At 41.6% G+C, this 464,914-nt stretch overlaps 1 protein-coding gene and 1 pseudogene across 3 annotated transcripts; both read right to left on the reverse strand.

The window, feature by feature from the left end:
* Nucleotides 1–11,171: 11,171 nt before the first annotated feature.
* Nucleotides 11,172–266,327, reverse strand: LOC137156293 (rho GTPase-activating protein 6-like). Of its 3 annotated transcripts, XM_067553021.1 has the most exons (14): nt 124,790–124,905; nt 117,382–117,474; nt 115,995–116,279; nt 79,766–79,837; nt 63,653–63,909; nt 51,251–51,446; nt 49,059–49,114; nt 45,162–45,312; nt 43,483–43,631; nt 40,170–40,349; nt 31,484–31,581; nt 16,477–16,739; nt 14,611–14,691; nt 11,172–13,236 (listed from the first exon to the last, which is right to left on the reverse strand). In XM_067553021.1, the coding sequence occupies exons 5-14, from the start codon at nt 63,884–63,886 to the stop codon at nt 12,518–12,520; spliced, it is 2,127 nt and encodes a 708-aa protein (XP_067409122.1). In that variant the 5' UTR covers nt 63,887–63,909; nt 79,766–79,837; nt 115,995–116,279; nt 117,382–117,474; nt 124,790–124,905; the 3' UTR covers nt 11,172–12,517. The 3 variants fall into 3 exon arrangements, with proteins under 3 accessions (XP_067409122.1, XP_067409120.1, XP_067409121.1); XM_067553019.1 differs by lacking the exons at nt 115,995–116,279; nt 117,382–117,474 and adding an exon at nt 266,142–266,327 and having other exon boundaries at nt 124,790–124,949; XM_067553020.1 differs by lacking the exons at nt 115,995–116,279; nt 117,382–117,474 and adding an exon at nt 202,540–203,069 and having other exon boundaries at nt 124,790–124,949.
* A 130,489-nt stretch (nt 266,328–396,816) lies between these two features.
* On the reverse strand, nt 396,817–397,652 carry LOC137156299 (zinc finger BED domain-containing protein 5-like; annotated as a pseudogene).
* Nucleotides 397,653–464,914: the final 67,262 nt, after the last annotated feature.

A 464,914-nucleotide genomic window follows, 5' to 3' on the forward strand; every position in this document is an offset into this window, starting at 1 on the left:
GGGGTGGTCATCACCCTGGTCAGCGAGGATCCCACTGCAAGGCTGACCTATCTCGGGTGGGAGCTATCATTCACTCCATCTTCCAGGACTACTTCCTACCATGCCTCCTAACGTAGTCGTCCGGGTCTTGTCAAGGCCTTCGGGTTCCCTGGGGCCGATACCTGCCTAGGCATCTGACACTGGGAAATCAGCTGTGGGCAGCAAGTCTCCAAATGGGTCTCCAGGGCCTCTGGTTCCCTCAGCTGGGGGCTGAAGAGGCTCCCTGATTGGAGCATCTACCAAGTATCCTTCCTCCATCTTCCTCGGTGGTCAGCCTAGAATGAGCTGGGCTGCTCCCTTTTATACTGGGGCAGAAGTTGGAGAATACCCTCTGCCGCCCATAGTGTGGGTTTAACTCTTTCCTGCTCAGTGCGCGGTAAGCCCCTCCCATCACACCACCTTATATATTCATCCAACCCATACGTCTTTGGCAAGAATACTGTGGGAGACTGTATCAAAAGCTTTGCTAAAGTCAAGGTATATCACATCCACCGCTTTCCCCACATCCACAGAGCCAGTCATCTTATCATAAAAGGCAATCAGGTTCATCAGGCATGACTTGCCATTGGTGAATCCATGCTGCCTGTTCCCAATCACCATCCTCTCCTACAAGTGCTTCAAAATGGATTCCTTGAGAACCTGCTCCATGATTTTTCCGGAGGCAGAGGTGAGGCTGACTGGTCTGTAGTTCCCTGGATCCTCCTCCTTCCCTTTTTTAAAGATGGGCACGATATTTGCCTTTTCCCAATCTTTCAGGACCTCCCCTGATCACCATGAGTTTTCAAAGATAATGGCCAATGGCCCTGCAAACACATCAGCCAACTCCCTCAGCACCCTCTGATGCATTGCATCTGATCCCATGGACTTGTGCATCTCCAGCTTTTCTAGATAGTCCTGAACCTCTTCTTTCAGCACTGAGGGCTGCTCACCTCCTTCCCATACTGTGCTGCTCAGTGCTGTAGTCTGGGAGCTGAACTTATCTGTGAAGACAGTGGCAAAAAAAGCATTGAGTACTTCAGCTTTTTCCATATAATAGAATATTAGGTTTGGAAGGGACCTCAGGAGATCATCTAGTCCAAACCCCTGCTCAAAGCAGGACCAACCCCAACTAAATCATCTGAGCCAGGATTTTATCAAGCCAGACCTTATAGACCTCTAAGGATAGAGATTCCACCACTTCCTTTGGTAACCCATTCCAGTGCTTCACCAATCTCCTCGTGAAATTTTTTCCCTCTAATATCCAACCCACACTGCTCCTTGAGGCCATTGCTCCTTGTTCTGTCATCTGCCACCACTGAGAACAGCCTAGCTCCATCCTCCCTGCAGAGGAGGTGGGGAAGATCCCTACACCCAAGTAATTCTCTCTAGATGACAAATCTGAGGAATTGTCTCAGATTGAGGTTTCAGTAGAGGAGGTTTAATTGATAAATTAAACAATAACATGTTTAATGGTACTCACCCAAGCATTCTGAAGAAACTCACATATGATATTGCTTAACTACTAACTGTGGTACATAATGTAGCACTTAAATCAGTCTCTGTATCAAACAACTGGAGGGCAACTAATGTAACGCTGATTGTTCATTAAAAGACTCCAGAGGTGATCCTGGCAATTACAGGTTAGTAAGCCTAACTTCAGTACCAGTACAAACAGTGTGCTGCTCCTATCAGCTTTCCCCCAGCTCCTAGTTGAAAAACTTCTCTACAGCCATCTTAATGTTACATGCCAGCAATTAGATTCCATTTTTGGTTTAGGTAAAGCCCATCCTTCCTTTATAAGCTACTCCTTTCCCAAAAAGTTCTTCAGTTTCTAATAAACCTGAAACTCTTTTCCCTACACCATCATCTCATCCATACATTGAGATCCTGCAGGTCTGCCTGTCTGCACGTGGAACTGGAAGCATAAAAGAGAATGTGACCATAGAGGTTCTGGAATTTAATCTCTCACCTACCAGCCTAAATTTGGCCTCCAGGACTCCTCTCCTGTCTTTCCTTAGGTCATTGGAACCTGCACGTACCATGACCCGAGGCTCCTCCTCAGCTCTCAACATAACTTGGTCTAGATGTCTCGTGAGATCCACAACCTTCACGCCCGGCAGGCAATGTATCATGAGGTTCTCCAGGTCATCACAAACCCATCTATCTATATTCCTAATAATCGAATCCCCCATTACTATTATCTTACTCTTCTTTGTAACTGGTGTTCCCTCCCCAGGAGGGGGTACCCTCAGTGAGAGAGGACGGAGGGTCCCAACTATGGGATTGTTTCTCTTCATGTCAGCTTGATGTGCTCGTTCCCTGAGACTTTCATCCTCCTCAACAGCACAGAGACTTTCAGTTTGGGGGTGGAACTGTTCTATTTTGTCTCTGAAAGTTTTGCCTATGTACAACTCCGTCTCACCAATGTACAACTCCGTCTCCCCTAGCTCCTCCAGTTCAACCACTCTTGTCTCAAGAGCCTGTACTTTGTCTCTGAAGGCCATGAGCTGCTTACACCACACAAGTCAGATCAGAGCAATAAACTGGATAGCCCCCCTCTGTTGCTGGATTTCTGCCTGCATTATTTTCAACTTTGTAGGCTTTTGGGGAGGGGCGGGGTGGAGAAGGAGGTGCATATGGGCGTAAGTTTAGAGTATGTTTCTAGGTGTATCTGCCTCTCACACTCCCTCACTAAATTCCTGTTTGCTTCCTCCTCTTGTCACTTATGAGCTGGCTTTTTAAAACCTCTGTTCTCCCTGAATTAGCTTCTTTTAGCTTAGCTAAAAGAATCACTTAGGCCCAAAACTACTTCTTAACCATTTCTGTCCCAAGGAGGGGTTTATATACCCCACCTCACTCAGACATACAGTCAGTTTGGTGGTCATACTCCATCAGCAAAACAAAATAAAATGTAACTCAGTAACTGGGCTGGAAAAGCCTCCATCCGTGCAATCAACGGGGACCCAGGCAGGTCAGAGCTAGAAGGGGCATTGTGCACTAGGTCTACCCTTTCTACAGTACTTGTGATTTTTTTTTGTCCTTCACTTTCCCCAAGTCTTGAATTCATTCAGCACTAATAAGAATCAGACGTTAAGTCTCCTGGCTCCCAGCTGTAGCAGCCATATGTTGAACCTTTGTTGTACCAGCCCAGGCAGCAGGAGGCCTACAATCATTCTGAACCTGGAGCTACCACTTATGCTTATGCTACAATCAAGACATCAGGCTGACCTTTCCTTTTCCAGTGAAATTAGTTGAGGAGTGTAACAGAGGGTGCCGTGGCTTAACTAGGAGCCTCTGCCTCTGCTTCCCTTTCTCTTTTGTCTCCGCATGCAGTTTTTTGTTTAAATGGTAGAGCCACCAGCTTTTCCAGATGCTCTCCTTTCACCACCAATATACTGGTTATGTGAAGTCTCCCAATGGTCATCAACTACTGTTTTCCCATCTTCTATTTTACTAGTCAATTAGTAGCCATACACTGAAGATGCCAATCCTTTTGTAACTGATCCCTCTCTTCCAGGTGCCAGTGCAGAGTGGAAGGCATCCTTACTGAGAAACACATTCGCTGCCGGATGGCCTGGATAATAACATATTTCCCTTCAAAGACTTTTGGCACCCCCAGGAATTAAATACTTCTCCATAGTGCTGGTAGAAGGGCTCTTTGATGCCAAGATCATATTTAATGTGATAAGGAATCATTCGCTGAGCTTCTATGTTGCACAACAGGATGAGATTTAAGGCAATACACGAAAATAATGTTATTCTTTAGCTCAGATTACAATAAAGCCTCCTGGCAGCTTTATTGTGAGTTCTTACACAGACCTAATGTTCTCTACTGCCAGGAAAGTGGGCAAGAGCTACATCATGGAGATGAAGGAGCACAGCAGGAAAGACACTAGAATCACACAAACTGAAACGTTTTCCAGAGGAGTTAAACAACAACAACAAAAAACTACCAATCACAGAATAAGACAATCTGGAAAGAAAGAACTTAGAAATTCTGGTCTCAGTCTTCAAAATTAGATGCCCAACTCTAGCTTTAGGCTCCTAAATAAATCTCCTGCTGTTCAAAGGCACTGAGCACCTGCAGGCTCTCAACAGAAGTTATGTCTCTAACTTTAGGCACCCAGGTTTGACAAATTTGGCTTCCCTTCATTATTATTACAGTCAGGGAGCTGTGGCTCCATGACAGGCTCCCCCCAGCTCACAGGAATGTCTAAACTACAAATCTATGGGTTCAGTCTACAGATCAGATGAGGATAAGTCTGGTTCGGAAGAATAAGGAAGCAGCTGTATGCTGCAGCTTATGCCCCCTCCAGAACCAGCACATATATGGAAATCCACAAAAGAATTAATGCTTCTCCAAGCAGTATCAGCATGTGGAGAATCCCTTTCCTCTTTTATACTGCACAGCTATTAAGCAAGATCTAAACAGAACCATGTAGCAGTGTGAGAAAAAGCTGTAGGGCATTATAGAGAGCAGGTTGCCCTTCAGAGGCCCTGGGAGCAGAGTTCTCCTCACATGCCCTTGGGGGTCAAGTCCCATGCCCCTTCTGCAGCCTTCTGCTGCTTCCAAGAGGAACGTTCAGAGGAAATGCTTTGAGGTGACCCTTTGGTCTCCATCCTGCTGAGGGTATAGTATAGGCTTATGAAAGCTCATAGCCTAGAAAGACAACATGAAAGAAATCTGAAGCATTAACAAAAAGATTTGGCAGATATTGATGCTGTAGTTTTATCAAAGGATCTAAGGAAGAGCCAACAGAGTGACTCAGCTATGAGGCTGATGAGCTACTGGGAAAGATACAAGAAACTAAAAGACACAGAGAGAGCCAGACCAGGAAAAATGGGATTTTTTACTCATTTCAGGCTAAAATGGCTGCAACCGTATCTGCTTCCCCATTGCACTTTGATGGTGCTGAACCCACAAAACCTCTTTGCTTCAGACTCATCCACTTCTTGTTATTGATCTATCCCACCACCTTCAAGACACACTGCATATTTTACCTATTAATTTTGACACATAAGAATTGGTTAGATAGTTTAAATAATTCCAGATTTTGCTACCATCCACAGAAGCCCTGAAAAATAGACTTCCATGGGGTAGAAACTGCACTTTGATTGTGTTAAAGCAGGTTGATAAAAATTGAGTCTCTCTAGTAACACTGGAGCAAGGTAACATGTTACAGAAAACCAGTGTTTTAATGTTAGTTTTACTATCTGTCTACTGTAGACACACGTTTTATAGTCCCATGACCATAAAGTCTGACCACTTGCTCTGAAGTTGTTGCTGTGATTTAGTAGTACCTTATCTGTCCATCACATGAAGGTAGTTGTGCCTCAATTTTCTTTTTGGTTTGGTAGTCCTGCAGCTGAACTGAAACTCTCCCTCACATCTTCAGGGGTAATTAAAGTCCATACTCTTTACCCAGTCTCTTTCCCTGGTTCTCACCCCCCTCCCAGACGATCTCCAAATCTTCTCCCTTCAACCAGACGATCTCCAGATCTTCTCCCTTCAAAGAGCAACACCATCAGTTTCCATCAGAGAATAAAAGGAGCTTGAGTCTTCCCAAGTTCCAGCATTTGGCCCTCAACGTTGAAACAAGTGTCAAGTCTGACTACTAGCTCGCCTCACTAGTGCTCCCTCCTACAGTCAAATACTTCCTGCTATAAACACTGCCTTCTCAGGGCACCTCAGCCAGCTCTTGTCATTTTTTAGGTGTCTTTACAGGTCCTTTGTCTGGCTTTTTTCAGTCCCTCCTGCAGGTTCTTTTTCTAACCACTTTGGCTGGAGAAACGTAATCACTTTACCCCTTTTCTAGTCCCCTTCCAGAGATTCAAAACAGATCTTTCTTATTCCCTGATCACCTCTTGGACTGAGGGAAAAGGATTTCTTTCTAGCTCTGCCCTTTTCCTAGCAAGCATGTCTGCGAGGCCTACACAGCTCCCAACCAACCCTGGGAACCAAAACACCCAGAATCTATAATGCAGGAACAGGCTACTGTTGGATCTAGGTCTGTATTTAAAGGGGCCAGCAGAACTTGTTACAGCTCTAAACTGGTCTCTGTTTATTTTATTCTACCCCCTCTGGCTGCAGTTAATATACAGAAATGAGGTGATCTTGGACAAGAGTGTTACTTTAAATCAATGAAACTTGTTCTAGATTTGTTTTCTGCCATGCAACTGCGTATTGAATCGTATGACACCAAAGATGTCTTCCAGATTTTTTGCGTTGCCATCAATTTGCATCAATTCCACACACACAGACACATAAACAAGAGATGTGAAAGAAAAAATATTTTCATGTGCTTGAGTAACCATTGAACATCTTTCTCTGAAAAATTGTTCAAATGTATCTGCTTCTGTATTTGGAAAGGGATTCAAAATGGAGGCCTAGAATTTTATAATACAAGCCCCTCTCACAGGAGGGATTATAACATTACTGAGTCGAAGGTCTGTGCTACACTGGCGACGGAGGTCGATGTAATGTCACTTACATCGATCTCCAAAAGCCTGTGTCTACACTGGCATAGTAGTTCCATTGACTTAAAGCATGGCAAAAGTCAACGTAATAAAACCACCTCTGCAAGTGGCGTAGCACGTAATTTGAATTTCATGGGTCGATTTTGCATCAGTGTAGACAGAGTGTAACATAATTCGATATTAATGGCCTACAGGAGGGTTCCCATAATGCCCCATTGTGACCACTCTGGACATTTGCGCTCTGCTGTTATGTGGCCACGCAAACCAGAAATGGCCCCTCCCCTCATGCCCCGGCAAAATTTAAATGTTCATTTCCTGTGCAACCAGCATGGAGAGAGTTTTGTAACTGAACTCTTCATGGCTACTGCCAGGCCCAAACACACTCCAGCATGGAGTCAACCAGAGGTCTTAGATCTCATCGGGAGCGAGGAGTCCATTATGGCTCAGCTCAGAGCCAGCAAAAGAAATTTGGACATTTACGGAAACACACGAGCTTTTTAGAGAAAATTAATCCTTTCTATAGCAGAGTAAAGTGCCCCTGGTTTACCATCTCTGTGACGGCACAGCCAGCCGACCCTTCTGAGATGCTCGGAAAGGAATGCGGGTCTGGCTTAGCCTTGTGCACACTAAGGGGAGTATTTTATACATTGTTGCATTTGCTTCAGTTTTCTGTGTCTGCTAACAATGGCAACATTGTGCATTTCTTTTCATTCTGTAGACACCTTGGCCTTGGCCTTGCCTCCCCTCCCCCCCCGAACTGCTGTGGAAAGACTATCGCAGATCAGAAATAGGAAAAAATATTGTGGAATCACGTTTGGCAAGCTCATGAATGCCTCTGCAGCTGCTGAGACAGAGCCCCGAGCATGGAGGTTGTCCGTGTCCCAGAAAATGGACATGGAGAATTGATGAGCAATGCAGAAGCATGATTGCAATACCCAGCAGGAGATGCTGCGAATCATGCATGATCAGTCAAGCATGCTCAGGCGCTTTGTGGCGCTACAGGAGGGGCGGCGGCCAGACGGAGTCCTGCTGCAGCCCCTCCAGAACGCTCCTTCTCCTGTGGCTTTGCTGCCCTCCCTTTCCCCCCACCCCCAAGTGGTCTCGGAGGCGAATGGCCAGGCTGCAGTACGTGGTGCACTCAATCCCAGTGGAGGCAAGCAGAAAGCTGCAGCTGCCCCGCTGACAACTGTCCTGCAAGCAACTATGCTACCCCTTGAGACTGTGAATGAACACTTGCCCTCTGCCCCTACCAACTTGAATGTTCATAAATAAAAGTTTGCATCATTTCAATACATGTCTCTTTATTAATTCATAGTTTGTTTGGGGAGGGCTTTGGAGGGTACTGATATCGATGGTAGTGGGGATGTAAGCAAAGGCACAAAACATACAGCAACAGAAATCATTACAGCGTCTCATTGCAGAACCTGTTTTTCAATGTTTCCCAAAGGTGAAGCGCTCCGTGGTTGGCTCTGAGCATATTGCTGCCATCTGGCTGCTCAAAATTGGCGGCCAGTCTTTCTGCCTCCACAGCCCAACCCTGGGGGAATCTTTCCCCCTTCGCGTCACACACATTATGAAGAACACAGCACGCAGATATAACGGATGGGATGTTTTTTTCACTCACGTCCAGCCTAGAAAGGAGACATCACCATCCGGCCTTTAAACGCCCAAACGCACCTTACAAGGTGTCCGGTTTATGGCTTCATTAGCTAAGGGAACAAGGGGTAAGCAGGATCCCCCAGGATCACTATTGGCATTTCCACATCCCCGATGTTAATTTTTCAGTCTGGGAAGAATGTGACAGCCTGCATGTTTGAGAATAGCCCCGAGTTCCTAAATATATGTGCGTCATGCATCTTTCCAGACCACCCCACAGAGATGTCGGTGAAATGACCCCAGTAATCCACAAGGGCATGCAGCACTATGGAGAAGTACCCCTTGCAGTTTATGTACTTGGTTGCTAGGTGGGCAGGCGCTAAGATAGGGCTGTGCATGCCATCAATGCCTCCCCTTCCCCTGTAGTTTGGAAACCCCATCGCGGCAAACCCATCCACTATGTCCTGCATATTTCCCAAAGTCACTACCCTTCGTAGCAGAAGTCTATTGATGGCCCTGCACACTTGAATCACGGCAGCTCCCACTGTAGCTTTACTGACACCGAACTGATTCCCAACCGAGCAGTAACAGTCGGGGGTTGCCAGCTTCCACAGATCGATGGCCACTCGCTTCTCCACTGTCAGAGCTTGTCTCAATTGAGTATTCACATGCTTCAGGGGCGGGGCCAGCTCTGTACAAAGTCCAAGGAAAGTGGCATTTCGCATTTGAAAGTTCTGCAGCCACTGGTCATCATCCCACCGCTGCATAATGATGCAGTCCCACCAGTTTGTGCTTGTTTCCCGGGATGAGAACTGGCACTCCATGGACTGCAGATGATGCGTAACGGCCTGCAGCAATCGGGAATTGTTCTGCTTGATGTCTTGTAGCAGGGTAGCCTTGGTGACATCGCAGTTGCCTGTGCTTCAGGTTCTCCCTTGCCTTTGAAAATACTCCAGGATAAGCTGCGATGTATTTGTGATACTCACAATAATAGTGCAGAGTTCAGCTGGCGCCATGTCTCTGCAGCAATGGTGAGTACACAGCATAAACAAACGGTGTGAAAACCAGTTTCCTGTTTGTTTGGGGCAAGAAGGGAGGGGGAAGGAGTGTTGCATCGTGGGACGATGAAACTCATCCCAACAGCCCTCGCGGCTAATTGCACTGTGGGATAGCCACCCACAGTGCACTGCTTTGAATATCGACACAAGTGTGGCAAATGTGGACACATGAGCCTGGCGCAAGGAGCGTGGTGTGGACACGCTCCAGCGACTTTTAAAAATTGATGAGTGAAAGGCGATTTTAAGTAAGTCAACTTCACTCTGCAGTGTAGACATACCGAGCTGAGGTTTCATCTCTAGAACACTGCTGACAGCAGTGAGTCTGGGGTGGTTTTGGGGCTCTCTAGAATTCTTGAGTTAGCTGGCTGAAGCCATTTCCCTATTGTGTCCAAGTACCATATGCAATCTCTTTCTATATATCATTCTTGTTTTCTATGATTTTTGGTTCATTTCTGCGCAAAGGCTACATTTAACAATAAACACACAAACTATAAACTACACAAAGTCTATAAGCAAGAATCTGCCTCTATGACCACCCACTCACAGTTGCAATGCAGTTTAACAGATTTATGTTGTTTCAGAAGGCCTAGCTCCTGGAATCTCAAAATTCAGATTTTTTTTTAATGTAGTGTTTATGAAAGGGGCCACTCAGAGTGACAGCATCAGGGACCGCAGTTCTTTAGGTATCTCCAGTGGACTAAATTTTGCTCACCTTTGCTTTGGTAGGTATTCCTATTAACTTAATTGAGAATGTGCATTTGAGTAAAGATGGGCACTTTGAAATCTATGAATAAAAAGTGCTATACAAGAGCTAGGTATTATTCGAATCAACAGTACAGGGATAGACTCACACTACCTACATGTCTTAACCCTGACCAGGAGGGCTGCCCCTTTACAAGTGAGAAAAAAGTTCATTGCTAAAGGTGCGGGTGACTTTTCTGGGTGTGATCAAAGACTATCAACCCATTTCTCAAAAAGCACCAACCCGGCCATCAGATAACTTTGAATTGCTAATGATCTGGAATGGACTCAAACTACTGACTAAGAAATAAATACTACAGACACACTGGCTGCCTTGCTCCCTCAGACATACATGTTTTGTGCCATATGTACACTATCTGAGTGCCTGTACAAGATTCTAGAACAAAATGAAATGAATTAATGGTTATCTTTTGCAATTGCAACAGCACAGGGTGTGGTTTGGTTGGTCTCTTAGTTTTACATACGTGTGTAAGAAAAAGGCCAAAGTCAAGCCCCAATGAAGACAATGGGGGTTTGGCTATTGATTTGACTGGGACCAGGAGTGAACCCTCCCTTTATAATAATGAGCCAAAGCTTTCAAACCTGGGTACCTACAGTTAGTACTTTAAAACCATACTTAGACCTGATCAACGTTAGAAAAGTTGCACTGGTTTAATTAAATCATTTTAATTTTTATATTGTTATAATCATACAAACCTCAAATACAGACGTACTTGAACCATTTTCAACCTTGCATAAATCTGTTTAGTTACACTGATGTAAGCCAGAGTTTTGTGCCTGACTTAGAAGCCTAAAGGTATGTCTACACAGCCAAAAAACCACCTGTGGCTGGCCCATGCCAGCTGGCTCGAGCTTGCAGGGCTCAGGTGGTGGGACTGTTTCATTGCTGTGTATACTTCTGAGGTGAGGCTGAAGCCCAGGGTCTAGGACCCTGTGAGGTGGAAACATCCCAGAGCTCAGGCTCCAGGCATGCCTGGGTGTCTACACAGCAAGGAAACAACCCTGCCGTCTCAGCGCTGTGAGGTCAAGTCGGCACAGGCACAGGCCACCCAAGGGTGTCCAGTTGCTGTGTAGACATGCTCTTAGTCTCATTGAAAATCAATAGGACTTGGTTCCTACATCACTTTTGGAAATGCTCCTAAGTCACTTAGGTGCTTTTGAAATTTTTACCCAGTGGTGATAAAAGTCGCTGACATTTGTGAGGGTTTATTATAACCATTACTGCACCAAAAGAGAAAAGAATACCGCAATGCTTTTGCTTAGCTTTTTATTCCATCATTATGGCACAAGATAGAACTTCAAGACAACATCATTGAATAAGTATTCAACTTCATTAAAATTAAGACTAGCATGTTTTATAAAAATCTTTTTATATGATACATTTCCCCTTATGTGAAAAAAACCTCTTAAAATACTGAAATACATCGCCATCTGCTGGTCATAAAACGTTTTGCAGTTTAATAACGCCAGAACTTGTGTAACAGCAACATTTAACAATGTAACATATAGCTATTGAAGAAAAAAATACATTTCCCCAATATTTGTACAAAGAGCTGTGAACTTCTCCAAATGTAATATTCATGTCTAAAACACTGCATGTGACGCCTTTATGAAACTTCATGTAAATGCTTGTCATTTCAATTTATTTAATTGTTTTAAAAGGAAAAACCATATTTCTTTCTATTATATGCCTTATTTCGTTTTTTTAATTTGGATTCCAGTTCATTGTTTTAAAACAATACATAAATCAGACACCTATAAATATGTATTATATATTATATACTGTAAATATAAGATTGTAGTTGATCTAGAATGGGAGGGTGAACTTTTGTACTAAGTCTGTTAGTTTGGTTTAGGCGTAACGTTACTCTAGATTGATCAGCTGAATTGCTTCCTACCAGAATCTACAAACATATTATTTTATAACATTGTATCAAATTTAAATTTTGTTCACAAACTTATATTTACAAGAAAAAATATTTGGTAAATAATTTCCCCCCAGCTTACTACTACCCTTATAAAATATATGGCTTTTCATGTTTCATTCTCTTTTAGTGTTTTTTATAGGCAGTGAGAAGAAGGACATTTCCCCCCATTAACAAGTTGTTTAAAAGCACAGAAACCAGCTTGTGCACTTTCTATAGAATTCCAACGCGTATCATGGTAACATAAGTAAGTGCAGTGATTTAAAAAAAAAAAAAAAAAAAGCAGTCCTGACTGATTGATTGTCATCTGTATACGAATACATAATATATGATTATCATACATAACCCATTACAGAATAAACAATCATCAAAACTGCTGACATATAAATACACCTTAGCAACACCAAAGCAATAGTTTTATCTTACACACAGTTTATGCATACAGAGGAGACTGAAATTTTCATCTTGTTTTTCTCTCTTAAAAGCTTGCTATGAAACAGGAACACACTGTATTTGTAAATGGACTGCTTGACAGTGCTATTAAAGATTTAAAGTGAACAAAGTTTTTAAAAAATTTAATGAAATGTACTTGGTATAAAACAAAAACTTTTCCAATGTCACTATTCTTTTCCTATTCAAGAGACGTGTAGGCTTGTATGGCAGTTCTCTGTCAGAGTCTGATCATACAAGTGTTTCAGGGAGGGCATCTGGGTTATCAGCTGATAAAAGCTCCCAAATTTGCCATCGCTCTCTTTGCCAATCATGCCAGTCTGGCCCTGATACGTTTTTATTGTTCTGATTATTGGCTGGAGTGGAATAGGTGTTACCCATTTTGTTCTGTGGGGCCTGCCACTGCTGACTGGAGGTGGATTTGTCAGTTGATTCAGCTGTTGGCCCTCCTGCTGCTATGGTCCCCAAACTTTTTTCTGGTCTTTGTAGTCTCCACAATGCTGAAGAGACAGTTGGTCGTTGGGACAATGCAGAACTTTGTTTTTTTGGGCCCGGATAAGGGGGTGGCGGCCTCTCTTTTCTACTTATATCTTCTTGTCTCAGGTAGAAAGGTTTAGCTGTGCTTGGGAAACAACCCACATTTGAATCATGCTCCGTAAGGTCCTCTTCGCTACTTAAAGTCAAATGCTGCTCAGACCTTGAATTGGACTGGTCTGAACTCCTCCTGCCACCTTCGATTTGCGGAGTACTGCAAACACGAGACACTGGGGGATGAGCCCTACATTCAGGAATGGCAGCAGTAGTCTGACTCCTTCGGATTAGTTGCTTCCCATTGTCCAATTCTGTGGCACTCCCTTGCCATTGAGGCCAATTCAATGATAGGTTCCCTTGGGAAAGAGAACACTGTCCTGGCCGTAACGAGCTGCTTTCATAAATGTTTCCATATGAACCTGGGGACCAGAATAAAACAGAGAACATCGATATGACACATTACCATTTTACAATTAACCATTAACTTGTTGCATTATATTGGCAAAGGCGGTGTTGGACGTGTATTATCTGTACTGTGCCTGTTATATAAAGCTGGGGATTTTAATATTTAGCACTCACATAATGCCATACAACGTCGAAGTGCTTTAAAAACATTAATTATGCAACATTCCTGGGAAGAGAGGTAGATGCAGAGGGAAGAAAAACTGAGGACAGGCAGTTAAGGGATTTTCCCATGGTATGCAGGGAGCCAGTCTGTGATGGAGCCAGGATTAATGCAGGTCTCCTGCCTCCCAGGGCTGCGCTTAAGCCGCTAGCACACATTGCCTCTCAATTCTGTAGTTCTGCTTCCCAGGTGAGGTTAAGATTCTGTCTTGGCTACTTTTAGTAAAAGTTTGGGGCAGGTCACGGGCAATAAACAAAAATTCACAGAAGATGTGACCTGTCCCTGATTTTTACTAAAAATAGTAAAAGACAGTAAAATAGTAATGACTAGGGGACAGACAGCCCTGCAGGGCCTTGCAGCTGCTCCACCACCACCCCAAATCAGCTGTTCTGGGGGCTGGTCTGCTGTTCGGGCCCCTAGGCAGCAGCTGCCACCATCAGCTGTTTGGGGGGGGCATCCATCAGCTGTCGGGGGACCCGGGAGGCAGCCACCACCTCTGCCCACCAGCTGTTTGGGGGTCGCCTGGCGGCAGCTTCCACCACTGCTCAGTTTTTCGGGGGCCCCAGTGCCCATCAGCTGTTCGAGCCCGGTGATCAGCTGTTAGGTGCTGCAGCAGCCTCCACAGATCAGCTGTTAGGTGGGCCTCCCAGCTGCACCATCAGCTGTTAAGCAGCTGCAGCCCCAGATCAGCTGTTAGGCTGCTGGGCAGCTGAAACCCATTGTCAGGGCAGCCTCTGTTTTGGCAGCTGCGGGCTGATAGCTGCTGCTGCCCCAGAAGAAGGAATCCGTGACTTCCATGACAGAATCGTACCTTTATTCATGGGGCATGAATTTCTATTACATTACCTTGTGACACATTTTTAAATGCTGCCATATATGTATAATTGCTGTGCCTCTCTTTAGCTAATATTTTGTAAAATAGTAAAGTGAAAAAACAAAATGGGAAGCAGAGGAACTGTTAAAAAACAAACAAACCCTAATTCTGTGTTAGAATGAAGATTCACCATTTGAAAACAAACAAATGAAGGCCCTTGATCTTATAAACATGCATGCACATGATTAATTTTATGCACCATGAGTAGTCCTCTTGGCTTCAGTTCATAGAGCCTATGAACATGCTTTGCCTTTGTCAGATTGGGGCCTAAAAACTATCAAAGAAATGTTATACCTGTCATTCCTGGATCTTTGGAGCCACGTTTCAATGTTGAATGCCAAGTACCCCAGATATTGAAATGATCCTCTGGAACATCTACAGAAGAAGTAAAAGACCATGACATGATCCCTTATAAGCACTGAATGGAAACACATGAATTGAACAATAAATAAATTAAAGGTAAAACGTTATCCAACAGCACAAGATTAAAGAGCAAACATAATGATAGCTGGATTTCCTGTACACCAGAGACAAAGAGCCAAATCTTGTTCTTTAGGCTCAAATCTTGCAATGAGCTCCACATGGAGAAGACCCATGATTTTGCATGGAGTCCACTGTAGAATTGGGATCTTCCATAAGTGTGTTGTCACATTGAACTAAATGGAAAAATTGAATAAGAAAGCAAGATTGGGCCACAAAAAAGTAACCTCGTATGGAAAGAGTGACAAAGCCCACTCAGCAGTTGGGGAGGCCAACAAACAGGAAAGGAAATTCAGAAGAACACATTGTGGTGTTGGGAAGAAGGCGGGAGAGGAGATACTGCCTTGGAGAGGCAGAAATTCAAACAACAATTAGTGATGGGTATACAAGGTGTGCACTGCGATGATATATCACTATGTGATGAAGCTGAGTTGTTATGATGCAGTATTATCTCATATCAGTGCATTGATGCAATATAACATCAGTATGTTGCACCCGATCATGATCATTCTGTGCTTTTTTTCTGAATCCATTTGATAGGAAATTCTTCAGGGTGGAGTATCATTACTATGCATACAAAGCTCTAGAACATAATTTCGGCACATAATTTCCTGCTTAAGCCTTAATGGAAACGTGATCAGGGCAGATTTTAAAGCTATGGGAATGCCTAAAGATGCAGATAGATGCCTAATGGAATTTTTAAAAAGTGCCTAAATGAGTTAGGGGCATCAAATTCCCATTGATTTCAACGGGAGTGAGACACATAAGCTGGCCATCTAGCATTTTAGGCACCTAAAAGCAGGTGAAAAGCATGCCCCATATCTCTATATTTCCTCAGTTTACCCATCAAGTGCTCTGCAATTTTGTTGTGAAGAGTCTTCTGGAGTGCTGGTAGCATACCACTGTTACAGTATGAACTGTAGTGTTTCATAGAAAATCATCAACCAAATGGAATTTATAACTTGAAAGTGTTTAACCATCACAGCTGAGAGTACCATTTGGTTACAAGCAGTAAGGCAAGGTTTGCACTATAACTGCCAGAGTGGAACACTCTTTGGAGGATATGAAGGACAGTGGAAGTGCAAGGTTCCCCCCACACTATTCTGCTAGCACAGCAGGGTTGAAGAGCCGTGTGTGCTGTGTTTTACTTTCCTAAATGGTGGCTTCAGCTTTCAAGAGTTTGGGAAATACTGCACTATAAAGAGCACAAACACAGTATAATGGTATGGGGGCAGCTGGCAGAGCACACAAACATGGGTTGAGGAGCAGAGCTTTATGGCCCAGCATGGAAGAGATGTCAACTGTTTGTTATGAAAGTACTCTGTTGCTCCATTATATTAATCTTGACACATAGCACTCATTCACCATCCTAGTTGCACACGCACCATGTTGTCAGATATATAAAAATAGAGGGTTAGTTTAATGCTTCAAGGTCAACAAATAGTGACTCCTTTATTACGTGGTGGGGAGGGCTCCACAGGATCCTATATGGACCCATTTTTCATCACAGCTCAACTATGGTGAGGGAAATCACACTCTTGGATAAGTAGGTCTGAAGAAGAGGAAATGATTCTGCCACAAGGGGGAGAAATAACACACAACACAACACATCCTTATAAACAGCATGTGAAACAAACAGCATTCAGTGAGAAAAAAGAACATGTGCAGGTCCTACTTTACCTTTCCCAGCCCATGATCCAGACGAATTCTCTCTTGATTTAGATTGCAAATGGCCAACCAACATGTACTGTTCAGGTACCTTGTATAGCTTATCTGAACTGAGGGCAACATCTTCTTGCATTGCCATCAGTGACCGTTCAGACAGTACCGGGGAGTTGTTGTCATACGGGGAAACATCTCCACTTGAGGCTTTGTTGGAGTCCGTGGATGAATGTCTCCCTCCCATAGAGTATGAGCCTTCTGATCGCAGCATCACAGGGCTTCTGGCAGAATTTGATAAACAAACACTTGTTAATGTACGGTGCTCAGAGTCCAGAGCTGTATTTTGACAACACAAAGAAAAGACAGGATCACAGCTGCTGAAATGAAAACACTTGACAAGCAATATGGAGTAGACTTTTCCACAAAGTTAAGGGATTAAAACTGTTGCCGCAAAATGGCCAGGAGAGGCCAGTAAACGTCAATGGATGTTGCAATTTAAAAACAAACAAACAAAAAGAACTATACAGCTCACCACTGGAAAGAAACACAGTGACTAGATTCCTTATGTTACCTTGACCATTTTGCCTGTAGTGACAGTGAATTTTGAAGGTGGCAGATTAGTTTGATATTAAACAATATGTTACAATCTCCTTTTCCACTCTTTCTTAGAGAAACAAAGAGCTATGTCTTAGGTCATCTCTCTCACACTATGAGAAGGATTCCGTTCTAAACAAATTAAGAGAAAAATATCCTACACAGAAACACGACAACTAGCTCTTTTGATAAAATGATTAAAGAAGCTTTAAAAATGATCTTTACATCATAATGATGCATCTTGTAATTTAATTTTGAGAAAAATGTGAAAAGCACAGCCTGGACTGTCAGATAAATACCAATTTTACAAACATCTCGGGTACGCTAGAACCCCAATTTTATGAAATACTTTGCCTCCGTTTTTAATAAGGCTAATGATGAGCTTGGGGATAGTGGTAGGGTGGTTAATGGCAATGAGGATATGGAGGTAGAAATTACCACATCTGAGGTAGAAGCCAAACTCAAACAGTTTAATGGGACTAAATCGGGGGTGCCATATAATCTCCATCCAAGAATATTAAAGGAACTAATACGTGAAATTGCAAGCCCATTAGCAAGGATTTTTAATGAATCTGTAAACTCAGGGGCTGTACCGTACGCTTGAAGAATTGCTAACATAGTTCCTATTTTTAAGAAAGGGAAAAAAAGCAATCCGGGTAACTACAGGCCTGTTAGTTTGACCTCAGTAGTATATAAGGTCTTGGGAAAAAATTTGAAAGAGAAAGTAGTTAAGGACATTGAGGTTAACAGTAATTGGGATAAAATACAACGTGGCTTTACAAAAGGTAGATCATGCCAGACCAACCTGATCTCCTTTTTTTGAGAAGATAACAGACTTTTTAGACAAAGGGAATGCAGTGGATCTAATTTCCCTAGTTTTCAGTAAGGAATTTGATACAATTCCACATGGGGAATTATTAGTTAAATTGGAAAAGGTGAAGATTAAAATGAAAATTGAAAGGTGGATAAGGAACTGGTTAAAGAGGAGACTACAACAGATCATACTGAAAGGTGAACTGTTAGGCTGGAGGGAGGTTACTAGTGGAGTGCCACAGGGATCAATCTTGGGACCAATCTTATTTAACCTTTTTATTACTGACCTTGGCACAAAAAGTGGGACTGTGCTAATAAAGTTTACGGATGACACAAAGTTGGGAAGTATTGCTAATAGAGAGAAGTATCGGGATATCATACAGGAAGATCTGGATCACCTTGTAAACTGGAGTAATATAAATAGGATGAAGTGTAATAGTGGAAAGTGCAAGGCCATGCATTTAGGGACTAATAACAAGAATTTCTGCTATAAGCTGCGGACACATCAATTGGAAGTGACAGAAGAGAAGGACCTGGGCATATTGGTTGATCACGGGGTGGCTATGAGACGCCAATGTGATGTGGCTGTGATAAAAGCTAATGAGGTCCTGGGATGCATCAGATGAGGTATTTCCAGTAGAGATAGGGAGGTGTTAGTATCATTATACAAGGCGTTGGAATACTGTGTGCAGTTCTGGTCCCCTATGTTTAAGAAAGATGAACTCAAACTGGAACAGATGTAGAGAAGGGCTACTAGGATGATCCAAGGAATGGAAAACCTGCCTTATGAGAGGAGACTCAAAGAGCTTGGCTTGTTTAGCCTAACCAAAAGAAAGTTGGGGGGAGATATGATTGCTCTCTATAAATACATCAGAAACATAAATACCAGGGAGGGAGAGGAATTATTTAAGTTCAATGCCAACGTGGACACAAGAACTAATGGATATAATCTGGCCATCAGGAAGTTTAGCCTTGAAATTAGATGCAGGTTTCTAACCATCAGAGGAGTGAAGTTCTGGAATAGCCTTCCAAGGGGTGCAGTGGGGGCAAAAAACCTAGCTGGCTTAAAAACTGAGCTTGATAAATGTATGGAGGCGATGTTATGATGGGACGGTCTAATTTGGCAATTGACTGATCTTTGACTATTGGTGGTAGATATGCCAATGGCCTGTTAAGGGATGTTAGATGGGGTGGGTTCTGAGTTATTACAGAGAATTTTTTCTTGAGTGTCTGGCTGGTGAGTCTTGCCCACTTGGTCAGGGTTTAACTGATCACCATATTTGGGGTCGGGAAGGAATTTTCCCTGGGGTGGATTGGCAAAGGCTCTGGGGGTTTTTCACCTTCCTCTGTAGCATGTGGCACAGCTCACTTACTGGTGGATTCTCTGTACCTTAGTCTTTAAACTATGATTTGAGGACTTCAATAACTCAGTCATAGGTCAGGGGTCTATTACAGGAGTGAATGGGTGAGGTTCTGTGGCCTGCATTGTGCAGGAGGTCAGACTAGATGATCACATTGGTCCCTTCTGACCTTAGAGTCTATGAGTCTATAAGGTTTTCAATGTTATGATTTATTATTTGTGCTGTAGTAGTATCTCTGGGTCCCAATCAGTATCAAGTACCCAGTGGGCTAGGTGCCACACAAATATGTACTTAGTGGTACCCTTACCCCCAAAGTGAATTTTGAATAAGAGATTTTGAGAGTGATTTAGAAAATCAGGGTTTAGATGTACATAGTGGAGGCCCACTGAAGTCTCATAGAACATACTGAGATGACTCTATATACAATTTTGCCTACATATTCTATTTTTTGTATTTCTCTTTCCTAATTTTTATTACCAGTTATATTTACCTGAAAAATAGATCTTTGTTCTTTAAAAGCTCATCTCTTACTGTCTAGAGTTCTATGCTTTATGCTCCCCTTTGGATCCATTGTTTTGGCCATCTGACCATCACTCCTGTTCCTGTTTTCTTATTTTGTTGTCCTTCAAATTCAGTTATGACCTGGGATTTATGTTTCTTCACCCCCCCCCCCTTGGTTGAGGGGATAGGTGTTTAGTTTCAGGCAGCCTAGCCCAGTATCTACTATAGATAGCATCTGTTCCTGCTACTTATTCCCAACTGAAGTCAAAGTCTTCTCTTTGTGACATCATATTAATCTTCCCTATAATTAAATGTGATGTGACATCAGCTCAATCTTGTGAGATGCTCAATTTGTTGAGCACCTCACATGGTCAAATCCAAAGAGAGGACTGTGGCTTCAACTGAACAGTTAGCATCAGGAGCACATTGTTTCCAATGAAACAATGATCTTTTTTCCAGAGAATTGACAACAATCTCTTGAGTCACTGTGAGTCAACAGTGCGTCCTTATTGCCAAGAAGGCTAATGGCATAGTGGGCTGCGTCAGTAGGAGCATTGCCAGCAGGGAAGTGATTATTTCCCTCTATTCAGCACCGGTGAGGCCTCATTTGGAGTATTATGTCCAGTTTTGGGTCCCCCACTACAAGAAGGATGTGGACAAATTGGAAAGAGTCCAGCGGAGGGCAACAAAAATGATAAAGGGGCTGAAGCACATGACTTATAAGGAGAGGCTGAAGGAACTAGTCTTGTTTAGCCTGCAGAAGAGAAGAATGAGGGGGGATTTGATAGCAGCCTTTAACTACCTGAAAGGGGGTTCCAAAGAAGATGGAGCTAGGCTGTTTTCAGTGGTAGAAGATGGCAGAACTAGGAGCATTGGTCTCAAATGGCAGTGGGGGAGGTCTAGGTTGGATATGAGGGAAAACTTTTTCACTAAGAGGTGGTGCAGTACTGGAATGGGTTACCTAGGGAGGTGGTAAAATCTCCATCCTTAGAGGATTTTAAGGCCCGGCTTGACAAAGCCTGGCTGGGATGATTTAGTTGGGGTGATCCTGCTTTGAGCAGGGGGTTGGACTGGATGATCTCCTGAGGTTCCTTCCAACCCTAATCTTCTATGATTCTATGAGAAATGACAAACTGAAAGGAAAAAAAGAAAATATACAGCATACTTTTAGAATGGCAAGACTGCCAGACCAGTTGAGGCTCTGGATTAACACACAAATGAATCTCTCCCATGTTCTGGGTTTATTTCAGGGGATCTGGTCTACTAAAGTGATACAGACTTAGGGTTGGTTCACAATGACCGCGCGATTCGGCGGCAGTCGACGGGAGTTAAGCAAACTACGCAGAGTAGTTTGCGTAACTGACGTTGACTGCTCAGCTTCCCTTCTGCGCGTTGTTCACTCAGCGCTACGCTACTTGAGGGGGTGGACTTACTCAGTCGACTTCCTGATCGATTGAGCGGGGACCACTCATTCGATCCTGAAAGATCGATCTGGCAGTGGCGATTTTGCCACCGTCATTGTAAACGTAGCCTCTGTAACATTTCTTCCATGCAGCTTTACAAGCACTAAACTCCAAAACACAAAATAGATATACTAAAGAGAGTAGTTCTTACGTTTTACTGACACTCCCTGTCTTTCTCAATGTGGAAGCAACCATAGAGTGCTGAGCCTAAATAAGTTCAGCTTCATCTAGAAATACTTCCCTGAGCTGATTCTGAACTCTAACTGGGAATTAACTCACATCCAGCAGACAGGGCTGCTATTTGGCTTAGTACAGTTATCCTATCACTACTTAGGCAGGGTTCACCAGGACTGTAGGTTCACCAAAAGATCTGTAAAACTTGCCACAGCTAAATAAACCAGATAGTTTCTAGAAAGAAACTGGTTGCAGATGTTCCTAAGTTGTATTAAGGTTTTTAATAACAGTGTACTAAGGAATTATGGGATCTGAACTACATGGAGTCTACAACATCAATGGATACCAAATATTTTTCTATTCCCTCTTTTTAAGTTTCTCTTTTTTCTTCCTTATATCTACTTCTTCCTTTTTTAATTGTGAGAAACATTTGAGAGGATGGGAGTGGTAAACAGAATTAGAGAAGTAGCAGAGGATTAAGCAATGTCTCAATTTCAAAAGAGGAATCAAAAGAGCCTGAGGGAAATGGGAAGAGCTTGGCTATATTTCCTATCATTGACAGATGGAAGTATAAGTGTACTGTAGATGATCTAAGGCCCTGATCCTGAAACACTTCAGCTTCTGCTTAACATCAAGCATGTGAGTATTATCACTGAAGCCAATGAGACTATGCACAAGTGTAAATGCTTGCTGGATCAGGGTCTAATTAAGTAGGATATGGAAAAGAGGCTTTATACATTCAGTTAGCTTTGGCAAGGTAACACAAGAAACAGCAAGGGGAGGGGGAAAAAGCAAATGATGTGAGAATGTAACTTTAGTTATATGTAAGAATCATATAATATCTTACCTTGAATGATCTTTGTTATATTCTACCTCTTCTCAATAGAGTCCCTGATAAAGACTTATTTAAATGGAAACTGTCAGATTTGGAAAGGTCCAAATTTTCACTTCTTTTTTTAAATTCCTTCTATAGTATCTGTTAGCAAATCCATGTAATTATTTACATGTGCTATTACTTTCAAAATTGGCTCTTAAATAATTATTTTTCAAAATAAAAAAAAAATGCTTGCAGGCCAGAGCAACACTACAATAACTAAACCAAGGTATGGACAAATAGAGAATGCAGAATACTTTGGAGGTGCAAATTAAATTTTCAGCTTCCACTGACTTACTAAAAACTGTTTAAAATATGATTTGTAAAATACCTTGTGCATGTTCTATATGCTATGCTATAAACAAATAGTGAACTACTGCTTATTCTTAGAAACAAACTTCCAGATCTGTTTCACCTAAAATTATTCCATTAATAGGTAGATGTTTTACTGCACTGCAGTATTTACTTTCATCTTGGTAGTTGTGGCATTCCCTATACTTAGATTGGGAAATGAGGAGGTTACTTATCTGTAACTGGGGGTTCTTCAAGATGTTTGGTCACTTTCTGTATCCCACAGAGGGTTTACACATGAGATTTTTAAAGTAGTTGTGTCCATTGGTCCGCACGCTTGCCTGTGGCTTGCCTTATGGTTTTGTCTGACGTGATAAAGGGTAGGGGTGGACCGACCTCATCTCCAGTTTTTTCTCCACCATGAATCCAAGAGATTCCCAGCAGAGGGGAAGGAGAGTGAGAAGTGGAATACAAATAGGGCCCACACATCTCGAAGAACCTCCAGTTATAGGTAAGTAACCTCCTCTTCTTTTTCAAGTGATGGTCCCTATTTTATTCCACTGAGGCTGATTAACAAGCAGTATCTAAGTCAGAGGAGGGTGTGAGAAGGAGGGTGCAATGGTTGAGTGCAGGATAGCTGTGCTCAGTGAAACATCCATCACAGAGTTCTGCATCAAAGCATAATGCATAGCAAAGATATGTACTGAATTCCATACTCCGCTTTACATATGACCCGAAGCAGCACATTGTGGTGTGCGGCCATGGTCGAAGCCTGGGCTCTCATGGAATGGGCCCTCACCCAGGGGTGGAGGCAGTCCCAACAACTGATAGCAGAGTGTAATGCACTGCAAAATCCACTTGGAGATTCTCTTGTGGAAACTGCCTGCCCCTTAACTGTCTCGGCTATTGAGATAAACAATCTAGGATATTTCCTGATCAGTCTTGTCCTCTGCAGGTAGAAGGCCAAGACTCGAAGGACATCGAGTGAGTGAAGTCATCATTCCTCTTCCGAGGCATGAAGCTTCGGAAAGAAAGCAGTTAAGTAGATGAGAAGAAAATGGCCTTTGGCAGAAATGTGGAATGTAGGTGCAGGAAGACTTTATCCTTATGGAAAGTGGTGAAAGGAGGGTCTGCTATCAAGGCCCCAAGTTCACCTACCCTTCTTGCAGAAGTGATAGCCACAAGGAAAGCGACTTTCATGGAAAGGAGGGACATAGAACATGAAGCCAGTGGCTCACAGGACTGTTTCATTAGTGCTCATAGAACTAGGTTAAGGTCCCAATGGGGAGTGATAGGTTGTAAGGGTGGGAAGGTTTTGATGAGGCCATTCCAAAACCTAACAGTCAATGGATGTTTAAATATGGAGTGTCCTTCCATGGTGGGGTGGAAGACACTAATTGCCATTACGTGGACCTTAAAGTTGAGGGTGAGGCCTGATGTCTTAAAGGATAGGAGGTAATCAAAAAGAAGGGGACTCTCCATCTCTTCTGGGGAAAGCCCTTTCTGTTGGGCCCAGGAGATGAAGCAGTTCCATTTGGCCCAGTAGGAACACCTAGTGGACTCTTTCCTGCCACTTGAGAGGATGTCTTGCAATTCTGATGATTATGTGCATTCTAAAGACGATACCCACCCAAATACCATGCTCTGAGGTGAAGTGTCGACAGATTAGGATGTCTGATCTTGCCATTTTGTTGCGTTAGTAGCTCAGGAAAAGTGGGGCTGGGAAGTAGGGGATGAGATGATATGCAGAGAAGGTTGGGAAATCAGAACTGTCTGGGCCAAAATGGGGCGATCAGGATGACTGTTGCTCTCTCCCACCTGGTCTTGTGGAGTACTCATGACTGGAGTGGTAGAAGAGGGAAGGCATGGTTGATCAGGTCCGACCAGTGGAGAATGAGCGCATAGCCCTCAGAGTGGAGGCCAATAAACCCCTTAGAGCAGTATGTGCTGCATTTGTTGTTGGCACGGGAGACAAAGAGGTCCCTGGTGAGAGTCTCCCATTGCTTGAAGATGTCACTTACTACTGTGTCATGGAGTTCATACTAATGATTGGTCACAAATTATTTGTTGAGCAAGTCTGCAATCAAGTTCTGAGTTCCCGGAAGATAGGCTGCAGACAACAGGATCTTGTGGGCAATGCACCAATTCTATAGATTGACTGCCTCTACACACAGCACTGTTGACTTTGTGCCCTCTTGTTTATTGATATAGTAAACAGTGGTTTTGTTATCTGACATGATAAGAACATGATGTGAAAATAAGCGTCCTGAATATTGAGAGTCATAAACCACATGCCTTCTTCTAATGAGGGGATGATGGCTGCCATACGAAACTTGGGCTTACAAATGAAGTGATTGAGACAATGGAGATCCAGGATTGGCCTCCACCTGCCCTTCTTTTTGGGTATCAGGAAGTAAGTTGAATAGAACCTCATCTCTTGATAGTCCAGAAGAATCCACTCTATTGCCTCTCTTTGTAGTAAGGAGTCCACCAACAGGGCAAGGATGCTGTCATGAGAGTGGTCACTGAGGAGGGATTGGGGAGGGGTTGTTGATGAGGTAGTGTAATGAATTTGATCGTATAACTATAGTGGATGACATTCAGCACCTACTTGTCTTTGTTTTTGTACTCCAAGCTGTTATAAAGAGTGCTAGATCACCCATGGGGGAGTGGAGGGAGGGTTGTATGGCAGCAGGCAAGGTGGTTGATGGCTCACTAGGGTTCCTTAGAAATTCCTCTTCTATGGGGGTTGCATCGAGGAGGAGGAGGACTGCCACGGTGGTCCTGGAGGACAAGATCTCTGAGCCTTCTGATTCTTCCTTGGTGGTTCATAATGCCATTGATGGAAAAACTGGGAGGTTCTGTAACACTGTGCAGGCTGCGGGCAGTGGAACTTCGATTTCAGCACCAATGTGTAAATACCCACAGAATGGAGTGTATCCATGAATCCATGAGGGTGTGGAGGGAATCATCTGTTTTCTGGTTGAAGAGACAGGATTCATCATAAGGGATGTCCTTTGATTGCAATTAGTACCTCCCTCGGAAAACCAGAGGAATGGAGTCATGATTCCCTCCTCATGAAGATGCCTGTGGCTATTGAGCAGGGTGAGGTATCTGCTTCATCTACCTCTGATTGGAGCGAGATCCTCGCTACCCACTTCCCCTCCTCAGTTATTGCCTGGAAGCGGGCCTAGTCCTGTTGTGGCAGTTTCTCAGCGAAGTCCTCCAGTTTGCCTATTGCCTATTACTAATGCCTAATACTTTCAAAATCCTGAATTGAAGGATGGCTGAAGAGATTTGCGGCTAGTTGTTTGCCCTCCTTTGCGGATGGGGAGGAGCTATTGCCTAACCCATTCCATCACTGCCTGGATCCCAGTGAATTGGGAGCGGGGGTGAGAACAGAAACTCAGATCCCTTGGCTGGTACATCATTTTTTTTTTCTGCCCTCTTTGGGGTATGCATATATATGGTCGGTGTATGCCAAACCGTGAGAGCTGGCTTGAAGATGGCATAGTTGATTGGTAGAGTGACTCTGCTTGGCATGGATGACTGAAGTATATCCAGCAGCTTATGCTGAGTGTATCGCAGCTCCTGCAGGGGAATGTGAAGCTCTCCAACTACTCTATGCAACAGATCCTGAAATTGGCGATAGTCATCAGGAGATGGTGGAGACATTGAAGCCACTGCTGCATCAGATGAGAACAAAAGGAATCTCTCCTGTTCCAGGAGCTCATCTTCCAATACTGGTTCCAAGCATCTACTCGTAGGTGCCCGAGACGGTGAAATAGGTGAAGCCTCCCTGATAGAATGGATGCGTTATGAGGGAGGGTACTCCCAGAGGGCTTTTGGTATAGTCCAGTAACTGCACATGGGTATGGGGGGTGTTCACAGGGAACAAAACACCACAAAAAGGAACCCTGATCCTACTTCTAAAACTAGCAAACTACTAAAAACTACTATAAAAACAATAAAAATGGTAAAATCTTTAAAACTAGCTATGAACAATTGTATCTTTTTAAAGTTTGTCACAGGACACTAATAGTTCTGACCCAAACCATATGGCGGTGAGAAGGAACTGGTGGTGAGGTCAGTACACCCTGCCCTTTATCACTTCGGATGAAACCATGAGGTAAGCCAAGGATGCATATGCGGACCAACGGACACTACTACTTTAAAAATCTCCAGCTCCGGATGCATGGTGCGCATGTGTAAACCCTCAATGGAATACAAGAGGAACCACCACTTGAAGAAGAAACCATAAATACTTAGGTGAATTTAACTACTGCTTGTGGTAAATAGCAAAATGTTAATGGTGCCTGCTGTGTTAGCTTCTCTCCAACATTGCAATCCTGGACATGTTACAGTTCCTAAAGTTAAATTAACAAGAAAAACACATTGTCACATAAAATAAGTAAGTTAAAGATTATATGCTTTCATGCCTGATGTTTCAAACAGATTTTTCTTTTTTCTGAATTATTTTGGGGAGCCTTGCAAAGGAAAACATGCAAAGTAAGTATGACATAGGTATACTATATGAAGGAAAGGCAGAAAATGGGGTATTAAAGAGTTAGTAAGAAGACACAGTATTATTAAAGGAGGGCGGGTAATGGGAAGCCCTGTAAAAATATCCTCTACAGGTTACAAAAATAGGTGAAGGAAACTATAAGAAAAAATAATCACAACAAACCCTGCTATAAATCACAAAGTAGCAGCTGTGCTAAAACAATGACACTATAAGCTTCAGACCCCAAGCTTTGAAAATCCACTAAGCCTATCTACTACAGCCCAGTTTAAAAACACCATTTCAGATTCCAGAGCAAAAAATGAAAAATGTTAGTAAGAAGCCTTGTTCATTTCTTTGAGGGACCTGATCTCCTTTTAAATGTATGTAACATCACCCAGATACTACTATGATGGCTGCATTATAAATATTTATAATAAAATACTTAAATAATAATAATAATGAATAATTTTACTGAGGATCCATTCCTATCATTCCATTTGAAACAAGGGCCATAAAAACAAAAATCTAGACACCTTGGTGGTTTGGGAGAGCTCTCTCTCTCTGTCTTTCTCTGTATCTCAAGGTTTCTAAAAAGGGATAACAATCATTCTCTTTTGCAAGAGGCAACTCTTATATAGTGCATGGTGTGGTAGCATCTGAAACTGGAATGAACTCCCCCAAGAACTAAGAACCATTACAAACCTCACCACTTTCCGTTACAAGTGCAAGGCATGGTTCTTTGACTTTGTCTTTTCTAATAAATACATAGCAACAGCTATAAAGACATACACTAAGAAAACAAGACACTTCACTGCAAATGCATCTTCCTTTGGCGAGAGGATGAGAGAACAATCAGCACGTGACAGAAGTGTAGTCACATGGCTTAATGCACTACTGTAAGGCACTCAGATACTACAGTGATGAGTGCAGTATGAAAACCTATATAACACGGGTGGCCAAACTTCATGTCTTTCAGAGACCCTCTTCCCCTTTAACCCTGCCACAGGGCAGACGCTCCAAGCTCCCCACTCCAGTCTGGTAGGTGAAGAATGGAGATGGGGGGACATAAAAAACTCTGCGAGCCGCACTTTAACTATAAAAACTGCATGCGGCTCCTGAGCCAGTTTGGCCACCCCTGCTATATAGACTACTATAGAGAAATAATTTCTAAGTATTTTAAGGAAATCTATATATGCACAATTCCAGTTGGAGGAGGACTGTATTTGATCTAACATGGAACTTTCACCTCTACGTCACAGACTGGTATTGACTAAAAACTATTATCTAAAGAGGACTTCAAATAAAAAAATATATAATTTTCAAATATTTTTACTCTACGATGACTACTTAAACATGGTAAACAATAAATGGTCTTAAGGAACAATTTTTATTTAGAGACAATTTAGATTTTGTTCACTTTACAGCTGGAGACCCCCAGTTTAATCATCAGCAAACCAAAGTATAAAAATGATGGGAAAATTATCCACAACAGCTGATATGGTAGTCAGTGAAGTGTTAATAGTAATTAGCACTTCTCAATGCCCAACCCTGTTACCTTTCCCTGACATATCATACAAGATGCTCAACTCTTAAGAGAAGTGGAGAATGAGCAAACTGTTTTGTCTTCCTCTGGGGAGATTGTTATGTTATGGCCAAAAGAGAGTCAAGAAAATTTGCAATGGCATTAAAAGCACAGATGTGGAAGGCAGGTCCAGTGTATGCATCAGTAGTAGTAGCCTCTGGATAATTTGCATGAGAATAAAATTTTAAAGTTATTCTCACACACTCTGCTATGAAACCAACTGATTTATTTGCTGATGGAGCTTTGTCTATTTAATTACTGAGAGATATGTACAGCTTTCCATCCCATGGGTCCAAATTGAAATCCATACTCAAATACATGGTCAGCAAAATCCATTAAGGAATGTGGATATATTTTGGAGGCTCATTTTGATTAAATCTATGTAGACATCTCCCTTGTTCCTACTGCCTCCCACCTCTCACAGGGAAAATAACCAAGATATATTGACAAAAAAAATGCCCCAACTGTCTAAATTGAAATTATGTTCTGCAACATAGTCATCTCTTAAAAGCAGCACATCCCTCTCATTAACTCTGAGCAATATTCCTTCTAATCTCTTTACCAAATTATTACCCAAAATTTGCAATCACAGCTGAAAACATACTTGCATCAACATAAACTTAAAAAAAAAGCAAGTCTTTCATAAATCAGTTGGTAGCCAGATAAAAGAAAAATGACAGTACGTTTTTCTATTCTCAGGGACATTTTAGTCTGTCATTTTTTAAAGTACAACTAATAGGTAGTACCATAGCTATTGGCTCCTAATGGCATGCTAAACCTTTTCTTCGGAAAAAAAAAACCCTTATCACTGGCACAAGATAACCACCATCTCCTGCATGTGTGTACATTGGCTGAAAAATAAGGAAACTCAAGGAAAGATCAATAAGCTTTGAGAGTATTCAGAGCAGGATTAAAAATGAACCTTCACATGCACAATGTTTTGTGACTTAAGTCTATGATAAATGAGAACATGTATTCACATGTGAAACACAATCATATATCTCTATATATACTGTGGATGGTGAGGTCTAACAAAGGTTTTTATTGGCATATATTTGAAATGATGTGACCATACGACACCACATCCCCATATAGCTTTTATATCTTGCACTTTTTTTTTTTAAAAAACAATTTTGGAAACAGTTTTAGAGAGTTTTTTAAGAAGGGTTAAAGATGTTGTTTCCTTGCATACCTCTGCCTGTGAAGCCATGAACTTTACTGCCATAAGTCCAGATGTACAGGTCTTGGAGGGACAGAAAAATCATTGCTGGTGGATTTTAGAAATGTATTATTTATTCTGGAAGCAACCACAATATGCTAGGCACTTTCCACATACACAGAAAGACATAGTCCAGCCTGTCCCAAATAGTTTCCAATCTAGGAAATCCCTAAAAAATTACCTTAAATAGCTTTATCATATATAACAATGTCATGATTTTAAAGTCTGATATCCTGGAACCTACTAGTGCTAGAAGGATGTGCTATGTATCCTATTAAAGAGCTGGCAATCTCACTATTCCAAATGTGTAAAGTTATAGCATCAGGGTACATGGGTGTAGGCAGGCATAGATCATGTATTTAACAGAGAAGAACACGTATATTTTGTGTACCACATTTGCATTGGTGACTCGCATGGTTTTTGTTTTTCCTTCCTCTTCATGCCTTCCATTAAAACACACTGCTGGATGTGTCCATTTACTGTCCACCTATGGATGGATATGTCCATCTATACTTGCTATTATAGCAATCAGAGTGTTTGCAATGTCACATCTACTTTGGAAGCTCATGGACGTATATTTCAGGAAGAGGGCAACAGATTAGCCAAATTGGTAGCCATGATTCTGTTAAAACACTGCAGGGCATGTTTCAATGATACATTACACTATGTGTTGTGTTACCAAAAGCACAAACACAGGACATGTACCAGTGGATTACTAGGCTACAATTAAGGATAAAATTTTGTCACGCAGGTCACAGAAATCACAGATAGACTTTCAGAGACCTTTGTAACATTTTCCACTTCAGCCCCATGCCCTTGGGGTGGCAGGGCTGGATCTGTCAGCTGGTGGGGGCCCTGGAACTCCAAGCTGCCACAGGTGGCAGGGACCTGAGAGCTCTGAGCTGCTGTGGGGACCCAAGAGCTCCGAGCCGTCGTGAGTGGCGGAAGCCCGGGAGCTTCAAGTTGATGGCCCCAGAGCTCTCAGCCGTTGTGGGTGGAGATCCTGGAGTCCTGAGCTGCCACAAGCAGCAGGGTCCCCACAGATCCAAGCCACTGGCTCCAGAGCACTCAGCATCTGTGGGCAGCGGGGACCCCAGAGCTCTCAGCTGTCACAGGCAGTGTGGGTCCCATAGCTCTGAGCCGCCGGCTCTGGAGCTGCCAGCCGCTGCGGCAGGTTCCCCCCCCCACACACACACAGCAGGGCGTGGGCTCTCATCCTTCACCAGGGCTTGGGCTTCAGTCATCCCGCCGTCAGCGCCTACGCCCCATCATTTTTAGTATAAGTCAGAGATAGGTCACAGGTTTCCATGTTTATTCTTGTTTATTGCCCGCGGCAAGTCCATGACTTTTACTAAAAATAACCATAACAAACACTTTACCTTAGTTATAGTATACTGAATATATTTATGTACACCTAATGGTGTGTTCTCTGCAGCAGTTCACAATCCTTTCTTAGAAACAATGAACAAATTTTGTCTTTAGAAAACAGGCATAATTTGTTTGGCAGAGTCAACGTCATAGGGACCACGCTCTGACTCTTTTGAAGAATACACATAAGAACTGTGGAAAACTAGAACCTTTTGAACACTTCCAATGGAAAACGGAAATTCCCAGAAGGAACAGAGATGATAAAAAAACAGATTACTCACGATGACTGGGAAGCTTTCCTTCTCAGCAAATAGTCCACAACATCTGGGTCAGTCTCTAACAAACTAATTAGCACTTCATTCTGAAGGTCAGGGGGAACCTACAGTGAAAATAACATTAAGAAGTTAGTTGCAGAGAAATATCCTACAGCGTATTTCAATTTTTATGCCCATTTTAAAATACCAGACTTGTGCATGAAAATAAAATTATTTACATTTATATAAATAGTGTGTATAAATTGATATAATAAATATGCACACACTTGTACATAAGAGAAAATACGTACAACACAGGTATACATAGGACTAAAGACCACCTTGTATGTCAGTGTTAAGTGACCACTATCAAGTATCTTCTTGGTTTCCAATACAGGTCTTGACAACACCTAGGGATTTCAATGGGACTACCTGTGGTAGTAAAGCGCCAAAGCTCTGGTTTAAAGAACTCACATTTCCACTGACAAAGCAATTTCAAATAACTGGATTTCTTTTCTTTTAGCATCTGGAAAACTAAATGTGCACTACTAGATTATAAGGACATTTTTAGGGCATTTTTCTTACATATTTCCCAATCTCCTTTTTGTCTAGAAATTAGAATGTGGTTGTTGTATTATCTCCACACTTATCCAGTCTCTCTCGCACGCATGCATGCGACATTCTGAAGATGCAGTTCAAGGTCCATAAGCCATTTCAAGGCCTATTCTGTGACACTGTGAATATCATCCAATTTATCTTTGAATCCATATTTGAGGCACTGCATTATGATGTGTTGAATGGTTTGGATGTTCTCACCACAGTTGCACTAAAGGGAGTCTTTGATTTTCCACTTGTGCATCAAGCGACTACATCTTCTATGAGTTGTTCAGATGCGGTTCAGTGTGGTCCAAAGTCTGATGGCAGGTTGAAACCGTGAGGGTGGCTTGTTGGGTCAGTAGTAATATGCTTGTTTGGAATGGTAGATGAGGTTTGCCATTCTCTGGTTGGATCCAGAGACATGAGGTGATCACATATGCTTTTTTGCAGTTTCAGGTGTTGTTGTGGTATGTTATCCATAACCTGCTGGATGGGAAGCTCTGGGTAGTCTTCGGCATGTTTACATTCTCATGCTATGGCTATATCCTGACGGATAGCTGGAGATTCGATGTTTGCTAATAGAAAAAGCCATAGTAGAAGTATTGATTTTAAAGTTATCATGATGATTCGCATAGTCTGATTTAGCTGCCTATCTACAAGTTGTGTATGGCAGCTTCTTGTCCACACTGGGGCACTACACTCTGCAACTGAGTACACCAGGGCCAAGACCGATGTTCATTGCACCTGCATAGCTGATCCTGTTAACATTTGAATATTGTTGATGCGAGTCTTCACTTTAGAGGCTACTTTTTTTAGGTGGTCATGAAAGGTCAGTGTGTAATCAAGAATGACACTGAGATATGTTGGCTTTGGGTCATAACACAGTTTCACCACAAAATTCTACAGTAGTGTGTTTTGTGCAATTCTGATGTCAAGGTGGAAAGCAGAGACTACTGATTTGTCTGAATTTGGTCTAAGCCGCCACTTTTGGAAGTACGCCTCCATGATCTGAAGGTCAGATGTAAGGGTCACTTCAAGTTCTTTAAAGCTATGGGCCCAAGTTATGAGTGCAAATCATCAGCATATGCAAACTTCTGCCTTACTGTTTCAGGAATATTGATCATGTATACACTGAAGAGTGTCGGAGCAAGTACAGAGCCATATGGTAGACCATTTTTCAAAGTGCGTGGCTTGCGAGTTTGACCTCTGAGGTGTATGTGCATCATTCAGCTGCTAACCATGCAGTTCAACAGCCTGAGAATCCGCACACAGGGATCACTTCGGCCAATTTCAGTAGCAGACCTTCCTTCCAGGCTGTGTCATATGCTGCTGACAGATTGATGAAGACTGTACCAGTCTTGAGTTTTCACTGGAACCCTGTCTGGGTGTTTGTAGTGAGGGCCAGGAACCTGGTCGGAACATATTCTGTGTAGTCGAAAACCAGCTTGATTCCTGGATAGGTTGGTGCCCAATGGGCCCAATTCAGTTCAGTTATCCAATTATGTAATTTCAAAGGAAGCTGCTGGGTGCAAAGCACTTTGAAAATCAGGCCATTTAATTAGGAGCCTTAAATCAGGATTACCAAAGAGGCCTGAGGAAGTTAGGTGTCCAATTCCCACAGGGCAAAAGTGGGATTTAAGTGATGCGTAGGCCTTGGGAATTGGGCACCTAACCCCTTTGAAAATCTCAGAACCTAAGTAAGTGTCCATTTTGTTATACCGTACCTTTTGGGTCCCTTTGATACAACTGACCATGAAGTGCTGCTTGAACAGTCACAGTTGTTAGCAGAGAGAGGTGACAGTTATTTTGAAATGGCTCTTGTTGAAATGATACACCGGATAATATTGTAAGACTGCTTATCTACCCACAAGGTCCACCCACATGGAGTGTCATACAATTCCCTTCTCTCTCCTCCAATCCCATTCAGCATTTGCAGGGGCAGAGAATGTGGATATTTCTGTCTCATGTTTGTGAATACAGCCATCTTCTCTCCATTTCATCAGACCTGGCCAGGGCAGTTAAATAGCCTACACAGAATATAGCTAAAACTGTGACTTGGATGATGGTGAGCTGAGTCACAGTCTGTCTGGGCAAGATTGAGATTACGGTATCATAGAAACGTAAGGAAGGAACTTTGAGAGGCATCAAGTCCAGCCCCTTCCCCCCCACTGAGGCAAGACCAAGTAAATTTAGCCCATCTCTCACAGGTGTTTGTCCAAACTGTTCTTAAACTTCAGTGGCGGGGATTCCACACCTTCCCTTGGAAGCCTATTCCAGAGCTTAGCTGCCCTTATAGTTAGAAAGTTTTTCCTAATATCTAACAAATATCCCTTGCTCCAGATTAAACCCATTACTTCTTGTACTACCTTCAGTGGTCATGGAGACCTACTGATCACCATCCTCTTTATAGCAGCTCTTAACATATTTGAAGACTGTTATCAGGTCCCCCCTCAGTCTTCTTTTTCTCAAAACTAAACATGCCCAAATTTTTTAACCTTTCCTCATCCTCGTTTTCTAAATCTTTTATTATTTTTGTTGCTTTCTTCTGGACTCTCCAATTTGTCCACATCTTTCCTAAATGCTTTTTACTCTTTAAGACTAGTTAAGAAGTTGTGCCATCTTCTTCTGTATTTGCAGCTTGCCATAGAGATCTATGACCTGTCACCTCCAAACTGAATTACTGTAATGCACTTTACATGGAGCTAAACCTTAAAACCACTTGGCAACTTCAACTGCTGCAGAATCTGGCAGCTTGTCTTGAAGAGGTTGCAAGGAGCCGCTGATAGGGAGCATGTTGCACTAGTATTCAAGGATCTGCAATGGCTACCAGTGTGTTTTCCAGATACAATTTAATATACTGAAGTTTCAACTATCAAACCTTAAATGGGCTGGGTCCAAATTACATCGAAGAAATCATCGCTCCCCATGCAATGCTGTAATAGAGAAATCATCTAAGGAACCTGAACTAACAGTGCCTGATTTGTTCATGATGGATGGGTCTGGAAGCAGGACAGTCTCAGGGTATGTCTACAGTGCAATTAAAAACCCCCGGTTGGCCTGTGCCAGTGGACTTGGGCTCATGGGAGCTGTTTAAATGTGGAGTAGATGTTCAGGCTCAGGCTGTAGCCCGAGCTCTAGGACCCAGCAAAGAAGGGGGTCTCCTGAAGCTCAGGCTGCACCCCAAGCCTGAACATCTACACCACAATTAAACAGCCCCTTAGCCCGAGCCCCACAAGCCCAAGTCACCAGGCATGGGCCAGCTGTGGGTGTCTAATTGCAGCGTAGACATACCCTCAGTAAACTGTGCAATCTGCTTCAAGCCTCAGTTTGTCAGAGTTAAAAATCTAATGACATTAGGGTCAAGTTGCACAGTTCATTTGTTCTCCCAGGCATTTACTGGGAAACACGAATAGGATTCGTAACAGATTCCCTGGGGATGAGAGGGTGTTTGGGGAAGTATGTCATAATTATTATGAAACTTCAATATATATATACATGCACTCAAGCCACACAATGGGCATGAGTTTTAATAACAAAACCAAAAATGGAAAATAAATAAATAAATGTTCAATTAATTAAAATAGATCTAAAGTCTCTATGATAATTGTGACTGTCCATGCACAATTTTCTCTATTGCTTACATTTTGGATGTTTATTTATCAGTCCTTAAATAATTAATTTTCTTTTTACAGGAGTACCTTTTTGGAATCCTACTGCAATAACCTAGCCTTGTGACTTCTCAATTTATGTGGCCTTTGTGTAAAATGGAACTGGTTCTAAATACGCTTTGAGGGGAAAGCAGAGTTTGCTTCTTCCTGCATGCTTCATTGAGTAAGTAACATCAAGTTGCTAATCATAGAAGTATTCAGTAAACAGGACTTTGGCCAAAAAAAAAAAAAAAGTTTAAAGTGTCAACATTTTTCCTTACAAATATAAAACTAAAAACTGGCCCAAAACTCCAGTATATTTAGAAAAAAAAAGAATCTAAAAAATGAAAATGTATGTAGAATTTTAAGCAGGGTGAATGAAGCATCTTAAGCCTTGATCCTGCAACTGGATTTATGCTAGTGGATCTCTCATAACAGCCAAGTTTTATTTTGCTCTATTTATAATATTTTATGCAAATGTAATTAACTAATTTGCATATGAATGAATGATTTGCATACAACCATAACCCTACATTTATGGTCAACACACCCTTTCAGAACACTAAGATTTATAGAGTTTCAGGGCAGAAGGGACCTCCCAGATAATCTAGTCTAACCCCCATATATTACAAGCCAATAACCACCACCCAGCACACACAACCTAAACCCAGCAACTGAAATTAGACAAAAGTCTTACAGCTCCCAGGAGACTAAACTACTATGTGCCACAGGCAGAAAATAGGAGGGGCTGAGGTGCACCAATGCCCAAGGCCCTTGCAATGGCAGGAAACTGATTACATTTATTGAGTTATTTCCAGATATACTCAGGCAAGATCACAGGCAAACTAAAAAGAGGAAGAAAGAGAGTCAGTTACATCAGAAATATTGTCAGAGGGACTGGTGCACAGAGAAGAATGGAAGTTTTACACCTCTGTCATGACTGCAAAAGACGTAAGGAGGTGATCGACAACCTCTACATCAGAGATGTCCCTTGAAGAAGAAGATTCCAAGATGAACCCGGCAAGTGACCTGCACTCCACACCACAGAGAAAAATGAAAATCCTGCTGAGGGTGGGCCATAGAGGTGCACAAAACTTGGCAGTGGTGGTGGGGATGTACCGTGCAAAAGGGCAGTTGTGGCGTTGCTGGGGCTGTTGATAATGCTGGGGGCTGCTGAGAGGTGGGTGGGTACCAGGGCTCCAGGAGGGATGGGCCTGTTGGAATAGAAAATACATGGTGGTAGAGAGCCATCAGGTGGCTTGGGGTGGTGTGGCTGAGGATGCCTGAAGCTGTTATGAGGTCTCATCTTGCACTGTCTCCCAGTTGCTCATTCCTGACCTAGATCCAGCAGGGGGATCATGAAGAAGTGGCGCCTGGCTGCCTGCTCAGTGCGTGCCATAGTGGCCTCTAGCAATGAAAATGGGGAACTGCAGGCAAATGCCCGCTGCCTTGCTGCAGCTGAGCTAGACAGGTGAGAATTCACCTGAGATGCAGGAATGTGTAAAGAGGGGTGGTAAATGCATGACAGGTGGCAGCCTGAACTCCTGCACCCATGCAGAACTCCAATAAAGTCAATGGAATACGGTGTGGGTATATGGATCCACCTACTCGGATCCAATTGCAGAAATGGGGCCTTAGTTAGGGGCCTGGAAAACAGCTGTCCTTTATAGGTCCCTATACCATACATTTGCACATCTTAATTCCACTGTAATCAATGGGAGTTTGGGAAGCAAAATAAATGCACATTGAGCCCTAGATGGTGGTCAGAATATCTCTACTATACCAAATTCACTTTAGATTATTGGTATTAATCTGAATTACTAGAATCCATTTTAGAAATCCAAGCAGTCCATAATAATCTGGGTTCCTTCTGACAAACTATCTTTTTGACCTAGAAATAACTCAAAACCATTCTGAAGCCTGAGGCCACGGCCTAATATCACATTTTGTTTCTACTAGATTTTATTTCACAAATCTTGTTCCACTCTCAATGTTGAAACCAGTCATAGTGTTAAAAAAACCAAACCAAACCGAAACAAAACAAAAACACCCTGGCAGTAATGTACTGTACATTGTACGCTCTGGCTGCATGCTCTAGTCCAGCTGTTTCTTGATTTGAAAGTAGTACAAATGTCAAGCAATAACTATAAACAGCAGTCCTAGCCTTCCTCCACTCCCTGGGATTTGGATAACAATTTGCTGCTGCCTGATTGGGAATCATCAGAGCTTTGCTACAAATACATTTACAGGTCTGTTCCCACTAATCCATCAGCCTTGCCAAGGATGCAGTGTGCTAATTTCAGAGAGAACAAACAAAAAACATTTCACTGAACCCCAATAGGGACATTAACATTAAGATGAATATAGATCCATCGTGCTCCTATGAAACAATAAACACAAGCAGTTTGACACAATTGTACTTAAAAACAACTACTGACATGGGACATAGTTTCATTCCTGAGAACAGGCACACGAAAACAAACCACCCTGTTTGTTAAACCCTGGGAAGAGCAAAATCTCCAGAGATGCTTGTGTGTTGTACATTTCTGAAAGTTTCAGACCAACATATTTAAATGCTCTTCTTATGACTAGAGTAGGTTTAGCTTTTCCTTGCATCCAGCGATCCATTTACGACGGCATTCAGATGCACAGACTTTAATCTCACTCCAAAAGCTGAAAAGCTACTCCAGAAAACAAAAGAAAACTATTTCTGTTTTCCCTGCACCGAGTTTAACCTTCAGATAAAAATGCAAGCACTGAAGTGATAAAGGAATAAAACTGTCACAATTAAAAGAGTCCATATGCAGGCTAGTCGATCCCTAAACCCCACCCTTTCCACATTAAAAATCTGAATGCGTGCCGAGATGTGGTTGCTCCATAAAACGTTCGTACAGTGAAACAAAAATAATAATACATCAACATTTGTTTTATGTAAACTTGCCGCAACAAAATCAAGCAGCAGCTTTCACAGGAGCACGGCTCCATCACTTTTTTTTCCCTAGAAGGAAAAATATATCAGAAAAGTTCCTGAACTGTAAATGCAAAAGACAAATAAACCACTGTGTCAGTGGAACAAGAATAAAAAATAATGCACAGGATGTAATGGAAGGAAATACAGTATGAAAGAAAGGATGGAAAGAGACAGAACAGCTCATCTGATGCTATTATTGGACCTGGCAGGCAGTGCTCACTCTCACTTTCTCATGCCCTTCTCTCCCCACCTATGTCCAGCACTGCAGTATGTTCCACATAATGTTTGATATCACATTACAGGTTTTCCTATCTCCTGCCCTGGACTCTTCTCCCCAGATCCCATCTATGCTGCATCATTACAGGAGTTCCCTCTCTTTTGTCTTCCTGTTTTGAAAACTGATCACTAGTAGTACAATGCACGCTGCTTCTTTGTTACAATGGAAAACAAAACAGAACACACAACTATTCTTACATTTCTAAGACTAAGTTTTCTTTTTCTTCAAGACATTTGTGTGTATTTCATCTTCTGAAAATGAAGGAAAGATACCACTGACAATTCAGACCTCCATTATCCTGCCATTCCAGTTCAGAGGCTCTCTTAAGTCAAGATCATAAATCATGCTAAACTGAGTGATAATTTTGTAGACAACAGAAAAACAAGACAAGACACCAAGAATGTGATTTAACTAGGCAGCAACTTTATTAAATAACACATCTGGGAACTATGCAGCAATAACTTGTGCAGTGAAGATTACCCTTTCTTTGTAATCCAAGCTTTTCTTCACAGCCCAGAATGGTTCCCTTGGGCAGAGAGAAGGGCTTATAACTTCTCAATCTGGATGCCTAGGAACCAATAAGCTTATACGGCACCCCTTCTGTCCAACCATCCAGCCTCCCAAGAGTACCCCCGCCACACCTGTCTCTCCTCAAGCCAATGGGAGGGCGGGGGGTTGGCATCAATCCTTAAAGGGGCTAAAGGTTTCTCTTTCCTCTTTTGACTCAGAAAAAGCCTCCCAACCTCTGAGGTTGAGGGAGGAAGATTTTCATTCATTGCATTACTTTGCTGCACTGTTTAACTTGCAACTTAATAAGCAATTCCATCACAAAGAAGCAGAAAAAATCTTCTAGGAAATAACTTAGCATCTCTCTCTCTCTCTGTCTAGATATATACATTTTTTGTGCAGCTTAAACAAGGTTCCTTCTTAAACCCTTGAGAGAACCTGTTCAACGTTTCAGTATATACTTGCCAGAAGTTTTTTATCTACCCATTTTTAACATTTAAGCCTTATTACAAAGCTCTCTCCCTAATGTAAGAATATGTAGCCTGCTTACCAATTGCACTCAACCAATGCTAATCATTCCTTCGTATAACAATGTCTGCATAATTTATTTGAACATAGTTCAATTCAACTTCTTGGCAACACCATCTAGGATATCCTGAATTGAAGAGTTAAATGCAAAATCAGTTGGTGTCATGTTAAGAAACATCCACCTACCATGAAAAGGGTTTCATAGTTTTCAATCATCTTTTGTACAACAGCAATTATAGCAGTGCTCTCCTCAGCTCGGGCTGAACTCTGAACTGTGAATTCTTTGTCTGTAGACTTCTGCTTGTGCAACAAGTTAGGCCCAAATATGGTGGCCAGGTTAAGTGATGTCATTTTGTTCCCAGTAACCTAGAAGAAACAGAATACAAATTAGTAGGATGGTTTCTCTGGCTATGAATGATTAGTTGGGGCTCTCTCTCTGACCTTTTATGTCTCTCCTTAAACAGACAGAGGGGCCTCTGTAGAGTGACATATGGCACTTCTATGCTTCCTTGAAAGAAGTTCATTGCTTACGCAACATTCTCCTCCCACAAAGCCCCAGGAGTTGAAGATTAGGACCTGAAATCTAACTCTATAGCCCCAGCAAAGTACTGCCACCCTAGGCCAATGAGTTGGTCCCCAATGCTACTCTGAAGCACGTGTGCTTCCAGGTGGATGGAGTAAATAAAAGCCCATATGTCCCTCTGTACAAGATCCTCAAGATACTGAAATAACTGATGATCATGCTTATTACTTTTATTAATCTTTCCCTTGTTTGTTTCTTGAACAGGACCAATTCTTTTCACCTCTATTCTTGTAGTCATCTCATCTTGGGTAAAGTAGCAGACACAGAATAAGAACATGACTAGACTAAAATTCTCTGAAAAAATGTGTCATACAAATGACTAAGGACAATTTTCCAATGTCAAATTGCATGGAGTGGAGGTCATTCAGTTAGCTTTCTCTACGTGCCTCCATCCAGCTGCTATTCTGGGAACCCAGGAAAACCTGCCAGGACTTGACTAAACTACACTGCATATAAATTCCAGCCATTGACCAAATGGATTTTTAGGGAGAGATTTTGAGGTGGAAGCGGAGAAATACGCATATTCATTATTTTTTCACACATCTGAACTCTATTCGACTAATTCATTAAAACAAGGGAGAAAAGCACAAAAGAGTCCGCAAAACTAGCATTCCAAAATATAATTACTCTTTCAAATACTATTTCAAATTCATCCAGTTGGCCACTTACTTTATGTACATGCTATAATTGGTTAAAGTTCTATCTTGTTGAGTTGAATTCTACTGCATGAACACCTTGGTTAAAAATAAGCATTTTCTTTTATAAATAAGATGTTTACGCTCCAACCTTGCAAAGACTTGTGCACCTAATTAACTTTGTGCATTCAAGTAGTCCTATGGAACTAGGTATTTGCATAAAATGAATAACCTGTATAAGTCTTTGCAGGACTGGTGCTTTAATAATTAATAAATAACTTAAATATTTAACTGTTAGCAGAATAATATATTATCTACGACAGATGCTCCATTACACACACAGTCCCTGACTCTTACAATGCTGCCAGGATGGTTTACATGAATTTGCCTTGTCACAGTACAGCAATACCATGCCATCCTTACTTCTCCACAGCTGCTGGCCACGGCGCTGCCTTCAGAGCTGGGCGTCCAGCCAGCAGCCACTGCTCTCTGCTCTGCTAACTATGAAGGCAGTGCCGCCGCAGCATAGAAGTAAGGGTGGCAGTACCATGCCTCCCTTACTTCTCTGCAGCTGCTAGTGGCAGCACTGCCTTCAGAGCTGGGCGTCTGGAGACTGTAATTCCTGGGGGAGACCAGATTTCATGGTCCGTGATGTGATTTTCATGGTCGCAAATTTGGTAGACCCCTAATTATTGTGACTGTAGTTTTCCACCAACTACTAATTGAGCATGCAAATAGCAGCACTTAAGAAGGGATTTTCAAAAATACCTAAGTGCCATAGGTGTACAAGTACTATTGACTTTCAGTGGGATTTATGCTCCTAAGCCCTTTAAAGGCTTATGAAAAATCCACCTGTAGACATCCAAATATCTGATTGCATTATTTTAGGGTTCCTCAAGAGGCTACAGCTAGAAGCCATAAATAATTAACTATCAATAATAACCGTGCTTTTCACCCAAACACCTCAAAGTGCTTTACAAAAGTACGTGTGTCATGGAATAGGATCCACAAAGGTACTTGGCACCTAAACCCCAGACTTCAGTGCCTAAGTTCTGGTTTTGGCTCTACTTTGATGATCCACAAACCTTTCAGCAAACCCTGAAGATGCCTAAACTCACTTAGTACCAAAGTTTTCAAAGTAGAAGTTCCCTACGCACCTAAGTTTCTGCCTTTGAGCTTGTGCACTGCTGTCTATGTTTAGGTGTCTGGACACCTATATCTCACCTAAGGCCCAAAACAATTAAGTTGCATGCTGAGCCTGATTCATTAGGTGGCTCTGAGCACGCCTACCAGATTGGGTCCCGTCTATCAAAATCCAGTTGGAGGAGGTTTCCACTTTATAACTTTTATCCCACTGGTTAAAGCACTCATCTGGGACATTTGAGACTTGGATTTAAATTTCCTCCTCTGACAGAGGGAGAAAAAAGATTAGAAAAAGGGTCTCTCATCTGTAACCACTGGGGTAAAAATAAGGTCAGCAGAGGCCCTTTCTTTGGTCATTTTATATGGCAAGTTTAACCCCTTCCCATTCATCAATCACTAGCAGAGATAGGCATCTAAGTCCAGGCTGCAGGGAAATGTCCATCTCTGAAAGAGGGGAGGGGCTTAGCATACACCCCTCCCCTCAGCATCTTCCACTGCCTAGCTTAGGCAGCCCTGCATAGCATGCTGGCTTTTGTGGATTGCATTCTTAGGCACCTATTTCTCTCCATTCATTGTATAAGGAGCCTGGGTGTCTAGCTCAGGCTTTGGGGATTGCAATGTTCTGTGATTTTTTCTAACTGCCTAAAAGATCGGAGTTGTGCAATGTCTAAGCTCCTTCATGGATCCCATCCTGTTTTATATACGGGAACCATGAGGCAGAGAGAGGCGAACTGATTTGCCCAATGTCTCACTGCAAGTCAGTGGCAGAGTCAGAAATAAAAATCAGGTCCTTTGACTCCTAGCCTTTTTTTCCATATAAAATAATGGGATGAAACTAAACTAGGAAAAAATTAGGCTGGATTGAATTAGCTATTTCTTAACAGTAAAGTCTATTAGGCTGTGAATCTCCCACAGGAAGTGGTGAATGCCTCACTGACTGAGTCATTTAAAAACTAAAACACACAACAGTCTCAGGACTATACTGCAGTAAACAACTGAATTTCAAGAGGGAGGACAATACTGTGTCTATTGCATCCTTAATGCTTATGATTCTAGGGTCTCTGTTTCTTATCTTTATAAATATGTCCTTAGACCAGAGAGTAATGGAAGCCAAAGAATGTGAATGATATGAACCTACCTCCTGGCCATCTTTGTCTGTGCTGTCTTCTGCATGGCTAGCCACCGTAGAGAGGAACTGCAGGAGTCTGTGTAGAGTGTCGCAGTTACAGGGAGGTAGAAGATAAATAAGAAGCTGTAAGGTGCTTAGTTGTTCATCGGGCTCTAATACTAAGAGGGAAAAAGAAAAATCTAAGAAAAACATTGAAATTAACCTAAATGCAAGGCACATACACTCTGTAGAACGCCAGCTAAAAGAATAATATAAGAATAGACTTGTTTAAGAAGTTTACTGACCATATATTTTCCTAGGTAGGTCAATACAACTTTAAACACATATCAGATGCACAAAATATTTCTATTCTATTCTGTAATTCTGTCTCAGCCAATAGTGGAGTTATAGTATTACTAGCGTCAGCTATCTCAGATTTAAACTCCACTGAAGTTATTGGTGGGGAAAAAAGTAGGATTCGCCTTAATGTACCTTACAGTCACTTTTATTTTTTATACTGGATATTGGGGACTGCATGTGCCGGCATCCAGGAAAATTTTAATTTTAAAGTATTCCATTCATATTTATGCTTTAACCATTTTTAATTAGTTTTCGTACAACTTTCTTTCTTTGTTTCTAGGAAACCTGAAAAGCAGTAAGGAAGAGCATAGAAATTCTGCATTGTCTGTAACCTGTTTATACTTCTAAAATGTAATGCTAGTCAATAGCAGAGATAGGCCTGTAGCAGGACCTCAAATCTGAAACCCACAGATAGATCTGAGTACACACATGAGTTTGTAGCTTGAACATCTCTCTTATATGGGCTAAATTTAAACACTCAAAAATCTGGGAGAGCTTGAATTCACATTTGCAACTTGAGCCCGCAAATGCAGGAGTATTTTGAAGCACAATTGTGAGGCCCATTATTTGTCATGAAATTTGAATCTGGATCCAAGTTTTGGAACTGGGGTTTCAGCCTATGTGACAGGGTGGTGTCCACTGGCCAGCCTACCCCCTCACGTGACTTGGCTCTTTAAGATTTGAAAGGTCCAACATGTATATAAGGACCTAGGGGTTATTGATAGAGAGGAAGCATTCCTGGGAATAAGTGGTGCTTGGGAGAAAATCTCAAGGAGCTCTGCGGAGAGGGAAAGGCAAGGCTCCCCTTTCATCCAACCAACAGGGAATGAGTTAGGTTTAAGGAGAGAGTTGATAACTTCCTGAATTACACAGCTCCAGAAGGAGGGCTTAACTTCCTATATTATAGAGAAGCCGTGACTTTTTGAAGTACACCCTGCTCCAGGAGGAGGACTGGGGACTCCTGGCTTGAGAAGAGAAGCGATAACCACTTGAACTACCCGGGCTCCAAAGAAGCAGTCCTGAGGCCCAGTGCTACACAAGACGAACAAAGAAGTGTGAGCTGAGGAGGGATGAAAGACTTTTTGTTTGTGTTAATGCAGGACTATTGTTGAAGGAAGTATTTATTTTGATACTTAGAGTACCTCAGAAGGGAACTGAACTTCCAAGTGTCCAGGCCAGAGGCTAGATCATGGAAAACCCAGACAAAGGTGACCAGCAGGAGGAGGCAACAAAGGGGAAGACTAGCAATCAGCCTAGGGCTCTTAAATAAAATGTTGTTAGTGGCCTTGTGGAGCATGTAGAACTGAGCTGCTGGAAAAAACACTAAAAGAAGAGGCTGTAAATCTCACAGAGAGTGTTGATGAAGGCTGTGTAAAGTTCTCTGGTCAGAAGTGGATCTGGCATGTCTCGTAGAAATTCCTTTAATAAAGCAGCAACATCATGTATACTATGTTCTTCTTCTAGCATAACATCTACACCACGGTCAAACTCGTCACGTAACTGGAAAAAATCATGACAAAAGAACAGTCACACCCCAGCATCCTCATTAATATAGTACATTCATTACATCAGAGAACATATTTTTAATATATGGATTTACCCACATTAACATTTCATGTTCGCTGTTCCTGGGAAGGGCAGGCACACAACCCACATCTAGCTGCTGACTGTTTCCATTGTTATACAGAATCCATGGTATGTGCCAGATTCATAAAAAAAAAAAAAAAAAAAAAAAAGGGGGGGGGGGGGATATTTTGTTTTTCAATTAAAATATGGCATTCTTTTATCAAAAATGGTATACAAATGAATTTAATGCTCATGAAACTGAGAGAATAATAGACTGGCTGCCACCAGTTTTAGTAAGGGTACATGTGATACACGGTTTCCCCATAAAGCCTTGCTTCATTATCCCTGCTATTCAGTTCCTCAGTCCTTCAGGAGCAGAGAGAGACTGTAAGTCATGCAGCATAGTGTAGCGATTTTCATAATAGCAATAAATAACTAAGAAGAGGCCAACAGTGAAATTTCTCTTGTCATCTGAGATTGCATTGGAATCCAGGTTTCTAGAAGTGAAGTTTGTGAACACATTGTGGCACCTGGCCCTGATATTTCCTACTCCTCCCAGCCTTTTATTTATCTTCATAGAGTGATCACCATTAAAAAGTCAACATCCCCAAAGTGACTTCATCACAGCATTTGAGTTACGACTGCTGTCTCTAGTCACAATCACTCTCAGGAGCACAAGAAATGAGCAAGTCCAGCACTGTTGGAAGCAGCAGACTTGCCAAAGGGAATATGGTGAGTCTAAGTCACTAGCCCTGCCTCCTACATTGCCAGTTTTGCATAGGGAGTGCACACTGAACCCTGTACAAGGTTATCACAGTCCCCTTTCCAGTGTGCCTGCTTCCTCAGCACACACAGAAGTATTCTGCACGTGCCTTCTTCAAATGGAATGCTCTTCCTATTAGTCTTGTATTCAAAGTTGAAACAGAGATTCATGACATTGTGTTTTCTAGAAGTACAGTACTTCAAACTTTTGCTGGTATGCAGGGGAGTTCCAAATATTTAAATCATCCCAACGACTAATTATAGGTAAATGTGGCTCAAAACAAGAAACGAGGGTCCCCCCTCCAACCTACTTGTAGTGGGAGTGAGGAGTATATAGGCGAATCAGAGACAAGAGCAGGCAAATTACCAGCAGAGTATGTGCTTACATTGATCTTAGTCTTGAGCAATGGCAAATCATGTAAATGAGATGTGTGTGGCAAAATGCCACATTTTCTAATGCAAACTTGGGAATGTTTAAGGGCTTGGCATAAAAACTGGGGTCTGTTTTTCACTATGAGCCTTGCTATTAAATATGGGATTCCCACACTTGAGCATGAAGTCTAAATCAGTCAATTTGGTCTTAATCAATTATAATTACACTTTCCTGCCCATGTGACCCTGCCCTTGTGGGTATCATTTTTCCAGCTGCGGACTTCAAGGGACACTATTCACAATCCAATGCCAATCCTCAGACTGAGTGGCAGAGTTAACATGGAGCATTATACGTAGAGCTGAGGAAATTGATTTTTTTGGTTTAATGGCAAAACCAAAAAAGCCAAAACGACCTTATTCTGGTTTATTTTAATTGACATGTCCAAAACAAAATATTGACTTGAAATGATAAATTCTAAACAAAATGGACCTCACATGATGGTGCAAAGCATTACCACTACTTCTAATAATAACACCTAGCTCTTACATAATGCTTATGATCTACAGCTCACACAAGGTCACCAGGGTGACCTTCAAAGTGATGTTGTAATTAATAGAACATCAGATGTACATTGTCCATGGAATTTTTTCAGCTTGAGATATAATACAAGCAGTGTAAAAAGGCAATGTCTTTTCATTTCTCTTTAACAGATCTCTCAGACACATTGCCTTTTATTACAGTATATTCACCAGACTTCAGGAAGCATACCTGCTAAAGATTAAACAATAGCTTCCAGTTCAGGATTAAGAGATGACAGATAAAATGGTTTATATATTTGCAGTTGCTTTAAAGCTTCCTTCCCTGCTCAACAACCCAAGAAAATCCACTGCCACACAAAAGCTCTCACTTCAGAAAACCTCTGTTCACCTTGTATGCAGGAAGGCCTATGAACAGCTGCAGAAGCACAACTAAAAAAGAGTTTTTCAAAAGCCTCCTATGGTACAGAAAATGGACAAAATTTTAATTGAATCCAGACCTTACATTTCCCCCCTCTCTGTGTTCACGTTAACAGCATTTATTATTGTTACTGAAAAAGCTCAAGACATTTCCACGTTGTTTAATAAAATAGGAGTTAAGTTAATTAAATAAATTAGTTAACTTTAATACATAAATGCCAAACTGTTTTGCTTTGCTAAATTCTGAACGCTCAGTAAAAGAAAAAACAGGTAGCAAACGACTTTCAAAGTGGGGGTTAGCTTATTGCCTAGCTAATGACTGCACAGCCTCTGGGTTATTCCATGGGCACGATATGATTGTAGGTTTGCAATTGCCTTTGTTTAAACAACAGATATTTTGTAGTTAAAGCCTGTAGCTCAAATGGTAACTTATTTTTCCATGACTTCGCCAATTTAGTGGGTGATCTGTACACTGTCTTGTTAGAAGAAAAATGTTTAATTTCTCGGCACATAGCCCACTCAGTGGTCAGAACTGGCATACAGGAGTCTACAACTCTAAGGGATATTGAATCCTGCCTTCCAGAATGTAGAGAGCAGAGCTAGACTGACAACCCCTCTCAGGCCAGCGCTGTGTCGTGTAGGACCTCATGTTTTCAGGATCTGGAGCTCCTTCTTTTGGTCTTTTATACCATATTCTTTACTATGATGCCTCCTTGTAACTGTACTGCTCTACCTCCAAACTTAGCATAATTAGCAGATGTTACAAGGCTATTCTCTTTCACGCATCTTTTATGTGTGTGTGGCTGCTGGGAGGGAGTGTGAGAGTTAACTCCCAACTCTGTCTTTATCATTGGACCCCCATCATGCAGAATCTTTGCTTTCCAATGTTTGGCTGAGACTGGGACTTGGATGGGAATGAACTGATTGAAATGTAATAGGGGTAAAAGAAGTGATGCTTAGGAGAAGGGATTTGAGGGTCCAAGAGGTCGATTTCTCCCTATATAATTTAATACCCTGAAACTTTTGTGCAAGAGATTTGCCATTTGGCTTTACTTTGTGATCTTCAAGATTCTGGAATCTTAGACAGAATTGGCAGCCAAGATCACTCTCTCCAGTCACTCTAGGTTTTTGTAAACTTTTCTTTCAAATTGAAACATTATCACTGTAGTAGACTATTCAAAATCTCACGCTCTACACTACTTCTTCTGGTGTGAGATGATCCAGACTATACTGAGATTGCTAACCTGCTGAGACCCTCATATGAATTTCACCAAAGGTGAAGGTGGGCAGTTAAGGTTAGACAGAGTGAGGAAGCAATTCTTATTTGACCATTTCTGAACTTCGAAAAATCAGCTTTAGTTCAATATTTAGATTAAAGTTCTTGTTTTCTCTAAGCTGTTTTGCTCCTTCCTGACTGGAAGGGGACTGTAGACAGCCTACTCAGAGCTATCATAGATAATACCCAAATACCATAAAGTCACTTCTACATAAAACCCTAATTTCATCAGCTCTGGTAGGGGAAAAAATAATCACATTACCAGAAATTCTATAAGTGAATAGTCAAAAACAGTCAAGTTCATGTAACTCACCTGTCTTACTCTCTTTTTTGAGCTTCCAACTCTGAATATTCCCACTGTCTGGAGACCTGCAAGAATATCATATTAATAGACTGTTTCACTGTTTAAAACTCTGCACTGAAACAAGAGCTGTCTGGGCTATATGCATTAGTACCATCATTTCTCTAACCACATGCTTACCCAGCTCAGGAAACTTAAGATGCCTTGGGACATGCAGTTTCTCAATTTAATCAAGCATTTAGATTACCTGACCTGCAGAACTGCAGCTCAGTGCCACTTTTTGTGTCATCTTTTCAGGAAATGTCAGTGCTACATCAGCAGGCAGACAGACAGGTGGATGTTTTGGTTGTAACTCTGCCAAGGGGCAGTACATCCAGGAGTGACATCAGAGGAAGGAGAGAAGCAGGAGAAGTGTCCAAAGCTGCCAGAACTGGGACACGAGGTCGGTTGGGGCACAGGGGGTAGGTCGTAGGACACTTCTGGCAGTCTGGGGTTTTAGGATTCCCACCTGGCTTTGTGTGTGCCTCTGCAAACAAGGCTGAATGTTTTCCTGCAGTGGCAGGGGAAGGACGGCATTTAGGCTGAGCAAGAGCTGTGAAGAACTCGACCTGAGAGGTGGACGTAGGTGAGACTGGTGGGGGAGGAGGTTTTTTATCCAAGGGGAAAATGAGAATGTGATACGCTGTACCCCATGTTACACCATTCTGGTGTGATTTGTAGATTATTCATATTCACCCTTACAGTGTAACTGTGCATTGTCTGATGCAACGTATGCCACGTAAGGAATGCTCATGACACACTGAACATTACTGTTATGGTAGCATGTTTCCTGCAATGTCACACACATGTACAGATATGAAACTGCTGTGTCATATCCCCAAACGTGTGTCTCTCGTGGCTTGAATAGATGCAGATGAACACAAAACTGTGTTTTCACGCCCAGCAGAGGCATGCATACAGGAACAATGGACTGGCCTAAGCACCGGTGAGCACTTTGGCTCAGGTGGAAGAAATCATGCCCATTACTGGACAGGGCCAATCACCTGACCCCAGGGGGTGTTGGGGAAACTTGTTAAAAGCTGAGACGTCTTTGTCTCGGGGTCTCCCCTGGAATGAATCTTCTAAACACCACCAAAGACTGAGAATCCACCCTCGGGGGCAGGGGGCGGGGGTTGGAGCCTGGTTGTTAGAGGCATCACATACAGCCTGCGTGGTAAGCTGAACACAGACTGAAATATTAATTTAGGAGGCAAGTTATCTTTTAGTTGATTGTGACTAACATCCTGACGCATTATTCATCTTTTGATTTATATTAATGTGACTTAGATTCAGTTAAAATCTTGCTGTAGTCAGTAAACTTATTTGTTTGCTTTATCTAAAACAGTGCATGTGGATTGAGTATGTGCAGAGACCTCACCTAGAGTGACAGAACTGGTGTATATCAATTTCTTTGATAAACTGACGGACAAATGGAAATGAGCTTGCAGGGTGCAGTGTACAGCACTGAACCCTGCAAGATGGCACTTCCCAGGGTTGCATCTGGGATTGGGGGTGTGTGCTGGGAGCCCATGAGTGGATGTCCAGAAGTGCTCCTTCACTAGAACAGGAACCAACTACTTGCAGGAGGCTGGGCGTGGGCTGATCCAGGAGTGGGTAGTTCACACAGCAAAGCAGGGTAAATTGGGGCCCAGGAGTGAGGAATTGGGGTGACACAGCTACACACCAGTCCAGATTGCAGAGGGGAAATGTCAAGGGAAGAATTGTATTTGTATTTTTGGCAGGTTGCTTTTTTGCTGTCAGTCAGTCTGGTCACTTAAACTGTGAGCACAACGGGCAGAGGCCTTTAGGTGCTACCAGAATATAAATAATTAATAATTTTTGCTGCTGTATGATTATTCAGGAGATATTCACTCACAGGCTGGTGAACACTAGCAATCAAAGAACTTGTCTCACCTTATAAGCCAGTTGTTCTTGAGTGATAAGAATTTGAGATCAAAATAATAGTGGGTCAAATGCCTAGGTAAGTAATGTTATTACCATGAAGTGGGTTAAATTATGCTATAAATGGGTTAAAACTGTGTATCAACTAAACATTATAAGAACGTGTGTACATGTTTCTTTGAGTATATAATGTTTGTCTACATACATGAACCCTAATAAAAAAAAAGTATCTTTCTAGTTAAAGCAAAATGAAATACACTTACCATGTTTTTCTAAATGCTGGCAGCAGCTGTCTACAAGCCGGGGAACCTGTCTATAAATAGGGTTCAGACTTAGTTTCTTATCCCTTGCCTTTTCTTTCTTGCTTTGAGCTTCAGCTGGCAAAGAGAGCTGTAGAGCTTCTAGCAGTCGTGATTGATTGTCATCAAGATCTGTAATAGAGTCCACAGACATTGCGCCCTGTAAAGTACACACACATGTACAATCAGAAAGGATGGAAACAACTAAACAGCTCCCTTTCCCCAAGAATGTATCTAAAGAAGTCTTTTGACCATTGATGTCATATGTTAAATAACACATATACAAAGTGCTCCTGATTCTCCACTGCATGACACTTTTTTATACCAATGGAGTTATACCAGCATAAAATCAGTGTCCTGGAGTGGAGAATCAGGCCAAAAGCCCAATTCACTGTGATTCTGCACTTTGTGTAATAATCTATACCAGTGCAAAGTGGGTATAAAACAGTACCAAATGTTTTACACCCACTTTGCATTTATTTTTACTGGTGTAATTGCATAAAGTGCAGGACAATAGTCAATCAAGCCCAATGTGTATACGTGCATTATCCATATAAACATATACATGGGTGTGTATGTATATATACATGCTTTTTTATTGGGCCCGCATCACTATTTTTCCTGCAGCTTGTGTAATTATCCCAGTGAAAATAAATGAGAAGTCTGTTATACACACACACACTTCATATACATAGACACATCTCCAAGACTTCAGATAACTCTGCACGATCCAGCAATTATTTTTGAGTTGTGAAGGGATCTGGGACAGGCGATGGAGCCATAATACATGGAGCTCTTTCTTTTTGGCAATTCTGTCTTTTCTATTTGAAATATTTTTAAAAAACATTTAACGTCTTAATAAAATCATTAAATACATACATTTTTGAGCTAGAGGAAGACACAACCTCTCATCCATTGAAAAAGGCACAAGAGATAAAACACTTCTAAAATCTGACACCTAAATATGAAGGTCAGCTATTCCCAAACACAAAAATCCCTAGGCAGTGTTGCTCTTGCCATGTTGGCCTAGAGCATTAGGGACACAAGGTGGGTAAGGTAACATCTTTTATTGGATGTTTTATCCAATAAAAAGTACTACCTCACCCACCTTGCCTCTCTAATATCCCTATAACATTATTACATAGGCTCATCCTGTTTAAATAGACTCCATAGACTCATCCTGTTTAAATTCCTTTGTTGGGTTACAGTTAAGCTTGTAAATCATAATTAAATTTAAAAAACCAAGTTTTTTAACAAAGTGCAACATCATAATGTTTTGGTTTAATTCCATTGACGTTTATTTGCAATCTTAACTGTTTCTAAATTAAGGTTGGTATGGTAATTTCCTTTTTTATTTATAGATTATTTTAAAACCTTGATAAAAAAACATCTACAGTAAATTGTTATTTTTTGTCTATTACAGAGAAAATATTTTATTGTAACTACAAATGTAGTGTGAAGGAACTCAGTGCATGATGTTCTATGGAACACAAGGCAATGTAGAATTCAAATTGAATACTCTGCTGGAAACCCTTGTACTTTTTTAAATGCAAGATACTCTGCTGACAGGGTATACAAATTCCACAATCTGTGTTGGTGGAAGGTGTAAGCCCATAGAACCTGAGCAGTTCAGCTGACAGAAATTTAAAATGTTGCTGCTACAATTCCTTGCCAGCCCATGACTGAACTTTATAAATGTTTCTAGCCCATGGACAAACTTATAAAGTCCACTGGGACCTGACTGAATGTTAAAATCTTTCACTAATACATCTAAAATAAGCATCTGACCTTATCAGAAATAGTCCTGTTCCTACAGCTCAAGGAAGACTTTTTGAATAAAACAACCTTGAAGTTGCTAGACCAATTATTTTTTCGAGATTCGGTTTTACAAAAATAATTACAAGAACTTTCATAAAGTCAACTTCACCTCAATTTTCAGTTTCACTCCCTCAGAAATGATTTGTCTGACTCCCCTCAATTCCTCCCAAAGCAAAAAGATAAAGATTTACTGGCTAGAAACCACAAATACAAAACTGCAAACGGAAATTACTTTTTTTTTTGAGGATTTTGGACACAGGGGGATTCCAAATTGGGCTTACAATGGAGAGCTTGTTCTAAAACACCAACAGTGTAGGATGAGATTTTCAAAAATGTTCAGATTTGGCTGAACTCTGCTTCTATTGAAGGGCATAGTAAAATTCCCATGGACTGCAATGGGAGCAGATTTAGGTTAAAACTGAAAGCTATTGAAAACCCCCACCCACAATCACCATTACTACTGCAGATCCAGTAATCTATTTCATTCTGCCATCTCAGGAGAAAGTTTATTCCCATTATACAACTTGGGTAATAAAAGAGACAGGACTGTGCTCACACTATTTCAGTGCATTTTGGCATAGATAACATATTAATATGGGGCCAGAATCATAAGCATAAGCAGGTGAAAGCTCCACTGAAGGCAATGGAGTTGCACCATCTAATGACAATAGCCTTTTTGGCCCACAGACTCTAATCTGTAGGATCCCATCACAAAGTTCCTACAAATAAAAAGCAACAAAGGTGGTTTCAGTTAGACTCCTGATGGATTAATGTCCACAGCGCACGCCCCAACATCACCACACCTGGCACTAAGAGGTGCCCTTGTCAGGAGCTTGAGCAGAGAGGCCAAGAATTGACTAGAGTATGTAAAATTAATAACTTCCATTCCTGGCGATAGTCCCTCCAGGTCAGTGTTGAAGCACATTAGCAGGTAATGACAGGATTGCACTGCTGCTTGTATCCTCAATACATACTTGACCATTTACTTTGATATACAAAATGGGAAAAGAAAAACAAGGTTACTTACCAGTAACAGATGTTCTTCGAGATGTGTTGCTCATGTCCATTCAACTATAGGTGTGTGCATGCCTCCGTGCACGGTTACCCGGAACTCTTTTCCCCTTAGCAGATCCCATAGGTCCAGCTCCGGTGACCCTGGAGCCCCGCGCACATGCCGCGGTATATGAGGTACTGCCTGCCCTAAGCCCCCTCAGTCCCTTCTATCTGCCAACTCTGGCAGCGGGGACGGGGGTTGGGTTGTGGAATGGACATGAGCAACACATCTCGAAGAACATCAGTTACTGGTAAGTAACCTTGTTTTCTTCTTCGAGTGCTTGCTCATGTCCATTCCACCATAGGTGACTAACAAGCAATACCTTTGGAGGTGGGTCGGAGTTACCGGTGAGCTGCCCTCAGCACCGCTCTGCCAAATCCCGCATCCTCTCTCACCTCTCTCTCGATGTAGAAGACCAGGGCTGGTCTCAGGTCCAGCGAATCCCATCTCCTCTCCTCCTCCAAACTGTGCTGTTTGGGAAAAAACAAGGGGAGAAAAATATCTTGATTACAATGAAATTGGGAAACCACCTTGGGCAGGAAGGCTGGATGCGGCCTCAAACTGCACCTTATCCTTATAGAATATTGTATAAGGCAGCTCCAAGGTCAAGGACCTAATCTCAGAGACCCTCCTAACTGAAGTAATGGCCACCAAGAAGGCTACCTTCCATGAAAGCATGAGCAGAGGGCATGAAGCCATGGGTTCAAAGGGGGGCCCCTGTGAGTCTTGAGAGGACCAGGTTGAGATCCCAGGGAGGCACCGGGTCAGACCTGCAGATAAAACCTCTCCCCCTTGAGGAACATGACCGATATGGGATGGGAAAACAGGAATCTCCCCTCTAGCGGCTGATGGAAGGCTGAAATGGCTGCCAGGTGAACCTTCAGCGAGACCAGCACCAGACCCTGGAGCTTTAGCTGAAGCAGATACTCCAGAATCACCTGTATAGGTGAGAGGCTGGGAGGAATACCCTGGGACTCCGCCCAACAGGTAAACCATCTCCACCCGATACATGACCTGTGTAGAAGGCTTCCTGCTGCGAAGAAGAACTTGTTGGACCTGCACCGAGCAGGCTCTTGCTCCCTCCGTCAGCCACAGAGCCTCCAGGCCATGAGGTGCAAGGAATCCAGGTCTGGGTGCAACAGGCGACCATGGTCCTGGAATAGAAGGTCATGCTGCCTCCGGAGCTCCAGGGTTGGGGCGATCAACAGGTCCAGCAGCATGCTGAACCAGTGCTATCTCAGCCAGGCTGGAGTGATGAGTATGTCCGCTCTGTCCCTCTTTATTTTCAGCAGGACCTTGAACAGGAGCGGAATGGGCGGAAACACGTACATGAGGGTCCCCGTCCAGTCAATGAGGAAAGTGTCAGAAATCGACCCGGTCTCCCAACCCTGGAGCGAGCAGAACCTCGTGTTCCAGACCAACACGAACAGGTCCAGTTGGGGAATTCCCCACTTCCGGAAGATCATGGCTGCCACCTCTGGGTGTAGCGACCAGTTGTGGCAGGGTAGAAACGACCTGCTGAGGCGACCTGCCTTGTCATTCCTCATTCTCAGGAAGTGAGAGGCCGTCAGGAAATCGTGCCTCATTGCAAGGTCCCTCAGATGAATAGCTTCCTCGCAGAGGGTTGAGGAGCGCACCCCCCTGCCTGTTTATGTAAAACATGGCTGTGGTGTTGTTTGTCAGCACCTGCACCACTCTGCCTGTCAGGAATCGGAGGAACACCTTGCATGCTAGGTGAATGGCCCTCAGCTCCTTCACGTTGATATGCAGGAGCCTTTCCTCCCCCGACCAGAGCCCCTGAGTGCCTAGGTTGGCATTGATGTGGGCTCCCTATCCTACGTCTGACGCACTGGAAATTAGGGTGACCGACAGGACCAGTTCTCTGAATGGAACGCCTTTCATCACTGCCCTGGGAGTCCGCCACCAGTTTAGGGAGGCTAAGATGGGCGGGGGAACTGTGACCACCCGGTCCAATGGGTATCTGCTCATAACATATACCAAGGCCAACCATGCCTGAAGCGGTCTGAGCCTCAGGCAAGCCAGTCTCACTATGTACTTGCAGGCCACCATGTGGCCTAACAGCTGTAGGCAGTACCTGGCTGTTGTTGTGGGGCATCGGTGCAGCCGGGAAATGATAGAGACCATCGCCTTGAAACATGGGTGAGGCAGGAAGGCTCTGGCCTGGGAAGCGTCCAGGGTAGTCCCAATGAATTCTATGCATTGCACTGGGGTCAATGTGGACTTCTGTTTGTTTACGAGTAGCCGCAACCCGCGGCACAGAGAGCAAGTGAGGGTCACACTTTCCTGCACTTGGGACCTGGACCTGCCTCTGATCAGCCAATTGTCCAGGTAAGGAAAAATGTGCATACCTTTTCGTCTCAGGTGGGCAGCCATTACCACCATGCACTTCATAAACACCCTGGGAGCCAAAGATAGGCCAAAGGGCAGGGCTGTTAACTGATAGTGGGAGCCAGCCACCGTGAAGCGAAGGAAGCGCCTGTGGCTGGGGAGGATGGACACATGAAAGTATGCGTCCTTGAGATCGAAGGCGGCATACCAGTCTCCTGGATCCAGGGAAGGGATTGTCACACATTGTCATTGTGGCTGGATTGAGGGGCAGGAGGGGGCATTTAGTATATTGTTTGACATCGGTATGTCAAAATCATAATAATTCATGTAAGATATGCTATGTCTGGTACTGTTAGAAAGTTTATAATATACTAAGTAAGATGATAATACTTTTGTTCATGTGTTACATGTGTAATGGAAGTTATGGATATATTTGATATAGCTATATTTCAAATTGTGCTGTATGAGACACACCCTAGACAGGGTGGCGACAAAACAATAGCCTGCTTAATGGCCCATTGAGACATCCACAGATGCAAGGGGCCCAGGGGGAAAAGCCACAGATATACCTGATGGGTCACCAGGACTTGCTCATGTGACTCTGAACTCCATTTTTTATTCCTATAAAATTCCACAAACAGCATGGCAGGGGCCAGAAGACATAAGGCAGAGGCCTGGGAAGCCATTTTGTCTTTCAGTCGGGATTCAGCTTCAGCTACCAACCTACCTCTGGATCACCTCATCTATAACTGAACTGAAGCTGTGAAACAAAGGACTGAGACCCATCCAGGTACTGGATGTGCACCAGGGGGACTATGCAAGCCTGCAAACTCCACAATTCTTCTAGAAACCTGATGTATATGGACTTTCAAATCATTTGTATGTATCTGATTACTTTAATCCTTTAACATTTCTCTTATGGTTTGTTTGTTTCTTTTATAATAAACCTTTAATTTTAGTTACTAAAGGATTGGCTGGCAGTGTGGTATTTTGGGTAAGATCCAAACTTATATTGATCTGGTACTGTGGCTGACCCTTTGGGGTCAGAGGGAACCGTTTTAGTAAGGAGCATAGAGTTTAAATAACTGGTCTCTTTACTGGATCTAGTGGCTGATTGGGAGCCAGAGACTGAAATGCAGTAAAGGGGGCTGTGTGTAGTTGTATACTGGCTTCTTGATAACCAGTGTGGGAAATCAGAAGCACTGTTTGTGGCTGGTTGGGAAGCCTGACTTCAGTGTCACCCACCAGAGTTGGGAGAATCTGCTCTCCTTTTGCAGCCTGCCCTGACCTTGGCATTTTTAGGTGGCTACCCTGGGCACGGAAGGGTCACGGGGATTATGGAAGCTAGGGAGACCATGCGAAATCTGAGCCATTTGATATATTTGTTTAGATGACGCAGGTCTAATATGGGTCTCAGACCCCACTTCACCTTGGGGATGAGGAAGAACCTCAAATAGAACCCATTCACCCTTTTGCCTTGAGGGACCATTTCCAGTGCTCCCAGACTGAGGAGGGTGTCCACATCCTGCAAGAGGAGTTGCTCGTGAGAGGGGTCCCTGAAGAGAGACAGAGGGGGAGGATTGTTGGATGGGGTAGATGTAAACTGTGGGGCATAGCCCCCTGAAACTATCCCAAGGACCTAACGGTCCAAAGTGATTTTTGCCCATTTGGGATAGAAGGATCTTAACCTGTTTATGAAGGGGCAGGACGGATCCAGGAGAGCAGTCGGGGCACCACCCTCAGGCACACCATCAAAAGTGTCTCCTTTGATTGCCCGACCTCCTGGGGGGCCCTTGCTGGGGAGCTGAGGATGAGCTAGGGGGCTGAGTTCTTCTTCTAAACCCTCTATTTCTATCCCTATGCCTATAGGGTTGAAAAGGCCTGGGCGGAGGCCTTGGCTGCTGCTGCACCTGGGGCCGTGGCTAATGCCTGGAAAACTGGGGCATGTAAAGGCCCAGGGAGCAAAGTGTGGCCCTGGAGTCCTTCAGACTGTGCAACTTCGCATCAGTCTGGTCGGAGAATAGGGCCGACCCATCAAAAGGGAGGTCCTGGATAGACTGTTGCAACCCCTGGAACAGGCCCGAGGACTGCAGCCACAAGCACCTTCGCATACAGATGGCGGAGGCTATGGCCCTGCCCACCGAGTCAGCAGCGTCACAGGATGTCTGCAGCGCTGCTCTAACTACCGCCGTTTCCTTCTCCACAACAGTATTAAAGTCTGCAGCCTGGTCCTGGGGCAGGGCCTCGGCGAATCGCCTGAGGGAGTTCCACAGGTTGAAATTATGTCTGTCCAGGAGGGCCTGATGGTTGGCAATCCTAAACTGAAGGCTTGCCATGGAATAAATCTTTCTCCCAAACAAGTCCAGTTTCTTATTGTCCTTGTTCTTAGGCATCGACCCTGGCTGACCTTGCCTGTCTTGCTGGTTGGCCGCATCTACTACCAGGGTTCCCGGGGCATGGTGTGTGAACAAATACTCAAACCCGTTGGCCGGGACGTAATATTTCTTCTCGGCCATCTTTGACGTAGGGGAGACCGAGGAAGGGGTTTGCCACAAGGCCTTCACAATCTTAAGAACCCCTTCGTGGACTGGGAGGGCCACTTGCGCTGGGGCAGCCGCCGCCAGCACATTAAAGAGGCTATCTGCGGCCTCTTTCAGCTCCTCCACCTCCAGTCCCAGGATGGAGGCCACCCTCTTGAGCAGCTCCTGGCGTGCTCTGAAATCCTCCAGTGGCACAGAGTGATCCTGGGAGACTGCCTCGTCAGGTGAGGAGGAAGAGGACTGCAGAGGTACAGCCTGCGGGCATGCCCCCTCCTGGTGAAGGGTTGCACCTGCTGAGGTTTCCTCCAGGGGGTCCGACTCCTCATCTGAGGAGTGGTGTCTATGGGCCTTCTCCTGCGCTGGAGACACGAACTGTACCCCCGATGATTTAATGCCCTGGATACCCCATGGGGTCCAATAAGGCTATTGTTGCAGCCATTGTCCCTGGGCCCAACCCAGGGCTAACTGCACCACAGGCTCTGATGCTTTGTGGGGGCGTTGACTCACCCGATGACTGTCCCCCCCTGGGATACCCCGAAGCATCATCGGAGTCAGACCTGGACCAGCCGTGTTCGTCCGCTTGATCTGGTGCCAGCGAGCGGGGGTGCGCTCCGAAGAGCTAGAAGTCCCAGAGTGTCATCTCGGTACCGATGATTTCTGCTGCCTCTTGCCCTGCGGTTCTGCAGACACCTTCGGTGACCGAGGTCGGCGCCGTCCCAAACTCCTCAGTACCGAGCCAGACTCTGGCGACCGGGTTCCGTGCTGCGAATTGCGGTGCCGGGTTTTCCTCTTATGACCAGGTTCTGTGCCGCCTCGGTGTGGGCGAACTCATCGGTGCCGGGGATCTGGAATGGGAGCTGTACGAGCGCCGCCTGGCATGTGCTGCCTCCGGTGCCGGGGAGTGACGTCGGCGTCGAGAGGGAGACTCCACGTCCTGTGCTGGGGCAGATCAGCTCGACGACGCCGACCTGGAGCGACTACTAGGGGAGCTGCTCTGCTCTACCCTCGGAGACCGTTCGGCGGGAGATTCTTCTCTCTGTACCACGGATCTCCTCCACCATTCAGGGGGACCCAACACGGGTTCCCCCCATGACACCGGCCCCTTCTCCCTCGGCAGAGGGGAGGCAGAGGTGGCGTAGGCAAGGCCAACAAGGCTCTTGCCACCTGAAAAGCCTCCGGCATCGACAGCCTCGGCAGGGGCACTCTCCCACTCCCAGGAATCGGGGGAGGCTCCCTGACTGGAGATGCAGGCATCGGAGAAGCCTCGATGGGCCGGGGCCGGTGAATCTCCGTACTCGACCCTGCCCGTACTGATGGCGCAAGGGAGTGTCCATGCTCTGCGCGCTGCTTCTTCTCCTTGGTGCCGGTGATGTTGCACGGTGCTGAGTGGAGAGCAGCGCCAACAGTGAGCTCTGTACTGAAGTCATGCTCGGTACCAAGGCAGAGCGGGTCAGCTCAGACGCCGGGCGGAGAGCTGCCTCCATCAACAGGGCTTTCAATCAGATTTCTCGGTCCTTTTGAGTCCTCGGTTTGAAAGCCCTGCAGATCTTGCACTTGTCCTTTCTGTGGACTTCCCCCAGGCACTTAAGGCAGCAGGGGTGGGGGTCGCTGAGCGGGAAGTCTTTCCTGCAGGAGGCACACGGCTTGAAGCCTGGCAACTGGGGCAGGGCCTGGCCGTGCAAAGTCCCCGCAGGGAATGCTTTATCTCTAACTATATTTAACAACACTTAAGTACTTAACTAAATAAAACTAAACTTAGAATACCAAACAAGTCTCTTAAACAAGGGAAATAGTACTTGCTGTGAGCAAGGCTAGTTCCAGCAACCGTCATGGAACTGAGGAGGCATAGGGCCGGCAGCACCTCATATACCGCGGCATGTGCACAGGGCTCCAGGGGGCACCGGAGCTGGCCCTACAGGATCTGCTAAGGGGAAAAAAGTTCCAGGTAACCATGCATGGAGGCATGCACATACCTATGGTGGAATTGATTTGAGCAAGCACTCGAAGAAGAACTTTGGGATTCCCAGTGTGCACTGCCCAGCAGATAAAATGTAAGATGCATAGTACCTAGAGTCTGTATTATGGAATGCAACAGCCTCCAATACTTTCTCTTTATTTATCATCTGTGATGCTGCTAAAATATCTTCCAGGGGAAAAAGTGATAGGAGTAATAGGATAAGAACACCTCAACTGCAAGTTTCCTCCTGCATCTGAGCATTTATTTCCAAATCTGAAGCTGGTGGTGCAGTATGAAAACGATACCATACTTTTATGAAGGCACAAGGAGCATCCTGCCAGAAGTAATACATAATGTGTGTCTCTGGGGATGACCAGAGAAGGGGAGCGATAGGCTATTACCAAATCTCATGAAAGCAAAAACCCTGAACTAAATCTGAAATATGGCTGCAACATAAATAGATATTTGGGAATTTATACAGGACTTGGCTAAAATCTAATATATAAATCAATCTGTCCCATTTTAAAGGAGGTTGAATAAAGATGAAACAACATGATGTAATGTCTTTAAACACAATTTAAAATATGGTAAACAAGTGTACAATCTCGGCAATTTAACAAAAAAAACCTCCCCCAATACTTCATAGATTTCTTGATAATATCTTTTTCATTTTCACCAAGCAGAGAGGACACAGTAGCCAACTGCAGATATCTGTAGACTATTAACACGAAAGAAGGAATGGAATTATTTATGGCAGAGGTAATGAGACAAAACTGAGAGGGGATATTTAGACTGAAAATTAGGAAAAACTACCTGATAGTGAAAGACCTGAATGTGGAATAGTCTCCCAAAGGAGAAGGTTGGAAGCCCCATCAGTGGCAACATTTAAAAGTAGACTGGAAAAGGCACTGTAGAATATCCTGTAAGGAATACTCCAACAATGACTGGGGAATGGACTAGACTGACTTAATGAAGTGTAGAAGTTAAAAATAGAAGAGAAATGTAATGTTGTTATAGTTAATAATTCAAATACATTCTAAATAGAAAAATATGGGCTACTTCTATTTCAACTGCTTGCCTTAGGCTACTCTTTTATTTTTCTCTTAGGTGAACCATATGATGTTACATCACCATGCCTGCGTATTGAAACCTCAGCCACAAACACCCTGCAAGCTGAAGTACTGGCTGCCATCAAGCTAACAAGGTGTCAAAAACAGACTGCTAGGAACTTAACACTGGCTAAGGAGCGCATCTTTTAGATGAAAGATTAAAGCTAAATTTCTTCTGCTCATCCCGAATGGCTGACCAAGTGGAAATGAAAGATCTCACCGCACTTTTGGAAAAGGAGTAAGGGATGGCTATTTGAATCTAATTTATGGCTTGTTGTACTTTGGAATACACTGTATCAAACACTGTATAAAATCCAATTTTATTTTGTTAACCCTGTATTTTACAGAGTCCCACACAGTATTTCCCCTAAGAAGATTTGATGTGGGGCAAGTAGAGAAGAGCGAAGGCACCTGAGGATTCCTCAGGAATGTTTTATTTTCCTTAGCTCCTCTGGTATCCCCAACACTTAGATTAGTTAGCAGGGTTTACATTTTTCTCCTCATTTTTCCACATAAAAAAGCCAATCTAAGTAGCATTTGCAACAGTTTGTCACAGCAGCAATAGATTTTTTTAAAGACATTATCTACTGTATTGCAATATTGCATCAGTTCAGAACACAGCACCAAGTTATAAAACTCAAAGGATGAAATCCCACAAATCAGAGGCTTATCGGAAATCCATCTCTCATATGCAGGAGAAACACTCTGTTTCAATGTAGGCACTCAGGACTAGATCTAACTCCCATTGACATAGCTGTAGTTGGGTCAGATCCCAATGCTCAAAGTCTCTGACTAACACATGGCCTGAAAAGCTGGGCTGGGCTTTACACAGATGTGAGCAGTGGAGGGAGGAATCTTTCTCTGCAGTCATCTTCTGCGTAGCATGGAGACTGCAGCCCTGTGCTACCCCTAGAATCCTGCTCCCACCTCTGCCACAGAGCCGTACTTGTTCTGCTGCCAAGGAAACCCTCCACAAGCAGGAGCATGATTTGCCACCAAGGACCCAATCTGAACCTCACACCTGGTTTATCCTAGAATTATTTTCACTAACTTTAATGGAATTACTTCTGATTTACTCAGAGGTATATGACACCCTAATCAGGCCATAGTGATTTTTACTAGTGGATGTTAATAGTCAGATTAATTTCTAATTTTATAAGAATATGAATCCCTATGAACATCAGTCATGTATGTGTAGTCCACCTACCAGCACCAGTTGGAAAAAATACATGAGGTCAGGCCTTGCAGAACTGGACAGGCCAATTCCAACCAAAGTGGAGGAAAACTGAAAGCCTCATGTCCCTTATGGTGTTGTAAGAATCTCACATTGTGCATCTTGTTTCCAGTTGGGAAAGAAGGCTCATTATTAAGATTAAAATTTCCATCATTCCATCAAGGGCTGGCTTAAACCACAGACAGCTTTATTTAAAAGTGGTCAAACAGATACCGTTATCCACAAGTTGAATTTTTTGTGCTGACCAAAGCCTGAGGCCCCAGCAGGTTCCCCAGTGTGCATTACACTGTTGTGGGTAGACTTACCCTCCTCCTGGCACGTGGCGCTGGCTCTGGTGTGTTAGGGGAAGTGGATTCATTTGGTGTTTCCGAGGTCGAGCTAAGAGATGAGTTACTGCTTGAGAGTTCTTTGTTCTGTCTTTTAGTTCCAAACGGTAAAAGAGAGGCTACAAAGTCTGACACATCCTTCTGCTCTTCTCGCTGAGAATCCTGCTTGAGTTTGTAGGCCCGATCATTAGCAATCACTTGGGACAAGGGCATTCCAAAAGCCTGGGGTATGAATTCTGCAACAACAATAGGTTATTTATTATTATTTATTTGTTACATTTCTTTCACTTTATACTAAACTTCTAAAAAGAGCTATCATCCCAATGCTCTTAGTGTCTTGGACAATCTTCGACTATATAGCAATCTCATTAAGGTAACAGTCCCCTCACAGTAATAACTCACAGACAATAATATACTAGCAGCACAGTGCAGTGGTTAGGGCACTATACTAGGCTTCCAGGGAATGTGAATTCTGTTCCCAGCTCTGTCACGTATTCCCTGTGTGACCTTGGGAAAACCACTTCAGCCTCGTCTATACACAAAAGTTGTACTGCCTTAACCATGCCGGTATAGATGAAGCAGTCTGACCCTCCCGCTGTGGACACAGTTATAATAGCATAATGGTATAGCTATTTCTGTATGGAAAGAGGAATAAGCTATACTAGTATAAGGCACCTTTATACCAATATAACTGCCTCTGCACTAGGGGTTTTAACCTCGGAGGGGTGGGAGGATATCACCCACCTAACCAACATAGTCATACTGATGGAAAAATGGTGTAGACCAGGCCTTAGCATAACATTTTCAAAAGTCCCTAAGATGTTTTGGCTAAAATGATCAGCAGTGAATTGATTAACAACATTGTCATTTAAAGTGTCATCATTAAGCTTTGGAGCTACAAGCCATTTGAGATTAACTGAATCAGTTAATTTGTCTATTAGAGCTGTTGGTTCAGTCCAGTTGTTTTTACGAAACCTAAAACGCCACTGCTGTGCGTCTAAGTCTACTAAGTCTTTGAGACAAATTCATCCCTGGTGAAAGTGAGTGCAACTCCACTAAAGTTATTGGCTTTGAACCCATATATATCAGAACGGAATTTGGCACACACCACACAACAAAAACAGGGATGCAGAGGAAGCAATTCCAGCTTTAAAAGCAAAAGGACAAGCAGAAATTCCTATAAATGCATTTTCTGTCAGACTTTTTGGAAATGTCCTGTCTCTATTAGACTTCCTGTTAGAAGGAAATGCTCAGCTGTATTTTGTAGAACACTTTCTGTAGTCTTAGCATTTTCACTGACATTTTAACAAGGCATTGGGAAAAAAAGTGTACTCCCTGAATCTTTAATGAAAGCATTATTGTATTATCGTACCTAAGGAGACAGAGACTCTGTTTTGCTCCAGTTAGTCACCATCACCACACTTTAGAAGTAAAGAATGCTAAGACACAAACCAATTTAGTGGCCAGACTAAATTAATTGGGAAGATGATCCACTTACATTGAGTAAATTTGGAGAAGACCAATATATTGAATGACATCTCAAAACTAGTAGCTTTTAATTTAGAACAAGTAAAAATATCACACCAGAATGTTTAAGTACTAATCGAGTGTTGCCAACTCTAAGAATTCAAAGAACTGTAAGTCAGTTCACCCTTCACCCCCAATTCAGATCACCTTAAAAATCATAAGATTTTAAAAATACACTAATAGTATTGTTATGAGTTGTCTTCTGATAATTTCTGAGTTAGGGCCCCCAATTTGTAGGCAATCATTTCAAGTTGAAGCTCAGCTTCAAAAGACATACACATCAACATGGACCTCCCTTCTCCCTTAATGAAGGACATCATTTAGCCAATCATAATCCCTTACAGTTGTGGAGATGTCATTCATTCCTTTTCCAGTTTCCATCTCTATCCTTCTCTTGTGTCCTCCTCATTTTCCCAATCCCCCTTCTGCCCCATCGGACTCTTACCCCCACATTGTCCTTCCTCTCAGCATTCTGCCCTCCTGACTTTACCTCCATGCTGCTCAGGTTCCCTGTCTCCAAATTGTTCTCTTTGCTCCCAGAGTGGCCCTCTACACTCTGTCATTCTACTGTATCTTACAGTGTCCACCTCTACTTTCCTCCTGTCTCCTTCATTCACCTGCCCCTTCAAAATCTTCCTTTCTGAGGAAAATAACTGAGAAATTGGTTTGGTCTACCTTCAGCAGCAAATGATATGTTCCAATTTTGGCTCCCCATTATTCCTGCTTGGGACTGGAAACAGCATTGATCTCTTGCCCAATGATCTCATGGTTATGGAGGTCCTATTATAATATTAGCTCTACCTTGACACTGTTGATCATGGAATGCTACTAATCTGAATTTGGGACCTTGGCTGGGCTGGGAAGAATTGCCTTAAAATGGCTCCTGTCTTTCATGATCACAAAAGTTACTGTAGGGCAACATTCTTCCTCCTCCAAGGTCCTCAGTTTTGGAGTTTGATCTTGTCACCCCACCTGTTCAACATGTATGCACAGCTATTAGGGGAGATTTTCAAGAACTATGGTCTACTGTGCCATTAATAAACTGATGGTAGTCTGCTGTATGCCTCCCCCTCAGAGGATCTTAAACTTCTCTGATTTCTCAATGTCTGGCAGAGCTGGGGATTTGGATGAAAACCAGCTGGCTTGGGTTCAGGCTAGATAAGAGGAAAATGATGCTGGTTGGAAGTGGGAATTACTTTAAGGAACTGGCAAAACTAATAAGTTTGCTCTCATTTGAGGAAATTAACCTGCCTTTTATCAAACTGGTTCACAATCTCAAGGTCTCATTAGAGCAGCTGTAATCAGAATATATTTTTCTTTGCTGATCAAGAGATGGTGCCCATTACTCTCACATGCAGATCCTGCATGATCCATGCCAGTGTTACATCAAGACTAGACTAGTGCAAACATGATCTGCTCGAAAAAAACTACCTTGGAGATCAGTTGGAAACTTCAGCTAGTGCAAAATGTGGCTGTCAGGCTCTTAGGTAGGGCAAACTAATAAGATCTTTGAACATTTTTGCTCTAGACAGTACAACAGCTGCTAATTCCATTATAGGAAATACAGAAGAGTCCCGAGGAACTATGGGTTACATATTTTATTCCTGTGCTTTGGAGTCTGCACCACCTTTAAGTTAGTTTTGAGGTGCAATTCAAAAAATGCTGGTTTTGATCTAAGAAGCCCTGTGGTTAAGACCTATTGGGTGCTAGAGCTATCAGCTTTAAATAGAGGGCTGATAACATGTGCTTAGAGAGGAGCCTTCAGCTCAGGAACTCACCTCCCCAGCTGGTCAAGAATTGAAATTGGCTAATGTACTGAGATTTGTGTCCTGAGACATACTGCAATTTGCTTTGTAATTTGAGGTACTGAGATTTGATGTACTCCGGTTTGAATCAGCAGTAAGTCAATGCAAACTAGGGAACTTTCAGTGCACCTTGGCAGGGTCCATTCAGACACTTAATGCACAGCTAGCTGGAGGGTTGTTGATTCACACCCTGGCTTACTGCACAATAAGCGTATGTGTTAGACATACCCTGAAGTGCTTGAACTAAAACATGATTACCTACCTTTCTGTAACTATTGTTCTTTCAGATGTGTTGCACATGTCCATTCCACTGTCGGTTTGTGTGTGCCTTGTGCATAGTTGGAGATTTTTCCCTAAGCAATACCTGTCAGGGAAGCATTAGCATCCTCTGATGCCTCGTGCCACCACATGCAGGTATAAGTGGCTGCACTGACTCCAATCCCCTTAGTTCCTTCCTACTGGAAAGACTCCAGTACCAAGGGGAAGGAGGACAGATTGTGGAATGGACATGTGCAATATATCTCAAAGAACAATAGTTATGGAAAGGTAGGTACGCATTTTTTCTTCTTTGATGGCACATGTCCATTCCACTGTAGATGACTCACAAGCAGTTTGAACTGGGCTCCGATCTACTTGAACAGGGATTGTAGGACCACCTGTCCAAATCTGGCATCATCTCTAAATTGATGAGAGATGGCATACCGAGAGGCAAACAACCAGGCTGCTGTTTTACAAACGTTTACTATGAGTACACGAGCTAGAAAGGCTGCAGAAATTACCTGCAACCTGGTTGAACACTTTAGTTGGAGGTGCAATATCAACCAATTGGTAGCATAAATAAATACAGTCAGAAATCCAGGAAGAGACGTGCCAGGTTGATACTGGGTGGCTCTTTACTCTGACTGAAACCGCAACAAAGATCTGAGACAAAGATCTGAAGGCCTAGCCCAAGCCAGGTAAAATGCCAAAACTCTTCTAACATCTAGAGTGTGGAGATTTTCTTTCCCTTTACTTGAATGAGGCTTTGGAAAGAAAGTTGGTAAATAAACTGCTTGATTAATGTGAAGATCGGAAACCACTAAAGACAAGTATTTTGGATGAGGTTGAAGAAAAACCTTGTCCCTACAGAAAAGTAGGGAAGCTCTGATACTAAAGTTTGTAGCTCTCCTACTTTCCTGGCTAAGATTATAGCAACCAAGAAAGCCACCAACATAGACAGACATAACAGAGAACAAGTTGCTAGCAGCTCAAAGGGGAGGACCCATCAACTTTGCTAGAACTAAATTTAAACACCGTGGTACCAGGCTGTGAACCTGTGGGCATAATCTGAGCAAACCCTTTAGATATCTAATGGACATAGGGTTTGAAAAAAGTGACTTGTTCGATGGGAAGGTGGAAAGATGAAGAAGCTCCCAAATGGACTCTGAAAGAACAAAGAGCTAATCCTTGTTTCAGAAATGAAAGATAGTCCAAGATATGTCAAATCAGAGTCTGAGCTAGGGTGACGTCTCTTTGTATGGACCAAACAGAGAATTTTTTCCATTTAGCAAGGTAATTAGACCTAGGTGAAGCCTTCCTACTATTTAGCAGAACTTTCTGCATTCCCTTAGAGCAAACTCATTCTGAAGCATCCACACTGTCAGGTGGAAGGCCTTACAGTCAGGATGAAGGAGGTGATCATGGTCCTGGGAGATCATATCCACATCTCGCAGGAGCGACAGAGGAGGTTTGCCCGATAAGGCTAGTAGAGTCGAAAACCAACTTTGATGGGTCCATGCTGGGGCTATCAGAATAATATCTTGCTTGACTCTGGACAAGACTTTGGGCAGAGCAAAACCGACAGAAGGCATACAGCAGGCCTTTTGACCAGGGTAGCAGGAAGGCATCTGTCAGTGAACCTGTGAGGTGACATTTTTTGTTTCCTATTGTTGTAAACTGTTCCACTTGGAAAGTTCCCCACCACTGCAAGAGACCACTTATGTTGACCTGCAAATGACCTGCTTAGGCAAACTGCCAAGAGTTTTGAACTCCTGGAAGATAAGCAACTCTCGGGTTAATAGAATTGGCAATGCAGAAATTCCAAAGGAGGCTCACCTCTTGGCTTTGACTAATACCTCTCCCCCCGCCACCTCTTGTTTGTTTACATAGAACATAGATGTTGTATTGTCTATGAGTACCAACAAATTCCACCCCTTGATATGTGGAAGGAGCACCACACAATCTAAATGGATGTCCTCAAGTTCCTCGATATTTATATGGAGACTTAGATCCTGAGAGGACCAAAGGCCCTGAGTATGAAGCAGAATTAACTGAGCTTCCCCAACTTAGTTCCAATACATTTGTAACTAGAGTAAATGACTGTTGCGGTGGGGCAAAAGGAACTCCCTTGCAAATATTTGCAGGTTCTACCACCAGTACAGGGAAGACAAGATCTGAGCAGGCACTTGCATCACCATGTCCATATGATGACTGGCCTGTGAGCATACCAAGACGAGACAAGCCTGTAGTTCTCTGAGGTGTAGCCAGGCGTGCTGCACAAATTAAGTTCACGCCACCACGTCCTAGAAGTTTGAGGCAATTCTGAACCAGAGTAACAGTCTTTATATCTAGAGCAATGACCGACATTGTTTGGAACCTCTGCTCTGGCAGGAAAACCCTGGTCTCTGTAAAGTCCATGACTGTCCCCAATGGATACTATTCTCTGAACAGGCATCAGAATAGACTTCTCTGTATTGATTAGGTGCCCATTCATGTTGAAAATGGACTGAATAGTGTCTATTCTGGAGAGTACCTGAGACCTAGACCAGCCTCACACTAGCCGGTCATCCAGGTAGAGACACACATGGATTCCTGACCTTTTCAAGAATGCTGCTACTACAGCCATGCATTTCATGAATATGAGAGGTTGCTGACAGGTTGAAAGGCAATACTGTGGGATCCATCTGATAGTGGGATGCATTGACCATGAATCTGAGAAACTTTCAGTGGCTCTGGTGAATTGTCAGGTGAAAATAAGTATCTTTTAAGTTGAGAGCAGCATACCAGTCTCTGGGATCTCGGGAAGAGATAATAGATGCTAGAGTAACCATCTGAAATTTTGTGTTCTTTAGGAACTTGTTTAGCTGCTTTAGAACTAAAATAGGCTTGAGATCCCCCTTTGCCTATGGGATTAGGAAGAAATGGGAATAAAATCCTCTCTCTCTGAGTGTCGTAGTAACTTCCTGTATGGCCCCCACAAGGAGAAGAGAGTGGATCTCCTGAAATAGCACACTCTCTCAAGAGTGATCCCTAAAAAGGGACAAGGAAGAGGAATGGGAAAGAGGGATAGAAATAAACCGAAAGGTGTATCCCAGTTCCACCATGCTTAAGACCCACTGATCTGTGGTGAAACAGGTCCAAGTATTTGGAAAGTGGGATAGGCAGTTGGCAAAAATTGAGGTGGAGAGAAATGGTAATCTGGTAAGTGGTAGACTGCTCTCCACCAACAGGTCAAAATGATTGGATAGAAGTCCCAGTTTGCCTAGAAGAACTTGCAGCTGCAGAAGAGTGGAGAGGTGGAGGATGCCTCTTGTAACTCCTGCTCCTCTTTTTGGACAGATCCTGGGTACGCAGTGAGAAAGGTTAAAACCGTCTGCCCTTCTCCACCAAGCAGTGAACTCCTGATTTGCCTCACCTTGAAGCTCATTTCTGAACTTCAGGATATTATCCCAAAAGCTGAAATCATATTGACCCATAAGAGCCTGCTGGTTTGCAATCCTAAACTGTAAACCTCCTCTGGAATAAAGCTTCCTGCCAAACAGGTCTAGCCTTTTTGTTTCTTTCCCTTTCAGAATTGAAGCCTCATGTCCCTGTCTCTCTTTTTCCACTAGCAGCAGCATCTATCAAGGAGTCTGGAGGTGAGTGGTTACATAAGCGCTCAAATCCCTGTGAAGGGACATAATATCTTCTCTCCACCCTTTTAACAATGGGAGGTAGGAAAGATGGGGTTTGCTGTAAAACCTTGACAGGCTCCAGGATAGCCTCATTAGTAGGGAGAGCTACCCTAGAGGGTCCTGAAAAGGCTAAAATGTCCATGAGCCTGTGTGATATTTCCTTCACTTCTTCTCATTGGACATCTACACCTGCAGCCACCCTCCTCAACAAGTCTTGATGAGCTCTGAAATTATCAGGAGCGGGAGAAATAGACTCACTCACCATCTCCTCATCAGGTGATGAAGAAAAGGAGGCTAAAGGTTGTTGAGAAGATCCCTCCCCCAATTCCTCAACAGGAAAGTTATGAACACATTGCTCCCTCTGCACGGTACCGGTCCCGGTATGGGGGAAGGGAAGATAGTGACCTTGCTGCAGATGCTCACTGTATCTATGTAACGTAGAAGGGCGGGAAGGGAGTGGAGAGGCTCTAGAATGTGGAAGGAAGTCCCAAGAGGTCTGAGAGCACCACAGATATGGAAACAGGACCTGGCTATGTGCAGGCTATTGGTCCTTAAAGAGCTGAGCATGTGGGCCGGTTCCTCATTGGGGCTGCTGGGCATGCTTGGCTCAAGACATATATGATCCGATCTCTGAGTCTGATGAGGAGTCCACTTCCTCAGACCACAGTGGAACTCACCCCATCGGTACCAGGGAGACCCTATAGAGAGGAGCCACAACTGTAGAAGCCACTAGTACCCAGTGGTGCTCTAGGGCTGGACCCGGGATGGTGGGAGCGTTTATTTTGAAACTTGGTACCAGGCAAGATTCCTGAACAGCAGAGGAAGCCAGCATCATCAGGCTAAGCAACTTTCTCACTGCCTTGAAAGCGTTGGGTGTGGAGAGCACGGAAAACGATCCTGAGTCTGTGGTACCAAAAGATATGCTGGTTCTTCAGGGATTGGGTTCAACAGACCCTTCCTAGACTCCAGAGTCAGCAATCCCTCCTGATTTATGAACTGTGTCTGGGAATGTCTCTTCTTTGAACACACTTCCAAGTCCTTGCCTCCATTCGATGCCTTCAGTGTAGACTTCAAAGGCCTTGGTACCAAGTCTTGGGGAGACTTACATTGTCTCCTCTTAGGTACTGGCGATGAAGATCTGCCTCTAGGCAGAGTCTGAACATGAAGAGCACTCCTAATCAACTCAGACTAGCTTGGTTCCCGTTCTGACAGCGTGTGAAGTGCAGAGTCTATAAGCAAGTACTTGAGTCTGGCAGCCCTGTCCTTTTCCAATCTGACTTTGAACCCTCTACAAAGGTGACATTTGTCACTCACGTGCATCTCTGCCAGACACTTAAGGAAGCTGGGATGTGGGCTGCTCACTGGCATAGACTTATTACATAAGAGACAGGTTTTGAAGCCAGAAGAATGAGATATCAGTCCAGTATTGAACTGAGTACCCAACCAGGAAACCCACTCTAGAAAATTACTATCTTAAACTTATTCTTATATCTAAATATGTACCAAACACACTACACTAGATCAAAACTTAACTCTGCAGGTACTACATACACTATAAGAGGGAAGACTTGGAGGTACAAAGATCAAAGCTCCAGTAACCATCCCTGGTGGTAGGAAGGAACCAAGGGAAGTTGGGTGCAGCACAGCCTTTTATACCTGCGTGCCATGGTGCAAGGCACCAGCGGGCGCTCATGCTGCCCTGATGGATACTGCTGAGGGAAACATTTCTGACAACCATGCATGAGGCGTGAACACACCTACAATGGAATGCACATGTGCAATCACTCGAAGAACTAAATTAAAGTGTCTGAATACTGGAGGTGTAGTGAAACTCTGCCTCCACTGAAGTCAATGACAAACCTCTCACTGATTTCAATTAAGTGAAGCGAAGATTTCACCCAATGTGTTCTCAGTGAAGAATCAGCAACTGGAACTTTGCCAGCTGTTCTGAGTTCATTGACCTTCAAGGCATGATGTAAGGCCTTTTTATTTACTCACCTTTTTTCTGTGGGAAGGATTTTGATTTTTTTTAAACAAGGCGTCACTTAAATTCTTAGTTGACATTCGTACAAAAGGGACACAATGTGGTTTTTAAAATTGTTCAGATGTTTAGAGAGCACAAGGGGCAGGTTTTAGAAATTTAATAAAACAAAGCACAATAGGGCACTGACAAGGCCTGAAACAAAAATATTTCTGGGACACTATAATGAAAAACCACTTTTTATATTTATTATGGAAATCTTCTCCCATTAGGATAAACCAAGGCATCCTGACAACATTAGGGTGAATTATTACTGTAGCAGTCTAACTGTAAACAGTAAGAAATGCTTTTAAATTCACAGAGAATGGGTGGAAAATAAACATGGAAGAAGAAGGTTTCCAGAATTTCTGGCTGCAAAGACAAATCAAATCTTTATTCACAGAAGTGCATTTTCTTTAGAAATAACCAGCAATGCCCTTAGTCAAAAAAAATCTACCAGGTACACCCTTATTGGGGTTCATGAGGCTAAATATTTACATTCCACGCAGAAACACAGGCAAATCAAATAATTCTTGGATGCTGAACAGAGCAAAAGTTGAAAAGTTTCAAGGTCCATCTCTAGTGTTTCTGGAAGCCTAAAAAAATTAAAATAAAACAAAACAACCACACCATATTCCAGAGACTTAAACCCCTTCAGTGATGTCACTATGCATGTACCTTCTGAATTTTATTATGTGGTTCTAGTTAGTGTCCAAGGAAAATATCTCACTATATTTTTTTAAGAACAGGCTGCGGGAGAGGGAGCAAAGAATCAGCTCACTGATAAAATCTTGCAGGAGAAATCCTTTCCAGGAGGCATCTATCTCTGGAATGCAAGGGTGCACAGTGAAAGAAGGGATCCATATCACTGTCTAGAGACAGATGAAAGCCTCTATTTCTCAAGTCATCAAAATTAGAAGTGAATATGTAAGGGAACAGGATCGCAGCTCTCAGCATGCTAGGCATCCTGATAATCTTCCATTCAGATCTACAATGACATTTTACTATTCCCCCAGACTGAGCACTCTCATTGTCAGCAGCAAAACGGAATGTTTGGAAAATGCTTAGGGACACACACAGACAACAAGATGGATGGCTAGAGTGACTACAACTACAAAAAGGTGGAGAAGAGAAAGACAAGGACACTGGTAGAAGCTGAAAACACTGACTGCAATATCTGGGTGGGGTGCTTGCTCTAATGTTTAGTTTTTCACATCTCACAAGATTTGTTGTATCCTGCTGTGATGAGTCACACAAAGCAGTAAAAACAAACAAAAAAGGTACTTAAGTTTTTGAGCCTTTTCCTTTTTAATTAAATGATGACAGATGTAGCTGTCAAAAATGACAAAACACAGATATAAATCTGATTAAAGAGCACTTAGTTTTATTTTGCTGCCTGTGATGACCTTTGAAAACACTGGAATTTATTTGGCTACTGCTAGTTTCACTCATGCAGATGTAATAAAAACATATATATCATCTACTGTTAAATGAGTAGAACCTCCACAGAACTAGATCTGGTCTTGAAATATCCTGATTAAACCACACAACACCCCTGTAAGATAGGTATTATTGTGCCCCTTTCATAAATGAAGCTAGACTGTACCTCTAGGGCACAGCCGTTTGATAAGGACAGTACAGGGATGCACCATCTGGGAGAAATCCTCTTGGAAAAACAATGCCTTCCCAAGCCTGTTTTCCACAGTGTGCCTGACCTGCCCTAAGGCTAGCGCAAAGGGAGAAGTACCATAGGGCTTGGAAGCAAGGCCTCACCTTCTCCCTTCCATTCTTTGCTCCTTTTGAGGCACTGTTCACAGTCACCCACACAGGTAACTATCCTTGGGCTCCTCAAAGTCCATGGTCTGCAACTGAGGCAAGCCCTGCACAGAGGACGCTCCAGGGAAGGGAAGGCTCTTTGCACCCATATGAAGACCAGTCCTAATCTAGTCCATAATGGGTGTTCTGGAAACCTAGCCACATTGCTTTACCTGTGTTATTTCCTTCCTTGCCCTAACTGTGCCTCCTTTCCAGCCCTGGAAAACTACTGCTAACACTAAAAACAACTACAAAAACAATAGAATACTAACTATAGTAGCACCTCAGAGCTACAAACACCAGAATTACAAACTGACCGGTTGAACACACACCTCATTTGAAACCGGAAGTACGCAATCAGACAGCGCAGTAGCAGAGACCGGGGAGGGGGAGAGGCAAATACAGTACAGTACTGTGTTAAACATAAACTAAAAAAAATAAAGGGAAAGTTGGGGGAAAAAAAGATTTGACAAGGTAAAAAACTGTTTCTGGGCTTGTTTCATTTAAATTAAGATGGCTCATAAAAGCAGCATTTTTCTTCTGCATAGTAAAGTTTCAGAGCTGTACTAAGTCAATGTTCAGTTGTAAACTTTTAAAAAAAACCCATAATGTTTTGTTCAGAGTTACGAACATTTCAGAGTTCTGAACATCCTCCATTCCTGAGGTGTTCGTCACTCTGAGATTCTACTGTATGTACAAGAATAAAACAGCCTTTTTTGCAAAATTTGGGAAGTGCATCACAAGGGACAAGAGAAGAGCAAAAGCTCCGATTGGGACCATAGAGAGCTGAGAAAGAACTGAGGGCACGATCAGTTCGCCCTGCCCTTTATCACCTCGGTCAGTACCATGAGATGAAACAAGGGCGCATATGTGGCCAAACGGACACTACTACTTTTAAAAAGCTCTGGCTCTGGGTGCATGCACATAACCCTCAATGGAATACAATAGGGACCATCATGCAAAGAAGAATGGAGCTACTAGGCCAATCTTCTAGGCAAGCTAGCTGGATCACTACTTGCAGGAGAACTTGGGACAAGTAACCATGAACGAGTGAGTGCTCAGGACCCGTTTGTGTGAACATGCCCATGTCCGCAGAGCTGAGTGTTTGTTATGAATCAGTTGCCCGATAATGGGAGACATTCTCTTTATAAAATAAATGGTAGAAAGGCTTGTTAAAAACACATCATGCAAGAGATCAGGATAAAATCTGTTCACTGTGAAGCATAATAGAAGGGAGGTTAGCTGTGACTGAACTCAAGTAATACACAGACCATTGTTTGGGGGAGTAAGTGTGACTCATTAATAGTCATCACAGCATAATCACATCCTCACAGAGAGGAACAATACCAAGAGGTACATTTTAGTCTCTGTGGCCCATATGGTCCATGGACAGTGGAGGGGAGAACAAATCCACATAGGTAACTGTAGAATTGGAAAGTGGTTAAGCCCGATGAGGACCCAACTCTGCCTCTGAGGCCACATCACCCACTCTGCTAAATATATGCACAACCCAGCGGCCAAATAGGCAAAGTGGGCAGCATGCTCACTCCTCAAACTGGTAGCCAATCCACATGTAACAGCAGCAAAGCGACTTTGTAAAGGGGCAGCACTACTCTCAATGAGTGCTTTGTGATGAGTGCTTTGTGGTTCCACTCCAGAGAATCACAGCGGACAGCTCAGGGCAGTGGTTATTGCTCTTGTAGGCTGACAGGGAGCTGCAAAGTAGGGCAGGGAGGACCCTTCTGCTCCGCTAGACATGCTCCATAGCTGGGGACCAGGATCCTTACGGTCTCCTGACTCTTTCCTTCCTTTTTTAACGTTATTGCCTGCCTATCTGTCACCTTCATCAGTCCAGCAGCCTCTGAAGGAATAAGGGAAAAAATAGGGACTCTGTGGCTCATGTAGAACAGGAGATTTTCCCCATAAGTTTGCTCCCCTGTATATTACTTTTGCAGGAGTGGAACGTATAGGCTTCTGATACTAAACTTCAAGATAGAGTATTTGGTGGGAAGAAGAAGCGAGAGACAAGCTTGAAACAGCCCGAAGGAAAAAAAAGAAAAAAAGAAATTAAAATCTATAGAATCAGCAAAGAAACAGTTAAAATGTGTAGTTAAAGTTATTATATATATTACAGAACACCAGGAAGTAAGTAAAACAAGACGGAATAAGCACAAACAATATGTTGCCCTTTGCTTTTGGCAATGATTCATCCCTAAATAGCAAGATGCATTCAAAAAAATATCCAATAAAAACCAAAAATCCAGCCCAAGAGATGCTAACAGAATGGAAAATGTTGGCAGGTAACATGCTACGGCTAAGTAGAAAATCTGAAGAACAAATACCTTATATATCTATATAGATACAGCTATATACATAGAAAAAAATATTAAAAAGTATCTAAGAAGGATAGTAGGAGCCTGCCAAAGTCAGTGGTTGGATGAAATAAACTTATATACAATAAAGAAACATTTTAAAAGGCTAGAGTAATGCAAAGAAACAAAATGAATGTTTAAATTATCTTTTTCACAGTGAAATTTAGGAGAAAGAGTAATCCTAAGGCAGGCATTTAAACGTAACAAAAGTGAGAAGCTATCTTTTCATGATGTATTCTACCAAAGCAAAGAGGCATTGAAATAACTTTGGAAGTAGAATTGTGGCAAATAAAAGTTTTAGATGGCACTATAGAAGTAATTGAACAATTATCAAAATATATAATTCATCTTTATAATCAGCTACTACACTAGAGAACAGTACACTGACTAAAGGAAACAAGTAGATACAATTTATTCAGGGCTTGTTTACATGGTGTGTTAGGTGTGCATTAGCATGTCACACACTAACTGTCTGAGTCGACCCTGCTGGTCAATATTCAAAGTTCTCTAATGCACATTGACATAGTACTGTGACCTACATCAACACACACAAGGGAACTTTTAGTGTGCGCCTGGAGGGTTCACACAGATGGTTAGTGCGTAGTGGAATTTGCATCCCAGCTGGGGCACACTAATGCACTACACAGACATAGACAAGTCCTTTGACTCTCAAAAAAGCTTTTAAATAAAGACTTTCTCAAGAGACTATTAATGAAGCTCCAAACCCATGAGATGAAAGATAAAATCCTGCCACACTTTCAAAACTGGTTAACAGCCCAAAGACAGAGTGTAGGAACAAGAGGCAAGTTCCCTGTGCATAAGGAGTTTACAAGTTAAGCATGTCACAAATCAGTTCTAGAACCAGTGCTGTCTACTATCTATTTATTAACTATCTGAAAAATGGGATTAATAGCAAAGATAATTTTCTCACAAAACTAAATTACTTAGTTTACTGAAGACTAAAAAAGACTGGGGGAAAGAACTAGGAAGCTCAGCAACTTGATGGATGATTAAATTTAATGAAGTTATATACAAAGTAGCACACACTGAAATAAATAATTAAAAGTATGGTTATTCTTTGTTAAAAAGGAGTATGTTATAATGGTAGTTTCTTACACAACTGACCTATTCTCTGTATGTGTTCAATGCTACATCTGCTACCCTTAGTGACAAATGTAAGGTTTTACTAATTTTTCTTCTCACCACTCAGGAGCAACACAGCTGCAGGAGAGTAAGCTGGGTTCTATTCTGGCAAATAAATCATCGACAGAATGTTTTTAAATCAAGTTCCAATTACAGGTAATTAGCTCTCAAGAGTCTATGAGGATGTTTGCAGTAAGTAACCCAGTCTTAGGTTCATGCTGTTGAATGCAATAGATTTTAAAATGTCAACTATCCATGATTCAATAGAGTATAAGACCCCTCATTTTCCATGTATCACCTTGTTGGATGATAGTCTTTTGGTGCAATTGTCTCCACCTGGATGCTGTATTTGGTGTGCCTGTAGACTGCTTATATACGGTGCAAAATAGTTCAAGAATAGGAGAGCTACAAGTCTGTGAGGAAGTCGTAAGAAAATTAAAACTGAAAATAAATTACAATACTAAAGCAGAATGAAATAACAGTCTGCATTGCACTATAATCTGTTCAATTTTATTTTAAAGCAGATTTTGGTTTGAAGAAATTCCTGTAAAAGTATGAAAACTAAAAATATGGATAAATAAATAAGGCCAAAAGCTGGAAATTTGATGTGAGGTGCGGAAAATTAAGTATATTTGCATTAACATATTCAGCAAATAAATGCTCATAATTTAGCTAGGCTATTGAATAATCAAAATCAATGGGAAAAACTATTACAAAAATCTTTAAAAATCAACATGATTACAGGCATTTCATTTTTCCCTGAAATTTATCATCAATCTTAATGTAATAAAGCTTAAAGCCTTATTGATAAGGCATTAAACAAACAAATCAACAAACTGAAACAAACACATGCCCTTTCTAGAAATGTACAGTTAAAAAAATTACACTGGCTCAGTAGCTATATTAGTTACAAAATGCCATTTCAAAGCTCCATTCCTTCAGTTAATTAGCATATCTGCATCGGTGTAAGAACGCTAAATGCCAGTGCTACACTCTTATAACTGTAGTTTTTGATTCCAGGACAACTTTTCTGGAGTCTCTTCTAAAACAGTGACTGTAATGTTAGAAGCACAATTATCTAAAATACAAAACTGTGGGTGCAACTTAGAGGCTGGTTTGAGGCTTCCTCAAAAATTTGGCCATACATGTGTCATACTGAACTGATTTGAAACTGACTGTACAGTAGCAATGATAGTTTGCCATTCCTTTAACAATAATGATCATTTCTGTTTGCTAGGAGAAAGATTGCTTGTGTAATGAAAGTTTATGTTACACAGTGAAGCTAGATTATGGCAGTGACAAAAAATATACAGTATAAAATACAATGTTGTTTTTTTCCCATTGGGGAACAAATGATTAGGTAATTTATCAGTTTAGGTAACACAGTCCTATTGCAGAAAATACACATTTCAGTCTAGAAATCTAATAAAAATGTACAGCTATTAAGTAAATATGTACTTCTTTAATCATTACTGTACCTTTGTCTTTGTTTTTCTCCTTCCCTAATGAATCCAGTTTCTTTCTTAAGGATTTTTTCCTCTTTTGTCCATCTATAAGAGAAAGAATAAGACATATGGTAAAAAGAAAGAATAGTTAAAGTAGCATTATCCATAAACTAGAATACATAGGGTTAAATTGTCGATAGAACGTGAGTGGGTGTATTAACAGAGGAAAGGGTATAAGGAGCCTTTTCTCTTTGTGTGTGGGTATCTGACAAATGCCAGGGACAGTCATAGTCCTTGAGCTCAGGGGAGCCCTGAGACTCTTTCCTTTCTGTGCCCCTAAGAGGGTATATAGAAGAGTATGGAGGAGGTGGAACCATAGTTTGAACATATACCTATACACCAGTTTGCACAGTGGAAAGATCTCAGATGATACACAACTATTAGGTGCTACTCTTAGCCTGTAGTCAGAGGGCTGAATTTTAGCTTTACTGATACACAGCTAACAGCTTGGAGAGGGAGGGTGGAGGAGATAAGACCCAAGTAAGAATTCTGATAGTCATGTCAAATGATTGCTAATTGACCAACTTAAAAAACCTGATTCCTCATATGACGAGCCTTCAATCTGTGTTTGACATGTTCAGATCAGTTCAGATGGATAAGAATTTTAGAAGAACAATTGTTTCAACATGGTACATATTTTTAAAGTTTTCTATGAGGTATTAGTCACTGAAGATTTCATGTAGCAGGGTAGGCAGGTTTCTTCTTGATTAAGCTATTTTAAAAGGTTGTCCATTATTTGCTGAAGCATTTCCTTTCATAATGAAAAGTCAACCAAAATGACATTATAATAGGTGCAAACCCAATACTGTTGATTAAGCTGGGTGCTTGCTTTTAACATGTTACTTTTTGTTTTCCTATATCAAAGAAAGATAATAGACCTGTACTGAATGTATGGACTACTCTAGCTAGTGATTAATGGAGGTTTACTCTTAACACGATGTTTTTGTAATACTGCTATTTAATATAAAAGAAAACCTATGCTATCTTTGTTTCATTTGTATGGTAGCAAGGGCAACAAATAATTTGCCTCAGCATGTTTTCTTATACAAAGTGATTTCACAAACAGGCTTTAGGATAAGGGTTGTTCAGCAGCCATGTTGCCATATAACAGTTTTCTGCCATTAGTTAGACAGAGCTATTTTATATACTTTCAACTATAAGTCTGAATACTGTCCCTGTTAAGAACAAAAAAGTATAACATATTTTAGAATAAAATTTCAAATTCTGCTCTCAGTTACACCAACGTAAATCAGAAATAATTCTACTCAGGTTCAGAATTTAGCCCAGAATTGGGGAGACACCCCCACCCCCGGTGCAATTCTTTTTTAAATGTCTACATTAGCTTTCAGTATCTCTGAATTTTAGAGATTAAAACTTCCATTCTACAATAGCATTGAAAACAACTAAAAGATACACTCTCTGTCCAAACAACATTGCAAAAAGGACCATGTTGAGAGCAATGCTATTTTAACTCCCAACATACTCAACTGAAAACAATATCAAGCACTGGCATAGGAAATATGGACAAGATTCTCAAAAATGCCTGAGTAACACTTGCTGCACACGCAAATCAGGATTGAAGACATACACATGTATGTGTGCATGCAAAGCCCCAATTTACACATAAGCATTAGCTTCTGAATCTTTGTGCCAGTGCCTTTGCAAAACTGGGACATAGTGCACAACTTGTCAGGACCAGAGGAGGAGTTAGCAGCAGAAAGAAGGACCAGGATGAGGATGGAAGAGAGGAGAGTGGTGAAGCACTGGAATGGGTTACCTAGGGAGGTGGTGGAATCTCCATCCTTAGAGGTTTTTTAGCTGAGGCTTGACAAAGCCCTGGTTGGGATGATATAGCTGAGGTTAGTCCTGCTTTGAGCAGGGGTTGGACTAGATGACCTCCTGAGGTCCCTTCCAACTCTATGATTCTATGATTCTATGAATACAGAGCAGAGTCCTTAGCAGAGTGCATCCTTGGAGCATAGAAAGAAAACTTAAAATACCAAAGGAAAGATACTCATCTGGTATAAGTGGTAGCTCCATTCCTTTCCTTTGAACCTCAGCTTTGGTGGACATAAAGGAAAACTCGTGAAATGAAGAACAAATGGTGGGAGAACAAAGTGAAGGAGATCCAACAACTCGCCCACACCCATGACATGCACAGATTCTTCAATGCCACCAAAGCCCTCTCCATACGCAGAATCTGAGGGCTACTCCCACCCCCGTCAATCCAAGGATAAAGCCAACCTTCTCAAGGACAATGAAGTGATGAATGCATGATGGAAGGAAAACTTTGAAAACCTCCTGAATTGTGACTCCAACACTAATGAGAGCGTCTCTGGTTTAATCCCTCAACATCCCATCAAGGATGACCTCAAAATCCCATCGACACTCAACAAAGTAAAGAAAGACATCAAACAGATGATGAAGAACAATAAGGCATAATCACAGCCAAAATTTTCAAAGGAGAAGAACTTGCACGCCAGCTTCATGCTCTAATCCTCAAGATCTGAAATTCAGAAGAAACCCCATCCAATGTTAGGCATGCCACGATCGTGCTCCTCTTGAAGAAAGGAGACAAATCAGATTATGGAAACTATTGAGGAATTGCCCTGTTGTCCACCGCCCGAAAGATTCTTGCTAAAATTCTCCTCAACTGTCTGTTCCCACTGCCCAGGAAATCCTTCCAGAATCACAATGCAGATTCAGACCATCTTGGGATACCATTGACATGATCTTCACTGCCCACCAACTTCAGGAAAACTTCTGCAAACAAAAATGACCTCTGTATATGGCCTTCATCCACTTCATGAAAGCATTCAACTCCTGAGGGTCATCAGGACCTGAGCATCCTGAGCATCAATCCTGAGGGTCAGAGGAGAATTCTCTCAAATTTGGATGCCTAGCAAAATTTGTTGCCATCCTCCAACTCCTCCATCACAACATGCCTGTGATGGAAATGGCCCTTTCTTAGTCCAGACAGGAGTCAAGCAAAGCTGCATCATCGCTTCTCCACCTTCCTTGCTGTCACCCTCCTTTTCCGCATTGACAAGCTCTCCTCTGGACTTGACACAGAATATAGACTGGACAGCAAGCTCTTCAGTCGCTTCCGATCCAGGACAAAGATTTTCACTAAATCAGTCATTAAACTCCAATATGTGGATGACTGTGCCCTGTGCGAACACGTGGAAGAAGACCTACAAAAATCAGTCGACATTTTCTCTGAGGCCTATTACCAACTAGGTCTCAAACTCAACACCAAAAAAGCTAAAGTGCTCCATGCTCCACCAGGATTCTGCTTGGGCAATTAAGATCAACAAAGAGACCCTAGAAAACAGTCGAGCACTTCCTTTACTTCAGCAGCCATCTGCCACAGAAAGCCGACATTGGAGATTCAAGGAGATTCAACACTACCTCCAATACACCAGTGAAATTCTATGATGCCTGAGAAAACGTGTCTTCAAAGATTGTGACATCAAGAACCAAACCAAGCTTCTTGAGTACCTGGCAGTTGTCAGCCCTGCTCTCCTGTATGTTGTTGAAACCTGAGTCATGTACATTACACACCTCAAGGCTCTTGAATGATACCATCAACAGTGCCTTTGCAAGATCTTCCAAATTAAGTGAGATGGCAGATGCACCAACATCAGCGTTTTGTCCCAAGCCAAAACCTCCAGCATTAAAACTATGATCATCCGCCACCAACTCTGTTGGTCTGGTCACGTTCTTTAAATGTCAGACAATCAACTCACAAAGTAGGTCATGTTCTCACAGCTGAGTCAAGACCAATGGATATGGGGAGGGCAAAAAAAGTGATTCAAAGACACTCTCATATCCAACTTGAAGAAGTGCAAGATTGACAAACTCATGGGAAAACCAAACCCTACACCGACAAAAAGGGAAAAGGACCTTGAGACAAGGATCACAACATTTTGAGATCCAAGAAAGAAAACAAGAAACAGATAAATGAGAAAGGAAGAAAGAATGAATTGCAGCCCAACTCAACACTCTATCAGTGGTTCCCAAACTTTTTGTCATCACAACCCCATTTTAATAAAGTATTTCCTGCCAGGACCCCAGACAGTATGAAGGACGCCATTTTGCTCTTTGTATAGTGTGGCCACACATATACCATACATGCAAGGTCAAGCTGTGAAGAGAAAAATGGTGTCCTCCACATATTAGGGATTGCTGCAACCCCATCTGCTGATGGTGCGACCCCATTTGGGGTCACGACCCACAGTTTGGGGACCACTGCTCTAGATCCTCCCCTTCCACTAGGAAACCTCTGTCCTGACTGTGATAAGATCTATGGTTCCCGGAATGATCTCATTAGCCACCTGCAAATCCACCACTGATAACTGGCTATCATTTTATGGAAGACAATCATCCTCAAACTTTGAGAGCTCACTGATCATAAGTCTATTGAAGTCAATGAACCTATGAACACTTACATTAGCTGAGGATCTGCCCCCAAGACAGAAAAATAAAGTGTGAAGGTTCAAATGAGACAGATGGAAAAGTAAAACGCATACAAATCATACTGAAGAATCTAATTCTGGTTACTCTGTCCAGACAAGAGGACTGAGAATCAATTTCTTCCCAACAGAACATATGATTAAATCAAATCTATTTAATATATAAATAAATATTTTGTAGTGATTTCTGATGTATTCATTTCGTTATGTCAGGCATTCTGGAAATATTTGTAAACTACTTAAGGACACAGAATATTTAGGTAGCTTTGGAAATCTCAGGCTTAAAATTCTCCAGTCCAATGTAATAAATAGTAATACTTTACGTTCATGTAGCATTTTACTTAATATCTGTACAGTGTTCTGGGAATAGAATGAATCCTCAAAGCATTCCTGAGCGATAGGTAAGTATTATTATCCAGAAGCAAATTTACTCATTCACTCCACTGCAGTGCCTTGAAGATTAATTAGGTAATATTTGCACAGTGCTTTGAAAATGTAGTTCTATCTACTATAAAATGTGGTTTAGTGTTCGTTAGATGATGCTTAAACCACACCCCCACCCAACTATTATCTAGCCTTCTGTTTATATAATCAACACTTTATTTCTATGTTCTGTTTGTCTATAATGTATTAATTTAAATGACTATTCCATACAAAGAGCTAAATTACAAGAATATTAGAATTGCAAGATGAAGTACTCAAATTAGGAAATGACAAAATTAAGGAGGCCTGCTTAATTTTATTCCCATGTGCTTGTGCATTATAGGAGTCATTAATTATACCACCCCAGACTATTTTTTCTACAGAACTCCTGCATCAGTGAGTGTGCAGGTTGGAAGGTGCACACAAATGAATGATTTGTTCCATATTTGTTATTTTGTATCTTAAGTCTTCATTCACTACACAATTCTATGGCTTCACTGTCCAATCCACATGCTAAGGCTAACATTTTCAAAAATAAGAGACTAAGCCAGGCTGAAAAGTCCATATTTAGACTTCTAAATAAGTGTCTATTTTTTCAAAAGTGCTAAGTACTAAGCAGCTTCAGTTGAAGCCAGTGGGTGCTCTTGGGTTCTTGGCATTTTTTAAAATAAGGTCACCTAAGTATGAGTCCATGGCTCTTTACCAAAGCCATTGCAATCCATGGGAATCCTTCCACTGAATTCAGTGGAATTTGGACTAGGTGGCAAATAAGGATTTAGGAGCCTAACTTCAGGTTCCTATTTTTGGAAACATGGAAAATTTATGCCTAAAAAGGAAACAGAGACAATTACAAGAATCTGAAAAAAAATCTTTAGAATACAAAGTTGTTTAAGCAACTTTAATGATAGGTATCCATGACAAGGTGTATCGGCCCTACACTGGTGAGGTGAGGATTAAGCAGCTGCTCTGGATGTAGGAAGCCATGGCCCCTCACCTCCTTTTGACACGCTCCAAATGGAGGGAGCATTCAAAAGGGAGTGGCTCAGCTCAGCCTGGGCTGACCTAGGAAGAGAACAATTATGGATAATATTCTCCTGAACAGAAGCCGCCAGGCCTCCAAATATCTGGGAGCAGGCCTCATGGCCAAGCCACTGGAAGCCCTTTGACCACGGGAGATAAGGGTGATGACTCGCTACTGTCAGGAAAAGGGGTTCCAGAGACAGACCAGAGAAGAACCCAGGAGGGATCCCAAGATCCTGTGGTTACAACAGACTCTAGAGACCAAAACAAAGGTAGGAAATGACCCAGGGAGTACGCGTGAGGGTACCAGATCCTAGACCACATATATGGCTACTGTTTTGAAGAGCCCTGTGTGAGAACCCAGTGGAGTAGGATGAGCCTGGTTTCCTCCTATCTATCCCACCTTGTGCTGAAGCCACTAGGCAAGGTGGCCTTAGATTCTTGCTACTGGGTGACACTACCCTCACCCTCCCCGACAATATCATTCTGTGCTCTCTCTAGAATATCCAAGTGTTCTATCTGAAGTCAATTCAAGATCCACCTGTTAACACCAGGTCTGAATTTGAGATAGATGTGTCAGCTGACTCATGCTGAAGGCTATAAAATTGCACTGGAGATGTTTGGGCTGACACTGGTCAGCCCCTGGTATTTTATTCCAGTGTAGACATACCCTAAGGGTCAGATTCTGCTACTCTTACTCACCCTGGAGTAGTACTTTACTCCTGTTAGGGAAATCACTAGGCCTATTTTTGAAGTTATGTATTATCCAGTGTGAGCAAGGATATCACAACCTTGCCCAAAGGGACTTGCCCAAGGTCATACAGCAAGTCAGTAACATAGCTGGAGTTAAAATCCAGGCGTTCTTAGCTAATTGGAGTTTAAGTCATTATACTATGCAGCCTTAGCAAAGCCCTCCATTATACTAAATTAATTTTTTAATTAAAATAATATACAGTAAAATGATAACAGCACCAATGCCTCATGTCATGTCACTAAGAAAACAAACTCACTACTATTGTATATTTCATATAATGGAATTATTCCCATCATAATAAGTTTCAAGCAATTCTAAAACAAGAATGTGATCCTACCCCTCCTATTATTCTTATGCAAGAATGGCTGTATAGATAAGTCATATAACAAGACTTTCTCAATAGGTCACATGCAAAGAAACTTGTAGAAAAAGAAAAGGTGCATTTTTCTTTTATGCACAGAAAACATATATATGAATTCACTGAGTCTTACATAGGCTTTAAATTATTTTAAGCTTTAGCTGTTTTCAACAAAGGAAATATTCTCTGTCCCTTACAGGGTTACTGAGTGAAGAAATAAACTCATTTATTTGGCATCTTTCTTTTTCTATCAGACGTGTGTTTCTTGTCCATTTAGGGAAGAAAACTGGGTCTGTTCTACAACTAACGACTACTTTCATGCAGTGCAGAGGGGACTTATCTGGGAAATAAATATCATACCCATAGCTTATTCTAAAACAGAATAAGATGATAATTCTGACATTGAAGGATATGTGATTTTAAAAACATGGAAACCCAATTTAATATTTCTCTATAGGAGCTGTATGCATGGTAATTTTCATTTAATGGACTATTACTAACCAAGTACATTTATTTGTTAAAAAAAAATGGATTTACTTAAACTACAGCTCTACTCTGAAAAATGACTACAAATGGCTTTAAGAGGCAAGTTTGTTGTCTCGTGGATTTCCCTACCAAATTTGCTCATTAAAAATGATTCTGTCACCAAATGCCAGACCAGAATACCCAGCCTTGGATCTAAAAGTCAAACTATATTCTTGTCGTTTGTGCATCATCACCTAGAATAAAGACTCTGAAATATGAAGTTAATGAACAATTTTGTTGACAATACATGACACAGAAAAGACGGTTATTTACCTTGTAACTGTTGTTCTTCGAGATGTGTTGCTCATGTCCATTCCATTGTAGGTGCGTGTGCGCCCTGTGCCTGGTTACCGGAAAACTTTTCCCCTTAGCAGATCCCGTAGGGCCGGCTTCAGTACCCCCTGAAGTCCTGCGTGCATGGTGCGGTATATGAGGTGCTGCCGGCCCTACACCCCCTCAGTTCCTTTTTACCGACAGCGGGGATGGGGGAAAGGTCATGGAATGGACATAAGCAACACATCTCGAAGAACAACAGTTACAAGATAAGTAACTGTCTTTTCTTCTTCAAGTGCTTGCTCATGTCCATTCCATTGTAGGTGACTTACAAGCAGTACCTTGGAGGCGGGTTCAGAGTTCATAGGTTGGCTAACTGCAACACCGCCCTACCGAATCTGGTGTCATCCCTAGCCTGTTGCACAATAGCATAGTGGTACATAAAGGTAAGAACCAATGACCACATAGCAGCTTTGCATATGTCCTGCATAGGCACCCATGCCAAAAATGCTGCAGAAGACACCTGCGCTCTGGTGGAGTGAGTTGTGATGTTGCCCGGTAGCAGAACCTTCACCTGCTCATAGCAGAAGCGTATGCAGGTGGTTATCCAGGAGGAGATTCGTTGTGACGAGACAGGTAAGCATTTCATCCTTTCGGACGCTGCTATGAACAGCTACATGGACTTACAGAACGACTTCATCCTCTCCAAGTAGAAAGCCAAGCACATCCAGCGTATGCCATCTCTTTTCCTCTTCAAAAGCGTGCAGCTTTGAGAAAAACACTTGCAGGAAAATGTCCTCGTTGGTGTGGAATTGTGATACCACCTTGGGCAGGAAGGCCGGGTGAGGCCTCAGCTGGACCGTATCCTTATAAAAAATCGTATAGGGCAGCGCCTAGGTGAATGCCCTGATTTCAGACACCCTGCTAGCCGATGTGATAGCTACTAGGAAGGCCACCTTCCATAACAGTAGCAGAAGTGGGCAAGTTACCATAGGCTCAAATGGTGCCCCCTGAGTCTAAAGAGGACCAAATTCAGGTCCCAGGGGAGTACGGGATCCCTGATCTGTTGGTAGAGCTTTTCTATGCCCTTCAGAAACCTCGCTGCCACGGCGTGAGAAAAAACTGATCTTCCATGAATCGGTGGATGGAAGGCTGAGATGGCAGTAAGATGCACCTTTAGTGAGGCAGTAGCTAGACCCTGAAGATTGAGGTGCAACAGGTAGTTTAGGAACACCTGGATCGGTGCCTGGTGGCATGTAATCTGCTGCGCTGCAGCTCAGCAAGTGAACCTCTTCCACTTGGCCAAATATGATGACCTTGTGGAGGGTTTCCTGCTACTCCCAAACAAGTCCAGGTTCTTGCTGTTCTTGTTTTTGGGAACTGAGCCAGGCTGACCCTGCCTGTCCCTTTCATTTGCCGCCTCCACCACTAGGGAGCTCGGAGCAGGGTGGGTGAACAAGTGTTTGAACCCTTTCACAGGAACATAATACTTTTTCTCCACCCTCTTCGAGGTTGGGGGCTGGGAGGATGGAGTTTGCCAGACGCCTTTGGCCAACTTTGGGACTCCTTCATGCACCAGCAGCGTGACCCGGGATGGCGCCGCCGCTGCCACCATATTAAACAGGTCATCCATCTGCTCCTGCGGCTCTTCTGCCTCTAGTCCAAGGTTGGAGGCCACCCTTTTTAGGAGCTCCTGGTGTGCCTGGAAGTTGTCCAGGGGACCCAATGGGCCTGCCACCGTGCCTCTTCCGGGGAGGAAGAGGATGACTGAGCTGGTGCTGGAGAGGACGGCACTTCTGCTGAGTATGTGGGAGTCCCTGCAGATGTACCCTCCATAGGGGCTGACTCCTCCCCTAACTCAGAGTCATGGGCCTCCGCCAATGGTGCTGGGGCCCCCGATTGCTTCACCGAGGAGACAAGGGAGTAGGGTCCTGAGGTCACCTGTAACCCCCAGGGGTTCCAGTACTGCCACTGGGGTGGCCATTGGCCCTGAGACCACCCTGGAAGGGTCAGGCAGGGACCTTACCCTTGCCCCTCAGGTCGGGGAGGCTGGTTGGGGTAACCCACTGGGTCCTTTCCTCCCTGGAATCACTGGACCCTCCTGCCGGTGACCAGCATCGCCCCGAGCTCAACCGTCTCCCTGTCTCATGGTACCAAGGGGAGGGGGAATGGTATCTATGCCTCCTATCCCGGCGCTCCCTTGACCAACGTCTCAGGGACAGAGAGTACGATTCCAGTGACCGGCGGCATTGCTGCCTGGACCGACTCAGTGAGGAGGACTGCCCGCCGTTAGAAGAGGAGCGGAAGCGGCATCTGGGTGACCAGGAGCCTCTCAGTACTGAAGCCCACGTTCGGTGGGGTTCTTCCCTAGGTGAGCACCGTGATGCCAGTCACTGGGTTCTGCGCCGCCCTTGCATGGTGCTGGACTCGACAGGGAGCATCTGCTCGATACCGAGCGGGATCTCCGTCGACTCATTGATGCTGCTGCCCTCGGTGCCAGTAATCATGAGTGACGCTTCGGGCTGTCTGGGCTCCTCTGGTACCAGTGCTCTGTCCCCAGAGACCGCCTCGATGCCGGGGAATGCACTCCAGGGGATTGGCCTCTCGGTGGGATCGATTTCCTCCGCGGTGACCCATTTCACAAAGAGGTGCGTCAGGGGTCTGGTGAGGTGTGCAGCCACTTGGGGGGGGGGGGGGACACATTGGAGGTTTTCCCATAAATGCGGGCACCCTACCTTTGCCCTTTCTGTCTGGGCCGAAGGGGTGTATGGGACGGGTAGGGCCAACAGTTCGGCTGCCGCCTGAAGTGCCTTCAATGTCGACAGCAGCACAAGGTGAAGCAGTCCCCTTCCACTCTCTGGAGTTGGGAGGCGCTCTGCAGAGGTGCTCACTGCCCCAGACGAAACCTGCCCTTGTGGGGGTTGCTCGGCACATTGGCTCTGAGCTGCCCTGGAGCTTGACCCCATGTCCTTAGCCTTCTTCCGTGCAGGGCAGTGGTCATCTGCCGGGCACTGTTTTCTGGGCGTCTTCCTTTGTGGTGAAGAGGAAGCCTGGTGCCGTGATGGAGTCGGTCCCGGTGGAGCACTCTGCACTGTCCTGGTGCTCAGTGCCGAAAGGGAGCCGAATGGCTCCGACACCAGTCTCAGGGCCGCCTTCATTAACAAGACCTTCAGACGGATATATCTGTCCTTTTGAGTCCTCGGTCTGAATGCCTTGCAGATGTGGCACTTGTCCTTCCGATGAGACTCCCCAAAGCACTTTAAATGGTCTTCATGGGGGTTGCTAATCGGGGAGACCATCACATCTATGGTATTTTACACAGTATCCAGGATTTACAAGGCTTAAAGCCCTGACATTGGGGCATACCCTGACACCAGGTGGAGGTCCCTACCTTATCTACTACAACAACAGTAGCTAACAACTATCTAAACAACTACTTAACAAGTACTTATAAAAACAAAAGGCTACAGCTAAGAGGCACTCGCCGAAGCAAGCAAGAATGCAGTTCCAGTAACCGTCAGTGATGAAAAAAAGGAACCGAGGGGGTGTAGGGACGGCAGCGCCTCATATACCACACCATGTGCGCAGGACTCCAGGGGGCGCTGAAGTCGGCCCTACGGGATCTGCTAAGGGGAAAAGTTTTCTGGTAACCGTGCACGGGGCCCGCACGCACCTACAATGAAAAGGACACGAGCAAGCACTCGAAGAAGAATAGAAACTTTTCCATATCTGAATTGTGTTTGGAGTGAGAAACTTTCTGTTGGTCACTAAAGAAAGCAAATTTGCTTCTCAATACCCACATGGATCTAATCTGTTGAGTGCAATTTTTACTGAGTCATTTTTCTGACCTTAACTGCACTTTAATAAATCCTTCTTGCAATGTTTATTTAGTTTAACGATGTTGAAATGCAGAGTCCTCATGTAGTAGCTTTCGAAGCTCTGCAGCTGCAATGGAAGGTGAATATTTTCATCTAGAGGGCTATGGGCTAAAGTTCTTGGCATGTGGGACATAAAGTCATTAAAACAAATTGAAGCTCTGAGCCACAGATGTCCCTAGGCTGTTCCTCCCTCACTCTCTGTCACCATCACATCTATAGTATTTTACACAGTCTCAGACTCCTAACATGTTGCCTGTCCACCTGCTGTAATTCACATTCTGCATACCCTTTTGGCCTACATTGTTCTATATTTATTTTGTGTTGAGGCTAGTCCCCCCTCCTCTGTGCCTATTAACCTGGGGCCAAGGGAAACTGGGCCTTGCAAGCTCTCCTTTTACATTATAGAATAACTGTTATGCAGATAAATATATTTAATGCCTTTCGCTATGATCTTTCACATTTTCTGATGAAATATTTTTAAAACATCATATGAAATCAATTATAGTATTGCATATTGAAGAGCTGCATTAGGACCATTGGAGAGTGGATTTACAATGCTTTGCGCCTGTTACTAAAGTCTGAATTTGCTCTTTTCAAGCAAGCAAAACTCCCAAAGACTTCATATGGAGTTTGGCCCATTAAGTATTGTAGGACTGAATCCTAAATTATTAAAAAGTTCCACTAAATGCTAATACAGACTGGCATAGTGACTAAATGCCAGATTTTTATACCTTTACTCATGCTTATTAGCACCTTATTCCACAAGCCGCTCTATTGAAATCATTTGGGACTATTGGAGTGAGGTGCTATTCAAAATGAGTAAACTGACCGTGTAATAAACAAACAAATAGGGGACAGATGGTCTTCAATTCAGGAGAAACCTGTAGAAGCAACAGGAATTTCTAAGAGTTTTATCTAACATGCTTTCCATTGAATTGTCCCATTAGTGGCAAATTTTCCCCCTCCACAACAGAACAGGCAGGGAATTGGTCCTCTAAAACGCACAAATGACACATGATACGATATTGGTAAGCCATTATCCCCCTCCTTTTTTTCATTTCCTTCCCCTGCCTCCCTTTAAAAAGCAAGGCAATTATATGCAAAGAGCTGCCTTAATGCACTATTAAGGATGCAGAGCTGAAATGGCAAAGCCAAGAAACACAAAAGTTAAGGTTTCAGCAACAACATTAACTCACCTGTATTGCACATATGAAGCACTTACTATTTCCATTAGTTGTTAAGATGGGTAGAATAATATGGCTCCTACTCAGCAAGGCACTTAACTCATGCCTCACCATAAACACACATAGTCCCACTGGGCATATGCTTTTAGTGCCTGTCAGATTTGGGGCTTACTTTACTGTTTATTTAATTAAATATATACTTTAAAACATGGACTGTGCAATGTGGCCTAATTAATGGTGTTATTGGAACTTTCACTCCTACACACCTGGAGGTTTTTTATTGGTTGCTTTGTTTCTTACAATTTTAACTGTGCATCCTTAATGTTATATGAATGCTATTATTTACATTTTAAAACTTGTAAATTGCGTTGGAAACCATTGGGATGGAGAGTACTTGTAAGCTACTGGAACCCCCTATCTACTTCCAAAAAAATCTAGACACTCACTGTAGGGTTAAATAAGTTACCCATTCCTGGGTCTGGATTTCCAAATAACCTGACATGTCTCCCAGCCTAAATATAAAAATACTCAGTTCTATATTTGGTAGTCAGCCCATAATTTTTTATGTTATCTGCTGTTTGGCTGTATTAAAGTCAATGGAGCTATGCTAATGTATACCAGCTGAGAATCTGGCCCACAGATTTCCCTGGCTTTTGAGAAAACATCTCAAATATAAAGTTCTGTACTACTTGAAAAACTGGCATCTAATGTGACATAATGAAAAAGAATAATTTCTGTAGATTCAACTCTGAAGGTTTACATCAGGAATTATGCTTACACTTAGGAAGCACTGTGTTTTAAAACCACTTAATGAAAAAAGCAAACCATAGCATACCAGCAGGATGCTCATGCTTGGGTGTAATTTTAAAAAGGCAGATAGGAGTCATCTCTCCAGACAGCAGACAAAGAGAAGCTTTTAACCAAGGCCTCTATGTGTATTAAAAAGACAGACAGTAAACACAACTTGATTTCTGTAGATGGAGGAATATTAACCAAATATATATTCAATCCCACATATTTCATTCTTCCCTAGAGTATTAATATTTTAAGTTTCCAAAAATATTATAAACATATAAATATTTGACATTTCAAAATAAAACAAAATATGTTCATCAAATATTTTCAGTTACAAGGGACTTGTTACCTAGTGGGTACATTTACATGAAGTAAAATCACTTTGTTAGGGCTGTGCTATTGTTTAGAGCTGATCAAAAAATGGAGGGCAGCATTAAGCAATTTTGCTTAATCATTTTTCACTGAACTCTCCTCTCTTTTTAAATGACTGTCGGTATTAGAGGTGATAATAGGGAACTGGGGATCATGGTACAGTACCTGACCACAGAGGGCATTACTGTACTCAAGGTCTCCATCAACATTCCTTCCTTCCACACAATTTCGTAGTATCAAAGAGGATGAATAACTAGGACACCACCACTTTCAGCTGCTTCCCAATAGGCTGAGGCCCAGCTGCCCACAGAGAAACAATCAGTAGCTATAACAGATAAGCTTAAGCAAAAGTTGCAATAAAGAGCAACTATGATGAATATACAAAGTGTGTGCCTGCCTGCCCTTTGTTAATGGTGCTACTGCAGCGGCGCTACAGTCAGATTCAGGTCTCGACTACACTGGCCGCGGATTTTGGTGGCAGTTGACGGGAAATAAGCAAGCTACATACAGTAACTTGCGTATCCCCATCTTCCTAACGTCTACTTCCTGTGGTGTCTCCATTGTGCTGCACTGACGGGAAATGCCCTCCCATCAACACAGTGCTACGCTACTTGCCGGGGTGGATTTACGGAGTCGACTTCTGGGTTCGATTGAGCGAATCTTTACTGCTGCTCAATTGAACCTGCAAAATTGATCCTACAAACTGCTGGCTTTGTGGCCAGCAGTGTAGACATAGCTTCAGAGAATATCTGGGTCTCTTTGTTTCTCCCCTGACCCTCCTTTTGTGGCAAGGTTTTTTACATAATGTTGATCGTTTTCTAATACATGAGGGGCGGAGGGAATTAAAACTCTCAGAAGAGTCATATTTCAGGACTGAAAGCTTGAAGATTTCAGGGCTGCTTCCAATCAGCACCCAAAAAAGAGTGAGAAATGACTGCAAAATGTCTGAGTCACTTAACAGAGTTATCCAAGCCTATGATTAGCTGGAATGATCTACAACAGAAATTACAGAACTGTGAAAGAAATTACAGAAATGTGGTCCTTGGACCACCGGTGTATCATAAAGTACATTCTCATGGTCCATAGAGAGATGGCTGGTCACATGGTGCTGGCTCCTCTGTTAGAAATTCTTAATCAGAAATTCTAGAAACATTTTATTTCCAGCTGCTAAATCATATTTAAGACAAATAAACACATTAAGTACTTTCCCACTATTATATTCCCATGTAGGCAATTGCTGGAGTTAGCAGAGGGGAATTATACAGTCATTAGCTGGATTGTGAATAGGAGGCCACTTAGTCCATGAGACAATCTTTCAATGGGATTTACGCTACATAAGATGTTTAAAGAATCCCTACTCAAACCACACTTGGAAATGATCTCTCTCTAATCCACAACTGTATGTTGTCACATATACAACCAAACATCGGCGAGTCTATTTTTTTCCCCAGTGAATATTTGGGAATATTAGACTAAATGAATAGGGTTGATATTTGTTCTATTCAGCAAATGCATTGTTGATTTGATTATTACATCTAATCTATGATGTTATGCATTTATACTATCCCATAATTGTCACCATTACATCAGATTACATATTAGTATGCCTGGAATAGATTCAGAATTCTCAGTGTTCTCAGAATTCTTCAAATATCATTAAAGCTTTCGCCATACCAGAAGTTATGATTATTATAGAAAATTTTCACTTTTTCCTCCCCCATCCCATTTACACATAATTATTAATTTTCTTTAAGAAACAAAATTCTTGGTACTGAAACCTTCCATGCCTTATCTCTGCTCAAAGATGATTTTGATTTGGAAAGTTTAAAATAAATTAGAGTGAAAACAAAATATAGTTATACACTACAGCATTTAAATATCTTTTTTGTTTACCAGTGAATTTAAAATATCTGTGAGTATTACATACGTACTGAGAGGTAGGATCTTTGATAGGATTTTTGAGGGGAAAATTAAAAATCAAAATGTTAAAAAATTGATAAAAATAAATACCTCTACATGTAGTTAGTACTAATAACTAAGGATTTAACACAGCCTAATGAAGCCCCACCCACTTCTGACATCATAATGCACAGCATTTGCAGATATGTCAAATCTCACTCATTGGGTGTAAGACTCACTCATTAGCATGCTATCTCACTCTCACACACATTCCTAAGCTTATCTCACTCGTTTTCAGGAAATATATAAAGATTTAAAATATTTTTACTCAGGCATTGCAAGAGACAGCAATACATCTGGGACCTCAGGCATGGGGCTTAGACCTTTCCAAACTTGTGTTCTGTGGTAATCATGGAGACCACAGGCCTGTGTTCTATATGTGTGCAAGAGGAGAGAGGAGGCTATGTGGGGGTAGGGGTTGTATGTGTAAATACTTAACTGTTAAAAAAATATGGAGTTCACACAAAAAATAAGCAGGACTTGATCGAAAGTTTGCGGGTTCTGCAAAATACAGTTCAAAATTTAAACCACACTGGACCTCCAGGATCTCCAACCATCCAGGTTTTTGTTCAAACCAGAAAATAATTGTTTTTATTAAAATCCACTGGTTTGCACTGCATATAGACTTCTCATGTACCCTAGACTTAAGTATGAATTAGGACATTTAATTATTTCATATGCAATATTAAAAACAAACTATTAAGCACTGGTTGGATTAAAAACCTGGACTACTAGATGTTGCCAAGGACCAAAGATGAGAATCCCTGTCTTAAGCAATGACTTGTCATACCACCTGGAAAGTTTCACTCTGTGGCCTTGAATCTCACTCTTCGGGGCTGTAAATCTCACACTTATGGACAGCTATTCCTCGTCATCTCTGGGTTTAGGCCTTTCCTAGTAGGTCTGGAGCTGCTAATGGTGAAAGGATAATGTAAATATCTCAGTGAAACAAATGCAAACCTGCTCCACAATATTTAGAGAGTTGCAATTAAGTGCCAAATACTTCCCTCTGCTTCTATGAGTGGATAGCAGTAAACAGTAGCAGGATCCATGGTGGAGGAGGAAGGGCAAAGAAGTTCAACACCAGCTCCAATGCACCAAGACACCTCTGCACAGGAACAAGGCCAGATTCTCAATTGGGTAAGTCAGTGTGGCTCTCTTGACTCCTACAGAACTACTCCAGTTTATGCCAGCTGATGATCTAGCGTACAATGTTTAGACCTTGTATTGTATTACTGTTACAAAGATTATAAATAGTGCCCAATAATAACAATACTATATATTCTTCTGCCAGGAAGGCTTATTCATGGAGCACATTTATCTGAGAACCAATATTATAAATAAAAATTGAGAGGTTACTCACCTTGTGCAGTAACTGCAGTTCTTTGAGATGCGTATCCCTCTGGATGCTCTACTTCAAGTGCACATACACCCCCCATGCCTTTGATTGGAGGTTTTCATTAGCACTTTTTGTTCAGCCCGTGCATGTGCTGCTGATATCCTTGTGCCTCACACTGTGACTATATCAGGCTGCATAGGCAAAACATCCTCACTTCCTTCTCCTCTACCGAGTCTGGTGGAAAATCTGAAGAAGAGGGGAAGGTGGGTGGGTAGTGGAGCACCCAGAGAGGGACACATCTTGAAGAACCACAATCACTGAACTGTATACATAACCTCTTTCTTCTTCAAGTGCTCCATTTCAGATGACTGCCAACTAGCATTCCCATAAAGAGGAAGGAGCTTTTCAATCAAGCCCAGAATAGGGGAAAGAACTGCACTTGCAATTGCTGCATCAGATCTAGGGGCATTAACCAAGGCATAGTGCCTAGAAAGGGTTTATACCGAGGACCATGTAGCAGCTCTGCAGATCTCAGATATTGGGACATTTTACAGTAGAGCCATGGATGTAGATTGTGACCTCACAGAGTGAGCTGACACATTAGAACAGGGGTGGAATGCTGGCAACACTGCAAGCAATAATACACCCAGAAATCCATCTCAATAGCCTTTGGGTAGAAATAGCAGAACCTTTAGATCTGTCTGCAAAAGAAACAAATAGTGTAGGAGATTTTCAAAATGATTTAGTCCTATTGGATATAAGGCTTATGCCCTCCTGACATCTAAAGTATGGAAAGTAGTCTCCATATTGGAATTATGTGACTTTGGAAAGAAAACTGGTAGATAAATGATCTGATTCAGATAAAACTAAGACAACATTTTAGATAGGAATCTCGGATGTGGCCATAAGAAAACCTTGTCCTTGAAGAATACTGTGAAAGGTGGATTTGCCATTAAGTCCCCTGTTTCTCAGACTCAGTGGCTATTACATCAGACTACAAAGATGGCTGTTTTTATAGACAAATTCAGTAAGTAGCAGGTCACTATAGTACAAAAGAAGGTTTCCAGAGATTTTTAAGAACCAAATTAAGATCCTAAACTGGGGTGGTGGCTTTCATCTCTGGGAAAAGATATCCCAGACTTTTCATGAACCTTACAGTTGTAGGTTGAGTAAATAGCAAGACACCCCCTCCCCCCCCCAACACACACACACTTGCATTATGAAAAGCTGTTACGGTGACCAAATGAACCTTGATAGAACTATCTGTTTTCCATTTTCTTTAGTTGTAGCGGGTAATCTAGAACAACTGGAAATGAGGCAGATACAGAAGCAGCTCTCTGGAGTTTGCATCAGTGCCTAAATCTTCTCCACTTTTGAAGGTGTTTCTGGTAGAATCTTTCCTATTATTTCATAACATTTGTTGCACCTCTGCAGAACAGGCCACCTCTAACACAGTGAACCATTGAGGAGCCACGCCTTGAGGCGAAGAATACTCTGACTGGGATGCAGCAATCAACTGGAGTCCTAGTAAAGGAGCTGAGGAGTAATTGGAAGATATATTGCTGGACAAAGAACTATCTGAAGCAGGTAAGGAAACCACATCTGCCTCAACCACATCAGGGCTGTTAGGAAATCTCTGGCCTTTTCCTGTCTGATTTTGATCACCATTCTGACAATCAGTGGTGCTGAGGGAAACGTGAAAGCAGCTTCTTCATCCACATGTAAGGAGGAAGGCATCCCCCAAGGAATTGCAACCTAACCTCCATCCCCCACATACATAACAAATGGCATTTTTTGTTTGCATCTATGGTGAAGAGATCCATTTTTGGAAATTCCCATGTTTGAAATATGCCAACAAGAATCTGGGAGCCCAAATCCTATTCACAGTCTTGGGAAAAACACCTGCTGAGAGCAGGTGCTGTGACATTTTGCCAGCCCAGGAAATACACTGCTGAAATTCTTGTGATGTTTTATCCAACAGTTTCATAACCTTATTGCTTCAGCGCACAGGGAAGGGGATCTCATTCCTCCCTGCTGATTGATATAAAACATGAAGGACATGTTTTCTGTCATGACTGCAATATACCTGCATCTAATATGAGGCAGAAAATAAAGGCAGGCATTTCTGATCACTCTGATCCAACAGCTTGATGTGGAGGGTGGTTTCTTGGGGTGACCATCTGTCCTGTACCGTTAGACCAACAAGATGCTCTCCACATCCTAACAAAGATACAACTGTGGGTATGGCTACCGTTGGCATCAGTTGGAGGAAGGGAACTCCCGCCCCAACATTGCAATGAACCTTTCACCAGTCTAGGGAGTGTTTCACCTGTTGAGGAACTGACACCAGTTTGTCTAGACTGTGTCTGTTTGAAGCTTAAGCTGATTTGAGCCATCCCTGGAAACGGCAAAGATGTAATCTCACTTGTTCTGTTGCAAAAGTGCAAGCTGCCACGTGCCCTAGAAATTGAATATCATTTCTAACTGAAATCAGGGGGCTCCCTTAAATAGTTCTGACAAGGTTTGATAGTGTCATGAATCTATCCATGGGAAGGAAGGCCCTGGATGCCAAGAAATCCATGGATGCCCCTATAAATTGTATGTTCTGTATGGCAGTCAATGGGGGATTTTCCCACATTCAACTGAAGACCCAAGTCCAAGAACAGAAAATGTTCTTTCTGGGTATTGGTCAATACTTCTTGGTATGACCATGCTTGAAGAACCAATCGTCAAGGTATGGGAATACTATGATTGCCTGATGACACAGGTAGGCAGCCACTAACCACAGAACCTTTGAAAACACTCTCGGACCTGAGGAAAAACCATACAGGAGTACCCAGTACTGAAAATGACTCTAGCCTATGACAAAATGCAGGAGCCTTCTATGGAAGGGCCAAAAATCAGTCCTCTGAATTTAGAAAAGAAATTATAGCTATCAGAATCACCATCCCGAACTTTTGGGACGTTGCAAATGTGTTTAGGAGTCTTGAATCTAAGATAGGTCTCCATCCTTCATTTTCCTTTGGCAAAAGGAAGCACCTTGTGTTGAAGCCCCTTCCCTTATGCTGAGTGGGGACTGGCTCTATCACTCCCATACAAAGAAGGGAGTTTATTTCCTGTCTTAGTAAGAACCTGTGAGAGGGAAAGGGATGTGGGATGAGGAGGGAGGGAGGGAGGGAAGTAAAATGGATGGAATAGCCTGATGATATTATTTGTAGTACCCATTTGTCCAAGGTGATATGCTCCCATACTTGTTGGAAGTGGGGGGAGATGGGCAAATCGTTGCAGCTGACAGGATAAAGAGAGGGGAGGGGCCAAATCCTTAACTATCCCATCAAAACTGGGACTTTGAAGATGAAGCCTACTGTGAACTTGTGTCAGGTGGGTTAAAGGATCTCTTTCTCTAGAACCTTTGTGTCTCTTTCATGGAGGTTCCATCGGTCTCCAAAACCCAGGCAATTGCATCAGGTGGGATATTCAAGCCACTTGTGATCTATTGAATTTTCTATTGTTCTGAGGAGTGCAGATGCCTAACAAATATAATGTGACCCTGTAGTCTTTAACAGTATGCAACAACATGTTGGTAATCTCCGTGAACAACTTCAGTCTATCAAACAGGAGATCCGCTACTGTATTTTGGATTTCTCTAGGAAAACCAGACAACTGGAGCCTGGATGCCCTATGGACCACCACTGCTGTGGAGATGGAACAGGCTGTGGTATCTGCAGCATCCAGAGCTGCCTGAAGAGATGTCCTGGGCAGTAAAACTGTCCCCTCAGCAAAGGTAGCCTGAAATTGCTTCCTTTTGGTCTGGAGGAAGGTATTTAATAAAAAACCCAAATTTTGCATAATTCATAAAGTTATATTTGGCCATCAGTGCATGGTAATTCATGTGTGGAATTGCAGGGTTGCCGATGAGTAAGATTTTCTCCCCGGAAGATCCAGGCACTTCTGATCTGTGGCATATGGGATGGACTTATATCATTGTTGTTTGCCCTGTTTGTTCCTGCATCAACTACCAGAGAGTTGGGTGGACGGTGAGAAAATAGGAACTCAGAGACCTTAGTGACAACTTTTTATTGGCTCTCTTACATGAAGGTGTGTCAGTGGCTGGGGCTTGCCAAATGATTTTTGCAGGTTTCATCAGAGCCTCATTGATAGGAAGAGTAACTTCTGGATGGTGCCACAAAATAAAGATGATCGAACAGTTTGTTGAAATTCTTTGACCTCGTCAAGAGGTATCTGTAAGGAGTTTGCCACCTGTTTAATGTTTTGAAACTGCCAAAAATCAATTGGCCAGAGATGGAAGAGGAGGCATTACCACCTCCTGCAGTGATGAGGATGATATGTAGTCTGAGGGGTAGCTTTTGTCTGCCCTAGCCTCCTGATCCTTGAATGTTGCCTCCTGTTGCTGGGGAGGAAAAGCTTTAGTTTTCCTAACATCCTGATGGAAGAGGGTCAGGGCCCTGGAGAACTATTGGCGATGAACTTCCTAAGGATCCCAATGTGGCCACTAAGGACCATATGTGGGAGGGGTGGCATCAAGGGTTGCTCCCACCAAGAGTGATGAGGTCCCTCGAGATCCTCCCTGTCTCTTCAAGAAAGGGGTTCCTCTACGAGTACGTAAGAGAACCCTGGACAGTATTTGATGATACTGAAGGGAGGTCTCCATCGTCGTCCTTTTCTTCCTCTAATGGGGGCACTCTGACTGACAAGAGAAGTGAATTAGATAGTACTAGGGATGTATAAGGGTCCTGAGACCGAGTGGTTCTCTGTACCAAGATCCGCTTGGTATTTGCAGGTATGAGACTCTGATTCAGCAGTCACTGGTAAGTCCTTTGGTACCTAAAGCCTTGCAGTGTTGAGCAGAGTTGTGGGATCAAGTGGAGCTGCAGCACCAAGTGAGGTTGTGGTACCGACGGACTGGTAAGCTTGTGCCTGCACAATACTAAAGGTTTTGAGCACTTCACAGCCGGCATTGATGTAGACGAAGGCTTAGTCTTGCACAGTACCGATCAGCTAGACAGAGGTACCGGGAGACGGGTTAAGTCTGGTTTTCAGTGTTTGCTCTGCAAAATGGTACTGGGGCTTTTTCACCTCGTTGCTACCACAGGAATTCTTCACCAGTACAAGCCTTGCGATCAAAGTCTATGAGGCTGTTGACCTGCTTGGAGGCAGATTTTTTAGGTGGATTCCTTAAGAGGCAAGTTAAAGCCCCTCTTCTTGGAATCTTTAAAGAAGGTCCGTGAAGCTTTTCTCTTTCTAGGAGAGTGTTGCATTAAGATGCTAGACAGTCTCAGAGACTGGAGTACAGGGGAGTTCTCCTGAGCTGGCTTCAAAACAGCCTGAAGGGAGTGCTCCATCATTAACAGTCACAACTTGATTTTCCAGTTCTTCGGTGCCCTGGATTTGACGGCTAAACGCATCTGTGGGATATGAAACTTCCCTAAGTTGCGCATGTATTTAGTGTGTCCATCACTGACCAGGATCAACTCTCTCTATATGAAGCAGAGTTTAAACCCCAGTGGATCGTGCATGACCAAGGAAGATTTCCCTGGAGGAAATAAATCAATCTTCCAAATAACCAGTAACTACTATTAACTACTATTAACTAACTAACTAACTAACTAAATGAAAATAAACTAAGCTAGACTGAAGTCAGCAAGCAGCCCAGGCATGCACAAGGTGGACCTGCTAAGTTCTGTCTCAGGCCAAGACGGTTGAGAAGGACCTGAGGGCAGTTTGCCTGCACAGCCTGACACAGCCTCATTTTGGGGCATGAGGAAATGAACTGCACACGTGCAAGTTGAATGGAGACTGCTAATGAAAATCTCCAAATGCATGTGGAGTGCACGTGCATCTGAAATGAAGCACCCTAGGGACACTACTCAAAGAAGAACAGGCTTTTACAGATATTGAAATCAATGGGCGGTGAACTTTTGTAACTGAAGGCAATCGTGAACCCACTGGAAATTTTCCAAACTCAAAGGTGGACACAGTTCCTGTCCCAAAGAGTCCGTAACACACTAGGGAGTTCACTATTGCTATGTGGAAGATAGTCAAATACTACGATCAGTGGCAGTATAAAACCCAGGGATAGACAGAACACCATTTTGTGCTTGCGGTGTTCTCGTAACCAGTAATACGAAGGTTCAAAGCTGTGCACATTACTGCATCAAGACAAATTACAGTACAAGAAAATATTTCAGTTGTGTTCACAATAAGGAGGAGCTTTGCTTGATTTAAGAGGAATACAAATTACAACTGTAAAACAGCTCTCAGCCCATTGTAAACAAAACCTAAAACTTTTAATTGTCTGCTGGCCAGCACTAACTGAATAATAATAAACAAAAAATTACAAATCCTATCATGACTAGAAATTACATGATATTAAAAAATAGAAATGAAAGCAGCTTTTACAGCGATTCCCAGTTTGATCATGAGAAGGTACTTAAAATGTACTGAACTAATACAAACACTTATCATGCCTCCAAGTTTCTTTCAGTTGTGTGGCTTCCAGTATGAGGCTGATCAGAATACAATTTGCCTTCTTCTTTGGAAAATCCTACAACAGGGATCCATGTGGCGAGGAAAACTCCATTAGGTTTACCTGACAGTTGTTCCTCAGATTCTTCTGTTCATGAACAGGGTTTTTTGTCAGAAAGACTCCAAACACTCTGGATCTTGGGGGATCTGCCAGAGGTTAGGGCCATCTGTGTAGAGATCCTCTGCCTCCAAGAGCAGCTCCCTTTTCCCCCTGCCTCTGTCTGCAAAATCTCATTGGCAGAGACTCCTCATCTGCAGTTGCTTTTGGAATCTCCCCTTAAAAAAAGAGCTCTGCAGGAAAGATAATGCAGCCTCAGGCACATTCCCTGCCAATGCGGGCTCAGGTACATCCTACCAAACCCACACTATTCCTTCCCTGTGTACAGATTCCTTCAGAGCTCCCTTGGGATGGGGCCCAATAAGACAGTAGCGCTTGGTGCAGGCAAGGGAGAGTCATGTACAGAAGGCCCCTGGGAACACAATCCAACCCGTAGTAATGTAGATACTATCTCTATAGACTCTTGTGTTTTAACAGCATTTCATTTCAGTCATGTGTAGCATCCATCATAATAAATAATGCACCAGCAGTATCTTTTATGGGGCTTTTTTTGATAAATAGAAATCTCTTAAGGTTTTTTCCCCCAACAATCAGAGCTTCAAAACCCTGGTGCATTTGCTGTTGGGATTGCTATAGGCTATTTGTAACCTGAGGCTTTCAACTGTACTTTCATTTTGCAGTAGTAACATTATTGTAGAAAAAATTAAGGTATACAGGCACTGCTAATTTCTGATTAGTTTGATAATACTGAAAAGGTTAATTAATAGAAAATGTCACTAAAATATATAGTTAAAAATATAAAGGAAAAAATAAAAAATTATCTCTTCTACAACACCTTTTGGATAAATAAATCCATCTGCAGTCATCTTATCTTCATTAATCAGTATGTACAGACTGAATTCAGACTTCTGGCACCAACTAAAACTCTGCCACTAAAACTGTCCTACTGAAGAAATTTCAGAAATTACTCTATACAAGGGATGCAAGAGAAATCCACTCCAGGAATATTTCATTAATGCACTTAAGACAGATGTTTAGAAGTCACATATAAAGATAACAGAAATACAATTGTTATTTCAACTAAATTAATATCTATTACGCGGCATAACATGCACTTCAAACATGGAAACCATGGCCATTAGTGAAGTAGAACATAGAATCATAGGACTGGAAGGGACCTTGAGATGTCATCTAGTCTAGTCCCTGCACTTATGGCAGGACCAAGAATTATCTAGACCATCCCTGAAAGGTGTTTGTCTAATCTGCTCTTAAAAATCTCCAATGATGGAGATTCCACAACCTCCCTAGGCAATTTATTCCAGTGTTTAACTATCCTGACAGTTAGGAAGTTTTTCCTAACATCCAACCTTATCCACCTTTGCTGTAATTTAAGCCCATTGCTTCTTGTCCTATCCTCAGAGGTTAAGAACAACAATTTTTCTCCCTCTTCCTTGTAAAAACCTTTTATGTACTTGAAAACCTACGTCCCCTCTCAGTCTTCTCTTCTCCAGACTAAACAAACCCAGTTTTTTTTCCATTTTTTTCAATCTTTCCTCATAGGTCATGTTTTCTAGAGCTTTAATAATTTTTGTTGCTCTTCTCTGGACTTTCTCCATTTTGTTCACATCTTTCCTGAAATGTGGAGCCCAGAAATGAACAGAATACTCCAGCTGAAGCCTTATCAGCACAAAGTAGAGCAAAAGAATTACTTCTTGTGTCTTGCTTACAACACTCCTGCTAATATATCCAAGAATGATGTTTGCTTTTTTCGCAACAGTGTTACACTGTTGACTCATATTTAGCTTGTGATCCACCATGACATCCAGATCCCTTTCTGCAGTACTCTTTCCTAGGGAGTGATTCCCCATTTTTGTGTGATTGTTCCTTCGTAAGTGGAGTACTTTGTCTTTATTGAATTTCATCCTCTTTACTTCAGACCATTTCTCCAGTTTGTCCAGATCATTTTGAATTTTAATCCTGTTCTCCAAAGTACTTGTAACTCGTTCCAGCTTGGTATTGGCTGCAAACTTTATAAGTGTAGTCTTTATGCCACTATCTAAATTATTGATGAAGATGTTGAAGAAAACTGGACCTGGAACTAATCTCTGTGGAACCCCACTTGATATGCCCTTTCAACTTGACTTAACCACTGATATACTCTCTGGGAACAGTTTTCCAACCAGTTGTGTACCCACCTTAGAGTATCTCCATCTAGGTTGTATTTCTCTAATTTGTTTATGAGAAGGTCATGCGAGACAATATGAAAAGCCTTACAAAAGTCAAGATATACCACATCGACCACTTCCCTCTATTCAAAAGGTTTGTTACTCTGTCAAAGAAAGCTATCAGATTGGTCTGCCATTATTTGTTCTTGACAAATCCATGCTGTTACTTATCATGTTATTATCTTCCAGGTGTTTTCAAATTGATTGCTTAATTATTTGCTCCATTATCTTTCTGAATACTGAAGTTAAGTTGATTGGCTTGTAATTCTCCGGGTTGCTCTTATGTCTACATGTAGAACGGTAGTCAAAAATACCTCTACAGATGGAGATGTCAGTGTTGTTAATTCAACTTCAGAGGTCTCCCATATGTACTATTTTAATTTTTGTTTTGTTCTTTGGCTTTGAAGATAAAGTGAACTATAATAAACAACAGTAAATGAATAAGAAGGTCACTACAAAAATCACTACACACCTATGCGGATCACTTTGCAAGAACTAAGTCCATAGAGATGAACATGTCTATTATCTCTGTCCTTTCTCAGATGGTTAACTTTATGCAGGAGAAGTGCCATTGACTACTGGCAGACAGTAAATATAAGCATATGTGCAAATCTTTGTAGGATCAGGGCCTACATCAAAAACAAAAGACACTTCCTCGGACTGCCTAAGTCTTTGAAGACAGGGAACCAAGAAACAGATCTCACATTTGCAATACTGCCAACCCCAAGGCTTTAAAAAAATCATGAATCAGGCTTCCAAACATCATGCCTTTAAATAAAAATCCCAAAGCCATATTTTAGAATCTTTTAATTTGCATTCTGCCTTTTGCATGCACTCAGTTCATGTTTTCAAGCTTTTCTCACAACCAAACTTTTTCTTTTATATATGAAAGTTAAGATTCTCATGTGAAATTCTAATAATTTAGATGAAATACTAAATTTATTTCTGTTACCTTGATGTATAAAATCTATCTTAAGTGCATTATTAAGGAATGATGCTGGAGAGGATTTCCCCTGTATCTACTACAAGACACAATTTCTAAAGTCAGTGGGGCTTCATGCAGTTATAAAAGGTTGGTGTGCAGGGATCACTTTGAAGGACTAGGATGCATATGTGCCCTACCCCACAAACCCTAACAACTAAATGTACAATAGGAAGATCAGGAATTCCCCTTGCCTCACGAGGAAGCCCTCTGCTCATGATATCTCATACAATTAGATTTCACAAAATGGCCAATAAACCTTTTGTATGGAAACTTGGATCAACATCTATATTTGGAGCTTCAGTCAGATCTCTTCCTGCAATAGCATACCCATTGTGAGGTAGAAATATTTCATAAAGGTCATTCTTTGAAAGCTGGCAGTCCCACTCCCATGGCATATCCTGTATTTCAACATCTACATGAATGTTGTCATGACCCTGTCAATAAGGCCCTCTGACAACTCTATCCATTGTGTATTTGTACAGTGCCTAGTGCAATGCGGCCCTGGTCAATGACTGGGGATCTTAGGCAATACCACAACACAAATAATCGATAATAATTAGAAAGACAAATATTCCCCTTCAGGTAATGAGGGAGAATACATTTCTCATTAGGAATGGATAAACAGAAAGAGCTTTGCCTCTAAAATACCGAGTCTGTCTCTAAGGCCTGAGGGCTTGACCACTGTATAATGCTGGAAAAAATGTTGCTTAGGTAAGCACAAGGTTAAAATATGATTAGTGGAACAGGGAGAGCTGGGGAAGTCAGTCTGATGAGCATGGCAGGCAGTGCTGCTGTCCAGTCTTCAAATTAGACCTGCCTAATAGTGGGAGTAAGACTTAAGAAGGGAGCACGTAGCTAAACCCTTCGTTAGCATGATGAAGATAATGATGCCCATATCTCCTCAGACAAGCCCTTGCTCCCCCGCCTTTAAAAACCTGGCACATTAGCAAACAGACCTGGCTGGAAAACAGAAATCTAAGTTTTCATGGGAAGAATTTCCAGGAAAATTCCATTTTGGCAGGACCAAAACAGATTTTTTCAGCATGTCAACCTGTCTGAAGGGCTCTTGTTAATTTCACTGTTGCAGAAAAAAAAATTCACAGCTTTTCAGGCAGGCTGTCAGAGGCTGAAAACCCAGGATCTCTCTCTCCCCCTAGACCTATGGCCAGAGAGGCAAACCCAGGATCTCTGTCTCTCCCTAGACCTATTGCCAGAGAGTCAGCCAGACATGTGGAGTGTCGGGACACTCATCCTCCCCTCAAGCGAACCTGCATGCCTGGAAGTCCCTTGTCAATTTTGCTCGCTCCCTAAAGGCAAAAAGGGAAGCTGACAAGAGCCTTCCAGGTGAGAAGTGGTCATTTAGATTTTCCTGACAGGAAAAAAGAAAATCAAAATTTTTCATCAGAATTGAAATTTTCTCCTGGAGAATTTCACTTTTGTGAAAAGGGCATTTTCTATCGAAAATAATTCTCACAGAAAATTCCCAACCAGCTCTACTCACACAACTCTGACAGTAGAGAAGATGTGAGCTAAATATGGAGGATTATGTCTAGTTCTTAGCCTTGTCTACATGCATAGCTTCGATTAACACTTTGAACAAGGACTTACAAGATCCTCGTGGACATATTTTTATAGTATAAAAACAGGGGCAGACATTAGCTTTGATGAAAAGGTGGTTATAAGAATCTGCATTTACAGTGAATTCATTAGGCCAGCACAAACACATTCATGTCTTTAAAGCTGTTGTCAATCTCTAACTCTACAAATTTCAGAGTATAGTTTACTTAGATGCTTCCACTGTTTTAATATTTTAAAAATACATAACACCACAGTCAATGATTAAAACACAATGACCAAGTTGGAGCACTTACAAAAAAGCAAGCACAGATAAAAATCATGGTCACTCTCATGTTAAGGAAAATGTGTACACCGAACAGCCATGTAAACAAAAAAAGGAATAAAAAATCTACTCCCTGCCAAAAAGAAACACAAAGCAGAGAACACATAATTCTAAATTTGCATTTTTATTCATAGCTGAAGAGAAACATGCTGGATGCAAAATGGGAACTGATGGGCAGGATCCCCTGGGAAGCTAATATGAGGGGGAAAGTAGTACAGGAGAGCTGGTTGTGTTTTAAAGAAACTTTATTGAGGGTGCAGAAACAAACCATCCCGATGTGCAGAAAGAATAGCAAATATGGCAGGCAACCAGCTTGGCTTAACAGAGAAATTTACAGTGAGTTTAAACACAAAAAGGAAGCTCAAGAAGTGGAAGCTTGGACAGATGACTGGGGAAGAGTATAAAAATATTGCTCGAGCATGCAGGAGTGAAATCAGGAAGGCCAAAGCACAATTGGAGTTGCAGCTAGCAAGGGATGTGCAGGGTAACAAGAAGGGTTTCTACAGGTCCGTTAGCAACAAGAAGGTGGTGAGGGAAAATGTGAGCCCCTTTCTGAATGGGGCTCACATTTTCAGCCTTTTTCACTAGAAGGGTGGTGAAGCACTGGTATGGGTTACCTGGGGAGGTGGTGGAATCTCCATCCTTAGTGGTTTTTAAGGCCTGACTTGACAAAGCCCTGGCTGGGAAACTTTAGTTGGGGTTGGTCCTGCTTTGAGCAGGGGGTTGGACTAGCTGTCCTCCTGAGGTCCCTTCCAATCCTAATATTCAATGATTCTATGAAGCACAGTACAATAAAAGTTCTGAAAGCTAAAGTATCTATCTTTGCTCCATTCTAATGCCAAGGTCCTGTTTCAAATTTACGTTTTATTCTTATTGTGTCTTTGATTCTAAGCGACCTAAAATACTCAGTCACTTCAGAGCTGCCTCAAGTCCACTTTAATTCCACCCTTATTAAAATGAAGTTCTAAAGGATTCCATAGTACTGATCTTCTGTGAGTACAGATATAGCACTTCATAGCTTTTGAAATCAGTTACCAAACATGCATGTAAAATCAAGGTTCTTTAATTGACAAGCTACTCAGCCATGTGCAGCTACATACGCAAGAGCAAGATAAACTATAGTCTCCTTCCCAGAAATGCAGATTTTTTTTTACTTAGATTTCCAAGGCCAACTTTAAATGCTTTCATTAGGTCAAGATTAATTTTAATGACAATTAATTCGGTGATCTGTAGACTATATTTTTGTAGGCATTACTCAAAACATCAAACATAGTGAACTTCCATTAGCAATCAGGCTTGCTCTCCTTCTTCTGGTATCCTATCACAGTATAACAGAAATTTGCTCATAAACCTGATATTGTTTGCTGTAATTACTGAAGCTATTTATATACTGCACTAATTATTGATAAAGTACATAATTAATTATATTGATAACATGCTTATCATATGCAGTGGTGATAGTGCAAAAATATATTGGTTGAAACAGTTTATCTTTCTTGGAAGCTTGCTGATACTGACAGGTGAAAGTTTGCAGTCAGTTTTGGAATCATAAGAAAATTCTACAGATCACATTGGTACTAGTCTTGTATTTTTCCCAAGCACATTTAAGATACACTAAAATCAAACCATAAATACAAAGCAGACACAATGTACTGTAAGTATTATAGCATTATAAACTTTGAAAATAAGTACTATGTAAGTACTTAAGTACATAGTAAATATACTTTGGAATGCACGAGCATGTTAAAACACAAACACTACGTAAGTGTAATATGAAGGTTCGACACAAGCCAACAAAAGAAAGAACATTCATTGTTGAGACTGACATTCTGGTCTTAACCCAACCAGTTGCATCAAGGTATAGAAAGAAATCCAAATATTGAGCTAGCATATAGGGCTCAAAATTTAAAATTTAAAGAAAAATATCAGTCTTATATTTGAGTGACCAGATTGGTCATCAAGTGTACAAAAAGATGTAGTAAAACACCTAAATAACTTGATTCACGAACCTAAGTTTGAGGATGTGGCCCAAAACATTCGGTGTAATGCTTCCCTTGTAAAAAAAGAAATCTCCACATCATTATATAATAATAATAATTTTCATTGGCTTAAAGCCTTAGAATTATATTGGGTTGTTAATAGTAATAAATAATAATGCATTTGAAATAATAACCTCGTGGTCTTTTTCTATTTTTATAACCTCTAAACTGGGTGAATCTACTTTTTGAAATGTTACATTGTGTACAAAACCAAAATTGTTCTCAGGTAGATATCCTGTGTTCCAGGTGTTTTGGCCAGAATGCATTTTACAAATGCCTCTGCATTTAAAATAAGTTGTTTAATGAAAACACTGACAAGATTAACTGAGCATATGCCACCCACAAAATACATTTCTCTAGCTGACCCCAATTTTGGCCTGTTCAAGGTAAATAATTGTTTCCAAACATTAATAGGAAAAAATCAGGTGTCAGTAATTGAATTCACTTGGGGACTCTTTCCCTTATCTCAGACTCCAGGATTCTCCTCACCCACTAACCCTGGAAACCTACACTACTTTAGAAATCTTCTAGGGGTTCTGCTTAGTTACCTGCAAATTGGTTCCATGTGTTTTGGGGCCTTTTCTGACTTCCAAAGGTCACCAGGTGGTGACAGCTGGCTGTGGATGACTTTTGGGCAACAGGAGGCCTACACCCATCCAACAAGCTGATGCTACCTCAATGGCTCTGGGGATGCCAGGACCATGAGCCCTTATGCAAAGGTGCTATGGAAACCTGAAGGTTTACCTACTTACAAACTGAGCCACTTAGTGAACAAGTCTTTTCACTAACAACTGTGCACAACAGTTCAGGGGTCATTTCACCTCTAGAAACAGTGAGGCAGTAGTAGTGTTTCTTGGACTGCAGGACCTGTCTGGAAATGAGAGGGATAGCGGCCACATCAAGCAGTCCTCTGCCATCAAAGACAAAGATGCTTCAGGGGCTGATCACCCTTGAAGATCAGGGAGAAGAGGAGCGGGTCACTCAGCCCCAAACTATATTGAAACAATAGGGAGGGTGGGGGTTATGGGCTACCACTTGAGAACTGCACCCCCACCTCAAAAATAAAAAAAGAAAGACAAAGACAGACATCAGAGGTAGGAAATGGATTCTCTAGCCCATGGGTAGGAGTGGGTTGCTGGTAAACAAGGAAAAAGGGTCTAAGGAGGTAACAGTGTAATATTTGGAGTCCAAATATCACCTGAAATATCAGAATCTCTGAATAACATCCCCATTCCAAATCTTAACCTCACTGGAGTGAGAATTTCCTCTATAACAGATCTATTTCAAACAAGTTATTACAAAACTAATTCCATGTGCTTTTCAAGCAAACTTGATATGTTAAGAAAACCAAACAGTTTACTTAAGGAGCTGTATTTCCATTCTGAATGGGACTCCCATAAACATCCATAAAAGCACCATCCATCTTAAAACTCTCCCTTTCTGTGATGCTTACAAAAAAATTGACAAAAGTTAGGCCACCGGCTACTGTGCTAACTGGTATCATTTTCTTGTACTCATTCATCCACCTCTCTGTATCTATCTGTTGTCCCTTATACTTAAGATTGTAAACTGCTTGGGGTAATTTATTTGTACAGTGCCTAACATAATGGGGCCTTCATCCAGGAGTGGGTCTCCTAGGCGTTACTGCAATACAAATAATAATCTTCATCATATGAAAAATGCTTATACGATATGAAGCTTTAAACTCATTTATAGCATGGAAGAATAATGAGCCTATCTGCTTACATTTTACTATCAAACCACTGATTTGTACGACAAAGACATTGTCCTAGACCTTCCGCAAGTCATTTCAGCTGTGATGCTATGAAAGCACATGGTATTACCGCATGTTCAGCTACAGATTTAAAGCAACATCCACTCTCTAGGCATATATAAAGAGAGAAGTTTCTTTTTCAGCCTTCATGCAACAATCATAGGCTGCCTGAAATTGTCAAAACTAATCATAAATAAAACCAATATACAAATAGCCATTAGTCTCTGTGTGCCTGGTTCTTTTGTTCTAAAGTGAGTTTTGAGTGTGTGAAATGTGCCAAACAGAACTGTAAAATCATGGACAAAAGCAGTACAAATGTCTCCACTCTAGCTTGCTAATACAGCTCAGCCCCATCACAGAAGGGCCATCTTTACAAGTGACAAAACCATGTGCTCTCCATGCACATTCAATTCTCAGCCTCTCTGCTGTGACAGTCAAACAGCCAATGGTCCATCCTACCAGGGATGGGTTGAAATGCTAGCGTGATGCTTACTATTTCTAGTGCTGTTTGGTGTGGAGGAGTGTAAACTATTTCATGCTGCTGAAGAGATCTATGATGATATGAACTTAAGCTATCCTCTGGGAGAACAGGATGTGTCTTCCTTCACTTCAGCACTCTCTTGAGCATACTGTACATTTCTTCTCCTCTTCAAAAGGAAGCCTCCATCTACTATCACCCTAACTTCTTCTGCATACAATTGTGGACACAACATCTATTTCCTTCCTCTGGCACTTCACCCAACCCTTCATGGGAAAAAACCTCTACATCTCCTTAGTTTGTATAGTAATTTGAAGATCATGATTGGGAGAACTCAATCCAGGCTGCCATCAAGACTCCTACATTCTTAGAATTTAAATAAGACAAGACCACTAAATTGTCTAGTCTGACCTCCTGTATAACACAGAGCATTAAATTTCACCATGTTGCCCCTGTATTGAGACCAATATGTTGCATTTGACTAAAGAATATTTGCCAGAAAGGCATCCAGTTGACATCAAAACATGGAGCATATACCAGTTTCCTTGGTAGTTTGTTCCAGTGATTCATCACCATACTGTTAAGAATGTATGCCTTATTTCTATTTTGCATTTGTCTGGCTTCTGCTTACAGCCATTGGTTCTTGCTTTACTTGCTAGATTTAAAGAGTCCTTTTTAATAGCTGGTATTTTCTCCCCTCAAAGGTACTTATACACTGTAACCAAGTAATCTCTCAATCTTCCTTTTGATAAGCAAAACAGACTGAGCTCTTTACATATTTCACAGAAAGGCATTTTCTCCAGCTCTCAAATAACTTTTGTGGCTCCTTCACCTTCAATTTTTTAATGTAGTTTTTAAAGGACAACACAACTGTATGCAGTATTGGCATCACCAAATAAAAATCACCTCCTGACTCCTAATCACTACTTCCTGTTTATGCATCTACGGATCGTACTCGCATTTGCCACAGCATCGCATGGGGAGCTCATGATGAATTGCTTGTCTGCTCTGACTCCTAAATTTTTTCAGTCACGGCTCTCCAGGATACGGTCCCCCACTCTGTAGTCCCTTGTTCCTAGATGCATACAAATTTGCATTTGGCTGTATTAAAATATTTTATTTGAATAGACCCCACTTATCAAGAGATCCAGATCATTCTATGAATCCTCATCATTATTTACTACTCCTTCAATCTTTGAGTCATTCACAAATTTTATCAACGTTTTTATATTTACTTCCAGATAGATGCTGACCTATTTGATAAAAATACTGAATAGTGTCAGGCCTAATATTGATCCCTGTGGAACCCCGCTAGAAAGAGCCCCCATTCGATCATGATTCCCCACTGACAACAACTTTTTGAGATCTGTCATTTAGCCAGTTCTTAATCCATTTAACTTGTGCTCTCTAGATATTGTATTGTGTTAATATTTTAATCAGAATGTCATGCAGTGCTAAGTCAAACACTTTACAAAAGCAGTCTCAGGACTTTTGAGAGTGCTGTAGCAGTAGGTACTGTCGATGGCACGTCTTTTTGTGCAATTGCAAAAGTGGTGTTAAAAGACACTAGAGGAGCAATAGAGAGATGTGTCCTGTCCATATTCGTTTAAATAAAGGTAGACAGTCACATGTTAAATTTTGGGCATTGCAGCCAGTGGTCCCAATTTACTAGTCTTACAGAAATATCCAGATTTGCTTGAACTGACTCTCGTGAACACTGCTCTGCTTCTATTGTGAAGCCCCTTGCTCTGTGCTCTGCCTGGGGGCAGATTCCCTTTTTGGCAGAATTATTGAATTCAAGGCCCTGTTTGTATGCCACTGTTCATAACTTTTCAATTCACAAGCAATAGTTGTATTAGTTCAGCTCCAGAATATTGGAGGGAACACTATATGTGATGGAAAGTATGATACATGGTTTTTATTTTGCTGCACATACACGAAAGGGGGGAGGTTGCCTCCCAGGATGCCTTTTTCATTTTGTAATATGGAGTTTAAAAACTGACTACAGTCAGCTGGATTGTTATCATGGTAATAACGCAATTTGCCTAATTGCACTGAGATGTTTACTGTGCTGTTATGTTGCCTGTGTGATTATGGCACGCAGCCACATTACCAGTAAGAAATATAATTGAGCAATTTTGGGGCAGCCAAGGGACTTATTCATCCAAATCCGTGCACACAATTCTGTGAAAACATCAACTATTTTTCAAACCACAATATTATCTGTAGACTCCATAAACAAAACACTTCCTATTTGTGATGTCAGAGGCTTACTTTAGGGGATGAATCAATGACATGGAGGAGAAAGTATAAGAACAAAATATTTTTAATACTGGGCTGTTTGCACGTGGCCATTTCTTCACAAAAAGCCTGAAGTCAATTGAAAGACTCTTACTGACTGCACTGAATCAGATGGTCAAAGATGCCAAGTTTGTGCCTGGCTCTGAGTGGTGCATAAGTGCATGTGGAAAGGGCCAGTGGAGCCTCTTCTTCTTTATGCTCCTGGGAGGGGCAAAGCACAGTGCGGCCCTTGTGCCCCCCAGAACTCAAGGACCATACAAGGCTACCACAGGAAGCCAGCACTAGTCTCCCTAAGAGGGAGGCAGCTAGCATGAACCTCATCGAGAGGAAAGGGCAAAGTGAGAGTGAAAAAGCCATAGTTTTACCCAAGCAAGTAGGGTTGCCAAGTATCCAGTTTTGGGGAAAGCCTGAAAATGGAACCTGGTGGTGTCCGCTGACCAGACAGTTAAAAGCCCGATTACCATGGGTGGGGGGAGGTGCCGGGTCATCAACTGGCACCAGCCATAAGTGTAGTTTGGAGGGGCATTGCCCCCCTCCTTACCCCTAATTTTTGCAAGCACTGAGCAGGGCTTGCTCTGCTCAGTTTGTTGGGTGGGGGGAGACTCTGTCCTTCCCACACTGCTCCAGCCAGCTTGGCCACTCTCCCTGGCTGGCTGCTCTGGGATGCGGCCTCCTGGGTCCTAGCACCCATCGTCATCCTCTTCTCCATGTGCTGGGTCCTGTTTTTGTACAACAGAGAGTGCCGGGGGAGGGGCAGAGCAGGGCAAGGGGGGTGGGTGGGGCAGGGAGAACAGAAGGGGAGGGGGAAGGGAGATGGGGGAGTGGGCTGGGCAGGGAACCGTGTGGAGAGGAAATGGGACGGGATGGGGACAGGAAGGTGATTGGGGACATAAGAAGACACAGTCACCACCCCCAAGGAATTTACAATCAACCATAACATATTCCAGTGTTGTCATACCCACTGATATTTGTAAAAGTTCTTATTCTCTTTAATCCAGTTCGCTATCATTTAATTATTTTGCTGTCTTGATGTCTTTACTCTGCAAGCCTTCACTGTCTTTGTATATTCTCGGTAGCTCCTTCTCTCTTCTCTATATGCATGACAGGTTTGTTTGGCTTTTTTAACTTTACATCTTTGGCCAATCTCACATGAAGCCACATTGGCCGTTTCTTGGTTTTTGCATTTTCTTTATCAGAGGAATTGTAGATTATTGTGCACCAAGTATGGTTACTTTTAGGCTTTTTCAAGATATCGTTCACATTCATGCACTTCAAAGTGATTTTATGCTTAGCTTCCCCTCCACCATTATTTCCCTCCTCGCTCATCATACAAGACATGGTGGATCATTGCTCCCCCCCTGTGGCACTCAGACCATAGAGGTCCCTCATTTCCCCACCATGTCTCAGGATGTGTATCTGTATGGCCCCATCTTAGAAAACAGCTAAGCACATGTTCAAGCCCATCCCTATTCAGCAAAGCACTTATGGACATGTTTAACTTTTAGAATGTGCTTAAGTGCTTTGCTGAATAGGGATGGTCTTCTGAATCGGAGCTATAGGGAGGAGACAAGTGAGACCTTGTCTCTCTAAAAGTGACATCTTCTAAGCAGTGACAGCAGCCTCCCACTCAAACCAGGAAAGAGAGGCAGGGAAGGCAAATCTGGCCTAAAAAAATTTCTTTACATATTTTTTCTTTTGAAATATTATACTGAGTTGGAGAGGCAGGAACAAGTAACGCAATAAATTTCACTCTCAGGCTGCGTTTTCACTGCAAAACATAGGTGCCTTTTTACACCGAGGTAGTTAACTTGAGATCACTATCTCAATGTAAATTCCTAATGAAGATAAGGCACAGGTAGTTTTTAACCTCAGTGTAGCTAGTAGACATAAATGCCATATATGCATGGATACTGAGAAAAAAACCAAACCCATAAGTCTGCTGTTAGAGGCACAGATCCTTCTGTCATGGCAAATTTTCATCTTGATGGTGGAATGTTATTCTTACGAGGAGGTAGTGTAACCTAAAGATAAAGGAGACCTAGGTTCTAGTCCTGGCTGTGCCAATAGCATTCTGGGAAACCTTGAGCTATTCACTTTACCTCTCTGTGCCTCAGTTTCCCCTCTATGTAAAATGGGGATAGTGATACTTACCTCCCTTTGTAAAACACTGAGATCTACTACCAAAGAGCACTATACAATGTACAGTTTTCTATCTTTGGAATCATCATTTTTAAATCAATAAAGACATTTCATAAACTCTTACAAACAAACACACACACACACACACACACACACACACACACACACACACAAGTATGTACATAAGTATGTATTAATGTGTGTGTGTTTCTGTATAATCACCAGCATACAGACAGATAAAAGCTGTTCCCTCATGGATTCTGAACCTGCAGTGCCCAGTTGTAGTGCATTACCAAATTGGCTGGGTGTCCTCACCATCTGTAGATCTTACACAAATTGAGTGAGTTTACAGAAACTCTAGCTACTCCAGATGGTAACACTCAAGCTGTGGTCACGGCTGCCTGCACTTTCACAGCATCCTTTGCTAGTAGTAGTGAGCAGGAGTACTGTGCTAAAGAAGAAGTTACTCACCCTGTGTAGTAACGATGTTTCTTCAAGATGTATGTCCCTATGAATGCTCTATTGAAGGTGTGTCTGTGTACCTGTGCTGCTGATCAGAGAACTTTGGTAGCAGTGTCTGTTGTGCCTGCACATGTGCTATCTCTCCTTGTGCTGCACCACAAGGCTAACAGTGCTCGTGTGCTAACCGTCCCCAGTTCCTTCTCTACCGCAGAGTCAACTATTAAAACTCTGAAGCAGAGGGGAGGGACACACATCTCAAAGAAATATCGTTATGAACAGGATGAGTAACTTCTTCTTCTGTGAGTAGTGTCCCTATGGGTGCTCCATTGTAGGTGACTACTGAGCAATACGCCTTTCGTAAGGCTGGGCTTCCATCGGGTTAGTCACCGTTGATAATTCTGTGGAGCCAAAGATGGCATCAGAAGTAACTGCATAGTGATTCACAAAAGGTATGGACTGACTCCCGTGTCGCTGCTCTACAGATTTCTGAGATGCAGATATCTTCAAGGAAGGCAATAGATGAGGAGCTCAATCTCATGGAATGCATACGGATAAAGTCCAGAGGGGTCATGTTACGAATTTAGTAGCACTGTTTAATGCAATTCGAGACCCACTTGAAAAGCCTTTGGGCTGATATAGCTGAGCCTTTGGATCTTTCTGTGATGGACAGAAATAGCGTAGGGGACTTTCTGAAAGGTTCTGTCCTATCCAGCTAGAATGTCAGGGCTTTCCTGATATCTAGCATATGGATTATAGCCTCCATGTTGTCTTGGTGAGGCTTAAGCTAGAAGGTTGGAAGATGAACGGACTGATTCATGTGGAATAATGAAGCAAACTTAGGAATGAACCTTGGATGAGGTCTAAGTGTGACTTTTATCTGGGAAGAATGTCGTGTGCAGGGGATGCGCCATTAGGGCTGCTATTTCCCAGATTCTTCTCGCTGAAGTGATTGCGACTAAGAAGGTTCATCAATAGATGTAACAGTGAGCAAGTAGCCATAGGTTCAAAAGGAGATCTTGTCAGTCCTTTCAGCACCAAGTTTAAGTCCCACAAGGAAGTGGGGAGGCAAGGCTGTGGGAAGAGGTTTGTTATTCCTTTCAGGAACCTTTTAGTAGTAGGGATGGCGAGAAGATTGAGTATTCTTCTATAGGTTGGTGAAATGCTGTAATAGCGGCTTGATGAACTTTTAGGGAGCTCAGTGACAACCCTGATTTTTTAAGAGTCAGGGCATAATCTAGAATATGAGAAGAGATGCCAAGACTGAAGACATTTGTCTGGATGCTCATCAACCCTGAAATCTAAACCATTTTTGCTGGTAAGTGCGATGCATGGAGGGATTTCTACTGTGGAGTAGGACCTCCTGTACCTCTTCTGAACATGCTGATTTTAAATGTTGGAACATGTACAAAACAAACCTTGAAGTGCAAATTGGGATGCATGGTGCATTTCTCATACTGCGAAAGAAGAGGAGGTGTGGTCGCAAGTGAGATTGGTGGGTACATTGCAAGCTGCAACAGGAAAGGGTACCAGGTTTGTCTAGGCTATTTGGGAGTGATAAGGTTTACAAAGGCTTTATCTTTATCAGGACCTTCAGTAGAACGGGAAATGGGGGAAAGGCATAAAAGTCCTTGTCCCATGGCAGAAGAAGGGGCTCACCCAGGGAACACTGGCCGATCTCCGCTCTGGAACAGTATCGCTTGCACTTTCTGTTCTGGTGGGTGGCGAACAGGTCTATGGATGGTGTTCCTCAAGTGCGAACATGTAGTGGAGTACCGTCAGGAGCAGTTCCCACTCATGGTCATGTGGGAATTTGTGGTTCAAACTGTTTGCTACTACGTTCTGTGTACCTGGAAGATAAGCTGCAGATAGGGTGACATTGTGAGCGAGGCACCAGTTCCGCAGCTTCAGTGCTTCCGACCACAGGGAGGGGATGTGGCTCCCACTTGGCAACTGATATAGTACATGCAAGCTATATTGTCTGTAAGCATCTTTATGCAAGACCCTGTTATGTGCGGTAGGAAATGATTGAAGGTGTTCGTTACCCCTCTTAGCTCTAGGAGATTCATACGTAAGGATATCTCTGAAGGTGACCATTTTCTTTGTACTTTTAAGTTGCTGCGATGCACTCCCCCATCCCACAAAGGATGTGTTGGTAGTGAGGAGTGCCAATGGTGGTATCTGATGAAAGAGACCTTTTACAATATTGGCTGGGTTCTTCCACCAGCAGAGGGATTCCTTGACCTTGGAGCACAGTGACAATGATTTTGCAGACTGTCCCTTTTTAGCTTGTACATCAAGCCAAACCATATCTGTAGGCATTGCATATGGAGCTGGGTGTGCAGGACCACCATGGTGCTGGCTGCCATATGCCCCAGATTTGGAGGCAGATTCTGGCTGACACTTAAGGGCTATGTTGAGCCATGTCTATAAGTGATACCAAGGATAGGAACCTGTCTTGGGGAAGAAAGACCTTGGCCTGTAGGGAATCCAGGTTGGCCCCTATGAACTCCAGGAGCTGGACCAATACCAGGGTCAACTTCTGGGCATTGATTTGGAGACCTAGCTCTGTGAACACGCATACCATATCTTTGGCGACTTGGTGTGCCTCCTGTAGTGGTCAGGCCCTGAGGAGGCAATCGTCCAGGTACGAATAGATCATAATCCCTCAAGAGCATAGGTGGGTGGCTACCACCCAGGGGATTTTGGAGAATACTCTCAGGGTTGATGACAGCCCAAAGAGAAGCACTCTATACAGATAGTGATCATTTCCTAGAGTGAACCTCATGAAGCATCTGTGAACTGGTAATATCAAGACATGGAAATAGGCAGCCTGTAAGTCAAAGGCCGAAAACCAGTCTCCCTGTTCCAATGAGGGAATGACTGTCAACAAGGTAACCATCTTGAATTTTTGAGCTTGATAAACTTGTTGAGAACTCTGAGGTCCAAGATCAGTCTCCAACCCCCCTTCCCTTTGGGCATCAGGAAATAGCGAGAGTAGAACCATTTTCCTCAGAGATGTTGAGGTACTGGTTCTATGGCTCCTAGTTCTAGGAGGCAATGTATCTCCTGCCTTAGGAGACTCTCGTGAGAAGGGTCCCTGAAGAGGGACAGAGAAAGGGGATGTGAAGGGGACAGGGAGATGGAGTGGATGGAATAACCAGGCTTGATGATTTCCAGGATCCATTTGTCCATGATTATGTGCACCCTGGTGTTGTGGAACACTGCCAAATGATGGCCAACGGGGTAGATGACAGTGGTCTCTGGACAGTGGATTTGAAGTGGTATTGTGGCGTCTTGACCTGCCCATCAAAAGTATCTCTAGGAAGATGGTTGGACAGAGGGCTGAGGCCCAGAAGACTTATGTCTAGAGAATTTATTTCTCTTTTTGTGAGGCTCGTAACTGCACGGAGGTGTAAATTGGGCTGGGTATGGTCTCTGTTGGTACTGACCACTAAAACGCCTATTTGTCCAGGCGTATAGATGCCCATAGACCTGACAATTGCCCTGGAGTCCTTTAAGGGGTGTAGCAAGGTGTTGGTCTTCTCTGCAAAGTGATATATACCTTCAAAAAGAAGGTCCTGAGAGGTGGAGTTATGGTGCCCACATCATCACCATGCTGTGGAGATGGTCCTGGCCACTGTATTGGCTGCATCAAGGGCTGACTGTAGGGTCATATTTGCCACTAACTGTCCCTCTTGGATGATGGCTTTAAGTTTCCTGTGAGGCTTCTGCCAATTTCTCAATGAAATCATTGAGTGTGCTATAGTTTGTATAGTCATACTTTGATAGTAGCACCTGGTAGTTTGCAATTCAAAACTGCGTAGAAGCTGACGAATATGCCTTTCTACCAAAGAGGTCCAGGCACTTCCAATCCCTGCCTTAGAGCGTATTTCGCACGTGGTGCTGCCTGCCTCGGGAATTAACCACATCAACCATAGGGGAGTTGGGTGGTGGGTGGTTAAAAAAGGAATTCTGAGTCCTTAGCAGGACATAATATTTTTTGTCTGCTCGCTTGCAAGTCAGAGCTAATGAGGCGAGGGTTTGCCATATTACCTTGACCAGGTCTAAAATGGCTTGGTTAGCCAGCAGAGCAATTCCAGAGGTAGCTGAGGAATGTAAAATGTCTATCAGCTCATAGTGAGCATCCTTCACCACTTCCAGGGGTATATGAAGGACATCAGATACCCTTTTTGCCAGCTCCTGAAATTGTCTGAAGTCATCCGCCATAGGTGATGGTGATGGCATGACTGCATTGTCCGGGCACAATGAGGATATGACCTTGAGCTTCCTCTGTGATCTCTTCTTGATCCTCCACATCTCAGATTGGGGTACTCGATGCTGCAATCAAGGGACCATGTCTGGGGTATCTTGGGCCACATTCAGTGCTCTCGAGGCTGGTTGCTGATGCACTGCCCAGCGTCCCAACAGAGCCATTGCGGCGGTATAAGGCTTGGTGGAGGGGCCCATGGGTGCTTATACCAGGATGGTGGCGGTACCATCTGGCGGTACATTCCCGGACCTAGTTGGCAATGGGTCTTGTATGGAGCCTGGGAGGAGTACAAGGAGGCCTCATCAGGCTCACGATCCAAACCCTCACTCGACAGCGACGGGGCCGGGTACAGCCATGGGGAACTGTCCCTAGAGCAGCTATGGCATGGTTTCAGAGCCCCACTACTGGGTGCAGAGAGTGGGGATCCTCCAAAACCATCTGGTCTTTGGACCAATGGGAGTGCATCAGTACCAATTGCCTGGTGTCAGCAGCGGTGCTGGTAATTGGGATCTTGCCCATGCCTACCTCTCCGGTGCTGAATGTGTCAGTGTTGCTGGTGGTACCAATACCGGATTGCATACTGGGAGCATCTTAGGGCGTCTGCCCTTTTCCTTGTGTACCGCAACTTCAGTGCCTGTGCCCAAAGGGTCCGTGGCCATATCAGCAGTGCCGGATGGTCGGTGGGAGGCCTGGGCACCAGATTGTCTCGGTGCCGGCGGTGCAGAGGATACCAAGTGAGATGGAGATTGCTTTCAGTTACCTCTGGGCTCCCTAACAAGGCTCCCGGCTCTCTTCCTCAACTTCTGACAAGAGTCTCCTGACCGTCTTTTCGACCTAATATCCTTCAACGTAGAAGGTTGCAGTGAAGGCTCATGCCTGCTCAAGGACTGTGGTCGGAGAGTTGCCTCCATAAGAGGATCTTCTGGTGAAGCTCTCTGTATCTGCAAGATCTTGGTCGGAGTTGTTGGCAGAAGGAACACTTGCTTTGATTGTGGCCCTCCACGAAACAGCAAATGCACTGAGAGTGCTTGTCTGTGAACGGCAAGTTTGCAAAGTAAAAATTATCACTTGAAAGGAAAGTTCAGCAGTCTATTAGCAGATGGTTAATATTCCATCGCTAGCCAGGGGTGGTTGAGAAGGAACTGAGGATGGTTAGCTCGCACACGCTGCTAGCCTCATGGCACAGCAGAAGGGGAGACAGTGCATGTGCAGGCACAATGGACACTGCTACCAAAGTTCTCTAATCAGCAGCGCAGGAATGCACACACACCTACAATGGAGCACTCACAGGGACACCATCTGAAGAAGCTAACTTCCCAAACTGAAACATCTCAGAGTATTTGAACATTAATATATATTGCAATGTCCAGGATGACATCTCCTGTTTCAGTTTATATTCTTCTACCACTGGAACTGCAGTCAAATAATATTGCAGTGTTGGTGTTATCATTTCTGGCCTGAACGATCTGTAAATCTATTTTTGTATCAACTAAATCTTTTTCTGAGGGGGTAGGGCAGCTGCATTGGTGCTGTCTCTATCTGACTACAAATTCATGCAAAAACTGCTATGGTGTTGCTGGTAATTCTGGCTTTATCAACTTGGGCAGGGATTTGAGGCAAATTCTATAAGATTTTAAAAACAGCCAGGCTGGCGCCTTTCATTTTGTTCATATACATTTTATTATTTTTATTCACCAGTGGCATTCTGAGCTTTGTTTAACTTCAACCAGTTTTGATCTATCAAAAAAGTTGGCCCCGTGGCACCCCTATGCCATGTGTTGCTGCCGTACATATGAACAACATCCTAAGTTAAATAAAGCTAAAGGTGTGAATTTAGTTGCTTCTTTTTATCCCTTAAACAAGTGCAGACAAACACAAAGAAACAACAGATAAAAACAGGTGAAGATTACCAAAACATAGCTCATCCTTTATTCGTACAGGACTTGATTCAGAGCCCACTGAATGCAATGGCAGTCTTTCCACTGGCTTCAACTGATTTTAGATCTGGTCAACATTAACCAAGATAAGATTTACAAGAGTACACAGCACCTAGATTCTGAAAGTTTTTTCTCCCTAAAGGGAAAGTTGAGCTAACAGGTCAATTTTCCAAAAGTGATTAGTGATTTTGGATACATCATTGTTTGGGTGCCCAATTTTACACTCCTTAAATGGGCCTGATTTTCAGTTAGCACTAAGTACTCGCCTTCTGAAAACCAGGACCTTTTAAGGTCTCTGTGGTTGGATACCCATCAACTGAGGCACTTAAAATTGCTAGTTACTTTGAAAATCTTGATAACTTACAACAAGGTTGTTAGGATCAAGGAAAAATGTCATATGATCGTGCCAAGCAGTGACCACATACTATACTTTTCTTCCTGTGTTACTGTGATATGTAGTTTGTGGTTTACCAAACAGATGTTTAAACTTTCACCATCCTCAACAGAAATGGTTGATGGAGCCCTTACCTTTGGGAATAGTAATCTGACAGCCTAGGTCACAGTCCTGCTGCAACTGATAAAAAGCCACTTCCTGTAGTCGGGCACGCTCCAACTCCGAGAGGCTTTGAATGGGAACAGACTTCAGCCGAACACTGCGCCCTGACATGCTGTTCCAAGTGAAGTCACCCTACAGGAAATCAAGTGGAAAAACATGAAGCATCACATGCACAGTTTAATAAACATATCCTTCTCTTTAGAAAAACAACACAGGTTCCTTTCTTTAAAAATTCACTTCTTGGACAGCTCTGACCTTTGAAATATCATCTTTGTTCTCAGAGAATCAATCTTCCTTAAAGGAGCTCAGCTATGTAAAAAACCCAAAACAAAACAAAACCCTATCACATTACTTCTACCTGAAAACATTTACCTACTATTGTTGCAGAAACATTAGGATTCCTAAAGAACAGAGAGGGAAAAAGTAACTTATTTTCCCAGTTTGGTTTCTTTGTGCATTTGACACCACTTTGTGTATTTACTCAATTTCACACTGTTTTTCCTGTATAATCAGTTCGACATACAGAGAATTTACTAGACTCTTTACAGCATACAGTTTATTTTCCACAAGTGATGATCCCTTTTCGTGGGTCTGTGCAGAGGTTGTACCAACAAAACCCCACCTCTTCCCTACATATCCCCTCCTTATGGCTATGTCATACCTAGAGTTTTGCTGACTGAATGACAATTTGCTACACATGTCTACACAGTCCTAATCATCTCTGTATTAAAAAAAATATAACTGTATCCCATGAGATGATATACACTCAATAAATGCCAATTGAGTTAGGAAATCTAATCAACAGATTTAGCTGTTCTGTCTCCCACCTTTGGTGATGAATAAAAAATATTACTCCGCTGGCCAATATTTCATTCTGATGAGGTAAGCAGTTTTTTATCAATTAGTAATAGTGAAATATACAGATTTGCTTCAGGGCTAGCCATGAACTTAAAATTAAAATTTCACAATGGAAGCAAAAGGACGTTTTAGTGGCATTGGTGCAGAAAAGAAATCCTTTGGTTCTTGAACAAATTCTACTCAAATTAAACATAATGGTCCAGTTGCTTGAGCTGAGACTAGATTATCACAATGGTCATTTCTGGCTTTACAGTTTCTGAATCTTAGCAGTTGTAATTTGAAGTACATTAAATTGGAGACAATGGAACTACACTGATTTACACCAGCTGATGTGTAAAACAAGAGAACACCTTGTCCCAACATGCTGAGAATAGATTTGTCATTATATAACTTCATTCTCATCATAACATATTTTGCCCATTTTTAACAGGAGTATAAGAATCACCTTCCTTTCTCCTCCTCCATTTGTTAATGAGTCACCTAGTATTCAGCCACTGTGAACACCTAAAGGCAGAGATGCTCAGGGTTGGCTGTCCTTAAGAGATTTACAGCCCCAAAGAGTGAGATTCAAGACCAAAGAGTGAGACTTTCTAGGTGGTATGTTAGGCTGTTGTTTAAGACAGGGACTCTCATTTTTGGACTTTGGCGACATCCGATAATGCAGGTTTTCAATCCAATCAGCGCTTAATAATTTGTTTTAAAATGTATATTACTTAATTTTGCATATGAAACACTTAAATGTCCTAATTCATACTAAAGTCTAGGGCATGTGAGAATTCAATATTGCAATGCAAACTTATGGATTTAAATTTTTTTTAAAATTATTTGCTGGTTGGAACAAAAACCTGGATGGTTGGAGATCCCTGAGGACATGAATTTGTCCAGTGTGGTTTAAATTTTTAAACTGTATTTCGCAGAACCCGCAAACTTTCAATCAAGTTCTGCTCATTTTTTGGGTGAACTCATAATTTTTTGACCATCAAATATTTACACATACAAAAAGTCCCTGTGCATAGCCTCCTCTCTCCTTGCGCATGAGCACATATAGAACACGGGCCTGTAGTCTCCATTGTTACTATAGTACACAGCCTTGGAAAGCAGCTTTCAAAGCTCTAAGCCCCCGTGAGGTCCCAGATGTATTGTTGTTTCTGGCAGTGCCTGAATAAAAATATTTTAAATCTTTATATATTTCCTTAAAATGAGTGAGATAAGTTTAGGAATATGTGTAGGAGTGAGATAGCATGCTAATGAGTGAGTCTCACACCCAATGAGTGAGACTTGGCATGTCTATAAAGGACCAAAGGGATCCCCAGTGCATTTAATGGACATTGGATCAAGTTCCTTATGTAAAGCTAATCAACTATATAGTCTACATTCTGCACTTTGAATGTGAGTGAGATACATATATATTATATATATATATATATATATTACATACAAAAAGTACATTAAAAGAACATTAAGATTGCAGAGCCATGCACATAAAAGTTAAGAAATGCCAGAATTAAATAGCCGGTGCAACCTTATTTCATCTCCCTTGTATGTATATGCATTTTGAGACAGTTTTCCATCACAAATTCTCTTTTCCATAAGGCCCCTGACTCATTCAGTGCACAAGATAGACAGTGCTCACTGAATGAGCTGCTGTTCATTATTTGGCTCTCTCCTCTTTGTTCAATGTGAGGTCCCATGCCTTATTTACTGCAAACTATTCAAACCCTGTTCTGAAGACAGAACTATTAATTTCCTCACAGGCTTTTCTAAGGTGCTCGCTACTATAGTATTTGAGTGGTTCACCATGTCAATTAATGTAGCTCCACAACATCTCTGCGAGGTGACTGAGTACTATTATTACTATTTTATACATGGGGAACTGAGAATTTAAGGTTAAATGTATCCACTAATCTAGAGTGCCCAATTTGAAAAATCTAGGACCTGTTTTTTCAGAGCATTACATAGCACTTTAGATATTCAAGCACAGCTCCCATCAACTTCAGCTGCAGCTGTGAGTGCTTAGCACTTCTGCAGGTCAGACTCCTAATCCATCGTAGTCTTTACCTTCACCTCCTCCTTGGCTCCTTGTCCCAGTCTTTCTGATCAGCTGTACTCTGTCTCTCCTCTACCTATGCTCATTTCCCCAAACATACACTGGTTCCTTGTCCCCATCTCCTTATCCAGTCTGTCCCAATATCCCCTCTCATCCCAGTTCCTCATCCAATTTCAGTGTTCCCCCACTCAGATAACTAGCTTCCAAGTCCCCTCCACCCATTTCTCTCTCTAGCTTCCAGTCCAGTCTCCTTGCCTGGCCAAGTTTCCTCCCTCCCCCATTCATCGGTTCTTTTGTCCCTGCCTCTATTCCCAATCTTACCAGACTCCTGGTGACAATCTACTTTTTTCCCTCCCCTTTTGATCCAGCTTTTGTCTCCTTTTCGTTCAAGTCAGGCAGCTCCCTTCTCCACGCCGCCTGGCTGTTAGCAGCAGGGAATCAAAAAGCAGACAGGCTTCCTGCTTTCAGTTCCATTGCCTGGTCCCACCCTGATCTGGAGCAGCCGTTTCAGGGAAAGTCCAGTATCGCCACCACAGTTTTAGGCTAGAGCATACTCAGGGAGAGTGGATTCTTCAGAGATTTTCGCTGTTAAACTCAAGCAAATCTCTACTGAGGATGGGTGAACTCCCATTTTTCGAAGGCTTATAACTTGACCAAATTTGGATAGATTTTCATGTGGACTGCAAAAGACACAAGCCTCCTCGCTCCTATCAAATTCCGAATCCCTGCTCCAAAGGATGGGAGCATTAGAACATTTTAAAACAATGGGCGAAACAATGTATTTTTCCCTAGCCTCACTCTTGGAAACTGAAGCATTTGGCTGAAATTTTCCAAAACAATTCAGCCTGAGGCAGACACCCGACATGGAAAATTTCAGTCCAAAGAATTAAAGTTTGGCAAAGTTATAAGCAACTAAAAATAGGGTTTATAATGGGATGGGAAGTGTTGGGCAACCTCAACAATAGATGGTACTCTGAAACATCACCTATGATGTTTATGAGACATATACATACAGCATGCTGGTACTTATTAAGTTTATCTGCTTTTCATTAAACATGCACTCATGGTGCATACAATTATATAATATATCAAAGCTTATAAAAAAGCATTTCTTTATAAGAATCTTTTATAAGGGAAAGTATTAGGCAACTTATACAGAGGGGTAGCTACAAGCTCAACCATATGATAAATATATACCTATTAATATATTTACATAAATTACACTTCACATATATAGATTATATACCATTGAATCATATAAATGTAGGGCTGGAAGGGACCTTGAGAAGTCTTCAAGAACAGCCCCCTGTGCTGAGACAGGACCAAGTATATCTAGACCATACCTGACACACGTTTCTCTGTTCTGAAAAACCTCCAGTGATGGAGATTCCACAACCTTTCTTGGAAGCCTATTCCAGAGCTTAACTATCCTTATAGTTAGAAAGATTTTCCTAATATCTAATCTAAACTTCCCTTCTGCAGATAAAGCCCATTGCTTCTTGTCCTACCTTCCTCGAACATGGAGAACAATTGATCACTGTCCTCTTTATATTAGCCCTTAATATATCTGAAGACTCATCAGGTCGCCCTCAGTCTTTGTTTCTCAAGTCTAAACAATTTCCTCTTAGGTCAGCTCTTGTAAACATTTTAACATTTTTGTTTTTTTCCTCTGGACCTCTCCAATTATACACACCTTCCTAAAAGTGTGGCACCCAGACTTGGACATAGTACTCCAGCTGAGGCCTCACCAGTGCCAACCACAGCAGGACAATTACCTTCTGTATCTTATGTTCATCACTCCTGTTAATGCAACTCAGAATGATATTAGCCTTTTTCACACTATATTATATTGACTCACATTCAGTTTGTGATTCACTATAACCTCCATGTGATTTTCAGCAGTTCTAACACCTAACCAGTTATCACCCATTTTGTAGTTGTGAATTTGATTTTTCCTGTCAGAATGAAGTACTTTCCAATTGTCTTTACTGAATTTCATCTTGTTGAATGCAGACCAATTCTCGAGTTTGTCAAGGCTGTTTTGAATTCTAATCCTGTCCGCCAAAGTGCTTATAACCCGTTCCAGTTTGGTGTCATCCACAAATTTTATAAATATACTTTCCATTCCATTATCCACGTCATTAATGAAAATATTCACTATAGAGCCCTGCGCGGATACAAAAATGTCGATCCGCATCCCTCAGAATCAATTGACATCCGACCCACCATCCGCAGTGTCTGTCTTCCCATCCACAGCTCTTGGCCCCACAGTCAGCTGTTTCGGGGCCAATCCCACTGCAACCGCTGCCATTGTTTAGCTGTTCAAGGGCCAGCTCCTCCAGGCAGCTGCCTAACAGCTGATCCGCAGCTGGCAGGGGGAGCCCCGCTGAACAGCTGATCAGTGCCTGGCATGGGCCCCAGGGCACAGCTGATTGGTGGTCAGCAGGGGGAGACCCACCAAACAGCTGATTAGCAGCCAGCCCATACCCCTGGATCTCAAAGGTGGGGAAGCAGCATTAAAGGCTATGAATTGCAAACAGCTTCTTCCCAGCCTTTGAGATCTGCATCCAATACACCCTACGCAAAAAATGGTCCGCAGATATAAAGTGGGTATCTGCGGATTTGCAGGGCTCTAATTGACTAGTATACCAGGCCCAGGACAGACCCTTTCAGCATCCCACTAGATATACCCTCTCAGTTTGACAATGAACCACTGATAACTACTCTGAGTACAGTCTTTCAACCAGTTGTGCATCCACTTTCTAGTAATTTCATCTAGACCACATTTCCCTATTTTGTTTATGAGAATGTCATGTAGACTGCGTCAAAATCCTTATTAAAAATCAAGATATATCACATCTACTGCTTCTCCCCTAACGACGAGTCAAAGAAGGAAATCAGGTTGGTTTGGCATGAGTTGTTCTTGACAAGTCCATGCTGGCTATTCCTTTTAACTCTATTATCCTCTCGGTGCTTACAAATTGATTACTAATTTTTAATCATTTTAATAATTTAATAATTTTAATATTTTTTCCAGTACCTTTCCAGGTATCAACTGGTCCATAATTTCCCAGGTCCTCTTTGTTCCCCTTTTTAAAGATAGGTATTATGTTTGCTCTTTTCCAGTCTTCTGGGACCTCACCTGTTCTCCAGGAGTTCTCAAAGACAGTTGCTAATAGTTCTGAGATTGCTTCAGCTAATTCCTTATCTACCTTAGGATGAATTTCATCAGGCCCTGCTGACTTGAATACATCTAACTTGCCTAAATATTCTTTAACCTATTCCTTTCCCTATTTTGGCTTGCGTTCTTTCCCTCTTGTTGCTATTAACTGTGTTGAGTATCTGGTCACCATTAAATTTTTTAAGGAAGACTGAAGGAAATAGGCATTAAACACCCCAGCCTTCTTCATATAATTTATTATTAGATCTCCTTCCCCACTATGTAGAAGACCTACACATTCCTTTGTCTTTCTCTTGCTCCTAATGTATTTTAAGTACTTCTTACTGCCTGGGCTAAGTGTGACTCATTTTGTATCCTAGCCTTTCTGATTTTGTCTGATTTTGTGTTGCAGCCTATCACAGTATGATTGATAGTGCACCGGCCTCATTCCTTTTTCCTTTCCCTTCTCTTCTCTTTGTCCTCTGTTGCTGCTTTATGAACAATGTATTGTTACATGTTGGATTGTGAAATCTGAAACTAAAGGTGTGCAAACCTTGACACACCAAACCCACTAGGTTATTCCACGCAAACCAAAAGAGGCAGGTTTTGCACAGCCTAGTTCACAGCATTGTTGTGGAATGTCTACTTTTTTTGAAAAAGCTGTGGTCATTTATAGAGTTTAAAATGACCAAGGCTAGATTTTACAATCCGACAATGAATATGACTAATGTCCACACAACCCATCATCACAAAAAAAGAGAATGAAATACCAAAGTCTGCAGTCAAATCCTCAAAGATATATAAATAATGCACATATGTTCTACAATTATAGAAGTGTAGGATTAAAAATACAAATGCCCCCAAACACTACTATGAAGACCTAGCATGTACCATTGTATTTATGTTTACGTCTTTGTCTCTTTCAATGGTAATATTATTTAGCATCATAACTTCCAAAAACTTTGAGTAATACTATCTTCAAAAAGGCATACATATCTATGATATTTACAAGGTACCTGTAGCCTTGGTATTTAATTTTAGGAAAGAAAGTGAAGAAAATATGATAGCTAATAGAAAATACTGTGGTAATTTAAGTACTCAGATTGTAAACTCTTTAGGGCAGAAATCATCTTTTAGTTCTGTTTGTACAGCGCCTAGCACAATGGGGTCCTGATCCATGACTGATGGCCCTGTGTGCTACTGCAATACAAATAAATACTACTAATAAACTAAAATTTGGCCAGGATACCACTTCTTGTCTTCTGAAAAATGCTACAAAGATCTTTATTAGACATGAGTGGTCAGGGCCTCATTTTAATATGAAAGATTGCTCCTTAATATGGCAGCATAGCATCTGTTAGGTCATTTAATCTTTCAGTGCCTCCACTCTCCATCTGTTAACTGGGATAATACTACTTCTTTTTCCCCATCCTTTGTCTGCCTTGTCTATTTAGATTTCAAATTCTTCAGGGCAGGGACTCTTCTGATACGTTTTTGTGTGATCAGGCCCTGATGTCAGCTGAGACCACTAGGTGCTACTGTAATACAAATAATAAATCAAATCACAGAATCATAGAAGATTAGGGTTGAAAGGGACCTCAGGAGGTCATCTTGTCCAACTCCCTGCTCAAAGCAGGACCAACCCCAACTAAATCACACTACTAATACTATTAATAATAATGAGCAGTACTGACCACTCTCTTCTCAGACTTCCTACAAGATCATCAAATGTAAATGTATACTAGGACCAAATTCTGCCTCAGCAGAGTGTGGCAAATAGCCCTGCTATAGTGGGTCCCGCACTTTTCTCTCTTGTAGTGGGTCAAGGCATCGCTTTTTGTCCCTGTTTCTGGCATTGGATGCTCCAGTAGCACCCTGTGCTTGAGGCTGTGATTCTTTCCTGTGGGCTTCTTCCCACTTGGCCCCTTCATTTACTTGGGCTCCCTGCCCACCTTTCCCCTTGGGTCAGGGAGTTGGGATGCAGGCCTCCCTCCCAGCATTCCCCTTCACCTGATTTTCTGGTCCACCAGTCAGTCCCAGAGCTCCTCCGGCACTACTGCCAGCTCTCCTTACTCCCTCGTGTCTGGCTGAAGCAGGGGTTTTTATCACATCTCTGGCAGGGCCTTCATTGGCTTCAGGTGCTCTAATTGGCCTGTAGTAACCTCTCCTCAGTCCACACGGAACAAGGCTCTGATCATTCTGCGGCTTATATACTTCTTGGAACCCAATAGGATCACATCCTGATGTCTTCTGACCCTGCTGTATCACAAGAGGCAGACCTTGGCAGCAGAACAAGTGCAAGTCTGCTGTGCAATTAGGGAATAAGATTCTTGGGATTCACACTGTGCAGGGCCCAGCTCTGGGAGCGCCTCCTATGCTGCAGTGCAGGGGCATGTAGGGGAGAGGCATGGACAGGCCAGGAAAACTGCACATATTCAACCTATTTTAATCTTGTCCATATGGGGAGGCACACTTGAAGTGATCCAGGGTCTAGTCTAGCCACTGGGAGGGGCACCACAGCCAGCTACTGTGGCCTCAGGGGACAATTCCCCTTCCCCTGCCCTGAGCATCTTTCAAGGAACTTGGCTCAGTTACTCATTATTGACTATGAATACCTTACACATACATGCACATGCACACACTTAATTTATTTTTAAGGCTTTGTCTACATGGGGATGTCAGAGCACAGTAAAACAGGGTGTGAATTTAAAGCACATTAACTACTCTATGTTAACGCCCCACATGAACACTCTTCTGTGCACTGAAAGTGCCCTCAGGTGCTTTTGTAGATCTGCCATCCTTCCCAAGTTTCTTGTAAATGTTATCCCAACCTCAAGCATAGCCTTTTAATAGGAAAACAGTTTCCATTTTGAAAAGATGTTTTGAACAAATTTCTATTATGGGTAAAATTTCTGAAAGCACTTAAGTGAAAATCAATGGGACTTAGTTTCCTAAGTGCCTAGGTTACTTCTGAAAATATCACCCTACATCTTTTAACTTCTCTTCCATACACGCTGCCTCCCAAGTCAATGTCAGCAATCATTATCTTAAGACCTGCTCCTATATTCTTGTACACCCCACACTCTCACTGACAAATTGTTCAAGGAATCCAGGATTAGGATTTAGGTTACTAATTACCAACAGCAATAGATTGTGGGTTTAAAATATGTAACTGTTGCAAGCAACAGGAATTTGAAATGTGCAGAGAGTGCAGGATATGGCCCCTAGTCAGATTTGAAACTGCAAATAGTAATTTTGATATAATATTGGAATGATGATTTTATACTACAGCATTATTGTAATAGTCAATGACTTTATTCTCTGCTGTGTTTATGTTACAGGGTATACAACAAAGACAGTTACCATTAACTGTACGTTTAATTAGACATTTGTTCAAGTCCACTTGAGACACTTAAAGATCAAAAACAATTAGGCTGGTTTGTTTTTTCTCCTGACCTAGCCATGCTTAGGCAAATGTAGTAGTGTTTAGAAGTGTCTTCACTGTAAAAAAAAAAATTAAATATTTTTGCACATTATATAAATTACACCATGGAAAATATAGCACATAGCAGAGTTGTAACTTTCTTTGCTTAATTACTTCTACAAGCTTCAGGAAACGAAGTATACAATTGCCACTTTGTAAACCTTTCGCTGATACTGGTAATTTATTTCAACTCCTTCTAAAATTGTTTCCAGACCTCTCAACCATAGGAACTTTAGATTTTGATACTTTATATTCCCCAACTCGCTTGCATGTCTGTACATCTAATCCCTCTTTTCCTCACTTTCCAGTTGTTGCCATTTGTACGCACCAATAAAAATACCTAAAAGAAAGCTATTAATTCCAGTACAACTTTAGTCCTACCACATAAAATCAGTACACAGAATACTAGACATAAAATAGGAAAGGAATGAAGAATTAAGAAAAGGGAGGAGTAAATATAAATAAATGCCCATTATAGCACTAAATTCACATTAAGGACCAAATCCTTTGTCCCGCTAAGTACTTAAAGCTATCCTACGTTTTTCCTGTTGGGATTCTCCAAGTGTGCAGGAATGAGTGAGTGGGGTAAAGGTACTGTTCTTTTCTATATCACCAACTCTTAGCTTCCTCCTATATAGGGGGCATTGATGGAGTGCTCAGCACACTGGCTATCCCCTGAGAGCCCCTGGGAGTTGTTAGAAGCTGGTGCAATTTAGAGCATGGAGGCTGCTCTAAATTGTGCAGGGTGCTAAACTGGCCCCTGGCAGAGCGGAAGATCAAGGAATGATGGAAAACCCCTCAGAATACTAAGACTACACTTTAATAATAAAATGTGGGAAAATAAAGGCTACTACATAGCCCAGAAACGTAACTGGTAAAAAGTCTGAAAACCAATATCCTAAGCACTGGGACTCTTAAATTATTATTCAGTATGAAAGTCTGACTTTACTAATGACTACAATACACAGGGTGAAATCCTGACCCCTTGGAAGTCAATGGCAAAAGTTCCATAGACTTCAATGGAGCCAGTATTTCACCCACAAAATTTAACATCATACCATAAATGTCCCAGTATAGAATCTCCTGATATGATCCAAGTTTTTCAATCAATACCCTTAATGTGACATTACATATTGAACTTCTGTGCTGATATTCATTTATCTCACCCTACAGAGATACATAAATACTTCACCTAAATACAGTACATATACAGTAATACATTCAGCTAGGGAAATCTATTAGTTTTGGCAAAAGATCGCACTTTACAAACTATTGTTTTAGTTGTCAATAGTTTTCAAACATTAATTAGTTTTAATATGACAATTTTAAAATACACATACATACACACACACACCCACTCTCATTTATCTTCCTCTCTTCCTAACAATGCTCTGAACTGCCAGTTGGAATCAGATGAACACAGGATACACGTTGCTAAATTCTTCATAGCAGGACAACATGTGTAGGATACTGGAATGCTGACATCACCCACAGGGGAGAATGAATTCACACCCACACCAGAAATACACCACTATGCAAGATGATATGAATCAGTCCTAGGGAATATGAAATATCATAGTTGGTGGCTTTCAGCCATCAGGAAAAAAGTGCCCCACTAACATTAGTATAAGGATGAAAAGGGGATTTGGGAGCGTATTCCCAGAGGTCAGTATTAATAGCCCAGACAAAGGAAAAAATGATTTCCAGTGACTCTGTCATTGATTTCCCAAAGTCTTCAGACTGCCGCTCAGACTATTTCTTCAAGGCTATAAGTAAAAGCATTTTCATCACAAAAGGTAATTATGGGCGAAATGCATAATGGAGAAGTCTTCTTATATGGCCCTTACATTTCCAGACAGAACTGTTTATGATGTAAAATAGATACAGTCTGTATCTACTACTAAGTCTTTGCATAAAGATCACTTAAGGTTTCTGAAGACCCCATTTGAACTGTTGAAATATTTGTCACCCTCTTATCAGATCTAATAAAATAAATTTCAAAACACAGAGCCAAATTCAACAAAGCTAGCTCAGCCAGTAGAGCCCATTGCAGTAGACTGGAGAATTTTCACCTCTGTATGGCATCCCCCTGCTATGAATGGTTATTCATCATTATTATCTGAGTCCCTATCTTACCAATGGAATTGATGTTTTCCAACATGTCAAAGCTGATACATTATCTAATGTCAATTTTTGTAAGCTTGAATTTGGTCCTATACAACTAGAGCACATACTTTACTTTCAGAATAAGAGAGAGAGAATGGTCTCCATTTTGAAAGTCAGTATTTATCAATCATCTCAATCCAGGTATCTGAGATAGCATTATGTCTTTATAATTAAAACAGGAAAACAGCTGTAGTGTCTTAGATCCCCTGTGTTTAGAAGGTGTTGACAAATACTGAATTTTTAATGTCTTGTCTGTATATAATTGGGTAATAATTTTTTGTTAAATGTAAAAGTGGTGAAGTTTCCATTTTAAAATGTTAAGTAATGTGACCTCTTCAACCCCTGCGGGTCATGGCTCACCATATGAGAAACACTGAGATGATAATTCTGCTTGTTCAGAAATTTGCTTGAATATCTTCGTGGCCCTGTACCACGGATAACATGGGCTCAGCTCTGGAGACAGTATTTGCTAGTTATTGCTTCTTGCATAGCCAGCAGAAGATGTACACATTTTGTGGTTTAGTGGATACAGCAAGACTGGTGCCCTTTTTTTTGGTTTTTAAACTCTCTCAGTATTGGGATGAGAACAGAGCACAAGCATAATTTTTTCGGGCCCAGTACAAACGTGTAACACGGGCCCCCTCCCACACACATACCACAATCCCTCATCCCATACATATGATCTCATGAGACATGAACATTCTTTTCCTCATGGTAATGGGGGTTGCAGCCTGCCACCCCCCCTCCCCAATGCAGGGGCCCTGGGTGAGAATAAAAAACAAAACAAAAAACCCCACACAAAACAATTAAATTTAGAATATGGAAGGGTTTGTTTCTCCTCTGTTTGCCTAATCAGATTAATTTTAGCTATATAAAATGTGAGGCCTAAATGATCTGGGCAGTGCCATTTTAATAACTTCCTCTAAATAAATACAATCACATGTAGATCATGTCGTGTTTGTAGCTTCACTGATCCTGGAGAAATAGTAAAACTGATAAATAATGTGATGCCTCTGGATCAGTAAGGAAGAAGATACCTTTGTTGGTTATTGGCAGCTATTTTAAAATAAGCGTGGATAATGGATAAGGTGAGCTATTTTTACTGCAACCTGAACTACTGCAATACAGAAGTAGTTATAAAGTACTTATACAATAAGAAGTTCTAGGATGGTTGCATCAAAGGCTATAGTTAAGTATGATCTCAAATATTATTATAGTCAGTGGAAGAGAACTCGCAACACTATACAGACAGGACCTAGCTAACCTGTTTTATTATGTGTGCGCAAAATTTTGCCAAAAGCAAGTTTTAAAAACCATGAGTTTTTAAAAATAGTACAATTGGGGTTCTTTATTTACTTTGAGGTTTTTGAGCCTACGTGTTCATATTTTCAAGGTTTTATCTGCAATCACCTGGATTAGAAATTTTCTTTTTTAAAGAAATGAAAGCTGAGATTCTCATGTAATCCCACGACTTCAGGAGCTGGGCTTTTAAGAGAAAATCAAATATCACAAGACCCACAATAAGATTGGAAGAGTTAGCAATCCTGCTGTGTCTACTTATATACAGGGTTATCTGTGCACTGTTCATGCATCTATATTTAGTAGGATACATTTATAAATGAAAACAATCTGCATTTGCCAATTTAGTCCCTGCTATAACTCAATTGCAATAAAAATGATTATTTCTACACTATTCATGTCCATTTTTTCTCTTGCCTGATACATTGCAATAAAATGTGAGATTGATCACTCAACTTTTTATCAGCCTTTGAAGCTTGTAATTCAATGTAAAAAGTCTTTGCACTGTATCAGCGATAGCTCATCTGATTCAAAACAATACTTTGTATAAAATGAGCCATTGCCTGAAGAAAAAGACTTCTGGACTTAAAATAGAAATGTATTTGTTGGTCAAATGAAAAAGCTCTGGTGCAAATCTACATGCTAGGGCTGGCTGGAAAACAACAATTCTGTTTTGTGGGGGGAAAAAACCCTGGATTCCAAAATTTGTTTTTGTTCTAAGGCAGAACAAAAATTAAACCTTCTGAAATTTTTCATGAAAAAGCACAAGTGCAAGAGACCCACCCCAATAGCCTAGTAGTTCAGGCACCTGCCTGGGATGTGGGTAACCCAGGTTTCCTGCTGTGATTCAGGAAGAACAGGGACTTGAACCTCCCACCTTTCAGGGGAGTGCCCTAGCAACCAGACTATTCTGATGTCTCTTACTGGCTCATCTGGGATCTGAGAAACCTTCCTGACAAATTTTTTGTGAAAACTAATATGTTCCACAAAACACTTTTTTTTTTCAACAAAAGAGCATATTTTATGGAAGAGTTTCATCACATTTTTAACCGGATCTACTGTATACCAACATTACAGGTTATCCATTCCCTCCAGACTGGATTTCTACAATACCTTGTAAATGTGGCCAATTTTGAAGATAACTGGAAACCTCAGCTAGCACAATACATGGCTACCCACTTAAACTACTACTCATAGGGAACATATTATATCAGTTGCTCCACAGATTACTAGCTTCCAGTTTGTTTCCAGCTGCAACTGAATTCTGCAATTCCCCTCCAAAAGGTTTTGAGTTTTGCTGACCTTCAGACCTGTTGCAAGGTCTATGTATTGCATCAGGCTTTCCTCCGAGTTGCGGATGGTGGGGAGAAAAAGTCTTGTGTGAGGTTCTTATGGTAATGGGAGTTTTCTTTAAATATATCTGAGTTTGTGTTGTTATTCAGTCATGTTTCAATTATTTTACAACTGATGCACAGCATAGACACCTAGAATTGGAGATTGACATACTTCATACATTTGAAAAATAAATAAATACATCTTATGAATGAAGATAATTTAGCTTATGTGCTACATAATTGCTCCACCCATTCATCTTTGTTTCACAGTTCTCATACCGATGGTGCTCATGCGCTCTCTCTTACACACACACACCTGCCTGCCCTGTCCTGCTCATTGATTTATAAAGTAGGAGGCTCCTGGATAACAATGCAGAACTGTAACACTCTGAATAGCCAGTTGCAACATTTTGACAAGGACCCAATGTATTTCAATATTTGGCACTGCCATATCTCCTATATTCCAATTCCCAATCACAACAAGCAGCTGTTTTAATGACTACACTGCTCAAAAAGCCTGCAGAGTTCAATCAGAGCAGAAGTTAAATTGAAAATCATAACAGTGACCATTAGGGCAAATTTATGGAATATAGACTGATGTGCATTCCCAAGTGTCCCATTTTATCAGTTTGCCTTTGTTTACACATTGGATTAGTGCTGGCTCCTTTTGGACTAATTTCTCCTGCATTTTGGGATCATGCAGCATATATGAAAGGCCACCACTTCCATGCTACTTAGTGAAAACATGTTTACAAATTTATATTGTCTTATTTGTAATTATGTCAAGCATCAGGTGAGCGTTTTCCATTCTTAAGGTTTCTTTGCTAAGAAAAGATAAATTAGCATTCAGTAGTGCCCAGGTCTTTTGAAATGAGAACATGACTGCTCACTGTACAAGTATTTGCTCTGACACTAAGCCGATACAGTGCTCTTTGATTTTCTTTTCAGTAAATAGACTGTAGTTCCATTAAAAACAACATGGAAAATTTAAAATAAATAAAAATAAAAACATCTTACGGCAACAGGAAGTATCAAGAGAGGAAACTTTTGTAAATTACCCTCTAATTTCAGGTACCCTAAATTCAAACTGTGTCCCTGCTAATTCTGCTGCAGTTTCATTCTTTGCTTTAAGCAGCTCATTTATTTTGGACAGAGAGAAGGAAAATGAGCCTGTAAGTTCCCACTGTTATGAAAAACAGAAACAATTGCTAGAGTTACAAGCTACTCCAGACTGAGCCAGCAGATGAACAGCTCTTATTCTACACTACAGTTCATTGCAACTCACTGGAATTTTGAGAGACATGAAGGCAGTTTAGATAGACTATAAAACACAAGGTTTACAGGAGATAATGTTTTACAAAACTGTATTTATGCATTATCTACGGTATATTTTGGGATTACAGAGCCTTCGTGCACACTTAGAAAAAACAATGCATTTATCACAGATTTCAAATCACCTCAACATCTGATTAAGCCATTTAAACAAAATCAACGTAATCATACAATTTAGTTTAATTATGCAATGTCACCACTGTTCATTACATGGATTTTGCTCCTCTCAGGCTAGTTATGAAAACATGCAAGGGCATGAAATTAGTCTCAAATTAAAAGATCTTTGAGGGCTTTTAGTTTGTTGATGGAATAGATTTCAGAGCCTGTTAAGCGGTAGGCACAGACTAAGTGCCAATTTTTTCCTTACTAAGCAAGAAGTGTTTTGTTTTCTTAAAATGTAGCTACAGCAAGTAAAAGTTAAAATGCAGTTAAGTTAGAGTCATTGCAAACACTCCATTACAGTTATCTCTAGCACACTTCTTATATACACGTTTTGTTTGCTTACCCATTAACTAAATTCTGTTGCGTCTCCGGTGTCTTTTCTAATTTGATCAAACCACACTTGGAACAAGAACTTGAGTCAGATTTAGAATTTTTGTAAAAAAAATAATGCAGTTTTCCTGAAACTATGTATCCAGTGTCTGAGAAATAACCCAGCTGGAGCAGCTATGACTCCCACAATACCTTTTGTTGCCAGAGACTTCTACTATCATTAATCTTAGGAAACCAAAAACAAAATAAAACAAAACGATCTTTTCATTTGACTGCTTCAGAGTAAGCTCAGCAAGTTCAGCATTGTTGAAAGTTATGTCATAAAGTGAGCATGTGTGTGAAAGCGAGTGACAGGGAGAGAAGCAGACAAATTGCAACTGGATTCCCTGCTTCTTATTTCAATGGGCTTGTTTTGAAGAAGTACAAGGAGTGGTTAAGAAGGGGCATGTCTCCCTCCTCTCCCTCCCCCGTAAAAAAAATCCTTCTTCACATGGCTGTACAAACTAATAACTGGACTGTAGCTGTGCAAGCTTTCCTTATTAGGAATAGACCAAAGAATGCTGGAAGCATCTGGTAAAGTCACTTTGAGCATGGTAAGAAGCATTTGATGTTTTCTCTGCCATTCCAAGACAGATAGTTTAAAAAAAAAAAAAAAGTTTTCTAAGCCTCTTCTGCCCTAACAAGCAAAATGTATACCCCAAATATCTTTTAAACAAAAGCAACACAGAGGCTAAATATTTTATGGTTTGCTAGGGGAAAAAATCCTTGATAAAGATTTTGCTTCCTAAATAAAGTCTGTTGTTTTCACAGTCCATGAGTACTATCCTGCCATTTATAAAATGGAGGTGGGAGGAGGAAGAAGTCTAATTAAAAACAAACTCTGAATCACCAGTTATGTTGATTGCTGTTCTATTCCACATGGCGACTTACCAACTCGCCACTCTAAATGACATCTTTGTTTCTCAGCTGATATGACTTTGCTCTCCCAAGAAAAGGAAGACAAAGATTCCAGTTCACAGGGATTGATGGGAGTGTAGATCATCGTCCAGTTCATTGGTATTGAAATAAAAGGTTGTTGTATGTTCCTAATCAGATTCAGTGCTCATCCCAGACAAAGGCACACGCTTAAGACTGTTCATGCACATCAGCAATTTGAAGGCAAATAGATTAAAATAACATCACAGGATAAAATGAAATTTTAAAATTGGAAACCTAGGGAACTTTAAAGCTAAAATAAAATATTTTAAAAATCAACAACATTGGAAAAGATGGAAATACAGCCAAATGTTGTTAAGCCTATCCCCTAAAACTACCTTGAGAACACTAGAAAATTTGAGATCACCTTATCCATACAGAATATGTAGGTTTATATCATTAGTGACCCTGTAAAACATGTCCTTCCTTTTGTCATAAAAGAAACCTGCCTTCTCAGGAAGGCAATTTGACATTTGCACATTGAAAAGGGAGCACAACAGAGGCAATAATGCCTCACTGTTTGCAAATGGGTAAAATTCAGTACTCCGCAGCACCAGGCCTATGCACCACTCAAGTTTCACTTCAGCACTGTTTCGTGAGGCCTGGGCACCGACATCCCTCTTGAGCCCTTTGGGTATTATATAACCAATAGTAAGCTGTCATTAGACAAAGAGCCAGCATGCAGTCATAATTCACACAAAACTCAGCCTGATAGCATAAATCATTACATTAGAGCTGGCTCAAAATCTTCCAGTGGAACATTCATAAAGTTTGACTTAGGTTAGGAGAAAAAGAGGAGGCTGCTTGAAAAATAATTAAGGAACAGACTACCTTAGAAGGATAACTGACTTCCCTACTCTGTTATTAATGCCAGCCTCAACCACCTATTTATCCACTTTTGCCACAAGCATCCTTCCATGTTCCTCCATATGTGTAGATCATCCTTCCCAAATTTGTCAATAAAGCCTTCAGATCCCTCCTGAAGACCCAACTTAGGTCAACATTTTCAAATCTGGCTTGTGCTTTACACTATACACTGCTTTACAGTAAATTACCTTTCAATTTCACTAAGTATTCTACTGTAACAACCTATAGCCAGTTAGGACTGCATGGTTTTCACTGTGCTGCACACTATGGTCACTATTTCATAAACAGAAACATTAGAGATAGAAATAGATCCTTCCCTCCAAGAATATGATCCAAAGCCCATTGAAGTTCATTGACGTCAGTGGCCCAAAAGCCCCAAAAGCATATAGTCCTACAACTTGGTTAAAGGAGACTCTCCTACATCTGTAGGTGAATAAAGGCCTTTGAAATACAGCTGAGCAGTTCTAAGACCATTCAGTAAAGGAGAGTAGTATGTACATACACAAACTAGTCATGCAATAAATTAATTCAGCTGCAATTAAGGATGAACACCAACCTTTTTGAAAAATGCCCTAAAAGATTGTTTAAACCTCAAACTCAGCCACAATCATGGAAGTTTCAACTAAACTTTATCTCTCTTCTTCAGATTATTGTAGTGGGCGATCACATCCCCTGCTTGTCATAATTTGACTAAGCTATACGTATTTAGTTTTTAAAATCTTTCCTCAAAAATCTTCTCAAGCTCATAATCTTTTCTTGTTATTCTTTGAATTTTCTCCCATTTCTACAATTCTGTTATTCACGTATCCAGAACTGGGTACAGTATTCTAGCTAGGGTCATATTTAGTGTGTATATATATATATATGTCATCTCTATGGTCCATATAGTGGTGCCTCTGCATACAGAGCCCAAAAATCACACTAGACTTTTATTCCATCGACTTTTCTGTGTTGACTGTAGAAAGATAAAACAGACTTGCAGTGAATCATTTAATTTACCAATCCTTACTGAAATGATGAACTATGAAAGCTATCGTCTTCACCATGGACCCGTAATCCAATTACTGGTAGTTGGAAATACATCTTGAAAGCAAACAAAAGAACTCCTTTCTAATTACTCATGGGTTGCAATGTATTAATGCCTTTTGGCTGAAATAAAGATCCCATCACACTCAATAGCTAACGGTGTACATATCGAGGCATTTTTTTGAGAATGTCACTATTTATACCTAGATGAGTTTATCATTTCATGGTTTGCTTTAGACACCACTATATTTGAAAAGAGTTCTTTCACTCTAAACTGCTTTTTTTCAAGTGCTCCGAGCTTTCTGAAAAGTTTTCCATTTGGAGTGAAATATTACCAGCATAGTCAAGCCCTAAAGTTTGAGAAAATCCAACCAGCCACTCAGGAGTTCTGTGAACAAGAAAGAAAATACCCCATTATTTAGATTTGGTTCTTTCGCACTCGGATTTAAAATTATTTATCTTTAAAACTTCAAACTGAATATGTTGCTAGACCTCAGTAAGGAATACTACTTTAAAAGTACTAAACTAGTCTCTTCAAAGTTCTAAAAGTTTAAAACTTCATTTTTGTGAATGTTCACTAAGCAATTTTTCATTAATTTTGAACTGTGCAAAATTCCAAGAACCAGTCCTTCCTCCTACTCCAGAGAAGTGAAGGAGTCAAAAAGGTGCACTACAGAGGCAGCTGAGAATTCCTCTAGCGGCGCTCAGTTATGCTAAGGGTCAAACCACTCTCTACTGGCCCCAAGGGAATAAAAGAACAGCTGTAGAGTTGTGCTGGTCTAAACGTTTCCATCAAAGTTGCTTTATAATGGGAAACTGGATTTGCAACTAAAAAAGTGTGTGTGAAAAGTGCCCACTTTCCATGAAAAACTGTGATATTTTGTTGAAGAAACAGACAGTTTTGAGCTGAAACCAAATGTATTTTGATTCAAAATTGCTCTTCCATGCCTCAGGGGACTTGAAGTTTAAGTGTCTTATGTCAGCGTATTTCCTTAATGAGCCTGGCTCTCTGACTAGACTACTGTTCCCATGATGAAAGATATAGCCCGGCCAGACAACCTGGCCCACAGGAGAGAATGGGAGCATAGCGAACCCAAACTACAACTCCCATGAGGTTTGGCAGCACCATTTTGAATAGAAATATTTCAATTTTTGATCTTTCACCAAAAAAATCAACATTTTCATGAAAAAAAACCCACCATTTTCTGACCAGCTTTATTTTAGAGCCGCCTTAGAGAGCAGTGGTGCAGCTGAGGACCTGGCCTAAGGGTGCACAGGAAAATCATGATCACACTAAGTGATACATATTCAGTTCTGATGGAGCTCAGAATTATTACATTCAGCCACACAGTCAATTTAAAAAAATGTATTATTTATATGAGTCCTACATACATAATGTCAACCTTCTTTGGGCAAAAATACAAGAGTGGAAGCAACCTGTGCATAGCAGGAGGAGCAATTTCAAGTCCACTTAACATAGCTGATCAGTTGATATGTTTATCAATTACTTGCTTTCAGAATATAGATTGACAAATTTATGAAAACTGTTAAGTAATATATTTTATATATATACATTTATATGATATAAATATATATTTATATTATATATTTTATATATACTATATAAATATATTATTTATGTATTCTATATTTATATATTATTAAGTATAATCTCTTTGTAAAGAGAGAGAGCTTTCATATGTGTGTACCTCAATACATCTCAATCAACGGTTCCAAAAAAGATCAATAATGTGTATCACGTTTGATTTAAACAAGCATTGCAATGTCATCTTGGCACCAATGAGAACTATATAGATGAGGTAGGCTCGCTTTCTCTACAAGCTAAAACAATAATTTACTGAGTCAAATGTTCATATAACTGCATTCATTGCATAACAAAAGACTCGTTTGTTTGTTTCAAAATCAGGAATTATTAGAAAACACACACTGTACTATCCTAGATCAAATACTGACAATCGTTTTCAGATTCCAGGCCTACTTTCAAATTCAGTGGTTAGTTATTTACTTCCCAGGATGCTTTAGCATGGAATTTACCTTCACTGTCTGCAAGCAGCACTATTATTTTTCTCAAATGCCATTGTGCCTTTACTTATTTTACACCTATTTTCATAATGTGGATATGCATTGCTGTATTTTTCATCTGTCCCAGGATACCTCTGGGTAGGAAATACTATGATTCAGTTGATAATCTTTGGTAAAAAATTTTAAATTAATAAGTGAATTTGAGAGAGGTCTTTATCTCTTAAGTAAACCTCCACTACACTCAGAACTGAAAGTTGCTCTATGATACAGCTTAAGATCTACATTCATGTGCTTTAAATTGATAATACAATAAGGGATTACTTTTGGACTATAAAAGCCTGATTCTCATTTACTGTAAGGGCAATTTTCATTTATGCCCACTTTATACTTTACATTTACATTGACAGAAAAGTGTAAAAGTACCTTACTGTAAACAAGAATCAGGCCCAATATCTCTGCGTTTTTTTATTTGAAATCCACCGCTCAGTAAAAAAGTCATAAAAATGAGCAATTGCTCATGTAAGTCCCACAGAAAGGCAACGTTTTGTGCTTTCATACTCCTTCTGACACTTCAGCAGTAACTGACTAACATGTGCTAGTGCCAAAAAAACTACTCATACTGTATTACTACTCATACTTTAAGGAAGAAATCAGGTTTCATGTGATTACGCAAGAATCACAGTTTTGATTAAAGGGTCTAACCTTCATGGTTGCTGAGAAAATCTTGAAAAACCTGACCCTGAAAGGCTCAAAAACCTGAAAGCAAATTAACACCCCTCCTGCCCCCGCAAAGAAGAAGCTAATAATTTTTAAAACTTGAAGATTTTGGGGCACCTGCCTCATGATTTTTGAACTTTTGGAGTTGGGAATAGTGTAGACATCAATGATGGTGATATGGGTGCAACAAAGTAATTTAATTTCAAAGTCTAATTGAGACAAAGTGTGTGTGTGTGGTGGGTGGAAATGAGCCCTTGCTAATTAGGAAGATGTGACACACTGCACCCCCATATGCACCCTTATGGTGTCATTGTGAATCACTCATGTTCACCCTTGTAGTGTAACTGTGTATGGTTTAATGCAAAGTATGTCATGTAAGATGTTTTTGGAATGGTCATGCTGCGCTAAACATTATTGTTATAGTAGTATGTTTCTTTCAATGCCATGTGTATGGTTATGAGGCTTTGCTATGTAATCTTCCCAAATATGTGTCTCGTGGCTTGAGGCAGAGCTAGGCAAAACTCTACAGAGCTGAGAAGCCATTCACACCTCACTAAGACTTGTATAGAACAACCCAGCTCAGCATTCCAAGAACAAAGGACCAGCCCAGACGTTAACAAGAGAATCCACAAAGAACCCCAGTGTCTGAGGACATGGAGAAAACCATGCACGGATACTGTTGGTCACCTGACCCTGGAGAGGGGGACGAAGGAACATATTAAAAAGGAGAGATATTTTGCATCTCTCTCTCTCTTTCTTCCATTCCATCCATGAACAACATCAAGCAACTGAAGCATTGACCAAAGGGGGCGGGCCTGGCTGGAGGCGGCCCAGCCAGCCTGTGGTGAGAAAATCATCTAAGATTGTAAGGTTGCTGAAAGTGTTATGCTTAGTTTAGAATGTGATTTGCCTTTTGTTTACTTTTGATCAAATCTGACCTGCTTTCCTCTGACTTATCACTTAAAATCTTTCTGTACTTAATAAATTTGTTTTACTTAAAGCAGTGCGTGTGGTTTAAGGTGTGTGCAGACTCCATTTGAAGTAACAAGGCAGGTGCATATCAATTTCTTTGATAAACTGACGAAAGGATTATGAGCTTGCATTGTTCAATGGGCAGCACTGAACATTGTAAAATGGAAGTTCCTAGGGTTGAATGGTGGTGTTTGCTGAGGTCATTCTATTGCATAATCCCATAGTGGCTGGCTAGAGGCACTCACTCACTGAGTTAGGAGCAGCTTGCTTGCAGGAGGCTGCGCATGGACTGACCCAGGAGTGGTTCACACAGCAGAGCAAGTGCAAGACGGGCTCCAGGAGTGAGGGACTGGGGTGACACAGCAATACACCAGTCCAGATTGCAGAGGAGAATGTCACAGAAGATACATTAAATAACAGTGCTGCAGAAACTAGAGGAAAATAGAAGGGGTTACTCAGAGTTGAAAGGGAATATTCAGTTCTGTAGTCAGTAAACCTGGGGAGAAGAGGACAGCAGACTACTGTATTCAATAGGCCATCTAACTTAATATTGGAAAAGTCTTTTTTATTTCTCTGGCTGGGATTTTCAAAGGCAATGGGCTACAACCACCTTAATTATTTGGGTGCTTTTGAAAATCCCCACCCTACATCTTTCTTTTTAAAAAAGGTGCATAATGATGTGTCCCTTTCAGATCACCATATTATTTTAACTTGAGAACCCTGACATTGTAAGTAGTAGAGTTAGATGCAAGAGTCATCAAGAATCTACACAATATTATAAGATGCAACCCTGCTATTAAAACAGTAATAAACATGTTTCTGTCTAAATGTCTGGATTTTTTGCATTGTGCTAGAAAGTAGAGCATGCAAAATATCCCTTTAGAAAAGATTACAAACTATCAGCAGTTACTTTATTTAAAAATTTATTGGGGAAGAATTTGATGCAGTCAATACACGCTTCCCGTCATTGACCAGGGGGGTGAAGGGGGGAGAGGAAGAAGGATGTATACACAAAACTCTCAGGGACAACGTTTTACAAGGTAAGGCCCACTGGCACAGACAAACATGGGAGCATTTTTTCCATGCTGACCTCCAAACTCTGGGCCCTTAAAATCAACACTGCTGTATATAAGGGTAAGCAAATAGAATGGCCCTATTCACAAAGCATTTGAAGTAGAAAAAAGCTTCTATATGCTCAAAACAGTAACAAAACATAAACTCGGGCAGACTGGAAATCTATAAAACAAATGAAAGCTTCCTGATGTTCTCTTGTCTCCCTTCTCCAATTTGCTTTTGCTGGTGTGTATGCTAAGTGCCCTCTCTTCCTATTTCAATTCTCTAATAATGAACTAACAGCTTTCTTTAATTTAATTATTTTAATCTATCTGTGAGAGGCAGATGCAACAGCTGCTTAGTTCCTCTTACCAATCTTATTAATTAAAATATGTATTCATCAGCTGAAAGACCCATGCAAACCTCTTCAAGTCTTACTTTCCATTATGGATTTATTAAGGAAAGAGCTTAGTTAAAAAAAGAGAAAGAAAAAATCAACATAATAGATTTTAAGAGATTGAGTGTGTCTTGGGGCTCAGAATAGGCAGGCAAAAACAGGAGGCTGAAAAGGTTTGTTGCAATAGCCTTGTAAAAATCAATTATCTGGAAGGAGAATAAAATTTGTCTCCATGCCCTGCTGGGTGAACAGTAGAACTGACTCTCCCTGCACAACAAAAGAGCAAGGTGTGAAAACTTCTGTCAAAGCATAATTACATACAAAAATAAATAAATAAAACAATTCAGTACAGCCCAATAGTTCTATTAAAATAAAAGACTACAAAATGAAATTTTGGAGCTTATAGTAGCTATATATTTCTCATCAGTGTTATGTCCTTTACTAATCTGAAGGAGATTCATTTATATACTTGGGTGCTGTAATGTATTTTATATAAGATAAACCTAGGTAGTAAAGCAGGTGAAGCCTGCATTTTAAAGTAGTAAAATCATAATGACGTCTATAGCTATGTAGAGTCACCATTGCTACATGCCTTTAGCGAACCGGGAATGATGATGTTGGTTTAGGCCCCATCTTGCAACCACTCTGCACACACAGACCACCATGAATTTATGTGGAAGTTCCATGCACTGGAAGGCTTGCATCATTTGGCCCTTTGTGTATGTAAAGTATGCTCACGTTTCTTAGTATGATTAGCATAGTAACATATGCAATAAAACATCATTTAATTCCTGTCCAGAAATGCAGTTTCTGCAAAAACATATTGTCAGACCAAATTATCTGTTGGCGTAACTTGAAAAAGCTCCATTAGCTTCAATGGCACTATGTCAATTTACACCAGCTAAAGATCTGCCCATTTATCTAAAACTAGAAGATACAACTGATATAAATGAAGCTGTTAAAGCCTTTACTCAGATCTGAAGAATTGTACAGTTGCATCCCACTGAAGGAATGGAACAGAGCAACAAATATTCTCAGAGATGAAGACTTCTTTTTAAGGGCCAAATCCTTGCTGGCCTTATCAGCATCTGTGGCACTGAGCCATCCACAGCTAAGTGGCTTTGTCACCCTTTGAAAACCCTGATGCCCTCAAGACATTTCTGAAAGGCAGCTGCACTGTGGCCAACTCTCATTACTTTATTGTCTTGTGATATATATGGTGTTTTAGTTAAAGCCCCAGCTCCTGGAGACACATGATTACATGAGAATCTCAGCTTTCAAATAAAAACAAAAGTTTCTAGCCCTTGCTAGAGAAAAGTTTGAAAATGTGACCTTAAAGCACTTTAAAGCCCCAGAAACCAGAAGGTAAATATAAAGAACTTTTATTTTTTTTAATGTCCTGATTTTTAAGCCAATCTCAAGCTTTTGATTTTTGGGGGCCTGAATCATGATTTTTAAACAATTGGGGTTGGCAATACTGCAGCTTTGGAACCTGTACCCAGCTGCCCAATCTGGCCACTTCCACTTCTTGTATGTGACTCCCAGTCATTTGGGAGACAATGGGTCACTTGGGATGCTGATTCACAGGCAAAGAAGAGAGAGACCTTAAGAGAGAGTGTGACCGAAACACTGAGGCCTGGTCTACACTTACCACGGATTTCGGCAGCAGTTGATGGGTATCATACATATTATGGATACTATATGTAGCTTGCATATCACCCGTTGGCTTCCTAACATCTATCTACCGCTGCGTCGCCACTGTGCTGTGCCAATGGGAAATGCCCTCCTGTTGACACAGAACTACTCTTCTTGCCGGGGTGGATTACTGTCTTTACTGCCATTCAATCAAACCTGCAAAATCGATCCTGCACTACCAACAATGCTGCTGGCAGTGTAGACATAGCCTGAGTTTCCCCACAGGTCAGCTCCAAAGCAGGACCTCATCTGAGACAATGAAACCTTCCTCTACATTGACTGAGAAGGAGGTAGATGTAGAGACCCTCTGCTATCCACACATTTGAAAGATCGGTGGTGAATGTATGCATCATCCGGTTTAACAAAAAATGTATGCCAAAAAATAAAAAAGAACCCAGGAACACACAGTTAGGACTGCTCACAGGCTTTCATAACTGGCACTCTAGGTAGTCATATAGCCAATGTAGATCATAATTTGCTCTGATGTTCACTTCCCACAGCACAGCTATGAGCCATGTGGTAAGCGTTCAGTATCTCACAGGGATGATGCAATCTTATTAATAAACCACATTCATTATGTATGTCCTGTCATCTCAAAGCACTTTACAAGTTATATACAAGAGTGATTGGACTATTCTCCAGCAGCTTTATCTATGCACAACAAACAAACAGTTTAGGATAGAAAGCAGGGAACAATACAGAATGAGACAGTTGTTCTGTGTTTCTTTTTAACTTTATCATTCAATATGTGGCCTTACGCTTTATTTACTCACATTGTTCAAATCCTGCACTGAATAAATAATTTTTTAAAAAAATGTAGTTTTTGTGTCTCTTCTCACTATGAGTGCTTTAGAAAAGTTAATGAATTTTCCTCACAAAATTCCCAAGAGGCTGGAAAGTTTTATTTCCTCCATTTAAAAGAACCATGGAAGAGAGTAAGTAAGGTAAAGATCTGAAAAAGTGTCCAATAATTCTGAGCTTCTCAATTACTGGCCGACCAAATTGAGACACATAGGACCTGATTTTTTAGACAGCCATGGTACTACAGTTCCCTGCAGAGCTCTGAACTTCTGAGGTGTCTCAAGCTGGGTTCCAAGAACATGAGGAAAACACAATTAGTGGCTACCTCCAAACATTTTAGTTTAAATTAATTGCCTGACTTTACACAGGAACTCTGTGGCAGAGTCAGAAACAAAACTCATTTCTCCTGGATTCCAGACCAGTTCTTTAAATAATATCCTCATTTTTGTTGTTGTTTGTTTGTTTGTTTTAAAAACATACATACACCTTTGAGCTCATTCGTACTTTTCAATTTGCGAAGTAAATGAAGCAGAGATCTAACCACTGCATACAATGCACAACTCTGTCTCATTCAGAGTCTGTCCAGGAGATAGAGAAATAGCCTTGAATCCCCCCCAGGCATTTACTTCATTTTATTTCAGTTACTGAAAATCTGAGCTGGTGAAGAACCTATCCTTGCTGAGTGCACTGCCTGGTGTAATTCCCTTAAGTCTAACTGCCATCTATAGTAGTCAGGCTGGGTGGAGTCATAGACTCTATCCCAGGGAAGAAGGAAATTACAGACTGCATTCTTCAACTACTGCAGGATTATTTTCCTTTAACAACTGGATGCAGATTCTCTTCCTAACAGGCTCATAATTTCCAAAAGCAAGCAAATTTAAAGGCTCATTTGGCCTGGATTAGCCTCTTAAAATGATAATGAAATATGCTAGGTTGTACATGTTTATTTCAATTTTTAACTATGCTAATACTTCTCAGCCTTGGTCTTTATTTTGGTGCCAACCTCTGTGAAAAGAGTTTGCAACACCATTGCAATTTAATCTTAAATCTGCTTCCTGATGATCTCTGATACAGGAGGCATGCACTCACTCCCACTGAAGTGAGTGGTATATTTGTCATTTACATCAACGGGAGTAAAATCAGCAAGGAGAGCCTCTGAAGTAATAGATGCTCCAACACTTTAACAAACATTAATAAGCTTTAGATAGGGAACGTGTGTTTATCTAGGATTACGAAGCACTGTGTTGTTAAACAAATTATATTTATTATTGTCTTAAACTAGCCTCTTGTTCTTTGCTGCCTTCCATTGTGCTCCCACCCAAAAATCATTCCTGAAGCAGAGCTTCTATAACCCCAAACGGGAGAAGAGTCAGAGGCTGCTTTAAGTCCTCTAGGAAGCATGCTATTGCCAATCTATATTTTGTGGAAGGGGCTCTGATATTATGGTGCTGGGTAGCAGTACAAAACAGAAACAGTTACCCTATAGAATGCAAAATATATGATCAATATTGTCAGATCCCCAAACATTTTGCAAATTATAAAGACTACTTACAATATGAAGGTAAGCACAGAAAACAACAGTAAGAATAGCATCCACTTTCATACTTTCAAGAGCAAAATGTATGGATTTAAAACAAATTATGCTTCTGAGGTCTTACTTACCATAACAAGTTCCATTTTTCTACTAGAAAACAAATTCCGTAGAATTTTCTCAATTTATTAATGATGGGAAAAAGAAATTCAGTTATAGCATTATTTTCTAGTATAGGACTGAAATAACACTTTTTTCAGATTTCCACAGAGAAATAATGTTTAGTGGAAAAGTGCCCAGTATCCAGAAACACTATCTCTTTGGAAATCAGTTTTAGTCTTTCCTTCCCAAATAGGGTCTTTTCTAAATGTGCAGAAAGGAACTGTTTTACTTTTAACAGCAGTGTGCACTCTTTTAAAATATTTATTAAAACATTCATTCCGAGGTTTGAAATGTATATGTTTTAGAACAAAATGTCTAAATGAATCCATCATACAATATCCCAAGCTTGCACGAAAGTTTCAATCAAGTAAGGAGGTATTTGGTTTTTGATTCTCATGAGAATCAAGGTGCAGACCTGTTTGGTCAGAGACTGGAAAAACAGAATGGATGACTCCAGTATCATATTTTTATTATGTTTTATTTGTATTATCCCAAACACAGATTGACTGTAAAAAAGGTGAGGAGTGGGTGGAACCCTTTGCTCCATAGAACCAGAGCTATGAAGTGGATAAGAGACAAAGATGTCAGCTATGTGTAAACTTGCATGTTCTAACTATGAACATGTGCCCCAAATTCCTGATTCTATTAAACTCTTCCAGCAATTACACAAGTACGCCTAAGCACTGTACATCATGTTTCATGCATACCTTCCCTCCAGAATCTCTCTGAAAACGTGCATACTTTTGTCATTTTACCATAGGTATGAGGGCAAGAAACCATTCGGGCTGCAAAATAAACACTTTTAAAAAAACTCTTCAGATTGGCCTGTTCAAAACATTTTTGCACAACAAATAAATAAATTAAGTTTAAAAAAATATAAAACACAAAAGCCACACAAAAAGAACTGACACAGCTAATTTATCCTTACCAAGAAAAAATAAAATTAAGTTGGTTACGGATTAGTGGGTCTATATTTAATACACAAATAATATTGTTTTCTGATCCTTTGAGCCAACAATCTGAACTAATTTAAGAGAAATGTTTTTTTAATTTAGCAATGATTTCACCATCCTGTAAAACAAAATTCTAACATTTTGTCAATGCACCTTTTAAGAAAGTGGCATTCCATAGATACAGGAAACCCTGGCTGAAGTGAAGAGTTGAAAAAGGTTGTATTTCAGGCACAGCCAGATTTCCAGTTAGGCACAGTAGGCATGAGCCTAGGGGCACCAGCTTTCTACACCCCTAAACAGTGCTGGATTATTGCATGGGCCAACAGGGCCCATGCCCAGGGGCCGTGGCCAGTTTGAGGAACTGTGACCTCGCCCCATGCTGCTCCTCCTCCTCCCGGGGCCCCGCCACCTTGCTCCTCCTCTTCTCCCTGAGACTTCTGGCCAGACTGGAAGCCGGAGCCCATGGTGAGCATATTCCCCCTGCCTTGAGCTAGCCGAGCCAGTTGCCCAGACCTCCCCCTCCACTCCCTCCCCATGCACAGCTGATCCAGCCAGCCCCTCTCTCTCTCATCCCCACCCCACCCGTGCGGAAAACACAAAGGTCAACTTAGGCCGGGGGGGCTGAAGATGCCGTGCCTATGGGCACGTAAGGGGTAAATCCAGCCTTGATTTCAGGCCAGTATGCTTAGTTCAGTGGAACATCTTTTTCTTAAAGGAACAGCAGTTTCTCATATTCCATGTCCTCGCTCATGAAATTATCAGCCAAACTCTTTCTGCAACCCACGCAGATTCACAACCATATGTAGAGTAGAGTGTTCTCTACTTAAAAAACTCTCATATGAGAGATGAGCTGTAAAACCCTGCCTCATGCTCAACATACTGTGATTGTATGACCTCTCTTCAACTGCTTGAGTTTGTTAAGTTACACACCGTGTTCCTGGGAAGGTTATTTTTGATAATTTCCCCCTATCTTTACAACCAAAATAGTTAACTTAGTCATTCCGCATTTGCTAGTTACATTTATATTCACTAGAGGCCTGCAATAATTCTGCAGTAATAAACACATGCGGGTGTACATAGCTTCTGGGAAAAGAGGATTATTTTTGTTTGCTTTTGAATATACTCCATATGACCTCCATTTTCTCCCTTGATATTTTATCCTAAGAACTCAGAAATAAAATAAGGGTAACGTATTGAAAAGATATTGTCAACATGAGATTTAATCAATTTTCAGGTACCAATCTTCCCTGAGTCCTCTACCAATTTTTAAGACTCTAACATTTTCCTATTGTTTTAAAACATTTTTCTTTTTTCCTGTTGCTGTTTGCAAACCCCACACAAACAGAAAGGGAAACTGTCTGACCATCCAAAGCAAACAATAAAACTGGTTATTCTCAGAGACCTGCCAAATGCACAGAAAAAACAAACAGGAGAAAAAAGATATTTTTCTTTAAATGTCAGATGGTTATTTTAGACATTTCCTGTAACAATAGTTGATAAAGGATTTCAGAGAGCATTATGATTTTTAAGATGACAGCATACATAGAAACAATGCATGTTCCTTTTTGACCCTGCAGCCCTAAATCATGCTGTCATCTCTTTGTAAGGTGTTCAAGGATATTCTAGAGGATAAAACAGAAGTATTGACTTCCAACCCTCAAACTAGAAATAATTTATTCTTTTTCATTACAAACAAAAGATGCAGATAGCCTTGATAGCATGGTAAGCAATTACAGCATACCTACAGCAGCTTCAGTTTACATTACCTTGGCATAAAATATACTCAGTTATTCTAGAAGTAAATATTGACTGAACAGCAAATAGTTTTAAAAACAAAATGCTTGAAAGGTCAGCTACTACATTACAGTTAGAGAGATCACGTTAATGAAGATGGTATTGAGCGTTTCGTTTAAGCATTCATTCCATACTTTAAATATATGTTTCAAATTTACTATAAAAATACAGGACTTTCATTTTCCACAGTTCTTATCCCATATTTCATCTCAGTTATACCAGTCTAAATCATTTTTTTTAAATGGAGTTATTCTGGATTTGTAACTGTGTGACCGAGGTCAGAATTTAGTCCATCTTCTGTCTTACTGCAGAACATCTCAGAGCTACCGGAACTGGTATAAACTCTACCATTAGACAACTACTTGGCCAAGAGCATTTATTTTAGGTTAGGCTCAGTTCAAAGAATGTACATGCCCTGCTGACAAATACTACAGATTTTAAGCTCCAAAAGCCAGACAACTCCTGGCTATATATATATATATATATATATATATCCACACCTACGCCCATACACACCCCCACCATTGTGTCTGAGCTTTGGAATTTTATTTTGTAATTCTTGGGATTTGGTTTCCCCAATGCAATACTACACAACAAGCGTTAGCAGTATTCCCAACCTTAAGCATCCAAAAATCATGAGTCAGGCCCAAAACACACAAGCTATTTAAAAATAAAAATAAATGGCCTTTTTTTTTTAGCCTTATGGTTCCTGGGAATTTTGGATATTCCAAGTTTATGCTTTCAGCTTTTTTCCACAACCATGAGAGTCAGAGAATTTTTTTTTAATGGAAGTTGGGATTCTCACTTAATCACCTCCCTGCAAGAACTGGGGATTTAAGGGAAAAATCAAGCTGGCAACCCTGTGTTAGTATAATTTAAAGTTTAAAATATCAAATAGTCCAAACAATAAGGTTCCTCCTGCAAAATTAACTTGGCCACCCTGAAAGTCTGCATCATTTTCAATTTTTGTATTCCTTCTTAAATACAAACCTTACGTGTATTATTGTATTGATGACTCATTTACACTTTTTTGTTTTTACTGATTTCATTTGATATAATTATTATTTATCTAGACAGGACAAGCATGACCGCCTTTCTACCACCATCCAGGAAGATATCTGTTCATGTTGGTAGACATCTTTGTTAACAAAGGAAGACTAACAGAATTATTAAGATTTACAGAAAAGTATTAGAAACATCTCTCTCTCTGACTTGCCAACTGCCACTGAAGTCAATGAGACTTCTCATACGCTTAAAGACACACACAGCGTGCTTTGCTTGATGAGAGCCAGAAGACACCTTTCCATGTGATTGCCATACTTATGACAAAGGCTAGCCTGCCGCACTTTAAATGCTTTTATTAGCTCCACCGAAGCAGAAAAGCAACGTCTCTCTTATAAAGACATTTTAAACCATTTAATTGTGCTTTTTAATCTGCACCCTAACCTATCTCTATGATGTCATAAAAATCCTGAAACAGTCGCCCTCATGCAATCAATGGGGTCCTCAATGACTATTCCTTCTCGAGTTCTAAAGGTAGATCCGGCTTTCTCCAAGCCCCTCTGGAGACTGGGGGCAGGTTACACTACCGCTTAAGTTGATCTAACTTACATTGTTCAGGGATGTGAAAGAGACACCCCCTGAGCGATGTAAGTTACAGTGAGCTGCTATCCATATCGGTGCTATGTCCCTGGGAGATGCCCTCCTGCCAACAGAGCTTCCGCCTCTCACGGAGGTGGAGTAATTATGGCAACAGGAGCGCGCTCTCCTGTCGGCATACAGCATCTTCACCAGATGCATACAACAGCACAGCTGCATCAGTGCAGCTATGCCGCTGTAGCGCTTCTAGTGTAGACTGCCCTGGCTTTCAGGAAGGAGCACAGTAATCAGCTGGTAACTCCCCAAATTGTCATAATACCAAATTATTTACAAGAGATCTGGATAGATTAAACAAATTACATGCCGGCCAAGTCAACCCTTTACTTCCACCACCCAAGACCCTCTTGCTTGGGGCTGGGGAAGAAGGAGAGGGGTGGAGACAAAGAGCTGCCACTTGCCTTCTACTCTTTCCCTACTCCCAGAAATTAAGATCCTGCTGGGGGAAAAGAGCACTAACGTACCCAATCTATACTAGGACAGAAGGGGAGTTGATCTGAATTTCTCTTGAGGAATAGAAGCCGATGCTGGAGACCCTTTCTGCAGCCCAACAGGGGACAAAAAAGGATCACCATCTCCAAACACTAATATCTGAAAGTTCTGTATAAATGAAGCAGATTAAGCAGCTTGTGACATGTAAGGATTTTCTGTACTGTTTAGGAATGTTGGCAATTGTTGGTGATTCTGTTGTCAGTTAATGAAGATGAGCATTTATCCATGCTGTTACCATAGCTAATTACCATCTAACCAAACAACCATCCATCGACATATAGTCTCACTTGCTTAGTGACAAAAACTGTCCTCAACATCTAATTAGTGAATGCTTACAAAACTTTGAATTTACAAGCTACAAAAAACCTGTTTTCATTTACATTACTATTGCATTTTCCAATGGTAACATGCATCAACAGCTAGGTTTCAGGAATCTTTGTGTGGTCTCTGCGAATGAAACTACTCAAGTTGCATTCTCATATGGTGAACAATACTATATCAGACGGATAGATTTTTCTTCTCGTTTCCATATTTTTCCTCTCCAGAAGAATTTGGCTCTGGCTCTGGGGATGCCTAATAGTGTTGCCATGCATAGAACTCAACAGGGTCAGATGCTTGAAAATGGAAAGCTATTTGACCATGGACTGATGTGTTGGGTCATCTGCTCTAACTTGTCTAAACCGATTCCTTGGAACAATCTCGACTTGTGTTACATGCATACAGCTCAGCATCTCCTCGTGCCGTAGACAAGCCAAGGGCCTAGAATGGCTGACTGACAACTAGGACAATTCCATACAGCAATGGTGACTCTGATCATAGTTGGCAAAGTAATCATCTTAACCTGGAACACTTTTAGTCAGCAGATTTGTTTAACATGGATCCAATCCTTCTACTATTGAAGTCTATGGCAAAACTCATATGGACTTCAGTTGGAGTAAGATTGTCCAAAAAACCCCATCATACTGGAGTCACATCTGCTCTCTTTTTACTACTGTTAGCTCTGCAAAGACAACAGTGCTGTGGAAGAGTAAGACAGATTCTATCATTCCAAATGCGTCAACAAAATTGTCAATTAAGTTCTGACTGCAGAGTATTTCTGATGGCAGGATGCAAGCAGTGTTCTGAGGCATCCCATCATCAGATTACTACATTGATTACAATGGATATGGAGCCATTGAGAGAATTAATAAACATGGAAGCCACATTTTCACAGTCTTTGTTTCTGGCTGCCTCTCTATGAATACTAAGTGGTTTTTGTAATGCCAGTAACAGAAAAAATGTCCAGTCAAACAATGAAAAAAAATTGGGAATTACATTAAATCTGTTATAAATAATTAAAAGAGAGTTAAAAGAATTTGGCAGCAATGTAAGAATTTACCCAAGTATCTTCACTTAAACAAAGAAAACTGGAATTACTAAACTAAAGCATTATGGAGGGGAGCTAAAATCTGCAAATCCAGTCAAAGGAAGCACAAAAATGTGGCAACTCAACTCTGTGGCCATGGGCTCCACATTTAGCAGCCACCCACACAATTTCCTCTCCTCCAGGGAAAAGTGGGCAAGTTAATCCTGATATGGTCAACATTAATTTGAGCCTCATAGGTGTCCCATAGCCTATGATATTGAAGGACATACCTCACATCTCTAGCTCTGCCTCCTATGGCCACTGGACTCACCTTTCGTACCCAAATTGTCCAATACCCACAGAGCATGCATGTGGAGAATTCTGCAGGGTTCAGAGGCTGGAGGAGGATGGACAGACATGGCAACCCCATTGCCCAGCTTTTCAAGAGTTTTATCCTCTCCAACCACAATTTCACCCTAAATCCCTAAAAATGCAGCACTAAATTCTGCTCCCAATTGCCTCCCACTGGGGCCACTGAGAGAGCAGAATTTGGCCCTGTGTCTTCTCACATGATAAGAAAACTAGAAAAAACATTTTATTAGAAACAGAAACATCTTTGTTGCCCAGTAAGAATATGACAACTCCCATTTTCAAAGCTATTCTAGATGCACTAGTGTGCACATGCCATTAATTTGCTTGAATAGTTTATACTATGCACATTTATACATTCCTTGAAATCACATTACTTTGCACAATGAAAGACCGCATATCATAATCACAATATTCAGTTCAATGATGTATTCTGACAGCTGAAATTTCATACAGAAGAGATTTGTTTCTCTGATTGAGCTGTTCTAGATGTGAAAATGGTTTGAATTGTGCAGGAGCATGAAGAGCTTTAAAGCAGGGATTCTCAAACTCGGGGTCGTGACTCCTCAAGGGATTGTGAGGTTATTATAGGAGGGTCATGAGCTGTCAGCTCCGCGCTTGCTGGTAAGGGTGGCATGTCATGTGGGGTCATCACTTCTCTGGGGAGGTCATCACAGCCTGAAATATTTTCAAAAAGGGTGCCTGCAAAAAAAGTTTGAGAACCCCTGCTCTAAAGTATCAAGATCAGCAGAACCTGTATTGTATAAAGAATTTATTCAGAGGACTTCTAAAGGTAAGTTTGCTCCATCCACATAGCTATTTTATAGCAAATTTAAATTGTTCCTAGACCAATTTAAGTCCATTATCGCTTGTTTTGTATTTCTTCTGTGGTCATACTCTTAAAACAGGGTCAATAATAATAAAAGGAAAAATATTAGTGTGTTAGTTCAATGACGTTTTGGAAATAATGCCAACCCGGGATTCTGGTGTTTGACAAGTTTATCTTTTAGAAAGCATAGGTCAATATCTTTAATTAGTAAGAACGCCTGTGGTACACAGCTAAAATACTTTATAATTGAAGATCATTGTCCTTATATTTCAAAACAAAATTTTAACCGGTTTGTACAGTTCAATTTGGCAAAATGAATATTCATTATAATAATCATTCTCATATGAATTTTTATTTGCCCAACATTGTGATATTAGCCTTAAATAGGCTAAACTAGGTTATTTAATGATTTCAAATAAGAAGAGCAAAACACCGTGCTTTTCTGCAGCTGTTAACTGCAAATGCAAGACTCAAGAAAGACCTGACCATTTGGCTAAGTGTCCAAGATTAAATAGTGGAACTCATAGTCAAAGTAGAGTCTGGGAAAGTAGATGCATCTTGCCATTCTATATCATTGTGGCCAAATTCATGCTTTAATGTATTTCTTTCAGAACTTTTATTTGGTGTGAAATATCTTAACTGGAGAAGAAATATTTTAATTGAAATCCCAATTCTTAATGTAACTTGATTAAAATATGTTCTAACACTGAAAACTTCTATTCTGGACAGGAAAAAAAATAGGTTCTTAATTCTGTACAGGGCAATACTTTAAGCTCATGGCATTCTGAAGCCAGATGAATGGTTTGTGGCGGAAATGACACAGCATGTAGTACTAACAGTAGAAATTGTTTTTAGGATAAATGCACAGCAACAACAAATTCCAAAGCAACCATTCAGCCAATTCCTATTCTAGAAAAACAATAAATGAGAAGATAAAAGAAAACAACTAGCAACAACAGAAGAGATTCAGATATTCTAGTGAGGGAGTAGTCCTCTGGACAGCTATTCGAGAAAAAGAGTTATATCAGTTTCTCTCATAAATTTGGAACAACACAGGAGCAAAAATTCAGCACAGCAAGATGGAAGGATCCTACACAGACTTCAAACTTTATTGCACATTCTTCATTTGCTACAACCTGTTGTTGTTTTTTAAAGGCCTGACTGTACCAGCATTCTTGTCTGAGAATCTGTTAAAACTGTGTTGGCAAGTTCTGCTATGTTACTTTTGAATGACATTCAGTCCTTATCCTTGTAACTATCATGAATGAGTCTCCAAAGTTACAGGGAACTGCCTTCAGAGATCACAGAAGTATTGGAGGAGACCAAAAAAGTTCAAAGAATCATGTTCTGTCTCAAAATGATATCCAAGATCCAAAGGCATTACACCACTGAGATGCTGTTTCCATCCACTGCTTAAAAATGAATGATGTAGCTTTCCAAACCGACTGTACTTGACAGCTTGTACTTGACTGATAATTTAATGGAAAAGAGATGCAGATGCTAATATGTTTGCACTCGTCTTTTCTGGTAGAACTAACCAGGGCAAAAAACTTTCCCCTCACATTTCAGGTACGGTATCTTTAGAAAGATGGAGGGTTAGAGCTTGATCACTTGCCTCCTAGGTACAACATCTGCTGTACCAGTGGTTATTAGATTAGCCTGTAATTCAGTGCTCAATTCCATTAACCTGAACAGTAAGCACTATCTTGAATTTACAAACAATGAGTACAACAATAACACAAGTATAAGTACATATATATGTATAGGCTTTATACAGAGAAACTGCACAGAACTAAGGATTATTTAGTTAATTTTTGTAAAACACTGAAAAAAGTGGTAAGTACTAATATTACTACTATTTCTGGAAGAAAATCCAGCGTTTCAGGGGTTACTCTATTAGTCATGAACTGCTAGAAAGAAAGAGACTGTCACTGTAAATAAAAATCCAGAAGGCTTGCACACAGCACAGCTGGATGGGAGTGCTATGGGAGGTATGCTGAAGGAATTGGCAGCCACTCCAGGACAAAGATTTGGATTTCTTCCCCCCATCTCTCAAACCCTGCTTTCTGTCATCTTTACATGGGAATGAAGGAGAGGTGGCAGCGTTGAAATGAACCCTACTGGCAGGAAGGCTTGATGTAAAAATAAGCCAGATGAGAATGATTGAAGATAGAAGGCAACTTTACAGTTCAGCAACTCACTTACGCACATGCTTAATATGAGTAGTTCCATTAATTTCCATGGGACTACTCATGTATTTAAGTTCTTTGGTGGATTGCAGATGTAATAATTTAACATTAACTCAGTAAGCAATCATTGGCCATATAATTCAATACATTCAAAGCATTTTATTCCACACCTTTGCAGAGCTAAGTTAGGTCACACTAATTTTATTCCTAAATTACAAAGGGTAAACCAAATACACACTTATTGTATTTATCTTTTTAATAGCTGCTTCCCCATCCACAACATCCTGGTTATATCAACTTCAGCTATGAGGTAAAACTTCTTTTATTGCATGTGTTCACTTTCACATAGATGGTTACAAATTGAACTGATTCACTACTGCATTACTCCAGTTTACACCAGTGAAACTCCATTCATTTCAACAGAGCTGCAGTGGTGTAAAACTGGAGTAATGCACAGCGTCTTCAGACTGAATGAATTCATTACAATACAGGTTACAACTTCATTGAACTAGATTAAAGATAAGGTCTTTAAGACCGGTACTCGGCTGTCAGTCAGGAAAGATATTCAAAGAACAGAGGGTTTATGTAGCAGGGATTCTTCTTGTTTTCTAAATGCAATAAATATTTATTTTCTTATAGTAAGTGCCATTTGTGCATTTGCATTTAGTCAGCTTATAGCCACTAATATTAAAGAAAGAAAGAAAGAAAGAAAGAAAGAAAGAAAACCTAAATTCTGTCCGTGTAGTATAGAGTATTATTTTGCATGTTTATTTATAGGAACATGCAACAAATTACTGGATACTTGAAAAGGGAGATCTATTCAAGGGAAAATTTGACCATGGTATTAGGAAAAGAGAATCACAGCTTTGCAGTTTCCCAATCTCTGCTTTTTCTTAAAAATATACAAATATTTGCAATCCTTCTGAGATCTGCTGGCTTTAAGTTTTAACTGCAGATTGAAGCATAAAAATAGGAAGGCTGGGGATGCAGACTTAAATGGTCTTCAGTATACACAGTGTATTTAAATCGCTATCTGCAAGATGACCTCATCTGAAGTAATGGAACTAAACAATGATACAGCAGCATATTAAGCAGAATTCTCTATTTTACTTTCTCTTGTTAGGTGATTAAATAGATTAGTTGAAATGCTTATGTACTGTTCTTTTTTTCCAAAGGTGTTAACACCTCTGAAATGATATCTGAACCTGATGAGACATTTTAAGCACTGTGGTTTTTTCACAATGCACCATCTTCAAAATCTGTTCTACTGACAGATTCTGACATACATACTGGTGGTCTACCAATATATATATATATATATCCAATATGTATATATCCAATATATATATACACACACACACACACACACGTACACATTACAAATATGCACAGCTGAAACTGATTAACAAGACAAATTTGCAGATGCTACATCATAACACATTGGAACAGACTGTGCCCAGTACATCTATGTCTATGGAAGTTTGGAGGAGGGAACAAGCATCCTCCCTTGTTTATTTCTCCCATACATAGGCTGGACACAATGGAAGCCTTTTTGCACAGGGAATTTAAAATCTTTGCAGGGTTAGGACTGCTGTAGGCTCTTGCCACACCTTATGGAGCTAGGAGAGAGAACCCCACTGCCCACACACTGGTCAGCACAGCCGGTGGATGCAGATGGAAGCAGATGCTGCACCCTCTCTTGCCTACACCAGTGGCTCTCAACCTTTCCAGACTACTGTGCCCCTTTCAGGAGTCCGATTTATCTTACGTACTCCAAGTTTCACCTCACTTAAAAAACTACTTGCTTACAAAATCAGACAAACATACAAAAGTGTCACAGCGCGCTATTACTGAAAAATTGCTTACTTTCTCATTTTTTCCATACAATTATAGAATCAATTGGAATATAAATATTGTACTTACATTTCAGTGTATGGCATTCAGAGCAGTATAAACAGATCACCGTCTGTATGAAATTTTAGTTTGTACTGAGTTCACTGGTGCTTTTTATGTAGCTTGTGGTAAAACTAGGCAAATGTCTAGGTGAATTGACTCAGTCTGTTTTCATTTGGAGGAAAAGGACCAAGAAAAAAAAAAAAAGTAATATTTTTTAAGTTGTTCAGTGAGTCTGATACATTAAGAACCAATGGTTATAATGGAAATAGCAATGTAACCCTAAACTATAGCTGTCATTACTAGCTAAAATATTATATATTCTACTAAGGGTTTGTCATTACATGCTGACTGATCCTGTGAAGACATTTAGGATTTTCTTCTCCCCTTGATGCATGTGGAAGTTTTCCTTTAATTCCTGGTAAAGGAATTGTGAGGGGAAATCCTTTGGTAATGGACAGAAGAACTGCAGAATTAAAAAACTGTCCGAGTTGAATGTCTACAGTGAACCACAATAGACTCAGATGTGAGACACAGGCCTTGTGTCTAAAATGAAGTTGCACCAGTTTAAAGAACTTGATTTAGTTATTTAAACCAATAGAAATCTCTTTGTGGTCAAATATATCTAATTACAATTGGTTTGCATTCTTTTACCTTATATCAAGTTAGATCAATATGTCTGTTTTTTAAATGAGTTTAAAATTAAACTAATGCAGTTTGTGTGTGTCAGACCAGATCAGAGTGCCATAAAATATGCCATAACAGAAAACGGAATTAATCTATCCAGCCAATAGCTGGCGATGTTAATTGGTATTTCAGAGGAAGACAAAGAAAACCCACTGTACGTTTAGCAAATTGTGCAATGCTGTACAAGGGGAAAAATATATTTTCCAGGACCTTGTATCTTGGATGAAAATGTAAACAAACTGACAACACGGCCTTTGTAACAGATACAGTTAATAACGTGCTGTCCTAACATGTTTTAAAAGAAAAAAAAATAACCCAGTACATTATACTGCTTCAGAAGGGCAAAAGAAGAGAGCAGTCACAAGTGACTTGTTCACAAATCGATCTGTAGATGATTGACAAGCTTTGAATATTATAGCATGTTTTTGCAATTTATACTTACTTTAAAGTTGTATTAATTCTTTTATTCCAGAAATGAAAGAGTTCCACTCTTGCCATGCCTTAACCATTTCTAATCACTAGCATAAAAAACCCCCACCCAAAACAAAATCTACCTCTACTTCATCAGAGTTTATTTATGAGACTGGTTTTAATTTAGTTCTTTTCCCCCTTTTTTCAGGATTAAAGAGACCAGGAAATCAGAAAAAAAGCAAAAGTATTCTAGGCATTTTCACTTGCTTTCAAGAATCCATCAATCCACTGCCCTCAATGACGAGTGCTTTCACTAACTACATCTTAGTGAATGCTATTACTAGGGGGGGAAAACAAAGAAAGAAAAAAATACAACTAGCAAATAATAAGATGTTTAAAATTATTAAGGTGCTTCTATGTCTTTTTGTTGAAGCAGGAGCTGAAAAGATGAGGCCATTTGGATACACTTATAGCAAGAATAATGTAATTACTGGATGTAACTTTCTACAGTATATATAAAAAGAATGAAGGACAATATAAATACTAACACTTGGAAAAATATTTTACCTCTATTTTGAAAAGATAAGGTGTAGTACTCCAACTTATATAGAATGATCTTGTAACTTTTATATCGTCATATAAGTTAAACAGGGATGTATATCATATATACAGTAAATGGCCTTCATATGAATTTGAAATGCACTGAGTAACTTTATACAGAAAGAATTGGACACACATGGCTATGAGGGAAACTGCTTGGAGTGCATTTATGATAAATACAGCGTGAGGGCTGAATCTTTGGAGACTGTTTTCACTGTTTTGTTTTTGCCAATGATTTTAACAACTAAGGCCAGATCCCATGCATTCCCTTGAGAATAAGATGTATTTCTGAAAGTCTGTTTTCTGAAACAATCAAAACTGGAGGGAAGTAAAATCAACTGGTTAAAACTGTTGACTTCCCTCACTCTTTTTCACATGAAAGTGAGATTCCTACTGTGGAGATCTAAGGCTTAATGTATACATTGAAAATTAATGTAAAAGATGCAGTCACAAAATGGATTAATGATTCTTGAAAGAGCCAATTAGTATTGCCAACTCTTGTGATTTTATTGCGAGACTGATTATATTTGGTGAGTTTCTTTAAGCCACAACTCCAGGAGGAATGAGATTGTATGAGAATCTCAGTTTCCATTTTTTTTTTAAAAAGTAAGTTTTAGCTCTCATGGTTGTGGAGAAAAGCTTGAAAATGTGATCTCATCATACCCATAAAGCTCAGAAATTAGAAGGCAAATTAAAAGAATCCCAAACCAGTTATTTTTGTTTTTAAATGTTTGGATTTTTAAACCAATCTTGTAATTTTTGGGACCTGATTTAGGCTTTTTAAACGCTTGTGGTTGGCAATACTGTCACGCATAGTTGCCAACATTCTAAAAAAAGCTACAGGGACAATTTTGCAAATAAGCTTTGTTGAGAAGGAGGGGACAGGTCCTTGGCTGCTGGAGGTTGTGTCTTCGATTAACATTAAAGTAATGCTTTTTGTTTAGTTAATAAATAAGAATCCCTTAATAAGAGCCTGAAAAACACTGAGGGTACGGCTATACCGACGGTGGCAAAGTCGCCAACGCCAGATCGATCTTTCTGGATCAATTGAGCGGTCAGTGTAGACCCACTCAATCGATCAGGAAGTCGACTGAGTAAAACCACCCCCTCAAGCAGAGTAGCGCTGCATCGACAGGACACAGTTCCCGTCGGCACAGTGCAGTGAAGATGGTTCATCCAAACTCTTGTGACCCCCTCACAAGCTCAACAGTCCTGAAATACCACACATCTCACGACTTCTGGAGTACCCATTATTATGTTTGCTTTTATAGTGAGCCCCCTTACTCTGCTTTCCCCCTAGTGTGTTCAATGGAGAAATGCAACCGGGAGGGGTGGTTCCCCTCTGAGAAGGACCCAGAGGGAGAACCAAACCCACCCTGGCTGCTAGAGCCCAGAAGGAGATCACTTGGCCGGAAGCAGGGGGGCGGGGCCAGGCCTTTAGAAGCCAGACAGAGACCACCTGACCGGAAGCAGGGAGGTGAGGCCAGGCCTTTAAAACCCCGGCCTGCAAGCTCAGTCAGGCGGGAATGGCCGAGGGAGAAGGATGCCTCTCCCCAGAGGCTCCAAGCTAGAAGCAGGCACGAGGCCCATGCTGAGGAGGAGCAGCCAGTCTTAACCCCAGATTGGGGACTGATAGAGAGCCCACCTGAGTCACCCGCTGCCTGGGAGTTGGAGGGGAGCCCACCTGAGTCACCCGCTGCCTGGGAGACGGAGGAGGGCCCGTCCGAACTACCCGCTGCCAGGGAACAGGAGGAGGATAGGCCCAAGCAGTACAGAGCCTGGGACATGGAGAACCTACGAGTCCTATCTGCGGCATGGGGACCAGAGGACCTGGAGGAGCTGCTCTCCGAGGAGGAGCCCATGGAGTTGCCGGAGCTGCCGCCGGTGGATGAGGAGGGCCTGATGGGATTACCACACCCCAACGACCCAAAGGAATCAGGTACTTGGGGGTACGGGGAGGAAGAAACCCAGGGACAGCCCTAAACAGTGGCTGAGTCCAGGGCAACCCGGTTGGCGTGTTGCGGCAGGAGCCCTGCCAACGCAGTGGCAGGTACCTCTGCCACTGCTAGGGCCCTGGGCTGGGATGCAGTGGAAACGGGTGGGACTGCGTCCCCCTTCTCCCTTCCCGAGCCACCCTGGGAGAACCTTACCCTCCTTACCATCCCAGAAACAAGACTGCTTGTTGGCTCGCCCGCCCCGCCAAGGGTCGGGGCGAAAGACTGTTGGGGCTGGTTCCCTGGCAGGGGAGAGCCAGGAGGACCGGTCCCCCTCTAAGAAGGACTCAGAGGGGAACCCCAGATGCTGCCCCCAGAAGGGCACGTTCACAAGGCTCCACCCCCATGTCAGTTCTGCTTGTTACTCAACTCACATCTCTAACTCAGCTGGCCTATTTTGCCCTCTGATGGCTTTTAGAAGATGGCCTTTCTGTCAGATGCCTTTCCAGCTGTCTTTAGAAGGCACTTCCTCCCTCTCTTTTCTTAGTGAGAGTCTCAGGGATTCTCCCCTCTTTCTCTCTGGAGAAAGAGATGAATTTGTTTGATCCCACCCTGTCACTGCCCCATGTGCCTCTGTGTCTTTCACCATCTCTCTAATTCTAAAAGCAAGCGTTGGTGGTGGGAGGGGCAGAGGGGAGGAAGACGACAACCAAAAGGAGACAACCAAAAGGAAAATTTCAGGCTCTTCAACTTTCCATGCACTGTAATGGCTGATCATTTCTACCCTCTTCCCCACAGACTTTGCCACTGTCCACCCTGTGCCGTATTTAGACTTCAGCAGGAATATAGAACAGTAGAGGTAGTAAGCAGAGTTCTGGATTCTTACTTACCTGCCCTACTGACAGCAGGCCAGTTTAAAAAAAAAGTAAACTTCAGATGGTGGCCACAATTGACTGTCTTGTTTTCTGGTTCTCTCATTATATACAAACTAAGGACGTTCAGACCTGGCCAGATTAGGACACAGTTGGCAAATATGGTCATATATGCACCTTGCATACCCTAGATTGTATAACTGTGTATGAATTGCCTTTTGAGGTCTTAAGTATGTGTATTAATTTATGGAAGGACATATGCTCCTAGAAGGCAGGGAATAACATTTCCAAAAGTGCCAATGTGACTTAAGAGCCTAAGGACCAGATTTTTAAAGCTATTTAGGTGTTGTTTTGCTCAGTGTTGCAACACCAAAGTCTTATTTTCAAACATGACTTAGCACATTAGAGTTTATGTCCCACTGTCTTTCTGTGAGGATTAGGTTCTCAAGTACCTAAATTGCTTTTGAAAATGAGACTTGGGTGTTGCAATGCTGAGTGAAGGCAACACCTTTAGAAATCTGGGCCAAAAATCACTTTTTTCAAAAGGGACTTAGGTTCCTACATAATGTTGGCATTTTTGAAAGGTTGACTCTCAGTTTCATTCTTTGCAAGAACACGTGACTCTGTATGTTGTCTTCTGTTAGTAAACTTTGTGGTTGATGAATAGCAGTAATCGTGGGTGCAGGTGTTTTTAAAAAGTTGAGCATTGTTTTCTTGCTCCTTTTTTTGCAATGCAGGCATTCCTCCAGATAGACTTCTTCAACGTACAGAAAAAAAAAATCATTGTTTATGCCGGAAATAATGTGTGTGTGTGTGTGTGTGTGTGTGTGTGTGTGTGTGTGTGTGTGTGGGGGGGGGGGGGGGGGGGGGAGAAAGGTGTTTTCTTTTTTCTCAAAACATACAAAAAGATCATGTGTCCATTTGGTCAGATAAGAAAAAACAGGAGTTGTTTTGAGGCAACTGCAGATTACTACTTTTCTTTTTCAGGGTGGTTAATTATTTTGAAATTGTCATGCCATTTTTTTTTTTAGGTGAAAAAGCAAGTGCAAAGTGTTAGTTTGGCCATGAAAGAAATATTTCTAAACTTTAGCAAATATGGATAAAGAGTTGGGTGGACCTGATTCAGTTCCCACTGAAGTCAACAGGGGCCTTTCCATTGACTTTAATGGATGCTAGCTCCCCCTACCCCAAGATGGAGAAAAGATAGCACTTAAGTAATGTATTCATTGTGTTAAATAACATTGGGAGAGTACTTTTAGATATTTGTTACTAACTAATTAATCTTCATAAATTCCTCTGTATTGTAGGTAAGTGTTTTCATCCCTGTTTGACAAAAGGAGAATCTGAGGCATATCAAGGTTAAGATTGCCAAAAAGCAGGCCTGGAGGATTAGAAATACTGAGTTCTTGGCTCTCAGTTGGGGCATGTGCTATCCACGTGCCACTGTCTTTGGAGCTCAGTCATAACTTTGCCACAAGCCCAGAGTAAAGGGCCACGTTCTGTTGCACTGCTCAGTAATAGCCTGGGTGGGAGATTTTAACTTTGAGAGTTGCAATGTTCTTCCTGGCTTCTTGCTGCCCTGGGGAGGGAGTAAATTCTGAACAGTCTATGGCTTAGCATATGTTGTCCAGTGCATCAGAGCAGCTGAACAGCTATGCTGCTTGGCATGTTGGGGGTAGAGCCAATGTGCCTCCAATCCCCAGCCACCTCTTCATTCATCTCTGTGGCGGGAGGTAGCAGCGCTTCCCTTTCTGCACTCAGAACAGCCGTAATGATCTCTGGTTCAATGAAGAAAGGGGTGAGGGTTATGTCTCCTTCCATCTTTTTATTAGCAAACAGGGAAGGCGACAATCTGCCCTTGTGTGATTAGTGAAGGGCACTTACACCACAGGCATGTAACGCTCCCTGTGATTAAATATATATCTAAGGGTAATAACATTTTGTTTTGCTCAGGATGCCTCTGCTTCCTTTCATATCCTGCTGTCCTCTTCCCTGCTGCTCCACTCTGTTCTGAGTGGCCTAGCAGAATGGTAAAAACCATCTAGAATCCTGATCTCATAAGGTTTGGTGCCAGCCTTCCAAGATCACAATTTTAGTTGAGTTCATTCTGTTGCTGCTAGTCCACATGGGTCTGAGACAAAGCCCCTAGAAGATGGGGGTGGGGTGGGAGGGAGCTTTCCATTGACTCCAGTGACCGTCAGATAAAGCCCATGAAGCAAAGTAAATTGGGAAGAGCAATAAAGAAAAATGTTAAGAAAAAGCACATATAGGAGAGAGAAAGTAAAACAGAAAGGGAAAAGGGGTAACCAAGTGAGAGCGCAAAGTGTGAGGAAGTAAAAGGGAAGGCCTATAGCACCTTGTGCATAGAAGGTACTTTGAATTTTTATAAGCACAGCTGCCAACTCCCAAGCAAAAGAGTAGGGGCAGGTTTATATATTTCATGTGCAAAATATTAAAATTAATTTGTTTTCAAAGTTTGACAAAGACACGCTCCAGTTCAAGACATGCTCAAGTTCAAAGAGCTGAAAATGGCTCATACAGGGCTGATTTGCGGTTTGTTTAAAATTTTTTTTAAATAACTCACAATGTCAATAAACCCTGGAAGATCTTTGTATCAAAAACAAACATCAGAGAGGTACGAGAATCATTAAATCTATGGTCAGGAATTGATAACATAGATTGCAAACATGAAAGGAATTAGCTTTCTTGGAATTCAAGCTGGGTTAAATTTTGTAATGCAGAAAATTCAAGTTATTGAGGATTGGCTTAAAAGGAACAGCTGCAACTTAAAAATGGTCTTTCTCCACTTCCCTTCCTACTCCCTTGGTTTATTTGGAATCAACCTCCATCTAGCAAAATGCCTGTGGGAACCCCATTAGCACACAGCCTTCATTGCCCTGGGCTAGACAGCATGGAGTGTGGTGGAAGCAAGGCATGCTCCATGCTGACCAACCCTGCACTTTCTGAGCATACAAAACCCCACTGTGCTGTCCCGCACCATGCATCACAAGGGAAAGAGAGGTTACTTGCATACAGAGCTCTCCAACCCTTTCTTTTATTCACTACAGTAATCTACTAAACCACATATCTCTCAGGCCAGCCTTTTACTTTCGAGCAGAATGACAAGCTGAATTTCACCAAGCCCCAAATACGCGGAGTGAAGCTCTCCATTTGTTTCTGTCATTTAAAATCACAGCAGGGCAAGGTCTGAGGACTCTCCACCCTAAAGTCTTCTATTACCTTTGATCAACATCACCCAGATCAGTGAATTTTCCAAGATGTTACTATGGCTAGAAAGTAGCATGGATTACTCCTGTACCTGTTTCAAAACTTTTGTTCTACAAAACTATGTAAAACTGTATTCTTCTGGACTACTCGAGTAGTTCTGTTAGTTCCAGATAAATTCCCACTGCTTCACATCTGCTTATGGAATGCAACTACGGTGGGGTCTCTTCTTTGTTATCAAACAGGAATGCTATGACACAGATTCGCTACAGTTAAAGCAGCTTCATTCTTAAACTGCAACAAGGGATCAGATTAATAGGGATGTAATCTACTGAACAGAATACCAAAACATGGAAAACCATGGAACAATTTAGCTGAATCTATACTTTATTGTATATTCAAAAGCTTCATGAAAAGGGAATGAACATCTTCCATGGGGCTGTTAAAATAGTCTCCTGAGGCCAAAGAGCAGCTCCTATTTACAATTAATCCTGCATTCCTGTCACCTGAACTCTTAATGATTTAGGCCCCAATCCTATGGCGGCAGGCTTTGTGCCTGCCTAGAACACCATGGCAGTCAGTGGCACTCCAAATAGGCTCAAAGGTCTCCCTGGACAGAAATCACTTGCAGGATCTGTGCCATAAAGACTTTTAGATTCAGATGGATTGCAAGAGCAGCACTGTGTGTGTAAGATCATGCTTATATAATGTTTGTTATTAAGAGCCTTGTCCTGCTCCTCCAGAAGTCAATGGAAATTTACATATCCTAAAAAAAAAAATGTGCCTGTTATTATCAAATCACATTCTTTCTCACATCTGACTATACAACACACACAATTTTACTGGAGATGCTAGGTTAAATTTATTTTCACAACAGTTTTTTTTAATTGTATAATACAATAACAAGCCTCCACTAAGCAGAAACACTGGTGAGAGAGAAAGGCAGTTGTCCAAAAAACTGGAGACAATTCAACTTGCAAAAGCAGAAATATTGTTTTAAATGACAAATATTAGCCATTGTTATGGAAGATATTCAGAATGCTCAAAGCAAACCACTGAGCAACAGGAAGTCCACAACCCTCAGGGAAATCAGATTTACTCAGATCATGCTCCATAACTATATTTAATCATTGAAATCCAGCTTTTTATACACAAATGTTTGCTTTCTCTGTTTCTAAAAATAAACATTAAAAAGTTGAAATAATTAATGACTATAATAAATATACAGATGGCACTTTTCATCTGAAGATCTCAAAGTTCTTTAAAATAGACTACTGATAGGCACATTTTATAGAGAGAGAACCAAACACAAAAAAGGGCAAGTTACTTGCCCAGGGACACACAGCAATTCATGACACAGCCTGAAATAGAAACCAACCTTCTAGTTAGGTGTCCTATCCAATCAAACTATTGCCTCTCTCCACTGCCTTGGAATTGTAGCTTTATTCATAAATACCACTAGAGGATACAATTTCTTGAAATAATTTCTTTATAGATGTATAAATAAATACATTTAAAGAAACTGCATGATCTAAATGTGTGTGTATATACATATGTATATTAAACATAAATTTCCACATTCTAGGTGCACTGGTTTTCCATTGAGTTTGGATCCAGTTTCAAGAACTTAGTTTTCATCCTCAAAGCCCACAATGAGCCTGACTACCTAAAAGGCCACCTCTCCTCCTCCTCCTCCATTCCAAGAATATTCAAGTCAATAGGCATTATGGAACTGAGAGTATCCAGGGCAAGGTCCACCAGAACTGGAAACAGAGATTTTAGGGAAGTGGTGGTGGAGAACAAAGTCAACACTAGAACTCACTGCCAAAGGGAGCAGGGTAAGTTAATATCTTAATTCTTCCAGAACACAGTGCAAAACTCATCTGCTAACACTCACAAGTGACTGTCAAATCTTGACTTTTCCAAGCTGCAGTGGATGCATTCGGTTTCATTTTCTTGTGATAAATGTATATCTCTATTAGCAGAATATGTATAGACTGACTGTGAAATGTTTCCAGCAGTATTATAACAATCAATCAGTTGAATTTACACAGCACTGTCATCTTCAAAGCACTGTACAAACATTAGTTAATCAATGAACAAAGAATCAAGGAAATGCTAATGTAGGATTAATGTTTTCATAATTACACAGGTAGTTAATGTGCATGGTAAGAGTTTAATTTATATGTTTGATTTCACCACTCAATAAAATTTGATCCCTAAGTCACATCATCTGCCTGGTTGAGGCCGATGTTGGGGGAGAATCAGGAAGCAGCAGCTGAACCAGAGCCAGAACTGCCTGACAGTGGGAAAAGCTGCTTCAAAAGTGCTTAGGATGTGCAGGCTGTTCCCAGAACTTCATCTAGCTATAAACCCAGTCAACAGACCATCCATTTTCTGGAACCTATTCTGGGTAAAGCATGAGACTACTTAATTTCAAAGAGAGGTTGTTGCATACTAAACTGGCAGAGTAAAGCCAGTGACTGGGCATACAGCAGAGCTAAACATAAAGCTTAAAAACAATTGTGCGGCCTCTGACCAAGTCTGTGTTATTTTAAAGCAGCTCTGAAGTACAGTCTGCTGCGCCAGCCCCAAAGAATCCTAATGTCAGGCAAGAGCAACAAGAGTGCACTTCAACCACCCCTCTCCCAAGTACATTAGCTATCTTGTGGGGTGGGAGGAGCAGAGGCACCTCAATATCAACTGAGGAACCTCCTTACACTAGGAGTGCTTCTCCAAACCAGCCAGTTACAGCCCCTTTATGCTACCTCAGTGGTGTACATGAGCTATGATGGACTTGGGAATCAGGGACACTCATCTGGGTTCACAGATCCAGGCTAACTAGGATACATATCGGGCCCTTTTATTGCAGTATCTGAGCACATCACTGTTAACGTATTTCTCTTTACAACACTCCTGTGAGGTAGGCATTATCCACAAACCGAGTCCCAAAGGTCACACAGGAGCTCTGTTGTGGACCAGGGAATTTAATCAGGGTCTCCTGAGTCCCAAGCGAGTGCCCAAATCACTGGATCTTCCTTCCCTCCATTTATTATGAGGAAGCTCCAAGTCAAGCAGCTTCACTTTCGCAACATTGCATGAGAAGAGAAGTGCTCTCTCAGATAACCAGGTCCCACACCAGTAAGTGCTTTATATGCTAAGGCTATCCTCTTAAACGTCACTTAGAAGCTGACAGTGAACCTCATGAGATCACAGAACATGGCAATTAATAAGTGGGCACTTGCCTTCTGCACTACTTTCTGATTCCAGATGGTCTTAAGGGTAGCTCTATACAGAGCCCGTGGCACTAGTCTAGTCTCAGAAGTGACAATGGCAAAGACTCCTGTAGACATGCAAACAAAAGAGTAGGATATGATTTTCTTACCAAATGCATATGGCAAAAAGTGTCCTTGGCCACTGCAGCTACCTGATTATCCATAAGCACTTGTGTGTCTAAGAAGATCCCCTCCCTCAAACAGTCAACCTGTATAGCAAGTGATGGATACATTCCTTCAATCGAGTTTGTCAATGTAATCATCTTTTCTAGCTGCTTCCCTCAACCTATATCTTACTATGTCTTATCTGACTGAGCTGCAATACACTCACCCACCTCTGAGGCCCTATCTCAATACAAAGGCTCTGTCTTCACTGACATCAAGGTGGCTCTTTACAGGGAGATAACTGACACGGAATAGTTATCTCACTAAAATCCTAGTGGAGATTACCGTAAGGTAAAAAATACACTCCCCATCCATGTATGATCATGCTTAGTTTTATGGATAACACAAACTAATCATAAAAATGGTATGAAGTTAAATCAGTCAGCCAGCAAAACAAAGCAACAGAGAAGCTTTTTTCTACCACTTACTACCTCTAGGAAAATATCCATAACCTTCCATAAAAACCCTGTCAAATAAAGGGCACCTGCAACATTTCTTGCATTTTCTTGGATTGTAAGCTTCTCAGGGCAGAGGTCTGTAAGACACTATGTCAATTTACAGTGCTATGCTTTATAAATAATTAGCCTTATTATTAAATTATTTAAAATAATAATAGCCCAGATATTCCTCAACTCTCCAAATGATTGTGAAGGCGGAGAGAGTCTTCTCCAAAAGGTCTAACGAGGGGAAGGACTGGGACAGGAGGGCTACTACAAAGCAAATGCTACTCTCCATGGCATAGAAAGCCAAAAGGAGTGGCAGAGACTCTTATCATTAACTTAAACCATCATTTTTATTATTTTTCGGTTTATATGAGGGTAAGTCAAGGATGCGTTATTATTTATTGAACACAAACAGTGCTCTATTCTGTATACAACTGTAAATATCTGAGGTAGACCAAATTAAATACAAACACCACAGCCCCAGGGAGTTTTTAAAATGCGAAAACAAATTTTCCTCTGTTGGGTGTTTGTTTCAATTCACTGAACAAAGCAGTTCTTCATAGCTACAATCCCTTTTTTTTTTTTGTTTGTTTTAGAAATTGATTCAGAACCTCCTCGGAGGTGTTCACCTCAAACCAGTTTTAAAGAAACCCCAAACTGTGTGTCCATACATAGATTTCAGAAAATAGCAGCAAGAACCTCCAGGTCCCTTCTCCTCTGAGGAAAGGAGAACAAGGTTGATATCATCTCATGTCTCTGAGGCTGCTTTGGCCCAGCCTGGGACTATACCCTGGCTGCTGGGAAAACTACATGTCCCAGCAATCATGCTCCCCTGGATCCCAGAGAGAAAACAACCAGGAATGACTCTGAGCTAGTCTTGTCCCATGCCAATGAGAGAAGGGGAGTTGCAGTCAACATTGCTCATGGAACCCCAGACTTGGGGGGGCCTAAAAGCAAAGTCAGCAGTAATGGTGTTTCCTCCTGTCCCCAGATATGTTTTAAGAAACAAAACCTGAAACAGTGTAGTACTGGCTCCCGGATGTTCCCTCACAAGCTTCAAAGAGCTGATATACTCCATTGAAGTATGTTTGGTCCTTGCCTCAAAGAACTTTCAACCTAGTTCAGACATATTTAGTTCAATGGTGTCAGTATGAATTAATGGTGGTACAACAAAGTAGCAATGAACAGTTTTGAAAGGCTTCACAAAAGAGTGTTTTGAGGTGGAGACTGATTGAACATGGCTTTGTTAACACAGAAAAAGAGCAAGGAAACATAGGCTTCATTGTATATGAGAATGGCCGAGCTAATTATGGCTGCATACTATTTCTCCTTAAATGATTTGCATTTCCCCATGTGGATAGCAGGATTTGAATTTGATTATCAAGAGGTTTTCAAAGTGTAACTGTAGATTATCTTTTCCTCCCAATTTCTGGTCAGTCTGGTTTTGCAAATGGAATTTCCACTGAGTGTCAACTCAATTCCTCTGTAGCAGAGCTCTTTTTAAAAATAGGCACTGTGCTTTTTAAATAGTGAGAACTTAGAAAATTCTTTCACACTGACTTTGTGTGTGTTTAATCTAGAGAGCTGTCATGCTGTCTATGCTGTTCGGGTGAGAGAGAAAATCTGTTGCCTAGCCCTTACCTCCGTTGAGAATAGAAGAAAGACAAGATAGGATTGAAATGATTCTCAGACCATTAAATGTAAACTAGCAAAGCATTGTAAAGAAGTAATAGATCACATAAAGCTCCTGTTATTAGATTCCCGATTAAAAGTGAATGCTATTTGCAACATTGTCTGTAACCTTGCCAGTATTTCCACCTATGATGTGGATTGAATTAAAAGAAAGACTAAGCCCCATTTAAAATTATTGCAAATAGATATTGATTTAAAATTTTGAGCTGCAATATTGGGCCTCTATATCTTATTCCGGCACCCATATACTCAGAGGTCTGAACTTTGCAAGTGCTGAGCATATTAATTTTAGTCAGAATCGATGGAATTTTTGCACTCAGTAATTCTCAGGAGTCACATGGCATCTTGAAGGTATCAAGCTCTCAGGGCCTGATTACTCACTGCCTTGTATCATATTCATCTGTGCAAAACACATTTAAAATGCCACCATTCACCCACTCTGCCTGAGCGTATATGAGTACACACACTGCAAGATACGGGAGAAGAGGGCCCATTTTATCACAATTAGCTGTTGCATCTCAATCCAGCTTCTCTTTGTACAAGCACAATTTTATGCCAGCTAAAAACTGTGCTTGCAGAATTGTGCCTACTCACCCTGCCATTTTGACAACTAAACACATGGTTACATATATAAATAAAGTCTTAGTCATCTAATGGTAGGATTTTAACACAGGGAGGCAACCTTCTGAAAACATGGTCCATAACTTGCTTTCATAAATAACATTTTCTCTGCACTTAATAATGCTGAAAAACAGAAGGCTGCTTATTTATAATCAAACATTAGCATCATCTTAGTAAATAAAGATTTATTTATATTTTAAAATATTTAATTAAATCAGTATTAAAATAGTCAAACCCTTGGTTTGGTGCTATTCTGAAAACAGTTCTGCTAACTATATTAAGCCATTCAAGATGCACCAGTTTTTAAGCACAACTGTAAATTTCTGCAATAATTTTGGTCTGGAAAAAGGAGAAGAGTTTCTCTCTTTTATATTCCCTATGACAACATGTATATAGTATTGATTATTTTAAATACTGTCAAGAGCTAGCCCTGGGTCACAAAGTGACTCGAGCGTAGAGAACCGAAAGAAACGTGGTTAGAGACATGCACCATGCCTGTGTGATGATTTGACTGGTTGTCTTCCAGCCAGAGAGGGCAGAGCTGAGTGCTGATCCATTAGACACCTGAGCCTTATAAGCAAGCTAATTTGCTAAGGAAGGGGAGAGACAGCAGAGAAGGAAGGACTCTCTTACAAAAGAGAATCACAGGAAGCAAGACAGGCTCTTCTGAGTAAAGTCCTGAGGGAGGACTAATTGCAAGACAGACTTGTGAGGGAAGAATTGAGAGAGAAGTTGGTGATCCTGATGTAGCCCTGTGAAGGGGCAGAGAACCTCCTTGTGTAAAGACCTCCTTTATGGTCACTGGAACTTAAAACACATTAGACTTCTGATACTCTGGAAGGGGATGCAGCCAGAGAAATGACCTAGCTGAAGGGCTAGGCCATAGAGTGTAAATTCAGAGGGACAAGCTGGTGCACTTGTAGGAAGCATCCAAAGTGGGGCGCTAGCAGTGCAGCTCAATGCAATGCCATGTCCTGATGCAAGGAGGTGTTACACTTGAGTAGGAACAGTGACAATCATCCTTTATACATTTTTTAACTCTGATCTCCACAATTATCACCAAAGTAAGTATTCCATCTGCTTCATTTGACCAGCTGCAAGTAACTTCTCTTTATTTTTAAGCTGTTGCAAGACTTTTTGACATGGACCTTCAAACTAGAACCCTCAGTGTATCCTGGGAGCAAAAGAAAGTCGGATATGGATGGCTGAATTGGATACTACCATACTAATAACTCAAATAGTCTGCATTTTGTTGATCTCGACGTTTGGCTATCCAAAATGTTTACAAATAAATACCATAGGCCTGTAACTTCTTTAAATGTTACTGCCAGCACAGTATCACGTGTCCAGTTGGCTCAATATATGCTTCATTCAACAGATTCAATCAATCCTTTGTAATTCCTGGACTTTTCATGATGATGAAAATGGTGATAAGATTGAAGCCCAAGAGTCAAACTGGAAATTGATTTGGCTTATCAAAGCCAGGTTTGAAAGGGACCAAATAAATCCTAAATTATCTAAAAGTTCTTTCCCATACTACTGCACCCTACTCCAAAAACAGTATTAAAGACATAGAAAGCTTCCTCTAAAAGGGATGTCAAAGCAGTTGAGGAAAATTGGCATACCTTCAAGGAAGAAAATGATTAAAAATACATGTCATGCTTTCCAGGCAATGAAATATTTACGCTTCTTCTTTAACCCAAGGACTATTAGTCAAGGTGAAATTGTGATATTTAATGCATCTTACTATTAGGGCAGATTGAATAGCAGAAGATATATTCATTGAATATATTCAACAAATCCTATTGATAGTCATCTAACAACACACTTACCAAATAGTATTTGACTAACTATATGCCTGGTTGAATACTGCACAGTAGTATTTGTCAGATGACTTAGTTGATGAATACCTGTGAAATTAATCAAAACACTACATTCAATGACTGCTACTTGACAAGTTCTACTCCCACCTCTCCTGGTTTTGTTACATACTTTCCCATTCTGGCTTGACTCCAATTTTTCTTTTTCTTTCAGTTCCTGAAGACAGAATGGTCTTCAGTGTTGCTTTGATATCCTTTTTCCCTTCCCCCATTCTCTAACACCTCTCCTCTTTCATTCTTCCTACAATGTGTTCTTTTTCTCCCCTGTATTTTCTTTCTTTTCCTATTCTCCCCCACAAAATTTCTCTCTGTTCATATTTCCTTTTTCAAACATTACATCATCTCTTCCCTTTTCTGTTGCCTAAACACACCCATCCCTAGACCCACTCATGCATGGTGCTGTGAAATTTTAACAGACACGTAATAGTCAAATGAACAAACACACCAGCCACAGATGGATACTTAGGATTGGGGACCCTGCTCTCCCAGGGCCATGTGAAAGAGGCTACCCTCGTTCCTTTCTAAGCTGCTAGAAAGGGATGGTGAGGTTCTGAACAAGATGCTGTCCCTGAATCAGCTTTTAGCTTGCAGATGTCTGGAAAAACTTGGAGCCCCCCAACACAACCTCCTCTGGCTGCTGGAGAAGAGAAGGAGCATTTCTCTCTCTAGCTCTCTCACACTTTTAGACACTCAATGTTTCCCCTCATTATGCAGTATGGATCCAATCCTGCTCCCCACTGAATTCACAACTTGACTTTAATGGGAGTAGGAGAGGAAACATCATGGATAAAACTAAAAAGGGAATTCCATACTTTTCCCTTTATATTTAAGGGCTGGAATTTGATTTCTATTACAGCAGTGTAATGTAGAATAGCTGGAATTACTCCAGATTACACTAGGGTAGCTGAGATGAGAATATCTCCTTTAATAGTTGAGTTAATTAATGTATAAAAATCTATTAATCATTTCTAATTGCTTAATTTTTTTCCCACTCAGACATTATAAAGGACTATTTCCCACTGAGCTGTGTCCACATGGGAAGTTTGGAATTTTAAAGCACATTGGGCACCCTCATCATTTCTACCTTTTACATATTTCTTCCCTTCATCTCTTCCTTGATGCCGGAGGGCACATAAATCTGTAACAATGGAATTTTTCTTTTAAATTGTACAAAACATTTGTGTCTGAATCCAAGCATAAATACTTTGAGTCCACAAGGAAAATTTAAGAGAAGTCTCCCATATAAGTTATCTTGCAGCTTTAACATGATCCCTTTTGCAGAATTTTGGGCAATAAAAAGAACAAACACAGCCTGCTAAGTGAAATTTCTGCTGCCTTAATCAATCTTTGGCAGCAAAATAAGTTATTTTACCAATTTTTTTTTTAATTTTGCATTCAGATTGTAAGAACAAGTTACTATTATGGCCACAAAACACAAGGAATAAAATAGAGAATGAGAGTGTTCAACTGAAAAATAAACCCCTGGACCAGACATATCTGGGATCCAAGCAAGATTTTCAGTACATTCCTTCAGAAGTTATGTTTATTTATAAACTAGTTCCATCTTACTGAATGTCGATGAAGTGGGTAGCTACAACATCTAAGGGGGAGGGGTGTGTGAAAAATGTATGAAAGTGTAAATTAATGTTCCTTACTTTCTCATTCATGGAAAAAAAAAAGTGTATGCTTCGTGCACTGTCACAGAAACATGAGTTGGGGGAGACTAATTCTGGTCAAATACTACACTGTCCCTTACTTGAAAAGCTGATCATATTTCAGAGATAACTGAAAGTTGGTCACTTTGGAATTATTTCTATATAATACCCAAAAGTGTGCAAGGTGCTTCACAGACATGTAAGGAGGTAGGTCCTGTCATAAAGAGCTTAAGCTGGGATGTTCAAAAGCACTTAGTGTGGCCTCTCTGCCCCACAAGGGTAAAACTTCCACTGAAATCATTGGGAGCAGAGATAGCCCAACGCTGAACACTACTGAAACCCCATCATTAAATTCTAAATATTCAACTATATGTTGAATACCAGGCATGTCTAATATCTATGTATTTATACTTCTTTTAAAAATAGTGGACTTCCACATATGGCACCTGATTTTGCAGTTCCTATGCTAGCAAAACTTCCATTGCTGTTACTGGAGAGCTGTGCTTGAATCAGTGTAACAGTTTTCATTGAACAAGGTTAGATGTCAGTTCAAAACATAAGGCTTTTAGAACTTCTGTGAACTGCCCATCCATGCATGACATACAACTTTTGCAAGCACACTGAACTTGGAATGGGCTTGCAGCGCTCTAATTCTAACCCAACTCTCTCTCCAAGTGGGCTTTCATTACTCCTCATTTGCCATATAATGAATAAATGATATACAAAATGTCATTTCACAGTAATAGAAGAGTCTATTCTAAAACTTGCATGGAAAACACACAAAGGGAAAACAACAGGAAAAGGGAACCAGATTTAAAAAAAAAAAAAAAGACCAAAAAAACCAACCAACGCTGGCCCACTTTCATTCAATTCGAATATAATTTTACTCAGAAAGAGTGAGGAATGCATTTTTTCCTTGCAAAGTATGCTTTTTAGAGATGCTTGAATTCTAGTTTTCCAGTGTGTAAATCGATCCCTCTCTGCTATATCCATAAAGATAGCATAATCTCACTAATATGGCTCAGTTGGACAAAAGAAGAGCCATTTCTAGGTTGATCACATAAATTATTGTATTAAAACTATTGATAATTGGCAAAAAGGGAAAGGTGCACAAGTTACACAGGCTTCTTACAGTTGTTTATCCCAGGATTCCATAAACAGTGTAGTTGCCTTAGCAACTATCATATTATATTCTACATTCCCTATCTCTAAGACACAGAATTTTCTCCTAAAGATACACATGCAGATGTAGCAATCAACCATGTGAATCATGTGAACTTTGGTACTTTTACAATGTTTAAAAGGAAAGACGTGTTAGAATAATCTGACCAAACATCCTCAGTGCTGTTGCTCAGTTTATATCTTCAGAAATATGTTTATAAAACTGCACATTTCAAACAGAAACAGTTATCTGAAACTCTGGCAACAAGCTATGTCATAGTGACAGTACCTGGGAAACCGCACACTTGCATTTTTATCAAACTAATTATATTATATTTTACTGGTGTTTCTGAATATTTAAAAAGTAAAATAATTCTTTATTTCTTCTTGCTCTGGCTTTAAATTTCTTTCTCTATTACTCTTTTACTATATTATACTTTGTAGAGTTCTAGTTTATATAGGTTCTTATACCACATTCCTAACTGTAGAATCTGAGCACTTTCCAGTGTTCATTAAGTGCCATGCCTAATATCTGTCATGTGTTTTTCTCTCACCCTCTTCCCATGGGAGAAATGCATGCAGTGGAGTATTTTGTATCTACACACACACACACACACACACACACACACACACACACACACGGTTATGTTAGAAAAGGCCAGGACAAAGCAATGTGCATTGCCCTTAAGAGTAGAAGGCAGTGAAGTTTGCAGTTCCTAGTTCCTCTGCAAGTTCATTCAACAGTCCTAGGCTGGCCGCTGAGAAAGTTAAAAAGAAGCAATTGAGCAAATCACATTCTCGTGAAGAAAGTCTTATGAGAGGGTGAAAAGATATTCTTCCCCACCATGTGGCCCTCCAACACTACAGATAACCTGAGATCTACTGGAAACTGTTACATATGCCAGGATAGCATTAAAGGCTGCAGCATCCATATTAAAAGACTCAGTACTCTGACTTGCTAACCAGGATTTGACCCAAAATATTTTAGCTTCCGTTGGCTGAAAAATCATGTATTTAAAATTAAACAAAAATCTTCCCAGATATGAGGGTCCCATTCTATTGCTCACATATTACCCAGACAGAGACATGACAAAACAGAAAGAATTACTGCTTAGATTGCATTTCAAATTGTTTACAACGAGAGAGCTTTGGAGGTGCTAGGCAGTTCCCAACTGCCTACCTTTTTAATATACTATTGTATGTATATCACTTTAGTAATTTTGTAAAGTGCTTAGGCTCCTTTGGGATAAAAGGTGCTATATAAATGTAAGATCCTTATTTTTTGTTTTTTCCAGAAGACTCTAACCTACCAGTTCTATAACCACTGATCTCTAGTGACGTCTCTTTTTTACCCTCTAGTTCATTCCTAGAGTTCCTCAATTTCTAGCTACCCATCCCATAATCTCTTTGCTAGAGCAAAGAACAAAACATTTGCACAAATACAGCAACATGCATTTGCTTTGGCTACACTTGCCCACAACCACTCAAGCGATCAGATTTTGTTGGCACAAATGCTTGTGGAAACCACATGCACATGTATTCACTGGAATTGAATTTTAAATTTGCATGCAAGTATTTACACTAGAGGAACTTGCACACTGATCCAATCAAGTAACAGAAACAATATAATTGGACTTATCTGACGAGTGACACCTAAACAACACAGTTTAAACAGTAAGTGAGTGCAGAGAAATGTTTGATCTAGCCACAGAATTAAAACATTTCACAAAATAATTTAGTGAATACAATTTAAGGGAGTCATACAAAAAAAAGGTTAATGGTGACCAGATACTCAACGTAATTAACAAGGGGAAAAGAACACAAGCCAAAATCAGGAATGAACAGATTAAAGAATATTTAGATAAATTAGATATATTCAAGTTAGTAGGTAACATCCAACGGTACTTAAGAAATTAACTGAAACAGTCTCGGAACCTTTAGGAATTATCCTTAAGAACTCGTGGAGTTCAGTTGAAAAGAGCAAACATAGTACTTATCTTTAAAAAGGGGAAGAAAGAGGAGCAGGGAATTATGAACCAGTCAGCCTTGCCTTGATACCTGGAAAGATACTGGAACTAATTATCAAATAATCAATTAGTAAGCACCTAGAGGATAATGGGATTATAAGGAATAGTCAGCATGGATTTATTAAGAACAAATCATGCCAAACCAACTTAATTTCCTTCTTTGACATGGTTACTGAATTGGTGGATGGGAGAAGCAGTAGACAAGATGTATCTTTATTTTAATAAGGCTTTTGACAAAGTCCCAATGACATGCTTATAAACAAACAAGGGAAATGTGATCTACAACAATTACTATAAGATGAGGCAGAATTGGATGAAAGAGTACTCAAAAATTATTCATCAATTGTTCTCCGTGAAACTGGGAGAACGTATCTATGAAGGTCCTGCAGGGGTCAGTCCTGTATTGGTACTATTCGATATTTTCATTACTGACCTATATAAGGGAGTGGAAAGTATGCTTATAAAGTTTGAAGATGACACCAAGATGGGAGTGGTTGCAAGCATTTTGGAGGACAGCATTAGAATTGAAAATAACCTTGACAAATTGGAGAACTGGTCTGAATTCAACAATGTGAAATTCAATAAAGAAAGTGCAAAGTATTGCACTTAGGAAGGAAACAAAATCAAATGCACAACTACAAAACGGGTTATAACTAGCTCGGTAGTAGTATTACTAAAAAGCATCTAATGGTTATAGTGGAACACAAATTGAATATGAGTCAACAATGTGACGTAGTTCTGACAAAAGCTGATATTCTTGGGTGTATTCATAGGCGTTTCATATGTAAAACACTGTATGCATCACTGGTGAGGCCTTAGTTGGAGTACTGTGGCCAATTCTGGGTGCCACACTTTAGGAAAGATGTGGATAAATTGGAGAGTCCAGAGGAGAGCAACGAAAATGATAAAATATTTAGCAGATCTGACTGATGAAGAAAGGTTAAAAAAACTGGGCACGACTAGTCCTGAGAAAAGACAAAGGAGGGGAGACCTGATAACAGTCTTCAGATATGTTAAGGGCTGTTATAGAGAGGACAGTGACCAGTTTTTCTCCATGTTCATTGAAGGCAGACAAGAAGTCCTGCAGCAAGGGAGATTTTGGGTAGATTAAGAAAAACTTGATAATGATATAGATATTTAAGCCCTGGAACAGGCTTCCAAGGGAGGCTGTGGAATCCCCATTATTGGAGGTTTTTATGAATTGAACAAATACCTGTGTCAGGAAACTGACGGGGAGGGGGGCACAGACAGATTCCATCACTGGTAACCAGGGGTGCGACTGAAAAGGTTTGAGTTCCACTGACCTAGAATAAATAAAATGGCATATGTCCAATCCAATTGAAGTTTTATCCACAAAGTAATGAGAACATATTTTCAAAGTAGAAATTATGCCATCAATGGTTTTTGGAGGGAGCCATCTAATTAGATTTTGGAAATAGTTTAAAAATTGCTTCTCATACAACATTTTTTCAAAACACTGGAAGAACAAAAGATGTTTCTCTTTTGTTTTTTATAGCTGTCATTTCCGTACTACCCTTTCCAGGGCATGTTCATTTAGTTTGTCTGCTTAGAATTTAATTGTCAAATCATAAGATATCTGTTCTTTAAATATAAAAACACGTATTTTAATCTTAACTCTGCTTTAATTACAAAACTATGGTAGGGTGGGTGTCCAAGAATATTAGAAGTTAAAAAGCATGTCCTCCACCCCTCTATGGAGCCAGACTGGAGCTGATCAGTAGTACTCAAACTTCAGAAAGAGAAAAGCTGATACCCATTTCCTTAGACAGGAAGCATGAGACCATCTGGCCTGATGTAAGGAGAAAATATTAAACTGTCTGAGGCTGGCAGATTGGCTATTTCTGGATACATATCAGGGCATAGCAAGTTCCTCCTCAGAAAGACAAAAAAGAAAAGTGTTAATAGTCATATTCTGTAGCACAAGCCTATAGGTTATTCTCTCAAATTGTTCCTGTAATAAGTATGGTAGAATTAAAAGAAGTATTAATGACTTAGGTATGAAGCAAGGAAATATAAGAAAATCTCATGAGGCAAGACCACCTTTAATTTCATTTATAAAGCAATGAAGCCAACTGCTTTCTTTTTGTTCTGCTTCTTGGAATTTCAATTCCTCTTTTTCATTAGGAACCGCTGCTCCTCAAAGGTGATGCACTGTAATTATACAAGTTGCTGATTCTGTGTTGAGGTTCAGCTCTGAAGTAGACAAAATTATTAAAGGCTCAACAGCAAATTATCCTGTTGTGAAGGAAAGATAAGAAGAATAGTAAGAGACCAATATGTCTTCATTAGGAGCGTTCGACTGACACAAAAATCAAGAAGAAATCCAACAAACAGTGGAAACATGGATAAATTGATAACCATGCGTACAAAAGAATAGCACAAGGATGTAGGGACAAAAATCAGAAAGGCCAAGTTAAATGAGTTATACCTAGCAAAGGACATATAAGGCAATATGAAAAGGTTCTATAAATACAATAGAAAGATGAGAAAATACATACAATGAGAAAGATGAAAGAAAGTGTAGGTCCTCTACTTAGTGGTGAAGGAGAGACGGATGACATCAAGAAGGCTGAGGACCAATGCCTGTTTTGCTTCAGTCTCCACTAAAAAGCTTAATTATTACTAGATCCTGAACACAATTAATATTTACAAGTGGCAAGGAACACAAGCCAGAATAAGGAAAGAATGGGTTAAATAATACATAGATAAAATAGATGTATTCAAGTTGGCAAGGCCTGATGAAAGCAATCTTGGAGCCATTAGCAATTATCTTTGAGAATTCATTGAGGATAGGTGATGTCCCAGAAGAATGGAGAAGGGAAAACCTAGTACCTATATTTAAAAAGGAGAACAAAGAGGACCTGGGCATTATAGATCAGTCAGTCAAATATCAATACCTGAAAATTCACAAACAAATTATTAAACAATCAATTTGTAAGCACTTAGAAAATAATAGGGATAATAGCCAATATGGATTTGTTGAGAACAAATGATTCCAAACCAACACAGTTCCTTTTTTTGACGGGGTTACTGGCCAAGTGGATAGGGAAGAAGCCATAGAAGTGACATATCTTGAATTTAGTAAGGCTTTTGGAACAGTCCCAAATGACATTCTCATAAGCCAACTAGGGAAATGTGGTCTATGTCAATTGCTATAAGGTTCATGCACAACCGGTTGAAAGATTGTACTCAAAGATTAATCATCAATGATTCACTGTCAAACTGGGACAATGTTTCCAGTGTGATTCTGCAGGGGTCTATCCAGGGTCCAGTACTATTCAATATATTCATTAATTATTTGGATAGTGGAGTGGAGAGTATGTTTTATAAAATTAGCAGATAACGCCAAGCTGGGAGGGCTTGCAAACCCTTTGGAGGACAGGATTAGAATTCAAAATAACCTAGACAAATTGGAGAATTGGTCTGAAATCTACAATTCAAGGGAGCATCAGAAAATGGGGAATAACTAGCTAGGCAGTAGTACTACAGAAAGGGATCTGAGGATTATAGCGAATCACAAACTGAATGAGTCAACAATATGATGCAATTGCAAAAAAAAGAAAGGGGGGGACATCATTCTGGGATGTTTTAACAGAAAAGTTGTATGTAAGACATAAGCAGTAATCGTCCCACTCTACTTAGCACTGTTGAGGCCTCAACTAGAGTACTGCATTCAATTCTGGGTGCTACACTTTAGGAAAAATGTGTACAAATTGGAGAGTGTCCAGATCAGAGAAACAAAAATGATAAAATATATAGCAACCCTGACCTATGAGGAAAAGTTAAAAAACTGGCTGCGTTTTGTCTTCAGAAAAGACAACTGAGGGGGGATATGATAACAGTCTTCATATATATATCAAGGGCTGTTATATAGAGGAGGAGGATCAATTGTTCCACAGCCCCACTGAAAGTAGGACAAGAAATAAGGGCTTAATCTCCCTTGCTGAAGATTTAGGTTAGATATTAGGAAGAACTTTCTAACTGTAAGACAGTAATTTCAAATCAATGGTGTTTCCTCTTTGAGGCATGGACTGTCATTTTCTGTAGTGCCCCAATCCTGCAAGGATTCACAGAGTTATAAAAATGTAGGGCTGGAAGGGACCTTGAAAAATCATTTTTGTTGTTCTCCTCTGTATTCTCCCCAATTTGTGCATACCTTTCCTAAAATGTGGCACCCAGAACTGAACACAGTATTCCAACTGAGACCTCATCAGTGTCCAGTACAATGGGACAACTACCTTCCGTGGCTTACATACAACACTCCTGTGAATACAACCCAGAATTATATTAGCCTTTTTTGCAATTGCATCTTATTGTTGACTCATAAAATTTGTGTTCCAGTATAGCTACCCCAATCCTTACGCAGTACTACTACCTAGCCAGTGATTCCCATTTTGTAGTAGTGCATTTTATTTTTCTTTCCTAAGTGAACTACTCTTCAGTTATCTTTGCTGAAATTCATATTGTTTTATTCAGACCAATTCTCTAACTAGTCAAGGTTTTTTTGATTTCTAATCCTGTCCTCTAAAGTACTTGTGACACCTCCCTGCTTGGTCCATCTGCAAATTTTGAATAGTAACATACCAGACCCACAACTGATGCCTGCAGGACCCTCTCTAGATATGCCCTCCTAGTTTGACAGCAAATCATTGATAACTACTCTTTGAGTATGGTATTTCATCCTCCTTTCATCTAGACCACATTTCCCCAGTTTGCTTATGAGAATGTCATGTGGGACTGTGTCAAAAACCTTATTGAAATCAAAATATATGATATCTACTGCTTCCCCTCCATCCATCAAGCCAATAACCCTGTCCAAGAAGAAAATTAGATTGGTTTGGCATGATTTGTTCTTGACAAACACATGCTGGCTATTCCTTATAACCTTATTAGACAGAGAGGAACTGGAAAATGTAGAACACTTTGCCTATATTGGCAGCCATCTCTCATAGAGGGCAAACATAGATGTGGTAATCGGTGTGTTGGTCACCGATGTTTATCAGTGTAGGCTGCATGCGTGTGTCAATGCTGTCCCACAGAATCCGATCGAATGAGTTGACACGACCACAGATTGTGAGCAACGAAGGCGCCCAAGCCAGGTTTATTTGGCAGACTGTCTCATTGGGCATTCAACTATCATGACATCAGAAAACACACTAGACTTTTAGTTTACAAAGTGGTGGTAATTCCAACTCTCTTTTATGGCTGCGAGACTTGGGTGACCTACAGAAAACACCTGAAAAACCTGGAATGCCAGCATCAGCACTTTCTCCAGATGATCCTCAACATAAAATTGGGAGGATCGCTGCACTAACATCAGTGTCCTCATGGAGGCCAACATCTTCAGTGTTGAGGCCCTGATTATCCAGCACCAGATGAGATGGAGTGGGCACTGTGTGTGCATGCCTGATGCACGCCTACCAAAACAATTGCTGTACGCCCAACTCACAAAGGAGAAAGGAAACAGGGAAGCCAAAAGAAACACTTTAAAGACACCCTCATGACAAACATCAAGAGTTGCAGCATTGACATCACACACTGGGGCACAATAGCCCAAAACAAGGCTAACTGACAAAGACTTGTCAGAGAAGAAACAACCACTTTTGAGGAAAATTGCCTCACTCTGGTCACAGAAATACACCAGAAAAGAAAGGACAGATAACTGTCATGCAGCAATCATGGCCCAACCCTGCCTCCCAACACCACCTGCAATATCTGCCAACGAGTCTGCGACTCAAGGATCCGACTCCTCAGTGACCAAAGAACCCATATAAAATAAAACCCATGAAAGAGATCTTCCTTGATCACTGAGGGATCACCAGCAACATTGTCCTCTGGGTGCTTACAAATTAATTGCTTAGTAATTAGTTCCAGTATCTTTTCAGGTATTTAAGTTAGGCCAACTGGTCTATATTTCCTGGGTCCTCTTTGTTCTCCTTTTTAAAAAGATAGATACTATCTGAGAGTAGTCCCATTGAACTGAGAGTAGTCCCACTGAAGTTAATGAGACAACTCATAACGTTTAAATTTAGACACATGCATAAGTCTTTGCAGGATTGGGGCCTATGTTTGTATAGCGTTTGAATCGGTTCCCTATCTGGTTGGCCTCTAGGTGCTACCATAATACAAATGTTTAATGATAATTTACACAGTTTATCGAGAGCAGAATTTGGCCCATTGAGTTAATTACTGCTGAAGTTACTTGAGAAATTCAATATCAATAGGATTTGTTAAACAAGAAAGAGGGAAAGAAAGAAAAGGTAACACAGCTGTGCTATCATGTACTTAATATCAAGTTGTGATGTTGCCATAGCATCTCACTTATGAATGCATAGCAACATACCATTCTATGATCTGGCTTGATAAGGTTTCTCTCACAGTGCAGAGAGGAAATGATCTCATCATATGCCCTCCCTAAATATTGCTCTGAAACAGCCATCACTTAGTTATGAAACTGTCTGTGGCAAATAACAATTCTTATCTAAAAATAAACCTGGGGCTGCAGCTGTGAGCATGGCCGTGGTTGGGGGCAGAGGCTGGGAGTGGGGCCGTGGCAGCCGGGGCCAAGACAGCGAGCAGGGCTGCGGAAAGGGGCAGGGGCTGAGGCCAGAGTCACAGTAGGAGGGAGAGGGGGCCTGGAGCAGATTTTGGGACAGAGCAGGGTGGCACTCTTCCCCATCCCCCAAGGGGACTGGCCCGGGTCCTGCTGTGAACCTCTATCTTTCCTCCATGCCCTCCTTGAGGGGTGCACCCCACAGTTTCAGGACCTCTATTCTACAGGGAATATGCTGTAAATGAAATCCAAAGAAAACAATCTATTAGCAAGATGTAGATACGCTGCTGTGTATTTCCAACAACATATATGAGAATGCGCTTCTCAGTCCATTGGCACACACCAAAGGAATGAATGCTCATGAAAAATAAGTAAAGAACTCAGGTGTGGAATGCTATAACTTTTTAACAAAAAGATTAAATGAAAATTACACTTTAAGAGCTTGCCTGTATTGAAATGATTCTAGATTTACAGCAGTGTAGTTCATAGATGAATGTGGCCCTTCTAAAAATTAGTCCTTTTTAAAACCATAAGTTTTATACATGTTGCATGTTACAAAGAAATAAGACTTGCATATTTAAGAAATATTGTGTTTCCCTGTTCTCCCCTACAGCCTCAAATACTGCTGACACTGCTACTGCTTCATGAAGCACTGTGAGTTTTCTGGAGAGGAAGGGAAGTGTGTTTCAGTAGCCAGAAGATGCTTATCTTCCATGGCTTCCCTCTTCTGCTTTGATTACTTCAAATTGATACTTACTGTGCTTCCATTCTGGATGAGCCGTCATTTCAAAGATGTCACTGAATAGCCAGACCTCACCTTTAATCCCTGCAGGGCTCCCACATGGGGGGAGGAATGGGTACACTTTACCGGGGGCCAGGGGGGCCCGACTCAGGCTGCAATCCCCATTACCATGAGGAAAAAATTGAGGCTAAATTGTACATCATGCCTGAAAATTTACAGAAACTTATTTCCCTGTATCTACCTATTGTCCAGATCTTGTGAGATTTGCTGGAGCCACTCAGAAGCAGTGTTAGAGCAGTCTCAAGACACATTCTGAATAGTGAGTTGCTGGGCCTGCTGGCCCGGCCCAGGCCCTTCTGTAGAATAGAGAGTATGTGCTTGTGCAGTTAAACTAGGACTTGTAGTTTGAGACTGAGAGACAGAAAGATTTGTGCTCCTCTCTGTGACATGGTCTAGCATATCAAGATAAAGAACTACCAGTCCCAGAGTTCCTTGTGCATAGGCAGGAGGGAGGGACAGCTCGTGGGAGGGGCAAAGCAAAGCATCATAAGACAGTGGGAGCCAGTGCTGCTTCTTCTTCTGGTAGGATTTGCAGGCCCCAAATATATATGAGTAAGTATCTAATTCACTCACAGTCGCACGCACGCGCGCACACACACACACACACACACACACCATATTGCCATGTCTGGCGGTGGCTATAAATACAAATCAGACAGCCAGAAACATAAGGAGGTAAAAGAAAGAATCTATGCTCCAGTTTTTCAAATGAGACAAGGCCTTTCTGCAGTCAGGCAATAAATATACTAACTAGGGAAGTAGATGAACAAAATCAAGATGAAAATGATTTCAATATAGAGACTATGACTGTGGCACTCACAATTGATGACAAAGAAAAGCTGCCAGAACGTGCATCATGTGACTCCAATCTAATGCTTGAAGATACTGAGTATCACCATTAGCACTACCACATTCAGAAGATTTACAAGAAGCAGAAGAGAGCAGTGCTACATTATCCGATTCTTGTCTTTTCAAAGATCCAGGTCTGTGGCCTGAAAACATAACAGATTCTATCCATCAAAAAGTTTTCTATCTGGTGTCCTGACTTTTGAAGAAATGCAGAAGGTCAATGCCAAAGGATGTTGATGGACATAATTTTCCTGAATTTCTTCTCAAATGTAAGACTTCCAACAAGAGAGTGAAGATACCAAGAGACTGGCTTGTCTGGAGTGCTACCAACCAAGCACTGTATTGTTTTCCATGTCGGCTGTTTCCTGAAGGAAGGCTTAAACAACGCAGTATGCTGGCAAAAAATGAAGGGTATTCACCAATTGAGGAAAAATGGTGTAAACTATATACTAAACTTCCTGAACATGAAAAGAGCATGGAACATAAAACTTGCTACTACCAGTAGAAGCAATTACAGCAGTCACTGTCAGGTGGACATGGAGTGAATAGTGAGATTCAAAAACAAATATTAACAGAAGCTACAAGATGGAAAGAAATATTGGAAAGATTGTTGGATGTTACCTTATTTCTTGCTTCACGAGATTTAGCATTCCATGGAGATAATAATCTGATAGGTGACTCACACAATAGTAACTTTCTTGGAACTCTTGAGATTATAGCTCATTATGACAGCATCACTTGTGATCATTTGGCTAAAGTCAAACAGAAGCAAACAGAGGGCAGAACAATGAACAGGCAGGCTCATTATCTCTCATGGGAGAGTCAGAATGAGTTTATTGAATTATGTGGTAAGAGTGTGCAGAAGGCCATCCTTGCAGAGAGAGAAAAGGCCATTTATTATTCTATCATATGTGATGCTACTCCTGATGCCTCTCACCATGAACAACATGTGTTGATATTGAGGTTTGTAGTTCACAACAAAGACTGTGGTATATTTAACATTCAAGAAAGGTTTCTTGAGTTCATCAACTTTGATTTTAAAAAAGAAGAAAATAGCTGAAATGCTAACTGGCAGCTTGAAGCATCAAAACATTCTTCTGGATGACTGTAGAGGTCAAGGATTTGATAATGACTCTAATATGTCAGGGAAAATAAAAGGTGTTCAGGCCTGCATTATGTCCAAAAATGAACTTGCTGTGTATTCTCCTTGTGGTTCCCATTCACTAAATCTTGTAGGGGTTAATGCTGCTGCAGCCTGTACTGAAACATTAACATTTTTTGGTTGTGTTCAGCAACCTTTTGTGTTTTTCAGTGCTAGCCCAGTGAGGTGGAAGATTATAACAGATAGGACACACTGCTCACTCCAGTCTCAGTCAGACACACGCTGGAGTGCATGTGCTGATGCTGTCCATTCACCTCACAAAACATCTTCCAGGTGTTCTGGAAGCACTGGAATGTGCTCTTGAATTAACTTGACACATGAAGCTCAATCACAAGAAGAAGCACTGAAAAGGTACTTCCGCTCATTTTTATGCCTTTTGATGGCTAGCTTCTGGTACAAAGTTCTTTCAAGTACTGAGGACAGAAAGAAGATTTTACTAGCCAGAGGAATCTCTCTTGAATCAGAGGTAGCTCTCATTGCTGATATTATTAAAGAAATAAAACAACTTTGATATCAGTGGCCCAAAATTCTACAGGAAGCATGTCTTGTAGCAGAAGGCATGGGAATTTTGGCACAATTGCCAAAGAAGACAGGAATGAAATGGAAAAGACTTCATGATGAGACATCTGAGCCTGAGGAATCATGTTCTACTATCTCTGAAAATGAACCAGAGTCTTTATTCAGAGAATCTTTTCGATGCAACTTTGAACAATGTCATCTGCGAATTAGAGCACAGATTCAAAGCAACCAATAACATTTGTTTGACATTGCATTCACTCCTAAAATATGTGACACTAGAGCCTGGGGAACTGAAAGAAGCTTCTAAATGTCTACTTTACAAGTATCCTACAGATCTTTCTGGGAATTTTCCTTGTGGAATGTTGCACCTGAAAAAAATCTGCGCATCTACTTTTGGAAAAGAATATGAACTACCCCCACTTATCTTCTTAAATGAGATTTACAATGAGATTACAAAAAACAATTGCAACTAATTTTCAGTGAAGTGTGCGTAGCCCTATGGATTTTTTGCACACTGCCAGTGACTGTGGCAGAAGCTGAAAGAAGTTTCAGCAAGCTAGCACTCATCAAAAACTGCAGGCGTTGTACAATGGGGCAAGAAGGGTTAAGCCACCTAGCTATCTTGGCTACTGAGTGTAAACTTGCAAGAGAAATTGACTTTGGGGCTAATTCATGATTTTGCAGTGAAAAAGGCCAGAAAAATAAAGCTTTAAAGTTAATTGGCTGAATTATAAAATGTTTGCAGTCACATTGGTCCATTAGAATAAAAAAGTCAAAACATTAACAGGATATAATCCCTTTATAATGACCAAAAAGTTACAAAATAGTCAGCAAACTTGTAGGACTCACAGGCTGGTGTTATGTTAAACAAAAATAGCAAAGGAGGGAATTTTTCTGAAATGTAGAATATGTAACAGTAATTTTAGAATTCAAACATTTTTCATGGCTCATGAGATTGTATGTATGGGATGAGGGATTGTGGTATGTGTGTGGGAGGGAGCCCATGTTATGAGTTTGTACTGGGCCTGAAAAAATTATGCTTGGGCCCTGAATCCCTGAAAACCCAAAGTAAATTTGAACTGGCAAACCATTAGTGGAAAGGCTACATGTCCCATTAGCAGATCAGTGAGTCATTCATTCCCCATGCTGTCGTTGTGTTTTAGTAACGTTAGCTTGCATTGTTTCAATAAAATATCATGTGTGTGTGGCGGGAAGGAGGTGTGCGAGTGCCAATAGTGAATCTAAAAACATCTTAAATTATTTTCAGGAGTGAAGGGGAGGAAGAGGAGTAAAACCAACAGCAGAAGGAGAAGTGTGTTCGTGGAGGAAGCTTAACCAGTATAACAGGAGCAATGAGGGGAGGAGAGAGAAGCAGCAGTAAGAAAAGCTGTGATCACAGGAAAATCCCTAAATCACTAGCAGTTGCATCCATGCCAAAAGGGGAGGCTTGGGTAGCTGCAGGCTAGAGGTACTATAGTTCCATCCTTTTGGCAGAGCTCCAGTGGGCATGCTTTGAATCTTTAAAGTTTTTGATCTACCAGGCAGCTCCCAGTGTGCCACTAAAGTGGACAGGCTGACCTAAAAGGCTGGGAAAATAAAAGAGCAAATGGGCTGGAACATATTATTAATTAGAGCTTATTATAGTTATCAGAAACTAAACATTTCAAAGAGTTCAACTATATATTTTTTATTTCTCAGTGCCCTTTCACAACAGTTGGTAAAGTATTAGAAAAACTGCAGAAAAACTATGTTGTCATAGTACCTAGTCAAAACAAAAGCCTCCTTTTGCTATCTTCCCCACTCTGAAAAAGAACATTTCAGCATAAATACTCATTCCTAAACAGCCCAGATAGCCACAATTCACACCAACGTTGTAGGTCTCTAGTCGGAGATACACCTATTTCCTATCATCTAGTTCCTGTAACGTAAGAAATTGCCTGCTTGTTTTCATAAAGTCTGAAGTCCTGCAAATAAAGGGTATTCTCAATAAAAAGTGGTCAGATGTGTAGGAGTTAAGGAGAGGTTGTCAGGGCTTAAAGTCACTCTCCCCCCCACATACCAGATCAGCAAATAAATCTTTAAGGCGGGAGGAGAGGGGGAAGAGAACCCTAGAGTTTATTTTTCTGTTCAATGCTTGAGTTAAAAAAACCAAACTTAGGTCTCTTTGCAAGACATATAATGGAATATGTGCTTCAGTGCCTATTCCTCCACTTCTCAGAGAACGTGGTAAGGAAAGGATACTTATTTCAAGTGTGTGTGCGCGTTACGCACTCAGAACAACATTCCCATGGCGGAGACATGCACGATTTGACAACATTCAGTTATGTTAAATGTGTTTTTCTCATTCTATTTTAACATTACAGTGCTGTTTTTAGACTTGTTTGATAGTGCTTTTCCACAGTATGTTTTTGTTTTGTTTTTAGTTTTTTCAGTGTGGGATGTATTAGCTCATGTTTTAATGGCTCTGTGGTCATTTTTGCTTCCATAGCCAAGTTTACACAAAAGTTGTAAACTCTATTCCCTGACTCCGGGGTGGTCAGCTTCCCTCTAGCATCTGGGGCCAGCTGGGGGCTGGGAGGCAGTGATGACCGGTGTAATAGAAGATATTTATAACTTCCACGGGCCTTCATAACCCATAAAATGGGTGGCATTAGCTGGAGTGCAGGCATGGCCAGGCTAGATAAAAGAGGCGCTATGTACCCTTCAACGACCTCCACAGCCAGGGTTCCTATTACAGCTGATCAAAAAGAAAAGAAGGTCAAAATATTTTCTCTCTCTGTCACAAAAGAAGGTGGGCAAGTTTCAAAAATGAATTATTCCTCATTTGTTCAAATTTTTTTCATTTTTGATTTTTGCTGCCTTCACTCTTCTCTCTACCCCTGCCCCAATTCTTTCACTATTTTTCTTTCTCCACAGAAAAGGTTGAGAAGCCAAAATAAAGGAGGGGAGAAGGCAAAACCAAAATTATGAACATCAGAGTTATGAACTGACCAGTCAACCACACACCTCATTTGGAACTGGAAGGACTCAATTAGGCAATAGCAGAAACAAAAAAAAGAAAAAAGAAAAATACAGTACAGTATCATGTTAAATGTAATAATACAGTGAAAGAAAAAAAAAAAGATTTGACAAGGTAAGGAAACTGTTTGTGCTTGTTTCATTTAAATTAAGATGGTTAAAAGCAGCATTTTTCTTCTGCATAGTAAAGTTTCAAAGCTGTATTAAATCAATGTTCAGTTGTAAACTTTTGAAAGAACAACCATGTCTTCTTCACAGTTACGAACACTTCAGAGTTATGAACAACCTCCATTCCCAAGGTGTTTGTAACTGAGGTTCTACTGTACTATGCATTTTCAGCAGGTGAACTGCCACTTATTTTAGAACAATGTGCTGAGTTATGGAACTACAGAAGGGAACACATAAAAACATGGGTATATCAAGACTTCCTCACAGTATGTAAACTGGTGAAAATGGATCCATTTCAACCTTGCTCTTCATGGATCACTCACACAAGCTAACTAGCATTCCCATGATCTTCCCCCTCATGCAGCTTCCATTCTCTTTCTCTCCCACCCAACTCCCCACTCAAATTGTTGTGTATTTGGCAACAGTATATAATAAAAAAATATGGTATGGCACAATAGGGAGCAGTAAAAGCATGCTTGAAAGTGGTGCTGTAATTGATCCAAGAGAAACTGCAGAGGATTTAGCTGTGTTGACTTTCCTGTTATAGTTCCCCATTTCAATATTTTTTTTCTAATATAAGAGGAGAAATTTAAGCACAATAGATGTAACTATCCTTTCACTTACACAAGGGGGCCACTGATCCTTAGCGCTGCCAGGGACAAGTTTTGACTTTTGCTTTTTCCATAAATATCTGAGCATTTGACTTCTACCACTATATAAATACCCCCTCTGTGGCCTATCCACCCTCCTGAGGTTGTTGAAACACAAAGAGCTATGCCCACACCCTCTCTTGCCACCAACAGGCTCCGTATTTTGGCTGTACATCAACTGGGTATTCTGCCCCATGGAACAAGAACTAAGGGTCAGGCTCTGGCTAAGCCCAATCCATGCAAAATCAGGCCTGTTTGAGAGCACTGAAGGTGGGAGGCATAATGGCAGATGAAATGATGATAGTGTCATAAAACGGAACTTAAAAGCCCACCAAACTTCATCATCGTTTAATGGAAAAAAAAAAAAAAAAAAGATGGACAGTAACTTCCTATGCTGTTCAAGAGACTACAAGGACTAACATATAATGCTAAAATATCAACGAGCAGATCCTCAGCTGGTATAAACTGCCATAGTTCCACACAATTTACACCAGCTGAGGATCTGCCTGCAACTGCTTTACTTTATAGTATAATTCTCGGGCATCACATGAAGTAGAAAAGGTTAATTAAATACTTTCTCCAAAGTGATTTCTACATTTAATTAGTTGCTTAGTCATGAAGTCTTACATTTCTGCTGCTAAAATGTGATATATTTTGCAAAGAGCGGAGGAGGCTGTCCAAAGGGGAAGGAAACAGAATGATCGATTTCATCCATCTTCCTCTTTTCAGAATATCCCTCATAGTAGGGGGTGGAAACAGAACACTCCAGCTATAAATATACCTGTTTTATAAAATGAAAACACGCTTTTGCTGCTTATGATGAAATTCCAACAAGAAAAGAGTTAGAGAGAAACAAAAAAAGCAACAGAAAATTATTTTAGTAGCAAAATATGTTCTGGTTCTTTAAAACAATATAAGAAACTTAAAGGTACAGCCTGAGTTTTGATCTAATTAATGTAATATTTTTAATCCCTCAATGTAAATTTTATCAATTAAATTTGCAAAAAGTAAGCGATAAAATGAGTTTTCAGCTCAAACTGGTTTAACATCATATCCATCAGCTTGGCCAGGTAAGTGGAAATAACTAACCTGACAATTATTTTTCCAAGTTGGCAACAAGTTATACAGCTAACTTTATTTTTAAATTACAAATCCTAGTCTTGATATAAGGTTTGTTCTTGATATAAGGTGCTATGTCATGGAAACAGTTTGATCTGGTTAGCTCATATAATGAAACCTGAGGCAAAAGCATTTCCAGAAACAGAATATTAGAGAACTTTAAAATCATGCAGCAAATTCTTTCCATAGCTAAAGTGTGGTAATAAAGTAGTGTAATGTTGAAGAGACTGAAGGTTTTAACCTTCTAAAGAACCCTTTCCAAGTCAATAAAACCTTACACTAGACTAGTAATGTATTCCAGAAGCATAAACTTTCTTGAAAGGCTGACATTCATCATCTAAAGCTCACTTAGGCAAGAGAGAAACATACACTGTAAAATTTAATTGTACTGGTGCCATTCTGGGAGAGAAAACAGTTTGTTTCTCTCAGATGAGAGAAATATGTTAAAATAAATTTCCCCCATTGTCCAGTTTAGTTATTAATTTTGCAAGGCCTGGAATATAAGGACCCTAACTAATGCTACTGTATTTCCACTGGTAATTATGAGAGACAGTGAGGTTGGTTTTGGCACTCTGTTTAGATAACCACAGCTGACATTCCTTTTTGCTTCACAAAATCAAAATGCCATTATGCAGTCTCTCTCTGCTTAGAGACAATAGAGGCTCATGTGCAACCCTAATAACTAATTAAACTGTTTTCCCTTCAGATATTATGCTAAAACACTAAATTGTAAGAGTCACCAATGACATATGGCTTTATCTCACAATCCATACTCACACAAATAATCCTTATGTGAATAGTTCCATTGACATTAGTAGGGCCACTCAGGCAAGCCAGAATTTAGGACTGGGCCCTAAAAACCTAACAAGAAGATATGACAATTTGATAGGTCTTACGTCAGTATCATACACAGAATCAGAAGTGACTGGCAATTCAGCTGGCTTACTTTCAGTCAAAACATTAAAAAAAAGCACAAAAACTGATGTGTTTCTATTCACATAATAATTAGGAATAAATATGAAGATCAGTCACACGTATGTTTCCCTATATCATGAGGCACCTTAACACTTTACTTTCAGCTTTCCCCTTTGTAGTCAGATGCTTTGGGATCTCCCTAAAGCTCTACCCACTATTGAGTGCATAAATCAGTTTCTGTGGAAGCAGCTGAAAAAGAGCAAGAGTCAAGAACAAGAGAGGGGTGAGGCTACTAGGAAGAAAGAGAGATCTCCTTTTTTGGAGGGGGGATTTATGAAGCACTCAAATATCACAGTGATTAGTGTGGTGTCAAAACCTTGGTGGGTAGACATAAGAAAAGCCTATTCTGATGGGATGGAATTCCTCTGCCTCTTTATTACTTTGTTTCCACTTCTCCTTTCTTGTTTCTTTCTGTCCTCAGTGCTCTTGTCTTTCCTCTCCTCTTTACATAGTATTTTCTCATACATAAGCATTGTCTCTTGTTTCTACCACTTCTGCTAATATTATCAAGAAGAAATGAAGCAATTCAATTGGAAACAGTGCCCTGTTGAAGCGGAGGATGCACTGCATCCAAATGACTACATACAGTGAAAGTTATGAAAATGCTTCACTTTTCTAAGAATGTGCCATCATGCTTCACTTTTTCTAAGAATGATTTGCTCATTAGAAGCTCTAGCAAGGCAGTTGGAAAAGAGGTTCTTTCTGACTGTGATCGTGTGGATCTGTTCCATCTTCCAGAAAAGGAAAATTCAGCATGTTGCAAGCATTATGCAGGTGGGTTCTTTTCTCCTTTAAAATGCTCGATCAAGAAGTTCTTGAGATTTCAGGAAGTGCAAAACTTATGGCCCTTCCTGTGCATTGATGCAAGGAGCAAGAGGGAAGACATCTGCTTATTTCACTGAGGGAACATACCATACCACCACTTCCTTTGCAGAACTGCAATATCCCACAACACACAGGGAAAGGGGAGGAGGTTGGGAGTGGGCAGAACATTGACCGTGCCCCCCTCCCACGCAGCTGCTGGCAAAATTACACCAGTGCATTGGGGAGGGTATGTTGCAGCAGATCAATACCAGACACAGCTATCATCTCCTCAGAGCAGCAGGAAGAGTGGGAGGCTAGGACAGCATAAAAACAACATGCCACTTCTTACTCTAGGCTTCAACACAAACTCAAAACCTAGTCCTGAATTATTTACAGTGCATGGCCAATTTTAGGACCTCACCATATTCTTCTCATATTGTCATAGCTGCTTTGTCACCATATCCACTTATGACACTATATTGCATATATAAAGAAGCACTCACCTCTTGAGTATCTCTGAGCAGGGACATATGATATCACCATGCTGTTATTGCCCTGGTGCCCCCTGCAGGCTGCTGGCCAATCTTAGTCTTTAGGGGTTTGACCCTCCAGCCAAGCCACAAAATCCAAATTAACCCCTTCCGAGTATTAAAGATCTATAATTAACAATCTATTTGCCCTCGCTGGGCTCTGAGCCCTTTAAATTCAGCTCTTTGTCTGGGCTCCCAAATAAGTTCTTTCCCCTTCTGAGTGTACATGATTTTTCCTATTGCTGGTGGGAAAACCGAAGCCCACACACCACCCCAGGTTCCAACTCAGGGACCTTACACACAGCCACATATTGCTGATTCCACTCAGTCACTGCTGGTTCCCTGGACCTCATCCTACCAGGCCCTTTTATCTCCAGCCCTATCCCAGAGCCAAAGTCCTCAGCATCTCCTCTTTCTGCAATCCCAGTGTAAATTCAACAAGCCATAAACTCGGGCTGCTTGTCAGGCTCCTTTGGCCACGGTGGAGGAGCCTCCTTCTCCACTCCACTGTTCTCAGCCAAGAAATGCCCTGCTAGGGCCCTGTAGCTCCTTTTATCTGTGGCTGCTTAGCTCAGATTGGTTGTTATTAGGCCCTCTGCCCCTTGGAGGACCAGATCTCTGTGGTTTCCAAGATGGCTGCTCCAAAGAGTCCTCCCTAGGCAAACTTTGCAGATCAATCATTGGAGCTCTTTTCCTCTCAGCTTGCTGCTTCTTGGGGTGGGATGTACTAGCTGTGGGTCCCCAGCAGGGAGTTGCAAAGGCACCTCATCACAGCATTAAAATCACTCAGTGATACAAGAGACCCAGATATTAGGTAGCCAATTTTTGAGAGTTGTTAATTACAAGAATGTTTTTGAAGATTAGCCCAGTTAAGCTTCCTAATGCCCAACAGATCGTTTACAATGGGTGCCAGCCTAATGTCAGCTTACTTACATTATATAATAAAGTTATAATACAGACATGGAACTGTAACAATACATTACATGATGGATATGTGCGCTCTTGTTAATAGTTCACACGTTACTGAAAAGTACACATTTTGGCTGTAATATCTTTAATTATAGATTATGTGCTATCCAAATGTCACAATATAAGCCACATGTGTCTTATGAAAATATTACATTTACCCCAATCATTGATTTATTTTTTATAGAAACAGGTTTGTATATACAGGAATGTATCCTAGACCATAATCTTCCGTATGCTGGGGTTGCCAACTCTCAATTTTATAGTGAGTCTCAGGATATTTTGTGCTTTCCTTCAAGTCTCATCTCCTGGAATCCTGTGACTATATGTGAATCTCAGCTTCCATTTAAGAGGGGGGAGTTTCTAGCCTTCATAGTTGTGGAGAAAAACTTGAAAATGTGACCCAAGCACACCCTAAAGGCACAGCAACCAACGGGCAAACAAAAATAACTGCAGAATTTTTTTTTTTTAATTTCATGATTTTTGAGGCCTGACTTGGTTTTTGAACACTTGGGGTTGGCGTTCCTGTATACAGAGGAAGAAAGTTTATAGTAAATTACAACCAACAGACACTGCAGACCACCAGCATAGTTTAAATGTACCTGAATGCACACCTTCTGTTATTGCATTATGCATTATGTCCCCTTGGTTTGAAAGGCTGCTACCAGGGGTCTTCTCTCTAAGGAGTTTTTAGAGGTGAAATTCATTCCCTAGCTTAGTTTCCCATTTGTTCATCTTCTGGGGATGCTACAAAGTCCAACTTTGCTATTGAGCATTGAACGAGAAAGAAATTGAGGTTAAAGGGCTTTTGTTATTATGATCCTTAACGTGGAGCAGTTCTAACATATTATGTCTGTAAGTGGATATTTTTGTATAAGATTCATAAGATTATATTTTTCTATGGATGTTAAACAATGTAAAAGTACTCCAGATAACATGGGCTGGGTGCTTATATATTTTTTTTGTAAATAGAAATACATATAATCTATAGTAATAGTGTTATCTGAACAAAAAATCATATGCCTTTATCTACACATTTCTGAATGCTTTGAATTTGTTTACTCTAAGGGCAAGATTTACAGTATACTGTTTAAAGTAAGATATTAAGGCCCTAATCCTGAAAACACATACATACATACATATTTAACTTCATTTTAATTTAATTTAATTTAACTTTAAACATGTTGATTTCAATGGGACTACTCTTGTGAGGAAAGTTAAGTATGTCAGAATATTTGTATTACATTTTTATAAAACATTTTTATTTCAGAGCATGATATACCAAGGAAAAAAAGTAGTAAAAAATTAAGAACATATTAATAGCTTTTAAAATTCTGCTTCTTAAGTTCTATACCAGGTTTACCACTCATATTTTGTAAACATTATTAATTGTTGGGAGTTAGAAGTTCAGAATGCTTTAATACTCCCTCAAGTAGTTATTCATATGTTCTGCTATGAATTACAGTTATGTACCATGGCTGCATTGGAGGAAAATACTGTTAGGTTCATAATTTCTTCAACTCTTGCAGTCAGAAATACACAAACCTAGTATTACATACACATGTAGAAAATAGCTAAGTCTCTCAAATAACTGCACAAGAAGCTTCCCACTGCTTATACTGACATGAGTTTCAGGATATCTGGAGGACCCTGAACTTCCTACACTTTTTCACCAATGTGCACTCAAAAGTAAATGGATGCTCTCTTTGGATTTCCAGATGCTCAGATAATATGGTAGTTTAATACAGTTTCAACTAAATTAAATTTTTTCACTTCTCCCTATAAATGCCGTTGTTGAATGTTATGATCTGCTCCACCCAAGATAGGTAAAATAACCTTTGTATACCTATATTGGACTAAATTAATTTGTGATGTAAATACTTTAAAGCCCAAGATGAATTTAGCTCTTTACATAAAACATCTTAGAGTCATTCAAGAGAAGAGTTGCACTCCGAATAAACAGAACGTGTGATTATTATTGTGCTTTCCCTCTGCAAAGAATGGAATCTAAAAAAGCATATAGTTTAGTGAAAAGGTATTTCACAGTAGCTAAAGCAAAATTTCCACCTGTGTTCCACAAATTACATTAGTTAATCAGAATCAAACTTAACATTGTATTTCTCTGACAAAGGTCTCTGTGGCATATCACTGTTTAAGCATTTTAGTAAATACATACAATTTCCATTAGTAATCAGAACCATTCATTCATCTCATAAAGCATTAAATGATATTTTATGACAGCAGATGGCATCATTTAGTTGTTTTTAATTATGATGCTTGATCTGTTTACAGTACAGCATCATTTATTTTTGGAAGATTGGCAGATGTGATGTCAGCAAATAACATTCTGGCCCAATGAAAAGATATGATTTAAAAAAAAAAAATAGTGATTAAATCATCTCATTGCTTACCCTTCGTTTAACCTCACAAACCCCCGTACAAGAGATATTATTTATCTCAGTAACGCCTGACTTTCCTTGATACATCCTAATTTTCTGATCCCATAAGTGAGCCCCCTTGAAGCCACCAACTCATTACATTCATATCTTAACATGATCACTTTGAGTAAATCTGCTTTAAAGAAACATAGCAGATATGGCTGCATCTCAATGGTAATTTATGGTCTCCTTTTCCCATCTGTTCCCACTGGGATTATTAACCATTAGAACCATCAATCTAAGTTGCTTAAGAATTCTGTATTTAAACTGCCAGTTTGTAGCTAATTCTATTTAGAAATATTCATAAAATTTTTCCTGGTTATACAGGAGACAGAGGAAATCAGATGCTATTAAGACATGTTTTAAAATTTTGTAAACCCCAGTTTGAATAAAAACTTTAATCTTCACCCAAAAAAAAAAGGAAAAGCCTTGTGAAACTTTGGGAATTAAAAATGACACTGATGCAGATTTAAAGCAACAACTTCAATTCACATAATGTCACATAATTGCAAAAATTGACAAAAATGGTGAATGGTAGGAAACTGTCTCAATTCTTTGGATCCATTCATTGTTGAGATGGAATAACAGCTGTTATAAAAATAGGGATCTGGAAACTAAGCCTCACAAGTGGCTGAAAAACAAGATCTGTTATTCAATTTATCTTTTCGTACCTGACCAGGGAGATGTGAAAAAAGGCAAAGAGAAACACATTTTGTGTCTTTTTGATGTTATAAAACTTTGAAAAGGGGAGCTATTAAAAAACCAGAGATCTCTGCACAATCTCAAACTGTCTTGGAAGAAATGGGGATTTAGAGAAGGGAATGAAACTAGCTATTTTTCTTTGAAGAAGAATACCAAAAATATTATGATCTATCAAAGTGGCCCGCTGCTTCCCTCCCACTGGGTGCAGAAGGGAGCCGCAGGCTAGGGACCCAGGCGGAGCGCGTTGCCGCAGGCCTACAAGACCAGCGCAGGCTCCTTGCTGCAGCCAAAGAGACGAGAGCTCAGCACTCCCATCCCCCTGGCTGTAGCAGAGAGCACAGCAAAGTGCTCTACCTGGGTCATAGGTGCTGAGATCTCTGCTGGAGCCAGAGGGAGGGGAGCACTTATCTCCCATCCCCCTGGCTGCAAAAGGGAGCCACTGCCTAGGGACCATGGTGGAGTGCATGGGGCTACAGGACGCATGCGGTTTCCCTGCTGCAGCCAGGGGGACAGGAGATCAGCGAGGAGGGAAGCAGCCTCCTCACTCAACTCCTTCCATCTGGCTGCATGGGAAGGGGAGGGGAATAGCTGCTGATGGGTAGTGGTGGCCCTTCAGGGTTGCAAAAGTGATATCTGTGGCCCTTCAGCGAAAAGGTTGGGAACCACTGATCTATCACATGGTGATTCTAATGTGCCCATCACTGTAGTTTCCAGCATCTCTTTCTATTCGTAACAAATTATTATATTTTTCTAGAGGGTTGTGTTACATTTCCTGCATATTTACATAATGAAATGAATAAATAAAGTGGTGGGTGCTTTCAGCATACGATTGTTTTCAGGTAGCCCTATGGGAACCTGCAAGATTTTTAAGAGTTCTGAGACAATAACCTTTGGTAGCATTGGTGTTGCATTTCAAGACTCCTCCCGGAAATTTCTGAATGTCTGGCTATTTGGTTTGGCGTTGGTGACTCTTAGGTCAGGTCTATACTACAATCCTCTATCGATATAACCATGTCACTCAGTGGTGTGAAAAATCTACACTCCCGAATGATGTAGTTATACCAGCTCCAGCACCTGTGTAGACAACGTTATGTTGACAGGAGAGCTTTTCCCATCAACAGAGCCAATGCTTCTCAAGGAGAGGAAATAATTATACCGATGGAGAAGCACTCCCGCCAGCATAGTAGCATCTTTACTAAAGCACTGCAGCACTACAGCTGATACGTGTACGTGAAGACAAGCCCTTAATCCTTGCTCAACAGGAATAGTTGAGATATTATTGAAAATTTCAGCCTTCTTCAGCCTGCGTGCGAACAACTTGCCTGCCTTTCTTTCCTGGCTCTGAATAATTCTACTTTCAACTCAAGAGCAAATTTTCTATCCTACAAACTGATCCTACAAACAGATAGGCCGTTGCGGATTCTACCACCGATATGGAATCCCACTTAAATTAATAATGCTGCCTGGATGAGTGAGGATTCACACTGGTACACCTGTTTGCAGCAGAGGAGCCTTCATAAATTCAAATTTATGGTGAATTAGATTCTGCTCTGTAGATTTTAATTTGTGTTTTTCAAATGTGTTGCCACTCAGATCTTCAATCTCTTATTCCAGTAACTGAATTCTTTGGTCTTGTTCCCCTCTTCTCCGCACCCCACCCAGAAATGAAAAGAGACTGATAATTTTTCTCCAGTGTAGGCCTTGAATACCTCCCATATCATGGCCCAAGAACAGTCAGAATATAAACTGTGTTTGGTACTCTGATACCATTTGCATATACACAAGTGAAGGCGCTAGTTACTTGGTATGTATTTAATAGCAGCTGTATTCATTGACATACATGTCTTCTGCCTCTTATATGAGATTTTTAATAAAGATTTAATTAAGAAAATCAACGAAGTAAAATAGCTTAGTTACACATGTTCTGGATTTCAGCAGGCGCATGAAAAGGACTAAAAAGAGAGTATCAAAAACAAACACTTGGATTAAGAAAAAGGTTACAAAAACTTTTGGCTTAATTTCTCCCCCTTCTCCCTTACTGTACAAATCAGCATGCTAGCTTGAAGTTCACTGCAAAGTATTCATCCTTTATCTACTTGCAGCTGGACAGGAAATGTGCTTTTTCAGCTACTTTCAGAGCATGCTGTTATACTTCTGAAAGACAAGCTCGAAAGTTGGGGGGGGGGGGGGGGGGGGGGGGGGGAAGAAAAGAAAAGAAAAGAAAAGAAAAAGAACTAAATCTCTAGCACGTTTTATAGCCACACTAAATTACAGAACTCCCTTCATTTCTTTTTCCTGTTCATGTAGGACATTTTAAAAAGAGATTCAGTACTTTCTAAGTATTTCTTAGTCTGAGCACATACTCAGATTTTTTCCCTAAACTGGCAGAAATGGGACGTGAATTCCCCTATTTATCCAAAACTGAATAAATGGTACTACCAGCTTCCCCACACTGTTATACCTACACATGCCTGAACCCAAAACTGGAGGGACCACTTCTAAAGTACAAGGTAGTGTGCATATCCATTTAAATCATGTATTTTCTGCTGAATCAAGTTTAATGTGGCTACTGCTCCAAAAAGTAATAGACAAAGATTATAAACTTAACTCGTACAGGTTGCTGAACAGCCAGCCATCAGAGGTCATCTGCATTGGGTATCACAATGTCTAGATAGGCATAGACAAATAAATCTCTTAGATGCTTTGGAAAATTTTATTTTTGTCTCTCAGGGTATGTCTACGCTGCCGGGGCTGTGTCGGGCTCCATGGATTGATGCAGCGGGATCGATTGAGCAGGCAGTGGAGACCCGCACAATCGATCCCAGAAGTGCTTTCTGGCCAATGCAGTAAATCCACTCCCCCCAAAAAGGGTAATGCTGCGTCAGCTGGACGGTGTTTCCTGTCGACGCAGCCCAGTAGAGACGCTGTGGTAAGGGAACGTTAGTAAGTCGACAGGAGATACGCAAGATTCAGTACATCACTTGCGTATCTCCCGTCCATGACACCGGCGGTGTAGACCAGGCCCTAGTCCCACTGACTTTCATTGAGACTTGTGCCTATGACACACTCTTGCCAGAGTCTTCAAGTTCTTTTGGCTGGTTTATGGGGTGGCACTTGCATCAGCTCTAGCGAAAGTTATTTTCTACTCACTGCTTCTAGCACTTTGCTACAGTGATGTGATGCAAAACTGAGGGAACTACCTCCTCTTTTCTCCCTTCTGCCTGCTTTTAGACCTAGTGTGGGAAAACGTGGAATGTCTTAGTACATGCCAGAATTCCCACCGAAAACAGACTCACTGACATTAACAATACATACACACCAAACTAAAGAGTCTGAGAACCTATTGGCTGGAGCCAACTTCCAGTTAAGCAAATCAGAATAGAAAAGATGCTAAGCATAATCATATGCTTCTATTAACTACACCTGTGCAGCTTCCAAGACTAAGGTCCCAATTTCCAGGACTGAACTTGTCTAGAGAAGTGCTTTAGAACTTTTGGTAAAAACAAAAGGCTGTAACACCTGTTTTAAAGCAACTTTTCTCATTCTAAATCCCTAGAAATGCCACCTTCAGGATATTTGCATGCAAAACATATTGCTGTACTTGCCACTTGCTTTGTGACTGAGAGCTATAGATTAATAAATATTCTTATTGCTTACACAAACCAATGGCATTTAAAATTCTTAGTAAACATATTACACGGCTATTTACAATAGATGGGGTTACTGTTTGCTTTTTACCATGGATGGTGCATACACAGTACTTTTTATGAAATGTTACTAGCTCCAAGCACCAAAACCTGAAGGATACTGTTACATGAAAACTAACCCTGAAATCTAAACTTTAAAAAAGATTAAAACAAAAAACAAACAAACAAAAGCATTACCTAATTCTCATCTTTTTAATGATAGTCTGGGAATTTAAAGTTTTTTTTTATTGGGAGTAGATGCTATATTATGTTACAAAAAAGTAATGTTTGAAAACAAAAACACACGAACATTTTCTCAGCCATCCTATATATTTTATACTGTTCAATATTTGTCATGTAAATGTACACAGCTTTCTTACTTTCAAATTTTTCTGATGTTCTTAACCTTATTTGATGTTAATTTCACTGAGTATTATAACCATATGAAGCTGAATATTTAATGTGGAATATTTTCTATTAGCAGTAAAAAAAAAAACCACTTAAAAATGTAATTAACCACCCTTCGGTGTACTAATGTCCCAGGGCCAGATTATGATCTGCTACATCCCTGTAAATCCAGAGTAAATCCAATTTAAATTGATTTAATCTAGATTTAACTGGGTTTAACAGGGATCAGAATCAGGCCCCAAAATTAAGTATTTAACACATAACGGTTTCTGGTCCATTTGTCTATATTTTGTTTCCAGAAGTTGATCCATGTTTGTAAAACTATTTGGAATACCTTGAGAAAGAAAGCTGTTATTCAGTACACATATTCCCAATTCCAGCAATCATTACTGTTGCTACAAACTGTGAAAATATAAACAAGTGAATCTCTTTTAGTATGTTTTTAAAAGTGGAACAGTACAACCAACTTTGGGTAGATATTTAAATACCAAAACCATGGGCAGTAGGTATCTGTCAGCTATGCTTTCTTTCTCCATTCTCGCCTCACTTATTTAAAATGTTTATGCAACTCCAATCTTCAGTCTGTTCCAGTTCCTCTTCTCAAACATCAAAAGGGCATGCTGGATTATGTGTTGTATCTGATATTTTCTCATTAAAATTTTAATAATGACAACTCTAGTGTTTAGAAAAGTGATAAAAACGGCTCACCATGACTAGTGAGACTAGCACCAGGTTTGTGTATACATAACTCTTCTTCGTATACATAATATTCTATGTATAGAATTAGCTTTAAACTATTTGCACAATGAAGTTTATTTGAAATATATTATTCTGAGTTACTTAGAAATTATGGCACATTCACACTCAGAAAATCAGGCCTCTTTAAAGTTGTCTGAAGTTGAGCACTCAAAAATGGAGGTACGTCACTTTTGAAAAACTTAGCCTAAATACATACCACCTATGTATTTACTCTAGAGAGTAAAGAAAGAGCATGGCTATGGTACCACACCGTAAGGGTCCACCATCTGGTTTCCTGTGTGCCTGTTGAATTCTACGGCTAGTGTGGAAGGGTTGGGCAGCTTAGCTTCAATGCAACCCTTGTGCTGCTAAGCCATTGGGTCTAGATTCCACACACAGTGGCATCTTGTACTTTTTCTTCCCCACTGTGCACCCACATAAGGTCAACCTTGCCCTTAGGGAATACCGTGTATGCTACTTTCACTTAAAGGAAATGATACTATCAGTGGCAGGACAAGCACAACAACTCATTTGTTCTCCTTCCATGCTTTATGCACCACTAAACCTCAGGGCCTTCTCAATAAAGCTTCTTAATTGACTGGAGGGCTTGATGATGAGTGATGGGAAGAACTCCCTGCAAGGACTAAACTGTCTTTGTTCAGGCTCACTGCTCTTATTGTCAATGGCAAGGTTCCTGATCTTTGTGCACTTACCCTAAAACAGTGATTTGACTCTAAAAAATCCAGACACATTCAAAAAGGAGCTCCAATGGCCGCGGGAGGGAATTATGAGCAATTCCCAGCAGGTATAGCCTCTTTTGGATAAAAGCTTGAATTCTTTGGGTAGAAGTAAGTACCATACATTGGCACCCAATAAATACTAAATGACAAAGAAGATTGAAGGTATAGGGAAAGGAACTGTTCAAGGGCCCAATGCCATTATACTGTAGCTGAGTGCACTGCAGAATGCAAGGCCTTGAAAAGTCATATTAACAATGCAGAAAGCAAGCTTAGATTAAGGAATATCAGTTGAGTTGGAGAAACTAAAAAAATCTTTTCTGAGTAGATTTTGAGGGTCTGGAGAATACATAGTTTTGCTTTTCATTTAAAAAAATACATTTCTGCTTTTTGTGTAGGTATTAGATGCCAGTTAGGGGGTAACTTCTCAGCTTTTCTGGACTGAAAACATGTCTTCCACGTCTATTTTGAAGGCCAAGTGAGTAGCATAATATTTAGCATTTTCTTTATCTCCAAAGCACTAAAAAGGAATCACCATTTAATACACTGACCCTACCTACACACACCTGTGATGTAGCTAACTATTATTACCCCCAGTTTACAGGTGAGGAAACTGAGGTAGAGAGGTTTAGTAACTTGTTCTGTGCTGTAAAAGGAGTCAATGTCAGAGCCAGGACTAGCAGTCAGGAACCCACGACTACCTGTCCTACGCTCAGACCACATCTGTTTCTCACTGCATACATGTGAATGTGTTTTTCCGGGTTCAAGACTACATTCCTATTCTGCTCCAAATGCTTTTAAGCAACTTTTCAGGCTTGTTAGAGTGGGCCACAATATGCTATGGTTTTGTGTCGGTTTTTCATGTGAAGCTCAGCGTCTATTTACATGCCCACATGACTAGGATGCTTTCCCCCTTGGCTGCTTAGAAATGGACTGATGTTAGTAATCTCTACTATAAACAGAACAACATATTTCTTTGAAGGCTCAGATGCTCAGGAAGCCCTTCACTGTTTGTGGTTCAATCTGTTTCCTCTTGAGATTTAGTCTAATATGCTGACTTCCTTGTTATAAATATGGTTGCATATGGAGTTTGATATTTTCATTTAGCCCTACTAATATTGGTGGGGGTGTCTCCTTTCATGAACATGGAGTATATCAGTGGGCAAGTCATGAGTTGATTAGTGTATACGCACAATGCAAGAAAACAGGAGATGATCTAAATGGGAATGGCCAGAAATAACAAGGTTTTGATTTTTTATTCTATTTGGTTTATAAAAGAAGTCACTAAGAAACTGGGGTGACCTCCAGGCCCAATTGAAGTCAATCGGAGTTTTGCCATTGACGTTAATGGGGGCAGGATATTATTGCTGGTGTTTCTAAATCATTTCTGGCTTGGTATGCACATCTCTGAAATGTATGCCACTACGTATGTATTCCTTTCTACTCTAACTAAACAAGGATCTCAGGGAATTACTCCAGTGAAAAAAAATTGATTCCAATATTGTTTGAAAGAAGTAAAAGAAGCTTGGAGAAATGTAAAATATCTGTGTGTTGGATATATGAGGGAGGCCAGAGAAAGAGAAATATCAAAAGCAGACAGAAGAAGAGATTAAATAGGGAAAATATAAAAGATAGGAGATGGAGGCAGAGCAGAGAATGGACTTGAGGTGTTAGCAGTGGAGAGAGAGAAAAAATAGAATGCATCAGAGAATGAGAAAGGAGAGTAGCAAAATAAAGCAGGATAAGATGAAGAAAAGGAGAGGAAACAAATAGGGGTGTAACTTTAAAAAATAAGGAAGTGCTTCCACATAAGCAAATGACAACATAATATACAAACATCCATCCAAACGAGCCAAAATTATATAAATATGCTTCCTTTGGCTTGCTGATGGGAATTTAAAAGTCTCTGGCAATATCTAACTGTATAACAGCCTATGGGTCATAACTACCAGCTGGTAGATGTTAGAGCAGCCCTGAAGCTGATAAAACTTCCACCGGGGGTTGAATTGGCCTCTGGCTGACTCCAGGGCCAGAGAAGTGCAAGGGTGGTGTACTTTGAATTCTCCCCCTACTTCCATTTAGGTAATGTGCAGGAGAAATCTTTCACTTCCGTGTTGTTTGTTATGGCTTTGAACTACACTCTGTGTGTGCTGGATCTCAAGGAGATATAAAAGACATGCTTTTACATACAAAAACATGAAATAGTGTCCTCACTGAAATTACACTCACGGGTTGTTGATTATATCGGGTGAGATATCTTTATCCTCAAATTCAACAGGCCCTATTAGTGAAGTAAGGTACTATTCAATGTGAGCAACGGCATCGGAATCTAGCCCACCGTAAATCCATGAAGATCAAAAAGGATGCAGATCACAGGATGCAGATTACAAATGCCTATTCTGGGGTAATTCTTGGAAGCGTCTTCTCTGTGTCCTATCCCACCCCGATTGTTTGTTTTGTTTTACTCTCTAGTAGGTACAAGCATGTTCTCGGTGTAAAAAGAGTTCCTTTGAATGGTCTGAAAGCTTAATTAGGGAGGAAGGCAGTTCATCCAATTCTTTTATTGAACACATCGCCGAAAACAGAGGTAATTTTAGTACTAAGTTGTAATGTTCCACTGGTAATTAACACTTGATAGAAGATGGACCAAATTCTATGTCGATTACATTGATATGTTGTTATCAAGATAACATCATTGAAGATAAATGGAATTATTACAGATTTACACCATTGTAACTGAGAACATAATTAATTGTTGTTTATACTGCAGAGGTACCCTTCTGTGTATGAACACTGCAATAAAAAAAATAAAAAAAACAGAGGCACCAAATCTTAAAGCCCAGGTCAGCTGACTAAAGACTCACAGGGATCAGGCTGTGGGGCTAAACAATTGCAGTACAGACGTTCAGGCTCAGTCCAGAGCCAAGGGTTTCAGAGCCCAGGCCCCAGCCCCAACCCAAGCATCAATCCTGCAATTTTATAACCCTGAAGCCTGAGTCAGCTGACCCAAGCCAGGCGTGGCTGTATTGAAGTCTTTTATTGCAGAGTAGACATATCCAAAACATTCTAGGAAGCAAACACAGAAAAAGTCTCAGTCCCTTGCTTCGAAAAGCATAGGGGTCTAGACCTAACCATTAGTAGGAGATTCTGAGAAAAAAAAAGAAAATAAAATCAGAGCGTGCATCTATCTGATTTCCAATCAATACTAGTAATAGTTCTGGAGCACCTGAACGTTTATTTGAAATAAGAGGTAAGTTCAAAGGCGGAACAATTTCCATTTCTGCAACAGTACAAAACACAGTGACAGAAATCATCTGGTGCATTAATCTTAACATTCCTGACAAGTGACTCAGGACTGCAGGAGAAAACATTCCCACTATCTGATCAGAGAGACGTCATGTTTCCCATACAGAATGGCTAACAACAACAGCACTAGCTGCACAGTTTTACCATTCTCACTCTCTTGGTGCATCTGTTTGCAGATCTCCAGCTGTTCAGAATCCCAAACAGCTATGTAAAATAGTGTTTCATTTACCAGTACAATTAAAGTAGTCCACAGACAAATAATTATTATAAGCCAGAGAATTCATAAACAATTGTTTAATGATTTATAATCATGATAATCCTGAGTAAAAGCTTTTTAGAGCCACACACAGCAGCAAAGTAACAGAGAAACTAATTTTTCCATAGCAATATTTGTTTAGACACTGAACATCCATAAATATATGTTACATTGGAGCAGAGCTTGAAAAATCCAGTCAGCAATAAAGAACAGGAAATTTCCTTAGTGAGCTGGGGGGAATGGGGAAGGTCAAGAAGCCATAAATTTCTACAGCACTTGAGCTTTCACAATTACTTGCATAAATGCTAAGTATTTTTTTAATTAATGCTAAATTTTTAGAGTTGCTGAACATATGCAACTCTTATTAACTTTAATGGAAGTTGAAGGTGGGTAGCAACTGTGAAAATAAATAGGCCTTATAAATACAAATGTAAGTTTAACATATGAACCAATGCAATACTACTTTCACCAGGTGCTTTCCCCAGTGAAACTGACAAAACTGGATCTGATTTCACAGCAGCTAGTCACACCTCTATGGGCAGCTGTGAAATTGACAAGAATCATAGGGATTTCATGCTATTGTAGTCATAGTAGAGGGTGGGACTGGAACTATACAGGGCTCCTAGGAGATCAAAATTAGAAGCTGAGGGTGGGTTAAATGGTCAGAGACTCTCCCCCAAGACATTGCAGCAGAGAAAGAGAGGAGCAAAAACAGTCAAAAGGCTGTGGAATGGCAGGTAGGATGGCACCTGTGTACGGCACTGTCTCAGTCTCAGTCCTGACTCTGCCACTAACTTCCTGTTGCCCATTCTGTAAAATGGGGATATCATTTCCCTACTTCACAGGAGCATTGTGAGGGTAAATCCACTGATGTCTGAGGTGCAGTCAGATACTATAGTCAAAGGCTTCTAAGCAAATAGTAAGGGAACAACCAAATTACAAAGCATGTTCCCTTTAACAACCAGTGTAATTTACACTAGAAGAACCTGAAGAAGGATTACATATGATAGGTGCACTCAGGTAACTTCCTGGGAGTGTTTGGGAGAGCCAGAGAGCATCTACAATAGTTAAAGTAAGATCTAAAAGGTCTCCATTACTTTTCCTGTAAACCAGCTTTCCTCTTACCATCTAGCTCCTCCTGGTACTTGCAGTATTTACGATTATTATGTATTATTTGTATTATAGAAGCAGATAGGGGCCACTAGTCTTGACTGGGGCCCCATTGTGAAGGGCACTGTACCTACACGCAGGCTGAAATCCTGGCACTCCTGAAGTCAGTTATAAATCTTCCCTTCACTTCAGCAGGACCAGGATTTCACTTTAAGACAGTGTCTGCCCCAAGGAGTTTACAATCGCAGAACAGAACACATAGGTGTAGTACACAATGGAAAGGTTACAGAGGGAGTGGGAAAAAGGGTTACAGCAATACACACACACATGGTTACATAGACTAGCAACATGCAAAACTTGCAGTAGTACATTTGTTTAAGTTAATAAGAGAACAGAACTACTGCAATTGCCATAAAATAGTTTAGTGTTTAATGTGGGTCTAGAAAAGGGACTTGTGATTCTGTGATGTGATTTGAAGGAGGGCAGGCTACTAGCACTAGCAAAATAATTTGGGGATGCATACCAACAATGAGGGGCAGCATGGAAGAAGGTCCCAAAATGCCATTGGGAAAAGCAGACAAATATGTGATGGCAACCTTCATCATGGGTAAATCAGAGGAGACATGTCACCAAGCAGTCAGAAATAGGTAGGGAGATGCTAAATTAAGAAGGGAATTGAAGATAAGGTTAGTTTTCTAAACTTCAGATTGCAATTTAGTCACCTTAAAATATTCCACCATGCCATTATTTGGGTGAATGGCTCGGTTCTGTTTTGGTTTTATTCTTCTGAAACGATGATCTTCAATTCAGAATGATTTCCTCTATTTTATATACATGGTTGGCATTTACAATTCTGGTTATTCCCAGCATGTTTTTCCACTTTATTGCATTCTGTGCCTGAATGGAATTTGTCATTTTGATCCAAACAGGATTTCTTCACAATCAGTCTTTTTAGTACCAATTTTAACCATGAACCAACCTCTCTCTACATCATGTAATCTACTGAGATTACCAGATAAGGATGAATTTTTATTACTAACAATTTTAGTTGCACACAAATAAGACAAATTATCAAGACTAAAAAATGTAAGGATCATAGAGCCAGTTCTTTCTACTATCAACCTTAATTTTCTCTTTTGTAAGTGTCTAAGCATCTTGCCACTTTAAACTGCAACAGAACAGAAATGTTTACAAGGATATAGTGTTCTTTAATTGTTTTGTTTCACTCTCTCTCTCTTTGCCACCACACATCATGCCAACAATTCCATTCCTCAGTTCTGCTAAGAATTTACATTCAGAAATCAAGACTGGCCAAACTGAAAACACAACTCCAAGATGTGAAACATTTTGTTATTCCAAGGAGAATCACACAGCTCTCTCGTGCCCGTTTCTCACACTACAGCTAATGACCTAAGACAAAAGGATGAAATTTGAACAACTAACTTTTTCATTTATCTTCTATCTGTCATTCTGGTTCAATAAGCCTTTCATCTTTTTTTTTTTTTTTTTGGTTGTTGTTGAGTTTGGCACAGGAAAAGATGAAGTATCCCCGAGCCCTGGCTTATTAGAAGCTTTCAAAGAAAACAAGAAAGCTGCCTTAAAAACAAATGATGTCTCTGAAGCGAATGGACATTTAAATGAAAAGGAAATGCAGGTTACCATCTGGTATTCATGTTAATATTCTCCCTGTAAACAGGTAAAAAGGAGAGACAACATTATAAAGTACATCTACATTAATTAGACTACGTAGTTGTCAAGGTGATTTTCAAAAAGGTTAATTATTGCCTGTTATATATACATAAATTATATATATGAAAAAGCTAGTTGAGTATGTGTGTGTACATGAATTTGTTATGACGGAGTTATTCCCAGCTAGAATGCCACCAATAAAGTTTTGTCTCATGTTGTTCTAACAAAATTAAGGAAGATGAGGAGCAGAAACACTCATTTGCTCCTCCTTATGTTGTCTGGGTGCCAAACAATTCCACTGAAAAGAGAGCAGAAAGAGAGGCTATTGTGCTCACTTTATTCATTCTACTGATGCTTTTCATTCTCAGATCCACAAACAGAAAAAAAAAACCACTGTTTCACTGATACCTGGAATAAGATAAGCCCTTACATAGAGGAAAGAAAACCAAAATTTCAGCACAAAGGAAATTTTGACTTTTACATCACATCAATTCCAAGGGACAAAAAGTAAAACCTATCTAACAAAATAAAGTGGTATTTATCCCTGATGTATAAGCTGCAACTATTTTGTATTTTTCATTGCCTATCTTTTGCACTGCCCACTAATCCATCCTACCCAGAGCTAAAATTAACCTTCCAAACCTCTGAACAACTTTCATATACTGGGCAGACATGGAGACAGAGTCCTGGTGGGGAAGGTCCTAGGCATCAGCAGCGGCCCAAATGTTCAAGCAGCTCTATTTAGGGGTAGCCTGCTTGCCCCAATTCGGGGAAGGCACTAGAAAAGGTGAACTAAAAAAAGCTCCCTTCCAACTTTTTCTTTCCTGGCTTTAAGTTAATCATTACTTGTTGGAATGTTCATACTGTGTTAATAGGACTTGAATTGAAAGACCATAGACTTTGGAAAACAGCCATAATTGATAAAGAACTACAGCAACCGAGCATTGATATTGCAGCCATCAATGAGACAAGACTTTCAGAAACTGGATCATTAGATAAAATAAACTACCACTTCTGCTGGTCTGGGAAACCTGAAAATGAACCACGGATACATGGTGTCAGATTTGCTGTGAAGAAGTCTGTCCTTAGTGCATGTTCCTCCTCAGTACTTATTATTGAGAGGATCATGCGGTTGGATGTAAATATGAACTCGGGAACCCTGAGTTCTCTGTCCATCTATGGACCAACACGTGACTACTCTAAACAGCAAAAAGATGAGTTCTATTCTCATTTGGAACAAATCATCAAGAATGTCAATAATGAAGCTCTCAAAAACGTGGATCACTTCTGCTATCTTGGCTACCTTTAACCAGCTCACCTCACTTAACCTTGATACAGAACTTGACGCAAGAATTGGCAAAGCCTCTGTCACCTTTGGCAAACTTACCTCACGTCTCGAACAATAAGCTGCTAACCCCTGAATACAAAGGTTTCTGTTTATCAGGCTTGTGTCCTCAGTATCCTCCTTTACAGCTGTGAAAACTGGGTCACGTACTCCAAGCAGTAGCGGAGATTGAATAGTTTCCATCTTTGCTGTCTCAGAAAACTCCTTACAGTGACTTGGGACCAACAGATAACTAACAATGAGATCCTTGAGAGAACTGGCCTACAGTCTATGTAGACTATGCTCAATGCTCGCAGGCTTCGCTGGCTGGGACACGTGAAGCGCACGCCGCAAGATCATCTGCCGAAGGGTGTACTCTATGGCCAACTCAAGAACTATCTGCGGCACAGAGGAAGGCCAAAGCTCCAATACAGCGACACAGTCAAGCAGGACTCAAGAAATTCAGCATTCCCATTGACAACTGGGTGAGCACTGCCCACAACCACTCAGTCTGGCAAAGTTGGGTCAAGACTGGTGCAGTCATCGCAGAGACTCAGAGAGCTCAGGCTGAAGCCCATAGGCGAGCCAGGAAGCAGAGTGTGCTCTAACCTCCATCGAGCAAGTGGACCTATAGCCACTGTGCAAAGGTCTGCCACTCGCGCATTGGGATCTTCTCCCACACTACTGCCAAGCACCACTGACTGACTTTGTCATGTTTCCTTTCATCTGTCAAGATGTTGGATGGCCAAATATATATAAAAGCTGCAACTATTTTGTATTTTTCATTGCCTATCCTGTGTACTACCCACTAATCCATCCTATCCAGAGCTACTATTAACTTTCCAAACCTCTGAATAACTTTCATATATTGGGCAGATATAGAGATAGATCAGATAGAACCTACCACAAAAATATTTACTTCTTTCACCAAAACATCACGCTGCTCAGTTATTCAGAAAGAACAATATTCAGTCCTGGGCAAGTAGCAATTTAAAGTCAGACTGTAGATAACCCATCAAGGCAGAAACAAACTGTACATCACTATAATATCTGGAGTTCCCACTTTTCTAATTGTCTAATCTAAAGAATCTGTACCGTATTCTGGTAGTTGGCAAAGATACATGAACTTCAAGTCATCCTAATGTATCATATAGAAGAACTGCTATACATAATTTATGGAGATTTTTAAAATATACCTTTTCCTATCCCTTCAAGTTCTTTTCATAGAAAATATAGCAACATAGCTTTCACTGACTGAAGAAAATGAAAAAAAATGATGCCAAATATTTTCATCATTTAATTTTAAAATAGGGGAAACTTTAGGCACTGAAAATGTATATGATCTGCCCACAAAAAGTCTATCACACTGCCAGAAAGAGAACTCTGGTCTCCTTACACTTCACCCGGGCTTCACCGCAAGACCCTTAGCCTTGATCTGAAGTAGTAAAACTTTGTATATTTTTTTCACTCTGAATTTAATTTTAAATTAACAGCTGTCAAGATGTTATTTTGGAAAAAGCTACTTTTTCAATAAACCGTTTATTGACTGAATTGGAGTTTTGAGAACTTTAAATATTAAATAGCTGGCAGAGATATAGGGCTAGTCCTTCAGATATGAACTATTTTTCATGTTCTCTTCAATCACAGCATATCCAATATATTTGCACTGTGCATGTTCCTATAATAGTAAAGTAGCACAAACTGGGGGTGAAATGTTGACTACATTGATGTCAATGGGACTTTTGATATTGATCTCAACAGGGCCAAGATTTCACTCTTAAGATTCCTATCATACTCCAGATCACTTCTATTTTAGATTCAAAATGACCAACATGACTACTTTCATGCAACATTAATTATATCATCCTCATCCTTTATCATTTTCATTGGCTTCCTAGCCATCTCTTTGACTCGATTCCAGATTGCCTTCCTGCTTTTCAAACTCCTCCAGTGACTCAGAGAACCTTGACCCTAAACATACTTGCTCCAGAGCTTGCTTACTGTGCTATCCTGGTCTTCTCTGTCATCTCCCAGTGATTCACTTGGACTACACCACTGATCTAGAACTTTTTGCCTTTCTCCCTCATCCTTTCTTAATTCAATCCAAGCTGTTTGCCTGAATGCCTCCTACGTGTCCTTTTCCCACACCAACATCTATGCCTTCCCTTTCCCTGGAAGTCCCTTCCTGACCCTGATTCTGTCTGTCATGCCTTCTCCCACATACCATGTGGGCCCTTATTAAAACCCACTTGAAGGATTCTTAAAGACTATAGCTTCTAATCTATAGAAAAAAACCGTGGCTAGTTTCAAGATGCATGCATTGCCTCCCAATTGACTTTTTACACCATTCATGCAGTGTACATTTACATTCACTTTTAGGTCACTGTATACTGCCAGAGCAGCAAGTGCTGCCAGAGCAGTGTAAAGGAACCTTAGAGTAAATGAGGATCAGACCCTTTATGTATATTGTAAAATGCCACTCACCTATGGCACCACATAAGCAAATATATAAATAAACATTAATAATAATAATCTTCCCCTCTGAGCCGGATTACCTTCCTCCCTCCCCATCTCACATGAAAACCTTGTTTTCAATTTACCTTACAGCACCGTTCTTTCTCTTTGTGAAATATATATTTTTACTTTGTAAGAAGGAGGCTGCAGAATACTCTTTGTCCTGTACTAAATGACAATTTATATTTACTTTACATTACTAAGGGGGGCGTAACTATTTCTCTCTTTCTAAGATTCTCCTTTAAGTTATGTTTTTAAAAGGTAGACGATGCTACAAGAACAATCAATTAGTTTGAATGCAAACACACTGAACAATGAGGGGCAGAGAGATGCCACTAGATGCAGTTTCTGTGCTCCCAGTTATTGCAAAGGCAGCTATATGGGCCTAAAGAACTTTTAATAGAAAAACATTATTACTAATTTTTATTATAAAGCAGGCATTTCCACATGCAGCAATCAGCCTCAGTCTGTCTTTGTAAAGGAGATAATAGCCTTCTTAGCAAGGAGATGTGAACAGAGCAAAAATGAGATTTCTCAAGGAACAAAAGCTCAATCTTGTAACGAGCTCAGTGCCTGAAGGCCCTAAGGTCCTTGGGTGCTAAGCATCCAGCAAGAGTTCTGTGTACCTACCAGGATCAAGCCCCAAAATAACTTTCTTTTAGTGCCAACATTTTTAGTGTAATACTGTCTATTTGATTATGTATTTTCTGGGAAGTGAATGCGATGTTGTGTCTTTGAATAAATCTTGTACCTTTCCAGTTCAAATAAACCTTTTTAGCCATAAGCCTCCAAGCTCACTTTTCATGAATAAAACGTGAATTTACAGTAAAGCCAACTTGAACATCATAAATAATTGATTACAGTTAAATAAACTCCTCAGAATGTAAAGCTCAGAATTATATGGAGATTACCCCATCTCACATTGGGACCATGTCATCCTCAAATAGAGCCGACCACAGCTGGTAATCCCTATCATTTTAAGAGACAAATGAGAAAATTCCAAGGGAATGACTAATATAAATATTTTGCATTTTATAACCATAGGGATGAATATAACAAAGACTTACACTCTGGTTTGGTGTATTATCCTTGTAAAAATTACTCTGAAAATGTATAAAATTAATTCATCAAAAGGAACATTTTGGGTTAGATTAACAAGAGGGACATTGGGACAAAGAGAGAGAGTGTGCGTTAATGACTGGTGGTTAGGGCACTTACCTGGGAAATGGGAAACCTAAGTTCAAGTCCATGACTCAATGACTATTTAAATCTTATATACAAAGTGGAACAGTTTCAACAGGAGAGATTGAGAGCCATCTGCCCTAGAATAGCCCAATGGTTAGGACACTCATCTTGAAAGTGGAAGACCTGGGTTCCAGTTCCTGGTCCAAATCAGATAGAGAGGGATGATGTGAACCTGGATATCTCACATCCTATGTGAGTGCTCTAACTACTGGGCTACTAGGTGTAAAAGGACCAGCACTGTCATCTTTTGTATGGGTTATAGTATACTCTGAACACACCTACCAGATTGGGCCCTGCCAATGAGGTAGGTGAGGAAATGACCAATTTATGAATCCTGTTGGCATTGAGCTTCTCGGCACTGTCAGGATTTAGGTGGCTTTCTACATTTCTGCCAACAGAAATGAAGGTTCTGAGGGACTTTAGGTGCCTAAAGGGGAGACAACAGTTGAAGCAGGGCTTTTGTAAATGTCAGTGGCGCCTAAAAGTTGGAATTAGGTTCCATTACTGACATACAACCAAATTTTTCACAAGAAATCTTATTTTGAGCTGTGAGCACTTAGCATCTCAAGTTGACACACAAAAATGGAAGCACACACAATTCATGAACACGGCTGAAAACTTTGGCTAAATAAACCGGTGGTTGTGCCTCAGCTTTCCTCGCAAACTGTATCAAAGATGAAAATGCTTCTTTTGAGCAAATGGAGCATTTTCAAACACCACCTCTCTTTCTCCCCCTCTTCAGTTCCTGCTTCCCATTTATGTTCACTTTCCATAACTATGAACTTGTCTTTTTCTACTGCTCCTCACATGTCTGTAAATATGCCTTCCACATCATTTCCATCACATATCACCTTTACCTATGCTGAAACCCTCTCTCCTTTTGAAGTTAACTACCGCAGCCACCACAAGGCCAAGCTCTCTAGCCTCCAGCATGTGCAGAATTATGCTTAATAGGAGGAAAACTCATCTGCAGGATGGAAGGAGATCAAGGGTTTATAAGGAACTGGATCATCAGGAAAGGTTTGCAAAAGAAGATTAGGCTGTGGTCTCTCTCAGTATGCTGGGAAAGCAGAATATCTGTGTAAGTATTTACTAACTCCAGGTCAGATACGATAGCATCTCCCGGGGCAGAATTTCTCTTGGGCTGGAAAGATTGTCAGAGGAGGATTTAAAGAGTGCAGACAGAACTTCCCCTTGGTGTTGGGAGCTGCCAAGACAGAGAAGAGGGCAGTAAGGATATGACCTCAGAATCTAAGCCTTAGGATTAGCTGAGCTTCTTAACATTCTGTACAAATGTAATTGTTTTCCTTGTGGTGTTGGCCTTTAATAAAACCAACTTTTTTCTCCACAAATCCATTGAATCATCATCCCAGTGCGTCTTGAGGCTGTGTCTGCATTTTCTGTGTGAGTTCTTGTTCTGTTGTAGCAGTTAGCTAGCAAACAGACTTATTTTCTACCATGGAGAAACAATCAATAACCAGGCCCACCGACAGGACGGAGTCAAGGGGGCAATTGCCATGGGGCTGGTGATTTTGAAAGGGTGAAGCATGGGTGGCGGGTGAAACTTCCCCTTGGAAGAGGTGGGGCAGGAAGCTAGCTTCCCCAAGGGGAAGCTTTACCCACTGCCCTTGGTTGTAAACCTCAGCCATCCCTTTCTAGGGGGCGCAGGCCCATTGACTGGTCTGCCCTCAGGCCAAGAATTGCTATCGGCAGACCTGTCAATAGCATTCTATATATTAGTGCACAGACAGGTTCCCTGAAGCATACACTGATACAATCCCCAATGGTTCACAGACAGAAATAATCAAAAAGGCAAATACATTCTTATCCCACAAGAAAGTTCAGTACAATAAGGACTCAATCCCCTAGGTAGATATATTTTCCAAAAGCACATAAGGGACCTAGTCTCCTAAGTCCTGTTTTCAAGAACTCCTAAGGTTCCTAAAGTGACTTTAGGTGCTTTTGAAAATTTTACCCTGTATGCACAGAATTCTTCTATGAAGCCAATGACAACTTTATGTGTGGAGTGGGCAGAGGGCTGGGCTCTAGCACCTATGCCAAAGAGAAGACAAAATAAATAAGTAAAATGGTAGGGTGAGAGAAGTTATTTCCTAGTTTCTAAGGAGATTTTACACAATGGATAGCAAAAAAAGAATCAGAGGCTGTAATATTAACTGATGCAGCTCAGAAGATTTTGCAACTAAAGTAGTACAGTAGTAGTTATTATCATAGACAACCACTAACACATTGTATCACTTTTAAAGTTAACTGAGGTGTCTGGGGTGAATTGCTATCACTTGCTTACAGCGTGAGGGAGTTTGGTCTGTGCCCATTGAGAGAAGGTCTCCCAAAGCTACTGGCTACAGGCTGCACAAGCGCTCCACTCCAGGCTATTGCAAGCCCCACTCTCTCCCATCGCAAGCTAGCGATTTAAACACACCACCATCCAGGTACATTGAGTGCCCAGTCCCTTGTCTTCTGGACACCCACAATGTAAACCAATCTGCTGCTTCCATAGAAGTAGTGCACCCGTTTGTGGACTTCACCTGAGTTCAATACTCTCCTTAGCACAGGAAACTTAGATGTGTCGATAGTAAAACCAAACTGAAGTTTATTTAGCAAAGATTGAGTTAAAGATTCAAATAAAAGGATTTGGAAACGTAAGTTTACAGGTAAAAGATAAACATAAATTGCAGCCTATAGTTATTAAGTTATTTTCCTGTTTAATAAGGTAATTCTCACTCAATGGTCAGTCTGAGCAGCGCTTGTCCAATCCAGAGAGCTTGGATCCATATTTCATGAGACACATTGGCAGAGTGTCCCCTCCATAATGGATAACATTTGCACTTTTCCTTCTCTGATATAGTCCCAGAACTGCCCCATCCTTCATCTGTTAAGTTGGACATGATCTATGTCAAGGCAATTTGTGGCCAGAAAGCACCACCAGTTTGTTCACTAATCTGTAATGTTGATATTTAAATAGTGAGCTGAAATGTAACATTTGTATTTCAAAGCCTTGTTCTTTTGGAAATAAATCTCATTCTCAGGAAAATGTAGCTGCATATTTATAAGCACTAACATGTCACTTGGGAGTTTCTCTATTTTATTCTTCATCTCTTTAATACAGTGAAGGACAGTTGCCGTAGACGGAGAAGATGGACCAAATTTTATTCCAGATCGGTTGATGAAAATCTGGGATAAAACCTATGTGTTTACTCTGAATTTTCACCAGCATAATGTCGGAGATCCCTTGGAGTTCAAGGATGATTGTCTGCCAATAAAATGATAGCCAGTTGTTGCTGGTGGATCCGCAGGTGACTGATGAGACCTACCTGGGATACACAGACCTTGCCATAGTTGGGGCAGATATTTCCCAACGGAAGGAGAGCATAAAAGAGCAAAGTCTGGCCCACATGTTCCCACCAATTCTGCAAAATTACACTAACACCAGGAGTTTTAAAATGGCTAAATATTTTAAATACAGTACATCATAATAGGATAAAAATATATGTTGGCATCAAGTCAGGGAATAAAGTTTCACACAGGACTTTTGTATACAACACTCCTAATTTATTTTGCTCCTACACTGTTGTATTAACTATTTCCATTATTGATACATGGGTATGCATAAGGCAAACAGTATCAAATTTAGCTGTTCTCTTGGCATCTTCTGTCACTTCAAGCTTGGATTCAAGGTTTCAGTTTATAAGTACTTTCATATTACAGTAATTAATTCTTTCATGTACCATCACTATATAAACAATAAAACAAAATTATTTCCTCATCAAGAGGAACAAATCCAAAATATTCAATGCATTTTCTGGAAAATCAGGATGTCATTTTGATAAATCCTTCCTGTTCTCCCATCTTTAAAAAAGAGAACCACATCCTTCCATTTCACAAAAAGGAAAGGAGTAATGCTCTTCTTAAAGCATTTTGGTGTAAGGCTGAAAAGGAAAAGTCACAGAGAGCCTTTGATTTATTTGCTTTTGTTGCAGAACATCATTCCAGTTTGATAAAGGTTTCACAAGTATTTGCCTTTTGCATCTGCATGTGAGATTTGGTAGCCATGAAACATGCTTAGCAAATTTTTCAACTTCCTTTATTTCATAAACATGAACGTTCTTAAAGAAAACTGTTCTAAAACAACTTCTATCCCCAAAGTGCAGTATCTCATAAGATTTTTAAAGGATTGTGTTAAACTGAAATCAAACCTACTTCAAAAACGAGTCCAAAATGCTCCTGAATCTGGTTGGTTTTTATGGTTTTTTTAACCAGATTTCCAGTTTTAAAATATATCCTCTCCCCTAGGATGTGACTCAGAGGCACACATAAACAAGAAAGGAAACTAGGTGACCTATAGCGTGAAATTGACTATATACCAAGTGCTGTCAAGTGTACAAACTAAACAGATTACAAAAGATCAAAGTACCCTTCAATCTCTTTCAGTCATTAGTCATTTTAGGTACTACTTGTAAGAGTGGTAGATATATTTTCATGCAAAATAGTGATTTTTAAGCTGTGTCCCTTCTGATGAGTCGCTCATTGCTTAACAGTAGAATATTATGCTAGTTATTACTTTTATTCTTTTTTATTCTTCACTCCTCTGAACTGAAGGAAAATAAAATGCTTTAAACTATTTTTTTTTCAATCAGGCAAAGAGAAGCTTTCATTTATTATAGTTCACAGGAAAGCATGGAAAATACAAATAGCAACCTTTCCTTCTCAAGAAATACAATAGTTCTTTAAACTACTTTTCCCAACTCTTCACCAGTGTTGCTAGATTTTGAAAAGGTACCAACATACTGAACAAAGTGTTTATAAAATGAATGGTAAACAATCATAGCTTTATGATAAATAAGAATCCTGAGGGACTATTAGGAACATTTTAAAAAAACAAGTTTCTTAGAATTTCAAAATGATAGCATTTTTTTTTCCATTAAATGTTCTTGCAACACAAGAAAATGTGCGGATCATTTTCAGCTATTATACCTCATTTGAGTGTGGCCAATAAAAGATGCTGCCAAAAGCAAAATGTCTCTTTCAGGGGATGAACAAATTATTAAATAAGACACTACATAATAAAGATGTTGGTCTGAGTAAACCATTATCCAATCAACTTTGAAATCATCTTAATAAACTATATAAATCCTACAGTCTTAAGAAACTCTCCGTCATATATTTAATATTTTTATTCTAAAGTTGAATCCAACTCACAAAACTGGGTCTCAGATCTGGATATGAAGTTCCCTAAAATGTGTGGCTAGGACAGCTTCCAAAGCTTTGGTTCACTTTGGTTACTTATTACAGAAGGAGGCCCAACACAAAGAATTTCAGCTGTGGAATCTGGAGTTTTGGATCAGGACCAAATCTAATTTTTTTTTTTTTTTTTTGAATAAAAGTTATTTTGGAAATAACAAAAGATCTTACACAATCATGAAATAAAAGTGAGCTAGATCATCTCGTTAATGGATTATGCCTGCATAAATACAAAGAAATTACAGGAGATGGGACTTGCTGTATTTCCTTGGAAATCTTCCACTGCAGGGGCTGGGTTCCCTTCTAGTCTCTCCATGTAACTGGCAGGAGGATCCACCCCTACAACTGTGGGTTTAGGAGATCTGTCCAGGATCTGGCTATCCACGCAGAGGCCATATGCCCCTGCCCAAGTCAAATCTCTTCTGGTCTCTTATCAATATTCTCCTGTACAAGCTCTGCTCCAAGGGACTTCCCACAGACTGGTGTCTCTGGACTACCCTCTCCCCCAAATGCGGGTTCCAAACTGCAGAGGGAAGAGTGGCTAAGCAGGAACTTACCTACAAATGAGACAGAGATTTCAGTTATGATGCTATCACACAATGGTCATAGAAGAGCTTCTGCAGGGCTAGAGAAAGAAAAGCACATGCCATACTGCTGCTTTCTCTCCTTCACTCTCCCCAGGGCAGGATCTGCTGAATCCCAGTCTCCTTTACCAGCAGAGGTGAAGTGGACAATATGACCCATTTCCTTTTAAAATTTAGCAAACCATTTAGTTACGATTTGGTTAAGCCCCTGTAGCCTATAGATATAGGTATTTACTAGGTGAGGCACAGATATAAGTGAAGGCAATAAATACAATGAGCCTGTAAGTCTCAAAGCCTGTGAGAATTAGTTTAACTAAACTAATTAAGGCATAAGACCCCAAAAGCCTTAGCATAAGTAGCTAACCAAGTAACCCTAGATCATAAGATAGAATGCTGTAATAACTAAACTGTTGGTAGTTAATCACAAGATGCTAGTTTTTACCAGCTTGGGATGCATGTAGTTAAGGACATCAGCAAATGTTCACAAAGCCACAAGAATGCCATAGTAACTAATTGACATATATGCTAATAAGTTTGAGGTAAAAGGATTAATAACCAATGGGAAAAGGACACCCCAACATTAGTTGGGTGAAGAACTACAAATAAGAAAAAGGGGTTGAAATCCCTACTGAATATGCATTCGGCATAGTGGCGTCAGCGTAAAATATTATAAAATCTGTATCCCAGTCTGTGTGCTTTGGGAGAAGAGATGTAGCTCTTGGGAGATGCTAGGATGACGACCATTGGTGATGAAGAGGGGGAAGATGAGAACTGACATGTCAGGTTGTTTTGCAAGGCATGGTGTAAGAATACAGGTGCTCAGCTTATTCTGTAATATCTCTACCTGCCTTGCTGCACTAGAGTTAATAAAATTATTAGTTAATTAATAAAGCTATTATAAACACAGTGTGATTTCCTAAGTGTGAGTGTTGCTACTGTGCACATCAGAGTTCCCAACTTAACAGTAATTTTGATAATATTCTGACTGATCTTCAGACAAGAACCTGACAAATTTCAGAGTGCTAATTAGGGAAACTAATTCAGTAAAATAATCAATATACAATCAATAGATCAGGCAACCCCAAATCAAAAACTGTAGTGCAATGGGACACATTCATGCTTGCCAGTAACAAAATAAAATGGGGCTATGTAAAACAGATAAAGTTATTCTGTTCCCCAACACCTCTCTGCAACTACAAATGAAGCCAATGGAAATGGTTGCATAGTCATAGATTTGGTCTTTGAAGAATAGCAATGAAGCCATCTTCAGTTGCAGAAATGGACAGTAGCCAGACAAAATGTTTAAACTATGATGGCTTGCTGACATATTGTGAACCAGCAACATTAGTAAAGGATGATTTGGACTAGAGCCTCTGAAATCAGCAGCAAAACTCCCATTTACTTCAGTGAGATAAGAAAATAAGAACAGCCATACTGGGTCAGATGAATGATTAATTTACCCCAGTATCCTGTTTCTGACAATGGCCAGCACCATGTACTTCAGAGAGAACGAACAAAAAAAGGTCAATTTAGAGTGATCCATCCCGTCGTGCAGTCCATTACTTTGCATTTATCAACACTGAATTTCATCTGCCATTTTGTTGCCCAGTCACCCAGTTTTGTGAAATCCCTTTCTAACTCTTCACAGTCTGCTTTGGACTTAATTATCTTGAGTAATTTTGTATTATCTGCAAATTTCGCCACCTCATTGTTTACCCCTTTTTCCAGATCACTCAGGAATATGTTGAACATCACTAGTCCCAGTACAGATCCTTGGTTGACGCCACTATTTACCACTCTCCATGGTGAAAACTGACCATTTATTCCTACCCGTTGTTCTCTGTCTTTTAACCAGTTACTGATCCATGACAGGTCCTTCCTTCTTATCGTATAACAGATTACTCTGTTTAAGAACCTTTGCTGAGGGACCCTTTCAAAGGCTTTCTGAAAGTCCAAGTACTCTATATCACTGGATCACTCTTGTCAACATGCTTATTGATTCCCACAAATCATTCTAATAGACTGCTGAGGCATGATTTCCCTTTACAAAAGTCATGTTGACTCTTTCCCAACATATCGTTTTCATCTATGTGTCTGATAATTTTATTCTTTACTAAAGTTTCAACCAATCTGCCTGGTCGTGAAGTTAGACTTACCAATCTGTAATTGCCAGGATTGCCTCTGAGCCTTTTTTAAAATAGGTGTTACATCAGCTACCTTCCAGTGCTCTGGTACAGAGGCTGATTTTAACAATAGGTTATATACAACAGTTAGCAGTTCTGCAATTTCATATTTGAGTTCTGTCAGAACTTTTGGGTGAATACCATCTGGTCCTGGTGACTTATTACTTTTTAATTTATCAATTTGTTTTTAAACCTCCTTTTATTGTACACCTCAATCTGGGACAGTTCCTCTGATTTGTCACCAAAAAAGGATGGCTTGGGTGTGGAGATCTCCTCCACATCCTCTGCAGTGAAGAATGATGCAAAGAATTCATTGAGCTTCTCTGCAACAGCTTTGCCTTCCTTCAGTACTCCTTTAACACCTTCATCATCCAATGGCCCGACTGGTTGTTTAGCAGGCTTCCTGCTTCTGATGTACTTTAAAAAAATTTCACTGTTAGTTTTTGTGTCCTTAGCTAGCTGCTCTTCAAATTCTTTTTCTAACTGCCTTCTTACACTTGTATTCTTGACTTGCCAGAGTTTATGCTTTCTTTCACATATAGTGCCACTTCCCCACCAGCACAACCTACTCTGTCATTCCTATATATTTTGTATAAGATCACAACCTTATATGCATGTAAAGAACACTAGTATCCCTACAGCAATGAAATGTGTTTTAAAGACATATAATAACGGTAATGCCTGAACATTTGTTTGAATAAATTATACTTATACTATACATGTCCAGAGTTCAACTCACAAACTCTATCACTACCAGTAAAGTCCAGCATAGGCCAAATCATTGCCATTCCACTGTGGGTGTGCTGAGGAGGAAGAGAAGGCAGAGTATGGAAATTTACTTTTGGGGGGACAGATATCATTGTGATGGGGTATCCACCCCACACAAGGCCTGAAGGGGTTAAGGTGGTCAGGTGGGCCAATCAACTGCCTAGACTCACCTGGAGGAGAAGCCAAGGAGCAAGGAGAACTATTTAGAGATCAGCTGGACAGAAACAGGAAGGGCCTTTAGAAAGCACGGTAGCTGAGAGTACAAGCGGGCTGCAGGGAGAGAGACATTGCAGTCAGTCTCAGCTGAGGGAAGGCAAAGCAAGAAGTAGCCCAGGGATACAACCATAAGGTCTAAGACTGTGCAAACCCTGACCACTTGTTACAGGGTTTCCCTGGGCTAGAACCCAGTGCAGAAGGCAGGCCTGGATTCCCCTACCAGCCACTAGGGAAATGGCACTGTTAAGAGGCAGTGAAAGGGAAGACTGCCTGGGAAACGGGTCCTGAGAGACTGACACACGCACCCACACAGAAGGGAACAATTACAGTGAACTGGCTGACGGTCCAAGCTACGAAGTGGGAGCAGTCAAGTTCCAAAAGAGCAAAACAGAGAGAGATGGAGTGAGCAACTGCAGGAAGAGGCTGCAGACTGGCAGAGCTACTCCCCAGATGCAGCCGGAAGGAGGTGCTCCAGCAATAAGTAGAGTGCTCGTGACAATCATGCTTTTCGAAATGGCAAGATGAATAAAGTCATTTATATCATATCTAGAATGGAAAAATGCCATTATTATTTTATAACATGGTCTGTTGTTCCAGGGCTTGATCCTAAAACGTATTCAGAAAGGTATCCTGTCCTGCAACCCTAATCTGGCAAAGTATTAAGCACATGCTTAATGCTCTGTAACAAAGCCACATGATGAACAGGAATGATGCTAAACCTAGAAGATTCATTCTAGTTATTCAATTTTTAACCAAGAGCTTGCACTTGGTTTTCCTTCTATGCTGTTGCCTACCGTACTGTAAAATGTCACAACTAGTGATGCAAAAGACTGCCCTGGTGGAAGAAAAACTAGGTATAATGTACAACCAAAATGCAGGGTGATTAGGAAAGAGAGGCTTGTAGAGCACATAGAAAAGAATTCAGTGCATGCAAATGCAACAGCCCAACTTTTCAATTTGTTCAAAAGCTCAGACAATTTCACTGCTACAAAATAGCTGTGAGCTAAGAGAGCATTCTGTGTAATGATGGGCAAACAAGCATTATACTATACTACTCAGTGCTCTGTTGTCAAACCACATAAACTGAAATCTAAAGAGCCTTAATTATTACTTTCTTTAATAATTCACAAAGGCCCATTACTGCCTGTCTGTAAAAAGGTTTCAGGTCTTTCTTTATGACTGCCTCCCCAGTCTTGCACAATGGGAATATACAATATACTCTGCTGCTACCGGAACCCATTTTGAGGCAAAGAAACTATAATATGTCTCAATCTTTCTGGCTGCTTTCCATGCCACTGTGCCTCTCTGCTCCTAATTTCTGTTCTCCATTCCCCTCCTTTCCCTCTTGTATTATTCCATTTGTGTATTTAATGATTTATGTAGCACCTATAGCCTTAGCAATTAGTTGTACTACTTATATCGCCTTAAAAGGACTTGTTTACGTTTGTGTTTTTTCCCCTGTGCTGACTATGTCAAGGTTGTAAGAAGCCAGCATTTCTTTCCCACCTATTTTTTAAATGCAAATGATGAAACAGTCCACATCCTGTTTCCTACTCAGTTCAGTTGTTGTTATATTATTTGAAGTTGTGAGATAGAATATGAATTTTGGTAAGACACAGCGTGTGAACAATTTATAATTTTCACTTCAACGGAGTCGGGGGAAGGGGAGGAGAGGATTCGCTGGCTCTTTACAAACTTGACATATTCAGCACACACTCACAAACATTTAAACAAGTCCTTTTAAGGCTGCATAGCTTCTGTCTTTAAAAAAACTGGACATATTTGCTGAACTGGGTTGCTAGTGCTCTCCAGGGCTCCTCTCCATCCCTCTTCAGGAGCCAGGCTATGCTCAATGCCCCTATGCATGGGGACAGAAATGCTCAGTTCATTCCACAGCCAGGGCGGAAGGAGTGGTTCTCTGGTTGACTGATACTCCCTCCGTTCAGCAGAACCCCCAAAACAAAATAAATATAGCTGGAAGCAACAATTTAAAAATAGAAAAGAGTGTGAATTGGATTAATTACAACAATGAAGAAACAGACTATCTTCAGCCCATTTTCTTATCGGTGCTAGTGACTCTCAAACTAAATTGCTTGGTGGCCATCTCTCTTTTCTGTATACACATTGCCACTAAATGGTAGTCAGTCTAACCCCTGGATTGCCATCACATATAGTACTCTCACTCTGAAGCCAAGGACCCTGACCATTATAATGTGTTTTGGTATTCTTTAAAGGACACCGCCCTGGATGTGAACATACATCATGTAACAAAATGGTTGGAGGTGAAATACGCGTCCCCATTTTGCCATCCTTGCAACATTTTTGTCTCCATGGTCACAGAAGACTCTACTTTCATGGGGTTCCCATTGATTCAGAGTGTACACAGCACTCATGGTACTTACGCAGTACAAAACAAAGCCTCTGCAGGATCTATAAAATATCACACTTCCTGAAATACTTAAATTAAGACAAATGATTTAATATTTGCATTTTTCACAGCTTGTAAGCACTCATCACTTTCCAGTGCATGGGTGTTTTTTGAAAGGAAGTTTTCAAAAATCATTTCTTTCCAGTATCTATCCCCAACTCATTTATAGCCTCCCTGAATATAGTGATTAGGTGTTGTAAAGCAAATCCTTTCTAAGAAAGAATGAAATCAAGTTTATCCTAAACTACCATGGTCTCAAAAATAAATAAAATAAATACATTGCATTACTTTCTAGCACAATTGCCAAAATGGCACTATTCTTGTATAATTCCACTGACTACATTAGGCTACCATTAAAGTACAAGATTAAAAATAGCATCTACTGCTCTGAAAATGATAAATAGTCTTGCAATTTGACAGAGTATTGCCGATCTAAAAAGTACCGTGGAGATCAAACATGCAGCTAATTCGCTCTGCCTTTTGACAGGTGAAGTCTGGAAGTCTGAACTCTGCTAGAAGGTATGGAAAAAGAGAAAAAAGGCACAAATTGCATATTTCCTACAAACAGAATGTTGCTGTTTGCTTTGTATGTTTTACTCAAAAAGTGATGATGCCTTCCTGCAACAAAGAGTATTATGACTTCAGGAGAGAAACAAAACAGGAGTAGATGAACTCTTAAATAAAATACTCCCCTCTCCTCCCAGCCTCCCCCCTTCCCTCTTGCAAATATTCTTAAGTAAGAAAAGTGCCCCATGAGATATCAGAAATGTTTTAAGTATCTACAAAACTTTACAATGTCTCTCTGAAATTCAAGGATGAAATTCTTGTCCCACTGAAGCCAAAGGCAAAACTTCCATTGACTTCAGCAGGGCTACAATTTCACTTCAAATCCTCACCCCCAGTAAGTATTTACCCCATTTTAGAGACATGGAGATAGATATTTGGACCAGAATTTTCAAAAGCGTTCACTGCTTTTGGGTGCTTCCTGCTTTAGTCACCCAAGTTCAGACACATTGGGCCTGATTTGCAGATGTGTTGAGTGCCCATGATTACAAAAAAGTCAATGGGAATTGTGGCTGCTCCACACCTCTCAAAATCAAGGCATATCAAGGTGGGCACCTAAAAATACAGGCACCCAAAAATAGTGGACATTTTTGAACATTAGGCCTGAGTGAGTTGCCTGACATCGCACAGGAAATCTGACACAGATCAAGGAACGTGTCTTGAGCTTTCCTTCCACCCAGTTTTGTGTATTCATATTGAGGAAAAACCTTCTCATACCCCATTTCCAAACTGCCATTTTGTCACCATGCAAACAAATTCTGAAACAGCACACAATGTACAACGTATTTGATTTATAAATAACTCATAATCTATTAGCAATTATTTTGAAAACTTCTCAGTTGTTATTAAGCTCTTGGAGACTTTTGTAAATTCTACCATTAGAAACACACAACCAGCTAATCTGACCTATTAGAAGGTGTTTTGCTATTTAAAACAGATATATTTACATGGATAAGTTGTTTGTAGACTCACTTAATCTTGATTTGAATAGAACCAGCATTTAAAAAGTTTCCTTCCCTTTTGTAGTCAACTAAAGTAGTTTCAAGCAATTTCTACAGTACAGTCAAATTTATTAACACTTTGCATGAGTCACTGTTTCAAAATAGCTCACTCTGTACTTATAATGTTATATCCAGAAAGCATGTTGGCATTTATTTCCTTTACACATTTTTGCTAAGTGGTACTAAAACTTTAAAGCCCAGGGGAAGAGGGAATAGCAGAGAGATAGAACACTAACACTCTAAACAATAAGGCATACATAGATCTGTTCTTGTTTTTCAGTTTGGAAAAGCATAAAAGCATAAAAAAGCATAAAACTATATTAAACAGAATGTCATACTTGAGATTTTACATGCACAAATTATGGTTCCCACAGCAACTGTAACTTATTCCCCTTTGTGTGTACATAGTACTGTTATTGTACAGTATAATGGTAGTAATTTTTATGTCTTAATACCAGATGTATATGTTAAAGGGACACTGTCAATATATGTCTAATGTTTTTTTTAATAATCCATTTTCTGATAGGGCTCTCTTTAAAATAAAGAAATCACAGAAGACTGGAAGGGACCTCAATAGGTCATCAACTTGAGTCCCCTGCACTGAGGCAAGACTAAATATTATCTAGACAATCCCTGACAGGTGTTTGTCTAACGTGCTCTTAAAAACTGCCAAGGATAGAGATTCCACCACATCCCTGGGTTATTTTGCTCTAGTGTTTAACTATCCCTATAGTCGAGAAGTTTTTTCTAGTGTCTAACCTAAATCTTCCTTGCTGAAATTTAAGCCCATTACTACTTGTCCTGTCCTCAGTGGTTAAGGAGAACAATTTACCACCCTCCTCTTTATAATAACATTTTACATACCTGAAGACTTATGTTCCCCCCCTCGGTCTTCACTTCTCCAGACTAAACAAATCCAATCTTTCCTCATAAGTCATGTTTTCTAGAAATGTAATCATTTTTGTTGCTCTCCTTTGGGCTTTTTCCAATTTGTCCACATTTTTCCCAAAGTGCGGTGCCCAGAACTGGACACCATACTCCATATAAGACTTTATCAGTGCTGAGTAGAGTGGAAGAATTACTTCTTGTTTCTTGCTTACAACACTCCTGCTAATACATCCCAGAATATTATATATAAAAAACAAAACAATATTTATATATATATATACATATATATATATATAATTATTATTATTATTATTATTATTTTGTTTTTTACAGCAGTATTACATTGTTGACCCATATTTATTTGGTGATCCTCTATAACCTGAGATCCTTTTCTTCAGTATTCCTTCCTAGGAAGTCATTTCATATTTGTGGAATTCATTATTCCTTCCTAAGTGTATTACCTTGTATTTGTCCTTATTGAATTTCATCCTATTTAATTCAGACCATTTCTCCAGTTTGTCAAGATCATTTTGAATTCTACTCCTATCGTCCAAAACGCTTGCATCCCTCCCAGCTTGGTATCATCTGCAAACTTTATAAGTTTATTCTATCTGCCATTATCCAAATCATATATGAAGATGTTGAACAGAACCTGATTCAGGAAAGATCCCTTTGGGACACCACTGAACATACCTTTCCAGCTTGACTGTGAACTACTTTCTGGGCATGGTTTTCCAGGCAGTTGTGCACCCACCTGATATTAGGGTCATCTAGGCTATATTTCTCTAATTTGTTTATGAGATGGTCATGTGAGATAGTACCAAAAGCCTTATTAAAATTGAAAGAGATTACATCTACTGCTTCCTCCCTATCCACAAGCTTTGTTATCCTGTCAAAGAAGGATGTTAGGTTGGTTTGACACGATTTGTTCTTGACAAATCTATGTTGACTGTTACTTATTCCCTTATTTTCTTCTAAGTGCTTACAAACTGATTGTTTCATTATTTGCTGCATTATCATTCCAGGTACCAAAATTAAGCTGCCTGGTCTATAATTCCCTGAGTTATCCTTATTCCCCTTTTTAAAAATAGGTACTATATTTCCCCTTTTCCAAAACCACGGTATCTCTCCATCTTCCACGAGTTCTCAAAGACAATTGCTAAATGGCTCAGAGATCTCTTCAGACAGTTCTGTAAGTATTCTAGAATGTATTTCATCAGGCCCTGCTGACTTGAAGACACCTAACTTGTCTAAGATCTCACTGAAAATCTCCTAGTTAAGCCAGGATGGCCTCTTACCATATTTCCTCTTTTCTACACATTGATATAGTTTGCTTTTGTGCCCTTAATGTCTCTTTAAAAAGTTTCCACCTCTCTTGAGCTCTCTTTTCCTTTAACCTTGCTTCCCACTGCATCTTGCCTACCAATTCTCTGAGTTACTAAAGTTTGCCTTCTTGAAGTCCATTGTTTTTAGTGTTTTCCCTCCTACTTTGACTATTCCACAGTTGTCAAGAGCCAGGAGGGTTTAGGAGAAGGAGCAGAACACTGGCAAGAGTGAACCCTTCAGGACTGGGGGAGAGGAAAAACCCTGCCCGAAGAGGGCAAAGGACTTTTCCCAGGCCTGGAGGCCAGAGGGAAAAGACCCTGCCAGAAGGGGAAGATAGAACTGGACATTTGGTTTGGCACTACCACGCCTAGTGGGGCTGTCAGGGGTCAAGAGCCTCCCCTGGCAAGGAGACCAAAAAGGGCCCCTGTCTAAGCAGGGTCCAGACATTAAGTCAAGGGGCATGGGGAAGTAACACAGGGAAGCTAACAACTTTCTTGAAGCCACAGCATGAGGCTGCTACTTGTAGGGTCCCTGGGTTGGGGCCTGGAGTCGAGGGTGGGACCAAGCCCGCCCCCGCCCCCCCAATCCTCTACCAGCCATTTACTGGAGGGGCAAGAGCCCCAGTGAAGAGGCAAGGGCCTCTGAGAACCAGAGACAGGACTAAAAAAACTTCAAAAACAGACCTCAAAGAGAAACTGCTGAGTTAGAAATCATCTGCAAACTTGACACATTCAAAGTGGGTTTAAACAGGGATTCGGAATGGCTATCTCATTACAAGAAGTAATTTGCTCTGATCACCCATTCTCACCTCCTACTCAATGGTTGTCATTAGGCCTCAAGTACCCGGATTTCATCCACCTACCCCATTGTTGTCTATCCTTTGGATATGTATATGTTGCCTCCTATATATGTTGCCAATATTTGCTGTATTATTTCTACCAGTTGCATCTGAGGAAGTGGGCTGAAGCCCACGAAAGCTTATGCCTGCTGAAATTAAATTTGTTAGTCTTTAAAGTGCTACAGAACTCTCGTTGTTTTTGCTGTATACAGACTAACACGGCTACCCCTCTAGAGACAACTAGAGGGTGGAAGAACATTGGGGTGAAGCAGTTCCCTGACCTGCCACTAGAAGGAAGCGCTGGACCCACCAAAGTAGAAGAAGAGCTTTGTCACAACATCTAAGATGTTCTTTAGATTTCTCCTCTATATTCCCTCTTATCTCACCTTCATCCATGCTGTAATTTCCCATATTCCCCCCCAGATTCTGATCCTTCACCCAGATCTCCATGTTTTGGATTTATCTGTGGGCTTCTGTCTCCTCTCCCTGTCAAACCTAATTTAAACCCCTCCTCACTAGATTAGCCAGTCTACATCCAAAGATTCTCTTTCACTTCCTAAATAGGTGGGCCCCATCTCTGCTCTATTGTCCTTCTTCTTGGAACAAAATCCCATGGTCGAGGAGGCTGAAGCCCTCCACCATCACCATCCACGCAACCATGTATTTACCTCCACAATGTGTCAGTCTCTGCCTGGACCGCTACCCTTGATGGGATCAATGAAAACACCATCTGCACCCTCAACTCCTTCACCCTCACTCCCAGAGCCCTGTAATCATTTCTGATCTGCTCAGGGTCATACCTTGCAGCATCATTAGTGCCCACATGGAGGAACGGCATAGGGTAGCAGTCAGAGCACCTGATGATCCTCTGCAATCCTTCTGTAATGTCTCAGATATGGGCCCCTGGCAGGCAATACATAGCTCAGGACGCCAGGTCAGGCCTGCAGATGGATGCCTCCATCCCCTTTAGAAAGGAGTCACTGTCCTCCACCAGCCTTCATCTCTTCTTGGGAGTGGTGGATGTGATTACCCTGTCTTGGGGAAGGAATGAGTACATGGCTTCTCTTCCTCCACCTTTGGGGGAGATTCCTCATCCCTTGTTGCCAGGGCAGCATTCCAGATTTTATCTCTGTGGACGATGGCGCGGGGGAAAGGAGGGACAGCACTACCTATGGCCAGAAAAAACCAGCAGCCAGGTTCCTCCCTGTGAAGAAGAAGTTTCCTTCTCCCCTGGTGGTGCTACTGCAGTCCTCTTCAGCTGGATTTCTTCCTTAAACTTGGAGGTCTCCATATGCATATTTTCAAGGAATTCCTCGTGCGCACAGATGCTCCTCAGCCTAGCCACCTCCTCCTGAAGCTCTGCCACCTACCTCCTAAGAGATTGTACCAGTGTGCACCTCTCACACTGCATAGTCTCTCTAACCCAACTTTCTATGACGGGGAAATGCACGCCACAGTCACTGCAAATCCACACCAGGACCTGAGCAGAGGCATCTATGGTTGGGTTCTCTTTCTGGACATAGGTGGAGAAGCCAGGAGAAAGTTGGCATTGGCAATGCAGCCTTTCCAAACCATGCTGATTTTATTCTTTCTCCCTCCTACAAACTCCCTCTCAAACTCCCGTATGCTAGTATGTACTGATTTTTTTTTAAAAACCCTTTAAAAAAACCCAAAAACCTAAGTTTTTCTGCTTCACTGCTTATCTTTATAAGGCTGGCAAAGGTTGAAACCATGAAACTGAGAAAACAAACAAATATGGGGGAGGAAGCAAAGAAGTTTATGTAATTTCTTTCAGTCAGAGTCTTCTTAGATGGTACTTAATAAGTAAAGTTGGTACAAAACGTTCTAGACAGAAGTGTGATTTTCATGTTGAAAACGTTTCTTTAACTGTTGCTGAGGAAGTTTTTAAAGTCCTGCCTTTCATATATATATAAAATCTCTCCCACATGACTGGAAGATTCCAAAATGTTAACAAAGTGTTGTTTTAATTTATTCTTAGATAACAGTTCTACTCCAATATCTCCCAGATTCATGTGTTTGTTACAGCAGATCCCTGGCCAATGGGAGTTTTGCCATTGATATCACTGAACTCACCTTATTATTATTATATTGTATTACAGACAATACTTCTGAGGGCTGAGAGTAATCTGTAGGTTTGTTTCAGCTACCACTCCAGTTGTACATTGCACTTGGTTCCAAATGGATGAGCACTGACACTGGGCCTCTCCCATGTATTCCCTTCTCTCTGACACACATTTGATCAGTCTTTTCACTCTCTTTGTGTCTCCTACTCCCCTAAACTTCTTCCCCCCCCAACCCTTCTCTTCTTTCACAAAACCAGGCCTGTGCTACTACCTGCTCCTCCTACACATCACATATGGGGGAAAACTGCAGCAGAGTGAAAATGATTAAATGTTAGTCAGTTTCATTCTTCTCCTTCTATTGTGAAAACAGCAGTCAAATTCTGCTCTCCATTACATCCTGACATCCCACTATGTGCAAAAGCAGGAAAACCTGGGCAGGATTCTCAACTGCTATTGGAAAGCGTGATGAGAAGATATACTCTAACACAGCGGTTCTCAACCTTTTTTTCCCCCGAGTACCACTCAGGTCAGGTACAGTCAGGTCAAGTACCACTTGACCTGACTGTACCTGACCCTAGTACCACTTGGGAAAAAAAGCAGGGGGGGGGGGCGACTTTCGGCAGTGGCGGGGTTTCGCAGCAGCGGGTTACATGGAGGGAACAATGCCCTCCGCTGAAACCCTTCCGCCGTTTGCCCCTTTTCGGCAGCAGGATTTCCCGGGGGTGGGAGGGTGGGCAATTTCAGCGGCCGCCTTCATCGAAGTACCACCAGTGGTACACGTACCACCGGTTGAGAACCGCTGCTCTAACATATACCTGTTCCTTCAGCCTACGCACTCTGGCTTCCCCAAAAGCAGTGGAGAATCAAATCTGTGGTTCGGTAGCTCCTGCAAAGACACTTTCTCAAAAGGAGCAGCAGGGTTAAACTGATTAGGAGTACATGAGTTTACTCTGCTGAAGCTGTGCCTTCCTACAAAAAGCAGTAGCATAAATGTAATTCAAACCTGCATGGAAAAATCAAATGAGAAGGTGGGGTGACAGGGGAAAATGTGGAATATAACAATAATACTTAACATTTATAAAATATTTTGCATTTTCACAGTGCTTTACAAAAATTAGGCTCAATCCTAGAACTGCTCTGCACTTGTAGCTCTTATTGAAATTCAGAGACTGATTCTCCAGTAAAGACTCACAAAAACGCTCATTGTACTGTCCCCATTTTACAGATGAGCAAGACCCTCATCTTAACTTGCACCCTACTTAACTTGCAATAGTGTGGAAATTGTGGATTCTGCAATCTTAGGGTTCCATTGGAATTTTGATAGTGGGAGCCCCAGCTGACAACTCAACATTGCGGAAAAGTAATAATAGACTTTATTACCACAAATAAGGTCCATTATTACTTTTCCACAATTTTCCATGGCTTGTCCACAACTCAGCTGCAATTTTTTGACAATCATCCCGCAACTCAAGTAGAGCCTCACAGATGAGAAAACTGAAGAAAGGAAGTGAAGTGATTTATGAGAAGGCCAAAATACTTTCTAAAATATTCTTAACTTTTTGCACATTTGATTAGGAAGAATTCCAGCTATTTGAAGCTGCACACTGACACATTATCAAAAATGTATTCACTTAAATACCTTTCAAAATCTGGCCCTATGCCCAAAGCAAATCTCAAGTTTTTAAAAGAAGTCATCCAAGCATAAAACAAATGACTGGATTATTTTATCTGCATCTCCAGGCTCTGATCTCTCAGAAATATTGGTTAAATGGAATTTCGCTAACCTTTCCAAGGGAATAAACAACTGGCTTTCATCTTAGACCCAGTATGAAAAATTCCAGCCCAAACAATGTTTTGCTCAAAAAAAGTCAGAAAAACTTGAAAAGAGACATAAAAGAAGTGCCTTTTGAAACCACTAGGAGCAGGATAGATGCATTAATCTGCAAAACACATGAGTAATAATTGCACTAGTTTGTTTCCAGAGTTTTATTACTGTGTGCTACAACCATTCTTCCCAAAGAGGAAAGAAATTCCCAGGGGAAACAATAAATACATCCAGTCAAGAGGTCACTTCCCTTGGCCTAAAGAACCCTGCTAATAGCTGTAAACCTCCAGGAAATAGAGTAAGTTCCTAAGTATGCCTCCACACAGAGGTGCTTAAATTTTATTAACCAAATTCAGATATGATGTATAAAAAAGTGTAATTTTGATCTACAAATACCTACTTCTATCGAGTGACCAACGTGTGAGCCTGGAAGGAGTTTAAACTCATATCAGTAAAAGTGGGAAGAATATGTACTTGCAAGGGGTGACCTACAGGAGAATAAGAGTATGTTAGCTGATTTTTTTCCTGTGCTTCACTCTCAGGGTCTGAGTTACACCAATTTAGACTCTAAGGGTAAGTCTACACTTTGAGCTGGAGGTGTAAATTCCCACTTGAAGAGACATCTACCCTACCTCTGACAGAGCTAGCCCGCTACAAATAGAGAGTACCTGTGGCACAATGAGAAGCAGAAGGGGGCTAGCCACCCCAAGAATGTAGCCAGTGTCTTGGAGAGGATCATACTCGGGTGTCTAGTCCCCCTGCTGCTCGCGCCATTGCGGATACACTCTATTTTTAGCACGCTGGCTCGACGAGAGCTAGTGCAGGTATGTCTCCTTGAGCTGGGAATTACAACCCAAGCACGAAGTGTAGACGTACCCCAGAATCAATGGGCCAGATTCAAGGTGGTTTGGGAAAGACTTTAAATTCCATGCTGGTAAGTGGGTGTAAACCTGAGTAAGTGTAGGAGAGCCAATGAACCACATAATGTTTGATACCCAAACATGCAAGTCTATATGAAAGAGAAACAAAGAGAAAAGGGAGCTATAAAACCAGGATTTAATAAGGATGAAATCCATGGAGTTACATAATAATTACTCTAAAACCTACACTTAGTACACAGATTGTTTTTGTGTCTGTAGGGTTGAGCCATCCTTAAGAATTCTATTGAAAATATGTAATTATCTATTAAATTGCTTTTACTAATTTGATGGGGATGGGAGGGGAATTACAAGAAGATTATCATTGGCTGTTACATTTTATTAATATTATTATTATTTACTATTTGTATTACCATAGCATATAGGATCCGCAGTCATTGACCTATACCCTATTGTGCTATGAGCTGTACATGGAGCAGTACAATAGAGCTGATTATTTTCTTTGTGAAGTTGTGGGACCTGAAATAAGGCAATGTGTGTGCATTCAGCAGTGCAACTGTTGACAAAAGCATACTTAGTTATGTTACTATAAATTAACACCTACTGTACCCCTACCAATATTTCTTAGGTATAAATGTTTTCTCCTGGGTAATGTAGTTGTCTATTCTCAGTAGTTAATATAAGTGTCCTTTTTAGTTTAACTACCTCTGCAGCTACCACCATTTAAAAAAAATTTAAATGGCTTACCCTTAGGGTTGAATACATTATAAATGAGATACCTGTACTTACAGGAAAAAAGGTTTTAGGGGAAAGAATTTCAAAATTCAGAGGTGATTTAAAATATGGTGTGCTGAGTGTAGCATAACAGTTAGAAATTGCAATCAAGCATTATATTGACAAATCTAGTTTTGTCTAAGCACTTCACAAGCTTCTATATTGTTTAAAAGATAATATAAGTAACTGAAGATAAACAATAGTTTCTCCTTCCATTGTCCTTTACAAGTAGAGTGCTGCAAAAATGGATTATACAATTTGGTCTCTACAGGACAATTTAAATACCTTCTAACAAGAGAGATCTTTCTAATTGTTATGCTCTAAAGGGACCATTCAGCAGGATCTCTCTCTCAGATGTGGTGATGGCTATGCAATTGCCATTACTTAAAGACCAATCATAATGTGGTCACTGGGTAATCTTGTGGATAACCTCAACCAACAAGAAATAAAGATGCACAGCACAAACATACCATCAAAATGAATACAAATATGTATTACAGGGTATTAGATTACATATATACATAAAAGATGTAAAACATACAAACACACAATTGTAAGTTTCTCTGTTCCTAAATCAATTTCTTCTTACTATGGATCTTCACTAGCAAGAAAGGAAGGTATTATTAACCAATCAATCTGTAATCACATAGAAGATAATAGGGATATAAGAAATAGCCAGCATGGATTTGTCAAGAACTAATCATGCCAAACCAATCACATTTCCTTCTTTAACAGAGTTATTGGCCTAGCGGATGGGGGAAAAGTTCTAGACATGATATATCTTGATTTCAATAAGACTTTTGACACAGTTCCACGTGACATTCTCAGAAGCAAACTAGGGAAATGTGGTCTAGATTAAATCATCATAAGGTGGGTGCACAATTGATTGAAAGACCATACACAAAGAGTAAATTATCAACGGTTCACTGTCAAACGGGATAGTTGCATCTAGTAGGGCCCGTCAGTGGTCTGTACGGGTTCCAGTGCTAATTAACATTTTCATTAATGGAATGGAGGGTATGCTTATAAAATTTGTGGATGACACTAAGCTGGGAGGAGTTTTAAGCATTTTGGAGGACAGGATTGTAATTCAAAATGACCTTGACCAACTGGAGGATTGATCTGAAATCAACAAAACTAAATTCAGTAAAGACAAGTGCAAAGTTCTACACTGAAGTAGGGGGGAAAATCAACTACAATTACAAAACAACTACAAAATGGGGAATAACTGTCTAGGCAGTAGTACTGTTGAAAAGGATATGGGAATTATGGTGAATCACAAATTGAATATGAATCAACAATGTGACACAGAAAAAATACATCACAGAGTGATGTTAGCCTAACAGGAGCGTCATATGTAAGACATAGGAGGTAATTGTCCTACTCTATTTGCAACTAGTGAGGCCTCAGCTGAAGAACTGTGTCCAATTTTGAGTGCCACACTTTAAGAAAAATGTGACAAGAATCCAGAGGAGAGCAACAAAAATTATACAAGATTTAGAAAACACGACCTATGAACACAGGTGAAAAAAACTGGGCATGTTTAGTCTTGAGAAAAGAAGACTGAGAAGGGACCTGATAATAGTCTTCAAATATGTTGAGGCCTGTTTTAAAGAGGATGGTGGATGGATTGTTCTCCATGAACACTGAAGGTAGGACAAGTAGAAATGGGCTTAATTTGCAAGAAAAGAGATTGAGGTTAGATATTAGGTAAAACTTTCTAACTATAAGGGTAGCTGACTTCTGGAATAGACTTCCAAGACAGGCAATGGAATCCTGATTTTTGGAGTTTAAACACCTGTCAGGGAGGTCTAGGTTTACTAGGTACTGCCTCAGCACAGGGAAATGACCTCTCAAGATCCCTTCCAACCCTACATTTCTATGATACCATGATTCTATGAAGAATAGTCCTACATTCTGGCCTAGCATCCCTTCAGTCAGGTTGTAACTTCTATGAGACTTTTTGTTATGTATCATGCAGTGTAGGCCAATAAAAATCAACATATGGGACCAGGATTTGCAGAAGTGCTGAGTACCCACAACTCCAAGTGAAGTCATTGGGAAACTCAGCCACTCAACATTTGTGAAAATCAAGCTCATCATAATGAATGCCCATTAATGAGAGGTAAATTCAGTGAATATTCTCAATTCAATGTCAGATTTTCATCACTCATCTTTTTTGTTCCTTCTTATTATTCTATGCACTGAACCCCCTAAAATGTTACCTACTCTCCCACCGAGACCATGCATCAAACATTAAGTATATCCATAAGGCAAACAAAACCTAAACTCTGGAAAGCCTGGGAATCCAAAGTTAAGTTAAACTTTAAAAAAAACCCATAAAAAATAAAGAAAAACCAAACAAAACATCCTCAACATAGGGAAGTATGGTAAACAAAAGTGAAGATCATCCAAACAACTTTAATTCTGTCCCATATCATCTCCCACTTCCCATCTTCCACTCTTTAATCCTTCACTTTCTACATCATAAAATGTTTTAAACTAACCTATGTCACAATGATCTAGCATTCTCTGAAGTTCAAGATTGTCTTTAAAAAAATTATTGTAACACGAAACAATTAGAAATCTTTTGTATCACAAACAACTTACTGTACCTACTACCTTGCTAAAATTTTAATATCCAAAAAGAAGATTTTAAGTTGATTGATTGCTGCTAAAGTATGGTGACATTGTCTAACTGGCTGCTGGAGAAGGGATGGAAGCTAAGGAAAAAGCCCTACTTACACTGGCACTGAAACTGTATTGGTGTAACCTTAGAAACAGTCCCTCTGGAAATCTTTCTGATTTAAAACAAGCGAGAGCCCTAGTGTACACCGACTGCCGCTCAGAGTAAGTCTACACCATAGTAACAACCCCAATGACCAGTTTACACTAGTGCTCCTATTAGTCCAAGTGTGGAGCTGCACAGGTGGTAATGCAACAATGAGAGTTCAAGAAACAGCTCAGTGTAAACAGGACTAGTATGTCTGGCCAATACGGTCCAAACAAAACTTTTAATACTTGCTTGTTTAGACTCCGGTTCAGAAGAGCACATAAGCACAGGCTTAAAGTTAAGTCGGTGCTTATGTACTGTCCTAAATCAGGATGCCTTCCTGAATCATGGCTTTGGAACAGTTATTGTTGGTTCACTCCATTTCAACTGTAATAGCAGGAATTATTTTTAAACTACATCTTAAAATGGGTCGACTAATAGTTTATGACCAGTTCAGAAGGAGCCAGAGAGAATATTCATACTTAATTGGAACACTTTCATTGCCGGTGTTAGTTCCATTAACTTCAGTGGGCTTACATTTCATGGGGACTGTGACTGGGTGGGCTTACCCCGCACTGAGCTGGAAAGAGTTAAACCCACATGATGGATGGCAGAAGTTCTGCCCCCCAAACTGTGCTGGGCATGCTCCAACTGCTGCCCCAGTATAAAAGGGAGCAGCCCAGCTCATTCCACAGGGACCACTAAGGAGGAAGGATGCTTGGTGGGTGCTCCAAGCAGGGAGCCACTTCAGCCCCTAGCTGAGGGAACCAGAGGCCCTGGAAACCTGAATGAATGGAGACCTGCTGCCCATGGCCGACTGCCCAGAGTCAGACATCCAGGGAGCTACCAGCACCATGGAACCCAAAGGCCCCAACAAGGCCGAGACAACATCAGGAGGCATGGTAGGAAGTAGTCCAAGGAGATAGAGTGAATGATATCTCCTGCCTGAGATAGGTCAGCATGTTATGGTGGGATCCCCAATGACCAGGGTGATGACCACCCCCATGACAGACAGGACCCTGGACTGGGATGCAGTGGAGATGGGCTGGCCCATGTCCCCCTACCCTCCATACCACTCTCCTTGGGGTGACAACAACCCTTTGCCTGAGCTTCAGACTGCAGAGGTGTGCAAACCCTTGCTTAGCTACAGACTGTTTGCCAGCCCCACCCTGCCTGAGGGCCAGGACTACAGACTGTGTCTCTTGCCCAACTCTGCCTGAGGCCCTGGGCTATAGACTGCTTGTGGCCCCGCCCTGCTTGGGGGCTTGGGCTATATAGATCACTGGCTCTCTCTATCCTGACCCGAGGGCGGCTATTGACTCTCCCAGCTCTGACCCAAGGGCGGCTATTGACTCCGTCCACTAGACCTCACTGCCCTGACCTGAGGGCGGCTATTGACTCTGGCCATTAGGTCGCACCACCCCGGACTTAGGGGCAGCCACCCTGATTCAGACTTTCGAGTCATATGGCTGGGAGGTTGGGAACAGTCTGGAAAACTGTGCCCATAAGGATGCCCCACTACTCCCTTACTCCCAAACCTCCCCACCAGGGTTGATGGGGTGGGCTTACTACAGGGATTATGGAAAAATTGGATCTGTTCACAACAGAATTTTTTGGAAGTTTTAAAGCTAATTTCCAAATTTGATAACATCCATGCAAGTCATATTGCGAAGTTCAGTAATGCTGGGAGTGAAAAAACCATAATATATTGCCTCCACTATCTGCAGTGAGATTTTTGCAGCTGATTGGGAAGAAAGTTTTATCAGCAATGCAGGAGGAAATTCGCACTTCCAAGTATTACTCCCTTTCAGTTGACAGTACTCCTCATGTTTATCATGTTGTTCAGCTGGCATTCATTGCGCCTTTTGTTAATGAAAGTGCAAATGTTGAACATTTTCTGAAATTGGTGCCCATTTCCTGCCATTCTGGCAAAAATCTTGCAGAGAATGTACTGTTTACACGAAACAAACTTGATATTAATATTTTGGATTGCCATGGTCAGACCTATGTCACGGTGTTGCCAACATTTCAGGAAAATATGTCGGACTTCAGACACATATTAGACAAATAAATTCTTTAGCAGATTATGTCCCTTGTGCTGCACATTATCTGAATCTTGTCAGCAACCACAGTGTTCAGTGCTGCCTGCAAAGTACATATTTTGGCTTCTTCCAAATGACTCTGTGCCTCCTCTGCTGGCTCCATGTACTGTTGGAAAATTCTTACAGAGGGATTTAAAGAAAATGAAAACAATTGTATTTTGACTCTAAAATATTTGTCCCGCACCTCTTGGTTCTGCCACTCTGAATCCACAAAAGTCCTATGTCACAATTATGTAAACATACAAGAAGTTCTAAATAAAGTCAGTGAAGAAACCACTTCTGTTCGTGTAGCCTACTTGGGATTACACAAGCAGAAGCTCAGTTCCTGTGAAATTAGATGGGTCTTCTTGCACATTTCAAAGACCAGAGATCGACCTTGGTTCCTCTATCCAACTCCTGAAATCACTGGGTAACATTTTATTGCATCTGAAGGATCAGTTTGATGAAATGGAATTAACTTGCAAATCAACCGTATCTCAACCCTATTATAATAAAACTCATCGAGTCCCAAAACAAAGGGCAGATATGTGAATCCAATATACTTAATGTGGAGCTGCATGGACCAGAAAAAATTAGGAGAGACACATTTAACTTCGTAATTAACAGTTTGAAAGTTTCCCTACAAAATTGTCTGAAAGCACATATAAGGATTTTGACTTCTTAACCAACCTCAACAAGATGCCCCACAATGAAATTTATTCTGCAGCTGAAGCTTTCATTGCAAAATATCCATATGATCTAGAAGCAATTCTTGAAGATGAGTTTTAGTTTTGCACCTTTGCAAAAAAAACTCTCCAAGAAACCTATTAATGCAGCTAAAGACTCGCCACCTGGAATCCACTTTTCTAAATGTGGACACCGCTGTTCATATGTACCTCATGTTGCCAGTCACAAATGCTGAAACAGAACAGTCATTCTCCAGGATGAGCAGAACTGAAATCTCTGACCCTGTAATGATGGGAGAGTCCAGAATGAATGCCTTTGCCTTAATGTCCATTCAGAGTGACTTGAAACAAAGGCTGGACTACCGTGAAATAATCAAAGATTGTGCTATCCTCCAAGCTAGAAAACTGACTTATTGCCATGAACAGTAGACCCTCCAATGGTTCCCCTGAACCAATGCTGTTTCCATTTCACCACTAATGTGATCAGGACAGAATTCTTTTCAGAATCATTGCAGGGTGACACCTGTGTTCACCAGCAGGTCATTTTCCTAATATAGATAAGGATTTTAAAGAACTAAAAAATCCTTAGGAACAGGTTGCTAAAGGTAAGGATGGCTCTGTGGATGTGGGGAAGGCGGTGGATGTGATATACCTTGACTTTAGCAAAGCTTTTGATACGGTTTCTCACAGTATTCTTATCAGCAAGTTAAAGAAGTATGGGTTGGATGAATGGACTATAAAATGGATAGTGAACTGGCTAGAGCATAGGGCTCAACGAGTAGTGATCAATGGCTCCATGTCTAGCTGGCAACCGGTCACAAGTGGAGTTCCCCAGGGGTCGGTCCTGGGGCCGGTTTTGTTCAACATCTTTATTAATGATCTGGAGGATGGGGTAGATTGCACCCTCAGCAAGTTTGCGGACGACACTAAGCTGGGGGGAGTGGTAGATACCCTGCAAGGTAGGGATAGGATACAGAGTGACCTAAACAAACTGGAGGATTGGGCCAAAAGAAATCTAATGAGGTTCAACAAAGAAAAGTGCAGAGTCCTCCACTTAGGAAGAAAGAATTCTATGCACAGCTATAGACTGGGGACCGACGAGCTGGGCAGCAGCTCTGCAGAAAAGGACCTGGGGGTAACGGTGGATAAAAAGCTGGATATGAGTCAGCAGTGTGCCCTGGTTGGCAAGAAGGCCAATGGCATATTGGGCTGCATTAGGAGGGGCATTGCTAGCAGGTCACGGGAAGTGATTATTCCCCTCTATTCGGCATTGGTGAGGCCGCATTTAGAATATTGTGTCCAGTTTTGGGCCCCCCAATACAAAAAGGATGTGGACAAGTTGGAGAGAGTCCAGCGGAGGGCAACAAAAATGATTAGGGGGCTGGAGCACAGGACTTATGAGGAGAGGCTGAGGGAACTGGGCTTGTTTAGTCTGCAAAAGAGAAGAGTGAGGGGGGATTTGATAGCGGCCTTTAACTACCTGAAAGGGGGTTCTAGGGAGGATGGGGCTAAGCTGTTCTCGGTGGTGGCAGATGACAGAACAAGGAGCAACGGTCTCAAGTTGCAGGGAGGGAGGTCTAGGTTGGACATTAGGAAAAAGTTTTTTACTAGGAGGGTGGTGAAGCACTGGAATGGGTTACCTAGGGAGGTGGTGGAATCTCCATCCTTAGAGGTTTTTAAGCTGCGGCTTGACAAAGCCCTGGTTGGGATGATATAGCAGAGGTTAGTCCTGCTTTGAGCAGGGGGTTGGACTAGATGACCTCCTGAGGTCCCTTCCAACTCTAATATTCTATGATTCTATGATTCTATGATAATTAGTCTATATTTCCCAGATAGCCTCAATTGGAATTCCAGTTTCAGGCATAAATCTTACACAAAGGGCAAATTAACTAAATAGTGGTACAGGACAAACTGAAACAAGGCCACATCCAAGTTCTAATTAACATTATCTGATTGTTAATGTAAGAGCTACTATATTTATAGCACAGATGACAGCTTTAAGAGTTTTCTGGCAATACTACGTGTTGGCAAAATTTCAGACGTGATTGGGTCAGAAAACCAACTTTGTAAAGATGGCAGCTTCCCACTCGAGATCTGCTCCCTACCTTCTTATTATACAGACAGAATTACAACTTTATTGATTTTTACCTCTATAATCAGTTTGATTTTTACTTCTATTAGCACTGCACACCTGAAAATGCGCTGGAATCCCGTCTGGCTCCTGAAGCATTACAACAGATGCATTAACCAAATTACAGGTGCAGGATATTTTGTATTGGCAATGAAGCCTGAGAAAGAACCTACCTTGCCAGAGGACATCTCTTAACTCTTCACCTGAGCAGATTTGATATAGAGTCACAAAGTGACAGTAAACCTGACATTCCATGATGCCATTTTTCCAGTCACTTTCAGAATGCACTCTGATGCCATTATTACACACCTTCACTCACAGAAACAGAGGTTTTATATCTCTGGACTTGTCTAGATTGGGTAAAATTAGCACTAATGTAACCACATTGATGTAGACATAACACACTGAGGAAAAATGAGACTTGCATTGGTGTGATTTACTGGGATAAATTACAAGTAGTGCAAGCCCCAATTTACTCCTCAAGACCTCAGTCTTGACTCTGGTACAGTCTGGCTTATATAGAGAGAGATGCTCACCCAAAAAGTGTGTACTTTTGTTGGTATCCGTCCCTGCAAAAGCTACTGTGATTTCAGGGGGAATTAAGTACTTGCCAACAACCACAGAATGCCCTTCTCAAAGCAAAGTACATGGTCCTATTCATTCCATCCACTACAAATGACAACTGAATTCATGGGTATGACATGCTTTCTCAACTCAAGGGAAGGTTCTCCAGTGTCAGACTGTCAAACAGCTGGGAAGGAATTTTTGGATCGTTTTTATGTAATCATGGATTAGTTATTGGCCTGTCTATATTCCAGAAGTCTGACCACAAGAAGGAGATAAAGGCCGTAAAATTCCCCCCAAATCAGCAGTCAGTGGGTATATCACCCAAACACAAGCAATCAGGGAGGACAGATAGTGTGTCTATCACAAATACAACCAGGCGGTTTTTCCATTCTCTCTCTTACACACACACACACACACACACACACACACACAAAATATACTGGAAGAAGCAATAGAGCATTTGGCAAAATAATACAGCATTATGGAAAAGAGCTACACTGTTTTCTCACTTTTCCTCCTCTATGATTGTGCAGAAAAGATGGATTCTGCTCGATTGCACCACTTTCTATCCTCTGAAAGACACATATACAGAGCACTCAGCATTACTTCATCTATGCTATGTGATCATGTTTTGAATGCCCCTACCAAAACACACATGCACCCTGGGGTCTGGTTAAGAGTGAATAATAAAACTCAACTTTTCAGTAATTTAGCTTTTTGCCTTTAATAATATAATTTCCTCATAGTCATAGTCTGAGTTTACTGACTTGTGTCACTTTGAGCCAGACCTCTCCAAATATATTTCAGTACATTTTTCAGGGACAGCGACAGGAATTCCCTGTATATTTACTTAGGAATTTATGTTGGTGTCCATCATCGATTGTGTGTCCATAAAATCAATCATTAACAAAAAAGCAAGCTAAGCCATTCAACCTAAAATGTTCAACAACAGGACCTGCTGACCCCCTGAATAAGAGGATTAGCTTCCATTCAATTTGGCCATAAAACAGATAAAAGCTTGACAAAACAGATAAATCTTCCCTTGTGCCCTGAAGCTCAACACACCCAGGGTCTGGCACATTCCAAGGAGTGGGCTTTCTACTTATGCAGCAGGAGAATGCCCTGCAATGAGCCCCAATGAGTTTTACCCTACTGAGAACAAGAGTGACCTAAGAGGACATAATTCCCTGGACAGTAAATGCGGAGAAAGACACTCTCATAGAATTGGTCACAAACCACTCAGGGCTTTGTAGATCATAATCAACTATCTAAAACACAATTTGAAATTGTGTATATATGTGTAGCCAATGCAAAGTACAAATATTGCATGGCATTACATTTTGTACTAGCACAAGCTTCCAGCTGTTTTCTGTGGGTAGGCCCAAGCTGGCAGCGTTGCAGCAATTTAGCCTTGAGTTACAAGAGCATAGATCGACGTGGCAAGGTCTCTGTTAGAAAGGAATGGTTAATACTTCTGAATCAAACAAGTAGAAAGATGCACTGCATGACACAGCTGTCTGGTAAGAATCTAGGAGCAGGAATGAATCCAAAATTATCCTGATACCATAAACTACATTGACAGATGGTATGCCTTCATTGAAGTGGTATACCTGACATCCACATACTTCCGTCTTCTCAATATCTGAGCATCTCAAAACCCTTGTTCCGTCTTTTAGCTATTCTAAGTAGGAAGTAACTTTCTTCTTATTTGGTTTGAACCTAAGCTAGTTTGCTCCCATCTTCCATCCTGACTTCTGCTAGACACGGGGAAGAGCACAAGAACTGTGATATGCATAAGTTATAATTCTGACACATTTATATACTGGTGACAGGGCAGGCCAAATCATGTCAATGTCTCATCTAGCATCTATTTGTATTCATTTAGTAGAGGGTGATGACAAACTGGAATTCTATAGAAGCCTGAATGTGAAAGCCCTCAATGAGAGAGTAAATACACAATACCACACACTTTGGCATGTGTGCAGGAAGGAACATAACTAGTGAAAGGGCTTCCCCAACCACTCACACCACACTCTGTTGGCAAACATACAAAACCTCATTAATTTTGTGGCCAGTTCCCCAGTCCTTACACTTTGCTCTAAAATAAATCACTCATTTGTTTTATTTAAATCTAGTTTTTGCAGGAAAGCTTTCAAAGCTCAAAATGTATAGTCTGTAAAAGCATCCACTAAAGGAAAATGTAATCATGTAAATAGTAATAGCAGCAAGATATGATATAGGAGGTGAACTTCTTTACCACAGAGAAAACAAGGAAACATCTAAGGCCATGATATAAATGAAAGGCAAGAAATCAGACTGTTTCACCCAGAGGGTCGCTGGAACTTGAGATAGTTTGCCAAAAGAAACAGAGGGAGAGGCTAGCATTACAGAATTTAAAGATAGCCTGAATATTCATTTGAAGATATACAACGTATCTTGGCAAGACAAGGGATGGACCATGGGGCTATAGTTCTCTCCCTACATAACTTTTATGTTTCTCTACAGTTAGTAATACGCATTCCTAATTTACTCAAGGTCCCAATGGGATATTTTTCCATATCCCCCAAGCTTTAATCAGCTTAATATATCTCTCTCTCTCGTTTTCATCGTCAGATTCTGTTTTCACTTTAAAATGTGTTTAAATACCAACAAATTATTATGCACGATTTACAAAATGGACTGGAAAAAATAAACAAGATTAATCAGTTCAGGTAAAAAAGGATCCTGCCTGCACTGATATGGAGCTTACAAGACGCACTTTATTCTCTCATTCCTAAGTACATTCTCAGAGATTTGTATACTCTAATGGGGGAAAGAAAAATCTTAGACTCTATTCAATTTTATTCAGGCTTGATAAATCAAAATTTAACAATGTATCCTTATAACTCTACACGATGTGCTTTTAAAATACAAACATTAAAAATATCTCATTTCCACGCATTGAGAAATAATACATGCCAGCGTTTGTGTGCTTTGCAAGAATACAGCACACTTTCATAAATGTAGACAATCAGGCCAAAATTTCCAAACTTGGGTGCCAGAAGTTAGGTGCCTAAATCCATAGTTAGACATTTACTCAAGTGCTTAATTTCAGAAGTGCTAATCGACTGCCACTAAAGTCAATATTGATGACAGTTTGTATTAACTGCAAGTTGATCAGTAAAATTATACTGGATTTACATAGGCATAACAGATATCTAAATCAGTCCTACAGAGTGTATAATCAGGTATGAGGTTTACAAAATTCAGGTACCTGACGTTATGTACCTGAATCCATATTTAGGCACCAATTGAAGCTGCCTACTTTTCAGAGATAGTGAAATCAACAGAGCTAATCTAGTTTTACATCAAAGTAACTAACATCTTAATCAGTCTTGGACACTACAAAGTTAGCACATTCCAAAACAAACAAAGCAACATACAAAATAATCTTTAAGAATAAACAAATCAAGTGGGTCATGAAGTGTCAGATAGCATAGGCTCCTGGTATTACTTTTAAGGTAGTGCTCAGACAACAGTTACAAAAATGGAAAGATACACTTTTGAAGCAACGCCAAACTCCATTTTGCGTACTTACAATGGGCACCTCCACTTCTCATTCAGCTGAAGGCAATAAATACAAAAATAAACTGAAAAAAAAAAAACCTCAACCTAATTCACCTTGCAGTACTGTACAATTGTAAGAGGCAATCTATAAAGCACTGTTTTAGTATCCTGTTTCACATGAGAACTTTCTAACACCCTCTTTTTGACTTAGTACAAAATATATGCAGGAAATCCTTCTAACTGTGTATGGTCGATAAAGTTTTACATAGCAATCGTTTCTAAGGAAAACATTTCTTATTTTTCTTTTTTAAACCACTTGATCCCAATAAGGCCCAGGCTCTTCCCCAAGGGAGTTTTCAGAGGTGACACTCCCTTAGAGCTAGTGAACACTAACAACATGGATCTGTCAGCCAGACTTTGCAATAGAAAGGCTTTTAGATTCCTTTGGTGAGGAATACATTACGTGCGTACCTTCCGTCGTCCCTGGATAAATGAAGTACTTTCTTTATTTCCATTTGTTACGGGGTAAGCCCTCCCCATCACACCATTCTTGTATCCTTAAATACCTTTAGAAAATGATGAACCACAAGAAACATGAATTCTGAATGTATCTCATTCACCCATTAAAAGTTCAGCTGGGCTATCTCTATGGAAACAGGTATTTAATTCAAACACAAGAAGAGAACTGTATTTCCATGGAGGACACTAAGCAATGAATAACAGCCAGAGGTATGTTAGTAGTCAAAACTGAGGAACCACAAACTGTGAAGTTAAAGTCTTCAAGAGACTTAGCTAAGCATATCAGATAGAATTGCTTTGTTTCTTAAGGAGATAATCTCAGGCCTCTTTTAATTCAAAATTAAGATTCTGTATAAATAAGCTTTTTCACGAGGTGCAACAAATAGAAATGTATCCTGATTTTTTATAAGTTCCAATAGAAATATATATATATGCAAATATCTCCCAGCAGTCTTAGCAACACTTGCATTGCAGTATTGTGCTAATAAAACATGAGACAAGGGACTTGTCTACACTTACAGCACTGCAACAGTGAGCTACACCGCTGTAGTGCTTAGGGAAGATGCTACCTACACCAATGGGAGAAAGCGTAGGTTCTCCACCTCTCCAAGATGCGGTCGCAATATCGAGAGGAGAATCCTTCCCATCGACACAGCGCTGTCTATACTGGGGATTGGGTCAGTATAACTACGTCACTTAGGGGTGTGGAAAATCCACATCTCTGAGTGACGTAGTTATGCCGACATAAATTTGCAGTGCAGACCAGGGCATAGAAAGTGAAACTAACCAGCAACTAACAACAAAGAAAAATGGCACTGACTATCTAAATACTTCTATGGCCCTGATCGTCATCCGAGTGCATAGCTTCATTTTCCAAGCTGAAAGAAATGCAAAAACTAAACAACAAAAAGGTTGCAGCTCACACCTGGCGACTACTACCATCATCAAATCTCAGCAGCCTGCAGAGCGGGGCAGAAATTGAAGAAACTCTATCATCTATCGCTAGGATTCCTGGGCTGGCACTGCTGATCCAGATACAGATTTAGAAAGTTGCCTTGAGTTCCAGAGGAAAAAAAACTGAAAGACAGGACCATCAGATGATCAGGCTACATCTATGCTAGAAGCACTACAGCTGCACTGAGGCAGGTGCACAGCTGTAGCACTTCTGGTGAAGGCACTCTAAGGCTCTGACATCAGCTTAATTACTCCACCGTCCATGAGAGGTGGTAGCTATATGGGCAGGAGATGCTCTCTCTGATAAACACCAACCCCACAGAGTCTATTATTTTTATTTCTGTCAGATCACCTCGGTACCTGAGCACCTCCCAAGCCCTAATGAGTTAATCTACAAGACAGCTCCCTGAGGCAGGGAAATATTTTCACAGGAAAACTGAGGCACAGACTGGTGAAGCGAGAAGTGTATGGAATAGAACCCTGAGCTCTCAATGCCCTAACCTGTGCAGCATCTACAAGGCTAACTTTCCTTCCAGCACTAAGCTGTTACTGAACAGACTGTGTAAGAATCTGCCACTAGCACAGGCTTCCACAACACTATGCTTTAAAGTTCATTCACAGAGCACTGCATGAGGTGTTAATGCAGATTGGCCAAATCTCCTATGAGAGATGAACTATACTGACTTTACCTTATTTTACCAAAGTCCTGGAAGGTGGCATTAAAATTAGAACCCCTGTGCCTATTTGAATTAATATCCTCAAACTCAGCTCGGAAACCAATTTATTAAGCAATACCTCCGTAAAGACTATTTTTCAACCCCAAAGATTATAAATCCCACTTCAGTGATAAATTACCCAATAAAAGGGCAAGAGAAAAAAAAATTGAGTTTTGCCTCACGCTATCTTTACTACCAAAAGGTACAAAATTCATGCACATGAGCATGTGCAGAGCCAAAACTACTTAATATTTGTACCATGCTCTAAAAACGCTAATTAAGTCATCTGAACTGAATTGTACTTTCACTCCCTGCAACTTTCTCAGAGCTTGTGACACGCACAAGATTTTATTTTCCTCTCAACAGAGGACGTCTCTCCATCTTTCAACCTGGCTTCTCAATGGTCAGAATCACTGCTACTTTCCATGGTTGATGAAAGATGAAAAGACCCACTTCAGTGTCCATGAATACCATTCTTAGCTTGACCCAGGGTTCATTGTTGAGTGGCAGAAAGTGCTCATTTCCTCACTTTATGTATTTTCTTTTTTTAAAGCTTAGAGAAAAGCCGTTTCCCAAATTCTTACGATTTTGTAATGTGAATCACTGCTGTCAATGGGAATTTTGCCCAAGCAAAGAATGCAAGATTGGGCTCAATAATAATCTCAAATCACGATCTTTTTTTCCTCCAGAAAATAAACAACCCACACTTTTGCAGACAATAAGATTTATTAATGAATAAGAACTAGAAGTTCAGGCCCAGAAATGGAAACATTATTGGAGGAATTGAAATAATTACTACTATCTTTCGAAAAAAAGAAGGAGGTTCAAAGTCATCATTCCAATAAGATAAATGACACTTGCGACTTACTGGCCACTGCTGGAGAGGACCAAGGACTGCCCGAGTAGCGGTCCTGGGCCTGGCCCCAGGGATTGCCGGGGAAGCAGTGGTCCCAAAGGCAGCCTGAGCAGTGGCCCCCAGGGCAGCAGCAAACAGCCAGGGCCAGTCAGCCCCCACCGCTGGAGCAGTGGCCAGCTGTCAGCCCCTGGGGTCCCCCGGAGCAGCAGGACCACTGGGAGCAGCTAAGATTTAGTCAGGGGTATTATAGTAAAAGTTATGGACAGGTTACGGGACGTGAATTTTTGTTTATTGCCCATGACCTGTCCATGACTTTTACTAAAAATACCCAAGACTAAATCTTAGCCTTAACTATAACCATTGAAATAAATGGGACATGTTTGTAGCACACAATTCTATTGTTTCAATCTGTGAATGGCTACAAACTCAAGACATCAGATAATGTACCTTCAAACCAGAAGCATAAGGAACTGTTTAAAAAATAAGTCTAGGATTCTGAAAAAACAAATTTACAGGAATACTTTAAATACTTAGATTTTCCTCACTCATGGATTTTTATTGCCCTCTCTCTTACTTTTATAGGACACTACTAACTTTACTACTACTACTACTACTAACTTAAATATCACATTTCTGAATGAACCTTTTTAATGTGAAGGTGTCACATTAGTAGTGTGACCAGATGTTTGGGTCTTTGTCTTATACAGAAACCTATTACTCCCCCACCCATCCCAGTTTTTCAGACTTGCTATCTGGTCACCCTACCGTAGAGTGTCAATTGACCAAAGACTGGGCCAGAAAGAAGAACACGTCCCTGAATATTGCTGGAAAAAACCTTCTGTTCTCAAAAAATGCAATGAAATACCATTGCCTGAATTAGGGTTGAGCTGGAGTCAGGATCAGGTGAGAGAGGCTAAATGTAGTCCATAACTAGACCACTAGACTTTCCCTTTTCCTCAGAGAGACCCAAATGCTCACACTCTCTCTCTGTGAGTAGTCAAACAGATTAGGGAATCCCCTTGTCTTCCTGGCTAGAGATAGTCCCACATCTTTGAACAGTGGGACTTTTGCTGGTCAAGACAGTCACCTCCAAGGCCTGCCTTCCCCTTTTGTCTCTTGTTCCCTCCTGATAACTGCAGAGGCAATTTCTTGGTCAGTGCAGCCTCTTCTTCCAGGCTGGATACTTCTGGCAGATGTTCCAGGACAGAGCTGATTTAAGTCACTATCTCCATGTCAGACCTTGGCCCATTGGAGGGGTTTGTCGGACTACAAGAATGATTGTCTTCCATAGAATGATAGCCAGTTATCGCTGGGGGAGCCTCAGATGGCTAATGAGACCAAACCAGGATCCACAGATCACAATTGGGGCAGACATTTCCCAGTAGAAGGGGCTGATTTGGATTGTTGAGTCTGACTGCAGGGTGTTCTTTCCTCCTTTCCCATTTCCTGTTGTCACTGTTGGATTTCAAAATACTGGGGTCCTTGCCACAAGGTCCTTTTCCATTTTGGTCTGTCAAAGGCTTGGGTTTCCCATGAGTTTTTGTCAATATTGCACTTCTTCAAGTTGGCTTTAAGGGTGTCTTTGAAGAGCTTTTTTTGCCCACCCTCATCTGTTGGCCATGGCTCGGTTGTGAGAACACGACCTGCTTCTGGAGTCAATTTTCTGGCATTCAAAGAACATGACCAGTCCAATAGTTGTGGTGGTGAATGATCATGGCTTCAGTGTGGGAGGTTTTGGCTTGGCACAGAACACTGATGTTGGTGCATCGGTCATCCCATTTGATTCGGAAGATGACTAAATATTATAATGCTGCTTACTAAGTATTTAAAATTAAAAAACATGGAGCTGTAGCATTTTTTAAATTGCGACTATGATTTCAAAAGTTATTATTAATTTACAGAGGCCTCCCATCCCAAATGAGAGAGGTGACAATCCCCCTTTATTCAGCTCTGGTGAAACAGCACCTGGAACACTGTATTCAGACCCCCTCAAAACGAGAAAGAAATTATTAAATCAGAGGGGATTCAGCAGAGAATAACAAAGATGATTAATGGACTAGTGGGACTGACTTGGGAGGAAAGATTAAAGCATACTACTTTTAGATGGCAACTGGCAAGGTGAAATAACCAACTTCAAGTATTTACAATACTGCTAGGATGTAAAAATCAGCTAGGGAGAACAATTATTTGGGGTGATCCAAATTATATAGTTAGGAGATAATAATGGAAAGTTAAAACAAGAAAACAGGCTAAGTGTTAGAACAATTAGAAGAAAAACCAGTCTGACTGAAACATGAACATTTCCTATTAGTTGATTTTTAAAACATGGATTTCAAAACTGAAAGATGTTCCAACCATTTTAAAGGAATAAACTGTTAGCCAGTTGAAGTGTTTTTTTGGTTATAAAGCCCCCACATTTAATTCAAAGCATAGCTTTGAAATAAAAGACCTGGCAATCTTGGTCCCACTGAAGTCAATAGCAAAATTCCCATTGACTTGAACAGAAGTAGGATAAAACCCAATGGCAGTCATGTCGAGGAAATTCACTTGCCACATTATAATATTAGTTTTGGCTAAACAATAGTTACATCTGATTCTTTATGGATTACAGTACTTAGGTTACACTTATACATAGCACATGCTTAGAAATATATCAAACTTCATGAGTCACAATGGTATTCTATGTTATTTTATTCCCTTTTATTTTTAAAGAATTACATATAAGTAAACAGTCCTAATAAAAACCAGAAATAATATTGTTATATAATCCAATAATCAAATATTTGTGGTTAAATAATACAGTAACCGTACAATTATTATTTCACACAATCATCAAGATAATCCAAGAACTTGCTTTTTTATTTAGTCCACCCAACCACTGTTTATTTAACAATTATTGTTCATTGTCTTAACTAATGTTAAGCCCCTGAAGTCAACTACTATTCACAGGCTTAATGTTAAGCACATGCGTACGTGCTTTGCTTTTTTTCTCCTCCATTGCATTTTTCATGCAGACAATATAGTTCAATTAAATTTTAGTTCTTTAAAAAGAAAATTAGACTAATTTATTGGTGTTAAATTTATTTTTAAAAGTACATTTTCTCCTCTACTATGATGCAGAATAATTCAAACAAAACAGCACAACTTCAACAGCTGTTGTTCTAGCCCCTTTTCTGATGTGACTGACCATGGAGCCCGCTTCTTTGCAGGACAGCTGACCTGAACTTTATGCCAGCTGACTGCTGCCACGAAGAAAGACTAGTGGTGAACCAAGAGAAACAATAACATGGTTGTAGCTGATGGGCTTACAAACATGATCACACAAAACAATAAAAGTTGCACGGCGATAGGATAGCATGTGACAAATTTTACGTATGTAGTGTTGTTGTAGCTGTGTTGGTCCCAGGATATTAGAGAATCATGGTGGGTGAGTTAATATCTTTTCTTTTATTCAGAAGTTGGCCCAGTACAAGATATCACCTCACCCACCTAGTCTCTATAAATTTTGTGTGTCTATTTGAGAAACTTCTCCAAATATTAGTGAAGCAATTGTCCTACTAAACAATAGGCTCCTATGCATATCATGGTAGACAGATATATTCGATTATCTCAATCAAAGATAGAAAAGCAAAGAAAATAGTGGAATAACAGATTTTTCAAAGGGGCTGCTCATTTACTGACAGTAACAAATAGTTCAGTGGATTTATTACCATTACTAATGTATAATACAGTGGGCTGGTTGCCTCTGTATGGATATTTTTAATCTATCACAGCTTTTAGAATCTTCTTCATTGCTTCATTAGCTAAGTCTACTAAGTGCTACCTGTGGTGGAGTACTACTGTGATTGAGTGGGTATGAAAATATTTTCAGAGCCCCACACTCAATATAAAAATACATAAGTGAAGAAAGTTGCAAAAACTATTTCACTCATGAATGTTTACATTAAAAGTTTAACAAGGGTGCAACAAAAAAGTTGTATAATGACAAATGCTGAAATAATGTGGGGGATGAGTCCTAGTGGTTTAAGGTGCCACAAGCTGTCTCATGATTGGACATCAGATTACATGAAAGAGGGTGTCCCTAGTTTTCCTAGCAGCTGAATTCCAGCACTGATAAAAGTTACAGGCCAAATGCTGCTGTCACTTATACATATGGCCGTACTTGAATCCTGGGGTGATTGTCAAATAATTGCAGCGGAGTTCCAGATAAGACATGCAAAATTGCGGTAATAATGGACCTTTATTAATTGCGGTAATTTGGAAAAGCCAGAGAAGACCTATCTGTTTAAGAAAAGAATATAAAACACTCAAATATTATGTTATGCCAAGCAATTTTTTTTATACCCAGACATTTTGCTACAACTATATTACAGTCATTAATGCATGGGGCTGACAGTAGAAGCCCCACAGATGGTGGGCCTCCCACTTTTTAGCCAGGGGTGGCTGGTGGCCAGGGCTCCTGCTGTCAGCCGCCTGGCTGTCAAAACTGCGGTGAAAGCCTAATAATGCAAATTAAGTAGGGCCTCACCTACACATGATTTAAGTAGGGCCTTACTTATACATGATTTACATCCATGTAACTCTACTGACTGCAATAGAATTATTCCTGTTTTACACCAGTCTAATTGTGAGCATGTTCTTAATCATTCTAACTTTTGCATATGGCTTCAGGCAATACACAAAGAGTGGAGGCAGTTCCTTTTTTTTACTCAAACAACAGAGAAAATGCTCCTAATAAGGCTAATAAAAAGGCAGTGGTTTCTCAAGAGCTCAGCTCTTTTGAAGTAAATGATACAATGTGGTCTTATCGCAGGAGCAGCAAAGGAATCAGTAACTGAAAAAGGCTTCAAGTATTGATGACTCATTCTTCCATGTCATTTGTTGAAAAAGGGACAAAATGTCAATGTAATTGTGACGAGGAGCCTCATCACTTCTTTAAAGTACATTATACAAGAAACAGCCCCGTTCTAAAAGTTGCCTTACAAAACGAAATGAACTGCGTGTGCGTATTGTAAGAGGGCTAGCTTGTGACACCGACAAGAACAGCCAACAACCTCTTTATGTCAACTTCTTAAAACTTTCTTGTTACTTTTTTAACATAACCACATCTCTTCCCTCCGAAAAACCCCCGAGTTATCCCTCCCAGCGAGAAGAATCCCCAGTGTTTTCATCTGTTCAGGTCTTCTATTGCACCCCAGCATCACAGTTTCTGAAGTGCCTGCTCTGGCCCAGCGCCTTTCCATAATTCTCACGACCAGATCCCTTGGCAAGTCCTGCTTGCTGCTCTCCTTTCTACCGAGGAGGTGCATCCTCCCTGCCCTGCACTTTATTCTTGGCAGACGCAAGAGCTGACAAACTCCAGACAGTGCCGACCTGTCACGGGGGGGGGGTGGGGGGAGGAGGGACCGATGAAACCGGGAGGGATCCCACGGAATCCCGCACCCAGGCGCAACGACCCCACCCCTCTCCCCCTCTGTAAGCGCCTGGGTATGAAAAGAAACGCCTTAAAACACGCCCTGCCTAGCCACTGCCCCAGCAAACGCGGGCCCTACTTCGTTACCCCGCCCGGCTCGTCCAGAGGAGCCGCCGCAGTTTTGCTCCTGTTCTTCCAGCCCGCTTGGCCAGCGGACCGAGGAGGACAGGACAGGGGCCGGTCCCACCCTCCCCAGGGGAGCAGCCTCCGCTCCGCGGGCTCGCCCCCGTTGCTCCGCTCTGGCTCCGGATTCCGCCCGTCACAGCAGCCGCGGCCCCGTGGGCAAGTCGGGCGGGGGACGCGCTGCCTGCCCGGCGGAGAGAGCCCCGGGGAGGCAGCGCCCGCTCACTCGCCGAGCTACTGCGCGGGGAGAGTCGCCGCCTGCCACCCGCGTGTCGTCCCCGCAGCTGGGCCGGGCGCGATGCTCCTGGCCCCCGCCCCGGAGCCGCCCGGGACTCTGCAGCCCGGGCGGCTCCCCTGCCTTTCCGCGCACCGGCTCTGGGTAACCCCCGGGCCAGCCCCCGGCGCCGCCACTCACCGCGTAGTGAAGCGCCGGCTTCTCGTTAAACACCGACTCCCCCATGGCCCGTCACCTGGCCCTCGCCGCTCCTTCACCGCGCCCCGGCCGCCGCAGCCCCCGCGGGCTCCAGCCCCGCCGCCTCCGGCCCCATCCTTCAGAGCCGCCGGCTGCAACTTCTTGCCGCTGCTTCTCGCCAGCCCCTCCTCCGGCCAGCGCCGCGCAGCCCCCGGAGGAGGAGGAGGAGGTGCCGCCGCGGCTGTCCCAGCGCAGCTGGCTGCAGGAGGGCGGGTTTTGCAAGAAAGCCGCTCCTCTGCCCCGGCCGATGCTCGCTCCGCCGCCTGGGCGGGGCGCACCTGCACCTGAGCGGGAGCAGGACGCAACTGCAAGACACAGTCACACTCGTCCCAGACTCAGCAGGGAGCCCGGGCCCCCCAGCCCAGGGGAGCACAGCAAGCCACGGTGCAAGGAGTGCCCGAGAGGGAGTCCTCAGCCTGCAGCCCCAGCTGGCGTTCCCAGCCTCTTCCCCACTTTCCCCCTGCACGAAGGCTCAGTCCCAGCCGCTCCTACTACTTTGGGAGAGGGCACGGAACGGGGAAAGAGGCCTCCTTGCTACAGAAGGGCGAGTGTGCGTCTGAAAGGAGAGATGGAGCGAGCATGAGCAAGGGGTTGGCATTCAGACCCAAGAGAAGGCACATTCGAGGGGGAAAACCAGGCAGGTGAGCCCCAACTCAGACAGTTCCCAGCCAGACACCAAAAGCATCTGCTTCCAGTTCAACTTGCATTTGCATTAGGGTATTAATTTTGCTGGCATCAGTGCCATACACAGCATAGTAGCGTAAGGACCAGCTCTGTACCCAGACGCTTGCAGCATCTGCTCCCTTGCCACCTCTGTTACCCTCAGGAGACTGATATCACCTAAGGGAGACGGTAGAAGTTTTCATTACCAGTACTCAGACCACAAACACAGAGCATGCAATCCCTCACCCGCGGTTATTCCCAAGTCCCTCAACTGCAGTTTCCCTAACATGCCAGTGGTTTGGGTGGTTATTTTGCGATCCGGAAAGAAAGTCCCTGATTACAGCTTTCTGAACAGACCAATGTTCCTAAAGATGTGTGTGCCATGCACGTTCCTGACCATCCCACACTGATGTCGATTAAATAGCCCTTGTGATCCCCCAGCTCTGCCAACATCATAGAAAAGTATCCCTTGCAGCATAAGCACTCTTTGGCAAGGTGGTCTGGGGCCAAGATAGGGATATGCATGTCATCTATCACCCCACCGCAGTTAGGGAACCCCATTGCAGCAAAACCACCCACTATGTCCTGAACATTGCCCAGAGTCACTTTTTAGCAGAACTCACTTAATGGCCCTTAATTAGATCACAACAGCTCCCACCACGGATTTACCAACTCCAAATTTATTCCCTATTGACTGAGAGCAGTCTGGCATTGCAAACTTGCACAGAGTGATCGCCCCTCGCTTCTCCACTGTCAGAGCAGGTCTCACGTTAGAGCTGCTGCGCTTCAGGGCTGGGGAAAGCTCCGCCCAATGTTCCTGGAAAGTGACCGTTGACATTCGAAAGTTCTGCAGCCACTGCTCCCCATATCTACACAATGATGTGATCCCACCAGTCAGTGCTTGTTTCCAGGGCCCAGACACGATGCTCCACCGTGTTCACCTGCTGCACAACTGCCAGCAGCAATCGGGAATTGTTTCGCTCTGTGGCTTGCAGCAGGACTGCTTAAAGGACATTGCAATATTTCACATGGCAGCTCCTGTCTCGGCTCTGGAAATACTGCAGGATAAGGTGTAAGGTGTTTGTGATGCTCACAAGAGTGAACAGCTGAATGGGCTCCATGCTTCTCAGGCTGTGGCAGACACGGAGCTAAACCAGGCTTTCAAAAAAAGACGTGAAAAAGTATGAGTTGATTGCCATTGATATCAGAGTACAGAGGGATGGAGGCAGGAAACTGCATCATAGGACGTCGAAGCCATGTCCCATTTCACCTTGCAACAATGTTTTAGTCCCGTGAGGCATTGCAAGCCATTCCCAGACCCACCTGCGGCTAGTTGCACAGTGGAATAGCTACCCATGGTGCACTGCTCTCTGCATCGATGCAAGCACTGCTAGTGAGAACGCGCCCCACTGACACAATGAGCGTGATGTGGACACATCCAACCAATTTATTAACTGCAGCAGCTGGATGTCGATTCAAGTGAAGTCGATTTGTAGAGTAGACATGCCCTGAGACTCTGCAGGAAGTATTTTTAAGTTTTAAGAGCAACTTACCCACAATTGATGAGAACCAGAAGGGTAGCCGTATTAGACTGTTTTTTTAGTCTATTTATTTGGGCATAAGCTTTCGTGGGCAGAAACCCACTTCGTCAGATGCATGAAGTGGAAACTTCAGTTAGGCAGGTATATATACGCATGCGAGGATAGGTGAGTTACATCACATTGAGGAGGGCAAGTGTTAATAAGGTAATTCAATCAGGGTGGATGAGTCCCATTCACAACAGTTGATGAGAAGGTGTGAATGCTAAAAGAGGGAACATTATTTTTTGTAGTGGGCTAGCCACTCCCAGTCTCTATTCAGACCCAGTCTGATAGTGTCAAGTTTGCATATGAGTTCCAGCTCTGCAGTTTCACGCTGGAGTTTGTTTCTGAAGTTTTTTTGTTGAAGTATGGCAACTTTCAAGTCTGTTAGTGAGTGTCCAGGGAGATTGAAGTGCTCTCCGACTGGTTTTTGAATGTTACCATTCTTTATGTCTGATTTGTGTGCAATTATTCTTTTGCTTAGAGACAGTCCGGTTTGGCCAATGTACATGGCAGAGGGGCATTGCTGGCACATGATGGCATGTATCACATTAGTAGATGTGCAGGTGAACCAACTCCCCATGGTGTGGCTGATGTGGTTAGGATCTATGATGGTGTCACTTGAGTTGATACGTGGGCAGAGTTGGCAACAGGGTTTGTTGCAAGGATACATTCCTGGGATGGTGTATGGTGTGCAGTTGCTGGTTAGTATTTGCTTCAGGTTGGGGGGCTGTCAGATAACTGTTGTGAATGGCCTCATTCACTCTGATTGAATTAACCTCATTAACACTTGCCCTCCTCACTGTGATGTAACTCACGCCTCCTTGCATGTGTATATATACCTACCAAACTGAAGTTTCCACTTCAGACATCTGATGAAGTGGGTTTCTGCCCACAAAAGCTTATGTCCAGATAAATTTGTTAGTCTTTAAGGTGTCACAGGACTCTCGTTGTTTTACCCACAATTGTAACTGTGAAGGAGGGCCAAGGCCATGTGCCTTGTGATTTACAGTATACAATATATCTAGCTTTGGAAGGATTAGATTTTTATCAGCAAATGTCAGTAAGAGTCAGTTTCACCATACACACACAAACAGATAAAAAATATTTCCATCAATAATCATAACTTACAGATAGGCAAAGTAAGAAAAATGCTGATTGAGAACTTAGAAGTTGATTTAAGGCTAAAATTTTGACACATAGTGTTGACAGTTTGTCTTTTAATGATTATAATGCTTTAACTTTCTGAATCTCAGTGTCTACTGTCATTAAGTAATTGTCTCACTCCCCATAATTTCCTGCAACTGTGAAAATCTCAGTTGATAAAAATTAAATTAAAATGCTTAAAAATAAACACTGGTATTATCCATCTAAATCATACAAAAATAAAAATTGATTTCTTCTAAGTCTATATATATGGAATAAACAGGATTTACCAGATCTCATGTATGCTCACAATAAAAGAGAGACAAGATGGGTGAGGAAATATCTTTTATTGGACCAATTTCTGTTGGTGAGAAGGACAAACTTTGAGCTACACAGAGCTCTTCTTCCGATCTTAAACCTGAAGAAAAAATAGATAAAAGATATTACCTCACCCATCTTGTCTCTCTAATATCCTGGGACTACTCTGGCTATGATAACACTGAATATACAACAATAAAATAGGGCAGATTATGGAGGAGTTTCACAGACCATAACCCAAAGGTTCAATTTAAATGTTGGGAAAGGAATAATCTTTGAAGATGACATACCATACAAAATGGTATCCTATGCTCTAGAGCAGTGGTTCTCAACCTGTGGCCCAGTGGCCTGCCACTCCCCTCCCACTGGCTGCAGAAGAGAGCAGTTGTCTAAGGACCCAGGCGGAGCACGTTGCAGCAGGGCTAAAAGACTGGTGCGGGCTCTTTGCTGCAGCCAAGGGGACGGGAGATCAGCTCTCCCCTCCCCCTGGCTGTAGCAAGGAACACAGCAAAGTGCTCCACATAGGTCCCTAGGCGCTGGTGTCCCTGCTGCAGCCAGAGGAAGGGGAGCACTGATCTCCTGTCCCCCTGGCTGCAGAAGGGAGTCACTGCTTAGGGACCCAGGTGGAGTGCACAGGGCTACAGGATGCTGCAGTTTCCCTGCTGCAGCCAGGGGGACAGGAAGATCAGTGAGGAGGGAAGCAGCCTCCTCGCTGAACTCCTTCTGTCTGCTGCAGTGGCAGGACGGGAAGGGCTGCTGGCAGAGACTGGTGGCCCTTCAGGGCCGTAACAATGATATCTGTGGCCCTCGAGCCAAAAAGGTTGGGAACCACTATCTAAAGGTTATATACAGTACTCAACAAGTTCCAGTTATAGATCTCCCATCTTTGTAACTCTGATTACATTTTAAAATGATCATGAGGAAAGGAAATGTGACAAAGTTGACATGAGTGAGGAGGCGATCCTCAACAACTTTGTTTCTGGCAGACAGTGGAATATTTTTATTCCCCCAAGGAGTTCCCTTTTCATCAAATGTTTGAATAATTTGTACTGCTTCTCTTCTTGGGAAATGAGTGGGGAGTTGAATATCAACAGATGAAGGAAGAATGAGAGGAAGGACATTCACCAGTGGGAAAAAAGTCACATTTCAAACATCTCCACAGATATCAGGATCTCTATCAGACTTTAAAAAACAAATTGAGTAAGCTGGCTTTCCTGAGAAATGGCTCCCTTTCCCCAGAAAGACAAAAGAAATGTTTCTGAAGCTCTGTTACTCAGTCATTAGAAACTAATTGTACATTCCATATGATAGCACATACTCTTTTTAATTGTTGCCCCTCCTCCTTTGCTGGAGGCCAGAGGTCCCAAAACTGTGGGGCGCACCCCCCCCAGGAGGCTGTGGAGGAACATTTGGGGGGCACGGTGGGTCCAGGCCAGCTCTCATGGGGACGGGGAAGAGCAACACCCAGTCTTGCTCAGCTCTGATTCTGGCCCCTCCTCAAGCCGCAGCTCCACTCCAGGCCATAGCTCCCAGCCTAGCCATAGCCCTAGCCCCACCCCCAGCTCCCATGCCGAATCTGGCCCCAGACCTGCCCCGCAGCCACAGCCTCGGCTTGGCCCCTAGCCCGGCCATGGCTCAGCATCTAATGGGTCTGCTCCCGGCCACAGCCCCAGCCTCAGCCCCGACTTCAGCCCAGCCACAGTTCCACTTCTGGTCCTGCTCTGGGGCCCCCATATCCTTGGCCTCTGGCTCGCAGCCCAGCTGCAGTTACAGCCCCAGCCTCATTCCTGGCCCCAGCCCCAGCCTCTCTCCCAGACCCAGCTCCCAGGAGGGGCGGGGGGACACGCACATGGGCTGGAGGGCACCACAAAAAGTTTGGGGACCACTGCTGTAGGCAGATACAATATTTTCCAGCAGGAAGCCAATGGAAATGGATTAGCAGGGTTTGGGGAGAGACTTCTAATATTCCTTACCAATCTCCTGCCCCCAAGCATTGCAGCGAAAACACTGGGGCAAGGTTATAACTTCTTACTATGCTCACTTGCACAAGGGAAATGAAATGCACCAGTGAAGGTGAGGATTGAGCATAGGTAAATACGTTTCACCACTTATTTGAAAACAAAAAGAGAAACGTGGAGGAGAAAGCATCGGAGACACGCAACTAGAGGCTTCAAAAGATAAAAACCTAATAAAGAGAGATGGGGGTGCCTGGCGGAAAGAGAGCAGTAAAGAAAAGGGAGAGGACATTGGTGATAGAAAGAGAGGGAGCATGCAAGGGGGAGAAAGGATAGAGGAAAATGACTCCAGCAAAGACAGGTATTTGGAAACAGAGCATTAAGAAAAGAATTAAGAAAAGCAGAATCTTAAGAGGAGAAAGAAAGATTGTGATTATACAGCTATAAAAAGGAATGTATTTCTGGAACAGTCAGCCAACCAAAGAGGTATGAGTTTGAGATCCATGTATTTTTCATTTTCAATCCTCAAGATATTAAAAAAGTCTATTTAGTAAGAAAAATATTTTGATTATATAAATCTGCTAAATACAAGGTGGAATAGATGGTTTAGCATAAGTAGTTAATAGATTTCAAAAGACAAAGTTGGAAGTAGCCCTTTAACAGCCCTCCTGTCATAGGGCGGAAAGTAAGGAGGGGCAGGAGGGAAGCAGCTGTGAGATTGTTAGAGAGTTACAGATTGTTGTAATAAGCCATAAATCCAGTGTCTCTATTCAGTCCACGATTTTTAGTGTCTAGAAAAGTTATGAATTTAAGCTGCTAGACTCATCTTTTGAAAGCGTTGTGCAGGTTTCCACACAAAAGACCAGCTTTCTTCAGGATACAGTCAATCAATTTCGTCCACAAACATCCTTGCCAATCTGTGGATGTCACCTTCCTATACACCAACATCCCTTGCAATGACAGCATAGCTGCCTGACTCAAATATTTACAAGACAATGGACAACCCTCTGATATCCACCCTGAACACATCGCCAGACTCATCCATTTAATCCTCAGCCATAACCATTTTACATTCAACAACAAACACTTTGTCCAAACCATGGGAACAACCAGGGGTGCAGGATGGCTCCCCAAAACTCCAACCTCATCATGGACCACCTTAAAGAAGAATTTCTGAAAAAATGCACCACAAAACCAATGATACATCTGAGATACATAGATGATATTTTCATCCTCTGAACAGATGATTTAAACTCCCTCATAGATTTCCACCACCCGTCCATTAAACTTTCTCTGGAACACTCCCACACTAGTATCAACTTCCTAGACACCATAATCAGCTTCTACAATGGAACCCTACAAACAACTATATACGAGAAACCTATGACTCACCATACCTACCTTCATAGATCTAGTAACCACTAAGAAATCCAAACACACCAAGAAATCCATTATCTACAGCCAAGCACTCAGATACCACAGAATATGCTTCGAGGCGAAAGTCTGGGATATACACCTTTACACACACAAAACCACCTTCACCAAACAAGGACACTCTACCAGAGAAGTAGATCACGTCATGGAATGGGCCACCCAAATACCCTGAGAGAACTTGCTTCAATACAGAAAAAAAAACCCCATCTGACCGCACACCTCTAGTTGTCATATACCACCCCATATTGGAACCCATATGGGGTATCATCAAACAACTAAAACCCATATTCATTGGGAACCCTATCCAGAAATAATCTTTCTTGAGCCTCCTCTGCTGGCCTTCCAAACCACTCCCACCTGTCCAAGCTCACCAGCAGAAGCAAGCTCCCCATAGACAGGACACTCCAACTCAAAACAGCACCAGACCTTGCCAAAACAACAGATGCAAACTGCAGACATATCTCCACTGCTACAATGATCAACACTCCTTTCAAGATCCATGGGCTCTGCACATGCCTATCACAACATATTGGGTACCTCATCCAGTGCCCTAAATGCCCCAATAGCAACTATGTGGGTGAAACCAGACAATCACTGCACTCTCGAATGACCTCCAGACAGGAAAACGATAAAAGACAAAAACAACACATCACAAAGCAATCACTCTATATCTGACTTATCAGCCCTCATCCTCAAAGGAAACCTGCACAACACTTTCAAAAGATCAGCCTGGGAGCTTAAATTCATAACTTTGTTAGACACTAAAAATCATGGAACGAATAGACACGTTGGATTTATGCCTTATTACAAAAATCTGTAACCAATTAACAACTCCCCTCAACAGCTGCCCCCTCCACTCCCGCTTTCCTTCCTATGACTGGAGAGATGTTAATGGGCCACTTCACCTTGAATGGTCTCTTGAAATTTGTTAACTACTGATGCTAAACAATCTGTTACACCTTGTATTTAGCAGTGACACTCTGAATAAGTTTCCCAGACCTGAAGAAGAGCTCTGTGTAAACTCGCAAGCTTGTCTCTCTCGCCAACAGAAGTTGGTCCAATAAAAGACACCACTTCACCCATCTTGTCTCTCCAGTATCCTGGGACCAACCAGGCTACAACAACACTGCATACAGAAATCCTTGAGGGCAGTTCTTGAGGCTCTTTTACCCTTAATAATAAAAAAAAAAACCCTCATAACTGTCACTGATTACATCAGACATTTTCACATTAGAGGCTAGGGCTTAAAATAATGGTATCCTGGATTTCTAGGTCATTATTGTGGGAGTAAAATAAGCCATTTACCTGCTAAGCTAGAAGGATGGACCTTTTGCAGCAGACACAGTAGGATTGCTGTAGGTCTTTCCTTTCCTTTCCGGATATCTTTTCTGATTCTGTCCCATCCGTCCTACATTTGCCTTCACTCTGGCCTCCTATCCTCAAATTAGATATCCTGTAGAAATATGCAATGTTGCATGCGTCCATGCCCCCTAGCTCAACATCTCCTAATGTTGGACTGGGGTAGGAAAGGTAGATCACTAAAGACACACTTCAAAGTGGCCCAATGAACAACAACAAAAATAATAAAAGTGAACTAACATGTTAGCTGGATAACATGAAATAAATCATTTCCATAGTATTCCATAGACATTCTGCTGCTTATTATTTTTTAAACTTCTGATGATACTGCTCCAGTTGTTTTCTTGGATCACTTTGTTAAGCAGCTCCAGTGTTTACTTGGTGACTGAAAATATATGAGGACATTGATAGGACCTTCACCTCTCCTCCCCCACCCACATTGCTCTACTGTTGACAACAGCAATGAAGACTGAACCTGGTTTGCTACAAGATAGCACTTTTGAAGTTATTGGGTAATTCAAATCACTAATTGAGTTTTTACAGTGCTGAGCATTAGTGATACTGGCTTGGTTTTTTTTATATTTAACTGTCAGTCTACTGCTATCTCATAACACCAATGCTCTTAACCAGAAGTTAAGCAACCACCCATTTGTGGTCAGCAAACAGTTGTGAAATTGTGGAGGTGTGGCTGAGCAATTCAGATATAATCAACCCTCCCTCCTCCATTGTCCTTCTGACTAAGGTGCTTGCCTTCTCTAGCCAGTGACCTGAGAGTCAACACTAAATGAGCTCAGAGGGTAGTTCTCAGACCTGCTCTTGTAGAGGTGATGTGGTTTAGTATTCAGAGCAGTAAAGAGGGCTCAGGATCTCTCAGTTCTGCTCCCAGATCTCACTGTGTGACTTTGAGCAAATGTATTAAACTTTCTCAATGCCTCCTTTTGTAAAATATGGGCTGTGACACTCACCAGTGGAAGCACTGTGGGATCCTCAGGTGAAAGACACTTGACAAGTGTAAAGCATTATATGTCCTTTTCTCCTTGCACATCCCTTCACTTCTCAATCCTATACCTCTGCAGTGTCATTCAAAAAACTAATTCCATATCTGGAGGGTGAGAAAAAACTTCTTCATGCCTGCTGTACAGTGCTCAAGAGCAATTCTGGCTGCCTAGTCCTTCCTCAGAGAACTGGCATATTTCTCTTCTAACCAAACATTCATACTCTTAGTTACAGTGTGTGTCTATTCCCCCAAAAGAAAGAGAGCTCAAAGATAATGGTCATGTAACTCAAAAACATAAAGCATTAACATGCAATTTTAGCAAGTTAGAGATCAGTATTTATGGGTATTGCTGCAGAAATCCTTTGTTTTTAATAATCTTTCTTTTTGAATAATTACAGTTTATGTGCTGGATTATGTGAAATGCATTGGTGGTCACTAGTTCTTGATAGACATGTACCTACATCACCAAATCCATCAATACTACGCAGATGCCAAGAACTCAACAACTGTGGAGAGTGAAGCATCACCTCATCCCCACAGGTGCTCTCTCAACTACAAGGTTGAACATTTTATTACTGAAATAAGACTCCCCCTTAAAAAGCACATTAAAGTTCCTAACATCTAGAGAAATACAGAAGTCCTGACTACTTACTACTACTCTCTGATGCACAGAGAGAGAAAACCACTGCCACCCCACATGAAGGAGTACAATTTATTTCAGTGCTACACAAGTTCTAGACCAGTGCATAGAGGGGTAGCCCTGAGCTTCCCCAGGAGAACAGAAATGGAGCAAGTTCTGTGCTTCCTCAAACACAGACACTGATATCTTACCTGGTCATTACTTGGACCATGTACAAAGTGCGGGAGGAAAGGCGCATTGCACCCTTTGCACACCCATATAAAGCATGCATATAAAGGCCAAGCAGTTTGGTCATATCTGAGCAAAGAAGGCAGGATATAAAACCCCAAATTACTAATTTAAGCCTGCAATCCATTCAGCATAAGGAACAGTCAACATACGAAAACACCACAGGTAAAATCCTGGCCCTAATGTAGTGAATGGGAGTGTTTCCACTGAGTTCAATAGCACTTGAATTTCATCCCATATATTTACATCCAGTAACTACATCCCTATTTTTCCATTTAACAGACTATAAAACTCATATATTTGTGTCAGGGTATGTTGCTCTCTGTGTGATGATAAAAATTGTCATCAGTAGGTTTGGCAAAGAAATTTAATTTAGCAGACTTGTCTTCCAAAAGAAATTACTTCACATTCCTATTTGTTTGCATAATGTTCCCTGTCTCCTGAATCTGTGAAATGTCACTATAAAAATCTTTAAACTCAAAGTTCTAAATGTCTTCTGAGTCAAGAAATCACTGTACCTGATGTTTTGTGCATCGCATTCTAACCTAAATTTAGCATTTATCTTGTAAGTCATTATAAATTGTTCATTTTTGAAAACTGAAAAGAAACACAAATTAACAAGAAAATTAACTGGGGTTGATGCACATGCATGTGTGTACTTCAACTTCTTTTTTTCCTGGAATATTCAAGGAATTTATTTTCCATAATTTAATGAAAAATGTTGCAATATAGTCCACTTGCAAAAATCCAAGGTTTGGGTTTTTGTTTTGCGGGTGTTCTTGTTGGTCTTTTACTAGCTGTTTTTAGTTTTTAACTCCTTGAATAATAACTTCTCAATGAGAATTGGTGAAATATTTCAACTTCATTTTGACAATATGACAAAGATTGCCAGTCAAAATTCTCTCTCTCTCTCTCACACACACACACACACAATCACACTCACACACACACACTTTTTCTACCCCACCTTTGTATTTTCAATTGGAGTTCCAAACCATCCTAGATTGTACGAAGGGTAAATGTTATGAGTAGACCTGAAGGGATTTTCTTAGAGTGCTAATTACATTAGCCAAGCTTCATTTGATAAGAAAAAAAATCTTGAACACAGCAATGCAAACATTAAGTCTAGTTTTGCCATTTTCGCATTGAGGCATACTTTACTCCAAGAAAGATACCATTGAAATTAACACTTTTCTTTTAGGTTTTCTTTTTGAATTCTTTTCTTCAGGGTGCATTCAGTTTAGTCACTGAAGGAATCAATCTAAAATTCAGCATTTAAGCTAGGAAGAAGCTGAGAAAAATGAGCAAATAAATAAAAATGCACAAAATAAATTAAAGCAAAATAGCAGTTCAGAAGTAATTTCCAGACTGATACTTTCAAAGCTGCCTAGGGGATTTGGACACACATCCAAATATCCTAGATAGCTTTGAAATCTCAGCCCTACTTCCTTTGCAGAAATGAGACTTAACTGTGAAAATGCAATTCTTTAAAGGGTTTCTTCTAGAGCCCTAGGGCAGTGGTGAGCAAAATACGTCTAATATTTCTGTCCAGCCCGCCATGCAGGGGCGAAAGCAGGCCCACCCAATCCATTGCTTCTGCTGCCGATGCTCTGCTTAAGCTACCCTGGAGCATCAGGCAGCTTTCAGCTAGTCGCTTCCCAAACTTCCGGCTTCCGGGCACATGGCCAGAAGCAGAAAGTTTGGGAAGTAAGTGGCCGAGAATCATTAAGCTGCCAGATGCTCCAGTTGTCAAGGTAACTGAAATGTTGGGCAGCTTAGTTTCTCGGCTGGTTGCTTCCTGAACTTCCGACTTCCAGTCACGTGACTGGAAGCTGGAAGTGGCCCAGGCCCTCAATGACTTACCAAACTCATGGAGTGGCCCCTCGGTGAAAATTATTGCCCACCCCTGCCCTAATGGGCCATAGCTTTGTCATGTATTTACTTCCCTGATGATCTCTTCTCACCTTTACCTTTACCATTACCTTATTCTAATGCAATGACTAACTACCTTCTTCTGCCAAAACTGATACATGTGCATAAATATTTGCAGGCTGAGGATGTAAATAAATACTGTCTGATATTTTTTGTGTTAAATCTCCAAATTTTCTCCACTTTGGGAACCTTTTGATGGCTTTCCTTGTACTTTCCCAACAGAAAGGGGAAATCCTGCTATAAATTCAGGGGTTGTGTAGGAGCTTTCCATGTGTAAAAAAGTATAACAATAATACTGTTTCCAGGTGAAGAATATACAAACAGATTTCCCAGGGAGAAAATATTGATATAAACATATCCTATGGTTATGTGTGTGTGAATAGAATGCCAGATATGGTCTTTTCCATTCAGAGAAGCGAATCACAATTTCTGATGTTAAGTTTACAAGCAAATTAGGCCCCCACTGTGCAAAGAACAATGAGTGCACCCATAAAAGGCCCCTTCGGGTTCCATGCAGGCAAAGGACTCCTCCTAAAAGGCCCCTTCAATAGCAATCAGGTTTTATGCAGGCAAAGGACTCCTCCTAAATGCTGTTAATTGTAGGATCAGGGCCTTATTACCAATTACCTTATTATCTAAAATAAGGTTTTGGGAGGGGAGGAGAGAACCACAATTTTGTTTCACTCAAGTGTGATATTGAAAGAAATCACGGATGCATAACAAGAAATAAAACTCTAAAATGAAATCTTCAATTGGCTGGCGAAGTGTGATTTGTAATCCTCTCTGGATTGGAAGGATGGCAGATCAACAGCTGATTGATGTCTTGAGCTATTGGAAATATTTGGACCAGCCTCTTAACCCGCTATGTGGATGTTTAACAAGGACTTGGTTTTTGTCTTTTTATTTATTTAATGTTAATCAAGATTAATACTACTGTAACAATACTATATCCTCCAGAAAATAAACTGCTGCACCATCCGAGAACATGATCTAAAAAAAGTTATGCTGCTGTTCTATGTTTTCATGTAATGTTGCAGTTCATATTCCATTTTATATTAAGTAATGAACAAGGTAAAGCATGTGGTGACCAACAGTAGTCTTATTCCTCTTGTAAATAACCCACAGATGATGCCATTTTTAATCAGTTATGGATTGTATAGGCAGTGGCTATAAATGAAATATTACTATAGTTCTCATAAGATTTGGGATAATATAAAACAACTGAAACATTGTCCTTATATTCTAGAAGTTAATTGAAATTTAGAGTTAGAATGTTACTCTTGGTATTAATGGCTCTTAAACTTCCACCCTTGTTTTTTTTACAAAATCTGATTCACATGCCAACAATTTTCTAACATACACTTCATGTACTCTTTATGAGCTATTTTAACTTTCTCAATTGTTGTTTTTTGTCTTTTCCAAGAGCTATATACAGGCCTTCCTGCCTGGAAATTGTGTGCACAGATTTAGGGCCATGTCCGATTACTGAGCACTGGCCTGTTTGACTTCCTTGTGGTGTTACAATAATGAAACAGTAGATTATTGACAATATTGTGCCCTCAGACCACAACTCCCATTGCTAACGGTTAGACTTGCGCAGGTAGGCTGAGGGAATGATATGGCCCTTTTCTTGTAATTTGAAAACTAAAGGGACATTTTATTTAATGATATACTTTTTGATATTTTATGGCATATGTGTGTTTAAATTGTTAAGTACTAAGATTCACATGACTGGTCCTACACAAAGGCCTGAGACCTCTGGCTTTATTCACTCAGGCAGTCCCACTGAACATAGTGGGCTTACTCTCATGAGGACTATTTCCATGAGTGAGGGTTGCAGGACAGGCTACTGTATTATTAGTAAATAATTAAAGACCAAAAATTTCCTCACATGGCAGTTGTGAGTGGGATTGCATGATTGTAAGTGATGGCAGAAAGTGTAATTATTATTACATTATTGTTGTATTATTATTATTGTTTCAGTGATGTATATGCTATGTCACAATACTTTTCTTTCTGCAAGTCATGTTATACTATTTAGCAAGCAAAGCATGATATCAGGGAAGTGAATCACATATGGAAAGACATGCTATTTTTTTACTTGCTGGATCATCCTGTAGGGCCCCTAAAACAGGAGGATAGTAGGTTTGATTCTCTCTTCTCCCATCTCCTCACATGAGGACATAATACTTAGTTACTGATGTAAACAGGAACCAAGCCATCAGGAATCAAGCGCTAATACTCCTTGGACGGATTTCACATTGTATCACTTAGGGATTCAAGTTATATATAGATTAATTTATACAAATGTGTCTATTGTAACCTTTAAGCACATGTGAGTGAATAATGAATATATAAATAAATAAACATAAAACTAAATTTTCTTCAAAAAAAGAAGTTCATTTGTCACAGGAGCCATGCTTCTTCTTATGTGCTTCAACAGCAGAAGCTGAAAATCTGCCAAATCGTATGGCTAGCTTCTTCAGATTAATACGTTAATTCAGAAAAGCTGTGTATAACCCAATACTGTTTTTATGAAAACATTGGTAAACATAATAAAAAGAAAATACATTTGCAGAACTTTTGTTGTCTCCTACAGAAGTCATGGTAAAAGTCCCTGAAATCTGCATCTAATGTTCAATAAAGATGACTGTGACAGATATGGCAATTTCCTGCAATATCCTTGGGAGACCCTAATGAATTAAGTTTATTATCTTTGGGATTCATTGTATTAAATGTAACATTTCTGTATTATTGTGGGCTGGGATTGTATGTATCTTTTCAAGGCGGGAAGGTTGGGGGTTGAAAGGACTATACTGAACAATGTGCCAGTCGGAAATGGACTTCTGGAACAAAAGGTGTAGGAAGTGGTTTTCCTGGTGAATATCTAGGAGGAGGTGAATGCAAACTCCCCAGCTCCAACTTATGCATAAATACAGCCTTTTGAAACTGCACCATGAGGAGTGAACTATTTTCTGCTGATCACCTGTTACACAAGTCCCAAGCTGTATAAAGGAAAGACTGAACTATTCATGGTTGTTATGGTTCTGAATCTGAGTCAATTATGAACTTGTAACTTATGAGTTTTGAAGGACTGACACCTACACGATCCCGAGGTTGGAGTTGAGGTGGCTTTTTAATATGTATGTAGGTTCTTTTATTGGTTTCGGTATATTTTGTCTGTAATGCTTTCACCTTAAGAATAGATGTGCTTGCTTATAAAGGAGCTGTGTGGTAACTTTAACTGCTGGCAATTACAATGTTCATAACCTCTGGAGAGAAAGCAAAGTGCTGACACTGGCCTTTTAAATGGTCTGGTTTGCTGGCAATATCACAGAGTGTGCAAGGAACTGTGCACCCTGGGAAATCTCTGACCCAGAGGGAGAGAGAGATGTGAGTCCTGCCCAGGTATAAAAGTGGGTGCTCTGGGTCGACCAGGGAGGGGGAATGCGGGTGCAGTTGCCCTGAACTGTGGCAATGGCCATTTCATTCCCACAGATTTCAGCCAGTGCCAAAAGAGATTTGTTTAACTGAAATATTATTTTATGTGTGAGTGATAAATATTCTGCCTTCCCCTTTATTGTAGTGACAGGACAGATAATGAACTGTTTAGGATTCTATTTCTCACTGTTACCTGGAAACTAGAGACTTGAGAGGAAGTACTGTTGATAAAGTGCTAAAAAAAAGGAAAGCAAATATGAAAATACAATTCATATTAGAATTAAAGCCTGGTCTACAAATGCTGATATAACTATTCGGTTAGGGTGTGATTTTTTACTGATATAGTTATACCTCTACAACCCCTAGTGTGGGCACAATTATACCAATATAAAGGTATATTAGTATAGCTTATTTGCCTTTGGCCAGGTCTACACTACAAAGTTTTGTCAGCATAGCTAATTCAGACATGAGGATGAAAAAACTATGGCTATGTTCAGACTGACAGTGGCAAAATCGCCGCCGCCAGATCGATCTTTCTTGATCGATTGAGCGGTCAGTGAGACCTGCTCAATCGATCAGGAAGTCGACTGAGTAAGTCCACCCCCTCAAGTAGCGTAGCGCTGAGCCGACGGGAACACTGTTCCCGTCAGCTCAGCACAGTGTGAACAGCGTGCGGAAGGGAAGCAGAGCAGTCGATGTCAGTTACGCAAACTACGCAGAGTAGTTTGCGTAACTCCCGTCGACTGCTGCCGAATCGCGCGGTAAGTGTGAACAAACCCTATGCCTCCTAGCTGACATATCTATGCTGGCAAAACCTCCAGTGTAGATGCATTGTGCTTCTATTGGCATAGTTAATACTGTGAAAGGTGGTGTTATACTTTACTGGCACAATTAAAGCAGTACAACTTTTGTGTGTACACGAGACTTTAGAAATCCAAGGCCTGATTCACTACAGTGTTATTCCAATTTGATGCTGGTATAATTCCATTGATTTCAGTGAATTTATACAGACATAAAACTGGCTGGTATAATGCAGTGGTGACCAGGCCCCTGCTGTCTTTTTTCTTTTTCATCCTTCTCCCTGGATAGAAAAGTTAAGGGGGCAAGTCTTGGAAATGGTTCTGTATATAATCTGTGTCCACAAGCAAAGCCAGCACAGACAGCAGAGTGCCAGAATCTCAAGAGTTGTACTGTTTATACTGAAGCCTGTATTCTCTGGCTGCAGCATTTCAAGACTGCTGCTCCACACAACAGCTGTAAGGTATCAAGGCTCTTGCAAGCTACCCACCCATTCATCTCCAGTTCAGCCAAGGAGCTACAAATGCTGAAAACACCACAAAGTGTTAAGGAAAGACTTTCCTTCATATCAATGCAGAGCATTTAAGCTGTTTACAATTTTCTGGTCTCAAACGGTTACTGCCTAGCAGTACTGCCCCCGTCTTTGGTATCTTGTAGTGATAGAGTTAATGAAAACCCAAGAAGCATTCCAAAGATAGCAATGCAGAGTGAGAGTAACCTTAGCATTGTTTTCTTAAAATCTCAAATTGCCAGTGAGGCAAAATGAAGTAATGTGCTCTGTCAAGATGCATGCTCCACAAATGGGATCACTTGTCTATCTGTTAGTGAAATATGTAAAAAGCAGCTCTCTGATCCATGTTAGATAAAACATAGTTCAGGCACAACCACCTCCCTTTTCTTTTTTTTTTTTTTAATATAGTTCTTCACATTTATTTCAACCAAAAAACTATTTTGAGATAACGGATAAAAAAATCCAAATGAGTAAAATTTACAATTTAGTTTTACTTATTTACATATCACCATCTCTTTTCATAGTCAATCTTGGATTAACAGTTCACTGTTGATGGAATTAAAATACTGAGGAGCTAAAGCTTTGACTAGTGAAAAAAAATTCATTTCCATATGCTACTTCTTGTTTCAGTCAATAATATATTATTTTTCTTTTATAATCAGAGGTGTCTGGATTAGCTAACCTGGTACAGATCAGATAGGTTGTCACAAATTTACTGACAGTTTCCGAATTGAATTTTGTTGACCTGGACTTCTTAGACAAAGTTTATGGAGCCAGACTTGTCATATGAGCTACTTTTTACAAGCCTCAGGTAAATATACACAGGATTCATTTTGTCTGAGACCGTGCTTTTCCTTTTCTAAAGAACTTTAAATTAATCTTGAGCAAAAACAAAAACTTATTCAGTACATTTCACATTTGTTGTTTTTGATCCATTTTGAGAAGCTTTCCCTTCCAGTGGTCTGCACTGCCCTTCCCTCTTCTCAACTCCTCTTAACCCTTTCATCAACTTTTGCCACACTCTGTTTCACGCCTCCTATTACATTGCCCTCTGTATCTCTAAAAGTCTCTCTTTTCTTGTCCTCCAGGGACCATCTCCCTTTCAAATCTCTCCTTAAAACCCACATCTTTGAGCTTTTTGCCTCCCTTCCTCCCATCATTAATAACCCTCACACCTTCCCTCTGTTATCCTATATTTGTGACTGTCTAGTTTAGGCCTGGTTTACATTTAAAATGTGTACCTATATAACTACATCAGTTAAGGGTGTGTGGGTTTTTTTGTTTTGTTTTGTTTTACTGAAACAGTTTTATAAGGATAAAAGCCCTAGTGTGGATGCAGTTGTACTGCTGTAAAAGTTCCTTATGCCTGTGTAGCTTATTTCTCCTTTCTGTATGGGAATAGCCTGTATAATTATTAATTTATTTATTTATTATTATTATTATTATTCTGTATGGGAAAACCTGTATAAAGCACCTTTATAACACTACTGTATCCACAGTAGGATCACTGTACTGCTCTGACTATAATGGTGTAGTTAAAAGCGGTACAACTTTCTAGTATAAACAAACCCTTAAACTGAATCCCTCAGGACAAGGAATCTCTCTTATCTAAGGCTCAATCATATCCCAATCTTCAGCACAGTGGACATAAAGGTCTGCCTACGCAAATCAGACTGCAGGATTGACACCTATGTTTGTAAAGCACCAAAAACATTTCCAGATTATTACAGTAAAGTATATTTACATGTAAATGTTCATTACTAATACATTAACTTCTTTATTTCGCATGGCATCTTTCATACAAGCAGAATAAAAAAAATTTACACCGTTAAATAGTAACAAAACCAGTAGCAGGAAGAGAAGTTAAAAATATATATATGTAAGGAATTAGTAAGATGTTTTCAGATGAGAGTTGAAAATTTATGGGAGATTTGAGAAGTAGATAGATGCAGCTGATTCAAATGGCAGCAGAAACAGAAAAGATAGCTGTCATGCCAATGCTGAGCAGAATGTTTGAATACACAAAGAAAAAGCCAGTATGGGCAAATAAAGGGGAGTGGGGCACACATAATAATAAAATTCTAGGAGACTGTCTGTAACTAGTCCATAGAAGGTTCTAAAAACAAGGAGGGAAACTTTGAACTTGATACTGAAATGACTAGGGACCCAGTGGAGTTGTTTGAGATGGAGCTCATAGGGTTGCACTTTTCAGTACCTCTGAGAAGACAGGCAGCATCATTTTTCTCCTGCTGGTGTCTGGAGAGCTGAGACTTGACAACACCATAAAGATGGAAATTGCAATATTCAAAAAGAGGAGATGAAAAAGGCACGTATGAGAACTAGCCACGTAGCCTGTGGAGTCCATAGGTCTCAATATGTATTGCTCTAATTTGATTTGTTCAAGTAAAGGAGTACAGTCTGCTAGGACTTGTAATGCCTTGCAACCTACACCTCTGTATTAAATATGAGGACAACTGCAAATTAGGTATCTCTGTCAGTGTCCTGGACAGGCCTCAGTTTGGCAAAGCTTGTGTGCCCCTGATATAAGAGGAGGATCAAGCCCTGAATGCACCACTTGTCTTGTAGTATCAAAGTGTCCACTTACTAAATATTAAAACAAGCTTTGTTTGTTCTTCTGTGCCTCCAAACTGTCACTTATAAGGCTAGGCAAAAATCACTAAAATGCCATTGGGTATCTGTCATAGACTCTTGGAAAAAGCAATTCAAGTTTACTAGTCTAAGGTCTTGTCTACACACACAGTTATACTAATAAAACTGAAGGTATGATTTTATACTGACTTAGTTAAACCAATAATTGTGCGTGGAGCACACTAACCCAATTTAAATTAAATTGATGCAATTTGTGTGTGTAGAAAAGCCCTAGTAAAGACAAAATATTCCACTTATCTTACACCCAAACTTTCCAACAAATGTTATGTTTCAATAATATCTGTTTCATTCTATATCATTAAGTTACTCAGTGTTATACATATCCTTTGAATTATTATTATTTTAATTTCATATGCAGTTCTCCCCCTGGAAGAAGAAAGGAGAAAAGAAATACATATGACAAATGCTCCAATGCTAATCAAATGCTTAATACAATACCGGAGGGAGCTCAGATACCAAAGTGATGAATTTGATACACGAACCTGAAGAGAATAGAATTTGTATAGCTATTAGTGTTTGATTACAATGCATTATCTACCTACTATTTCTAAAGGGCCTTTCACGGTAGTATTTATGTACTGTACTTGGATTGCAAAACAGCATACTGTCTAGAAGGGCAATACAATCCTCCATTTTACTTTTGGTTTAATTGTGAGTTACTGCCAGTGGCCATGATTCAACAAGGCACTTAAGTACAGGTGTAATGTCAAGTATGAGAGTCCCAGGACTACTCACATGTTTAAAATCATGTATGTGCTTAAGTGCTTACCTGTATCACAGCCTGAGGCCTGATCCACACTACAAAGTTAGGTCGATGTAAGTCTACATGCATCAAATGAGTTAGGTATTTTAAGCATGTGCAAGTAGCCAAGTGTGCACATATCTAACTTCCATAACTGTATGCCAGTGTAGCTTGTGCCTAATGAACTTTGTAATGTAGACATGGCCTACGTGTGTATTACTGGAATTTTTTTTTCTAGTCTGGTCCATTGTGGAATATTAGGACACAGTGGTGAGACTCACAATGAGAACTGAAAATGGTGATATCAGGACTCCTGCTCTCCTCCCTCCAGAGCCTTGCGCTATATCTCTGTCTTACTCAAAGCTGTACTTGCATTCTTTAAACAGAGTTTGCCAGATAGTCCTAGCTGCAGTGGTGGGGCCAGGAAGAAGAGACAGTCTCTGGGATGTTGTACATGTATCACATTATATTCTTTGTTTTGTAAATTTTTTTTCTTTATTTCTGTGTAATGTCCCTTTTATCAATTACTCAAAGTTCAGTCCTTAACATTTCAGCAGTGAAGTACTATCCAAGGGCAAAGTGCTTTGCTCCTTCTCCATGCATTGCATAATTACACTGCATTTGTGGGATAGATGCTGGCGGTGAGTGCCAGCAAAAGCATGAAGCAAGATGACCACTTAATATAATCTAACAGGAACTTTGGCAGTTGTGCTCCTGCAGGGTGGTAGTAACATACAAACCTCCCGCTTGGACTGATAGAAAACTAACCAAAACAAAGGAGGATTCGAGGGTGAAAGGAGGAGAATGATCTGTGTATGATGTAAACAAACAGCTGGAGCCACTGATGTTGTCTCACAGCTTAGATTGTAGCTAGACCATAACATTCCACAGGAGTGTTTGCATTACTCAGTCCATTTTCAGTTTATTTTCTTAACAAAGGTTTGAAGATTTTTAAGAATCTTTATAATATTCTGGCAGGAAAGTGGAGGCAAGGCAGTCTCTAGTTATTAATCTTTCCAGTTTTAAAGCTATAATATGATGTTGTAAACAGAATCATGAAATATCTCTATTCAGAACTTATCCATTTCTTTATGTGCTGAGTTTTTATTATTTAAAATATTTTATTTAGAATCCAACTTGTTTTTAACCTTTTGGCAGCAGAAACTTCTTTTTAGATAAATATAATCTATTAATTACATATTACTAAATGTGCAAAATATGCCACAAAGGATGAAAGATGTGCTCTTTTGCTTTAAAATCAGAGGCTAATTCCTGTTCCTGAATCAAGTTCCTGAATCAGTAGCTGCTTCCTGATTTGTAAGTAAAATATTATTGCTTTTTCAATACTGAAACACAACAATGCTGGTATCTCGCACATTAATGCTCTCTCCACTGTACATCAGAACAAAACATCAGTACATTGGGGCCTTTTGTACTGATGTAATGGAAAATCTAGATCAAGGAGGTGAAAAGAGGTAGGACAGGGGAGGAAAAGTGCAGCTACTGCTTATGACGTTCTCTCTCGCTCTCTCTCTTTTTCCACTGAGGTCAAGATCAGGCATTGAACAAACATTGTCAACTCACAGAGATCCATTCTACTATCCAAGTGCAGGAGATTTATGCCCATAACTCTCACTAGTATTATTAAAACAAGTTCTGCTCTCAGTTACATGAGAATTGCATCCCTGTATACAAGAGCAGAATTTGTCCCAATAGCTTTACAAAAAAAATCACACAGTAGTTAAGGAATGTTTGAAAAGTCACCATTTTTGTGTGACATAGCAGGCCTACAGTATATGCCACCCTCCTGCTGCTCTACAGCAGTTGACTGGCAAACATTATTCTTCTATTGACTCGCTATGGGGTCTCTAGGAAATCACCAAATCTTGATGTGTCTCATTTATAGCTTTGTAAAATTACCTTCTGACCTGTGAATCTTAATTAATTCTCCCTTTAGACAGAAGTACAATTCTTATCACTTTAGGGGAGTTGTGCATGTGTATCCCAAGGTAGAATTTGGCACCATGCTTATAACTGAGATTCTGGAGGAAGGATTCTCTAAAAGTACTAAATGTTGTTATGACCATCATCATCCTCAGAGCTCTGTACATTCCTGATGATTCTGTAAACAGCCATTCATAAAATGGAGGACAGAGAGGGAGACAAAGAGAGAGAGATTTGCACCTCTTAACAAGAAATACAAGGAGGAAAACCAGTGATTGCTAAACTGATCTGATTATCTAAGACATCTATCATTGTAAAGGAGAAAGAAAAAAAAAAATCAATAGAAAGAGAAAAAAGCTCACTCTTCCAAAAGGATATGACAAACAGTAGAGGGGAAAATGTTAAAAGGAGTTGGCATTGTCTTGTTAACTATCCTTTTTAAATTGTTATATTTTAGAACTGATTTCAAATTCATTTCAGTGCTGGAGTCCAGACCTATTTACTTTTTTCCTGAAGGCTTCGATTAAGGTAAGAGTTTCTTTTCAACAGAGGTCAAAGAGTTTCATTAGTTGAGAAGGAAAAGATGTATATATATAGTTTTAGAATGGACATTCATTTGGGTCCTGATTCAGAAAAACACTTAACCCTGTGCTTAAATCTAGTCCTATTCAGGCAGCATTTAAGCAGGTCTTTACAGTTAAACATAGGTTTAAATGTTATCCTCGTGCGCTCCCAGAGCTCAGGCTCCATCCTAAGCCTGGGCACCAACCAACTTTACAGCCCCACAGTCCAAGCCCCATGAGCCGGAGTCACAGGTGTTTAATTATTGTATAAACATACTCATAATTCCACACTCAGTCCTGTCATTACATTCTACACTCTCGCTATTGCCAAGTCCTCTGAATTGTCACAGATGCCTCCTGCTAGCTCTCCCATACAGCTCTGCTAATTTGCCACAGCTTTGACACGCAGCAAGTCCTCTGTTCTAGTCCCAGCCCTCTTATGAACAGAGACCACCAAGCAAACCTAATGGCTTATGATTAGCCACTAAAATTAAACTAATCAAAACGTTTCACTTAGTATTTTCATCCATACTTTGATCTCAAGTCTCCAGAGGCAAAAGGTCAGTTCATTAACCCACTCTGCTGCACAGTTCTTAACCCATATAGCTGCATAATTTTTAAAAGACACAAAGCTGAACTAAAAATCTTTCCCTTTTTATTTAATGCTAGCTTTGTTCTGCCGAAGGACTAAAGATGGACAGATGACTATCATGCATCACTATTTTCCTCCTTATTTCCCTAGGATCCCCCACCTCACTTCCCAAAACAAAGTCGGAGAATGAGAGTTTGCACAGCTATCCTGAAAACAGACCTTCAGGTAGGAGGAATTTAGGGGACCATGGATTCTGGACATTGCTCCCCCACTGTGCAAATACCTGAAGAAGCAGGTTCCCTTGCATGTGGAAAGAACGGACTACTGCTGGCTAGGCTTCTGCTACACTGTCTGTGGCCGAGTGCCCATGCAGTAGAAGCCATACATGACACCCAGAGTGAGATACTCAGCTCCATAGAGTACTACCTTCCAGCTGAAATCAATGGGTTCTGCAGAGCATACTGCCCGGGAGACAGGCAACTCCCCACTCCATTCCACCCAGCGCCTAATTCCATGGAACTCTACCCAGCTCAAACACCACAGAAGCATTACCCATGTTGCTCAGTGCAGGGGAGATGGTACCGTAGAAACAGCCCTGCCCCATCTGTATTGGCAGGTGGGGAACCATGTACAGAAAGCATACTCAAAATGATCACTGGGGGACAATTCAGGCAATAGATTTTTTATGACTGGAGGAGATCGGGTCTCAGTTACTCTGTTTCTGCATGTGGGGCAGCTATTAGTGTGGCAGTGTGATTCAAGAGTGGCTTTAAGCCACCTTTGCCCTCCCTCCCTGTATTCTAGAGCTCTTCATGGACTGGCCTAGCCTGTAGTGTAAGTTAAAGCTACCTCAGGTCTGCTCTAATTTCTGCTTTGTTTCCCATGGTCCCCTACTAGCTATAGTGCAGTGTACTCTGGCTATGCCCCTGAGCTGCCCTATATATTGGGAGATAGCCCTTATACCAGTTCTAGACCATTTGAGGAGACCTTTTGCCCAGGACGTATTCTCAAGGGGACATTTCTGCCCATTTCAAGGACCTACTGCTGCCAGAGTGGAATAAATTGATGTAGTTGGGGTTCATCCTGCTTTGAGCAGGGGGTTGGACTAAATGACCTCCTGAGGTTCCGTCCAACCCTAATTTTCTATGACTTTATGATTCTATGAAAGGGTCTTGGCATAACTGACAATTAGGCCAATCATATTTTTTTCTTATTTATCTAAGTGTTAAGTAGAGCTGGTTGGAAAATGGGTTTTTTCCCCCAGGTGAAAAATTTTGCTCCTCCCTCCTCCTCAAAATTGGTTTTCAACAGAACATTTGATATTTTGTCAAAAAATGAAAAACCAATCATTTATTTATTTATTGGTTTTCAGGAAGTTTTGGCCTAAAAGAAAAAAAAAATTGCCCAGAAAACAAACAAACAAAAAAATGTTTTTCAGTAAAAAATGTTTAGTATTCAGGATTTTGTTTTTCTGACCAAAAAAAGAATAAACAAAAAACAAACCCACTAAATTTTTGAGGAAATGAGACATTTTGAGAAGTTTATTTGTTTCAACAAAAAAAAAAAAAAAAAAAAACAGTTTTCTGTTGGGGGGAAAAAAACGTTGACAGAAAAATTTTGACTAGTCCTAATGCTAAATCCAATTTTCTCTGACCATATCTTGAGGAAAGGCTCAACGACTTCCCTAGATACTGTAGATTATTGCATTTCCTGGCTGGTCCCATATCATTTTTCTAATATGCAGCTTGACTTTCCCTGTTTCTCTCGACTTGTTTTCATTGACCACCATTAGCAATTCCCTCCCTTTTTTTTTTTTGTTACTACCTTACAAAACACGATACAAAGATAAATATTTTTAACATGTATTTGTGACTCTTCTCCTAAGCTGTAAATACCCACTTCTACCCATCTTTTCTATTAGAAGATGCTTGCTTTAGACTCTTCAAGTCACCTACATCCTTTCAGTACTGTGGCGCACTAAAATAGAATGCAACATTCATGGTCTTACTAATACTGTGTAAAAAGAAATGATCACCTCCCTGGTTTTACAAGGGATTTGAACCAATAAATACATGCAGAATCATACCTTATTACCTGCCTCAATCTGAACGTTAATCCAGGACACAGGAAAAATAACAGTGCATACAATTTAAAATAACATGTGATTACTTTAACCCAACTTATTTAGAACACAACTTTCATGATTCTGCATTCCTAATGTAAATAACAGACAATAATATTAGATTATGTCTTTGTGGAAAAGCAGTTGAGGTAATCCTGGATCAAAAATGAGGAAAAGTTGGGAACCATGCCCAGAATGGCATTTTCTATTTTTGCAAATGTGTCACACTGAGTTGCCGCTGTTTAATTTATCTATTATTGTCCAGATCCTGTTCCACACTGCTGCTATCTCACCATTCTTCTATGGGTTTTGATTGATGTTGGTTTGTCTTGGGATTTATTTTCCTCTTGATTTTATTACCTTATATTTAATGACATTGAATTTCCTCTTGGATGTTGCACAATTTGCTAGAACTTTCCATGTTCTTTGGCAGTTTCACTGCACCATAGTTACAACCTTCCATAATTTGAAATCACCATCTAGTTTAAAATTCCAAGTCATCCATGAAAAGAGAGAAAATGTAGGATTGTCTTTCAGACTTATATTTGCATAAACAGTGCTTGATCTCAATACCAATTGATAACCAATTGGCTCTTGATGGAATCAGCTCTGAACTTCACTTTTTTTTTTTTTTTTTTTGGACAAAAAATTCATCATTGTATCAGCAGAAAAGATTTGTCTGGCATGGTCGATTTTCTAACAACTCATGCCTCCCACAGAACATCAGCCAGTTATCATTTTAATGTTTACAGAACAGTATCTTTAGTTGCCATTGAATTATACAAGATATAGAAGTTAGGCAAACTGGTCAGCAGCTCCTTGAGTTATCCATTTTACCATTTATGAAGAATAGAGCCCATTCACTTTTCTCCAGCCCTCTGGAATTTCTTTTTATCATAGTAACTTAATGGCTCCCCACCTCTTTTCAGAACCCCTGAGTCCAAATAAATAATTAGGTCTAGGTGATTTAAATGTTTTGCTTATGCACATGTTCTGTAGCTTGCCTCTTAATTAATAATAATGACTACATAATGTATAGTTCTTTTCCTCTGTCTCTGCAAAAGCTAGCTTGATTTGAACTTTGGGGAATGGAAACAGAGACAGTGTTTCCAGTTGGGTGTCCCTCAGGGAACTGATTTTCCTATTGTCCAGGTGTAGCGAGGGGGCATAGCCTCCCTCTGAGACTTTCAAGGATGGCCTGCCATCCATCCCCTGGTGGGTAAAGTCAGTAAGGCCATTCCCACCATGCCAGAAGCAGAAGGGCAGGACAGGAACAGAAAGTATAAAGGGTGGACCCTCCAGCTCAGTTGGGAGGGAGCCGTTGGTGTAAAAAGACATCCCTGGCCCACTGCTGGAGTGGGAACCTGGAGAGGACTCAGGCTGCACCAAAGACTCACCTGACCCGCCGAACAATCCAGACACTAAGAAACTACTGGTGACTTACCCCAGGGAGGTGGAGGATGACCCCTGGACACAGATACACCCCAAGGGGAGGGAAAGAAGTAGCCTAGGGATAGCTGACTACAGTCCAGCTTAGCTCCTGCTTGCACACAGTCGGTGTGTTTTAGCTCCACCGCTCTTAGGGCCCTGGGCTGGGATCCAGTGGAGTAGGGTGCGGCCATGTTCCCCCTACCCCCTGGTATCCCCACTCCTGGTGTGGAAGATTCCCCCCACTAGGCCACGAGGCCTGTGATTGGTGCTCACCCCTGCCAGTGAGCCCCTAGATGATGATTGGTGTTCATCTCTACCCATGAGCCCCAGACTGTTTATTTGCCCTACCTTGCCTGAGAGCCTGGGCACCAGAGATAGCTAATTCCCTGCTTTAAGCCTGCCTACACAGGTGCAACAGCGAGGGGTCATGGCCTCCCTCACAGACTGGCAAAGAGGGACAGCCACGCACTCCTACACAAAGTCCAATTTTATTGACTTCAGGGCTCACTGCAAAGCCCCTACGTCCACACCTACCTTACCATTACTTTGTAAGTGGGGCAAGAGACGAAAACGTCTTTAGTGAGTTGGTGTGCATGTGTATTCTATTTTCAGTCCATTTTTGTCCTTTTTTTCATTTTGTTATATGGGTTTAATACTGTAAAACGTGCCCAGCAATTATTGAGCGCATGGTTTACAAATAACATACAGTGAAACCTGTGTTAAGCAGCTACTGAAGGGCAGAAATAAATTGCTTAATGTAGGTGGTCTTTCAGTAAAGATGGAACAGAGCAGAATATGTTTGAGGACATACTCTGGGACAGTCTTGTAGAACAGAAAGTTATCTAATAATGATTTTCTCTTCTACAGGCTTCCTTGTAAATACATTATTTTATTTAATATTAGATCAGCTTTACGCCCCATTTATGCCACTCAGCTTGTTCATTAGAGACTGAGGTCTTGTCTAGATTCAAAAAATAAGTCGACATAATATCTGTCGACTTACAGCCACCACAGTAATTACTGCAGTGGTTGACATCCACACTAACCTGCTTAGGTCGGTGGTGCGCTTCCTCACCAGGAACACTTCCACCGACCTAAGAGGGGCCATGTGGGGACCTGAGAGACCGGGAGCCCCATAGGCTGGCTCCCAGGAGGTTGCTCCCCCTTCCCATTCCCCGCTAGGAGCCAGGTCCAGGCTTCTCCCATCCCCATTCCCAGGGGGAAGCAGCCTGCTGCTTCTGACCCCTGGGGAATGGGGTCCAGCTGCCCCAGCTTCTCCCCTCCATCCCCCACCAGGAGTCCGTAGCTTTGTCAATTTCACAGCTCAGCCATGAAATTGACAAGGCTGGCCAGTGGCTTCTCAGCGGAAGCCGAGATCCAGCTGCCCAGGCTTGCAGTAGAATCATAGAATCATAGACTTGGAAGGGACCTCAGGAGGTCATCTAGACCAACCCCCTGCTCAAAGCAGGACTAACCTCAGTTAAATAATCCCAGCCAGGGCTTTGTCAAGCCACAGCTTAAAAACCTCTAAAGATGGAGATTCCACCACCTCTCTAGGTAACCCATTCCAGTGCTTCACCACCCTTCTAGTGAAAAACTTTTTCCTAACGTCCAACCTAGACCTCCCCCCCCGCATACTTGTACAGGCGTAAATACCTGCCCTTTCCTGGTTACTATGCGGCCAGTCCGCCGTCCAATCTAGTATTCAGTAGCTAAAATAATCTAAAATCAAGATCTAACCTATAAGTAATATTTATTATTCAATTAATTTTAAAATTAAATTAAATTACATGAAAGGACAGTTAAACATAGTCAACAGGTCAATAGTATGAAAACTAAAGCCCATTGATAAAATTTAAAATATGGAGAATAAATATATCTATATCTAAAATATATCTAAAATCCACAGGATACACGAAATGAATGTTCGGGTTCACTGTTTATCGCTAAAAAGAGCCAACATATCCGTCGTAGCATACATAGCAAGTCTGCACACACTTTCTTTAAAACTTTTAAATTTATCAATACCTAACATTTTAAAAATTTCATCATTTCTTTCACTCCATTTACCTCTCGCCCCAACCACAAATCCAAAGAAGTGGATGATCTTCCCACCAGTGAGCCGCAGCACCTCCTCCTCCAACTCAGAGTAGTATGCCTCCTTCTCAATGTGGGCTGCCTCCACACTGTCAGCGTTGTCTTCCCATCTAACTGTGACATCCACAACAGCTACCACTCCTTCCTTTTCAATAATGAGGTCGGGTTTTCTCAACTTCCCTTCTTTATTATGAAGGTAAGGTTCAATCCAAATTTTACATCCTTTATTTCCTACTTTATCAATTAGTGCTTTAACTATTCTATTATGTCTTTTAATTCTTGCTTCTTTCATTTTTATGCACTGACCAGAGATATGAGGAATTGTCTCTTTGACCTTACCACACCATCTACATAACCCTTCCTCCATCTTCCGTCCTCTTACTAGAGCTTCCCTGGTGGGAAAAACATTCGCTCTCGTTTGCAATGCCGCAATCAGAGAGGAGGACTTGGCCAAGCAAGGATATTTTAAAAACGAATTACTAATACCATCATTTTTAAAATATTTAATACCAATTCCCTGACATCTTAAATTACTCCATTTTAAAAACTCTTCATCTCTCCACGTTTTAGGATTAGCCGTTTTAGCACTATATATTAAAATTTTCTCCACTAAATTTTCCCCAGCATATAAAAACGAGAAATCTATCCAATCATCTTTGGAGACAATATGTCTCCTCCATTTACGAATTAACATGTTTGGAATTTGGGTACTAAATTTTGTAACTGCTAAACTCCCATCTCTAGTTCTAGCATAGAATAGCCCATCAGTTGTACACTGGGGAAGATGTAAAATCTTTTTAAGAGTGTTCCTAACTAAAACATCTAATTCATTTAACATATAAAGTGGCGGCTCGATTAAAAGTAATTCATAAAAAACTCTCGTTAAAATGTAAACTTTTAAAATTATCAATTTCTGCGCAGGTTTTAACGGAGCCTTACATAAACTTTCACACCAATCAATTAATTTTTCCTTAGGGGAATTATTAGCCACTCCCACCCATGGATCTATTCTTGCACCTAGATATCTTTCAGACTCACCAGGTTGAATATAATCAATTAATTCATCACCTAATCCCCATTTATCTTTTGGGTTGATAACATATGTTCCCATGCTTGGGAAAATATGAAAGCCCTTTGTCTTTTTAACATTTACTTTTAAACTTGAATTTTTACAAAACTGATTAAGAATTTTTAAATTCTTAACCATCCCCTTATAGGACCTACTTAATATAGCGATATCATCGGCAAAGGCCAATGAAGTTATCTTTCTACCCTGCACTATAAAACCATCTCCTTCATCTTCCAATTTATATAAAAGAGGGTCCATGGCTATATTAAATAAAATAGGGGAGAGCGGGTCACCTTGCTTAACTCCACTCTTAATTAAAATAGGTTCTGTCTTATCCTCACCAACACTAATTTCAGTGTAGCAATCTGTATACAAATCCTTTACAATATCAATAAAACTCTCTGATATCCCAAATCTCTTTAACCCCTTTAAAATGTGACCATGGCCAACCGAATCAAATGCCTTAGCAAGATCAATAAAAACAACAGCTATTTCGTCTTTATTTTTCTTGGCCCCTTTAATTAACTTTTCTAAAATCGATATATTTTCCTCACAGCCAGAGGCTGCGATAAAACCTTTTTGTCTGGGGCATAATTTAACAGCACTTGATAATCTTTTAGCTAAAATTTTTGTATACAACCTAATCCAAATCGAACCAATAGTCAATGGCCTCCAAGATGATATTTTCTTCAACTCTTGTGGATCCTTGACTTTAGGAATTAGGATTGTACGATTGCTTTTAAAACACTCTGGAATCTGTCTATTTAAAAACCAAATATTAAAAATCCTTACTAAAATCCTACTGTCTAAATTATAAATATCCCATAAATCCTTAACCTTAATTCCATCTGGTCCAGGAGCACTACTATTATCAATCTCTCTTAAGGCTTCTCTAATTTCATCAATTGATAAAGGCCAATTTAAAATTTCATTATCTACCACTTCTTTTACTTTTGGCCATCCTCTGGTATTCCCATGTCCTTCTCTACCCAAAATTTCTTTATAATAGGTTTCAATCTCCTTAACTGCTATCTTACATGTCGCTTTATCAGGTTCTCCCATAATGATCCTAGCCAACCTTTTCTTATCTTTTTCAAAGAGGGTTTGATAGAATCTAAATTTAGCTTTTCTCTCAGCATATTTTCTATTTCTATTATATTTATCAGGAGGCTTACCCACTTTTCTTCCTTGTTTCCCATTATCATTCTGTATATTATTTTCTTTATTATTTTCCAAATTCTCTACATCTTCATGAGGAGAGTTCATCAACAATTTACATAATTCCTCAAATAATCCCCAACCTTCTGCTACAGTAGCAGAAGCATTTAATTGCTGTTCAATAAAATCCAATTTCTCTAAAATACGAGCCCCATTACACCTAACTCCTGTTAAAAACCTATCAATTAAAATTTTATCTTTTAAAGGTTTAATTTTCTCACGTGGAAGAATATCTTCTAAAATATCTCCCATCCCGCCCTCTTCCCATAAAACCATAGAATCTTCATCCTTTTTAACCTTATTCTTGGCCAGGTCCCTCCTCTTATCTGATATTTGCTTATTTGTTTTTGTTTTTAATTCACTTTCTATACACTTATTAATATTTCTAATCCCTGCATATTTTATTTCAAGCTGAATCAATAATTCAATTTCCTCTTCTGTCCATACCCGAGAGCGACTTGTTTTCCCAACCACTCTAGCTTCCTTTCTTTCCTCATTCCTCACCGCAGGATGCCTATGTCTGATGTGTTGACTCCGCCCCGAGCGAGTGTAGAAGGCAGACCCACAGACCATGCAGGCATACTTCTTCTCTGAGTTATCCACCTCCTTGGGCCTGCACTTGGGGTAGTGGCAAGCTATGTTATGGAACTGCGAATATTTACCACATTTTTTGCAAATAACTCTTATTGAAGTGCTTTTATGTACATTATTTATATGCTTCGCCCATTTACCGAAACTAGCTAAAATTTGTGAACATATAGGGCAATTAAAACAATCTACGGGATATTCTAAATAAAATATTCCCTCTTTAAATGAACTACTCTCTTTAAAACTAGCTGTATTCATAAAATTTGTATTAAAATTATCTCCTAAAATATTTCTTCTATTTTCCATAGAATCATGTTGTAAATTATTAAAATTGGTATTATTATTAAGATTATTAAATTCTATCAAATATGGATCATCAAAAGAATCTAAATATTTGTCATAAAAGCTAGATTTAGAATCGATTATCTTAAGGTCACTATATAAAACATTCGTAAAAGCCATCGGTAAAAGATTAAAATCTAAAACTTGGCTCTCACTAAAATCCTCTTGTTCCTCCCGAACAACACTCTTCTCTCCAACTCGGAGATTAAAATCATCCATAAAACCAGCTATTCCATCTTTTACTCTATCTATAGCATAAGGAGATAGCATCGGTCCGGCTCTATGAATAATACCCCTAATCAATTTAACACTACTAGCCGGGGCGTCGAAACTAGTAGCGGGGGCGTTTTTAACCCGGTCCAGCGCCAATCTGGTATGAAATAAAATTTCTGTTTTCTCCATAGATTTAAAAGAATCTACCCTTCACAGGGGGAGGCTTACCCTTACCAGGGGGAGGCTACCCTTTCCAGGGGGAAACTAACCCGTTACCAGGGGGGACTAACCCGTGCCTGGGTTGAGACCGTTGCTCCTTGTTCTGTCGTCTGCCATCACTGAGAACAGCCTAGCTCCATCCTCCCTGGAACCCCCTTTCAGGTAGTTAAAGGCTGCTATCAAATCCCCCTCATTCTTCTCTTCTGCAGACTGAACAAGCCTAGTTCCCTCAGCCTCTCCTCATTAGTCTTGTGCTCCAGCCCCCTAATCATTTTTGTTGCCCTCTGCTGGACTCTCTCCAACTTGTCCACATTCTTTTTGTAGTGGGGGGGCCCAAAACATCTTGCCCTGCTCTCAGCCGGAGTGGGAGCTGCCTGGGCTTGCAGCAACCCAGGCTTGGGCTTCCAGCGGAGCAGTGAAATTGACAAGAATGACAGCTCCACCATTGATGTAAGGGGATGCAGTATCTACATTGACACTGCATCAGCCTAACTAAGTCAACAAAAGCCATCTCGTGGAGGTGATTTTATTTTGTCTGAAAAACAGGGCAGTTTTTTCGGTGGCGGGGGTGGGACAAGGGGAGGGGATTGCAGTGTGTACACCAGCACTGTTTTGTTGACAAAAGCTGACCTTTGTTGACAAAACTCTCTAGTGTAGACCAGTCCTGAGGCAACATATTTGTTAAATAATTCAGCCACCATAAACTTCTTTTTAAGTAATAAAAATACTAATAATTTGCATTTATGCAGTACCTATTCTATGGGGATCTCAAAGTACTTTACAAGCATTACTTAAGACTCACAATAGCCCTGAGAGGTAGGTACTCCTAGTTAGGTATTAGAAGAGGTATTATTGAGTTAGCGTATGTCTTCACATCAAAGTTAACTCAAGTCAGCCACATTCAATTTACTCCTATCGGTTTAACCTAGTTCAAGAGAGAGTGGCCACACTATAAAATAACACTGGAGCTGCTTTGTCCATGCGGGTACTGCGTTCACGCATGTGTGGTGCTAAGGTTTATAGGGGGCATATCCTGTGGTGCTTTGTGCTGCAGTAAGATGAACTGCTCTATTAATTGTTTCCCGGTGAATTGTGGAGACCTTGTCTCGCCTTTCTGAGCAGACAAGGGGAATTGTGGAAAGGCAATGGAAGACTAGCACAACTCAAGTGGTGTTAGTCTGGCTCCAATGTAGAGTGGTCACATTAGCAGCTGACAAGTTGCGCTAACTTGAGCTTTAGCCTACACCCTCCTGATAGACAAGCCAACCCAACATAAAAGCATCGCCACACTTAAGTTAAGGGGTTTTGCGTGTGGACAGGACTCAAGTAAGGAACAGAGTTATCTCATGTTACCATTTGTAGTGAAAATAAGTCCACACAATTGGGAATACAACTTCTGCCTCTCTGTTCTAACCATTGTATTTTCTCAGGGGCTCTTCCTACTTCTGGGATGGCCTGACCTTCCAGAGTAGTTTTCCTCTTGTCTATGAAATGTTTTTCTATGTCTTCCATTGTTACATAAATTTCATTTTGCATTCTTGTCACAAATATATTTCTAGTTCTAGAGGTTTTGATGAGCACCATACTCATGTTTTGTAGTTGCTTCCATTTCTTACCACACTCCTTTTTTGTCATTTAGAATTTGTTTATTTGAATTTCATCTGATTTTGTTCCCAGACATTTTGTTGCTGCCAGAAAGACACTCTGATCAATTCACTAGAAAAAGAGATGAGACTTGTCTTGAACCTAGGTCTCCAACACTGATCACAGGGGCACTTTTGATATGAGCCTTTGTTTCCCAGGCCCATATCTCCAATTAGAATAGACTGCATTCCCTAGCTCTGGGCATCTGTTTGGAATGCTGCAGTGCATGGGTAAACACTCAGTCTTTGTTAGAGGTAAGGTGCTGATAGCCCAAATTGCAGCACAACCTGAAAGCTGATTCCCAGGACCAATATTGTTGTTGGCTCCATACAGAATTGCTCATACCCTTCCTGGGCAGAAAATACAGCCAGAAGAAAGAAAGAAAGAAAGGCCAGGACAGTTTCTTTAATATAACTTACAAACAAGAGAAGCGTTGAGTTAAATTAATCCAAAACCCCCTAAGGTCTAACTCATATGTAACCAAACCATGTCAACATCACTCACATAAGAACAGTCATATTGAATCATACCAATATCCATCTAGCCCTGTATCCTGTCTTCCAACGGTGGCCAAAACACTCACATCAAAAATAGGTGTCAATTTACCAAGAGTACATGAAAAATTTCCAAACTGCATGACACTCAGCAGGTCTGAATTAGTTACTCTGATGGTATCATGCTAATGTGATCTATATTATTCATTTTTCTATTAGCATAGCCCTAGGACAAGGACCCCTAATCATGGACCAGGCCCTATTGTGCTAAGCACTGCACAAACAGAAAGAGAACTGAAAAGGTTTGTTTATTTCAAAAGTCTATTTTTTAGGAGACTGTCAAGAACACCTAGAGCCTGGAAGGACCCTCTCTTGTTGTGGAGCAATTAACATGGAAATAATATAAGTGGACAAAATCAATAAATGTCAGCAGCAGCAGTCTTTCTTTCTTTTTTGCATGGCATTTGAAAAGCAATGCGCTGGGATTATAATTGAATTTTGAGATTTCAAAGCCATTCTAATGCTTCTGGGGAAGCAAGGTGGATCCCCCTGTGTTACCACTGTAAGCATAAATGGGGCAGTTGTCCGTGATGTGTTGCATAGGTTGTACCTCACCGCAGTCACAATTTGGTGATTCTTTGATTTTCCATTTGTGGAGGAGATATCCACCCCTTCTGTGTGTTGTCAAAATGCGGTTAAGTGTAGCCCACTGCTGACGCGGAAGGCAGAATCCCAGGACCTTTCTCATTAGCTCTTCAAACTGGTCTTTTTTTTGGGATGTCACAAGCAGCTCATGATTTGAGTCAACAAATGCTGGTGTCCTTTCTGTTCATTTGTAGTGTTGACATGTGGATCCAGAAAGGCTTCCTTTAAATCAGGAAAATGGCATTGAGTTCAGCTCTTGGTGTATCAGCAGATCCAGAATGGTCAGGATCTTCATGTACTCCTGGACCACAGCATAGTCTTGCTTGATATTGGCTGGTGTGATGTCCGCCAAAATTGAGAACCATGGTATTGGCAGCAGTGGTTACTCCCCTGAAAGATATTTCAGATTAAAAAAAGAAGCCTCTAGAAATGAGGTTCCCAGGCAGAAGCTGAATTGGCAGGAACCAGAGACTGTGTTCCAAACAGATTTAAGGTATTTTAATAAAATATAATTTCCTGTGGCCTGATGGGGTTTGTTCATCTATTTATTTTAAATAATGGACACTTTTCAAAAACTTCAAATCACATTTTGTATCATGGCATTGTTAGTAGCTCCTGCTTGAACTCTTGGCTTTCTAAGCCTCTGGTGAGTGTGTCTTATTTATGTTTTTGATAGAATAATAATAATAAAAAGAAGCAACCATATTAAATGCATAGGTGAGTATTAGAGATGGATTGAAAACTGTTCAGTCAACCCGAGTATGTTGAGCATGTTGACACCTGCACCACATATTACCTGGTATGGTTCTTACTTGGTCTTTGTCATTTCTGAGTGTACCACTCTCACAAATGATGCTTCCAGACATGCCAGGATAGCGTTAGAAAGAATTGATTTTAATGTGTTTTGAGGTCAATTCCCAGAAGTATTGCCTTCAGAATCATACATTTCTGAAAATCAAATTAGCTCACAGCTGCTATAAATGCTCATGTGTATATAGATATTTGGAAGAGCCTATAGGATATGGGGATTTGCCAACCATCATCATATCTCATTTCTAGATATGATGACTTTGTTCTGTAAACTAGTACTCACTCCAAACTGAGCTGAAGGATGGGATTTTCAAAAGAGCCTAGGCAATTTAGGAGCACAAGTCCAATTGACTTTCAATATTTCTTCTGTTCCTAAATCACTTACTCTCTTGAAAATTCCACCCCAAACCACCAGATTTATTTCCTTTAAAATCTTTAATGGTCATTTGTATGGTAATTAGTATTTTTAAAAGATAGTCATAGTGAATGCTTGCATTTGTTTGATCTTTTGGTATTGCCAAAGATGGAAAGATTGGAAAAAAAAATTTTCTGAAGAAAATATAGCTCAGTCACATAAAGGGCTAACTTAGAAAGAATATCACACTATCAGGCAAATGCTTTCAGCTTCTCATTGCACTCTCACAGTAACATTTGTACATGAATTCATCATCATCATCTTAAACTAGACATGTCTGTGGACTGGAACAAATTGAATACACAAACAATCACGAAATAAAAAACATACCAATTTTTCTACAAGGTAAATATCTGGTGCCCAGAAAGTAGAATTAAAATGTGTGTGTTTAAGCATTAAAATGTATGTTTAATCAATACAACTTTGGGCATGAAGTAATTGTGTTTGTTCTGCACAGATGAGTTTGCTAATGTAAGTATTTCTGTTCTAGGTGTAGTTTTTTTAATGGAGATATGATAACCTATTGTACAATGATATAGCTATAACTGAAAAGGTTAGCTAGACAAGATATATCTTGTTTCCTACATCCAAAGGCACAGTACTATCCTCTGGGATTCAACACGATAGCACCTACCTTGCATGCAAACCAACGATAGTCATCATTCAGGAAACAAATGATGTATTTCATCAGATTTTTAGAACTTGCCTTCCTTCTATGGATGCAATTTTGCATCTGCAATCATAAACCGGTGTCACTGATATCATTTAAGATATGCAGACACAATTTGATTGCTAGCTAAATTGCATTAAAACTGTGCCCACAGTTATTTGCAGGTACAAAGCTCCATTAAAAATCAGACCCGGTGTATATATAAATGTCAGGTACAGTAAGCTTAGTTCTTGCTCATCTCATATACAATTGCATTGGTTTATCTATCAGTATGACAAAAGACAGCAGCAAGCATCTGACTGGCCTTCTGCATCAACTGGATAACTCATGATGATTTAGAAGTTTGTGAGAGGCAGAGCCAATTAACTTTGCTAATGTTTTTTGTACCTCTTTTCCTTTGAATATGGGTATTAGCATGAGATGCAGGGTGATAGAGGATGTGCTGTGATGTCCCATTTTTAGGACATTTTCCAACATTCTAATTTACTGGTAGTCTGAACCAAAGTGGAGTGTCCCCTGCTGAGATTTTCATAGGAAACTTAGCCTGATGCAAACATATGACTGCTGTGTGTGTTACTGCTAATATCAATCTGTCCTTGTTTTGTTCATAAGAAGAATTAAGTAAATGACTCAGTATTCACCATATATCAACACATTTGAAATGTGTTGGCAAGGATCAGAGACACATTCAACATGGGGAAGGAGGCCACATCTCTCCAATACTTAGATGGCCTTTATTACTATCGTATCTGAGCACCTCACAAATAAGTGATTGTATACTTGGATATTAACCCCATTTTACACATGGGGAACTGAGGCAGAGAGATTGAATGACTTGTCTAAGGAAGTCTGTGACAGATCTTTGAAGCACCAGACAAATGACAAAGACCATTCTCAAATATGGATCGAAAAGAGACAAAAAGGGACAAGAATTATCAACAGATTTTCGAGTCTATCTCCTCCTTGTTGGAAGCCATATTTAAGAGTACTAAAACTAAACTAAAATCAATCTAAAAATCTTATGCATAGATACATTATTTTAATGGACCCTTGCATAAAATAAATGAGCAAGTAGCAAAACCTGTTATGAGGAGAGACCAGGTTATGTATCCACACTCCATTTCAAGTTTCTGCAAGTTTTGTAACTCATGCCACCATATGAAGCTAGCTAATGCTGATGCCGAAAGGAAAGAAAATTGTAACACTCTTTGTTAAAAATAAGAACATACCTCACTATTGATTTGTAACAAATCTGACTGGCTGAATCTTATGCTGAATCCTATCCTATTCAATAAATAAGTTTTGCTCATTTGTTGTATTGAAATTAAAGACTCCCAACAACACTGCAGTCAGTCTCCGCTGCAAGGTTATTGTCACCTTCACTTATTTATAGCTTAATCATAAGCTTTTTGTCAAATACAGAAAAATTGGGAGACGGCAATGTACCCTTTAATAGGTCAAAATCATAGTCCATATAATGACAATACTGCAGTTTGAAATGTGTGAGTACTAAGAAAAGAAGCCCTTGGTAAAAAGTCACATCTGTGGTTCCAAATATACTCCCTCTTTAATTTCCTTGTCAAAAGTTGCTCAATTTACTAGTCAGTGCTTGCACTAAAATCTTGTACTGCAGCTTTAACTGGGACTCTAAAGAATGGGTTCTATATGCCTTATAGAGTATGCCATTCATAACTATAGCTTCCCACCACAACGTTAATTTACATTTTTGAGTAATTAACTGCTGAAATCTCTTTTTTTTATGCAAGACATGGGAGCTTTTATAACTAATGTACCTCTTGTTTTTATTCCAGTGTAGCACTAAAGGGGAAAAGGCATAGCTGGTATTCCACATATACTACCATATGTCCATGTCAAGTGCCACATATGCACATGAGGCTGCATAAATAATTATTGCAGCAACATCATCATTAAATATCATGATTCATTAAACCTAAGAAAAAGAGAAATACACACTCACATGCCAATATATATATTTGTATTGCAGTAATATCCAGAAATACTAATAAGAAATGGGAATTTATTGTTCTATATGATTTATAAACATAGCAAGAAAAGGTCCTTGCCCTGAAGTGTTTAAAAATCTATGTAAGACAAGCCATAACATACAGGATGACAAGGGTGACAGTAATAAGAATGTGTGATAACACAGGTTAACAGTTTGCATTGATTAATTGATTGGAGAGGCAGTATAAAAGCATACAAATGCAGAGTAAGACAAAGAGGAGTTTACATTCCAATCTGAATAGTCACAAGCCACAAGATGCAAACGAGTTTAAGGAGTCAGTGAAATAGTAGAGGCAGACAGAGTTAAAGTTTGGAGATGGAAAGCTAATTAAAGCTTAATGTTTTCTGGGCTTGGTCCCATGTCTTGTTAAGTGTTTGTACAGCACCTAGCACAATGGGGACTCAGTCTTGACTGGGGCCTCTGGCCACTACCAAAACACACTAATTAATTAATTCTCTCTTTAAAAGCCCATGTATTAATCAGTTAAAGGAAGGAAAGTTGGACAGGAGTAGAGGGACCACTTGTCTGATTCAGTATGGCAATTCCTATGTTTCCAATGTAGATGCACTCAACTAAACCAATTTAAGCAAGAGTTAAACCAGTTGAAGCCTGTATACACTATTATATTGGTTTAAGTAGCTCCTTATATTCATTTAGTTAAACTGGTCCAACTCCTTTAATATACTACACATGGAGTTATTCATGTGTGTACTATGAGATTGGCAGACCAGGTGCCAGCTCATGCCAAGGTCACCATGCCTCAACTGAATACTGACAAATACATAGAGGAATCAATCTGGCTCACTTGTGCATTAGTATTGTTAAAACGGATTCTAGAATGATAAGAATGTTCTTAGTGTTGAGACTTTATGGAATGCTTGTAAATTGCTGTGTGATTTAATCTCTCTTTTAACATCAGTCTCCCACATCATAACATAGCATTTGTATTGTAAACCTCTGTAATTATGTAAATTGCTAGACAGGAGATAGACATTAACTAGTGTGAAATTCCAGTCTCCAACAAAAGGTGTTATGTCTTGCCCAACATGGAAGAATCATCAACACCAGATGAACTATTGTGGAACATTAAAGAAGACAAAAGACTTTGCTGATTGCTTTCCTTCACCCCATAGAGATGAGTCATGCAAGTGAATTCCTCTCATCAACTGAGTTTGTAGATCAGAGAAGAAGGGAGGAAGGGAATAAAAACCCCTAACAGAAAGGAACTTGATCTCTATGCTGTTTGCACTCCGAGGGGCAAGATTTTCTAGGCATAAGCAAGAGAACCTCATGCTTAGCTTGAGTTAGCCCTAAGGAACATATAGAACTTGCTTATTATGGAAGCTTCTATTACCTTTTGAAACTTAAGATTGTAATTCTTGTAAGATTTGTGTGTTTATCTACCTGCTTTAACCTTGTAAATATCTCTTGTCTTTCCTTTTCTTATATAATAAATCTTTTGATAGTTTATTATATGATTGACTACAAAAGTTATCTTTGGTGTGAAATCTAATGTGCAAATGACCTGCGTATGTGACTGGTCCATTGGGAATAAACTGAATATTGCTGTGACTCAGGGTGTAAGGGGCCATCTGTCACAAAGGGATGTTCACCTAGGTGGCAAGACATATTGGAGTACCCAAGAGGACTATCTGTAACTCCATGTTAAGACTGTTATAGTGCATGGAGATGTTTACACTTGATAATTGGTTGGTGAAATCTAAGTCTAGAACTCACAACCAATTTGTGGTTTGAGACCTGGTTCTTAATAGTCTGTCCTGAAATTGGTCCTCTTGAGCTACTGAAGGATAGCTTGACACGGAAAAATAACTATTCCTGAATAACTCCATGTTCAGACACTTTTATTCTGGAAGGGTATCCACACATGGATCTATTGAGGAATAGCTATCGAACTTTATATTCATATCCTAACAATCAGAATTAACTTTCAAGTATAGACAAGCTCAGATATATTTCCTGTGCAGGCAACAAATGGGTTACCATGGGTCTGATTTCTTTTATTAAAAGTCGTCATGCACTTTACAACAAAAAGAAAAGCTTAAGCCATGCACACCCACACAGGCACTTACTTACAAAACGTCAACCCAGCCCACAGGTTTACAAAGTTATAAAATATGCAAAAAAGCACCAACTTCAAAGATCAAATGCAAAATATCCATATCAAGTACAGAAAAATAAACCAAAACAAACAGTCATCATCACCTTAGTGTGTTGCAATAGGGTGATAATACCCTAAACATAACATGTCTCTCTGTTCCCTCACAAAAAATCCAAAGGAACAGCGAGAATTAAAAAAAACCCACCTCAAGTGGAATGTCTCTCCCTCCAAAGTTTATTCCACTGTTCAGAACTATACATTCCTACAGTACGAGCATACATTTCCCCCACACCTCTGTCCATCCTTTCATTTTATAAGTAACAGCTCATCCTGCGCACTATGGCTACATCCAACAGGTTGGTCTAAGTGACTGTGCGAGTGGCCAGAGCAATCTCATTTCTTGCCTTCATTAAAAAAGAACATAGATACACTGAGCAAAAATAAAGTCTCCCCATTCCACTGCTGAAATGTTAATTTCAAAAAGTTTCCCCAAGCCCACTGGGACCTGTTTGTCCGAACAACACAGGGAGGGCCATCATATTAACCAGTCCCTTACAGATGGACAGTCCATAAGAGAGTGTTCCATGATTTCCACCACCTGCCGAGCAAAACTCTTCCTGGAACATACCCTTTCATGTCTTGGATCAGTTTTCCATACCTCCCTCATTGCAAACTTGTCGTGAACCACTTGCCAGATCTCCCTGTATTTAAATGGCAACCTTCTAGATCTTAAGAACTACAGATTCCCAGACAGGATGGTTTCAGCCAGGCACCCCACCAGCTGAAGCAGGTCATACACCTGGTGTTCCAGCACCCACAGATAAAACACAAACCTTGGAAGATTCTGTAGATCCTTCCACTATATTCCCTAGAAATATAGATATTTAAACATCATCACCATGTAGTCTGGCAGGTTCCTAGCTTTTCTTCCACTCCTTCACACCTTCTATACAGCAGCTTCTTGCCACCAACACATCTCTATTGCCAAAGGAGCCCATTATCCCATTCTCTGGTGAATCCTGACCCATGCTGGGCTGTCTTTTGTCACCATTATCTCCAAATTCCCCACCTGAGGTGATCTCAGTGAGTGTCATGAGTAAGATGTATCAGAGACATCAAGAAGGTGCTTCCTCCCATTCTACACCCCAGCCCTTTCTTGCAATGACCCTGCTGCCCTTCTCAAGGGAATGTGGGACAGTGGGTCACATATGGGCTGAGTCAGTGACCTCTCTTGCTTCTGCTGGGCTTCCAATAGTTATAAAAATGAACAATTAAAGTACGAAAATACTTCAGGATGCTTAAGTCCCAGACCATCATGTTCCTTGGACCAACTTACTAAGATCCTCTTCACTAGAGGGTTACTGGCCTTCCTCTACAAATCCAGAAAAAACAGTCCCACCAAGATTCATCATAATTCAGTCTGAGGGTGGAAAATATACGCACCACAAGTGAAAGAAGAAAAGAAGCAGGCACTGATGTAAAACTTCTACATTTTAGAAGATGATGGGAGCTCGCCCCCATTCCACTTTTCTACAAGCTACTTTCTCATCTCCAGGGGCTTTAGTTGGTTCCAACTCTCTGTCACCCTCCCCCCTTACAGAAGTCCAATCCTAATATTTTAAGCTTCCTCTCTGCCACCACTTTCTGCAGTCTTTGTAAACAGGGAAAGGCTGGTCTGCCCTACGCACCCAGCCACATTGCCTTCTGAAGGTTGAGTTGTAGCCTTTCTCCCTGTTCCTTGTGGTTCTCTCATAATGTGTAAGCAGAAACAAAGTCTCTCATTGTCTTCTGCAGTTGTAATCATCACTGAAATGCCATCCGCAAAAACGATTACACAGGGGAAGAGTTCACTGTTACTGATGGCCTGAAGATGGTGCTCTTCAATCTGAAAGCACTCCCCATTGGCACCTATTCCCCTCCTTCCAGGAGTTGAATCACAGGAGTCACTGCAAAGACACCTAACATGGGGGCTCAGTGGGCACCCTTGTCTCATGCCCAAGTTTAGAGAAATTAGCCTTGACCCCTGCCTCTTGTTGACAGAGGAACACTAGCAACATTTCAAACACAGAGATTGCAGCCACTGAATAAATATCTTAGGAATCCCATAGTTTAGTTCCAGAGCCCATAAATATCATGTGCAACTGCATCAAAGGATTTACTCTGGTCCAGGGAATACACAAACATTTCCCACTGCCCTCTTACCACCACTTGAGCAAGCCTCTGAAGCAACATCCTGGACAGATTTTTATAGACCATATTGAGCAAGGTGAGCAGACTCCAATTACCTAGAGACATTCCATCTCCCATCTTGCCCAACAAAATGAGAACTTCATCAATCCCCCTCTATTTAGAGCCTGATTGAGCCCCAGTTAGCGTTCTAGCAAACAGGTGTGGAAAGACTGATACAGCTCATTTGTCAGACCATCTATTCCTGGAGAAACTTCTTTCTTCAAAGCTAAATTGCCTCCACCACTTCTGAACAGGTGATTGGAGCCCGAAAACTGTCCTCCTGAGTTGGAGTGACCCTTGGCATTACTAGAGACCCTAAATAAAGTTAGTCTCTACTCATCTCGTTTGCCATTTTTCTTGTCCTTAGAACTCCTGTGATCCTCCCACCTCAAATCCGGTGCCCCCTCTTGGCTCCAGCCATGCAGGCTTGGTCTATAGCTGCGGGGCTTCAGCATCCAGGCCCTGGTTCCAGCCATGCGGCAGCAGGCACTGAGCCCTGGCTCTGGTCCTGGGCTTTGGCTGCCGACCCCCCAACCTCCAACTTTGGCCACATGGCCTCAGACGCATGGCAGCAGGTGTTGACCACCAGCTCTGGCCGTTAACCCCTGGCCATGCAGCAGTGAATGCCAGGTCCAACCAGGCAGTGGCAGGACCTGACCCCCAGATCCGGCCATGTGGTCCTGGGCTCCGACACCCTGCTCTGGGCTCTGGCTACATGGCAGCAGGTACTGGCCCTGGGCACTGACCCATAGCTCTGGCCACACAGCAGCGGGATTTGACCTCTGGCTCCAGCCATGCAGTTCCTGCCCCTGGCTTCAGGCTCTGGCCATAGACACTGACCCCAGTCTTGGCCACACGGCAGTGGGTGCCAACCCCAGCCTCCAGCAGCATGGTAGCGGGGCTCACCACCCACCCTCACCGCCCCTCTCCTCCGCTGCCTCCCTCAGTCCTACATCCACTCCACACATTGCCGCTGACCCCCACTTCCTTTCTGGTCCCGCATCCATGTCCCTGGGACCCTGCTGCCTCCTCTAACCCTGCATCCATCCCATCACCCCTGGCTCCCACAGTCTCCCCCTCCAACTTCTCCTCCAGGGGGGTCAAATTAACAAATATGCAAGTATCACTTTTCACAGCAAACTTACTAGCTAGCTGGGAGGCTGTGAAAAGTGATACTTGTATGATTGTTAATATCATTTGTCACTTTTCACAGCGTCCCAGGTAGCTATTAAGTGCCATGTGGAAAGTGATATTAACAAACATGCAAATATCACTTTTCATAGCATTATTTTTATTATTGAGTCTGCAGGAAAAAAAAACCCTACATCAGTACATTACAATGATTTGGACATGTATATGTGAATATGTATTTGTTTTTCCTCAAGTTAATTAAATGCAAGAGTTGGTGGCCACACTCTGAGGCTAACAAAAAATTTGCTGTGAGAACCCCTGTGCTAGACCATGCTACAGACATTTTACTAAGGGAAGTAGAAGCCATGGATATAACTAGATGCACATGTCCATAAATCTTCATTTTACAAAAAAAAAAAAGACTTATTTAGTCAGGGGGAAATCTGCTTGGCTCATGGAATGGCAACCAGTTAACAGAATATAGCACTACATCATTCATGGAAAAGGTTGCCTCCGTCCCAGTTACTTTTTAAAGGAAGATTAGTCTTCTCTTTCTGGTTAAATTAAAACCTTGTAATAATAATTGCATTTCTATAGCACCTTTCATTCCAGGATCTCAAAGCCCTTCACAGACATTAAGACTCAACACACCTGAGAGGTAAATGCATAGCAGGTTGATGGGAGGGCTGGAAACAGAACCCAAACTTTGTGGCTTGATCACTAGCCCACAGACCCTGTCTATATAGTTGTTACCTCACAATACCTAAACTATTCCATTCAATGGCCTATGTAATACATGCAATATCTTATGCATCCATTGCTCTGTGCATATAAATTACACTGGTGGTCTCAAACTGACTACAGATGGGATTCACAGAAGATATAAAGAAGCTTCCTAAGAAGCCCATTAATATGGTTACACATCTACAATTATTCACTGACACTACACTGAATTGTCCTGAAAACTGCATTCACCATACCACCAGTTTTTGACTACCACCATAGCCTAATAAAATGCAACGTCTGCTAAATCTCTAATATATGGCAGTTTTCTCAAAATTATGCTGCTGCCTAACAAACATTGCCCAAAGGGACATAACTTATATTATGACCAGGATATTCAGACTGGCCCCTGAGTAAAAATCCAAAGAGTTCAGGGGGCAATACAACACTGAACCCTAACCTTTCCACAGTCCCTTTTGAAACCAATTCAAGATATTTATATCCCCACCTACCCCAAACACCTACCCCAGTCTCTGGTGATTCTGTCCCTCTCCTTGGTTCCCCTCACCAGTCCACTCCCTGGCGGCTCTGCCTCCTTCCTCTTCTCATCGCAGTCATTGGTGACTCTGTCACAATCCTCACTTCTTCCCACTCACAAGTTCTGCCTGTCTCCTCAGAAAGCCAGCAGGGATCTAGCTGGTCTTCCTATTGCTCTCCCTCCTGTTTCTCCCCTGTAGAAAGTAGAAAAGGGAGATAGGGCACCTCCTGAAGCCTGACTCCTCCTCCTGAGTCAGCAGTGGCTCCTGAAAGACTTACTGTAAGCCTCATGGGCCCCTGGCACTGTTGAGATAGCATTTAAACTCACGAGTATTACAGAGATATTTCAGTAGGAGCTGAGTTTTAAGGCTGAGGTGGTTTTTAATTCCCTTGCAGTCATTGCCATCTCTCTGGCCAGTCGCAGATTCAAAAAGCTGACCATGCTTTGTTTTCCATTAGTCACATACATTTTTTAAGTAATGACAAACTCAGCTTGAATGAGCACAACTCAGTCATTCAGCTTACTGAATGGGATGGATTCTCCATGTAGGCACAGTGTGTGCGTATACACACAGACACACACAAATGAAAGAGAGTGCATGCAAGTGTAGGAGTTTTTACGTTAGTTTCTTTCCAGCTTGCTGCTTCGTTCTAATGTCACAGCACTGAGCTTCCATGGAATCCAGCCACTTTTGAAGACAATGGACAAAAGGTACTATTAAAATATAACAAAATAGTACTTAGTAAGCACATATGGATTTGCTTTATCAAAGCTGATATAAACCAAACATCTAGATTATAGGACAGGTCAGCGTGTGGCAAAATAAGGGGTAAGCATTCTGTGCTGTCAATGTGCTGTTGACAGAGCTAACTGATGTCATTTAAGTTAAGGCTTCCTGCTAGCAATGAAGCTTCAAAGCTGGAGGCTCCTTCAGTCTGGAGCCAGGGGCCTCTGGAAAAAGAGAAACAAAACAGCCTCAGCAACTAGTCAGCCAACAAAGGTCCATGAAGCCATAACCTTGATGACTGACAACAAAAAATGAAGAAAAAGTCTAGAGCACTAGACAATAGAGCCCTTGGAATTACAAAGACAAGGATAAATATTTTCTTTTCTCCGTTTGCCAAGTTTTGTTGAAGCAAATTACAGGAAAACTGCTCTGGGATCTTAATTCTAGACATCAATATTTTCCAGGTTTTAAAGTGTCTCGCTCTGATTTAGGACACAAAATTGATATGGATATAAATGATCTCAGTAAAACAGATATTAGCAGTGTTTTAAGAATAAAAAGATCAGGATTTCTTTGCTTTTTTTAAAATAATTGTTTGTTAATTTAAAAGTCACCAAGCCTTGTCTATATTATAAGTTGCACCAGTTTAACTAGAAATATGTTTTTCAATTGATGTAGTTAAACCAATGCAAATCCTTTTGTGAAAGCTCTTAAAATGATTTAAATTAATTCCTTGTCAATTTAAGCTAAAAACCATATAAACCAGGTTTAAACCAGTTTGAGAGTGTCCATGAAGTGTGTCGCACAGGTCTAAATACATCCATTTAAAACCAATTTTAGTTTAAGCAGTGCAAAGTATGAAATACCATTTTAAATCACCCCTTGTGTAAAGGTCTCTGTCAGCTGTGTAGTTCTGGCTTTCTGTTGGTTCTGCTGGACCACACCACTACTATTGCTCACCTCTGAGCTATTAATGTAGCACAAGCTTAAAGTGAAGTTCTTCTATGAGATACTTACTAAAAATGGCATCCCTGGGTCCCATGTTTATTGACTCTCAGTAATCACCATATCAAAGGTGGTTAGTTTACAAAGCAAAATGTAGTTTTACTATTGCCAGCCCCAAAATTCAACCTGGAATCTGACACTCAAGCTGGGTTCACACATCATCATGTCCTGTAAAAGATTCTGCTAGTCTGATTATGTTGCTGTGTCCTTTGCAACCCTATTATCTTCAAATTATGCCCTTGGTGACATTTGTGCTACCTCACTGGTGTAAATGACTGGAACTTAGTCATCAATTCTGTATGTCATGGCCAAGAAGGAATAGACTCCAATTCACATTATCTTAGCTGGGTCAGCAGGGCCAACAGAAATAAAAAGCATTAAAATCTTATTTTTTGTGATTAAGACTATAGTGACTAGAAGCAAGTAGCAACCACTAAAGAGTAATTCTGAACACAAGATACAAGAATTAGCTCTGTTGAGAAGGTGACACTTTTACACAGTGACTTTTCAAAGAACAGTATTTCGAGATGCTATGGAAAAAATTACTCCCCTGTTTTCTTTAGTGCAATGGAGCAACGCTTTGTTTTGTTTCTTGTTCCACCAACTCTCCTACAATGGTTTCCAAATTTATTTCAGCACTGATCTGACAGAAGAAGAATAGGTACATTTCAGTGACCCAACATGATAGGATTTCTGCAATTGTACTGACTCTGCACCCTGCTTAGATGTTCTGTCTTTCACATCAACTGAGAGATTAGTCTGGGTCCCATTAACTTGACTCTTTTAATAAGGATGGTCAGTGGAGCTGTGGGGGAGGGTTGCTGTGAATTTAAAATGCATTAGTTAGTTAAAGCACATTAAATCCAGGTGTGGAAGCTCTCAGTCAGAAGTAAAGTGGCCTTAATTAGCTTTAGTTTAGCTCATCAGGAACAACTAATGGCCATTAGACACATGGAATTTTTTCAAGACCTGTAGAAAAAGTTACTGCTTTGATATACTTTTAGTCAATGGCAGATGTAGAAATGGAACCCACCTCTTCTGAGACCTTGCAAGTGACCTTTCCACTGAATCATGCCACCTACTGACAGATCATGTTACAGACACTTCATGATCTTGGGGGGAGGAGAGATTTGATGCCACTGAAATCCATGAACTCCCATAAACAGAATTTACAGATTTTGTACAAAGTGAAAGGATTTGGATGGGATTTTTGAAAGGGCCACCTAAATCCCTAGTTGGCAAAGCACTTTGGGATCCTATGAGATTACATTTTTCATGTAAGTTTAAGGCACTAATAATTTTTATTGGTGCATTGTTCTTTATTTTTATAAATTCTACAATAATATTTGAGGAAAAGAGCAAATTCAAGGACAGTCTCGTCAGCCTTCTGCCACATGGGAAGTGCAAATGAAGATCCTGAAATCCCCTCCCTGGGCTAGCAGTACTTAAGAACATTGTGTAGTGAGCACAGCCAGCCTTTGGGAAGAAAGGAAGCACACGCACCCTACATTGCTAATGAAAATCTTCATCTCCCCATGCTAGTGAATGAAATTGTGATTAGGGACTATAGAGTTCAATCACTGGAGAAAGAGAAATTGCAACAAGGATGTTGCCGGGGCGATGGGCTTGGGGTGCAATCAGTATAGACACTATTATGAAGGACACACTGCTCTTTCAAAAAAAAAAGTGAGTTTTATAATTAGCATGAAATAGTTATTTTCTCTTGTGATGGGTTGACTGGCCTCTTTAAGGGAAAATGGGACCAGCCACACCTGTGCTATAATTAATTAGTAGCTTCCCAGCCTGAGGGGGCAGAACTGAGAGTCAGGTGATTGTTTAAGGGACACCTGAGCCTTATAAAAGGATTGAATGAGAGCCATCTGGAGTTGGAACTCCAGGGAGTGGGTAGACTCCTGCAGAAAGCTCTGAACCAGCATCTGTAGGGGCTGAGAACATTACCCCAGGGAACTAGTTTGGGGGACAGTACTCTATCCTAGAGACAAAGAGAATCTCAAAAGGTAGCCCCCCAAAAGGCTGAGAAGAGGGTCCAGAGGGTGAGCCGAAGAGAAGCCCCCAATAGACAGAAGAATTTTTTTTTTTGTTCTTCTAGTTGGACTATGTGCTATCCCCACAACAGCTATCTAAATGCCTCTGTTACTACATCAGTCTGACTTTTCCTACACAATAAGACAGTAACGGCTAGCTCAAAATTACTGTACAACAGGGCTTCTGAATAAGGGAAAGATCCTGTGAAAAAGTAGCATGTGATCATGTAGTTAAAGACTGTATCATAATGCATACGCACAGAAGAGTACCAAATTATAACTGGATATATATTTACCAAGGGCTGATCTGCATCTGTATTAATTTAACTATGTCAATAAATGTATGGACATAAGCTATAGGTATATAAGCACCTTTCTACCAGTACCATAGTAGGGGTGGCACCATTTTAAACTGTTTCTAAACTGATATACAGCTAAAGCAGTACAGAAACTGGGTAGATAAACCCTAACTTTTAAGTTTGTAATGCTGCAACCTTTACCTTATTTTAGAATACATTTTTAATGTAATATGTTATATAACCATACAATTGCTTTTTAAAATGAAAAATAAAACCAAAACAAAACAGTTAACTATAAGCAAAGAACGAACACTATGGAATGGTACAGACGATGCCAATGGGAAGAAAAGGGTGGGAGGGCACCACTGTGCCAGATTCTCAGCAGCTCTTGGGCTGATCTAATTTATGTCAATTTATCCACTGCTGACAATGGCTGCAGGACTTAACCATTCCTGTTTCCACCTTTAATACATGCCTCTAATTTCAGGAGCTGCAGAGGGCCATGTACACCACCCTCACACCATATCTGTGCTGGAGGAATTCTTTGTGGGCCTTTTTCACTCTCTTACGCCACCAAAATAGCATAAAGGAAACACAGTGGGTGACAGAATTTGCCCTTATGACTTTAACTGAGCCTTATTGCTTCAAGACTTGGTACCATCTTTATAGGATAAATATTGGTGTTATTGTCTGTCCAATTATAAAAGAAGAAACACAATTACTGGGCAGACAGTTTGACACTCAGAATTAGATCAGTTTGCTTTTGTCTACACAATGATGAACTCTATACTTTGAATAAACAAGAGAGATTACAGAGATGTACATGGAGAGCAGCTTTTTGTTTACAGAACCATGAAGGAATCCAAGATGTGTATTAAAAAGGAGTAAGACCAAACTGAGAAGCATAAAAGGGTGTAAAAAAGAGAAAAACTGAATATATATCATTAGATAGAGACTCCAAAATATGACTTCCCACATTTCCTTCCTCAAACGAATCAGAGTAGAAAATTCATGCATCTAAGACCTGTCTACATTACATGATTAAGTCGACAAAAGGCAGTTTACATTGACCTACATAGAATCATAGAGTTGGAAGGGACCTCAGGAGGTTATCTAGTCCAACCCCCTGCTCAGAGCAGGACTAACCTCAGCTAAATCATCCCAGCCAGGGCTTTGTCAAGCCACAGCTTAAAAACCTCTAAAGATGGAGATTCCACGACCTCTCTAGGTAACCCATTCCAGTGCTTCACCACCCTCCTAGTGAAAAACTTTTTCCTAATACCCAACCTAGACCTCCCCCACTACAACTTGAGACCATTGCTCCTTGTTCTGTCATCTACTACCATGGAGAACAGCCTAGCTCCATCTTCCCTGGAACCCCCTTTCAGGTGGCTAAAGGCTGCTATCAAATCTCCCCTCATTCTTCTCTTCTGCAGACTGAACAAGCCTAGTTCCCTCAGCCTCATTAGTCTTGTGCTTCAGCCCCCTAATCATTTTTGTTGCCCTCCGCTGGAGTCTCTCCAACTTGTCCACGTTCTTTTTTGTAGTAGGGGGCCCAAAACTGGACACAATACTCCAAATGCGGCCTCACCAATGCCGAATAGAGGGGAATAATCACTTCCCGCGATTTGCTGGCAATGCTCCTACTAATGCAGCCCAATATGCTATTAGCCTTCTTGGCAACCAGGGCACACTGCTGACTCATATCCAGCTTCTTTTCCTATGGCAATGAGTTCCACAGGTTGATTGTGCACATATGTGAAGTACTTCCTTTTCTTTGTTTTAAACCTGCTGCCTATTAATGTCTTTGTGTGACCACTGGTTCATGTGTTATGGCAAGGGGTAAATAATACTTCCTTATCACTTTCTCTGCACTATTCATATTTTTATACACCTCTCTCATATCTACACTTCCCCCATTTTCTCTTTTCCAAGCTGAACAGTCCCAGTTTTTTTAATCTCTCCTCATATGGAAGCTGTTCATTACCCTTTAATCACTTGTGTTGCCTTTCTCTGTTCCTTTTCCATTTCTTAATATAACTTTTTTTGAGGTGAAGTGATCAGAACTGTTTGAAGCATTCAAGGTGTGGGCATATTGTGGATTTATATAATATATATCAGCGTATGCACAATGTCCCCAGCCATTTAATGGCATCATCATCAGCTAGATGGACAACTGGTAGCCTGCCATTGAAATAAGTCAGTAGGTGCTCGACAACAATATGTGACTTAGTCTGGAGTTGACCAGAGCTGCATTGCGGATCATTAGGAAAACCCCATTTAAAGAGATTGGCTGCAGAGTTGCCCTGTCCTGTTCAGAAACAGTTCAGAGATGACCACAGGTGCCTTGGCAGATCAAAACCTGGTAGACAGATGGTTGGGTCAGTTATGAGAGAGTGGTTAATGACTATCATCGCTGACCACTCCTTGCGCCAAGCAGATTCCACCGTTATGTCCTGTGGTGGCATAAATGACCATAAAGGGTGCCTAGGTGTAGGTCGCTATTCTCATGGATCTTGGCCAACAATATGACAGAGGCCTTCTCACAGCGAATGTGTGGCGGTATTATACTGCTAAGTATCAGTAGCCATGGCAACAGAGTTGCCCGTAAAGTCCCCATAACAATAGGCATAACTTTTTTCAGCTCTACATCAACCAACCTCGTGTGAGATGAGTGACACCAGACAGGAGCACAGTACTCTGCTGTTGAATAGCAGAGGGCAAGAGCCAATGTTCTAAGCATCAAAGCACTCTCAGCCCAGGTTGAAATGGCCAATTTTCTGAGCAGGTTGTTCCGAGTGCTAACTTTGGCTGTCATCTTCCTCAAGTGGTCACAGTACCTTAATGACCTATCCAAGGTTATATCAAGGTAAACCGCGTTTGTATCATGCTGCAGATGTTGACCATTGAGGAAAATGTTTAACTTATGGCTTGCACTTGCATTATGCAGATGGAATACACTAGAAACCATCTTAGAAAAGCTTGGCTTCAGATGCCATCAACTACAATAGCTCGCCATGAGCTTCATATCTTCATTCAAGGCCGTGTCAATTTCTGAGAAGGACTGAGCTTGGTAGCTACGGCATAGATAAACTTGAGCCAGAGTGTAACTGGCAGGTTGTTGAGGTACACATTCAACAGTATTGGTAAAAGAACTGAGCGTTGATCTGACACTTTCAAGAGCTATAGCAGTTGCCCATGAGTTGCCCATGCCTGTTTTGGAGAAATAGCTCTATTACTTTGGCCACCCAATGTGGGGCTATTTGCGAGAGTTTAAACAAAAGGCCTCTGTGCCAAACTGGTCAAATCCAAGAAGACAGCTCCCGTCATTAGATTTTATTGAAAACCATTTTTGATAAAGGTGGTCAAGGACAGGACTTGATCACAGGTGCTGCGTCCTTTCCTAAACCCTGGCTGCTCAACTTGCAAGACATTGTCCAAATCCCAGAGCAATTTGTTGGAGGATCAAATGCTCAAACACCTTGAAACACACTGACACTATGGATATTGGGTGGTAACACATTGTAGGTCCTTGCCTAGTTTAAGAATGGCAATTATCTTTGCTGGATGACAAGGTGTGGTAATTTCTTCTCATTAATGAATTTATATGATATTTACTTTCTTATTATTTATCCCTTTCCTAAAGACTCCTAACATTCTGTTAGCTTTTTAGACTATTGCTGCACATTGAGCAAATGTTTTCACAGAACTATCACAATGACTCCAAGATCTCTTTCTTGAGTGGTAACAGCTAATTTAGACTCCATTATTTTGTATGTACAGTTGGGATTATGTTTTCCAATGTGCATTTCTTTGCATTTATCAACATTGAATTTCATCTGCCATTTTGTTGCTCAGTCACCCAATTTAGTGAGATCCCTTCACAGTCTGCCTCAGACTCTAACTCTCACAGTCTGCCTTGGACTTAACTGTCTTGAGTAATTTTGTATCATCTGCAAACTTTGCCACATCGCTGTTTAGCCCTTTTTCCAGATCACTAATGAATATGTAGAACATCACTTGTTCCAGTGCAGATCCCTGGGGCACACAGCTATTATCTCTCTCCATTTTGAAAACTGACCACTTATTCCTACCCTTTGTTTCCTGTCTTTTAACCAGTTACTAATCCATGAGAGGACCTTCCCTCTTATCCTACGACTGCTAACTTTGCTTAAGAGCCTTTGATGATGAACCCTGTCAAAGGCTTTCTGAAAGTCCAGGTACACTATATCCTCTGGGTCACCCTTGTCCACACACTTGTGGACAGCCTCAAAGAATTCTAATAGATTGGACGTTTTTTAACTTTTTTTTTTTTTTAATTTGAGGTATACATTTAGTATGAGCCTCTGTGATAGTGTGTGTTTTTTTTAAAAGTTTCCATGCAGCTTGCAGGCATTTCACCTTGTGACTATTGCTTTTAATTTCTGATTAACTAGCTTCCTCATTTTTGTGTAGTTCCCCTTTCTGAAGTTAAATGCTACTGTAGTGGGCTTCTTACATATTTCCTCCCACACACACTGCTCATGCAGTGACTGGTGCTGTGCAGAAGCCATCCTAAGCGGAAGAGAGAATGCAGTGCTTAAAACTTTTGGGGAGCAAGTGGAGTAGTTCAGCATCTTAAGTTTCACTTTCTATAGTGAATGTGCTGAAAATGGTACTTCTGTAGTATTTTATCTTCAGCTGCTGCCACTGCAGCCTTCAGGGTTTCCTCCTACACTCCTGCAGAACACCTGAGCCAGATAAGGAGATGAAAGAAGAGGATTCAGGATGACATGTTCCAGGAGATTCTGCACAAGCCAGGGTTGCACAAGACTGGGAGCACAGAACCTGGAGGACGAATGTTGCGGACATCCTGGAGAAGGAAAGAATAGTGAGGAGAAAGGCCCAGGAGTCCCAATAGAAAAATTGGAGGGAAATGCACCAGGACATAGTGGGGCTTCTCAGTCAGAAAACAGATGCTGCAGACTCTGGTGGACCTGATGGTTCAATAATCCCACTTCCATCTTCAGCTCACTGAGAGCTGCATACTGTAACCTCCATATACCACTCCCCTCCCCAACATTCTACGTGGTATCAGGGGTTGCTGCTGTATCCCTGCCACTCCACCCCGAAGGACAATCACAGCTTCACATACACAGGCCTGTAAAAGCCACAAATGGTGTATGAGTAGCTGAAACAGACATGAATGTTCTCCCCCCTTCTGTTCTGTTCTCTTAATTTATTGGGGTTTTTTTAATGTCTTTGTTTTAAATTTGCAGGGGAGGGGAGGCTGCACTGATTTTGGGGTTATTACCCATTCCTTTGAAGCATCTAGTGATGTCCAATGTCAGAGACAGGATACAGGACTAGATGGATCTTAGGTCTGACCCAGTCTAGCAATTTCTGCATACATTCCTTCAAGTAAGCCAATTCTGAGGCCCCAAAACCTTAACTGTTTCTCTCAATCTCTCCCCCCCATTGACAGTTTATGTTTATCCTGGACCTAAGGAATTAAAGCCACAGCTGCACCATCAGTTCAATAATCTCTTAGCATGTAGAATAAACCTCACTCTTTTTATTACTTCAGAAAGAAATATATTGCTATAGTATTAATATTTTCATCTTCCTGCATCCATTAATGAGACCATATATTTATTTAGCACAATCAGCCCCACTGCTGTTTGCTGAAAGGAGCATCACAAACTGTTTATTTTGAAGAGATTAAAGGTTGCAGAACAATCCAAAATAAAAATAAAAGAAAGCCAAAGCAATGTAATAAACTTGCAATAGACATTGTGAAGGGGACACAAGAAAAACCTAAGGCTATCCCAATGAGGGCCTTTCTTCACTGAAAATAAAGTGCTCTAGGGCGGTCACTTCCTTTGAACAAAGTGTTTCTTCTGTGATAAGGTCACTGATAAATAAAAACACCACTAAAACACAATGACAGTTAAACTGATTGACCCACCCCGTCCTGGAGGTAGTCTGAATAATGGCTATTATACACAGCCTGTTTACACTTTGTCTCCTCTCAGATTTACTTCATATCTTGGGAAGGGGGTGAAAAGAACATAATTCCTCAATAACCCAGGGAAAAAAGCAATAATAAAACTGAGCATGCAGCCAGGAAGGGGTGCAGAAATTTCTTGAATTATTGCACTAACTGATCAGATACGACCATTGGCTTTACCTTTATAAGGCAGGTAGTTGCTGACAAACATTACAAGGTAGTAGAATGTTCCAGTAAATTTCAGAATTTCCAGGAACATTCCATTATGGACCAGGCCCTGCTGGTTTTACTCCATGGAGTAAATGGACCCACTGAGACCAATGGGATGATTGTGGAGAAAGATGTTGCTCAGCATAAGTAAGGGTACCAGTACTGGGACCTATACGTAGTTGAACGGAGCCAAAAACATCATGGAAGGTTGTATCAAAACAGTTTACTGCAGCTGACAGGGTTGAGAGAGGTTTCAGCCTAAACCAAAAATATACATTTTACATAAAAAATTATATTAAAAGCAGCTTTAAAACCCTATTTTTCAGTTCTTTTCATTCTGACCACAAATTTATTTCAGACCACATTATCTTCATGTAATTTTTTTTTTCATTTTGATCCCAAAATTAGATTAAAAAATCTGTACATTTACCTAAATTATATTATATTGCCATAGGATTTTGATACATTAACTGTTTTTCCTAAAATGCATTAATATTACACATAGAAATACAATAACCATTTGAGTCTAAAACTGAGTTGGTCACATACCTGTTACATGGGTTTTGATTTCCTGGGCTCAGCAATATCTTACCCAAGACAATGCTTTCCTCTTCAAAATATAGATTTTCAAGGATCACAGAGATGTTTTACACCCAGATTAGAGCCGTGTGGGCATCAGAATTTCTGTACTGCAGAAAATTGTTTTTCCCCATTCCAAAGTGGAACAAAATGTTAAAAATGCAAATATTTCTGTGGAAAGGAAATTTCGGAAAAATTTTGGGCTAGTTAGTAGGAACCAGCCCAATTTACATCTAAAGTTTTGACAGTATTTGACATGTTTGTGTGGAATGTGATAATTCAAACATGTTATTTCAGTAGAATCAGTACTTTATAGTGGAAAACTGTTCCACTGGAAAATTTTTTACCAGCTTTAACCCAGGTGCCTCAAGCACGTGCCATTCAACCAAACAGAGGGGCTTGGGTTTTTTTGTTGTTGTTGTTGTTGTTTTTTTGGCATGTGAGGGGTAGGAGAGGAAGCATTTCTATACCATTTGTTGCAGATGAGAGGAACAGACCATATAAATGGGAAGCTTTTTTCAAGGAGGATGTGTTTAGCATAGGAAACACTTCAGAAGGAGACTTACTGAACACAATATGAGACTGCATAATGCATAGGGGTGAGGCTGTACACATGATATATCTTGATTTTGTTAAGGCTGTTGACACAGTCCCACATGACATTCTCATAAGCAAACTAGGGAAATGTGATCTAGATAAAATAACTGTAAGATGGGTGCACATCTGGTTGAAATACCGTACTCAAAGAGTAGTTACCAATGGTTCGCTGTCAAACGCGGAGGACATATGTGATGGGGCACCTGCCCCTCACTGGCCAGGAAAGGGTTAAGAGGGCCCTTGGAGAGGCTGCATGAAAGGTAGCCAATAAGAAGGGGCTGTGTGGCAGCCAATCAGGGACCAGGAGGCTGGTATAAAAGTGAGCTGCAGAGCAGAGCAGGGCTTTCTAAGAGCTTGAAGAGGAGGGACTGTCAGTGAACAGCACAGAACAGAACCCACCCTGAAGCAAGGGCAAAGAAGGTACTGGGGCTGTAGGGAAGTGGTGCAGGGAAATGCACAGAGGAATTGTGGGGGAGAAGCACCAGAAGGCTACCACATATGTAGGGTCTGTCTCTGGGCTGGGACCTGGAATAGTGGATGCACCCTGGTCCCTCCCCCACCCCTGATCACCATAGGACTGGTGGCAGGACTGCAGTGGCCACGAAGGGAAGTGGTGAGCATGAACTACAGAATGCCCTGGAAGGGGAGGACATGGATTGTGACTCAGCCGGAGGGCCAAGTCATGAGAAGGAGGGTCCAGTGGAGACAGTACAGATGGTGAGACACCACAGAGAGGAGTATCTGCCTGGCTAAGAGCTGATTCCCCAGATAGCCAGCAAGAGCCGCCAAGGCAATGAGTCAAATCGTGTTACAACATATCTAGTGGGGTTTCACAGGAATCTATTCTGGACCTGGTACCATTCAATATTTTCATTAATGGCTTGGATAATTGAGTGGAAAGTATGCTTATAAAATTTATGGATGATACCAATTTAGGAGGGGTTGCAAGCAGTTTGGAGGACAGGATTATAATACAAAAATGACCTTGATAAATTGGAAAACTGATCTGAAATCAACAATATTAAATTCCGTAAGAACAAGTGCAAAGTACTACACTCAGAAAGGAAAACAAATGCAAAATGGGGAATAACTGGCTAGGCAGTAGCACTTCCGAAAAGGGTCTAGGGGTTATATTGGATCACAAATTGAATATGAGCCAACAATGCAATGCATTTGTAAAAAAGGGAACTATCATTCTGGGGTCTATTAACAGGAGAGTCATATCTAAGATGCAGGAGGTAACTATTCTACTCTATTTGGCACTAGTGAGGCCTCAGCTGGAGTACAGTGTCCAATTTTGGGCAGAGTCCAGAGGAGAGCAACAAAACTGATTTAAAAAAAAGTTTAGAAAAACTGACCGAAAAGGAGACTAAGGTGGGGACCCGCTAACAGTCTTCAAATACATTAACGGTGGTACAAAGAAGGTGGTGATCAATTGTTTTCCAGGTGCACTGACGGTATAACAAGAAGTACTCTGTTTAATCTACAGCCCTAAATAAGCAGAAGTCATCATATGTTCTCCTCATGAGCCAGAGCACTAAGGTAAGCATGTGACTAGCGTGCAAATTTGTGATTGTTCTGGTGTGACTTGTTGGAAGCCTCTCAGAGCAAACATGACGTTTTGCCTGGGTTGCAGCATAGAAATTAAGACTGAGCTAATCCAATGTTATTTTAAGCTCTAACTGTTCTCCTATTTCACTATAATTACTAGCACTCTGTTAAATCCAAAACGATTCAAACTGAATTTCACAAATGTCTATGAGTTAATTACTACAGTTGGAAAATTTCAGCTGTGATTTTGCCTAAGCCAGTAGTTCCCAAACTGTGGGTCGCGACCAAGTGGGGTCACTTCATCAGCAGATGGGGTCACACCAATCCCAAGTTTGCAGATGATGCCATTTTACAAAATGGCCTCCTCCGCACAGCATGACCTCACACACACCGTATGCATGAGGTTACCTCGCACAGGGGGAAGATCAAATTGGACCAATCACATTACTCCTGGCACTTTTCTCATGGAGGGTGCTAGCTTGAGTTGAAGAATTTAAGATTTTTTGGGGGCGGTGAGGGGTGATGTGTTGTAAGTTTTTTACTTAAGGCCATGTCTACACTAGGGAGCTTACAGTGGCACAGCTGTACCAATGAAGTTGCACCACTGTAAGAGTGCTTGTGTCACTGCTCTATGCTGATGGGAGAGAGCTCTCCCATTGACATAATAAAACCACCTCAACGAAGGTGGTAGCTATGTCAGTGGGAGAAACTGTCCCGCTGACATAGCGTTGTGCACACTATCACTTATGCCGGCAAAACTCATGTTGCTCAGGGATGTGGGGTTTTTTTTTTTTTTTTGCAGGCATAAGTGGTAGTGTAGATGTGGCCTAAGTGACTAGCCCTTACGGTTGCAAAGAAAACCTTAGCAATGTCAATCTCCTGTAAACTGGTGGTGCAGTGATGTTCTGCAGACAACCTGAAACAATACATCGGACGTGTGACCTTCCTCTGGTCTTCACAATGAGCTATTAACTTGTATGTCAAATGTTGATAATTGGAAAACACTGGCAGCTCTAGCTGTGGTCCATAGGTGCAGTTGCATCCGCAGAAATCAGGCCCAGATGTGCAGTATCACGTATGTAATTTCACTTAGCTGAAGACGCAGCTGGCACTTAGATCCAGGACCCACAACCAGGGACGAAGAGGAAATCTTGAGCCAACAGGAAGGGGTAAGGAGCAGGAGAGCTAGCAGAGAGCACACCTGCTTGGAGGAGGTCTGCTAGGCCCTTTTGCCAGAACCCACAGCAGCTCCTCTCGGCACTGGGGACTGATAGAAAGCCTTGGGATAGCAGGGAGGAGTAAGGACGTAGATAGGGTAGGAGTAAGCTGTTTTTGCCCAGCCTGGCAGGGAGCTGTGACAGGGGAGGAGGACGATCCTGGACCACCTCCTTAGGGGCAGGGTTGTCTGTCTGTGAACTCCTGCTCACTCTAGGCTGCAGTGGCAACATCTCGGAAACCCTGGGGGGGAGCAGGGAGAAGGCAGGGAGCACTGCTGGACCTGGGGCAGAGAGGAGAAGACCCTAAAATCCTTTCCCCCAAGAAAGCCTTGGAACAGTAGGGAGGGGTAAGGAGAGAGGTGGAGGAAGCAGGGATTGCTGGGAGAGGACAGGAAGGAAGTTCCCTTGAGGGCTGAGCTCTTGGTGTAGGGGCCTCTGGAGGGGAAAGGCCGGGACTCCTGTTTCCTGGTTTCACTGTAGTAATAATTGTAATTAAATCTTCTGACACTGAACTAACTCACTGCTGGGCGGCTACAACTATACAGTGGCACAATCAGTTTCTTGCACAGTGCCTGTTATAGTGGCCACTTAGTTCAGTGCAAGATGACTTAATTCTGATTGCTGTTAACTCTCTCCCTTATGACTAAGGTGGCCTGGGCCCACCTGCGTCACTCCAAATGGATTTTGCGTCACTGCCCCCATCCTGGTCCCTGTTGGTGTCTTCCTGTATCCAGTCTCCTGCTCATTTTCACCAGACAAAGCCACATCCGGTCCTACAGGACAGCAACGCTGCTCCACAAAACTAGGACTGCCTGGCTTTGAACTGGATGAATGGCCCAGCAGTAAAGATTTCATAGCTGCTTTAAGTGTCCATTGACTAATGTGAATTTACAGTGATTACCTGCTGGAAATACTCTAAGGGTATGAGCCGAGGCCCTCTCTTACCCCTATCCCTTCTGGGAAGGCAGCAACCCCATAGACTGGAACCTTCTCTGCCATCCCCTGCCATCACCTCCCCCAATCCTTCATTAGGAAGATAGAGCTACATTACAGAATCTAGATGTCATTATCAAGTGACATATCTTAAACAGGAGATGAAGAACTCTTTGCTCATGAAAGCAGAGTCCTCTTCATTACTAATTAGAATTGGGACATACAATGGACTTTGAAGCCAAGATACCCTCCCCATCATATCATCTATGCTGGATTAGCAGTCACCAGGTAATAGTGTTCATGCCTAGATTTCAAAGGAACTGAGAATATAAATGACAGACCTTTAGCGTAGGGAACTGGAATAGAGTCTCACCGACAGCTATGGCCCTAGGCACTGGGAAGTTGGGATAAAGGCAAAGTCCATGCGTGAGAGAGACTGTAATCACAATTTACAAGGACTATTACTATTAGATTTAACTTACGTAGCTTGGCTGTTGCCTACCCTTTATACTGGATATGATATTCCATTTACCTTGGATTTATTAGATTTACTAATACACTTTGTTTTACTTAAGATTTTTTTCTTTTATCTTGTACAGTATTCAAGTATGCTCAGATAGTTGCTCTGCACCATACTTGAAATCAAACTTCTGACCTCTGGCAGGAGGAAGTTAAGCGGTACCTAACCTGCAGCATTACAAGACAAAGGACAGTTCCATCCCTAAGAAGTTGTGTAGACAGACTGACTGCAGTTAGGAAAGACAAGTGACAAAGTGGAACAGGGAAGTGAAAGTTACATTAATAAACATATTAACCAAGATTTTCCACTCAAAGTGTTTGGGTTGCTCTCCCAGCAGAGTGAATTGGTCACCAAACTTTTCAACAGCACTATGGCTTCCAAGTAGCCAGGAAGATTTGGACTCCAAGTATTAACTATTTACTACAAAGTTACATATCAGTACTAGACTACAACTCAAAATCATGTCCCAGATGATATCCAATTTCCTGGGAAGAAAAAAGTGTGAGGATGATCTACCAACTACTAGACAGCCTGAGAAGTGTTTAAGAGAATGTGAAACATTCCAGCGACATCTATTTCTGCAATTCTGTCAACCATTTCACAAGCCTCAACTCTCTTATTGGGTGATGTCTCTGCTGGTAAGACAAGAAACTATTTCAATCAATACTTCAAAATGATCAGTAAAGTGAATCATTGTTTCAATCCAGTGACGTACAAAGAATTACCTTTCATTTTCTATTCGGTCCAGGCTGGTGCTGTCTTTGTTTTGGTCATCAACACTTCACTCAGCCCACAATAAATAAGGCTTCTGGTAAGAATGGCACTGAGTTATTCACTACAACTGGATTTGATAGATAGGAAAAGGCACACGAACATATACAAAGGCATGCTCTTTCTCCTGCTCAAAGTTACTTTTCAGCAATGGACTGCCTATCCCTCACAGAAAAGCAGTAACGATGTCATTGACCGTATTGATTCAGGAAGGAAAGCACAACTGAAACAAAATTGTTTGTTCTTCCAGCACATTGCTGATTGCACCCTTACTCATGCTCACGAAGAAATGGCACTATTAGGGCTTTATAAGAGTGAAAAATTACTCAGAAGGAGAAACTTTCTTGTGATCCTTGATTTACTTCAACAACAGAATGGAACAGGCCACAAAATGGAGTGGCATGCAGACAGGAACAATTATACTTCAAAAACAGTCAAATTAAATACTAGAGATGGCCGCATCTTGTGTCAGTGATGTCATTGTCAAGCTGTCTGGAGTGGCTCAAGACTGCGTGCCAGCCTCACGGCAGGCTGTCAAGAAGCAAGGCAGAGACCCCGAACTAGTGGTATGTTCTATAATTAGATTTCACCAACCAAGTAACAAGTGTGAATTCCTAAAGAACTATTATCATGGAGACACCGACAGTCCCCTTGGGCATTCCAGTCTATCTTGCCACCCAGCTGGATTTAGTGATAGCTGGTTGCTATGGACTAAAGATCACAAAAGATTCAGGTTGCTTCCAGTCCCAAGAGACCAGTCACTTACCCCAGGTCAATTTGTACCTTGTGATCTCTCACCAAAGACAACAGCCAATCCTGTAATAAAATAACTAAAGGTTTATTAACTAGGAAAAAGAAATGAGATATTACAAGGTTAAAGGAAACAAATGTATATACACAAATGAGTTACAGTTTATGGTTTTAAAAGGTGGCAGAGTTGTAATAATCTGTCAGCTCTGAGTATCTGTTAGGGTTAAACCAGGTTGACCCTGGAGATCTCTGCTTCTGTTTCATAGCTCCGGCCCTGTCAGAGTCCAAACAGCAAAAGAAAGATGAAAAATTCTTGTCAGCTATTTTTATTTCTTTCTTCCAGAATTCAAGCTGATAAGTTAAGCTCTTTTGCAGGTAGCCTCTTCATGGCTGTGAAGGGGCAATTGACAGAGTCCTTGTAGTGTGACGTCCCACTGTGGTCCATTTAGTTTTGACAGGCCTTCTTCACAGCATACATTTTTTTGCAGTTATAAAGCAAAAACTCAATTACCTTATAGCATGTGATAAATTATAAGTGAGACTAATGCATGCAGCAATTTACAAGCATTTTATAAAGTTATTGTTATAAATTCAATACCCATCTTAACCATGCTAACACACACGTGAAACAGACTGGTTTCCAGCAATGAATTAGTCAGTGCTTAGTGAGACCTAAAGATTTGGCAAGAGCTGGCACCTGGTTTGCAGCATCACAGTCATAAAAGAAGTCTTGCAGGCAGGCCAGTTTGCTCTGATGGCCAATGCATCTGAGGATCTCTCACATCAAGCAGCTTTCTCTCTGTGTGTGCTACGCATAGATGTTTATACAGACAAAGTCAAGGAAAGGTTTCAGTGCTTTGCCACAGATGTCTGAGGCACTTTCCACAGCAAAAACTATGCTGGATTAAATTAATAAAGGCTGTCGATCAAAGAGTGCATAGCACAATGTTACTTGGATGCCAACATCCTGTCTGCCAAAATGAATTGAATCCAAACTTCCATAAGAGAAGGCAGGCAGAATCCACGCTCTGACATTCACTGCATGGCACACAGGTTGAGTCTGGTGGTTGTTTACCTAGCACAAGGGATCTGTCAGATCAAAAAAATGTGTAGATTTATGGAGATGGTTCACTCCTTTTTTAGCACCTCTTCAAATGGTCATGAGGGTCCAGGAACTTCATGGAGAACTCAAAAAGGAGATTCCTGCCATGAGTGAGACACGGGTTGTGTTTCTTTGGATATATTTGTGATTGCCTCCTCAAGACACTGGAGATACTGGGTGTGTGTGATGACATGCTGGCTGATTCAAGTACTGGGTTAGACACAGAGGGTTGCTAGCAAAGATTTTATCAACATCATCGCGCTGATCATGATCATATTAACCATCTTGCGAGAAACACAACCACTCTCTGGTAGCTGTAGCCTACAGAAGGAGGACATAATGCTTCATAGAGCACTGTCACACATGAAAAGTGTTCCGGTGGAACTGCGATCACCTGGCTGGTTTGCTCAGATTTGGATGGTGGTTACTGATATAGCATGAAAGGTTAATATACAGGAAGAAGCAGCAGGATAATAGAAGCAGGCATCCACAGTAGCAGGTCAAATACATTTCCACTTTGTAATGCCTGAATCAGTAAGAAGGCAAGCAGATGTGCATAAATGATGATGTGCGGTTTTATCACAATCATATTTGAGAAGATTGCTTGATAAGACAATGAACTCCCAGAGATTTACAAACAATCATGATATCATCTTGGCTATATCTGCACTGGATTCCCTTTGTCAATATACATAGTTAACTACCCTAGCTCATGCTTCTGGAATTTGTACTGATTTTCCACAGTACCTACTTACACACACTGAATTCTTACGTGCAAGATCATCTCTGACAATGCAACAAGTGATCAAAGAACTGAGGGACAAGTAGTTTCAGAAGTATGAGTTACTTAAGATGGCCATGACCCTTCCTGTGAATTTGACTAAAGTTGATCTCATTCCACACAATGAACAAAATCAACAAAATCAAGACTCAGCAATGTCACAAGAAAGGTTGAAACACCTGGCTGTGATTGCAACAGAGCTGGATCTGTCTTACAAAATAGACGTGAATAGATTGAATAGACGTGAATTCAAATGCACCCAAGATGACTAATGTTGCAATAGGCTGTTAAAAAGATGGAAAATTACATCTGAAAAAAGCTGTCAATACAGAGCATTTACTGTATTATACATCACAATTTTGTTATTACTAGTTGAATATCATAAGTAATAAGATTAAGTCTGTTGAAATAATAAATTGTAGTAATAAATGCGTTCTCTGTATTTTTTGTTTGGATAAGCTTACTCTGAAGCTATCTGATACTTTCTGCTTCTGTTGGAGACAAAAATACTTTAAGAAAAACCTCCCTACCAATATTCTGGTATTTTAGGTTCCAGCCAGCATTATAAAACCACAGGGTAAAAATAATAGCTAATCAAACACTACTGAACCTCCAAAAAGGTTTTGCTCGAGTTTGGAGTTTGAATTTTCATCTTGATTCTTACTGAATTTGAATAGTCTAACCCACCACACTAATCAGTTTTCTGATTTAAAAGACATACTAATTCATTACCTATGACAAAGATCCTGATTACAGAGTGACAATTTTTGCAGCATGTGACCTGCTCCAAAAAACCCAACATGATTCTGAACATATTTTGGAGACTCAAACCTTTGAACCCTCAAGAGGAAAAAATTCTAAATTAGGAATCAAAACATTTTCTGTTTCCTAGTAGAACTTTAAAAGCACACAAAAACTCCAGGCTGTCAGTGAGCTAGCTGAAAAATGGATTTTATCATCCAAGCTGTCATAAAATACCATTCCAAATGTGATCTATTAACATTTTAAAGTAATGGAGCTTTCTCCTCAAGATATTTTCAAGAGCCAAATGCGAACACTGTTGCCATAAAAAGGCTGACTTATAGCATGCGTTTTGGGGGACTTTTAGATGTCTTTGGATGAGTGAATTTCACCACCCAAGAAGCCTAATAATCCCTCAATGTCCATTGTCTGCAGCACTTTATTGATACAATGAAAAGGAAGACGTAGCTGAGGAAGGTCAGATCCGGGCATTTAGTGTGCATTCTTGATACCATTATGACATAATAAACAGACAAGCAGGAAATCCTACTTACAAAATATTCAAAGACATGTCCAAGTAAACTTGATACAGTGAATCCTGATTAATTGCTATTCCTCATCTTCTGAAGGAATCCCACTCCTGTGATGTGTTCTAGAAACCCAACAAGATTGTCCCTCTCAACAGCTGCCAAACATTTAATGCTGAATTGTCTAAAATTGTACATAACAAATGGAAATTAGGAGCTCTTAGTCACAACAAAAATGTAGTTTGACACAAACTGCTAGAGCCAACTGTCATATTTAGCACACCTAGTGCATTAAACCATTCAGCAGCTCTTCATCCTACTGCATCTAATACAAACCAGATTTAATTCCTTCATTCAGTTTGCAAGTTCACCAGATGGGTACCACACTAGGTCTGTTGATATATTTTTGGCTTTCATAGAAAACAGGAATTTGGAAGGGGAAGGCTTGGTGTTGGTAACAAGATGTATTTCATGGGCCTTGTGTTTACACATCCAGCAGAGCACTGGGCACTCAAGAGGGTTCTTAACATAGGAAGTCAGATTACTAAATGCTCTGAATATTTCTCTTCAGCCAGCCAGCACTGTTGATTTAGAAATGCTGAAAACACAAAGTGGCAAGGGCTCCAGAACTGAAATAGGGAAGAGAGGGCAAAAATACAGAGTTGCAAGAGAGCAACAGGACCACAGTAGTCACCACTGAATGACAACATTTGAAAATAGCACGATACAGAACTTTACATTTACACTTACATTTTGGGCACTGAAAATTCCATGATTTTCCTGTTACCTTCTTCTTTCCTTTTTATGAGTGCGCGTATTGTAACGGGGATAACTGGAGTAGAGCTTGCATTATTCCATTTAAAAGTGCAAAGAAAATTCTAAAGTAGGCTATTACTGCAATGTGTAAGCGTGACTCTGATTACCTCACAAAAACAAAAACAAAAAAACACACACACCAAAAAAACCTGAAGGCAACATTTTCCAGGAACAGGACATCTGACAGATTTATAGGGCCTGGGTTCTACTCTCAGATCTGCAACCATTACAGGCCTAGTCTACACTAGAAAAAGGGTTTGCCAGAATAGAATTGTCATTTTAAAAAATCATGCCCCTAACTGACATTACTATACTGGCAAACATTTTCAGTGCAGACCTGAACTCATTGTGATTCTTCCTTAGGGAAGACACTTCAGCCTGCATTTTCAGAAGTATCCACTCATGCTGCGTGCCTCTGTCTTCTAGCTCCCCAATATCAGACACTGGTGGCCTAATTTCCTAAGTGCTTCCCAAGTCTGCCTCTGCAAATCTATTCCCCACAGATAGCTCCCCAATAACTGCCTCCCCACATCCAAAGAGTTTATAGTCCTTTTGATCAAGTTTTGTAATTTAGTTGGAGCATGGAAATAACAACTTCTCATATAAAACAGCTCAGGCATTCTCTTAAATGAGCAGTCATTAGATCCATGTCACTGAGAGCACCCACTTCTCTCTCCCCCCTTCCCCTACCTCTCCAGAACTCCAGGACTGCATACTTAGAGATAGTAATCCTCAAATATCTTCCCTTCTAAATAAACAGGAGTCCATAAACTGTGATCTCAAACAATACTTCACATAGGTAGCCCATATAGCCATGTGCGCTTGGTTATCAGAAACAATGGAATCACAGGTCTGAACATCTTTCATTGATGCTAGGGCCCCAACTACACCATATTAACAACCAAGTCAGGGGCCCAGGATACAGCATGCTCACCACCTGGCCCAGTTAAAACAGGGTTAAAAGCTTGTATTGTAGACAGGGCCCTCCTAACTGGTTTTAAACCCAGGCACTCTAACCCATTTGCAGGGATACTGCTACACTACTACTTTCACCTGCATTGTGAATAGGTCACAATATACACTGACTCTGTTATACTTGTAACATAAACAGAGCATACACTTCCTGCTTGTAGAATTAAATGCGTGGTATCAGTGTCACATTATGTTGACACTGTTTCATTTACGTCAGAACACACCAAGTCAGATACTTATAGAAAAGACTTAATAGCTTATCGCTTTTTATGTAGATGGTCACGATAGCAGATATCCCATTGCACGTAGGGAAGTCAATGATATATGCAAAGCAGGAACTTGAACTTAACTTGCAGATGTTTTGCTTTTGTGCATCTCTGATTACTCACACATCGTGTTTTTATTTGAGATTGAAATGGCTTCCTCTACCATTTTTACAGCTTTCACGTGACTGTATTATTCTGTATATATAGAACTAGCCAACCCACAGAAAACCATCTCCTTGTAATAACTGTCCAAAAGGGCCTGGGGTAGACATATATTAACATCTAACTTCAGTCATTAAATTCATCCATAGCAATTCTGCCTGACACTTATTTCTAGTTTTGCCAGGATGGAGAGATATTGACAACAATAATAAAATTACTAGCCTCATGGGACTTAAGCATACATGTAATATATATAATAAAGTACAAGTAAAATAACCACAATAAAGCACTCATGGAGAATCACTGTATGTTGTGCTGTAAAAAAGATCACACTGGAGGCAAAGGAAGTCAGTGAGTGTTATGTGTCATATCTTTTTGTTAGAGGGAAAAGACAAATAACACATGGGATGACCACCTTAACACTGTTTAAATGGAATTAACAGGGCGACAATCAGAAGGGAATTTTGAAACAGCTTACCTGCCACTGTCCTAAAAGGCATTACTCTTGCTTCAATTTGTAAAAAATGGGGAAAAAATATGTATCAAATTGGTTGTCTTTGACCTGGAAATGATTTGAGCTCTTCACCAACAAAAAGCCTGATCCAACCAGGTGCTGAGTGCTCCCTGGAAGAAGCTGAGTGGAGGATTTAATTCAATTGACTTAACTGGGTGTTCAGGGTACTCAGCACCTGCTAGGAAGCTCTTGGCACCTCACAAGATGGGGCTCATAGCTGCTCCACAACTGAAACTGGTGTGCAGTAGCATCTCTCCTCAGCAGACAAGGGATAAAAACTAAGCTAAGATTACAAGTCAAATTCAATCTGGTGCCTATTTGCTTGCAACATAAAACTACCATGCACTTCGCAATTTATACTCCATAAGCTTTAACTGCACACCATCATACTGGCAAATACTTTAGGCAAGTTGCATAGTGCCTGCTTATATTAGGCCAGTTTATATTATTAGTTCCTTAGTTTCTTGAACTCTAAGTTTACTCTCACAAATTGTAATCAAAAAGATCTGTGGCTTACCATTAAGAAGTAAGATTATTTATTACAAAGGCATTTAAAAAAAAAAAATTTGGATGCAGTTCTAAATTGAGTGAATTACAATCATTTTACCCACACATACTCACTTGATCTAATTTACTTGAAAAATACAGCTTTCAGAACAATAGTTGTATTAACTAGTAGCCAGTTAGGCTAATTCTAGGTGTGCATTATCTTCAATGTTTTGCCTTATACAATGCGTGCAGTCAGTGGCCTCTGTTTTAAGAGCATAATATTCTTATATATCTTGTCAGGACCAATTAACAATGGCTAAAAGACATTAGTTGGTGCATTTTTATTAGTGTAATAAATTGTTTACAAAATTGTTTTAAATTTAAAATGGTCCCTTTCTGTTGTTATTTTGTCTCTCTGTTGTTCATACATTTTAAGGCCAGAGAGGATCACTATGATCGTCCAATCTGACTTTTTGCATAACAATGTGCCATATTTTTTTCATCCAGTTATTCAGCCACGTCATTGGATTTGATGCAGGAAGCACAACGTGTCTCAGGCCTACGCAGAAAACTTAGGTCAACCTGGAGATGTCGCTCAGGGGTGTGAAAAGTTTTTCTGTCGATCTAGCTATTGCCTTTCAAGGAGATGGATTTTCTACAGCAACAGAAAAACCCATCCCGTCACTGTCACAAGTATCTGCACTACAGCGCTACATTAACATATCTGCAGCCCTTCTAGAATAGAAATTAGACACGTAAAACATAGAAAAGAAGGTAACAAGAAAAGATAGACACTGAGGGTAGACATTTTACCTGTCTAATTTCTAATGTTAGCTCCTCAAGGCCTGGACTTTGTCTTACATTTATGTAAAATACAATGTATGCCAGTGAAACTACATGAATAAGAAATAGGAATAAAATAATCTAAATTTGGCCATATTTAGCGTGCTCTCGTGCCAGGAGATAAAGAGAGCCAAATAAAAGTGAATTCCAGTAAGATAGCTAGCTCCTTGTTTTTCCATGGCTTAGCCTTGATGACTAAACCTTTAAATTTAAATTCTCTAATAAAATAGATCAACAGTGTTAACATAAGTAAAAAGCATTAAAAACTTCTTTGGTCACTAAAAACAATAGAAATGATTCTGAATACACACTGGGAGTAGATTTACTGAGTTAAGATGCCATTTTTATACTCACTTTTCAATTAGAACTGCACTTCGGCCTTAAATTAAATTTACGTCTGTCTGACTTTAGTGCACAAAAAACTTCGTCCTAGACATGCAGTCAATCATGATTTGTCTTTAGCTTCTAGTTATTAAAAACAGACAAGGTCAAGAACAGTAGAGGTCAAGTTAGTTTAATAGGGTGTTGAAAATGTCAATCTTTCTCCCTCTACTTTCTAAAGAAGGAAAACGGATAATAGAATATGATTGGTAAATTGTTTTTGTTCTTCTCTATGAAAACGTGTATAAAAGCCTTGTTCTGAATTAGAAAGAGGTTTTGATTTTGTCATTCTGAAGCCTCCATAGATGCACGCACACAAAAAAAAGCCTTTAATTTTTTAAGATGCAGCTCTTCCTGAGGCTCATTTATTCAGTATGGCCAAACTTTCAAAGCAAACTTTAAAAGCAATTTCAATTTTATATCTCAGAAAATGCATTACTGTCAAACTGAGAAGTAGAAATGATAACACTTCATTTCCTTCTATGATCTTAATCTTTGGCAAGAAACTGAAATAAAACTACTTCCAGTAAAACCTACCATTCCGATACAACATAAAACAATTTATAGTGGGTGCAAAGAATGGGTTCGTGGGTGCAAAGAGTGATAGGTTTTAAAGAGCTTTTTCCAAGCTGTTGTTTCACGATAAGTTAAAAAGGTGAACATATGGATTTTCTCCTTGGTCTTTGCTGCGTTCGCCTCCATTCATTTTTTTAAATGATTGTCAAGCTAGCAATTTATTTACACTGTCATCTAGAGAAATTAGCTATAGCAATGCATTATCTAGTTTTAATGTCTGATTAACAGATACTAAACTTTCCAAGGATCAGATTCTGGATAGGTCACCTCCTTAACTTTATGTATCTGAATAATTGGATTGATTTTGCTGGGATAAATTGCATAAAGTTAAGCTGGTGCATAAATGTTTGTAGGACTGAGGCATAACCTGGTAAATTGAACCTCTCTAAAAGATACTTTGGACTGAAGTCTGAAAGGTTAAAGAAAATAATATGTTCTGAACTACTTAATTCAACAACAAACCCTTAAGAGGAAAGAATGTGACCAAAGACAGGAAAGCTATGTTAAACAGTCTTCAGCTAATGACGTGTGTTCAATCTAAAAGAGGAGTTTATTAATTTTACAGGCCTCCGTTCCAGTAATACACACATTCACCTTCCTAAGTACTTAACCAAAGTCAGTCTAGAGTACCTCTTGTATTACATAGAACCGTACAGTTTCAAACAGTGTGTCATTCACAGATTGGACTGGTTCCCTTAGGAAACATCAAATTGGTGCCAACATTTTCAGTACCATCTTTGTGACACATCCATTAGAAAATGGAGAACATCCAGTGTTTGAGTAGCAAAGATATGAACACTGGGCTGGCCTGGTGAGTAATGACAAAGTTTTCTACTTCCAGGGGGAGACCTGGGTTAAATTCCTAGTCCCAGTCTCTCATTCTTCAGGTTGGAAGAGGGTAAGTGTACTGTCTTAAACTGTTCAACAGTAACCCTCTGACCACCTAAGAAATGGTACTGATAAACTTCTAAGCGACAGTCCGCCTCAGCCAACAAAATAGTAGCTATACTGTGGGATTTTGAGAGTGGAAGATATAAAACAGGTGAGGTGTCCCCTGTGGTTTTGAAAAGAACATGGAGGTTTCCCAGGGAAATCAAAATGTGGTTGGCAATTGCTCCTGGATTTTGCCAGTAAAAAACACCTGGACTGCCTAATTAATGCTTTCCTAGGAAAACAGATACAATTTAAATCTTAAAATCTCTCTGATTTGGGGATCCCAGTATTTTTCAACAGCCATCACTTTGCAGTTGTGATGATTTTAAAAACCTCTGTTCTCAGTTCTCACACTATTTGTGCAAGTCTCATGATTTTGAGCATGACTATAGGCCTCTCATGAGACAGCTGCAGTAGGTCAGGCTTTCTGCCTGAGCTAAACTCGAGCTGCACTCCCTGCCGCTAGAGGCTAAAGCAGGGAACCTCAACTGCCACCAGAAGTTACTGCTCTGTTTACTGTGGAGTCCGTGCTTGTGCAGCTACTCCAGGGCATGAGGAGCCAAGCAGCCCCCAGGGCATGCAGAGCAGCAGGAGTGGCTCCTCCCCCCACTCCCGTTTGTGCTATATTGGACTGAGGTAAAAAGAGCCAAGGCGAACAACGTGTGCCGGAGGAGCTGGGAAGGAGGAAAGGGTCCCAGAAGCATATATTTGGTCCTCTCCAACCTCCAAGGAACCAGCTCCAGCCTGGCTGCACTTCCCCCATCATGCCCCAGTGACGCTGAGCTGTAGGGAGGGGAACTGGGCAGAGGCATTGTCAGGTGACGACGGAAGGAGTAGGGCATCTAGGTGGAGTAGAGGCCGTTGAATGGAAGAGCTGCAGGGGGCAGGGCACATAGGCTGGAGCTGAGGACAGTGCTTGGTTACGGTTAAATTGAACAAGTGGAACTTTATTAAACCTTATGCAGGGCTCAGTCCATGTGGCTGCGTTACTTCCACCTAACTCTTCACATTCCCTGTTCCACTGGCATCCCCACAGTAACAGTCCCTCAGGGAACATGAGCCCTCTGACCCCAGTTCCAACTGATCGTGATACATCTTCCCTATTTTAAGATAAAGAACACTGAAAACAAATAATTGACACCCCCTTCCCCATTTGTACAAGTCTGACAATCTTTCTAAGAGCTTCCTCTGCTCTTCCACACACCTCTCAAATGTGGTTCAGCTTGCCGCATTCCTTGCAAAATGCTGTCCTGGTACAGGGCACGTCTCCTTTCCCCACTTACGCTGTCTCCCACAGTAAATGCTGCTCACTCTGGGTGTGGAACCCTGGCCACCTGCTCTCCTTTGCTGTTGTCTCACTACATGTACTTCTGGGGGTGTTGTGCCGCCTACGGCTTTCATCCTTTCTCTGGAGTCTTCAGCAGCATGACCCATGTCTAAGCATCTGTCTGATGTGAGACTGCCTTTCCAGAGCAGCTGCCCCTGCAGGGGGTGATTTCAAGTGCCACAGACTGTCCTGTCACAAATCAGGAAATCAGTCATGTCTTCAAAATTGCATGCAGCAGCCACCCATGCGTAAGGCAGTAACATAGGAGTCTACCCTTCCCTGCCCCCCTTCCCCTTTGGATTGGTCTTTAGTGAAAAACCTGTGTCACGCCACAGTTTCACTCTGCTTTGGGGAGCAATAGCTCCCCAGGGCTCCTAGGACTGCTCTGAGGCTTGGGGCAGTAGAGAGCTTCAGAATGCTGCAGATCTCTCTGCCTTGTTCCCCAATAAGGTAAAACAAGTTTTACTTTCCTGCTCTTGTTGTCCTCCTGCATTGCCAGGTCTATGCACAGCTCAAATTCCTCCTTCAACCGGATCTATCCCTGTGCTAGGTTTGTGTCTATAAAATTGAGGGTGCCAGGGGTCTTAAGACCAAGTTCCAGAGAACTCACAACTCAGATGCTGTTTTACTTGCAAAGAGTGAAGCTCAATGCAGGTTAAGTCGAACAAGTGGAACTTGTCTGTGTGGCTGAGTTGCCTCCAGCCCAACTCCAGTATTCCCTTTTCCATTGTTGAACCATCAATAACAGTCTCTGACTCCACTTCCACTAATCATAATACAGGAAGGGGTCCAAAGACAGGTTCTGAAGTGGGGTGGATATATGTGTGTGTCTTTCTCTCTCTCTCGCATTTCAAGTGGAGTTTCCTGAATTATGTGCGCACACACAAAAAGTTCAAAAAGCAGATAACAGACCAAAGAGAAGAGTGAGTTTAAAAAAGAAAAAAAAAAATCCAGGGATTTTTAAGCCACTCATGATTTTTCAGACTCATGGGGTTGACACTATTATAAAACATTTATTTTCTTTTATTAAATGAGAAATTGATTGTATTGCCTATGCCTGATTCTATATCATATGCGTCAGAGTGGTGGTAGAAATATACTATACATAGCATCAGCCATAATATCCTGCTTTGAAATTTGGTCTCCTAGATGCCTTTTGCTTTGAACTCTCGACGACCTACGTATTGTACTGTGTCCTCATTTACCTTGCAAAAGCTTTTCAAATATGTGCTCCCCAAACACAAAACCACAAAGAGCTCTAAGTAGCATTCAGTAGGAAACTTCCTTCTGTGGATTAAATCTTCAAGCCACTTCAGTTGCAGATGCTGTGAAAAAACACTCACACAAAGTGGTTTTAGACTTCCCCAGCCTCCCATCAGCCTCTTTGTCCCATACGTTATTATATTTGTACTGGAGATTGCAAGAAGGAAACATGGAGTTACAACAGTCAAAAGAGTCATGGTTTAATCCTATCAAAAGTGAATTTCTGCTTCAGAAGTTACAGCACATATACCCAAGTGCTTCCACTTCCATGGCAGTTAGCATTAAGGCGTTTGCATTTTTAAAACATCTTCTCATCTAAGGACCTCAGTCCTAAATTTTCCAAAGATGACTAGTAATTTTAGGTGACTAACCTGAGATCTTTTAAAGCAGCCAGCTTTTCAGACAGTGCTGAGTATCCACTCTGTGAAATTCAAGCCACTTTAAAGGTATATCAAGTTAGGAAAATTGAGGCATCCAAAATCACCTGTTACTTTTACAAAATGCAGGCCTCAAAGCACTTACCTAACTCACAAAAGGGTTGATTATTAAACATTTTTTCCTGTATGTATTAGCCCCATTTTACAGATGGGAAAACTGAGGCACGGAGTAATTAGCAGTTCAATTTTTTTAACCCCTATGAAAAGAGCCTTCCTGGTTCTAGCTCTGCTAGCTTGTCTCTATTACCCCTATGCTTCCTTTCTGTGCTTCTTATATCTTCTGTATTGATAGGCAAATTTGCTCGTTAGCAGCCCATTCTATTCCACTAATTAGGTCCACCCTGGAAGGGAATTAATTGGTGTTTAAATGACCAGAGTACGGGCCCAGCTGTTGGTTCCCAGCAATACTATCACAATACTCCAGAACGATATTAGCCTTTTTTGCAGCTGCATGACATTGTTGACTCAGTCAGTTTGGGATCCACTATAACCCCATGATCATTTTCAGAAGGGTACTGCCTTTCCTCTCACGGGGTCCCAGAGTTCAGGCTCCAGCCCGAGCCTGAATGTCTACAGAGCAATTTTATAGCCCTCATTCTGAGCCATGCAAGTCAGAGTCAGCTGATATGGGCTAAATGTGGGTGTTTTATTGTAAGGTAGACATATGCTTTCAGAAACTGACAGCTATCTTGAACATTCTTCCTTTGATTTTCTTCTCAGTTTTTACCTACCAGTTTTCTGAGTTTCTTAAAGTCTGCTTTTTTGAAGTCCTTTGTCTTCATTCTGCTTCTCTTTCTCCTTCCATTCCTTAGAATCATGTTATTTATCATTTCATGATCTCTTTCACCCAAATTGCCTTCAACCTTCAGATTTGCAACCAATTCCACCCTGCTAGTCAGAATCAAGCCTAAAATGACTCTCTCCCTGGCTACTTCCTCCACCTTCTGAAAGTCATCCCCAATCTATTCCATGAACTTATTGGACATTTTGTGTTTTGCTGTATTACTATTCCAACAGTTGTCTGGATAGTTAAAGTTCCCCAATATACCAGGTCTTGTGTTTTGGATATTTGTTATTTGTTCCAGAAATGCCTCTTCTACCTCTTCTTCCTGATTTGGTGGTCTATAGTAGACCCCTACCATGACATCATCCCTGTTTTTCTCCCCTTTTATCTTCATCCAAAGACTTTCAACTCATCTGCCTCACCTCCTTCTGGACGTTGGAACAAGAGTATATAGTTTTCATGTATAAGACAACACCTCCTCCCTTTTTTCCCTGCCATTTCATCTGAATTCACACCCACAAATAAAATTATAAATACTGATCTTTAAAAATAAGAAGGGCCAAACTGTCAAATGTGATCCGAGCAGCATTTTTATCAAAGTGAGGAAATCTACAGCAAAGTTGTTTTCAAGTCATTTATACCAATGTAATCGAACTAGTGCAAGTTGCATGGATGCAGAACATCCATACAAGTTACCCAGTTTCAGATGCACATATCCCTCTTACAAGCATTGCAAGGCCTATGGATAGGTGTACCTATCCCACAATTCCTGGTATGGCTTCTTGGTGCAGATACACAGTGTCTACAGAATAGGGTGCCTATCTGCGATGCCTATCTGCGATGCTGACGGCTGTGACCAGTCTCTCCTTGACCTGTTGCCAGATCCACTCTGGGCCAAGCAGTTCAGTGTTTATGGTAATGAGCACCCTTATCTTGGGTGTCAGTGCATGAGCAGATATAGTACTTTCTTATATTCTTTTCTTTGTATGACCAGTAATTTTATGTTTGATTGCATTTGTTCATTTTCTCTTTTCTTGTTTTGTATCTGAAATAAGGGCTTCCCTCACTTTTGGGTTTCCACCTAGGACAGGAAAACACACGTTGTCTGGGCCCTGAGGATGCAGGGGTGATCAGATTAACTCACAGCAAATGCAGTGGCAGTGTTGTGGGGAACACCTTTGCAAGAAGCTGGGAGATGTTTTATGGGTGTGCTAAGGGGTTGCCATGGTAATTGCATCATCAAAATGCTCTTGTGCAAGACTAGACAGAGGGAAGGGGACTGATGAGATCAAGAGAAAGTGAGCTGCCTAATAAATAGGGTTTTTGCGCTTTAAGCAAGGATACCAAAATATACTCAGGTATCATGGTGATGGGCATGGTATAAGAACCTCATTAGATAAAACCAAGTCTTGGGATTGCATTTAAACTGTTATTCATTTATGTCTTTTGCTTTGTTGTTTGGTGTTCTCTAATCATCTTAAAGGAATAGTTTATACTCATCCTTAATGCTACTCTGCCTTCTCATAAAAACATAACTAGTTAATTTCCTACCTAAATGATTTTCATCACAGAGGAGATAAGTGAGGAGGAAGGTTTAGAAGGAGAAAATTGTTCCAGTATATTTAAAAACTTTTCAGAGTTTTGTTTACAATTAGAAAAAAGACAAGACAAGAAAACATATAGAAAACCAGCAACAGCATTGTTAATTGAGAGTGTGCCATATTTACAACTGTTGTTAGTAACCACATGGGCCTCTCTACCCCTGGCTGACATTAACCAGGTTCAATATCCTTTCTTACAAGAGCACTTCATTCTTCAGCCTCTCAAAGAAAGGGTGAGGAACACTCCCTCATTTTAAAGGGGCTTTGCACTAAATCTTAGTGACCCTCTCTCCCTTGGAAATTCTGAAGAATTCTCCCTCTGCTCGTCCCACACACTCCCCACTTCCTGACCCCATGTAATCACCATTGTAATTCATGGTAAAGTTTGACTGGGACAGAACACCCTTTAAGCCACTATACTTCAATGAACTGCAGAAGTCATTACTGAACATGTTATAATGAATCTTCATACTAGAACGATGAGGTCCCTTTAAGGGAGCCAGAAATATGCTCACTATGTAGATTTAGGGTGACTGCTGTTTGTAGGTAGAGTTCTTCTCCGGTTGCATGTGCATGCTGAGACTAGGCTCTGCATCTCTTAACCCAAAGATGCAGTGTGATAAGGAACAAGGCAAGAACAAAGGCTGGAACAAAAGCTAGAGCCATTGTAGTAGCATTGTTAATAATAAAATAATATTTTGCATACACCTATCAACTTTCATCCAAAATCTTAATGCATTTTACACACACTAATAAAATCTTAACATCACACTGAGGTTGGTATTATTAAGCCCATTTTACAAACGGGTGAACAAAAGAACACATGGCTTAAGTTACTTACCCAAGATCATACAAGAAGTCAGTGGCAGAGCTAAGACTAGGATCTAAGAGTCCTGCATTTATCCACTAGATGGCATTTCTTTTCTTTATCCTAGCGCTGCAGAGAATAAGGTAGAAAAAAAAATCTGCTAATCTTTCTCTGTGTGTTATTCCTTGGGAGCCTGCAACCACAATATACATTTCATGCCTGCTTTCCAGGAGCATGTCTCCCAGCAGAATCACTTCCACTCTTAATATACAATGACTCACAATGTACTGATTTCTTCCACCACTGTTTTAAGCACCTCACCTTGCTCACAGTTCTGCAAGAGTGTGGAAAGAAAATTCTAATGGACACGGAAGTAGGAAGTAAAAGAGATTATTATGGAAGGGCCTGGTCCTTCTCTAGTGAGGTCTGAAACTAGCTTCCACTATAAACCCAATATCCGACCTTGCCAATTTTCTCCATAACAAACCAAATCCTTTGAAATTAGACACCACATCTTATCCCAGGCTAGAATTTTTCCAGGAACTTTGGAAAACATATGTTCATATAAATACACCTTTCTCATAAAGAGTCCTCTATGTAGTTTTACAACATGTGAAACAAAACAAGAAATCTGAGGAGTCCTCTATGATGTGAATGTTTTTAATCCTCTTCAGAATACATGCAAGCCATTCTTACAATCAGGTTAGGTTTTTTAATTGATTTTTAATTATGATGCTAAAAATAAATTATGCATTTGTGATCCTATGGAATGGATTTTTAGAGGAGTTTTATCTCGGGGTTTTATACAGACATCATTGAACAGTTATTTCCAAAGTTACATTGAGCCTAAGCTTTACTATTATTTTTGCCTTGTAACTATCTCACCCTCTAATGAATTCACACATTCAGCACTGATTTCTGTGTATTACAATTTAATGAGTAAAGAAAACATCAGCAGCCTTAGACTATCTTATTTTTATTACACCTATCAACATTTTGTTTTGTTGGACCATAGACGTCATAGTTAGAGACAGGTGAATCCATATAAATAAATTGAGACTCATGAAGAGATGTAGCCAGAAATGCAAAAATATAACTTTAAACTTCCTTGATATTTTAAAAACAAAAAACAAACCGAAAAACAAACAACTCTGTTTTACTTCTCTTGCTATTCCCCATATACTTTGTGGTTTTAATTCGCATCAGAAGCAAAACCCACCAAAATATCACACTTGTGCAGCATCTCCATGCTAGCCAGGACCAGGAAGTGCAGGAAATTTTATGAGAAAGATGATTACAGTGGGCCTGGATTTTAAGTTAGAGGTTCTTCAGGTAAGTTCAGATATGGTTTGGATAAGAATATGAACTTATCCTAAATGACCATTCAAACTTTTGAATGTTTTTGATCATGAATGGTATTATTACACAATCACACACAACAGCATCATATCATATATTATGAAAAATATGGCAGACTGAACACACTGACACCACTTAAAACAAAGCTGAAGTATTTATATGTCCCGTCTGCTTGTTCTGCAAGGAACCAGAAGTAAAGACAATTAAGTCCATGCTGTCATGGATCTACTGGCCAACCCTCATTTCCTTCCTACCTCCCCATAACATCCTCAAATCCCTACTACAAAGCAGTTCATCTGCCTTTGGAGATCTCCCTTAGGAGAAGGCAAATAGACAGAATTTGCCCTTAACACTCCAGGCATCACTTGTTGCAGCATTTAGATATTTGATTAGCATGTCCAGAGACAGAACAGAGAATTGCCAAGTGTATGGGCCTTTACTACCATATCGTACTTACAATTTTTGGTCAGCATGTTTCTGCCCATCAGATGCAAACTACATTGCAGGCTCCTCCATTCATAGGAACAGCCATGTCCTGTACCTTAAAATTAAATGGACACTGAAAGTTGCCTGCTTATTTCTTAAGTCCTCATAGCCAAATGGTAATAATAAAATGGAATTCTTCACAGGCTGTTTCTTCTGAATACACAAAGTAGACTGTGAACCTTGTGCCCTTCATAAACACAACAAACAGCATTTATTTACAATTCATATTTTTATTGCTCTTGCACCTATCTCCCTGCTCTAGCGACCTCTCAAAACTCATCATTACATTTTAAATCAAAAGTTCAATCAGTAAAGCATAAGGTTTAAGACATTGTGAAGGAACTCTTACCTGTGCATGACCTAAACATATGTTTAATAATTGCAGAATCCTTCATATTCAAACCTGCTTACTCTATCAAAGCCAGTCCTCCCAGTCAAACCTTACCATGAATCCAAATCATTGCGCAATATCTCACCCAATAGTCTAAAATGGCAATCTTCACCCATGGACACAATTTACTTCACGTAACTCCAAACATCAAAGACACTTCCTCAAAATTTGCAGAACTCTACAACAAGTACTGTGGAGCAACATGTATCTATCAAAAGACTATGAACATATCCCTAAGCTGGTACATTGGTCTGAAATTATGTTGTTGCCTTTACAAATGCATTTACAGTATTGCTATTCATCTTTGTTAACCACTCTGGTCAAGTTCAGTATACTTACTGAAATAAAATAAAAACAAATTGAAAATGTAACAGAAATGCATACTCTGATGGAGTATGAAATTAATCTATAGGACAGTTTAATAATACAAGAACAATATCAGATACCCTGGTGACAAATGCTTTACAAGTTCCAAAATTAGATACCAGTCACCAGCTAATTATAAAGACCTCAAGTAGCCCAAAATAGCCTCTGTGAATTTTAAAATAAAACTGGATCTTAGGTCAGATTGTCCCAAGACCCATTTTTTTCCTCAGACAGTAAAAGTTTCTACAGCTTGCACTGCCCTGGCTTGGGAAAAGAGAGAAGTTGGGAGCTTATTTACAACAATTAAACACACCCACCAAATATCTCTGCAAATCTTTGGTGCACAGTTTGCAAGCACTGTAATGATTGTAATGAAGGATGTAGGCCAGCTGCAAAACTAGTATCCAGTGACTGCAGGTATTATGCCATAAACTACGCACACAATTTCACTGAAAATGTTTCAGGTTCTTGAGAGGCTATTTGACACTGAACAAATAACAAACAGATGAAGAGAAAGGTCTTGCTTTGTTTTTAAGGGTGGAAATGAAAACCCAAAATGCTCTATGCTAGCAAGTTATCTGCTAGATAAATAAAACTAGCTAGATAAATGGAACAAGACTCCCTCAAGTGGTCCTTGAGATGTAGCTCTCTCTCTCCTATTGAATAGCTGGATCAGAGCCCCTGACAGTGAACAAGAAGCGAGGCACAAATAATCTACTTTTAATCCAACTAAAAACAAACAGTGGAAAGGGGAACCACTACATATCGAAACATAACAGTTTGTAATGGGATGACACCCATGATAAACTGGCACTAAAAAGAGATACCCATGCCCAATTTGCCTTTCTACATAAAGCACATGGTCACAAAGTGAGCTAAAATGTGGTTCCAAAATAGCTTTCTTATGGCCTCCATCAGTTTCTGCAAGATTTAAGCTTTCCTTTAAAAAAAATAAAGTTTTTAGCTGTTATAGCTGGGAAGAAAAACCTTTCCATATCTGACCGGATGTAAGCAATGTCAAAAACATCAAGTTTGACTGGCTTACCCACTGTGGCTGGATCTGTGAAAGTGAAAATCTACAATCAAGACCACCCCTACTAATGCAGGCGTCTTCCCTTAGCATATTCTCCAGTGCTTAGTCCAGTCTGGTTTTAATAGTCTCAAGTAATGAGATTCTACTACGTCCTTAGCGAGACTATTTTACAGTCAAGTACATCTCTCATTTCATAACTACATACATTACAGACAATAGAGGTGGGGATGTGTGGTTTTTTTAAAACTTCACTGTTAAATGCAGTGGTATCTCCCTGCCTGCTACAGGGAACCTGTGAGGCTAATCTGCATCCCCCCTCCATCTCTGAAAATGCCTGGTTCAAGGAAAACCAAACATTTTAAAACCAAGGATCCATATTTTAGCAGCAAGAATATCCTTTACTGCATCAGCATCACTCTTCTTGGATCACTAGGGTCAATTGTTGTTGGGTCTTCTGCCTATAATATGTTGGAGGCTAATAGTTAAGGATACCATCTGGTCATGGAGGTCACAGATTCGGAGAGTTTCCGGGACCTTTATGGCTTCTGGGGCACAGCTGCAGCAGCTGTCAGCCCCGGGACTGCCGCCAAACAGTTGACCCAGCAGCCAGCCCCAGGGGCCACCCAGTAGTTAACCGAGGGCCAGCCCCCAGGGGCCACTCAACAGCTGACCAGCAGCCAACCTCCCAGAGCAGTGGCCTGAGTTGGGTCAGCCCCACTGGGGTTGGAGCAGCAGCAGCCAGTCCCTGCCACAGGAGCAGTGGGGTGGCTGGAGCAGCTGCCAGTCCCAGCAGTTCTGTTTTCCAGGGTATTTTTAGTCAAAGTCAGGAACAGGTTGGGGCTTCTGTGAATTTTTGTCTGTTGCCCACGACCTGTCCCTGACTTTGACTAAAAATACTCATGACTGAATCTTCACCTTACTAATAGCATTGGCCCGGTTGTATTTTATTGCTCAATTAAAAAATATCGAGATCACTACAAAAAGCAATACAAATAATGTGCTGGAAAGAAAGATGCAAATAAATAATCACCCATTAAAAAGATATTTTAAAATCCATTTTTTTCAGAAATAGGCACTATTTTCCCACTAACCATATAGTAACAAGGAATCAGGGTAGTGGGGTCTGGATCTCCCACCTTCCGTGGGAGCTCTCTAAACACCAGACCATCAAGTAATTCACATGCTTGCTCTCTCTCTCTCTCTCTCTCTCTGGTCCAATGACTTGTTAAAATTATTTATCTACAGTGAAATGCAGGACAGACTGAGGGCGCCTCACAGCAGAATATCCCATAGTTCAGTGGCTAGGGCACTCATCTGAAAGGTGGCAGATCTCTATTTGAGTCCCTTCTCCCCCTCACGCAGAGGGGAGACCAGGGAGGTATCCTGCAGCCCAGGTGAGTTCCCTAACCACTGAACTAAAAGTTAGGAGGGAGGGTGGTCCTCCTTCCTGGCCGCCCCCGGGTGTTTTGTGAGAGCTCACCTACAGGGGCCTGATCCTGTAGGTGATGCCTGAGCACGCTTACCAGATCAGGCCCAGCAAGTGAGTTAGCTGGATGAATGCTTATCTTTCCCTGGTTCATGAATCACTCTGGAGCTTAGGCATTGGACACCTAGCGTAAGGTTGCCAACAGTCCCATATTACATGGAATGCCCCTTATTTTAACAAAAAATTGGCTGTCCTGTATTAAATCAGCATGAAATGCCTTTTATCCTGAATTTCAACCCCAGAGTTGGAAGTTGCAACCTCATGGCTGAAGACTCCCGTCACTGTCATGCCAGACATTGGGGTGGCCAGGACAATTTTGAGTGGTGTCGCAACCTGGTGCCCAGATCTACCGTATTTCCCCATGTATAAGACGCTCCCATGTATAAGACGCACCTTAATTTTGGGGCCCGAAATTTGAAAAAAAAATGTATTACGGTAAAAAAATCTAAAACCACTGTATAAGACACACCCAGTTTTTAGACCCCAAATTTTTCGAAAAAAGGTGTGTCTTATACATGGGGAAATACGGTACTTCTAATTCAGTTTCTAATTCTAACTCTGGTGCACACCATTCTAATTCAGCCCATCCGTCCCCCTGTAGAAGGGGCCAAATGTACTCAGTGCCACTGGCGAGGTTGCGGGAGTGCTGCCCCCTGGGGTCAGTGGCTGCACCGAATGGACCCTGAATCTGCTGCAGCCTGAGTCATTGTTGGAAATGGCACCCAGGGAGGAGGGGGACGGGACTGGGGCCACCAGGCAATGACTCGCCACCCCAGAGGGCATCCCACACATGCCAAGGGGCTCCCCTTCCACTGCGGCATCTGCCTGCTGGACAACATGCTGCGAGTCAGTCAGTAACCCAGGGGTGGCTGTGCCTTCCTTCACCTGCCTTCTTTCTTCCACTCTCCCTTTATGCCTTTTTTTTCATTCCCATTTTCCCTTCCTTCCTTCCTCCTCTCCTCCCCCCACTACCCTCCATACTCTTCATTTCAACCCCAAACAAAATGCCTTTCCAGACAGTACCGCCTTTGAAATTTACATGTACACTCCCCCACCCCAGTGCTAGCTGTGCATCCTCAGGCTGGGCTGACTAATATTGTAGACTGAAAATGTGAACCCCATCTGCAATCCTTGGGAAGGGGGTTGCCTCTGTTCTTCTCAAAAGCTGCTCTTATTGGGTTTATAAATGCCTTGCTTTTCACTAAATACTACTCGTTAGCTTTTGTGTTGTGTGATTTTCATTTTTTGCTTAAAAATGAAAGTTTTTTCTTGTCCTCCTCCCCTCTGCCCTCAAATCCAGTGAATCTCTTTCATTACAGCAAATTGGATTCATTCCATGGGTTGAGAGCCAGTAAAAAAAAAAAGGAATTGTTTGACATTGGCAAATTGGGCGGACAACTGGAATAGTAACTGTATAGCGAGTACTGTGCATGATTTGTGGAGTATAATAAAAAATTGTAATCAGTGACAAACAGAAAATGGAAAAATAGTGTCATTTTTTTATTAGATTAGTTGAAGCTTTTTTTTTTTTTTTTTTCCAAAGAGTATGAGGAAGGGAGGTTTAGTGAGTGACAACTGTTCTCCCTCCCCCCATCAGAAATCTGCTTTTACATGTCTGTACTTAAAGAGAAGCAAAATGTCTCTCATAAAATTATCTGCTTCTGGTTATTATTGAAAGTGATTGAAATGTGTGTTCCCATTAAAACTTTATGCTACGATTTGTTTTACAAATGTAAAATAAAAATTTATCTAGTGCCAAAGTACGGCATGACTGAAGAGGAAGTTTGGGTATATTAGGAATGATTAGTCCTACAGTGTTTATTTTTGAATATTGTTTTTTAACAAATGGAAAGAGGACTGTATAAATAATTCCATTGTAGTACAGTATACAGTCAAAAGAGCTTTATCAAAACATTTTCCGCTTCTCTCATAGAAAAATCTTACTTTACATCCTAAGATATTTTATGGGTGTTTTTTTTTTTTTTTTACATAAAATAAAAAAAGTTTAAGAGGATTTGATTATATCTTTTGTGACCCGTATGTGCCTAGGGTAGCCCACATGAAAATGCCAGGTCAGGGCAGGCTGCAAAAAGGAAAGCAGATTCTCCCAAAACTGGTGGCTAACATTGCAACCAGTCACAATTCACCAACCAGTCACAAACAATGTTCCTGACTCCCCACACTGGTTATTAAGGAGCCTACAAACGAAATCACACAGTTCCCTTTATTGCATTTCATTCTCTGATTCCCAATCAGCAACTAGGTCCAGTAAAGTGAGAAGTTATTTAAAACTTTGCTCATTGTATGTTCTCCTGATCCCCAAAGGTTCAGTCATATTACAAGATCAACATTAGTTTGTATCTTACCCAAAATACCACACCGCCAGCCAATCCTTTAGTATCTAAAACTAAAGGTTTATTATAAAAGAAAAGAAACAAACAAAAAGAGATGTTAAATGATCAAAGCAATCAGATATATATACAGACTTTGAAGTCATATGTATGTATCAGATTCTTAAAGGTATTAGGGAGCTTATTGGCTTTTACAGTTCCTCTAGAGTACTTCTAGTACTTAAATGGGTCTCTCGGTACCTTGTTTCAAAGATTCAGCTGTAGAGAAGTTGATCCAGAAATGAGAAGCAGGAATGAAGACAAGATGGAGATGTTGCAGCTACGTTTTATATTCTCTGCCATGTGGCTTGTCCTGAACACAAGCTCACAGCAAGTGGGCATGGAAAAGCATTTGGAATCTCCTGTCCACAGGCATGTCCCTACATGTCTTGCTGAATCATAGGCGTAGCCCCTGGTTTCTCTCCCTGAGCTCATTGTATAGCTGACTGTCCTTGATGGGCCATCAAGCAGACTGGACAGTGCTGATGCCGACCTGTCTGAGGGTGTCACCCAGAAGCACAGCACATGTTTTGGATACAGATCTATCACACATATTCGCAACTTACAACACAAAGATGATACATACATATAGATATATTATCATGTTTAGCAAACTTTTTAAAAGATACCTTAAATGGCATATCTTGTAAAATACATGGACATTTTGTTGTATTGGTATTAATAATATTATATATGGTCATTCAGACTTTATACAGCATCACACCCTTTTTGTCAATTAATATTTTTACGGGCTGCTTTAACATGGCTAGTTCTATTTATAGTATCTTGAAACCAAAAGACAAATCAACATTTTTTTATATGGCGAGAAGTGGTTCAGAAGGATCTTAAAATTAGAAAAATGGCTCAGTCTTTGTCTACACTACAGAGTTGTGTCGACACAAGTTACACCAACAATCATAAACCACTGTAATTGAACCGATTGTGCATGTTCACACAATGTTCCTTCTGTCGGTGGAGTGCATCAACAGTTGGTGCTGTAGCATCAACAGTGAGAGCAGTACACTGTGAGTAGCTATCCCACGGTGCAACTTGCCACGTTCTGCAGCTAGGAGTTGTAGGAATGCAGAGCGGTTCACAGTGCATCATGGGTACATGCTCAGCCTGCCATGATGCATTTTTTTCTGTCCCATCATTTTATGGGCTTCCAACTGTGTTTTGCACCATTTTTCAATGGCTCCTGTTTATTGTGTGCCCGCCATCTCTGCCTGAAAAGATGGATCCTGCACAGCTATCTACTGTCATGGTCAGTGTTATGAACGCAACACAGCTGATCATGCAGTAACTCATGAACTCCGAATCTGAACAGGACTGTGTGGTGCCTGCTCTGCTGTCTGGCATGGAAAGAAACAACACCAGATTACTTTTGGCATTCACAGAACAGCTTGCCACAGTGGATTGTCGATATTGGGCTCGGTAAACAATCACAGAGTGGTGGGATGACATAATGATGCATGTATGGTTGATGAGCAATGGCTACAGGACTTTAGGATGTGCAACTCCACTTTCCTTGAACTGTGTGCAGAGCTTGCTCCAGCACTGTGCCAGAAGGACACCAAAATGAGAACCACCCTCTCGGTGGAGAAGCATGTGATGATCACTGTGTGGAAGCTGGCAATTCCATACTGCTACCGGCCAGTCATGAATCAGTTTGGAGTCGAGCAGTCCACCGTTGGGATTGCATTAATGCAAGTGTGCAGGGACATTAATTGCATCCTGCTACAAAGGACTGTGACTCTTGGAAATGTGCGTGAAATAGTGGATGGCTTTGCGGCAATGGGATGCTCTAACTGCAGCAGGGCGATAGATGGCACACATATCCCAATTTGGCCCTGGACCATCTTGCAACAGAGTACATCAGTTAAAAAGTGGTACGTCTCTATGGTATTGCAGACACTTGTGGATCACCGGGGTCATTTCACTGATATCAATGCAGGAAGGTGCATGACACTCACATCTTTAAGAACACTAGCCTGTACGGAAAGCTGTAAGCAGGGACTTCCTTTCCAAACCACAAGATTCCAGTGGGAGATGTTGAAATGGCCACAGTGATTCTGGGAGACCCAGCATACCTCTTACTCCCATGGTTAATGAAGCCTTACCTGGGAAACCTAGACAGCAGCAAGGAGTGTTTCAATAATAGACTGAGCAGAAGCAGAATGACCATTGAATGTGTGTTTGGCAGATTAAATGCTTGCTGACACTGGCTTTATGGCAGATAGACCTAAATGAGGATAATATTCCCATGGTCATAGCAGCGTGTTGTGCGAGGCATAATATTTGTGACGCTAAGGGTGAAAAGTTTCCTGGGGTGGAATGGGGAGACTGATCGCCTGGCAGCTCATTTTGAGCAGCCAGATACAGAGCTATTAGAAAGGCACAGTGGGGGGCTAGTCTAATCAGGGAGGCTTTGAGGAACCATTTTGACAATGAGGACCAGTAATGTGTCTTTCTGTGAAGCATTCTGCCGTGCTTTATTAACTTGCCGCCTTGCATGAAAATTTTGATGATTGGATACTGACTGTGATTTGTAGTGTACAAATGTGCCAATCACCACTGTGTATTAATTCCATCAGCAACCACCATGTGTAGGAGAGAAATAAAGATTGATTAACTTTCAGAGGGAATTTTATTATTAAATAACAATAAACAACACAGAAAACATTTGGTTCAAAGGGAGATAACACTGAAGGGCACCATCCCCCTAGAGGCTCTCATAGCTGTGTATAACTCCAGCTATCCTTTTGGAAGCTGTCTGAAGAGGTGGACTGAACAGGGTACTGTGAAGGACCGGGAAGATGCAAGGAATGTTGTTGCCTGTCAGCTCTGTGTTCTTGGGGAACCAGGGCGCAAAACCCCTACTCTCTGTCTAGCTCACCTGAATCCGCCTGCCCCACCCCCAGCCTCTGCTTGAACCAGAAACCAAAAGCAATGAAAAGGCAGTGGGAGACACACCTAAACCCCTCAAACAAGGGTGATAGGATTAAGGCAACTCCCCTAGCCTCATCTACATCAGAGTTGTAAAAAGGAGGCAGCTCAATTAGCACATCGAATGGAGAACAGAAGCCTCATCTACATCGAAGATGGAACAAGAATTAGCATAGTGAATGGAGAACCAAGCTCCAAAGCAGGAACCGCATCGAACTATGGGACTGGCAAAGCAGGGATGCACTGCATGATGGGAGATGAACCCATGATGTAAATGAACCCATCCCTGCACATATCCAGCTCCGCAGTTATCAGACCATTCTAGTTATTGATATGCAAAACACTGAATCTGCCTGATTGCATTGTGAACTCCTTCAAGGAACACTGCCCATAGCCAGGAATGATCAGCTCCTATTGTCCAGCATAAAGAAAACCATTCTGGGATACTCCCTTGAGTCATTGTTTACCCATAAACAAATCTGGTGTTCTACAAAAACCCCTACCCAAGTTCAAACCCCTGTCTGATGCCTGCATCAGTTCCACTGGAACTTCCCCCTTTTCCTGACTGATCGTGTTGGGGGCTCTGCCTGTCTCAAGCGCTCTGGACTCTAAGCTGAACAGCCTGTCTCCTGGGAACCTCTGAACTGCACGGAGTGGTGAGATCCCCCCCCCCCCCCATCTTCCCCCAACACTTTCTCTCTCTCTTTTAGTCTAGAGACAACTTTCTACTTTTGTAATCAAACCTGGGATAGCTTTCTCCAATATCTCAACTGTAATGGTGTAGTATTGTAAGCGTTTGATTGTTTTTCTCTCCTTGTCTGGTATCACTATCAGTATCATAAGTCCTATATACTTGGCAATAAACTAACTGTTATAATCAAGCTGGTTGCCAATCTCTCTCTCCAAACTTCATTTACTCCTTTGTGTTCTTGGCTTCCCTATCTTGCTCCGCAGCAACGCTTCTTTTACCTAAGCCAAAGATCCCTGGAGTGCCCAAAAATCCTATGGGCTTTGCTCATCAAGGGGGTTACTGCTAGAATAATTGTAGAGTGAGGGGTGAGGCCGCTGAGAAGTGCTGCTCTGCCTGGCCTATGGAGTCCAGGGGCATATAAGGGTGGCAGCTGAAAGTGCGGTTTGACCCAGCCTGATTGAGTCCAGGGGCAAATAAGGGTGGCAGCTAAAAAGTGCTGTTTGGACCCAGCCTGCTCAGAAGTGCACTCTATTCTGGTGCTGTGCAAAGGGGCATATAAGGATGGCCACTGAAAGTGCTGTGTCACCCAGCCTGCTGAGTTCAGGGACATATAAGGGGTCAGCTGAGAGTGCTGATAGCCCAGTCCGCTCAGACACACTGGGTTAATTTGCAGTGCATGTGTGTATATGTGGGGGGTTTATCTGAAGCTGGTGCTGGAGGAACCCAGCCCTGAAAACCTTAGATCCTACAGGATAGCTCAATTGGGAGGGGACTTGTAGCCATATGAACACACAAGTAACACAAGCAATACATTAGTAGAATCCAGGAAGGTAACCCTAATAAATGAGCATGCCTCAAGGTGACGGGCAAATCTGGTAACAATGTGTAGGAGGAATTTGAGGAGTGCATGCCAAGCAGTTCTGTACGGGCTGCGCGGCAGGGGGGGAGCATGCATATGCTCTGCCTGCAGCATGATTAGGGACTTCAGCATCTCTGTTTGCTCCTCCATCAGTTGTATCATCCACTCCTGACCACTAAAATTTGCTCCTGCCCCTGCTTCCTCTCCTCCGTGTCTATTTTTATATTTTCCAAAACTTTCTCTCTCCACGTCCTTCATTCTTGTTCTGCGGCTTGAGCGGTTTGGAGCACCTCCTAAGACATGTCCTCCTTGCTCCTCCTGGGTCGCTTCCTTATCTGGCAGAGGCACTCTGCCAGTGTGTAGGGAGTTCCCCTAAAGGCCACAGCTGCAGAAGCACAAGAAAATACAGAAGCATGATTGTTAGTGCACTCACAGCATCAAATCATAGTAGTAAAATACACCTCTTTCTCACTGTCCCCTGGCAAGCACACAGCTCGGCAAATGCCTTAAAAGCAAAGGACACCTCTTCCTCATGTAATGGAGCAATATCAAATCAAAATGATCACTTACCAGGGCTCCCCTCTCCTGCATCATGAGTGCCAGAGATGAAGTGCTGGGACTGGGCCAAACCCTCCGGGGTTGAGAAGAGGTCCTGGCTCGCCACAGTATCGGATGAGCCTGTTGCCTGTCCCATCACATCCTTCAGCTCCACTTCCTCATCCAGCATTTCATCCTCAGGGTTGAGTCTGCTGGCCGCTGACTCCAGTCCCCCCAAAGTATCCATGGGGCTCTTGACAGTAGAGGTGGGGTTGTTGCTGAGGATGATATCCCGCTCCTTACAGAAATAGCAGGTCTTCAGTGTAGCACCAGAGAGACGGTTTGACTCCCTTGCCTTGTGGTATGCCTGCCTCAGTTCCTTCATCTTCATACACACATTATTTCATAGCCCTTATCCAACATGCCACGAGAAATATGACCATAGATATCAAAGTTCCTACAGCTGGAGCAGAGCTGGGACTGCACAGTCTCTTCTCCCCACAGACCCAGCAGATCCAACAACCCAGGTGTGCTCCAAGTGGGAGAGAGTTTGTTGCATGGAGCTGCCATGGTCAGCTGGGAAGATGCAATGTGAGCTTTCCTCATCAAGCAAACAGGAAGTGGAATTTCAAAAATTCCTGATCCTTTAAAGGGGGAGGGGCGGATGCCTGCATACCTGGGTACAGGACAGCAGAGTTCCAACTGCTGACCAGAACTGTCAGGATGGGCATTGTGGGACTCCTCCTGGAGGTCATTTACAGCAACATAATCAAGGGCAGTATCTACACTGACACTTTATCAATCTAACTTTGCCACAAAAAGCTCTGCGCCTCTTGTCAAGATGGTTTTATTTTGTTGGGAAAGCAGGAGAGTTTTGTCAGCAGGAGGAGCATATAGTGTGTATACTGTGATGCTGTGTGATTGAAATATGATCATGTAAAACATTGTTGCTGCCACTGTTATACAATTGCAACTAAACTTATGCAAAATATGTCACATAAGGTGTCAATTGAAGTTACGATTTGCTAAGTATGATTATCCTGTTTATATGCATATATCATTTTGTACCTGAAATATAGATTTTGTATCTGAAGTTATAGATATTGACTATGTCCTGGCATCCTGCATATATTCTGCATTCCTAAGTAAAACCCACCAGGTAAAATCTACATTGTGAATGAACTATGCAAGTTTAGTATCCCATTTAAAGATACTTAGCTTACACAACAGAAGATAGAAGAAGACTGTTTCCAGCCGATGGGCTTCCCTGTCAACGTTTCAGCCAGAACATGTACAATGGCTGCTCCTATGACTCAACAAAGCACACAAGGACATGTGACTTGCTCATGTGACCTGGGACTCCATTTTGGGCCTGTAATTTTCCGCAAACTGAGAACGAAAGCATCCATCCACATGGGAGAAGGTACACAAGGCAGCTGCACCATCTCCATCTTGTCTTCATCTCTTGCTTCATTTCTCTGGATTGGATTTCTAACAAGGAAGCTTTAAATAAGAAATGATGACCCCCAATCTGTTTGGGTAATTTCCAGAGACTTTGCAAATTGGCAATTTATTCCACCAGTGTCACAAACCTGATCCAAGAACTTTGCAATGATTGCATGTATGTGATTCTTTGACCTTTTTAACTCTCTCTTCTTTCTTTTTCCCTATGAACAAACCTTTTGATATTAGATATTGAAGGATTGGCAGCAGCGTGATTATTGGGTAATATCTGAGTTATATATTGGCCTGGCTGTGTGGCTGATCTCTCGGGATTGGAAGAACCCTTTGTTTGATTACATTGGTTTTAAATAACCACTCATCATAAAGTCTAGTGTCTGGATGGTGAAACGAGGGCTGGGATACCTAACGAGACTGCATTTCCAACTCCTTGTTAACCTGGGGAGTCATACAGGAGTTTACTTGTGTTACTGGCTGGGTATATCTTTATAGAAGAATAACCACCAGTCTGGGGTTGGTCTGCCCCATTTCCCAGCAGTTTGCCCTGAACCCAGTATCCTCAGCTGTGACCACTGAGGCAGGGTAACACACACCTCCACTGTTTTGTCGATGGAAGCTGACTTTTGCCAACAAAACTCTGTAGCGCAGACAAGTTCTTAGTATAAGGGGACAGGAGAAATCAATACCTCTCTGCAACGTTGGCCAGGGGAGGAGGGTGGATTTAAGGCTTGGTCTACTCTACAGCGTCAGGTTGACATAAGGCAGCATATGTCGACCTAATTGTGTCAGCATACACTACAGCCTTGCTCCCACCGATGCCAGTGCCCTACTACTACGCCAACATCTTCACAAGAGGTGTAGGCTGTAGTTAAGGCGACACAGTGTCTGTCCAAACTAGAGCCATGAAATTAACAAGCAAGCCAAGAGGCTGGGAGGCTCCAGCTAGAGCCTGGCTGCTCAGACTCCCCACTGGAGCCAGAAGTCCAGTTGCTCCCCAGAGGCCCCCGTCTCCCTATTCTGCTGGGATCCCAGATGCTCCTTGCTCCCAGCCGGGAGGTTGGGTGCTGCACTGAAGTTCCCAGCTTCCCAATCAGAGCACGGCTTGTGGTGCCTTGTGGTGGCACCTGGGCTCCCAGCGGGGGAGCCAAGAGCCTCGGGGCAACGGGGAGCCGGAAGCCAGGAGCCTTGAGGCAGTACCCAGGCTCCTGGTGGGAGCAGGGAGTCGAGAGGCTGGGGGCAGCTGGGCTCCCAGAAGGGAGCTGGGAGCTGCACACAGAGTTGAGAGCCCAAACACTCTGTCCCCAACGCTGCCCCTCTTAAGTTAGTGGAAGCACCCCGGTAAGGACATGCACCACCGACAGAAGAAGGCAGTGAAGACATGAACCACCACATGGCTGGAAGTCAACCTAACATAGGTCAACTTAAGTTTTTAATGTAGACATGCCCTAAGAAAACTGTCCCTTATTTTGCTCAGCACAACGTTTGGAACTCTAGCCTAGAGTGAGGCTGCAGTGCACCAATGCAGAAGCAGAAACGAAGATGCCCAGAGAACTCTTACTGCAAAAATGTAAATGCCGAGAAAGTTTAGGCACCTACAGGATTCAGTGGCAGCTGAGCAGGAGTATTGTGAATCCCACTGAGGCCTGATTTGGGATTTAGATGCCTAACAAGCCAGTCCTTTTGCAGTTCTAGCCTGAGTCTTTAGCTAAAGTGTCATAATTGCAAAGAAAACCTTCAAAATATGACCTGAGTTAACTGATGCAGAGATGCCTGATGCTATAGCTCTGAGGTTAAGTGTCCCATTCATTTCAATTCAGATGCCAGTGATGTTGCTTTAAATGTCAACATTGTTACTTAATGAATCACTGTCAAGTAATCAGCTACATTACTAGAAAAAGTAATTTGTAAAAGCTGTACAGAAAACTTTTATAATAAAACCTTAGTGAACAGAGGTGGAGTTATGAGATTGGGTGGAAGATTGGAAACTATGCCAAAGTTGGTGGTTTCACATGGTTTGCACCCAAAAATCAAGTAAAGTTTGAAAGCTTTGAATTAGTTTTACTTCGAGTTTTGGGTGTGGCCAAACCTGAAAGTCAAAGCAAACCTCAGGAGCTATGAATCTATTTGAACAGAAATGGGGAAAAAGTTCCAATGAATATGTAAACTGAAACCACTAATTTCACCACCGCCCTCTCTGCCAGTTACTAAGCTTCTGTCTCAAGATCCCTAATTGTAACAGGTGACAAAGTCTCGTTTTGCTATCTAACAGACACCCCACAATAACTTATGTAAACATGGACTGTGTACAACTCCCAGGAGCACTTTAAATCCTGCATCATCAGTGCTGATGGTAGAATTTTACAAAGATCTGTGCCACCTGGGATGAGGAGCTTTTTAAAATCTTACTTTTATCATTGACAAAGAGTAACTATGGAATTTCAGAAACAACAATATTTTTACGTGAATACTGAGCAAAAATAACTCATTGTGTTATAAATACAGGGTCATAATTGTTCTGTTGATTTTAAATCATATGCTCTCCTCACTGAACTTACTTTAAAAACTACTGGCTAGAGCTGGTTGAAAAATTTCAGTCTGAATGTTTTTCCATCAGAAAATACTGTTTTGTGAAAAATGAAACTTTCTGTGAGAATGTGTTAACTTTGATGCAATTTTGTTTAGGAAAAACATCAAAATGAAATGTTTTAACATCAAAAATGGAATTTGGAACAACATTTTGATTTATTGTTTTGAAATTAGTTTCTAAATGTATTTTATATTATGAATTAAAACATAAAATGTAAAAATTCAAAAATTAAACATTTTGATTTTATCAACAACAAAATAGTTCGATTGACCGCAAATTAATTAAAAAAAATTTGTTGCAGGAAATTTTGAAAGTCTTTGTTTCTGTTCTGATTTGGAACAAAACCAAACTGTGGAAATCCCTGTGAAACAGAAATTCTACTTCCTGCACAGCTCTACTGATTGTATATTGTCAATCAGATTAATAATAGTCTACATTATAGTACAAACAAAAATCATAAGACTGAAGAAAAAACCCCAAAAGTACATTTGAATTCACATTCTCTTTTGGGATAGTAAGTCTAGTAAGTGAAGGACTATTGATAATTTTCCTTACTAGCAAAAAGTTTCTACTTACACTTTTTTTAAAAATTTATTTCTCAGGTGCTTTCTGAAGCTTTACCATACTCCTCATCTCCAGTTGGTGGCATTTGAGAGCTGCTGGCTATTTAACTACAGCAGCTGGTGTGAAATAATAAAAGTTCTCATTCAACATTTTATTTTTGAATTATAGAACCATATCAAATCAAATTTCCTGAAAGATTCACCTAAACCATGTAAGCTTTATTCTGGCTGCTATCATAAAATACAGCCACTTTTATTATCGAGATCATTTCCATCTAACATATCTTGCTTTCAGGATGAATAACTTTACCCTGAATTACTCTTACCTTTCAACACATGTTAATGTTGTGTTAATATTAATGAATATCATACGCACACTCAGAAAAAGGCTTGGCAGAATTCAATTTTTTCTTATAGTTTCAGTGTATAATATCAATGTTTATTCTTAAGCATTTTTAAAAACTGTATCCATTTAAATTTTCCCAGTTGTGCAAAATTATGAGTTTTAAGCATTTTTTTTCTGATTTTTATCAATTTAAATTTTCACATTTGCAGGAAATTATGGGTAGGGGTCAGACAATTATTTAATGACCGTAGACATTGAGATTCAAAAAGTTAAAGCTTTATAACTATTTAAACACAAATTGTCAACATCGCGTCAAAATATACAAAGTAATTATTCTTAAATCAAACACTAATAAGTTCTTGAGCAGCATTTTTCTTGCTTTGCCTATCTGTACACTTCAATTATTATTGATGGGAATATTTTTCATCCATTTACACTGAAAACAATGTTTACTAACATTTACCAATAAAAATCTAATCCTTCCAAGCCTCCTCATAAAGTGGAAAGATTAAAACAGCCAAAACATGTGTTATGTGTGAAAGAGAGGGATCCCAAACAAAATCCAATATGAAAACACATTAAAACTTTCAGATCTGGCTAGATCAGAACTAGATAAAGTGAGGTACTTAACCACATGAGTAGTCCCACTAAAGTTAGGCACATACTTAATACCTTGCTGAATCAGTATCTGTGATTTGAGATTACCTCTATCATGAAATAACAAGAAACTACTATCCAAAATATTTATAATTTTTCCTTTTAAAATGTTAAATGTTCAAAAATAGAAATGGGATTTTTCTTATCGTAAAGGAAAGAGGCACAAAGCAGAATAATTAAAAATATATAAACAGGCAGAGGGTTAAAATATCAAAATAATTTTATTATGTGTTTAAACTTTCACTTCCAACTGGCATTGGTTAGGTAAGTGATGAGCTGAGACATTTTTCTGCTAAGCTCTGATTTCTTATCTCATCATCATGCTCATCTGAGGCATCCTGTCTGAGACTTTCACTGGAAGCTGGACCTGGCACTGTCTTTGTTATTTTTCTGCACAGTGCCTGACATAAGTGAGCTTTGATCCTTAACTGGGGTCCTTAGGCACTACTGCAATACAATGAGTAACTTTCAAGTTGCTACACACAGGTGAACTATTTAATTATATAGTTTTATTACACACATCCCCGCCCCCTTATTCTCACTTCTTGTCTCCTGTTTTTAACTAGATTGTAAGAGCATCAGGCTTGGGACTGAGTCAGATATTTGTACAGTGATTAGCACAATGGGTTCCTGATTCTGACTGGGCCCTCTAGAATACTGGAATAAAAATAATTTCCATTTCATATTTCCAAGAAACGCTGTAAGACTAAGCTTCTCAGGTCAGAGGCTCTGTCTGTGTGTCTTGTACGCTACCAGTCACACTGTCACTTCTCAACTCATAAGATTAGTCCAGTCTCTCCAAAGGTTATGTCCTCCGATGCAAAAGTACTTATGGCTTTCTACTTTGACTTCTGTTCTAGCCTCAAACCCAATCAGTTTGAAATAGGACATTTTATAGATTTAAAGATATAGGCCCAGCCAGGAGCAGCCCTAGCCATTTTCCTGACCGAAGAAAGTGTTTTCACCCCAACCTCCCTTCCCGGGTGGCTGAGCCCAAAAATCCCACACGCAACAGCCAAAAAAATGCTGAGCAGCACAGCAGTTCAGTGCCATCTGGAAGTTGGCATCCAGAGCCACTGTCATGTTTGTTTGCCCCTAGTACCGGCCTTAAAAAAGCTCCTGACTTACACATGCAAAATACCCAGTGTGTGCACCTGAGCATACACGGACACCTACACAATCCTGGTCTGGGTGTGAGCACAAGCGACAGGACTGCACATGATACAACTCTGAGCATGCACTAATGAAGGTTTAGGTCATACCGTATAGTTCTCTAAATTTCTCAACTATGTAAACATTTACAAAGAGCAAATTCTCTCGCCAAAGTTAGTCAGCAAAGCTAACCCTCTCTTCCTGCTACTTGCTTTGCCCTGGTATTATCTGCATTAGCGTGTTCATTTCAAGCAAGAATTTTATTAAAAAGCCCTGTATGTCTCTGACTTGTGCTTAAAGCGCACTTATATGGTCAGAATAATTCCCTCTTTTCTACCTTTCAACAGCTGCATTTTTTAATTACAACAGCTTTTAGTATGGGTATGTCTACACTGCCGGCTCCTTGGGGATTGGTCCCAGCAGTGCTCTCCGGTGGACGCCATTAATCCACCTCCCTGAAAGAAATAAGGCTGTGTCGACCGGAGGGTAGTCCCCCATCGACGCAGCGCCATGAAGATGCCACGATACAGCAGCGTAAGTAGACTGACAGGAGATACGCAAGCCGGTTGACTGCCGGCGGCAATGTAGACCAAGCCTAAGACAGTTTTTGTCCCTTATTCAGTCAGAATTCTCCACTCTTCTCCTGTGGCTACGTTACACATATGGTGCCCTTCTTTGTCCTCCAAGGCACTGGAGTGGGGTGGAACTAGAACATTCCATCCACAAAGGCTGCCCACTTAGAGGTCAGCACACAAAACATGTTGCTGATGCCAGTGGAGTGAAGTCCTGGTCTCTTTCATGATGTGACAGACTGGGCTTTCAGTGATGGGTCAGTAAATCACTAAGGGCCAGATCCACCCCACAACTTCCTACTCCCTTCGCCCATCGTGAAAAGCCGGCCTGGTGCGCCGCACTTACCCGCTGCTCCAGTCCCACAGCCCAGCGCTGGCTCTGACTGGGCAGTCTCTCCACCCGGCCTGGGGGGGACGGACACCGGGCTGGCCCTTCATGATGCACAGAGGATGTGGGGGCGCTGGAGGGGCTGGGGCCTCCCATCCCCTGTGCCTCATGAAGGGCCGGCCCAGTGCCCCCCCGCAGGCTGGTGCCCGGGGGCCTAGCCCTCCCCCATCCCATCCCCTCGGTACGCCACTGTTTTAATCCCTCTTTATCTTGGGTACATCCCTACAGTTGACAGAGGGGCAGGTCTTCTTCCTCCCAGAGCCTCTCCCCAATCAGTTTGGGATGAATTGTATGAACTCAAAGGGTCAGCACACCCGCCAGCAATTATATTTGCAGAAAACAGTACTTCTGGCCACATGAATGCTAAGATTTTCTCTCCCATGCCTGGTAAGAGGTCATTAATCATTTTAATGAGTACACAGAGTACGCTTTTAGAATTCCCTGTCTCACAGAGTGTACAAATTAGCAAGTGCAAAAAAAATTAAATAAAATAAAGATTCTTAGTATGGCAGAGAGCTATATGTCTTTTCATATGCAATTATGTATATGCCATAGCTGATCCTTTTCCTTCACAGTGTATTTTTCATATTCTCAAGAAAGTGATTAAATTAGTAACTGGCCCATAAAGTAATTCTACATTTTCTTCTTCTCACCCGAGACATCTGTAAATGATTGTAGCTGGTATCCCAGTGTTTCACTCCGCATATGTGGCATGTAATGAGATCTATCTACATACCTGAGGGATTTGCACTGCTGTTCATTTCTGTCGCGTCTGAGCACCTTTTATGTAAAATAAATTGGCAGCAGCAAAGTCGATAGTAGACTTTCAGGTTATAAAAAGTTCCGATGGGCATTTTTCTTTGGTTTTAATGTGGAAGAGAAGGAGGGGTTGATACTGTGAATGAAAATGAGTTGACAGTCATTAAAGAAAATTTCAAACTTTAACAGTTGACCATCTTTTTTACCCCATCCCTTGAATTTTTAAGATACAGTAGAACCTCAGAGTTACGAAAACCCCGGGAATGGAGGTTGTTCGTAATTCTGAAATGTTCGTAAGCCTGAACAAAATGTTATAGTTCTTTCAAAAGTTTACATCTGAACTTTGACTTAATACAGCTTTGAAACTTTCCTATGCAGAAGAAAAATGCTGCTTTCCCTGTATTTTTGCAGTAGTTTACGTTTAACAAGGTACTGTACTGTATTTGCTTTTTTTTTTTTTTGGTCGCTGCTGCTGCCTGATTGTGTACTTCTGGTTCCAAATGAGGTGTGTGGTAAACCAGTCAGTTCGTAACTCTGGTGTTTGTAACTCTGGCATTCTATTATACCCAAAAGCATGCGTTTGCGGCCTGTCTTCACTGCAAAGTTAGCCTGGGCTCTTACTCTGTTGTTGCCACCAATCCCTCTCCCAGCCATGTGCAAAACTCTCTCACCTGAGTTTATTGGTGCTTTCAACCTGGGCTAGGAAGTTTCGCTAGCAAATTCTGCTTTCACTCAGGCACGTAACCCACCCACTTTGCAGTGAGGACACAGGCTAAATCACTTAAGCGCTGATAGTCCTCCAATGCCTACCCATAATTCTCCCCAGGTGCCCAGAAGGACAGAAATTCTCCCACAATTCACTGGGAAAGAATCATAGAGCAGTTTTGCTTACTGCAGCACAAAGAACCATCCTTGGGAAGTGCCCCCAGAAAGCCTACTGACACACATAGGGGAGTGCAGCAGCAATGCCAGGGAGGACATAGTCACTCACGGGTGGCTTTGCAGTGTGGTTGTTCACATTGGGCTAGTCTAACCTGGGTGCTCACAGGTTAACTCAGACATGAAGACATACCCATGGAGATAGATCCTGCATCCTTTGCAATGTCAATGGGAACTTTTGGTGCACATGCATTGTAGTACCAGACCCAACAAAATTTAAGGGAAAACACTACCCAGTAATGAGGTTGATAGGATTTCTTTTTCTTTTATGGTTTCATGGGAGAGTCTGCCAGATTCTGTTCAGTCACAGTTGATTATAAATGTAACACAATTCCACTAGTTGATAGTGTGTTCCTGATATTCAACAGTGGTTTTTTTCTTTAAAAAATGGTGTGGACATAGTTATGGTAAAATCTGAGAGCAAAGACAACTGTTTGAAAACACATTATTTCTTAAGGGTAAGATGCTATCCCCCTTATTCATTTTTTACTCTGTAGTGGTCCCATTGATTTCACTGGGGCTAACTGTGGACCAAAGTACTATTAGCATGAGAAAAGGTGGCAGATTTGGGCCCCAAACATCCCTACTGAAATATTAATCTTCATGTCATATCAAAACAACCAAGTCAATGTTGCACTGCTGTAAGTGAGAAGAGCTGGGCCCCTACTGACCAAACTGGAATCAGTGCTAGTTATACTAGCATCACTCTTGAATTTGGCCCATTACATCTAAATAGAACAAAAAAGATCACACTCATCTGTGATGCAACCCCATTATCCTCCATGGCATACAGAATAATGCTGTAACCAACCCCACTGCAGGGTGTTACTGCGAGTGCTGTGGTACCCCTGTAGATCTTTACTAGCATGCTCCGATCTCTGTGGCTTGGAAATAAGCACTATAGGTGCTCCAAGCACTGGGCTCTGGCCCTCTTTACAATCACAATTAAGACTGAATCAATGGTTCCAAATCCGGACCTAGAGGCAATCCACAAAAGGGGCAGGAAGATTAAAGAATGTCTTTGGGGTTCCCTTGCCACTGTCCTATAGCTGTGCACATGCAGTTGTCTGCACGACTCCTGCTTGCCACCTACTACACTGTACCATCCTACTGTGGCTACTTCCCTGTCCTATTCTCAGCCTTTCAGTCCCAACTCTCAGGCTACCAGCAATCTGGCCACCCTTTCACAGCCAGCAAGCAGGCTGCTGCCTCCAGCTCTGCTCACAGGCAGCTACTGCTTTCTCTTGAGCTTGGGCCCTTCTGAGTCTGATCTCAGAATTGGAACTGGTCAAAAAGCTGGAATTTCCATTGCACAAGAAATTCTAAAATTCTGGCAAAGGAGATTTCTTCCATTTCAGAAAAAATAGAATTTTCTAAATTTGCCACAGAAGGGAATTTAAAAAAAAAAAAAAAAGTCATTTTGAAATAATCAAAACATTATTTCAAAAACTTCAAAACAAAATTGAACCTGAAAGCTGAAGTGCCAAGGGTCCTGGCTTAGTTATGATTTTCAGGGCTTCTAGGTTCCCAGCCCCAAGTCAGTTGAACTGATGGGAGAGCCAGGAACCTAGAAGCCATGGGAGCTGGGGTTCTCAGGCTCCCAGCTCTGTGGCAAGGAGCCTGTAAAGTAGTCAGAGCCTTGGCTAAAGCCAGGATTCTCAGGGCTTCCAGGTCTTCTGCTGCAGAACCAGAAGCCAAGCCCTGACTGGAGCTGGGGCTCCCAGGCTCCAAGTTCCATGGCAAGGGATCTGGAAGCCCTGAGACCATCCAGGGCCTTCAGGTGTCTGACTCTTTAGCAGGCAGCCCTGGAAGACCAGGGGTCCCTGGTCTTGGGGTGGTCTACATGTCAGGGTTGTCTGGGAACCAGGCAGGTTTTTCATAAAAACCTATTTGTGGTTCGTTGAAAGTTCATCAAACCTGATACATTTCCATGAAGGTTCAACAAAGAGGCATTTTCCTGACTTGAGCTCTGCTCAAGATGTTAGTTGACTCTCTTTCCTTTTATAGTGTGGATTATGGGACCTTCCCTGCTAATAGTTCGCTCCAGTGGCTAGATCCTTTCTCTCCAGCTCAACTAGCAGCTCAACTAGGACAGAGAAAAGGTACCCAGTTATGAGGCAGCAGGTTCACAGCCATACTCTATTAGCATGGCACAACTGTGTATTGAATAAAGTCAGTCTTAATTCACCTACTCCTCAACCTATCATGGGAAAGAAAGAATGGACTATTGGAATAAAATGTTTTACCCTAAATTGCACATTTGCTATAAGCTTCGTTTCTTAGGATCCCTATAAGATAGCACTAGGCACAGAGATTAATTATAAGTTGGTATCTGGCTTCTCCAAGTAATACTGTCCAAGGGTCCAATGTGAGAATAACTCATGGAAGGGATGTGAAAAGTTCGGGAATTTTAGTTGGCAAAGTTTCCATGGCATCCTCCTGTCACTGGCAAGATGGCAGAGATTTTATCACCCAAAAACCCACATGGCTCAGGAGATGTAAATCCACCAACCCACTACAGCCTATGGACCATGATTGCTGCATAAAAGGAGAGGCAGCATGGTCCTGTAGACAAGAGCAATGACTGGGACAAGAGACTTGGGTTTATTCCAGCTCAAAGTTGCTGTGTGACCCTGAACAAGTCAGGTCACCTCTTTCACCCTGTTTTCCTTCCACCCTGTCTCCTGTGTATGTACAGTACACTCTGTGTATGTACAGTACCTGGCATAATGGGACCCCAATCTCATCTGGGGCTAGGCACTACTGTAGTATAAATAATAAACAGCATGAGCCATAAGGTACCTCAGGATCCCTGTCAGCCCTTGAAATATTATTCCTCATGACAGGCATAAAGCTATATCAGACACTCTCAAAGCAAACTCACACTGACTTTCCATATCTGGGGATGGGGGGAGCAGGGAGAAGGTAATCCTGCAGAGGCCTTGGGGCCGCACCAAATTTGCAAAGCCCTTAACCTATGAGGTTAGGAGGACAGTAAGAGTATGACGTGGAGGTAGCACTCACTCTCCCTTCCTCATGGGCAGGGTCCATTGTTGAGAACATAGCTTTTTAAGTAGTAACAACAACAAAATGTAAGTATTTAATTTTTTTTCTAAAATTACAAGTGTTAAGAAGCCTTGGATACATTTTGAAACACAGAACTCCTGCTGTAACAGATTTTAGGAGTTCACCCTTTCCCTCTAAGGCGTCTCTGAAGCTATGTAGGAATTCTGGCGTTTGTAATGCTATTTTTGGAAGTTACCCACTTGGGATCGTTTTCAAGATGCAAAGGAATCTACTGTCAGTGCTGTGTTTTGCCCTTCACCCGACCCTCTCATTCTGTCAAAGTCCTTTTCTCAAAGCAGATAGGAAAACACCACAAAGGAATCCCACAGGAGTCTAAGACTCGTCAGTCTGAAATGCTGTCTCTGTGAGACAGTTCTACTGCAAAATATCTCCATTTCAAGGAAACATGCAACCTGAAAAGAAGTTCTTTTCTTTGTCTTCATTGTTTGGCTCTTTGGCTCTCCCTGAAAGTATGATTTGTCTTTTTGCCACTGCTTTAAATCATTGAGCAATTGAGGATGTTACCTATAATGTATTCCAAGATGCTCGAAAGCATACTCTCTTATCCTGTCCATTATCCAATGGAAGGTTTTTTTTTAAGCCTGTAGCACTGTGACGTCTATACACTGAATACAAACACACAATGTGCTCTAAATGACAGCATCTTCATTCTATTGTTCACAGTATGCTTTCCCCTCCTCTGCCCTGTTTTTCTTTTTTTCCAGTATTCTATTTCCTCTTGGACCACAGTCTCCATAACTGTGGTCTAGTCTTGAGAATATTCCATTTCTAAGAGATGGGGTTTGTATTTGACCATCGTCAGGGTTGGATACAGCAGAAAGTCTTATTCTCAACCAATCTAACTGAAGCAGCACTGTGGAGCATAGCTGCCTTTGAAGATTATGAATGGAGGTAGTTCAGAGTGAGTCTATAACGTACTTTATTGATCAGGACCAGGACTTTAAATTTAGGCTAAGAAAGTGCAGAGCAGCCAGTAGAGCTCATGGATTATTGGTGTCATGTATCCTTACCTGCCTTTGTTGCCTGGTAGGCATTCCTGAAGGAACATCACACTTTGTAGGAGCCTTAATTTCTTGGTGGCAACTACCTTCCAGATAGAGTGAGACACAGCATTCTAATTGGAGGTGACAAATACCTTTTCAAAATGGAAAAGATCCTCATAAGAGACGAATATGTGTAATCTCATGGCCAAGAAGAGACAGTGTTCCTTGCCACCAATTAATTCCATATGAACCAGAGTGGTGAGGATTCAAATAAGACCCCAGGAGCTTCATACTTCCTGGACAATCAGTAGTCAGAGACCTTCCATTGGAGGTGGCTGTGCTCTCTCCAACTGGTAAGAATACAATAATTACATTTTTTAAAATTTGAATTATATTGTTTTACCCAGTAGACTTGAGAAAATTTATAGATAGATTTTGCTGTAGAGATCACACACTTACAAGACTTTCTACTCATATTATTAGTTTAGATTAATGCCCAAACTATATTGGGTGCTTTTACAAGATTCAGTGATGGCCAGCTTGTAGCTAGTCAACAAGGAGGGGGAAAACAGTGCAAGATACCCTATGCCTCTCTACAGAGGGGCCAGCCACCACTGCAAGTATTAGGAAGATGCCCTGTTCCTTCTCAACTGTGGAGAGGAGCACATGAACTCCTGAAGGTGTGGTAGATACCACATGTGGACCAGTCCTTAAAGGCATAATTGAGTTCTACGGAAAACATCTAGGCATGCACATCAGGCTGAAATGATATCACTAACACTGAAGGTGTTTTGCTACCATCTCCTATTCAAATGTGATTTATGAGGGCAATAAACTTTTAAGCAATTCATCCTTTGATGTTTGGCTCCCAGTTTCCCAGAGGAATCATACATGGAAACTATGGAATCCTATGGAAACTAGGATAGATAATCTGTTAAAAAAGTGCATCTGTTCCTTACACAAAGTTTCTGGCACAAAACCTAGTTTGCAGTTAACAGATAGGTCCTTCTCGTATGGGATCATTGTATAGATAACTTTCCTCCCAGATGGCCTCAAACGCTTTTTAATTTTCCATGAGAAAACCACTGTTTACATTCATGCTTGCCTATGTTAATGTGATTCTTATTAGGAGACAAAAGTGCAACATTTTTTATGTTTGATAAGCCATGTGTTGAAATTCAGTTTTCCAAGGGGTCAGTGACACCACCATCTGCAGTCAAATGAATGCCAATTCACCTGGGAGAGTGAGGGAAAATTTAAGATCTGCTACTCAGCATGGAGAGTACATTTTCGGCATTGCTTATTTTTAAATGTGGTATCCTGGGGTAGCTCCGATCATGCTAACCTGGCCTTTTAACAGTAACATAAGGAGGAGGAAGTTGACCAGCCTGTCATCACAGCTGAGTTTGAATCAATGTCTTCTATCTTCTTCAGACACTCACTGGAGCAAAGCTAACGAGATGCCTTGAAATGCTATTTACAGGGACCATGTGATAAGCTCATCCTCCCAAGTCTCACGCAAAAACTCCATTCAATGAAAGGGACACATCTAAACCTGGAAATCTTCCAAACAGATCTCTCTCATATCCTTGCAATGCCTTCCTTTAATAAACAGAGAAACTATCTATTTCCAAGCTAACAAATAAAAGAAATAAATAGCTTCCTACTCTAGCCTGGCTCAGTGGATCAATGAGATTTAATAACTTCTGGCACAAAGTTAATGTGGGGTCAGTGTTTTCAGTTGGCACCCTGCCATCATTACAATAATGACAAAGTGGTTGAACATATAAAAAACATAATGATGAAAAAACAGAAGCTGCTCTTAAGCTTTCAACATTTTCAGCTCCTAAAAAATATAGGGACTGTATCAGCTGTTTGTCTTTCGAAAGGTACCAGTTTTCCTATAAATACTTGGTTCCAACTATGGTGACTGGGAGGGAAAAGGTGGTTCTCTGTTCGGTGCAGTTCAGTCTCATGGGGTTGGGGTTGGTCCTGATTGAAGCAGGGGGTTGGACTAGATGACCTCCAGAAGTCTCTTCCAACCCTAATCTTCTATGATTCTATGATTATTTAAAGCAGTGGTTATCAGCCTTTCCAGACTATTGTAATCCTTTCAGGAGCTTGACTTGTCTTGCGTACCCCAAGTTTCAGCTTGCTTAAAAACTACTTGCTTACAAAATCAGACATAAAAATACAAAAAAGTGTCACAGCACACTATTACCGAAAAATTGCTTACTTTCTCATTTTTATCATATCATTATAGACTAAATCAATTAGAATATAAATATTATACTTACATTCAGTGTATAGCATATACAGCAGTATTAGCCAGTCGTAAGAAATTTTAGTCTGTACTGACTTCACTAGTGCTTTTTATGTAGCTTATCGTAAAACTAGGCAAATATCTAGAGAAGTTGATGCACCCCTGGAAGACCTCTGCATACCCGCAGGGGTACGTGTATTCTTGATTGAGAACCACTGACCTAAGGCACTATTAATAATAACAACAAATTTTCCTGGTTGAAAAAGCTTGAGCCATGTGAGAAAAGATCGACTTCTGATCACAATGGCATGATTGTTATATGATCAACTGGGCTCAGCAGAGTCATACACCTTAATTTGGAAAGAGGTCAATGCAGAAGTTGTAGTGAGTTATTCCATGATTGTCAAAGGGGAGGGAAAGATTTCAAAATGTATCTCTGGAGATTCTGTAGGGTTATTAGGTTCTTATGCTTTTACATACAACTAGGTCTTAAGACAACAAAAGAAAATGAGCCCAGTTGGCCAGGAATAAAGGATCAGATAGTTTAAAAAGGTTAGTTTTGTGAATCAATTCAATGGCACAATGAGATCGAAAGATGAAAGATGAAAATGGCTCATTTATTGGGCCAACTGTTTCAACATCTTAAACAAACAGCTGCACCGTGTTTGACTTTACTATAAAAAAGTTGACACTTGGTGTTTACTTTCGAAACAAATTATGGAATCTAAGAACAGTTTTAGATTTGTGGGATTCTACTGTTTTTTAAAAACTTTATTTTGATTAAGAAGTGCAGGCCATTGCACTGTCTAAAAGGTTAACAGAGCAGGATAAAAAAAAATGATGGCACGCTAACCAGGTGCTCTAATAAGTAAAAGATTACCCACAAGTCCTGTGTTGAAATACAAAAGAGGAGAAAATTACAAGCAACAAATGGCCAACTCTACATTCATGCACCACAGTGTTATATGATTATGAAAGTTTCCATGAAGAGACATCAAATAACGGGGCTCAGAAACTGCCTCTCTTTTACAGATAGCAGCTAAAAAGATGGAATTTACACAGGGTCTAAGGGTTTACTTAGTTTCATTTTGCATTTTTGCTGCAGAGGGGGATTCATGCATCTGATCTGGGCTTTCTCTAAGTTCAAGATCCTTCCATAGACCATATGCCAATGGGGATCTTCCTCCTCCAAGACCCAGGAAATACTAAGCTTGTTTAAAGGGAATGTCAGAGAAGAAAGCAGTAATGCTTTCAAACCATCTTCAATCAGGATGATTTTAACAACCTCAGCTGACCATATAAGCACTATTTCATCCTGGTTCTCCATCACTGATGCCCTTGAAGCCTTGAGCAAAGTTTTATAACCCACTTCTACCACCCCCACCCCCCCCACACACAAATGAACAGTAGTTCCTTGGGCAATTTTGCAGTGTTTGCTGTCCTTTCTTTCTAGAAAGGCCTTTGCCCCATATCCAGCATAACAAGGAAGCCATTACAATTCTTCTCTGGGAGAAAACATAAGAACTTGCCTTGCTGCCAAGCCTGGTGGGATGCCCCTCCATATTGAGGGCTTGCCTGCATAAGGTGCTTTAGTGCACACCAGAAGGGATGTAAGTGCTGATGCACGCTAGCATGTTGTGCACTAACTGGCCTGTGTGGACTCTGCACATGTGCACTAAAAGCTCCCTAGCGTGCATTAAGATTGTGCTGTTCGAAACAGGACCATGTCACATGCATTAGGGAACTTTTAAATGAGCACCAGCAGGGTCATCACAGACCAGTTGGTACCCAACACATCAGTGTCCACTAAAATTTACACCCTGGCTGATGATTAAGGCATAATATAGGCAAGCCCAGAGTCTTATTAGAAAGCAAGTAGGTAAGAAAAGGTGGCTTTAAGATAGCTACCTTCTGGAGAAAGACAAGGATCTCTTTATTGACCTGGAGAAGGCTCAGTGTGTCAAGCCTGAATCCATGGGTCAGATCATAGAATAATAGAATATTAGAGTTGGAAGGGACCTCAGGAGGTCATCTACTCCAACCCCCTGCTCAAAGCAGGATTAACTCAGCTAAATCATCCCAGCCAGGGCTTTGTCAAGCCGCAGCTTAAAAACCTCTAAGGATGGAGATTCCACCACCTCCCTAGGTAACCCACTCCAGTGCTTCACCACCATCCTAGTGAAAAACTTTTTCCTAATACCCAACCTAGACCTCCCCCACTGCAACTTGAGACCACTGCTCCTTGTTTTGTCATCTGCCACCACTGAGAACAGCCTAGTTCCATCCTCCCTGGACCCCCCTTTCAGGTAGTTAAAGGCTACTATCAAATCCCCCCTCATTCTTCTCTTTTGCAGACTAAACAAGCCTAGTTTCCTCAGTATCTCCTCATAAGTCTTGTGCTCCAGCCCCCTAATCATTTTTGTTGCCCTCCGCTGGAGTCTCTCCGACTTGTCCACATCCTTTTTGTAGTGGGGGGCCCAAAACTGGACACAATACTCCAAATGAATGAATGCTGAATAGAGGGGAATAATCACTTCCCTCGATCTGCTGGCAATACTCCTACTAATGCCATCCAATATGCGATTAGCCTTCTTAGCAACCAGGGCACACTGCTGACTCATATCCAGCTTCTTCTCCACTGTAACCCCCAGGTCCTTTTCTGCAGAACTGCTGCCTAGCTCGTCGGTCCCCAGTCTGTAGCTGTGCATGGGATTCTTCCGTCCTAAATAGAGGACTCTGCACTTGTCCTTGTTGAACCTCATCAGATTTCTTTTGGCCCAGTTCTCCAATTTGTCTAGGCCACTCTGTATCCTATCCCTACTTTCCAGGATATCTACCACTCACCCTAGCTTAGAGTCATCTGCAAACTTGCTGAGGGTGCAATCTACCCCATCCTCCAGATCACTGAAGATGTTGAACAAAACTGGCCCCAAGACCGACCCCTGGGGCACTCCGCTTGTGACCGGCTACCAGCTAGACATAGAGCCATTGATCACTACTCATTGAACCCGATGATCTAGCCAGTTCTCTATCCATTTTATAGTCCATTCATCCAACCTATACTTCTTTAACTTGCTGATAAGAATACTGTGGGAGACTGTATCAAAAGCTTTGCTAAAGTCAAGGTATATCACGTCCACCACTTTCCCCACATCCACAGAGCCAGTCACCTCATCATAGAAGGCAATCAGGTTGGTCAGGCATGACTTGCCCTTGCCCCACCTTCCTCTCTTCCAAATGCCTTAAAATGGAGTCCTTGAGGACCTGCTCCATGATTTTTCCAGGGATTGAGGTCAGGCTGACCGGTCTATAGTTCCCTGGATACTCTTTCTTTCCTTTCTTGAAGATCACAACCTGAACCTACCACAGGTGAAATAGTTTATTTATTTCATCCTAGCCTGACTATGGACCAACTTTATTGATCTTCTTCCAGAGAAGAGGAACAGCTCCATATATATTCCAATATAAATGGACTAGCTTTATTTTTGCCATTCTACAGGAAGAGTTTATTATCCCAAAGCTAGGGAACTAGTTTAAAGTTTCTGCACCAGAGACAGGACAAAAATTTGTGCAACACTCTGAGGATTGAGGAAAAAGTTCTGTGGTGACCTTTTTGCAATCTGTTAACCCCTTTTACTGCCCAGTGTTCAGCTGCTTCTTGGGATACGAAGCCAGCCAAAACCAGATGGCACCTGCTGATACATCCACACCCTACTTCATTTCATAATAATAATCTAGAACAAAGCCAAAGAGAATGAGCAAACCACTTTTTATTTTAAATCAAAACCTAGTTTTTTAAACAATCTAAATTCCAAATCTTTGATGTTGTCAGTTGAAATAGAAACAGGTGTGTATTTTATCTTTCAAACATTTTTTCTGGCCATATGCATCAGTTATTTCATAGGATTTCAAAGAAATAAAATGTCTATCTCTAGGCTTAATACGGAAAGCATGTCCTAAATTCCTCATGTGGGAACAAGTCTCCAGTCAAAGCTGTATTGGAGCCAAAACTTTTACCATTCTTTAGGTACCACTGGCAATGTTAATAGAAATATATATTTTGAATATATTGTCCAGTGGGAAAATGTTTTACTTTATACTGTTTGGAAGAAAGAGCCAGTTTTGCCTATCTCAGCAGTTCTCAGATGTGTCTGAAAAGTATTAAAAATGATTAATGGAACTTTACTGAGACCATAAAAATGTGCTTCTGACCTACGATTGTGGGAAAATTTCTAGTTTAACATTTGCTTCTGAATGATAAGACTATAATAAGGTTACTATTGAACACTAGGCTCCTGTTCTAGACAAATTTTACCTTTTTCTGCATTTGTAATATACTTCCTGTAAAATTAAATTTAAATAATTGAAAGATACCCTGTCTCTGACTGATGCCAGTAGTCTAAATATCCTACAGCTTACATCACGTATGATGTATCCTGATAACTTTAGTGTGGCTCACTGATGTATTAGAAAGACATCAGAGACAACGGTTGGATTGAGATATCCAATATAGAGGAGAAGGGAAGAGAACCAGCCAACAAGGGGGAGTGGGGAACCTACACCATACCTAAAACAAAACAGAAACCTGAACACCCAAATATTTCAGCTCCCTTTGACTCGTGTCTCAAGTCTTTCCTCCCCATAATCCAAACATCCTCTTTGCCTCCATATTCTGCATCCCTTCTAGATAGGCTTGCAATCTCCTCAATTATCTTCTCTCTCTCTCCTCTAGGGGACAAATTTAGCTTGCTCCACTTGTCTAGCCACATTGCTGAGGTGAAATAGGATATCCCATTTCTGCAGTGTCTTTCTTTCTGAGGAGCACAACAAGGCCCATAATTACGTCTTCAGCTTTCAGGTAAATGCAACAGGCATGCTTCAGGCCTTGTCTATGCATATCATATAGGGCAGGGCCTGATCACATGGTGTCAGGCACACAAAGAACTATGCTGTATCCTAGAGGTGGAAACAGTAGGACATGACAGTCAGAAAGGCAACAGAAGGTCCTTGGGTGAAAAAAAGATTGCCTCAATCCAGAAACCTTGAATTCCTGATGGGATAGCTTTATTCCTTTCCTATTTGAAAAGGGCCCCAAAAGGAGAAATCCTTAAAAATGAAAACACTGTCTTAAACCAATTCAGAGTTCAAATACTTCCACAGAAGCCTTTTCCTACTGCAACTCATGGAAAAGGGAGAGGCTTGCTGAAAAGATCTGAGCTACATTTCCACTAAGGAATATATTAATTCCATCTTCTTTTGGAACTATTGCATAGCAGTGTACCAAGGACAATCATATGTGAAAACAGTATATTTTTACATAAATTGAACTATTACTTGGACACATACAGGTGCAAACAAACTTAAAAAACACCAACACAGCAATTGACTCCGAAAAACATGTAGTGATATGAACACTGACACCTAGTGTCTACAGTGTAGAAGTGCATAAGAGTGAAGAACAAGGAAGTCAGTAGATAGGGATAAAGGAAGTGCTTGGATGTGATCAGTTTATAAATGAAGAACAGCTGGCTGACCCTGAACCCAAGCAAGACAGAGGTGTTGCTGGTGGGCAGAGGAAAGTATTGAAGCGCTTGCTGCCACAGTGCAGTCTTACTTGGTGAAGACACTGAGCTCTCACATAGCAGCATCTGCTTAGCCAGGTGACTCCGTCCCAACCTGGCAGACCAAGACCTGGCTTAAGTTATTCATGTTATTAGTCACCTCTCAGATGGATTACAGAAATGTGATATACCTGGGCATGAAGCCTTCAATAAGAACTCCAACTAGTACAGAACATTGCAGTGAATCTCATCAACAACACAGGCTAGTGTTGTTGGAGGCTCAGTACAATTTGAGTTGCTTGACCACTGTCCTACAGGCCTAGCATAGCTTCAGTTGCTTGCTTGGCTATTCTGACCCCTGTAGCATGACATCTTCCTGTTGGCAGAGATGAATAGGACAACTGAGTAACCTTGCAGATGTCTCAGTTTCTGCATACCACGGCACATAATAAGACAAAATACAAATTCTGTATGCTTGCAGTTGCACATATATAATGGTGATGGGAACAAAAAGTTATCCTTGAACGTCTGGGGGGTACACTATTTCATTGCTAAGGGACATACTTTTACTCTGCCCCTCCTAACACCAGATGTTGTTTTGACGACCCCAATTATCATGGTGAGAATGGAATGTAATTAAGGGTGGAAACCCAATGTAGGTAATTAGCATATATGATAATGAGAGAGAGATAATTAGGTGAAGGTTGTTTATGGAAGGGTATAAGAAGTCACCACTTAGGTGTTGATGGAGCGCCCCCCTTTGTCTGACTCCACAGGAGGTGCTGCCAGTTGGACCAGAGGATCCACTGACTCCCTGGAGGGATCCCCGAAGAAAGCCGTTCCTGTACACAACCTTCTGAGTAACTTCTTAGCTCTCCAGGCGTAGTTAGTATGATATATTGTAGTTAATTTTAGGCTTTGTATCTAACTAGTATATTTATAGAAAACCTTGCATATTAAACCTTATTTATTTGCAAATCGGGCGTACTGTGTCTCTCACTGGTATCCACACTGATCACAAAGTGTCCAGTATCAACAAGTTTAAGCACATCAGACCTGTCCTCCGCTCTCTATGCTGATTCCCACAGAATTTCAAATCAAGTTCAAGATCTTTGTCCTTCTCTTCAAGGCACTCCATGGCTTAGGCCGAGGTGATACAAAAAATATCTAAAACTCCAGGACACTTCCCAACTTTGTTCCTCTGGCACAGTGGCACTCTCAACAATTAAAGTAAAGCTCATCTGTGCAGGAGACAGAACTTTCTCATGGTATGATCAGAGACTGTGGAATGAACTCCGCTCAGGAAGCCAGAAATCATAAATTTCACCTCTTTTCACTCCAAATGTGACCTTAGCACATAGCAAACACATACCAACAGGTGTATTTATATCTTTAAAACACCCAAACAAAAACAAACCCCACATATTACCAAACCAAGACACTCAATTATACATACTTCTCCTTCTGGAGGAGGCTGAGAGAACAAACAACATGCAACAGATGTATAATCACACTGCTTAACAGACTACTGGAAGGTGCTCAGATACTATAATGATAGGAGCTGTATATGATCCTATATAGAAGTGCTTTGGGTTGGAGATGGAAACTGAAGGATGGAAGAAGAACACACTGCAAAGTTAACAGTTGGGAAACACTACTTGGACAGAGAGAGATCTGAGTGATTATTCCTGGGTGCAGCCAGCAAGGTCTGATGTGGCAAAGGTAGCAAAGAGCCTTCGTGCTTTCCCTGTATACAGCCAATGAGAGAACAGTAGTACTGGTTTGGCCGCACAACCTTAAATTTAGCTATTTGCTCCAAACAAGAGCATCGGTTTTGACTGTATGCTCTGACACAGTGGAACAATTCACTCTTTTCTATGGAAAGAAAGATTTTTATTCCCAAGAACTCCTGACCCTCTTGGTGTGTTAGTCAGAAAAAGTCTGTTGTTATTACAGCTGTTTGAATCGCATGTGACTTTAGGGCCTAATTCTAAACACGTATTGTTATTAAAATTATTGAAGGGTTATTACTTGAACACAAAACATTTTGTTTTGGTAAATGAGTCTTGATCAGGTCTAGGTTACGTGAGTCACCATCTTGGCACTGCTGTCTGCAAGTCTGAAGCAAGACAAGATGCCAAACCAAGGGCAAGCCACGCTCTTCCTTAAGGGGTGCGATGTTGGTCTCTAGGGGAGCCACACTGAGGTGGCTTAAATGGGACAAAATTGCAAAGAATGGGGCAGGTAGACCCCTAAATACTGGTGGTTTTTCTTCCAGAAGATATAACAAGTCGCAACAAACAGCTTCTGATCCCCTCACTGATTATTCAGAAGATAAAAATACAGTTCCCTTAAAGTCATCCTTTGGCCTCCCCCCAGACAGCCAAGTCAAATATGAGGAGGACTACTGAAAATCCTGGTCCATCATATATTCAAAGTAGTTCTACCAGTTCCAAAGCATTGGCCACATTACCAACCAGGTCAATGAATATTTCAGCTCTTACCCAAATACACGCTTAAAGCCAATGCTTATTAACTAAACTAATATGTATTAAAAAAGAAAAAGAGTATTGGTTAAAAGATCACATACATACAGATGAGAATAAAAGTGTATAAGTCAGTTTCAAAGAAGAGATGATAACTAAATTGCAAAGGTCTTAATTTGCCAAAGTTTCTGGAAATTACCCAGATGGCTTGGAGGTCATCAATCCTTGTTAGAAATCCAGTCCAGAGAAATAAAGCAGGAAAGGAAGACCAACACAGGCCATGTACAGATTCTGTATAATTTCTTCCATAAGAAATAGCAAGGTGAACCAGAACAAGTTGGGATCCCAATCCTGTGATGCAAACTTCCCCTGTCGAAGCTTGGACAGATTTGAAATAAAAAGGATTAGGTCTGAGGCTTCTTTTATAGACTTTTAGCAGGCCAGGACAGTCTCTTAACAGCAGATATCACAGTGGCTTTGAAGTAACATCTCTCATTTTCTATACACACCATTAACTACCTAAACTAGCACAAGGCAATCAGCAGGTATTTACTACTTAAATTTCAAAGAGAAATAGAAACAATAGTATTATTACATCCAAGTTCTGTCTAAATATTCATATCTTCCTTTGATTGTTGACTAACAGAACATAGTGACAGACAGGAACTATTTGGTTTCCTCAGTAATTACTAACAAGATCATAGGTACACACAGCCATTATTTACTTCCAAATTCTTAATAATGCAGGATTTAATCTCAAAGTTTTAGCTATTTATAATGAATGGCCCTAATTACCATTTGTATTTCCTTTCAGTGTGTTCTCAAAGGTTGTATTTGGGTTATTCAGCCTGCTTGGCTTACCCTTTCTAGCCCAGTGTCACAGGGGAAAAAAAGAGAGAGGAAGTAGAAGCATCAGAGTCTGAGTGGCAAAGCGGCATTGCAGCATAGTATACTGATGACAGGTTCAAGCTCCTGATTATGTGACTTCTGTACTCTGAGTTCTTGCAAATCCCAATCTTCAGATTTTACTGTCTAATTTATAATAATAATAGTAGTAGTACATGGCTTTAATCACAAAATGAGCCATCTGGTTTTACCAATTAGATTATTATTTATCTGAATATTACCATTAACCAAGAGTTCTCCCCGCTGCCCACCAAGAACCCAACAAAATTATCTGACATTATCTTTAATTTCTAGTGCATCTTTAAATTCACTTCAGGTTTGAAAGACTGGGGGCTGGAAGGGAGGAGGAGAAATTTTAAAAGGTGTTATCACTGAAAAAAGATTAAATGAATCGGTGTGATTTAAACCAAAGCATAAGAGATGCAAAAGACAGAATATGTATTTTGTTGTTTATTGTATTAAACTACAAATACAAATACAAGTATCTGACAAAATAAGAAAACAAGGCTACTTACCAGTAACTGCTGTTCTTCGAGATGTGTTGCTCATGTTCATTCCACTATAGGTGTGTGCATGCCTCCGTGCATGGCTACCAGAACTTTTTTCCCCTTAGCAAATCCCATAGAGCTGGCTCCGGCGCCTCCTGGAGCACCGCACACATGCTGTGGCATATGAGGCACTGCCGGCCCTATGCCCCCTCAGTCCCTTTTTTCCGCCAACTCTGGCAGCGGGGACAGGGGGTGGGTTGTGGAATGGACATGAGCAACACATCCCGAAGAACAGCAGTTACTGGTAAGTAACCTTGTTTTCCTCTTCGAGTGCTTGCTCATGTCCATTCCACTATAGGTGACTAATAAGCAGTATCTTGGAGGTGGGCCAGAGTTTGCGGTGAGCTGCCTGCAGCACAGCTCTGCTGAAGCCCGTGTCTTCCCGCACCCGTTGGACAGTGGCGTGATTGGACGTGAAGCTATGTTCCACCAGCCTGGCAGCTGCTCTGCAGATGCCCTGCCCTGGCACTTCCGCTGGGAAGGCTGTAGATGGAGCTTGAGCTCTGTTGAGTGAGCTGTGGTGACACCCGGAAGCGGCACCTTCACCTGCTCATAGCCGAATTCGATGCAGGAAGTTATTCACAGGGAAAATGCACCGGGCGGAGACCAATGAACCTTTCATCCGGTCAGCTGCTGTGACGAAGAGCTGCATCGCTCTCCAGAACGGTCTCATACACCTGATGTAGAAGCCAGGGCCCCTCTCACATTTAACGAGTGCTGCCTTCACTTCTCCTCCGAACCGTGGGGTTCGGGGAAAACATAGGGGGAATATATGTTGGTCACAATGAAACCGGGAAACCACCTTATGACAGAAGACCCGGTTCGGCCTCAGTTGAACCTTATTTTTATAGAATACAGTATGATCCTGGAGACCTTCCTTGCCAAGGTAAATACCCCCAGGAAGGCCACCTTCCCGGAAGACAGGAATAGAGGGCATGACACTGCGGGTTCAAAGGGGGGGGAGGGCGTGGGCCGTGAAAGGACCATGTCGAGATCCCAGGGAGGTACCGGGTCATGGACCTACGGATAGAGCCTACCGCCCCCCTCAGGAACCTAACCAACATCAGATGGGAGAACCGCAATCCCCCTTCCAGCAACTGATGAAAGGCTGACATGGCTGCTAGGTGGGCCTTCACGGAGGCCACAGCCAGTCCCTGGAGCTTTAACTGTGGCAAGCATTTCCCAGATCGCCTGCACTGGTGAGAGGCTGGGCGGAATACCCTGGGACTCCTCCCGGCAGGCAACAGCCACTTCCACTTAACCCAGTACATGACCTGCGTGGAGGGCTTCCTGCTACCCAGCAGGACTCACTGGACTTGCTCTAAGTGGCTCGCTCGTCATCTCTCGGCTACCGATCCACCACTCTCTAAGGTGTCGAGGGTCCAGGTCTGGGCACCGCAGGTGACCGTGATCCTGGGATCTGGGATCACGCTGTCTCAGAGGCTCCCGAGGCGGGCGATCGAGAAATCCAGCAGTATGCCGAACCGTGCTGGCGTGGCCAGGCTGGAACAATCGAGATGGCATCTGTTTAGCCCCTCCTCATCTTTAGCAGGACTGTATGCAGGAGAGGAAAGGCAGGAAAGTGAATATGAAGCTCTCTGACCGCTACAGATGGATGGCGTTGGTGATCGCCTCTGCCCCTTGACCACGGAGAGAGCAGCACTCTGGACACCTCGTGCTCCAGTCCGATACAGACAGATTCCCCTTGGGGAAACCCCCCCTCCAGACAGTCATAGACACTTTTTGTGGACGCAGTGACCCATCATGGTGAGGAAGAGCGACCCTTTGACACGGTCTGCCTTGTCATTCATCACTCCCAGGAGGTGATCACCGCCAGATCCTAAGGACCGATAGCTTCCCTTTATAAGGCTGATGAATGGGCTAACCCCGCCTGTTGATGTAGTACATGGTCGCTGCATTGTCTGTCAGCACCTGTACCGCCCTGCCCGCGTTAAGCGGAGGAACTTTCCGCAAGCCCTGGAAGCGTTTCGCAGATCTTTACATTGGTGTGCCGACGCCTCACTTCCCTTGGCCAGACACCTTGTGAGCCGAGGTCAGCGCTGATATGGCACTTCACCCTCTGCCCGAGGCATCCGATATCAGGGTAACTGAAGGAGCCAGCTCCACGAACTGAACGCTCCTTCCCACATCCCGAGGAGTCGTCCACCAGTCTAGGAAGCCTAGGGCTTGCTGCTGGGTTTTTTTTTAGAGGGGTGTGTGGGGGGGGGGGGGGCGGGAAGGGAAGGAGAGGGGACCGTAACCTCCAGGTGCAGAAGTTACCTGCTCGGACTATACACCGAGGCTAGCCATGACTGAAGCGGCCTAAGCGTCAGGCTCGCTAGCCTCACCACATAGGTGCAGGCCACCCTGTGACCTACCAGCTGTCATCGTATGGCATTTGGCTGTTGTCGTAGGGCATTTGTGCAGGTGGGCCCTCCTGAGGGACGCTGTCTCACAGCATGGCTGGGGCAAGAAGGCCTGGCCCGGAAAACAACCGGTCACACTGATGCATTCCATAGGCTGCACCTGAGTTAACGTGAACTTTTGTTTGTTTACCAACAGGACCCACCAGCCGCAAGTGGCACCTGACTGGCTCACACTGCTCTGGACTTGGGACCTGGACCTGCCTTAGGCAAATCTTGCACCTTCTTTTGCCTCAGGAGTGCAGCTACCACTGCCAGGCCTTCAGTAAATTCCCTAGGGGCCGAGAATAGGCCACAGGGTAAAGCTGTAAAGTGTTAGAAGGAGCCACGAGGTGAAGGAAGCGTTGAAGATATGCGTCCCTGATATCCAGGGCGGCATACCAGGCTCCTGTATCCAATACTGGAGCTGGGGAGACCATGCGAGACTTGAGTCCCTTGCGGTATTTGTGAGACGACACAGGTCTGACACTGTCCTTAAATCCCCTTTTCTCAGGGCTGAGGAAGTACCTGAAGGAGAACCTCTTCCACCGTGCCCTGAGGGACCTTTCCCACAGCTCTGGGCTGAGGCGGCCTCAACCTCTTGGATATGGAATTGCCACTGAGAGGGAGGAAGGGGGAGGTGTTGTGGGGTGGGAGGGGAGCGGAGACAACCGAGGGGTCTAGCCCACTGAACCATATCAAGGACCCAGTGGCCCGAAGGTTTTCTGGCCCACACGAACCAGAAGGAGGGTAGAGGCTAGGGCGCTGCCCTTGCATGCACCATCAGGAAGGGCCTTTTCCAACTGCCCTATCATCGAGATGTCCCTTACTGAGGGCCTAAGGAGACACACAGGGCGGATGGTGTCTCCTAGACCCCCTGACTCTGTCCCATTGCCCATAGGTCACGAGATAGCCATGGCTGACACCTCTGCTGCTGCTGTCCCTGGGACCTACCTGACACCTAAAGGTCTCTGGCATGTAATGGCCCAGGGAACAGAGTGTGGCCTTGGAGTCCTTCAGACCACGCAGCTTTGCATCCATCTGAACCGAAGCCAAGGCTGACTCGTCCAAGGGAGAGCCCCAGATGGGCTGCTGGACCTTTGGGACAGCCCGGGATTGCAGCCACTAACATCTGAACATGCCAATGGTGGGGGTATGGCTCTGCCCAAAGAATCAGCAGCAACTGAGGATGCCTGGAGCGCTGCTCTAGCTCCCGTGGTACCCTCTTCTGCAGTAGTATACAAGTTCAGCGCCTGCTGCCGGGCAGAGCCTCAGCAAAGCAGCTCACTGATCCTCCAAAGGCTCACCTTCTACTTGCTGGTAGTGCTATTGAATACAATTTTTTCTCCAAACAAGTCTGACTTACAATCGCCCTTGTTCTCTGGAGTAGAGCCTTGCTGCCTTGCCTATCCCTGTGGTTGGTGGCACCTGGGGCAGGGTGGTGAACAAGTATTTAAACTCCTTGGCTGGGGTGTAATACTTTTCTCCACTCATTTAGGTATCGGGATACAGAGGAGGGGGTTTGCCACGAGGCCCTCACCATCTTGAGCACCCCTTTGTAGACCGAGAGGGCTACCCACACTGTGGGGACCCACCGATAGCACATTAAAGAGACTGTCTGACACCCCTTTAGCTCCTTCGCCTCCAACCCCGAGGTGGAGGCCACCTCTTAAGCAGTTCCCAGTGTGCCCTAAAATCAACCAGGGCCCGGGAGCGTGCTTCATCCGGCGGGGAAGGGGGGGGGATTGGAGGGCCGCAGCACCTCGTCCCGTCAACAGGCGGTCCCCACAGGAGTCCCTGCTCATGGGGCTGAGTCGTTGTCTGAGGGCGAATGGTGGCCCTTTCTCCTGTACCCGAGGCACACACTGCATCCCAAGGGTTGATGAACCGTGGTCCTGTCCCCCTCCCCGGAAACTCCCTAGGCCTCCACACTGCCATTGGGGCGACCATTGCTTCTGAGGCCATCCGGGACTACCTGCACCTGGGGCTCTGGCACCTTTCGTTGGAGGTGGCTCCTCCAGCGACTACTTCCCCAAAGGGAAACCGAGACACAACCAAAAGACCACAGTGGGCTCTCACTGTGTGGTACCGAGCCCAGGGGCAGGGGAGGCAGTGCTTCCGAGTCGGAGATCCACAGGTGCTCCGTCACTCCGGAGAGCGTCCTCACAACGTTGACGACCTCGACTACCAGTTTCGATGTGGGTGCTGCGGCAGGAGCAGGCACACGGACAACAGTCCGGCGAGCGGGGCTGACCAGGGTGTCATCCCAGTACCGAGGACTTTGTACTCTGCATGCATCTCGGCGCTGAGTCAAACTCCGGGGACCAGGTTCTGCGCGGCCTCAGTGCGGGGCGACCTCCTCGGTGCCGAGTCTGTCTCCAGCAACCGAGTTTGGCGCAGCCTCGGTGTGGGGCGAATCCTTCAGCGCTGCCTCGGTGCAGGGGGTGAACTCCTTGGTGCCGAGTCTGTCTCCGGTGACCGGGATCAGTGCTGCATCATTGTGGGCAAACTCTTCGCTGTCGGAGAGTGGGAACGGTGGGATGGACCTCACCTGGTGCCAGGGGGGTCAAGACTGGTGTCGGATGGGTGACTTTGCTCTCCTCCTCGATGCAGGTCAGTCTAGCGACCGCGACCTGGGATAACTTCTGGGGAAGTGTTTCTGCTCACCCTAGGAAACCGGTCTGCAGGAGATCTTCCTCACCGTGCTGGCGATCTCCAGAGCCATTCAGGGGGTCCCAACATGGGCTTCCCCCATAATGCCAGCCCCTTCTCTCTCGTGGAGGTATGGGCAGCGGTGGCGTATGCAAGGCCAACAAGGCTCTTGCCGCCTGACGGCCTCCGAAGTCAATGGTGCCGGTAGGTGCCGAGGGGCTCCCCCACTCCCAAGAGTCGGGGGAGGCTCCCTGGCTGGAGATGCTGGCTCAGGCAGCAGGTCTCTGTGATCTGACCTCGGTACGGAGCAGTGCTCCATCCCGCCTGCTTCGACGGTGCAGGAGAGTATCTGCACTCCAAGCACTGATTCCGTCTCTTCCCGGTCCTGAGTCGGATCAGTGCCGACAGTGCCCTCTGCACTGATGGCATGCTGGGTACCGCAGCGGAGTGGGTTTGCTTGGAGCCGGTCGGGGGCTCTATGAGCCAGGCTTTCAGGTGGATTTTCTGGAGGTCTGAAAACCTTGCAGATCCATTCCTCTCCTTATGAAGGCTTCCCCCCTGAGCTTCAGGCAGTGGGGGTCACTTAGCGGAAAAGCCTTCCCGCCAGAAGCACATGGCCTGAAGCCATGAGGCTGGAGCATACCCACTCCAGGTAAAGTCTCAGCCAGACTATCTCAAAGTCTCTAACTACCACTAACAACAGTTATTAAGCTAACTAACTAATTAACACAAAAAATCATTGCTTAAAGTTCAAAACACGGGGAATTAAGCGCTTGCAATGCAAGCACAGGCAGTTCCAGTAACCATCATGGGTGGAAAGAAGGAACTGAGGGGGCTTAGGTCCGGCAGCGTCTCATATACTGCGGCATGTGCGCAGGGCTCCAGGGGGCACCGAGGCCGGCCCTACCGGATCTGCTAAGGGGAAAAAAGTTCCGGTAGCCATGCACGGAGGCATGCACACACCTCTAGTGGAACGGACATGAGCAAGCACTCGAAGAACAGCAAGTTCACTCAGTCAAGGATAAGGCCCATTGTAGTCTTGGAGAGTGAAAAAATAAATAAATAAAAATCACCCATTCCTTGCAGATCTTCTGCAAGGCATATAAGTCAGAGTCAAAAAAGAGTATGTCTAGACTGCAATCACAAGGTGGTGCTACATCTCGAGCTGACATACCTGAGCAATCTTTCGTCTAACTAGCTTGGGTGAGCAGTGAAACCACGGTAGTGTGAGCTTCAGCATGGGATGTACAAACCTGCTGATAGCCCTGGGTAATTACCTGCAGAGCTAGCCCACACTGCTACAGCCCGGGTTGCTATGGCTTCACTATGGGCCCAAACTAATTAGATTAAAGGTCGTTGAGGTATGGTAGTTCAATCACACCTTGCCATTACAGTCTAGCCAGACATTAAGAACTGAAGTAACTGGAGAGGCAAATCACCCGCTGCTAAATTAGTGTAAACCAAAGTAAGTGGGCTTGAATCTTGACTCACTGAAAGACTAAGCCACATCATGAATTAATGTAGTAGCCACTCTCCTCTGGAGACAGAGTGCAATTTCACTTGGGTCACAAGAATCAGTTTGATGGATTTACTCAACCCTGTTGGAAGTCCAGATCACAAAAGTCAACAGCAGCCTGGACTGCTCTATCCAGTGATAATTGTTCCTCTGTTTCTTGTGTATTAGAATCCCATGGAGAACTAGTTGGAATTTTTTTAAATTTCCTTTTTTTTTTTTTTCCCTTCCAAAGGACAAACTTTTCATGAAAATTTTCACCAAAAAAATGTCCAGCTTTCCAACCAGCTTTAGGTTTGTGCTGTGCCAGTAGGGATGAAATTAAACACGTGCTTAACTGCCTGGAGGAATCAGGGCAACAAGGATGAACTTTTGAATAAATGAGCCGTCAGAGTTTGAACCTTTAAAATGTTGAGTGCCCTCAGCTTCCACTGATTTTAATGGAAGTCAATGAAACGCAGAATCTTAGGAAACCAAGCCCCCAATTTTTTGTCAATAAGCTTTTTGTTTTGCTATTGGACATGCGTTGCTTATAGCACCCATCTTAGTTAACATGTATTTCATATCGCTTCAGCCCCAACTGCACCCAGCTTTTTGTCATGTAAACAAAGACTGGACTAAAACTGTACTGAAAAGAGGCTAAGAACTCAAGTTATTGGGCTCAATATAGGAGTATCTGAGTGCAATTTAATGGCCTGTGTTATCCAGGAAGTCAGATTAGATGAAGTAATGGTTCCCTGTGGCTTTAAACTGGATGAAACTAAAATGTCCTTTTAGTGCAAGAGCTCTAGTGCCTCCCCTCATTTTCTAGTTCCTTTTCCCTGAAATCTTTCATCTCAAGGGAATGAATTTCTGGCTGGAAGCTGATCAAAAGATCTGAAATTAAACATTCAGGACTTGTACAGGAGTCTAAGAATAGCATACAGAATTAAAGCCAGCCTGTCCTCAATGAAAAGTGAGAACCTATGGTGCAACAGAAATAAAAGCCCTGTTCAGGACCACAGCCCAAAGGATTATAAAGGTAAAGTTTTTTTAACTGTTTCTTCCTCATGACAAGAGCATTATTAAAAAAATTTAAAACCTGACAGCTGTCAAAACTGGGAGGAAGGACCATCTAGGAATAGGGCATTGGACCAAAAGCCAAGATTCCTGAGTCTGATTCCTCACAGAAGTGGTGGGAGGATAAAATACATTAATAATTATGAGGAACTCAGGTTATATGGTGGCCATGTAAGTACCTGGATAGATAGAACTGCAAAGAGTAAAGACACAAGCAAAGTGGGGGGAGGAATTAATTCTAAAAAGTAAATGGAGATTATGATACTGGTGATGATTTATACTGTGGCAGCACTTAGGAGTCCCAGTCTTGAACCAGAACCTCCTTGTGCTAGGTGCTGTACAAACACAGAACAAAAAGTTCATCCAGTTTGCCTTGCCTGGGCCGTGTGGTACTGTGGCTATTGCTCCAAATTAGGATTTAGGAAACTTGTATTCTATTACTCACTCTTCTTTTGCCTTGTTGGATGATCCTGTGCAGGTCTCTTAGCTTCCATGCCTCAGTCTCCCAATTGTATAAAATGGAGCTCCATGGAAGAAAAGCACTATGTATACATGTATATTAACCTTGAGATTCTACCTGCTTCAAACAAGCCTTTCTCGGTTCATTTGCCTTCTTGAAGGGAGAGAGAAATAAACTTCAGAAAGTCTCTCTCTGGAGAAGAGTCGGCCCCTGACCCCTACGTTACTAAAGAGTACTTTTCTATGGAACTTGCTACCTAAGAAAGTTTTGGCTCTCTTTTTATTCATTTGTTTATTCAGAAAAAGGTCAGATGGATGCTGTCTTTCAATGTCTTTTATTGACATCTGCTTGTCCTTGATGCTACTGCTGAATATGACAAATGAAAAGCATTTAACCAGTATTGGAACATTTTAAGTATTTGAAAGAATGGCATCCTATCTTTCAAATGAAAAAGCCCTTAAAATGGATAATGAAAGTCTGATTTGTGTTTTCCTTGTCAAGGACTATTCGGTATCCTATGAAAATAAAAACCTGAGGCATACTTTCACTATGGCCCTGAAAGGTTTACTGGCCTTAAGAAAAATACTGTTGATATGTTTTTAACTCTAACAACATCAAGCAGTTAAAAAAGTTTACTACAATTATAAATATTTGAGAAACATAGTAGTAAAAAAGTTAGCACGTTTCATTACAGCTTAATTTAAACAAAATATATATATGTCCCTTTATCCATCCGATTTTTTTTAAAAAACACACATCCAGAGTGTGAACAATGAAAGAACACTAGAATATTCCATCAGAATTATTTACACCTCCGCAGGCCTGCCCCATTTTGTACTTCATTAATCTGAAAATAAAATCACTTAAAGGTAAAAAATCCAAGAAAATATCTACACATGCAGTGAGTTGTGTTTTCCCATCAAGAAGATGTCAGCATTCAGATCAACTGTCCACATGCTGTCCAGCATAAGAGTACACGTTCATACAAATTCACATTTATTCCTAGTGTTCAAGACTAGCGTTGATGAGATAAAACGGTTGCTTACCTCGTAACTGTTACTCTTCGAGATGTGTTGCTCATGTCCATTCTGATTTAGGTGCATGTGCGTGCATATGCACCGGTGTTGGAAATTTTTCCCCTTAGTGGTACCCATAGGGCCGGCTCTAGCACCTTCTGCAGTGGGTCGATACCATTTTAACATATGGCAGAGTCAGCTGTGTCTGATGCTGCCTGTAAGGAGGCTCAGGACACTGTCCTTCCCTCATCCAGGATCGCCTCAAATTCCTGTTTGGAGGATTGTGGGAGGGAGTCAGTAAACTTCTCTGGCGATTGCCATATGTTAAAATGGTATCGACCCAACAACGCCTGCTGGTTGGACACCCTCAGCTGCAGGCTTGCAGTCGAATAAACTTTACGACCAAATCTAATTTTTTGGCGTCTTTGTTCTTTGGTGTTGAGCTCATTTGTCCCTGTCTGTCACGCTCATTGGCCACCACAACCACCAGCAAGCGCGGGGCTGGGTGGGTGTTCAAGTACTCAAACCCCTTACCGGGCACATAGTATTTCTTCTCTGCCTGCTTGGATGTGGGCGGGTAGAGAGGCTGGGGTCTGCCACAAGTCTTGGCCAGCTTCACTACTCTTTCATGCACCGGAAGTACCACCCTGAAGGGGCTGCAGATGCCAAGATGGCAAAGAGTTCATCTACAGGCTCTGCGCGTTCCTTAATCTTGGGGCCCAGATTGGCTGCTACCCGCTTCAACAGTTCCTGGTGCAACCTGCAGTCCTCCAGTGGGGCAGCATGAAAGGGGCCTGCTACTGCCTCATCTGGTGAGGAGGAAGAGGAGGCTGGTAGCTAGGGGAAGGCTGAGACCTCTTCCCTAGTCGGGGTGGTCACCAACGGGCTGCCCGAGAGCAGCTCCTCATGGTCTGAGTCGACATCTAAGATTGGTGCCGTGGTTGGATCCTTGGACGAGCGCAGCACCGAAGTTCCCATGGATGAGAGCGGGTAAGGCACCAAGGGTTGTGGGAACCTCCAAGGGTTCCAAAGATGCCAAGGTCCAGCCCATTGTCCTTGCAGCCACCCCTTTCCCCCCTCTGTGGCGGCATAGGGAATTCTGTTAGGTGATTTGCAGCCTGATCCTTCAGGGGAACAATGACCTCCTCTCCCAAGTCAGAAAGGGTATACCCCAGTGACCACGGGGGTGCTGACGCCACCTGTTTTCCCGCCTTACTTTGCTGGAATTCCGGCATCGGGGAGCGATGCTGAGAGCCTGAGCGCTGACTATGCCTTGACTACATCTTGTCCTTTGGTTTTCTGTAAAGACTCGCGCGGTGCCAGGGCTCCGGTGACCCGCTGCTTGCCACCAACATGCAGTGCCGTGAGCTTGGGAACTGCATCGCTCCAAGGACGAAGCCGATTCTCGGCAGATTGGTGCCGTCACTCTGGGGATCGGCACCTAATGTCCTGTGACCAGAGGCACGAACCTGACCTCTCTCAGTGCCAGGAATCGGTGCGGAGAATCTGGTGACCGCTGTGGGACTGGCAATCAATGACCTGTTGATGGGGGGCACTGCAGCTGTGCTAACGCCGACTTCCCCTTTGACGAACCCCCTGCCAGGGTGTCCGCTCCTCACTGTGACGGTCTGCTCTCTTGTGGAGTAGGTGGCACCAGCATGGCTCTAATAGGTCCTTCATCACCTGGAACGCCTCAGGCATGGAAGGGACCAACAGGCAGTGTGGGCCTCTGATGCTCCCCGGAGTTGGCGGTGGTTCAGGTGCCAGGCTCGATGTCTGTACAGGCGGAGACCCTCTCCGGGTTGATTCTAGTTTCCCTGAACTTTTCTTAGCCAGCTTTGAGGCCGGAGAATATTCTCTCATGGGATGCACTTTCTTGGGACGCTTCTTCAGCGACGGGGATGTTGAACAATGCCGGGCTGATTGCAACACCAGAGTCTGACCGCAACACCAGAGCAACACCTGGTCGATGCCGCAGTGCTCGGTCCCAAATCCGATCTCGGCTCCAGTGCTGGTCAGAGAGTTGACTCCATCAGAAGGGCCTTAAGCCTAATGTCCTGGTCCTTCTTAGTTCGTGGGTGAAAGCCCTTACAGATCTTACACTTTTCGGAGACGTGAATTTCCCCCAAGCACTTGAAACAGCTTTGGTGTGGGTCACTCAGTGGCATAGGCTTCTTGCACAAAGTGCAGGTTTTAAATCCTGGAGACCGGGGCATGCCCTGACCCAGGGTAAACTCGCTAACTAATAATCTAACTTCTAACTACTAATTTAACAAGTATATAGACTAGAAAAACAGCAAAAATCCACTAGGCAAACTGAGACTTGCAAGAACAAGAGAGTTGTTCCAGAACCTTCATGGGCAGTAAGAAAGAATTGAGAGGGAGGGGGCCAGCAGCGCCCTATATACAAGTGCATATGCGCACTGCTGCAGAGGGCGCGAGAGCCAGCCCTACGGGTATCACTAAGGGAAAAATTTCAGGCACCAGTGCACGTGGCATGCACACACACCGAAATCAGAATGGACATGAGCAAGCACTCAAAGAAGAACCATAGATAGGAGAAAAGAAAAGGTGGCAATTAGGACTGGAGAGAGAAAAACTCATACAATAAAGAGAAAATCGGACAGTCCCCCGCTGTTATTTGCCTCAGATACTTGTGGTTTGTGGAGAAGAATTAAGGCCTGCCTTCTTATGCAACCACCACAGAAGTGGTAAAACACTAATAATGCTAGAAGTAATGATGAAACTAGATGCTTTTAAGGCCAGCTCAGTAACCATTTCTTTTTAGCTCATGGAATGCTCTTTCCACTATTACATCCAAGGGACAGCACTGCAGTCACAGCCGTAGAAATGTATACAGAGTGAAGGAGGTGAAGCTGTAAAGAATGTTGGGATAAATGTGGGTGCAGGAGGAAGTTCATTCTATCACAAAATTATTTTAAAAAGTTGGATAAAGGAGCCAGTTCCCTCATCTAGAGCAAAAGCCCTAAATTTACCACTGCAAATGAAAGATTTACATAAACTCTTTTTGTCCCTGATTGGTAGGAAGCCTCTGGAATCTCCCTGTTTTTCACCCTTTCCCCAAACCTATGCAGCACAGCGAGCTTCTGAAGTGAAGAACATTGCACACTACTCCCTCCAGAGCTCATGTATTACATTGCTCCTACAAGACAAAAGTGGAATATGCTCCCTCCAGCACCAGGAGTAAGAGACTGAAGTCTGGTCCAAAGTTTGGAGGCACCACAGGTTACTGCATTCCAGAGCCAGTGGGCTACTGGACTAATCTGTTAAGTGTCTCCCCTGGGCTTACCATTCCTCATCCCAGAAAACTCAGTGCTGGCATTCTCCAAGTATGAGGAAGAGAGCTGCTAAATTTAGAGGGGCCTGTTTGGTGCACATCCAGTGCTCAGAAGGATTAGTTTGATTTAACATTGTAATATTTATATACTACTGTGCTAAAAATCATAAATATTATAGTTAATAAAACTGATTCTGACAGCCCACTAAAAACTTGGCTGTTAGAGGTCTTCAAGCCCTCAGACCACTGCTCCATTCCTCCTGGCGTCTGACAGGAGCCTCTTTGGCACTCAGCGTGCTCAGCATGTCTGAAAATGTGAGATGCAGGTGCTCAGCACCCCTGAAAACTCAGGCTGCTACTGTTCATGAAGTAGCACCTGCTTTCTATTCGAGACAGATATTCCACAACTCATAAAAAGCAGGTTTTCAATAAATGACCATGGTGAGGAGCAGGCTGGGGGTGGTCCAGCCTTCCACCAAACAGTGTAGAACTGTTAAGTCTCAAATTTATGCTTTTGCTCCTTGATGCCTACTTCAGTTTATTCTGGTTAGACTAACATTTATTCTCCCATAGTTAGCAACATGTCTGGCTGAGAGAGGTGAATCTGAAGAGGGGCATTCTGTCAAACTTGCAGGTCTAGTTTTGACTTTTGTTTTATTTTCAAGTGCTTCAATTTACAAACTAATGTTTTTATCCTGCAAACAGGAAGACAAATGTGTTACTTTAGTCCCAGGAGTAATCCTATTAACTTCAATGGAGTTCTCGCATGAGTAAAGTTAAGCACAAATACGACTATTTTCAGGATAGGGCCCTTAATACTTACTCAAAGATTGAAATAATAGGGTTGCTGCAGGTCATGATTTCAGTTAATTGGCAGAGCTGCAGTCAGGGAAAAGAGACTGTAAATTATGTAACCTGCCTGCACTACAGCTCAGAGCAATGCTATTTAGTTTCTCACCTTCATGAACACCAAGATACACTAGAGCAGTGGTTCTCAAACTTTTTGTATTGGTGACCCCTTTCACAGAGCAAACCTCTGAGTGTGACCCCCCTTAGAAATTAAAAAACATTTTTTAATATTTAACACTATGTTCAATGCTAAATTTAAATGCTATTGCTTAAAATGAATTTACCTTTCCTAACTGCTTTTAAATTAAGACTAAAACACATTTTTATCGAATTATTGTTATAAGCATAAGTTATTTTTAAGTAGAATTTTATTTTAATACTTGACAGCAATTAATCACCAGAAGCAGCCAAAAATCAATGAGATGGATGATGCTGTTTATCTGATACAAGAAGTTTTATTCTTGGCGTTGTTTTAGAAAGGGCGCATCTGATGTCATCCTTCACATCAAGCCAATTTCGAGATTTCGTCTTTATTGTGAGAAGGTGGAGAATCCATTCTCATATTCATAGGTAGTGGGAAACGGCAGAAGGACTCTCAAGGTCATTTCAGACACATGTGGGTATTCACTTGCAACAGAGCACCAGAACTGGTTTGGAGGCAGCTGTGTGAGTTTTGCTTTCACTTCATCATCATTGATCATGTCGATAAACTGTTCCTGTGCATGAATATCCTCAGTAGGTCACACTAAAAGGGTTCTTCACCAAGGAATGAAGTGCTTCTGGTAGTGCTGGTAATTAGTGCAAGGACTCTTCATGAAGGGCTCTCAGATGTTCACTGATAGCTGACTTGAGAACACTATCAATGTTGACTCCCTCCTCCTCCTTGCTGAATGAGGAAAGTGTCAGAAACATGCCATATCTGTCTGTGTCCAGCTTCTTGCACCACAGATCCAACTTGATCTGCAAAGCTCTGATTTTATTACTCATGTCTATTAATGTTGATTTTTTTCCCTGAAGTGACAGATTGAGGTCATTAAGGCTATCAAAGATATCAACTAGGTATACCAAGCAGAGAAGCCATTTCTTGTCACTGAACTTTTCATTCTGCTTTTGTTTGTCCTTTTGCAGGAAAAGCTCTGCCGTCTCTTCACAAAGTATAAACACACGCTTTAATGCACATCCTCTAGAACTTTAGTATGGAAAAGCAGAACTTCATATTCACCACCCATTTCGTTGCAGAGCTCCCAAAAGAGACGACTCTTCAGAGCATGCACTTCAATGTAGTTGACTGCTTGCATAACAACATCCATCACAGCATTCAGGCACATTGGCAATGTCTTTGCAGCTAGGTCTTGACGATGGATTCCACAATGAGTGACAATCACATTAGGTGACACGCACTTTACCTTCTGCTGAAAGCCAGACCGTGCACCCATTAGAGCTGGAGCACTGTCGGTACAGATACCACAAAGATTTTTCCACTCAATGCCATTGCTTTCAAAAAAGGCATTCACGTTATTGAAAATGGCCTGTGTGGTTGTGGTTGTTTCAAGTTGTTTACAGAATAAGAACTCAGAGCATCCTGCACAGTTAGTAACATCAGTAGTTTCATCAAATTGCAGGCTGAACATGCCAGTGGCATGTGGAGGGTCTCCGGCGCCCTGGGGCCAAGCCTACATTTGCGCCCCCCATGTCTCACGCCCACACACACGCAGGGCAGGAGGGGTCCCGGAGCCACACCCCAGCTGCCCTGGGGAGGGAGGTCTGTACCTGGGGGGGGGGGGGGGGGCGGCAAATGCAGGCTTGGCTCTGCCACCCCCCACTCCCTGCACTTACCCAGAGCACAGCACCACCTCTCCCACTGCAGCCCCACACCGGCGCTGGCCTGGATGGGGCAGCCTCACTCCCCCAGCCTGGGGAGGGAGGCTAGGCCGGCCCTTCACAACATGCGGGTGGGGAGGTGCTGAGGGGCGCTGCTCAGAGCCTCCTTCGCCCCTACTGCTCCAGCCCTGCAGTCCAGCACTGGCTCGGATGGGGGGGCGGCCTCACCCCCCAGCTTGGGGGTGTGCGCCGGATTGGCCCTTCATGACGGGCAGAGGGCAGGGGGCGCAGGAGGCTGAGGGACGGCTGTTCCCACTCCTGCGCCCCCCGCCACACATCATGAAGGGCCTGCCTGGCCCCTCCCCCCAGGCTGGGGAGTGAGGCCACCCCATCTGAGCCAGCACCGGGCTGTGGGGCTGGAACAGCGGGTAAGTGCGCTCTGGGCCAGCCCTTCACGACAGGCGGAGGGCGCAGGAGGCTCTGCGCCCCTCAGAGCATCCTGCACCCCCCACCTCCTGTACGTCATAAAGGGCCAGCCCGGCACCTTCTCAGTACACCGCTGGAACATGCTGAAAGCAGAATGTTCAATTTCATGCACAACTTGTTTTTTGATATCTTCAGACATCTCACATATTCTGCGTTTTACAGGATCATTCAACATGGAAAGAATATTAAGCTTTTTGACAGTATCATTGCCAAGCATAAGTGACAAAATATCTTTGCATGCTGGCAGAATAACTCCTCACCTATTGTATGTGGCATTTTGGTACGGGCAATTTGTAGTGACACAGCATAAGAGGCCTCCACAGCTGAGGACGTTTGCTGTCGGAAACTTCCATCTGCATCAAGCCTGGCTTTCTTTGTTGCTTCTTCTATGCATTTGAAAAAATCCACATTTTGATTTTTATGCTCAGGATGTCTAGTTTCAAGATGTCGCTGCAGTCTGCATGGTTTCATCGATTCAGTGAACAAAACTTTGCAGTAAATGACGCATTGCGGTTTTTCAATACCAGAGCCAACAATGCTGGTAAAACGTGTTTTATGTAAGACTCCAGATACTTTGGGCTTTTAGCTGTTTTAACGGTAGAAGTGGTCATTATTTTCAGGACAAAGTATGCGCCTGTGTCTCTGACTGTTAAATAATAAAGTACTTCTTGAAATCAAGCCTTCTGATGTTGTAATGTTGTTGTCTCAGTCCATGACTCCCAGGGCTGGCCATAGGAAAAATGGCGCCCTGGGCAAACTTCTTTTTGGAGCCGTTTCTTTGAAGGCAGAGCAGGGCTGGTGTGGGGGTCATTCACAGCACCACACCTAGCCGGGCTACTGGCTCAATCACAGCCTCACTGGTGGTGGTCTGGGCTGCAGAAACTGATACCGGTCACAAACTGTGGCGGTAACCAGCAGCTGGGGTCAGGGCTACCCGGGGATGGGTCTTCTAAGAACCCGCCTCCTGGCCAAGTTGGGGCTTCTGATCTGGATGGGGTCGGGGCTGCTGCTGACAGCCCCCCGCCTGGCTGGGGGTCAGGGTTCTCACAGCCCTGCCCGGCTGCGGGTCGGGGCTGCTGCTGGCAACCCCAGTGCCCAGAGAGGGGTCAGGACTGCAGACAGCCCTGTCACTGGGCTGGGGGTCAGGGATGCTGCTGATAACCATGCCACCCAGCCGGAGATCAGGGATGCTGGCCACCCTGCCTCCCAGCCAGGGCTCTCACAGCCTCGCTGCCCAGTCGCGGGTCGAGGCTGCTGAGAACCCACCACCCAGTTGGGGGTCTGGGCTGCTGCTGACAGCTCCGCTGCCCATTGGGGCTGGTGGCAGCCCCGCCGCCCAACCGGGGGTCCGGGCTGCTCACTCGCAACCCTGCTGCTCACAGTCCCGCCACCCGGCCAGCAGCTTGCGACCCCCACAACTGGGCGTCATGACCCCTTGAGGGGTTGTGACCCCCAGTTTGAGAACCATTGCACTAGAGAATGAAGCAACTAAAGACAGTCATGCTAAAATGCAGCTCATCCTTGCACGTCCACACACACACGCGCCACTACAGCAGCAGTAACGAACTCCATACTAGAGTGGTTGATGTTGTGGAACATTTTCTCTCCAAATTTGGCGCTAACTTTTTCATACAATCATTTTTCCTGGGTTTTGAGCCTTCTCTTTATTTGTTTTTCTGCAAAATTTTGAGGCTTCCCACATTTTTCTCAGATATGCTCTGTTTTCTGCCATCACAAGTAGCAAAGGGATCTGTCCCCCGTTTTGCACCCTCATCATGCTGAGCTACCCAGGCAGAGCAGTGAGGTGACCAAGGCAACAACAGCCCCATGGAGGGAAGTTAAAGGGATGTGATAGGGGTGACATCGCAGCCAGATCATTTTGTTGAGTGGAAGCAGGGCAGTGGTGAAAATATGCTTTCTTATTGCTTTGGGGCTGCTCTTACTTAGCAAGACAGGGACCTGTAAAGTCAGGATTCAGCCCTAGCTGACAGGAAGCACTAAAATCTCTACAACAGACACTGCACCATCCCACCACGATGCAGATAGAGACAAACATCTCAGAGTTGGTGCAGGCAACCAGAGTGCCTATGAGGGAGTAGGCAGTCATGCAGACACCTTCTCAACTGAAGCAACAAGCATGGGCCTCTCTTCAGCATGATGTATTGAAAACCGTAAAAATTAAAAGCCCTGGTCTACATTTACCTAGAGATTCGGCGGCAGTCGACGGGAGTTACGCAAATTACACAGAGTAGCTGGCGTAACTCATGTCGACTGCTCTGCTTCCCTTCTGCGTGCTGTCTACACTGCGCTGCACTACTTGAGGGGCTGGTTTACCAGCATCGACTGCCTGATCAATTGAGCGGATCTACTCTGACTGCTCAATCGATCCAGAAAGATCGATCTGGCGGCAGCGAATTTGCCTCCGTCAGCATAGACATGGCCCTAGTCATGCTTGCAGGGTAGAGGGCTCTGGGGAGAAACATGTGATTCTGATTCTACAAGAGTCATTTTGCAGTCAGCCAGCTAGATCAAGGCAGGGCCCAGGGAGAAGAAGGCAAATTGTGCATCTGTTTTAGGGAGCAGCCTGTTTTGTTTCTCTCTCTTTTGGGGTTCCTGTGTGTTTCTGAATTTCAAGACATAAAGCAGTGTTTGGTTGTGACCTTCCAGCAAAAGTTCTTACGTTTTTTTAATTTCTCTGTTTGTATGCTGTGAAACATAACAGTCAGGCTCTTCTATTAGGTCTTGCATGCAGAGGTTCTTCTTCCCACTGCAGCAGGGGTTCTGAAACTGGGGGTCGTGACCCCTCAGGGGGTCACAGTTATTATGAGGGGGTTGTGAGCTGTCAGCCGCTGAGCATGCCAGTAAGGATGGCATGGCATGGGGACGGGTCATCATTTTTGTGGCGGGGGTTGTCATGGCCTGTAACATTTTCAAAGGGGGTCCCAGCAAAAAATGTTTGAGAACCCGTGCTCTACAGCCATAGATCCAATGATTCCAAGGCCAGAAGGACCATTGTGATCACCTGTCTGACCTCCTGTGTATCACAGGTCACAGATCTTCCCCAAAATAATTCCTTTTGAACTAGAGCATGTCTTTCTAAAAATATCCAATCTGGATTTAAAAATTGCCAGTGATGGAGAATCCGCCTTGACCCCTTGGTACATTGTTCCAATGGTTAATTACCTTCACTGTTAAAAATGTATCCCTTATATCCAGTTTGAATTTGTCTAGCTCCAACTTCCAGCCATTGATTGTGTTATAATTTTATCGGATAGATTGAAAATCCTATTTGTTCTCTATATAGATAGACTGTGATGAAGACGCTTCTTAAACCTTCTCTGTTAAGATACATAGATTGAGCTCCTTGAGTCTATCACTATGAGACAGGTTTTCTAATCCTTTAATCATTCTCATGGCTCTTCTCTGAACCCGCTGCAATTTATCAACATCCTTCTGGCAGTGTGGGCACCAGAACTGGACACAGTATTCCAGCAGCAGCTGCACCAGTGCCATATACATATGTATAATAACTTATCTGCTCCTATTCAAGAGTTCCATTTATGTATCCAAGGATCGCATTAGACCTTTTGGCCACACCATCACATTGAGAGCTCATGTTCAGGTGATTATTCACCATGATCCCAAATCTTTTTTTACAGTCACTGCTTCCTGGGACACAGTCCCCCAGCGTGTAACTATGACCTGCATTCTTTGTTCCTAGAGGTATACATTTAGCCACAGTAAAATGCCTATTGTTTGCTTGCATCCATCGTACCAAATTATCCTTATTGCTCTGCTTCAGTGACCTGTCCTCTTCATTCTTTACCCCAACCAAATGTTTGTGTCATCTGCCAACTTTATCAATGATGACTTTATGTTTTCTTCCAGATACACAAAGAGGGGCCAGTTGAAGAAGCATGTGACTTTAAGCCAGAGTTTTGGGTAGCAGGAGCCAAGTTAGTGAGCTGAGGCGGAGGGACAGTGGTAACTGTTATGTTCTGCCAGCAGATAATCCATTCCTCTCCCACCAGGACTGCACAGAATATCCAAAGCATTACTGAATCTGATCACCTGCACACTAAGACTATGAGGGGAATACTGCCAATCCCAGCAAACTAGGTATCAAAGTAGGCTGTAAGCCGCTCTGACTGTGGCTAAATTGCATGTAAAACTTGCTATATGCCACCCTCAACATAGCCAATACCATGATGGCAGAACCTGACAAATTTCAGAGTTCAGATGCTAATGTGATCATCTGGAGGACCCATCTGATCAAATGACCCTATGACAGGGGACTCTACACACCACTGGACAGCACCACCTTCCTGGAAATTCTGAGGATTAGCTCTGCCCAGCTGACAGCCCTTCCAGGGGTCACACTCCATCACTATGTCTCTTCCTCTGTCTGTGGCTCCTTTCTTGTTCCAGGAACTGCAGCCTCCTCTTTGTTACTTGGCCATCCAGCCAGGTCGCTATGCAGTTTCCCCTTCCATGGGTGAGCCAAAGTTTCTTCTTTCCAGCAGTCTCAGGCAGACTTTTCATTCGCTACCCCAGAGACCACTCCCTGAGTGACTGGCAGGGGAACCCGGGCCCATCCTCTACTCTGGGTTCCAGCTCACAGACCCTCTAGTCAGCAGCCTAGAAACTTGCTGCCTTTCCCTGAATTTCTTCCATACCTTCTGGATCTCCCTACTCCCCTGGGTTTGCCAGCCCCCAACTCTCTCCTCCCAGGGACTAACCAGAGGCTGCCTGCCTCTGTTGCCCCAACCACACGTCCCTTCTCCCAGGGAGGGACTACAGACCACTTCCATGCAGTCCCCTTCTGTTTCCAGCTTCCAGGCTTTATAAACGCAGCCCAGCTCTTCCCCCAACAGGGCTTCATCAACCAGTTAGGACTTAACATGCCCTGGCTTTCCTCTAGGTGCAGCCTATAAGTTAACTGGCCTAATTTGTCTCTGTGTGGGGTGGACACCCTATCTCAGACCCTCGACCCTGACTCTATTTCCCACCAACCCCACATGATGTTTTCTTCTCCAGGCGGGTAAGGAGGAAAAACAAGCAACTTGCTACTCTGCAATATCAAAGGTGTCTCCTTTTTGATGTTTTCACATAGCTGCCAGGGAAAACCTTTGACATCTAATGTGGTCTTGTTGTGGAGGCCAATAAGCAGCCCTTATGCATACACCCCAGAGGAAAGCAGCATAGAACTGCTCCCTGTTGCTATTAACCCCTGTTTCTGGCTGGCTTAAAAAAGTAGAGCAATAACTATGTTCCCCTCCCTTTGAGAAAATGAGTCACAGGGACTTCTGACCACATAGAATTGGCTTAGCCATCCATGGAACCAATATCAGGAGTCTTTTGTGACAAATCACAACCAACCTAACATGAAATTTAAAAAAAAAAACAATGCCAAAAGTTCCACACAAAAATGTCAGTCTTTCCATTTTTAATAAAATTGCTTCTATTCTGTAAATATTTTGCAGAACAAAAATGAGCCCTTACAATTTCTGATGCAAAAATACTGCAAGTAATTCACCCTGCTCTATTCTGTACTATTATAAAAACACATTCTGACTGATTTTATATTTGTTGTTAAGATGTCAGTGTGCACGCAGAGAAAAAAAATGAGGAATTTAATCATTTAGGACACTGTATTTTATATTCAGTCCTCTTTGGGATTATCACAAACAATGAAGAGTTACCAGAAACACTATGAAGAGCAGTTCACTTTGGAAGCAATTCTTACAAAAAAGAACCTAACTAGCTGGGAAAGCAAGTAGGATAGGGAATAACCCTGTAATTCGGATCTTTTTATGTATTTATTTTTACTGTTTTCACAGCTCAGCAAAATCATTTAATTGATACCAGTCCTGGCCTTTCAGTCAGTCACCTCCCAGTGAGGGAAATCCAAGCTGATAGTGCTGCTCTGCTGTAATGGGATTCCTCTTCAAAGGAGTCACTTTGACTAGGCAAGAGTCTCATATTGAACTGACCTTGCCCATCACTCATCACTGTCAGCATTAGGAACTGTGTCAACATCTGGAGCAGCAGCAGAAGCAGCATCTTGTGGATGAAAAATTCTCATTGTTTGCTTTCTTTAAGATGTTAGTTCTACATTCACCATGCTGAGATTTATTCTTGGTCAGTATCACTTCCAGCTGATACATTTTGACTAAACAGCCAGAGGACAGTATGCATCTGCCATGACTTCTATGAAGTGCTCAGTATACGTTTTTCCAGAACCCAGCATACATACAAAGCTTCTCCGATCACTGCTAGTGGTTTACTCCCCATTCGTCTTTTATAAAGGCTTCTGCCACAACAAAAGAGGCATGGCTTTAATCGTTTGTTTCTCCTGTGCATCCTGGAGATGAATGTCTGGCTGTGCAGCTGGTGTCAATGGGAGGGCTTTGGTTTCCCCAACCATGGGATGCTGTCCTGGGAAGGAGGACTGCTGGAAAGAGATGGGGGTCACCTAACCAAGAAGTTAGTCATATGTACTCGCAATCTTAACTCCAGTTTAACTCAGTTTATTTTATGGCAATTAGATAATATTTATTGTCTGTACCACAATATAAATTGCAATATCACCAAGGACATTTTCAATGATAGGGAGCTGTCTGACTGTAAATAAAAGAAAATCTCTTTATAAAGAGTTCTTGCAAACACATACCAGCTAGACAATGACACAAAAGTTATGGCCTTCATGCTAATTTGATTCATATTCTATTTTTAGAGAGTGTATTATTCTCATAAAATACTCCAGTTACCATGATTTTATTCTTGTACACGCTGTATTGTAGAAAAAGGCTTAGGAAGGCTTTAAACTTGCTTCTAAGGAACTACTGATACAGAATGGGAAAGGAGGGAATGAAACATGTTGAAATATTAAAGCAAAATTACCAATAAGTGCCAGAGGTAATTGCCAAAAAAAAAAAATGTTGTTTGAAAGCTGGTTTTAAAGGCTACATTCACCACCCCACTATGAAACTAAATATTTTCCTTTCTAATGGATAAAGGAATATCTATATGAATATTATATTACTTGTATATTAGAGATGAAGTCAAGAGCAAAGTGGATAATGAAGTGTCAGAAGCCCTGCTGCTTGAATCATCTCACACAAGCCTGGACAAAGCACACGTGCCAAAGTTACTTAAATAACAGTTTGCTTGCCCATCAGCAAAGTTTGATATGTCAACATTTGCACAGTTTTGTTGTCTCCTTCAGGGCACAGAATATCCATTGACAGAAATGGAAGTTCAGCACATGAATATTCACTAGAAATCGTCAGTGTCACGGAACACAGTGTTGCCAACACTCATTTTTATAAGAAGTCTCACAATATTTGGTGTTATTCTTAAGCCCGCCCCCTTCCCCTGCCCCTTCAAATGATATGAATACTTGAGAATCTCCACATTCACTTTTTTAAAAAAATGGTAGCCCTTATTATTCAACAGAAAAACTTGAAGAAAAGTGTACCCTAATGGCTCAAAAACCAGAAGGAAAGAAAAAAAGACACAAAAAGTATTATTTTTTTAAAAAATATTGATTTTTAAGCCTGTTTCATTATTTTTAAATAATTGCAGTTGGCAATGGGTTGAGAATCTATAGCACCTCCAAGCTTTCGAGCAGGGACTTGAAATTTGACAGGGCATACACTGGTGCTAGGAATGTGCCTTTTGCTGGTCCCATGAAAATTCACTCAAATTTGGCCAATTCACTGAAAATCTCAATTCACACATATCTCAATTCACACAGCAGAGACTTCTTAGAGTTTGCCAACTAAATTCTCTGTCTGCACTGACCATGCTCCATCCCTTCACAGTCCCACATGTTGACTAGACTGTACATGTGCCCCACACAGAGCAACTGAGCATCCTGGGGGGTGCAAAGGCTAAGCAGGTCTTTTCCTGCAATTGCTCCTTGTGTCTGCCAGAAGGCCGTTGTAGCATTGGGGTACCAGAATTAAGAGCTCAGAGACTCTCTCTCCTATGGTCCCAGTGCTAGCACTGAGGCAGTGTGGTGGAAGAGTAAACAAGCAGCTTAATTTGAATGCAAAAGGCTGAGGAATTGGGAGCCGACTGGGGGAGAATAGGAGCAAAGAGGAACCAGGGTGGGGGTGAAGTTGGATAGGCACAGAGGGACATGGGGCAGAAGCCAGGCTTAGGGAGGTGCAAAGAAACAAAAGGGAGAGAAAAGGCAGGAGCTGGAGCTGGGGTGGCAGGACAGGGAAAGGAACAGGTGAGGATGGTGACAGTATAAAGCCACAGAAAGATCTTTAACCACTAGATCACATTCCTCTCTAGAATGGAATCCAAAAGTCCTGAATCTCTATATTCCTCTGCTGTGGTCAAATATCTGTGAACTCACTGGCAAAGTATATGGTCTCTTCCTTTTAGAGGACAACAGCCTAATATTGGTATCAGTTATTCCACTAGCTCAAGTGGTAGATGTTTGTGCTGCGGATCTAAAGGTCAAAACCCTATTGATGACCCATGTGGGGGGTCAAAATTCCACATGATGGAATTTGTATTTTCATGGATTTATTTTTAAATTAAGAAATTATTTCATGGAAACTACATTAAAAGAATGTTAAGGTTGCAAAGTCATACACTCAAAAATTGAGACATGCTAAACTTAAGGTGCAAACTTAATTAGCACCCTTGTGTGTATGCCTGTAACAGGGTCAGCACCTCTCACCAGCACCCCCTTTTGGTTGGGTGTGAGCCTGTTTTTTTTCAACAGTCTTCAGTAACTCAGTCCTCTGGCTGAATCACACACGTGGTCTGTATGCAGAACAAACAAACAAACCCCTTCTAGGGTATACAGTCTCTACCTTCTCATGGCCCTGGTATGGGGCCATACCACCAAGGCTTCCTCCCTGGAGACACTGCCTTCCTGCAACAGTCCAACAGGGCCCATCACAGTACCCTCCATTGGTGTGTCCTTTTTGGCAGCCCTCCCTGGGATCAGTCTTTAACCAGACCAGCAGGGCCCATCGTGGTATCCTCACTTTGTCTGACTAGATTCTGGGTTCAGTCCTTGCTTGATCCCCGCAGCCAGCCAGGAGCTCCTTCTTACTTCCCCCAGTCTTTGGCAGCCCTTTTTGGGCTCAGAGTCTTCTGAACTCAGCTATGCGTGGTCCTGCTGCTCTTCCAGTCAGTTAGGAACCCCGTTTTCCCTCTCCTAGCTCCAGGCAGCAACTGAGTGCTTTGCCTCTGATCTGCTGTCCTTTTTTATATGGCCCTTCTGGCCCTGATTGGTTATTGCAGCAGCCTCTCTGATTGGCTGCTTCCTCTGCAGCCACACTAGGACACCTGGAGGACATCTCATCAGCTTCTCTTTGGGACAGAGTGTGGCCTACAGTAGGAGGCCTTTGAACCTAGTCTACCTTGTCACAATGCCAAACAGAGAAGTGGATTCCATCTAAAGCTAGTGGGGAACTTTTTGACAAACACACATTTCATTGAAGCTAAAAACATTTTAGTTACGGGATGGAATAGCCAATATCCAATATTTAGGACAATCACCTGAGCAGTGGGACACTCAGTTCAAGTCTCCCTGCTCTGCCTACCTGATTGAGACCAGGGATTTTAACATAGGTCTCCCACATCCCACCTGAATGCTCTAACCACTGGGTTGTTGGGTGTCCTGGGATTTATGTCTTATTTCATGAAAAAATTTGAAAGCTCTTGATTTCTTTCAGCCTTGAATGATGTGCATAAAATAAGGACTATGGCCACATTAAATGAAAAGAAAAAAATATTGAATACCTACTGTGACATTCCCCTCTGCAATCTGGACTGGTGTATAGCTGTGTCACCCAATCCCTCACTCCTGAGGCCCATCTTGCACTTGCTATACTGTATGAACCCCCACTCCTAGGTCAGCCCATGCACAGCCTCCGGCAAGCAAGTGAATCTTAACTTAGTGAGTGAGTGCTTCTGGCCAGCCACTCATGGGATTATGCAATAGAATGACCCCTGAAAACACCCCCAGTCTCAGATGCAACCCTAGGAACTTCCGTCTTGCAATGTTCAGTACTGCCCACTGAACCTTGCAAGCTCATATGAGTTTGTGAATTTGCCAAAGAAATTGATATGCACCAGCTTTGTCACTTTAAACAAAGTCTCTACACACACCCAAACCACATGCACTGCTTTAGATAAAACAAACAAATAACTTAATTAAGTACAGAAAGATTTTGTGATCATAAACCAGAGGAATATAAATCAGATTTGATCAGGATGAAATAAAAGCAAATCGCATTCTAAACTAAGCTTAACACTTTCAGTAGCCTTACAAAGTTAGATAACGCTAGCCACAGGCTGGCTGATCTTCTTCAGCCAGGCCCTCCCCCTGTGGATAATCCTTCAGTTGCTTGATATTGTTCTGTAGGTGGAAGTGGAAGAGAGAGAGAGCACAAAATGTCTCCACTTTTAACATGTTCCTTCACCGCCCCCTTGGGTCAGGTGACAAAAGTATCCATGCATGGTTTTCTCCATGTCCCGAATCACATGAGCATCCCCTTACTGATGCTTAGGCTAGTCCATTGTTCCTGGAAGAGCTGGGTTGTTTTATGCATCCCTTAGTGAGGCATGAAGTACCTCTCTGATTTTGGAGGGTTTTACTTAGATCTGCCTCAAGCCATGTGAGACACATATTTTGGAATATTTCATAGCAGAGCTTCATAACTATACATATGACATTGCCACAAACATACTACTATAATAATAATGTTCAGTATGCCACGAACATTCCAAAAACCCCTTACTTGACATACTTTGCATTAAACAATACACAGTTACACTATAACGGTGAACATGAATGATACACAACCACACCTTAGAAGTGTATATGGGGTGCAGTGTGTCATACCTACCCATTCACTCAATGAGGCAAAGATCCTGTAGGAAAAAATAGCATGTGATCGTGTAATAAAAGATTATCATAATGCTTCAGCACAAAAGGGCCAATTTAAGGTTGCAAAGGCAGTTGATTCTGGCATTTCTAACTTTTGAATGCTTCACTTTGCAACTTTAATGTTCTTTTATGTTCTTTTAATGTAGTCTCTTTGGATATAATTATATATAATTGACCCCAGGCGTATTCACCAAAAGCCAAACAAACAGGGGAAAAGCCAAGAGAGCGGTGGGTATTCTTTTATATAGAAATCCCATGTAAGGGATTGTGTTGGTTTGATTACAATGTAATAATGTCTACTTTTCCTTCATTAGCAGATAAAAGGGGGAGAAACCAAAAAAATAAACCAATGCATGCCTCTGTAGTCATTATCTAGTGAAATAAGGCCTGATCCTGTAACAGTGACTCATATGAGTAGACCTTACTCATGCAAGTTGCTTTCAGTGGGACTGTTCATGTAAGTCAGAGTGACAGAATTTCCTCTCCCATTCCAGTTCTGCTCCCACCCATTCTCCCCTTCCACACCTCCAAAGTACTACTATGGATTTACTCCAGTCTATCAAACCCTGAATAACCATGTTAATTTATGTCAACTTGTTACACTTTTTCTCACTGTTTCACCAGCAAAACCTCACACTAATGCACAGTACCTGTGTGACTCTTCTAGTGGCTACAACGGAGATCAATCAGCAAGAAAATGTGTAATGAAAAAACATACTCACACAAACTTTGTAGATCAGGATATGTTATTATTCCTTAGTAGCTAAGTACAAGAGCCCATGTCTGTGAGTCTGTAAAACATATTTTATATGTAAGATTAAAAACCCCATTTTTAGACTATTCTCATATTAGCAAATTAATTATATTGATAAAAAGTTAATAAAAAAAAATTAATGCAGTGACCAAAACATGTCCTCTTTCTAATAAAAAAGAGAAAACTACAGCTGGCAATTTAGAGGCAATTAAGTCGGTGTTTTACAGAACTCCAAATCACTGCCAAAATAAATATTCAGATAAAAGAAGCCAGCTTCCACTCCCTGCTTCCTTAATTGTGTTCTCTTTATTTGCTTATTACAACTAATTTTGAAAAATAGATTACAAAAAAAAAAAAAGTGTCTGTTGTATATTTGCACTTGATCAGTATTTTTTAGGTGTCTCCCAATTGCCAAATAAAAGAATCCAGCATTCTTCTTCCATAAGCAATCTATGAAAGATAAAAGTCACCGTATGCACATGAGAAAAAGGTGGCAAATTCCACAATACATGGGAGTACCAGGCTCTCAGGCTGCCTTCCAAATGCCTGATATTTACGAAGTTCTATCAACCAATTAACAAGATGTGTGACAATTCATCCATGGTTACCAGTGTCCTTTTATTTTCACTTGTTGTATACAAACCTATGCCATGTGAAGACATCACTTTATGGCTGGAGAGTAAATCATCCTCCCCCATCTAAAGGGATATAAACCACATTGGGCCACATTGAATCCTGACCAGCTCCAGATGCACAAAAGTGGGGAAGCAAAATGAGAAGAAGAGGCACAAGCAGTATCTCGCACCCATGCTGCATGTAAGGTTGCAGTCCTGGTGCTCTCTTGGGGTACGTCTACACTGCACCTGGGAGCCTGCCTCCAACCTGGACAGACAGACAGACTGACCTATCTCTGCTCGAGCTAGCATGCTAAGAATAGCAGTGTGAACGTTGCGGCATGGGTAGCAGCTCAGGTTAGCCACCCAAGCTTGGACCCAGGGGATCAGACCAGCTTGGACTTGGACAACTACCCCAAACCACTGCCTATGCTGAACATCCACACAGCTATTTTCAGTGTGCTGGGTCAAGCAGGGATAACATGAGTCTGCTACCCAGGCTGGGAGGCATGCTCCCACCTGCAGTGTAGACATACCCTTGATCATAAGGGCTGTGACTCTAGAGCCCACAGCAGTACTAGGCTTCCAGAAGGTGGCTGGAGAGGCCATGTCCACCTCCACAGTCACCACGAGAGCTGGGGCCCTCTGTAAAGCTAGTGAACACAGCACCTTATGAAAAGCTGGTACAGGAACTACACTGCCAGAGCACTAATTGGTACTGCGCCTCCTGAACTTTTGGCACACCCTCCCCTACTTTATCTAGGGTTTATAGGATTCCCACCACTGAGCGTCTCCCACTGGAGATGCAGCCACTGTATCTGTACTCCAGAGATTGCAATATGCAATAACGTTGCAGAGGCCCCCCACAGACTATATATATATAAACTTGCTAACACGCCTGTCTTCCCCTTCTCAGGCTACAGAAGTCAATTGCTTGATTACTTTATAGCAGGGTGGATTCATTTAAATCAAAGCTATTTAAATCACCAATTTTAATCATGATTTAAATCAGCAAGTGGGAAACCTTGATTTAAATAAATCATTTTTAATTGTGTTTTGCATTTGTACTCTTTAGTTGTTCTCCAAAAGACAGGTTGATTCTTATTAGTCAGTAACCATTAAAACGTGTTTATTTGCTAAATTTGGGGCTTCTTTTTGCTAATTGTAAGGATACACTATATCTATACGCTTATTTAAGCAATTATATAGCTTAACTTACATTTATTCAATGTCTTTATTTTTACATTTTTTATTATGGTAGAAAATGGTAGAAGATGCATTTCTTATTTACTAAATAATTAATTTTTCCTTGCAATTATTTTGTTTTTTAAGCTCTATTTAGATGGAAATTCAAATTCAATTAAAAATGAATAAAAACAGCATTTAGGGTTTTTTTTTTAATTTTTATTATTATTAAATAAGATTACCTTAGACGTGCTAGATATATAAGAAATGAAAATGTATCAAAACATGTTTCACATTTAAAAGTGATTTATTAAACAAAGGAAGTCTATCTGTAATTAGTGAATTGAACAGATTGTTTCTGGTCACCATGACCTTTGAGATTTTGGAACTAGTATATCTCACCCTCTCACACCTAGTTTTTCTTCATGGATTGGAAGATGAAAAATTCCAGGTGTCTTTTTAATTTTGAATCAACTAGTCATTGAACTGAACTAGTTGAATAAACTGAAATGAAGAAAATATTCTCTCTGCACCTATAGAAAAGGCTACAGCTGTCAAAAGCTACAGCTGGTTTAGCCTCTCAACAGACTCTGGTTCTAGGTGTTCAGCCAGTGACTTCCACCAGTTCAGTGCTTTTGCTTTCTTTAAAGTTTGGCAGCAAAAATATACTGCTTCATATATTTTTGTATTTCATTTAAATGATTTTCATAGATTTTAATAAGTTTATGCCTAAACATAGGCTGTCAGTTTCAAATGTAATTTTAAATAGATTTTTAAAAAATGAACCTGCATTTAAATTTAAATAAAAGACTCATTTTTGTTTTTAAATCATTGATTTTTATCCACCCTGCTTTAGTTTGTGTATGAAGAAAGAGCTTGGCATTTAATCCAGAATGCAGTGGTCTGTGGCCATTCTTACCTTTTTCAGGAGTGAGTTCCATTGTCTCTAGAGTCTAATCTCTAGACTGAACTCCCATCAAAGTTCTGTCTCCTATGCTCCCAAGTCTCCTATGCTCCCTTTTAGTTAACTGTCCTTTTGTCCTGGTCACATGGAAAGTAGCTGTCATGCTTACAGAGGGAGAGGTGCTCTCTGAGGTAGTTAGAGCCATTCCCGTGGTGGGCTGCGAATATCAGCACGAAGGCTCCGTATTCAGAGAGTAACCATTGCAGAAAGTAAAGTGCAAGGGTGAGGAGACCATGGCAACATGTGCTGCTAAGCAGATGGGCTTCTGTGCTCTATGCTAGATAAAGCTTTTTCAGGGTGCGTATCTTCATTCCTAAATGTGAGTTGAAATATTCAAGCCTGAAGGTAATAACTGCATACGTCACAGTGACCAGGTCTGAGCTCAGCAGGAAAGGGTGCAGTGTCCTAGCCAGTCGCAGATAGGAGCATGAATTCCTTTCTACTGAGGCATTTAATTGCAGCATTGAAATCCTTTTGGAATATTTAATGCTACTGAACAACCAGGGGGGCAGATGCCCTTGGGGAATGTTATAGAGAAGGTAATGTCTTCAGAGTACTTCTTTCTTCTGCCATCATCACTTTCGTTCCACTTGGACCCAGCTCCAGCCAGTTGTCCTTCTGTCTGCTGCTGACCTCGGCTAGGCACTGAGAAAACTGGAAAATAGTGCCGTTGGTGTTTGATGTAAAGGAGATGTAGAGCTGGATGTCATACACATAGTGATAGGTTTTCTCAGCAGCTCCCCTAGTGGTGGGAATGGCCCTAACTATCTGAGAGATCACCTCTTCCTCTGCCAGCATGACCTGACATGACAGCTACTTACGATGCTGAATAAGGTGGGGGAAGAGGATGAAGTCTTGTGGGACTCCACAGATGAAGACTCTGAAAGGGCATGAACAGTTGCCCTTCCGGATTTGGTCTGAGGGGAAGGATTCAAGCCATTTTGGGGCAGATCTGTGCCTTCAAGGCACATTTGAGTCCATTAACACCAACATTAACTTCCAGTTAACAATTAAACCTAAAGCTATTTTATGCTAATTTAGTTTTAAAAGAATTTCTCACTTGACATGCACATTATGTGTCAGTTGACCAAACACAATTCCTTATTCCATAGCCCGTGTACCATTTACTGGTCTTTAATAGTTACTTATATTAATCTGTTTAACTATATATTATGTGTAAATGTCAATACTATGCAATGTATAATGGTAACTTTTTGATATGCAATCAAATCAACATATTAAAAAAAACATTAATGGATAGTAACGTGAAAGATATACATGGAGTATTTTACAAAAAGCAAATATTTTGGTGGAATTTTACAAGAAATGTTATCTGATTCTGTGATTTCCGATACTAAATAAGAGGGGAAATAACTTAAGGCAACAGGAAACAGCACTAACAATTCGCAAAATAAAATCTCATTTACTTAGCATTGGCCTGCATTGGATTATTTTCGTAATATAAAGATCAAAATGACCTTTTCCAGAGTAATTAACAGAGAAAAGGAAGCAATCAAAGGAGCAGGAAAAAAAAGTGAAGTGGACAGATGTGTGTGAAACTGAACAGTTGTTCCACATTGACATTTTCAGAATGTTATAGAAAAATGTCATCCTGTTGCTGGCTTTATCTGTTATTGTGTCTTCCTGAGGGCAAAGGGTGGGGGGCGTACAGTGTCTGCAGGGAAAAGGGAAACATTATTTTCCGGAGAGATTCACAATGCTCTCTATTTCAGTTTCTAGGCAATTCCCAGGCAGTTCCTGCAATTTCCATCATTTCTTTTTTACCTAAATATGAATTTGTTTTAAGCATCTCCATCTACATAGTTGATTTAGCTTTTACTGAGGCCAGTTAAATGATATTCCCTTGTGAGCACAAAAGCTGCTTGTTGACAACCCCTTAAAATAAATGCTTTGTTCTGTTCTTGAGAGAAAGGAAATTATCTGGGATGATATTGCTCTAATTTTTGCAGGAAAAATGGCCACTAGTTTGATGTACATTTATTCATTGCATACATGCAAAGGAACATTCTTATTAGTGTTAAATGAGAGGTTAGAGGCAGTTTTCTGTGCTACCATGAGACTCCAGGGTCTAGCTGTGGTTGTGTGCACATGCCAAGAGGATTGTGCATGTCTTCAAAATTAAAACCTGAACCACTTATTCTTCATAGTTATCATTTCAGTGATTCAGAGGCTGTTTGTGTTTAGGCTACTTACCTATTATTACTCCTAAGTAATTGGTCATAGTAGGCTTTGAAGCTAAAAACTCATTAACACAAAGAAAAGCAAATTTAATTATACTTCTGTTTGTGTTATTGTTCCTGGTTACCTCCCCAAAAACTTTTAGGTCAACATTTTCAAATCTGGGTGCCTGAAGTTAGACTCTTAAATCTATATATAGGCACGTAACTAGAAGTGGCCTGCGTATCAGAAGTGCTAAGCACCCATAAATCCCACTAAAGTTAGTTGGAATTAGAGGTGCTAAATGTTTCAGGGGTAAAATATAGTGCCACTGAAGTTGGAAGCATCTCAAATAGTACTTAGGAAAATGCACCTGATATTGTTCAACAATAGGATACTAAGCCATTAAATTTGTGCAACAGTATTGATACAGTACCTGATAGCTGACCCATGGGTGACAACACATCGCAAGGACTTGCAACAGTGCTCAAATGTAACTATTAAATTATCATCCCATGAAACTGAGGACTTTAAAGAGTTATGCTTCTCTAACGTTTTGATTTGTTGTGTTTTAAAGTGATTAGAACTTAATTTTGAGACTGAATTTACAGTTTAATTACTCCTCTCTCACGTCCCAATTTGAAAACAGGATCTGGGAGGTAATGATACATGGAGCAGGACAAAATAGATACAGCTGCTGCACCCAACCAGTGAGAAGCTTCCAGCTGCCAAAAAAGTGAACCTGTTATAATGAAGAGAATTCTCTGTGCTCCAGGAATTCAGCAGACCAGTGCACTGCACTTCCTAGTCCCCTCTGCAGGAGGAAACAAACTGGCCAGCACTATTTCCAAGGGAGTGAAAGCAGCAACAGCATGCATACAGCAAAAACAACGAGAGTTCTGTGGCACTTTAAAGACTAACAAATTTAATATTTGCAGACATAAGCTTGCAGTTACTGCTGACAGGCTTTCAGTCTCATATAAAGAAAAGATATACCCACACCACCACTATACTCCAGGAAGTGCGCACACATGCCCTCGTGTGTGTGTGTGTGTGTGCATGCACGCACATGTGGATAGCATTACCACCCACAAGCATTCAAAAACCATGAGTCAAGCCCCCAGAATCAGGACATTTTAAAAACTAAACATTTGGGTACTTTTGTGTTTTAGTTTCTGAGCCTTTAGGGTGCATTTGAATCATGTTCTTAAGCTTTTCTTTGCAACCATGAGGACTAGAAACTTAATTTTTATACGTGAATGACAGCTGTGATTCTCACATACTTACATGATTCCAAAAACTGGGACTTTAAGACAGCCAACAAATACTGCAAGACCCATGAGAAAATCATGACAGGCGGCAACACCAATGGAAGGGAGAGGGGGAGAACACCACTTTCGGCTGCCTGGCTTCAGCTGCAGAAGTTTGGGGCAGGAAGTATGTGTGTGTCTATTGTTGCATTACATATATAGCAGAGGAGGCAACAGAAAATTCTACCCTGTGCAGACAGATCATCTCTTTTGGTCTACCAGTAGTTTTGGAGTAAAAATGGGAGATCCTTTCATACCTGGAACCTCCCATAAATCAACATTCGGAACTGTAACAAAACCACCAGACTGAACCAAGGTTGACTTTGCCAATTTAAGTGACATTTGTATGATGTGATATTGGTTCTGAACACTCAGGAATGGGCACAAGTATGCAAACCATTCAAAATAATAAACACTGAGCGAAACCTAAATCTACTTTACAGCAAGTGTCAGCCAAAAGTAGAAAAAACAAATTTTTAAAGGGCTTCATGACAAAAAAGGGGAGATGGATAGCAGTATTTTTTTCATGTCAAGCTGAGCCTGGTGAGAAATGAATTACTACATCTCATAGCAAATGTAATGGATTTGCACTCAGAGCCAGATCCTCCCCACTTACATCAGTGAGACTCAGGAGTAACTCTACTAAAGTCCATAGAGTTCCAGTGCTCTGAGGAGAATCAGTTCCAGAGCCTGAAATGGTCCAGCTCAAAGTTCTGTAATTGTTTATCTAATGCTCATAAATTATTTGGGATTTGTTTCTCCAATGGGCCAGAGACAGGCCAACCTAAAAATAAGTTCTGTGAACAAAGACACATAATTACACAGAGACCTCAGGAACTTGACAACTTCTAGGTTGTGTTCCAAAGAGGTTTTTTTCCTCCTACATAAAAAAGTAATAAAATATTTTCCAAGGCTGTTTATTAGAACTATGCACATATTCTTACACATATATGTCCTGCTGTCCTACATTACCAGGACTGCCTCCACCACTCTCTTACTGCCTAGACTGTTCACATGAGTGTCTGTCAGCTGCACAATAATGGAAGCAGAGGAGCAAGTAAAAGGCTGCACCAAGGCAGTGAGAATTGAAAACTAAACAGTGATCATTTAAAATTGGGTTTTAAGTGCCATGTTTAGAATAATAACAGAATGCTTCATTTTCAAACAAATCCTAAATGAAGAATGCATTACTCATGGTCCAAGATTTCATCTCCTTCCTCCACCCCGTAACTTATGCAAATATATTTCGTTTTAATTTCCTACAGAGTTGATAAAAACTGAAAAGTAATAGAAAAAAAACTTATTTTCTGTCCATGCAGGAATCAACTTAAACCATATATTGTTTTAAGTATATTGTTTTGTTAACACTTTCTAAAACAGAAAAAAAGGCCTCAATTTTATTCTGTTATGGAAGAATATAACGTAGCCATCCCATAAAATGACTATTTTCATGTAGCACTGGGAATCAGTAGCTCAGAATGCCTGCGGTTACATCCTTTATGTTACAGTAGAGAAACTATTTTTTTATTTGCTAGAATTGCTATTCTGAATCTTTCAATCATAAGCAATTAGAAAAGTTTCTAGACTGTAATGCCACTGGTTACAAGATCACTCCTTGAGCCACTTACCCTGTAAAAATCCCTCTATCTGCCATTCACCCCCCATGATTATTATTACATTCCAAACGGCGCTAGGCACATCATACATGCGTAAGAAATGTCCATGCCCCAAATGTACAGCCTTAAACTAGACAAAACACACAGATTTGGAAGAAGGGATAAGAATTTGTGCTGAATTATACATTTTTCCTATTTTGACTTTTATTATTATTACCAATGACTTAGCCTTATCTTCTTAATCTTTGCCTCAAAAGTTCAGTTTACTATAAACATTTAACTTATTTAAAAACACACTGCCATTTAAAAAATAAAATCTATGTAAACTCATATACATGGTGTAATCCCTGGCTCCACTGAAATCAATGGGAATTTTATTGTTGACTGCAATGGGGGCAGGATTTTGCCATGTATATGTCACACACACATTCATATATTACATATACAGTTTGGATCCAGAAAATGGAAAATGAATACCAACTGGCAACTACCCCCCTTCCATGACCTGTAAACCCCGCTACAAACATCCTCCTCTTATTCCACAGTGACACAAAATCCAGTTTGACTCCCAATCTGTTACAAAGACTTTCTGCCATGTCATTCTATATGAGGGCACCCTATTATTTTAGTTTATACAATACCACCTTTGAAAGGGCTATTTTGGACAAAGTAATTTCTGAGAGCTGCTGGAACAACAATATGCCTGAGCACAATTAGCTAATGGACATTTGTTCTAAAGAGGAGATCTTTCTAATTTGGCATTTCATTGACTGTGAGCATTCTCTCCCTCAGTATGCTGCTCAAGAGTTCCAGGACACACTTCTGTAAAAGCTTAGCAGATTCTGTCCATCCCATGTGGACCAGTTAATTTTTTGTTAAATCAAACAGTGTTTTTCCAACTTGCCTCTGGACTCTGTTATTGCTTAGAACAACAAAAAGCCATTGCCCTTCAGACTGCTTTTCCTGATACTGCAGGTGAGGAGAAGCACCTACTTTTGTATGTAAATGAAGCCTCTAGAAAGAATAGCGCACAAACAAAACATGCCCTTGTAGGAGCAAAATGTTTAAATCAAAGGAATTTTACAGATGTAAAATAAACAGAATTAATGAACAAAGAGGGTAAAGACCTCCATGTTTATGAATAAATTAAAGTGCTAAAGCCTTCTGACACACAGAGATAAGGGGAGAATTCCCACACAATATGCCAAGATATGTGGAGCAACTATGATTTTAGCCAAATTGCAAAGGAACAATAACCTCTTGGATGTATCCAAAGAAACAAACCAAACCAAAAGATCAATATTTATGGCATTGCAAGGTAACTTGTGCAGCTTTATTACTATACAGTACTGATGTTAATGGGCATTTGTAGCTAATAGGATAATATAATGGCGCAATTAACTATTTTATTAACTCAGCTTATTTACTGAAGAGTGAGAGCTCTATGTCAGATACATCTGTAAAACATACGCAGGCTTTTTGTTTTGTGTTTGTATTTTTGTATTATAGTATCATAGTAGCAATACACCCATAAATCTTCAAGTAATATTTCCATTCTAAAGCCTCTTGTGGCTGAAAATTCTCATGTCTGCTCTCAGTTCAAAAGTGATTATTTTTAAAGTAAAAATCAAACAAAAATAATGTTAGAGTTACCTGAATGTGAAAATATAAAGTGCTTAGTTTAATTGCCTTTGTGTGCTGAGACTACTGAAAACAAGTTATGGAGCAGCAGCTATGTTATCTATGGCCTGGTCTACACTACACGTTAAGTCTACCTAGCTTGTGGATGTATCTACATTTAATTTTTACTCCCACTGATGTAAATGTCCCGTTGTGCCGACTTAATAACACCACCTTCCCAAGCAGCATAGGATCAGGGTCAATGTAGTTAGGTCGATGCAGTAACAGTGTACACACTGTGTTACTTACATTGTCTGTTACTGGCCTCCAAGAGCTATCCCATAATGCCCTACACTGACTGTTCTGGTCACAGTTGTGAACTCCGCTGCCCAGGGGTCAGGTGGACAGGAAGCCACTCCTCCTCTTTAAAGACCTGCAAATTTTTTAAATTCCTTTCCTTGGTTGGCCAGCGTGGCAAGCACACCTAGCAGCTTTCCATTGTTGAATGTAACTGCCCCGCTGACCATGCCAGCTATAGGCTGCAAACGCACTCCTGCCTGGAGCAGACAGGAGGTATTGGGTCTCCTGGGCCTGGGGGGAGAAGAGACTGTGCAGGCACTGCCTCTGATCCCATCGTAGAACCTGGACTCTACGAGCAGATTATTCAGGAAATGCAGGAGAAGGTCTACAACAGGGACCAGCAGCAGTGCTGCGTGAAAGCCAAGGAACTGTGACAGGCATACCAGAAGGTCAGGAAGGGCAACAATTGATCTGGTGCAAGCCACAAACAGCTGCAAGCCATGCTCAGCAGAGACCCCCTCCACTGCCCAAAAGAGCACCGTGTATTCTTCTGAGGAGCCTTAGTCACTGACCCCTCATGTGAACAGTGAACAGTGATGGCCCCAGGGAGGAGGAGGAGGTGGATGTGGAAGTGGAGGAGTAGAGGGGACAAGCAACTGGGACATCCAGCTGCGCAGCAAGCCAGGACATCTTTTGTACTCCACCACAGTCCTGCCAGTCCTGCCAGCTGAGCACGGGCGAGCCTGATGCAGGGGAAGGAAGTATGCAGTTTGCTCTGAAATTACAGGGATGGAACCCCTCAAAGTAGCAGGACACATCTGTTGACTTACTCTTATTTTTTTACTTGTGCTAGAGGAGATAGTAAAACCACCAAATCACTGCAAGAATCAGACCAAGCTGCAAAAGAGCAAGGCCAGGTAAAGCACACTACAGCAACACACACCACTCAGGCTCTCTATTCAAATGGTCTTTCAAAGCCTCCCCGAGACATATAGCTTCAGGTTGAGCTCTTATGATAGGCCTTGTATCTGGCTGTTCAAATTCAGCAGACAGCTGCTCCACCTTCACCCTCCACCATGCAGACATTTTTCCCCCTTTGCTTCACAGATATTATGCAGACACATCAGGCAGCTATAACCATTGGGATTTTTTTTTCAACTGAGATCCAATCTCATAAGTAAACAATGCCAGCACTCCTCCCAACGGCCAAAGGCATATTCAACGGTCATTCTGCACCTTCTGATTCTGTAATTGAAGTACTCCTTGGTGCTGTTGAGGTGGCTGGTGTATGGCTTCATGAGGCAGGGGAGCAAGATGGAGGCTGGGTCTTCCAAGATCACTATTGACATGTCCGCATTCCCAATGGTAATCCGCAAGTTGAGAAAGAAAGTCCCTGCTTGTAACTTTATGAACAGGCAAGTGTGCTTAAAGATGCACGTGTCATGCACCTTCCATGACCAGCTTACACTGATATCAGAAAAGTGTCCCCAGCCAATCCACCATCGCTTGCATTATGACTGAAAAGCAGCCCTTTCTGTTGATGTACTCCATGGCAAGGTGATCTTGTGCCAAAATAGGGATATGCGTGCCATCTATCGCCCCACCACAGTTCGAGAACCCCACGGCTGCAAAAACATCCACTATGTCCTGCACATTGCCCAGAATCACAGTCCTTTGTAGCAGAAGGCAATTAATGGCCCTGCACATTTGCACCACAACAGCCTCAACGGTGGATGTCCTGACTCCAAATTTATACCTGACTGACCGGTAGCAATCTGGTGTTGCAAGTTTCCACAGCGCAATCGCCACTCTCTTCTGAGCTTTGGTGAACTCTTCTCATTTTGGTGTCCCTGCGCCTTAGGGCTGGGGCCAGTTCAGCACACAGATCCAGGAACGTGGCCTTGCTCATTTGAAAGTTCTACAATCGCTGCTTGTCATCCCAAACCTTCATGACAATGCAATCCCACCAGTCAGTGCTTGTTTCTTGGGCCCAAAACTGGCGCTCCACTGTGTGCAGCCGCTCTGTGAACACCACCAACAACATGGAATTGTTTCTTTCTATGTCCCACAGCAAACTAGTCTCCAGTGAATCATCATGTTTCCTGCGGCTCCTTTTACCGCTCTGCAAATACTGCAGGATCATGCAATGCTTGCAACATTCATGACAACAGTGCAGAGCTGTGCAGGCTCCATACTTTTGTCAGAAATGGCAGCTAGTAAGGACAGATGCATGGATTTGTTGGGATTTTTTAAAAGAAGTCACAAAATGTGTGATGCAGATGAAATTATGGGATGGAAAACAATGTACTATGTGAAGTTGACCCCATGCCCCCAGTCTGCCCTGTGCAACACATTTTGGCCCCATCAGGCATTGCAAAAACTTCCCAAAACATCCTGCGCTGGATGGTGGTGAGTTGCACAGTGGGATACCTACCCATGGTGCACTGCTCTCTGCACCAATACAAGTGCTCCTGGTGAGGGTGCAAACACCGCCAACACAAGGAGTGTAGTGTGCACACGCGCAAGCAATGTAATAAGTGTGGCAGCTCTATGCAGACGTAACTTAGGTCGACATGATTTTGTAGTGTAGACATGACCTATGTTCAACAGATTATTTTGTTTGAGGGACGACAAGAAAGCTCACCTCATAGAATGATAGTTTATAAATCATTATCGCTTGTGAGGTCAGCTCTAGCTCTAATTGTCTGTAAGAGAACAAGCTATAATTTATTCAAAGGAGGACTTTGTGGGTTTAAATATTTTACTGTAAAAGGTTCTACAGTCCACACGTTTTCAACTGTTCCTCTAAACTAGGTCATGATGAATAAAATGTTACACTGGGAGGGAAACAAAGCTGACAATTCCAAATGACCTCGAGCTAACCATGTTTAAAGGCCAGAAGACAACGTACCTTAGGTCATGTTTTGCATTCTAATGTGGCGCCAACTAAGCACATTAACATCTGCAAATCACACCACTGATGCCTGTACCCATACATTAACTACTGTTAGAACTTGTTAGACTCCATTAACAGCTGCTATCAGAAATAAACTGATTTGTCAACAATGGTTGAAATGTATGTCTGAGCAGCTGAGTTAGATGGAATGGTTTCTGGTGGGAGAGTTACTCTGCAAAAGAATAATCTTTTTGTCAAACCAACTCCCCACCTACCCCCTTATATTTCCCGATCTCTTCTGAGGCTATTCCTATAAACAATAATAAATAAAGCACTTGGCACTAATTTCTTTATCCAATTTGCTGCTGCTTATTTTTTCTTTTTTAAATGGATTTATTCATGTTCATTTTTTAAATCCAGAGATGGCGATGGTAGAAATAGATATTCTGGAAACAAACACAAACATGACAAAAAGGAAGTTCCTTTTGTAAAGAGACAGAGAATGTGGTAGTGCTTGCGGTAGTAAACAGAACTTGATATTAATTGGCAGAAGCCTGACACTAAACAAAAATAAAAGTGTTCGCCAAGAAATACCTAATTTGCTATGCAGAGTGCCAGATATGTGAGAATCTCAGACCTTTACAGTTATTCATCCATGAAGTCTCCTCTACTGCATTTCCTGTTTGCACAGTTATGGAAACCTCCCTTAGAACACGTATATTCAAATGTCCCAGATTTTGAATCAAACATATTTCAGGATTAGGAGCTAACTTTAAAAAAAAGAAGAGGAAAGAAAGGAAAAAAGATCAATTTCTAAACTGAAAAATTTGGATATGAACAAAAAACAAAATATGAAATGTCAAGACTTGTCTTTCCCAGCAAAATGCCTCCTAAGAAACCGAGGATTCTAGTTGTGTTTCTTTTTAAGTATCATCTTATAGCTAAGAAGTAGCAAGGAGTTTTGTTCCTCTCTTTGTGGGAATCTTAACAGCTTTTAAAAATCTTACTAACTGTCAACCAGATAACACAGTGATGAGTACCTTATATATGTAATTTCACAAAGTCATGTTTAACAAAAAAACCCAAAACTGTGCAAATGAAAGAATAGCCAGCCTGCTATGTACATTTTTATTCTGTTCTGTTGTTTTACAAAGAATGTGGCTGAACTTTATGTGAGCATTGCCAAAGCAAGGTTTACATTCCTGTTCTATACAGCTGGATGCCCGTGCTGCTCCTGCTGCCAGGATTGAGAAGGGGGGAAACCAACTAAAGCTTGGGTTGCCTGCCATGCAGCCGTCAGCATAACTCAATGGCATCAGTTCCATGAGGGGAATGCTAACGAGCATATCTGGCAGCATAAACTTGTTCCTAGGAAGCAAACTAACAACAGAGAAGGAGAAGAAATGAATGCCCACCCTTGATGTCTGGCTATATGATATGAAGAGCAATTTCTAGGGTTGATTTTTAATATCCAAATATAGTTAAACTCAGAAGTAAAACAACATGATCACTTTAAGGAATCTCAATAGTACAGGCAAACAGAAATGCCATCAGCCTGAGTGTAGGGCCTTGCTTTGCTTGGTCAAACAAATCAGTGAGAGAGAGCGGGCTTGTCTACACTACAGACATTACAGTGGCATAGCTATGGTACTGCACCTGTGCCACTGTAACACCGTAGTGTAGACACTTGCTAAAGGGGTTTTCCTGTCACTGTAGTTAATCCAACCATCGAGAGGAAGTAGGTAGGCCAATGGAAGAATTCTTCTGTCAACCCAGCAGTGTCCATACCAGGGCTTAAATCAGCTTAATTTCATCTCTCAGGGATGCGATTTTTTCACATCCCTGAGTGACGTAGCTAGGTCGACCTACGTTTTAATATAGACCAGCCTGAGTGAGTGAATGAGTGAGTTGGCAGGGTGGTATTGCAATCAGATCTATGTGTCCCCAGTAAAGCTCACCAGAGTTCAAGTACAGGGATGAGGGTCTGCGCACACAGACCTGAATACAGAATTCTAGTTCTACACAAGGTCTCTTGGCTGAACGGAGCTAAGAAACTCCCCAAGGTACTATACGAAGCTTTGAGGAGCAAGGGGGCAAAACCCAGCACTGCTGGAACAACCATCCCAGACAGGAAAGACTGGCAACCAGGAAATGGGTTTAGTTCCCAGTTGTGGCACAGACTTCCTCTGTCACTTAGGGCCAGATATTTAAAAAGTATTTAAGGCACCTAAAGATGAAGATAAGAACTTTTGCAATCCTAATAGGTGCCTAACCCTCAATGATTTCAATGGGAGTTAGGCACTTAGGCACTTTTAAAAATTCTAGTTTCCCATCTGAGATGGGAATTGAGAAGAACTGAGATAGTAATACTTCTTTTGTCTATTTTTTCTATTCACATTATAAATTATTCAGGGCAGGGACTGTCTTTTGTTACGTGTTCATAAGACACCAAGCACAATCTCAGTTAGGTCCCAATAAGTGCTACCATAACACAAATAAATAATAATGGGACACTAGCCCTGAATGGATAATAGGACAAAGATTGGTAGGTTCTAGCAGAAACTGTAAACAGTCATGGCAACGGTGGATTCTCACTTAATATGTAATCATTCAACCATGCTACAACAAAAATGGTATAATTCAGATGACACTGTATTACATATGTGCTTAACTTTACACGATATAAGACCTGTCATGGAAGTTACTGGGGCTAGTCTCAGTGTGTTAAGTTATGCATGTACATAAGGCCGTATTAGATTGTATCTTAACTTTCTAAAGAAAAAATAACACACACATTCTGATATGCAGTGGAATATAAAAATGAACCTAGATATTAAACATAAAATTGTTAATTTCTCTTTTTACTTAAGGAATAACAATTATCTTTTACAATATGTCTGAAGTTCTACACTTGTGTCCCTAAGGTAATATAAAACAGTATGATTCTGATATTATATTGAGTTATTTAAGAAACAGTATATGATCATGTGAAAACACTGATTGCTGATGCACATGCAAGAGATAAGGTAGAACAATCCACCTTGACTTTGTCATTTCCACATTTTTGATGCTTCACTTTACTTTATTATTCTTTTACCATAGTTTGTGTACAAGAATAAATAAAGACACCATGGTCTTTCAAAGCCTCCCTGAGCCATATAGTTCCATGTTGAGCTCTTCTGATAGCCCTTGTATCTGGCTGTTCAAATTCAGTAGACAGCCAGGGCCCACACATGAGGGGGGGTGAAGAGTACACTTTACCGGGGCCCGGAGGCCCTGGGGGGGCCCTGCCCAGGCTACAACCCCTATTACCATGTGGAAAAAAGTTTTCATAGCTCATGAGATTGTATGTATGGGATGAGGGACTGTGGTATGTGTATGGGAGGGGACCCATGTTACAAGTTTGTACTGGGCCCGAAAAAATTATGTTTGGGCCCTGCAGACAGCTGCTCTATCTCCGCCTTCCACCCCACAGAATTTTTTCCCTCTTTGCGTCGCAGATATTATGCAGGACACAGCAGGCAGCTATAACCACTGGGATATTTTTTTCACTGAGGTCTAATCTCATAAGTAAACAGCATCAGCGGCCTTTCAAATGGCCAAAGGCACATTCAACTGTTATTCTGCACCAGCTGAGCGGGTAGTTGAAATGCTCCTTGCTGTCAAGGTGGCCGGTGTAACACTGGCCTACCGGGTCATGCTAGAGTATTCAGGTCAATTCACTTGTGTAGATCAAAGTAATGGTTAGATGTAAAAATGTGTATGCAGATGTTTAAACTTCATGAAAACTAGTGGAATGCTACTGGTATTGTTTTGCTTATCTATTACTGTCATAATGTAATAGCAAACATTTACATGGTAAATAATCTTGTAACTAAATTATCCATCAAAGAAATCTTGTGAAATACTAATGAAGGACTTAAGGACTAACAGAAAATGCTAATTTCAAAGTGAGTGACCATTATGTATATGCTTGGAGGTCAAAAGCCTAAGTGCATTCCTCACACGTCATCATCAAAGGAAAAGCCACTGTGGTAGAGAGACTGTCAGCTTGTCTTCTGTGAGAAGAAGATATAAACAAGGATTCAAAGAATGATCCTTTATCTCTGGACAGTTTGGATTGTAACAGGTCAGAATAACTGAATGGGAAGACGGACATCCCGAGAATTATGCTGGGGAGACCCAGAAAAATTTTTGGGAAACTGGCAGTTTATTACATCACTACCATCATTTAGAGTTACAAACTGTTGATTTACCTGTTATTACATTTTATCTGCTTTAACCTCTCAGTAACTCTTATTCTTTTTTCTTAGCTAATAAATCTTTAGTTAGTTTACTATAGAATTGGCTGCCAGTGTTGTCTTTGGTGTGAGATCTGGAGTATCAATTGATCTGGGTAAGTGGCTGGTCCTTTGGGACTAGGAGCAATCTGATGTGGTGTGATTTTCAGTTTAAATGATTTTTCATCACAAAGTCCAGCTTGTCTGGGTGGCAAGGTAGAGCGGAGAGTCTAAGAAGACAGTCTGTGATTCTATGGTAAGACTGGTATAGTGATCCAGGAATTCACATTTGTTACTGGGTTGGTGAAACTTAACAACAGAATATACCACTAGTAGGGGGTGTCTGCTCTTGTTTTCTGACAGTCTGCCCTGAGATAGACACTCACAGTTGTGAGCCACTCCAGACAGCATGCCAGCCGGTGTAAGGCTTCATGAGCCATGGGAGCAAGGGCTAGGCTGGGTCTCCCAGGTTCACTATTGGTATTTCAACATCCCCAATGGTAATCCTCCGGTCTGGAAAGAAAGTCCCTGCTTGCAGCTTTCTGAACAGGCCTGTGTTCTTAAAGATGCACACATCATGCAGCTTCCCTGTCAGTAAAACATCCCCAGTGATCCACCAGTGCTCGCAATACCATAGAAAAGTAGCCCTTTCTGTTGATGTACTCCATGGCAAGGTGATCTGGTGCCAAAATAGGAATATGTGTACCATCTATTGCCCCATTGCAATTTGAGAACCCCACTGCTGCAAAACCATCCACTATGTCCTGCACATTGCCCAGAGTCACAATCCTTCATAGCAGGAGGCGATTAATGTCCCTGCACACTTGCATCACAATGGCCCCTGTGCTGGATTTTCCAATTCCAAATTGATACCTGACTGGGAGCAATCTGGTGTTGCGAGTTTTCACAGTGCGATCACCACTCACTTCTGAACTGTAGGTACGGCTCTCATTTTGGTATCCCTGCACCAGAGGGCTAGGGCAAACTCCATACACACTTCCAGGAATGTGGCTTTGCGCATCTGAAAGTTCTGCAGTTATTGCTCATCATCCCATATCTGCATAATGATGTGATCCCACCAGTCAGTGCTTGTTTCTTGGGCCCAGAACCAGAGTTCCACTGTGTGCAACTGCTCTGTGAATGCCAACAACCTTGAATTGTTTCTTTCTATGTCCCACAGCAATCCAGCCTTAAAGGAATTGTCTTGTTCCCCGCAACTCCTCTGGCAGCTCTGCAATTACTACAGGATCAGGCACATTGTGCTCGCAATGCTCATCACAATAGTGCAGTACTGTGCACAGAGATGGCAGACGCGTGGGTTTGCAGCAATTTTGAAAAGAGTGTGAAGCATTATGGGATGCAAGTAAAATTATGGATGAAGAAAATTGTATCATTGTGGGACACTGAAAGCATGTTCCATTCACCCCTGCATGACTTTTTTGCCCCCTAAGGCATTGCAAACCCTTTTCAAAACACCTTGTGCTAGATAGTGGCCAGTTGCACAGTGAGATAGCTACTCACGCTGTACTGCTCTCTGCATCGATACAAGCATGCTAGAGAGGACGTGCACTGCTGACACAAGGAGCATAGCATGGACATGCAAAAGCAATTTAATTTCAGCTGTTGCTGTACATCAATGTAACTTAGGTCGACTTAATTTTGTAGTGTAGACTTGCCTCAAGACTTTAAATTAGAACCTAATAGAAAAATATTATTTGGAAAACCCAGCATCTCTATTTGCTTTGATTAAAACAAATTCATATTTCTTCTTCACAGCAGATGCCAAGGCCTCACAAGTAGGAAAAACAACATCTCAAGTTGAGTCCCTCCTAGGATCACGTGCAAGTTCACAGCCTTAATATTCTTCAGCTCTTGAGTTCAGTTCTTCACTTTTACATAAGAAAAGTTAGCACCTTCAGTCTAGTCCCTCTGTTGTAACTACACTTCAGTTTGGTACTTGTTAGTCTTCTCTGAGACATATATTTGAAACAAATTCTGCATTTATCCATGAGAGGCTTTTTCTTTTACCTCTATTTCTCCTTTTTAGTTTACTGTTTTTTTCATTGGATCAGTTTTCTGAAGATCAAGGGGGAGAGGCAGAGATTTGTTACAATTGTGTGGTCTTCCTGTTAATCTTTCTTTTTAAAAAAAACTTTAAAAATGAGAGACCTTTACATTCCCAATTACTCAGTTGCATTAGGAAGCATTAGATATTCCATGCTCTCCATATCCTTAAACTCATGATCCTGGAGCTTTACAGTTCTTAAAATTATGTTTTTATAGTAAGTGTAATTATAATGAGGATTTGTGTAATCGAGAGATAGATCATAACAGCCTCCCATCAGAAATAAAGCAGGAAGCAAAACAGTAAGTAGGAATTTTCGGAAACCAAATATTTTAGGCCTACTCAAGAAGATGTAGTACAATTAAGAACACATTAAGAACTACTCACTGTAATCAGAATGTTTCAGTATGTAAGGCTTTTTTTTCCCCCATAGGCATTTCTGAAAGCCATTCTGACCTTGACATTTGAGCTTTGCCTCAGCTTTGTACGGTTATGCTACAACAATGCTATTGTGATAAGTACACAGTTTGATTTCACAAGTGAGCTGGAAGAACTTCTACAGTTACTCCTAATTTTAATACCTAGAACTATTATAACCATCAGATTAGTGAGTCTCAAACCTTCACAGAGTCAGAATCAGTATTAATGTAGTATCTCAGAACAAAGTCGTAGTTTTAACCTCTACTGCTAGCCTTTAGCGCACACAGGCCAGTTGCCTTTTTCTTCACACCATAATAAGAGCTGTCAACTACTGCTGACACATTCCCATATCATTTTTCCACATAAAGATGGTGTTTTATTGATAAGAACACATTGCCTGACTAGAACTGTAGCAGAGCTGGGGTAAAACATCTAAAGAGAAAAATTCACTGGAGACTCACATTTGAACGCTCTCTGGATCGGGTTTTCTTGCTGTGGTTCTGGTTTAATCCAAATTGACACCCATTTTTCAATAGTCTCAGGCTGCATTTCCTGCCAGACAATTCTACTAGCAGTAAACTCAAATACACTAGAACAAAAAAAGTACAAGTCATACAAGTAGCTCCTATAATTCCCCAGATTATTCTTCCTTGGCTTCTGGTCAACACATCCCCTTCTCTCTCCTTTTAGGTGAGGATCCTAAACAGGCTCCAAGGCACCTAATTACCACCAGTCTAGTAATGCCATCCTGAGCTACCTCTCATTGCTGTCTGGGAATTAATGCCCACAAAACTCAGGCCATGTGTGGGGGGGCCATGTATTGGGGGGCCATGTGTGGGGAGACATCTCCCTAGGGACACCACTGGCGCAGGACTTCAGGATGTGTAGAGATTATGGAGGTTATCCTGTCAGAATGCTTAAACATGATGTGAACATGTTGATCCCAGATGTTCTCTTTGCTGAGGATGACAGGAATATTGAACTATTTCACCCCAGCATAACATACTGGATAATCAGTTCTATGATGCAAGATCTGAGGAGAAGTGTGAAGCAGCAGCCACATGTTTACTACATTCCAATTCTGATGTGCTCACATCTGGATTGAACCATGCAGTAGTTTTCCCCTTGGGATGGTGGCTCACTTGCACATCTGACACAATAAGGGTCTGTGTCTTTGCAACTGGCTGCCCTATTCTGAATAATACCAAATTCAGATTAATCTTACCTTTTCAAAAGTATATTATTTGGAAAATAAAACGAACTAAAGTACTACAAATTTTCCAATGTCTGGACTCGTAGTTGGCTTTGATACCCAACAATTTATCAAATCAAAAACAAATAAAAAACTTTTTGCAAGTCTATAAATAAATAATTTTAAAAATCCATTCCCTGCAAATGTTAATGTGACCTGCAAATATAAAGAATTTTCTTTCCATAAGATTTATTGACAAATCACTGCATGTTGACACTAAATGTTTAAACCTGACCAGAGAAAAACAGTTGAAGGTTTCCACCTCACTGTAAATGACACATTTTAATCCATGCTATGAACTGCAAAGAGAATACTGCAATGTTTTCAGTTGAGGTCTATGGGGGTAAAGATTTGTACAAGAGTTCAAACAAGTAATGACTCACAGGGTTAGACAGCAGTCCTGGGAACAATCTCCATGAAGTGAAGAATGATGGTAGTACTTTCTTGCTACTTCCTGAAGTACACATACAACGGAAGTCAAAATGTAAAATAAATGGATGTGTTCTGTTCAAAATGAGCAGCCAGGTTATTTATGGATTTCACCAGTGCACCACTATGATTCTTACTGTTTAAATTATGATTATTATATATTGGAAAGTACTACCATCAGGAAGGGCTTACAGAAGTAAGTACTGCTTTTCCAATTTTTTTAAAGATATTAATTGCATTATAGCGTACACATTTAGCAAATTCTAAAGTGTACCTAACTTTCTCTGGCGGCATGAATTGCCAGATTCACAGTCGACGATGCCAAATTCAGCCATCTACTAGTGCAAGAATCAGCCTAGCCCTCAGGGAAAATGAGGTGCTCTCAAGATGGATTAAACAGTGCTGGATTAATGGTGGCTATCAGAGGAACCTTAGAAAACTCTCTGTTAACGTCTTTCACTGAGAAAACCCGAGCTGCTAAACAAAGCTGCTCACAGGAGGGGCAGGTAACAGCTAATATAATCGTTTTCAAAACCAAAAGAAAACTTATTTTTCAAATAAAATGTTACTGACTTTTCAGGGTGAAATCCTGGCCCCATTAAAGTTATTGGGAAAACTTTCATTGATTTAAATGGGGCCAAGATTTCACCCCCCGTGTCTTAGCAAAACAACCCCCCTGGTATGATGGATTTACAGGGCCCACAGTGGTAGGGGCCACACACCACTCCAGTGTCTCCACTAGGATCAACAGCCCCCGTCCCCGCCACCAACCAGGTAAATGATGCAGGGCTGTTTTCACACTAGAGTAGCCGAGGGCAAATGCAGATAAATATGGAATTTGGCATAGTCAAATGTGAATCTGGCAAGAGTTGTGTATTTCTGGAAGATGGAGTTGAATGTAGGTTACTTTACCCCACCCCCCACACAAACACACTATTTTTTTAAAATCCCTACACCACCCTTCAGACCTAGAAAGTCAGGGGTCCCATGGAGATTTGTTTAAAATTTGTGTTACTTCCTAGGAGCACAAAGAAGAGTGGGGAGGAGAGACTTTGGCTTGTCTGAGGGAAAGCGGCTTACAAACTGGCTTCGAATCCTAGCAAGTGAAACATATAAAAGGGGCCAGTTGTCTTTAGATAAAGATAAGAACAGAAGAACTGCTCCCAGGAGGCTCTTCGGGTATGTATACATTGCAAAACAAAAAAAACTTCACCCACGGCAGCAAGTCTCATAGCCTGGATCAGCTGACGTGAGCTCACGCTATGGGACTTAAAATTGCAGTGTAGACATTCCCACTCCAGCTGGAGCTTGGGTTCTGAGATCCACCCCCTCAATGGGTTTCAGAGCCCAGGTTCCAGTTCGAGTAGAAATGTCTACATTGATATTTTGGTCCCCATAACGTGAGCCCCGCAAGCCTGAATCAGTTGACCCTGGCTCGGAGTCGTGAGGGTGGGGGTTGCAGTGTTGATGTACTCTTCCTGAATAGAAGTCTAGACAGGAAGCTTGCGAAAGAAGAGATTGGTTATATTTGTTTAGCTTTTGAGTCAAAAGACTGTTAAGCCATATGATCGGAAATACAGCCTGTGACTCAGCCACCTTGAATTTTAGTTTTCTGCAACACTATCAGAGCTGTAAGTTGACGTTATCTGGGGGGTTTTGTCACTTGGATTTTAGGTTAGTGTTTGTTGAACTGTCCCTGAGCTGCAACATTACAGAATACCCAGATGAACACCATGTTAAACTGGAGCTAAGGTTAAGTACATGTCAGTCACTTAAGGGCAGGAGCATTACAGTGGCACTGTAATTATCCCAAGAACAAGCATCAGAAACACAGGAAACTCAGAGTTAAGCTTAAACTTAAAAGAAACCCAACCATGTTGAAGTACAGAATTCCATAATTAAGGAACCCAATCTTAATAGCATCCTGTAATGACACCATGCAATAACCATACATTAGTACCCAGTAGTTTTTGTGGTCCCAGATTACACTGAAACTGATGTTTAAAGACACAATAAACTTTCTCTTTTCTTCTTTTTCCTCATGGGCCCTATTTTGATGGGCAGAAAGCGTGTGTTTTTCAATCATGCTAGTTCAATGTGATGAAAAGTCCTGTTAAGATACAGACTAAACTGTGTTACCAGACAACGCTGCAGTCTAAAGGAAAGACTAAACTATAACAACTTGGCTTCAAACCTCAGATACACCCATGTCCACCCTAGGCAAAAAGATTTGCTTTATGAAACCAAAGGAGACTTTCTTTCCAGGGGACAGAACCCTGGAAAGAATTTCAGCATCTTCCCCAATCTCAGCAGTAAGGACAGGAACTATGCTTCTTACCAGAGTTTCCCTATGGACCTCACTAGTGAGTGTTTGCACACTTTTTTTGTTTAGTAGAATGTATAATAAAGCGCAATGCTATCGGAAGATTATGATGATGGACAGAAAAGGGATTCCACTAGCTCTGTTATCATGGAGGTAATAACAGTCACACAGCAAGTAAGGTTATGTCTTATATTCTATTAAAAATCCAATTCCTGCCTCATCTCTCCCCGCCATTAAAATCTTTCAAAAGATAAAAAGGGAATGTTGGTTACAAAATTGGTAGGGGGGGTCTGTGGCAGTAAAGATCTTTTCCACTAATTCAGAGGTTAATCAGACAAGCTCTTTTTAAAACTGACACATTTTAAAATAACACATGAAAAAAAAAGTTAACTTCATAAAACTTGACAATTCTTTTTTGTTGTTGTTGCTATCATATAGGTGAATCCAGATAAATGTAACTTTAACTGCCTTCCCGTTCCTGTTTTCAAGCTATTATAGTTATGCTGTAGTCTATTGTACCACATTTCTGAAATTTAGTCAAAATTATAAATTATTAAAGGATTCATTAGGAACATCATAATGACATGACAACTTTTACAAGGTTCGTGGTGGTTCAGACTCTCGTATAAATTTACCATGATACTGATGTGCTTTAAGAAGGTTTGCAAAATAGTCTTACTTGTTGTACTCCCGCTAATATCATGGACAATACATCTGAATTTCAGGAATTAACTTAGTCAGCACACAAAGGATTCCTTAGTAGTTAAAGATTCATACCAGTCACTAAATACCCAAGTCACATTCCTCTGTTGACAAACTCCATGCTGAATATAGCTATGTTGGGTGGGGTTATCATTGCTCTAGCCAGCAAATGGCATGTATGACTAGAAGTTGCAACCCTATTTAGTTCTATTCATATGCTAAATAGATTGTAGTTGGATTCCTTCATGAGTCCTAAAAAAGGTAACCAATTTAAAACTAGATGAAGCAGTTAGATTAGCAGGTAGTTGGATTTTAAGAAGTTATTTGCTTTATTATTATATTTAGTACTTTACAAGGCAATAAACAAGTGTATTTACTGCAAACTCTACTTTAAGAACACTTTTGTAGTTGTACCTTGTGATTTTCTACTACATAGCTGCATGTTTTCTAACACAGTCAGTATAGAAGTTGTTCTACTGAATCAAGTGAAAGTTAAAAGGGAAGTGTCTGTAATAGATTTCAGTGAAGCTGGAAGTTATAGTAAACTTGGCCTCATATCAGAAGTGACCTTTCCTTATCAAGATTGGCAGCAAGAGCCCATATTTATTATATAGTACTATTAAAACACAAAAGACCAACAATGGAACACAAGCAGCCAATGGGATTTGTGGAATTACCAATTCAAGAGTATCTGGGACAATTCATTATTATGGATGCTTCAAAGAAACAATACATATTGCAGGCTAGATGACATCTGAATACACTTTCAATGGATAGAATGCCTATGAATAGAAACTCTCAAGTATCAGGTTTCAATTTTGTTATCTTGGAGCAAGAACAACACCATTAACATTTACTGCAGTGAAATTTTGTCTGATAAAATATTTAAATTCTGTAAATTTTCTTCATAGAATAGGCATTCCATAAAGCCACTAATACGTACACTATAATAAGCTATATACAAGCCTGACTCGGCTTTAGTAAGACATTTTATGAACGAATGTTATTAAAATTTGCTTGCAAAACAATTCCACTACAAGAAGTCCAGCAGAACACACCCTTTGAAATCCTGTTGTTGGGAAAGGAGAAAGTACAAGGCAAATGACCCACCTTCTCACATTTGTCAAATGCCATGCTCACTTACGATACAATAAAAAATATCACAGCTTGTTTGCTTGAAAAAGGCAGTATTCACAATGGACTTAAATGAAATGGAGAAGAGAGTACTAGCACTCAAGCAATGTCAGCTTTTCAATAGAGCCTCATCATGCAAGTTCTCCACTTCATCAGGATTCTGCTGGGCAGAATCCTCTAGCCCCACCACCACCCTGACACAGGGCAGAAGCTCCGAGCTCCCCACCCCAGTCTGGTAGGCGGAGAATGGGAGGTACATAGGGGGGTCTGCGAGCCGCACTTTAACTGTAAAAGAACCTCATGTGGCTCATGAGCCACAATTTGGCCACCCCGATATAGTATGTCAACTAGCAAGCATCTGTACTGGCACCTGAGAAACCCTGGTCCTGCAACTTCATTCATATGAATGGTTGGTTTCATTCATGTCAATGAGACTATGCATGTAAGTAAAGTTAAACACACGCATGAAAGTTTGTACGAAGAAAGTGAGGTAAATTGCCTCCTTCCTACAAAGATCTGCAAGTCAATAGGACTTTTTGCAGAGTAAGGGTCTGTGCTTGCAGATTCTTTTGCAAAATCAGGACCAGTATGTGTAAGCTCTGGTCCTTGACTGGGTGCGGGAGGAGAGGAGATGGACAAAGATCAGGTAGGTAATATGACCCTTTTTGGACAAAAGCTTGTGCTTTCTATTTTGTTTGCTGCTTCACTTATCTGTTTGCTGCTGCTACTACTTTTTTTAAAGCACCTAGAAGTGTGCTACCATTGCTCTTTACAAAGTATTCAGCTATGTGTTTCAGATGAAAGTTCAAAATCTTGATTATTTTGCTTAATCTGTGAATATCATTTGAGACAGTCCCATGGTGGGAATGATTACTTATTCAGATTTGATTTTATTTTGTAAAGGAGAAAGAGGAAAAGCAGTGAAAATGAGAAAAGGTGTTAAACAAAAGGGTGTATTTATTCATTCTGATTTAATAACCATGTCTGTTGTTTTGAAGTTGCCTAAGAACAGAGCTCAGAATGTCAGAAAAATGTTGCATCGATAGGAAGAACAAAAGAATTATTTAATATTTATATTACTGTGGTACCTAGATGTCCCAGTCATGATTGGGGGATTATATAATGTTGACACGGTCTCTACAGCTCTGAGAGGAGATAATGCTGCAAAGAGCAGCTTTGCCCCAGCAGATACCCCAAACTGCTTATCCTTGACTCCTGCAGTGCAACCAAAAGGGTTTCCCTGTGATCGTGACTGGTGAGGATGCTCTTATTCCTTCTATCTGAATGCCTCCACTCCATTTGTGTCCACTTATAATGCCAGAGGAGGAAGTGATCCTCTCTATTTCCAAAACATAACAACACAGTACAAATAATTGGCAACATTTTTTGTGGAAGTTCTTCCAATGATGACCTGATTATAATGGCGTGTGAAGGCTTACTTAAAAACAAAATGAAAACAGGAACAAAAAAGCTTTATGCAAAGGGCAAGTTACTAATCAATAATTAACCAGCATTTTAAGCATAATCAAAAGGAGACAAAATTGATATTACTGACTTTCCCATCTGATATTTTGCTTTTAACCTGAACCTAATTTTAAAAATTGATCCTTCACTCCCGTTCATCACATCAAAAAATGTATCCAAATATTACAAATATTCCATTTCTGTTGCCCTGCCCAGGTTGAACACCACCAGCCTCTGTGGTAAAGCTAGAGTAGGCTGGCACTTTTTTTTTTTTTTTAAATAGTGTTATGGCACTCTATTTGTTACGTTTCAACTTGCCACAGCAATCTGTAATTTAAAGAGTTCGGGGTTATTTTGCCAGAGACTGTTTCATATGTTGTATATTGCCCAATAAGAAGCTACTATTAAACACATATAAAAAGTAAAAAGAAACAGTCAAAACATTTAAAATTTTGTTTTAAAAAAATCAACTAAATCTTTTAACTAATTTCCTTTATTCCAGTCTCTGTCTGTTACTAGAGAGTCTTTTGAAGGATAAAAACCCTGCCTTGAAATTCTTAAAATGAGTCAGTTTAAGTGTTAGCTCAGCTCGCAGGTTCTCTTACAAACACACTAAGGAGTGAAGAAAAGAATAGCATAAACTAGGAAAATACACCCTCTCTGATACTTGCCGCTTAGTTACTGCAGGTGAAATCCTGATCCCACTAATTCAATGGCAAAACTCCCATTGACAGTGAAGCCAGGATTTCATCCTGGAAGTCCACAGACATGGCACATAATCCAATTGACCATTCCTAGACCCCTGTTTCATCCTTCTGGCAAATACTTGGGAATTGTTTTTGTTTGCCAACCTATTCAGCCAAGACAAATATGACCTTACAGGATCTTGACAGAAGACAAAAACCAAGACAGAAAAGAGGTAAAACTGATACACCAGGAGGGGGAAAAGAGAGAGGGTAAAGAGTATAACAGGAACATTAGGTTCACAATTCAGGAGTTGATCACAGACACTCAGGTTGAGGAGTCATCTGCCACCCTTATCATCTGATTGGGTCAGAACATCTTCCAGAATGAGAAAAAAAAAAGGAGGCTCAGCTATGTTAGTAAATCCCTGGATTTCAGCATATGGTGTTGGTGCCCATGACAGCAACGTTGATCAGTATCGGGAATATGCTGCCTGTAGAACAACCTTCTACCACTGAGTAAATTCTCAAGTGTCCAACATACTGACGATCTTGTCCTATCAAAACAAGTTTCCAGTCATCTATATGGACAGTTGCCTCTCACTGTGAGAAGAGTCTTTTCTGTTGCTACAACGATTTAATAACCTCCCAAAATCTTTGAAGACCCCGTGTCAATGTTTCCTGCAGTCCAGACAAACTCAGTTGCCATGATTTCTTTGGTTTCCTTCCATACCCCCTTTTAACAACTTCACATAAAACACGTATTATCACAGCTTTTCCTGACGTCTTTCATGCACTTTGGACAATATGTGTTCAGTTAAATGAAGGGGATTAGCACAACACTGCTCATTACAAAACTTGAATTAATGTAGCATTTCTTAGGAGTGTGAAATACATTCCCAGGGTTAATAATCTACCAGGTAACTTCAGGAAAGCCTTAACACCAGTAAACTTCCACTAATACATTAATATATCATACTGGAATGCAGTGTAGGCACCAAAGGACTCAAAGGAACAATTTGAAATCCAGAAATACACCTGCTTTCCATCCCAAATGAATCTACTTCTTCTTTTATGGGAACATCTGTTAAGAGAAAGATGAGTTGGCCTTTCAGAGTGGTTCTTTTCGTCAGTGTAAATATTTCTGACTTGGCACACACTTACATAATATTGACTGGGGACTGCCTTACAAATAAAAATGGAAAGGGAATGAAAACTGAAGTAATTTAGGATTATGGAGCAATGTATTTAATTACATACTCCTGAGGGAATGCTGCACCAAAAAATTAAAAATTCTGCACCAAAAAAAAAAAAGAAAAATTCTGCGCACAATATTTTTAAATTCTGCATAATTCTGCAAATTTTATTTGTCAGTAAATAAATGTGGAGGCTCCAGCATGGCAGTGGGGTCTGCAGGCCACTGGCTGCACGGAGGTGGGAGACCACCCTGTAGCCTGCCCCCGGCCGGGACAGGGGCTCGATTCTGAGGCTGCACCCGACCCTGCCACAGTTCAAGGGTCGGGCCTGCCCCAGAAACACCCCAAGGCCCTGCCCCTCTGCACCAGGCACACCACGCAGGCAGTGGGCAGGCAGGCTCAGCCCACCACGATCCAAGTGTAGCAGAGCTTAGTCTGGGGAGAGCCAGGTGTAGGGTGACATGGTTCTGTGTGGGGCAGCCTGGGTGTGGGCAGCTCAGTGGGGGATCTGGATGCACAGTAGCTCATTGGGGGGTTCCAGATGCAGGAGCAATGGGACACTCTAGGGGGGTCCTGGTGATGGTGGTTGGGGCTCAGCAAGGGGGTCTGGGTGTGGGGGATAGGGCTCCATGGGGGGATATGGGTGTAGGGGGTTCGGCGGGGGGGGGGGTGTCTGGGAGCAGGAGGGGACTGTCAGGGTGGTCCAAGTGCGGGGGGGGGGGCTTGTCAGGGTGGGGGTTCAATAGGTCTACTTAATGGGGGAGCCCCAGCTGCTGCTGCTGCCAAAGGGATGCCGTATACTGGACTCCTACTCTCCCCCCACCCATTCCCCATCCCTCTTCCTTCCCCCTTGCACACCTCACCACTCCATTCATCTTCCCCCATTTCCCCTGCCTCCCCTTGCCCTGTCCCACCACGGAAAACAGAAAACAGGATGGCTCCCAGCACACAGACGAGGAGCACAATGGGCACTAGCACCCAAGAGGTGGTGTCCAACTGCATGGTCAGCTAGTCAGGAGTGGAACTCTCCTTCAACCAGGCAGCTCTGTGCTCACAGAAATGGGGGGCAGTGGCATGTGATCCCACATGCCCCCACCACACCTCACCTCTGTTTGGGGGGGCAATCCCCCCCAAACTACACCCATGAGTGTCCGCAGGTCCTTGCATGGCTTCCCTTTGCTTCCCCATCATTTTCTGCACGGAAGCAAAGAAATCTATGGGGAGACATGAATTCTACACAAGCGCAGTGGTGCAAAATTCCCCCAGGAATAAATTATAGTAGTGGAAAACTAGCCATTTGTGGTATTTCGATTCCAATATTGATAAGCTATACAGAGAAAATAAAGTGGGGCAGATTTTTCACCCCATGTAAGTACTACATTCGCATTGACCTACTGAAAGCCAAAATATTAGTATTTTATATATAAAGTTGTTCAGGTGTGATTTTCCAATACTTGTATTTTACTTTGGAAATAATAGACACTTTCACAAAAAGTGATAAAGAAAAAATATTTAAGATTGTGCTGTTTTCATTTTAATCTATTTTCAAATAAAAAATGCATATTTAAACAATAAATGAGTGAATTGGAAATATTTCTGAATTACTAAACGAGAAGCAATAATAGCTTACAATTTCATTCTTTTTATCCATAAGAAAGTGATATGATACACTAAATCCAATTATATATTTATTTCCTTTTTGACACATTTTATTTGCTAATGGAAATTACACACCTACCACATGTCAAGAGTATAATACATCCCAATTAACCACCCTCAATTCTTACCTCTACATTTTTAAAGCACTCCACACAGCATGCATCTGTTTTTTAAAAGTTCCGAGCCCTGACAGATGGAAAGATTATGCTCTGGTCACATTTTGAAGGTACTTGATGCACTGATGTCTGCCTGTGTCTGCAGGCAGCCTGAAACAATATATATTTCAGAGAGGTGTGAACTGACCCTATTCATTTCAATGGGTTAATTGTGAAGTCTATTAATGACAAATTCAATTTCAACTTTTGAAATTTCATTGCTGATAAAAGCATACAAAGAGAGAAATACTATGAAGAGTCCAATCTTGCTTTGGCATACCAGATGGGTGGAACTTGAGAAAATAACACTTTTTATTCAGTTTGACTTCTGGGTCTACAAAATTAAATCATATGAGTGTGGCCTTGATGTGATCTGAGTGCTACATGCTGTGCAATGCAAAGCTGATAGAGCACAAAGACTTCTTTAACTAGAAAGGTGTGAAGATTGTTCCTGAACTCTTTTGCATTCTCTTGTCAGTAGTACAAAGAAATCAAATTTTGCAACAGCTACTCACTTAGGAAGAGAAAAAAGCCAATTGGGAGTAATCTTGTCTAGCCAAAACTACTAAAGAGTTTTACAGAAGGTCTGTGCAAAATCTGTATTTCTTACACTTAATTATCACTGTACGTGACAAATATTCCATGAGATAGGAACTGTTTAGTTAGAAAACAAATACATTTTTGATTATTTCAGAAATATTGCTACTGAGCAGAAACTTATAAAGATGAATTTGGAATAGGAAGAGGAAGAAGGAAAGAGAGGATCTATCACAGTCATTCAAGTTCCTTTCACACTTGTTCTCAATCCTTTGGGACAAAACACTCATCTCCATTTCGAAAGAAATGCTTTTTCTGAAAAGCAATTTGAGATTTTTGCCTAATCAGGACAGGTCTACATTTAAGACACTGCAGTGAAGACGCTACTACACCAAAAGGAGAGCTTCTCCTGTTAGTATAGTTAATCCACCTGTGCAAGAGCCAGTAGCTGTTGATGGAAAAAAGCCCTCCTATGAACATAGCGCTGCCTACACCGGGGGGTTAGGTCAGTATAACTGTGTTGCTCGGGGGTGTGGATTTCACACCCCTGAGTGACGTAGTTATACCGATCTAAGTTTATAGTGTAGATCATTAATGATCTGGAAGATGGGGTAGATTGCACCCTCAGCAAGTTTGCGGATGACACTAAGCTGGGGGGAGTAGATACCCTGGAAAGTAGGGATAGGATACAGAAGGACCTAAACAAACTGGAGGATTGGTCCAAAAGAAATCTAATGAGGTTCAACAAAGAAAAGTGCAGAGTCCTCCACTTAGGAAGGAAGAATCCCATGCACAGCTATAGACTGGGGACCAACGAGCTGGCAGCAGCAGCTCTGCAGAAAGGGACCTGGGGGTAACAGTGGATAAAAAGCTGGATATGAATCAGCAGTGTGCCCTGGTTGTCAAGAAGGCTAATAGCATATTGGGCTGCATTAGGAGGAGCATTGCCAGCAGGTCGCGGGAAGTGATTATTCCCCTCTATTCAGCATTGGTGAGGCCGCATTTAGACTATTGTGTCCAATTTTGGGCCCCCCACTACAAAAAGGATGTAGACAAGTTGGAGAGAGTCCAGCGGAGGGCAACAAAAATGATTAGGGGGCTGGAGCACAGGACTTATGAGGAGAGGCTAAGGAAACTGTGCTTGTTTAGTCTGCAAAAGAGAAGAATGAGAGGGGATTTGATAGCAGCCTTTAACTACCTGAAAGGGGGTTCCAGGGAGGATGGGGCTAGGCTGTTCTCGGTGGTGGCAGATGACAGAACAAGGAGCAATGGTCTCAAGTTGCAGTTGGGGAGGTCTAGGTTGGACATTAGGACAATGTTTTTCACTAGGAGGGTGGTGAAGCACTGGAATTGGTTACCTAGGGAGGTGATGGAATCTCCATCTTTAGAGGTTTTTAAGCTGCGGCTTGACAAAGCCCTGACTGGGATGATATAGCTGAGGTTAGTCCTGCTTTGAGCAGGGGGTTGGACTAGATGACTTCCTGAGGTCCCTTCCAACTCTAATATTCTATGATTCTATGATCTGGTCTAAGAGTGGAAGAAGATCCTATGAAGTATCTCATCTAACATCTCAAAAAGGCAGTGGTAAAAGAACATAGTAATCCATACCTTATGGGTAAATTTAGAGAAACAGCTAACAGACTGTTGCCCATGTCCAGTCATAATTATCTTCTGTCTAAATTTTATATCCATGCTTGAAGGACTAAAAATAGTGCTACAACTAGGGACGAAGATGTTCTAAACATAAACAATTTATAAATTAGTTTTATTTCATATCAGCTATGCACATGCAGCATAGGCACTTATACATAATGGAATGTCAGTGCAATGTGAACTGCAGGATACCTTCCTTAATTTGCTTAATTACTCCAGAAAGGGGGTGGGAATGGATTATGTATTCCTGTCTCTGTCTGTCTAAAGTACCATCAGATTAAGTTCTGGGTTAGCTCCAGGATTTTAAACTCCCCTTTATGACCAAATATATATTTTCTTAGGGTGGAACTGGAGGTAGGACAATGCTGAGCGCTTCTACCTATCCTAACTTCAAATGATAAACACTGAATTACAAGTAAGGCTATATCTACACTGCAACTAAAAACCTGTGGCTGGCCCGTGCCAGCTGACTCAAGCTTGCAGGGTTTAAACTAAAGGGCTGTTTAAATGCAGTGTAAACGTTAGGTGTCATCCTGGAGCCCAGGCTCTAGGATCCTGCAAGGCATCTAAACCACAATTAAACAGCCTCTTAGCCTGAGTCAGCTGTCACAAGCCAGCTGTGAGTGTCTAATTGCAGTGTAGACATACCCTAAGAGACCTGTCATGGTTTCTTCCCACAAGTGTATAGCAGTGATGCCTGGAGTGGCCTGCGTAGAACAAGCCTACAGACTAGTTTTTGAGACGTAGTCTATCACAAGAAAGGAAATTCAAGTTTCAAATTTGTAGAATGCCTAACAACCTCAACTTCTTGGTCAATCTTCCAGCTTGTCATAACTAAATTAGGGACATATAAACATCATGTATAAAGAGTGGTTAGCTAGTCTCTGCATGTGGTAAGGCAGAAGAAACATACGGTTTGTGGTTCTTGTCTTTGTCCCATTTGAGAGATATTAAATCCACAACTAAAACCCAATTTGGTCAGATTAAATTACCAGTCAGAGAAATGATAGTGTGTCTGTGCATGCATGAAAAGTCCTACAAACCATCCCTCCTCCCTATCCCCCTACACACATAATATAAAATCCAACACTACATGATGGGCAAATATCAGTCTTCTTATGGACAGATGTGTTGTTTTCTCATCCAAGTGTTGCTTTGTTAAAAGTTTTGAATTAATGAGACCACCACTGGTTTCTCATAGGTTCATTTTAAAATTCTTTGACATCATTATTTTTAACCTGCATGTCAAAGCTCACTAAATCCTTTATGGGTGCCAGTGGTCCCTGACGGCACAGAACTGCTGCTGTTCCACTCTTTACTGTGTGACCTTGGTTATATCACCTCTTACTGCTTCAGTTTACCCCTCAGTAAAGTGAAGATAATACTGATGAAGCCCAGATATAGGTAAGAACACATTAAGATCCTTTACAGGCTTTAATTTATTATGATCAGTTACAGCAGTGGTGTCACCCTTGTCAGCCTGAAGTCGATACATTTCAAGCTCCCCCCCCCAAATCAATACTTTTAGACAAATCATTTGACCTAAAAACATAAGAACGGCCATACTGGGTCAGACCAATGGTCCATCTAGCCCGGGATCCTGTCTTCCAACAGTGGCCAATGCCAAGTGCTTCAGAAGGAATGAACAGAACAGATAATCACCAAGTGATCCATCCCCTCTTGCCCATTTCCAGTTTCTTGCCCTGTTCTACTCTGCCACAAACCCAGAAACCACCATCCAATATCCAGCTGGCTACTACTCCTCCTTCTCCCCCGCACAGGGGGCTTGTTGAGTGCACAGAGGAGGAATGACTGGAGCTTTCTGCTCACCAGCTATCCCAAGCTGAGATATGGTCCATAGGGGACAGTTGGCAGCAGGCAGAAGTTAAAGCAGCCCTCAGGGCAGTTAGGGTAGAGAATCAGGGAGCTGTAATTATTGCTGATTGTCAGCTTCTCCTCTTTTCCCCTTCCCCTGGCTACAATTCTTTGCTGGGGCTCCTTAGGCTCAGGAAGAGCCAGTCAAGCTCCTATCTTGCTCTCCCTGACACTCCCATAGCCCAGCAGGGAAGCAGGAAACGGAGCAGGCAAAAGCTATTTTCCCCTGCCTCCCTTGTAATACAGCGGAGGAGTGGCTAGTGGCACCAAGTGCTCATAGCTCACACCAGAGCTGCTGCAGGTTCAGCAACGAGAGACAGATGGAGAGGCTGTAGCAGCAGTAGTAAGAGGAACAGAGTTAAATCAAACACTTCAGTATAAAACATTCTGGGTTCCACGTAGGGAACATAGTTTCATTTCATAATCAAACACCTTTCCCCCTCTCTTCCACCCAAACACAGTTACTATCGGGGTCAAAAGCGGCCTATAGGCCATAGGCTGCTCACCATTGAGACTGGGGAAGATGGGACCAATAAAAAAAAGTTACTCAAGAAGCTACTTAGGACTTGGCAGCTATGCAGAGGAAATCTGAAAGAGCTGTCCTCTCTATGTTTTTACATTTTCTTTCATGACTTATCTAGCAACTAAGTCTCCTAATTTGGTAGCAAACTTCTCTTTGTGTTTGTTTCTTTGATTACAATCCAAACAAACTGCTGTCATGCAAAGAGCTGTGTCACACCACTGTACTGCCATCATCTGCATATTTCCGAGACGATGCAACCTGCATCCCAGATGTCTCATATGTGTGCATTGTACCAGAAGAGTACACAAGCAGAAAAAGGCAAAGGATTAGGGGCTGGCCAGCAAACAAGAATTCTGTTTCATGAAAAATGTTGAGATTTCAAAATTAGTTTTTGTTCTGCATTAAAACAAGACCTTTTGTCCTTGTTCATGAAAAAGCATGAGAGAGAGAAACTCCACATTCAGAGCAGAGACTTGAACCCAGTTTTCCACATCATACATGAGTTCCCCAGCTATTGGGCTATCGTCGCTCTCTGGTTTTGACCAGAAATTCCATTCTATATCTAAGACACTTTTCCAACTAAAATTTCATTGACTCAGACAGGTTTCCACAAAATTGTTTTTGTTTCGGTGAATTGGCATTTTCTGATGGAAACCTTTAATCAAAAAATTCTTGATCAGCTCTACAGGGGATAGACACTTTGGATTCACAGTCACAATGCACATACAGTAAGTGCAGTCGGCATCAATAGCAGGATGTGGGTTGATGTCAGGCCAGGGTACACACTACTACAGGGAACACACACACACACACACACACACACACACACACACACACACACACCTTTTAGCTGTGAAGACCCTCTACATAGATACTGAGAAATGACTGAAGAGAATCTTATTACCCCATCGGATGGAAATATAGAAATTCCAAAGAACCCAAGATGAACCAAAGGAAAATGGCATCCAAAGGGATAAGAAGTTCCAGCTGTATGCTGACCACATGAGAAATCCAGAACAGTTCCAAAGCTGCCAAAACAACTGTTCAAAGGAGTGTGCCAAGCATCCAGATGCTGGTGCTGGCACTGCAAACATATCTTCCACAGTCTGATAGCATATGGATTGAGGGGCAGATATCCAAGAGCTCGAGTGTCATGGAATAAGTGGCAGCTCATCACTCAATCTGTATCCTTTCCTATAAATAGGCTTTGGGAAATGATTTTTCAAAGCTTTACATTCTTTTGGAAATGGCAATTTTTAAATATTAAAATGAAAAGACACTGGTTTCATTGCAATTGATAAAGCTCTTATGACCGAGATTAATAGAACCAGAGCCTGAAAAATCTCACTCAGGCGCAGGCCCACTGAAGTGTGCTGATCCTTTTTAAAATATTTTTATTATCATGTGCTGGTGAGCCAGGTTTTCCCCTGGTCTTCTCTGACTGGTGCAGCCTTCAGTGCCCTGACAGAGGAACTCAAAAATAGGATCCCATCTTAGGGCTGGTCTACACTACAGAGTTTTGTCGACAAAAGTCAGTTTTTATTGACAAAACAGTGGTGGTGTACACACTGCGATGCTCCCCCCGCTGACAAAACTCCCCTGCTTTGGTAACAAAATAAAACCACTCGACAAGAGGCATTGGAGCTTTTTGCAGCAAACTGAGAGTGACAAAGCGTCACTGCGTGCCGTAACTGGGCTCCAGGAGCTACTCCACAAGGCCCACCCTGACCACTCTGCTCACTGGTTTGAACTCTGCCGCACTGCCCTACATTCCAGCTACACAGGCATGTTGCCTCTCCCCTTTCAAGCCCCAGGAAGTTTTGAAATTGCTCAGCCTGGAGAGCTCACACAGCTACTGCCCAGCTGAGCAGCAGCAAAGGGGCTCCTTCCTGGACAGCAGGGGAGGAGGTGGATCATTCTCATGGGTCTGTGGGGAGACAAGGCTGTGGGAGAACTCAGAAGGAATCAATCCAGCTCTTCTACGGCAGGCATGCAGGCTACGTGGGCTCTTGCTGGAGGATGAGGGGGGAAAGACTCCTGATGTGCTATGCAGAGCCCGGGAGGGAGGCGGGGGCTGATGTCGGGGTGTCTGCTTCCCCCCGCTGGTGTTCAGGTCCCCCAACTACAGCTCAGCGGAGACAGGTGCTGTCTGTGCACCAGCTTCTGCCTCAGGATTGGTTGCTTCCAGCTGCTGTCTGAACTTAAAGAGACAGTGTGTGGACACACTCATTGTCCCCCAACAAACACTCTGTCTCTCTCCTCACACACACTCCCTGTCTCACTCTCTCCCTCCCCACTCACACACCTTTGAGGGCTTGTTGTGTTTTGCCCTGCAACCTCGGTTTGGCTGACAGGGCAGTGGAAAAGCAGCTGTCAGTCTAGTAGGACACCCTTGAAACGCTTCAGAATTGGATTCAGAAACCTTCATCATGTGAGGCTGTGCCTGCCCCATGAGGCATTCCAAATCCTTCCCAAAGCACTCAGCGTGTCTAACTGTATTCGGTGCAGGATGGGCTCTGCTTACACCACACAAACAGGGATAAAATGACAGTATTTTTCTTTGTAAAGCACCTACCTGCCTGCCAATCCCTCTCACTAGGATTTATTCTTAAAACATTCCAGATCCCCAAGCAGCTTCCAACAGCCGCTTTTTAAATCACCCCTCTGCCCCTTCACAAAAGAAAAAAATTGACACCTGCTGAAGACCCAGGATAGATTAGATTCAGCCCTAGGACAGTTTCAGCTTTTCTATAAATAAATATGTCACAAAATTAAAGTATGACATCTGGCAGCTTTGCAGGGTTAGAAACAGGAGCTTTATCCCACAGGAAAAGGAAGATTTCCAACTTCAAAACGAGGCTGAACAATCTAGCCTCAAAGGGCTCAAGATATTAGTCCTTCCAAGTAATGGTGTCAGATATTTTCATGGCTTTCACTGGGCCCTTATTGGACTGATGGGATCAAAGCTACCTGGCTCTACCTGGAAGGAGATCAAAAATAGTCCCAACAGGAGCTCAAAATTTTCTAAGCTATTCCTAAAATAGTTAGTGACCTATGGGACATATCCACAATGAGGAAACATTTTATAATCATTCTCATTAACAGTATCTTACATAACTCCTTCATGTCCTTTACCCACGAGTAATGCAGCTATCTCAAGCTAATACTGCTAAAGTCTTTCACCAGACCATAATGTTTCATTCTCTTTCATATTTTATTTCTGTCTCTTTCTCTCTGCCACAGACACACACATGAGACACAGATAAATAAGTTTTAAAAATGTACTATATGAAGGAACTAAGATGAAACATGAAATAGGTTTTCTGCAACTTTTAATAATGGAAACGAATATGCTAAGTTCAGAGCAAAAAAAGATGGTCAAAGCATCTTAAAATTAAACAAAAATATATGTAAATGTAAGTGTACATAAGAAGTCCAGATTCCATCCAAGGGTCCAGACTTAAATGAGGTGTCCAAGGAAGGCCCATGAAACTACTAAAGCCCAATAGGGCTGAAGGGTGGGTATTAATGTAAATTAGACCTTCTCTACACTCAAAAAAATAGGTCAACATAAGATATGTCAACTTACAGCTGATGTACACACTACCCTCCTTGGGTCGATGGTGCATGTCCTCACTAGAAGCACTTCCAGCGACCTAGGAGGGGCAGTGTGGGGAGCTGAGAGACCAGCCCCACCGCTCCCTGCCGGGAACCCCACAAGTTGGCTCCCGGTGGGCTATCCCCTTCCTGTTCCCCACCAGAATCCAGAGGCTTCTCCCATTCTCGTTCCCCACCAGAACCCAGGGGCTTTCCCCTCCCTGTTCCCAGAGAAGCTGCCCTGGCTTCTTACCCCCTCTGCCTGCTCCCCACTGGGAGCTGGGATCCAACCACCCACGGCTTCTCCCCTCCCGGCTCGCAGCCAGGATCCAGCTGCCTGAGCTTGTAGCAATCTGAATTTCTTGCCCTGCTCCCAGTTGGGAGTGAGAACCAGGCTTGCAGCAGCCAAGGCTTGGGCTTTCTTGTTAATTTCACCACTCTGGAGCCTAGTATTTCTCCCAGTGAAAGACTGGGTCCCCGGGGGAGTGGCTGCCACGCTCCGGCCAGGGCGCCACTGCGTCCATGTGGCAGCGGGGCCGGGAGGAGGGAGCACTGCGGCTACTGCGTTCCAGCCAGGGCGCCCTGCCGCTGGACCCATGTTGTAGGAGAGGGGCAGGGGGAAGGGGCGGGGCTGGGAGAGGAGAGCAGCTGCTGCGCTCTGGCCAGGGCGCCCTGTAGCTGGGCCCACGTTGTGGGAGAGGGGTGGGACCGGGAGGGGAGAGCGGCTGCTGCACTCCGGTGGTGCGCGCCGCTGGGTCCACGTTGTCTGGCTCCTTAATTTTTGGCCTGGCTCCTAGCTACGATGCATATTTGTCAAGCCCTGATGTAAGGGGATGCAGTGTCTACATTGAAACTGCTTCACCCTAACTAAGCCAACAAAAGCCCTACACCTCTCGTAGAGGTGGTTTCATTTTGTTGAAAAAACAGAGCGGTTTTGTCAGTGGAGGGTGAATGGGGGAAGTGCCTGCCATGTGTACACCAGCACTGTTTTGTTGACAAAAGCTGACGTTTGTTGACAAAACTCTCTAGGGTAGACCAGTCCTAAAAAATACATAGTGCTCTGGAGTATAAAGGAAACACCAAAGATTTCTGAATAAACCCTACCCTCAGTAGGAAATGTCTACAGTATCAGGCCGGGGACAATTATAAGTTTTGATGAACTGGTATATGTTTATATCCGTCATCAATCTGCAAACTCCATTCTATTTTATGAACACCTTTTTTATTGTAAACTGACATATGCTCTTCACTTTTGCACTATAACTCCATTTTGGGTTATGACACCTAGGAGGGATTAGGATAAATCCTTACATCAGCCTTGAGAGCCCTCCATTCAAATGGGTCCATGCTAAAACAAGAGTGCAGGGGAAATATTTTTCCAAGTTTAGACCCGGGCTGGGGATTGGAGTTAAACAGTGATCACCTGGCTGGGGTTTTGCACCTACCTGGAGGGCCACCTGACTTAAGAGCCAGAACTCTATTTAAGGGACAGATTTTGTGAGCAGAGGAACTCTCTCACCAATCAGCCACTGACTGCCAACAGAAAACTGAGCATGAGGAGGAAGGTGCAGGAGGACTCTGAAAGGACACAAACCAAAATCCAAAAGCCTGGAGTGGTGAGAACACTGAAGAGAGGGATTCTGCATGCACATTTGTTATTTTCTTCTATAGTTATAACTCCTGTGCTTTGTCTATAAGTAAAGTGGGTCTAGAAGTTCCTTTTCACAATCTGTGTGTTCCCTTGTTTAAATGTCATAAGGTCCCCCAAAGGATTAAACAATAAACCAGAGTACCTACAGGGTGGATATGTGGGGAGAGCACACTTAAGCTATTGGAGGGCTAGGACAGTTGAACTATGGGGTCCCATATCTCAGAAAGTGATGTGTTCTGAAAGAGTGTGTCAAAGAGGCCAGATTAAGACAGTGTCTGGATAGTGTTCAGATTCAGTAGGCTGAAAGGCACATGGGATCCAACAGTTGAGTCCATTTCAGTAGCCTGGTATCCAACCACAAGGGGGAACTCAACCAGGGCTGTAACAGAAGTAAAGATGATTTTGAAATGTCTTAATATTCCAAGTGCAGTCACAATTATTCATGAGTGTTTGCTCTTTGGCTGGAATCTTGATTGTTATGTATGAAATAATTAAGATAATTTTAATGAGCACAAGCTCATATCTTAAATCCTTCTTCAAACATAGGCCCAATATATTAGACATATGTTCCTAACCAAATGATAGGAAAATTTATATAAAAAGTGAATCAGTAAAAAACAAGGTTACTTACCAGTAACTGATGTTCTTCGAGATGTGTTGCTCATGTCCATTCCACTATAGGTGTGTGCACATCACCGTGCATTGTTACCCGGAACTTTTTTCCCCTTAGCAGATCCCGTAGGGCCAGCTCCGGTGCCCCCTGGAGTCCTGCGCACATGCTGTGATATATGAGGCGCTGCTAGCCGTACACCCCTCAGTCCCTTCTTTCTGCCAACTCCGGCAGCGGGGACGGGGGTGGGTTGTGGAATGGACATGAGCAACACTTCTCGAAGAATATCAGTTACTGGTAAGTAACCTTGTTTTCTTCTTCGAGTGCTTGCTCATGTCCATTCCACTATAGGTGACTAACAAGCAATACCTTTGAAGGTGAGTCGGAGTTACCGGTGAGCTGCTCTCAGCACCGCTCTGCCGAATCCCAAGTCCTCTCTCGCCTGCTGGACAATGGCGTAGTGGAATGTGAAGATATGCACCGACGACCAGGTAGCAGCTTTACAGATGTCCTGCAGGGGCACTCTCTCCAGGAAGATGAGGCTTGAGCTCTGGTTGAGTGCGCTGCTCGATGTAGAAGGACAGGGCTCGTCTCACATCCAGCGAATGCCATCTCCTCTCCTCCTCCTCCAAACCGTGAGGTTTGGGAAAAAACACGGGGAGAAAAATATCTTGGTTACAATGAAATTGGGAAACCACCTTGGGTAGGAAGGCCGGATGCGGCCTCAGCTGGACCTTGTCCTTATAGAATACTGTATAAGGGGGCTCCGAGATCAAGGCCCTAATCTTGGAGACCCTCCTGGCTGAAGTAATGACCACCAGGAAGGCTACCTTCCATGAAAGCAGGAGCAGAGGGCATGAAGCCATGGGTTTGAAGGGGGGTCCTGTGAGTCTCAAGAGGACCAGGTTGAGATCCCAGGGAGGCACCGGGTCACAGACCTGTGGATAAAGCCTCTCCATCCCTTTGAGGAACCTGACCGACATGGGGTGGGAGAACAGCGATCTCCCCTCTAGTGGCTGATGGAAGGCCAAAATGGCCACCAGGTGAACCTTCAATGAGGCCAGCACCAGACCCTGGAGCTTTAGCTGGAGCAGGTATTCCAGGATCACCTGTATAGGTGAGAGGCTGGGCGGAATACCCCGGGACTCCACCCAACAGGTAAACCGCCTCCACTTAGCCCGATACACGACCTGTGTGGAAGGTTTCCTGCTGCCAAGCAGGACTTGCTGGACCTGCACCGAGCAGGCTCTCTCTCCCTCCGTCAGCCAGAGCCTCCAGGCAGTGAGGTGCAGGGAGTCCAGGTCCGGGTGCAACAGGCAACCATGGTCCTGAGATAGAAGGTCGTGCCACCTCGGGAGCTCCAGGGGTGGGGCGATCGAAAGATCCAGCAGCATGCTGAGCCAGTGCTGTCTCGGCCAAGTTGGAACGATGAGTATAACATTCGCCCTGTCCCTCTTTATTTTCAGCAGGGCCTTGGATAGGAGCGGAATGGGCGGGAACACATACATGAGGGCCCCCGTCCAGTCCATGAGGAACACATCGGAAATTGACCCAGTCTCGCGACCCTGGAGCAGAACCTTGGACACTTCGTGTTCCAGGCCTACGCGAATAGGTCCAGTTGGGGAATGCCCCCCTTCTGGAAAATCATAGCCACCACCTCTGGGTGCAACGACCAGTTGTGGCGGGGTAGAAACGACCTGCTGAGGCAATCCGCCTCGTCATTCCTCACTCCCAGGAGGTGAGAGGCAGTCAAGTGGAAATCGTGTCTCATGGCAAAGTCCCACAGAAGAATAGCTTCCTCACAGAGGGCCGAGGAGCACGCTCCCCCCTGCCTGTTTATGTAAAACATGGCTGCGGTATTGTCCGTCAGCACCTGCACCACTCTGCCTGTCAGGAATCGGAGGAACACCTTGCACGCTAGGCGAATGGCCCTCAGCTCCTTCACACTGATGTGCAGGAGCCTCTCCTCCCCTGACCAGAGCCCTAGGTTGGCGCTGATGTGGGCTCCCCATCCTATGTCCGATGCGTCAGAAATTTGGGTGACCAATGGGACCAGTTCCCTGAACGGAACATCCTTCATCATTGCCCTAGGAGTCCGCCACCAATTTAGGGCTAAGATGGGCGGGGGAAACTGTGAACACCCAGTCCAACGGGTGTCTGCTCAGCACATATACCGAGGCCAACCATGCCTAAAGCGGACTGAGCCTCAGGCAAACTAGTCTCACTACGTACATGCAGGCTGCCATGTGGCCTAACAGCTGTAGGCAGTGCCTGGCTATTGCCGTAGGGCATTGGTGCAGCTGGAAGATGATAGAGACCATCACCTCGAAATGTGGCTGAGGCAGGAAGGCTCTGGCTGAGAAGCGTCCAGGGTGGCCCCAATGAATTCTATGCGTTGCACTGGGGTTTGTGTGGACTTCTGCTCATTTATGAGCAGACCCAGTCTGCTGCACAGAGAGCAAGTGAGGGTCACGCTCTCCTGTACTTGGCACCTGGACCTGCCCCTGATCAGCCAATTGTCTAGGTAAGAGAAGATTTGCACACCCTTTCATCTCAGGTGGGCAGCCACTACCGCCATGCAATTGGTGATCATGCTTGGAGCCGAAGATAGGCCAAAGGGTAGGACTGTAAACTGGTAGCTGGAGCCAGCCATCATGAAATGGAGAAAACGCCTGTGGCTGGGGAAAATAGACACATGAAAGTATGCGTCCTTGAGGTTGAGGGTGGTATACCAGTCTCCTGGATCCAGGGAAGGGATTATGGAAGCTAGGGAGACCATGCAAAACCTGAGTCATTTGACATATTTGTTTAAATGACACAGGTCTAATATGTGTCTTAGAGCCCTCTTCACCTTGGGGACTGCTAGGGAGCTGAGGACGGGCTGGGGGGCTGATTTCTCCTTTTAACCCCCTATTCCTATCCCTATTCCTCTAGGGTTGAAAAGGCCTGGGCAGAGGCCTTGGCTGCTGCTGCACCTGGGGCTGTGACTGACGCCTGGAAAACTGGGGCGTGTACAGGCCCAGGGAGCAAAGCATGGCCCTGAAGTCCTGCAAACCGTGCAAATTCGCTCCGGTCTGGTTGGAGAATAGGGCCGACCCATCAAAGGGGAGGTCCTGAATCAACTGCTGCACCTCCTGGGCAGGCCCAAGGATTGCAGCCACGAGCACCTTCTCATACAGATAGCGGAGGCTAGGGCCCTGCCCGCCAAGTCAGCAGCGTCTCAGGACATCTGGAGCGCTGCCCTAGCTACCGTGGTTCCTTCCTCCACAATGGTGTTAAAATCTGCAGCCTGGTCCTGGGGCAGGGCCTCAGCAAACCGCCTGAGGGAGTTCCACAGGCTGAAATTATATCTACCCAGAAGGGCCTGATGATTGGCAATCCTGAACTGCAGGCTTGCTGTGGAATAAGCCTTTCTCCCAAATAAATCCAGCTTCTTATTGTCTTTGTTCTAAGGAGTGGACTCTGGCTGACCTTGCCTGTCTCGTGGTTAGCCACATCTACCACCAGGGTTCTTGGGGCAGGGTGAGTGAACAAATACTCAAACCCTTCACCCAGGACATAATTTTTTTTTTTGGCCACCTTTGACGTAGGGGCGACTGAGGAAGGGGTTTGCCACAGGGCCTTTACAATCTTAAGGACCTTTCATGGACTGGGAGGGCCATTCTCGCCGCCGCCAGCACATTAAAGAGGCTATCTTCGGCCTCTTCTAACTCCTTCACCTGCAGCCCCAAGTTCGAGGCCACCTTTTTGAGCAGCTCCTGGTGCACCCTGAAATCCTCCAGTGGCACCGAGTGGTCCCGGGAGACAGCCTCATCCAGCGAGGAGGAAGAGGACTGCTGAGGAGCGTCCCGCGGGTGTGCCTCCTCCTGGCAAAGGGTTGTACCCGTTGAGGATCCCTCTGTGGGGTCCAACTCCTCTTCCTAGGAGTGGTGTCTATGGGCCTTCTCCAGTGCCAGAGGCATGGACTGCACCCTTGATGACATAATGGATTGGGGCCCTGGCCCCATCTGGATACCCCATGGGGCCCAATAAGGTCATTGTTGCGGCCATTGACCCTGGAGCCAACCCGGGGCTGAATGCGCCACAGGCTGTGATGCTTTGTGGGGGCATCGGCTCTCCCGATGACTGTCCCTCCTGGGAGACCCCGAGTCACTGGACCGGCGGTGCTGTGTAACTCCTCGGTCCCGGATGCCCTTCTGTGCTGGGGACCTCCCTCTCGATGCTTCCAACCTGGAGGACAACAAGAATTGCCTCCGTTGCTGCGAGCAGTGCCAATGAACGGAGGTGCGCTCCGAAGAGCTAGAGGTACTGAAGTGTCGTCTTCGTACCGATGATTTCCGCTGCCACTTGCCTTGTGGCCCTGCAGACATCTTCGGTGACCGAGGTCGGCGCCGCTCCAAACTCCTCGGTGCCGAGCCAGATTCTGGCGACCAGGTTCTGCGATGTGGACTGCGTGGTGCTGGGTCCTCCAATGGCGACCGGGTTCCACACCGCCTCAGTGTGGGCGAACTCCTCGGTGCCGGGTCCTCTGACGGCGACCAGGTTCTGCGCCGTCTAGGTACGGGCTAACTCCTCGGTGCCGGGGATCTGGAACGGGAGCTGTCCGAGTGCTGCCTGGCAGACCTTGACCAGTGCCACCTCCTGGGGATTGATGTCGGCGCTGAGAGGGAGACTCCATGACCTGTGCCGGAGCAGGTCGCCTTGACGATGCCGACCTAGAGCGACTGCTGGGGGAGCGGCTCTGCTCTACCCTCGGAGACTGTCCAGCAGGAGATTTTCCTCCCCGTACCAGGGATCTCCACCACCATTCAGGGGGACCCAGCATGTGTTTCCTCCGTGACACCGGCCCCCCTTTCCTCGGCGGAGGGGGGGTGCAGGGGTGTAGGCAAGGACAACAAGGCTCTTACTGCCTGAAAAGCCTCCGGTGTCGACAGCATCAGCAGGGGCACTCTCCCAGGAGTCGGGGGAGGCTCCCTGACCGGAGATGCAGGTATCAAAGAAGACTCGACGTTGCATGGTGCCAAGTCAAGGCTGGTGCCGGCAGTGCGCTCTGCACCGAGGTCACGCTCAGTGCCGAGGTGGAATGGGCCTGCTCAGACGCCGGGCAAAGTGCTGCCTCCATCAACAGGGCTTTCAACCAGATCTCTCAGCCCTTCTGAGTCCTTGGTTTAAAAGCCCTGCAGATCTTACACTTCTCTTTCTTGTGGACTTCCCCCAAGCACTTAAAGCAGAGGTTGCGGGGGTCGCTGAGCGGGAAGGCCTTCCCACAGGAGGCACACGGCTTGAATCACGGCAACCAGGGCATGGCCCAGTCACTCTAAGTCCCCGCAGGGACTTGCCTGATCTCTAACTGCACTCAAAAACACTTAAGAACTACTTAACTAATTAAAAGTAACTTAGAACATCAAACAAGTGCAAAGAAGGGGAATAGTACTTGCTGCAAGCAAGGCTAATTCGAGCAACCGTCACGGGTGGAAAGAAGGAACTGAGGGGGCATAGGGCCGGTAGCACCTCATATACCGCAGCATGTGCGCGGTGCTCCAGGGGGCGCCGAAGCCGGCCCTATGAGATCTACTAAGGGGAAAAAAGTTCCAGGTAACCGTGCACGGAGGCGTGCACACACCTATGGTGGAATGGACGTGAGCAATCACTCGAAGAAGAACACAGATGTCCTGAGCCTCTCCCAATAAATAAGCAGTCTGATGATAACGTTTCCCAGATTTTGGCTCTGCTTTTTTTTAGTCCTCTGTTCTGTTAGAAGTAATTATTTGCTACATGCTAAATGATGTCACCTCATGTTATATCATCCAACATGTTAGATAAGTACATTTCATTCACATTGCTACATCTGCTTTCAGTTCAGAGGCTGATAGTCCATCCAGTCTAATGTTTCGGCAGAGAGCAATGGAGCCAATCCCAGGACAAGCAGGTGGTTTTCTCAATTCACATTTCTTCACAATGGCAGCATTCCTTACGTGTATGTCTGCCGAATACGTCTGATACCATTCAAAGTTTGAACAACAAAAGAAAACAGAATGAAGTTTTTACCTGATACTATTTATTTTTTACAGTTAGGGCACTACTTATTTAATTTCAAGGGCCAAGTGGGTTTGAACAAAAATAGGCAATCAGGAGTATAAGATTTATTAATCAGTTTGTCATTAATACTGGCTTAAAAATCATGGGAGCTTTACTGTTTAAATATTTAAGCCAAATATGTAATTTTTAACAGTGAGCCTTATTATATTTTGTTATGTTTCATTGCCAAATTTTCAAAATTTATTTTCTATATTGCACCTGTTAAGTATTTACAGAAGCAAATCAGTAATTATGTATGCAAATTACCCACTTTGGCATATGAAGTATAATTTGCATATGCAATTTAAATATTTGCATATATACACTTTAGGGTGCAACATAGAGGTATAGTTTTGAAAAAGATTAAGATTTCCAACTAAATTATAGAGGGGTAGCCGTGTTAGTCTGTATACAGCAAAAACAACAAGAGTCCTGTAGCACCTTAAAGACTAACAGATTCCTATGGGCAAGAGCCCACGAAAGGTTATGCCCGCAGTAATTTGTTAGTCTTTAAGGTGCTACAGGACTCTCATTATTTCAACTAAGTTATGTAATTTTCACCAGCTGAGGATCTGGCTCCAGATGTTCAAGGGAAGACAGAGCATAAACTGATGTGTTAGCAATACATTTGTGATTAATGCACTTTATTTTCGTGCTTGAAAACAAAACTCACAAGTTGCTCTAATTCAACCACAAGTGGTTGGGCTAGACACAAAAATCACCTGACTAAATTATATGTCTGTGCCATGCAGGAAGTCAGACTATAAGAGACCATAATGGTCCATTCTAGTCTCAAATTCTATTAAATTATTTTGTCATAGAACACAGATGAACTAGAATAACATACAGTGAAAGTTTCATTGTGCATCTATGTTGGAAAAATGATAAATAGTCTAAAAATCTGAAATACTTGCTACTGGAACAATAAAATGTTTGTTTTAAATGTTCACTTTGGTTTTCAATATTCTCATAACAACAGAGTAGATCTTATCCAAGACAGGTACTGGCACAACTCTGTTAATTTGTTTAACAGTTTATTTAGTGGTTAAGGACTTGATGTCTCCACTGTGCTTTCAGTATGTTCTGTTGTCATGGGATTATTGCTCTTTTGTAAAAATACCTTTATTTTGTTTGGCTACAAACTCTTTGTGTGATGAAGAACACGCTAAAGATAATGTTGCAACTGAATTTCCTCCTATTTCTACCTCAACGTTAAATGCCACAAAGGATATGGTGAAGCACAAACTAAAGCAATCAGAGATTTTAAATGACTGAACGAAGTTGGAAGGAGAGGGAAGGCAAGGGAGAGGGGACTCCATCATAGGAACTGTTTTCACCACACATTCTGGCAAACATTTTCACTGCTTTCCATCCTCTGGTAGTCCTTGTAGGCAGTGGTTCTTAACCTTTCCAGACTGCTGAAAAATTGCTTCCTTTCTCATTTTGTCTGTATGAAATTTTAGTTTGTACTGACATTGCTAGTGTTTTTTATGTATAGCCTGTTGTAAAACTAGGTAAATATCTAGATGAGTTGATGTTCTCCCTGGAAGACTAGAACCACTGCCTGGAGGAACTTCCCCTATTGCTTTCAAATAGTCCCAAACAAATACCCCCTTCCCTTTACAGTGTTGTTCTCATTACAAGCCAAACTACTCAGAAAGCCTACCTACTGCAGTCCAAAATACAGCTTTATTAAAATCCACTGTTAGGAGACCAATGTTGCTTTCTAGGGGACACACATACACAGAGTATACAAAGTTTTAACACATCAGCAGAGAAACTACCAGACCTGCTGAATTCCAGCAGGTCATCAGCTGTTCCTTAAAAAAGGGTCTTGCTGGTGATAATCTTGGAGACAATGGAATGGAAAATAGGGTCTCCTCCCACCACTTCCCCCACAGAATAACTCTTGCCTGAAGTGAAAACGCCATCACCTGTTACTGGATTATCAAATGGTCTTAGATGAAAGTGGTCCATTTCATTGGAGAGAGGCAGCCCAAGTGCTACTAGAGTGTTGATGGGACAGACTACACACCAGAAAAATTAACAGGGGGAACTTCAAAAAATTCAGATTCAAGACAGGGCTGATGTGCAAACTAGAAAATAATCCATCTTGCTACCTCATAGCTGTTAACTCTGTAATGCTAGCACAGAAGTAAAAGCTAGCAGAGATTTATTTTCATATCTACTGTCAGCAGATATCCCTGTGAATTCAGAAAACAGGGCCCAAATTTGCTGAGTAAGAACATGTCATCTTCACAGTCCTTTTTTGAACCACCCTCTAACAATCCACTGTTCTCACTACAGTCTTGCTTTTTCCTCCTGCTCTTCTCAACTCCAGCATTATTGTAGAGCCCAGTATTCTCAGGAAGCACCTAGCATTAAATATTAATACATTGCTCCATTTAAAAGTGTTCCAAGCCTTCAGCTGGCATACAGCTCTAGCAGCCCTAAAATCTCAGAATTGAAGCTGAAGTAACGCTGGCTTACACAATGTAGTTCTAGGTCCATCACTAGTGGCTGGGCCACACAAAGGGTTATCAGTCTGTACAGCCATTCTGCTAACAAACCCAGTCCTCTAAGCTCAGGCAGCAGAGGCTCCTTCCCTTAGATCCATGGAGCCCAAGTTTGACCCTTATCACCAATGATCCACTCCGGGGCCTGATGTAACAAAAATATTACGTTAATTAGATCACAAATTGCTGGCTGTTGAAATGGTTACTCATCCCTCAGATCAGCTGTGCTACATTGGCACTATCCACGACTCAAAATACCAAATCCTCATCACCCTAGTTTGCAGTTTCAGTGCTATTTGACTCCTTCTTCCACTTATTCCCAATACAGCCAGGCAGTCACCATGTCCTGCTGGCTTGTTCTCTGTCTCTCCGTAATCTCTCAAAACTCCATCCCTTCCTCTTTGATCTCATGACTAAAAAGTCTGTCTTTATCCTGAGTATCTTCCACTTGTATCACTGGAACCTCTCCCACCCCCTCAATTCTCATTTTGTTCCCCGCCAGCCCACTTAAAATATCAGCTAAAGTTCTCAACTTCACCTCCCCATTTGGGCAATGTTATTCCATTCACTACTGTCCTCTTATTCCCTCCCTTATAAGGGCCAAGTTTAATTACCCATCCTTGTCTTCAAATCTGTGCATATTTTTGTTTACTGTCTACATCTGTGCACCCATTTCAGAGCATTTCCAACTCTCCTCAATCCTAATTAATTCCACCACACCTCTCCCTTTGCTCCTTCCAACTGAAGTTCTCTCCCTCGAACAGCAAGCACACTTCTTTCAGATCCCTCCACAAAACACATCTTGCACAAAGCCCTCATATTCTAAATCATCTCAGTGAAAGATGCTCTCATCTCTTCATAGTTAAAAACACAAAAACACACAGTATCGCTAGAGAAGTAGGATATATTCAAGTAGTTTTCTACTTGATTTGTCGGTCTTGCAAGGATTTTAGAATCATGACAAAGGAGGAAAATTAACGTGCAGTTACCACAAATTCCCTCTAGGAGAAGGAAAACTGACCTCCAGTATTAGCTTTTCACAGATTTTTGATTTAGCTTAATGGAAATTTCTGGAAAGTGGGCTGTTTATTATTAATTATTTGTGTTGTGGCAGCATCTAAGAGCCCCAGTCATGGAACAGCACCCCATTGTGCTAGGTGCTGTACAACCAGAACAAAACCAAACAGTCTCTGCCCCAAAAGAGCTTACAGCATCTCTTGAAATAAGCCATGTACATTTATTTTTCATAAAACTCTATTGGAATTACTCAGATCTCAGCGCCTTCTTAGATTTCAATGAGTGTGTTTTCTCAAGCATGTCCTGATAGATTTGGAAGACTGGATTCTTTTGAAAAAACAACGAGAGTTCTGTAGCACTTTAAAGACTAACAAATTTAATTTCAGCAGGCATAAGCTTTGGTGGGCTTCAGCCCACTTCCTTAGATGCAGTTGTAGAAATAATACAGCAAATATTGGCAACATATACATATCCAAAGGCAAAGACAATGGGGTAGGTGGATGAAAGCAGGGTACTTGAGGCCTAATGACAACCATTGAGTAGGAGGTGAGAATGGGTGATCAGAGCAAATTACTTCTTGTAATGAGATAGCCATTCCGAATCCCTGTTTAAACCCAGTTTGAATGTGTCAAGTTTGCAGATGATTTTTAACTCAGCAGTTTCTCTTTGAAGTCTGTTTTTGAAGTTTTTTTGTAGAAGTATAGCAATTTTCAGGTCAGAGTCAGAGTGTCCTGGGAGATTGAAGTGTTCTCTGACTGGTTTATGGATGTTATTATTTTTTATGTCTGATTTGTGTCCATTTATCCTTTTGCGAAGTGATAGTCCAGTTTGGCCAATGTACATGGCAGAGGGGCACTGCTGGCACATGATGGCATAAATAACACTAGTGGATGTGCAGGTGAATGAGCCCCTTATGGTGTGATTGATGTGGTTAGGACCAGTGATGCTGTCACTAGAGTCGATGTGTGGGCAGAGCTGGCAACGGGGTTTGTTGCAGGGATAGGTTCCTGGGTAGGATTTTTTGTAGGGTGTATGGTTGCTGGTGAGTATTTGCTTCAGGTTGGGAGGCTGTCTGTAAACCAGGATGGGTCTGTTGCCCACTGCCTGAGCGAGAGACGGATCATCTGCTAGGATAGGTTGTAGATCTTTAATGATGTGTTGGAGAGATTTTAACTGGGGACTGTAGGTGATGACCAGTGGGGTTCAGTTGTTTTCTTTGTTGGGTCTGTCCTGTAGTAGGTACCCGTCTGGCTCTGTCAATTTGTTTCTTCACTTCTCCAGGCGGGTATTGTAGTTTTAAGAATGTTTCATAGAGATCCTGTAGGTGTTTGTCTCTGTCTGAGGGATCAGAGCAAATCTGGTTGTATCTTAAGGCTTGGCTGTAGACAATGGATTGTGTAATGTGTCCAGGGTGAAATCTGGAGGCATGAAGATATGTATTGCAGTCAGTTGGTTTTCGGTATAGGGTGGTATTGATGAGACCATCCTTTATTTTTATTATAGTGTCCAGGAAGTGGATTTCTTGTGTGGGCTGGTCCAGGCTGAAGTTGATAGTGGGATGGAAATTATTGAAATCCCGGTGCAATTCTTCAAGGGACTCTTTCCCGTGTGTCCAGATGATGAAAATGTCATCAATGTAGCGTAGGTAAAGAAAAGGTGTTTAGGACGAGTTTTGAGGAAGCGTTGTTCTAGGTCAGCCATAAAAATGTTGGCATACTGTGGGGCCATGTTGGTGGCCATAGCTGTGCCACTGGATTCTTTTGGAAATTTTTCGAGGGGGTCAGTAGTATCTACAGAAAGTCTTTGGTAAATATTCTTTGTAATGCTGAATTTTAGGACTTTTTAGGACTTCACAATTCGTAATATTCTCAAGTTTTAAAATATTGTCTCTGTTTCGAATTATTTTGAATTGCGTGTATGTGTGTGTTTGGGGAAGCTATTGATTTCCATCCAGTTATCAAAGCATGAATTAAGTATCTCAACAAGTCTAGGAATTGGCATTGTGCTCCCTCTAGCGGCTGAATGCTACTTGCAGCAACAGAAGAAAAATATTGTAGGGTCAGTTAAAGAAACAAACAAACAAACAAAGTCTTTACATCAGCAGCAAAGCATGGGGTTTATTTAATATTCAGAAAATGGAAGACAATTCCCCACTATGTAACAAAATTACAGTTTAAAGGCAGGTCAAATATCAGGTTTTCAGTGAACTATTTGGCCGTGTCCTTTTAATTCTGTCAGTTTAGGATCCTGTAATACTACTCCTTTTTCTGCTTGTCTATTTAGACCAGGAGTGGCCAACCCGCGGCTCGCGAGCCGCATGCAGCTCTTTGGTCATACAAATGTGGCTCGCAGCTCTTTGCATGGGGCTCTTTGCTCTTTGCAGCTCTTTGCTCTTTGAAATTGACAAGCTGCCTCACCCAGGGTAAGAGACAAGGGGAAACTGACAAGTGAAATTGACAAGCTGCGCTGGAATTGACAGATCAGCGGGAATTTTCCGTGGAGGATAAGAGACAAAAGGAAACTGAAAAGGTAAATGTGGCTCTTTGCGGCTCTTCGTCTCTGACTGGTTGGCCACCCCTGATTTAGACTGTAAGTTCTTTGGGGCAGAAACTGCTGCAGCCTAAAGTTACCTGATCTGGGAGGATATCCTGTACAATTAAAAACAGGTGTAAGCTCCTCTCAAAGGTCTAGTTCTTTCTGTGATAGGGTCTCAGTTAGTTAATAAAAGCTGATTCCCATAGCATAATAAGAGTCTTGAGAAAGCTAAATCTACCAGATGGTGTGTGTTATACACAACAACAAACTTTTGAGATGAGATAAAAATATTTACAGCTTTCTATCTCATTTCCTTTGATTAAATTAGGTATTTTACTTAGAAACCAAAACCATTGATAAGTACAGTATTTGTGAAGTAGTAAAAAATGTTGCCGTGTTTGGAAAGCACTCTAACTTGGTAGTGTTTTAAAGATTAATTACAACTGTACCGAGAATATTTTTCACCTCTCTTATTGTTCAACCAAAATATCCTCTTCAATGAAAACTTTTTAAAGTAACATTTCATGTCCTTATAGATAAACAACCAGTTTTTAAGAAAGACAGTTGTGTATTGTGTACATGAAGTCATACAGTTGTTTGTTATCCCTTCTTGGAATTACTTTGCTTTGATCCTATTTCTCATAGCATTATCACCATCCAATAGTATGGTATGCTAATGGAGAGAGGGGATGAGAGGTTTTTCCAGATCACCACTAGGAACTAAGCTTAATAAATTTAAATATATTATTGTAAATTAGATACATTTAACGGGTTAATCACCTCTAAATGCATTTCTTTTCAATGATGTGACAAAAATAGCAGAATGCGTAGTATAACCAAAGGATAATGTAAGGCCTGCTTTCCAGGATGAACTGTATATACAGACAGAATTTTCAAATGCAACTAGGAAGTTGAATGTTTGAGTTGATTTCCTTCATTTATGGCATATTACTATAATGTAAGGATAAAAGAAAAGGGAAAAGTTTTGAAAGGGAAATATAACCCTCAAGCTAAGTTTAAGAAACCTCTAACAACTTTTCCTTTGGGCAGATTATTCAATAAATTGTCCACTGCAAGGTTTCTTTTCTTGCTCCTTCTTCTGAAACATGGTGCTGACCAATGGCAGAGACAATATTCTGGACTAGATGGCACACAGGTCTGCTCGAGTATGGCAATTCTTATGGTCCAAGCAATACTTCTAAGAAAGAATAAGGAGTAGGGACGTAATTTAGACCATGAAGCTATACGTCTTGATTCACTCAAAGTGATTTTCCCACTGGAAAGCTGAGAATGTTTGGTTTCCAGTGTTAGAATACTTCCTTTTATAGTCTTAGTAATTTACAAGCTGCAGGACCTTAAACCTGTCATTATTCTAGGACTGTAATTTGCCTGTTCTTCACTTCAAGCCAACATAATTTTTCAGCCCTGGGTGTGTAATTCCCCATTTGGAAGAAAAAGAAATTTTTCCTGAACAATGGGTAAAAAGCATTTTTTCAGTAATGAAACAGTCTTTGTTAAAAAAAGGGTGTCATTTGACAGATAAGAAATGTCCACTGGTTTCTTTCACAATGGGTGTATCCTGTAGCATTTGTTGTAAATATTTAGGCACATTTGGCCATAAAAATTAGGGTGAAGGGGAAAAAATGTACTGGATAGCTATTTAACCTATTATAACCTAAAGTTATTTAACCTATTATAACCAAAAGTAGTATTATTACCTCTTCTAAACAGAGGAATGGTTCCTATGCTCAACCCCCAAAAATCTTGGGCACAGTGGAGAGTCAAGACCTAAAAATGTGTAATCGTAGAAACCATTACTCTCTTTGGAAGAGATTGGCAACCCCAAAAAGCAGAGGCTGAGATACAGCAGA

This window comes from Emydura macquarii, unplaced genomic scaffold (assembly GCF_026122565.2).
Source record: "Emydura macquarii macquarii isolate MOO-44397 ecotype Brisbane River unplaced genomic scaffold, CSIRO-AGI_Emac_v2 contig_1424, whole genome shotgun sequence".
Taxonomy (NCBI): Eukaryota; Metazoa; Chordata; order Testudines; family Chelidae; genus Emydura; species Emydura macquarii.

Excerpts from the sequence above, each read along its gene's own strand:
- LOC137156293 (XM_067553019.1), bottom strand. The coding sequence starts at position 266,186 with ATGGGGGAGTCGGTGTTTAACGAGAAGCCGGCGCTTCACTACGCG. Across the intron at positions 79,838-124,789 it reads TCAGATTACTATTCCCAAAG|ATGGACAAAAGAGGAAAAAA; the intron begins GTAAGGGCTCCA and ends TTTCTCTTATAG. Across the intron at positions 14,692-16,476 it reads TGGATCATGGGCTGGGAAAG|ATGTTCCAGAGGATCATTTC; the intron begins GTAAAGTAGGAC and ends CTTCTTCTGTAG.